This window comes from Watersipora subatra, chromosome 7 (assembly GCF_963576615.1).
Source record: "Watersipora subatra chromosome 7, tzWatSuba1.1, whole genome shotgun sequence".
Classification (NCBI taxonomy): Eukaryota; Metazoa; Bryozoa; class Gymnolaemata; order Cheilostomatida; family Watersiporidae; genus Watersipora; species Watersipora subatra.
The window spans coordinates 26,408,611-26,985,326 of record NC_088714.1 but is presented as its reverse complement, the minus strand read 5'-3'; the positions used below and the strand labels follow the sequence as shown (position 1 = coordinate 26,985,326).

Sequence of the window (576,716 nt, the reverse complement as noted above, 5' to 3'; positions counted from 1 at the left end):
GGAGTATTTCCTAATGCAAACACGGATGGGTTTGTGATAGTGTGAACATGGTTATCATCGACAATCACCGAAGTATTGTGGAATCAACACTGAGATACTGCGATATAGTTTGAACCAGCCTTTAATTGGTGCAAGGTATCAATCAACTGCTACTGTCTACGTTCTTGCTTGACATCAAATTGATTCTATTGCACAAAAAGCCTACCAGCAACTCTCATAAGGAAGTACTGGCAAGTGTTTCAAGGGCACAACGCTTGGGTTAACATCACAGAACAAGAGACACTGCTTATATGTAAGTTGGACTTTAATGATATGTCAAATTTATGAGTACCCTTCCACCCAGGAGATGCAAGAATGTATGATAACATGAAGTGGATGCCAGCTAACCTCAAAATGATCTCATATGGAGTTGGTTGATGGTCTTCTCTGTTGTGTTTAAGCGCTAACTGAATGCTCGCTGTTGCACGGGTAATAAAAACAGCTTATAAACAGTGGCAGGGAATATGATTGCCATTAGCTAAGTTAACTAATTAGCCAATGGCAGGATTAACAAACTTGCTAATTTGAGTAACTAAAGTTAGTAATTTAAGCTTGCTTATATTGTTACATTTACTATAATGAGAGCGATGAAGCCGTGAGCTGTGAAGCCAGCTTACCTGATGTTACACGGCACACAACGTCGTTATGTGTGTGTTTTAATTGATGTAGTAAAAATGTATACAATTATTCTATTATATTGCAAGTACACCGTATGGTTTAGTGGGGTAGCCCGCCTGCCTCCACAGCTGGAAATACTGAGTTCAAATCCAGTGAGAAGCAGATTTTTTGTTCCTATAACATTATCTCTGTAACTGGACACACAAATAACAAATGACAGACAAACAAACACTGAGATTTATACATGTATAGATAATGTATGTCGGCTCTCTATTGCAATATTTTCCCAATATTGTCATACAGCAAGATAATGTCAGCTGAATTGATCACATAGACGACTAATCGCTATTAGTCTTTTGCGAGTCTGTTATCTCATCTATTATATCATACAAATCAGCGACATTCAAAGTACCGCAAGTTAACAGTTGCAGTGAAATTCTTTGTTTAGGAAAACAACAGGGTTCTTTGAGAATCTTAGGAGCTGAGGGTTTGCGAGTCCATTCAGATCAGACTCTAAGCTATTGAAAACCTATTACCAGTTAGCAGTGGTTCTACTATCAAAAACAATTTTGTAGCCAGGGAGAGGGGTCAAACTAACACTAGCCCCCCCATAAACACCAGATATTTTTATTAAGGTTTTTTTGGACAAGTTTGAAATCTGTTTGAATATTGACATAATTATTCTATTGCATATATGTACGCTTGCAGAGTAATGAGTATTTTATGAGGTTAACACTATGTTTACATTGTGCGCATGTTGTGTTGCCGTGCGATAAGTGAGGTTAGCGCTATGTTTACATTGTGCGCATGTTGTGTTGCCGTGCGATAAGTGAGGTTAGCGCTATGTTTACATTGTGCGCATGTTGTGTTGCCGTGAGATAAGTGTTTCAACGGACGTTCGCATGTTGCTGATAAACCCGACGCTTTGTTAAAAAAGATAAGGAACTTCGCTAAATGATTTTAGCAGCGGGCTTCTGTCTTGCTTAAGCACGCTTTGTTGACACAAATCGAAATTGAAGCGGCTAAGATGTGGAGGATGTTTAAAATGGAATAGCTGCACGCAATTTTCTTGCACATCATTCGCAAGTGCCATTTCCATCTTTTGCAAGCATGAAACATTTGGGAAAAACCGAGTAACAAAACTCGCTTGGGTTGTTGCTGTCTCCATCTTGTGAATGGCACAAACTTGCTGGTCAACCATATAATCATAGTGTTACCCCAGTAGCTTCATCCTGATTCATGGTCTATATTCAATTTAAGCCCATATGTAGGGTAGGGTATAATTATATTACTGCTTTATAATACCCAATGCTGCCCACAACTGCTTTAGTTATAATCCTTGCGTGAGGGACAGCTTCATGAGTTTAATGAAGAAGCCTGACTCATCACCTGGCTATCACTGGGATTCTATGCTTCGAGTGGATTCAGAGTCAACCTCTGCCAACGAATTCACACCCTCCCGATTCAACTATTCAGAGTTGCACTTGATTGATGTTTCCAAAACTAGCGGTGTACTCCTCAAAACATAACTTACAATAGTAGACTCGCTTTCGGGTCACGGTCACGTTTCACCTTACGCTTTGTACACCTGTTACACTAACTCAGCTATGATGCCTGATCAGAATTTTCTTTATTACTAATAATATTAATATCCCTCTATATTACAAAACAGCAACATAATTTACTACTTGCTATACAATTATTCCTTCAAAGGTCACGTGAACGATGATCGCTTTTAGTAAAAGTAACTGTTTCTATGCTGAAAAAGTTAAGCCTAGGAGGAGGTCATCACTAGTGCAGTGAGAATCTGTACAATTGGTAGGTTCAGTTGTTTAATGAATAAAGTAATAAAATAAATAAAAAGATAATTATCTTATCATAGTTGAATGATCAATCTATCATTGGCAATAGTAGTTAGAATATACCCGCGCGATAATGGGATGAAATGCGCTGACTTTTTTACCTTCCCTGGGGAGAGCTTAACTGGTTATTATTGATTTAAATCCATCAACGGTGAGTGTTTCTGTGACATCGAATAGTATGTAGTTTTACTGACTCCGCAAAAATATCTGTTCGGATTTTATCGTTTCTATGATTCGGGGTGGAAGCAACTCTGAATCTATTCAAAGCATGGAAACACAGTATTTGTGAGTTGCTTAAATGTAACTTCGGTTACAAATTATGTGAAGGAATAAGGCGAGTGTCCTGTTTTCCGTACTGATTCATCAAAGCGATTTGAGTATGAACTTATGGTAGTCTACTTAGCTGTATAATACGGGTAGTTTAGTTGAAGGAACTTTTTGCCATAGTCTTTTGTAGCTGGTGACACAGCACTATTGAGGTGTAACTTTTTACGATTCCAAGAGTTTTTAACATAACGCTAATACCTTGGCAGTTTAATGTGTTGTGAAAAATCATCAGCTGTGCCGATAAAGTAAAGATAATAATTATTTGCGTTATTACTCCGAAGTAATTGCATTTGGTTGATCAGCTCATGTGTTAGAGTGTCAGTCTACCGAGGCTAATGCAAATTTTAACTCTGTTATAAGCCATCTTTTTCGTAGCCTCTAAGTGTATTTTCCGACTGACGAGTGGAGACAACTCTTATTCTAGTAAACATTATGCTAAAAACTTGCCCTTTATAGATGCTTATTTTGCACATTTTCTACAACAACTTCCACTTTGAGTTTAATAAAACTAAAAATCTTTACAGTGCTACTAACAGGCTTATCTTTTAACATTTCTTCAACTTGCACCATTTTATGTCATCTCTATTCTAGTCATTTGGTATATAAATCTACGAGGTAATTTTAAAAGCAGAACTTGTAAGCATTTGTTAGCTTCAACTCTAATAAAATCATTTAACCCTTTAATATTAAGTGCAGCTTTCACAAAACTAGAAACCCAAACACCTCTCCAAAATATTAGGCTAACTACAATCACAATCACTGCATGCGTCTCAATGAGCCTCATACCCTGCTCTGCGCCGCAGTAACCTACAGTTTTTATCATATTCTAGAAACAGGTAAAAGGATAGGAGCAAAGGCTCTAAAAGCATTTTCAACTCATTACATTCTGGTTTCTGGTTGAATCATCCTAATTTTTCAGGGTTTGTCTCATCTATTTATAGTTATGAAATATATAGAATGCTGCAAAAAAGAGGGAAAACCTTTGTGGTGTTATTCCGATCTTGTAGTCATAAAATAATAGATAATTTGTTCTATACTCTACATGAAAAGCTTCTATATTGTTGCTGTGACAAAGGTTGTAGCTATTTTAGCATTCTATTTATTTCATAGCCATAAAATATGGCTTCGACCTTTGTCACAGCAGCAATATAGAAGCTGCTCATGTAGAATATAGGACAAAGCATCTGTCATTTTGTGACCACATGATCGGAATGACACCACAAAGGTTTTTTCTCTTTTTTTGCACAAATGTGAATATATCGTTGTTTGCTTTTTCAAAAATATGAACTGGGCTGTTGTATAATATTTGTATAAAAAATGGCGCTACAGCTGGTGAGCGAGAAGAATAGGAATGAAAATATGGCTTGTTGAAAAATGAGTGCAAACGTCATCTATCAGTAAGCGCAGCCTCTCTTGTTTATTGACTTGCCCTCGATTTACCCTCATGATAAAGTGAACTCTATTCATTTGAGAGTATTGAATGTTGCTCAAGCATGCTCTATAACAAACAACAATTGGAGAGGGCTGGGCTTAATCGCTAACAGTCGTGATAGTAGTAGGAGGCAAATGACGCTGCTAGAAATGGAGTAAGACCTCGGTAAGTACTACAGGCTGTCTAGCTTAGCTTAGCATTCAAAATTACGCTCGATTGTACAAAAGGATTGCTGAAAATTGGTTCCTAACATAATACATACTTGCAGAGTTTTGAAACTTGCTAGATCTTTCAGAGAATACGATCTATCTCTAGCAAAAATAAGCTCTCGTTTGACAAGTTTTGAAGGCCTCAAAATCTGTAAATGTTGAGGTAGATTCTTGAGATTGGTGTATAGTTGGTGGCTAGGTTAATGTTCAAATCTTTTCTCAGTGATAGACGCGTAGCACCTTACAATGGCGCTAGACGCCTTCCTTTTTTTCAAGTTGCTCCGAAAGATTTCACAAGCAATTAAGTCATCCGCTATCGTACACTCAAAAGCATGTAGAAGTATATACAATCTTGTTTCAAGTTTATGATAGCCATTCCGGATAGTACATACATTCCTAGGCTAAGGTAAAGAGTAAAGACCAATATGAAAGATGAAATACAAGAAGTACAAGTAAACCTAAACTCACCAAATTGTCTTACTATTAGGCCTACATATACTACTACATAATAGTGTATATTTGTATATCCTATATATCAGTATATATACTACTTCATAATAGTGTATATTTGTATATCCTATATATCAGTACATACACTACGTAGTAGTAGACATAAGCCACTATGTAGTTTCCATAAATACTATTATATAGTAATGTAGTATCTATGTATATACTACATCAGCGTATATATACATGTATACACCATATAGTAGTATATATACTACTAAGCAATATATACTATTGCAGTATATAGTGCTGGTATAGTAGTGTATAGGTTGCTTTTCTCATTGATAAAAACTATCTGTACTACTACATATATACTATACAGTAGAATATATGTACTCATATATAGCAGTGTATTTATGCTGATATGTAGTATAAACATGTATAAACTACTATGTAATAGTATATATACACTGCATAGTGGTATATATTTGCTACTATGTAGTGTATATATGCTGATGTGTAGCATATACATAGATACACTATATATAGCGTATTTATAGTGTATCTATGTATACAATATATAGCATATATAACAATATATACGATAATATATAGTGTATCTATGTATACAATATATAGCATATATAACAATATATACGATAATATATATCGCCCTCGTATATATATATATATATAGATATATATATATATATATAGATATATATATACTATATATATACTATATATATACTATATATATACTATATATATACTATATATATATACTATATATATATACTATATATATATATATACTATATATATATACTATATATATACTATATATATACTATATATATATATATATATGTGCTCCTATAATAATAGTAGTGTATCTATTTGCTAATATGTACCTTATACATATACACACTACGATATAGGAGTACTTATATACTTCTAGATAGTATATATATATATGCTAATATGTAGGCTACTACGTACACACATATACACTACTATATAAGAGTACATACGAGTATATACTACTGTGTAGTTGTATATTTGTACTGACTACTATACACATGCCTATGCAAAGTCAGATTATATAAAGTTTCGTGTGCTGAGTTGAGCTAGGAACTAAGGCTAACTTGTAGCGAGTACACTAAACACTGCAGGATTGTTCATATTCAGAGGCAAAGAGGATGAGGTTACTAAGGAGACAATGCCGATGTTGCAATATCTGGTCAACCCTCTTTAGTGTCTATTTGGCTGGCACCATCTACCTCGCCTTCTTCCAATTTAAAACTGGACTGGTATGAATTTAAATGCTAACCAGCTTTGTGCTTACACGTGTTCACTTATCTATAGCCACTTCCCTCATGGTAATTACAGGGATTTAAAATATGTTTCCTGGAGAAGCTAGATAATTGGAATGTTCTGAATGAAGTTTCTTGAGGGTGTTTTATCATGTGGTCGTAGTCAAGCCAGCAATTTAGATTAAACTATGGTTCCATATTGGTTTCGAGACTTCAACAGCAAGCTTGCGCAGCAACATGTTGCAACATGTGCCCCCTCACTGAATGTCAAGGTATTTAGACTTGATAGAAACAGGAAGTTAGCGTGATTGCCATATTGGCTATGATAACCCAGAGTCACTCTCGTGCTGACCTTAACTTGTTCGACTCTTGAGATCATTGCCGGCAACTAGTAGTAGTTGGTACTAGGAGCATAGGTTCCTTTCTGTTTACCGCTGTAGTTTGGTGAACTTGCGGTCTAAATGGGCACGTGTCTTTAGGATGTTTTAGATTATCTATGCATATGGGGTCTGCATATGGGGTCTGCATACGGCATGTGCATATGGAATATGTGTATGACATATGGATGGGGGTGCCTGAAAGCCTAGAGATAGAGGTCTCAAAAATATTGAGGTTTGCAAGTGCTGCCACAACTCATTATTAGAAACACCTGAGATAGTAGGCATTGTTTAATGGTTATATATATCTACTTTCCATAGACATGTATATAAGAAGCTGTTCTGTGGGTGCTAGGAATGCCACTACTGATTTTATAGGCGTTCCCATAAAGTAAACCTCCTTTTATGCAAATTTCACTCAACGTAAAGAGTTTATGTAAGGTTCTTGTTTCGTATTACATGATAATTCCAAGTGCTAGTTCTTAAATGTTATTTGAATAACGAGAGTCCTATATTTGGCTTTAAAATATCGTTTTCTCTCTTGTGTAAGTTGAGAGATAAAAAGGATACTTCTAGCCTGACGAACCAGCTGTTTAGTGTGTCGTGAGAGATCGTTGGGTGTCACGATAAAGCATTGAGAACAAATAACTCAATTATAACATATATAGGCCTATGATATATATATATATAATATATAACACATCATATCATTATTGTTATAATTATACATATATATGTATATGTATAATTATAACAATTATTCAGAAATACCTAAAGGAGGTTGATCGGTGTTAGACTGTTGGTCAACCAAGCTAAATGCCACGAGCTGGGAGTCTCGTTAAAAGCAATCTCTTATCCTAATCTTTACCAATAGCTTCGGACTTATTATAATGAAAAATAATTTTTGCTGTACTTTATTTTAGACATAGGCCTATGCGGTATTTCTCTGTATTTTTTTGCAGCATACAACTTGCTGCTCAGAAGAAGTGAAAAAAATTGATTTAAATTGACGTTGCAGGAGTACATTACCTTTAACTTAACATTACCATAACCATGAACTCTAAACCAAGGAAAAGTGATAAAAAAAAGAAAGACTGTTGATACAAACTAATAATACTAGTTACTGTACAGTCATTAGATTAATAAGTTAGAGTAGTTTTTTACTATTTGAAGGGCCAAAGGGGTGAGGATTATATTGTATGCTTAAGGAGCGTCTAGTGTATTTGATTTCTCTATTCAGCTCTGGGTTGCTTTTCTCATTGAGAGAGTATTTGCTGTGTCGATCGCGTATAGTTAAAAGCTGCAAATAGAGTTACTCTATGTTTCAAAGTAGAAGTCGGCCTCAACGACTGCTCAACGCATGCAGAAATATTCTTTATATACAGAACGCTTGCTTTCCACGTAGATAGTCACTAAAACTAGAGTAACTATATTTCAGGGAGAGTTAACACTTGTAAAATTGTTTCACAGCAGTAATATGTAAGCGATTCACTTGATACATGAGACGTTTCTCTAGTCATATTTCTTTAAAAGATTGAATGCATAATCAAAATTTTTAAATATTCAATGAATTCCGATTGCCTAATCGTTAAGTGTCAAGAAGGTGAAATATCGACGCCCTTCAAGGTCACAAGCTTTCATTACAACCTGTGTGCTACTGGCAATCAGTCAATGTGTATGAAGTGGGAGTCATCAAAGGGAGAGCTGACATACTCATTGATATTCAATGAGGTGAAGGTCATAGACCAAGTTTTATTATCCATGTTAGGGGTTGCCAGTCAAGACCCTGAGTTTGCTGGCGTAGAAGCATGGCGCTAATGCTTTGACTGTTTCTTTTGGCTATTTGTGATGCGGTCATTCTCTGGCAATTATGAGCCAACTCTTCCTTATAAACATTAAAGTTATAACAGTTTTTGACAGACTTTTAATTTTTTACTTGTATCTCACTGGCTAATTCTGTTAACAGCTACTACGTTCTGTTTGCTTCAAAAAGTAAAAAAGTAGAAATAATACACACATAATATAACATGTAGAATATAATATTTACAAGGTAATAAAAAATAAATTTCTTGGAAATAGTTGTGAACGTGGAGCGTGATTGGTCAGTATTTCACCTGCACATAAATTACCAGCAAATGATGAATGTGGGAGAGGCATTGCAAAAGGCGTCAGCAAGTATGACTGGTCTAGCAATTGCATTTTATGAGAAATGTTTCTGATCGCTCACATTCAGACAATGCAAACGGTAGTTTTCCCTTCATGGATAAACTTTCAGGATTTATCTAACCTCTGTATTGTTTGTGTTAACAAGATTGATTTATTGTAGAAATCTCCATGTAATGACTTCTTGACAAGACTGACAAACTATTTCTATTTATTAGTGCTGTAATACCCTACTACAGAGGAAGTCTTGCATCAGTGATTTGGGAAAACTATCTAATTTCAACATTCTTTAGCTGCTAGCTTAGTGAAAAACAATGGCTGGTTTGGTTTACTAGTAATCATGAAACCATCCCGAACATTAAATGCTGGTTTAACCAACCGTAGCAAACATCGATGGAGGAAACACTAAAAATACTCTTTTTCTGTTTCAATAACATCAGGAAAACTGAGTGCAGCGCCTTGCTTTTTGACCTCATAATTTGTTGTATCGCTAATGAGTTGTCCTGTCTTTTGGATAGTTGTGGGATTTCTTTTTTCATTCAGAGGCAAAAAAATAATCACCAGCATGATGTGAAACTTGCCGAGAGAGCATGAGTGCATCATTTAGGCAGAAAAGTGACTGGTTCAATCGTAACAAGGGCTGAGCAATTAGCAAACAACAGAATTGTTGGAAAAGTGCACCACATAAAAATGATGATAACAGCTAAAATTTTGCTCTTTCAATTCAAAGGTAGTACTTATCAGTAAGCATTCTATGGAAGGTTGTCCAATATTTTTTTCTTGCAACTAGTAGAAAGTCTTCACTGTATGTTTAGAGTTTCACTTAAGTTTTAGTTAAAACTCTAAAAATTTGTTGGTAGCATTGCTAATAGGCAGGAAGAAGCACTTTTGCAAATTTCTTTGCTTCAACGAAACTCACATACATAGCGCCAATGCTTACAGAGTAGCCTGAGTTCTAAAACTCTTTGCCACAACATTTCTTTATTGTTGAGTACATCGAAACTCTTGGTATAGTAATGCTTACTATCTTTCATTGACGTTCTCATTTTTGACATACCTAAGAGATGACGCTGTTGAATGTTTGGGATATGATGCGGGCAGGTCTAGGGCAAGTCCTAATCATTACTGATGGGTGTAATGTTCAGCCAATCTTTTGCGGTTTGCATTGTTCCCTGCCATGAATTAAAGCTAATTTGTAAACAGACATTTCTGTTTCACTTTGAGGTATACAGTGCTATCAAGGACCCATCAACTTGTTTAGCGCAAATAAATGGAACGGCATTTTGGTTGAGGAAAGGATAACGAGTTTTGGCGTTACACGAAATTAGTGTCTACCAATTAGTAGATTTATGGTTGTGACACAAAATAAACAAAATTATGTGAGCAATGTACGTGTGAGTCACATAAGAGCAGTCTAGTTTTGTGAAGTTTGAAGCGTTGAAAGTCAACAGGCTTCAGTTTGTTTTATGGTTTTAAAAAAGTAACTTGATTCTTCTTACTTCTTTTGGTGACCAAAATTCCAAAGTTCTAAAATGATACAAAATGATAAATTGCATATGCAGGTAATCCTCATTTGTTTGGATCAATACAGACATTGCCATATCCAAACATTCGAAAAATTGACACTGAGAATTGAGTACTGTACTATACTGCCAAATAATAGCACAAATTCTTCCAAAATCACTTGTCAACACTGGCTAAGCCGGTGGAAAACTCCCAAACGCGCTTAGCTCATATCGTCTGTCATAAGAGCCACCTATCTGTCAAAGTTATTTTTTGGACAGATACGGTCACATCGGACAATCGTCCAGCCAATTGTTCAGTTGATGGAAAGACCGAGAGAAGCAAAGACTTTATAAATATTTGTATGTATTTATATAAATTAAAAAAGGACAGGACCACGAGTTACAAAAAATTTCCCAAGTTTAATTTTCAGAGAAAACCTTTCAATATGCCTTTTGCAAAAACCTTTTGCAATATTTATTCTTGTGGAAGTAGTTACATCAAAATACTAGCTGGATGCCCGGCGTTGCCCGGGTATTAAAAATCAGCTTATAAACAATGAGAGGTAATGTAGTTGTCTGCCACTTGCTATTAGCCTGGCACATTGCCAATGGCTAATTTGAGTAAGCTTACTAATAAGAGCTAACTATTCGCTCTCACGATTGAGCACCCAGAAAATTATGCTACTGCTCTCCATGACATTGCGCTATGACGTTGCATTGTAAGAGAGAGGGGTAGCGTGTTTGCATCCATATAACATCATTTATCGCCTAGCGAAGCCATCAAGCTTGTGCAGTTTAATTAGGAAAGTACTGAACTGGTGAATGGTAGAGTCTGAGATCAAATCATCTGCAACTCGGGTTTTTTATTCTAAGATTTTAATAGCTACATCTGGACAAACACAGACACAGACAGAAACACAGATATGTAGACAAACTTTGAGAAATATATATGTAGATATATAATCATTTTCATATGAGATGCTCCTCAAAGAATAAACGTTCTTTGAAAATCTTCCTCTGAAAATTGAACTTGGGACATTTGTTTTAGCTTGTGGTTTTGTCCTTTTTTAATTCAATTTTTGTGGTATAGAAGTACATTGGCATTTTTAATGCCCGAAGTGTCTTAAATAGTTTCATCTAGTTCCTAGATTTTGTCATTCGCCTTCTGCTCACTGACTAGATATATTTGTATTACAGAATATTGTATTATTTGATACTTTCATACTATCATACTTTGACTGGTCATTGCCATCATTGCTTTTATCGTTTTCTAGAAGTCTGCAATAAATGAAATTAATCAATGAAAAGGTAAGAGAAAATCCTTGACTGTGAACCTGCCTCTGACTTTGAAAATCAGTTTTAAAGGTCAGAGTGTAGGAGTGAAATGAATGTAATGGTTTCAATGTTCATGATGCCTTGTGGTAAAAGTGTATGTATGTTATGAGAGTGTTGCTAGCAGGCATTTCGCAGTGCTAAATGCAGTAGGTATTACTTTCGCGCTGTACATTATGCACAGCTCATTTTGGTGAAAACTCTTCACAGAATCAAGTATTGGATCGACTTGGATGCAACCACAACACAATTGCAAAATGGAATGCTGTCCAAACTTGAGTATGAATGGGCAACAAATTTACTACAAACATCGTATTGCATATATGGTTGAAATGAAAATCTATTGTGATTTTACTAACTTTTAAATTAAAAAAAATTAACAGAAAAAATGCATACTACGAAAATTAGTCATGGTTAAACTCAAAACAAATTTAATACTGTATGGAACTTTAATGATGAATGTTTGTAGTGAACTCAATATTTGTCTGTTGAGGAAAAAAATTGCACATGTTAATTTACTACATCCATACTACAATAAAAATAGACAATATTTGTTCAAATGGCAATGTTTTAAATAAAATGGATTAAAGACGTTATAAAAAGATTAAAGACGGTTATAAAAAAATTAGTTCCAATTGAAATAAATAAAAATAATGTAAAAACTGTAAATAAAGAAAAGAGGCGAAGTTTTGTTTGCGTTCAATGATTGCGGCCGCAAGCTGTTTGAAGCAAAGTAAGAACATTAGGAAAAAAGATTATGCCATAGAGGTATCAAACTTGTAAATCTAAGATGTATAGTCAAGCTCACTAACCATTAAACCATGCAGCCACCTAGGAAAGTTGTGGAAGAATTTCAGTTGTAATCGTTACACATCATGATCTCTCATTCAATCATATTCTCCAGGCGTGCTAGTAGTAACTTTGTAGTAACTAATAATAGTATTTTTACAAGCGCTGCTTCAAGTGTTGGTATTTTAACCGGTGTCATGAGTATGACCACAAATATTTCATTGTATAGCATTGTAGCCGCTAGGGGTTATAAATAGCTCATCTGTCACCAGACTGGTGGTTCGAAGTTCAATTCCATAGCAAAACAGATTTTTCATTCCAAGATTTTAATTGCTATAATTGGACAAAGGAATGACAGCTGAAAGACAGACAAACACTAAAATTTATATGCATAAAAAATAAAAGAAAGATAGAAGACGATGTAGATGTATTGTTAAATTTAAGAACGATTATTGTTAGAATTATTCCAGATAGCTGTGGTATTTCCATTCGCCTTATATGATCCTGGCGACAAAACATTACAGAGAAAATCTAGCAATCTTTATAACCATTTTAACTGCTACATTGTTTTTTGAATCTTTTAGCTAAATTTTTGACTCGTTAGAAATCAACCTAGTGTATACAAATACATGAACAGCGGAATCTCGGCGCCCAACCATAATTTGTTTGGATTTGGTTGTCAAACACCATTTATTTAAAAACTGAAACCCATTTGTCTGTAAGAAACAAAGGTAAGTATTTTAATACATTTTCATCTCAAAGACAAATACCTAAAATGTTAAAAGAACATCCGTCTTTAGACCCAGTATTAAGGGAAAATCTGTTCAAATTCAGATGGATTTTGTACTCATATTTATTGATCGAGTACCAAAGTGTTTGAGTAAAGAGGTCGAGCACTGAAGTTGCGCTGCATTGGTTAGTTTTGCTTTTTACCTCTCTTTAAGACTTTCCTAATACTAAAAAGGGTGGGTTTATAAATGTTTACTTATAACTTCTACTCATACTAGCATTGTCCAAGCAAATACACTTCCAGAGAATAAAGCTTATGATATCACTTACAGCTAACCACTTATCAGTGATGAGCAGCATTGCATGCCCTCAAATAAAAGTCTGTCAAGCTAGCCCACCTTGTTGCATATGAGTGATACTTAAAACGAGTGTACTCACTACTATAACATGTGCTGTGTTGTCTTTCTGTCTCGGAAGTTAGAAAAAACAATTGCATCGTAAGGGAATTAAACCCGAATAATCGCATTCAAAGCCAAGCTAAACTATAGCGCTCAATGGGAACATGATCTGCTTGTCGGTCCAGTACACCGTGGAGAGTGAGAGTTTGACAGAGTGTAGGTTCAGAGGTAAAGATGATAGCGATACGCTGCGTAACTCTAATTTAGACTAGGAATCTAAACTAAGTTTGTACAATTTTGCTATTTCCATATCCATTTACTGTGATATTTTCATGTTCAAAGCAAGTTGCATGAAGTTCATTGAGCAGGTGACTGCCTCAATGAATCAGACAATTGCATCAAACTTGTTATAATTTGTTCAGTAAATTAAAAATTTAGTTCTAAAAACTAGCTTCATTACTAGTTCAATGAGAACTTTTATAGCTTTTGTAATTGCCTAAGTTTTTGACATTCCATATTATATTCAAGACAAAACAGTGAGTTCATACATGGCCTACACCGAAAGACCTGGCACGTACACCAGACATTTACACTAGACACATTCACCTGACACTTACTGTTGAATGAGAAATAAGGATTTATAATATTGAGCTAAGGTATTATATCCGGCTCATCTTGCACAGTTCAAGCATTTGAACTTTCCACGATGTCCTATTCTTGGGATGCATCAATATAGATTATCATGTCTAATAATATGATAATAATATGATAATCATAGTAGTTTTCTTTTTATGCTTGCTTATAAACCCTGAGTCAAGGTTAAAAATTTCAGTAAGGTTTCTAGTGACAACGGCAGCAACTCTTATTGGCAGCATGATAAATAAAATTGCTGCCTACTAATCTTTAGTACAATAAGATTTTTCTCCGTCTGTCTGTTTATCCTTCCATTCGTTTTTCCAAAGTCACAGTTTGTGGTTGTAAAAAAGTTTCGTCGTGAAGGATTTGAACTAGCTGCATTTGGCTTAGTAGCTCTTAAGGCCGGTTCACACTATGTCGCCGTTTGTCAGCGTTTCCCTTTCGGCGTTCATCATCGATTATGTGAACCGTGAATTGATGGCATCGACGAAGCAACGTGGACACGCCGGGAAAGTTTGCGGCTGTCAAACTTTCCCCGATGCTTCGCCGATCGTCAATGATCGCCTTTCAAATGTGAACCATTTCGGCGATGGTAATTCGCGGTCGTGGATATTGTGATTTATTCATATTCGTTCTTGATAGTCGCTGCGAGACTAATTCTTGATTCCCGCATGCGAAAAAAAAGAGGTTTCTTCATGAAAATAAAAAATAATAAATCTCACAAAGTATTTCCTGATGCAAACATGGATAGGTTTGTGATATTGTGAACATGGTTATCATCGACGATCACCAAAGTATTGTAGAATCAACGCCGAGATACGGTGATATAGTTTGAACCAGCCTTTAGTAGCCTGTCATACTAGATAGTGCTGAGTAGTTGTGTACATAGTTATTCCTCGCACTTTCTCGGCACACTTGATGGGGTCTCACAGTAAACTAGTGTTTTTTAGTTTGTAAAGCAGTGTATCAAAGACTGTAAGCTTATTTTCTTTCATTGCCCTGATTAAAAGAACAGTATTTTGGTAGTCAAAGGAAATAGCAAAAATGACGCTATGCTAGTGCAGGAGAAGACAAGCCAAGATTGTTTTGCCATGCCTTGCCTTTCGTTTTATGTCGTTTACAGGGCCTTAAAAAAAATGAACTTACACAACATTTTAGTAGATTTTATCAGAAAGTATCGATATTTTTCTTTAATTTGTGATTGTTTTTGATGTTTAAGGTGATCTGACTGCCAGGAAGATTCAAGATTAAAATCGACAAAACTTAAACACAATTAAAACGCTCAGAAAAAAATGCATAAGAATTGAATTCACTAGTTGTTATTGTTGCGATAGTTGATATCAGCTATTGCATTCAAGTTGAAGTGTTACACGTCTCTATTCTGTTGGTCTCTTTGCAATTATAAATGTTATAATCACACTTTTGCTTGATCTGAGCATTTTAACAGTGATCAAGTTTTATCAATTTTAATCTTGAAACATCTTGACAATCAGATCGGCTAAAAAATCAAAAACAATCGCGAATGATGAACAAAACAGGGATACTTTTTGATAAAATCAACTAAGATTTTGTGCAAGTTGGTTTTTAGAAATTAATAGTGAACTCTGCCATATACAGCTTTTTAGTTAGTAGTATGACCAGGAATCTGCTAGTTGCAACATTCCTGACGGTCAGACCTATATTTATAAAACTGCATTCACACTAGCCGATTTGCAAACAGAGTTTTCGTGGCTGATCTCTGAACGATTTTATAAAAGCGATTGGCCAGATTTATTTCATTTACACCAAGACGAGTTTGGACTGAAAATGGAGATTTTGCTTTTCATTTGCAGGGTCAGATAACTCTAACAGATTAATTTTTAGTGAGTCATGCTTTGCATTTTGTTGACTGTTTCTTACAACTTTTCTCATGAACATTTTTTAGCAAGTCTACTGATTATTTCGTGCTACTCGGCTCATCACCAATAATTGATAACCATAGGGAGGATGATCTTTTGCTAACATAATTTGCTTCAGCTATTATAGCAACGGACAGACGCCATAATAACAGCTGCTTCAATTGTCATGCCGTAGCTATAATATGTGAAAGCGAGCAACCTTTCCATTGATAGCACCTTCGAGGGTGATAGCACCCTCAAGAGTGCTATCAACAGAATTTTGGCTCGCGATTGAAGCTATGACAAAAAAGTTCGCAAATTCAAAAACAAATATGGCATTCACTTTAAATGACAATGTGTGATTCGCTGTGAAAGTGATTTTATTGATTACTCACTCGTTCACCGATAAAATTTCTCTCTGTGCAAAATCGGTCTCGGGCTCGTCTGCTCTTTTCACAGAATGCAATTTTCGGCCTGTGAGAAAATCGGCCAAAGAATCCACATAAAATTGGCTGATGTGAACACAGCGTAAAGGTTGACTTGCAACAAAATCCACATTACAGTTATTTGGTATCAAAAAATTCACTATGTCTTGCTTTGCTGTGTTGTGGGTGCAAAATATGTGGAAATGTGATTACAAGCTTTTAAAAGCTAAAAAACGAACAGTTAATCACAACTACACGAGACCGCCATAGTTTGGAAACTCTTTCCAAAACGGCTCAAATGGGGCGTAGTTGTACAAGATGGCTTCTGTTTACATTTTCACGCAACCTCATTCGTCGAAATATTTTCACAAATATACTTCATGCATTCAATAAAACCATGTCTATTGTTCTTACGCGTCTATTTTATCGTCATTGTAATGCTGTCACCTTCAGCACTGATATTCTATAACCTACATTAAAAATTTGTTTAAAATTTCAACCTTGGCTCGAAGGAGTACATATCATTGTCTGATAAACATGATGAGCCTGTTGGTCACCTGTTGGTCACCTGTGATAATCGAAAAACACTGCAGAAATTATTCGTGAAGTATGCGTCACATAATCAGATTACGACTAGACGATTAGACCAAGCCGAAACAAAACTGTAAAGTAGCGAGCATCTATATTTGATAGGGGTCTTCGGTAAAACCCGAAGTGTTGGTCATAAACTAGTGCTACGAGAAGTTTTATATTTAGCTTTTTATTGGCCTTTCAATTCACGTGAGAACATCACGTGACAAAGCAATAACCAAATGTAATGACTACGCCAGAGAAATAAACTGATTCCAATCTACGACGTCTTTTCGTTTTTGAGCTTTAGGAGCTTGTAATCACATTTCCACATATGTTGCACTTACAACACAGCAGAGTAAAACATGGTGAATTTTTTGATACCAAATAACTGTAATGTGAATTTTGTTGCAAGGCAACCTTTAACAGCTGTAGCAAATAGCAAACGGCCACAACCTAACAATGACTGCTGCTCATTGACTACATGATAAATGTGTCTCTTTATCTAAAACTACAGATCGTAAAACTGCTCCCCAAATAACCGATTGTGGTTTAATCTACCCGAATGGTTCTTGTCAAAGATACTGATTGTAATCACTGTTTTAGTTGAAAGGAGTAAAATATGAAACCGAATGGAAAGGTCCTTCTAATGACTATGAGAGACCGTTGCGTCAGAATATGCAGAAGACCCAGACTTACCAGCCTTTATCGATTTCTGCTAAACTTCTGTTCATGAGCAACGCTAAAAATGTATCTCAGGACACGTCATGGCGAACTACGAAAAAGACTGCTAACAACTCTCTGCATTTTAACGAAAACAAAGATCCTTTAATTAAAGACAAACCAACAAATCAGAGAGCTGAAAATTTTAACAAAAAACCCGAAGTAGAGACTAGAAACAAATCTGTAGAGGTTGAGAAACATGGAAGAAATCAGATCAATGGGAGTGAAAATAAACCTGCAGATGCTGGGCATGAGGGAAAGCTTGCAATGGAAGGTCAAGGTCACAAAAGACATGCAGTAGATTCCGCAACTAATGTAAAACCTGCGGTAGATGCTGGGCACCATGAAAAACCTAGTATAAATAGTAAAAATAATAAAAAACTTGCAGAATATTATGCAGCTCATGGAAAACCTGCAGAAGATGTGGAGCATCATGGAAAACCTGCAGAAGATTCTGTAGCTCATGGAAAACCTGCAGAAGATGTGGAGCATCATGGAAAACCTGCAGAAGATTATGTAGCTCATGAAAAACCTGCAGAAGATGTGGATCATCATGAAAAACCTGCAGAAGATGTGGATCATCATGGAAAACTTAATATAGATAAAAGAAAAAATGCAACAAATCAAGGAAAACCTGTTGGAGAAAATCATGGTACCAGAAAGCGTGAGGCAAATCCTGCAGTAAAGAAAAACCCTGCAGTAGATGCTGTGCACCGCAGCATAATGCCAGCGCAACCAGCTCCAGAAGGTTAGTTATTGATATTTGTGTTCAGTGAAACCATTAATTTTACATGAAACTGGATACTGTCTATACTTATTCTGCTAAACCAAAAAACAAACGAACTTACCTTGGACAGCTTTTGTGTTACTTTCACTTTTCTTCTTATCGATAATCAGCGATCGTCTTTAGAGACTGGCAAAACTCTCGCCAATCTTTACTATCATTTGTTACTGTAATAATAGCCATGTCCGTCTGCTGCCAAGCCGAGATCATGGCTTTAAAAAAAATTGGCTAGAAAACAATGATTGCACTTAAACCGAGGACTCAAACTGAGATATTCGAATTTGAAGCTAAGCTCACTATCATTTCAATGAATCAATCACCTTTCCAAGTTTAAGAATACTTGTGGTCATACCTATTACACATATTTATGCCAGCATACTAATTATATACGATTTTAAAGCCAAGATTTGTGTCCGACATTATCTGACAGTAAGAGATTATATGATGAGAAACTTCTTTTGTATTTGAACTGAGTGATTCGTAACATAAACTTGTATATCATAGTATAGCTTATTCGTGTCACAACGTTTGTGATACAGGATTTATTGGAGCCAAGGGCAGAACTATTCTATTGTGGACAAGCCTTACAGCCAAGCGACCGATGTGGAACTTCAAAACATGGACACTCATGAGATGCCCGTACAAGTGCCAAATTACGAACGACAGAAGCTACCTTAGTCAGGCCTCACTCGTTCTCTTCAGGTAAGTCTCACACATTTTAGTTGCTAGGTTTTTATTTTAGACTTACACTTTCAAAGGGTTTTGGCAAAGTTTCTTGGTTGGATTACTGCAAGGAGCAGCCAGGACCTATAGCAGTCTAGAGTGCCTGATCTGAAGACAACAGGTTGCGGCTTTATTCCTAGAAACGCTATTGGTGGTGAAAGAAAAGGCACACAATTTAAAACATTTCTTTCTCTGAAACATATTTTAATTGTGTAACCAAAATTGATATTGCTTTGCAGGTTGAGAATGCTCCAAACAATACCAGATAAGTTTTTGAGAGAATTTGTACAAGATTATGATCTAAATGACTTGCCAAAAAAGAAATACCCTCAGCAAGTTTGGGTCGATGTGAACCAGGTAACCTTTTCAATCTCTGTATGTCCTCCATTTCTTAGATGAGGATGACAAACATAGTTATAAGCATAAACGGTATCATAAACCTATTATATATATTATATACATATTCCATGAAAATCTAAATCATAATGCAAGTTTGATGTATTTCCTAGTTTTTTCTGATTGAGTATTATATTATATATATTATATATATTATATATATTATAAGCTTTAGTCATAATAGCTTTAATAAAGATTTGTCTGTTTATCCCTGTTAGTATGGAAAACATTGAATTTTCATATTTTATATTGAAATATTTCATTTTTTTTTGTGTGTGGTAAACATTAAATTTTCATATTTTGATAAACCTATTTTAGATACAAAGATAGCGCAAGCAATGCTACAGTTAGCACACTTATGTAGTAATGACACAAAATATCAATACTACATTAGTCTAAAAATTATTCAGTTAACACGAGACAACTTTAACAGGCCAATCACTTTTTTCAATCCTTCAGTACCAACAGGATATGTATATATGTCGCTCAACACAGTAAAAGAATTTACATTTTAGACTTTTCATAAAACAAACTTTTATAACCATCTGTGTCTGTTTATGTGTAATGTCTGGCATAAACAAATTCAAACTGGCTTAAACTGGCTTAAACTAGCTCAGTTTTAGCAATCAAATAAAATGTTACTAGCTAAACAAAATTAACAATAGCCTTGCCAGTATTTAATAGTTAGCGTTGAAACATCTGTGATGAACTTACACAAAATTTTAGTATATTTTATCAGAAAGTACCAGTATTTTTCTATCATCTGCGATTGTTTTTTATGTTTGAGGTGATCTGACTGCCAGAATGTTTCTAGATTAAAATTGACAAAATTTGATGGCAGTTCAAACTCTTAGAACAAAAATACATGCAAAATGACATCACTAGTTGTTATCATTGCTATAGTTGATATCAGCTATTGCGTCCAAGTTGCAGCGTGAGGCGTCTCTATTCTGTCAGTTTATTTTTACCGCAAACATAATAGTTGCACTTTTGTTTGATCCGAGCATTTTAGCTACAATCAAGTTTTATCACTTTTAATCTTGAAACATCCTGGCAGTCCGATTATCTTAAGCATCAACAACAATCACAAATGATACAAAATATCGATACTTTCTGATAAAATCTATTAAAATTTTGTTTAAGTTAATACTCAACTCTTTAAAGGAGTTGAGACAAATTGTAACGACTTGTCACAGTGTTTACTATTATCAAGTCTCATTTATATATTCAATATTAGAAAATTAAACAACTACTTTGATATTTAGCTGCCACATATCAACTTTATTAAGCAACCACCAGTTATAACAGCAACCTGTAGAAGATGTCATATAGGTAGCAGGTACTTTGAACTGCTTGTACATCATGTATGTATGTCTTGTTATGCAGGAGTCACCGATGTACTCACATTCTGATGAAGAGCTGTTGCCAGTAGACAAGTACATGGACTATATTGTCTCATACCTCAGCCAATCAGATTACACGTATGCCTATAAAAGTTTGTATCGGGAGAGAAAGGAAAGACTTCCGCCTATTAACTATGCTGTGAATAAAACTAAAACAGCTCTCTGGTGAGTGCAACACCGTTCAACTACTAATACAATTTTCAATATTTAGTAAGAATATTATTTATATATATTACTTTATTGACATAATTTTATTTTATATAGGAATGTTTTTCAAATTATGCCATGAAACAATAATAAAAGAAAAAAGAATAAAAGGGCAGCAGTTGGCCATTAAAGTAGAATAAATAGTTTGACAAATAGTGTTTAAAATGCCTTTCTCTGCTACGAGAACGGATATTAGGTGGAAGATTGTTAAAGCAGCAAGCAATGATATAACAGAATAAGATATACATGCATAAAACTTGTATTCAACAGTGAATTTATTTATTGAAAAACAGATGAAATTTTTTAATTCAAAATATGCAATGTCCAGTGTAATAATGTTAGTAAAATCATAATGGGAAAGTCATAGTTTCCTAGACATTTGCCCTTAATCATTTTATGTATACCAGTACTCTGAGAGTTTCAAGTGCCGTGAGACATTGTCAGGTGTGCTCTGAAAGCACTGAAAATTGGAAAATAATCGGAAACACAAACACTGAAAAACAATCCTACAACCCTGCAAGATGAATAGGCCGTATAATCCTACTACCCTGCAAGGTGAATAGGTCATATAATCCTGCAAGGTGAATAGGCTATATAATCCTACAACCCTGCAAGGTGAATAGGGACTATAACCCTACAACCCTGCAAGGTGAATAGGTACCATAACCCTACAACCCTGCAAGGTGAATAGGCACTATAACCCTACAACCCTGCAAGGTGAATAGGCACTATAACCCTACAACCCTGCAAGGTGAATAGGTACTATAACCCTACAACCCTGCAAGGTGAATAGGTCGTATAATCCTACAACCCTGCAAGGTGAATAGTTACTATAACCCTACTACCCTGCAAGGTGAATAGACACTATAATCCTACAGCCTAGCAAGGTGAATGATTGGCTTAGGCCGCTGAATATTGAGGTTCGAATCCCGTGTGAAGCGATCTTTTATCCCAGTTTCCAACCTTGGCTTCGGACGAATGAACACGGTTCTTATTATAGTAATTATTCAAAATTGTGTTATTTACTTGCAAAATCACCACTCAGCATGAACATTCGCAGAGACAGTTGAGCAACTTTGGAGTTACCCACTCATCTGATTCTTCCCTTGACTAGGAATGGGGGCATCATCTTTAGAAGTTAATATTTTTTGCTAAAAAACTTGTCTGATAACTCACTACATATTAATACGGGCAATAGTTCCTCTTTCATCACTCGCGTCTAATACATTGTTAGTAATATTCACAACGCTCTTGTAAAGAGAACACACTGTAATAATAACTAATAGCTTGACTAATGACCATGACCTGATAAACTCTCAGTAAGCAAATGTATTTAGTTTGTTGGTTACAAATCTTATCGCTTGATCGACAAGCCATATGTTCAGACATTATACAGTATACACTATACACCCTCTGCCAAATACGAAATAGTTAAGCACAGTTTTAATAATACTGGTACCTTGCAATCTTGTGGGCTGAGAGATTGTCAGGTATGCTGATAAAGTACAAATAATATTCATCCGCACAATCAGTCATACATGGCTGATCGTGGTCTATTGGCTCAGGTGTTAGAACATAGGTCTACCATGCTAGAAGTTGCAGGTTTGAATCCTGTATGATGGAATCTTTTTCCTAACATCCAACTAGATCTCTTAGTGCATGTATAGTAAATATCCATGTTTGTAAAAGTAATTTCATAGTTTTATACAATCGATTTTTGCAGTTAGAGTCAATGACCAATAACCATTGATTATATAGTCAATGATTATTGCTGAATGAATTATGTGCCTAGTAAAAGCTTGTGGAAAATAGCGATAGCTCTTTGCAACAAAAGTTAAAAACATGCTACACATAGCATTTACTTGTCAAAGGATTGCTAGAACTCTGCTGCTATACAGCTGGTGACAAAAAATAGTTTCCTACAAACCTTTGGCAATATTAATTAAAGTTTGTCATATGAATACTTATGGCTGGCGTTTATGAGAAAATCATGTTCTTGAACATAATGTAATGAGAGTATAAGAAGGCGTGAATCATTTATTTCTGAAATTATAAATGGAAATCCAGCAACAAAAATCACTACGAGTTGTCTTCTTTTGTATGAATTAATTGAAGCGAGTATAAAACTCCTACCTTTGAAAATATCTATTTTTTGATAGCTATGTTTGAATGCCATCAGGTTATGACTTTATTTGGATCTGCCAATTAACTTAAAAATAGCTAGTCAACATTTTTTTTCAATTGAAACCTCTATAGCGATGCTAAAAATACAATCACATGCAATAGCATAAATATCTATACTTACAGGTACGTGTCACACTGCGCTGATCTATACTTACAGGTATGTGTCACACTGCGCTGATCTCTCTGGCAGATGGAAATACGTAGAGGAGCTAAAAAAATATAACGTTTCTGTTGATGTGTTTGGAAAGTGTTCAGGATTGCAAGATGGCTGCAAAGGTAGCAAGGATATAAACTGCGTCAATACTCTCAAAGCGCAGTACAAGTTCTACCTCGCTTTTGAAAACAGCATCTGTAGCGAGTATATAACAGAGAAGTATTGGAACATACTTAACTCATCAAACAAAATGTACAACATTCCAATAGCTTTAGGAGCCCGCTTGCATGAATATGAGGCTGTATCCCCCGAAAACTCTTTCCTTCATGTTAGAAACTTCACGGGAGCAAAAGACTTAGCTCAATATATTCACGAGATAGATAGAGATGATAGGAAATTTAATTCTTACCACTCGTGGAGGGAAAAATATGAGACATATATAGACAAGCAGGAATTATTGGACTGTTGGATATGTAGAATGGCATATGAGCAGCCGAAAACTGCAAGACCTGTTTATTCCGAGTTTTGGAGCCGCAAAAAACTCTGTGATTTGACCCCGGAGCCTATTTAAACTTGTTTACAATAAATGCATTCCACTAGCGTAGAATTTTTGTAACAATTTTAGCAGCATTTTTGAATTGTACATTCTTTGGCCCTTTAGATAATCAAGAACAGCATAGTTCCAATTCATGATAAATATATCTCAGAATACCATTAAGATATATATTTATAATAAATTTTCTTATTGCTTGTCTGATAAGATAACCTAATTAAAATTTTTTTTGTTGTAAATTGCATTTTTTTAACATAAATTTTTACAAATTTTTGATATGTCTTTTAAGACAAAGTACTAACAAATGAAATGCGTAATAAACTAATAATGTGGAATATTTTATAAGGAGATTTGGTACATAGTAGTTGAACAATGTACCAAAAACCAATTTACTCAACATCGGTGCAGGAAACTCCAAAATTACAATGTCCAGCTCTTTATAAATAAAAAATTACAGTAAAAGACTTAATATCTTTGATGAATTACAGAGAGAACTATCTTTCATTTGCGTGGGGGTTTAGGAGCAACCCCAAATATTGAGTATAATGCCTGGTTATCCGGCTCCAGCAGAGACTGTGCCTATTTTTAAGAGCATTGTTGTGCAAACATTGGCTCTGTCATTTTGGCTGGAAACATTTGAGTTAAGTGGCATAAAAACCTGAATGACTGGTGTCATGCAATGTCAGTGACGTGCTATATCAGTGACATGCAGTCATTTACAACTCATTGTTTACAGGTCATACGTCTTAGACCGCTAGGCCACGTCTGCTTTTGAGAGAGGCATATAGGGAGACTAGTTACAAAATGAACATTCTTGCAATAGTGAAAGGAATGGATAGCAATGATAATAAGAAGAATAATAGCAATCAAGCGTAGTCAATGATTGGTAGATTAATGAGAGAACTATATTGTTATTTCATTGGCAGTATGAGTCATCCCCAATAAATAGAAAAGAGTAGTGACAATTCCTGATAACAAGTGACAAACTGATATTGAACAGCAACAAATAATGTCAATATTTACATCATACGCTATTATGATTAAAAACAAACTTTTCAACAACCACTCTTGTCTGCGTCAGTCCAAGAATATTTGTCTACGTGAAAACAACATGAACATCAATAGTGCTGGTAAGTCCATGAATATCGGTAGATAGCGTGCGATGTGTATAGTGAAAGTTACTTCAGCTTTCATTCACGTTTATAATTTGTAAACTTATGGTGCACTGCGTACATAATAATTTAATTGAGTGTTTGTTTATGCGGTTTCCACAGTGATTTCCTTTGCTTCGGTTTGTCATTCTACTTCAACAGCAACAAAAAACAAAGAGATGAAAACCAAAAATCCATTTGAGTTGCTCAGCTATTGGTTAAAGGCTGAGCTCCTTGTAGTTAGGTAAATGGGACTATTCGCTAGTAAACAACCAGTGGACAACTAGTAAACAACCAGTAAACAACTAGTAAACAACTAGTAAACAGCTAGTAAACAACAAGTAAACAACTAGTAAACAACTAGTAAACAGCTAGTAAACAACAAGTAAACAACTAGTAAGCAACTAGTAAACAGCTAGTAAACCACTAGTAAACAGCTAGCGAACAACTAGTGAGCAACTAGTGAACAACTAGTGAACAACTAGTGAACAACTAGTGAACAACTAGTGAACAACTGGTGAAAAACTGGTGAAAAACTGGTGAAAAACTGGTGAACAACTGGTGAACAACTGGTGAACAACTGGTGAACAACTGGTGAACAACTGGTAAACAACTGGTGAACCGCTGGTAAGCAACTGGTAAACAACTGGTAAACAACTGGTAAACAACTGGTAAATAACTGGTAAACAACTGGTAAAGAACTGGTAGACAATTGGTAAGCAACTGGTAAACAACTGGTAAACAACTGGTGAACAACTGGTGAACAACTGGTAAACAACTGGTAAACAACTGGTAAACAACTGGTAAACAACTGGTAAACAACTGGTAAACAACTGGTAGACAATTGGTAAGCAACTGGTAAACAACTGGTAAACAACTGGTAGACAATTGGTAAGCAACTGGTAAACAACTGGTAAACAACTGGTAAACAACTGGTAAACAACTGGTAAACAACTGGTAAACAACTGGTAAACAACTGGTAGACAACTGGTAAACAACTGGTAAACAACTGGTAAACAACTGGTGAACAACTGGTAAACAACTGGTAAACAACTGGTAAACAACTGGTAAACAACTGGTAAACAACTGGTAAACAACTGGTAAACAACTGGTAAACAACTGGTAAACAACTGGTAAAGAACTGGTAAACACTTAATAAACAACTAGTAAATTACTTGCTTCTCAAGCTTCATTTGCCAGCCAATAGATGGTGCAGGTGCAACAGACTTGTTAGCCATGAACTACTATACTTATGTTTTTCATCACAAGCCAAAACAAAAATTAGAAAACAGAAATCAGGAATTATTGAGTGAGCTGAACCAAACTATTTTGAACGTTGGTAACCTAACAGTATTGCGAAAAAGCCAGAATAGTGAATTGGAGGTTATATTAACAGAAATTTCATAAACTGAAACATATGATAGTGGATGTAGTATGTCATGGCATAGAAAACAATGTGTGAAAGGGTAAATAGAAATAATCTTGGCATAGCTTAGGAAAGATTTTGAAACTTCTAACATAAATGCAGAAAGGAGCTGGTTTGAGATAAGAAAATACGTTCAAAGACTTTCTGATGTGATTAATGAAAGTGTTGTGTAAGCAGCAAAGCTTTTGATAGTTTTTTACTAGTAACTTATGAAAAGTTAGATCTGGTATTAATCAGTTTAGAGCACTACTAGCTGGTCGCAAGATGCAATGGGAGCAGCTTATCTGATTAGCTAATGGCCAATCAGTATCGGGCCAGTTGCACCGCTACTAAACACTGAGGGCACAAAGCTCCAAACATGATGAAAAGTAAGTAGTGGTAATATTAAGCCAGCAATATACTGTACATCAAATTAATTCGTGAATTGATGAAATTTATTTGGCAAAAAGTATTTTTAAAATTGCTAAGGAGATTGGCTATAGTTGGTTTATCTGCCTTACATGATATTTATTAAGAAATCATTAAACTTGATGAAAAATATTAGTTAGATGGTATAATACTTCTTGTCACATTGAGTAGCACATTTCATTCCTCCCTTAACATTTCCTTACATTTCATCCTCAACTCCCAAAGTGCCCAATAATTCTAGTCTAAAATTTATTTGTTTCTCTCAATAACATGTTTATTAGAAATGTACATGGGTAGAAGATCACTTCACATTGAATATTACTATAGTTTTGAGAGGATGACACTTTTGAAAGAGATAAATGTGTCACACACTATGTTTTCATTGTACGGATGATGTGAATTTGCAATTGTCCGCACATTGAGTTACCATGCAATAAGTATTTCAATGGACATCCGCGTGTTGCTGGTTAACGCTGGGGCTTTGTTAAAAAAGATCAAGAATTCTACATCAGAGATCATAGCGGGATACTCCTCTCTCACTTGGCAGCAGGCTTTCGAAATAAAAATGACTGAAGTGCGGAAAGTGTTTGAAATGAAATAACTTGCGCAGCTTTCACAAGTAACTTTTCCATATTTTGCAAGCATGTAACATTCTATACAAATTTGCGCGTAAAAAGCTCGCTTGATTTGCGAGTTTTTGCCATTTTCCTTTTGCGAGTGACGCAATCTTGTGAATTAACTGCCTCGTGGAAACATCGTTATTGTTTGTTTATTAAACTGAGAGGAGTTGAAGATGAATTCAAAGACTCTTTGCTAAGAGTAACAACAGGTTCAGAATCTGTATATCATAATTTTTTGTTAACTTTCTGTTAGGCTTAAATAAAGCTCTCAGATCCTTGTGTTGTAAAAATACATCCATTGTGTTGGTAGCATAAAAGCATAACTGGAAGTATGTAAAAACATTTTGTTGCCTGGCAACACTACATTCTTTTTTAAAGGTTTCTATTTTTTCCTGAAACAAAGGATGTTCGTCACATAATTGTAATAGTAAGATGAGCTCCATTTTTAGTTTTTGTAATCAACAGATGTAATCAATGATAAAGAGTGAAAGACAATGAGATGTACGCAACATCTATGGCTTTGCATAAAAACATGGTTTGAGAATACGCATTTGAGGAAGAATGGGAAAGTTGTTCTGAGATGAGACAATATTAAGGGTATTTTCACGGACTATTAATGCAAGCAGAAAAATGAATTCCAAATCCAGCAGTGACATTAGCTGGGCTGGCTGTGTCATAACTACTTCACAACTGGCATTCACTCAAATTATTATAAACAAGACAAAAACCAGAAACTGTCTTTTTTTGCTGTTAGCATCTAACCAATGATTTTGAGAAATTTAAATAATGTTTGCTTTTTAGAAAAGCTGGCGTGTCATCCTAAACATAACATTCAAAACTCATCAGGCGAGGGATCTGTCAATCTAACTTCAGCAATTTTCAATTGAGAGAAACGTAGTTTTTTGACCTTAAAGAGCATCCGCATCTGGCCACAAAAGCATATGGTCACAAAAGCATATGGTCACAAAAACTTTCTTGTCATCAGGCTTTCGTGAATCTGGTGAAGTGACTACTTGACCATGTTGACAGACAAAACTTTGCAGCGCAATGAAACTCTTACTAGGTACCAGTTGTTCTTGCAAATGGAGAGGAGCTGGAAGGCCAAAGAAATGCGAGAAGAAATAGCAGTCAACATGCTTTTTAATAGAGTGGTAATTAATTTGTCATCGTTTAAACAATTGGCTAGAAAGAGTTCAAAGTGCTCTTTAATGTTTGGTTTAACAAGTTTTTTCAAAGATAAAACTACCTTCACCTGGCTAAATCTTGTTTGGTTTGGCAAATCTCAATTGTTACACTGACACCAATTACTTTTGCTAGTGACATGTTAATTACTTTTGCTAGTGACATGTTAATTACTTGTGCTAGTGACATGTTAATTACTTTTGCTAGTGACATGCTAATTACTTTTGCTAGTGACATGTTAATTACTTGTGCTAGTGACATGTCAATTACTTTTGTTAGTGACATGTTTATTACTTTTGCTAGTGACATGCTAATTACTTTTGCTAGTGACATGTTAATTACTTTTGCTAGTGACATGTTAATTACTTTTGCTAGTGACATGTTAATTACTTTTGCTAGTGACATGTTAATTACTTTTGCTAGTGACATGTTAATTACTTTTGCTAGTGACATGTTAATTACTTTTGCTAGTGACATGTTTATTACTTTTGCTAGTGACATGCTAATTACTTTTGCTAGTGACATGTTAGTTACATCTGCTAGTGACATGTTAATTACTTTTGCTAGTGACATGTTAATTACATCTGTTAGTGACATGTCAATTACTTTTGCTAGTGACATGTTTATTACTTTTGCTAGTGACATGCTAATTACTTTTGCTAGTGACATGTTAATTACTTTTGCTAGTGACATGTCAACTACTTTTGCTAGTGACATGTTTATTACTTTTGCTAGTGACATGCTAATTACTTTTACTAGTGACATGTTAGTTACATCTGCTAGTGACATGTTAATTACTTTTGCTAGTGATATGTTAATTACATCTGTTAGTGACATGTCAATTACTTTTGCTAGTGACATGTTAATTACTTTTGCTAGTGACATGTTAGTTACATCTGCCAGTGACATGTTAATTACTTTTGCTAGTGACATGTTAATTACTTGCTAGTGACATGTTAATTACTTTTGTTAGTGATATGTTAATTGTTTTTACAAGTGACTCGTTAATTAATTTCCTTTTGATTACTTCTGTTTGAGATAAGTTAACTACTTGTGGTTGAGACTTGTTAATTACTCCCGCTAAGCGTATATTAATTTTCTCCTGTTAAGCATATGTTAATTACCTCTGTTAGTCACATGCTGGCTACTCTTACTAGTAACTCATTAATCAATTGAAATAATAAGAAACAAAGCTAAAAATGGTTTCTCAAACCCCACTTAGTAATCCTACCTGCAAAAAATTATAAGTGTTTCTTGATTTCTTTTATATTTGAGCCTTGAGTGGTATATTATTCAGTTAAATGATGGCTTCAGTTATTGCCTTATTTATGCTCATTCGTGAGATGTTTACAAATTGCTTTGAAGTACTGCATCAGAACAGTTGATCACTGCTTGATCAGAGCTATGAGAGCTTGATCAGAGCATTTCACAGACCGGCAATCTAATAATGCTTGCTCTTCTTTTTGGAAACTTTTAAAATAACATGCTAGTCATGCGTAAAAAAATTGTGTCAAGTTTTTAATCTATACATTATATAACTCAGCGCATTTTTGTACAGTGATCCAAGTATTGCTTACATAAATTCTATAAATATTTGTCCGCTGTTTATATAGAGTTATGTAATCCAGACATTCTGTTCAGTTTGTTCAGATTACTGCAATGTAGGTCATCACATCGCTGCACTTCTTTTGATTCTGACTATGCATTTGCTTGCTGTGCCATCTCATAAATTAGATGCTAGTTAATTTTGTTTTACTTATTTATGTATTCTTTTTAGCATTTCTGTGTCTGCTGCCTTTCATAACAATGAAGTTGCAGTTCTAGCTCAACATCTGTAGTGGTATGATACTCGCTCATTTCGTTACATGCTCATCAGATCTACATGTATGTTTGAGCTGATGTTATCAAAATGTATTTGTCATTAAGTGATTTATACATTATTATGTATTTGCATAATTCATATTATATAAAAATGAGAATATGAAACGAGGATAACAACCCTAATAGATAAAACAAGCACATTCCCTGATAAAAGTCAAAACATGTTTTATAATCCATTAATTTACAAACTGTGGTATTGAACTTGCTAGGAGAAATTAGTCTTAGCACGGAGAAGCTGATCCTAACAATTGGAAAACAGAAGTGCAGAGGAAGGCAGAAAGAGCTCCTATAAATGAACCAATTTGTGTGCACATGCCAAGCCAAAACAAGCCTGAGTGACCTCGTCTCATCCCAATCTTGGAGAGAAGCATTCTCAAGTACGCTACTGTTCCAGAGAAAAAGATCCAAACTATTACCTGCAATATATTAACATTGCAGCAAAATTAAAAACTCTAAGGCTAACATTGTTAAACATAGACTTCATGGCTATAACATATTTTTTGAATAAGTAATCATTGTAATGTCTGGTTTAAAAAACATTTTAAAAGTAAGTAATAAACTAAATGAAAATTAAAAAAAATTAAATGCCAAAAATCTGTCCTGAACCTGTGCATTCCACAACATGAGTCAGAGTTAATAAACAGCACAAAATTAGCGCCTAAAACACTGTACTCGGTTGTTGTCTTCCCTGTCACACTGGATGATTTAGTGTCATAAAAAAACTGCAGGTTCAAACCACATTTGAAGAATTCATTTTGTAGTAATGACTACATTTTAGTCTAACAAGGTTACAAGGATAGCGGAATGAAATATTTTATTTATTAAAAAGTAGTAATACATACATTATAGTTTGGTAGCAATACCTTTAGATGCCTACAGCAAAGGATTTTCTTGACTAGAGCCCAGGCCACACAGCCAATGTTTGGAAGTAACACAAGCAACAACCTTTACTACAATAAGAGTTGTGCCTATCCGTCTGTCTGAGATTAGGCTTACAGATTAGGAAAAATAGAATGCTTTCAGCAGGGTTTGAACTCAAAACTTTCAGCTTTTCACTGTTAGCCGCATTAGACATGGATAAGTTGTGCGCGTAGTTATTCTCAGGGCTTTATTAGCTTGCCTGGCGTGTCTCACAGTATATTAAACTGACAGGGTAGGACAAGTGTTCTTAATGACATCAGTATCAAAGCGGGTTGGCACTTTCTTAAAACACCTGTGCAGCGCTTACTTAACTGTTTCCATTTTAATCACATTCTAGAAATATTAAGCCTTATAGCAAATTAGAAAAATAATGCTTGAAAATATTGTGGAAAATTTAACTTCCTTAGTCAGCCTGCCAAAACTTGGGGAATATTTGAAAAAAACAACCGGTATTTGAAATAAAACATCCTAAAAAAGAACAATTACAGCGAGATTTGGGATTCCTCGCAGCCACCTGGTAATTATCTTAACCTCAATGAAAAGCCTGTTCATAATTGGCTTAAGTAAGTTATTTTTTTAGTGATATAGGTTGAAGAGGAAAAGTATAAAAGTGTTAATGGATATTTAAGGTGAATAGGAATACAATTATATACCATTGCTACATGATATGCTCCAAAGCTGTTTAATAGGTATCTGGTCACACCTATAATTAGGAAAATACCACATAATGTGAATTGTTGACAACTCTTATGCAAGCTGTCAAAATGACATTGAAGTTTGAGCAAATGACCCATACAGTAGACGCTCCTATAACGTATACCTCCTATAATGTGAACTCCACATAATGTAAAGCATTTATGTAAAGTTTTTGCTTTGCACTATGTAAAAATTCCATATAACGTAAAGTGTCAAGTCGAAGCAAGTTCTTAAATTCAATTTAAATTACGAAAATCTCTTAGTTTGCTTTAAAAATAATGCTTTTTCTCTCGTCGACTAGAGAGAAAAGGATATAGAGTTATCTCTATTATATAATCTAGTACTCTGGCAGTCTAGTTCGTCATGAGAGATCGGCAAGCGTGTCGATGAAGCGCAGAGAATAAGTAGGTGCAAATTGATTCAGAACTACATTAAGGCGATCAGTTATGGCAGGTGTTAGAGTGTGAGTCTACCAAGCTGAATGTTAGGAGTTGTAGCCTCATCAAAAGGTACCTTTTATTCTAACCTTAAACCCTGGTCTATGGATGGGACGGGTGGACAGACACCGCTCTTAGTATAGATATATTTTTGTTTTGCTTTATTTTAGCCCAATAAAATGTTTTTATTAGTTTTTCTTTAAAGAATAGAAATTGCTGTCTAGAAAAAAATGGAAAACAAATTGATGTAAAAGGACGTTGAAAGTGTGCGCTCTCCTCAACTTATTGTAATTTCACCATAATCTTGGAGCATAAACTGATTCAAAGTAAAAAGAAAAAAGGAGAAGAGTTGTTGATACAAACTAATAATACTATAGTTACTGTGCAGTAATTAATTAAAACGTTAAGTCTAATTTTTTCTTTTCAAGGGTCACAGTGGTGATTTTGAGAACATCTTGGAACGGACTAGGCAATTCACATGCATTTTACTGTTCGTATAACATAAAACCACTATAACCTTAAATGTTCACGAAACAGATTCTTTACGCTGTAGGAGCATCTACTGTACTTGTTTTTATAGTTTTTAATGCGGTGTTATTGTTGTTATAGTGTTAGCATTGTGTTATAGTGTGTAACATAGAGTTATGTATTTTTTGGCAGATTCGAAACTGATTTTTCAATTATTGTTATGTATAAGAAATGACACATTGTCACATAGGATGAGCAAGTCACAGCTCTTGTCTGTTTTTTAAAAGATTTTGTATTCCTATATAGTGTAGCTTTTAGCCATTTACAGTATGTAAGAATGGTGACATATTGACAACTAACCAATTGGTAATTGCTTAGTTGTAAAATATAGTTAAATAAAATATAATCTATTATGTTACGTAAAATATAATCTAATGTATTACGTAAAATATAATCTATTATATTACGTAAAATATAATCTATTATATTACGTAAAATATAATCTATTATATTACGTAAAATATAATCTATTATATTACGTAAAATATAATCTATTATATTACGTAAAATATAATCTATTATATTACATAAAATATAATCTATTATATTACGTAAAATATAATCTATTATATTACGTAAAATGTAATCTATTATATTACGTAAAATGTAATCTATTATATTACGTAAAATATAATCTATTATATTACGTAAAATATAATCTATTATATTACGTAAAATATAATCTATTATATTACGTAAAATATAATCTATTATATTACGTAAAATATAATCTATTATATTACGTAAAATATAATCTATTATATTACGTAAAATATAATCTATTATATTACGTAAAATATAATCTATTATATTACGTAAAATATAATCTATTATATTACGTAAAATATAATCTATTATATTACGTAAAATATAATCTATTATATTACGTAGAATATAATCTATTATATTATGTAGAAGATAATCTATTATATTACGTAAAGTATAATCTATTATATTATGTGAAATTTAATCTATTATATTATATAAAATGTGATTTATTATATTACGTAGAATATAGTCTATTATATTATGTAAAATATAATCAGCATATGGCTGCTTCTTGAGTGACCAGTACATTTATACTTCACACAAACATTCCTAGACATAGTTTCATGCCCTAGTGCTGTCGCGCTGTCTTACTCATTAGGCTATGTTTGCTTACCATGACAACAGCGGCTGCATCGCCTTCTATTGGTGGTTCTGGGCTGAAGCAAGCTATTACAAGTATATAGAGAGCACTGGCACCTGCCATGCTTGTCAGAACCCCGAGTGTGAGAAAACTCTCTGACATGATAAAGAATCCCAAAGCACAAGCCAGGGGGTTGCAGAGTGTGGCAAGCTTCATCCCCCAACTGTAGAAAATAAACATTTACAAAATTACGCATTGCTTAAATATGAACTTACACAAAATCTTAGTAGATTTTATCAGAAAGTATCGATACTTTTTTATCATTTGTGATTATTTCTTATGTTTGAGGTGATCTGACTGCCAGAATGTTTCAAGATTAACACTAGGCAAAAATATTAGTAGGCAAAATATTTATCTATCATTTGCGATTGTTTTTTATGTTTGAGGTAATCTGACTGCCAGGATGTTTCAAGATTAACATTAACCAAACTTGGTCGCAGTTAAAATGCTCAGAAGAACAAACAATACACACGAAAGGATGTCGTTAGTTGCTATCGTTACTATAGTTGACATCAGCAATGATATAGGTTATTGCATTCAAGTTGTAGTGTTACTCGTCTCTATTCTGTCAGTCTCTTTGCAGCTATAGAAGTCATAATCACACTCTCGCTTGATCTGAGCGTTTTAACTGTGATCAAGTTTTGTTGATTTTAATCTTCAAACATCCTGACAGTCAGATAACCTCAAACATCAAAAACAATTGCAAATGATAGACAAACCGATACTTTCTAAAAGAGTTCACTAAAATTTTGTGCGAGCTCATCTTCAATAGACTATCTTGAGGAGAAAAGAGCAAACACTATTATAACATTTATCTTCAGTGACCAGAAAGTTGATAATGAAACTAAAATTGACAGCGTATCTTAAAAGCACCCTCCTTTTTAACCTCCCTTTCGTGTATCCTTACTCATCTTTGTTTATCCGTGCTATATACAGGCACCTTTTGATAACTTCACCAAATTTTACATGAAACTGGTTTTTTCACTGCTCCATTATTGTCTGTTCTAAACTTTCTTTCATGGCATTTATAGAAACAAGACTAAGGTTGATTTCACAGCATTTGTATAGCCTATATTCCAACTGATACATCTATGTTTCTGCGAGCTGACTTTGTTAATAAGAATCTTATTTGCAGACCCGGTTATACTTCAATCACTTTAACTTCGTAAAATGATGTATATAAATGTATAGGCCTATATTGGCTTCATTGGCTTTTTAGTAAATTATCTTGAATTATATACGTAATTACCTTCCTAAAGTGTTGAAGTATGAATTTGTAATTCTAAAAAATATAAGTGATTTTGTTCTGTCTATAATTTGTCACGATAAAAAAATGTAAGGCTGTACGTACTGAGGGCGGGTTCTTGAGATAGTGATGTTGTTTTTTATCAAATTCACCAACATAATGAGCATCATTGCACGTGAGAAGGAGAATTGCATGTTTTTTATACATTGCTAAGATATAAACAGAATGTATTGCCAGGACCACTAGTTCTTAATGGTTATCCCGTCACATAGTGGTCACCCGTGGTAAGACTCCATGGACTACTAATTGAATCCAAACCGCAATCAACTCTGATTCAGCATAAAAACTTTATCCATAAAAGGATGGTTTTTTATCTGAGAATTAGAGTAATATTTTGTTCATCAATATGGCACACAGCCAAAGTTTTATATAAATGCTGTTTTTAGCACGATAATAATATTGATGATGTTTACATAGCAGAACCATGTTGCGACATCATTAATTGATGATTTTGTTCCCGTTTACCATTAGCCTGTCAGCAAGGAGTTATCCTGTTACTAAAAAACTAACAAATTAACCCTCAAGTTAATATGTTATCAGATAAGCCAACTTGTTAACCTGCAAGTTAACCTGTTATCAATAAATCAACCTGTTAACCAGCAAGTTAACATGTTATCAATAAATCAAAATGTTAACCAGTTATCAGTAAACCAACTTGTTAATGAGCAAGTTAACTTGGTATTAATAAACAGCTTGCTAACTTGCAAGTTAGCAGTTAACAGAACTTGTGACAAACAGATTCTTCAAATAATCATTGAGTAAATTAAGTAATTATTTCTTTCATTCGATCTGAATTGCATAACAACTTGTCAGGTTCTTTAAAAATATAACATATATGTATATAAATTTACGAATATAATATAGTAAAGTTGCTAAAGACATTCTTAAACATTTGCAGGTGAAAACTTTTCCAAAAGCTGAATTTAGAAACAAAATAAATAATAATAAATAGTATCTAAAAAGTTAAAATAATAATAACAATTTAGTCAACAATTTTTTGTAGGCTAAACATTAGCACTTGGTATGAGAGCTGTGTGCATCAACAGGCCCGAGCAGGTACATATCTACAGTTTATTGAAAATATCCGCTTAGCCATGGCAGGTTTTTAAATTCCTCATGAGTAAACCATAGGGATACAAGTGATCAAATATTTAAAAATACTTCTCATGTCGGTGGGGGGGGGGGGGTACAAAATAAGCAATAGTGTTGCTTTATATGTGTCCATAAATATAGAATTACCCTCTACATGCCTTTTTTAGGTTGTCACAGTGATTACTCTATCGACTAGAAGATGATCTGTAATCAAGGCTAAGAAAAGCGTTTGGTTATGGTAGCCTACAAACATTAGATATTAATAAAAGTTTTAGTCTACAAATTTTCATGATACATTGACAGGCATGCTTATATCTAAGGCAATTTGAGGCTCATATCTAGGGCCATTTGCAAAAGTTTAACCTGCAAAGCCCACCTGGCTTGTTTATCTTCATGCGCCCAAGTAAAGACGCAATTGAAATTGCGTCAACGTGGAAAAGGATGACACGTGTGAAAATATTATAAAAAACTTAAAACTTTCTTCTTTAGCAGGTCATTAAGGGTACATATTATAAGTTACTAGTGCAGAGATTCGTTACAAGTGTCTCACCTGTAATAAAGCTGTCCATATGGAAGAAGAGAGTAAATTTGTATAGACGGCAGCGCACCGTACGCCACACCAGATATAAGGGTCATCAGAGTTAGTATCAGACGATATTTCGCTGTGGACAAACTTTCCTTCACAGTATCATCAACCTCTTTGACAATTTCAGCTTTAGAGTCAAGGTCCGAGTTGCTTGACTCGTCAAGGGTTTTGGGTTTGGTATACAGAATTGAAGGCTCGGTATCAGACTCATTTTTTACTCGTTCCGACTTTGCAAATTGAGAGTATTGTAGCAGAGCAAAGGCTAATAATGACATTATCAGCATTACAAATAACATCAAGAAAAAATCCCTGACTGTAAAAAGTAAATCGGCGTATAGAGGTTGGAGGTCTGTGTTTTCCGTTCCATTTCCTGTAGCATTTACTTGCACGCATGTGTATTCACCAGATCCTTGAATGAAAGCGATGATTGTAGGGAGTAGTCCGCTCATGCCTTCTCCCATACAGAATGCTGCCATGTAGACAGGTTTGAAGTGGGCAAGGAAAGGCAGGAAAGTGACGGAGGACAGGGTATCAACCATGGCTAAGGCGAAAGACAAGGTCAGCAGTACTGTGCTTCTCTCCTCACCACCTGTCAATAGTCGTCATCTCATTAAGATGAACTTGTATCAAATTTTAGAAAATTTTATCAGAAAGCATTCGTATTTTTCTATCAATTGCAATTGTTTTTGATGTTTGAAAGGTGATCTGACTGTCAGGATGTTTCAAGGTTGAAATATACAAAACTTGATCGCGATTCAAACACTCAGAAGGAAATGATGTCACTATAGTTGTTATCTTTGGCGATAGTTGATATCGGCTATTGTGTGCAAGTTACAGCACTACGCGTCTTTATTCTGTCAGTCTCTTTACAACTAAAGACGACATAGTCGCGCCTTTGCTTAATTGGATCGTTTAAATCACGATCAAGTTTTGTTAATTTCAATCTTGAAACATTCCCATCACCTTAAACATCAAAAACAATTGCATATGAAGTTGCAACGGTACGTGTCTCTATTCTGTCGGTTCATTTAAAACTATAGACGCCATAATCACTCTTGATCTGAGTGTTTGAACCGTGATTAGGTATTGTCAATTTTGGTCTATAAACATCTTGGCAGTCAGATCACCTCAAACATCAAAAACAATCACAAATGAAGGAAAAATACGGATACTTTCTGATAAAATCTACTAAAATTTTATGCAAGTTCATCTTTAAGCCTTATAAACAAGCATAGTAACACATGAGTTAGCTGTGGTTTATACTAAACTAGCAGTGAGCTCTGCGAAGACTGAGGTTTTTTCTTTTCAATCAGAATGCGAGCAGGTGGGTGTTTGAGAAACTGGTGCTCAGGAACCAGATACAGTCTTGAAACTAAATATTTTAGTTCCCAGGAAACAAGCCCAGAGCGTATGAGCGGGAAGTTTGGATAAAATCAGCCAAACAATGTGAAAACTCAGAGCATTTTATGTGGACTAACAGACAGACACAATGAAGAAGTAGCATTAATTAATCTTTACCATAATGAGAGCCATGTTTGTCCGTCTGTCCTAAGTCACGCTTAAAGGTTAGGAAATAAGACTACTTCCAACGAGATTTAAACATTACAACTTCCAGCCTCGTAGACCGACACTACCACCTGCGCCAGTCATTTGCTTTACTATATTTTAGAATTATTGTACACATACTCATTCTCAGTGTCTTATTGCCACACCTGATGATTTCTCATGGTACTCTAAACTACCAGGGTACTAGTACAGCATAATTTTATAAACTCACATAAGGTTACATCACTACTTTCAAAAGTAATATGCGGATATAATTGCGCTTTGCTTTCGGCATCACAGCATCATTGAGAAGGATTCTAGTATTCCATGCTATCTTTTCAATTTAAAAAATTACATAGATTAGTATATTTTGCTGCAAATTATTTAGCTTGATCAAGATAATAAAATAAAGCAAATAACAATCTCAGTAGCGAGGATCACAGTCTTTGTGCAACAACATAATGTACTAAAGAAAATCATGGAGTAAAATCTGATTTTTTATTCATTTCTAAGGTGATCACAGGATGCTGTGATGTCACAGACTAAGCACATGGTAAGTTATTAACGTAAACCCATAACACGCCTGTTACCAGCCAAAGTTAGCATTCATTTTAAGTATTTCTTGATTACGCCAACCATTACTACCGAAAGTGTGGTAGCACATAAATATACAAGTTGTACTGATGAATTTGTTAAACATGTGATCATTGGAACCTTTTGTACCAACATCATGTGATGTTGTAATGATGTACTTACTAAGCAGATGACACTGAAAAGGTATATAAAGTCTATACATAGTAACAATAACATTATTTTGTTCAAATTTTATCAACATTGATAAGATATCAAAAACCAATATGGAGAGGATCAGGGATTGCTAAACATATTATGGAAATGTTTACTTTTCCATATCCATTTCCATAAACATAATTATTTCCATAATTTTATGGAAATGGATATGGAAATTTTATTTTAGAAATATGGAAATGTTATGGAAATGGAAATAATATGGAAATGAATTATGGAAATGTTATGGAAATGGAAATAATATGGAAATGAATTATGGAAATGTTATGGAAATGGAAAAAACTATGGAAATGAATTATGGAAATGTTATGGAAATGGAAATAATATAGAAATAAATTATGGAAATGTTATGGAAATGGAAATAATATGGAAATGAATTATGGAAATGTTATGGAAATGGAAATAATATGGAAATGAATTATTGAAATATTATGGAAATGGAAATAATATAGAAATGAATTATGGAAATTGTAACATACCCGTAATCCAAGATATAAACAGAGGGGAGTTATATAGTATAGACTAGGCTACATGAATAGACAATGGTAATACACAAACAGCTAAGATCAGTGGTATTACAGAAAATATTAAAAGGGTCTGGAAGAAATTAACTCAAATTGTCTCTGGACTTGGCTACATGTACAGACAATGGTAACACACAAACCCAGCTAACATCAGTGATATTACAGAAACTATTAAGGGAGTCTGAAAGAAACTATCCCAAATCGTCTCTGGCTTAATTATAGGCAATGGTAGCATACAGCTTTGATGTTGCTTGGACCCTAAATAAAGTATATTAGCCAACAAATATCATATTCATATTATGTATAAATTAATCACATGTTCGGGAAGAGTTGACGATTGCACACACACGCTCATTTGACACGCAAGCGCGCACACATACGTACACAGTGGTACATCTATTGTACACTCCCTTGCATAGTGATACATCTATTAAACACTCCCCAGCATAATGATACATTTATTGTACATTTCTTAGCCTAGTGATACATATATTATACATTCCCCTATAGTCCTATACAATGCTGTGAGATGTTTGAGTTCAGCATTTTACTGGCTGAAAGCAACAACTGAATAAAGTATATATTATTATTTGTAATTAGGTAATTACTTAGTTATGTATTTATCTTAAAAAAATTATTCCTGAATGACATTTATCCCAATAAAGTTACTATAAATACGTGCTGAAATACTGTCGGGAATTTCTCTGTTCCAAATAAAAGATACTAAGCGCTCCTTGTATACAACAAGACTCTGTGAAATATTCATTTAGTGTTGCGTCTGAATACCTCTGAAGGTTTGATGTTCATAAAATTTGACTTATTTAATAAATAAAATTATTGAAAAATCTTTGGTAGGCATAAGCATAAATGAACAAATATATAGATAAATAATTACACCTTAATGGAAAGTATAAAGATTTTATTAGAAACAATGGTCACTTAAAAGAGTGGCTAATGCAATAAGCTTTCATGCTTACTATAATATCGACAACTACTTTAGACCAGAAATGACGGTATCAATGTGTGAGTCATCATCTATTGAAGTCACTCAACAGGTGACACAATAAACGATAGCACGACCCAGTAACACGGATGAGCTACCATTCCTCCTCATGCTCAGCTACCAGCTAAACAACTTTGCTAGAATTGAATTCCACCGCCATCTAAAGCTCATTAAAGCTGGCAGCATCAGCTCTCGACAGTACTGGACCGCAATTAACGAGTTCATAAACATAATACAAAATTAACAGCCATTTTTATGCAATAAAGCAATTAGCAGGCTAAAATTCCAAGATTTGTTGCTTTATGACAAAAACTGCGCAATTTATTGCAAGCAAGTGGGCAAAGTGAGCGCACTGGGCTGACTGCATGAACGGCAGATTGGAGCAGGTGGTGTGAGAAGTAATAAAGTCAGCATTTATGCAAGAGCAGCGTCAGAACTACACTTTTACATTTTTTTAATACAGACAGCAGATTAGCTAGCCGAGAGGTAAATCTGCAGAGCTTTGAGCAAAGGTCCTACATTACACAGCGCTGCCACGAAGGTCCTACATTACCCAACACTGCCACAAATCATATAATCAACATCTAGGCGGGGCTGCTGTAAGCCATGTTATGACTCATTTTGTCATCAGAATCGATCTGATCTGTCATCATATAAGGCTGACAGCGTGGCCTGTTTTAGCTCGTGCTCATACATATGTGGGTGGATTCATACAAGCCATTGAGAACTTTGTTAGATTTATATATTTATGAAAGCAAATGGGTGTGTTTGCTGCTCCTACGGGGAGAAGCTTTGTTATTAAATATGATAGCCTTGAAATAAATACCAACCTTATTGCCCATCTACTTGATATAATGCACACATTCTGTTGACTAGCAAGAAGCTATATTGATATAATGCACCCATTCTGTTGACTATCAAGAAGCTATATTGATATAATGTACCCATTCTGTTGACTATCAAAAAGCTATATTGATATAGCGTACCCATTCTGTTGACTATCAACTTGCAGGGATCGCTAAACATATTATGGAAATATTTACTTTTCCATATCCATTTCCATAAACATAAATATTTCCATAATTTTATGGAAATGGATATGGAAATTTTATTTTAGAAATATGGAAATGTTATGGAAATGGAAATAATATGGAAATGAATTATGGAAATGGAAAAAAATATGGAAATGAATTATGGAAATGTTATGGAAATGGAAATAATATGGAAATGAATTATGGAAATGAAAATAATATGGAAATAAACTATGGAAATGTTATGGAAATGGAAATAATATGGAAATGAATTATGGAAATGTTATGGAAATGGAAAAAACTATGGAAATGAATTATGGAAATGTTATGGAAATGGAAATAATATGGAAATGAATTATGGAAATGTTATGGAAATGGAAATAATATGGAAATGAATTATGGAAATGTTATGGAAATGGAAATAATATGGAAATGAATTATGGAAATGTTATGGAAATGGAAATTGTGACAAACACGTAATCCCTGGAGAGGATACTATAACATCACAACAATGTAGAACATGTGGTTATTTGTACTAACTTACTGTACTTGCATACACTAGCCTATCATTTCTTCTAAGGGTAGGTATTTCCATGCCCACATATATGTGTCTCATGTCTAGTAATGTGAGCCCTCAGTTTGTTTACTTGTTAATTAAAGGCAAGACCTCTGGGTTGTTCACCTTTCAAAAGTTGCAGCTGTGCCCTTAAGTGAACTCTTGGTTTTCATTGTAGAATAACTGTGGTTAGGGTTTAGATACTACAGCCCTTCTTATGGTACAGTAATTAGGTTATAGTATTAACATTAAAGCAACAGTTTAAACCAGTGAGTCTAATACTTAAACGTTTCTATGTGGGAAATAAAAGATAGCAAGTACACTGTTGGCAGTTTCTACTCTTTGTGCAGAGCGGTTCTGGTATTTAGGTTTGGCTGTGATCAAGAGAATGAACTACTATTTGTACATAAATAAACACTTGCGCGTGCCAGTTTGATATGGGCCACTGAGCGTACAACGTGAGAAAAAAAATTTTCCGGAACATTCTTCTATATGCCAGCCATCACGTTGTATTAGATCAAATATGTTTCAAATAGACAAGTTTTTGTGAGAAAAAAATTGGTGTCTGTTTCATTGTTATTTAGATAGTAACACAATTTTATTAATGGTCACGCGTCGTCTTTCTGTTGTTACTACATCACAGTCATGAAATGAGAGTTTTTATTGTCAAAAAATAACAGAAATAAGGGCACTGTCGTGATCTGATAGAACAAAACTATAGAGCCTCAATGTTCAACATTTATGGTAAGATTAACTCTACTTTGTTACAATGTAATATTGGATGGAACATTCATGCAGTCCCCAAAATCTAAGAGTGTCAACGGCAATACAAGTTCGAGAAACTGCTAGCTGACCAAGTGTTTCTAGTAAAAATGGTAGACTAATCTAAGCTAACACAATGTGAAAAAGCTTACCAATTACGCTTGTCACATCCCAGAAGAAGGATATAAACAGGACAGCCAGAGCACCAACAGAGACTATGCAAAATATAACTCCAGTTTGGAGGTTTTGAATTGTTGTCTTTGCCTCAGTGTTGTACTTCTTGATGAGGTGACAGACTCCGGCGTAAACGAGAGGCCCAATGAGGGCTGCCTGAATGATAAGCACCAGGTAAGATGGTAGGTTCCAGTTTTCTGGCAGCCTGTAAACAGCATAAAAAGCCTCCGAGATCATGAAGACAGATACCCTCGAAATTGTCAAGAAATTTCTAATCATGGTTACTTTATTTGCTTGTGCATTTGGAAGCTTCAGAGGAGTAAAACTGGCAAAAATAGATTGTCAGCTGCTCGTTTTGCTCAAGTTTTGTCGATTTTAATCTTAAAGCATCCTGGCAGTCAGATCACCTCAAACATCAAAAACAATTTCAAATGATAGAAATATCGATACTTTCTAGTAAAATCTACTAAGTCCATCTTTAAGTTTCATACAACCCGACCTGAAATCGTATGACACTTTGAGCTCATGAAGTTCCTATAGTCAGGTTATTTCTTGTACATTTGAACAATTTGTGTGATTTCCATGTGATTTACTCTGGATGCATGTGGCTCACTCACTAGAAGTGCAATTTTTTATTAGAATATAACAATTCAAATCGGAGGAATTAAATGTTCATTATAATTTTAAAAGATGATAAATTTTTGTGTGAATTTTATTCAAGCTATTGTTTACTGTCTTACCTTTTTAGACTCTGCATATTTACTTTTAGAGTCAACAGAAAACTCATCGCGATCACGATTTGATGTTTTCAAATTTGAATTTGAAAACATCAAAACGTGATGTTTTTCAGTTTCGGTTGATGCTAACAGTTTCGGTTGATGTTAACAGTTAAGGTTGATGCTAACAGTTAAGGTTGATGCTAACAGTTAAGGTTGATGTTAACAGTTAAGGTTGATGCTAACAGTTAAGGTTGATGTTAACATGGTTTTAGTATTTTGGTTATAACTATTGAGACAAAGTTTTAATTATTTTCTGATTAGCCAGATTTTACTTTATATAACTACCAAAAACTTTCTTTTATAACTTACAAATGACAATAGGCCTACTTGGAATGGGTAAAGTTCAAAGATTAGATAACTCACATTGCTAGCCTAGCGACGATCAAAATACGCGAGTATACTGGTGATAAATGCGAAATAGACAAGGCAGTTATTATGTTTGTACTTGGCAATAAAAAAGACCAACCTGTGAACCATAAGAGGAAGTTCTACCCAGACTCCGTTCACGTCTATCCAGGAAGACCAACCAAACACGACGAACAGCAGCGCGACGCCCAATTTCACCTCCGGCATTCTCATCTAACTGTAAAACATCCACATATGTTACAAGAGAGATTAAACTAGCAATGCAATGCATGTATTAATTTAAAGCTCATGTAATCTACATGTACGTTATCTCTATGAATACCTCTCTCTACCTATGCACTGTCTATCTCCTCTATTACCAAGGCTACACTTTCTGTTCTACATCTCTCATATAAAATACTGCTTAAGTTTATGACTCATCTATCATGTGTGTCATAAACCTTTTGGTGCATGTAAGTTTTGCTCAAAATGAATACAATGTGACAAAATTTCCACAGTGGCATCTAAGGAGAAAGATTATAACAACATGCTTTAGTAATCTAATCATTTAAAAAACAATCACTGTTTTAAACATGGCCCTGACTATGAGTAACTTATATATTGGGGCCATCAACTGAGTGTCTCATAAAGAAGAAATATTTTTTGGAGAGTTCCGTGATGATGCTTGCAGCGTGCTTGTCCTTGAATGGGGCTCTATTACTGTGATGCTTCTTGGGAGTCAAACAACGTGGTCAGTGCCATTCTGTTGAAGCCTTATTGACATTCATTGACTTATTTACCGTGTAGCCTACTGTTTTTGTTCATAATCGCAGTTAAAAGGACAGTTTTTGTAGCTGAACGAACCATTGAAAAAAATGACTACTTATTTGCCATAGAAAACAAAATAAGATTTACTGGCCCGTAGCGACTGTTCACAATAATGTTAATAGCATTGACGTGATTTGCTCAAAATATGTTAGGAGTCAGCGAATTTCGAATTTCGCAATTTTTAATTACTGAATCTGCCAAGAATCTGGTAGTTGCCAAAACTTCTTGCCAAAACAATAATATATTTTTATTTATACAATACTCATCACATGTATAACTGTACTCATCACTATAAATTCAGATTTACACATATTTAACAAACCTGTGGAAACTACGCTACAACTAGCACTTGACCAGTCATATTGATCACAAAGAAACATAATTTGAAAACTCTTGCTTGTTAAAGAGGTCATTAAGTAGTACACACATACAAACATATTTGCTGTGTGAAGGCTGTACAAGAAAAATACAAAAGCAGAAAAATTTACCTTTGATGCTTTGCAAACTGTCTAAATGAGTCCTAAAGATATTTTAGTAGTACAACGTGACGTGACGCAAAATCTAGTTGCCCAGCTATGTGGGCATGTTTTATCACCAGAGCACTCACTTGCATCGCCAATGACGTAGAACCTTTGTGCATCACGACATGTCTTGCGCTATGAGCCTATGTATCTTATGTATAGAGGGCAGCCAGATGTCAGCTAGATGTCAGTGAGCAACTGATATCACTTACATTTTGCTGACCCAGTGTTGTGACCAGATATTCAGTAGCCTTTTTGGATATTCTCATTTTACTCAAAAACACCTGCTGGATAATTCACGCTGTGCTATTTGTAAACCGCAATCACTCGGCTTTCAACCAGCAGTTGACATACAAGTTTTAGATTTCAATGAGAAAATCAAAAAGCTGAAGCAGCATCTGAAAAAATACTTTGAAAAATATTTGAAGATAGGGGCTAGCATAGCACAGTGAAATGATGCCTTTACAAATGTCTAGTGGTGGCTAATTTTACAGATTTTGGCAAACAATTATGAGACATAATTTAATCATAATCTGGAATAACTTTATGGAGAGAATTTATGTTGTGAGCAGCAATGCAGTGCCGTGTTAAATGCTTCACTATCATGTTTATGTAAACAAACTGAGAACTCGACCATCTCAAAACCTTCATCTATCTGCAAGTCATTCGTTATATGCAGAGCTTTTTATAATTATCATCAATATTATTATTATTAATATTATTCATAGTCTAAAACAAATTCGAAGGCTAATTAATTGTGTACGTATTCTTGTCCAGCTCCATTTCTTCACGTGTGACTACCTGTTCCTACAAGTCATATTATATTGCTATTGTAATATTTTAGAAGTCAGCAAAGTTGATTACTATTGTATGTTTAATTCTGTGTTTATCCAAAAAACTTAAAAATTATTAAAACATGCGAACGATATTTGATTTTTAAATGCACTAAAAATATGAAAATGGCCTAATTGTCGTTACATTTGCCTACAAGAAATTGTTTTCAGACAACAGTAAAACTATGCAGTCGCCGGAATATGAATCTAGCATCACAAAGCTACATGTAACTAAAATGTGTAAATCTTAATTCCTCTCTGACAAATCACAAACTAAAAAATTTTTTACTTTATAAAGTTCATAAATATCATATTTTGCGCCTTAAGTTTGTTTCTACCTCTCTAAACATTTGAGTTGTGAATTATTTCAAACCAAAAACAAGTTCATCTTTATAACAGCATTCTTCAAGCTTGTTTGATAAAATAACTCATTAGTTTGTAAAAATCCCTAAAAGGGACAAAATGGATGCATTGTTAAATGAGAGAGTACCTTGTACACCATCTAGGCATATAAGCCTTTAGATATTTTCGTAAGTAAATAAATATACATGGCTAGGCATTCCTTCGTTGCTTGAGTTTTATGGCAGACACAAGTTTTCAATATGTCCCACATAGTACCCGACCCTCACTTTATATATTCTGTTTTTATTTACAACTAGGAATGTCGGATGCTGACGTAGTTGGTCTCAGATCTAAAGGAATAACAGCATTGCGAGGATGAAATCGGTTTGTTTTGACATATTTCAGTAACACGCAGAGAGAGCCCTTTCCTCTAGCCTACGGCTCATTTCTGTTTCTGTCATTATACTGAAATCAACCTGCCGAGTCAATTTTGTCCGTATCCAGTACAAATAATAAACACTCTTCGGGTTTCCTTATTGTGGCTGCCGAAAATATGTGATGAAACACTGCAGTGGCTAAGATCAGACCACAAAATTTGGTGATCTCTACATAACACCCATATTTAACCACTCATGCTGCCAATAGATGCTTTTGAAGTTCAGGATATAAGATTTTTGCTCCGAAGTCTCAAAACAAACTATTAGTGTCATATTATAATTAGAAAAACTAGCATTACTTGCATGATCCTAAAAAATCTACACTACTTTGATATATTTCAATAATACTATTAATGTTATCTAGATGTCTATATAATAGATAATCTCTATTATAGGCGCTGTCTGTTATAGATGCTCTCTATTATAGATGCAGTCTATTATAGATGCAGTCAATTATAGATGCAGTTTATTATAGATGCAGTCTATTATAGATGCAGTCAATTATAGATGCAGTTTATTATAGATGCAGTCTATTATAGATGCAGTCTATTATAGATGCTGTCTATTATAGATGCAGTCTATTAGGTCTATAGATGCTGTCTATTATAGATGCAGTCTATTATGAGTGCAGTCTATTATAGATGCAGTCTATTATGGGTGCAGTCTATTATAGATGCTGTCTATTATAGATGCGGTCTATAATGGATGCAGTCTATTATAGATGCTGTCTATTATAGATGCGGCCTATTATGGATGCAGTCTATTATAGATGCAGTTTATTATAGATGCTGTCTATTATAGATGCAGTCTATTATGAGTGCAGTCTATTATAGATGCAGTCTATTATGAGTACAGTCTATTATAGATGCTGTCTATTATAGATGCGGTCTATTATAGATGCTGTCTATTATAGATGCGGTCTATTATAGATGCAGTCTATTATAGATGCAGTCTATTATAGATGCTGCCTGTTATAGATGCTGTCTATTATAGATGCTGTCTATTATAGATGCGGTCTATTATAGATGCTGCCTGTTATAAATTTTAGAAACTTATATTTTACATTTACAAGCTCATCTATCATACGCTCTAAATGTTGACCATTGTATTTGATCAGAAGTTACCCTATTCAAATAGTTAAAAAATTGAAACAATTTGTTTTGACTGGTCCAAACATGCTGTTACCAAAGCAAATATGGTAAACTTTAAAATATAATAGTTTATGCTTTTTATGTATGGCTATGTTTTTGTTAGATGATTGATTTTCACTTTTTCATTGAAATCATGAGATGTTGGCTTATAGCTTTTTTTTAGGATAGGAGTTGAAATTAAAAAAACTCGACCCAGCTGCAGAATCTTAAACTTTGCTAAACATGTAGCATTCGTTTCTTTCACAAAAGTAACTGGTTTAAGTGAGTCCTATAAATAGTTTGAATAGTGAACGACCTATATTCGTAGAATAAACTTGTACTGATAAAATTGCTCTGCTGAGCATTTTAGACCAACAGGACGAAAAGCAGTTTTTATTTTAGTATTTCAAGTGAATGTCTCAGGTAGCTGCCGTTGCGGTGACATTGATCCTATTCCGCTAAAGCGCTGCCAGTGGTTTGTTTACATGCTAGCCAAGAATGCAAACTTCCTCTTTGGTAAACAAGTAAACATTCTGGCACACAAAACTTCCGAAGCCCTAAATCTACGAATCATCAGTCATCAGGCCCTACGGATCATTTCACCTTTTGTCTGGACATCAAAACACAAAACAAAGAGCCGTTAAAAACATGTTGTTCAACTGTAAGAATAAAACTCTAGCAGTCCGCCAAAAGAGACAAATATTTCTGGAAAGCAATGAGCTATGCAATGCCACTTTATCAAGATACCTATTGCTTTTAGTGGCCAAAGTACATGTATATCAGCTAGCTCTAAAGTTGAAAAGGTATACAGAAGCAGGCATGTTATTCTTAATTATTTAGAGGAGTGAAAAACACAAAAGATAAAGAAGATATTAACTCCAGAAAATCTAATTTTGCCAGACATTCAAGTGAAGGTCTACCAGCTGATAAGATGCTGTTCTTTTGCAAGTTTATGTTTGCTGTCAGTGTTTATTTTATTGTTAGTTTTGAACATTCTTAATTATTAGTCAATAATATTGATTGTTTATGTGCAAGATAGGAAACATTTATGTTATAATAGCTATATAAAAGGCTACATGATAATGTGAATGTCGAAAATACTTAGATGTAGGCCTAATTATAATTATATATTATTATGCTATAAACTTTTCAAAATAATTAAGTAAAAACTAGAATGTAAAATTGTTACTTACTGCTTAACTAGTTATACAAAAACAATTAATTTTATAGTGTCTGAACTAATTATAAAAAACTATAATAATTATCATAAATGTAGAACAAGAGACTGACCTTGATAAACCAGCAATGAGGTTGTAAGACCTAGGGCTGCAGTCAGAGTAGATAGAATATGATTGACTCCTCCCATAAATTTATATGAAACAGCTGCTGGACACACCTCCTCACTGAGATGTCTTACTGGCCAATTGCCTGTGTCAGTTTGTTTAGTTTGTGTCTAGTACATGTGACCTCTACTACTGGTATTATACAAGTAAGCAAATGAGCTGATAAAGCCTTATTGATGTAGTAGCACACTATTTCTTTTATGGCTGCCAATTGTGACGAGTTGTTATGTAATCTATTACATATATAGGTATGTCATGTGATTAGCAAGCCTTTGAATTCGTAGCATTTGCTTCTACTATTTGCTGTTCTTAATCTCCTTCAGACTGTCAGGATCTCTCCCTCTCATTTTCTCTTGCTTCTCCGTTTCTATCTGTGACATACAGTATTTCAATAAAGTCAACTCAAAATTATACAAGCTTCGTGATCGGTCTGAAACTTACCGACCCGAGTTGTCACATCCCAGAAGAAGGCGAGAAGGAAGATGGCCACGATGCTAACAGCGATTATGCAGAAAATGACTGATGTTCGGAGGCGTTGTATCATCGTCTTAGGTTTGGACGAGTATTTCTTAATAAAGCGAAAAGGGCAGCATAAGTGAGGGTCCAATCAAGGTCATCTGAATGATGAGTACCAAGTAAATGTACGGTGGCAGCTTCCATTTTTTGGCAGCCTGAAAAGTTAAACTGTTGCAGGTATAGGCTATTTATTTGAACCAATCAGGACTTTCTGAGCTGAGGCTTTTTCATTAATTGTCAATTCACTAATATTCTAATGTCAGATCTGGGTATAAAACAAATATAAGTGAAGAGTGTAGTATATGTTATCATGGCATCTGTGGCAGCTTAAGGAGCAGCAATGGCCTAGATTAAACCCCAACCTGTTGTATGCCTGACATGCATACAACAGGTTGGAGTTCAATACCCTAAAAAGGCAGCTGGTGGTGACAGGAACAAAATTCAACCTTACATTGCTCTCTGTAACTGAACATGTCTCCAGTCGTCGAGGTTCCGTCCAGGTTCCATGGTTCCCTTACCAGTGGATTCAGACATGTCCGTTTAGCCTAGATCGAAGAGCCATTGTCTGTGCACCATTACTCATGAAAACATGCACATCCTCTGCTGTGCATGTTTTCATTAGTAACGTCAAGACAGGCCTAAAACAGTCAAGATCTGGTTTTGGTGTTTCTAGCAAAAAAACCATCAGTTTACAATTACTTTTTAATGTATTTAACAAAAAAGGCTCAAGACAATTCTTCCTTGCAGCTGTTGCAAGCTCATGTGTTTGTTTTTGTAGAACCAAGCAAGTTTTTCCTGCCGCTATTTGCCTTTTATCAATTATGAATAAATCAATTTACCTGTAACCTCCGCCCCTCTCAGTATTGTCCACAGAAGACAATTTATATCTCTCTGCACTCTACAGTTGAGAACAAAAGGAACGCACTTGTTTTGTTAAATGTCCTACTTTATGACCTATTACAGGTTGACCTCTCGCTGCCTATTCTATGTATCTAACACTATGTCCTATTAAAAACAATAGATGCAGAAGCATATATTTTTACTGGTGTGTATGAACTCTGTTTTCCTAATTTTCAGTATTCATCACAACTTTTTCTTCACCTGACAGGTAATTTGAGCGACCAACTGTAGCAGTATCAGACGGTGATAACCTCAAAATTACCCTGTCTCTAATGAATTAATTGCTACAAGATGACTACAAGGATAGCTACATAACTAATTCAAATGTTTTTCCTCCAACTTGAGTCTTCCCATAGAATGGCCCCATAGTCGTACATTTTTACCACTCCTGATGATGAGAGATTATCATGTATAACAGAATGTGCACAATTATTCCACGGTGCTGTAATATGGTCCAGTGGTACAAATGTTAGCGTGGTTGACTACAAAACTGGATGACTTAGTTCATTTCCCGTGCAATGCAATTTTTTTCCTTGATGCTCTTAACATGGCAAAGGAGGGACACGACTCTTATAGTACAGGTTTCAAATGAGTCAAACTAAACTGGTATTATTCAGCTTGACTTTTACTCTAAAAGTAAGGCTTGTGCTGAGAGGGCTGTGACCTTGAGGTCTAAGAGACTGACCCATGAACAAAAGGTGAGAGTTCAGTTCCCAGAAAAGCCTAGCATGGTCAGGAATGGCCCCAACCTCAAACCACTCTCTGGGCATGTCTTCATTTGTTGAAGTTTCCTCACTACCACATGGCTCAACCATGTTTAGCCAAGATCACAGAGCCATTGTTTGAACAAAAATGATCTTAAAAACACTCACAGCCTCTGCTTGCTTTAAATTTTAAAGGTTGACTTGCAACAAAATTCACATCACAGTTATTTGGTATCAAAAGATTCACCATGTCCTACTCTGTTGTGTTGTAAGTGCCAAATATGTGGAAATGTGATTACAAGCTCTTAAAAGCTCAAAAACAAAAAAGCCGGCGTAGATTGAAATCTCTTTATTTCGATGACGTAGCCACGAAATTTGGTTATCATCTTGTCGCATATGTTCTCACGTGAATTGAAAGGCCAATACAAAGCTCAATATAAAACTTATCGTAGTACTAGTTTATGACAAACACTTCGGGTTTTACTGAAGACCCCGTATCAAATATAGATGCTCGCTACTTTACAGTTTTGTTTCGGCCTGGTCTAATCGGCAAGTCGTAATCTGATCATGTGACCCAATACTGTACTTCGCAAATAATTTTTGCAGCACTTTTCGATTATCACAGGTGACCAACAGGCTCGTCATGATTATCAGACAATGATATGTACTCCTTCAAAGTAAGGTTAACAAGTTAAATGAATGTTTACGGTAAGTTATAAGATATCAGTGTTAAAAGTGACAGCATTACAATGACGGTAAAACAGACGCGTAAGAACAATAGACATAGTTTTATTGAATGCGTGAAGTATATTTGTGAAAATATTTTGACGAATAAGGTTGCAAGAAAGTGTAAACAGAAACCATCTCTCACAACTACATCACATTTGAGCCATTTTGGAAAGGGAATCTAAACTACGGCGGTCTCGTGTGGCTGCGATTTTCTGTTTGTCTTTGAGCGTTTAAGAGCTTGTAATCACCTTTCCACATATTTTGCACCTACAACACAACAGAGTAAGACATGGTGAATCTTTTCATATCAAATAACGGTAATGTGAATTTTGTTGCAAGTCAACCTTTAACAGACATCATTCTAACGCTTGAGAGGTTTTTTATACTTGTTCTAAACAAAGGGCCTTTCTAAGCAAGTGTTCTCTTGTTACAGTAATCTCTGATGTACTAAAATGAGTGCATGCTGATTTTTTAAATACTCCATTGGAAAAATATGTCATGATTAGTGCGGTAGGGAATCAATTTATCAACTTTTTAATGGCTTATTCTTATTACACATTGTAGTGATTTGGTAGTCTCTAGGCTTTAGCTAACTATTAAACTGTTCACAACCAGGAAGGATTGAACGTTTACAAATGTGTGCGTCGTCTTTTATTTCACTATTTCACTAACACCACACCACCGACACCACACTGTGAAGTCAAAAATTACATAGCGTGCTATTACAAATTATTCTAATTAATGTATTGTGAAAACGTAAACATTTTCAAAAAACATTCAACATGAAAAAATGTAAATAAGTGCACATGTTTAAACATAATAAAATGTAAAGAGACATATTCACTACTAGCAGTGATGTAGTGCTAACCTTTTTTTAACCATAACTGTAAAGTTGAGATAAGTGGATGTAGGCGACCAAGAGTCGCAACGCAACTCCACTGCCCTGTAGTGGCGATTGGAACCGCTGGAGGCCTGGGGGCGCTGTAAGCCCCCCAGTGAGTTCCAAAGCCTACAGGGCTTTAAAGTCATGTATATGATATGAGAAATGAGCACATCTGTAGTAATAAATAAGTTGAGAAAGTAATAAAAATTGTTGTAGACAACCAACTAGGATCACAATCTTGTCACGTTACATGAACATTACATCACTGTATTGTACTGTATGCTGCTTTTATATTGAATGGCCATTGAATGTTGACTATAATGACATTAGTGTACTTGAATCAATGAAATAGGGCTATAATATACCTTGGAATTGGCAAAGTCTACACTTTTTTAACCCTAACTATAGTTATACTTAAAAAACACACAAATTTTCTAACCATAACTTAGTTAGGAAAAGTTAGGGTAGCACTACATCACTGACTACTAACCTTTGCCTTTTTTACTATTAAGTTTTGACTATCAAAATGAATAGCACTATAAACTGAAACACTGGATTAAATAAATTTTCAGCAGATAACCGACTGCTTGTTGTCTAACTGAATAGCAAAAACTGACCGAGCACGCTAAGGGGATGGTTCAAGACAGCAAGAACTTGAAGTGTGTCAGCCCACCAGAATTTCGTGTCCTAATGGTCAACAAAAATTGGCCCAAATCGATCTCATTCAAACATGCGCCTGAGTGTGACAGCAACCACCGAAGCAATGAGTCAGACAGGCAGCTCACAAACAAATCTGTGGCGAACAATTGTATAATTCAGACAGCCTGTTATGTAATATCTTTGCTCAAAGCAAAAATCAGAACACTAGTGCAAATGTCTGCAAATCACAAACATTTACAGACATTGCACATACTAGTACATTGGCAGTCTTGCGGGCTGTGAGAGATCATCATAGGTAATAATTATGTGCACAATTATTCTTAAAGGTTTATTTGCAAATAATTCTGCAGAATACAAAAATCTGGGTTTGGTTCTTGCAAAGTGCAATTTTTTCTAACGCTCTTAGCGTGGCTTCGGACAGACAGACGGACAGGCTGATGGCCAGATAGACAGATGGACAGACGGACAGACCGATGGACAGATAGACAGACACCACTCTTGTTATAATATAGAGTACCAAGTGCTGCTGTGTATTTGAAGGATATGCTCTCTGTTTGTCACATAGTCTTTAAAACACCTGCTCTGTTGGTAAAGTTTTCTGTGATGAACCAAACATCGACAGAGTCAAAACAGATCTGATGCGAACCTTTATGTAATGCTGGTAAACAGTTTATTGTATAATAGACCTAAACATTATTGTTACGTCAAATTATTTTTGTTTGTCTTTATTTATTGTTAAGAAAAGGCGCAAGAACTTAAAACTCTTTTTGTATATGACTTAAAGCACTTAACTAAGAAAAATTGGAAACTACCAGTTTAAATTAGGATTGTTTACAAGATACAAGAAATTCCTCAATGAGAAATGAGTGTTAGTGATTATATTATGAGGCACCGTAGCTGAGCATCTGGGCTACACTTGACTAGCCAATGAAAGGTTCATGAACTTTGAAATGGAACAAGTTATACAATGCTAAAAAGGAATTCTGAAGGACTTCAGTTAATAGAACAGACAGTGAAGCTAGTCTCACTACATTACAGTATTAAATCCGATTAGCTGTTTATTGAGTTAGTGAATATTAGCTTGTTTCCAGTTTAGTTTATGCCTAGTTGAAGAAACTATCTCTATCTTTTTGCATGATTTATAAAGGCAATGTGAATGCTATTTAAATTTTGTTTAGTTACATCAAAATAAGTATTTGAATAAATCTACATGTAAGCATTAACAGTCTAATCAAACTAGACCTGGGCAAACTAGGGCTCACTGGCCATATCCAGCCTATTGTACGTCAGTTAAAACGGTCTGAAGAAAAATATCATGTGACATGACGTAACTAGTTGGTCGTGTCCCTATAGTTGATATCGGCTATTGTGTTCAAGTTACAGTGTTATGCGCCTCTATTCTGTCAGTCTCTTTCCAACTATAGATGTCATAATTGCACTTATGTTTGATCTGCGCATTTCAACTGCAACCAATCTTTGTAGATTTTAATCTCGAACCATCCTGGCAGTCAGATCAAGTAGAGCATCAAAAACAATTGCAAATGATATGAAAATACTGATAATTATGATATTAAAATATTTATACTTTCTGATAAAATCTACTAAAATATTGTGTAAGTTCACTTTTAAAGCACTTGGGTAACTTTAAAAACTAAAAAATTAAAAACTTACAAAACCATAATTGAAAAGCTTTACATTACTATTGCATGAACGTATGTATGCGTGTACTTTTGTATGATACTTATGTATGCGTAATTTGGCTTCAATGTATCACTCACAAATGTGTGGTAGATTAGAAATGTGCATTGTGTGTGTGCCATGGTTGACAGTTTCTATGTGATAAATGCTTCAGCATGTAATTTTATGAATTTTCTCCAGCTGGTACAAGAGAAGACAAGTTTAACAGTCGGACCAAGCAACTGCAGATAACCTTTTAGTACTGCCCATGTTTGGATTGTAAGATTCTCTCTTTGTACAAATCTGCTTTATAACTACTAACACAGACACCAGAAAGAATATGAGCAACATAACTAGTTGATATTATTATGCAAAAGCATAGGTTCAGATCTGTAAAATAATACACATTACAAAAGTTCAAGTTGCAAAAATTGTTGTTCAAGCAAGTATAATGAAGAGAATAAATAGCAAAGTAATCTCTGATTGGTTTACCACACTGGGACTAGAGCAACAATCGCATTAAAGTTGATTGCAACTTTCCATTTCAGAAGAGGGAGCAACTCCACAAATAAACATGGCAAGGCTCTATTACTCAAAAAGATAAATTGAATCATTTTAGATGGTTGAGCGATCTAAGTGTCTAGGATGGTTCCTCCTTGAAAGGTCTTCACATCAATAGAGCTACCATTGTTGAGAAGACGAATCTTAGCAACCTCAGTCATCGTTAGTAAAATGCACTTGTTATTGTGTTGACCGTTCGAGGTCAGTCGGTATGTACCTATATTGTCTTCATAGCCGGTTTTCAGGTACTTGTTGTTAGCTAGGGCAGCTGGTATAACCTTTCGAACACACCTAGACATCCACTGGTCAGATAATGCTTTAAGATTTGCAACTTCAATCTTGTAATACTCAGGCCTCTGGCTCAAAATTGTCTCAAGCTTCTGTCTAAAGTGAGAGTAAAGCATCTCATCAGCCCAGTTCCACTTCCTAGCCTGAGCTTTTCGAGATTCTGTGTAGGTCACGTCTACCTTCGTTCCTAACTGAAAATTCTTTCGAAAGTAGACAACATCAAGAGTTGTCCACTCGAGCAAGTCTCTCATAACTATAAGTGACTCATCAAGTAGCTCAAGAACAAGGACCATGTGGAGTTGTCTGTCCAGCTTCAATATCACATCAAGAACTTTACTACGATCTACAGGATTGGTCGAAGAGAGAAGAGAGGTGTCTAAACCTAAATCATACATCTGGCCATTCATCAGCCACCACTTGTAATATTCGGAGCAGCGACCTACGAAGGATGCCGTTTTGCTAGGCCTGTCCAGAAACTCGGTGAAGGACATGTTGAAACAAGAAGATGCTCCGAAGTACTGATAGGCGGAGAGTAGCTGAGTGGCTGGGTCTCTCACCGAGGAAAGGTATATTGTGTCCTCTGGCATGTAGTCAAGCATAGCACTCGAGAATCTACAAGCAAAGTGATGCTGACCTGTAACAGGGAGTCAGTGAATTGTATTCGTTTCTTTGTCTCTTCCTGAGTGAACAGCAGCTAAAGTCAGCTAAGTGCTGGAAGCAGCTAAACCAGTTAGAAGAAAACCAATTTATGAAACAATGTTTACAAGCATCTTCTGCTCTTCTGTCTCAAGGTGCCTTGCGATTCCTTACGTATATCCTAGAAGGGCGAGCAAACCAAAATAAATAAAAAATCTACCTATGTTAATATCTAGTAGATATTTTTTGATACTTTGGCATAATTACTTTTTCATTACTTTATAATAAATACTAGATATTATACTGTATATATCCCCATATATGGTATAATATCTAAATGAATGCTTATACCGTCTATGGGGTATGGTATAAGCATTCACTTAGACTATATCCATAAATGTGACATTTAATGAAGCATCAGACCATGCAGGCAGTTATTCATTATCAACAGAGCCTACATGACTAGTAAATGTTGATGATATGATGCTAACTTTCAGGATTAGCCAGATATTGTATTACTTGGCACAAGAAATAGAGCGGACTCCCCAACACTAAAACATCATATTTACAATAATAAGAGTTGTGTCCATCCATCTGAACTCTGAAGACAAACTTGAAGATGAAAAAAAAGATTACTTTCAACGGGATAAGAACTCACAACTTTCAGCTTGGAATACCGACGCTCTCACACCTGCACCGATTGATTGCCTTGCCCCATTGCCGAATAGTTGTACAGTTAGCTAATTCACCTCATGATCTCACACGATCTCCTGACCTATTTACTAGTACATATAATAGGCGGTAAAGCAAAGCAGTTAGCCTTTTACAGCTCTTGCGTACTCACTCTACTTTTGGCAGCGCTACAATCTTAACTACTAGAAATTCCACTGTCATACAGCCCACGACCAAAGTGATATTGGAAAAAAAGGGTACTGATGGTTGATAAATGCAATATTAGCAGTCAAATGGCACTGCAATAGGATAACTGCAATGGTAGCTGTAATGTACTGGGTGTGGGTGTTATTATATATAACAAATAGTAATAATGAAAGGGAAATATTATATGTTTATATCTCTCCCCCTGCAATAGGAGAAATGCAATATTGGCAAATATTAGAAGTAAAATGCACTGATATTATTAGAATAACCAATATTATTAATATAGTAATAATATAAAACCAATGCACAATTTTGCTTACATTTCAAAACGTCATAGATAACAATATCAAGAAGTTGTGATATTTATATAGATTTTTAGAAAATCTGTACTACGTAGTCATTGTTCTGTAGTCATCCAAACTTATAATTGATTATTGTAATAATCTCATAACCGTTAGAAAAAATATCATTGTCATTTCCTTTACTTACACTGCGTTGGACATCAGTTAGAATACCAAAGTACTCAGCTATTTTGAAATCGGCAAAAATGAAACGATTCAGTACTCCTACGTTAGTTACAGAAACCTTCGGCAATTCGACAATGCTATAGACTGGTGAAATGTGCACGTTATTTTTTTCGTGAAATGCGTACGACTTAATCGTTCTATTCTCTGTCGCTCGGCGTTTTAATTTCCGGTCTTAACTTTAATAAAAGTGAGGCTTAGCAAGTTTTAATAACGATTTTCGGCCAAATAAATCTGTCTATTTATGTATAATCCGATCAGATGGGTTAGTTTTAGGAATTTGCGATAACCTTTCAAAGGCTTGGTAACATATTTAAATAGGTTTTTATGTGTTTTGTATCATTATTATACTTAAACAACTTTACAGAAAAATAGTTAAATTTGTTGATAAGATTTCGTTACAAGGGTTTGGTGACGGCCGTTAATGGATAATTTTTCGGGAGTTGTTTGCACATGTGCATTTATCATAAATCTCCCAAACCAATCGCTTCGCTCGTGTTTGGTCGTGGGATAATCTTTACTGTCCCTCTGTTAGAGATAAGGCTAGAAGATCGCTTTGTAGACCGATATTTGAACAACTGCACCAATCAACTGTAATTTTAGAATTATTGTACATATAACTATTACACCTAATGATATCCTCCAGCAAACTAGACTGCCAGGGTACTGGCGTAATATAATAGTACACCGACCCGTTATTACTTAATCCTCCTAAAACTAAGGGGGATACTTAATCAAAGTCCTAACGTTCACTATGTTTCCATGACACGCATGATGTGCATTTGGAGTTGTGCGCACGTTGAGTTACCGTGCAAAATAATCGTTTCAATGGACATTCACAAGATGTGCAGCATTTAATGCTAGCTTTCGGTAAAAAGACTAGACTGCGTCGCTAATTATTGACCCCACAGGTCAATAAATAGTGACGCAGTCTTGTCACGCTCAGAGGCACTCCAACATTAGTGAAATCGGAATTGCTAAAATCGAAATAAAACCGACTGACGTGTGAAAATGTTTAAAATGGAATAGCCTGCGCGATATTTTATTGCACATCATTCGCAAGCGTCGTTTCCATCATCCGCAAGCATGAAACAATCGATGAATTGCGAATAGCAAAACTTGCTAACTTTCGCATTTTTGCCGATGCGGATCTCTTGTGGATTGGTTCTAGCTTGCGCATCATGTGGGTCATGGAAACATGGTGGCTCATGTGCACCCAATCACGTACCCTCTAATAACAGAAAGTCTAACAACACGTAATACCCACCTGCTGTGGTAGCATAGCAAATCAGGTTTCGGAGGCACCGCGTCAGCAGGTGTAAATGACTTCGGCCAACCAAGTTTGTTGCCTTGCCTTGTGGCGGGGATGGCAATGGTTAGGTTGTTTTCAAGGGCGTATGTGACCAGAATAGACCAGATCGTAGAGCTTCCAGTTTTGTGAGTTTTTATGTAAGCGATATGTGCCGCAGGGTGCCTCAGCTGCTGTGAAGGATAAATCACCTCTTCTACAATAGACAATGGTTGCTTAGCAACAAAATAATTGAGTTGAACATACAATACAACAACACAAATTAAACACAATCTAAATCAGAACAAAAAGCAGAACGTGCGGAGCCATGAAAAACTCATAGTATTTTTGTCAAATGTTATTTATGCCAAAAAGTCATCAGGCATTTGCTGCCAGAACCTTGGGTGGTGCAGATAAACATACCACTTTCAGGTTGAGTTTTTTGACAAGAACAAACATGTCACTATCTCTGTTAATGCAGTCAGCTAAATTCAATGGCCTATTGAAAGCAGTTTGTATTTAATTAAATTACTTGTAAAAAACTAAATAAATAAAGTAATAATTGATAAAAAGATGTTTATATTGTGACCATAGCAGAAAGACACGTGAGAGGAAATGCAGGCAATGCATAAATTCAATAGTAGAGATGGTGACGAAGAGTACCTTACTCTTTGGATATGAGAAAAGTTAAACTAGCTTAGCTTACATATATTTTGTTATTTTATCTTATTTTTACATTTAGTTTTTAATCTTTACTTTTCCAATTCTTTCCTTAATTCTTAATTCCTTAATTTAATTCTTTACTTTTCCTCTTCATTTCCACTTGTAAAACTGCAATGTTTAGAGCATAGAGCAACTCTCAATAATTTTTACGCGTCAGAAGTTACTTCATGCATGGATTTGATTTTTGATTTATTTTCATCAGCAATAGTAATTAAACAAAAGAAAAAAGCTGGAAGAGTGATGAAGCCCATAATACACATTAGCATAGCTAATCACGGTGTCGAGCTTGTCGTCATGGCGTAATCAAGGTCAATTTTTATGGGTAATTAGGTTTTATTCACTTGCTAAAAAATGTAATTTAAGTTTTTTTTTAAACTGGCCACCTTCTTTATGTTTTTCTATAGTATTAGAGAGTTGGTTCCATTCAATAGCCTATTGGACATCCACCCTGCGATGGCCTGCACGGGAAGAAAATCATGGAAGATTTAGACAGGAATTTGACAATCGAGTTTGAGATATTGTGCGAGGGATGTAATTACAATAGAATTCACGATGGGCTAAAAGTATAATGCGGTATGAGTATAGTGAACTGATAGATAGTATGGATGATGATTCGAAAAGAGGTTTGGTGTGGGTGAGGTGGGTTTTCCTAACATGGGGTCTAACATTTGCTCATAAATTACATCACATGCTAAACAATTTGTAAGTTGAGGTGATAGTATGAAGAGGTTAGACGATATATAACTTATAATTTATAGAAAAGAAACAAGAGCTAGGCTGACTCATAAGACCATGGACAGGTAGCGTATTCATTGCTATTCACCGCTTTGGCCTGTTTGAAGACTCGTCTTCCCTTTGATGTGTGAAAACTATGAAGCTTTAACATAACGAAGAGCCTTTTTATATGATATCAGATTTTTCGAAGAATTGATCTTCCAAAGGATCATTAAACAGTTGAAATAATAATATTTAAAAAAATTAACTATGGTGAGTGATATTTGGTTTTTATTCCAGCTAGCGTGTTGTGCTCATTCATATAAATGTGCTGGATGAAAAAAATTCAATAAATGAAAATTTAAATTAAAAATAAATTGTAAAAACTGATTACTAGCAAACATTAAATTGTTAAAATCTTTACTATTATATATATTTGCTATAGTAAGAGTTGTGCCACTCCACAACCATTTTTGGAGGTTGGAAAAAATTGCATTGTGTGGGATTCGAACCAGTGACACCCATCACCCTACCCACTGCGTCAACCATTTACCTTCTAAGACTTTAGAATCATTGTGCATATACACTTATTGAAAAACCTGATGATCTCTTGAGGCCCATCGAACTGCCAAGGTACAAAAGAATTCGCAGGTGATTTTTTGTTAAATACTTTGGGCTATTAATAGTAGACAAATACATTTCTTTGTAATTTAAAAACCTACATTATCTTATACAACTGAGAAAATACCAATTTTGAGAGCGATTTGAAAAAGTCTCAACTGTCAAAGTCTCTTGTCTGACACCTAATGACCATATAAAGCAGCAAATGGGCACATTTTCCAATTAAATTTTAGATTAAATTATTAGTGCTGAGATGCTTTGGTAATTTATGTGATTGAAAACTACCTGAAGGTTTCAGCTTACGTATCAAAGCCTGATTTCATGAATTCTATAATCAATATCTTAGATTCAAAGATTAAATTGTGATAACAACCTGATGGTGTAGAAGTGAGAGGCATATCGGTGTCATTGAGATCGCTCTTACGTAGAAACCGCAGCCAGGTGTATGGCATCCCCAAAAAATGCACGACTAGCAGCGACATAAATACGGAGAAGCCAACACTGGCGATCATCAGCTTTCTCCTCATATCTTTGTCGACTTTAGCAAGACCAGTCGAAGCGAGTACCCATACTAGTATAATGCATAATGGCATCGTCCACTTCACATCACATGTCCATCGATGCTCTAGAATATAAACAACAAAACAGAAATGAAAATATGTAAAGGATTAAAATCGTCAAGCGTGGATTACCATAGTTAGAAATATGAATCCTCTGATTCGTGCAATGAGACAGGGTTGGAAAAGTCATAATTCTTTTGAAAAAATCAAATCTTTATTTAAATTGATTTTTATGATAAATTTTCATTTATCGCTTATTTTTCCTCATGCAAATTGTTTGTGAATTGCATTGCATATCACAATGCTGATGAACCCACTTTTCAATATTAGTGACTTCAATCCTAACTTTGACAACTTCTTATATTTCTTGCATTCAACATCCATATAAAATGATAGCGGGCAAACTACATATAAGCTAGCGGAGTAGAGCTTATAATAGCAGTTTCATACAAAGTACAAGAGAAAGCCAAAGGCATAACAGACACTATAAGATATTTGAGCACATTCTTCTTTGTGTGATCGATGCGGTTGATCATGTGAAGTATAAACACATGAACCAGTTTGTCGATTTTTTATCACTTAGCCAGTTTCTTAATTTTGAATGAGCAAAACCAAAGGTGGAGAACCGCTTGCAATGCTTGCACTTGAGTTGATTGCAGTAAAAAGTTTGATGTCATTTATTAAACAGAGTAGTGAGAGAAAACTGTACCAATTACAGTTGCTACCTCACAATTAATCCCACTTTGAGGTTTATCCAAATAAACTCATAGATCCTACTTCAAATGTCCTTCTATAGCATTGTACTACACATACAGTCAATTATCCACATCACACAGGCTAATTCATGACAAAGGAGTGTTTACAGATTTTTTAACCACATCAAAACAAAATCATTTGTCAAAAAACACAGATTTTTGCAAAATTGTGAAAAAATCAAAATATCATGATTTCTATTAAAAAATTAATTCATGACTTTCAAGTCAATCTTGCAGTAAGAAATTACGAGAAGCTTCTAACACTGCAATTTCATAGAGTTGTACACAGCCCATTCTATTTACCAAAATCTAAGAGCATTACTTTTGCCAGTACCACGAGTATAGTTGATAAAATAGATATCCACAAAAAGATAACCCTAAACAGAGATTGAACCCCAAGTCCTCAACCTTCGCCAGAGCAGCATTAACTATCTAACAACAAAATTTGGCCAAAGCAACCAGCAACAAAACTAAGTAAGCTCGTAGTTTATGCACTAACAAAACTTGTTAATGTCTAATCACAATATGACTGGTTAATTCCATAAAATGATTGAAGCAATATGTGCACTCATTACGTTTTATCCAAACATGGGTTCAAGAATATAACTAAATTAGTCAATAGCGGTCACTTATACTGCTAGCTAATAAAACAGCTCAATGTTCTTGTATAACAAACATAAAGTCATAATAGTACATAAAGTCTAATTTAGTAAGCTGTAGTTGAGAAATTAAAATAAAAGAAAACATGCATGTGTAGGAGAGATAGGGACATATTGACCTAAATTTCCCTTTTTTCAATTTGAATACAAGAGTTGTTAAAAATGGCTTTAAATAGGATTTTGAAAGAAACTATTTTAAAGAGTTTGACAGATTTGTGTACTTCTGTGAGTTAGAATTTTTGGTCTTGATTCTTCTCAGATTATTCTATATCATTGTTTTTATTGAACTCTCACCATCATGATTAGTGCTATCCTATTTTTTGTGCCATTTAGTGAGTGTCTAAAGTAGTTTTCATTGTTAGTTTTACTCAAAACAAAAATTTCAATTAAAAATAACCACCCTAGCATCTCTGTAGATGACTAGTTCTACGGCTGCTAGTTTCAAGAAGCCGATATACGAGGTGACCTAGTTAAAATTGAAGGCAACGAAGCAAACAGGCATTTGCTTACTATATGCAACCTAATTTTATTAAAAAGGTTCTTTTCAATAAAAAAAAACTGCAACATCAAATGTTCAGCACTGGTATATCTGACAAACAGAATACTACTTTTGAAGTAACTTGCGTAGTGCGCGATGGCTAAAATTAAATTGCATGAACCAACCAAAACTTTCAAAATCAAAAACAGGGAAATCGTGGAAGTGAGAAAATAACTGTAGTGTTAGCGAATTGCAGATCGGTTAAGGGGAAAATAAACGAGATTCAGGTTATGTCTTACCAGCATGATATTCTTTGTTTAACAGAGACTCACTTGGACAGCTCAATTGATGATAATTTAATACTTTTCCACACTGATAAGCAAATATATAGACAAGATCGAAATCTTCATGGTGGTGGAGTCTTGGTGGCAGTAAATTCGGAAATTGATTCGAGATTGATTCCTTTGAGTTTGTCGATATACCCTGTTGAAGTTGTCGCAGTGCACATACCCAAGCAATCTATTTTTATTCTAGACTTGGTCATCGTATGCGTATATGTGCCACCCGGGAACTCATCTAGATCTGTTGAAGGCCTGAGTCAGCTTTTTGAGTTTGTTTTCTCACATTTTCCGTTGTCACAGATATTAGTCATGGGTGATTTTAATTTTCCCGATATTGATTGGGAGTCTTATTCGACAAAAATAAGCTCAAACAATAAAGGTTGTCATCAATTTTTTTTGAACTGCTTGGCGGAGTGTAATCTTAGACAAATGGTCAATAGGCCGACACATTTTAAAGGAAATATTTTAGACTTGGTCTTAACATCGGACTCAGAATTTATTGAAAGAGTTGAGGTTGTGGAACCTGGTCTGAGTGATCATTTTTTAGTAGAAGTTGAGCTCAACATATCAAAAACTGACAAGGTAGCTAGCAAAGATTTTTATTTTGTATATGAAAAAGCAGATACCATGGCAATCAGGAAATTTTTACTTCAAGCTTTGGAGGACATCAAGGACGCGATAAAAACAGGACACAATATTGACCAATTGTGGAATATTTTTGAGAAAGCCGTTAAATCTGCTGTCAGTGATTTTGTTCCTAAAAAGACAATAAAACAACGAAATAACAGGGAACCAGTATGGTTCAACTCTCAGGCACGTAAGGCTGTGTGCAAACAACGAAAACTATACAATAAGTTTAAAAAAACACACTCTCCTGACTTGATGGCCGAATACAAAATTATGAGACGCGAAAATAAAAAGATGTTTCGCAAAATTGAGCAGGATTATTATAATCGAGTTTTGTACGAACCACTCCGGGCTGGCATAAGCAAACCTTTTTTCTCTTTTATGAGGCGCACTCAGGGTCGCAAGAACAGCCCCTCCGCCCTACTAGCTAATATGCAATCAGAGTCGGAGATGGTTAATAATTTTAACATGTTTTTTCAAAGTGTTTTCACAAAGGCAGATGAATTTTTTCCTGAATACGATTTACCGGATACCAGCACCAGTCCAATAATAGTCACTTGTGAGGGCGTGGAGAAAATGATCGTAGGTCTTGTAAAGGGCAAAGCCCCTGGGCCCGACGGCTTAAGAAAAGAGGACTTCATGGTTGACGTCAGCACAGTGTCAGCAATGCTCACACTGGTTTACCAATACTCTTTAAATACCGGAAGTTTACCTTCTGCATGGAAATTAGCCAATGTCACACCAGTTTATAAAAAAGGCGATAAGACTCTCGCCGGAAATTATCGCCCTGTCTCACTAACATCAATAGCGTGCAAGATGCTTGAACACATCATTTTGAGCTATATCAATAAGAGCCTAAATCTTTCCTCGCACCAGCACGGCTTTAGGCATGGACTGTCGTGTACCACTCAACTGGTCACTGTTGTCCATGATCTTATGGATGCAAATAATGAAAATCAGCAAATACACGCTGCAGTTCTTGACTTTTCGAAGGCCTTTGATAAGGTATCACATTCTCTGCTTATAGTTAAACTTTTAGGTGCTGGGGTCCATCATTCGATTGTTTATTGGATTCAAAATTTTTTAAGCAACCGATTTCAAAAAGTTATTATAAACGGTCATGCATCAGCACCCTTAAAAGTCCACTCTGGAGTGCCGCAGGGCTCCGTTTTGGGGCCCACACTCTTTTTAATATATATTGACAAGGTCGGATCAGTTTTAAAACACTCCACCATCAGACTGTTTGCTGATGACGCTCTTCTGTACAGTCGAATTGATAATCACCATGATTGCATAAATTTTCAGTCTGACCTCACTGCCTTGGAAAATTGGGCCTCTGAGTCCAAAATGATTTTTAATGTAACAAAGTGTCAAATTGTAAATTTTAATTTCACGTCAGACTCTGGCGTCCCAGCTGAGTACAACCTTTATAATACCAATCTGGAAGTTGTGGATAGCTTTAAATATTTGGGCGTGATTATTACAAATACATTGAGCTGGGACCATCATATAACATCGATTTGTACCAAAGCATTACAAACCTTGGGAATGATAAAACGGGTTCTTTTTAATGCTCCTAATAAAGTAAAGAAAATCGCATATTTGACTCTATGTAGACCCGCCTTGGAGTACGCTTGTGAGGTCTGGGACCCTTTTTTAGTCAAACACATATCTCAAATTGAATTTATACAAAGAAGAGCCGTGAGATTTATATGTAATTTGAAAGGAGTTGCTAGCGTAACGGAAGCTCGAGAGAATATCCAGTTGGAAGCTTTAGAGATCAGAAGAAAACGAGCAAGACTCAACCTTTTAATAAACATTTTATCTAATAGCACACACTCAGCGCTAATTGAAAGTTTTAATTTTTTAATGTCCCAACCACACCAGTATGACACCAGATCATCTCGGTCAAACGCTCCAAAGGCAATCGCCTGCAACACAAACACATATTTTAATAGCTTCATTCCACGAACTTCTCGGGATATTAGATTGGGAGATCATTAGAACAGGAAAGTTTTATTAATTGATGTTTTAAATTCACTTGTTCAAATAGATAAATTTTTATTCTTATACAATCTATGCAAACGGTCTCCACTTCCTCCTTTTGAGGTCTCGAGACTCTTTTTAATCAGAATCAGAATCAGAATGTCACAACCTAACCTTGTCAAGGTAACGGCTCAGTTGAGTTTTGCATGTAAACAATAAACTCCTTAAAATATCAATCAGTTTACAAAAATTAGCTAACTATTGTTTCAAGACGTAAAACAAGCTTATGTAGGAAGTCTCTATAAACAGAGGTAAACATTACAAAATCTTGGAACACTAGTAACGTAACAGATAAGTACCTAACGAAAAAGAAGTTTATTTAGAACACAACAAAAACATCGATAAAGTATTTAACCATAACTATTTATCCGAAAAATACTAGGTATCTACAAAGAAAAACTTGTCAAAATAAAAAAAGCAGAGCTGGTTTCTAACGATGTACTAATGACTTATCTGGGCTCGTTGTTTGATAACGATAACCTACTTGATAATCGTTTATTTGACTGTGTGTGTGCATTGGTAGACCCCCTTCTTTCACGTTGTTTTTAGGTGATCGACTCTGGAATTGGCGTTTACACTTTGCGCACGAGAAAACGACTCCTAAAAAGATAATCACATGTCAACGAATGCGAACTGCGACCATAATTTTATATTAAAAGGAACATTTGAACTAGCAAAATATTAATTAGCAGCAGTATCAGATACTTTTAATTAATTAAAAAAATACACTTTATCTTTTATTAAAACAACACCAACAACTGCTTTACAACTACCAGCCAAGTTAGAGATGAGTAACAAAAAGAATGAGACCTTATTACATTGGGATTACATTCCCATTACATTGAGTGTTCACCATTAATACTAGAAGCATGCAACTTTTTTAAAATAATCAAAAACTTTGAACGATGCTAAACAGCTGTTGTTGTCATAACAGTAAGTCAATTTTAGCTCATCAAGCTAATCAAGAAGGTCATCATCAGTCTTTATTGGATGAACCCGTGGCAACCAAACTATTTTGTACTCAATCTCATGCTGCATAGGATAGGGCATAGGACTACATAGGACCTGTTATCAATATTATGATTAGTGGCACCTCTCTCTGCAAAGATGTCATCTGTTGGAGAGAAAGCGCTTAGGCGGCCTTTTCTTTGGCCTTTCGATGTTAGTCTGAGTAGCTTGAGGGTGACGGTGATAAACCTGCAAACGAGCCCTCGTCCTGAAATCTTCAAAGTTTGAAACAGCAAACCATTTGAAAGCACTGAAATTGCAGTATTTTTTCATATAATGATTGCAATGTAAATGAATTAACTGCTGTACTGTAATTTTATTTTAGGCAGCTGATGAGAGCAAGAAAGAACTCAATTTGACTATTCAGTCTCTGTTTGCTGGGGTTTAAATTGAGGTAAATGTCCTTCAGGCTCTGGCTTAGTGACTTATTGGCAAAACATTCATAGTGTTAATGGTTCTCAAAGATCATACTGTTGTATTTATATATACATGTAATATATATATATATATATATATATCTATATATATATATATGTATATATATGTTATATATATATGTACATATAGCGTATATGTTGGGACATTACAATGGACAATCAATGCATTACATTGTGAATGAATTGTAATTACTATGTCATTATAGTATTATACATAGCTGGTTATTTATGGAATAAATACATATTAAATTTACTTGCTTAATGTATAATTCAAGGATAATACTTTTGCTATAATAGCTCTCTATACATATATACTTGGGATGTCTTTTACCAATTCATTGTAACTCAGTACTGGAATAAAGAACATTACAGTGAGAACACAACAGTATATATTATATATAGTATATTATATATATACATATACAGCGTATATATTGTATATAGGTTATATTATATATATGCATATATAATTTTTTTAGTCCAACCGCATCTGATGAGTGCATCGCACAAAACAAATTTGTAGCCCTATTACTAAAAGTTTACTTTATTCTTAATATTTTCTTCTAATATTTCATACTCCACTAATTATATTTTAGGTTTTTAGTGTAGAGTTTTCTTTTGATATGCTTCTGCACCTGCTTTTAGTTACTATACATAAAAATATGTATATATATATATATATGGTTATATATTATACATAATATATAATAAACCCGTATATAATACATATATATGTAAAATATTATATATTATATATGTAATATATACATTCTATATAATATATATGTATATGTATACATGTATATACATCTATATATATACTAGAGTGTTGGAATGGGTTAATGTTACTTATCTTTCTTCCAGATTGATGTTTTTCTTTGGGGTCACGACAGGTCTGTTTCGTGCTTTCGTGCTATATATATATATAGATATATATATAACCATATATATATATATATATATATATATATATATATTTAACCATGTATATATATATATACCTGTATATATATATATATATATATATATATACATATAATAAGTACGTTGATGATTGAATGTTTTTATACTGATTTTTTTATTGTCGAAAGTTGAAAATAGGTCTTTGCTAGTGGTATCCAAAACTCATTTGACATACTCCAATTAGAATAGAACCAGTCATTCTTCGAACTCTATCTTATAGCTAAATCGGTGAACTCACTGAAAAGTTGAACTTTTGAAATATGAAAGAACTAGTTGAAAGAACAAATAGATCATATGGACTATGTCAGGAAAACATTATCATGAAACACTTATAGAATGTTGCAGTTAATTAAATATATTTGTATTGTGAATAAGCAGATATTTAGTATCTAGTGCTACCACTGTTGAAAAGATAAAAGTATTAGTAACTGTAGTTGTTACCATGGTTACAATCAATCATTATTGAAATATCCCAAAGACTTAAAAAAGTAGAAAAACAGTTTTTATTTTTATACATCTAAAACTGGCTGTATAAAAATGCCATAAAACATGAGTACAGTGAAGTCTTGCTCAGGCAGCCAAGGTTGAACATTGCGGGGCAGAGCTGTAAAGTTGAAATACAGTGGTAAGAAGCAAGGCTAAGACTGCACCAACTAATGAGCCGATCTGGGTGAATATGCCAAGCCATAGAAGACCTGAATGGCCTCGGTCACTTTGCTTCACCAGATTGGATATAAGCAATTTTAGGTAGGAGACAGTGCCAATAAACATCATCCAAATCAACACCTGCAACAATATGTCAGTGAAATAAATGACATCCAAACCAACACTTGCAATGACATGTCAGTTCAGTAACTGTAAGTACAGAATTAATTTCTACATATTCTTTGTTTCTATTTTGTTGTTCAAATAAGTTTCAACTGCTTTGTTTTTAGCACACCAGGTTATGCGTTTCAGACAACCTAAATAACTAGTAACCTAAGACTTTAACCAAGATCTGCATTTTAGGTATACAAGGATTTAAGTATGCGCTTGAATATGTATTTCGGAAAACTAATTATGTATAAGTGTATTTTGTTTTATATCTTTCCACTTACCATAGCGATGGCAGCGGTCTGTCCTTGCAACGGTGGTACAGGACTGAAGCTAGCCAGTACTATTATATAGGCAGCGCTGGCAGTCACTATAGAAGTCAGCACTCCGATCACAACAGACCTTTTCGACATTCCGAAGAATCCAAGGAAACATGCTAATGGGTCAGATAGAATGGCCAACTTTAGTCCCATGCTAAAATAAATTATCATACGCTTATCTATATTATATTATCTATTTATATATATTATATATAAATCTCAGTGTTTGTCTTTTGTTTGTTTGTTGTTTGTCTGTCTGGTTATAGCAATAAAGTTTTAGGAATGAAAAATCCGCGTTGCACTGGATTTGAACTCATAACCTTTGCATGTGCAACCTCTGTGTGAACGCAAATATTCTATTCATGAAGCCAAGCTGCAAGATTGCTACACAATGTAATAATTGTGGTCAAGAATGACCACAATTATTACATAGGTTAATATATGCATGCTTTAAAAACTTATGAAAATGCTATTGGTTAGTACTAGCACGCTTGAAAATCATGATTGCATGGGAGATCATTATGTGTAACGTAACGATTATTAAGCTGGCTTTAGACATAGCTCTTCTTATAGTAAAGATTTAGATTTGCCTAAGTTACTCAAACTTACTTTATTGAGTAACTATCTTACTACCCATGCAACACCGGACATTCAGCTAATGTTAATAAAAAGGCCCTTGTTCTGAAAAAGAAACAAAGTGTGATGAGGCAATTCTTACATAAGAACACTCCGAGACATCCAAGAACACCGAGGCATTCATTAAATAGCTGTTAGTTACAGCTTTGCTTTGTGCCAAATTTATATAAAAAGTAACAAGGGACAATAAGTTATTTGGCATAGACCCATATTAATTTTTTGTACTGAATACATTTTGAAAGTAATTGATGATTTGGTTTGCATTATCTTGGTCCAAAGAAAACTTTTTAAAACTGACTTGGGAGTCTTACTAGTTAGTCTTACTGTCTATGTTCCTTTAGTGATGTTACTCAAATATTTACATTGATTCGTGTTATTGTTAATTTGAACTGATTCTAGAACTTTCTAAATCTGATACAGCCAAACCTCTACTTATATATAATCATCTCTGCATGCAAATAATGTAACTTGCTTTATAAACTTTCAGCAAATACCCCCAAGCACGACATTGGAAGTTTTTTGAAACATTGTAATCTTGTAGGTAAAAGTACAAAACTGGTAGTAATTAAAAATCAGGTGTTGAAATAATTAGAAATATAAATTAAATTAATACATATCTAGTGTAAGTTAAAGCAAGAGTTGTTATATATTTCTATCATTCTACTATCTTACTTAAATCACGCATTGCTGGGTCTAAAGCAATTTAGGTGTATCTTAAAGGAACAAAACTCTTTTCTAATTATTATTATTTCATTAATTTAGTTTTTAAATTTAGCTCATTTTATAGGTTTATATAAATTATTCTTCTCTATTCTGTATATAAATATCTGAAATATATAGGTTAATAATAATATGAAGAATGAAATAAACTAAATACAGCGTAATCTCCTGAAATATTTGGTTGGACATGATGGTTCAGGTATTTGCTTTGTGTATTCAAGTTTGACTGCATCTACATATGCTTTGGCTTGATATTATTTGATTCATAATTTCAGTAATAGTCAACAAGATGTTTTAATGGTAATTATTTTAGAATCAATGACATCTGCCCAAAGGTATTTAAAATGACTTTGAAGTTGTTCCCACCTATAGTTTTGCCAATAAATCGACCGGAAAAACTTGTTTTAGCACTTTTGCGGTAGCGCTTGATGCAATGTGATTTTTATTGCTGATGTGCTGCCAAGACTGAAATACATTGTAACTTGTTAAAAATACAGTTGGGCTTCTTCTACTGTAGCATACCAGCTGTAGAGTTACAATATATGTAGTTACCCTTACCTGTAGTATATTTGTCCATACGGCAGTAAAGAATATATCTGTATTGAAGGCAGGAATCCATTGGACAGGGCACAGATGAAAGCCATTATGCTAAGCAGAGCAGAGAATTGTGAAAAGCTCAGGGACACCTGGTCAAGTTTGTTGACTGTCGGATTACTGGAGTCATCAGAATCGACCAACTCACTGTGAGGTTCTGGTAAGTCCACCGTTTTATGATACGTTACTGCATGAGAAGGGCATTTTTGGTCGATCCGTTCACCTTTACAAAACTGTGAATAACGAAGGATGGAAAAGGCGACAAACGACGTAACCAACATAACGAACAGTGTCAAAAAGAAATCTTGCATTGTAAACAACAATTCGGCATATTTAGGTTGAAGGTTGGAGTTGTCGGTTCTATTTATGGTACTATTCACCAAAACGCATGTGTATTCGCCAGAGCCTTGTATAAAAGCAAAGATGGCTGGGAGTAATCCACTCATGCCAGCTCCTACATATAAAGCTGTCATATAGACAGGTTTGAAGTGTGCAAGAAAGGGCAGAAATGTGACGGATGAAGTGCAATTGACCAGCGAGAGTAAAAATACAAGAGTGAGAAGGACGGTGCTGTGCTCCACCCCATCTACAATAAAGAATGGTGGTTTACTTGTGCTACATAAGCAACTCACTGAGCAGAAAGCTAGATATACAGCCACTAAAGCTAGATGTACATATGTGGCATGAAGAGTTATATGTGTATTTAGCCTTAGCTCATATGAACCAATTCATTTCTATTTGGTTAGATTAAATGAAACTTGAAAAGATAGGTAATAAGGATATGGATGAGTATCCTAAATTAGTAAGCTTACAGGTTTGTGATATAAAGTTTAATTCAAACGATATACTATAGCTATCAGTACAATGCAAGCTATCATTTAACATAGCAGGTACACTACTAACCCTAACAGCAGGTGTGTCACACCCCATCCTATGTCACATATCTTGAACTCATTCTATAGTAATATTTCCTCAGTGGCTATGGCAGCATATCAGCGGTGACTGAAAGCTACTGCAGCTGCGTAGTACGGTGTCAGTTTGTACTCAGATGATAATAGATTGGTCAATAACGTTAGTGAAAGTAGTGCTATCATTCTCAACTTATAAGATGCTGTCTACTATTAGACTCCAGTAGAGAGCGGAGAGAGTTGAATTTGGTGACAAGCTGGAGGCAGTAGCTAGAATGCAGGAAGTTGATGGGCTTATTATAGCTTTTCGCTATTAATTTTGGCTGGAGATGTCTTTTTCATTTGTAAGGGTGCTGTGAGAAATCACATGGTGTGCCGATACAGAACAGCTGATACAGTAACTATCGTAAAGCCTCTATATGAATGCTATGGTGCTCTATTTCTTGCAACCTTTCCCTCGCAGTGGTGGTCAAATAAAGGTGGCGTTCAATTAGAGGTTATACGGTATCCCCACAATTATTGATCAAGGCTAGGTGGTGGTTGATTGGCAATGTGTTAGAGTGACAGGCCACCAAGCAAATAATTTTGGATGAATCCCACTGAAAGAAAATTCTTCAGCTTGATCTTTATTTGTGGCTTTGGATGGGTATGACTCTTATTATAGTAAAGATTGTCTTAGAATACGAGAAGAGGCTTTAGTAATATAGTAAAGGCATTGTGTGAACAGTCGTGGTACAGTATGCCCCCTATAACATAAATTCCAGATAACGTAAACAAGTTATGCAAAAGTTTTTGCTTCGTATAATGTAGAAAATTTCATATAACGTAAAGTGCCAAGTCGGGCAAGTTCTCAAATTAGATTTGAATGATAACATATATATCTGGTCACACTTGTGAGAGAAAGAACGATACATACAGCTTCCACGACATTTTAGTTCGTCGTGATAGATTGTCAGATGTGTCAACAAAACAGAGAATAGGTAGCAGCGCTATTGCTCATAAATACTTAAAGACGATTGATTGGTACAGGTGTTACAGTGTCGGTTTACCAAAATGAATGTGCGAGTTAGGGTATCGCCAAAAGGCATCTTTTATCCTAACCTTGACCCCTGGATACAAATAGTTGACGAATGGGTAGATATCACTCTTTTCATAGGGAAATCAATTTTTTGGTTTTGCTGTATTGTACACATATATAATGATTGTATTAGTTTTACTTGACAGAATAGGCTTTGCTGCCTCAAAAAAATAAACAAGTTGTTATAAATAGACGTCGAAGATGTTGTTTTCTATAAAAACTTTTGATTTATTTTATCAGTATCGTCGTTTATCCGATAAGGACGTCGTTTTGTTCAGGCACTTAAGGCTACTTCTTGGACACTTCGGTTTCTTCAAATAAGATGTGAATGTTTTACAAGTTTTGAGTTAGCATTTTGTCAGCCTTATAAGGTAAATGATGAAGAATCAGCAAGTCAGTATCGACAGCGAAACCAGATATTCTAGTACCAGGTGATGGTAAAACTTAAAACCATTTCTCCAATTCGAGGCACTAACCCTCTTACTGAATAATTATCAGGTGACCATTGATATATAAAAATCTAACTGCAATTGAGTGTTGGAGTGCAGCAGTTGCAGTTAGAGTTTTGGGCAGCATAGTAACCATGTTAAAAAATTTAAAGAGACTTTTAATGAGCTACATAATCCATTTTCTAAAATATCGATCTTGATAAAATGTAAAGTTGGTTTATGACAAAGTGGAACTTTTTCTATCCTATTCATGGTAACAGGTAATAATATGTAATGTAATACCCGTAACAGGCACACAAACAGTGGTTCACAGTTGGTAGCCGTGTGTGTATGCCAATTGTTAGACAATATTTATTGTTTTACTGCAGGCTTTGGCACAATCACGTTGATTTTTTAGAACTGACTTTCTTTTGCGAACAATTTTTTTTTGAGGAGTCAACTTTATAAGTTGTATCGATCTATTTTCCGTTGTAGCAACTTTAGTCTGGTGTATCAATTTTTTCTCAACCAGTTTTGTGTCTTATTTCTGTCGGAAACGCAACAAGTTAATGTGTATGTGTGTTAAAATAATGAAACAAGATTGTTAAAAATGCTCATTAGGTTCAGTGAGAGTCTAGCTTTACATGCTACCTTAAACTAGAATCCTAGTAACTTATTCACAAACTCAACAGTGTTTTTTGCACAAATGAGAGAATGAGCTATTGGCCTACCAGCATCACTGGACTAGCTTGCTATTTCTCAAATATCACAAAAGGAAAACCATTCACAAAAATTGTTTTAGTCACATGATCCCATGTATACATATGATGTGGAAAGCCCTGAACCTGCATCAAAACTATTTGATCCTGCTATAGAAAAATTTGACCTTTGTGGTTTAGGTGAAACATTAGGACTGTATGCAAAAACACAGACAGAAATATGATGTAGTCTGAGTGATAGAAATAGTGGCTCACGCAACTGGGATATGAATGGTGTCAGTGAGCTTGTAGCAAACCTTAACTCAGTGTTGGCAGCACAGCAACAGTGACACTTTTAGACTAGTGCTGAAAACTGCTAATTTTATAGAAGTAGACTTGGGTGTAAGTCTGGTGTAAGTTCCTGTAACTCTAGCGGTAATGTTACAGCGATCGACTTGGCTGATCATCGACTAACAGACAGCAAGCACTTTTGAATTTTTCAATTATTATAAATTGTTATCCATTATTATCACTTATCACTAATGCACTACCACCCTGGCAGTCTAGTGTTCCGTCGGAGATCACCAGGTATAATAAGTGACTGCACACTTATATGGAGTTGTGCTAAGGTGGCTGATTGGTGCAGGTATTACTGTGTTAGTCTACCAAGCTGGAGCTTCTGTGTTCAAATTTGATTGAAAGCATTTTTTCCTACCTTTTTAAGTGTGACTTTGAACAGCTATTACTATAGTAAAGTTTTTTCTTGTTCTACATTTTGACGAACTAATAGCAGTTTCTCGATGAAGGTCCATGTGACAGCATAGTGTAATTGATATGGCAGCACACTGAGCATTCCTGAAGTTAATGTCTTCTCAATTCTCTTTCATGTCAATATTTATCTGTAGGTTATGAAAGTAATTTGATGGCTTGTAATAGTAATTACGCAGTTTTATAGTTTAATAGTGGACAGCATGAGGAGCCAGTGAAGGCGTGTAGCTATCATCAGTAACATTATTCTCTGTTGCAGAGCTGTAAATATCGGGTAGGCTTGTATGTATTGAAACATGGTTATCTGCAGCAAGTGTTTGGCAAAAACATGACTATCTGCAACTAGTTTAGAAAAACATGCTTACCCACAGCAAGTATTGAGCAGAAACATGGCTATCTATAGCAACTATTGGACAAACATGTAGTTATCTGCAGTAAGCTTTGATCAGAAACGTTGTTGCCTACAGCAAAGATAAACATGCGGTTATTTGTAGCAAGTGGTATATAAACATGCGGTTAGCTGTAGCAAGTGGTATATAACCATGCGATTATTTGTAGCTAGTGGCATATAAACATGCGGTTATCTGTAGCAAGTGGTATATAAACATGTGGTTATCTGTAGCAAATGGTATATAAACATGTTATTATCTGTAGCAAGTGGTATACAAACATGCGGTTATCTGTAGCAAGTGGTATACAAACATGCGGTTATCTGTTGCAAGTGGTATATAGACGTGCGGTTATCTGCAGCAAGCTTTGATCAGAAACGTTGCTGCCTACAGCAAAGATAAACATGCGGTTATTTGTAGCAAGTGGTATATAAACATGCGGTTAGCTGTAGCAAGTGGTATATAACCATGCGGTTATTTGTAGCTAGTGGTATACAAACATGTGGTTATATGTAGCAAGTGGTATATAACCATGTAATTGTATGTAGCAAGTGGTGTATAAACATGCGGTTATCTGTAGCAAGTGGTGGATAAATATATAGCATGAGCGGTAAGTGGCATTATTGCATTAAATATATTGCGCAGGTAAAAGCATTACTTATAAGCACATGCATGGGAGACGAAACAAATTACACGCTTTCTAATTATCTAAATAAAAATATAGCTTTTGATATCACAAATCACTCACCTATATACGATGTAGTGTCCCAGTAGAATGAGAGAAGCAAAGCGGATAACGCTCCAACACCCACTATAATGAAGATAACCGAAGTTTCGAAGGCATTTTTCCTTTTACTGTTATCACCTTTGTACTTTTTGAGTAAAAACACTGAGATGCTGTAGAAAAGTGGACCGATGTTCGCAGCTTGAATAATAACAATAATATAGGTTGGCAGGTTCCAACCTTCTGGTAACCTAAAACATAACATTGATATAGACAAAGGGTTTCACCACTTTCATACTAAAAGAATGAGATATGAAACTGCACACTTTGACCGTATATGGTAAGTGCGTGCAACTCCCTTTGCACTACCTGTTTGAATAATTGATTCACCTGCATCAGTAAAGTTAGTTGCCGATCTACCTTCACTCACCTCTGTTTAGTTAGTTATAACTGCACACCAACCTCAGCACCTATCTCAGGTCTGTGAGTTACAGATTCACACACTAATCTCATACCAAATCAATAACAGTGAATGGTGAGTTTTCACACTAACCTTTGTACCAGCAGTGTCACTTCCACCCACAAGCCGTTCACATTTATCCAAGATGACCAGCCAAACACGATGAACAAGAGAGAAACAGAGAATGTCTTCCAATTCATCATCTCTGTCTGTAAAGATCAAGCAGAAATTCTATACTAGCTATCATGTAAGTCATTAACGCTTGCTAGCGTCTGTAACTGCGCATAGATCACAATTCGCTTAGCAAAAATGTATCCAATTACATTGTGTCCTGGAGAAACTGCATATCAAATGCCTGCTAATCATAGTTCCTGGACATGTCTTCGATACACATGCAGTCAAATAAGGGGATGATCAGTATTTTAGCTACAGTAGACACTCCTATAACATAAACTTCCTACAACGTAATTCCACATGAAATATAGTAATGTTTAACATAAACATTCCCGAAACAGATTTTTTGCGTTGTAGGAGCCTCTACTGTAGTACCTCAAAATATACTATAAGTATATATATCTTTTCTTGTAGTAGCGCCTCTACTGTAGTACCTCAAAAAGGCTTTTGCCTAATTGGCTTAAGATGATTTCAAATTAGCTATGTAATAGTCAGAAATTTAATTCTTTATATAGACGATATATACATTATATATCTTATAGTATATAAAATATACTATAAGTATATATATTTTTTCTTGTAGGAGCCTCTACTGTAGTACCTCCAAAAGGCTTTTGCCTAATTGGCTTGATATGATTTCAAATTAGCTATGTAATAGCAAGAAAAGTAACTTTTTATATAGACTATATACATATATATCTTATAGTATACAAAATATACTATAAGTATATGTATTTTATACTATATAAAATATAATATAAAATATACTAGAAATATAGATATGTTTTATATCTACTACTGAGCAGGGGTTATATTACTGATGACTAGCTGTATAGGATGTGATGATTTTACAACACTTGTCAAAACAAATTAGCATATGGTTGAATTAGGATTTTAGCAAAAACATCATTCTGTGCAATTCTGGCAGTGAGCCAACCTGAAGCTAACGTTTTTGTATCATTTAGAGAGCATCTCGTAGTAGATGATAAAAAACATTACGAGCTAATATTTTAGATAGCTTCTGATGTAAGTCAAGTTCAGTGTACATCTATGTCAGCTGGCCAAAAATACAATTATCACTTGAGATCTGGGTGCTGTGGTGACATCTCAATCAGGACTTCTACTCAACATATATGACGTCCTCTAGTACCCTGGCAGTCCCGTGCACCATGGAAGACCATGATGTCTAATGAATATATCCACAATTATTCCATAACACTGTGAGGTGGTTTTGTGGTGTAGTTGGTAGTGTGAGGGGGTAGTGTGCCTGGCTGCAAAGCTGAGTATCTGAGTTTAATTCCTATACGATGCTTTTTTTCTTAACTTTAATTGTGCCTTTGAATAGACAAACAGACAGACAGACATGACACTTATTATAGTAAAGATTATAGCAAAGACTAATACTCAGACAGTCTCTTGTGGAGTGAGAGATCACCAGATGTGTCAATAGAGCACAGAGAATAAATATATGTATATGCAAAATAGCTCCACCACCCTGGGTGGTGAATGACTGGAGCGGTTGCTCGAGTGTCTAACTTCCATTCTAACTGCTGTGAGTTTATACCACGTTCAATGCAATGTTTTTCCCCTAACTCGAACTATGGCTTCAGACAGACAGACAGACAGACTTGGCTGTTCTTATTATAGTAAAAATTAGTTTTAAAGTTTTTTAAAAGGTAAATTCATGTTTCTGTAGCATCATCACAAGCATTAGACCATCTTGGTCACTCATAAGCTGTGCTGACAATAATAGCCTAGCGCCTGGCACTTACTGATCTTATGCTGTCGTAAATAACTGACCCTTCAAGAAATCACATGCATATTAGTAAACTGCTATATGTAATTATTAGGACACACATGTTTATCCTATGAGCATTTAATTTTGGCACAACAGAAGCGATCTTTAGTATAATAAAGTTGTCAAAGCCACAGTTGGAGGTTAAAAAAATATCGCATCACACGAGACTCCAGCTCACAACATTCACCTGGACAGGCCAACACTCTAACACCAGTGTCAATCAGCCATCCTAAGCTGTTTCAGAATAATTGTGCACATATTTATTATCTTTACTTTATCAGCACACCTCACAAACTATCACAACACACTAGACTGCCAGGGTACTAGTCATTACTATAATAAGAGCTGTGTCTGTCTGTCCGTCTGTCTGTCCATCTATCTGTTCGTCTGTTTGTCCGTCCATCTGTCCGTCTGTGTGTCTGAAGCTACAGTTGGAGGTTGAGAAAAAGATTACATCTTACAGGGTTCAAACCCACAACAATACAACTTCACCGACTTGCACACTACTCCTTAGATTTATTGTGCACCTACTTATTCTCTGTGCATGATTGAAGCCCCTGATGATCTCTCACAGCACACTAGACTACTAGGGTGCTGATTAGGTAGATATTTTGGCGCTAGGCATTGTAGAGTGCAATCATCTTAATACATAAGACTTAAGAGCTTTAAGGTTTCAGTAAATGACCTTGAACTTGAACACATCTAATTGATAATCCATAAGTATGAACATGTATGACGTACTCTTGTATTTGCAGATTACCTTTTCAAATTACAAGAAAAGTAATTTTATTGCAATTTGTAATATTTAAAAGCAATTGAGTACTAAATTGTATATGCATGATTGCATCTATGTAATACTTCATTAATCACTAAAGGTTCATGGTAGAATTGAACATTCATTACAACTCAGTGGCGGTATAGTACCTAAACTAACATCTTCAATTTCCTTATTTAGAGAATATGGTTAACACACAATTGGAGCATAACAAGAGATCCACAGATAGCAGCTTTAGTATATATATACACAATATAGAGCTTGATTTATATAAGTATTACGTTATTACAATATTCTCATGTAATGTCTTGTTCCCCCAATAAGTAGAGGTATGCCATAAATTTAGAGCTGATTATCTGCATAAAGTGGAAGATTTATCATGTGTCCATAAATTTAGAGGTACTTGATTTCCTGTATAAAGTGAAAGAAGAATCATGTGTCCATAAATTTAGAGGTACTTGATTCTCTGTATAAAGTGAAAGAATTATCATGTGTCCATAGATTTAGAGTTGTCTGTCACCCTTTTACGAATATGTGACAAACGCTGTAAGTACTCTCTTCATGACTCACTAATGACTCCAATAAAACATTTTCAGCATAGAAACGAGTTTGTTTTAAAGAAAGCGTCCGCTTATCGTAAAGTACCAACATTAGACTATTAATAAAGATATCAGGTCACGGCTTTTATCGAGGCTTCTCCTCGCATGCCCACAGTTAGCAGTTTATACTTGACTTGTTCCTCACGTACCATCACGTATCGTTGTCTACTCCCATCAAAATAAAGACTACCGTATTTTTCCTAAAATTGCGAGAAATACACAGCTAGAATCTAAATGTTTTACGGGTACTCCGTCACATACCCCCAGCATGTAGGAAATCTGAAAGCACCCTTTTTGATAAACTCTATTATTCCACACACCTCAGCCTAATCTCTGCTGCTTTGTAAGAATACAGACTAATTTTCATATGACAATGGGCAATATTTATGACATACCATCGGCTAATAAAAACATAGGGTATGTCGATAGCAAGTTCACTTCCTCTGTTGCAAATTGGATTTTTATCTTATCAATATGCAAGCAGTTCAAAGTAATCCATTAGGCTTTTGTCCACTCGACGTGTGATTCGTTGTGCAGAACTGCCTGCACTATAAAAATAACAGCTACCAGAGCCACTATTAAATTTCAAGCTAGCTGTGTAAATAATATAAAACTATTTTTACAACAAATGCTAGGTGTTTCGGGAAATATACCTTAATTTATTTTTTATTGCAAAAATATATAATTATTATTACTTTTTTTTCGGTCGCTGATACATTGGTTCTTTAAATTTGATTGCAAAAAAGAGGACATGCGGTTTCCATAAAGCTGTTTTACACACTGTTTTACTTCAATTGTTTTCTCACAGCTCTCACTAGGGGCTGTCCTGCTGAGATGGGACAACTCTCAACTGTCCTGCTGAGATGAGCACCAGCATCAGAAGGCTATGCTATGGCATCTTTAAGAAGCAGATCAACTTGATATGATATACGTGTAACAACTGCAAACACTTCTAGAGCAATCTTGCATTCAAGCAAGTTACTAGCACGAGCAAAGGTGCCAAAATTTGGCAGGAGACGATTCTCAATAGCCATCTGGTTTTCCAAAAATGACTATTGAGTATGTGATAGAGATAGATCATTGCAGCCCACAAAAATGAACTGCACTCAAGACTGTGAACTTTTCCGTGAAGATCATTAAACAATAAATAGTTAAATACAGAATGAAAGATTTTGAACATAATGTAGTCTCAATACCTACATATCCATCGCTTCAACGAGTGTCCCTTACTTGGTACTGAGTGCATGAAGTGTGCTAAGAACAAAGTTAGGTTACTCATCAAAAAAGATATTTCAAACTTACTAATGAGCTAGGCTAATTTCTCTCCAATTTAATTAAAACATTGTAAATCATTTAAGCAGTTTTTTAACAAATTGCTTGAAAAATTTACTTAGCTCTATTTGCAAAAACTAAAAACTATAATACATTTACCACTTACATAAGAACTTATAATAAAATAAAAAATACAATTCATGGATATTTAACGCGATGAATTAGATGCATTAGTGGAAAAATATTATCAGTCAAATTTGTTTTACTTGAAGTTTATATCTTTACCTGTGGACACCTGTGGACACCTGTTGCAGCTTGTTAAATGTCTTGAATAAGAGATTTGTGAAAGTCGACTAGGCAGAGTAAGTATGCTATGTGAGCTGGTAAAACTATGCGGTGTACTATAAAGGGTAGATATAGAGAATGTGGAGCGAAGATCTGGCAGTATGATTTCGTTTGCTCACTCAAGTGCAGCTAAATCAGTCATGAGAATGTGCATAAAAACTTATTGTTGATTTGATAACATCATTTGATTTAACATTGTTTATTTATGAGGTTTATACAATGTTTTAAAGATAGGTAAACCTTTGTAAGGAGTTACTTAGTCAAATTCAAATGTAAATGTTTTCATTAATAATTAATTCTAATTTAACCAAATAAACTTTTACATTGATATGTATAGTTTTCAAATTGAAAGAAGGCACCTGACAAATAGGAAGGCCATGACTTCTGTTCAAAGTTGTTATGAAACGCGATCTCAAAGACTTTAACATCAATCCCTTCTGATTGACCGTCCTCTCCAAAGATCGTGGCAACTGGAGATCAAGACTTCATGATACCGACGGCAACCTGGAGGGTTTGTGGCAAAAGCGTCCGAGGCACCATAGATGTGAATGAATACTGATGCCAAGCATTTTCACTTATGACAGATGCACAGAGGCATGTCAGATGCATGCAGGCACACATTTTTCAAACATGGCTTCCTCAGCAGATATTTGAACCATCAATTCATCTAAAAATTCTGTTGGTACAAAAATGAGCTTTCGAGGAGTTCGATCTTTTTGTAATCCGTGTTTACAATTTTTCTAAACTATCACTTGCAACTGGAGGGGTGACTCTTCCTGGAATTTTAGATTTCAGCAAGATGAAATACTTTTACTTAAACATTCTAGTAAAAGTCTGCAAAAAATTCGGTGATTTGGCGGAGGGCATGCAGCATAAGCCCGTGAAGTTTGGATGAAATTTGTCAAAAAATCTAGAAACGCCAAGCTTCATTATTTCATTAGCAAATTGATATAAGGGAAATAAAATAGACTTGATTCTCTCAAAGTAAATCAAACTCTGTGAAGTTTTACATAAGAACTCAATGAGCGCTCGCAATAAACAGCAAAACATACTGCAAAGGATTACAAATATTAAGTAGCATTTAAATAATTTAGATGCGTGTTTAATTGCTGATTATTGTTGTTATAGTTTAAATAAATGAGTACATTTTTATGCTGCCTTTGTTTTTATTCTTTTTATCCTGCCTGTCGATCCCAGTTCTTTTTCCACTCTCCATTATCTCTCTTGCGTACTTCTTGCTCTATACTGAAACACTTACCACCAGTTTAGGTTATTCTAAAACATCCATACACCTTTTGCATTTGTTGTTGTTACCTGAGTAGCTAACCATCATTTTTAGACTAGCTGTTAATGTGTTAAAGCTTAGAGTCAGCAGGTCACCTCTGGCTTGCTTACTAACAAACTCCTGCAAGGTGCAAACAACTCCTTTTAGGTTGTCAAACCTTGAAGTAGTTTAAGGAGTTCTCAAACCTAAAACGAGTTCATCTAAACAAGGTTTAGGTAATCTCTGTAAATGACAGATTTATCAGAGGTATATTTATTTTTCATTTATTATTGCTATTTATTTATAAGTGCTTTGCATTGTGGGTCAGATCATCTTAGTTTGTTTTTCTAATGTAATGACGTAGCGCTATCATTTTCTTTTGTCTGCTTTGGTGACTGGGAAGCCATTCTCACAATCTTACGTATGCAAAAATATCATGCAGGAGCGACTTGGCTGCCTAATAACTTAAAGAGAAAAAACCTACGGCCTTCCAATCACGCATGAGTCTAACCTAGTTCATCCATTCAGCTAGCCAAAAAATGATAATTGCACGCATGGCACGATTATCCATCGTATGTCTAGTTGAACTGTTTTATCAACAAAACACAACACAGCATAATTATATTAATCATAAAAACTACATAATTTATTCTATTTTATGATATGATATTGCAATTAAAAGGCTCTGCAAGCTTAAATACATTGTGTATTCACTAATTAATAGCAGTTAGCAGTAAGCTAGGCTATACCAGAGCTTTTTTAATTTTCAACCAGATAGTCTTCAGTTTAAGAGACTGGTTCTCAGGAACCAGAGAGAGTTTTGTAATGAAGTACCTTTAGCAACATGGCTGAAAGCACTGCGCATAGGTGTGTTAAGTCTGGATGAACGCAACCAAAAATGTTGAAACACGTAGCATTTATGTGGACTAACACACACAATAACAAACTGGCATTTATTATTAGCGATAACTAACTAGCTCGTGATTGTTGTTTCCTTCGGTCGAGGAACTTGTTATTTACATGTATAAGTTCAAGTCAATCACCGCATTATGATCATCAATTAATCTTATTTAATCAGATTGGTGATTGATTCATACTGCAACACACATTCAGCTTTGGAATACATTCAACGGAAAAAGATCAAACTTATATTGCAGCATCGCAAAAGAATTTTGTTTTGAGAATACAAAACAATAACTATATAACAGCTGGTCATTAATCATATATTGATTGGGTTAGTCAAAGCTTACTATCAGAAAACACTTTTAACTTTGAATTGTATCTTATAGAAGCAATCAACCCATCAATGCAGTAATGGATAAACAATTTACTAGATGAAACTGTTCTCAAAACACGCAAACAAAGAAATGAGGAGAGTTACAAAGGATTTACAGCAGAAATTACCAGGGACTTTGAGACATAAAGACCAGGCTTGTGGTCAATTAATAATACGGATTAATTATCAAATTATCATCAATTATTATCAATAATTATAAATTAGCAATTTAATTTAAAGCCAAACTTTTCAGTATGTTAATTCAAAATTTAGTGATTTATGCAGTTTTCTCTGCAAATAATTTATTAATTAAATTATCAATGCAGATCTTTTCAAATGCTTATTTTGTAATTTAATGAGTAATTTAGCCTATGGCAAAAATTAAATCACTAATCCAATTATAAATGTGCCTATTTGGAAAAGTTACTTGATAATTTAATTACTATCAAGTTCATAAATTTAATTATTAATCCAGATTTAAACTACCAAGTGATTATCATTTTTTAATTGATTTGCAATTTCTGCCATCACCCCAACCCTGATAGAGACAATTTTAAAAGTGAAAGCAGTATGAAAACAAGCCTTCAGTAAAGATTTGCTTACTGTCTGTCTAAGTTTTTGGCAGCACCTTTGAGACATGTTTGTCTGTCTGTCTGTCTGTATGTTTGTCTCTACTTGCTCGATCCAATTTGTGTTGAGCACATTAAATGCAAAAACACGTGCCATGAACAATTACGCATGAACACGAACACATTGAGACACGCACCAGGCGGGAAATGACAGCTGAGTGAATCAAACATAATTAAGCTAAACAGATACTACGGTTCAAACGCAATCTTTTAACAGGTTAATTACAGTAATGGCAATCTCACTTAGCAACCTTAGTTTGCTAGAACACGAGCAAACTAAGGTTCGCTATTGTTTTAGCAATTTGAAATAATCCTAAAATTGGATACAGTTTAGCTCATTTGCTGTTTAAGCACAATTAATGTTTACTGTTTATTCATTAAAAAGCAAAAAGTGAGCTTTTTACAATAGTACTGGACAGTCAACTCCTAATTCTCTAGACTTTCAATTGTCTGGACAATGTCTGAGTAAAGACGATTGTCCATGTATGTTTGAAGAATGACAACTTTGACCAATCGGTGACTTGCGCGAGAAATGACACGAGAACACGCAAGTTTCTCACTAGAGTGTTGTACCGCAATTTTTGCTTGTCATTCTTACTGCTATTAATATTATACAGTACCCCATTGCAGATAGACCTAGAATCTATTCTCTCGTGTATACTGTATATGCATATTGTACCATAATTTAGCCTAGAAGTGTATGTGTGCGTCTGTGTGAGAAACAATATAGGCTGTTTAATGTACTGTACTGTACTCAACTTCCAATGTCTGGACAAGGCCCAGTTTGTATGAGTCTGAAAAAATGAGGGCTGTCTGCACCAGTGGGGTTGTATTCACCACACTCATCTACTCGCGCCTGAACTAAAAGTGGAATTGAGCTAAAAAAACTTGTTCATTCCAGTATATATGTATATATGTACATATATATATATTATATATATATATAAAAGTTATATTTATACACATTAGTAAAAAGAGAGCTCAATGTTTTAAGTAAAAACAGGGCTGATATAAAACTATGTGTACTAAAAAACTACAAGTTTAGTTAAAACAATATATATATATATATATATATATATATATATATATATATATATATATATATATATATATATATATATATATATATATATATATATATATATATATATATATATATATATATATATATATATATATACATACATACATACATACATACATACATACATACATACATACATACATACATATAAATTGTTTCCTCACCCGGTTAACCCATATGGGGGGTAATTTCTGCTCTAACTCGGGTCTCCTACCAGACACCTGGGAGTTTGAGCACTCGCCTCAAGATCTTAGCTGTTCCCAATAGCGCGCTTTTCTGCAACTCATTTGAGTTGATATATACATATATCATATAAATATATATATGATTCACATATATCAGTCCCCATATATCAGATATATATATATATATATATATATATATATATATATATATATATATATATATATATATATATGATGCACCGGAGACCATTTTCATATACCTGAGACCACATATATAAATAAATGTATATATATACTGCGCCAAACCCTTGGACTATTATGTAATGGAAGGTTTAGTTGACCCACCAAAATCTAGTCAAATAAATTTATTATTTATAGTTATTAACTGATAATATATGCTTATAAAAAGTTAGTCAGTATTATTAGGAATCACAGTGTTATGAATCTACCAGGCACAAATAAGAAAAAAGTTCATACAAAAATAGTCTTACAGGAGGAAAGTAACTAACTCCGCCCCTCTAGCACTGCGAGGCGGAGTTAAAGAGTTGAAATACAGTGGTAAGAAGCAGGGCTAGGATTGCACCAACTAATGAGCCTATCTGGGTAAATATGCCAAGCCATAGAAGACCTGAGTGGCCTCGGTCGCTTTGCTTTACCAGGTTTGAAATAAGCAACCTGAGGTAGGCCACTGTGCCAGCGAATAACATCCAAACAAGCACCTGCAATACCATATAATTCGATAAATAGCAGTCAAACTAGTACCTGCAACAACATGTCAGTCCTATAAAAAGCATTCAAACCAGTTCTTGCAACATGTCAGTTCAATGAAAAGCAGTCAGACCAGCACCTGCAACAACATTTTCCTCAAGAAAAAGCATTCAAACTAGTATTGGTAGCAGAGTGTCCAGCAACTGTAGCAATGGAATGAAGATTGATTAAATGTTTGGCTCATTGGACTTGCTAGCAATAAGTTTCAGAAGTTTATCATCTCAGAATACCAGAGGGAATTTTTACGTTTACCATATTTAAAATAATATATTCATACGGCCGATATTCAAAATTTTATTTTAAATATCAGTGATATGAATTTCAGGTAACCCATCATATAAGTAGCCTAGAATCTTAATTTAACAAGGTACGTAATTCAGGCAACCCATCATACAAGTAGCCTCAGAATCTTAGCATACCATGGTACGTATTTCAGGCAACCCATCATAATTATAAATAGCCTAGAATCTTAACACCTTAGACGAATCACCACATATAGGTAAGTGTTTCTGCTGTCAAATCTGGATGCTTACCATAGCGACAGCTGCAACCTGTCCTTGCAATGGTGGTACAGGACTGAAGCTAGCCACTACAATTATATAGGCAGCACTGGCAGCCACTATAGAAGTCAGCACTCCGATCACAACAAAACTTTTTGACATAATAAAGAATCCAAGGAAACAGCATAAAGGGTTAGACAGGGCGGCCAACTTCAGTCCAACACTAAAATGAACAAATATTTGACTATATTAGTAGACAAAAGGGCAAACATAAAATATGACAAGAATATTGCTACGTACTGACCTCCAACCATTACATACTTTAGACTAATAGCGATACATGGAGAGCTTGGAAGGACAAATCCATCATACTGGCTCACTGTTATCATATAGTGTGATTATGAAATCTGAATAACGAGATTAGACAACTCCTACATGATTACAGTCATGCATCATACTGGGTGAGTGAAGATAGAGAGCTTAGTGGGTCAATTTTCACACTCTGACACTAGCGCATCTAGTGGATTGATTGTGACATAAATAAACAACTCCCTCATGATGATAATCGAGCATCATATGGCAAAAAGTACAAATTGAAAGCATGGTAGGGCAATTCTCACATAAATAGATAGTGAGGTAGAACAATCCCCTCACACTGACTTGTTTGTAGCATATAGTGATTGTGATGCATACATTGCGAGATTAGACAACTCCCACATTGGAATAATCGTGCATCATACATAATGAGTAAAATTGGAGAGCATAATAGTCAATTCTATATACTGATACTTGTACATCATATAGCGTGATTGTTATACATAAATGACGGGGGTAGACAAATCCCACATACCAATAATAGCTAGTCCATCATGCAGTGAGTGAAAATAAAGAAAATAAGAGCCAATTATATATACTGATACTCATGCATCATATGGAGTGACTGTGACACATAAATAGCGAGGTTAGACAACTCCCGCATTATAATAGTCACGCATCATGCATGATGAGTGAAAATTGAGAGCATAGTATGTCAGTTTTCATAAGATGATGCTAGTGCATCATATGAAGTAGTGATGGCAAATAGATAGTCAGGTAGAACAATTCCAAAATTTGAGCATCCATTTAGAGTGAGTGACACGCGCAGAACTAGGCAGGCCAAATATTTTTGTGCAATCAGTGTTCATCAGTGGGTAACGATTACCTATCTCATTGTGCTATAAAAAATCAAACTAGTCGATGCACTCTTAGCAAGCCAAAGTATGTTCTTATCTTGCTTCAAATCAAATAACAAATCACGGAAATGTGTGGAAACAGGTTTCCATCAATCTCATCAGAGTAATTTGTTTCATTGCTCTGGTATACCTACACATAGCAGTCTTTATCATATCCATATCAAATGACACCAGCTAAGTCTGAGTAAAAGTGCTCGGTGCAGAATGTAGACATTCAATAAAGCACAAAAAATTATTATCACTAGTACTCTGGTACTCTGGTGTGCCGCGAGAGTTGGTCAGGTGAGTCAATGAACCACGGAGAATAGTATATGCACAACACATAAATCTGAAAGCTGGAGGGTGAAGGATTGGTGACTGGAGGGTGAATGATTGGTGACTGGAGGATGAAGGTTTGGTGACTAGAGGGTGAATGGTTGGTGACTGGAGGGTGGATGGTTGGTGACTGGAGGGTGAATGATTGGTGAATGGAGGGTGAATGATTGGTGACTGGAGGGTGAATGATTGGTGAATGGAGGGTAAATGGAAGGTGAATGATTGGTGACTGGAGGGTAAACGATTGGCGACTAAAAGGTAAATGATTGGTGACTGGAGGTTGAATAATTGGTGACTGGAGGATGAAGGTTTGGTGACTGGAGGGTGAATGATTGTTGACTGGAGGGTGAATGATTGGTGACTGAAAGCTGAATGATTGGTGACTGGAAAGTGAATGATTGGTGACTGGAAGGTGAATGATTGGTGAATGGAAGGTGAATGGTTGGTGACTGGAGGGTGAATGATTGGTGACTGGAGGGTGAATGAATGGTGAATGGAAGGTGAATGGTTGGTGACTGGAGGGTGAATGATTAGTGACTGGAGGGTGAATGATTGGTGAATGGAGGGTGAATGGAAGGTGAATGGTTGGTGACTGGAGGGTGAAGGATTGGTGACTGGAGGGTGAATGGTTGGTGGCTGGAGGGTGGATGGTTGGTGACTGGAGAGTGAATGATTGGTGACTGGAGGGTGAATGATTGGTGACTGGAGGGTGAATGATTGGTGAATGGAAAGTGAATTGTTGGTGACTGGAGGGTGAATGATTGGCGACTGGAGGGTAAATGATTGGTGACTGAAGGGTGAATGATTGGTGACTGGAAGGTGAATGTTGCGTGCTCAAATCTTGTATGATGCAATCTTTTTTCTCAACATTCAACTGTGGCTACGTACAGACTGACACGACTCTCTCTTCAACCAACGTGTCAGCAATCAAGGGACTTGGCCAAGAAACATAACTATGTGATCTTAAAATTATTTAAATGCTGATCTCAAGCAGCTCTATATATTTTATATACATGTACATGTGTATTTACTCTCTCCATACATTTACCTGTAGTAGGTTTGTCCATACGGCAGTAGAGAATATATCTGTACTGAAAGCAAAAATCCATTGGACAGGGCACAGATGAAAGCCATTATGCTGAGTAAGGCATAGAATTTTGGGAAGCTCAGTGAATTCTGATCAAGGTGGCTGACAATCGGAGCAAAGGAGTCATCAGAGTAAACTGTCTCCCTTTGAGGTTCTGAAGAGTTCCCCGTCTTGTGATAGCCGACAATCTGACGGTACTGCAGCCGATCGACCCGCTCATCTTTACAAAACTGTGAGTAACGAAGGACGGCAAAAGCAACTAACGACATTATCAACATTATAAATAACATCAAAAAAAAATCTTGCAAGGTAAATAGCAAGTCGTCATATTTAAGATGAAGGTTGGAGTTGTCTGTTCCATTTTCTGTGCTATTCACTAACACGCATGTATATTCACCAGAGCCTTGTATAAAAGCAATGGCAGTAGGGAGTAATCCACTCATCCCTTCGCCTACATAAAAGGCTGTCATGTAGGCAGGTTTAAAGTGGGCAAGAAAAGGCAGGAATGTGACGGATGAAGTACAATCGACCAGAGAGAGTAAGAATACAAGGGAGAGTAGAACGGTACTGTGCTCCACCCCGCCTGCAACAAGAAATCATAGACTATATGTGCTAACTGAAAACAGAAATTTAACATCTATAAAAACATGCCTAATTGCACCATAGACATACATGTTACACATTCAACATAGGCAAACAAACCTATACCACGGATGTTTTATACAACATAGACATGCGTACCTACGCAGTAAACATTTATATTGTAACATTTAACATGTAACAAAAGTAGAAAGATTAGACATATGTGAGGAGATGATAAATAAGGAATGGAGTCTATATGTAGTCTTTGACATCTCAGACATCTCACCAGTATAATATGTGTGCCCTGAGATATCTGAGATACATCACCTTTATAAGATGTAGTGCCCTGGGATATCTGAGAAATTGCTCCTATATAAGATGTGGTACCCTGGGATACCTGAGACACCTCACCTATATTATATGTAGTGCCCTGGGATATCTGGGACACCTCATCTTTATAAGATGTAGTACCCTGGGATATCTGAGACATCTCACCTATATAATACGTAGTGTCCTGGGATATCTGAGACACCTCACCTATATAATATTTAGTACCTTGGAATATCTGGGATACCTTACCTACATAATATGATGTGCCTTGAGATATCTGAGATGCCTGGACACCTCACCGTAGTAGCCTGGGATATCTGAGATGTCTCACCTACATGAGATGTAGTACCCTGAGATATCTGAGATACATCACCTATATAAGATGTAGTACCCTGGGATATCTGAGACACCTCACCTATATAATATTTAGTGCCTTGGGATATCTGAGACATTTCACCTATATAATATGTAGTACCCTGGAATATCTGAGATACCTCACCTATATAGGATGTAGTGCTCCAGAAGAATGAAAGAAACAGGGTGGATAAAGCTCCAATGACGATTATAATGAATATAACTGCAGTTTCCAACCCATTGCTCTGTGTACGGGTATCACCCTGGGATTTTTTGAGAAGGAAGACAGAGATGGTATAGAGGAGTGGACCAATATTTGCAGTTTGGATAATAACAGTGATATAGGTCGGCAGATTCCAACCTTCTGGTAACCTAAAACAGAAAGATCACTTCACGTACTAAAACTAAAATTGATGCCTCTTTATTGTGTATGATAGTTCCAAAGCCTCTGCTTCAAGTGCAGCTAGTGCAAACAAAACCTCATCTCTTTGGATCCACCCATTTGGTGTTAAGTCTAATAGGTCCATGTATCCTACCTGCCCTACAATGAGGTAGATCCACACACCCACCTTTGCACGAGATAGTTTAGTAAACGGTTCACCCATCCAAGTCCGCATCATGCGTACGAGAGATAAGTTCACACACCAATTTCTCTACCAGGAATGACGAGATTTTGTACATACCTTTGTACTAGCAGTGACAGTTCCACCCACAACCCGTTCACATCAATCCAAGATGACCAGCCAAAAACCATAAACAAGAGAGATACAGTAAACATTTTCCCATCCATCTTTTCCTCTTGGAAATAAAAAGGGAAAATGTTGCAAGCAATGATTTACACCAGCAATCAAGAAACTTTTTCAAACGCGAGCTCAACTCAATTGTAACAAGAAATGCATTTTGATAATTACCTTTGAGAATCTATTGACAAAATTGACTGGTCAAATCTTTCTTTCCCTGAAATGAATTTAACTTCACTGTAATGCAGGTTTCCGGCAACGTACTTTGCTATAACCAAGCTATAACTAACGCTAACCTGTGCTTATATAACTGGTGTGTTTTTCTAAGATGCTTTGCCAATGTTGTGAACCATTGTTCAAAACATTGGCAAAACAATATATGACTTGCCAAAAACATTATGTAGCAAAAAACATCATGTAGTGCTGCTTTTTGCAAGAGTGGCAGCATATCACATTGAACAAGCTTAAAGTAAATAACGCATCAAAGGAAGGGATGTTGTTGGGAGTTTTTGTGGCCCGTGTGCTACAACTAATCTACTGTCTCAGTTGCTGGCTCCATTTCATATAAATATTTTATGCTATATAGAACTAAATGTACTTCACGTCATCAAACCTGGCCTAACGTCAGAATGGATTCCCATTTTGGATCCACCCCAAGTAGCTCCAGTAGATATACCTGAGTAGATATTTACTCATCAAATTGGCTAAAGCAAAACTGATATGCAATAACCAAAATCAATGTTTTCTGTCAATAGAGTTCTTTACTTTGACGAGCAAAATTCAAGACAGCGTGAACAACAAAGTCAACACAAGAGCTGCAATATGCGCCTAAGCGAGCTTTGAACCTTGAAGTATTGTAGAAGTACATAGTGATATCTATGAAGTGCCATAAACCCGCTGAGAATAGCGCCACTTGAACAGCTTGACAGTATTTAGCCTGAACATGAAACATCCTGTCTCCCTGCTTTGCAAATGTCTCTTTTAGGCTGGCTCACACTATATCGTCATATGTCAGCGTTGTCCTCTCGACGATTATTCATCGACCATGTGCACTATCAATCCATGGCATCATCGAGGCAGTGGGAATACGTTGGAAAAGATTACAGCTGTCACACTTTTACGGTAGTTTGCCGAGCATCTCCGACAGTCTGTGCAATGTGCACACTGCAGCGCTGGTGATTGACTACCCCAAATTGCTTGATTTATATATTCTTTCATGGGAGTAGTTGCTGGACTAGTATTTCATCATTTCATGAGAGTTGCTAGACTAGTATTTCATCATTTCATGAGAGTTGCTGGACTAGTATTTCATCATTTCATGAGAGTTGCTAGACTAGTATTTCATCATTTCATGAGAGTTGCTGGACTAGTATTTCATCATTTCATGAGAGTTGCTGGACTAGTATTTCATCATTTCATGAGAGTTGCTAGACTAGTATTTCATCATTTCATGAGAGTTGCTGGACTAGTATTTCATCATTTCATGAGAGTTGCTGGACTAGTATTTCATCATTTCATGAGAGTTGCTGGACTAGTATTTCATCATTTCATGAGAGTTGCTGGACTAGTATTTCATCATTTCATGAGAGTTGCTAGACTAGTATTTCATCATTTCATGAGAGTTGCTGGACTAGTATTTCATCATTTCATGAGAGTTGCTGGGCTAGTATTTCATCATTTCATGAGAGTTGCTGGACTAGTATTTCATCATTTCATGAGAGTTGCTGGACTAGTATTTCATCATTTCATGAGAGTTGCTAGACTAGTATTTCATCATTTCATGAGAGTTGCTGGACTAGTATTTCATCATTTCATGAGAGTTGCTGGACTAGTATTTCATCATTTCATGAGAGTTGCTGGACTAGTATTTCATCATTTCATGGAGCGTATTGTGTAATGAGAGCACTATGCCTGCGAGTATTAGCTGATGTAAACATGGAGGGGTTTGTGATAGTGTGAACACTGTTATTACAGACCATAACAGAGTAATTGTTGTATTAACACCGACGTACAGTGGATATAGTGTGAACCAGCCTTTATGGATGGCTAGTCTAACTACTTTCATCGACAAATGATAAACTGCAGAATGAAAATAAGAATGAAAATAAGCATTAAACTTACAACTGCACCTCTACAATCAATCAAACAATGATAATCTACATATCCTACATGTAAGCCCACTTACAACCCTTTCAATGAACCTGCTAGAGAGTGTAATAGCTACAAAAATGAAACAAACCAAAACAAGGTGTTGGCAGCATTTCTACGCCTTTAATAACACTACTGTGATGGGATGTTGTAATGCAGCAGCTGAAGTAACCACTAGCTTAGCAAGCATGCGCTTGCTGCACGGTGTCAATATTGAATGGAAACACAAGTATTATTACTATATGGAAGCATTTATGTAATATAATCTATAAATAAATGTATTTATGTGAGATTATAGGGTATATTGTAACATATAAGATGGAAATTTATGACTCGGACACCAAATACTCAGAGTGGTTATTTGAAGAGTGTTTCAGGAACATGTAAACATAAGTTGTCCGCTTTTGTTCTTTTCCATATCTTCAACTCTCTATAATACACTCTAAGAAAACATGGAGGTGGTGCTGAATTGCCTTCTTTTAACAAAAAATGAGGCAAGATAACTGAAACACTAATTGTGTGGATAGTGTAAAAGTACTAGTGGTGTCCTTGTAAAAACTGACAAAAATAATTGGTCAATTTCTGTTAACAACTCAACTCAATCAGTGATATGAAAACCAGAAAAAACAGAATACAACACATCAATGGTAACATAATTATGGATTTAATGTATGTAACGTATGTACATTTCAATCAATAAATCAAAAGTACCCTAAAATGATGATGCAAGTTGATAAAAATGTTCGGTGTACTAACAGGTTTACAGCTTGTACGCTCCTTAACACAAAACTGTTAGTAATGTTGTACACTGTGAGGTAACAGTAAAGGTTCAGAAAACTTACCAAAGGGGTGCTGGCAACAAGAAACAAGTGCTGGTTGTATCTAGTACGCTGTGTTTTATGCGTTAGTTTAGCTCTCTGATCCCATCAATCTTAACAGGGAGCCTGACACAAAATGGCTTTGTAAATCACGCATCAATCAAAAAAGGTGAAACCACTTGTGTTATAAAGTACAAACAATGCATCAATTTTTTGGTAGTTCATAGATATGTAAGAAGAAAAGTGAAAAAGTGAACTTTTACAAACTGAATAAGAGTGAGAATGACAATCGGTATGACTTTATACGATGATCTGAAGGTTAGGATGCATATAATAGTCTAAGGTGAACAATACATGACTCTGTATCTTTATAATATGATCTGAAAGTTAGGATGCATCTAATATTCTAAGGTCAACAATGCATGACTCAGTAACTTTGGGCATTTCATAGAATTTTAGATTTACTATAATATACAAACGCTTAAAAAAATCAAAGCTTTCTCATCATGCTTACATGTATGCTCCACTCTGCACAATCTTGCTCTTTCCACCCCTTTAAACCTCTCACTCATTCCCATGTTACAATCTCGCTTTTTCCACCCCTTTAAACCTCTCACTCATTCCCATGTTACAATCTCACTCTTTCCACCCCTTTAAACCTCTCACTCATTCCCATGTTATAATCTTGCTCTTTCCACCCCTTTAAACCTCTCACTCATTCCCATGTTACAATCTCAATCTTTCCACCCCTTTAACCTTCTCACTCAGTCTCATGTTACAATCGTGCTCTTTCCATCCCTTTAACCCTCTCACTCATTCTCATGTTGCAATCTTGCTCTTTCCACCCCTTTAACCCTCTCACTCAGTCTCATGTTACAATCTCGCTCTTTCCACCCCTTTAACCCTCTCACTCAGTCTCATGTTACAATCTTGCTCTTTCCACCCCTTTAAAGCTTTCATTCATTCCCATGTTACAATCTTGCTCTTTCCACCCCTTTATACCTCTCACTCAGTCTCATGTTACAATGTTGCTCTTTCCACCCCTTTAAATCTCTCACTCATTCTCATATTATAATCTTGCTTTTTCTACCCCTTTAACCCTTTTACTCATTCTCATGTTACAATCTCACTCTTTCCACCCCTTTAACCCTCTCACTCATTCCCATGTTACAATCTTGCTCTTTCTACCCCTTTAAACCTTTCACTCATTCCCATGTTACAATCTCGCTCTTTCCACCCCTTTAAACCTCTCACTTATTCTCATGTTATAATTTTGCTTTTTTCTACCCCTTTAACCCTTTTACTCATTCTCATGTTACAATCTCACTCTTTCCACCCCTTTAACCCTCTCACTCATTCCCATGTTACAATCTTGCTCTTTCTACCCCTTTAAACCTCTCACTCATTCCCATGTTACAATCTCACTCTTTCCACCCCTTTAACCCTCTCACTCATTCCCATGTTACAGTCTTGCTCTTTCTACCCCTTTAAACCTCTCACTCATTCCCATGTTACAATCTCGCTCATTCCACCCCTTTAAACCTCTCACTCATTCTCATGTTATAATATTGCTTTTTCCACCCCTTTAAAGCTTTCACTCATTCCCATGTTACAATCTCACTCTTTCCGCCCCTTTAACCCTTTTACTCATTCTCATGTTACAATCTCAATCTTTCCATCCCTTTAACCCTCTCACTCACTGCCATGTTACAACATCGCTCTTTCCACCCCTACAACCCTCTCACTCATTCTCATGTTACAATCTTGCTCTTTTCACCCCTTTAAACCTCTCACTCATTCTCATATTACAATCTCGCTCTTTCCACTCCTTTAAACCTCTCACTCATTCCCATGTTACAATCTTGCTCTTTCCACCCCTTTAACCCTCTCACTCATTCTCATGTTACAATCTCGCTCTTTCCACCCCTTTAACCCTCTCACTCAGTCTCATGTTACAATCTCACTCTTTCCACCCCTTTAACCCTCTCACTCATTCCCATGTTACAATCTTGCTCTTTCTACCCCTTTAAACCTCTCACTCATTCCCATGTTACAATCTCGCTCTTTCCACCCCTTTAAACCTCTCACTCATTCTCATGTTACAATCTCACTCTTTCCACCCCTTTAACCCTCTCACTCATTCCCATGTTACAATCTTGCTCTTTCTACCCCTTTAAACCTCTCACTCATTCCCATGTTACAATCTCGCTCTTTCCACCCCTTTAAACCTCTCACTCATTCTCATGTTATAATTTTGCTTTTTTCTACCCCTTTAACCCTTTTACTCATTCTCATGTTACAATCTCACTCTTTCCACCCCTTTAACCCTCTCACTCATTCCCATGTTACAATCTTGCTCTTTCTACCCCTTTAAACCTCTCACTCATTCCCATGTTACAATCTCGCTCTTTCTACCCTTTAAAACCTCTCACTCATTCTCATGTTACAATCTCGCTCTTTCCACCCCTTTAACCCTCTCACTCATTCTCATGTTACAATCTCGCTCTTTCTACCCCTTTAAACCTCTCACTCATTCCCATGTTACAATCTTGCTCTTTCCACCCCTTTAACCCTCTCACTCAGTCTCATATTACAATCTCGCTCTTTCCACTCCTTTAAACCTCTCACTCAGTCTCATGTTACAATCTTGCTCTTGTCACCCCTTTAACCTTCTCACTCATTCTCATGTTACAATCTCGCTCTTTCCATCCCTTTAACCCTCTCACTCATTCCCATGTTACAATCTTGCTCTTTCTACCCCTTTAAACCTCTCACTCATTCCCATGTTACAATCTCGCTCTTTCCACCCCTTTAACCCTCTCACTCAGTCTCATGTTACAATCTCACTCTTTCCATCCCTTTAACCCTCTCACTCATTCCCATGTTACAATCTCACTCTTTCCATCCCTTTAAACCTCTCACTCACTGCCATGTTACAGCATCGCTCTTTCCACCCCTACAACCCTCTCACTCATTCTCATGTTACAATCTTGCTCTTTTCACCCCTTTAAACCTCTCACTCATTCTCATATTACAATCTCGCTCTTTCCACTCCTTTAAACCTCTCACTCATTCCCATGTTACAATCTTGCTCTTTCCACCCCTTTAACCCTCTCACTCATTCTCATGTTACAATCTCAATCTTTCCACCCCTTTAACCCTCTCACTCAGTCTCATGTTACAATCTCGCTCTTTCCACTCCTTTAAACCTCTCACTCATTCCCATGTTACAATCTTGCTCTTTCTACCCCTTTAAACCTCTCACTCATTCCCATGTTACAATCTCGCTCTTTCCACCCTTTTAAACCTCTCACTCATTCTCATGTTACAATCTCGCTCTTTCCACCCCTTTAACCCTCTCACTCATTCTCATGTTACAATCTCACTCTTTCCACCCCTTTAACCCTCTCACTCATTCCCATGTTACAATCTTGCTCTTTCTACCCCTTTAAACCTCTCACTCATTCCCATGTTACAATCTCGCTCTTTCCACCCTTTTAAACCTCTCACTCATTCTCATGTTACAATCTCGCTCTTTCCACCCCTTTAACCCTCTCACTCATTCTCATGTTACAATCTCGCTCTTTCTACCCCTTTAAACCTCTCACTCATTCCCATGTTACAATCTCGCTCTTTCCACCCCTTTAACCCTCTCACTCAGTCTCATGTTACAATCTCACTCTTTCCATCCCTTTAACCCTCTCACTCACTGCCATGTTACAACATCGCTCTTTCCACCCCTACAACCCTCTCACTCATTCTCATGTTACAATCTTGCTCTTTTCACCCCTTTAAACCTCTCACTCATTCTCATATTACAATCTCGCTCTTTCCACTCCTTTAAACCTCTCACTCATTCCCATGTTACAATCTTGCTCTTTCCACCCCTTTAACCCTCTCACTCATTCTCATGTTACAATCTCAATCTTTCCACCCCTTTAACCCTCTCACTCAGTCTCATGTTACAATCTCGCTCTTTCCACTCCTTTAAACCTCTCACTCATTCCCATGTTACAATCTTGCTCTTTCCACCCCTTTAACCCTCTCACTCATTCTCATGTTACAATCTCAATCTTTCCACCCCTTTAACCCTCTCACTCAGTCTCATGTTACAATCTTGCTCTTTCCACTCCTTTAAACCTCTCACTCATTCTTATGTTACAATCTTGCTCTTTCCACCCCTTTAACCCTCTCACTCATTCTCATGTTACAATCTCGCTCTTTCCACCCCTTTAACCCTCTCACTCAGTCTCATGTTACAATCTTGCTCTTTCCATCCCTTAAAACCTCTCACTCAGTCTCATGTTACAATCTTGCTCTTTCCACTCCTTGAAACCTCTCACTCATTCCCATGTTACAATCTTGCTCTTTTCACCCCTTTAAACCTCTCACTCATTCTCATGTTACAATCTCGCTCTTTCCGCCCCTTGAACCCTCTCACTCATTCTCATGTTACAATCTTGCTCTTTTCATCCCTTTAACCCTCTCACTCAGTCTCATGTTACAATCTTGCTCTTTTCACCCCTTTAAACCTCTCACTCATTCTCATGTTACAATCTCGCTCTTTCCACTCCTTTAACCCTCTCACTCATTCCCATGTTACAATCTTGCTCTTTTCACCCCTTTAAACCTCTCACTCATTCTCATGTTACAATCTTGCTCTTTTCACCCCTTTAACCCTCTCACTCAGTCTCATGTTACAATCTCACTCTTTCCACCCCTTTAAACCTTTCACTCAGTCTCATGTTACAATCTCACTCTTTCCACCCCTTTAACCCTCTCACTCAGTCTCATGTTACAATCTCGCTCTTTTCACCCCTTTAACCCTTTCACTCATTCCCATGTTACAATCTCGCTCTTTCCACTCCTTTAAACCTCTCACTCATTCCCATGTTACAATCTCACTCTTTCCACCCCTTTAAACCTCTCACTCATTCTCATGTTACAATCTTGCTCTTTTCACCCCTTTAACCCTCTCACTCATTCTCATGTTACAATCTCACTCTTTCCACCCCTTTAACCTTCTCACTCAGTCTCATGTTACAATCTCGCTCTTTTCACCCCTTTAACCCTCTCACTCATTCCCATGTTACAATCTCGCTCTTTCCACTCCTTTAAACCTCTCACTCATTCTCATGTTACAATCTTGCTCTTTTCACCCCTTTAACCCTCTCACTCATTCTCATGTTACAATCTCGCTCTTTCCGCCCCTTTAACCCTCTCACTCATTCTCATGTTACAATCTCGCTCTTTTCACCCCTTTAACCCTCTCACTCATTCTCATGTTACAATCTCACTCTTTCCACCCCTTTAACCCTCTCACTCATTCCCATGTTACAATCTTGCTCTTTCTACCCCTTTAAACCTCTCACTCATTCCCATGTTACAATCTCGCTCTTTCTACCCTTTTAAACCTCTCACTCATTCTCATGTTACAATCTCGCTCTTTCCACCCCTTTAACCCTCTCACTCATTCTCATGTTACAATCTCGCTCTTTCTACCCCTTTAAACCTCTCACTCATTCCCATGTTACAATCTCACTCTTTCTACCCCTTTAAACCTCTCACTCATTCCCATGTTACAATCTCGCTCTTTCCACTCCTTTAAACCTCTCACTCATTCCCATGTTACAATCTCACTCTTTCTACCCCTTTAAACCTCTCACTCATTCCCATGTTACAATCTCGCTCTTTCCACTCCTTTAAACCTCTCACTCATTCCCATGTTACAATCTTGCTCTTTCTACCCCTTTAAACCTCTCACTCATTCCCATGTTACAATCTTGCTCTTTCCACCCCTTTAACCCTCTCACTCATTCTCATGTTACAATCTCAATCTTTCCACCCCTTTAACCCTCTCACTCAGTCTCATGTTACAATCTCGCTCTTTCCACTCCTTTAAACCTCTCACTCATTCCCATGTTACAATCTTGCTCTTTCTACCCCTTTAAACCTCTCACTCATTCCCATGTTACAATCTCGCTCTTTCCACCCTCTTAAACCTCTCACTCATTCTCATGTTACAATCTCGCTCTTTCCACCCCTTTAACCCTCTCACTCATTCTCATGTTACAATCTCACTCTTTCCACCCCTTTAACCCTCTCACTCATTCCCATGTTACAATCTTGCTCTTTCTACCCCTTTAAACCTCTCACTCATTCCCATGTTACAATCTCGCTCTTTCCACCCTTTTAAACCTCTCACTCATTCTCATGTTACAATCTCGCTCTTTCCACCCCTTTAACCCTCTCACTCATTCTCATGTTACAATCTCGCTCTTTCTACCCCTTTAAACCTCTCACTCATTCCCATGTTACAATCTCGCTCTTTCCACCCCTTTAACCCTCTCACTCAGTCTCATGTTACAATCTCACTTTTTCCATCCCTTTAACCCTCTCACTCACTGCCATGTTACAACATCGCTCTTTCCACCCCTACAACCCTCTCACTCATTCTCATGTTACAATCTTGCTCTTTTCACCCCTTTAAACCTCTCACTCATTCTCATATTACAATCTCGCTCTTTCCACTCCTTTAAACCTCTCACTCATTCCCATGTTACAATCTTGCTCTTTCCACCCCTTTAACCCTCTCACTCATTCTCATGTTACAATCTCAATCTTTCCACCCCTTTAACCCTCTCACTCAGTCTCATGTTACAATCTCGCTCTTTCCACTCCTTTAAACCTCTCACTCATTCCCATGTTACAATCTTGCTCTTTCCACCCCTTTAACCCTCTCACTCATTCTCATGTTACAATCTCAATCTTTCCACCCCTTTAACCCTCTCACTCAGTCTCATGTTACAATCTTGCTCTTTCCACTCCTTTAAACCTCTCACTCATTCTCATGTTACAATCTTGCTCTTTCCACCCCTTTAACCCTCTCACTCATTCTCATGTTACAATCTCGCTCTTTCCACTCCTTTAACCCTCTCACTCAGTCTCATGTTACAATCTTGCTCTTTCCACCCCTTTAACCCTCTCACTCAGTCTCATGTTACAATCTCGCTCTTTCCACTCCTTGAAACCTCTCACTCATTCCCATGTTACAATCTTGCTCTTTTCACCCCTTTAAACCTCTCACTCATTCTCATGTTACAATCTCGCTCTTTCCGCCCCTTGAACCCTCTCACTCATTCTCATGTTACAATCTTGCTCTTTTCACCCCTTTAACCCTCTCACTCAGTCTCATGTTACAATCTTGCTCTTTTCACCCCTTTAAACCTCTCACTCATTCTCATGTTACAATCTCGCTCTTTCCACTCCTTTAACCCTCTCACTCATTCCCATGTTACAATCTTGCTCTTTTCACCCCTTTAAACCTCTCACTCATTCTCATGTTACAATCTTGCTCTTTTCACCCCTTTAACCCTCTCACTCAGTCTCATGTTACAATCTCACTCTTTCCATCCCTTTAACCCTCTCACTCACTGCCATGTTACAATCTTGCTCTTTTCACCCCTTTAAACCTCTCACTCATTCTCATGTTACAATCTTGCTCTTTTCACCCCTTTAACCCTCTCACTCAGTCTCATGTTACAATCTCACTCTTTCTACCCCTTTAAACCTCTCACTCATTCCCATGTTACAATCTCGCTCTTTCCACCCCTTTAAACCTCTCACTCATTCCCATGTTACAATCTTGCTCTTTCTACCCCTTTAAACCTCTCACTCATTCCCATGTTACAATCTCGCTCTTTCCACCCCTTTAAACCTCTCACTCATTCTCATGTTATAATTTTGCTTTTTTCTACCCCTTTAACCCTTTTACTCATTCTCATGTTACAATCTCACTCTTTCCACCCCTTTAACCCTCTCACTCATTCCCATGTTACAATCTTGCTCTTTCTACCCCTTTAAACCTCTCACTCATTCCCATGTTACAATCTCGCTCTTTCCACCCTTTTAAACCTCTCACTCATTCTCATGTTACAATCTCGCTCTTTCCACCCCTTTAACCCTCTCACTCATTCTCATGTTACAATCTCGCTCTTTCTTCCCCTTTAAACCTCTCACTCATTCCCATGTTACAATCTTGCTCTTTCCACCCTTTTAACCCTCTCACTCAGTCTCATATTACAATCTCGCTCTTTCCACCCCTTTAACCCTCTCACTCATTCTCATGTTACAATCTTGCTCTTTCTACCCCTTTAAACCTCTCACTCATTCCCATGTTACAATCTCGCTCTTTCCACCCTTTTAAACCTCTCACTCATTCTCATGTTACAATCTCGCTCTTTCCACCCCTTTAACCCTCTCACTCATTCTCATGTTACAATCTCGCTCTTTCTTCCCCTTTAAACCTCTCACTCATTCCCATGTTACAATCTTGCTCTTTCCACCCCTTTAACCCTCTCACTCATTCTCATGTTACAATCTTGCTCTTTCCACTCCTTTAACCCTCTCACTCAGTCTCATGTTACAATCTCACTCTTTCCACCCCTTTAACCCTCTCACTCATTCCCATGTTACAATCTTGCTCTTTCCACCCCTTTAACCCTCTCACTCAGTCTCATATTACAATCTCGCTCTTTCCACCCCTTTAACCCTCTCACTCATTCCCATGTTACAATCTTGCTCTTTCTACCCCTTTAAACCTCTCACTCATTCCCATGTTACAATCTCGCTCTTTCCACCCCTTTACCCCTCTCACTCAGTCTCATGTTACAATCTCACTCTTTCCATCCCTTTAACCTTCTCACTCATTCTCATGTTACAATCTCGCTCTTTCCATCCCTTTAACCCTCTCACTCATTCCCATGTTACAATCTTGCTCTTTCTACCCCTTTAAACCTCTCACTCATTCCCATGTTACAATCTCGCTCTTTCCACCCCTTTACCCCTCTCACTCAGTCTCATGTTACAATCTCACTCTTTCCATCCCTTTAACCCTCTCACTCACTGCCATGTTACAGCATCGCTCTTTCCACCCCTACAACCCTCTCACTCATTCTCATGTTACAATCTTGCTCTTTTCACCCCTTTAAACCTCTCACTCATTCTCATATTACAATCTCGCTCTTTCCACTCCTTTAAACCTCTCACTCATTCCCATGTTACAATCTTGCTCTTTCCACCCCTTTAACCCTCTCACTCATTCTCATGTTACAATCTCAATCTTTCCACCCCTTTAACCCTCTCACTCAGTCTCATGTTACAATCTCGCTCTTTCCACTCCTTTAAACCTCTCACTCATTCCCATGTTACAATCTTGCTCTTTCTACCCCTTTAAACCTCTCACTCATTCCCATGTTACAATCTCACTCTTTCCACCCTTTTAAACCTCTCACTCATTCTCATGTTACAATCTCGCTCTTTCCACCCCTTTAACCCTCTCACTCATTCTCATGTTACAATCTCACTCTTTCCACCCCTTTAACCCTCTCACTCATTCCCATGTTACAATCTTGCTCTTTCTACCCCTTTAAACCTCTCACTCATTCCCATGTTACAATCTCGCTCTTTCCACCCTTTTAAACCTCTCACTCATTCTCATGTTACAATCTCGCTCTTTCCACCCCTTTAACCCTCTCACTCATTCTCATGTTACAATCTCGCTCTTTCTACCCCTTTAAACCTCTCACTCATTCCCATGTTACAATCTCGCTCTTTCCATCCCTTTAACCCTCTTACTCATTCCCATGTTACAATCTTGCTCTTTCCACCCCTTTAACCCTCTCACTCATTCTCATGTTACAATCTCAATCTTTCCACCCCTTTAACCCTCTCACTCAGTCTCATGTTACAATCTCGCTCTTTCCACTCCTTTAAACCTCTCACTCATTCCCATGTTACAATCTTGCTCTTTCCACCCCTTTAACCCTCTCACTCATTCTCATGTTACAATCTCAATCTTTCCACCCCTTTAACCCTCTCACTCAGTCTCATGTTACAATCTTGCTCTTTCCACTCCTTTAAACCTCTCACTCATTCTCATGTTACAATCTTGCTCTTTCCACCCCTTTAACCCTCTCACTCATTCTCATGTTACAATCTCGCTCTTTCCACCCCTTTAACCCTCTCACTCAGTCTCATGTTACAATCTTGCTCTTTCCACCCCTTTAACCCTCTCACTCAGTCTCATGTTACAATCTCACTCTTTCCATCCCTTTAACCCTCTCACTCACTGCCATGTTACAACATCGCTCTTTCCACCCCTACAACCCTCTCACTCATTCTCATGTTACAATCTTGCTCTTTTCACCCCTTTAAACCTCTCACTCATTCTCATATTACAATCTCGCTCTTTCCACTCCTTTAAACCTCTCACTCATTCCCATGTTACAATCTTGCTCTTTCCACCCCTTTAACCCTCTCACTCATTCTCATGTTACAATCTCAATCTTTCCACCCCTTTAACCCTCTCACTCATTCCCATGTTACAATCTTGCTCTTTCCACCCCTTTAACCCTCTCACTCATTCTCATGTTACAATCTCAATCTTTCCACCCCTTTAAACCTCTCACTCAGTCTCATGTTACAATCTTGCTTTTTCCATCCCTTTAACCCTCTCACTCATTCTCATGTTACAATCTTGCTCTTTCCACCCCTTTAAACCTCTCACTCATTCCCATGTTACAATCTTGCTCTTTCCACCCCTTTAACCCTCTCACTCATTCTCATGTTACAATCTCAATCTTTCCACCCCTTTAACCCTCTCACTCAGTCTCATGTTACAATCTCGCTCTTTCCACTCCTTTAAACCTCTCACTCATTCCCATGTTACAATCTTGCTCTTTCCACCCCTTTAACCCTCTCACTCATTCTCATGTTACAATCTCAATCTTTCCACCCCTTTAACCCTCTCACTCAGTCTCATGTTACAATCTTGCTCTTTCCACTCCTTTAAACCTCTCACTCATTCTCATGTTACAATCTTGCTCTTTCCACCCCTTTAACCCTCTCACTCATTCTCATGTTACAATCTCGCTCTTTCCACCCCTTTAACCCTCTCACTCAGTCTCATGTTACAATCTTGCTCTTTCCACCCCTTTAACCCTCTCACTCAGTCTCATGTTACAATCTCACTCTTTCCATCCCTTTAACCCTCTCACTCACTGCCATGTTACAACATCGCTCTTTCCACCCCTACAACCCTCTCACTCATTCTCATGTTACAATCTTGCTCTTTTCACCCCTTTAAACCTCTCACTCATTCTCATATTACAATCTCGCTCTTTCCACTCCTTTAAACCTCTCACTCATTCCCATGTTACAATCTTGCTCTTTCCACCCCTTTAACCCTCTCACTCATTCTCATGTTACAATCTCAATCTTTCCACCCCTTTAACCCTCTCACTCAGTCTCATATTACAATCTCGCTCTTTCCACTTCTTTAAACCTCTCACTCAGTCTCATGTTACAATCTTGCTCTTTCCATCCCTTTAACCCTCTCACTCATTCTCATGTTACAATCTTGCTCTTTCCACCCCTTTAAACCTCTCACTCATTCCCATGTTACAATCTCACTCTTTCCACCCCTTTAACCCTCTCACTCACTGCCATGTTACAGCATCGCTCTTTCCACCCCTACAACCCTCTCACTCAGTCTCATGTTACAATCTCGCTCTTTCCATCCCTTTAACCCTCTCACTCATTCTCATGTTACAATCTCGCTCTTTCCACCCCTTTAACCCTCTCACTCATTCTCATGTTACAATCTCACTCTTTCCACCCCTTTAACCCTCTCACTCATTCCCATGTTACAAGCTTGCTCTTTCTACCCCTTTAAACCTCTCACTCATTCCCATGTTACAATCTCGCTCTTTCCACCCCTTTAACCCTCTCACTCAGTCTCATGTTACAATCTCACTCTTTCCATCCCTTTAACCCTCTCACTCACTGCCATGTTACAGCATCGCTCTTTCCACCCCTACAACCCTCTCACTCATTCTCATGTTACAATCTTGCTCTTTTCACCCCTTTAAACCTCTCACTCATTCTCATATTACAATCTCGCTCTTTCCACTCCTTTAAACCTCTCACTCATTCCCATGTTACAATCTTAATCTTTCCACCCCTTTAACCCTCTCACTCAGTCTCATGTTACAATCTCGCTCTTTCCACTCCTTTAAACCTCTCACTCATTCCCATGTTACAATCTTGCTCTTTCCACCCCTTTAACCCTCTCACTCACTGCCATGTTACAACATCGCTCTTTCCACCCCTACGACCCTCTCACTCATTCTCATGTTACAATCTTGCTCTTTTCACCCCTTTAAACCTCTCACTCATTCTCATATTACAATCTCGCTCTTTCCACTCCTTTAAACCTCTCACTCATTCCCATGTTACAATCTTGCTCTTTCCACCCCTTTAACCCTCTCACTCATTCTCATGTTACAATCTCAATCTTTCCACCCCTTTAACCCTCTCACTCAGTCTCATGTTACAATCTTGCTCTTTCCACTCCTTTAAACCTCTCACTCATTCTCATGTTACAATCTTGCTCTTTCCACCCCTTTAACCCTCTCACTCATTCTCATGTTACAATCTCGCTCTTTCCACCCCTTTAACCCTCTCACTCAGTCTCATGTTACAATCTTGCTCTTTCCACCCCTTTAACCCTCTCACTCAGTCTCATGTTACAATCTCACTCTTTCCATCCCTTTAACCCTCTCACTCACTGCCATGTTACAACATCGCTCTTTCCACCCCTACAACCCTCTCACTCATTCTCATGTTACAATCTTGCTCTTTTCACCCCTTTAAACCTCTCACTCATTCTCATATTACAATCTCGCTCTTTCCACTCCTTTAAACCTCTCACTCATTCTCATGTTACAATCTCGCTCTTTCCACCCCTTTAACCCTCTCACTCATTCTCATGTTACAATCTCACTCTTTCCACCCCTTTAACCCTCTCACTCATTCCCATGTTACAATCTTGCTCTTTCTACCCCTTTAAACCTCTCACTCATTCCCATGTTACAATCTCGCTCTTTCCACCCCTTTAACCCTCTCACTCAGTCTCATGTTACAATCTCACTCTTTCCATCCCTTTAACCCTCTCACTCACTGCCATGTTACAGCATCGCTCTTTCCACCCCTACAACCCTCTCACTCATTCTCATGTTACAATCTTGCTCTTTTCACCCCTTTAAACCTCTCACTCATTCTCATATTACAATCTCGCTCTTTCCACTCCTTTAAACCTCTCACTCATTCCCATGTTACAATCTTTCTCTTTCCACCCCTTTAACCCTCTCACTCATTCTCATGTTACAATCTCAATCTTTCCACCCCTTTAACCCTCTCACTCAGTCTCATGTTACAATCTCGCTCTTTCCACTCCTTTAAACCTCTCACTCATTCCCATGTTACAATCTTGCTCTTTTCACCCCTTTAAACCTCTCACTCATTCTCATGTTACAATCTCAATCTTTCCACCCCTTTAACCCTCTCACTCAGTCTCATGTTACAATCTCACTCTTTCCATCCCTTTAACCCTCTCACTCACTGCCATGTTACAACATCGCTCTTTCCACCCCTACAACCCTCTCACTCATTCTCATGTTACAATCTTGCTCTTTTCACCCCTTTAAACCTCTCACTCATTCTCATATTACAATCTCGCTCTTTCCACTCCTTTAAACCTCTCACTCATTCCCATGTTACAATCTTGCTCTTTCCACCCCTTTAACCCTCTCACTCATTCTCATGTTACAATCTCAATCTTTCCACCCCTTTAACCCTCTCACTCAGTCTCATGTTACAATCTCGCTCTTTCCACTCCTTTAAACCTCTCACTCATTCCCATGTTACAATCTTGCTCTTTCTACCCCTTTAAACCTCTCACTCATTCCCATGTTACAATCTCGCTCTTTCCACCCTTTTAAACCTCTCACTCATTCTCATGTTACAATCTCGCTCTTTCCACCCCTTTAACCCTCTCACTCATTCTCATGTTACAATCTTGCTCTTTTCACCCCTTTAACCCTCTCACTCAGTCTCATGTTACAATCTCACTCTTTCCATCCCTTTAACCCTCTCACTCACTGCCATGTTACAACATCGCTCTTTCCACCCCTACAACCCTCTCACTCATTCTCATGTTACAATCTTGCTCTTTTCACCCCTTTAAACCTCTCACTCATTCTCATATTACAATCTCGCTCTTTCCACTCCTTTAAACCTCTCACTCATTCCCATGTTACAATCTTGCTCTTTCCACCCCTTTAACCCTCTCACTCATTCTCATGTTACAATCTCAATCTTTCCACCCCTTTAACCCTCTCACTCAGTCTCATGTTACAATCTCGCTCTTTCCACTCCTTTAAACCTCTCACTCATTCCCATGTTACAATCTTGCTCTCTCTACCCCTTTAAACCTCTCACTCATTCCAATGTTACAATCTCGCTCTTTCCACCCTTTTAAACCTCTCACTCATTCTCATGTTACAATCTCGCTCTTTCCACCCCTTTAACCCTCTCACTCATTCTCATGTTACAATCTCACTCTTTCCACCCCTTTAACCCTCTCACTCATTCCCATGTTACAATCTTGCTCTTTCTACCCCTTTAAACCTCTCACTCATTCCCATGTTACAATCTCGCTCTTTCCACCCCTTTAACCCTCTCACTCAGTCTCATGTTACAATCTCACTCTTTCCATCCCTTTAACCCTCTCACTCACTGCCATGTTACAGCATCGCTCTTTCCACCCCTACAACCCTCTCACTCATTCTCATGTTACAATCTTGCTCTTTTCACCCCTTTAAACCTCTCACTCATTCTCATATTACAATCTCGCTCTTTCCACTCCTTTAAACCTCTCACTCATTCCCATGTTACAATCTTGCTCTTTCCACCCCTTTAACCCTCTCACTCATTCTCATGTTACAATCTCAATCTTTCCACCCCTTTAACCCTCTCACTCAGTCTCATGTTACAATCTCGCTCTTTCCACTCCTTTAAACCTCTCACTCATTCCCATGTTACAATCTTGCTCTTTCTACCCCTTTAAACCTCTCACTCATTCCCATGTTACAATCTCGCTCTTTCCACCCTTTTAAACCTCTCACTCATTCTCATGTTACAATCTCGCTCTTTCCACCCCTTTAACCCTCTCACTCATTCTCATGTTACAATCTCACTCTTTCCACCCCTTTAACCCTCTCACTCATTCCCATGTTACAATCTTGCTCTTTCTACCCCTTTAAACCTCTCACTCATTCCCATGTTACAATCTCGCTCTTTCCACCCTTTTAAACCTCTCACTCATTCTCATGTTACAATCTCGCTCTTTCCACCCCTTTAACCCTCTCACTCATTCTCATGTTACAATCTCGCTCTTTCTACCCCTTTAAACCTCTCACTCATTCCCATGTTACAATCTCGCTCTTTCCATCCCTTTAACCCTCTCACTCATTCCCATGTTACAATCTTGCTCTTTCCACCCCTTTAACCCTCTCACTCATTCTCATGTTACAATCTCAATCTTTCCACCCCTTTAACCCTCTCACTCAGTCTCATGTTACAATCTCGCTCTTTCCACTCCTTTAAACCTCTCACTCATTCCCATGTTACAATCTTGCTCTTTCCACCCCTTTAACCCTCTCACTCACTGCCATGTTACAACATCGCTCTTTCCACCCCTACAACCCTTTCACTCAGTCTCATGTTACAATCTCACTCTTTCCATCCCTTTAACCCTCTCACTCACTGCCATGTTACAACATCGCTCTTTCCACCCCTACAACCCTCTCACTCATTCTCATGTTACAATCTTGCTCTTTTCACCCCTTTAAACCTCTCACTCATTCTCATATTACAATCTCGCTCTTTCCACTCCTTTAAACCTCTCACTCATTCCCATGTTACAATCTTGCTCTTTCCACCCCTTTAACCCTCTCACTCATTCTCATGTTACAATCTCAATCTTTCCACCCCTTTAACCCTCTCACTCAGTCTCATGTTACAATCTCGCTCTTTCCACTCCTTTAAACCTCTCACTCATTCCCATGTTACAATCTTGCTCTTTCTACCCCTTTAAACCTCTCACTCATTCCCATGTTACAATCTCGCTCTTTCCACCCTTTTAAACCTCTCACTCATTCTCATGTTACAATCTCGCTCTTTCCACCCCTTTAACCCTCTCACTCATTCTCATGTTACAATCTCACTCTTTCCACCCCTTTAACCCTCTCACTCATTCCCATGTTACAATCTTGCTCTTTCTACCCCTTTAAACCTCTCACTCATTCCCATGTTACAATCTCGCTCTTTCCACCCCTTTAACCCTCTCACTCAGTCTCATGTTACAATCTCACTCTTTCCATCCCTTTAACCCTCTCACTCACTGCCATGTTACAGCATCGCTCTTTCCACCCCTACAACCCTCTCACTCATTCTCATGTTACAATCTTGCTCTTTTCACCCCTTTAAACCTCTCACTCATTCTCATATTACAATCTCGCTCTTTCCACTCCTTTAAACCTCTCACTCATTCCCATGTTACAATCTTGCTCTTTCCACCCCTTTAACCCTCTCACTCATTCTCATGTTACAATCTCAATCTTTCCACCCCTTTAACCATCTCACTCAGTCTCATGTTACAATCTCGCTCTTTCCACTCCTTTAAACCTCTCACTCATTCCCGTGTTACAATCTTGCTCTTTCTACCCCTTTAAACCTCTCACTCATTCCCATGTTACAATCTCGCTCTTTCCACCCTTTTAAACCTCTCACTCATTCTCATGTTACAATCTCGCTCTTTCCACCCCTTTAACCCTCTCACTCATTCTCATGTTACAATCTCACTCTTTCCACCCCTTTAACCCTCTCACTCATTCCCATGTTACAATCTTGCTCTTTCTACCCCTTTAAACCTCTCACTCATTCCCATGTTACAATCTCGCTCTTTCCACCCTTTTAAACCTCTCACTCATTCTCATGTTACAATCTCGCTCTTTCCACCCCTTTAACCCTCTCACTCATTCTCATGTTACAATCTCGCTCTTTCTACCCCTTTAAACCTCTCACTCATTCCCATGTTACAATCTCGCTCTTTCCATCCCTTTAACCCTCTCACTCATTCCCATGTTACAATCTTGCTCTTTCCACCCCTTTAACCCTCTCACTCATTCTCATGTTACAATCTCAATCTTTCCACCCCTTTAACCCTCTCACTCAGTCTCATGTTACAATCTCGCTCTTTCCACTCCTTTAAACCTCTCACTCATTCCCATGTTACAATCTTGCTCTTTCCACCCCTTTAACCCTCTCACTCACTGCCATGTTACAACATCGCTCTTTCCACCCCTACAACCCTCTCACTCATTCTCATGTTACAATCTTGCTCTTTTCACCCCTTTAAACCTCTCACTCATTCTCATATTACAATCTCGCTCTTTCCACTCCTTTAAACCTCTCACTCATTCCCATGTTACAATCTTGCTCTTTCCACCCCTTTAACCCTCTCACTCATTCTCATGTTACAATCTCAATCTTTCCACCCCTTTAACCCTCTCACTCAGTCTCATGTTACAATCTGGCTCTTTCCACTCCTTTAACCCTCTCACTTATTCTCATGTTACAATCTTGCTCTTTCCACCCCTTTAACCCTCTCACTCATTCTCATGTTACAATCTCGCTCTTTCCACCCCTTTAACCCTCTCACTCAGTCTCATGTTACAATCTTGCTCTTTCCATCCCTTAAAACCTCTCACTCAGTCTCATGTTACAATCTTGCTCCTTCCACTCCTTGAAACCTCTCACTCATTCCCATGTTACAATCTTGCTCTTTTCACCCCTTTAAACCTCTCACTCATTCTCATGTTACAATCTCGCTCTTTCCGCCCCTTGAACCCTCTCACTCATTCTCATGTTACAATCTTGCTCTTTTCACCCCTTTAACCCTCTCACTCAGTCTCATGTTACAATCTTGCTCTTCTCACCCCTTTAAACCTCTCACTCATTCTCATGTTACAATCTCGCTCTTTCCACTCCTTTAACCCTCTCACTCATTCCCATGTTACAATCTTGCTCTTTTCACCCCTTTAAACCTCTCACTCATTCTCATGTTACAATCTTGCTCTTTTCACTCCTTTAACCCTCTCACTCAGTCTCATGTTACAATCTCACTCTTTCCACCCCTTTAAACCTTTCACTCAGTCTCATGTTACAATCTCACTCTTTCCACCCCTTTAACCCTCTCACTCAGTCTCATGTTACAATCTCGCTCTTTTCACCCCTTTAACCCTCTCACTCATTCCCATGTTACAATCTCGCTCTTTCCACTCCTTTAAACCTCTCACTCATTCCCATGTTACAACCTCACTCTTTCCACCCCTTTAAACCTCTCACTCATTCTCATGTTACAATCTTGCTCTTTTCACCCCTTTAACCCTCTCACTCATTCTCATGTTACAATCTCACTCTTTCCACCCCTTTAACCTTCTCCCTCAGTCTCATGTTACAATCTCGCTCTTTTCACCCCTTTAACCCTCTCACTCATTCCCATGTTACAATCTCGCTCTTTCCACTCCTTTAAACCTCTCACTCATTCTCATGTTACAATCTTGCTCTTTTCACCCCTTTAACCCTCTCTCTCATTCTCATGTTACAATCTCGCTCTTTCCGCCCCTTTAACCCTCTCACTCATTCTCATGTTACAATCTTGCTCTTTTCACCCCTTTAACCCTCTCACTCATTCTCATGTTACAATCTCACTCTTTCCACCCCTTTAACCCTCTCACTCATTCCCATGTTACAATCTTGCTCTTTCTACCCCTTTAAACCTCTCACTCATTCCCATGTTACAATCTCGCTCTTTCCACCCCTTTAAACCTCTCACTTATTCTCATGTTATAATTTTGCTTTTTTCTACCCTTTTAACCCTTTTACTCATTCTCATGTTACAATCTCACTCTTTCCACCCCTTTAACCCTCTCACTCATTCCCATGTTACAATCTTGCTCTTTCCACCCCTTTAACCCTCTCACTCAGTCTCATGTTACAATCTCGCTCTTTTCACCCCTTTAACCCTCTCACTCATTCCCATGTTACAATCTCGCTCTTTCCACCCCTTTAAACCTCTCACTTATTCTCATGTTATAATTTTGCTTTTTTCCACCCCTTTAACCCTCTCACTCATTCTCATGTTACAATCTCACTCTTTCCACCCCTTTAACCCTCTCACTCATTCCCATGTTACAATCTTGCTCTTTCTACCCCTTTAAACCTCTCACTCATTCCCATGTTACAATCTCGCTCTTTCCACCCCTTTAAACCTCTCACTCATTCTCATGTTATAATCTTGCTTTTTCCACCCCTTTAACCCTTTTACTCATTCTCGTGTTACAACATCACTCTTTCCATCCCTTTAACCCTCTCACTCACTGCCATGTTACAACATCGCTCTTTCCACCCCTACAACCCTCTCACTCATTCTCATGTTACAATCTTGCTCTTTTCACCCCTTTAAACCTCTCACTCATTCTCATACTACAATCTCGCTCTTTCCACTCCTTTAAACCTCTCACTCATTCCCATGTTACAATCTTGCTCTTTCCACCCCTTTAACCCTCTCACTCATTCTCATGTTACAATCTCGCTCTTTCCACCCCTTTAACCCTCTCACTCAGTCTCATGTTACAATCTCACTCTTTCCACTCCTTTAAACCTCTCACTCATTCCCATGTTACAACCTCACTCTTTCCACCCCTTTAAACCTCTCACTCAGTCTCATGTTACAATCTCACTCTTTCCACCCCTTTAACCCTCTCACTCAGTCTCATGTTACAATCTCGCTCTTTTCACCCCTTTAACCCTCTCACTCATTCCCATGTTACAATCTCGCTCTTTCCACTCCTTTAAACCTCTCACTCATTCCCATGTTACAACCTCACTCTTTCCACCCCTTTAAACCTCTCACTCATTCTCATGTTACAATCTTGCTCTTTTCACCCCTTTAACCCTCTCACTCATTCTCATGTTACAATCTCACTCTTTCCACCCCTTTAACCTTCTCCCTCAGTCTCATGTTACAATCTCGCTCTTTTCACCCCTTTAACCCTCTCACTCATTCCCATGTTACAATCTCGCTCTTTCCACTCCTTTAAACCTCTCACTCATTCTCATGTTACAATCTTGCTCTTTTCACCCCTTTAACCCTCTCTCTCATTCTCATGTTACAATCTCGCTCTTTCCGCCCCTTTAACCCTCTCACTCATTCTCATGTTACAATCTTGCTCTTTTCACCCCTTTAACCCTCTCACTCATTCTCATGTTACAATCTCACTCTTTCCACCCCTTTAACCCTCTCACTCATTCCCATGTTACAATCTTGCTCTTTCTACCCCTTTAAACCTCTCACTCATTCCCATGTTACAATCTCGCTCTTTCCACCCCTTTAAACCTCTCACTTATTCTCATGTTATAATTTTGCTTTTTTCCACCCCTTTAACCCTCTCACTCATTCTCATGTTACAATCTCACTCTTTCCACCCCTTTAACCCTCTCACTCATTCCCATGTTACAATCTTGCTCTTTCTACCCCTTTAAACCTCTCACTCATTCCCATGTTACAATCTCGCTCTTTCCACCCCTTTAAACCTCTCACTCATTCTCATGTTATAATCTTGCTTTTTCCACCCCTTTAACCCTTTTACTCATTCTCGTGTTACAACATCACTCTTTCCATCCCTTTAACCCTCTCACTCACTGCCATGTTACAACATCGCTCTTTCCACCCCTACAACCCTCTCACTCATTCTCATGTTACAATCTTGCTCTTTTCACCCCTTTAAACCTCTCACTCATTCTCATACTACAATCTCGCTCTTTCCACTCCTTTAAACCTCTCACTCATTCCCATGTTACAATCTTGCTCTTTCCACCCCTTTAACCCTCTCACTCATTCTCATGTTACAATCTCGCTCTTTCCACCCCTTTAACCCTCTCACTCAGTCTCATGTTACAATCTCACTCTTTCCACCCCTTTAACCCTCTCACTCATTCCCATGTTACAATCTTGCTCTTTCTACCTATTTAAACCTCTCACTCATTCCCATGTTACAATCTCGCTCTTTCCACCCCTTTAAACCTCTCACTCATTCTCATGTTACAATCTCACTCTTTCCACCCCTTTAACCCTCTCACTCATTCCCATGTTACAATCTTGCTCTTTCTACCCCTTTAAACCTCTCACTCATTCCCATGTTACAATCTCGCTCTTTCCACCCCTTTAAACCTCTCACTCATTCTCATGTTATAATTTTGCTTTTTTCTACCCCTTTAACCCTTTTACTCATTCTCATGTTACAATCTCACTCTTTCCTCCCCTTTAACCCTCTCACTCATTCCCATATTACAATCTTGCTCTTTCTACCCCTTTAAACCTCTCACTCATTCCCATGTTACAATCTCGCTCTTTCCACCCTTTTAAACCTCTCACTCATTCTCATGTTACAATCTCGCTCTTTCCACCCCTTTAACCCTCTCACTCATTCTCATGTTACAATCTCGCTCTTTCTACCCCTTTAAACCTCTCACTCATTCCCATGTTACAATCTCGCTCTTTCCACCCCTTTAACCCTCTCACTCAGTCTCATATTACAATCTCGCTCTTTCCACTCCTTTAAACCTCTCACTCAGTCTCATGTTACAATCTTGCTCTTTTCACCCCTTTAACCTTCTCACTCATTCTCATGTTACAATCTCGCTCTTTCCATCCTTTTAACCCTCTCACTCATTCCCATGTTACAATCTTGCTCTTTCTACCCTTTTAAACCTCTCACTCATTCCCATGTTACAATCTCGCTCTCTCCACCCCTTTAACCCTCTCACTCAGTCTCATGTTACAATCTCACTCTTTCCATCCCTTTAACCCTCTCACTCACTGCCATGTTACAACATCGCTCTTTCCACCCCTACAACCCTCTCACTCATTCTCATGTTACAATCTTGCTCTTTTCACCCCTTTAAACCTCTCACTCATTCTCATATTACAATCTCGCTCTTTCCACCCCTTTAACCCTCTCACTCAGTCTCATGTTACAATCTCACTCTTTCCACCCCTTTAACCCTCTCACTCATTCCCATGTTACAATCTTGCTCTTTCTACCCTTTTAAACCTCTCACTCATTCCCATGTTACAATCTCGCTCTTTCCACCCCTTTCAACCTCTCACTCATTCTCATGTTATAATTTTGCTTTTTTCTACCCCTTTAACCCTTTTACTCATTCTCATGTTACAATCTCACTCTTTCCACCTCTTTAACCCTCTCACTCATTCCCATGTTACAATCTTGCTCTTTCTACCCCTTTAAACCTCTCACTCATTCCCATGTTACAATCTCGCTCTTTCCACCCTTTTAAACCTCTCACTCATTCTCATGTTACAATCTCGCTCTTTCCACCCCTTTAACCCTCTCACTCATTCTCATGTTACGATCTCCCTCTTTCTACCCCTTTAAACCTCTCACTCATTCCCATGTTACAATCTTGCTCTTTCCACCCCTTTAACCCTCTCACTCAGTCTCATATTACAATCTCGCTCTTTCCACTCCTTTAAACCTCTCACTCACTGCCATGTTACAATCTTGCTCTTTCCACCCCTTTAAACCTCTCACTCATTCTCATGTTACAATCTTGCTCTTTCTACCCCTTTAAACCTCTCACTCAGTCTCATGTTACAATCTTGCTCTTTTCACCCCTTTAACCTTCTCACTCATTCTCATGTTACAATCTCGCTCTTTCCATCCCTTTAACCCTCTCACTCATTCCCATGTTACAATCTTGCTCTTTCTACCCCTTTAAACCTCTCACTCATTCCCATGTTATAATCTCGCTCTCTCCACCCCTTTAACCCTCTCACTCAGTCTCATGTTACAATCTCACTCTTTCCATCCCTTTAACCCTCTCACTCACTGCCATGTTACAACATCGCTCTTTCCACCCCTACAACCCTCTCACTCATTCTCATGTTACAATCTTGCTCTTTTCACCCCTTTAAACCTCTCACTCATTCTCATATTACAATCTCGCTCTTTCCACTCCTTTATACCTCTCACTCATTCCCATGTTACAATCTTGCTCTTTCCACCCCTTTAACCCTCTCACTCATTCTCATGTTACAATCTTGCTCTTTCCACCCCTTTAACCCTCTCACGCAGTCTCATGTTACAATCTCACTCTTTCCACCCCTTTAACCCTCTCACTCATTCCCATGTTACAATCTTGCTCTTTCTACCCCTTTAAACCTCTCACTCATTCCCATGTCACAATCTCGCTCTTTCCACCCCTTTAAACCTCTCACTCAGTCTCATGTTACAATCTCACTCTTTCCACCCCTTTAACCCTCTCACTCATTCCCATGTTACAATCTTGCTCTTTCTACCCCTTTAAACCTCTCACTCATTCCCATGTTACAATCTCGCTCTTTCCACCCCTTTCAACCTCTCACTCATTCTCATGTTATAATTTTGCTTTTTTCAACCCCTTTAACCCTTTTACTCATTCTCATGTTACAATCTTGCTCTTTCTACCCTTTTAAACCTCTCACTCATTCCCATGTTACAATCTCGCTCTTTCCACCCCTTTCAACCTCTCACTCATTCTCATGTTATAATTTTGCTTTTTTCTACCCCTTTAACCCTTTTACTCATTCTCATGTTACAATCTCACTCTTTCCACCCCTTTAACCCTCTCACTCATTCCCATGTTACAATCTTGCTCTTTCTACCCCTTTAAACCTCTCACTCATTCCCATGTTACAATCTCGCTCTTTCCACCCTTTTAAACCTCTCACTCATTCTCATGTTACAATCTCGCTCTTTCCACCCCTTTAACCCTCTCACTCATTCTCATGTTACGATCTCCCTCTTTCTACCCCTTTAAACCTCTCACTCAGTCTCATGTTACAATCTCGCTCTTTCCACCCCTTTAACCTTCTCACTCATTCTCATGTTACAATCTCGCTCTTTCCATCCCTTTAACCCTCTCACTCATTCTCATGTTACAATCTCGCTCTTTCCACCCCTTTAAACCTCTCACTCATTCCCATGTTACAATCTTGCTCTTTCCACCCCTTTAACCCTCTCACTCAGTCTCATATTACAATCTCGCTCTTTCCACTCCTTTAAACCTCTCACTCAGTCTCATGTTACAATCTTGCTCTTTTCACCCCTTTAACCTTCTCACTCATTCTCATGTTACAATCTCGCTCTTTCCATCCCTTTAACCCTCTCACTCATTCCCATGTTACAATCTTGCTCTTTCTACCCCTTTAAACCTCTCACTCATTCCCATGTTACAATCTCGCTCTCTCCACCCCTTTAACCCTCTCACTCAGTCTCATGTTACAATCTCACTCTTTCCATCCCTTTAACCCTCTCACTCACTGCCATGTTACAACATCGCTCTTTCCACCCCTACAACCCTCTCACTCATTCTCATGTTACAATCTTGCTCTTTTCACCCCTTTAAACCTCTCACTCATTCTCATATTACAATCTCGCTCTTTCCACTCCTTTAAACCTCTCACTCATTCCCATGTTACAATCTTGCTCTTTCCACCCCTTAAACCCTCTCACTCATTCTCATGTTACAATCTTGCTCTTTCCACCCCTTTAACCCTCTCACTCAACCTCATGTTACAATCTCACTCTTTCCACCCCTTTAACCCTCTCACTCATTCCCATGTTACAATCTTGCTCTTTCTACCCCTTTAAACCTCTCACTCATTCCCATGTCACAATCTCGCTCTTTCCACCCCTTTAAACCTCTCACTCAGTCTCATGTTACAATCTCACTCTTTCCACCCCTTTAACCCTCTCACTCATTCCCATGTTACAATCTTGCTCTTTCTACCCCTTTAAACCTCTCACTCATTCCCATGTTACAATCTCGCTCTTTCCACCCCTTTCAACCTCTCACTCATTCTCATGTTATAATTTTGCTTTTTTCTACCCCTTTAACCCTTTTACTCATTCTCATGTTACAATCTCACTCTTTCCACCCCTTTAACCCTCTCACTCATTCCCATGTTACAATCTTGCTCTTTCTACCCCTTTAAACCTCTCACTCATTCCCATGTTACAATCTCGCTCTTTCCACCCTTTTAAACCTCTCACTCATTCTCATGTTACAATCTCGCTTTTTCCACCCCTTTAACCCTCTCACTCATTCTCATGTTAGAATCTCCCTCTTTCTACCCCTTTAAACCTCTCACTCATTCCCATGTTACAATCTTGCTCTTTCCACCCCTTTAAACCTCTCACTCATTCTCATGTTACAATCTCGCTCTTTCCGCCCCTTTAACCCTCTCACTCATTCTCATGTTACAATCTCGCTCTTTCCACTCCTTTAAACCTCTCACTCAGTCTCATGTTACAATCTTGCTCTTTTCACCCCTTTAACCTTCTCACTCATTCTCATGTTACAATCTCACTCTTTCCACCCCTTTAACCCTCTCACTCATTCCCATGTTACAATCTTGCTCTTTCTACCCCTTTAAACCTCTCACTCATTCCCATGTTACAATCTCGCTCTTTCCACCCCTTTCAACCTCTCACTCATTCTCATGTTATAATTTTGCTTTTTTCTACCCCTTTAACCCTTTTACTCATTCTCATGTTACAATCTCACTCTTTCCACCCCTTTAACCCTCTCACTCATTCCCATGTTACAATCTTGCTCTTTCTACTCCTTTAAACCTCTCACTCATTCCCATGTTACAATCTCGCTCTTTCCACCCTTTTAAACCTCTCACTCATTCTCATGTTACAATCTCGCTCTTTCCACCCCTTTAACCCTCTCACTCATTCTCATGTTACAATCTCCCTCTTTCTACCCCTTTAAACCTCTCACTCATTCCCATGTTACAATCTTGCTCTTTCCACCCCTTTAAACCTCTCACTCATTCTCATGTTACAATCTCGCTCTTTCCGCCCCTTTAACCCTCTCACTCATTCTCATGTTACAATCTCGCTCTTTCCACTCCTTTAAACCTCTCACTCAGTCTCATGTTACAATCTTGCTCTTTTCACCCCTTTAACCTTCTCACTCATTCTCATGTTACAATCTCGCTCTTTCCATCCCTTTAACCCTCTCACTCATTCCCATGTTACAATCTTGCTCTTTCTACCCTTTTAAACCTCTCACTCATTCCCATGTTACAATCTCGCTCTTTCCACCCCTTTAACCCTCTCACTCAGTCTCATGTTACAATCTCACTCTTTCCATCCCTTTAACCCTCTCACTCACTGCCATGTTACAACATCGCTCTTTCCACCCCTACAACCCTCTCACTCATTCTCATGTTACAATCTTGCTCTTTTCACCCCTTTAAACCTCTCACTCATTCTCATATTACAATCTCGCTCTTTCCACTCCTTTAAACCTCTCACTCATTCCCATGTTACAATCTTGCTCTTTCCACCCCTTTAACCCTCTCACTCATTCTCATGTTACAATCTCAATCTTTCCACCCCTTTAACCCTCTCACTCAGTCTCATGTTACAATCTCGTTCTTTCCACTCCTTTAAACCTCTCACTCATTCCCATGTTACAATCTTGCTCTTTCCACCCCTTTAAACCTCTCACTCATTCCCATGTTACAATCTCGCTCTTTCCACCCCTTTAACCTTCTCATTCATTCCCATGTTACAATCTTGCTCTTTCTACCCCTTTAAACCTCTCACTCATTCCCATGTTACAATCTCGCTCTTTCCACCCTTTTAAACCTCTCACTCATTCTCATGTTACAATCTCGCTCTTTCCACCCCTTTAACCCTCTCACTCATTCTCATGTTACAATCTCACTCTTTCCACCCCTTTAACTCTCTCACTCATTCCCATGTTACAATCTTGCTCTTTCTACCCCTTTAAACCTCTCACTCATTCCCATGTTACAATCTCGCTCTTTCCACCCTTTTAAACCTCTCACTCATTCTCATGTTACAATCTCGCTCTTTCCACCCCTTTAACCCTCTCACTCATTCTCATGTTACAATCTCGCTCTTTCTACCCCTTTAAACCTCTCACTCATTCCCATGTTACAATCTCGCTTTTTCCACCCCTTTAACCCTCTCACTCAGTCTCATGTTACAATCTCACTCTTTCCATCCCTTTAACCCTCTCACTCAGTCTCATGTTACAATCTTGCTCTTTCCACCCCTTTAACCTTCTCACTCACTGCCATGTTACAATCTCACTCTTTCCATCCCTTTAACCATCTCACTCACTGCCATGTTACAATCTCACTCTTTCCACCCGTTTAACCCTCTCACTCAGTCTCATGTTACAATCTCACTCTTTCCATCCCTTTAACTCTCTCACTCATTCCCATGTTACAATCTTGCTCTTTCCACCCCTTTAACCTTCTCACTCACTGCCATGTTACAATCTCACTCTTTCCACCCGTTTAACCCTCTCACTCAGTCTCATGTTACAATCTCACTCTTTCCATCCCTTTAACTCTCTCACTCATTCCCATGTTACAATCTTGCTCTTTCTACCCCTTTAAACCTCTCACTCATTCCCATGTTACAATCTCGCTTTTTCCACCCCTTTAACCCTCTCACTCAGTCTCATGTTACAATCTCACTCTTTCCATCCCTTTAAACCTCTCACTCACTGCCATGTTACAGCATCGCTCTTTCCACCCCTACAACCCTCTCACTCATTCTCATGTTACAATCTTTCTCTTTCCACCCCTTTAACCCTCTCACTCAGTCTCATGTTACAATCTCACTCTTTCCATCCCTTTAACTCTCTCACTCATTCCCATGTTACAATCTTGCTCTTTCTACCCCTTTAAACCTCTCACTCATTCCCATGTTACAATCTCGCTTTTTCCACCCCTTTAACCCTCTCACTCACTGCCATGTTACAACATCGCTCTTTCCACCCCTACAACCCTCTCACTCATTCTCATGTTACAATCTTGCTCTTTTCACCCCTTTAAACCTCTCACTCATTCTCATGTTACAATCTCGCTCTTTCCGCCCCTTTAACCCTCTCACTCATTCTCATGTTACAATCTTGCTCTTTTCACCCCTTTAACCCTCTCACTCATTCTCATGTTACAATCTTGCTCTTTTCACCCCTTTAAACCTCTCACTCATTCTCATGTTACAATCTCGCTCTTTCCACTCCTTTAACCCTCTCACTCATTCCCATGTTACAATTTTGCTCTTTTCACCCCTTTAACCCTCTCACTCAGTCTCATGTTACAATCTCGCTCTTTTCACCCCTTTAACCCTCTCACTCATTCCCATGTTACAATCTCGCTCTTTCCACTCCTTTAAACCTCTCACTCATTCCCATGTTACAACCTCACTCTTTTCACCCCTTTAAACCTCTCACTCATTCTCATGTTACAATCTTGCTCTTTTCACCCCTTTAACCCTCTCACTCATTCTCATGTTACAATCTCACTCTTTCCACCCCTTTAACCTTCTCCCTCAGTCTCATGTTACAATCTCGCTCTTTTCACCCCTTTAACCCTCTCACTCATTCCCATGTTACAATCTCGCTCTTTCCACTCCTTTAAACCTCTCACTCATTCTCATGTTACAATCTTGCTCTTTTCACCCCTTTAACCCTCTCACTCATTCTCATGTTACAATCTCGCTCTTTCCGCCCCTTTAACCCTCTCACTCATTCTCATGTTACAATCTTGCTCTTTTCACCCCTTTAACCCTCTCACTCATTCTCATGTTACAATCTCACTCTTTCCACCCCTTTAACCCTCTCACTCATTCCCATGTTACAATCTTGCTCTTTCTACCCCTTTAAACCTCTCACTCATTCCCATGTTACAATCTCGCTCTTTCCACCCCTTTAAACCTCTCACTTATTCTCATGTTATAATTTTGCTTTTTTCTACCCTTTTAACCCTTTTACTCATTCTCATGTTACAATCTCACTCTTTCCACCCCTTTAACCCTCTCACTCATTCCCATGTTACAATCTTGCTCTTTCTACCCCTTTAAACCTCTCACTCATTCCCATGTTACAATCTCGCTCTTTCCACCCCTTTAAACCTCTCACTCATTCTCATGTTATAATCTTGCTTTTTCCACCCCTTTAACCCTTTTACTCATTCTCGTGTTACAACATCACTCTTTCCATCCCTTTAACCCTCTCACTCACTGCCATGTTACAACATCGCTCTTTCCACCCCTACAACCCTCTCACTCATTCTCATGTTACAATCTTGCTCTTTTCACCCCTTTAAACCTCTCACTCATTCTCATACTACAATCTCGCTCTTTCCACTCCTTTAAACCTCTCACTCATTCCCATGTTACAATCTTGCTCTTTCCACCCCGTTAACCCTCTCACTCATTCTCATGTTACAATCTCGCTCTTTCCACCCCTTTAACCCTCTCACTCAGTCTCATGTTACAATCTCACTCTTTCCACCCCTTTAACCCTCTCACTCATTCCCATGTTACAATCTTGCTCTTTCTACCTATTTAAACCTCTCACTCATTCCCATGTTACAATCTCGCTCTTTCCACCCCTTTAAACCTCTCACTCATTCTCATGTTACAATCTCACTCTTTCCACCCCTTTAACCCTCTCACTCATTCCCATGTTACAATCTTGCTCTTTCTACCCCTTTAAACCTCTCACTCATTCCCATGTTACAATCTCGCTCTTTCCACCCCTTTAAACCTCTCACTCATTCTCATGTTATAATTTTGCTTTTTTCTACCCCTTTAACCCTTTTACTCATTCTCATGTTACAATCTCACTCTTTCCACCCCTTTAACCCTCTCACTCATTCCCATATTACAATCTTGCTCTTTCTACCCCTTTAAACCTCTCACTCATTCCCATGTTACAATCTCGCTCTTTCCACCCTTTTAAACCTCTCACTCATTCTCATGTTACAATCTCGCTCTTTCCACCCCTTTAACCCTCTCACTCATTCTCATGTTACAATCTCGCTCTTTCTACCCCTTTAAACCTCTCACTCATTCCCATGTTACAATCTCGCTCTTTCCACCCCTTTAACCCTCTCACTCAGTCTCATATTACAATCTCGCTCTTTCCACTCCTTTAAACCTCTCACTCAGTCTCATGTTACAATCTTGCTCTTTTCACCCCTTTAACCTTCTCACTCATTCTCATGTTACAATCTCGCTCTTTCCATCCCTTTAACCCTCTCACTCATTCCCATGTTACAATCTTGCTCTTTCTACCCCTTTAAACCTCTCACTCATTCCCATGTTACAATCTCGCTCTCTCCACCCCTTTAACCCTCTCACTCAGTCTCATGTTACAATCTCACTCTTTCCATCCCTTTAACCCTCTCACTCACTGCCATGTTACAACATCGCTCTTTCCACCCCTACAACCCTCTCACTCATTCTCATGTTACAATCTTGCTCTTTTCACCCCTTTAAACCTCTCACTCATTCTCATATTACAATCTCGCTCTTTCCACCCCTTTAACTCTCTCACTCAGTCTCATGTTACAATCTCACTCTTTCCACCCCTTTAACCCTCTCACTCATTCCCATGTTACAATCTTGCTCTTTCTACCCTTTTAAACCTCTTACTCATTCCCATGTTACAATCTCGCTCTTTCCACCCCTTTCAACCTCTCACTCATTCTCATGTTATAATTTTGCTTTTTTCTACCCCTTTAACCCTTTTACTCATTCTCATGTTACAATCTCACTCTTTCCACCCCTTTAACCCTCTCACTCATTCCCATGTTACAATCTTGCTCTTTCTACCCCTTTAAACCTCTCACTCATTCCCATGTTACAATCTCGCTCTTTCCACCCTTTTAAACCTCTCACTCATTCTCATGTTACAATCTCGCTCTTTCCACCCCTTTAACCCTCTCACTCATTCTCATGTTACGATCTCCCTCTTTCTACCCCTTTAAACCTCTCACTAATTCCCATGTTACAATCTTGCTCTTTCCACCCCTTTAACCCTCTCACTCAGTCTCATATTACAATCTCGCTCTTTCCACTCCTTTAAACCTCTCACTCAGTCTCATGTTACAGTCTTGCTCTTTTCACCCCTTTAACCCTCTCACTCACTGCCATGTTACAATCTCGCTCTTTCCACCCCTTTAACCCTCTCACTCAGTCTCATGTTACAATCTCACTCTTTCCACCCCTTTAACCCTCTCACTCATTCCCATGTTACAATCTTGCTCTTTCTACCCCTTTAAACCTCTCACTCATTCCCATGTTACAATCTCGCTCTCTCCACCCCTTTAACCCTCTCACTCAGTCTCATGTTACAATCTCACTCTTTCCATCCCTTTAACCCTCTCACTCACTGCCATGTTACAACATCGCTCTTTCCACCCCTACAACCCTCTCACTCATTCTCATGTTACAATCTTGCTCTTTTCACCCCTTTAAACCTCTCACTCATTCTCATATTACAATCTCGCTCTTTCCACTCCTTTAAACCTCTCACTCATTCCCATGTTACAATCTTGCTCTTTCCACCCCTTTAACCCTCTCACTCATTCTCATGTTACAATCTTGCTCTTTCCACCCCTTTAACCCTCTCACTCAGTCTCATGTTACAATCTCACTCTTTCCACCCCTTTAACCCTCTCACTCATTCCCATGTTACAATCTTGCTCTTTCTACCCCTTTAAACCTCTCACTCATTCCCATGTCACAATCTCGCTCTTTCCACCCCTTTAAACCTCTCACTCAGTCTCATGTTACAATCTCACTCTTTCCACCCCTTTAACCCTCTCACTCATTCCCATGTTACAATCTTGCTCTTTCTACCCCTTTAAACCTCTCACTCATTCCCATGTTACAATCTCGCTCTTTCCACCCCTTTCAACCTCTCACTCATTCTCATGTTATAATTTTGCTTTTTTCTACCCCTTTAACCCTTTTACTCATTCTCATGTTACAATCTCACTCTTTCCACCCCTTTAACCCTCTCACTCATTCCCATGTTACAATCTTGCTCTTTCTACCCCTTTAAACCTCTCACTCATTCCCATGTTACAATCTCGCTCTTTCCACCCTTTTAAACCTCTCACTCATTCTCATGTTACAATCTCGCTTTTTCCACCCCTTTAACCCTCTCACTCATTCTCATGTTAGAATCTCCCTCTTTCTACCCCTTTAAACCTCTCACTCATTCCCATGTTACAATCTTGCTCTTTCCACCCCTTTAAACCTCTCACTCATTCTCATGTTACAATCTCGCTCTTTCCGCCCCTTTAACCCTCTCACTCATTCTCATGTTACAATCTCGCTCTTTCCACTCCTTTAAACCTCTCACTCAGTCTCATGTTACAATCTTGCTCTTTTCACCCCTTTAACCTTCTCACTCATTCTCATGTTACAATCTCACTCTTTCCACCCCTTTAACCCTCTCACTCATTCCCATGTTACAATCTTGCTCTTTCTACCCCTTTAAACCTCTCACTCATTCCCATGTTACAATCTCGCTCTTTCCACCCTTTTAAACCTCTCACTCATTCTCATGTTACAATCTCGCTTTTTCCACCCCTTTAACCCTCTCACTCATTCCCATGTTACAATCTTGCTCTTTCCACCCCTTTAAACCTCTCACTCATTCTCATGTTACAATCTCGCTCTTTCCGCCCCTTTAACCCTCTCACTCATTCTCATGTTACAATCACACTCTTTCCACCCCTTTAACCCTTTTACTCATTCTCATGTTACAATCTCACTCTTTCCACCCCTTTAACCCTCTCACTCATTCCCATGTTACAATCTTGCTCTTTCTACCCCTTTAAACCTCTCACTCATTCCCATGTTACAATCTCGCTCTTTCCACCCTTTTAAACCTCTCACTCATTCTCATGTTACAATCTCGCTCTTTCCACCCCTTTAACCCTCTCACTCATTCTCATGTTACAATCTCCCTTTTTCTACCCCTTTAAACCTCTCACTCATTCCCATGTTACAATCTTGCTCTTTCCACCCCTTTAAACCTCTCACTCATTCTCATGTTACAATCTCGCTCTTTCTGCCCCTTTAACCCTCTCACTCATTCTCATGTTACAATCTCGCTCTTTCCACTCCTTTAAACCTCTCACTCAGTCTCATGTTACAATCTTGCTCTTTTCACCCCTTTAACCTTCTCACTCATTCTCATGTTACAATCTCGCTCTTTCCATCCCTTTAACCCTCTCACTCATTCCCATGTTACAATCTTGCTCTTTCTACCCTTTTAAACCTCTCACTCATTCCCATGTTACAATCTCGCTCTTTCCACCCCTTTAACCCTCTCACTCAGTCTCATGTTACAATCTCACTCTTTCCATCCCTTTAACCCTCTCACTCACTGCCATGTTACAACATCGCTCTTTCCACCCCTACAACCCTCTCACTCATTCTCATGTTACAATCTTGCTCTTTTCACCCCTTTAAACCTCTCACTCATTCTCATATTACAATCTCGCTCTTTCCACTCCTTTAAACCTCTCACTCATTCCCATGTTACAATCTTGCTCTTTCCACCCCTTTAACCCTCTCACTCATTCTCATGTTACAATCTCAATCTTTCCACCCCTTTAACCCTCTCACTCAGTCTCATGTTACAATCTCGTTCTTTCCACTCCTTTAAACCTCTCACTCATTCCCATGTTACAATCTTGCTCTTTCCACCCCTTTAAACCTCTCACTCATTCCCATGTTACAATCTCGCTCTTTCCACCCCTTTAACCTTCTCATTCATTCCCATGTTACAATCTTGCTCTTTCTACCCCTTTAAACCTCTCACTCATTCCCATGTTACAATCTCGCTCTTTCCACCCTTTTAAACCTCTCACTCATTCTCATGTTACAATCTCGCTCTTTCCACCCCTTTAACCCTCTCACTCATTCTCATGTTACAATCTCACTCTTTCCACCCCTTTAACTCTCTCACTCATTCCCATGTTACAATCTTGCTCTTTCTACCCCTTTAAACCTCTCACTCATTCCCATGTTACAATCTCGCTCTTTCCACCCTTTTAAACCTCTCACTCATTCTCATGTTACAATCTCGCTCTTTCCACCCCTTTAACCCTCTCACTCATTCTCATGTTACAATCTCGCTCTTTCTACCCCTTTAAACCTCTCACTCATTCCCATGTTACAATCTCGCTTTTTCCACCCCTTTAACCCTCTCACTCAGTCTCATGTTACAATCTCACTCTTTCCATCCCTTTAACCCTCTCACTCACTGCCATGTTACAACATCGCTCTTTCCACCCCTACAACCCTCTCACTCATTCTCATGTTACAATCTTGCTCTTTTCACCCCTTTAAACCTCTCACTCATTCTCATGTTACAATCTCGCTCTTTCCGCCCCTTTAACCCTCTCACTCATTCTCATGTTACAATCTTGCTCTTTTCACCCCTTTAACCCTCTCACTCATTCTCATGTTACAATCTTGCTCTTTTCACCCCTTTAAACCTCTCACTCATTCTCATGTTACAATCTCGCTCTTTCCACTCCTTTAACCCTCTCACTCATTCCCATGTTACAATTTTGCTCTTTTCACCCCTTTAAACCTCTCACTCATTCTCATGTTACAATCTTGCTCTTTTCACCCCTTTAACCCTCTCACTCATTCTCATGTTACAATCTCGCTCTTTCTACCCCTTTAAACCTCTCACTCATTCCCATGTTACAATCTCGCTTTTTCCACCCCTTTAACCCTCTCACTCAGTCTCATGTTACAATCTCACTCTTTCCATCCCTTTAACCCTCTCACTCACTGCCATGTTACAACATCGCTCTTTCCACCCCTACAACCCTCTCACTCATTCTCATGTTACAATCTTGCTCTTTTCACCCCTTTAAACCTCTCACTCATTCTCATGTTACAATCTCGCTCTTTCCGCCCCTTTAACCCTCTCACTCATTCTCATGTTACAATCTTGCTCTTTTCACCCCTTTAACCCTCTCACTCATTCTCATGTTACAATCTTGCTCTTTTCACCCCTTTAAACCTCTCACTCATTCTCATGTTACAATCTCGCTCTTTCCACTCCTTTAACCCTCTCACTCATTCCCATGTTACAATTTTGCTCTTTTCACCCCTTTAAACCTCTCACTCATTCCCATGTTACAATTTTGCTCTTTTCACCCCTTTAAACCTCTCACTCATTCTCATGTTACAATCTTGCTCTTTTCACCCCTTTAACCCTCTCACTCAGTCTCATGTTACAATCTCACTCTTTCCACCCCTTTAAACCTTTCACTCAGTCTCATGTTACAATCTTGCTCTTTCCACCCCTTTAACCCTCTCACTCAGTCTCATGTTACAATCTCGCTCTTTTCACCCCTTTAACCCTCTCACTCATTCCCATGTTACAATCTCGCTCTTTCCACTCCTTTAAAACTCTCACTCATTCCCATGTTACAATCTCACTCTTTCCACCCCTTTAAACCTCTCACTCATTCTCATGTTACAATCTTGCTCTTTTCACCCCTTTAACCCTCTCACTCATTCTCATGTTACAATCTTGCTCTTTTCACACCTTTAACCCTCTCACTCATTCTCATGTTACAATCTCGCTCTTTCCGCCCCTTTAACCCTCTCACTCATTCTCATGTTACAATCTTGCTCTTTTCACCCCTTTTACCCTCTCACTCATTCTCATGTTACAATCTTGCTCTTTTCACCCCTTTAACCCTCTCACTCATTCCCATGTTACAATCTCGCTCTTTCCACTCCTTTAAACCTCTCACTCATTCCCATGTTACAATCTTGCTCTTTCCACCCCTTTAACCCTCTCACTCATTCTCATGTTACAATCTTGCTCTTTTCACCCCTTTAACCCTCTCACTCATTTTCATGTTACAATCTCGCTCTTTCCGCCCCTTTAACCCTCTCACTCATTCTCATGTTACAATCTTGCTCTTTCCACCCCTTTAACCCTCTCACTCATTCTCATGTTACAATCTTGCTCTTTTCACCCCTTTAACCCTCTCACTCATTCCCATGTTACAATCTCGCTCTTTCCACTCCTTTAACCCTCTCACTCATTCTCATGTTACAATCTTGCTCTTTTCACCCCTTTAACCCTCTCACTCATTCTCATGTTACAATCTTGCTCTTTTCACCCCTTTAACGCTCTCACTCATTCTCATGTTACAATCTCGCTCTTTCCGCCCCTTTAACCCTCTCACTCATTCTCATGTTACAATCTTGCTCTTTTCACCCCTTTAACCCTCTCACTCACTGCCATGTTACAACATCGCTCTTTCCACCCCTACAACCCTCTCACTCATTCTCATGTTACAATCTTGCTCTTTTCACCCCTTTAAACCTCTCATTCATTCTCATATTACAATCTCGCTTTTTCCACTCCTTTAAACCTCTCACTCAGTCTCATGTTATAATCTTGCTCTTTCCACCCCTTTAACCCTCTCACTCAGTCTCATGTTACAATATTGCTCTTTCCATCCCTTTAACCCATTCTCATGTTACAATCTCGCTCTTTCCACCCCTTTAAACCTCTCACTCATTCTCATGTTACAATCTTGCTTTTTCCACCCCTTTAACCCTCTCACTCATTCTCATGTTACAATCTCGCTCTTTCCACCCGTTTAACCCTCTCACTCATTCCCATGTTACAATCTCAATCTTTCCACCCCTTTAACCTTCTCACTCAGTCTCATGTTACAATCTTGCTCTTTCAATCCCTTTAACCCTTTTACTCATTCTCATGTTACAATCTCGCTCTTTCCACCCGTTTAACCCTCTCACTCATTCCCATGTTACAATCTCAATCTTTCCACCCGTTTAACCCTCTCACTCAGTCTCATGTTACAATCTTGCTCTTTCCACCCCTTTAACCCTCTCACTCAGTCTCATGTTACAATATTGCTCTTTCCATCCCTTTAACCCTCTCACTCATTCTCATGTTACAATCTCACTCTTTCCATCCCTTTAACCCTCTCACTCATTCCCATGTTACAATCTCAATCTTTCCACCCCTTTAACCTTCTCACTCAGTCTCATGTTACAATCTTGCTCTTTCAATCCCTTTAACCCTTTTACTCATTCTCATGTTACAATCTCGCTCTTTCCACCCGTTTAACCCTCTCACTCATTCCCATGTTACAATCTCAATCTTTCCACCCGTTTAACCCTCTCACTCAGTCTCATGTTACAATCTTGCTCTTTCCACCCCTTTAACCCTCTCACTCATTCTCATGTTACAATCTCGCTCTTTCCACCCGTTTAACCCTCTCACTCATTCCCATGTTACAATCTCAATCTTTCCACCCCTTTAACCTTCTCACTCAGTCTCATGTTACAATCTTGCTCTTTCAATCCCTTTAACCCTTTTACTCATTCTCATGTTACAATCTCGCTCTTTCCACCCGTTTAACCCTCTCACTCATTCCCATGTTACAATCTCAATCTTTCCACCCCTTTAACCCTCTCACTCAGTCTCATGTTACAATATTGCTCTTTCCATCCCTTTAACCCTCTCACTCATTCTCATATTACAATCTCGCTCTTTCCACTCCTTTAAACCTCTCACTCAGTCTCATGTTACAATCTCGCTCTTTCCACCCCTTTAAACCTCTCACTCATTCTCATGTTACAATCACACTCTTTCCACCCCTTTAACCCTTTTACTCATTCTCATGTTACAATCTCGCTCTTTCCACCCGTTTAACCCTCTCACTCATTCCCAGGTTACAATCTCACTCTTTCCATCCCTTTAACTCTCTCACTCACTGCCATGTTACAACATCGCTCTTTCTACCCCTTTAACCCTCTCACTCAGTCTCATGTTACAATATTGCTCTTTCCATCTCTTTAACCCATTCTCATGTTACAATATCGCTCTTTCCACCCCTTTAACCCTCTCACTCAGTCTCATGTTACAATATTGCTCTTTCCATCCCTTTAACCCATTCTCATGTTACAATCTCGCTCTTTCCACTCCTTTAAACCTCTCACTCATTCCCATGTTACAATCTCACTCTTTCCACCCCTTTAAACCTCTCACTCATTCTCATGTTACAATCTTGCTCTTTTCACCCCTTTAACCCTCTCACTCATTCTCATGTTACAATCTTGCTCTTTTCACACCTTTAACCCTCTCACTCATTCTCATGTTGCAATCTTGCTCTTTCCATCCCTTTAACTCTCTCACTCACTGCCATGTTACAACATCGCTCTTTCTACCCCTTTAACCCTCTAACTCATTTTCATGTTACAGTCTCACTCTTTCCACCCCTTTAAACCTCTCACTCATTTTCATGTTACAATATCGCTCTTTCCACCCCTTTAACCCTCTCACTCAGTCTCATGTTACAATATTGCTCTTTCCATCCCTTTAACCCATTCTCATGTTACAATCTCGCTCTTTCCACCCCTCTAAACCTCTCACTCATTCTCATGTTACAATCACACTCTTTCCACCCCTTTAACCCTTTTACTCATTCTCATGTTACAATCTCGCTCTTTCCACCCCTTTAACCCTCTCACTCAGTCTCATGTTACAATCTTGCTCTTTCCATCCCTTTAACTCTCTCACTCACTGCCATGTTACAACATCGCTCTTTCTACCCCTTTAACCCTCTAACTCATTTTCATGTTACAGTCTCACTCTTTCCACCCTTTTAAACCTCTCACTCATTTTCATGTTACAATCTCGCTCTTTCCACCCCTTTAACCCTTTTACTCATTCCTATGTCCATTATTCTTTATCCCTCTTAAACCCAGAAGAATAAGTGCCAGTGCTAAAAAAATTTCTTGCATTATTTCATTTTATACCATGCACTGAACACATATACATAAAAATTTCACCATCATAGCAACCTGGATTTATTTTTGAACATGTTGCATATACGCAATATTGGGCATAAAGTAACATAGCAGTATATGCATTGAGCATAAATCTGTTCAAACTTTTATTGCTCAAATCACAAAACTGATAGTACCAAACAGAAAGACAATAAATGAATGATGCACACGAATATTTATGGTTTTATGAGAATGTAGAAACACTAAGAAAATGTTGTTTTATGAGTATGACCATAATTATTTATGAAAGTCCATAAAGCAATTTCGGCTTTCATTAAAACACATTCTCACATCACATTTGGTGCATATGGTGTTTGTGAAATTCGTCTCACAAAGTTGACATCTGCCTCTTTTATCAATTTTGGATGGCCACTGAGCTAAACCATCTTTTCGTACATCATCTGGTGGAGCATGATGTCTCTTTTTCTGTGGTTGCGCAGATGAAGCTGGACTGGAACTTGCATTCAAGGGACGTCCTCTCTTTGGCTGACTGTTGACTTTCATCAGTGTTGAGGCAAGATATGACTAAAAAAATACATCAACCTGTTTAGAAATCCCAAACTTTGTGTAGCACAAATTGCTAGACGTTGTTGATTGTATATGTAGCTTCTACAATAACTGAAACCGACGACGACTTAGCATCTCCTTTTTGGGTAGTTTCAACAACTGAAAATCTTTTCTGTAGACATTCCTACTATTTATTAAGGCTACCATCATGAAATGCCAGAAGAGATAGAGGTACCATCTGCGTGATCGCATCTTGAACCTGAATGATGCCAGAAACGAATCCAATAGGTCTACTCCACCCATTTTCTTGTTATAATCTCCAACTACTGATGTCATGGGAATCTTGACATATGACTTTTTTGTTTATCCCATCTCTCTGCTTCTAAAACTGGGTGGGCACCTGTGAGATATGACAGCATTGTTACTGATTTGTTGTCTTCCCATTTCACCTCAGCAATTTGAAAGTTTTCTTCAACGCTGTAGTCAAGTGCACCACGACCTTTTGTTTTCAGTTCTTTGTCTTCAAGAAGTGGACAGCCAGCAAATCTGTTTTTTCTAACCGTTCCGGTGTAGAACATATCTCTTTCCTTTAACTTCTTCAGTATTGGAATGCTGGTAAAAAATTATCTGCATAAACCTTGTAGTTGGCATTGACAGGAAGTGATGATGTCACCTGGTACAATCTCCCATGTTACAATCTCGCTATTTCCACCCCTTTAACCCTCTCACTTATTCTCATGTTATAATTTTACTTTTTTCTACCCCTTTAACCCTTTTACTCATTCTCATGTTACAATCTCACTCTTTCCACCCCTTTAACCCTCTCACGCATTCCCATGTTACAATCTTGCTCTTTCTACCCCTTTAAACCTCTCACTCATTCCCATGTTACAATCTCGCTCTTTCCACCCCTTTAAACCTCTCACTCATTCTCATGTTATAATCTTGCTTTTTCCACCCCTTTAACCCTTTTACTCATTCTCATGTTACAACATCACTCTTTCCATCCCTTTAACCCTCTCACTCACTGCCATGTTACAACATCGCTCTTTCCACCCTTTAACCCTCTCACTCATTCTCATGTTACAATCTTGCCCTTTTCACCCCTTTAAACCTCTCACTCATTCTCATATTACAATCTCGCTCTTTCCACTCCTTTAAACCTCTCACTCATTCCCATGTTACAATCTTGCTCTTTCCACCCCTTTAACCCTCTCACTCATTCTCATGTTACAATCTCGCTCTTTCCACCCCTTTAACCCTCTCACTCAGTCTCATGTTACAATCTCACTCTTTCCACCCCTTTAACCCTCTCACTCATTCCCATGTTACAATCTTGCTCTTTCTACCCCTTTAAACCTCTCACTCATTCCCATGTTACAATCTCGCTCTTTCCACCCCTTTAAACCTCTCACTCATTCTCATGTTACAATCTCACTCTTTCCACCCCTTTAACCATCTCACTCATTCTCATGTTACAATCTCGCTCTTTCTACCCCTTTAAACCTCTCACTCATTCCCATGTTACAATCTCGCTCTTTCCACCCCTTTAACCCTCTCACTCAGTCTCATGTTACAATCTCACTCTTTCCATCCCTTTAACCCTCTCACTCACTGCCATGTTACAACATCGCTCTTTCCACCCCTACAACCCTCTCACTCATTCTCATGTTACAATCTTGCTCTTTTCACCCCTTTAAACCTCTCACTCATTCTCATATTACAATCTCGCTTTTTCCACTCCTTTAACCCTCTCACTCAGTCTCATGTTACAATCTTGCTCTTTCCATCCCTTTAACCCTCTCACTCATTCTCATGTTACAATCTTGCTCTTTTCACCCCTTTAACCTTCTCACTCATTCTCATGTTACAATCTCGCTCTTTCCATCCCTTTAACCCTCTCACTCATTCCCATGTTACAATCTCGCTCTTTCCACTCCTTTAAACCTCTCACTCATTCCCATGTTACAATCTTGCTCTTTCCACCCCTTTAACCCTCTCACTCATTCCCATGTTACAATCTCGCTCTTTTCACCCCTTTAACCCTCTCACTCAGTCTCATGTTACAATCTTGCTCTTTCCATCCCTTTAAACCTCTCACTCAGTCTCATGTTACAATCTTGCTCTTTCCACTCCTTGAAACCTCTCACTCATTCCCATGTTACAATCTTGCTCTTTTCACCCCTTTAAACCTCTCACTCATTCTCATGTTACAATCTCGCTCTTTCCGCCCCTTTAACCCTCTCACTCATTCTCATGTTACAATCTTGCTCTTTTCACCCCTTTAACCCTCTCACTCATTCTCATGTTACAATCTTGCTCTTTTCACCCCTTTAAACCTCTCACTCATTCTCATGTTACAATCTCGCTCTTTCCACTCCTTTAACCCTCTCACTCATTCCCATGTTACAATCTTGCTCTTTTCACCCCTTTAAACCTCTCACTCAGTCTCATGTTACAATCTCGCTCTTTCCACTCCTTTAAACCTCTCACTCATTCCCATGTTACAATCTTGCTCTTTCCACCCCTTTAACCCTCTCACTCATTCTCATGTTACAATCTCGCTCTTTCCACCCCTTTAACCCTCTCACTCAGTCTCATGTTACAATCTTGCTCTTTCCATCCCTTTAAACCTCTCACTCAGTCTCATGTTACAATCTTGCTCTTTCCACTCCTTGAAACCTCTCACTCATTCCCATGTTACAATCTTGCTCTTTTCACCCCTTTAAACCTCTCACTCATTCTCATGTTACAATCTCGCTCTTTCCGCCCCTTTAACCCTCTCACTCATTCTCATGTTACAATCTTGCTCTTTTCACCCCTTTAACCCTCTCACTCATTCTCATGTTACAATCTTGCTCTTTTCACCCCTTTAAACCTCTCACTCATTCTCATGTTACAATCTCGCTCTTTCCACTCCTTTAACCCTCTCACTCATTCCCATGTTACAATCTTGCTCTTTTCACCCCTTTAAACCTCTCACTCAGTCTCATGTTACAATCTCGCTCTTTCCACTCCTTTAAACCTCTCACTCATTCCCATGTTACAATCTTGCTCTTTCCACCCCTTTAACCCTCTCACTCATTCTCATGTTACAATCTCGCTCTTTCCACCCCTTTAACCCTCTCACTCAGTCTCATGTTACAATCTTGCTCTTTCCATCCCTTTAAACCTCTCACTCAGTCTCATGTTACAATCTTGCTCTTTCCACTCCTTGAAACCTCTCACTCATTCCCATGTTACAATCTTGCTCTTTTCACCCCTTTGAACCTCTCACTCATTCTCATGTTACAATCTCGCTCTTTCCGCCCCTTTAACCCTCTCACTCATTCTCATGTTACAATCTTGCTCTTTTCACCCCTTTAACCCTCTCACTCATTCTCATGTTACAATCTTGCTCTTTTCACCCCTTTAAACCTCTCACTCATTCTCATGTTACAATCTTGCTCTTTCCACTCCTTGAAACCTCTCACTCATTCCCATGTTACAATCTTGCTCTTTGCACCCCTTTAACCCTCTCACTCATTCTCATGTTACAATCTTGCTCTTTTCACCCCTTTAACCCTCTCACTCATTCTCATGTTACAATCTTGCTCTTTTCACCCCTTTAAACCTCTCACTCATTCTCATGTTACAATCTTGCTCTTTCCACTCCTTGAAACCTCTCACTCATTCCCATGTTACAATCTTGCTCTTTCCACCCCTTTAACCCTCTCACTCATTCTCATGTTACAATCTCGCTCTTTCCACCCCTTTAACCCTCTCACTCAGTCTCATGTTACAATCTCGCTCTTTCCACCCCTTTAACTCTCTCACTCACTGCCATGTTACAATCTTGCTCTTTCCACTCCTTGAAACCTCTCACTCATTCCCATGTTACAATCTTGCTCTTTCCACCCCTTTAACCCTCTCACTCATTCTCATGTTACAATCTTGCTCTTTCCACCCCTTTAACCCTCTCACTCATTCTCATGTTACAATCTCGCTCTTTCCACCCCTTTAACCCTCTCACTCATTCTCATGTTACAATCTTGCTCTTTTCACCCCTTTAAACCTCTCACTCATTCTCATGTTACAATCTTGCTCTTTCCACTCCTTGAAACCTCTCACTCATTCCCATGTTACAATCTTGCTCTTTCCACCCCTTTAACCCTCTCACTCATTCTCATGTTACAATCTTGCTCTTTTCACCCCTTTAACCCTCTCACTCATTCTCATGTTACAATCTTGCTCTTTTCACCCCTTTAAACCTCTCACTCATTCTCATGTTACAATCTTGCTCTTTCCACTCCTTGAAACCTCTCACTCATTCCCATGTTACAATCTTGCTCTTTCCACCCCTTTAACCCTCTCACTCATTCTCATGTTACAATCTTGCTCTTTCCACCCCTTTAACCCTCTCACTCATTCTCATGTTACAATCTCGCTCTTTCCACCCCTTTAACCCTCTCACTCATTCTCATGTTACAATCTTGCTCTTTTCACCCCTTTAACCCTCTCACTCATTCTCATGTTACAATCTTGCTCTTTTCACCCCTTTAAACCTCTCACTCATTCTCATGTTACAATCTCGCTCTTTCCACTCCTTTAACCCTCTCACTCATTCCCATGTTACAATCTTGCTCTTTTCACCCCTTTAAACCTCTCACTCAGTCTCATGTTACAATCTCGCTCTTTCCACTCCTTTAAACCTCTCACTCATTCCCATGTTACAATCTTGCTCTTTCCACCCCTTTAACCCTCTCACTCATTCTCATGTTACAATCTTGCTCTTTCTTCCCCTTTAACCCTCTCACTCATTCTCATGTTACAATCTTGCTCTTTTCACCCCTTTAACCCTCTCACTCATTCTCATGTTACAATCTTGCTCTTTTCACCCCTTTAACCCTCTCACTCAGTCTCATGTTACAATTTCACTCTTTCCATCCCTTTAACCCATTCTCATGTTACAATCTCGCTCTTTCCACCCCTTTAAACCTCTCACTCATTCTCATGTTACAATCTTGCTCTTTTCACCCCTTTAACCCTCTCACTCACTGCCATGTTACAACATCGCTCTTTCCACCCCTACAACCCTCTCACTCATTCTCATGTTACAATCTTGCTCTTTTCACCCCTTTAACCCTCTCATTCATTCTCATATTACAATCTCGCTCTTTCCACTCCTTTAAACCTCTCACTCATTCTCATGTTACAATCTTGCTCTTTTCACCCCTTTAACCCTCTCACTCATTCTCATGTTACAATATTGCTCTTTCCATCCCTTTAACCCTCTCACTCAGTCTCATGTTACAATCTTGCTCTTTCCATCCCTTTAAACCTCTCACTCAGTCTCATGTTACAATCTTGCTCTTTCCACTCCTTGAAACCTCTCACTCATTCCCATGTTACAATCTTGCTCTTTTCACCCCTTTGAACCTCTCACTCATTCTCATGTTACAATCTCGCTCTTTCCGCCCCTTTAACCCTCTCACTCATTCTCATGTTACAATCTTGCTCTTTTCACCCCTTTAACCCTCTCACTCAGTCTCATGTTACAATCTTGCTCTTTCCATCCCTTTAAACCTCTCACTCAGTCTCATGTTACAATCTTGCTCTTTCCACTCCTTGAAACCTCTCACTCATTCCCATGTTACAATCTTGCTCTTTTCACCCCTTTGAACCTCTCACTCATTCTCATGTTACAATCTCGCTCTTTCCGCCCCTTTAACCCTCTCACTCATTCTCATGTTACAATCTTGCTCTTTTCACCCCTTTAACCCTCTCACTCATTCTCATGTTACAATCTTGCTCTTTTCACCCCTTTAACCCTCTCACTCAGTCTCATGTTACAATTTCACTCTTTCCATCCCTTTAACCCATTCTCATGTTACAATCTCGCTCTTTCCACCCCTTTAAACCTCTCACTCATTCTCATGTTACAATCTTGCTCTTTTCACCCCTTTAACCCTCTCACTCACTGCCATGTTACAACATCGCTCTTTCCACCCCTACAACCCTCTCACTCATTCTCATGTTACAATCTTGCTCTTTTCACCCCTTTAACCCTCTCATTCATTCTCATATTACAATCTCGCTCTTTCCACTCCTTTAAACCTCTCACTCATTCTCATGTTACAATCTTGCTCTTTTCACCCCTTTAACCCTCTCACTCATTCTCATGTTACAATATTGCTCTTTCCATCCCTTTAACCCATTCTCATGTTACAATCTCGCTCTTTCCACCCCTTTAAACCTCTCACTCATTCTCATGTTACAATCTTGCTTTTTCCACCCCTTTAACCCTCTCACTCATTCTCATGTTACAATCTCGCTCTTTCCACCCGTTTAACCCTCTCACTCATTCCCATGTTACAATCTCAATCTTTCCACCCCTTTAACCTTCTCACTCAGTCTCATGTTACAATCTTGCTCTTTCCATCCCTTTAACCCTTTTACTCATTCTCATGTTACAATCTCGATCTTTCCACCCCTTTAACCCTCTCACTCATTCTCATGTTACAATCTTGCTCTTTTCACCCCTTTAACCCTCTCACTCATTCTCATGTTACAATCTTGCTCTTTTCACCCCTTTAACGCTCTCACTCATTCCCATGTTACAATCTCGCTCTTTCCACTCCTTTAAACCTCTCACTCATTCCCATGTTACAATCTTGCTCTTTCCACCCCTTTAACCCTCTCACTCATTCTCATGTTACAATCTTGCTCTTTTCACCCCTTTAACCCTCTCACTCATTCTCATGTTACAATCTTGCTCTTTCCGCCCCTTTAACCCTCTCACTCATTCTCATGTTACAATCTTGCTCTTTCCACCCCTTTAACCCTCTCACTCAATCTCATGTTACAATCTTGCTCTTTTCACCCCTTTAACCCTCTCACTCATTCCCATGTTACAATCTCGCTCTTTCCACTCCTTTAACCCTCTCACTCATTCTCATGTTACAATCTTGCTCTTTTCACCCCTTTAACCCTCTCACTCATTCTCATGTTACAATCTTGCTCTTTTCACCCCTTTAACCCTCTCACTCATTCTCATGTTACAATCTCGCTCTTTCCGCCCCTTTAACCCTCTCACTCATTCTCATGTTACAATCTTGCTCTTTTCACCCCTTTAACCCTCTCACTCACTGCCATGTTACAACATCGCTCTTTCCACCCCTACAACCCTCTCACTCATTCTCATGTTACAATCTTGCTCTTTTCACCCCTTTAAACCTCTCATTCATTCTCATATTACAATCTCGCTCTTTCCACTCCTTTAAACCTCTCACTCAGTCTCATGTTATAATCTTGCTCTTTCCACCCCTTTAACCCTCTCACTCAGTCTCATGTTACAATATTGCTCTTTCCATCCCTTTAACCCATTTTCATGTTACAATCTCGCTCTTTCCACCCCTTTAAACCTCTCACTCATTCTCATGTTACAATCTTGCTTTTTCCACCCCTTTAACCCTCTCACTCATTCTCATGTTACAATCTCGCTCTTTCCACCCGTTTAACCCTCTCACTCATTCCCATGTTACAATCTCAATCTTTCCACCCCTTTAACCTTCTCACTCAGTCTCATGTTACAATCTTGCTCTTTCCATCCCTTTAACCCTTTTACTCATTCTCATGTTACAATCTCGCTCTTTCCACCCGTTTAACCCTCTCACTCATTCCCATGTTACAATCTCAATCTTTCCACCCCTTTAACCCTCTCACTCAGTCTCATGTTACAATCTTGCTCTTTCCACCCCTTTAACCCTCTCACTCAGTCTCATGTTACAATATTGCTCTTTCCATCCCTTTAACCCATTCTCATGTTACAATCTCGCTCTTTCCACCCCTTTAAACCTCTCACTCATTCTCATGTTACAATCACACTCTTTCCACCCCTTTAACCCTTTTACTCATTCTCATGTTACAATCTCGCTCTTTCCACCCGTTTAACCCTCTCACTCATTCCCAGGTTACAATCTCACTCTTTCCATCCCTTTAACTCTCTCACTCACTGCCATGTTACAACATCGCTCTTTCTACCCCTTTAACCCTCTCACTCAGTCTCATGTTACAATATTGCTCTTTCCATCTCTTTAACCCATTCTCATGTTACAATATAGCTCTTTCCACCCCTTTAACCCTCTCACTCATTCTCATGTTACAATCTCGCTCTTTCCACCCCTTTAAACCTCTCACTCATTCTCATGTTACAATCACACTCTTTCCACCCCTTTAACCCTTTTACTCATTCTCATGTTACAATCTCGCTCTTTCCACCCGTTTAACCCTCTCACTCATTCCCAGGTTACAATCTCACTCTTTCCATCCCTTTAACCCTTTTACTCATTCTCATGTTACAATCTCGCTCTTTCCACCCGTTTAACCCTCTCACTCATTCCCAGGTTACAATCTCGCTCTTTCCACCCCTTTAAACCTCTCACTCATTCTCATGTTACAATCACACTCTTTCCACCCCTTTAACCCTTTTACTCATTCTCATGTTACAATCTCGCTCTTTCCACCCGTTTAACCCTCTCACTCATTCCCAGGTTACAATCTCACTCTTTCCATCCCTTTAACTCTCTCACTCACTGCCATGTTACAACATCGCTCTCTCTACCCCTTTAAACCTCTCACTCATTCCCATGTTACAATCTCAATCTTTCCATCCCTTTAACCCTCTCACTCATTCTCATGTTGCAATCTTGCTCTTTCCATCCCTTTAACTCTCTCACTCACTGCCATGTTACAACATCGCTCTTTCTACCCCTTTAACCCTCTAACTCATTTTCATGTTACAGTCTCACTCTTTCCACCCCTTTAAACCTCTCACTCATTTTCATGTTACAATCTCGCTCTTTCCACCCCTTTAACCCTTTTACTCATTCCTATGTCCATTATTCTTTATCCCTCTTAAACCCAGAAGAATAAGTGCCAGTGCTAAAAAAATTTCTTGCATTATTTCATTTTATACCATGCACTGAACACATATACATAAAAATTTCACCATCATAGCAACCTGGATTTATTTTTGAACATGTTGCATATACGCAATATTGGGCATAAAGTAACATAGCAGTATATGCATTGAGCATAAATCTGTTCAAACTTTTATTGCTCAAATCACAAAACTGATAGTACTAAACAGAAAGACAATAAATGAATGATGCACACGAATATTTATGGTTTTATGAGAATGTAGAAACACTAAGAAAATGTTGTTTTATGAGTATGACCATAATTATTTATGAAAGTCCATAAAGCAATTTCGGCTTTCATTAAAACACATTCTCACATCACATTTGGTGCATATGGTGTTTGTGAAATTCGTCTCACAAAGTTGACATCTGCCTCTTTTATCAATTTTGGATGGCCAATGAGCTAAACCATCTTTTCGTACATCATCTGGTGGAGCATGATGTCTCTTTTTCTGTGGTTGCGCAGATGAAGCTGGACTGGAACTTGCATTCAAGGGACGTCCTCTCTTTGGCTGACTGTTGACTTTCATCAGTGTTGAGGCAAGATATGACTAAAAAAATACATCAACCTGTTTAGAAATCCCAAACTTTGTGTAGCACAAATTGCTAGACGTTGTTGATTGTATATGTAGCTTCTACAATAACTGAAACCGACGACGACTTAGCATCTCCTTTTTGGGTAGTTTCAACAACTGAAAATCTTTTCTGTAGACATTCCTACTATTTATTAAGGCTACCATCATGAAATGCCAGAAGAGATAGAGGTACCATCTGCGTGATCGCATCTTGAACCTGAATGATGCCAGAAACGAATCCAATAGGTCTACTCTACCCATTTTCTTGTTATAATCTCCAACTACTGATGTCATGGGAATCTTGACATATGACTTTTTTGTTTATCCCATCTCTCTGCTTCTAAAACTGGGTGGGCACCTGTGAGATATGACAGCATTGTTACTGATTTGTTGTCTTCCCATTTCACCTCAGCAATTTGAAAGTTTTCTTCAACGCTGTAGTCAAGTGCACCACGACCTTTTGTTTTCAGTTCTTTGTCTTCAAGAAGTGGACAGCCAGCAAATCTGTTTTTTCTAACCGTTCCGGTGTAGAACATATCTCTTTCCTTTAACTTCTTCAGTATTGGAATGCTGGTAAAAAATTATCTGCATAAACCTTGTAGTTGGCATTGACAGGAAGTGATGATGTCACCTGGTACAATCTCCCATGTTACAATCTCGCTATTTCCACCCCTTTAACCCTTTTACTCATTCCTATGTTCATTATTTTTTATTGTAGTCACTCCTTTATTTTATTTAAGACTCACCAGTATCTCCCTTCATTTAAATAAACATTTTGTTTATTTAAATGAAGACTATTGAATTTATTTTGAAAGACCGACATAAAGCTGACCAATATCGAATGTTTTTGTCACTATCCGCGGTAGAGCAGTGGCCGACATCTTACCCGTATTTCACAGCAAGTTATGGCCCTATAAGTAGTGCATGAATAGTCAATAGTTATAGATGCAACTACCTAAATCAACTCTACCATTGCCTATTCAACGATGAGGTCATTCGCCTTTTATCAATCCAAACATATCAGACTTTTGAGCTACTAACAACTAGTATTCACCATTTACTACCACCATGACAGCAAAAGTTATAAGTTTTAGGTAAACGCTACAATGAATAGACTACTAAACTAGTGTATAAATTTTATATTTACATACCGTATATAGTGCAATATGCACACTAAACTAAGATGTATCGAACATACAAGTTTCATAGAAAGTTCTGGTCTCATTTGAATTCTCTGCGACCAGGAATAAAGCAGATGCTTAAATTTATAATTTTACAAGTGAAACCTTACTAGTGTTGTTGTCTGATTGCACATTGATGTAATTTAAGCACAGCCACTAAACCTGTTTGTATATATACCAGAGTCACACTTCCTCTAAATCTTTGTATGGTGCAAACTAGGCTAGCCCTATCGCATTTATGCTCTGATAAAAGAAGAAAAACCACTGACGTAAAACTTCTAAACACTAAGCTAATTTGTTTTGAGATCTCTTTCATAAGTCAAAATAATTTTATGTAGTTACCACTGAATGCCCAGCATTGCTCGGGTAATAAAAGTCTTTGTACAGAAAATTTATTTCTATTTAACATACAACAACAGTTACCATGGGAACTTTCTAACTTCATATCATGAGAAAAGTGTTTTGTGCAGTTTTAATAAATTAAGAGAAAAAATAGTATTTTCAAACTTTGTCAAAGACTGTAACTTTCAAACTTTGTATCAAGAAGAAAATTTTTTGTGCAGGTCAAATAAATTAAGAAACCAAATAAAACAAATATGAAAGTGTTTAAATGTAAATGCGAAATAATTAGCAAATAATAATAATAATAGCTAAATTAAACCTATTTTGCTACAATTACAATAAAAACTGATTCGGTAATGATACAATTAATACGAACTGAGAAAACAAATTAAAATTCTTAATATGTTGAATTAATAATAACAATTCGTGCATAGAAGTGTGTGTGTGTGTATAAAAAAGGTTACTGTTCCAGCAAAAGCTATTCATCAAAACTTTGAATACGACAATACTGGTACCTCTCGATACTGGTGCAAATGTAAAAATGGGATATCGGACTGTCTTTGGCTGACCGAAGAAAGAGAGAGTGTAGAGGCTATTCCTACTCGATATAATACATTTGTCCGCGAGAAAAATATTGACCTTGACTGAGATGTAGCAATTGAACCTTACGACAAACCGGAAATAGAAGTTCTGATAGATTCAAGGTGATTAATTTATATTGCAACAAACATTTAGCTTTGGAATGTGTTCCATGTAAAAAGGTCAAACTTATATTGCAAGATCACAAAATAATTCTGTTTTGAGAATACAACACAATCACTATATGGGTGTGTTCATAAATGTTGATGGGACATTCAGAGTCTTTTGATGCCAGCTACACATACACATTTGGTCCCATTATAAAATTCTTTGAATTAATCAATGCAGTATTTCCTTGGCTTTCAGATAATATTAAGTTTACTATTTTCAAAATAGTAGTTCCGGAGCTATAAAGTGCAACACGCCTAAATGATGAAACATCACAAAAAATTGTTTTTATGCCTTGTATTCAACTTTATAAAACTTCTGTGAGTTGGCAGAGTTTTAAAGCGTAAGACTTTCAAAAAACATTGACCACATATGCAGGTGGTTTGATTAACTTTGACCTTGGCTTTATCTAATTGAATGACTCAAACAGCTATTCTGGAAAATGTGAATGATTGGTCACTACAGCGGCGAATGATAGGAAATTTCTGAAAATGATTTACAAATAACAAACTACTTAAAGAACTATGTGCATGTTTTTATTGTAGCTATAAAACATACATACTTATACAAGAAAAAGAGCATAATACTATTGTTATTGATTATGTAATATGTTGTAGGGCCAATATATGGTAAAATAATAAAAATACATGTTTCTACTAAACTCTCAAGGCAAATAAATGCAGCATTTATTTATAAAGCAGTATGTTTAACTGGGAGAAAAATAGTAGTAAAATTATTTAACATGTTCCAAGTTTTGTATAAAAATATACTGTTCTCATGTATTTAGACTTGGACAGATCTTAAAAAGCTATGACACACTCATTTCACATCCTGGCTAACCAGACCATGTACAACTTTATAAGGTCTGTTGGAACAAGATGGTTGTTGTATGGAAACACTGCAAAAACAACATACCAATAAGGAATGCAGCCAGACCACAGGATAAGCATATAATACGTACAAGCAGCAAGGTGCCTAAAGACATCAAAATATCCAATAATTAGAGAATGTCAAAAGCAAATTTGAGACTTCAAAATTGGAGGAATCAATCATAGAAATTGCGTTAACACCAGATGGCGAACATGCCAAAAGGGAAGTCGAAGCAATTAAACTTACCAACCGCCATCACCGAAAAACCACCAGAGAGACGTTAAGAAGACGAATCAAATGAGTCACATACAGATCTGCCACACCTGTCAAACATGACCTAGATACCAGGAGTAAGTCACGAGCTCCACCCTACATGCTGCCATCACGTGCACTAGCTGAAGACTTACGCAAACAAGATATTTTCACACGCCTGACAGAACGCATTGAACTTTAACACTCAACCTACACTCACAGGCTGACCATCCCACATGCCAGACATCTATAAAAGAAAACAGCACCAATGACTCAGCATCTCTATCCCCATCTCTATTCTCCATATATCTCCATCTCTCTCCCTCTCTCTCCCTCTCTCTTCCTCTCTCTCCCTCTCTCCCTCTCTCTTCCTCTCTCTCCCTCCCTCTCTCTCCCTCTCTCTCCCTCTTTCTCCCTCCCTCTCCCTCCCTCTCCCTCCCTCTCCCTCCCCCTCTTTCCCATTCGCTTCCCCTCTCTCCCTCTCATTCCCTCTCCCTCCCTTCCCCTCTCTCCCTCTCTCTTTCCCTCCCTTCCCCTCTCTCCCCTTCTCTCCCCTCTCTCCCCCTCTCCCCTCCTCTTTCCCTTTCTCCATCTCTCTCTCTCTCTCTCTCTCTTCCTTAGAACCTCCTTGGATGCTGTCCCCTCTGTCTGCTGAGGAGCCTCTCCCACCAACGGAGCCTCATTCTCCTTCACCAGCTGAGCCTCTTCTACACCACTATCTCAACTGCCGAAACTCTCTACCTATGAACTGTCACGACTCTCGTTTGACTGTCGAGACACACAGCTCAACGAAACTGAGCAAACAAGCATGGATGACCATTCGAGTAAGGATGTAACATTTATTAGCTCTTTTAACCTTTTGTCATTAATATTATGGTTTTAGAATTTTGTTAGTTGTGTATTTTAATTGTTTGACTTCTAGAATAAAGAATTAACTTTTACTGGTAAATATCAGTATTGCTTACAATAGCTTAACACCTTCACTATACCAGAACTAGTAATAATCAAATTAGTTCTCACAAGCTAAGCAAAAGTGCACAAACTAAATATAGTCAAAATAGAATAAAATGACAAAACCATTTCAACACTGATGTTGTGTGTGGGTTCGGATTAATTATACATAACATAATTTCTCCCCATCCACCCATAACATGATGAATAAGCCGTGTACCTTTAGAAGCTATTATATTTTTATAAGCTATTTAATAATAATTATTTATATATAAAAGCAGTTTATATTTAGTAAACTATGGTTCTTAGCTAGCACAGAAACGCACATCAACATATTCTCATGTATTGAAGAAACACAAACACTATGAGGCATATCATCTAGAGGACATACTTGAGCAGGTCTAAGCTCAGCTTGGTTTTACCTATAGGGTTTTTGTCATTGTACTCAGCCTTACAGAGCGCATGTGTCTCACTGATGCTAAGGTAAAGATGGCGGTTCTGAAACATTTCTCCATTGACACATCTACAATCTTTCATACTTGGAGCTTGTCGGCATATGTCATCTATTAAGTAGAAAGTTAGAACTTTCTCAACAGTGTCATTAGCAATTGGCTGCCTGCCACGTCTCTCATCAGTGTCTACTTCCTCAGCTAACTGCACTTCAACATGAAGGGCTAGCTTGTGCACAGCTTGTCTAGATCTACGGGCACTGTTAGGTAGAGCTTTTTACAGTCTCTTGACAGCTTTATCTTCTGACTGTCTGTTTCCAGAGACACTCGCTACAATAAAAATTTTGCACATGATAAATAAATGTTGTACATATTCTAAAGTTGCAAACAAAAGCTACCAAATATAAATATGTAATACATATATTATATATATTATATGTATATATTATATCTATACATATAATATATAAATATAAAATATATAAATTGTAGAAAAGCGTCTGCAAAGAATGTAAAATCTACATACTATAAGTGATGAATTTCAAATTAATGTATAATAATGATTTAATAAATACATTCAATGTATAAAGGTACTTACAATTGGGTAATTTCACAGTTGACACTTCTTTTCTCTTTGTTTACACTCTCGTATTCGCGCTTTTCTTCTATATCCATGTTTGACATGTTTTGCTTTTGGTAATATCTATTTGAAGCAGCTGCTTGTGCTGATAAAAATACTGTCTTAGTTTTGACATCAGCTTTCATTTTAGATTAATAGTCCTTTGTAAACTCTTTATGAGTCTTGGCCATGTTGTTGCTGGGTAGACTTTACACTGAACACTGATATATGTCGTTTCCAATTATATTTTATACTCGCTAACATTAGTGAGTGTAGTTGCTTTCCAACTCTTTGATGTCTAAAGGCTAGTAGAAACACCTTTAAAGGTCTTTACTAAAAAATTCAATGATTGTACTTTAAACTTAACGACACTTCTCAAAATATTATATAAGTCTAAACTCGTGGTTCTTAACCAGAGGGGAATTCCTCCCTGGGAAGAATTTTCCCTGGTTAAGAGCCCAAAAGTTTAAGAACCACTAGTCTAGACACAGGTTATAATTCTTCAACTCAAAGTTTAATCATTTTTTAGAACATACATTCACATTCAAAAATAAGCATTAATCTCAAAAACATCCTAGAACTGGATAACAGTGGAATACAATGCCTTTAACTCAAAGTATGGGATGTCCCATCATTCGCGGTGTCCCATCATTCGCGGTGTCCCATCATACACAACAGCCATCACATCACATAGGACAACTGGTAGAAAGCTTCATTAAATGATATACAAAGGATGGGACATTTCTACCAGCCCTTTGTATAATACTTGCCTTACACTTTAAAATACATGTATCATAGTGCTATTTTACATATTCACCTAGAAACAATGCCTGAATGAGGTTCACAAGAGAAAGGATTGTTTTGACATTCTAATTTCCTGTTACAATACATTATAAAAACTATACATTTTATTGTTAATTGGTGATTCAAAGAACCTTGAAGTTCAAGGGTGAATAGACCCAACAAAAATATTCATGTACAATAATGCTGATATATATTTGCCATTTAGGGGTTTTTATATGGAAAACTTTCAAAATTATTCACCAAATATTAAATTTTTTTTACCTGAGAAATGATTTATTTATGGATAAATCAAGATAATAGCTGGTCATTAATCATATATTGATTGGGTTAGTCAAAGCTTACTATCAGAAAACACTTCTAACTTTGGATTGTATTTTATAGGAGCAATCAAACCGTTCATGTGGTAGTGCATCAACAATTTACTAAATGAAACTTTTCTCAAAACACGCAAACAAACAAATGAGGGGAGTTACAAAAACTCTAGAGCAGAGATTATCAGGGACCATGAGATTATCAGAGACATGAGCTTATCAAAACCATGAGATTATTAAGAACCATGAGCTTATCAGGTACCACGAGATTATCAGAGACATGAGACATACCTATAGAGACCAGGGCTATGGTCAATTAATAATGAACATTAATAATTGCATTAAACAACTCACTAAATTATCAATTAGGAGTTTAATTAAACCCAAATTCTTCTGTGTGTTAATTCAAAATTTAGTGGTTTATAATATATACATAGTTATATAGGTACATAAATATATACATATATATATACATATATATATGTACATAAATATGTATATATATATACATATATATATATATATATATATACATATATATATATGTAGGAGACCCGAGTTAGAGCAGAAATTACCACCCATATGGGTTAACCGAGGTGAGGAAACAATTTATATATATATATATATAAATTGTTTTCTCACCTCGGTTAACCCGTATGGGTGGTAATTTCTGCTCTAACTCAGGTCTCCTACCAGAGACCTGGGAGTTTGAGCATTCGCCTCAAGATCTTAGCTGTTCCCAATAGCGTACTTTTCTGCAACTCACCTGAGTTGATTGCTGTTAGTATTTGAGCAAGCCACATTTTATGCGCCGGTGTTATTGCGCCCAGTACCCCCAATGACTACTGAGATTACAGTTGTTCTTACATCCCAGCATTTCTCAATCTCTTCTCCATGAGGGAGATATTTCTCTACCTTTTCTTTTTCTTTGCAGGCTATATTGTAGACATTGGGTACTGCTGTATCTATTATAGTAGCCCTTTTGTTCTCCTTGTCCACCACCACTATATCTGGTTGGTTTGCAAGGTCATGCTTGTCAGTCCGGATGTAGAAGTCCCAGAGGATCTTAGCGCGGTCATTTTCATTGACCTTACCAGGAGCTTCCCACCAGTGTTGTGGTTTATTAAGGCCATACTCATCACATAGACTTCTATACACAACACCTGCGACATGATTATGCCGCTCAGTGTATGCGTTTCCTGCTAGCTGCTTGCATCCACTGATGATGTGTTGGATGGTCTCAGGTGCATCTTTGCTTAGTCTGCATCTAGGATCGTCTCTAGTGTGATAGATTTTTGCTTGGAGTTGCCTTGTTGGGAGCACTTGCTCCTGGCTGCCATGATTAGCGACTCTGTATTGGCCATTAGGTTTCCTTTGTTCAGTTACATATATGTCTGGTGAAGATCGCCAACCTTAGATATTTGTCGGAGGTAAGCACCATTAAGAGGTTTCGTGTGCCAGTCAATTTCCTCATCATCAGAGCGTAGGTCCATTGTATGAGCAGCCGATTGAAATTCAGCTAGCAACTTATCTGAAGTGGCCATGGAGGCTGCATAGGCTTTGATGCTTTGCTCTTCCTCCTTCACTGTCTGCTGTACACTTTTGAGTCCCCTACCGCCATCTTTCCTATCGAGATACAATCTAGTAGAATCAGATTTTGGGTGGAGTGCTCCATACATCGTCAGCAGTTTACGAGTTGCTATATCTGTTTCCTTGATAGCTTCCTCAGTCCACTTTATTATGCCTGCTGGATATGTTATTACTGGCAGTGCGTAGGTATTTATTGCCACGACTTGGTTCTTGGCATTGAGCTGGCTCCGTAGGACCTGGCCGAAGGCGTTTCTTGTAATCGGAAATGGCTTTGTGGCGTACCTCGGCTTTGTGGTTGATGTTGCTTTGCATCATCCCCAAGTACTTGTACCCTTCTTCTATATCTTTGATGGTACCATTTGGCATTCTTAGGCCATCTGTGAGCATAGAATGGTATTTCTTAAGAATTAGCCTTCCACATTTCTTAATACCAAAGGTCATTCCGATGTCTTTGCTGTATACCTGAGTGAGGTGTATTAGCGAATCAATGTCCCTTTCTTTGTTAGCGTACAGTTAGATGTCATCCATGTAGAAGAGGTGGTTTATCTTGGTGCCACTCTTAAACTGGTACCCATATTGAGTCTTCTCCAGCATATTGCTTAGAGGGTTTAGGCATATGCAGAAGAGCAGCGGTGATAAGGAGTCACCTTGATAGATGCCTCGCTTAATTTTTACACTCGCCAGCTTTTTGCCATTAGCCTCCTGTTACATACACTCGCCAGCTTTGTGTAAAAGCTGGCGAGTGTATATAAGTTGGCTATATATATATATACATATATATATATATGTATTTATTATATATATATAAATATATATACATTAAAGTATAGGCTAAAAGTCAGCATAAAGTGCTCAATAATAAAGTAGAGCTTATTATAAATTTGGTAAGAAATTTATTAAAACTTGACTAAGCATAAAAATTACTAAAAGTTTCATATTACACAAAAGGTGTGTAACACTCATCAGGTGAAATGTGTAGTACTAAGTACTACACATTTCACCTGATGAGTGTTACACACCTTTTGTGTAATATGAAACTTTTAGTTTCATATATAAATTTGGTAAGAAATTTATATATATATCGTAAATCCTCTATTTGAATGCCAAGGCGCTCTATTTTTGTACCCTTCCTCTATAGTGGCGGCCAATTGGAAACAGCGTTCAAATAGAGGCTGGCGGTTTATTTTTCAAATGGCTTGTCAGAATTTTCGGAAGATTAATTTAGCCTTATTACAGGCGAAGCGAATGTCGCCTATATTTTGCCCTCTGTTTCAGCAGAGTAATATTAAACCTTTTGAATGCAATAAATTTGCTAACTTACCTCCAACTTGTCAAAGATCTCTTAATAAATGTACATCGAGAAACCGAAAATATCTCTACCAGTTAATATCTATTGCTTGCCATTGACCTGCGATGATATTACAGCCTGTGTCCTTTTTTGCAATTTGTTGGAATTTTCCATTTTTATTTCATTCTTAATTTGAAAACGTATTTTTTATTTTATATCTGTATTTAACATTGTTGAATAAATCTTCATTGCACTTTTTGATATGTTTGCTACAGTTTGCAGCCAGAACTAACTTTTTATGTGCAATAGAAGTGAAGTTATGAGCATTGATCATAACTATTGTAAGCCATGTTAAGATAGCCGCAGGGATGTTATTTTTTAACGTGTTATAAATCTGCATATTTATAAGTTATACACTAATAATCTATCAAATGATTCAAATATATATTTATGAACCAGTGACATAAATGAATCATACTTATATTTCATGCCGAAACAAAAGTTTACATTTTTAAATTGAATCCATTTCCATCATTTGCTCGGATAGTTGCTTTCTGATTGTTGCTTTTGATGGAACGAACATATTATAGTTGTTCAATATCTTCCACAATATCTTCTGGCCTCAACTCTTCTTTTGCACTGCTGAACTGCACTGCATCAGCGTCCAAACAATTTTTTAGCAGAGCAAAACTTTCACGCGCTGCATTTAGCACTAATGCAACGAGCAAAAGTTTGCATAGTAAACATAACCTTTGGGCCAAAACTTGCAAACCGGTTTTTTATACGCATGTCCTTCAACGTATCAGGACCGCGTTAAACAAGATGTGTTAAACAACACTATTAATCTGAGACAGTGATTATTTCTATAGCTTTGAAAGTTCGTCTACCATTGTAAATTTAAGCTGTTTTTTATATGTAGGCTACTTCGAAATAAAACGACCGCGTTAAACAGAGAACTACTAGCCTGAGACTGTTATTGAATGTTACTATTGTGTTGCTCTCAAAGTTTAACAGACAAAAGGAAAAACTTTGGAATTGGACAACGAGAGAGTTAATTGTTATTGATATAAACGATTCACTATTAATACTATTTTGTAGGCACTTTTCGACTGATCAGTTGATCTTATGAGCTCGTAAAGATCAAATAATGTCAAAGTGGCGTTCAATTGGAAAGTGGCAGTCTATATTTCAACTCTTCTCTCAGGGTGGTGGTCTATTGGAGGTGGCCTTCAAATAGAGGTGGCATGCAGTTAGAAGTTTTACGGTGTATATATATAACTATATATATAAACTCAATAAAACAGACTATAACTTTCGATAAAACACTTTATTACTAATAGTTTCATGTTTGGTAAGAGCAATCTTCAGATAAAGTGTTTGTACTAGTTTTGGTTACTTTATAGACAGTTACAACTATTAAAACTACTAAAACTTTAATTTAAAGATTGCTCTTGCCAAGCATGAAGCTATCAGTAATAAAGTGTTTTATCTAAAGTTATATCTGTTTTATTGATTTTGACTAGCTCTGATTTTATTATTGAGCACTCTGCTCGGATATTTAGCTTTAACTTATATATATATAAATATATCTATGTATATATATATATATATATGTATATATATATATATATATATATACATATATTGAAATGTATCCTACTTGGAACTAAAATCAGAGTGCTCAACATAGGATGGAGCAGTATAAATTGAAAAATTAAATAGTTTACTTATCTTTCAACTACTGTCAGTTTCCTGCTGGCGCATTCCTCAGGCTGTAAGCTTCAACAGCCTGAAGAAGTTTACAGCCTGAAGAATGCGCCAGCAGGAAACTGACAGTAGCTGAAAGATAAGTAAACTATTTAATTTTCCAATTTATACTGCTCCATCCTATGTTGAGCACTCTGATTTTAGTTCCAACTAGGATATGGGTATATATATATATATATATATATATATATATATATATATATATATATATATATATATATATACTAATTGCACATATATATATAATTGCACTAATTGCACATATATATATAGATATATAGGCCCTATATATATATATATAGATATATAGGCCCTATATATATATATATATATATATATATATATATATATATATATATATATATATACATGTATATATATATATATATATATATATTGTTATATACTAGCTGTATCACCCGGCGTTGCCTGAGTAATCAAAAAGTCTTTGGACGGAAAATTTACTTGTATGTAACATATAACAACATTTCCCATTCTTACTTTCAAACTTCATATTATGAGAGAAGTGTTTTGCGTAGTTGAAATGAATTAAGAGAAAAATAGAAACAACTGTAAAGGTTTTGAAACTTTGTCAAACAACTGTACCTTTCAAGCTATTAGCCTGGCATATTGCCAATGGAAAATTCCACTAAGCTAGTTAATAAGCTAGGCTTGTAATGCCGGTTCTCCATGAAGTTACTTCAGCATTGTCCAGCTCAGCTGTTCTAATAATAGCTATAGCCGGAATGCAGACAAATATACGAAATACAGACATACTTTGAGAAATACAATATATACCATATATTTCTCAAAGTATGTTTGTATATCGTATATCTGTCTGTCAATCCGGCTATAGCTATTATTAGAATTGCTGTAGCTGGACAACAATGCAGATGCAAAGTCATGGCTTATCGTCAATAGAAGCCTAGCTTATTAAGCAGCTTACTGGAATTTTCCATCAGCAGTGTGCCTGGCTAATAGCTTGACAGTTACAGTTGTTTGACAGTTTTAAAACCTTTACAGTTCTTTTTATTTATCCTTAATTTATTCCAACTACACAAAACACTTCTCTCATAATATGTAGTTTGAAAGTTAGAATGGGAAATGTTGTTATATGTTAAACACAACTCAATTTTCTGCCCAAAGACTTTTTTGTTACCCAGGCAATGCCGGGTAGCACAGCTAGTATATATATATATACATATACTGTATATACTGGCTAGGAAAGGCATCAGAGAAACTCATGACACCACCATAGGCCTATATATAGACGCTTTTGCACTTTTCTGACGTCTCATAAAGCTACGAGTTGCTTTTTGTTTTAATGCTACAACAATTTCAAACTTGCATCACTATGACAAATCTAGGATATTTTTATGATAACTTCTCACATGCATTTCTTCTACCTCATTGCATGCCTTGTCGCTTCTGACTTAACAGCAGTGCTACTTCCTGTGTAGGTGATACCCAAATAGTTGTTTCCTTTCACTACATTTCAATCCAAGTTAAAATCAGAAGCATTCTAATAAAACTAATCATTATAATTAAAAGGTTGAAGATGTGCTGCTATAAAAATACCCTAAATATTGCTCTGCATGGCTTTGCGACGAGGCATAGCAATAGTCAACCTTAGAATTGTGAACTTTTTGATGAGTTTCGGGTAGATAATAGCAAAAGTATCAGCTCGAGGCTTTTTGGCACCATGTAAATTCATGGAGTTATGTTCTTTTATTCCAGTTGACTTACCTTTTGTTCTACTAAACTTGTACGCTTGGCAGTCCTGTGCACCATGAGAGATCGTAATGAGTAAATACTATATGCATAATTACCTTTTGATGTGTCAAGGTGGCTGAGTGGGGTGGTGGTTAGAGGCTAGACTGTGAAAGGGAGGGTCAAAGTTCAATTTCTTTAAACAGACTAATGGACACTGCCCTTATTATAGTAAAGATTGATTGGAGGTAGACATCACAGTGGTAGAGCCTTTGATGTTTTTCATCAATTGACAGACTGTTGGTAACAGAAGTTGTCTCATCTTGTTAGGGTTATTTTGACCTTTCTATATTGAAACAACAGCTTCTTGAGCTATAATCATGCCAACAAGATGGGATTTGCATAAATGACTGAGGAGGAAGATTTCTCACGTTTGTTGAGTCAACCAGTATATAGATTTATAACCTGTATGTTTGTTATTTTGCTTTATTTTTTCCAGTAGTTGATTTATGTTCAGTTTCATATGATACCAATGTACATGTTGACGTCTAAAGTTGGTTTGGCGCAGCAAACCTTGGACTATTATGTAATGGAAGGTTTAGTTGACCCATCACAATCTAGACAAATAAATTTATTATTCATAGTTATTAACTGATAATATATGTTTATAAAAAGTTAGTCAGTATTATTAGGAATCACAGTGTTATGAATCTACCAGGCACAAATAAGAAAAAAGTTCATACAAAAATATTCTTACAGGAAGAAAGTAACTAACTCCAACTCTCTAGCACTGCGGGGCGGAGTTAAAGAGTTGAAATACAGTAGTAAGAAGCAGGGCTAGGATTGCACCAACTAATGAGCCTATCTGGGTGAATATGCCAAGCCATAGAAGACCTGAATGGCCTCGGTCGCTTTGCTTTACCAGGTTTGAAATAAGCAACCTGAGGTAGGCCACAGTGCCAGCGAATAACATCCAAACAAGCACCTGCAACACCATATAATTCGATAAATAGCAGTCAAACTAGTACCTGCAACAACGTGTCAGTCCTATAAAAAGCATTCAAACCAGTTCTTGCAACATGTCAGTTCAATGAAAAGCAGTCAGATCAGCACCTACAACAACATGTCAGGCCAATAAAAAGCATTCAAACCAGTACTGGTAGCAGAGTGTCTAGCAACTGTAGTTATGGAATGGAGATTGATTAAATTTTTGGCTTGTACTTGCTAGCAATAAGTTTCAGAAGTTTACCATCTCAAAATACCAGAGAGAACTTTTACTTTTATCATATTTAAAATAATATATTCATACGACTGATATTTAAAACTTTATTTTAAACATCAGGGGTATAAATTTCAGTCAACCCATCATACAGGTAGCCTCAGAATCTTAGCATACCATGGTACATATTTCAGGCAACCAATCATATAAATAGCCTAAAATCTTAACACCTTAAACAAATCACCACATATAAATGTGTCTGCTGTCAAATCTAGATGCTTACCATGGCGACAGCTGCAACCTGTCCTTGCAACGGTGGTACAGGACTGAAGCTAGCCACCACTATTATATAGGCAGCGCTGGCAGTCACTATAGAAGTCAGCACTCCGATCACAACAAAACTTTTTGACATAATAAAGAATCCAAGGAAACAGCATAAAGGGTTAGACAGGGCGGCCAACTTCAGTCCAACACTAAATGAACAAATATTTGACTATATTAGTAGACAAAAGGGCAAACATAAAATATGACAAGAATATTGCTACGTACTGACCTCCAACCATTACATACTTTAGACTAATAGCGATACACGGAGAGCTTGGAAGGACAAATCCATCATACTGGCTCACTGTTATCATATAGTGTGATTATGAAATCTGAATAACGAGATTAGGCAACTCCCACATGATGATAGTCATGCCTCATACTGGGTGAGTGAGGATAGAGAGCGTAGTGGGTCAATTTTCACATGCTGACACTATGCATCTAGTGGATTGATTGTGACATAAATAAACAACTCCTTCATGGTGATAATCGAGCATCATACGGAAATGAGTACAAATTGAAAGCATAGTAGGCCAATTCTCACATAAATAGATAGTGAGGTGGAACAATCCCTTCATACTAACATGCTTGTAGCATATAGTGATTGTGATGCATACATTGCCAGATTAGACAACTCCCACATTAGGATAATAGTGCATCAGACATAATGAGTAAAAATAGAAAGCATAATAGTCAATTCTATATACTGCTACTTGTGCATCAAATAGCATGATTATTATACATAAATGATGAGGACAGACAATTCCCACATACCAATAATAGCGCATCTAGCCTGTCTTGACAAGCTGTTGTTTTTGCGTAGTTGTCCCCCCGTCGAGCGGCGAGCAACAACAGCTTGTCACAAGACGTACTGCACCTGATGTATCAGCTGCACTTATAGGGAGTTGTTCTCTTCCGTCTACGCGGCTTGGCTGCGATGTTATGTCGGTCGCTCCATTGGTAATCATAACGGATTTCACGCAAAAATTTATGTAGAAAAAAAACAAGATTACAACGTTTAACCAAAGACCAGTTTCTGTGATAAACTTTAGTAGAACTTAAGAATAAAATAAACTTAAAATAAAATCCATAAGAACAAATAAAACTGACTGATACAAAAATAGAAATCAAACTGACTGAGCGCATAAATAACGACATGTTTAGTCGCTGTTGTTGCCTAAGTTCTCAAATTCTAATAAAGTTTACTGCAGAGAGGGGTCGCCAGTTAAACGTTCTTATCTTAATTTTTCTACATAAATTTTTGCGTGAAACCCGTTATGATTACCAATGAAGCGACCGGAATAACATCGCAGCCGAGCCGCGTAGACGGAAGAGAACAACTCCTTATAAGTGCAGCTGATGCATCAGGTGCAGTACGTCTTGTGACAAGCTGTTGTTGCTCGCCGCTCGACGGGGGGACAACTACGCAAAAACAACAGCTTGTCAAGACAGGCTATAGCACATCATGCAGTGAGTGAAAATAGAGCAAATAAGAGCCAATTCTATATACTGATACTCATGCATCACAGGGAGTGACTGTGACACATAAATAGCGAGGTTAGACAACTCCCACATGATGATAGTCGCGCATCATACACTGAGTGAAAATTGAGAGCATAGTGGGCCAGTCCTCACACGGTGACGCTAGTGCACCGTATGGAGTAGTGATGGCAAATAGATAGTCAGGTAGGACAATTCCAAAATTTGAGCATCCATTTAGAGTGAGTGACACGCTAAGAACTAGGCAGGCCAAATATCTTTGTGCAATCAGTGTTCATCAGTGGGTAACGATTACCTATCTCATTGTGCTATGAAAAATCAAACTAGTCAATACACTAATTTTAGCAAGCCAAAGCATCTTTATCTTCCTTCAAATCAAATAACAAAGCACACAGATATGTGTGGAAACTGCTTTCCGTCAATCTCATCAGAGTAATTTGTTTCACTGCTCTGGTATACCTACACATAGCAGTCTTTATCATATCTATATCGAATGACACCTGCCCAGTCTGAGTAAAGGAACTCGGTGCCTATTTGAATGTAGACATTCGATAAAAACACAATTAATTATTATCACTAGTACTCCGGTAGCCTAGAGTGCAGCGAGAGATTGTCAAGTGAGGCAATGAAGCACAGAAAATAGTATTTGCATAACGCATAATTCTCAAAACTGGATGGTGAATGATTGGTGACTGGATGGTGAATGATTGGTGACTGGAGAGTGAATGATTGGTGACTGGAGGGTGAATGATTGGTGACTGGAGAGTGAATGATTGGTGAGTGGTAGGTGAATGATTGGTGACTGGAGGATGAAGGATTGGTGACTGGATGGTGAATGATTGGCGACTGGAAGGTGAATGATTGGTGAATGGAGGGTGAATGATTGGTGACTGGAGAGTGAATGATTGGTGAGTGAAAGATGAATGATTGGTGAATGAAGGATTGGTGACTAGAGGGTGAATGATTGGTGACTGGAAAGTGAATGATTGGTGACTGGAGGGTGAATGATTGGTGACTAGAGGGTGAATGATTGGTGACTGGAGGGTGGATAATTGGTGACTGGAAGGTGAATGATTAGTGACTGGAGGGTGAATGATTGGTGAATGGAGGGTGAATGATTGGTGACTGGAGGGTGAATGATTGGTGACTGGAGGGTGAATGATTGGTGAGTGAAAGATGAATGATTGGTGAATGAAAGATGAAGGATTGGTGACTAGAGGGTGAATGATTGGTGATTGGAGAGTTAATGATTGGTGACTGGAAAGTGAATGATTGGTGAACAAAAAAACACCAAAGATTGAATCAATAAAACTGTAGTTCTATAATAACTCTTCAATCAACGCGTCAGCAATCAAGGGACTTGGCCAATAAGTATAACTATGTGATCCATAAAATTATTTAAATGCTGAACGAAAGCAGCTCTACATATCTTATATACATGTGCATTTATCCTCTCTACGCATTTACCTGTAGTAGATTTGACCATACGGCAGTAAAGAATATATCTGTATTGAAGGCAGGAATCCATTGGACAGGGCACAGATGAAAGTCATTATGCTGAGTAAAGCATAGAATTTTGGGAAGCTCAGCGAATTCTGATCAAGGTGGCTGACAATCGGAGTGAAGGAGTCATCAGAATCAACCGTGTCATTGTGGGGTTTTGAAGAGTCCCCCGTCTTGTGATAGCCTACAATCTGAGGGTACTGCGGCCGGTCGACCCGCTCATCTTTACAAAACTGTGAGTAACGAAGGACGGCAAAAGCGACTAACGACATTATTAGCATTATAAATAACGTCAAAAAGAAATCCTGAACGGTAAATAGCAAGTCGTCATATTTAGGTTGAAGGTTGGAGTTGTTCGTTCCATTTCCAGTGTTATTCACCAAAACGCATGTATATTCACCAGAGCCTTGTATAAAAGCAATGGCAGTAGGGAGTAATCCACTCATCCCTTCGCCTACATAAAAGGCTGTCATGTAGGCAGGTTTGAAGTGGGCAAGAAAAGGCAGGAATGTGACGGATGAAGTACAATCGACCAGAGAGAGTAAGAATACAAGGGATAGTAGAACGGTACTGTGCTCCACCCCGCCTGCAAAAAAAACCATAGACTATCAGTGCTAATTGAAAACAGAAATTTAACATCAATAAAAACATGCCTAATTGCACCATTGACATACATGTACACATTCAACATAAGCAAACAAACCTATACCATGGATGTTTTATACAACATATAAAACCCCGATCTGCAATAAAAAAAAAACCTAGACCCAAAGACCTAACAAGGCAACGCGACCGCCTGGCGGGAATTGTGTTAGCCCCAAAACCAAGGCTAGCACAATTCCAACAGAGCTTGATCATTAAACCCCGCCCATATGATTACCATTGTCAATTCTTGTGGTGGTTTTATATCATTGATATTAGTGTCCAAACAATTTTTTGGCAGAGCAAAACTTTCATGTGCTGCATTTAGCACTAATGCAACGCGTAAAGGTTTGCTTGCTAAAGTTCGCTTGCATAACCTTTGATCCAAAACTTGTGAACCGGCTTTTACATACATATCCTTCAAAGTATTAGGACCACATTAAACAAGGAACTGCAATTAGCCTGAGACAGTTAGTAGTTATTTTTATGGCGTTGCCTTCAAGGTTCCATCTACCATCGTAAATTTAAACCGTTTTTATATATACACATGTACTTCGAAGTATCAGGAATGCTTTAAACAAGGAACCACTATTAGCCTGAGACACTAATTAATTCTATAGCTTTGCTTTGAAAATTCATCTACCATCATAAATTTAAGCCGTTTATGTTTTTTAAATAAATGTAAGCTACTTCGAAGTAGAAAGATTGCATTAAACAGAGAGCTACTACCAGCCTGAGACCGTTATTAATAATTGCTACGGTGTTGCTTTCAAAGTTTTAACGAAAAAACGAAACGTTTTGGAATTGGACAATGAGAGAATTAACTGATAATGATATAAATGATTCATTATTAATACGATTTTGTGGACACTTTTCTACTGATCTGTTGATATTATGGGCTCAAAAAGATCAAATAATGTCAAAGTGGCGGTCAAATGGAGGTGGCGTTCAATAGGAGAGTGCCGGTCTATTTTTCAATACTTCTCTCAGGGTGGCGGTCAATTGGAGGTGGCGTTCAAATAGAGGTGGCGTTCAATTAGAGGTTTTACGTTATATGGTTATTATGTTATAAGATTTTACGTTATAAGGTTCAATTAGAGGTTATACATGTTTCAAACACAATAGACGTAAAAATATATACAATCGATACTGATCATCAATATAGATGCATATCAATGCCACATATACATATATTCAATATAAGTAAACATATTTACATCATATAAGGTGCATGTTCAACATCAATATAGGCATGTAACAAAAGCATAAAGATGAGACATATATGGGGAGATGATGAAATAGGCATGGAGTCTACAATGTATACGTAGTCTGGGATGTCTGAGACACCTCATCAATATAATATGTTGTACCCTGGGATATCTGAGACATCTCACCAGTATAATATGTGTGCCCTGAGATATCTGAGATACACCACCTATATAATATGTGGTGCCCTGGGATATCTGAGACATCTCATCAGTCTAATATGTGTGCCCTGAGATATCTGAGATACATCACCTATATAATATGTAAAGCCCTGGGATATCTGAGACATCTCATCAGTATAATATGTGTGCCCTGAGATATCTGAGATACATCACCTATATAATATGTAAAGCCCTGAGATATCTGAGACACCTCACCTATATAATATGTAGTGCCCTGGGATATCTAAAACACCTCACCTCTATAAGATGTGGTACTCTGGGATATCCGAGACATCTCACCTATATGAGATGTGGTACCCTGGGATATTTGAGATACCTCACCTATATGACATGTAGTACCCTGGGATATCTGAGACACTGCACCTATATAATATGTAGTGCCCTGTAATATAGTACCCTGGGATATCTAAAACACCTCACCTATATGAGATGTAGTACCCTGGGATATCTGAGACATCTCACCTATATAAGATGTAGTGCCCTGGGATATCTGAGACACCACACCTATATAATATGTAGTGCCCTGGGATATCTGAGACATCTCACCAGTATAATATGTGTGCCCTGAGATATCTGAGATACATCACCTATATAAGATGAAGTGCCCTGGGATATCTGAGACACCTCTCCTATATAATATGTAGTGCCCTGGGATATCTGAAACACCTCACCTATATAAGATGTAGTACTCTGGGATATCCGAGACATCTCACCTATATGAGATGTAGTACCCTGGGATATTTGAGATACCTAACCTATATGACATGTAGTACCCTGGGATATCTGAGACATCTCACCTATATAGTATGTAGTACTCTGGGATATCTGAGATACCTCACCTATATAAGATGTAGTGTCTTGGGATATCTGAGATACCACACCTATATATTATGTAGTACCCTGGGATACATGAGATACATCACCTATATAATATGTAGTGTCCTGGGATATCTGAGATACCTCACCTATATAATGTGTAGTGCCCTGAGATATCTGAAACACCTCACCTATATAAGATGTAGTGTCCTGGGATATCTGAGATACCACACCTATATATTATGAAGTACCCTGGGATACTTGAGATACATCACCTATATAATATGTAGTGTCCTGGGATATCTGAGATACCTCACCTATATAATATGTAGTACTCTGGAATATCTGAGACATCTCACCTATATAGGACGTAGTGCTCCAGAAGAAAGAAAGAAACAGGGTGGATAAAGCTCCAATGACAACTATAATGAATATCACTGCAGTTTCCAACCTATTGCTCTGTGTACGGGTATCACCCTGGGATTTTTTGAGAAGGAACACAGAGATGGTATAGAGAAGTGGACCAATATTTGCAGTTTGAATAATAACAGTGATATAGGTCGGCAGATTCCATCCTTCTGGTAACCTAAAACAGAAAGATTACTTCATGTATTAAAACTAAAAATGATGCCTCTTTATTGTGTATGATAGTCCCAAAACCTCTGCTTCAAGTGCGGCTAGTGCAAACAAAAACCTCATCTCTTTGGATCCACCCATTTGGTGTTAGGTCTAACAGGTCCATGTATCCTACCTGCTCTACGATAAGGTAGATCCACACATTCACCTTTGCACTAGATAGTTTAGTAAACGGTTCACCCATCCAAGTATGCATCATGCGCACAAGAGATAAGTCCACACACCAATTTCACTACCAGAAATGATGAGTTTTTGTACCTACCTTTGTACCAGCAGTGACAGTTCCACCCACAACCCGTTCACATCAATCCAAGATGACCAGCCAAAAACCATAAACAAGAGAGATACAGTGAAAATTTTCCATTCCATCTTTTCCTCCTGGAAAGAAAAAGGAAAAAATGTTACAAAAAATGATCTAAACCAGCAATCAAGCAATTTTTTTCAAAAGCACGTTCAACTCAATTGTAACAAGAAATGCATTTTGATAATTACCTTTGAGAATCTATTGACAAAATTGACTGGTCAACTCTTTCCTTCCTTGAGATGGATTTAACTTCGCTGTAATAGGAATCAAAGCAACATGCAGGTCTTCTTATATAACTAACGCTAACCTGTGCTTATATAGCTGATGTGCTTGTCTAAGATGCGACTATTGTCAAACAACATTGACAAAACAATATATGATTTGCCAAAAACATTATGTAGAAAAAAACATCCTGTAGCGCTGTTTTTTGCAAGGTTGACAGCAGATCACGTTGAACAAGCTTAAAGTAAATAACGCATTGAAGGAAGGAATGTTGTTGGGAGTTTTTGTGTAATAACTGTTCTGATGTCTTCGTTGCTGGCTCCATTTCATATAAATATTTCATATTGTATAGAACTGAATGGGCCTCATGTCATCAAACTTGGCCTAACGTCAGAATGGATTCTCATTTCGGATACACACCAGGTAGCTCGGGCTACTCATCCAATTGGCAAAATCATGAAAGATATGCAATAACCAAAGTCAACGTTTTCTGTCAATAGAGTTCTCTACTTTGATGAGCAAAATTTAAGACAACGTGAACAACAAAGTCAACACAAAAGCTGCGATATGCGCCTAAGCGAGCTTTGAACCTTGAAGTATTGCAGAAGTAAATAGTGATGTCTATGAAACGCCATAAACCCGCTGAGAATAGCGCCACTTGAACAGCTTGACAGTATTTAGCCTGAACATGAAACATCCTGTCTCTCTACTTTGCAAACGTCTCTTTTAGGCGGGCTCACACTATATCATCATATGTCGGTGTTGTCCTCTTGATGATTATTCATCGACCATGTGCACTATCAATCCATGGCATCATCGAGGCAGCGTGAATATGTTGGAAAAGATTGCAGCTATCAAACTTTCCGATAGTTTGCCGAGCATCTCTGACAGTCTGTGCAATGTGCACACTTCGGAGCTGGTGATTGACCGTCCCAAATTGCTTGATTTATATTTCCTTTTATGAGAGTTGCTGGTCTAGTATTTCATCATTTCATGGAGCGTATTGTGTAATGAGAGCACTATGCCTGCGAGTATTAGCTGATGTAAACATGGAGGGGTTTGTGATAGTGTAAACATAGTTATTACAGACCATAACTGAGTAATTGTTGTATTAACACCGACGTACAGTGGATATAGTGTGAACCAGCCTTTATGGATGGCTAGTCTAACTACTTTCATTGTCAAATGATAAACTGCAGAATGAAAATAAGAATGAAAATAAACATTAAACTTACAACTGCACCTCTACAATCAATCAAACAATGATAATCTACATATCCTACATCTAAGCCTACTTACAACCCTCTTAATGAGCCTGCTAGAGAGAGCAAAAGCTGAAAAAATAAAACAAACCAAAACAAGGTGTTGGCAGCATTCGTACGCTGTTAATAACACTACTGTGATAGGATGTCGTAATGCAGCAGCTGACGTAACCACTAGGTTAGCAAGTATACCTCTGCCCAACAGGCTGTCAATATTGGACGGAAATGCAAACCTATATATATATTTCTAAAAACCCGTCTGTCTGTTATTCCGGCTATAGCTACTAAAACCTTGATATTAAAATTCTAATGGATCTGAACGTAAGGCGAATGCATTGAGAGGTTTATTATCCGAACGCTCTACCACTGAGCTAGAACGGCATATTGATGCGCATGCTAATTATTCTAGCATTGCGCCCACGCGTTACGATACCTCTATAAAGAAATATTTTGGGACCTAAGTTTATGCAACACAATGCTTCTTCGTTTTTTTTTCTCGTTAGGGCTAATTCATTCCGCCCCACAACACCGACAAGAATTTATCTCGAACTTAAAATTTGGCGATTTGTGTACTGATTATATACAGTGGAACCTTGTTTCTCGAACGCTTCGGTTCTCGACCAACTCAGTTTTCGACCAAAGATTTTGAGATTTGTTCGTCTCGGATCTCGAACATAAATTCAGTTCTCGACCAAACTGGAGCATGCGCATTGGAACTGGAACAATTCCGGAAACAGCATGGAAACATTCGTCAACAAATGAAGAAGCAATTTACGCTTCATAAATTATTTACAAAGGAAGAACTATCTGGGACGACGTCTCCTCTATCAAAGATATTTGCTAGGGAGATGACCCCTCCAGTCGAGTAATTGTTTTGGAGGAGAATTCTCCTTCAAAGATGTGAAGAAAACGTGCCATTGCTGTTTATATTTATTTTTCCTACGATTTTTGATGTAACTTATCTGTTGCAATTTTTGCTGTTTCATTATCAATTTCTGCAATTTTTGGTATTGCATCTTAACCTTTAATGTTTTTAATGTTTTAAGAGCAAAACATACGAAATTTTAACTTTTGTTTCCTTTTTCCATCATCATAGATACAAAACCTTTTATTAAAATTAAACACGATCTATATCTACCCGTTTTTATTTATAGTATGAAGTATACTGTACAGTTTATGGTGTACAATGTTGAAAAAATACTTTACCGAAGTTGTTTTCTTGCCTTGGAATGGATTAAAATTTACATACATTTATTCTAATGGGAAAAATTGTCTCGGATCTCGAACAAATCGGTTTTCGAACAACCTTCCGGAACGCATTATGTTCGACAACTGAGGTCCCCCTGTACGTTATTAAAAGATATACGTTGCTGAGAGTTATGAAATTTTAAATTTACAGTGGTTTGAAAACCTTTACAGTTGTTTTATTTATTTTTAATTTAGTTGTCTGCACAAAATTTTTTCCTCATGATATGAAGTTTGAAAGTTACAGTTGTTTGACAAAGTTTGAAAACCTTTACAGTTGTTTTTATTTTCTCTCTTAATTTATTTCAACTACACAAAACTCTCTCATGATATGAAGTTTGAAAGCTAGAATGGCAAATGTTGTTATATGTTAAATACAAATCAATTTTCTGTCCAAATACTGTCTTATTACCCAGACAATGCCTGGTACCACAGCTAGTATTATTACTATAATAATTATAATCTAAAAATAAATGCATTTATGTGAAATTATAGGGTTATATCTTATCCATATCTTATCTCATTCCATCTTATATGTTACAATTTATTGTAACATATAAGATGGAAATTTATGACTCGAACACCAAATACTCAGAGTGGTTATTTGAATAGTGTTTCAGGAACATGTAAACATGAGTTGTCCGCTTTTGTTCTTTTCCATAAATAGGCTGCAATCTCTAATCTATGCAGCATTGAAGCCATTTGTTAGTTACAAGCTAGGGTTGACTGCCGATGGATCATATCATCACAATCTGCTTTACTTTACTATTTTTGGTTTTTGTCTCATGATCTAATTTGCTTTAAATGGCATTGACAGGTGCTATACATGTGTTGACAGGTGTTATATGACAGGTGTTATATGAAAGGTGTTATATGACTGGTGTTATATGACAGGTGTTATATGACTGGTGTAAATAAAGTTAATATTTATATTTAACTCTTACGTGAAATACGATTATTAACTGAGCATATCGTCAACTCTCCAAAATACACCCTAAGAAAATATGGAGGTGGTGCTGAGTTGCCTCCATTTAACACAAAAAGGGGCAAGATAACTGAAACACTAATTGTGTGGCTAGTGTAAATATACTAGTGGTGTCCTTGTAAAAACTGAGTACCTGGTTACTGGTATAATAATTTGTCGATTTCTGTGAACAACTCAACTCAATCAGTGATATGTAAACAGAAAAGATAAAATACTACACAACAATAGTAGCACAATTATGGATGAGTCAGATAAGTAACGCATGTACATTTTTATCAGCAAGTCAAAAGTACCCTAAAATGATGATGCTAGTTGATAAAAATGTTCAGTGTACTAACAGGTTTACAGCTTGTACACTATTTAACACAAAACTGGTAGTAATCGTGTACACTGTGTAGTTAGACTAAAGATTCAGAAAACTTACCAAAGGGTGCTGGCAACAGGAAACAAGTGCTGGTTGTATCTAGTACTCTTATGTTTTATGCATCAGTTTAGCCCTCTGATTTTGTCGATCTTAACTGGGAACCTGACACAAAAAGGTTTGATAAATCACGCATCAATCAAAACAGGTGAAACCACTTGTGTTATAAAGTACAAACAACACCTCAATATTTCGCTAGTTCATAATTATGTAACAAGTAAACTGAATAAGTGTACTTTTACAAACTGATTACATGAATGGGAATGACAATCGGTATGATTTTATAAGATGATCTGAAGGTTAGGATGCATATAATAGTCTAAGGTGAACAATGCATGACTCTGTATCTTTATAAGATGATCTGAAGGTTAGGATGCATATAATAGTCTAAGGTGAACAATGCATGACTCTGTATCTTTATAAGATGATCTGAAGGTTGGGATGCATATAATAGTCTAAGGTCAACAATGCATGACTCTGTATCTTTATAAGATGATCTGAAGGTTAGGATGCATATAATAGTCTAAGGTGAACAATGCATGACTCTGTATCTTTATAAGATGATCTGAAGGTTAGGATGCATATAATAGTCTAAGGTCAACAATGCATGACTCTGTATCTTTATAAGATGATCTGAAGGCTAGGATGCATATAATAGTCTAAGGTCAACAATACATGACTCTGTATCTTTATAAGATGATCTGAAGGTTAGGATGCATATAATAATCTAAGGTCAACAATGCATGACTCTGTATCTTTATAAGATGATCTGAAGGTTAGGATGCATATAGAACAATGCATGACTCTGTATCTATATATACAAGTACAGTATATATATTTCTCGAAGCTTGTCGTCTGTTTCTATCGTCTGTCCTTCGGTATGCCCAGCTATAGCTATTAAAATCTAGGAATTTAGGATTCCGCATTAAGTTGGATGAGAACTTACGGAGATTGCAACCGCAAAATTTCAATCCACGGGCTTTAACACTTAGTTAGATAAGAGTAACGATCAAAGACGTTATCATATACCATATACCGTATTATTTTAGCATAGCGCCTACGCAGTACGATGCCCCTGCTATAAAATATTCTTTGCCTAACTAAAGGAAACACGATGCTTTTTCGTTATTTTTTCGTTAGGGAGACTTTTTCCTGCTAAATGATATCAACAATAATTTCTCTCGAAATTAAAATTTGGCAATCTGTGTACTGATATATGTTATTAAGAGATATACGTTGCTTGCCATGGTGAGTTCAGCGTTATCCACTATCATATACGGTATGGCGTATGCACACGCTAAATGATGTATTATTTTTAACTATGAATTCTATTAACTCTACGAAACACTATGCTTTTTCGTATTTTCTTGAACTTCTATTTTCGGTGTTTCGTACGGTTGAATTACTATATCTGGGGGCAAGGCCAATTCTTCTAACGCGGACAATTATATTATCTCCGTGGGAAGAGCCTCGACATTCTCTTTCCGTTCAATCAGACAAAGGCAGTACGATATCTCATTTTTACACCAGTATCGAGAGGTACCAGTAACGTCGTATTCGAAGTTTTGATAAGTAGCTTCTGGTGGAACAGTAACTTTTTTATACACACACACTTCTATGTAAGAATTGCTATTATTAATTCAACATTATCAGAATTTTTATTTTGTTTTCTCAGTTCGTATTAATTGTATCATTAATGAATCATCTTTTATTGTAATCATAGCAAAACAAACTTAATTTAGCTATCACTTGCTAATTATTTCACATTTACACCTCAACCCTTTTATAGTTGTTTAATTTTTTTTAAATTTATTTGACCTGCACAACACATTTTCCTGATGATATGAAGTTTAAAAGCTACAGTTGTTTGAAAAAGTTTGAAAACCTTTACAGTTGTATTATTTTCTCTTAAATTATTTCAAGTATACAAAACACTGATTTTCTCATGATATGTAGTTTAAAAGCTAGAATAGCAAATGTTGTTAAACTTGTATGTTAAATACAAATCAATTTTCTGTGCAAAGACTACGGATTTACAAATTTTTTGCTTCAATTTTAACAATTGTAGATCATTATGCTCTTCTTTTCACTACCGCACAATTAATCACCGGGATTAAAATTCCCACTTATACATAGAGCTGTATGTAATATATTCACTTTATGTGATAAGATTTCTGCTCTGTATTTCTTCATTCATGTTTGACTAAAAGTTCATTCTGAAATTTTCATGTTTTTTTCTTTTTTCTCATAACAACTACCACAGTACCATTTTTAACAGATGAATTCCACATATGTATGCTCAATACTCAATCATGCAGTTATAGTAAGTGACGTTAATTAAACTTGAAATTGCAAAAACCTTGTTCAAATTATGTATACCAGAAAAACCGGTTTGAACAAAAAAACTGGTTTATTTGGCTTTTTCATAAAAACAGTGGTTTTTTCCAATCCTGGGTCCAGGTCCTTTTGATGATATTATGATAAAACTGTACTGCACACCGTTTTTAAGTTGGTGAAAGTCAATTGATGTCGGTATAGCCAATTTTACAGTTCTAACTAATTAAGTAAAAGCTGGATGCTTTGTAAATCAATGTAACAAAAAAATCAGTATAACAGATGCTAGCTTTTTGCAAGTCAACAAGGCGAGGTACCCAGTCTGTCATTAGATAGATGCTAGTTACACCCCTAACCTGCTGATCAAACACATATTTACTACACTAGCTAAAAAAATTCGTGACACGCTTGAGTTTAGTACTGAAACAAGAGGCTAAATGAAAGATGGCTCCATTTTTTCAAGAAAATCAGACCGCTTCGTGAACATAAGATATGGTCATTATAGTAAAGTAAGCATCTAAGAAATGATGATACAGTATACCATTTTTATTAAAAGTATTCTCAGTATAGAATTTGAAAACTGTGTTGACCGTTCAAGTAAGGGTGTAACTTTTATTGGCTATTTTATCTTTTGTCATTAATATTATTGTTTAGAATTTTGTTAGTTGTGTATTTTAATTGTTGGAATTATAGAACAAAGAATTAACTTTTACTGGTAAATATCAGTATTACTTACAACAGCTTAACACCTTCACTTGTACCTGAACCAGTAATAATCAAATTAGTTACCACATGACAAAGCAAAAGTACACAAACTGAACATAGTCAAAATAGAATGAAATGACAAAGAAAATTCAACACTGATGTTGTGTGTGGATTCGGATTAGTTATGCATAACATAATTTTTCCAATTCCACCCATAACATTTCTGGTGGAGATGCCGTTTCGATCCCAACCTTTCGCATGCCAAGCTTGAATCTACTTTTATTAATAAATTCCCCTTTCATTTCAGCTTTTAATAGTATCGACTAGTAAATATTACATCTATATCTGTATCATATCTACTTGCTTAGTTATCTAAAATATTTATTTGGTCACTATATTCTACTGGTCAGGTAGATAATTAACATATCTATTGTGGAACTAATTAAAAGTCTATATTAGCTGAGATATTAGTGATTAATTAATCTATATCATTTAGCCAAAGCACATTCACATAGCTCCTTATGAGTCACGATCTAATTAAATAATTGAAAAACTTTCCAGATCAGATGCCTATAGTACTTCACCAAAGCTATCCATCAATTACTATAGAGTCAACTAATGTCTAATGTAATTATTACAAAATTACTAAAATCTGAGTTCAGATTTTTTCTTGCGCAAGATGGAGCAGCATTTCGTCACAATTATACAAAATTCTCCAATTCTCAAAATCTTCTCACAACTGTGCCATTAAAATTATTATGAATAAGCCGAAGCATTGCTGGTATTTCCTTTTTCTCTTGCTGGAAATTTATCAGCTTTTTGAATATGTATGTATTTTGAATTTGCAAGGGAAAAATGAAGATTTGCGCATTTGTATAAAGACTCCTTATGCACATCAAGACTACCGCTTTACAGATCACAGCACAGTTTTTTATTTTATTTACTGGGCAGACACTGGTTTATTATCTTTGTTATGGGGTAGCAATGTTTGCAGGCCTACGTTAGCTGGATATAAAGACAGGCTATGGCATTATGACCTCTTATACATTAGATAAAAATATTTCAGCACAGCTAAGGATAGCAATAATTCTGGAAAGCACATTTAACCAATGGTTCAGAATCCAATATTTTCTTTTTATGGATAAGGATACGCAGGTGGCTATTTCGTGTTAAGACAGCCAGTTATACCAGACTCACACTAGCTAAGAAAAAAGACAGATTCACAACTTTATTAAAAACCGCTAGAAATGATATACAAAATAAAAATTAATTACCTTGTATAAATCTAATACTTTCTAACATAAAAATCTCAAAACCTTTTAGTATGTTCAGTCCTGCAGCTTAAATATCTAAAATAAAATACAACTTTTTAGTTCAAGCTAGTTTCACTGATTGATTTCATTAATTAAAAGTCTTACAACTAAAACTAAATGTCAAAACCTTCTTGGCAATTTTATGGAACTTAATCAAAATTAAACTTGATTCACTTTCAAGCACTATTACAGTGCGTGCTAGCAACCAGTTAACTACTATGGAAAGTTTGTAACAATTTGAGCTATGTATCTTGCTTACTGGGCAGACTGACAAATTAATCATTTTCAGTTTTTATCACGCTATGTTAACTGAGGCTTGACTACAGTGTTCTATTTCTGACACCCTTCCTTTCATGAAATGCTTGCTAGTTAAAAATGAGCTTTACTCGGATTTCTTAAGATTTATACGTAGGCCTACAAAGGCAATTTATAATGAAAAGAATGATGCTATAGTAATTACCTTCATGCCTGGAAGAATGAGTATGATGCACATGTATGAGAGAACACATATATCCATGTATGAGTGTGTGTAAGTTCTGTATGTGTGTAAGCGATTGCAAGGTTGTTTGAAATGAATGACGAGTTGAGTTTGAGTAGAAATACTGGATGATATATTGCCAGAGAGTAAAGATTAGGCTAATCTCTGTGGTTTACCTATAAAGCAATTTTAACCTGGTCTGATAATTGCTTTCTGCCTGATGAAAGAGTAGCTATGGAACAGCGATTAATCATGAATGACAGTTTTGAACGAATGAATCAGTTTAACGCATGACAAACTAGTTTCTTTTACTCCATTGACTAGGCTATATGCCTGTGTAGATCGATTGTGTGTATACATGTTTGCTCTACACAAATTTAACTGTTGAAAAAACTTGTGTTCCTTTACAGGTAATGTGCCGGATTATTATTTTCGAAAGTGGCTAATTGATTGTAACTAGTAATTTTACTTTTGATAAAGTTTCTCCAAAAAAAAATATTTTGCCACATTAAAAAGCTAGCGGTATGCCTCAAACTAATGCTATGAAAATTCAGTTTCCAACTTCTTAGAATAGATCTTTTGTTGTCAGTAGATCGGAACATAGCAAAAAATATGATCACTCCATAATAATCTTTTTTCGTTTAAAACTTTGGGGCCTTTCAATTTTTTCAGGGTAAAATAGGCTAGCCAAAAACATGTATATGTGTGTTTTAAATAAACTTTTAGGTAGCACCACACAAAAAAAACTTGCTGAATAAATTCTTTATTTAATAATTACTGTTAAGTTTTTTTGTTTTTTAGAGGTACGCCGACTTGTATTTGAAACGTATGAAGTTTCTGTTTTATGTTACTATCTTCTTTCTCTCTACAATTGCCAACACTAATGACCCCACACACCCTGTCATCCACCCATATGCACCGACTAACGAGAGGGCCCGTTTTCTTTACCAAAGGAAGCGCAATACAACCCGCATGACAGTAACACTCGACCTCCGAACTGACAATAGACAATTGCCTAAACCATATGGCAAAATAGTTACCATAATCTTACACTGAACTTTATTAATGTTTTATCATTATTGTTCAGAACTTGTTTCATTATTATGGCATTGGATTTACTAATCATATTTAACTATAATATTGTTGGTACAAGATTTTACAAAATATTATAATCTTAGTTTTATTCTTTTTGCTCTAATTGTATTTTACTCCATTCCCTTTACACCCTTACACTAGCCTAGCCTTACCGTAAAACGTTGACACCGATATGAGGACATATTGTTCTTAAACAGAGGGAGAAAATGTTGTATAGAAGTATTAGCAAAAGCAGATAGCGTAATGGAGAAACGCCTAAACACCGGAGATATACGCAATACTACAATGCACATGACACCTAATACATTGGCAGACCGGCAATAAAGACAGTCATCATATACTCATCTACAAGCAGCTTAGAAACCTCCGGTGGAAGTAGTCCATGAGGAACAAGACATCAATTGACATGCCAGAAAACCATTGAGATATTAGACCTGTACCACACATGATCAAGACAATTGGAGTTAGTCATCACTTCCAATCATTATACTCCCTTGACGTACTTAAGACAAGTTAACTCAATTGCTAACCCTCTGCAACATAAAGAACAAAACCTGAGCTCCTAAACACCTTCTCAGAGGCTAACAGAGACATCTATAAAAGAGAACGGCTCCAATGACTCAGCGTCTGTCTATCTACCAGATCGATCAATCTATCTCTCCTTCTCAAAGACCTGCTGAGGCTCCTTCCTGCTGAAGTGTGTTTCTCTGCCTCTGGAGCCTCCCTCTCTCTTCCCTCAGCCTCTGGACCTCCCTCTCTCTTCTTTCTGCCTCTGGAGCCTCTATCCTTTCTCCACCTAAGGAGCCTCCTTCTCCATCATCAGCTGATTCTCCTACTTCCCTATCTCAACTACCGAGTATCTATATATAAAGACTGCCATGACTCTCGTCTGACTGTCGAAACTCGCAGCCGTACAGACCGAGCTTGCAAGCATGACCGTTGAGTAACGGTGTAACTTTTATTGACTATTTTAACCTTTTGTCATTAATATAATTGTTTAGAATTGTGTTAGTTGTGTATTTTAATTGTTGGACTTATAGAACAGAGAATTAATTTTACTGGTAAATATCAGTATTGCTTACAACAGCTTAAAACCTTCACTTGTACCTGAACCAGTAATAATCAAATTAGTTCCCGCATGACAAAGCAAAAGTACACAAACTGAACATAGTCAGAATGGAATGAAATGACAAAGCAACATCAACACGAATGTTGTGTGTGGATTCGGATTCGTTATGCATAACATAATCCCTCCAATTACATCCATGACACTGCATAAACTGGCATAGAGGCGTACGTGTTAGCAAAATAAAATTCACATTGCATCATAGTACCGGCCACAGACCAGCTCGTTTGGAACAGTAGAATCAGACAAACATATACAGCAAGTCGGAACACAATGTAAAAGATTATAAAGCTTCAAACTACAGATAGCAAATGATTTAAGACATGTACTGGGGTACTGTATGAGCAACCGGAGCTAGAGATTATAGTCACTCATCTAAGACCTTGAAACTCGCTTTTAAAAAACAAGAACTGTGCGAACTATAACTTGAGCACTCTGCATGTACAAATTATACCTTGAAAACAAAAATGAGCTCAGAAAAACGTTTTGCCAGTCTATCAAACAAACGTACGCCAGAGCTGGTTGCATAAGCATAACTGTTACTAAAGTGACCGGCGTCGGATCAATGTTCCGATCTATTATGGTTATTTTGCCGAAATTCTATTAGCCGAAGTATATATTTCGCCGAATGGTTTCGACAATTACCTACCGGTACTTTTTTGACTGAAGCATAAAAGTAGATACATGTACATACATATGTAATTGAAACAAAACGGTATTGCGAAGTTGTCTTTTTCTGTAAATATGCAGAGGACGGATTAGGTTGACCGACCAAGTTTAATCGTAAATTCAAGTGGACGAGTTGACGAAAGCAAACTCACAATAAAGCGAATTGTAAGTTTGCTGTCAAATTCATTCTTAGGTGTTCTGAAGGCCCCCTCACTAAATTCATCATTTTAAGATTCATGGTTATAAAACGCAACTCGGGTCACATTAAACTTTTTGTCAAAATTTCCTTAGCCGCCGTTATGGCTGATTGGAAAACGCCAATAAACCAACCGTGTCAATATATAAATCATATATTAATAATTCGGCATTGTTCTTTGTCTTAAATATATTTTGCAATAGGATAGGCGTATTAACATTTGGCATATGTTTTAGTCTATTCTTCTCGATGTTGTCAGTAGGCACTTGTGAGGTTCATTTTACCACCGTGCTTAGAACACGTGATATTAATTTACATGTATAAGTCTTTTGCTTTGTGCAATAAAATATAATGAGTTGTGGTTATACATCATAGATTATGTTCAATGTAGTAATGATTTTGATATTAACTGTAAGTATCATTTACATCCACTAACGTGCTATTTCTAAAACGGACAAGTATTTCTCCGGCGGTGTTATGAACTTGCATTATTTCGCCGTCATTCTTCAGATCAGATAAAAAAATTTTCGCCAAAGACCCTCCAGTAGAGATAATAAAAAATAGCATAACTGTACTTAAAAGGACCAGCTAGTGGGAAATATGAACAACAAAGAGTGGTGTGCGTCAGGTTTCGCACGGCTAGGATTTTTCCATCTTTGTTCCTACAGACATTTCAAGTTGTTGCTGTGCGGACATTTTCTGATGGGATTAGAGAATTTAAAATGGAAACAGAATCTATGTGAAGTGGACTTTACATCAGTGTCAAATTTGGTTCTATAATATAATTTGGTTATCATCATATTCCGATCTATAGTGAGGCAAGTAAAATTGGCTATCTGACTGCAAAAAAGGCGAACTTTATTCCAATCAAAATGCCTTATGAACCATATGTATCCAAATTATAAGCTGCTTATTAAAAAGAGCATGTTTTTCTAGATCTAATAGATAAGTGTGTTAACAACTAGTTTGAGGCTTTATAAGCATTAAAGATGCCATGTAGAAGAACATTTTATTTCACTCCGGTTAGAGTGTGTCAACACGCATCTTAAGTAGGCTGATTTAAGCATTATACTTGTGGTTGGCGCAATGATAAACCCATCTGTCAGGTACACAAAAACTAGCTCTTTTAAATAGTTTATAATTTGGCTGTGGATAATTTATGTTACGCTTTAATGAGATTAAAGCTCACCTTTACAGTAAAATAATTTCTTTTACTTGCCTCACTTTGAGCAAGATTATGATAATCAAGTTACCATATCTAACCAAATTCGACTTTGACTTGAAGTTCCTTTTTTTTATAAATATACAGCAGTAATTTAAAGTATCTGTAAGAATAAAGACAGAAAATTCTCTGGCGTGCAAAACTTTATGCATACCACCGTAGGAATTTTGGTTTCCAATTTATTTAGGAGTCAATCTCGAATCCGGCTGTTGCCAATAAATGTGCACTCAAAACGCTGCTTGTTTTCAGCTGTTTGTGTTTTACTACTTACAGATGAATAAAAAAGGGGGAAAATTTGTTAAAATTGTCGGAGTGTTAAAAGTGAATATATCTATTTTTACCATGACAAATAGGATAGTCAGATAATGAGAGATTTTTTGTGCTTGCCCCTATCATCTGTTATATAATTTGAAGTGAATTTATTAGCCCTAGATTTTTTCATAGATCTGTTGTGGATTAGTACAAGTTTACAATGTTATATAGACTTGAAAGCTTTGCTTCTATTTTAAAATCATCTTCCTTTTACTTTCTTATATTTGCTAGGGAATATTTTTTTCGATCAGATGTCACTTGTGCATTTTCAAGTTTATCAAAATCTGTATGGCCTGTTCGTTTGACTGAAATTGAAATCATTAATACAGCATCTTCGCTAATGTAACTAATGAGAATGGCATTTTTCCTTGCCTTTTCTATTGGAATCATTTGATAGACTTGCGGGTGCTCATCATCTGCCATAACTGATGACCCTCACATAGTTAGGCAAATGAGAAACATAATATAATCTCTTTTTACCCAAAATTTTGTTACCTATCATATTAACACATTGCTAGAATTGTAAAATTGTGTCAGACATCATTTCTTTTTGTTTAATTTTGTCAACAGATTTAGGGCTACTATTTCTTGCTTTGACAACTAACTTATTTTAATTTTGGTGTAAACCATCTATCAATATACTTGAGCAATATTGTGTCAAAACTTACTGGTTGGTGCCTTTATTTCGGCTTGTTTCCTTCATTTTTTGCTGGGAATTTGTGATGTGGCCATCCAAAAAATCCACTTTTACAGGCTGCGTTTTCTTGTTTCTGGATGATAAATATTCATAGTTTCTCTAGTTCTTTTTGACATTTTAAATTCATCACATCTCAGTAGCCTTTTATGAGTCTGAGTTGGGTCATTTGTCAAAGTTGTTTTGGTTTTTGGTTGTGCTCGTCATTAATTTTTACAGAACAGATACTTAAGCAAACTGTTTGATTTTAAAGCTAATATGTAGGGGCAGATGTGATACTGTATAAAGTTTCATAGTTTTAACAATATTGTCAATGTCATTGGAGTATTATTATGTCACCTTATTTTAAAAGATTTTTAAGGATAGCTTGTAATCTGTTATTACATATCTAGACAGCAGAGACTAATCTAGATCATGCTAAGCATTGTAAACTGCTCTCTGAAGAATTATCGTAGCTTATTATATCTTCACAACAAAATAATAGACAAGTTAGCTAAATAAGCTAAAATGCTAAAACAAGAAAAAATGGATCAAATACAGAAATTCAAGCGCTTGTGTGTTAATCTGCATGTGTATGTTGCAGCCTTTAGGATGAAATATGGTGATTAGCCTCTCAGAAACCCTAAGACAAACATTTTAAATGTTTAATATTAATTCTTGAAAGGCCAGCACAATAAGTAAAGGGAAAATGTTTTTTGCTATTTTTGGTGTGCTGTAAAGCTTGTACGGTGAAATGTTTCAGATGTCAAAGTAGTCACATATTTGAGAAAATGTTTCTATGAGAAGACATTGTATTTTGTTTATTCGTTTTAATGTCTAAGATGGTAACTACTTCAAATAATTATGTATAGGATTAAAATGCAAACATTACATAAAACTATGCAAAAAAATAAATTTACAAACCTAAATTATATGTAAAAATTAAATCAAGGAAGTAAAAATGAATAATAAGGTTTTTACTAGGAGTAGAGGCTCAGCAATGCCTAGGCTCAGTGGTAGAAATATGCAGCTTGAATTACACCAACTTACATGAGATATAATATTAATTAATTTGTATTTTCTCATTGTTTTTCTTTTTTGTTTTCCATTCAACGTTTATAGGCTTCTAAATACAGAATTGAAAATTTTAGTGATTTGTGGAAATTACCGAATAGTTTTAAATATACATTTGCTTTTATTCTACATTGTATGTCGGAGAATTCGTATGTTAAGGTAATGGTAAGGTTTCGCTGCAGTTTATAGACCAGAAATAAAGTTGTAAAGGTGTTGATGCTTTTTACTGATGGTACAGTCTTGTTGTATCATTACATTTCAGATAAGAGCAATCACCAAAAACGTGTATGTTTTTTACTTTCTCGATCCATTTACATTGAATGCATTATTTTTGGTTGTGAACTTCCTTGATGATAAACATGTATATATCTATATTTTGCCATTATTAATTTCTGTAGGCTATTACTATTACTAAAATACTTCAAGGTTTTTAAGCAGTACCAAAGTGCATGACTTTACTGCAATTATTTGCGGATAACCAAATAATAATATTTGTGTAAGCTAATTTATGTAGCGAGTAGTAGACCTAATAACATGATCATCAGAGCATTGTTTTTAAAACCTCAATAAAAAAATAATTCTTATGATAGCACTCTGATATGTCCGAAGCAAGTTCTAGTTCACAAATTACTAAAACATATTGTTATATCTGTATATGTGTGGATATAAGTCTAGACTATTAAGGCTACAGTTTGGCACATAAAAAGCAAAAATCACAAAATTGTTAGATTTTCTGCTGTAAAATCTGTAAAGAAGTTGCTGAAGAGTATATTTAAAATCATTTATGCTCGAGCTAATAACATTTATGGAAAATAAAACAGAAGCATTTGTTGAAATACTGGAGAATAAGGTGCTTAATGTATGGCTCCAAAACACAATTGTTACAAAACACCAAATTGTTATTGTTGACAAAGTTGTTGACAGAGTTTGCACATATCTTATTAAAATATCAAAATATGCCCCACTTTTTTAATTCACCAACCTACTTACATTGCGCATGACCAATGCACAATGTATGGGTATGCGGACCAGGAGTATAGCCTTTGGTTTGCATTTGCATTTTTCGCTCCAAACCAGTCAACTGCTAGCCGCTTGATCTATTTTCAGTTATCTCTAAACACCTGAAACTTTCGTCATTGTTTAGGTAATAAACTTCAAAACATTTGTAGCAGTTAGTAAGTATTGGCTCAAGACAAGTTTCCTTTGAAAACTCTTGCCTATACCTTGATTAATTCTGACTGAAGCAGTTCAGGGACAAGAGAATAATGTTGCTGGAAGCATATGAAGCAGTAATTATACATTTACCATTACCTTATACCTTCATACTATGAAATGTACCAACCCAGATTGTAGGCTGCTGTTTAGCTCAGTGTTTAGCTGATCATTTGCAAACATATCCTGATTGAAGCTGCATCTAAAGTTGGCATCTCAAAGTTTCACCGATTAATCAATTATTTGAAAACGAACACGCATAAAAATTGACTGAGCATTAATCCTGAGAGATTAGGGGTGGTCGAAAGGGTTGCATAAGAAGCTTCCACCCTTATTGCAGGCTGAAGGGATGTCAGTGGTGTGGAAGATAGTGTGTACAGATGGCAAGAAAGATGCAGTACCTTTGAGTGTTGGCAAGACAGTCATAGGACGAGGCCATTTACTTCAGGTGCGTTCTTGTGTACATGTGTAGTACATTTACTTCTAGTGCATCTTTGTTCTGTTGATGAGCTCACTTAATAAGTTTTCTGGTCCTTGAGTAGGATTCAAACCTGTCATATCTTCTTTTTTTTCTCACTTTTTTTACCGAGCGAGCTACATGTGCGCTTCAGTTTGATGGATGGTTAGTTGCATCGATGTCTTTTTAATCACAAATGAAAACTAGAAATTACTTAATGTAAAGTTGACTTTTCAAGTACCACTTGCAGTTTTTTAAAAACCAAATTACAAATTAGTGGTATAATTTTCATGGTTATCATTGTTTGGTTGTAAATAATATTTGGAATAACAATCAAATAGAAACAAAAACTTTCTCTTCTAACATTGAGGTGCATTAAGTGTGACATTCAGCAATATTGCCACAAAAGATTAAATATCAATAAAAGGAAATCTATTCTAAATCTAATAGCCCACGGTTCAAGGCTGTCAGAAGGCTTTTTGTTTTAGAGTTTCTCTGCAAACATGAGGCAGCAACCATGTTGTATAAATGATTTTTATTTTGCTAAATAATGTCACATTTTTAAAAAATGTATGAACGTTTACAATTTTAAGCATGCTGAATTTATTGATATCGTATTTATATTATCAAAAGTATATATAATATTAATAATTTTTTTTGTTCTACAGTGGAACCTCAGTTCTCAAACATAATCTGTTCCAGAAGGTTGTTCGAAAACCGAGTTGGTCGAGAACTGAAGCGTTCGAGAACCGAGGTTTCACTGTATTTATATTTTGTTCTTTTCTAAACATTCCTCCAATTTTTGAGATTAACTACATTTTGATGCAAACTTAGTAACTCCCAGCACATCTTAAGCCAGCATGGTAGTGGTATTTAAAGGCTTAAGGCTGGTTCACGCTGCATCACGTGTCGGGGTTGCTCTCTCGGCGATTATTCGTAAACCATGTGCACCTTAAAGCGATGACATCGGCGAGGGAATGCAGATACCAGGAAACATTGCAGCTGTCCAACTTTTCTGATATTATTTCACCAAGCATCCATGACAGTCTGTGCAGTGTGCACCACTTTGGTGATGGTGATCAGCTGTCGGGAATTGCCTAATCTATTTTTCTCTTCATAATGGTTGCTGAGGGAATAGTATTTCATCATTTCAGCGACGGCTTTATGTAATGAGAACACCATGTCGCGGACTATTTGCCAATGTAAACGTTGGTGGGTTTATGATAGTGTGACCAATGTTATCACATACGATCACCGATTTATTGTGGTATTAATGCCAACTTTCTGCGAAACTGTGCCTTTATCGAAACCGTTTGCTTGCCCTAGTATTTTATTACAAGCCGGTATATAACAAACACCTCTTCAGTTTTCATCATCTAGTTTAGACATATAGCTCTTATATATTATTTATATTTCTTTTGTGTGAAACATTCAGAACTACCGAAGTAGAGGTTTTTTTGCAGATCAGGGAACTGAAGGTATCTCGGCACCATGCAGAGGTGCAAGTTACAGAGTCAGGAGAGCTTGTCCTCAAAGCTGTAAGTGTTGTCGAATAAAACCGTTTTCTGACCTAATTATTTATAATTTTGTAACAATTTTGTAGCTAATTGTTTTACATGTATGGTATTCTCATGAAATAACCAGTTTTAGGTATGGCTTGCCTCATTGATGGTCCCGGAAATGTTGACTAAATATTTATGTTGAAACTTTTGAGCCTGAGACCTAAACTCACTTTGCTCTTCTGTATCTTAAGGATGGTTTTTCTAACTTTGAGTTTGGTTTAGTTCTGGTCAAGCAATCATTCAGTGTCAAAAACTCAACTAGGTGAAGACACCTGGGTACTAGTTGTGTGCGATTTCTTTTCATATAAAAGTGAAAAACTTTTTACGTCGGTCTATGCTTTTTAGTTTCTATCTTTTCTGGCATAGCCTCAGATATACTTATGCTGTTCTCACGTCACATATTTAACTTTAGTTTACAAATTATTTAACATTAATGGAGTTGTTGTGTTTGTGCGTTTTTATGAAAAGTTACTTGCCCTTGATTTTTTGTTTAATTTACTGCTATGTATTGACATTGAAAACTTTGTGTCATTTCTGTGAAATTAGGAATTGTGTACACTTAATTTATATTGGCTGTTGTGTCTTTATACATTCCGAAAGGTGCATAGAAGGAGGTCTTCACATGGATTGATCAGAAGTTACATGTATGTGTTTTTTGATGCGTTTTATTTATGTTAGGAGTTGCTTCCCTCTGTCACCACATTGGAAGATGTGTGCTATTATTGACACTGGCAGTCGAGTAGATTCTACTCCACTACAATATGTATGTTTATTGAAGACATAAGCCTCATGTAACGACGCAAGTTAGGATTTCTGAAATCACCTTGCAGAAATAGTCATTGTTTAGTTTTTTTAATATCTCGTAGTAGTTGCCTTTCTAGACGTCTATTATGCTTTCATTGCAGATGCATCCTGGACTGCCATGTTTTTACAAAAAAGGAAATGAGGAATCTCGAACAGAATTGCTCCGTGGAGCAACAGTTTCATTGGAAGAAGACGACGTATTTTCTCTCCACTCTAATCCCGAATGTGAATTCAGAGTATTGAAAACCTCCGCTGACAAACCTGTAGATGCTGCCAAGGATGATAAGCATGTAGGTTGAGAATGCTTGTCATGATTAGTTGAGCTTTAACCCATGGAAGACGTACAAACAACCTAGTCTGTGTTTAAACTTCGAACCTCCTCTTAGCACTTTGAATCCTAGTCTTGTACATGTATAGACAAGCAAGTCCCCTGATCTTAGACCATATTAACAACTTTCCTCTGACAGTAAAAGCACTTAGAATAGCACAATTCCTTTTGAACTGAATATTATATTGAAGCTGTAGAAAAGGATTATAGAAACAGAAATCAAATACAGTGGATAGTTCACATTTTATGCTCTCTCAAAAAAATGATATTTTAGAAGTAAACATAATTATTGCTGTACACCGAATCTGATAGATGATATACGTGTTTATGAATAGAAAAACCAGTTATTTTAGTGTAAGGCACTTGTTGCGGATGAGAAGAAGCTTTCTAGTCTTGTCTAATACTGAGCCTTCATTACCCAGAGCTTCTCTCAGTGTGTCATCAGAAACTAATATCCTGTTGGTAGCCGTTTTTCTTTCCTTGGGCGGTGTGGAATGCCCTCAATATTTTGGGGATATTTCAATAATTAGTAGTCCAACCTGCATAAAACTTTTTAATTATACTGAAAATTTCTCAAGCGCATAGCAGCCAAAATTTCATAATCCTCTTAAACCAGAAGGGAGGAAAACAAAGCAAAACTGCCACCGATTTTCTCGGGCATAAGATCAAAAGAGAAAACAACTCCCGAATTATCTCGGACTTGGGCTTCAACGTTTTAATCCCTTGTCAATTTCAGTTTTTGCTGCTCTCTGTCTACCAGTTCTATTAATTTATGGACTATTTGGGGGTTTTACTATTTCAATTCTGTTTGCATTTCGTAGCCTGAGTTACTGTAAACTGCTGACTCTATGTAGTTCTACTATTCATTCATTCTTACAAAGTTGGACAGCATTCTACTTTGATCCCTCATGTCTCTCTGATCTGCTTGCTGCCGTAGTAATAGCTGCCTCAACTGTTGTGTAGCAGGTTTCGAATAGTTACATTGTTTTAGAATTCAGAAGATGGAGGAGAAGAAGAAGACAATGCTGGGAGTGAAGGTAAGGCAATATGACACGGAGGTGAGATGGCATGAAGCCAATATGGTTTCTAATAGCATAGACTCGATAGAGGTTCACCGTGCTTAGTGCTCATATAACTTTTATAGTTGGTATGTATATCTCACTTTTTACTAGGGTGACTACATACCTTGTCTATTCTATCTATCAGCAGGTGTGTAATGCATGTATTGAGTTTCTGTAGGTAGTCTTGTGTGAATATAGAAAGCAGGGTTGGCTCAGTTTAAACCAGCCGAAAAAAAATGATTTTTGTGGTTTTGTCATTATTTTTTGTAAAAAAACATAGTATTTTAAGCTTTTAGTGGTTCCTGTGTGATAGAAATGCAAGTCTATGTAATTATCATCTGTGGAAGTTAATTTAGCACATAGTAGTAAGGTGGTTGTAGAGCTCAAGTTGCAACTACATGAAATCCTAACACAACAATGAATTAGTGAATTTCATTTTCAATGGCTTTCATCAAGTGATATGATGATCCCTTTACTGATGAAATATGAGAACCGTGTGAAATATACTAATCCTATCATCGGCTCGAATAATGAATGAAAACTTTCTAAAGTCTGGCCGGTGAGAGAGGATTGCTTATAAATAGAACTTAAAACAATAAAATCCTTTTGGGCAAAAGCTTCAAGTTTGCAAACTAATATTTCATTTATTGGGTACAAGCCAAAGTAGTTGTATTGTTAAAATTCAGTTTATCAAGTTTTTGTGTTTTGAAAAATTGAAGTTGTGCCTTGAATCTCCAACATGCCTAGCAAACAGGATCCCATAAACCAGTTTTTCGCTCGAACTGCAGAAAACAAAGGTTTTAAGGCAAAATGTAATAAGTGTGCTGTTGTAATGCAAGGTCAGGCAATAGGCTTGAAGTACACATAGCAAAATGTCAAGCTGCTCTGCATTACCACACAATTAATCACTGGGATTGCAATTCCTATTTACGCATAGAGCTGTATGTAATATATTCACTTTATGTGATAAGATTTTTGCTCTGTATTTCTTCATTCATGTTTGATTAAAGGTTCATTCTGAAATTTCCATTTTTTTTCTCTTTTCTCTCATAACAACTCCCACAATACCATCTTTAACAGATAAATTCCACATATGTATGTTCAATACTCAATCATGCAGCTATAGTAAGTGATGTTAATTAGACTTGAAATTGCAAAAACCTTCGTCGAATTATATAAACCATAAAAACTGGTTTAAACCAAAAAACTAGTTTAAACCAAAAAACCTGGTTTATTCAGTTTTTTTCACAAAAGCCATGGTTTTTTTCAACCCTGATAGAGAGAGATTTGGTACGGTTGGTCTAACGACGGTTGGTGTCAAATCCAACTGGTCATAGACCAATTTATTCAAAGACATTTAGTCTAAAACTAATTGATCCAATAAACCATTTAGTCTAATGATGATTGGTCTAAAATTGGCTAATGGAGGTTAGACTAAAATTTATGTAAAGACTAGGATAAAAATGCGAGAACTTGAATCAGAGACTTCTGTTTAGTACACGCAAGTTAAAATAGCAAAAAATTTTATTGGATTAGATGTAAATTCGGGTAACGTTTGTGTACACAAAAACTTTAAATGTACAAAAAAGGAGTTGAAAATTTATAAATAAAACCTAGTCTTTTGAACTCTTTTTGTGCGCAATGTAAATGGATAGCTATTTGCACCAAGCTCCTTCTTTCCCCCTTTGGATAGCACAGTTTCTCCACACAGGAGTCTAGATTTTTGCACCAACTATTCCTAATGATAATTAAATAAATATTTGGACCAGTAAGGCCAATCGTCGTTAGATCAATTGTCCAGAACCACCCATAAAGTGGGTGCATGCACAGTGCGCACATGTTCAGCTTATGGATGTTTAACATTTACATATTTGGTGTATTGATGTCTGGTATGTGCATGCCTTGCGTAGCTTGTGTATGTTTTGGTTAATTGCTTGTCTAGCACATGCATTTCTAGTGTATGCGTGTCTAGTGTATGTGTGTCTAGTTTATACGTGTCTAGTGTATGCATGTCTAGTGTATGTGTGTCTAGTGTATACCTGTCTGGTGTGCGCGTGTTTAGTGTATACGTGTCTAGTGTATGCGTGTCTAGTGTGTGCGTGTCTAAGTGTATGTGTGTCTAGTGTATGCGTGTCTAATGTATACATGTCTAGTGTACGCGTGCCTGTGTACGCATGTCTAGTGTACGCGTGTCTAGTGTACGCGTGTCTAGCATATACTGGTGTAGTGTATGTGTGTCTAGTGTATGAATGTCTAGTGTATGAATGTCTGGTGTGCGCGTGTCTAGTGTATGCGTGTCTAGTGTACACGTGTCTAGTGTATGTGTATTTAACATATGCATGTCTAGTGTATGCGTGTCTAGTGTAAACACAGCTTTCCTATGCTCATTCAGTGTATCTGCTGCAGAGGAAGTGTCCAATGAAGAGGATGGAAGTGACTGGAGTGGTTCAAAGAAATCCTCACCCAAGAAGCCAGCCAAGAGGAAACCACCAGTACGAAAGGCTGTGTCAGAAGAGGACAGTGAAAGTGAAGAGAAGCCAAAGGCTCGGACAGGCCGAACCAAAAAGAAACCTGTGAAAAAGACAAAATCATCGAGCGCTCGTCGGCCACCACCCAAAAAGCGAAAGCCAGCATCAAGCGAAGAGGAAATCTCTCAAGAAAGTGAAGCTAGTGATTCTGACTCTGGTGGGAGACGAAGTCGACGGCAACCAGCCAGGATGCCGCAGAGACTGCCAGCGCGTAGAGCCGCCAAACCGGTCTCCTATAGTATGTCACACTCATTGTATTTTAGTTATCTTACTTCTACCTTTAGTTAACTATCGATCTTGAGCAGTCGTAAAACTTGATTATTATTGGGGAACCTTAGCGACAGGTTAAGTGGTCACTTTTTGCATCTGGCGTTTTGAGCACAACTGACTTCTTGTTGTAGATACTGAGGTAACTAAAGAGATTGGATTTATCACAGTGCATCATAGTAACCAAAATAATAATAATAATAACATAAAAAAATAACATAAGAATAATTAATAATTATTATTAATAACATAATAAAATACAAACTAACAGAATAATAACATATCTACATTTTATGTCTATTTAGTAATCATTTGAGGAGAGCAACGGAGAAGAACAAACACATAAAATGGTTAAAACAGACTAAAATGTATCGGAGTCTGTTCTTCCATTTGGTTTCATCATCTTCAATCCTCGATTTACTCGCATGTCTGTGTGTTAGTGTACTGTTAGATAGCTGCCGAGTCCGATACGAGATCAACCACACTTTTGTCTCTGATTAGGAACTTGATTTTGTCAATATGCAGCTAAATAAGTGCTAATGTTTTGGCTTTTGAACACTCCCAAAACTTAATACTCCGTAGTATTAAATAATTTTTCAGGTTTTCTTGCATGAAGTATGGCGGCCTGCCCACCTATTCAACGTAGTATGAGATCAGAGATATACCTTTGTAATATTTTTGTTTCACTCGCAGACGAGGACCTTATGTTGGAAGGAATGTCTCCTAGTGAGCCAGAGGAAGAGAGTGACCACGGATTGCCAAGAATAGGCCGGCAGAAGAAACCAGACAGTGACTCCGATTTTAAGGTTGACGAGGATTCTGGGAGTGACTGGGATGAAGGCCGCAGCAAGCGGTCACGCCGAGGGGCACCCCCTCCTAAAATAACTCCATCCCGCAGCAAAGGTCGAAGAAGGAAGAACTCAGACACGTCAGATGAGGAGCCAGAGTATATTCCACAGGCTACGAGACGGAGACGAATGGCTGCACCCAAGAAACGCAGCAAGTGCAAATTTGGAGGAGAGTGTTACAGGTGAGCCTTTCAATACAGAGAGGTGAGCTATGTGTTTCATCTAACGGGCCAGGCAGTAGTTTACTGGTGTATGTTGATAAAGCAGAGCTTCATTCACGGCCCAGCCATGTAACGCATGAGCAAATTGTTTACTTGTTGTTTGCTTCGAGTTGTTTCTTCTGCTATGGAAATGACCTAGAATGCGTAGCAAAAACCACAGAATACATGAAAATGTGTTATAAATCTTAAATCTAAATGCGCATATAAATCTCAGAGTTTGTGTGTCGTCTGTGATTCGGTCTGTCCAGCTTTAGCTATTACTATCTAGCAATGAAAAATCTGTATTGCGAAACTTTCCTTTCACCAGGCGAGAAGCTAACCAATTGAGCTACTCGATATGCATTGGATTCATTGGGCAGTATGAGTGTGTATTGAGGTTAAAATACGTATAGTGACTCTGCATTACATTACTGAGCAATGTCACTAAAGCTTGCTTTCACGATTCTTATTAATAAGTTTAGCAATACAGGTACTAGCTTGCTCAGATTAGCCATTGGCAATGTGCCAGGCTAATGGCAAGTGATAGGCAACTACATTACCTGCCACTGTTTATAAGCTGTTTTTTAATACCTGTGCAACACCAAGCATTCCACTAGTCTTTACTATATTAAGAGCCGTGTTCGTCCGTTGGTTTAAAGCCATTTTTAGAGGTCAGAAAAAAGATTGTATCATACAGGATTTGCACCCGCACCATTCTGCTTTGGAGCCTGGTGTGCTACCACCTGCACTAATCATTCGCCTTCTATGAGTGTTGAGTTATTGTGCACATACATATCACCTGTGCCTTAATAGTAGGTAGGTAGTCTATGTATGAATCTCTTCAAAGAAGGCAGGAGTTTATAAAGGAGCATGCGTTGTAACATCACTTAGTGCGCCTTGGTTATGCAGCTAAAAGTATGGACATCACAGTTACTGTATAAAAAGAGATGACATGAAGCCACCTCAAAATGTTCTTTTTATGGCGAAGTGTCATCGACCAACAGACAAGTATCGCAGCATTTTTAGCAAGATCAATCCTTTAAACGATCGACTGATTATCGGTCATAATTATAAAGTGTTCGATCATTGCTCTGTAAAACTGTAAAGGCTGACCAATTGAAGCACACAAATTGCATCATGTGGTAAATATTAAATCTATTCACGCTGTAAAGAATCGATAGATTACTATTTGTATAATAAATAAATGATGGCATAAATTGCATAAAATGAACATTAATGAAAAGACAATAATTATCATTGAGACATAAATGATGACCCTATTATTAGCTGTCAGGATTTCTAAGAGAGGAGTTACGATGGAGACATCTGTTAGAAACTAATGAAAATACTTGTAAATATTAAATTAATGTTTCTATTAGAAACATTGAATACATAAGTTTAATGTTTTTAATTAGAAACATTAATTATTGAACATTAATTGATTAGTGTTTCTAAAATACTAAATATTAAAACTACATGCTGTAATATCGGTTTTTCTTTAGTGGATTAGGCTGAGATCTACAATGCATTCTTGACACTTACAGTAATCTTGACATTAACAGAATTATACCAATTATCATTGGTTATGCTTTACTCCGTTTATCAACATTTTAGTGTAAAAGTTCATCCAATCGAAAAACCTTTGAATTTTAGAAACAATTATTGTGTTTGAAGTGGATAACGGGTCAACCCAAAGAGCAACTTGCGGACATATCAAAGCTATTGAACCAGTTACTTCATTCCTTTAACTTTAACCTCTAACCTCATTAACTATTAACAGTTGAAGTTAGTATTTAAATATGTCAAACCTTTCCAGAGTTTAAATCAGCCCCAATCATTTGCTGCCGCCAGGCAGCTCTACAAACGTCAACACTTGAGTCATAATCAATAAGAATAGTAATTTTAAATAGAAATGGCTTTCGTTCTTATAAGGGACATCTACAGTTTTAATAAGCTCATTGGAATGCTAGGGAAATACCCAACCTGTTCATCATCCCACAACCAAACACGAGCAAAGCGATTGTTTGGGAGATTTATGATAAATGCATATGTGCACACAACTCCCAAAAAATTATTCGTTAACAGCGTGACCAAACCCTTGTACCGAAATCTCTTCAACAAATTGAACCATTTTTGTGTAGAGTCGTTTAAGTATAATATTTATACCAAACACATATAAACCTATTTAAATATGTTACTAAGTCTTTGAAACGTTACCGCAACATCTTAAAACTAACCCATCTGATTGGATTATACATAAATAGACAGATTAATTCGGCCTAAATTGAAATAAAAACTTTACAAGCCTAATTTAATCCAAATTAAGACCGGCATATGAAACGCCGATAAAGCCGTGCGACAGAGTGTAGAAATATTAAGTCGCCAGCATTTCATGAGAAAAACGTGCACATTTCACCAGTCTATAGCATTGTTTAATTGCCGAAAGTTTCTGTAATTAACATAGACTGTTTGAGGCATAGACCAATTTACAGATACGAAAATGTGGTACACAGTTTATCAGCCTACGTTTTTTGTCCAATTACCGAAGGTTTTTTAAATTATGTAGAACATTAGCCAGATTTCTTTACATCTTATCTACAAGCTAAGGCCGAACTACAATGCCCCTTTATGACAAGAATATTTCTTTATTTCACTCCAGTTTGCAGAAAACTTCCAGACGCGTTATTGCTAATGCTTGCTTTTTGTTACATATCGCTGTCAAAACCATTCAACACAACCAACTTTCTAACACAACATTCAAACTGTGTATATTACACGGCAGCTTGCCATTTTACTTGTAATATTGCGTTTCTCCTATTGCAGGGAGAGATATAAACATATCATCTTTTCCTTTCATTATTGCTGTTTGTTGTACATAATAACACCCACACCCAGTACATTACAGCTACCATTGCAGTTATCCTATTGCGCTGCAGTGCCTTTTGGCCGCTAATATTGAATTTTTCAACTAGCAGTACCCTTTCTTTTTCCATTATCACTTTGTTCATGGGCTGTATGACAGGGAATTTCTAGTTTTTAAAATGTTATGTAGCAGTTCAGAGAACAAATAGTATGTACCCAACAAACAATTGTGCAGTACGAGATATTGATGTATGAAATTAAGAATTGTTTTTTTTCTGTTACGACTGTCAGTGAAAAGAGAGAAAACAACTCACTAAGTCATAGAATGTTTTAACAATTTCCCAGTAAATAAGTCACAATCTTTCTTCCCTATTTTGATATTAGTGATGAAAGAACAATCACGTGAAGTGAAACATACAGTCGCCTATCCAATTTTTGTCTCTAACAAAATGTCTCTATTGTTACTCCTCTCTTAGAAATCCTGACAGCCAATGATATGGTCATTTATGTCTCAATAATAATTATTATTTTATTTTTGTTATCATTTCATTCAGCAAATCGATTTTAATAATGGGAACTTTTAGCTCTTAGCAAATTTATTCTCAATTCAAGCGGAGTTTTTGGCATTTTATTCCATTACAAAACAGGCTCATGCCTCTTGAGGATTTTATAGTTTGCTTGTGAGAATACATAAAAAGTTCATATATTAACAGTTAGTCATGTCAAAATAAAACTGAAAATATGTTTTATCAGATGATAGATTATAGTTTCATCAGATGAAAATCAAACAATATGCTTGAAATTACTTTAAAGTTGTATTTTTATACTCAGTGTAAAACATGTATAAATGGATTAATTGTATTGTCTATTTGAAGTTTCAACTCTCTTTTTTTTCTGAGTCAATGTCTCTAATAGTTTGGGGCTCTTTTCAGCTCTTTGGTCCCTTTGTTGCATGCATTACTTTTCCATGATAAAAAGTTGTGCTTTCATGACTGTATATATACTAGAAATTGCCCTGTCATATAGCCCACGACCAAAGTGATAATGGAAAAAAGAAAGGGTACTGCTGGTTGTTGAAAAAGTAGTGACGAAGAGTCAGAATTCTACAAAAATAGAATTCTTTAGTTAGATGTTGTAGGCGAAGCCTACAACATCTAACTAAAGAAAAATCATTAAAGAAAAATCTACTAAAGAGAATTCTTTAGTAGATGTTGTAGGCGAAGCCTACGTTGTAGGCGTTTAACATGTTGTAGGCGTTTAACATGTTGTAGGCGAAGCCTACAACGGGGCATTGTAGGCTTCGCCTACAACATCTACTAATGAATTCTCTGAATCAGATGAGTTGTTGTTATTATTTTGAGTAGCGTGTTGTTGAACATTAGCATTTGATGTTGATGGTTGCTGTGAGGACCTTCTATTTCTCCTTCTCCGTAATAATTGGGAGACACGTGGACGGCCAGTGCGACGACGTGGTGTTCTGGGAGGTTGTATGTCCATGGTAGTTGTCAAGTTGTTTTGAAATTAAATTTAAAAGGTCAATTATGCAAAGCAAAAGGTTGTATAAAAATCAGACCTAATCTACTACTATCTCAAACCTATGTTTTACAACAATAAAATAAATATTAATTCAAGCTGTTGGCCTAACCTACTATACGTAATTTAACTAACAACAGCAATAATGAAATATGTTTATTATATCTCTGAAATGCAATATTAAAAGTAAAGTGGCAAGCTGCCGTGTAATATACACAGTTTGAAAGTCGCGTTGGAAAGTTAAAAGTTGGTTGTGTTAAATGTAGAATGGTTTTGACAGCGATATGTAACAGAAAGCAAGCATTAGCATTAACGCGTCTAGAAGTTTTCTGCAAACTGGAGTAAAATAAAGAAATATTCTTGTCACAAAGGGGCATTGTAGTTCGGCCCTAGCTTGTAGGTAAGATGTAAAGAAATCTGGCTAATGTTCTAGATAATTTAATTAAACCTTCGGTAATTGGACAAAAAACATAGGCTGATAAACTGTGTACCACATTTTCGTACCTGTAAATCGGCTTACGCCTCAAACGGTCTACGTTAATTAAAGAAACCTTCGGCAATTAGACAATGCAATCACATACTTCGATTTTGTAAATTCTAAGGATTGTTCTTATAATTAAATATTATAATGATTTTTTTATAAAATCAAATAATTAATTTGAATAATAAAATTGGGCAAAAAAGAAACAATCACTTTTTAGTACTTCTAAGTTAATTACACAAACCTTCGGCAATTGAACAATTCCATAGACTGGTGAAATGTGCACGTTTTTCTCGTGAAATTTGGACGACTTAATAGTTATACTATCTGTCGCACGGCCTTATTGGCGTTTTGTTGGCCGGTCTTAATTTTGATTAAAAGAGGTTTCTCAAGTTTCTATTTCGGTTTTAGGCCGAATTAATCTGTCTATTTATGTATCATCCGAGTAGATGGATTAGTTTTAGGATTTTGTAGTAACCTTTCAAAGACTTGGTAAAATATTTAAATAGGTTTATATGTGTTTTGTATTATTATTATACTTGAACGACTCTACACAAAAATGGTTCAATTTGTTGAAGAAATTTCGGTACAAGGGTTTGGTAACGGCGTTAACGGATCATTTTTCGGGAGTTGTGTGCCCATATGCATTTATCATAAATCTCCCAAACCAATCGCTTCGCTCGTGTTTGGTCGTGGGATTAACATTAAGATTCCTTTTATTCTCAATCAGATACAGGTGGGTGTTTAAGAGGCTGGTTCTTAGGAACCAGACGGAATTTTTACAACCAAATAATTTACTGACATGGCGGAATACATTGAGCATATGCATGTGAAGCTTTGATAAAATTGACCAAAAATGTGGAAAAGCGTAATGTTTCCACAGACTAACAGACAGACGCAATGACAAAGTGGGATTTATTGATGTAGATAATCTTATTAAAAGTAGTGATTTCTTGTCCGTTTATGCATTAACTGGCTGAATGCCCGGGGTAGACCGGGTAACAAAAGGTTTTTACATAGAAAATTTGTTTTTATTTAACATGTAACAACATTTACCATTCTAACTCGTAAACTTCATATCATAAGAAAAGTGTTTTTGTGCAGTTCAAATGAATTAAGAGAAAAAATAAACATTAAGTACATGGAATTGTGAGTATAAAAAAGTTTACTTTTTAAAACTTTTATAAAAAAGTTTAATTTTTTACTCTTGATACTGGTACAAACGTAAAAATGAAATATCGGACTGTCTTTGTCTGATACTTCGTCTAACCAAACGGAGAGAGGATGTAGAAGCTATTCCTACGCCGGATAATACATTTTTTCACATGAAAAATGTTTAGCTTTTACAGATTTACTGAAAATGGGAGTGTAACAGCACATTTGAAATGGAAACGGCACATTTGAAAATTCCAAATTAAAAAAAGAAGGTAAGGAGTAATGGTGAAAAATAAAGCATTTATAAGTTTCTAAAAAATAACGATAGTAAAAGGTAATATTAATTAATAATAAAAAGTGCATATTCGGCGTGTGCAAACATGATAAGGATATGAATATGATAATAATACTTATATGTAAGAGCGTTAGAAATGATAAGATTGGCTTAGTCTAGTAATTAGGCGCTTGTTTGTAGTCTTGCAATTTGAATGTCACGAGTTAAAATCAAATGTCAAGTGGATTTTGTTTGTCTAATTGAAGCAGATTGTTCATCCTTGGATTTTGATCGTTATAACTGGACACAGGAATGAAAACAAAAGACCATCAAAGCGACAAATAAACACTGAGGTTTATATATATAAACTAAGAATATCTATATTAATTATATATATGTATATATAATCTTATTTACAGTATCCAAATACAAAATTAATGCAAATATTGAGCTTCATTTGACCAAAATACTTGGATACAGTCTTTAATCCGGTTGTCCAAACGGAAGTTCTCGCCAAAAACAGATATTGAAATCTGCACGCGTTATTCAGATAACGCCATTGGTGTTGTTATTTCTGTTCTGCAGTGTTAGAAAATTATTTTTTTGTGTAGGAAGAACAAAGACCACAAGGAAGAATTTATTCATCCTGGGGATTCAGATTGGTCCGACTCGAGTCACGGTTAGTTTCTCACACCTGACTTATTGTGTCAATGTAATGCTGTCTTACACCTGTCTTCTCGTGTCAGTGTATTGCTTTCCTACATCCGTCTTTTCGCGTCAGTGTATTGCTTTTTACACCTGTCTACTCATGTCAGTGTAATGCTGTCCTACACTTGTCTTCTCATGTCAGTGTATTGCTTTCCTACATCTGTCTTCTCGTGTCAGTGTAGTGCTTTTTACACCTGCTTTCTTGTGTCAGTGTATTGCTTTCTTACACCTGTCTTCTCATGTCAGTATATTGCTTTCTTACACCTGTCTTCTCGTGTCAGTGTATTGCTTTCCTACACCTTTCTTATCATGTCAGTGTGTTGCTTTCTTACATCTGTTTTATGTGCCCGTCTCTTGCAATATATCTCTCTCTTACATATCTCAGCCGTGTAGTGTGTCTATAATATTGTGTGTTTACCCTATTCTTGTATCCATGGCATTCTATGTGTAAGTTCTCTTCTTTATTACTTTACGTTTATGTCTATGTCGCTGTTTATATTCTATGGAAGAAGACTTTGTTTATGTAGTTGTGTCTTTATATACTATAGATGAAGACTCTGTGTTTAGATGTGTCTATTTTCTGTTTCTATGTACCTGTCTGTCTATGTACTATAGAGTAGGATTGTGTGTCTATGTACTATATAGTAGGTATGTGTGTTTATGTTATTGTGTGTCTATGTACTATAGAGTAGGATTGTCTGTCTATGTACTATAGAGTAGGATTGTGTGTTTATGAACTATATAGTAGGTCTGTGTGTCTATGTTATTGTGTGTCTATGTACTATAGAGGAAGACTCAGGTGAACAAGAACAATCAGACAAAGGCTCAGGCAATGGCTCAGACAAAGGCTCAGACAATGGCTCAGACAAAGGCTCAGACAAAGGCTCAGACGATGGCAGTGAATGAAAGACAACCCCTTGTTCTTTGCAATTTACTCAAACAGGAAATCTACTGAGATTAGATATCATGTAAGTAATGTATATAGAAAGTGAGCTTGTTGTAGGTAGTCTATGTACATGATGCACATACCAACTAGCTCCTACACTAAGACAAAAACTTGACACGTCTACCGCCTCCGCTACATGCTCCAAGGCTAGTTATTATAGCTCCTGCATTTTATAGTCGGTTGTGCGAGTTTTTGTACTCTTCCCGCACAATTATGTTTTAAAAAGTCGGATAAATGCAAGCTAATATTGCATATTGTTACTGTTGACCGGTGGGTTTCACTACTGTTATAGCCTTTGCTCTATTGTCTTTTATTCCTCTATATTATGCATTTGTATGTAAGAGCATGATTTGTATGAAAAATCATGATTTCAACTTGTTGGCGTAGCAGTATGGTGGACAATTTCTCTTTATATAATCTCAGCTCTATTCTCATAGTCTGATGAGTTGTTAGTGTCTTTTCTTGTGCTTGCTGTATTTTTATCCATTAGTTGTATATAATACAAATCATACGGTTTCGTCAGTACTTGTGTTTCTTTTTTTTGTCTGCATGATTTATTGAGCAACAAAAATGGTTTTATTTTGCATCCAAGTTTTGTTTTAGTATTTCCTAGTACCCATAATGCAATAGTTGTTGTAAAGTTCTGGGAATACCATTATAAATGCTTATAGAACCCTTACATTCTTTTCTTACATATTTTTTAGTTGGGACGTAATTAACTGTGTGAAACTTTGCTATTTCAGACATGGGCCAATTTTTTAACATAATTTGAAAAGTATCGAACCTAGTATCGAGTACATTTTTGCTACAGGATTGACTATGTTTAACCACTGTAAATAGTAATATTAACATTTCTAAATTTTTACAAAATTTGAGATGACAAAAATTGAAAATTAGTTGTGAAATAGTCCTCTTCATTCTACTTACCCTAGAAACATAAGCTACATCACAGTCACCTTCTGAAGCATCAGATTTACTGCTACTTTCATTACTAAATGAGGACTCAGAGTCTCTATGAAATAAAATATTTACAGCATCTTCTGCACAAAGTCGAGACATACTTTCTTTGCGATTGGCAACCATCTTGTTGAAAAGAAAGTATTGCATCACCATTTTAATTTTCACGTAAGTTTTGAAATGAGGGTAATAATTGTTAGATGAAATGTCATTTTGATTGTTTTCAAAAAAATGAAATTATGGGTCTAATCCTAGTACAAGTCAAGCAATGCCACTTTTCCTAACGACACATTGAGTGGCTTCTAACGTGGCGTCCCATCGGGAATAAATGACACCTTGAGTAGCTTCTAACGTGGCAACCCATCGGCAATAAACGACACATTGAGTAGCCTTTAACGTGGCGCTTCTAACATGGCGTCCCATCGGGAATAAACGACACATTGAGTAGCTTTTAACGTGGCGCTTCTAACGTGGCGTCCCATCAGGAATAAACGACACATGAGTAGCTTCTAACATGGTGTCCCATCGGGGAATAACGACATACTGAGTAGCTTCTAACGTCGCGTCCCATCGGCAATAAATGACACATTGAGTAGCTTCTAACATGGCGTCTCATCGGGGAATAACGACATACTGAGTAGCTTCTAACGTCGCGTCCCATCGAGAATAAATGACACATTGAGTAGCTTCTAATGTGGCGTCCTATCGGGAATAAACGACACATTGAGTAGCTTCTAACGTGGCGTCCCATCGGGAATAAACGATCCCGTGTGTCACTAAAGTGGCGTTCCATAGCAAAAGAGTTAATAACCATTAAATGAAAGGCAATAATGTACTTTTTTAGCCAGGGTTAGTTAACCCTTCTGTAATACCTTCCTCGCTTGATCATCTGGGCTCTTCTATGGTTTTCCGCCTCTTTCTGTTTCACGAAATGCTGAATGTGTTCAAAATAATAGTTGGTAATAGCTCTATGGTGTCTTGGGTCATGCATCACATGTGAGAGTGACAGATAGCTATTCTTGGAGCAGGAATAATAAGGTAAGCTCCTAAAATTTACAGTAGATTTGTTTTACAAGTTGTCTTCCTGATTTGGTTTCAAATTTTTCCTAGTTTGCAAAATGCAGGGAGTTAAGTAAATATGACCAAATATGATTTTTGGGTCGCTTGTTTGCTTAATTTCATTTGAAAGTTTTTTTTTAGCATTTTAATGCATTCATTGGCAGATGTTCAATTGAAATTCACATGTTGGTTTATATTACAAAAATATTGTTTCAAGCAGTTAAAATTTATAGCATCAGATGCTGCTAAACACGATGATCATATTTTGCGACAGATTAGTACTAATACATATTTATATTTGTTCATCCTTACAACCATATGGCAGACTCTATCTGCCCCATATGGTAGAATCGACTCTATCTTTTTTCCATTTTGTTTTTTATTGCATACCTCATTGCTGTTCATTAAAGGTTGACTTGCAACAAAATCCACATTACAGTTATTTGATATGAAAAGATTCACCATGTCTTACTCTGTTGTGTTGTAGGTGCAAAATATGTGGAAAGGTGATTACAAGCTCTTAAAAGCTAAAAAACGAACAAAAAATCGCAGCCACACGAGACCGCTGTAGTTTGGATTCCCTTTCCAAAACGGCTCAAATGTGACGTAGTTGTGAGAGATGGTTTCTGTTTACACTTTCATGCAACCTTATTTGTCGAAATATTTTCATAAATATACTTCACGCATTCAATAAAACCATGTCTATTGTTCTCACACGTCTGTTTTATCGTCATCGTAATGCTGTCACTTTTAGCAGTGATATCCTATAACTTACTGTAAAAATTCGTTTAATTTTTTAGCCTTAGCTCGAAGGAGTACATATCATTGTCTGATAATCATGATGAGTCTGTTGGTCACTTGTGATAATCGAAAAGTGCTGCAGAAATTATTTGCGAAGTATTGGGTCACATGATCAGATTACGACTTGCCGATTAGACCAAACCAAAACAAAACTGTAAAGTAGCGAGCATCTATATTTGATACGGGGTCTTCGGTAAAACCCGAAGTGTTTGTCATAAACTAGTGCTACGATAAGTTTTATATTGAGCTTTTTATTGGCCTTTCAATTCACGTGAGAACATCACGTGACAAGACAATAAATAAATTTCATGGCTACGTCATCGAAATAAAGAGATTCCAATCTACGGCCGCTTTTCGTTTTTGAGCTTTTAAGAACTTGTAATCACATTTCCACATATTTGGCACCTACAACACAACAGAGTAAGACATGGTGAATCTTTTGATACCAAATAACTGTAATGTGGATTTTATTGCAAGTCAACCTTTAAGCTCTTCATTTCTCAAGTCTCATCATTGAGATTTTCCCTTAATTTCAATAAAATGTGGCATCTTGGTGAATTCAAAAATAATACCTCATGTAGCGTTATTAAGCCTTGATTTTTGTCAATACAAACTAATAATACCACAATTACTGTATTACATTCATTAAATTAATAAGTTAAGTTTTGTTTTTTCCTTTTTGAAGTGCCAAAGGGATGAGTCTGGGAAGAATTTTGAATAGATTAGGCTATTTGCATGTGTCTCACTGTTTGTATTATGTAAACATTCTCAGAACAGATTATGTACGGATTATGTACGTGGTAGCAGAGTCTACTGTATGGCTTATTAAGCTTGGATTAACTAACTTTATTGAAGCCTGGGCCCCGAGATGTTTTGAGGAGTTGTTTCCCCACCTGATCTGACACTCGAGTTAACTCAGCTGCTTAGTTTCACTATGTCTTTCTACACTTATTGGTTATTTTGGATTACAAAATTTTTGTCATTTTGTGTGTAATGCGTTTCGGGCTTAATCCAAAAGTTTCAAGTCGATTGGCCTACTAGTTCTTAAGATATCGCCGAAATATTGAGGCAACTTTTTACCAACTGAGAAATGGAACATGGCTGCTGGCAGAACATCAGTTTCTAATGATACACTGATTGAAATTCTTTGTAACAAATTATATAAAAAACTAGAAAGCTTCTTCTCAGCAACAAGAGTTTTATACTAAAACTATTTGTTTTTATATGCGTAACAAATATACACACTCTCTATTATCAGACTCGGTCTACTGTAATCACTATGTTTCTTCAGTTATCTCTAGAAACCTCACTTATTTAAAAGAGTAAAAAAACTATTTACTCTATTAAATTTTTGTTGTTTTATTGAGTTCTACAAGCTTGGAGCTTCAATATGATATTTAGTTTAAATGGAATCGTGTTATTTCACATTCGATAAAAAATTGTTAATACTGGATGAGAGGTCCTGCTTGTATATACATGACTAGGCTTAAAGTTTTAACTGTGAGAGCTAAAGATCATCTTCTTAGTTGTATTACACCAAACACTAAAACAATCCATGCATGCCAACTAGTAAATGACTTGCGCACACTTATCACACTTCAATTAGCGCCCTTGCTTGAGCAAATATCTACCAACTACTGTCTATGGACAACGATTTCAGTACATCTTTAGGGGTACATCTTTAGGGTTACACATAGTTTTGCTATAAATCATTGATGCCTTCATTTCATGAATCGGTGGTGGGCACCTACTGACATCAATAGCTATGTAATGCAGCAACAGCATCTGTACATCATCTATAGGGCAAGGCTATTCAGCAATAGTGATGAAAAGAGTAATAGCAACACATTCAACAACAATAGCAACACAGTAACCAACAATAGTAACACATCCAACAACAATAGCAACACATTCAACAACAATAGCAACACAGTAAGCAGCGACATAGTAAATAACAATATCAATACAGTAAACAACAATAGCTACACGGTAAACAGCAATAGCAGCACAATAACAATAGTAATGCGGTAAACATTAATAGCAACACGGGTTCTTTTTTACCATTACCAGGGTTGGCAAAAATATCGATATTTTTAAAAATATCATATCACTGATATATATCATGATATTTATTCATATTTTTGATATTTATTGATATTTATAATATTTTTGAAACAAATGACATTTTTGAAAAGAAAATTGAAGTTAGGTTGAATTTGTATGGTGTTTACATTGTAATTGATGTATTTTATAGGTTGTATGGGACCAGTCAGCAATGTTTAATACCAAATACTTGATTTATTGTAAGCCTAGTATAATAATAATATTTATAAATATGAAAATGTTCGTCAAACATTGGATTGGAAATCATGACATGAATGCAAAGTGCAAACAAAATAGTGCAAATAGTAAATACACACTATGATAGTCTAAGCATGTTCTAATGTCCTACTTTTGTCTAGTTTAGGTATTTGTAAACAAACACCAGCTTGCCAGCCTTCACCACACTGCTGTGAACCAGTCCACATGATGAAAACACACACTCAACACTAGCAATCAGAGTTATATCATCATATTTATAGATTTTATACTGAGCCAGAATTCTTTGAAGCTATTCATTGAAAGATTTTTACAGAAAATGATGAGATGAGTTACTCTGTCATCTCAGTGAGTCAGTGTAATGTGCTTACAATTTTGTTTCTGGTTGTTAGATTGTTCAATTCAAAATCATGGATTATGAAGTTCAAAGGGTTTTCAGCAGGCTGGTCTTCCAACAAGGCAATAAAATATAACAATTTAACATGAGATAATCAGGTTAGGGAGATAGTACTGGAAGGAATACAATTTAGATCTGAAAAACTCTTCTCAACTCAAACACTAATTAATTGGTCTAGCCAATGTCACCTCCTTAGTCTGGCTGTCTTAGTTTGTCTGTGTTGGGTAAGCCTAATAGGCCCCTATGCAAGTGTTTGATGATTTTAGATGTTATTCAGCATTTTTAGACTGTTAGCAATAGTTGTAAGGTGAAAACGGAATGATAAAATGGATATTTTTCAAAAATATCATATCTGTCGGCGATATATATCAAACCAACCCAGGCCATTACACACCCTAATCGTTACACAAATTACCGCAGCTGTTCTACAATTGCAAAGGTATACGATTGTAATTCAAACCTTGTTTGTATGCTCCAATTGCTTAGTTTCTACACAGAGGAAATGTTTGCCAGAGTGCCTGTGTTCTGTCAGATTATCAAAAGGATTTTGTAACATAAAAACCTCAGAATGTCATGTATATAGAGGAATGTTTCGCTATATATACAAAAAAGTTCTGTCGCAAGCATATAAATTATTTTAGTGTAGTTTTTTTGCATTAAAACTGATTTTATTTTTATTAAAGTCGATTTTATGACTAATAGAGTATTGAACACACTTGTTTGTAGCCTTAGACAATAGAGAGAGTTACTCATAGTCTGTAACTCGATGGTTTAAAATATATGAGTTGGTCCATTGCCTTCCAGCTACACGTAATTCTTAACATTCTTGTAATAGGATGAATATTGACCTCTAATTGATGACAAGAAATGAAATATTTTGACAATCGCTTCCTTTAATAACTTAACTTTCAGCAGTTTTCTTATCAGTAAAGAGCTGCCCTTTTGACTCTTTACTGCGGCGCTTTCTACTCTCAGTCATCTTTTTTACTAATTCTCCGTCCCACGAACAATCGAAGGCCAATCAGTGTTAAATTTTGCATTTGAAACTCTGCGTGGTCTTATCCTAAATTGATTAACCTTCTCCTTATGCTACTAAATATTTAGCTCGTGTTTAACCGATCTTTAGTCGATTTCTCTCATCCTGTTATAATGTCCGTAGGGGATGACACGCTGTGTAGGTTGACAGCGACTCAGCTCAAAGATATAAACAGCAGATGTTAGGTGAACACGAGAACAGTTCATCTTAACAGAGCATGTATAGCATGCTATGTTATGTTATAGCATGCTATACAATGCGCTGTATAGCATCTATACACTAGTGTATCACTATCACATGTATCACTAGTGTTACATGCTAGTGTAACATATAGTGCATAGACGAGGGAATTTGTGGTTCAGATTAAACCGTCAACTTGCGTCGTCTAAATCTATCACCTGCACCCTTAGTCAACAGACTGAGTGTGTCAATAAACCAATACCTATTGAACATTTATTTTTGTTCATTTACAGATATTCATTTAGTTGGACATGATAATATTTGCTAGACTTCACTCTGAGCTTCATGACCTTTTGGGGTATTTTCTTGCCAAAATTATAAAATTGAAGCCATAAGGACTAGATATATGTTTTTTATATTTTATATGCAGAAAATAATCATCAAATTAAACTTTATAGTCAAAAATTCAACAAATTTACCACCGATGTGTATCATTTTTATGACAAAACAACAAATGGAGTGGTTACTCGTACTATGATGTTTTTCGTACATGTGACTGTTTGGAGGAGTTATCTGTCTGACAGTTTTCATATATCTTTTTTATTGACAGTAGTAAAACTTTAGTTATGTACTAAATTAATAATATAATAATACATTTTGTAATATCACACTTCCAAGCGAGAAGTCTATTAGTACAGTAATGTTGAATGTAGTCAGCTATTAGTGCAGTAATGTTGAATGTAGTCAGCTATAAGTGCAGTAATGTTGAATGTAGTCAGTTATAAGGGGTCTTAATGAATAATTAAGCTGACATGGCAGATCATGTGGTAAACACTTCAAGAGATCTAGTAAACATGTTATTCTAAAATCTTCTCAATGCTTTAATCTAATATAGCTCTTCTTTGTTCTCTATGATAAAAAAATTACATCTTCTGGCAGAGTTTTTGCCAAGCAGCTTGATAAGTGTACTTACACCTTTGTTGATCCGCTAGTTATATAAGTTTATGAATGACTCATATCGAACCCGTGTCAGCACCCCGTCTCTTCTGCTCGAAGAGAATATTTATCAATAATATTCCCTTCTATTTATAAATATTCCCAATATTTATCAATTCAAAAATACCTTTCAATAATGCTGCCAGGTGAAGTAGACCATATTAATGAAATAAGCAGCATGATTTTTATCTGTAATTTTGTTTAAAACTTAAACAATCATTTATGTTTGATTTCTTCCAGTTGCATACAGAATATTTTCTCTAATGAAAACCATAATTTGTTGGTAAATGAAGCATGACATGTGTTACACACACTTCTCTTATATCTTCTTCAATAGCCTGAGTTCCTTACATTTACATCCCTCATAATGTCGCTGTCTAGTAGCTTATGAGAGTATCAGAAAGCATCTCTTTTCTTGGTAATTGACACCCACATATATAATTGGCGGTCACCTGACAGCAACCTGTTAAATCTGTCAGCACATCGTCTACTCAACATGGATAGCTTAGCTTTGGCTCTCTTATCCTTAGCTTTCATTCAGAAGGTTCAGGCTCATCCCCAGTGTCTCGATGGTAAACCACCATTTGTCTCATCACCACGGCTTGAGTTCTGCTCTGAATACAGCGCTGTTGGTTGCTGTACTGCACTTGAGGATTCAAGGCTACAGACAAGGTTTGTAATTTTACATTCTAATCAGGCATTTCTCGGGAAATATGCATTAGTAGGTGTCTATGAATCACTGTTTAGTAGAACTTGTATGGCCAGAGAGGGTCATAGTGAAATTTCATAAAATCTAGTTGATCATGACTTGGAAAACAGACTAGGTCCAGAAACTAATGCAGTCGTACCTCGACATACAAGCCTAATGCATTCTAGGCATAAGCCCGGATGCCAATTTACTTGCATCTCAAGGCACTATTTCCTTATAAAATATTTAGGTACAAATTAATCCGTTAGCATACTATGAAAAAACCACCTGAACTGGATATTACAGATGAAAAACTTGTTTTTAATTGTTGTAATTTAGCACAAGCGACAAAAAAGTAACAAATACCTATTTAGTTGATATGATCTGCGATAAAATGTAACATCACTATGTATACTACTTTATGGAGTTTTTACTTTTGGGACAGACGTGGATAACGGTTAGCCTGGGCATGGCTCTCTTGGGGGATGGGGGAGAGAGAGAGCCTGAGACACATAGCAACACCCGGGGGAGACAACTCTAAAAGTCAACTTCTGCAGTCGCTAATATCACAATCATTATTTCCGAATGAGTATCATGTGACGGTCTTATTTATGATCTACGCGAGTATTATGTATTATTGTTAATCTGAATTGGCAGCAAACAAACGCTGGTTGATAAGTATGAAATGTTGGTTGCATAATAAATCAATCACGGGAGTTATATTATTTCATGTTTAATTAATTATGGTTTGATTTAATTATAATAAAAAATTAAATCAAATAAATAAAAAAATTTCACAATAACAATACAAACATAGCAAACGAATAGTAATATGTGTCCCAGGGTCTCTCTCTCCTCCACCCCCCAAGAGAGCCATGCCCAGGCTAGATAACGGTCGTCTAAGAGCAACTTGAGAGCAACGTCTTTGATACACTAAACTTTTGTGACCCTACATAATAGAAACTTTGAATTTAACTTCAATGAATTTAACTTATTAAATACACACTTTAAATTAAGTTTTAATCTTTCACTAAACTTACTTTAATTTTTCTTTTTCAGCATCTGTTTCCGGTTAGCCACATTTTGCCTCGTGTTCACTATAACTTTTAGCTAACTTTTTTAAAACTGATTCAAAGGAAAGACTAAGTGGTGCTGTTCTCGAATGATACCTTTTGATATACTTGGCCATGTAGTGACCATGTAGTGACCATGTAGCTCGTATGCTCGTATCTCAAAGATTACTCGTATCTCAAAGAGAAAACTTCCTCGAAAGTCGGCTCTATCTTGAGTCTTTTGCATGTTGGGGCACTCATATGTAAAAATATGACTATATGTATATGTACTGCCTAGCCCTTTTATAGTTTTCAGCCTATTCCAGTTTTTATTGCTATGGACAACTCTTTTAAGATTAGATATGTGTAAAAGTTTATTAGTTAAAACTTGTAGTTTTGGTTTTAAAATAAAAATTTACTGAATCACTTTACATACTATTGCAAACTAATCCCCTGGCAATCCGGTGCATTGTGGGAACTTGCCAGGTGTAATAAGTAAGTGTGTAATTATTCTTCACGGCAGCAAGGTGGTTGATCGGCAAAGGTGGTAGTGTTGGTCTACCACACTTGAAGTCACGAGAACTAATCCCACTGAAAGCAATCTTTTTTCCGAACCTTTAAGCATGGCTTCGTAAAGACGGTAGAATATGGATTGTATTATGGTAATGATTGATATGAAATGTCCGCATTAGGAATCACAGCACTGCAGTCTTAATGATAATATAAACCAGATATAACCCCTGGCAGTTGATCTCTTTCGAGGTTGTCATTACTATTTCTCAAAAGATTCTCTATTGGGCTCAGTGCTTGAAGAATAAACATTGTATTAAAAGTGTCCTTCAAATAATTGAATCTTCATAGCTTTGCGCGCTTCCATGCATCAGAGGATGGTACAGGGGACTACCCTGACGCACCGAAAGGCTAGTTATACTGGTAGCAATGCTATAGATGGCTCAAAGCATTGTGTGTCTAGCATACAATGAGGTAAAACAATTCCATCAATTATTCATGTTGACATATTTGGGTCTGCCAAGCCAAACGGTGCTTTGATGCTGATAGCGTTGTGAGCTCTGTGGATTGAGGGAGGGCATAACTCTGCAAAGATATCTGTAGATGCAGTATAAAGTAAAACATGCGATGATTTGAGTCAATTCATGAGCTCAAATTTCAGAGCTGGAATTGATTAGCCGGAGTGATTAGCTGCAGTTTATATTCATTTGAAGACGCCCAGTAGCCTATCACTACGTTTCCATGATGCGCAGTGCTTCGGAGTTGCGCTCTCTCCGAATCATGGAAACGGCGTCTTCGCACTGAAATCACTGCGCACTGATCAGTGCGAAGCTAGTGCAAATTCGCATCAAGGAAACAGCAACTGCACAGGGGCTGCGCATAGCTCTCATGCCGTGAAGACGGATTCTTCGAGGGCCATAAACTAGTGCAAATATCCTGCTAATCTTGTTTTTTTCTATTCTTCCGGTCTTCTTTCACCTAAATTTAATTATGGTCTGCACCCACGAGGATGATGAAGTGATTACTTTTCTAGACTTTGTTATCGATGCTAACACTTTTCGAAAAATAGGTGGCAAGTCCTAAATTAACTTTTCAATAATATATTACTTAAAAAATACTTATTAAAAATATATTACTTTGTAAAAATTGTGTTAAGGTTTGTAAAACCTTGTGAATGTGTATTGTAAATAAAAGTATAATGATGACAGAAGCATAAAAAGACCGTTTCTGACGTTCGGTATCCATGATCGATTCAATTTCTCCATCAGGCGATTCGATTTATACAATTTATCTTCTCTGGCTAATTTGCTGAAAACCACTGCGCAGCATGGAAACGTACAATCCCCTCGACTTCGAAGGGAACTGCATCGCAGTACTGCGCACCATGGAAACATAGTGTATGTGTCTCATAAATGTGTAAGAAAGTGTGTTTCACTTTGATCTACATTTATTTATGTTTTGCCATTGCTAATGACAAAAATTTTGAGTAAACTGCTAACATTTTTGGTATTTCAAGGAAACTCATTGTGTTTTCGTGTTTCACGTTCTTCAATCTTGCTGGGTGAATGATCAAGAGATTAAACCACTTGTAAGCGTTTTGTGCCTAGGATATAGTATGACATACCAACTACATAGAGCTTCATAGCAAATGACTACGCTATTGAGTTACAATGATATGTTAGCAGAATCGTCGATAAATGCTGTGTTTTATGAACATTATCGATTAGTCAAGCTTACATATTTAACGGTATGAGCTGGAAAGAGCTACCGCCTGATATAATTACACTTCAACTTCGGTTTTCAATGTCCCAGATCAAATGGGTTCAAACTCTTGAACCCATTTGATCTAGGTTCCAAAGTTTGAACCCAGATCAAATTTTGATTTCAAAACTTTAAATTATTTATTAGTAATTCAAAATTTTGAAACAAAAGTCGAAACTTGGTGTCTCGGACACCACCGAGATGAAGCGGAGAAATGCCATGATATAGCTAGTTTTCAACTGACACTTTATCATTGTCTTTAGTTTCAGCTGTTGTTTGACTGTCTTTCTTGTAGTTTACGTAATGCTAACTGTATTTTGTGTTTGTGTAATGTGTAGGTGTCTTCTTTTATTGTTATAGTTCATTAAAATAAAAGACACATGTTTTTCCACATGTTTCTATTTTACACAAAAACTTGAGGAAATTAGGCTGGGGTAGGACCTGCTACAGCGATGCCAACACATTCACAAGCCTGGCCTATTCTATTTGCAGAGTATTTATGGGAAATTTTATGTACTTTATGTATTACCTGTTCACTTAGTATCCAGTTTGATGTGTAAAATAATACAAAGTTGCATAAAGAATTGTTTTTTAGTTTTTGAACAGATTAAAAATATTTAAATTATATGCAATAAAAAAGTAATTGGAATTTGAGCAAATTGCTTTTCTAAAAGCGTTTTGGAAAGAATTGTAGTCAAAAATCAAGGTAGGACTGTATATTAACATCACTCAGTTTTTGGGCCTGTTTTTGTAAGCATTTTATTTGCCTTCTTGTTCTCATGGAAACAAAAAATGCTTGATAAGCTGCAAAGAAATGTTTTTACAAGCTGGTTCTGTTATTGTTCAGTCCAAATTATATCCTTTACTGAAGTAATTGTGATCAAATTTTAGTCATGGGTATATTACACAGTCTGGTATCACTTATCCATTAAATTCCAGCATATCTTATTACAACGAATGTTCTTTCCAAATGTTTGCATCTTCTTACTGTGCTATATGTTTATTTTACTTCAATTAAAGGTGTTAAGATGTTTCATGGTTTGTGTTCTCGTTTTTCAAAGGTTGTCAACTCATTTCAACTTAGGTGATATAAACAAATTGCATACAATCTCTAACAATTATTTTGAAAATATCATTGCCAGCTACTTTAACAATCTTCCACCTACTATTCGTTCTCTTAGCAGAAAAAGACATTTTAAACGCTATTTGTCCAACTATTTATTCGATTTTAGTGGCTAACAGTTGCCCTTTTTTTCTTTTTTTTTCTTTTATTATTGTTGTATGGCTTAATTTGAAAAACATTTCTACTTCAAATGAAATTATTGCCAGTGAAGTAATATCTATATATATAAATGTTGTTATTGTTTAATTAACTTATATCTTAAGCGTAAAAACTAGATGCTTGTTTGAGGCTATCACAAGTTAAAAAGTTGATTTGTCGTAGTTGGGTTGGAATGATGGCAGGTTTATGGTTGCACTTGCGGGTAAATATCCACCACTTACCCACCGCTAATGCTCTTCCAGTCACAACATCTCAGGTTGCTACACATTTATATTAGGTTCTGTATATCCTAGGATTTGAGAAGTTTACTGTTGGTAAACAGTAATAAATAGCTTCAAAGTGAATTGCATCATCATTTGATTACCGATCAACTTTTCTTTTTCTAGACCAAGAGCATGCGGTGATACATAATGTAAACAAACTGGCAATACTTGGTTTCTGATATAAAAGCTATATAAAAAGCTCATTACATTTACTTGTAAGCAGAAATAATCGTTGATAAATGTTTGTTTTGTTGTCAAAACTTTCACCTCAAAGAGAAGCATGTTATTTCAAATGATGATAAATGTTGCCTTCAACTTGTAAGTGGGATTCAGTGCTTCGATATCACCTTAGCAATATAAGACAAGTGAAAACACTTCTCTCATGATATGTAGTTTGAAAGTTGGAATGGCAAATGATGTTATATGTTAAATACAAACCAATTTTTTGTCCAAAGACCTTGCTATTACCCTGGCAACGCCGGGTAGCACAGCTAGTCCATGAATATATCAAATATATTATAATCATATATTTAGTGTAACATAACTCATAGACAAGGGTTGAGAGGTTTATGACATCTATATATATATATATATATAAATCTCAGTGTTTATCTGTCGTTCTTGTGTCCAGTTATAGCGATAAAGTTTTAGGTACGAAAGCTTCACTTCACACTGGATTTCTACTCAGAATGTCCAGGTCTGCGGCAGACAATTTATCCACTAAGCCACACAGCAGCCTAATTGTTATACAGTGGAATACTTGTACCCATAGCGTAAAACTTTTAATTGAACGCCACCTCTATTTGCTCGCCATTTACACATTCTTTGATCTTGACGAAACCACAATAAAAAGTGATCAGTAGAAAAGCGTCTACAGAGTGGTACTAATAATGACTTAGTTACATCAATAACAATTAATTGTTTCGTTGTTACTGTCGTGGTTGCCATGGTAGTCGCGATGGTTTTAGGGACAGTGTACCTGAAAAGATCAATCGTCACAATCATCAGAACTACACTTTGATTCAAAGTCACAAAGGTCTAAATCCGATCCATGGCTTTCAGATTCGTTCATAATCACTATGTTTCCATGGTGCGCAGTACTGCGAAGCGGCACCCTCCGAAGTCGAGGGGATTGTACGTTTCCATGCTGCGCAGTGGTTTTCAGCAAATTAGCCAGAGAAGAGAAATTGTATAAATCGAATCGCCTGATGAAGAAATTGAATCGATCACGGATACCGAACGTCATAAACGGTCCTTTTATGATTCTGTCGTCATTATACTTTTATTTACAATACACATTCACAAGGTTTTACAAACCTTAACACACTTTTTACAAAGTAATATATTTTTAATAAGTATTTTTAAGTAATAGATTATTTAAACGTTAATTTAGGACTTGCCACCTATTTTTCGAAAAGTGTTGGCATCGATAACAAAGTCCAGGAAAGTAATCACCTCATCATCCTCGTGAATGCAGACCATAATTAAATTTAGGTGAAAGAATATCAGAAGAATAGAAAAAAAAACAAGATTAGCAGGACAACCTTTGTACTAGTTTATGGCCTTCGAAGAATCCGTCTCCACGGCATGAGAGCTATGCGCAGCCACTGCGCAGTCACTGTTTCCTTGCTGCGAATTTGCACTGGCTTCGCACTGATCAGTGCGCAGTGATTTCAGTGCGAAGACGCTGTTTCCATGATTCGGAGATAGCGCAACTCCGAAGCACTGCGCATCATGGAAACATAGTGAATGTGGTTTACAATCTTATCTGAATAATCTGACGCGTTTTTGATGAGCAATGGAAATAAGCTTCAAGAACTCTGCACAACGTAATAGCAGACAATGTTATTCTAACTTTTTAACATTAAAAGCATCTTTAAAACTTAAAAAATGCTATGACCGTTTTCTAACGCCAAAGCTTTACGATTTTTTCTTTAAAACTGTGAAAGCGACAACATCGAAATAGTTAATAACAGTACCACACTAACATTTTATAATCAAAGTAGTTCATTGTTTAACTTGATTTGATACTTTGACATATCAAAAAATGATGAAAAACGATTTGGAAAAAGGACTGAGGCCTATTGCATTAATGTCGATCCACCTGAAGGAGAGTGCAAAATTTAGGCGACATTAGCATCGCTTCGCCTGTGAAAGGGTTAAACTAATCTTCCTAAAATTTTGTTGATCAATTCGAAAATTACAGCGCCACCTTTTATTTGAACGCTACCTCTAATTAAACACCACTATAGAGAAAGGATTAAAAAGTAGACCCCATGACATTCAGATAGAGGTTTTACGGTAGTTATACTCACTTACAGCCACTATGCGTAACGTCAAGCTAGCTTCGGCTAGCCTCAGCTAGCTAGTAAAGATTTAGACTAGCAGGAGTTACTAGCTTAAGTTACTTAAATTGGGAATTATCTTTTACTCGAGCAATGCCGAGCATTCACCTAGTAAAAAGTAGATACATGTATATAAAGTAGATAGAAGAATACATTAATTTTCCTGTGTTGCTAATAGTCAACCCAATTGTATTCTCTGGTATTGTTGGTCTATTTAGCTACTATTGCTATAAAATGAAAATTTACTGATTTCTAATCTATATCAAATGTTGTTGTACAACCGCAGGTACATGAGACTCATACGGTCCATTCCATCAACATCCTGTCATGCCTATGTAAAGGCTCTCCTATGCCAGAGTTGCTCTCCCTACGCTGCACACCTTTTCAATTTTGAAGAAACAGGCATCGTTTCCCCTACTCCTGGCTTATGCACGTCATATTGCACTCGGCTCTATGATACTTGCGGAGCTGAGGCTTTAAAACTGCTTAGCAATGATGAGGAGTACAAACGTGCAGTACTGGTCAGTGAAAAACATCAGTATTAGAGAAGTTACTAGCGAAGTAGCAAGAAACGCGTTAAGCCTGTCTACCATACAATTAGTCTATGAACGATACAACTAACTAATGTTTACGTTAGTTACTGTACAACTAAGTTTAATATTTGCTATATTTTTCATGTTTGGCTTCACAGTGCCGAGTCTGTGTAACGTATTAAAATAAATGCCAACAGATTTCATTCAGTATTTGTACCTTTTAGCAAAGATAGCTGTATACAGTCCGCATGCTTTTGGTTAATACTGAGCTATTTTTAGAAATTGCCTACCCCTTGCTAATATGAGGTAGCTGGCACAGATACGTATTGTTGATAATCATTACGTGTGTTTGGACACACTGTAGAGGCTTTTAACTACTAATATTACTACATCTATTGTTGTAACTACACAGAAAACAGGCGATAGAAAATTTGAGTCGCAAATATGAAATTCTGGTAATAGATTCCTCGTGATACAGATTTATTAGTTACATAAGTGGAATCAGTGCCAAAGCTCAACGAGAAAGTGTAAATTTCAATAAAAAGCGGCATCTAGTTAAATTCAAAAATAATACCCCATGTAGTGTTATTAAGCCTTGATTTTTGTCGATACAAACCAATAATACCACAGTTACTGTATTGCATTCATTAAATTAATAAGTTAAGTTTTGTTTTTTCCTTTTGGAAGGGCCAAAGGGTTGAGTTTGAGAAGAACTTTTAATAGATTAGGCAATATACATGTATTTTACTGTTTGTATAATGTAAACATTCTCAGAACGGATTATGTACGTGGTAGCAGCGTCTACTGTATGGTTTATTAAGCTTGGATTAACTAACTAGATTATTGACTAGGGGAGGATTACTCTATTGCTCGGGTCTATTTGTACATCAGAATATTAACCTAAGTTTAAGGTCATGACATCTAACCTGACGATTAAGGTTTATTATTGATGGAATAATCTGAACTAGCAACAATTGAGTATTTACATGTATCATACAATATCTATATTCAAGTGAATATTTTACAACTACATGTATTCACATTCACATGTATATGTTTGCCTTTCTGCAGACGAAGTCAGGATTCTGTGCGTACAGTAGACTGTCTGATGAAGATTACTGCTATCCAGAGCTCAAGACCAACCCTACACTGACGGATAAATTCACTAGACCTCATAATGACAGCGAGGGGTGTATGTGCCTACAGAAGGTCAGGGGTTATTAAGTACTTAAAGTTTTTGGAGTCTTGTGACAGCTGAGCTTTTCACGAATTTTTACTGTTTTCTGGATTTTTAACAAAGGAAATGTATACTTTACCGTATATATTGGCAAACAACCGCTTTCAAAAATGCTGAGCATGTCAGATATTGAAGATTAAAGTTCGATAATTTTACTACCAGCAGAGGGAATAAAAAAGAGACCGTTTTATTACCAGTAAGTGATTACACTGAACTTGGCTTCAGCATTGATTGGCAACAGTGAACTATCAAATGTTGTTTCTGTTAAATATTATTGCTGTACCGCTGTAGGAGAAGTCACAAGGATGATTACAATTATTTATTGATTACAAGGTTATTACATGTAGCACCACCTTATAGTCCATCACTTCACCTCTTTTCAACTTGTATATATTTACCGTAAAACCTCTATTTTAGCGCCACCTTTAATTGAACGCCACCTCTATTAGACTGTCACTGATATTCATTATGTTTGATCTTTATGAACCCATAATGAAAACTTATCAATAAAAAATTCTCCACAAAATGATACTAATAAATAATAATGACTAGATTACATCAATGACAACGAATTCTTTTAATTTTGTCGTAATTGTCATGGTTGTAGTGACAGTATATCTGAGAAGATCGATCGTCTATACTCTGAGTCGAGTTCATTACGGTATAAATCCTATCCGTTGTTTTCAGCTGCGTCCATAATGTGGTTTACAACCGGATCTGAAGGCTTTAAAACATTTATATAAACATGGAGAATACTGCTTAGTAACAGCATTCGACTTATTAGCAGCATTGTTACGGCGCATCCAAGTCCACTTTTTAGCTCCAAAGTTTTTTCAGTTTTCTCCTCAAAATTTTGAAAGTGAAACCATCAAAATAAATAACCATTGTATCAGTCTAAAATGTTTTATCTATAGTAGTCCCTTTTTTAATTCGGTCTCATACTTTGACGTATATGCTGTCAACATTTTTGACGTCAGAGTCATTAATATTATGTGCAAAATATAGGCTACGTTAACATCGCTTCACCCGATGTTAAAGTATAAATTTATCTTACCAAAATTCTGACGAGCTAGTCAACAAATAAAGCACAAACTTCTATTTGAACATCACCTTTAATAGAACGCTACTATAGAGAAAGTATTAAAAATTGGCGCCACGGCACTCAAATAGAAGTTTTACGGCATACATGTGGTTAGAAGATAAAATTTTCTGGCTGCAATATTTGTTCGATGATTTGTATCATCAGTACCAGTCTAGAGGTACAGAGCTTAATTTTCAATTGGGTTGATGCTAAGAAATGTCTTGTGTCCGATCTGAAGATGTCGGTTACTAAACAATTCCACAGCCAGTTTTACATGGTAGAATGTGCATGTAGTGTGTTTATGTTATCACATAGTGAGAAGATAAATCTTAAATCAAGTTTTATAAAAATAGTTTTGCCAAGCAAATCGAGAACCAATTAATGCCACTCATTCCATCTGTCTGCTATTACTGTATCATATGAAAACACCGTTTGTTATTCACTCTCGTGTTTAGTACTGCTACAGATGTGAGACCAGAATAACAACAACAGTGCGCTATTCAGTAAATTTGTGATATCAAAAGCTGATCTTTCTAATAGCATAAGTTTCTTGTCTTCTTTTTATTTCTCTCTATATTTCATGCGTACATAGAAAAAACCTTTAGCTAAGTTGCTTTTTATAAGGTTTTAGCATTTTTTTCCTAATGCACTCTATAATTTTACGTTTTCATTCTCTGCCAGTCTATAAACTGTAGTCACTGTAGTTAATTATGACAGACATACAGCACTGGCTGCCACCGAAATAGAACGGATAAAACAGTTGCTACTAATCACTGGCTCCTATTGTTATGCAATAGTTCCGGAGAAACACATGCATGCTATGACATCACGGCCCTATTAGTAGTTTAATGAGGCTTTCTCTTTCCCTTTTGTATAATTATTTTGTATTAGATTTGCAGAGATTCAGAGAACTTTTAGATTTTTTTAACATAAAGGTATGCGATCAGGGTACAGCCATAGATGTATGCAATCGAGGCACAGTCATAAAGGTATGCAATCGAGGTACATCCATAGAAGTATGCAATCGGGTTACAGCCATAGAGGTATGGAATCGTGCTGCAGTCATAGAGGTATATGATTGAGGTACAGCCATAGAGGTATGCGATAAGGGTACTGCCATAGAAGTATGGGCTCAGGGTACAGCCATTTATGTATGGAATCTGGGTACACACGAGGTGTTTGGATTCCAATAACATACCATACACAACTTTAGAAAGATTACAGTGGCTTCTAGCCCAGTTGAAATACACAAGGATACACAATAACCTACTCTATCAGGGTCTGTGGACAGTGGATAAAACCTTGCATAATGATGCATCATTAACAGCTGTAGCTTCAAATCTTTGTAGATATTTTAATGTTTTTAGGCTATAATAACTGATTATTTTCGCTATAACAAACGTATTTGGTATAAAAAATTTATCAGATCCATTCACAGATCATTGATGGAGTAACTTCAGTGTCAGTCGCATCTCTGGAGGTGGCGTGTAGAGAATAACTCCAAGTTTATGACTTGCACAGGACTATTGAATGATTGTCGTGTATCCCAGTCTAAGACAGAATTTTTTTTTTCAATGCATTGTCATGTGTGCGTATGGTATCCCTAAGCACACTTGACATATTCTGTCAAGCGTATGACATCCTCTGCCAAGTGTATGGTATCCTCTGCCAAGTGTATGACATCCCCTGTCAAGTGTATGGCATCCTCTGCCAAATGTATGACATTCTCTGCCAAGTGCATGACATCTTTTGCCAAGTGTATGACATTCTCTGCCAAGTGTGCTTAGAGAATCCAAAAGAAACTAAGCTGTAACATCTTTCACTTTGCTAATAATTTTAGCTGGCAGACGGGCACGGCCTTATAACCTTCATAGAGAACAACCCTGATGCCATTGACCTCATATACGTTGGAGAGCAGAATGGAAAAGTCTATGTCTATTCCAACGGCATCAGAAGAAGGAGACTTTTTATTGACCTGTCAAAGACTGTGCTTTTGTCTAGGGTAAGTAATTTGTGCAGAGTGATGAAGGAGTATTAATACAGGCTGATTCATTGCTTAGGCATTAATCGGAAACATTTAAATCGGCCAGTATAAAATGGCATTATGTTGTCAATGAAATGCAATCACTAGGATTCCTACATACTAGATAAGCAAATTTTGCGGCGATCTATTAGTGCAGGCAGTGCAGGCAGCCTCAGTTCTCAAAAATAGTGCAGGCAGCCTCAGGTCTCAAATATAATTTATCTACATAAGTTCGTTAAAGCAGCTAATTTTGTTTAATTCTCAAGTAAATTTTGATTGCACATGTGATCAGCAGCCAACATTCAACATTTCTGTGAACAGGTGTGATTAGAGAGGCTCTATAGCGAAACAACTTCAGTGACTAGATGATTTGTCTGTTCACAGTATTAGCCTGAGTTCTCTCATATAGTTTGTAGGTGATGAAAGGGGTCTCTTGGGAATGGTTTTCGACCCACAGTTTGCTTCTAACCGCAGGGTGTATATGTACTATGTACTTAGTGGCACGCAGGGACAAACGGTTAGGATCAGCCAATGGGTGGCGAGGAACAAGTTTAGCCTGAAAAAGTCTTCAGAAAGAGTTATCCTCGACATTCCTCAGCCATATTTCAACCACAACGGCGGTCAGGTAGGCAAGAAATGCGACTACACCTAGTCGGTATAAAACTTAAGGAACCTAGTAAGAAGAGGTGTTTCAGATTTCCTCTATTGATATACTGATATTATCTCATGTCTGTATTGGACCATAACAGTTTAAGAATTACTTTTGACCTGACAAGTTCCAGCTAAGCTTAAAAAGTCTGTCTGGATTTCCTGATGGTATAATCTATTCTAACTTTTCATTGTGTTTTTTCCCTTAGCATACGACTCACAAGCTTAGCCTTAGCTAAGCCAAGCTAAGACTCTTAGACTAGCTAAGACTCTCTAGCTAAGCCTGTACGGGACATTTTTACTTTTTCTATTTTGTGTATTCAGAAAACATAACAATTGTAGGAAAACCCAGCAAATTACTCTATTGGTGGTATTCAAAATATGTAATTTTTTGCTTGATTGTGATTGGTGCGCAGTAATCATTTTGTTAACCAAATCCAATATAAAATCACACACAGAAAGTTGGGTTTTTCTATCAATATTTACTTTCAATCAATCAATTTCTACTACTTCAATCAATTTTTACTTACAATCAACTGCATGTAGCTGTCATGTTGCAAGCATAGACTAAGTTTGTGGCATAGAAATACTCAGATGTTTCACATAAGGAGACTACTGTACTTTTCGGACTAGTAGCCTCTACTTTTTTCTGATGATTTGAGCTATGTGGCTTAAATAAGGTTGTGGCTAATCCGTGGCTTTTTCTTTCCCCGCTAGGGCGCATTAACCAGAGTCTCCGGTTAGTGCGCCTCTAGCGGTGAAAAAAAAACGAAACAATGCCTAACAGTACTGTTCCGTTAGGCACTAGGTTAAAAAGCATCGGTTGATACGAAACAGTGCCTAACGACACTGTTTCGTTTTAAACAGCAAAGTTGCTGCCGCGTTCAAAAGCATCGCCCTGAGTTTTGCGGCCTATACAAAGGTGTGGCCTATGTATTATTTTATTATCGGTTTTTGGAAAATAAAGCTGATGCGGCTTATATAGGGGTGCGGTTTATAGTCCGAAAAGTACGGTACTCTTCTAACGCAAACAAGGTAGTAAACTTATAGAAATCATCATTTGTTGTTTTCATTAGCTTGTTTGAATTATATTTCAATTTCAAGTCTATTTAAATGTTTTCTTCACGTTAGTCTGAATTGTGTTGCCACTTCCTCCTTATCTGCTTCTCTTACTTTTCCATTTTAGCTCTGTTCCGCTGTCTCTTTGACCATCTGTCAACAAAGTGCTTTATTTCTCTCACCTTCCAAATCTTTTTTTATGGAAATGTCTTTTCATGGTTTTTATATTATAATTCTTGATCTTTTTGTCTAATCGGCTCTCATCCAACCTCTTCAACCTCATCCCATCACATTCAACATAATATTTTATTAACTCACACAGCTACTTAGTTTCTAAGGTCATCATTATCAGCTCCTAAAAATTGTTATTGCCGAATTTCAACAGTAAGAAAAACATGTAAGAATTCAGAAAATAATTTTAAACTTTTGTAGATGTTATTTGGAGATGATGATTATTTGTACATATTCACCGGCGATGGAGGAGGAGCAGGGGATCGTGAAGGAAACGGTCAGAATCTGTACGTTTGACAAAGTAATTGTGTGTTGAATAGGCCATAAGACTACAGGTTTTAGAGGTTTAGGAATGAATAAGTTTTTAAACAGTGATAGTGTAGTGACACCTGATGACACGTGACACTTTGATAGTGTAGTGACACCTGATGACACCAGACACTCTGATAGTGTAGTGACACCTGATGACATGTGACACTTTAATAGTGTAGTGACACCTGATGACACCAGACACTCTGATAGTGTAGTGACATCTGGGTGCGCCAGAGACAAAGCACAACGCTGAGCTGACAAGCAGATCATGTTTTTATAAGGCATTATAGTAAAGTAATGGTTGCGCGATGCATTATGTCAAGGCATATGTCTGAATATGATGCAACAGGAAGGAAATACCTATGAGCGCACAAGTGCGACGTGGTTGATTTTTAGTGATGCCGCATCGCACAGGTGTTCGGCTTGCAAACAGCGACATTGAATCATGATGGATGAGAGCAACTCATCTGTTTCCATGATTGCCTTGCAGCGTCATATGGGGATGTGTCGGTACTCTATCGCTGTATGGAAACCTAGTACATGTCCTATAGCAGTGGCACTTACCATCTTTGACACTGTTTGTTCAAGCTCCTGCAATACTCCGTCATACTTGGCTTCTTGCTGACTTGGAATAATACTAACATTCAACTTTGCAACTCTCAAGGTGTTTCTATTGTCAGATTTCGTAGTTACCTCATATGGATTGCTATTAATGGGAACCTCGACTAAGGAGTTTAGTCGGTTCTGATATCTATTTTGTGGGTTGAAAATCTGTGTAAATACCATCTAATCTATATATGCATATATATCAATGTGGGTGTCTGTCTGTCTGTTGTTTGTGTGTCCAGTTATAGCGAAAAAGTTTTAAGAATGAGAAAAACTGCTTCACTCTGTATTGAATTCAGAACTCCCAGTTCTAAATGCAGGCCTCCTATCCACTATGCCACATGGCCTACTTACCATGCTATGGAATAATTGTGAACATACTTATTACACTGGTTAAAATGCGCATTCTCAAACCCCTTGCGAAAATGCTATTGGTTACTACTACCATGCTTGAATATCCTGAGTGCGTGAGAAATCATGATGCGTAACGTCACGATTATAAGCACAGCTCTTATTATAGTAAAGATTTCGACTAGCATAAGTTACTAGCTTGAGTTACACAAATTCGTTAGGTAAAGAAACTTAGCCGATGGCAACTACATTACTAGCCACTGTTTATAAGCTGTTTTTATTACCCCTGCAACACCGGGCATACATCTAGTATTCATATAAGAATACTCTGGAATATATATAATTGTTTGACAGCCTAGAAACCTGCAGCAACTCATTAAACATTATTGCAGATGATTAAATAATAAAAAATATATTAAAATAAAAGTAAAAGCCTTAGCGGCAGGGAAAAGGAAGTGCAGACTTGGCTATGCAGAAGGTCGGGTTGGTGATGAAATTGCGCTGCCTAGCTTACTCTCACTTGGGCTAAGTGAAGTTTAAACTTTATTTACTTGGTATATATTTCAATTTATAATTTTTATATTTAATATTTGCTTTTTTGGTTTTTACTCCGGCCTCCTATCCTTGATATACAAAGCTGTGCTGCTCCGAAAGATTTCAATTATCATATGTTGGAAGTGACCTCGCAGCGCAGAGTTTAATGTTTCATCAATTTATGTATCATGTGTTGGAAAACGCGTATGTTGAGGCAGTTGTCAATTAAGGTTTCACTAAATAAAGGAAAAATATGTTGCATCTCATGCTTTATTCAAACCCTAAGTTGTTAGTTATGACAAAATTACTGAAAATCGACAGGCTTCTATAGAATTCACTAAATCAAAGACCAGAGTTATAGGCTAGAGAAAGCAAAGAGCTGCCTTGAAAGAAATGAATACAACTAAGAAAGCAATTGTTCAATTTTGTAACTTATAAACCGGCTACTCAGTAGAATTACCAGAGTTGTGCAACTGTTCAACAGTAGAATTATTTATGCTTAGGTACAATATTGTGCAATTGTGTACAATTTTGTGTTATATGGTGCAATACTGTACAATAGGGTGCAATACTGTGCAATAGGATGCAATACTGTGCAATAGGGTGCAATACTGTACAATAGGGTGCAATACTGTGCAATAGGATGCAATACTGTGCAATAGGGTGCAATACTAAGCAATAGGGTGTAATACTGCGCAATAGGATGCAATACTGAGTGATAATATGTAATAGGGTGCAATACGGTGCAATACTGCGCAATATGGTGCAATAGGGTGCACTACTGAGTGACACTATGTAATAGGGTGCAATACTAAACAATACTGTGCAATATGGCGCAATACTAAGCAATAGAGTGCAATACTGTGCAATAGGCTGCAATACTATGCAATAGGGTGTAATACTAAGCAATAGAGTGCAATAGGATGCAATACTGAGCAATACTATGCAATAGGGTGTAATACTAAGCAATAGGGTGTAATACTGCTATGTGAATTATAAAGTATTCAGGCTTCTCATTTTATTAATACTATTATAGTTATTATTATTGTCATAGCTGTTTAACACTTGTTATAATGCCACTGTTTAAAACTTGTTATAGTCCAGCAGTTTACCACTTGTTATAATGCCGCTGTTTAACATTTTTTATAGTCCTGATATTTAACACTTGTTATAGTCCAGCTGTTTACCACTTGTTATAGTCCAGTTGTTTAACACTTGTTATAGTCCAGTTGTTTAACACTTGTTATAGTCCAGCTGTTTAACACTTGTTATAGTCCAGCTGTTTAACACTTGTTATAGTCCAGTTGTTTAACACTTGTTATAGTCCAGCTGTTTAACACTTGTTATAGTCCAGCTGTTTAACACTTGTTATAGTCCAGCTGTTTAACACTTGTTATAGTCCAGCTGTTTAACACTTGTTATAGTCCAGTTGTTTAACACTTGTTATAGTGCAACTGTTTAACACTTGTTATAATGTAGCTGTTTAACACTTGTTATAGTCCAGCTGTTTAACACTTGTTATAGTCCAGCTGTTTAACACTTGTTATAGTCCAGCTGTTTAACACTTGTTATAGTTCGGTTGTTTAACACTTGTTATAGTGCAGCTGTTTAACACTTGTTATAGTTCGGTTGTTTAACACTTGTTATAGTCCAGCTGTTTAACACTTGTTATAGTTCGGTTGTTTAACACTTGTTATAGTCCAGCTGTTTAACACTTGTTATAGTTCGGTTGTTTAACACTTGTTATAGTGCAGCTGTTTAACATTCCCATCATTTCCAGCAATACCCTACTGGGAAAGGCGCTGCGAATCGATGTCAACCACAAAAGGAGAGGCTACTACACAATCCCTGCAGACAATCCGTTTGTGGGCAGGACAAGAAGAGGGGAGATTTATGCCTATGGTTTGAGGAATGCATGGAGGTGCAGCAAAGATGAGGGTGACCACTCGACAGGTAGGCCAGTGTGGCACTCTCTAGTTTTTTACACATTTGTAGTGTTTCACCAAATCGTCTTCCCTTGGTTTCATGATGGTGATAAATAATTCTTATTTTAGGGGTCAGGAACATAGTTTTCTACATTTTGACATTCAGCTCTGTTATAGAACTATTAAACTTGATGCTATCTGGAGAACTGACACTATATGGTGTTAATATCTTAATGTCTGTTAGCCTGAGAATAAATGCTACCTTGACAGTGTATATTTATCGTAAGTGCTGCCTTACCATTTGTCCCAGCCTGTCAGGTTTTCTAGTTTAACATTGTCAATAGATATATAGCTGCCGGTTCGCCCAGCTTGGCCTGTCACCCTGATAGTGTTTGTCTGACAATTACCGCTACTACAAGGCATGCTTACAGTTTTCCCAGTTAGCATATTTCTGGCCAAACCTTTAATTAGATAAAATATTACTAGGCATGGCCCATTTGTAAATTTTAAGTGAGCAATGTCAATGAATATGTATATTTTTAGACATTGTAGGTCAGTATGCTTTGGCTTGTTTTCTCTCTCAATAGTAGAACAATTTTTTTGGCGAACAGAGATTTAGTCTTTCGGCTATGATTACTAACAGGAATAGCCCTTGATTACTGACAAAGCTGCCTTATAAATTAATGTGCAATAATGGGAATGACTTCTCTTTTCTCTGTGAAACAGCTTACTAGGGCTGCATCCACTCAAGTTTGTCAGATGATTTTCTGTTCAAGAAGTGCTCCAGGCTAACGTCTTTCTCTCTTGGTACACCAAATAGCTCAGTACCTCATGCTAATCTGCTACCAAGTGGGTCATATAAGAATGTTAGGTGTTTGTCTGCCTGACAGTGTCTGTCTATGACAGCATGTGGTGACGTAACCATAAATGTCAGCTTAAAACTATATGTTAACGTCGTTGCGTATGTCAGCTCGAGGAAGTCTGTCAATCTGACGTTGTCCACAACAACATTCTTTGTAATCGATAGTCCGCCAACCCGACTGTGTCTATAAAACTTTTGACACCTGCTTTGTTCTATTTTATCTGATTAATAAAGTTGAGCTCTTTTATGTTGGCTGACAAAAATTAAGGTGCGTTCACACCAAGACGATTTATTGGAGTTGCTCCCATGCCGACAAAGTCTGTTTGGTGTAAAACAAAAAGTGGTTGTAAAAACGGCCTTATCCCAGTCGCCGACGCAAGATTTGCATGAAATGTAAATGTTTGTCTGATTTTTATGACCAACAATAACGGAGTAGGCCTACTACATAGATTTGACCAATTATATTTTGCAATATTGCTTGGAATACAATGACGATATAATTCTCTTTTCCCAATGAATCTGTTAAAAATAGCATTAATAGCATTTACATCAGGACAATTTAAAATCAATATTAATTAGTAATTACTATAACTATTCCGCATACATGTACATGGCATGTAGAAACGGAGTGACACTTTTTTGTGTTTATGCTAATAAGCGGTCAAAATGGAGTGGATGTCGATGTTGTATTTCATCGGCTTTCCTTTCATCAGAGTTTGGGCTGTGTTGGTGTAAAGTCTCTGTAAAAATGCATTTCAAATCATAAACAGACTAGAAGCCATTCCAACTTCAACTCTCTCAGTGGAAACACAACTCCAACAAATTGTCGTGTAAATGCACTTGTATCATTGTGATTTTTTTGTTGAAAAACAAGTCTTTGAAAAGCAAAATAAAATGTTTAACTATTTACATGTATACATTTTTGGCATTGTAAAATAGCAGAAAATCTATCAATGTAAAAAAGTCAATAAGGGTCAAAAGTTCAGCATTATACAGAAAGACATCAGTTTTTGTTCTTTAGGAGCTGGCAGAGGAAGGATTTTCTGCGGCGACGTTGGGCAAGACAAGTATGAAGAAATAGACATAATTGAAAAGGGAGGCAACTACGGCTGGTCTGCACGAGAAGGCTTTGAATGTTTCAAGCCAGCCCTCTGTCGTACTATAGGTAGCTTTGTCAGTCTCTTTACCGTGCAGACTTTGTGTTGACCTTTGACCTAGTCGCTGATTGCTGTTTTATATGCTGATTATATGCTAGGGTGTTTAGTGAAAGTAGCATTGGTAGAACTGCACAAGTGACACTAACCAACGAGTGGTTTTTGACAGGAGAAGAAGTGCTTCCGATACATGCTTATAACCACAGCTATGGCAAGTCTGTAACAGGTGGTTATGTGTACAGAGGCTGCGAGTATCCCAGTTTCAACGGTGCCTATATTTATGGTGATTTCACCAGCGGGTATGACAGAGTAAATTCTCTAAGCAAAGCCGTTACATTGGGCATTATTTATTTTTTAGTGCATGTGTTATTTCTCATATTGTGGAAAAAATAAAAGTATTCATTAATCAAAGTATATAGCCTGTTTGCTATGATAGGATTTATTTGTACTTATTATACTGAAAATCAATCATCAGAGGGATTTGAAAAACTGCTCTTGTACATCGATTTACATTTTGGCACTTTTTTAACCCAACAAACTCTCTTCAATAGTAAAAAAATGGAAGAGTTTTGGTAATCAGCTTTAAAAAGCAAAATGTTTGCGTGGATTTATCTTCTCTTAGTTAGTTTGATAGACTTTATAGCCTTGAATCTATTGGACTACGATTATTGGATTACCGTCAGCACCTGAGGCCCCATCATAATACCGGTGTAGTACTATAATATTATTTTATAGGAGAATCTTCAAACTAGAGGAGAGGAATTTCCGATGGCGCAATAGTGAGGTTGTCATGTGCTCAAGTCGAACTTGCACAGGTGCCATTCTATATTCTTATTATTGACTTTGTTATCGTTAAAGTTTTACAAACTCTGTATCGTGATAATTTTATTACGCTTTGATGCGTGTCAAAACCAAATTTAATTTGTTCCTATAATTGTGTTATTAGCTCAAATGAAGCCAACACATATTTGCTGCTGCTTCCTCATTATTTGATATTTAGGGAAATGTTGAAAGGTATGGACTGTTTTCATATTTTAATGTGGCTGTAAGTTGGGATTTTATCAGTTTTATCAGATTTTATTATTTTAACTTTTGAATGCATGTGATAAAAACTAAATCAAAAGCCAAGCAGTGATAAACTTTGTTGACAAAAACAATACAATGCTGCTCATAATGGCAGGCGCTGGCCCACATTCCTTTAGAGATTTATTTTTAAATTTACAAACATTGCACTGATAATTGTACTGTATGCATTTGATTATAATATATCATATTATTATATTATTTAGTTACATAACATTATTATATTAATATTACTATGTTACTGTCTTTGAAATAATTATCAGGTTTATTAAAGAAAATTTTACAAATTCTTTGAATAAACAAAAACATTGTTTTTTCATGGTACAGTATTAAATTGTAAATGAGTCAGAGCCATAATGGTGACAGCTCATATTTGTCATTGTCTTCTCCTGCTCATGTACAGGCTGCTAAATAATTATTAGTTATTTCATGGAAGGAATTAGATAGGATTAATTTGAATTTATTTTTTTATAACGGTTTCACCAGATGTCTATATTTTGCCTCTGTCAAACCTTCTTTAGTGCTCTCTAGTCTACAAATCTATAATCTATAGTTATTTTTAATTTAAGACAGCTAATTATTAGTTAATTAGGAACGAAACGTTTTCTAGGAAATAAAAGATTAAATTTTTGTATCATTTTTACAAGTTTACAGGTAACCATTGTTTCTTATTTTAATTTGCCAATTCAATTACCAATACATTTTCATACTCCTTGATTCTAAATCAAAAGTTTCATATCATTCATAAAAATAATAAAATTTTGTGACAAACAATTTTTATCTGATATTACGAGAACCCATATAACCAAATCATTATCAGGCATAACTGAATACTCACTTGATCACAAAGCGGAGACAAATCGTGTTTTTGTTACGCTCGTGGACAAACGGTTACCATTTTTGTCAAAGCAGATCTTAAAGGAATGGGAATCATGGTTTTCCAACTTTTGTCTTACTTTTGATTTCATCCCTAATTTGTTCCTGAACCCAGAAAATTCATTGATAGCTGCCAGTGTAAATGTAAATATGGCAGACTACACTCTCTTTTAATCTGTTACATTGTGCTTGCATTGTTGGGAAGATAAGAACAGCTTTGTACCTCATTACACCATTTTAGGTATTGTTAACATCAAGTAGGCTTCCTACGGATGATCTTCACTTTTTACAAAACACCCAACCATTTCCTACTGTAGTCCTGATAGCATGGCTTATAGAACATGCCACTTGTTATCACTCGCTGTCATCTGCCAGTTATGTCAACATTTAATTGACAGTGTCAACATGGTTGAGAGCCATAAGCAAGTGTCACAGTGACATGTATTATTTAATATTTCTTTTTCATACATAGGCAACTGGGTGTCAACATATGGAAAAGGAATCAGTACATTTGGCACTAACAGCCATGGAGATATTCTGATGGCTTCCAGCAGCGATGACTTTGCCTACGGTGACGGCTCGTCCATTTACAAGCTAATCATGACACCATTTAGGTACCCGCTGCTTCAAATTTTCTTCTTCAGTTTTGAGAGTGAATGGAGCTCGTGGGTTTCCATTTTATTCTTTTGTAAAGATTGTTGAACAGAGTGAGCTAGTTTTCATGTATCTGTGTAATAAAGCAGGAAAAGACGAATCCTAATCTAAAGTGCTTGCCACATGGATCCCAGAAATTGATAGTGGGCATTGGTTGTATTAGACATATAAGTACAAAGTTGTGAAGTGTGTAAAGGTGAAAAATGACCTTCACACTGGTTCTGGATGCATTTTTGCCCATTCAAAATCGTTCAATTTCTAATAAAGATTTTATATACCCCATATTTAATATATATCTTACATATAGTATATTTCTACACCAGCGAAATACAATTTTTTTCAAACATTAACACTGGATGTGTAATTTCCTGAATGTCAGTTTATTTCAACTGAAAACGGTTTGGCATTCACTTCGAAAAACAACTGTGAAGGCTCATATATTTTCTCTTACATCTCTCATTTAGATTCAATTTTTCAACTTAGACCTAATGTTGAAGGCTCAGAATGCTTGCGTGTACTTTCTTAAAGATATAACAGCGATTTTATGCATATGGTGATGGAGAAAACAACTTTACTTTAATCGAGAGTAGTCTTCTCATGAAACAACTCAGTTATTCGACACTCTCATATGAGCCATGACACAAGTTTATAGTGTCATGGTTATAATTCAAGTCTCTTCATTTTTGTCACTGTGCATTTGACTAATCAACAAATTTAATTATTTTGTGATTATTTGGGTTTATTATTAGCACATTGTTTTCTTTTGCTCAAAGCCTTTGACGAACAGTTTAAGATAACCCACTATTCGTCACTAAAGTAACTTTTATCACTAATTGTATAATCGCTTAGTTTTTGTTCCACTTAATTCTTCAGATGTGTATTGCTAAAGTGTTCAGGTTTAGTGCAAAATACAGTCAAACCTCAACAAATACAACCAAACCTCGACAAATACAGTCAAACCTCGGCAAACGAATTTAATGTTTTTCGGTTGTTGCTTCATATCTCAAGCTACCATATGTTAGAACAAATATTTTTTTAGAATATATTGTGTTTTGTTTAATATTCTAGAGGCCAAAAATTTGCTGATAAACACTTCATGTAATTACATAAAGCATTTAATAAATATATTATACATAATTATGTGAGAACTAATCCAAAAAAACAGCACCTGCATAACCTTTTATTTCGGCTTTAAAAATGTCAAAACAGTGTTTTTAATTTTCCTTTATATATATTACCAATTTAAATACATATACAGTATATATATACATATACAGTATATATATACATATATATACATATACAGTAGCCTAACGCATTATTGTATAGAAAGCCAACTAAAAAAAGATATGTAATTGGTCCTGACAGCAATTAAAGTATACAAAGTTATTACTGGGTAGAGGTGCTAAAAATTCTTTCATTACACATCCTTTAAAGCAATAATTCACTTTTTAAATATGAAAGTTCTCTTGAGACTAGAACACTAATCAGTTCACCAAAAACATGCTGTAAATAAGGTACAAAGTGTTCTTTATGTATTATCAGTAGTTTTGTAACAGTTGATTTTATACTCCTTGTCTCGTTATCTCAGTCTTTGTAAAAAATGGTAGTGTTTTTTGCCATTAAATCAAATGGCTTCATTAATTGGTAGCTGTAAAAAATTAATGTAGACTTTTTTGTTATTTATTCAATTCTGTTAGTGTTTCTCTTTGAGCCAGAAAAACATGATTCCGTTGCTATTGGTAAATAAAAAGACATGTTTCATTACAATTTTCATGTAAGGAAAGCAAGTTTTTGTACATCTTTCAAGTAAGAAAGTATGTTTATCGCAATTTTTAAATTAAAAAGGTATGTTCTGGTACAGCTTTCATGTAAAAAGACAGTTTGTTACAGTTTTCAAGAAAAAAAGCATGTTTTGTACAAATTTTTAAAAAATAAGTATGTTTTATTACAAATTTCAGGTGAAAAAGGTATTTTTTTAGAATTTTCAGCTAAAAAGACATGTTCTGTTTCTTGATAGGCGAGAAGATCCAACCAGCTGCAACCCGGAGGCTGAAGTAAGTATAAGATCAGTCTCTAAGGACCCAGACTCTCACGAGTCAGAAGATGATTCGGAAGATGAGTCAACTAGTGAGCAGGCTATAGACTCAGTTCTAGTACCGGCCCTGCCTACAACCACAACTGGTCCTGAGGCTTCCTCGGAAGACTATGGGGTTGTGTACGATCCATTTACTGGACAATACAGACAACTGGCAGACCTCATTGCGCACTATAAGGCGTAGGCTTTATTTTATGTGTTTACTTTGAATACAGAGAACATTGGAGACATTGCGTTAGTTTTATGCTCTGTTTCACAATGGAGTTCACAAAGCATCACAAATGTATGGAAGGTCAAGGACTTATGCCAAGTTTGTAGTTGCTGCATATTGAGTCCGGTGAATTGACAAAGCAAATTTAATCAATGACACATGCAGCAAGTGAGTCAGGCTGACCAGATGACAGAAAAGGAAAGGGTACCAAGGCGCAATGCTACAGCGTCAGAACATGTCTCCAATGTTTTCTCACTAGCATAATGAAATTATTTCATCTTGTTTTCTCTTTTTTGCAGTAATTGCTCTGATTCCATCAAGCGAGAAGCCTGTGATTCTTTACCTACCTACATGTATATTTATGTTGCGACCTTAAGGTATAACTACTAAAATGTGGATCACAGGCTTCTCACAAGTGTGGATACGGTAAGTATGGCAACGCTTGCAGCAAACTGGGTAACTAGTTCCATAACGCTATAGTCTGTATCTACCGCTCTGCTTTGATGTAACCTATTAGTACATATGTCAAAGAGATGCTGTTTAGAATTCTGACGTCTCATCTGTACAGCCTCAGTTCCCATCAGTACAGCCTCAGTTCTCATTCGTAAAGCCTCAGTTTTCATCCATACAGCCTCAGTTTCCATCAGTACAGCCTCAGTTCTCATCCGTAAAGACTCAGTTTTCATCCGTAAAGACTCAGTTTCTATCCATACAGCCTCAGTTCTCATTCATAAAGCCTTAGTTCTCATTCATAAAGCCTTAGTTCCCATCCGTACAGCCTCAGTTCTCTTCCATACAGCCTCAATTTTCTTCTGTACAGCCTCAGTTCCCATCCGTACAGCCTCACTTCCTATCCGCACAGCCTTAGTTCTCTTCTGAACAGCCTTAGTTCCCATCCGCAAAGTATAAGTTGTCATCCACACAGCCTCCTATATAAATATATGGAAGGTTAGCTCGCTTTTAATCTTATGTTTTTCACTCTCTCACATCTTTCAGCTTTTCTCCACCTAATCCTTAGCCTCTTTACTGAATTCCAGCCATTCCTTTTCACAAAATCTGTTAACTCTCTTTACAAAATCTTTCTTTTAGCAAAATCTCATCTTCTTTCTATAAAATATCTCAGCTCTTTCTCGGCTCTATTTTAACCGAATATCGCAGCTTTTTTCATCAAATCTCTCAACGTCCAACTTCACCAAATTTCTCTCATCATGCATTTGAAAGTCTATAGCATGCAGCGCCATTTGCATACTTGTCTGGTATTTTTAAAAGAGCTATCTCCCATATTCACCTTCTTTCACCACTTTTAATGGCTGCTTGCTCATCCTGTTCTCAGGATGATCGCTAGGAGCAACTGATGCTTGAATGCATATATGTGTGGCAACATCGTAGGCAACTGCTGCTAAGTATTCTTGTTATAGAACATCCATACATGAAGCTGTAAAGACTTGGTATATATCTAAAGCCACTCAGCCCAAATTGATACTCTCCTCCGGCTAAATTAACTTTCTTATTTTCATGTATATAGATCTACTTTTAGGTTTTTTAATTGTGAGATAATTTTCAAGATAAAAAGCCTATCTCATTTGTCAAACAGTCATAGTAAGGTACGAGTAGTATATATCGCCAATCATTGTGGCTCATACCATAGACTCCAGGTGAAAGAGTAAGGTACGAGTAGTATATATCGCCAATCATTGTGGCTCATACCATAGACTCCAGGTGAAAGAGTAAGGTACGAGTAGTATATATCGCCAATCATTGTGGCTCATACCATAGACTCCAGGTGAAAGAGTAAGGTACGGAGTAGTATATATCGCCAATCATTGTGGCTCATACCATAGACTCCAGGTGAAAGAGTAAGATACGAGTAGTATATATCGCCAATCATTGTGGCTCATACCATAGACTCCAGGTGAAAGAGTAAGGTACGAGTAGTATATATCGCCAATCATTGTGGCTCATACCATAGACTCCAGGTGAAAGAGTAAGGTACGAGTAGTATATATCGCCAATCATTGTGGCTCATACCATAGACTCCAGGTGAAAGAGTAAGGTACGAGTAGTATATATCGCCAATCATTGTGGCTCATACCATAGACTCCAGGTGAAAGAGTAAGGTACGAGTAGTATATATCGCCAATCATTGTGGCTCATACCATAGACTCCAGGTGAAAGAGTAAGGTACGAGTAGTATATATCGCCAATCATTGTGGCTCATACCATAGACTCCAGGTGAAAGAGTAAGGTACGAGTAGTATATATCGCCAATCATTGTGGCTCATACCATAGACTCCAGGTGAAAGAGTAAGGTACGAGTAGTATATATCGCCAATCATTGTGGCTCATACCATAGACTCCAGGTGAAAGACTAATGTCCAGTGATAGTTAAAACACTGAACCAGTTAAAGAGTTTTATAAGTCGTCCAACAAACCAAATAATCTTTTTATAAAAAAGCTGCCACAAAACTCCGCTTTGGTAATTCTATGTTTCAGAAGTGGTTTTATAACTTAATTTTAGCATGACCTAGTTTAGTGCTGGGCACGAGTACTTCTTGGCCAATGAGTTTTCCTCGTATCGGGTTTGTTGATACGGGTTTTATGTCTAAAATTTTCAAACATCAGACGTATCTTAAAATTTACAATGCAATTATAATTCTATTCAATTTATTTATTATTTTTTACTATTTTTACCGACCAAGATTAGTACTTACAGCATTAGCAGGCGCAGTTGTTAAACAGTGCTTAGAGCGCAAGGCGTAATAGACCGAGTTTTTGTCCATTCTACTCGATGGATTCGTGTACCAAAACCCGAACTCACAAGTCAAAACCCGAACCCACAAGACTGAAATGCTCAAAATTTTTATTACCCGAGACTCGAGAGAAAACACACCTGCTAGTTCAAAGAGTTTTATTACTCGTGCTCAGCACTAGCCCAGTTGTCTAGATTGCCAACAATCACCAATTACGAACAATAGGCTGGGTTGAATTCCTAAAAAAGACCACTGTTGAAATGATATCCAACCTTAAATTGCTTTCTGCAATTGGGCATGTTTCCAGTTTTTAAGGTTCCCTTGCCAGTAGACTCAGACATGTTCAGCCAAGATCACAGAGCCATTGTTTTACAAACAATGGCTCTATGATCTCAAAAACACACACAGCTTCTGCTTGCTGCTAGCTAAAGGGACATCATACTTGGTATTTGAGAGATTTCTCACAGAGTATAACCAAGGAATTCCTACCTGTCCAGCTTAATTAAAAATCTCTATATTATGGTTGTGCGTGTTGAGGGAATAGAGATTGATGTAATCGAATGCAAAGAAATCATAATTGATATTTCTCAGCTTAACACTGCCTTTCCCCATCCATTTGTTTTGACATTCTTTTTGAGAGTTATCTGTCAAATGACTGCATAAAAGATGAGCAAAGGACAATAATCCGCTTTGCAGCAGCTCCATACTTAATAACTGACCAACAATCTATGAGTTCTTAGATTTGTAAACCAATCTTATTGAAGCGCTACTGGCGTATCGCGAATTGGATAAAAATGTTTACATTTTAGACTTATCAAAGAAACTGAAGCTGCCATCAAACAAAAAGAACAGCTAATCGAGGAGTCAAAAATGGAACAAACTTCTACCCCTAAAATACTCTCTCCCACCCTTCAAACATTCTCAACACCTGCTCGACGGTACACGCCTCCTTCAACAGCTGCATCTTCACGTGCTTACAACATGGAAAGACTCACTCAATCTGTCAGTACACCTTCATTTCGGTCAATAACAACCTCTGTGAGGGTACCACCAAGAACTTTGAAAACAATTAGTGCGGGTTGGCGTTACTCTAATACTAAACAGACGACATTGCCAATGCCTTCTATTCGAACCAAACGGATATATAGTCAGCTCAAGCTAACAACTGTGGCACCTACACTGAGGACTTATCCGTGGCAAGGTATAACTCGGAACAAGCCTAGTAGAGTAATTGTCAGGAGGTTAAAAAGTAGTAACAAATTGAGTACGGTCGGAGCTGGAACAAGTACGCGAGAAACTACAGAATCCCTGGTTACTACTACCCAAGATCCTTATTTGTATCTTCCAACAGCTTTGCCAGCAACAGCTTGGTGGAATGTCTGGCAGACAACTACTCGGCGCCGGTATGAACCACGGTTTCAACCAGTAACTTCTTATCCACTCTGGTTTGTTACCAACTATGAACTACCGGAGTACATACAGTCTGGTGCAGATGTATCGAAGCGCAGTGACACACTTGATAGACTATATATTCCACGTCCCAGACTGTTGGTTTCCAACTATCGTTATCAAAGGAATGGTTATATTTGATTTTTTATAGCGGAACTATCATTTTATGTTATGTCCATAGCCTTTTAAATTTATTTCAGCTTTACCCAAAACATCTTCACAAAATTGCACATCATCTAACCCTATTTATCTTTTGCGTCAAATATATCTACAGTAATTCTGGTCATCAGCAAGCCTTGACTTTCAAATATAAAGTTGTGTTATTTACATTCTATGTTTTGTGAGACGTACTGCTGTCATGATGCTCTGTAATGAACCCTACTTGTTATAAATATATAACAACTACAATCATTTTTACCATCGAGTTTACGACTACGCGAAAAATCAATAATTTGATTGGTCAGCAGTTTTTTATTGTTCCTTTTTACTTGATGTATTTAATCATCACCATTAGGAATCATTAACATTAAAGAAAATAGGAGTTTTCTCCTCTTTTACTTAGGCAACTTCCAAAGTATATCAAGGTAACAAAATAATGTTTTCAATATAATTTCATTTTTACAGAAAAGAAAAATGTCAAAATTGGGTATATTTATCAAATCGGTATCATTTATTGAAAGGGTTATATAAAAAATCTGCCTCGTTGAACTGTAACGGTTCCGATTACTCGGTCACTATTTGTACTCAGTGCCACGAGTAGACATACTTATCCTTGCACTGAATCACAAAAAGTGCCGGTGATCTCATGAGTAGATAGTCACGCTACAAGCCATACGCCGAATAGAACCAAAATGCGTGGCAGTTAATCTACCATTATATTAGTTAGTGCATTACATCACAAGCATTTATATAATTCGAAGTTGAATGCTAAGGATAAATTTTAGTTAGAAAAATGGATGTTCACTTTTTTCAAAGTTTTAACAGTCACAAGCTTTATGAGAAAGAAATGTAAACTTTTATGCTATGCTTATTCTCCGCTAGTAACTGTTACCAAATGGAATCACTAAAACAATAGAAGAGTTGGTAGAAACGTTATACTTTAATAAAAAGGACTAAATAATTCGCGTATAAAAAGTTGTGATAAGAATAACTTAGGTGACCTTTTTGCTTAAGAAATACAAGCAGCTTAGGACTCCCTCGACTTACGTATATTCAAGTACCTGATAACTAATAGTCTCTATTTTTACATTAACACACGAAATGAGTTTTAACATACAACGTTCAAAATATTTTGAAACATTGCCATTTTGCATTTAAAAACGCAGAAATTAGTAAAGATTTGTAATAAGTGTATAAGCTTAGTTTAAATTTAATCTAGTCTAAGATTGTCAAAGTTATATACTGTTGTATATAAATATTACATAAATATATATGTTATATTTGTTATATATAAAGTTGTATACGTATCTATTTCTACTCTCTACTTTTAAACCTACCCATTGCCGAGCCTGTAGTTATGTTTGTGTGTGTTCAAGTTAAAGTAATGTTAAAGTTATTTTTGTTATTTATTATTTTATGTATTCCGTTTTATATTATTTCGTTTTTAACAGAGTTTGAAGAAGTAAAACCAACTACAGAATATTTTTATAAAAAAATTTGCTCTAAAATGTGACAATGTTGACATATAAAGTCAACCTGAACTAGGATTGTCTTCCTATGTCACAGTTCGACGGTAGTTCTGTCATTTATGTTTACAAATAAATTTTTATAACATTGTAACTTTTTCACCTGTCATAAACTCATAAACAAATGTACTTCAGTGAGTCGTTGGTACCTCAGTGAGTCGTTGGTACCTCAGTGAGTTGTTGGTACCTCAGTGAGTCGTTGGTACCTCAGTGAGTTGTTGGTACCTCAGTGAGTTGTTGGTACCTCAGTGAGTTGTTGGGCTTGTGAAATTGACAGCTGAGCAAGTAGAATAAATCTTTATTTTTGTAAATTAATCAAGCTATAATCTATTTGTCAAAGAAGTTTTATTCCTTTTTATTACGCCTGCCAATAATTGTCTCGTTTTACATCTATACACACTTGCAGTATATAAACCTGTACTTTCAAAAGAAAATACTAACAAACATAACATATGTTTCTTTGAATTTAATTTTTCCAAAACTGTGTTATCAACTTGGTTATTAAATTTTACTAAATATGTTTTTGGATTATTAGCATTTAGCTATAAAATAATTTTCTTCAATTGGTTAAAACTAGTATATCTTTTCAGGAATCGTTGGACCTAGGCGTAATAAAGTCTTTGCCTAGATTTGCGGTATTTTGTTAAGCCTGGTACAGACATTATTAGTCTCATGTTGTTAGCCATTTTTATTATTTTTTACAATAAGAAAAATTCGAAGATGACTAAAAATCATTCCGAATCATCATTTCAAATCGCTTAGCAATTACCTCAAACGGGGTTTGGGGTTTGTGTATCTGCATGATGACTAAAAACCTCATAACCATTTGAGTAGAACTTTTAAAAATTTGCGGTAAAAACCTAAAGGATTTCAAATCGCTTAGCAATTACCTCAAATCTGAGCGTATTGCATTACGCTTAGATTCGAGGTCTTCCTGTGCATGATGCACTGGTTAAAACACAACCAGTTACCAATAGTATCCTACTTTTGCAGAACCGATTTTAGATCAATCGGTTAGCTCAAATCATGATTTGCTATAAACTTCGACATTTGATCTCCAGCTTATTCTTATCACATTGTCTTACATCATACAATCTCCAAAATAGCAAAATGATAATAGGTACTAGTTTTACTATCTTTGGACAGTGACATGTCAAGGTCAAGGACACTATCTCTCATCCGAAGAATACCTTGTATACAACATGTTTGCCTACCATTAGGATATCAAAACCAAAATTGCCATGCCGCTTGATTGGTTTCTCTAGCTTGACTTAAGTGCATTGCTAAAAATGTTATAGCGCTAGCTTATGGCATCAGTTAGCAGGCAATAAAGATAATGGCTTAGATCAAACTCGCGCTACCATAGAGCAGTCATCCGTTTACCAAACAGTGGTAATGCAACAGATCATGTGGTCAAGGCGCATTAACTCAACACAAAGAATGCCAGATGGTACCGGAAGCGGCTACTTGCTGACATGTGTCAGTGCGAATCAGGCATATGCTTTTACGGTACTTTGATTCGCTTATTGCATATGCATTCACTTTCCGTCTGCAGCTTCATCGACATTTAAAAAAGTTCTCCCGTCACTTCTCATAAAGAAAGGATCTTTATAGTAAAAGCACAGCTTTTATAACTAACCGCTTTTCTCACTATGCTACAAAAGCTTGAAAATAGCATGAGTCCAACCAATGCCCTCATTGTTAGTTAGGTCCACAAGCTACAAATACTGTTCTAAACAAACTACTGTAAATGCAAGCTTGTCGATTAACTCATAGATGATAACAGCTTTATCAGAGTGTCAGATTTTTATCAGCTGCTTCCGATGATTACTTTACAATTCATTGCCATAAGAATTTTCTTTTTGCTTTTAGCGACGATTGCCTATTGAAGCGGACCCGGCATATCAAGCTCTTTAAAAACTAATTTGTAACATATAATGATTTTTATTGTCAAGTCTATTATTATGAAATAAATTTCAAAGAGATTCCTAGAATACTTCTATTTCGATCAAATTAACTCTCTGAAGGAGAGAAGCTGGATTGATTGCGAAAAGTTGATCGCATCTCTTTCCACAACCGTTAAAAAATGTGTCAGTTAATTTCTCAAATCCAGACGCTTTCAATGAATTTGTAAATATAGCGAAACAGCTCTTTGTTGTCTGCGGTTTACAAGGATTAATACAGGAAAATAATTCATAACAATCCAACATTTGAACAATCAATAAACTTCCAAAACAGCCATACTCTTCTACACTGTGTAGTATCAATGCTCATCCATATATCCATGCTCAACAGCAAGCATTCTTTTAGGAAATTCCTGAAAGTGTTCTGCTATTGGCTATGCGAGGCTCTTTGTGATATTCTATCTTTTGCATCTATGTCTGGAAATTATTTTAGTACTACACTCATCTTCTTGTCTGGCATCCTAACTGGAACATCGCTAAAGTTTTCTTTAAGATGTTACGAATAAACCAATAGAAATATGACATACCGCTAGCAGACACCTTCCATGATAAAAGAATTTGCGGTGAGCGAAGTGCAAATTGATTGAAGCAAAGGGCAACAGAAATTACAGTTGAATTTTAACATTTTTGCAGAGAAAACTAAAGTTTAAGGCGTTGAATGTAATAATTATGCCTTCCAAAATTAGGAGCTGTTTTGTAAATCTATTACGTGCTGCCTATTAATATAACATGACAAGAGTTTCAAGATGTTATCATGAATTCGGAGTTCACTAATAACTTCAACTATTGGAAACCAAGTATGCCCCAATGTTAACAATTCATTGTTAACGATGTTAACGATCGTCGAAACAAAACCCATGATATGTTTTATGCCTTGCTGAAGGAGTACAAAACTTATTTCTAAATCTTAACTTTCGTGAAAAAAATAGTATTCACCCACCAATAGAAATTGACATTTTGGGGTACTTTCAAATTTTTTGTGTAGGAGTACAGTACTGGGTACATGCTAGGTGTTCAGATTTCAGTTGCATATTTTTCACAATCTCACAAAATATGTTAGTTTTTGCCTTGATCAAGGTATGCAATGATGCGCAATAACTGAGTTAGGTAAGGTATGCTTACATCGGTAATCATACTCGTGGCGCTGCAGCAGCAAAAGCCGTGGTTCAAGATGTTTATAAATATTTTTATGTTTTTAGGCTCCTATATAAACAAACAGTTGCTTTATAACAAATGCGTTAGTGTTTGCTAAGATGTTTTATTAAATTCGCTTGTGGGTTTCCTACAGAGCAAGTACCTGTCAGTCACATATCACTTAAAGCTGAATGTACAAGATAACTCCAAGTATTTGATTACACATGGGAGTAAACGAATGCTTATCAAGGTCGAGCCGGATTGACGTGACTCACTGAGCGTTCCAAGTGTGAAACAAACTTCAGGAGTGCTTTTGGAGTGGGCTGCATCCGTTTCACCATCGAGCTGAAGCATCCGTAGGCAGCTCGGTGGGAGAAAAAAACACTTTATTTTATGAGGTTGTGCTCTTTAAATTTGTAATCACGGTTAAAAGGTTGATCCATTATTACAAGAAAAAATTAATGCTATGTTATTACGTTGAAAAACAATGCCAAACATTCACACATACAATAGCTCTATATTCTTCACACGGTTCGCTTTTTAAAAAATTATTCTTGTAACTGGGCATGTCTCCAGTCATCGAGGTTCTCTTGCCACTGGGCTCAGACATGTCCAGCCAAAATGACAGGCGATCGTTTCTGCAACAATTCTGAAAAACATGCGCAGTCTGTGTTTGCATCAAGCCAGGCAGACAACATACTCCATATTTTAGGGATTGCCCTCACATGGCTATCGAAAATATATTCAAGCCTTCCACAATTTTCCTAATTACTGGCTCTGCCCAAAATTTTTACCGTGAACCTAAGCATGCTTAATAAAAATGATTATAGTCCACTATCTGTTCAGTCTATTTCTAGTTTAACAACTATGGTTGGAAGACTGAGATCATCAAAGTGAGCAAGGTTAATCAGAATGTGGGCCAATAAAATAACTGTTAACATTTGAAGGCAACAAGGTTAATGAGAATATGCGAACCAATCAAAAGCGTGTTAACAATTGAAAGCAATAAGGTTAAAGGGCGTAAATAGACAAATCGGAAAACTGTTAACAATCGAATTGAACAAGATTAAAGTGCATACGCAGACCAATCAGAAGAATGTTAACAATTTGAACGCAACAAGATTAAAGGGCATCCATACATACATAGGAGATCAGAAGACTTAACAATTTATTGAATAGAAGATTCAGCCATTTACTTTTAATATCAGTGCTGAGTATTTGAACAGGCGGTGTCCGATCTGAAAAACTTGTGAGGCATCGATTGCTGCCTACTTAGGAGAAAGAAGAGTAGCTCAAGTCAGTTATAAACCTTCATTAACTTAAAATAATTACTACGAAAACATCGAGCAGCAAAATACTATAATAAAGGTATCAACAGTACTCATAACAAAATATATAATATTTGTGATATAGCTTGACCAGCATTTCCCAATACCAAAAAGTAAAGAGTCGGGTAACACGCTTACATACTTCGGAAATCCAAGTTATTCCATGTTAGGTTGGTTGCAGTAAACAAACGTGATACATAATACAAAACCGGCCTGTTGCGCCTGAAATACTGGATGAGGAATAGCAACTCTGAGTAGAATACAGTTCAACCGGAATAGCCTTGATAACCGGGTTAACCTGAATGAAGAGGACTCATACATGTATATAAAATCTCTCATTCGACAGACTCTCTCAGTAGTCAGGCTTTTTCGTCTGCTTCTATCTCCTTTCCCATGAAGCAGCATAGACCGATGCTCTGTCGATGTCTCTTCTTTTTCCTCGGTAACGGAGGAGTGTTTTTTAAGACCTTTAGTTTGCAAGTGTCTGCCTCACCGGCTACCTCAACTGACTGAGTCAATATTTCTCTTGCCTCGCTGCCGCAAGCTGCTACTGATTTATCTTTTTCTTCCGATTTTTTTTCTTGTTTTATGTAATAGTCATTACGATAATCACTGTATTGATCACGGCACGAAGGAGACGTTGGCAGTGATGTAGGTTTGAGAGAAACGGCTGTCGGCCCTTTACATAGGAATTGTGACTCGGTGTGGACCTCTTCACCGGGATGCATAAATACGCTACCTTTTGGGTCGTTTGATGTCATCTCCATAGTGGAAATCTGAAAAAGGTACGCAAACGTTGTTTAACAATGTCGAAAAAATATGTCTCAAGAGTATCCCGGTGGTCTGACATATGAGAGTGATATTTTTGGCTGAGGTCTGGAGGAATGAAAGGGGTAGGGGGAATGACCTATGCAGGGCATTAAACTCTCCGAGTCAGTCCTTTGACATGTGGTGAGAGAAAGGTTATGGCTGAGAGTGTAGATATCAACACTCTTATTGCAACACAAACATAATTATTGCAGCAACTACGCGTAGTGGGCCATCAGCAATATGTAAATGAGATGAAGATCTCAGCAAACACAGTTCCGGGTATATGTTAAAAGAAGTCATCTGGTACATTCGCTAAAAACATCAATATGCACATATGAGATACGGAAGAAAGTAGGTGCAGAACTACAAAATGATTTGTTTGAGTCAAATACACTAGCAGCTGACAGGACTTGTCAATTGGGTGATAATTTGCATCACATATTTAATATGCTAGCTGCAGACTGACATAACTATCTCTTTTAGCCTTTGCGTCCATCTGTGAGATAAAAGGAACAGAGTACACCATGTGTCATCTTGTAGCAACTAGAAGGAGATCGAGTGATCAACCGTGAGGCGTGGTGGTTTGGCTGTTGATATCTATTACTAATAGACTTATTTTATATCTGCAGTTCCCAATTTCTTAGACTAGTTCTTACTAGAGTTGCACGATAGCTCGACAGTCGACTGCAATAGTCGGTAGTTGTCTTCTCGATATGAATATACTGCCTATTTTTAGCCTATAAAAACATCCGAAACTTATATATCGTTATCGAATAATAAAAAACAATATAATCCGATAGTTTTGCAGATATAGTCAAACTCGGATAACTCGCCTTCGAATAGCTCGAACACATGATTAACACGAACGGATTTGTTTGGTCTGTTCCCACGCAATGATAAATTGCTTTAGATAACTCGACCTCAACTTGGTTAACTCGAATAGTTTTTTGCCCAACGGCTACTGCGACGGTTGTTATCGCTTTAGAATATCACTTTATTCTAAGCCATAGAGATAAACCTCAACTTTTAGTAGTTCTTAGACGTCGTTATTACCATCATCGGCAAAATATTTTCATTAACAACTTTTCTAAAGGTTTGCAAAAAATCAAATGTTGCCAAACATCCGCTTAGCGATGGTCCTGCGAAAGCTAGGAAAAGTGAAAACCTTCGAATAAACTTAAAGAAAAATCGGCAAACTTGATCTTGGTTAAAATACTCAAAAGAACAAGATGTCTTTTCTTCTGAGCATTTCAACAGCGATCCAGTTTTGCCAATTTTAATCTGAAACGTCCTGGCAATCCCATCACTTCAAACAAAAAATCAATCTCAAGTGATAAAAAAGTCTCTATACTTTTTGATGAAATTTTTTTTAAACTTTACAGTAGGAGCCTTTTAATTTGCAACAAGCCATCTATGCATTTGATATATATAGTTTGTATATGTACATCTATGTATATATATGTCTATGTATATCTATGTATATCTACGCATTTGATATATATATATATATAGTTTGTATATGTACATCTATCTACTAATAAATACATTGACTTGTGACAGTGCTCTGATAACTTGAACGCTCTGATAACTCGAACGCCTTTTCCTATCCCTTCCCACAATCCTCGATCTTTTCAGGCACGATAATACGATAGTTTTACCAGCTGCCAAGTCACGCGATGACTATCGGTGAACTCTGTCTGCTCATTGATAATTCGATAGCTATCGGTGGGACAACTCCAACAATAGTCGATAACACCTTTTTAAACAAATGCCATCCCTAGTTCTTACAGACAAATTTTAGTAGATTTTATCAAAAAGTATCGGGATTTTTCTCTCATTTGTGATTGTTTTTGATGTTTGAGGTAATCTGATTGTCGGAATGTTTTAGGATTAAAATCGATAAAACTTGATCACGATTAAAGTGCTCACATCCAGCGAAAGTACGATTAGGATGTCTAATAGTTGCAGAGAGACCGACGGAATGGAGACGCGTAATGCTGCAACTTACATGCAACAGCTGATATCAACTATCGCACCGATAACAACTAGTATCGGTCCATTGTGGCACATTTTTTTCTTCCGAGCATTTTAACCGCGATAAAATGTTGCCAATTGTAATTTTGAAACATCCTGGCAGTCGTATCACCTCAAGCATCAAAAACAATCGCAAATGATTCAAAAATATCCATATTTTTTGATCAAATCTATCAAACTTTTGTGTCAGTTCGTCGTTAATATTTATTACTAACATTCTATATCTGCAGCTCTTAACTTCTTAGACTAGTTCCTAACAGAGCAACTATAACCATGAGGTGGGGGCTATAATCCACGCCATCGAATGTGAACACTGATATGCTTGGAAGACAAACAAAGATTATGGTAAAAAGATTTGTGAGTCACTTACATGGCTAGCTGAGTGAATTGTAGGTTGCGTGTTGCATGTAGGTACCCTCGAAGAACAACATGTGTGTATTCTTGGGTCTCTCATGCTCAGAGTTGTGTCACCAGACGACAAGTGGTGGGCGGACCTGTGGTCAACAGGCCTCCCCTGACTAGCACCAACTGAGCAGTGGGCAGAGGGAGAGCTGCGCCGTGACTTGAGCCCTTCCTCACTTGACGATGAGTTCTGGAAGAAAACAAGGCTATGTATACGAGTTGCTCTTACCAGGCTGCACAAAAAACCGTAAAACGTTGAAATGAATATACTTTTATAATCTAAATAGAGTTTAACCTAGAGGGCTAAAGCGCCAATGCTCGCTAAAAACCTTGAATGAAGTTTGTTAGCTTCCTGAAAAGCCACAATCCTGGTCAAATGAGATGGTAAGATGACGAGATATGACACGAGATATGACACAGATGTGACACGACGGTACAGGTTCTTTGCTGTGCAGACTTTTAGACTAAGCTTTGTTGAGATGGTATCCACTGAATGCACGTTGAAGGTTAGCGAGCTTAATGCATAACTTTGTTGGGTTTGATGGATTACAGATATTTTGAGGTCTACCAGACCAGAGTTTAAAACCAATGGTACTACAAATCAATTATTTTCCAATTCACATCTGCACAGCAATATCTATGGGATAAAAACAAGAGCTAACGACTCTGAAGATATCAGGCTGATAGCCGTAACTATAATTCCTTCCGGTTAGCTTACACAGTCAGCGTCAGATAGGAAGTCAGCGATGGCAGTCAAAAAGCAAGGACAAAATTAGCAAAAAGATAAGACTCATAGGTAAAAGCGCCCATTTCAAATTTCATCCAAATAAATTTTAATCTAAAGCAAAGTCATAACAACTCTGAAATATAATAAAATCTGGCGCTGTAAAGTCTCCTATATTCTATTTAGAATTAATCAACACTGTTAGGGTGAGGACTAACTTTTTTAACACTAGACATTGAGATTAAAAACTGAGTAAACATAAAACATGAATACTACGTAAACTTCAAACCTTATGGTATGGTCAAACTTTTGGCAAGTCTGTTTTAAAAAATAAATCAATTCAAACAGGTTGCCGTAAGATGAGGCCACACACACCCAACTCAGGTCAAAAGGAAGGGCTTCTGGAGTGGATTAACCTGCTGCCGCAAGTAATTATATGAGTGAGTCATGGCCCCAGCTGGTTCCACTCATGCCTTGTCAATTTCCTAGCCAACTCCATGATAAGGACTGAGCAAGTCAGTCAAGCCATTGCACTATATATGACTAGAAATGGCACCATGTGGTTAGGTATTGCCGATGGCTCTGACTGTGCCAGACGACAGTGTGGCCAAGCGCTAGGAAAGAATATTTTAGTGAGAAATCATGACAAAATCTTTACTGCAATAAAAGCCATGGTTCGAAGCCAAGGTTTGAGGTCACGAAAAAAGGTTGCATCGGGGAGGATTTGAACTCGCGATATTCAGATTAATAGCAACATCTGTGCTAGAGAGCCGCATTATACATCAACGAATACTTATGCACATAGCTATTCTCTGTGTTTTATTGGCTCACCTGGCAGATCTCTCACAGTAAGCAAGACTGCCTGGGTACTAGTTGTAGAAAGTTTATCATAAAATGCTTGTTACAGAGTTTAGGAAAAGCGTATGACATTTCCAATACAAGACTAGTTCAATAAAGATATCTTTTCACTAGGATATTATAGGAACACACATGCATATTATCATATCATGTGGTGGTATATCACAAGGATTCTCAGCGTGTAAACCTCCTGACAAGTCTCAACATGTCACTGTCTTCTTAACTGTCTTAAGCAAAGTCCTAGTTATACACAAAGTCCTAGTTATACACAAAGTCCTAGTTATACACTGACTGGTCCATTTAATCTGAAAAGACACTGGAATATGTATATGTATATGATGACATTACCAATAGAAGTAGTATGAATTACAATGCTATGAGAAAGGAAGATGAAATTTGTATGATATCGAAAGTGTTTATGTTAAGTTTCCAGAGCTCAGACTCAATCTCAGTGAAAATTCAGTGAAACTGCAATATGATGGAGTTATGCCTCCAATACTGTGGTCACTGCATTACCTAGCTACGACATCTCGCAGTCCCAATCCTATGAACTATGGCGAGACAATACAAATCAATTTGGGAGAAATAAAAGCAAAAAAATATGTTTATACATAAATAGAAAGTTTCCTAACCTACAATAAATTATGAAAAACCTTCAATTCTAACAAAAATAATCTTTAAATACTTTTTCAGTTAATAAAAAGTCTTTCGCAATCGGTTTTCATGAGAAGCTGTAATATCAAGATTACACTGAAACCTATTCTCTTGAATACTTTACTAAACTTAGTGACAACCTGTGATTGGTCGACAATCAAATGAAGTGATTTGTTACTGTCAACGAAAAGACACCACTTTGGGATTGTTTATACCGATTACATTTACTAGTGCTGTTGTTCTACTGTTATCGCCTGAGAATATTAATGATAAAAGACTGAACAGGAACTGAATACGCTGAAAAACAATTATTTCCACTATTGGATGTTGTATTACAATTTTAATTTACCTATGATAAAATTAAACAATTTAAATATTACAAATAATCGTGTACACAGGAGAATTGTTTGCCACTTAATTTTTTGAGACCAGTACTACAAAAGTAGTATTTTTACAACGACTAAAGAAAACCCTTTTTCAAATAGAACAGATTCATTAAAATTCATCCAAATGGCCCATGCGTTCCGAGGCTAGTATAGATGTGGCAAAATACTTGCCTCTTGGATGCACAGTTAGTTTCTATACAATTATTACATGAAAAGACAACTCTTAGTAATCATTAGAATGTAAAAATGTGATAGGCTGGCTCGTTATGTGTAAGATTTTACCTAAATAGTAGATTTTATCATACTAACCAAAAATCATTTTTGACTGACTTTGTACAAATAAAACAAACTACTTTTAACTGATGCCTAACAGGCTGCACCGACTTGTTATGAAAATCTTAACAAAAGAACTGCACAAGTTCAAATCCCAAAAAGAACTTCTCTTTTTACATACTGTTTAACAAATTTAAGCAAAGATGCAGGTTTCTAAACAACCAACTCTAGCGACTCCAAAACCTAAAAATTGCAAACAATTATAACCAACTATATTGATGCCTATCTGGACATTTAGTTCCTAACTTCAATTTAATTTCAGTTATCAGAATCATACCATATCGCCCCATTTCCAGCAAATTGTAGCTCGCTGAAAAAACATTTTAATGGAGAGACGATGAGACGCAAGCAAAGTAGGAGGAATGTTAAAGGCATTTAAAGAGAGACTAAGTTCCATAGACATGACAGCGGTTAATTAATTACTAGCTATGGTACAGAATCCATAGTTACCACTGGGGCAGTTTGTGTTAGAGTGATGATGCCTAATAAGGAGAACTACGACTAACGATTGGAGCTCGATGATCTTCGTCTTCTGAATCTATGCTGTCTAAGCTACCCTAACACACCCATATACCCAAACACCCACTCAATATCTGCACCTCATAAACGAATACCTTTGAGCGCACCAGATATAATCACCACGGTCATCCTATATCTAGAACATTCTTATATCATAAGAATTTTTTTCTAAATACTGCTGAATTCCCGTGTTATTATTTTAATCATCTTATTTTATAAATTAGAGATTATCTTTTATTATAAATTAGAGAATCGACTCTACTATCTGCACCAATCAAGCGCGTTTCCACATTTAAGAATAATTGTGCAGGTAGTTTAGTTATTGAGCAGGTAGAGAGCTGTGGTGGCCTGCTAACAACAGGTCAGAGTTCAATTCCTTAAAAAGGTCACCGATGGTGACAGAAATGCTATCCAACCTTAAAATGCTCTCTGCAACTGAGTATGTCTCTAATTGTTGAGGTTCCCTTGCCGCTGAACTCAAGACATGTTTAGCCAAGAGCCACTGTTTGTGTAACAATTCTCTTAAAAAAGACCACAGCCTCTGCTTGCAGTAGAGCTAAGCAAACATCATACTCATCTTCAAAGGGTCGCTCACACACTTTAGCTATTACACCTGCCCCTCATGGCACAGACTATTAGGGTACTAGCAATAATAATGTAACAGAAAATATTAGTGGTAATTACCTATAATTGAATGCCACGGCGCTCTATTTTTCAACCTTTCCTTTATAGTGGCGGTCCGTTGGAGGCGGTGTTCAAATAGGGGCTGATGTTATATTTTTCGTAAGGCTCGCCAGAATTTCAAGAAGGTAAATTTAGTCCTTTTACGGGCGGAGCAAATGTCACCTATATTTTGGCCTTTTTTCCGGTAGAGCGATATTAAACCTTTTGGATGCAATAAATCTGCTAACTTATCTCCAACTTGTCAAAGATCTCGCAAAAACTATGCATTGAGAAACAGAAAAATATCTCTCTACCAGTTGATATCTATTACTTGCAATTAACCTACGGTGATATTATAACCTGTGTCCTGCTTTGCAATTTGTTCGAGTGTTCAATTTTTATTTCATTCTTGAAATTTTTTGTTTTAAATCTATACTTACCAATGTTGCATTTAAATGTTGCATGAAAGCTCATTGTACTGATTAATATGTTTGCTACAGTTTGCAGCCAAAACTAACTTTTTATGCGCAATAGAAGGGAGTTACAAGCGTCAATTAATTGTAAGATCAGATTACCGCAATGATGCTATCAAATAATATGCCATAAATCTGCAAATTTATAAGTTATATAGTGATAATCTATCAAATGCTTCAAAGATATATTCATAAACAAGTGACATAAACGAACCATACTCATATTACGTGCGGAAACAAAAATTAACATTTTAAAAATAAAACTATTTGCATCATTTGCTCGGATAGCTGCGTTCCGATTGTTGCTTTCGATGGAACGAACATCTTCTAATTGTCCAATAACTTCCACAATGTCTTCTGACTTCAACTCTTCTTCTGCACTGCATAACTAGTCGGTATTAGCGTCCAAACAATTGTTTGGTAGAGCAAAACTTACTCGTTGCATTTAGCACAAATGCAACGCTTTAAAGTTTTGCTCACTAAACGTTCGCTTTGTACTATCGCAAATGTAAACCGATTTTCTACACATGCACTTTTAAGTATCAAACCAGGAACTACTATTAGTCTGAGACTGTTATTGATTATTTCTATGGTGTTGCTTTCAAAGTTTTAACGAAAAAACCAGCTAGAAGCTTTGGAGTGTGACAACAAGAGAATTGATTGTTATTGATGTAAAGGATTCATTATTATGAATGTGGACACTTTTCAACTGATCACTTAATATTATGGATTCATAGAGATCAAAGATTGTCAGTGGCGTTCAAATGGAGGGTGAGGCTATATTTTCCAACCCTTCTCTCATAACGGTGGTCAAATAGAGGTGGAATTCAATAATAGGCATTCAATAAACGGTGGTAATAGAGGTTTACGCTATATATCAAATATTTAAAATAATTTCATATAAGAAATTACTTCTAGTTAGAACAGACTTGTCTGTTGGGTAACCATTTTGAAGACAGGAGTGTTGACATCGCCATTCACTGTTTCCATGATGCTGCTAATTCGCAAGTTGGAGTCGTCCGCAAGATGGAGATGACCAAAATACACTAATCAAGCGAGTTTTGTTACTTGCAAATCTTTATCGAATGTTTCATACTAGCGAATGATGTGCAAGCTATTCCATTTTATACATTTTCAAGCTTCAGTCTGTTCTATTTCAATTTGAGCAATTCTGAATATCGCTAAGCGTGATAAGACTGCATCGCTAATTATTGAACTGTGGCATAGAAATCCTTACCTTTTTTAACAAAGCGCCGACGTTAATCTCCATAATATGTATGTCCATTGAAACACTTATTGCACGGCAATGCATCGCGCACACAACTCCAAATCAGCATCATGCGCATCATGGAAACATAGTGACAAAGTTAAGATTAAATCAAATCAGAATCATTGATAACAACAGATGATCGCTACATACTTTATGTTTGCTATTGGAGTCTCTACTTGATTCGCTTAGCCTGTATTCTTCTGTGAGACGTTTAGGCTTGTGAGGTCGTAGAGGCATCTTGTTTTGTGTGGAGGTATCACAGTCTAACAAGAGGGAGTCCGAGTTCTGAGAAATAGAGGAGCGAACACCTAGAGCACTCGTTTACATCTGGTTTTGAGCATTCCACTCCATTACTAGTGCGTGATTAGGCATAGTTTTATGGATTGTATGGCTGCAGACAGACAGTGTACGCAAATGGTAGACTTCATTGACCCTAGACAAGGTGAAACCGTCAATGTCCGGAATCACGATGTTATGGGAGTGTCCAATAGGTTGAAATATCGCTGAATAAACAGGAATGAAAAGGAGCCCGTAGGTCTGTACAGGACACCCATCATACAGACTGTCTTACGTACTTATAAATCTCTTTAATTATTCAGCAGTCAGACTGATGAGCCAAGACTGATCTTAAGTGAAACAGGTTTAGTTTAAATTCTGAAAACATATTGAGCCCATTTGTTGTAGATATCAGTTAAGCACACCATAACCTTTAAAATTTACTGAAATATAAGAATATATTTTATGTTGAACCTTTTTGATAAAACCTAAGAAGATTGTGAAGTAGGTATGAAATACTGATTGCTCCCGGTTGTTCTTCCATAATAGATAATGTGATTTTTTTCAACAATTAAATTAAATACATATACGTGTTCAAGAAATTATGTAAAAACTTGGCATATTTTTAAACTTCGGTGTGGTTATAAAATTCCACATAAACCATTATATACGAGTGCTTGTTTGACACTACAAAATCAAACTTAAATGAATGGTAAAAAATCATTCCCTAATACAATTTCTTGATAATTCAAAACAATGTGCACTTTTTTATCATCAGCCAGCAAAGAGTTAATTGCTTAGAAAGTAGGTTTATACTATACAGCTGTAGGTCTTTCTCATACAGCCACTTATATTTCAAGGTGGATAAGTAAAACTAATTACTTTAATATTTCCACAAAAAATCAAGTTTATGACGCTAAGGTCAGCGCAGAAGATACCGCTGACCTTAGTGCAGAAGATACCGACCAATGCAAATGACACCAGAGATGCTCTTGTAGTATGTAATTTTGAGATAAATTTTTGTAGTCAAATCTCTTGAGAAAAATGGTAACAAAAATTCATGATTTAAAATATGCATTTTTTTGCTTTTGCAATTTACAATTACAACTTATTCATACCCATATTCGTTGCAAAATTTATTATTAGCCAAAATTTATGCACACAAAATGATCACGCAATAAGACTAGTAATGAGCCCATAACCGTGGTCTATTATTCGTGAACTTACGACACAGCTCTAAACCCAGCCATGATAGATTACTGACAACTATCTCAGAGAAAGTCAGTGAGACTCCGGTCTTGACTGCTTACGCGTAATTTTTATCGCAGATCATTTGAAAACGCGAAATCTCTCGATGCAGCGCTTACAAAATCGCCTCGTGTAAATGTATCTTTACGTTTCATTAGTGAGACTTTTTGAGGTCAAACATCGCTATGGCTTGTCACACATTATTTAAACGGCTTCTACTCCATTGGCTTTCATTTCGCAGCCAACAAAGCGTAAGAATCTGAATCACTAAACGACGAAGTGGTTGGTAACAGACCAAAATTGGCAAGCCACCAATTCCACTTCCTGTTGACTAAAAGCCGAGAATATGACAGAAACAAGAAAGACCAACGAATAAGGAGAGAAATATTGTTGTGGCAAGAGACGGCAAGAGATATGCCAGCGCTGTCAATCGTGTAACGTGTGCAAGTGATGGGAGCGAAGGAGAAAGCAGAACAATGAGACTGACTAACACAAATATGCAAACAATTCTGACAAGTGGCTCTGGATTGCGTTGATTTGTTCTGAACCATTCATACATCAAGAGACGCAAAGCGGAAATGTAGAAAATTCTCATATCATACTGATGACTTGAACCAGCAGTTCCTGGTCTCAGCAGCTTCTGGTTGAGTATCATGGCTTAGAGATTTAATATTCTTGGAAAGACATTTAAGTCTGTAAGCCAGACAAGAGGATGAAAGGTGGATAATGAAATGAATAGGTGGGGAATTTTAGAGTACCATTGCATAGACTTACCACAAATATTTCTTCTTCACTCTGTGAATCTACAAAAGAAAGCAGGTGCGTTGCAGGTGCAACAACACTTTCTTGCTGGCCCTAGACTTGAACAAAACCAATGATACAGTATGTGAGCCTTAGTACAAGTATGACAAGTAGACACAGGCAACCTGTATCTTTACAGCTAATATCATCACTGCCGTAAGAAGAGGGGTTTGCGTTACATACCACCGTATGTTTCAGTTTACGAACTTTCTGTTACTACAACCTCCAATTCGCTATCCCGACTCCTCCACGATACTATTAGATTTCCGACCTTGTAAACACGTTTTTTAATTCACTCAATAATTTCTGATTTTCTTATTTTTATTATTTTCTTTCTTTTTAATAAAAAACATAATTCTTCTGATGATTAGTCACTTCGGCTGCATTAACAATACTTATAGAGTTACAGCGATTTTTCGTAGCCATCTTCCCAAAGTACGATCGTTGTTGAGTAACTACGCAGTTCCCATATATTGGTGTCACCATGAAGGTTCATCTTCGGTCATTAGAAATTATCAACAATTTTTTTAACAACGTTCGAGACACCAAAGCGACTTTCGACTGACACTCTACCATCTTCACCAATAGACCAGCCTGTCACATTTTCGAAACATTTTGCAGTATGTTATTACACCTGACTCTCACGGAGCACCGGACTGACAGATTACTATTAATAATAATATAACATATTCAAATTAGCGATCAGAAAATAATAATAGTGAACAAATATGATAAATACTTTAAATATTGTCATATAATAATTTGCTTCATTGCACAAACATGTCCAATTTTAAATAGCCAAGTTTTCACGTTTGAAAGAAGTTGAAAGCTACCAGAGAATGAGCAAGTCTTGCTTGGCAGCGAAAATAGGGCAAGTCAGAAATCTTTTTATCACTATCACCTGCTAGAAATGCCAAAAATGACATGAAGAGAAATGGCTTTCATGGGTTTCAAATATCATCACTGTCCGGTGATCAAAACAAAGCTACCTAAAAGAATAATCATGGAAAATCGTAAAATTGCAATATTTGTCTGTTGATCTAGAGCGATATTTGTCTGTTGATCTAGAGCGCTTCGTGAGACCTGTTTTAATCACGTCGAGAAAGAGCAATAAACGTACGAGAGAAAAATGGGGAAATAAGTGTATGACCTTGGCAAAAAGCTGGTCTAGAAGTTTTGTTATTGCGAGACTGATAAAAACAAACACATCACTTCACAAGCTTCTGATCTGTCACACAGACAACCGCAATTCATATTATCTTGTCACCAGGCTGAATACCAGGAGCATTTTATACGCACTTAGAAAAAACATTTAAAACTGGTCATGACACGTAATAGGCGAGTGCACATTTCAAAAATGTTAATACACCTGGAAATTTTTATGAGCACGCAAAATACTGGTGAGGAAAAATTTATTTACAAGTATATGAAGTGATTACAAAAATTATTCGGCTCATGCGAGAGTACAATTGTATGTGCAAAGATTATTTGGCTTGGTTCAAAGAAAATTAGTTACAAAGGACAGCCTAAAAAGTGAACATCACTGCCGCTGTCTACGTAATGTTATATTAATAGCAGCGCCTTTGTCTTATATAATATATTGTATTATAGTTGTTCAGAAACTATAGTAAAATTAGATTTCCAACTTACTATGATAGCAGCAACCGTACAATTGACTTATCTTATTTAATATAGTCAGAAGATCTGCTTTACGAACATGGCTACTATTAGAAAGGAGGCTATAATGACAGTCCATATGACACTCTCATATAACTTACAGCAAGTTAGTCGTCATACTTGTGCCTTCCTCACATTGAAACTAATAAAACCATGGTGAATTACAGCTATTTTACATTTTTTCATCATAATTAAAGTTTAAAATGCTAATTAATTTTAATGTTTATAACTAAGTTACTAAAGAATTGTCCTCATTTTATTCCTAAGATACGATTTTAAAAGCCACGCCATACAGTTATTTGTCAGATACTGTGATTTACGAAAAAGATTCTTAACGTATGAGCAATTTACATTTGTTAATCTTTACGCAGAGCTGTTAAAACATGTGCACATAACTCCATGATTCACGTTTTGCCACAGGTACTCTGTGTTTTTAAAAACTTTGTTAATTTAGGTAGTATTTTGAGGCAATTTTAGTCGCATTAATTTAGGAGTATATTAAAACTTTAGATTTTACTTCCATAATGATTTAAGTATATTGCTATCTTATGAGCTCCTTATACCATGTATGAACTCCCTATCCAAAAGAGTCAAAACAACAACTGCCTTTTTTCAGTGAAATTAATTGTGTTCAAATTACTCGAAGTACGGATACACATTACTCGAAGTACGGATACACATTACTTGAAGTACAGATACACATTACTCGAAGTACAGATACACATTACTCGAAGTACAGATACACATTACTCGAAGTACGGATACACATTACTCGAAGTACAGATACACATTACTCGAAGTACGGATACACATTACTCGAAGTACGGATACACATTACTCGAAGTACAGATACACATTACTCGAAGTACAGATACACATTACTCGAAGTACAGATACACATTACTCGAAGTACGGATACACATTACTCGAAGTACGGATACACATTACTTGAAGTACGGATACACATTACTCGAAGTACGGATACACATTACTCGAAGTACGGATACACATTACTCGAAGTACGGATACACATTACTCGAAGTACGGATACACATTACTCGAAGTACGGATACACATTACTCGAAGTACGGATACAAATTACTCGAAGTACAGATACACATTACTCGAAGTATGGATACACATTACTCGAAGTACGGATACACATTACTTGAAGTACAGATACACATTACTCGAAGTATGGATACACATTACTCGAAGTACGGATACACATTACTCGAAGTACGGATACAAATTACTCGAAGTACAGATACACATTACTCGAAGTACGGATACACATTACTCGAAGTACGAATACACATTACTCGAAGTACGGATACACATTACTCGAAGTACAGATACATATTACTTGAAGTACAGATACACATTACTCGAAGTACAGATACACATTACTCGAAGTACGGATACACATTACTCGAAGTACGGATACACATTACTCGAAGTACGGATACACATTACTCGAAGTACGGATACACATTACTCGAAGTACAGATACATATTACTTGAAGTACAGATACACATTACTCGAAGTATGGATACACATTACTCGAAGTACAGATACACATTACTCGAAGTACGGATACACATTACTCGAAGTACAGATACATATTACTTGAAGTACAGATACACATTACTCGAAGTACGGATACAAATTACTCGAAGTACAGATACACATTACTCGAAGTACGGATACACATTACTCGAAGTACGGATACACATTGATCGATTATTGATCGATTAAACAGCAAGTGTCTCCTGACTCTACAGAAACTTTGCGCACACACATAACTGTTGACACTTTGGGTAGATCAATATATCCAAGTTCACCACGTTCCCATGGTCTGCTTTATCCGGTTTCTAACCTTTAATGAGCGTTTCCATGGAAATTCTATTGTCTAGAAAGCATGGAAAATGAATAATGGAAATCTTGTTTAACATACATTTATGAGCTCCGATTCTGACGGGCAGTGTTATTCCACTAAATAATTTAATGAATTTCTATCAAAACCTGTACTCCACAAATGTATTCCAAATGATCGGTTTTATTTGAATAACACAATTATTTGTACAATAAATTTGTATAACACAGTTTTCAGACTAAAGCTACAAGTAAATGACCTCTTATTCAGCTTATGTTAACCAGATGAGTAATCATATGTGGGTAACATTTTTGACACCTGAATAAAATATAGTTTTATTTACTTTTTATTCCCATAACAAATGGTTTACAATCATTAGGATAACTACAGCCCTTGGACTACTACTACTGCTACTCGTCATGCCGGATTTACTCGTTAACAACCCAACTTGGACACCGACAGATCGAAAAGAGAGATTTACTACGTACCTCGTCCAGGGCTTATCTCCTTTATGGCTTTACGGACTAGTCGTTCAAACTTTCTGGCTTCTGTGAGATGTAGGAATGTTAGACCCTGCCGCTGTCCGTCCGTTGCCCAGTGGTGAAATGTGGCATCTGCTTTCTGATAGCGCGTGCTGGGTGTGAGTTTGCAGTTGAATATTTCCTGAAGACAAAAACCTCTCTTATTCACGAACGTTTAAGCCTATTAACTGACTGCAACAACTAGACTTTAATTCTTTCATGGTGTAATGGCGCACTTTAACACGGAGTTATCTACCCCTTTGCCATTTTAGAACTATTTAAAACACAGACATTATTTATTTCACAATTAATCTATCGGTAAAAAAGGAATGTGGATAAGCGTGTAAAAAGTTCGAATAAAGACAAAACTTATCATGATTAATAAACATATAATAGTGAGCAACAACCTTTGGAGTTGTGAACATTTTTCATGAGCCGAATTGTTAATCCCTGCATGTATTTGCTGGCTCCCATTTAACTAGCTCAAAAAGAGTTTTGGATCATCACAAATATTCACTAACAGGAAAATAGCAATGTTTCAATAATTTTTCTGATAATTTCTTGATTATTAATTCTCTTCAATGTTCTAGAACATTAACTGTCTAATCCTATAATATTTATCTATGATATTTATATCTATATATTATATATCATGTTTATATGATATCTTATATTTATTTATAATATTTATTAGTTTTTGTAAAAACTGTAGTGGTCATCTCTACTTCTTTTATCAAAGGGGAAGCACTAGCAACCTGCCAGGAGACAGGCACCATAGAGATATCAAGAATGTTTCCGCAAGGACAATGACAGACGCTTCTGGTGAAATATGTTTAATGAGATTGAAGCTAAAATGAAAATGTGCTGGCACCAGCAACACAACAGCCAACAGGACGTCAGGTCAAACTGCCCTGTCAGGGGTGAAAAGGTTAAAGGGGTCAGCACTGACCTATTAAGCCTTGAAATAGATAACCGAGCGGCGAGACTTGTTATTGGAGTAAACAAAGATCATAGAATTGACCTAAGCTAAGGTCAAACTTGTGTCTTCCATTAGCGTAGCAGTCGTGCATGCCTACAGGTAGCATGCCTACGGGCAACAAATGGAATGCGTTCGGTGAAGGAGGAAAGAATGACTTCCTGTAGATGCCGCAAGCAGAAGATGGTAGCCCACAGGCAGAAATCCATGGCTAAGGAAAGGTGTCAAAGCACATGGCCAACATTGATTAGTGACAGCCTTGCAATTAATCAGCTGGCAAAGTCGCAGCCACCTGCGTCACTTGTCACCACTTAAACCTTAACGCAATGGAATTCTTGTGTTAGACATGAGAGACTAATCTTTCCTGACTGAGAATATTGATCGCTTAAAGTTAAACGTACATTTCTCGTGTTGATTTTTCTTTAGCTCAAGTTCCGCCGACTAAATAAGTGTCTAAGCTTTGTTTTGGTATGAGATCCTTCATAGGCATTTAGCCGCGGCTTTATTAGGCTTTGATATGGTTAGGTAACTGGTTAGTCTAACCCCATCACTGTATCGTGATAGATAGTGAAATTTAGCCACAAAGCTGCGCGAGACCACTAAAATCGGCCAAGTGCAACCAAAAGAATAAAAATGATTAAATATCAAAATAAATAGGCATTCAGCAAACATTCAAACCCAAAGGTTTACTAAAACTAAGGATGTTTTGGATACCCTACAAGTAGAAGAATGATGATAGTTTTTGCCCCGACGTCGATACATAAGTGTGTGTGTATGGAAGGCTTTATTGGCAATAGACAAGCGTATGTCAGCGGATGCATCATTAAAAGTCATAGCCTAAGATCCTTATATACAGTTTATACAGAAATATCTCATTACTTCGTGGTTTACGTTTCGCAACTTCAGTACTTAGCGAGGTAAAAAATGTTCATAAAACTAAAAATTAGCAAAAATGAATAAAAAGATCCAATATATAAATCTCTCATACTCGAGTGAAATTACCTCGCAAGCATCATTGAGCTAGCAGCCGTCGCAGTCCGCTATTTTCCTTTTACATTTGTGAAGTGCCAAAGTGCAACGTGCTCGTGCCCTTCATCTTAAACCATAACTGCCACGAACAACTTTTATCGTATTAACTAGGTAAATCAGACATGCTGATTCCGATTTTGTAATCAAAATAAAGATTAGGCCACCAAATTTTAGAGTAATAAAGGATTTTTTATAGCGTTTTAATATCGGTCTCGAAAACAACACGATCGGCATAACAAGCTCCGCCCATAAATACTTGACGTAACCTAGCTTTTTAGGAACAGAAGTTACGTAGAGATGTTTAGACCGATTTAGAATAATAGAGATGGGTGTTTTAAAATTCATTAATATCTAAATACAGCTTTAAAAATAATATCAGTCTTTTCTGAAAGGTAGATAAGCTATTTAGCATTGCATATTTAAAAAGCGCGATAACAACGCTAGCTCGTGATAAAACCGCGCTTTTTGAGCTCATTTTTCTCGGCGTCCAGCCCATTTAAACGTCATGTAACAAGCTGCGAGCAATTTTAAATAGTTTATATCCCTTTCATAAAAAACTGAAATTATTTTACAGGCTGGATTTAGATAATAATGGGTTTTAAGACACCCATCTCTATTATTCTAAATCGGACTAAACTTTCCTAACTTCCGTTTCTGAAAAAGCTAGGTTTCGTCACATATTTATGGCGGAGCTTGTAATGCCGATTGTGTTGTTTTCGAAACGGATATTGAAACGCTTTAAAAAAGCCTAAATGACTTTGAAGGTTAGTGGACTAATCTTTATTTTGAGTACAAAATCGGAATCAGCGTGTCTGATTTACCTAGTAATTACAATAAAAGTTGTTCGTGACAGTTATGGTTTAAATACCCATGACTCTTAAAATCGTTCATCAAACCTTAAAAAAAGAGAAAAAATGCTTACGATTAATGAAAAAAATGACTTTATTTGACTTGGGTTTATTAGTCTCTATGTTACATATCGCAGGGAGTGCTGGTCATAATTAACCACAAACAGTGACTTACAGTATTTGCAGGCCAATAACTGACGACTTGCCATATAACAAACTCGTTGAGTGAACGTTAAAAATGCTTTTACTGGATTCGTTTGTGAGTCATTTTTTGATAGCTGAAGTAATTGTAGTATCAGCTGCATATCGCCGAAAGTATCAAGTAGAGGATAACTTTTTAGTTTATGGATATATTTAGAGCTAAGTGATTGCTTATCAAGTACTCCCAGTCCACAATAAATAGTTGACCACGCCTTCCTCCTATGGAGAATCTAGAAGCACCCTTAATAAATCCCAAATGACCGGAATACGAACATGCCAGAACGGAGATAAATTATCAGATTGATAAACCCGCTTCAGGTTGAATAATTCATAACAGATTCTTTAATGCAAGAATATATCTGATACTCGGGCAGTGCATGCACATCCTCTATAGAAATTTAGCCCGATAATAGATGCAGAGAATGAAGAGGCTGCGCAAATATAAATGTAAACAACTGGAACTACAGGCAACCTTCATCGGCTACTCTCATTTGCCAGCTAATGTTATATTTAGGACACCTTGAAATGCCACGGAGCATCTGCGCAACTAGATCCCTTGCTCCTTGCTCATAGCCAGATGAGCAAGGGCATCATGTTTGTGAGACAGGAGAATATGAATAGAGAGGTTGGATACATCCGGTGTTTGTATGGTTAGATGTAGTAGAGAGAGTTAAAAATGCATAAACAATGTACCATGCCGAGATAACTTGACTAGTGTACGCGGTTGTCTGCGAATGAGAGAATTCCATGCGATTCAAAAAATGTACCTGCAATACCTTTAAACAACGTCATTGACAACGGTGCAGGCATGCACACAGAACTTTCCACATGCAACACGATGGCTAGCTCATGATGTTCTTCCTAGCGGAGGGAAGGACATCATGAGCTAGCCATCTGGTGGAACACTGGTTCACACACACATTTTTTCTCAAGATAAATGTACTAGCAGACCTTTGCGTGATAAATTGCCTGTTATGATATGCATTACCCATGAGTCATTCGGCATGCAGGTTATAGGAGAGACAGGGAGACAGCGGCTTTGTGGCTGCATATAAAGCTAAGAAATATAGATTTCAAATGCATGTACTCTTGTCTAATATAAATGATAGTCAGTTTTCGAAGCTGACGTCCTGTGTTTGTCTGTGAGCTGAAGAAAGAGCTTATTTTTTATTTTTGAAGCAAATTTAACCAACACAAACCTGGACATGACCTAAAAGCCTCTTAAAAATGTATTTTTATTTTCAGTGTCATTTCTGGTTGTGGCAGAAAACCATGTTAGACATACAAGAAGAGAGTTAGAGAGAAGAGAGTTAGAGAGAAGAGAGTCGGAGAGAAAAGAGTCGGAGAGAAGAGAGTCGGAGAAAAGAGAGTCGGAGAGAAGAGAGTCGGAGAGAAGAAAGTCGGAGAGAAGAGAGTCGGAGAGAAGAGAGTCGGAGAAAAGAGAATCGGAGAGAAGAGAGTCGGAGAAAAGTGAGTCGGAGAGAAGAGAGTCGGAGAGAAGAAAGTCGGAGAGAAGAGAGTTAGAGAGAAGAGAGTTGGAGAAAAGAGAGTTAGAGAGAAGAGAGTCGGAGAGAAGAGAGTTGGAGAAAAGAGAGTCGGAAAGAAGAGAGTCGGAGAGAAGAAAGTCGGAGAGAAGAGAGTTGGAGAGAAGAGAGTTGAGAGTAGAAAATAGTCAAGAGTTGACGAGCGAACAGGACTGGCTGACGAAGGAGGAGAAGTCTTACCTGCTTATCGAGTAATCGTTGTCCTATAATGCTGTAGAGCGAGTGGTCTTGGTAGAGACTCACTATCGCTACCGGACTACCCTTAATCGGTACCCATAACTCCGTTGACTCATCTACGATCATGGCTTGTGCCTTGACCTGTAGGATGAGCGAACCAGTACACTTGTCACTTCGCAGTCTCATGTCTGTTAGTGATTCACTGGATGACCTGTCAAGCATGAACATTACGACAGCATTAGTATTTGCATGTTCGCTTGTAACCTTCATGTCAACAGTGGTGTGACTTGAGCTGACCATTGATCCACAGGTGGGGGAAACACTGACCATGATCCTAGGAGTGACTTACATCACATTTAAAGCAAATTGCTCTAGGAGAAGCCATTTCCTCGTATTGAAAAACCCAGCATTCTACAACTCTAGGAGACACCTTACATTATTGCTGTAGGGTACACCTTGGAGTACGACTGCGAGTCTAAACTCAATTACAGCCCTTCATTCAAGCCAGCCGGATATGGCAGGCTGGCTTATGAATGAAACTGCCACACTCCAATGCGCATAATTGTCCATAGTGTATTTGTGAACTAATCCGCTTCCAGCTAGTCAATTACAATGGAGAGCATTCCCTTGGGAGAGCAATTTACCTTTGTAGGAGTACGACTACGCTGACCATGCTGCCTCGCAATGCAGCGAAGGAAAGACAATGCGATAGGCGATTGAACATTTGTAATCATAGATTATGATCTACCAGCATAATACAGTTTCAATGGAGTAGCGGAACTGAACGAGTTAGAGAAGGCTGTTATTGTAAACAAGCACCTAGCGGCATGTGTTCCAGTCTATCGGTCAGTATGACCAGATGAAGGCCACACAAGTGGTATTAGGGGGAAATATGATGGCCTCGGCTTATTTGCGCGAAACAACATAGTTGACACGGCCGAGTGGTAAATAGTGTTTGCTTTAATCTTAGGCTTGTTTGGAATCAATGATTGGCAGAAACTCTGACAGCAGTAATTTTGTAACCTTAACGCAACTGTGTGGTAAAATCTAGAGGATAGTTTCTCCATGCCAGTTTGACTATGAGGCAATGACCCAAGATCCTACTACCGGTTGAGGGATGTTGAAGGTTGGCTTGTGAAAGTTACTGTTACAACATCTTGCAATTTCGCGCTGTACCAAATGACCAGTAATTTCCTAACGTCAACTATTTATAGTCCAGGATTTGTGGTAACTAGCGCGAGTGAGTGCTGTCCATTGGCCTCTGAGCGCCTCTCCCACAAGTGTGTACTTTGTTCAAGTGGTCTGCTGAGCTGCAGGCAGTCAGCCGGAAGCGAGGTGAGTTGAGCAGAAGCGCTAGACACTAAGGACCGAGGATGCGCTAATTACGCTTGGGCAGGAAGCTGGTTATCCATTCCATCCAACTATGCTAATTAATTCTAACATCAATAAAATTCAAAGGCTCGCAAGTACAGCACGAGGAATGTGTGATGTGCTGCCCACCGATGCACTTGTTCGTCAGCTGAAGCTTCACGATGCAGGAAGCAGGAGCTTACCAAGATGTTCTGCTAGCAAATCGGGAAGTAATAAGATTACTAGGCATGTGTGTCCAACGTACTGCACCAATAGCTTTTATATCAATCGGTCTCGCGAGCATACACAAATGTGAACCGCAAAAAATTTGTGGACGGAAACCATTTATTACACCAGTATTGATTCGAGATTGTTAACCAAATTTTTAGATCAGGAGGTTAAACATATTAAATAAATAATAATTACATAGCCCCACGAGCTTTAACAACGAGACCAATGCATGTGAAAGTATCCAACTATAGATCAAACTCAACAAACTTCAAAGGTTGATAACAAAAGATTCCGAGATAAAGAATCTTTGCAAAAACATTGAGATTTTATTAACACCTCACAAAACACATGCATTAGGTACATGAGTTATAATGTTCCAGTCTTAAATCCAGACAAAAAGAAATGAATGAAAAGCTAAATTTAATGTTCCGAAGTATGCTGTTTTACAACCGCTTAGTAATTTATCTTTTTAGCGTAATAGTAAAATTCTTAGAGAAGTTTAAAAGGATTTTAAGTTTTCATACCTATTAATTATATTGATTACTAAACTGAATGCGTTCAACATCTCATAAGGTGTTTAAAAGTGAAAAAGAGTTCTGTTGAAATGATTTATATAAAAGAATATGCTTCAGCCACAACTCACCTTCATGTAGTTGTTTGTTTAATGGAAGCTAAACAGTTGTAAGCTATGCAAATAAATACTTTTAGGTTAATACTACTGACAAACCAACATGTCATAAGTGTTTGGCATGTTATTTGCATACAACAGCTGTAATAAAAACACCATATAGTATGTCACTTGTAGTTTGTCACTTGTAGTGTATCTTGATATTGTAGAGTCAACACGTTGAAGAAAACTTATGATTCTTATTACATGTCAGAAAATGCTGAAGATTTAGAATTTCCATGTTTTCAAGTAACCTACTTCACTAGAAAACTTCACATACGGTTTGATTATTATTTAAGCAGATAGCCTACGTATCAACAAAATATGACATTTAGCCTATTAGTTAATACAATATCTATTAAAATAAAGAAAGAACAAAGCAAAAAAGGAAATCAATACACTTTTACAGAAAGAAATTCAAAAGCTCTAAAATCATAAAATGTCAATCAGCCTATGTAACAAATTAAGCATACATCAAGCCTTGTTGAGCTGCTGCAGCAACTCCAATCCGGAGATTAAAATGATATTTATGATGATATGAATAACTTGAATGTTATAAAGATAATTTAGCTACACCAAAAAAGAAATTCTCCTATTCTAGTATCTTAAATAGAGCCAATAGAATGTTATTGGAACGAATCACCAGCCACGCTAAAAACTTTTCAAGCCAGCACTGTCAGTGATGGGTTTTGATCATTTCAAAAGTGTATTGGAGAACTTTGGTTTGAAACGGCAAAATAACTAATTACCGCTGAGTCTTTTGTATTCTAATTATAAAACAATTACATTCATTTACTTGTTGAAAGTTCTTACCGTAAGCTTATTTCACTGCCATCCATCTTGCCATCATACCTTTCAGTAGTAGCAAGTTACAAACTTGCATCTAAAGCCCAAGTGGTCGAAGAATTTGCGCGTAGTGCGGCTGTTATCAAAAGGTATCAGTCAATACACAGACATAAAACTTAAGCTATATATGAATGATGCTGTATTACCGCAAGATGCCTCCACAAAATAAAAAAAATCTTTTAATAATAACTGGCAATTGCGTAATGTTAAATAATTTTATACAATTTTTTAATTTTACGTAATATATAATTAAATAATAAAATTAAAATACAAAAAGTTAGTATTAAATTATTTAAGTAAAACTTAAGATAGTCGCGAACGAATTCATATAACTCTCACGAAGTTCATTCACAACAACGGCAGATACGTTCCAACTGGTGCTGCATGCGATCATTTACGCTAATAGAAGTTGTCAACCTACTTTTTCAAAAGAAACGACAACTCTTTGTTAGACCAACTGCGTTGACTTGACCATGGTATGACAGGTGAGTTTAGGAAAATTTTGAAATAGATTAGGCAATTTGCATTTATTTTACTGTTCGTATAACGTAAAATCCTTATAACGTAAACATTCTCGGAAAAGATTATTTATATTGTAGAAGCGTCTACTGTATGGTATTAATGTATTAAGCTTGGATTAACTAATTAGATTATTGACTAGGGGAGGGTAACTCTATTGCTCGAGTCTACTTGTATAATATTAACCCAAGTCGGAAATCATGGCATCTAACCTGACTAATCTAACCTTATTATTGATGGAATGATCTGAAGTAGCGGTAATTGAGGATTTATCGTACAATATCTATATTCGTGTAAATAACTTAATAATACTTTCAATCCAATGAATGTAATACAGTAATCGTGGTATTATCGGTTTGTATCAATGAAAATCAAGGCTTAATAACACTACATGGGTATTATTTTTGAATTTACGAAGAGGCAACATTGTATGGATAATTTACACCGTCTTCTTAAGCTCTGGCCCTGGTTCCATTTATGTTACTGATGAATCTGTGTCACGAGGAACCGTACCATAATTTCATATTTGCTACTTAAATTTTCTATCACCTGCTTCCTGTTTAGGAAGCAATTAGAAAAACAGAAATATTAGTAGACAGCATCTACAGTGTCTAAACACACGTAATGATTATCAATAACACATATCTGTGCCTTAATGGGTGGATAAAAACCAAATATAGCATGCATGCATATAGATTATGTAGTTGACACACACTACCAAGTGGAGCAGCTATATAGTCAAAAAATATATCGCACTGGGTAGAGCAGTGTAACAGGTAGAACTCTGCGCGGATTGAACCACGCAGTTAGTAACTGTGTGTTGCACTTTCACCTTATTATCAACTCGAATCCATAAATGTGAAGATCAAGATAACTTACCAAGGTTTGGTGGTTTTACAACAAAGCCTTACTGGATAAATCGTTTGTTAGCAGCTTACCTTACTAAATATTGAGTGGCACATCTACTATGCTTGCCAATCAAGATCGATTACAGTATTGCCCACTTCGCACAGAGATTTGCATTTTACTGAAATTACTTATTCCACTTATTAAAGGCATCTGCTGAACCCATGTCTTATCATTCCATTACGGCAAAGCAATTACCAACCTTGGGCGATCAACACTCCTAACTGAGAGAGGTCAGCTCTGCATGAATGGAGAGTGTAAAAATAACTTTGCATAACTACATGTAACTATACCATTACAATACATATTCTAGTATGGTGGTAATAATTTGATACAAGTAACAGTGTTGTCATCAAAAGTTTCTAAAGCTGATCAACAAATGAGCAACAATATCTTATAAAAGTGAATTAACAAGCAGTTTATTTACAAGGAATCATACAATGAGGATTAATAAGACAAAATAATGTTAATAAAAATGTCATAGACATTCCATTGATCGTAGTTGAGGAGCAATATGTACATAGGAACAAGCAGTGCATAAAAGTCTCAATGAACGTTCTCATGACGGCTTATGAGCGACTGCGACTTCGACTGTTTTTACCACGACTTCCTCTACTCCCACTACAAAGACATAAACAGGTATGAAGAACTTTCTAAGAGTTTAATATGAACAATCACCTGACCAACATTTTTAGCAACTAAGTCAGTGGCCAACATGAACAAAACTGATGACAAAAGAGGCCATTGGAGTTTTCTCAGGTTAAATAATTAATCGAGTAATACACACTACATATTTTTATACTCAAACCAGTAACAATTTCCAACTAGTGTGGAAAGTCATCATGACAAACATGAGATGAAAACATTCAGCACAGAAAGTACTAGGTTGGTACAAATTCCTTTACGAAGAGCCTCATAACTATAACCTATCAGACCCAAAAAGCCTGGCTACACACCAACAAAAGGCGATGTATGGTGTAGATATTTTCTGTTACTACACACACCGACACAAATACTGTAACACCTCTAATTGAACACCACCTCTAATTGAACACCACCTCTAATTGACCGCCACCTCTATTTGACCGCCACCTCTATTTGACCGCCACCTCTATTTGACCGCCACCTCTATTTGACCGCCACCTCTATTTGACCGCCACTATAAGAGAAGGGTTGAAAAATAGAGCGCCACCCTTTAATTGAATGCCTCCTCCAATTGACAGCCATTTTGACATTTATTGAGCTTTACTAACCCCATTATATTAAGTAATTAGTAAAAAAGTGTCTTCAAAATCATACTAATAATGACCCTCTACCAGTTGATATCTATTGCTTGCAATTTCTCAGCTTCCCAATGCATATTTATTTACAGATCAACGACAAGTTGGAGGGGAATTAGAGCAGAGTTATGGCACCCAAAAGAGTTAATGTCGCTCTGCTCAAAGAAGAGTGCACAATGTAAGCAAAAGTCGCTTCACCCATAAAAGGATTAAATTTAGCTTCTCAAAATAAAGAGGAGCTATTTGAAAAATACAACGCCATCTCGATTTGATCGCCACCGCTATTTGACCACCACTATGAATGAAGGGTTGAAAAATAGAGTGCCGAGGCGTCCAAATAGAGGTTTTATGGTAAATCTCTAATGAGAATTGGTCTGAGTCGAGTGAAAGCCATGTCACTGCTGAATTGTCTGTTACAATTGTTGAAGTATAACCCGCATATTTATTACCTAATACGGATCGACAATTAATTACAACAATTTAAACAATAATTTAAATCAATTAAAGAATATTATACATTAACAGTGAAAACGACTTATTACTCATAGTTAGTTATAAATGAGAATATCTTTGTCCATATACAAATAGTTGTTTGTACGAAGCCCTGATGTCATTGTAGTTTCAAGGCGAATCATATATGACACCAGCTATGTTGGAATCAAGATAATGGAAGGCTTTGTTTGCAAAATCATTCCAAAAAACATTGCCAATACCAGAAAATATTAAAACAACGATTTTAATGCTGACAAATTAAATAATCAGTCAAATTTAGGCATGAAACCAGTTCCACAACTTGACATATCTATCAAAAGCTAACATTGATAGCAAAGATGGTCATTTTCCTTTGTTTTTACCACAACTATTTCAAGTGAGTAGTACAGCACATTGTTTAGGCTCTTGTAATGGTCAGAAGAATACACATGGTCTGCCCATTCTCACCTCCTTGACCTGGAAGCACTTCGTCGGGGTGACTTGCTCTTACTCCTGCTCTTGCTTCTACTCTTGCTTCTGCTCTTGCTTCTGCTCCTACTACGACTCCTGCTGAGCGAACGACTGCGCTTGCTTCGTGAACGACTGCGAGACCTTGATCTTGACCGACTGCCACTATAAATGCAAGTGAAATAATGCTAACTGATAGCTGCCAACAAATACACCATTTCCCATATTTTTTATGATTGGTCTGCCAATATAAAAAACAGCGCCACATAAGACAGATTCCACCTTTCAAAAGAAATGTTTCCACAATGTTTATTATTTGGACAAGTCTGCAAAGGGGTGGGTCTTCAGCATGGAAATGATCATATTCAGGCATGCCAACCAAAAAAATTACATCTAGTTTGCGAATTTGCGCTCATGGCCTTATTTTATAGTTTCTAGTTTGGTTGGTCATATCAGTTTATTATAAAATCCAACAATTTCTATTTGTAACTAAAATGTAAAACATGACAAGTAGGCTTGAATATAACCTCCGTAGAGCTGTTGAGAATTTAAATGAATAGCAATAAGCAACCAAATTTTTACTATAATAAGAGTAGGGCTGTCTTTCCGAAGCCACATCAAGAGAGTTACCAATAAAATTGTCTCACGCGGAAATTAAACTCGGGTACTACGATTTACAGTCCAGCACTCAAATTCCTACACCACCAAATTATCATAACTGTACTTAATTAAAAGGAAACAATGATCTGCATGTGTTGTCAATAAAAAATAGTTCAACAACCCATCCTGAGCGTAGGTTTGCTTTGCAAAATATTTATTTTTTATCGCAATTTATTGTTAGTGTACAAATTTCCACTAATTTTAAATCTATGGGCTTCGGGTGATTGTTATTGAACACTAATACTACTAAAAGGCAGGCATAGTATAGATTTTATCACTAATAATAATGCCGTAAACTGTAATAGTGATATATCGTCTGACTCGGACATGCTCATGGTCTTTTCAAAAAAAGCTGAAAATACGTTCTTCTCATTCTGCAACGAATCAGTGGTATTTTCCATGGCATCAGCTAATGCAAAAATTTATGATGATTAATTCGGTACCAAAAGATTTTTATAGACCGTGCAGTTCAAAAGTTATGATGATTTATACGAGCCGATGACCACTAAAATGTTTTATTGAATTAGAAAAGAACGTTACAAAAAAGATTATCAAAAAGATACAGGGGCGAACTAGTCAAATATATAAACAAACAAGGTAAAACATGGTCAACAATTTATTAGTTGAACAATTTACCGCAGTTTCAGCATTAACTGATAATCACTACAATTCATTAAATTTGGTAGACATGATTTACTTTGATTGGTTGAAAACCTGCGTGTAAAATTATATCCTCAAAGCATGGAAACAGTGAGCGAGTGCATCAAATCAATTTCGGTTTTAGAGATACTTGAACAGCTGAAGTACACTAGAAGCCAATAACAAAAGTAAAATGATATGGTTTTAAAAAAGCAATGACACGGTAAGATCATTCACTCAAAGCGCTATCTACTCAAAAAGTTGGACACTCAACAGAGATGAAATTTTTTTGCTTGTAAGAAATGATATAATAAAATAATATTGTTGAAGATAATGCAAAAGATGATTTGCAGAACATATTGAATACACTATAGCTCTGTTATCATCTGTGCTGAAATCTTCTCTGATAGATGGATTTATGAAGTGTAATCAGAACAGTACTGACAGATGGTTTTGAATAGCTCGACTTAATTCTAACGGGCCAAATATTAAATTCAAAAAATTTTATGCTCCACCCTACTAAGTGAGAACAGTTGAGTCCACAAACCGCCAACCAGGTGCAAGAATAGTTTTATTAATCCTTTACCAGAATCGGCGGGTTAATTGATTTCAACCAACTTGACATTGTTTTGCGTTCACTATTTAGGTCAACTCATAAAACCATTTGTTTTGTATTTGAATTAACTAATCGAATGAACCAGTAAAATTTTTTACAAATTGATACTAATAATGACAAGATAACGTAGACTATACATGACTTTTTGGGATGCAGTTGGTTTCGGCATATATTCGAACATATCATTTCCAAAGATGGCGAGCGTGCCTAGTTTTTTAGTAGCTAGTTTTCGGTGTGCGTGTAGCAACTGAGAACTTAGCAGATACAAAGGCCGTGATGAAATAAGATAACTCGATGACCTAATTACTGCGGACTGCTAGAATTGGTAGTCAGTACTCAAATGTTTACACAGCATTTAGAGGAAGATAATATGACAAGTTTTCAATTTCCCTTATTTGAGGCATTTGAAACATTCATAATAATGTATCCGTAGCTGGATTTAAAATTTTATTCTAGCTAATATGAGCAAACACAAAATAAAATATATGTCAATAGAGCCGCGTAGGACTGGACTTTTATCGCATTAGCCAATGTGAAAACGAGAGATAGAGAGAGACAGGTTGTATCACGCGTTACATCATTTTGGGTAAGTCTGGGTATGTTGTTTTGGCCTGAGCGTTTTTACCCCGATCATTTTTGTTCGATTTTAATCTTCAAAGATCTTGACAATGAGATCGCCTAGCACAACAAACCAACAGACAAAAAAATACTTTCTTTTAAATTAACTCAAATTTGATGCAACCACACCTTTAAAGGTCCTATTGGGCCACTATCAGGTGAACCACCCTGTTAAGGCCAGGCTGTTAAGCAGAGTCCTTTATGTACAATCGTCAATTTCAGATCGTTTGAAGCATTAATTCTCTTGTAATCGACAATAATGTCCATGTACATTTAGCTACGACAAACACCAATCGAGACAATTACACCAACCTTCTTTTACGGCCACTCCTAGGCTTATCCTCATCAACTCTGATCCTTCTGCCTCCCAACTCCGTGTCATCAAGCTTGTCTATAGCAGTCTTCATATCGGAGTAGGTAGCAAATTCGACAACTCTGTAAGCACCATATATAAATCTTAATGCAAACAAGGATTACAATATTTTCAAAACATGCTGGCCAAAGCATTAAAATGGCACAATTTGAAACACTAATATGAAAGCTCATAATGTATTTTGGTTCTAATAAATCATCAGATGAAAGTTAGTAAAATGGACACCCCACAACGCAAATAATTCGTTCCGAGAACATGTGTTATAGGGAGTTTATGATGAACATGAACTCGTGTAAAACACATGTAAATATCCTTATCTGCTCCCAGATCCTCCCAAACTCATCCCTTTGGCCCTTTACAGTGGTATTATTGGCTTGTATTGACAACTTTACCCTTTTTTCTTATCAGTTACACAAGGTTTAGGGTCAATGATTATGGTAATTTTATGTTAAGTTATGGGGAGCGCACACCCTCAATGTCCATTTAAATCAATGTTTTCGCATTTTTTTCTCTCCATAGCAAGGTCTATGCTGCAAAGAAAAAATAATATACGGTGGAAGCTGCTAAATGTAATCAAGGATATTGTTATCAATCAGTTAATATTATCGGAACTCCTGATCAGCGCCCTAACGTACAATATGCATTACAAATATACCGCTTACTGTAATCAGTACATCGGTTATTTTGTCCACACAATGAAAAAAATTAGAAACCGCGATATTATCTTGTTAATTCTGAGTAAAAAGAAACTAACTGCTTTATTTTGTTGTGGCTAAATGATAGCCTAATTTCCAAAATTTATTGTGGCAAAGTTTTGGGAGAATTTGTCAACTCTGCAATCCATAAAGTTTTGGGTGGAAGAATGCGGGCAAGCCGTCATAACGGTTTTCCGGCTGAATGAATAAAATACACGAGCCGTTACAATAGAGGACAATGTAGCTAAAAACCAAGTGACACAATGCAAACCGACTTCTAGGAGTGGATGACAGGGGACAATAACCTCCAAGTGACTGCAAAGTAAACGGAGGCCGACATCTGCTATTACGCAGACCGGGGATAATAAAGTAGGCACTGACGATGAAGTAGAGGAAGATCAACCAGCAGTGCACATTCCGACAAATAAGAAAATACAGGAAGCTCTTCGCATATTACAAGTTGGGAGTGCAAAACAAATTTTCTGAATTTGAACTGCAGTTGAGTGAGTCCTTTATAAATGATTTGCTATGAAAGGACATGAAGCAGACAAAGCTGCATGATTTCGTAAAGTATTGTATGTTAAAAGTTTTATTGTTTATTAAATACATAATTTCATTAATTTTAGTTGAGTTTATTTTTGCGACATCTACTGAATGATAAAACGGCAATTCCCATCGTTTTGATTAATGTTCTCAATCGGTTATTGTTATATTTGGTGTCGACAAAAGTGATCACATTGAGCGGCGTCCACTGTAAGTCTAAAAAGGTTTTAAAAAAATGTATATAATAGATACCCTTATACGTCGGTTTCTCTCCAATGTCTGGCAAAAAACAATACTTTAAGGCTAACTATGAGAGTCTCGGTCTTCAAATCGAATTGGAAAACTTACACCGACTCGATGCGTCACATTATGTGGAATTTCTTACGAAATAAGATGCAAAAACTTTGCATAATTTTTTTACACTATGTGGAATTTAGTGTAAAAAAATTATGAAAGGTTTACATCGCAGGGGAATCTACTGTATACTCAAAGCAGCATAGAAGTGCAATCTTGTACATAGTTGACATGGGGACAAATTTCACCCATCATCGCCAATCTTTAACAATCTTTATTAAATGCTATTAAAAATAAATATCCATGCCAAACTCTAAAACAATAGCGCAGCCAGTTTAGAATACCACTATTATAGTATTGCTGCATCACAGCATTATATTGTTACACACCCTTCTCCTTTGTAAGGCCTGTGGGCATCGGCATAAGTCACCTCACCAGCCTGTCTCATATAATCTTTTAGATCCTGCAATACGAGAAATGTATCTCTAGATTTTTGCGTAGGAGAAAATTGTTACAAACACTTATACAGGCTAATGAAAGACTATGAAACTAGATCTGTACACAACTCATGCGAGTCGCACCTCTCTTTACCACATTCTGCCTGATGCTGCACGTTCCTCCTATATCCCGGTTTAATGGTCTACACTGCCAGCACTATATTACTGACTATATTTTACCACTGCTGTAGCACTTGAGACATAAAACCATCGGGTAGACCAGAGGGGTAAGAACATCACTGCAAGTCGCCTAGTCACTGGCTATGATGCAACGCATTGCCGAGTGTGGCGAGGTAAAGAAACATCGCCAGGAAACCGGCCCATCAATGGCAGGAAGCCTCAAGAACCCGTCTCATTGGAACACAAGAGAAGTCGGACTAGGCCCATCTGGGGAACAGTCTATGCGCACTCAGAGCACATCAGAGGGCCAACCTATACGTCTGACTGACATCGGTCATCTCACATCTGCCCTCGAGACATGACCTCGTCTCATGACATCTCACGACATCACGTGAGCTATGAATAAAAAGTGTCAATTTAGTAGGATATGTGTAAGCATAATGCTAGCCAAGCTAACCAATGCTAGCTATCTGACCACCCCACATAATTGATATCTACATGCATATGAAAAAACCTACATAAGAATTTCACAACCCATACCTGCCAACTTGTCTTGGAAGATAAATTCTCTATGATTACTCTATAGTCTGTTCTTGTTGGCGGTCCATACCTAAGAAAACAACAATACTCCATTTATTAATGACTTGATAGCAGTATGACCTTAGTTGTAATATTTGTTATATCAAACTTCATTAGTGTGACAAACTGCGATATACTTACTTATCCAACCACACTGGTACACCATCCCGACCACGAGTGCTTCTGCTACCTCGGTAACCACCACCGCCGCCACCACCATAGCCTCTGTCATACCCTCTGTCATAGCCTCTATCATAACCTCTTCCGCCATAACCACGATCCCTTTCCCGGTCACGGGATGAGCCTCCTTTAGCATGCTCTACTATGATACGTTCACCAGATAAATCTGTGCCATTCAGTTCATAGACCGCATCATCTGCATCTCTATACTCCTCAAATTCCTAAAACATCAATCAAAGTAATGCCAATTGTATCAACTTTTAAATTTTACATAAAGTATGAGTTAAAATAATTATTGCACATGGACACCCTCTGTCAAAATACAGCCTATACTGACAATCCATATAATTTGCAATTAAGAATAGCAACATTTAACGAGCTGCTTTTGCAAAAAAACGCCAGAAAAATTAATATTATCAATAAAACAGTTTCGCAACTAATAAATCTGTGTAATCTGCATAATAATGCCAATGCTCATTCTTGACATGTAACAAGTAGTCAAATGTCTGCCGAAGCAGCCGATACCCACCACAAATCCATATCCATTTTTTAAAACTATTTCTCTTATCCTGCCATAGGTTTTGAACAATTTCTCCACGTCTCTGTCTCGAGCTCTGTGTGAGAGTCTACCGATGTATACTCGGGCCGACATTCTACAAAAACGTAAAGTTGTCCAAAAACAAAACAACAGAAAAAATGAAAACTACAATAAACCAAATTGAGCCAAAAAATGTTTAGGTGTATATGCTAATATAAGCAAAAACAGGAATTACCGATCGTCCTTACATTAACAAAAACGGGGGAAATTAGATTTCGATCGCGAGCTGCGCTGCTAAAGACAAAATGGTTGATCGTGAACGCATGCGCATTTGTTATATACGTACGATTCAATTGCAGCCATTGTTTACTTCGTAAAGATGGTTACCAAATCGATTATTTTTAGGAGCAGAATATGTATTGGAAAGACAACTCCATGAATCAAATTTGTTTTCTATGCATTATTATTATGAGCAATCTTTATGATCTGGTTTGGTTGATGATGATGATGAACGCTATATTGATTTGAATAAGAAAAAAAGTATTTATTTTCATGCAAGATACAAGGGTGATATTAACAGCATAGATAATGTAGTCACAACCAACAAATTTATTGTTGATTATTATTGATATTACAGGTTGTTGTAACCATGAACCACAGTAGCATAAAATATAATAGAATAGATCATGTTTTAGAGAGTATAGAAATATGAACAAAGTGTTTACTGATTGAGCAATAATGTGAGTAATGTATGAGTTACTCCTTAACCCTAATTGTCTGTGATAGTATATATTATAGGGCATATTATAGACTCCGAAGCTACGCGGAACTCGCCAGACCCCGGATTAGGATCAGGTCGTCGCATGATGTAAAGGCTATATATACGAGATAACCAGGCCGCAAAGTCCTCTTACTTGACATCTTTTTTCTGGTGAATGCGTGACCAATAGAAATCTAACATGCCGCACATGACACTAAACCTTAACTACCGAGTCTTAAGCTTGTTGCTGCCAGGGACTGTCTTAGTGTCTATAACGGACTTTTATCATACAACTCCAGATTTTATACACTTGAACTAATGCGAGCTGAGCATCTAGAAAAGTGTGATAAAGAGCATCAAGGTATTACAAAATGTTGAAGACACTTGATGGCCAGGTGTCAGCCTTGGTGGTCAGGTGTGTTTTGTGCTATGCAGGTGCCATATTTACAGGTGCCCCACCCTCTGTGGGGCACCTGTAAATAGTTCAACAAATTCAACAGTTCTGTGCATCAGTTTTGAACCAATCCTAATATGCTGTTTGAGTCTATGTAACTGGAGTTATTGTCACAGAGGAAGGTGGGCTCATTTTGATGATAGACTGTATCAAACCCAGCATTCCTGGTAAAATCCAGCAGTCTTTCACTTGTTGTATTGTGACAGTGGTCTCTCCATGCCTCAGGTCTCCTAATAGTAGCAGGCTTGATATTCACATGCATATACTTTACCATGTTCAATTCGCATGAGTGTTTGTGATTTCATCTAATTTGGATGTGTTATTTGGTAGAGAATAAGCAGAGAATACAAAGTATTGTTTGCCGCCGAGCACCAGACAATCATGTCTGCAGTAGTAGACTCGAGATCAGGGTAGTTGATGATTTGAATGTGCCTCCTTGAAACAATAGCTACACCTATCTGTTTATAGCTATCTCTATTAGATCTGATAATGTGGTTTATGTTGGAGAATGCATTGGTAGGTAATTGTTGTGACTTGGTCTCAGATAAGAACACTAAATCTAATTTTTGTTTCCTTATATACCTGGTAGATGTACTAGGTAAGTAGAAATGGTAGCGCGACATTTAATTTGTAATCTACATGTATTTTTATTTTATACATGATTGTTTTATTTTCACTTCTTTCTTTATCATATTTATGAATAATACCATTACAACATAATAGAGAAAATTTCAGTATGAATGATCACTAGAGGAGATAATTAGAGGTTACTAGTTAGAGGTTACTAATGGCCACGCTGGCTTAATCAAGACCTGTTTTTAATGCCATCCAAACTCAGTTTCTTCCTAAAAAAATTTCCAGAAGTAAATTCTCAAAGTCCAATACGATTTTCACCTCACATATAATGTAAATATTTTTAAATTGGTCCAACACTACAATACAGCTTTTTTTAACTATTTGCGCATAAGTTTATACTACAAGTTGCATATTAAAAAACAGGTAATACATAAAATAAATGTACATAGAATTTCTTATAAATACTCTAATACGGTTACAGAGAATGTTAGGCTAGGAAATGTGTTGCCTGAAACGAAATTCCATACTGGGGAAAAAGGGAATGACTCTTACTTCCGAGCGTGATGATTTATTATTCTGTTATAACCAACATAGTGCAAAGAACTCAATGCTTCCTGCGATACAACCTGCTGATCCCAACAGACAGGAATTAAAGCCAACTCGGAACAACAAAACTGAACCCAGCGCTTCCTGTTATACAACCTGCTGACCCAAAAAGCGGGTATTGAAACCAACTCGTTATATCTTCCTGAAATCAATTGCTTCTAGTTTAGAAGAGCCAAAACTATGCTGAACCCAAAACTTCTTACAGTATAACCTGCTAGACCCATCAAAAAATAGCTGAAACCAAGTCATTATAATTTATAGTCTGCTGAGGTTAAATAAAGTTCGCTGAACCTAACGCTATCTGAAACAACCCGCTAGATCCAACAGGAGGGAACTAAACTCTTTATAGTCTTATATATTTATCCGAATTTACAGTATTGTAATTTATTTAGATTTCTATAAACAAGAACTAGAGAAGCCTCCTCAGGAAATAAATGATTTATGTATGCATACATGTCAATTGTCTTCTCTTGTGAGAACAAAACACCAACTTGTAGCATAACAATTTTTACTGTATTTGACTATTTCTTATAAATAAATGGGCGAAATTTACCTTAAAAATAATCCTTTGAATCATTCAACCACAATTTTTTGCTGGCCATCAATAATGTAAATATTACATAACAAATTTAAAAAAAAAAATTACATACATGGTAGACACTGCAGAAAAGTTCATAAAAGCTGCATACATGTAACAAAAAATGACATTTTATCCGTAAGTCACAGTGCAATTAGTAAAAAATGGAACGGCTTCTCTAAGATAAGCAGAAACCAAAAACAAAAGGTAAAAACATTGATTGGAGAATTTTCGACAGTTTCAACATAACTAAAAATGCACTAGTATTCAGTAAATTTGGTAGACATGATCTACTTTGACTGGTTGAAAACCTGCATGCAATTATATCCTCAAAGCATGGAAACAGTGAGCGAGAGCATCAAATCCAATCTTATTTTATGGGTACTTGAACAGCTAAGATACACCAGAGGGGAGCCTCAGTTGAAGACTGAGTCACATAGTCACCGGAGGTGTTCAAATTGCAACTTTGTGTTATGTATTCAAAACAAAGTTTGAATTTTAGTTCAAACACTGATTTGTTTGAGCTTTAAAGCTTTTTAAAAAAATTCAATTTAAAAGTTCATTTTTGCTACAATCATCAAACATTTGTGCTACGCCATGCATTACATAACAAATAATATACATTGTTTTTGGACTTTTTTTCTAATCAGCATGTAATATATAACATCTAGCACAGGCTTTCATGTATTCAACTACTAACAGTTATGTATATAGGATATTGATGGAAACCAAAATATAAGACGAATAGAAGAGCTTGCGACATTCAAAGAGCATCACTACAAATAATTTAACTATTTCTAATAATCTGTTGCTGCGTTCTTTTTTAGACTGATGACATGAAACAAGGACTACACTGGCCATCAGATAATGCAGTGTCTAGATGCATTGACCTGTGAATGTTATGTACTGAAGATCAGTGACATCTATGCTGTGACCAAACAATGGTTCAATTATAACAAACAACATTCACCATAATATGAGTAAGACCAACTAAATCAATTAAGTTTTAAAATACTACTAGTTGAAGGTCCGGCATTGCATCAGTAATAGAATAATTACCTAACGAATTCGAGTAACTCACCTAGAAATTTAGATCTTTACTAAAATCTTTACTAAAAAAATGCTCTCATTTCGGACAGCTTAATAATCATTACGCGTAACGATCAACAGTGCTAGTTATTAGCCCAAGGCAAGCGCTTTAAGTGCAAGTATCTTAACCAATGTAATGACTATTTGCCCAATGAATCGACTGTAATCTATGTGGCTGAATGGTTAAGTTTACCGCCTCCAGATCTGCAGTTTCCGAAATCAAATCCAGTGCTGTGTGGATTTTTCTTTGCCTGATATTAGTTGCTATAACTGGACACAGAATTTAACAAAAAGACAAACACTGAGACTTATATATATATAGATTGACTTCTCTTAATGCTTGCAATATTGTCAGGCCATCATTAGCTGTTCGGGTACTCTTAGTGAACATACAGTCCAAATACTGACATACCATGCTCTTAATAGCACTTATAGATGTTCTTTACTATGATTTTGTTCGGCACTGTCAGATTAATACAAGACCTTCATTCTTCAAGAATGATTGGGGTAGTGTCTGTAGTCTAATAAGCTGATTTACAAGCTGCGTGTTCATACTTAAAAAAGAGTCGACTATGAGCTATATAGATAGACAGATGAATAGATGGATACATAGATAAATAAAGAAATAGATATATTGATGGGTACATACATGTAGATAGATAAATAGATAGATCAATATAGATAGATGAATAGATATACATACACAGCAGATAGATGGATAGAAAAACAAATAGATAGATGAATAGATAGACATATAGATAGATAGCTATGAACTTTATTACCACTGGTCGATGTCAAATTAGACCAGCATTAAACCAGCAACCAAATTAGGCTGCTTTTCATTCTGTATGACTTTTAACCTTTTCGATGCAACCAAGGTTTCACTGTTGTGAGGTGTCACTGTCGTGAGGTGTCACTGTCGTGAGGTGTCACTGTTGTGAGGTGTCACTGTCGTGAGGTGTCACTGTCGTGAGGTGTCACTGTCGTGAGGTGTCACTGTCGTGAGGTGTCACTGTCGTGAGGTGTCACTGTCGTGAGGTGTCACTGTCGTGAGGTGTCACTGTCGTGAGGTGTCACTGTCGTGAGGTGTCACTGTCGTGAGGTGTCACTGTCGTGAGGTGTCACTGTCGTGAGGTGTCACTGTCGTGAGGTGTCACTGTCGTGAGGTGTCACTGTCGTGAGGTGTCACTGTCGTGAGGTGTCACTGTCGTGAGGTGTCACTGTCGTGAGGTGTCACTGTCGTGAGGTGTCACTGTCGTGAGGTGTCACTGTCGTGAGGTGTCACTGTCGTGAGGTGTCACTGTCGTGAGGTGTCACTGTCGTGAGGTGTCACTGTCGTGAGGTGTCACTGTCGTGAGGTGTCACTGTCGTGAGGTGTCACTGTCGTGAGGTGTCACTGTCGTGAGGTGTCACTGTCGTGAGGTGTCACTGTCGTGAGGTGTCACTGTCGTGAGGTGTCACTGTCGTGAGGTGTCACTGTCGTGAGGTGTCACTGTCGTGAGGTGTCACTGTCGTGAGGTGTCACTGTCGTGAGGTGTCACTGTCGTGAGGTGTCACTGTCGTGAGGTGTCACTGTCGTGAGGTGTCACTGTCGTGAGGTGTCACTGTCGTGAGGTGTCACTGTCGTGAGGTGTCACTGTCGTGAGGTGTCACTGTCGTGAGGTGTCACTGTCGTGAGGTGTCACTGTCGTGAGGTGTCACTGTCGTGAGGTGTCACTGTCGTGAGGTGTCACTGTCGTGAGGTGTCACTGTCGTGAGGTGTCACTGTCGTGAGGTGTCACTGTCGTGAGGTGTCACTGTCGTGAGGTGTCACTGTCGTGAGGTGTCACTGTCGTGAAGTGTCACTGTAGTGTCTCCTCACAAGTTCCTCTATATATGGCTTTTGTTTGCTTGATTCTCAGTTTTACACAAAACATGTTGAAGTGCAGGTTACTTAGCCAATTGAAAACACCTAAAAACAGGACAAACCATTACAACTTAAGTCACTTGCTCCACTTCTACGAATTATCAAAGATGTAATTATAAGCGGTTTAACGATAATTTTGTGTTTTTAATCGCTACGAACTCAATAAGATCCCTTTTTTAATTTGCTCCTTGTATATAACATTATATGTACCAAAATTATATTTGGCCCTATTATGTTAATCTTTATCCCACCTTGAAACTCCTATTGACTTATACCAACCGTTATAGGCGTTAACCCTGATACAATTATTCCGTAATGTACCCTATTGTTTCCTGTTGGACCAAATGTCATTTTATAGGTTACCATTTATTCTGGTTCTGTGCTTCAATTTTTCTTTTTATAAGCAGCATTGATATATACACTACAAATTAAAGACATAAGCCTATACATACATTATATTGAGATTGACTAGTACTGATCAGCTTGCGGATGATGCCTACGTACATTATTTCTGTATATTTCTGTACACTCTGTATATGAAGTACACTCATGGTATGATGGCTGAAAATTAGAGCTCAATTATTTGTATCTAAATTTTATTTGTTTACTAGCTGTGCCACCGGCGTTGCCCGTGTAATAGAAGAGTCTTTGGACAGAAAATTGATTTGTATTTAACATATAACAACATTTGCCATTCTAACTTTCAAACTACATATCATGAGAGAAGTGTGTCCGTGTAGTTGAACTAAATTAAGAAAGAAATAAAAACAACTGTAAAGGTTTTAAAACTTTGTCAAACAACTGTACCTTTCAAGCTAGTGGCCTGGCATATTGCCAATGGAAACTCCACTAAGCTAGTTAATAAGGTTAGGCTTCCAATGACAGTATTCCATGAATTTCCATGAATTTGAGTCTTTATTGTTGTCAAGCTCAGCTGTTCTAATAATAGCTATAGCCGGATTTCCAACAGACATACGGACTTTGAGAAATATATATATAGATTTTTATTTGCTAATATTTTAATATATATAATCCATTTTTTTATTTAGAGCTATCAAGTAGCTGTCTGTTTCGCAACTATATTTGCATAGTGTCACTGTTATGAAAAGGATATTTTAATCTAGTTCAACTACATTTGAATATAGTTGAAACGGGAAAATTTTTGGTTTTGCTGGATTGGCTGAAGAGTTGTATGCAGAACATGGAGATCTTCCAAAAAAGCAAAGTTTTTAGTTTCAAATGCGTACGTATTCCAAAATTAAATGTTGACAACATCAAAAGCAAAGAAGATCACCTCGATACCCATTTTTAAAGACACAATATGAGTTTACCTATTTTGTGTAGTGAAGGTAAACTAGAACATGAGGTATGGCAATAAAATAAGCCATCATAGGCATACCACCACCTATGATGATTATACAAAAGCCAAGGTATAGAACCTTTTGGAATATTCTACTAGTTACTAAATATAACAAGTTTTGCTTTGTCCAGAAAAAAAAACAGAAATACTTGGAATGATTTTAAAATTTGGAAATATGTATCCTATATCTGTTTGTTCTATTAACTGGCCTTTCAAAGCAACTCTGGCTGTTACGTTGCTGAGGAATGTAAAACCTTTATCACAAAAAAATGTAAAACCTTTATCCTTTAAAACAAAGAAGATCACCTCGATACCCATTTTTAAAGACACAATACGAGTTTACCTATTTTGTGTAGTGAAGGTAAACTAGAACATGAGGTATGGCAATAAAATAAGCCATCATAGGCATACCACCACCTATGATGATTATACAAAAGCCAAGGTATAGAACCCTTTGGAATATTCTACTAGTTACTAAATATAACAAGTTTTGCTTTGTCCAGAAAAAAAAAACAGAAATACTTGGAATGATTTTAAAATTTGGAAATATGTATCCTATATCTGTTTGTTCTATTAACTGGCCTTTCAAAGCAACTCTGGCTGTTACGTTGCTGAGGAATGTAAAACCTTTATCACTATGTTACCAGTCTTCATTATTGCTGGAAATATCAAGAATTCATGAATATAGTGTGTTAAGAGATTGAAATGTGCAACATTTAAGAAAACTTTAGAGAACGTAACATGACACCCTGAGATAAGGAATTGTCAGCAATGGAGTCATGCTCCCCTTACAATAATACTTTACAGATATCAGTGAGTGTGTAATAGTATTGAGGTTAACATTTGAACTTACAGACAAAATAATGACACTGCATGAAAGAGTGTTTTTCAAGAGTAATCATATTTCAGTTATTATATTGGTGTTTTTAATACCAGGTTTCAAGTGGTGATGGGTCTACGTACTAGTGACTATATTTTTGCACTTGAGTATATATTAAAAGATAAAACCTGAATTATCTGTTCAGTGAGTTCTGTCAGTCAGATTATTGAGGAACTAGTTGCTAGTCTAAAAAGATCATAATAGTTCTGGTATTGTAATCTAAATGCATTCCCACAGTAATTAATAATAGCGCCTACTATAAATTGTACCAACAACCAAATACACGCCTATAACAGAGATTAATTGAGCTGATCAGGTCTGTCTGAAAAAAATGCGATACATGACAACTCCATGGAATATTGCATCGATATGCAGAAAAGCATTTCCTCTAGTTCCCCACTAATTATACTTGTACTAAATGCTATAAAATAAAACACATATACATGTACTTGCAAAATAATAATACACTATACAGCCATACACTATATATCAAAACAAAGATCGCTGGTAGTGACGAACGATGTTATAGAATGAGATGGGGTCACAAAGGAGCTGTCCTTCCGCCTTTTCAAACAACCTATCCTCGTCTTCACACTACAAAACAAAAATGAAAATATCAGTTGAACGGCCATTGCTATCTTCTAGACCATCATGCATATACTTGCACCAAGGTCACCACATCTTTATATGCTCAATTCTATTATTAGCAGACACTTGCTATGACAGAGCACTTGTTCTAACACATCATTTCCATTTACGACAAAAGTAAGCCTGAGCAAGTTTGAATGTGTCTATCGATGAAGCTAGTTCTACTGCATAGCCTCCTAGTTCACATCGAGTTACTAAAGTGAAGGTATAGCCTTTCCAGCGTGAAAGCATTTAACTTAATCTGAGCTGTTTTGCTATTTCTATCAACTTTGAGAAGCAGGTAACATACCGGAATCTAGAGAAGCTAGACCTTGGTATTAAAAGATTCAAGCACATAAGGGCCTGCCATGACCAGGTCATGTTTTTCAACTGGCTCTTCATTTAAAGCATGTTAATTTGGCTAATCCAATATACATCCTGGCTAAAGATTTTAGGAATTATCTAAAAATAGTTCATAGGTCACCTTGACAACCCGCAGTGAATATTGAACCAACTTAAGATTGTGAGAGTTTGTCTGGGATAAGTCTCAGATAATATCAAGTTAACGTAAACCAACATATCCTAAGAAATCTTAAGATTCTGGTAGTTCGTCTGGGATAAGTCTCAGATAATATCAAGTTAACGTAAACCAACATATCCTAAGAAATCTTAAGATTCTGGTAGTTCGTCTGGGATAAGTCTCAGATAATATCAAGTTAACGTAAACCAACATATCCTAAGAAATCTTAAGATTCTGGTAGTTCGTCTGGGATAAGTCTCAGATAATATGAACCATAGTAAAGAAAGTATAAGATGAGTGACAAGAGGTCAACTATCATTAGCTCAACGTTCAATATTTTTACACGAATTATTTACATCAAGTGTTCAGGACGACCCGATTTAGTGTGACAAATTGATCGACTTTCATCATTCCGAAAATCGTGAGTCGGTTGTGCTCTCGACTAATTATTCTCTATTTCTGTTGCCTTGATCCGTTTGTGTCACCCTATGAAGCTTGCGAGTTGTTCAACTACATAGCCCAGATTATAAAAATTGTGAAATATATCCAAACTCAAGTACAGAGTATCTATTGCACTCCATAAACAGCAGTCATACCTCATCAATGCCTTGGACAGCAGCGAGAGACAGCCATATGTGTGGATGTTCGAGCCAGTTTTGCAGAATGTCCTTAGTTGTATTATCGTGATAGACTGCCCTCATGCAACGCAACATACTTGACATACTGATGTGAGGATCACAGTCTACAACAAACACCCAAAATTGTATTTTTAAAAGTATTTCAACTATCTTACAATAGAAAGCTGATTGCAGGGCTATTGCATAGAAAGAAATGAGTGTGAAATGGTAATGGTGGGAACCAGTCAAAGCGAGAGAGACAAGACATCATTCACGAGTAACAACCTCATAAAATTCACTTCTCAAATCTATAGATAACAATAGATGCCCTTAGTATTTCTAATTACACGGCACAGGTTCTGTGATGAGCTTTGTAGCAAGATATAAACATACACCACTGTGCCTGCACCTTAACTCTTTCTCTACCACGAGTGAGTCGAGTCAGTCGGCAAAGCGTTTACATATGGCCAAGAGTGGCATAGTGTGGCTTTAGCAAGCTTCGTACAAAACGTTTTTGATTAGTTAATTAATTAGATTACCGTGTCTGTAATTATACGAAAGGAAACAGTTATCTGCATGTATTGAACCAATATAAATATGTTTACAATCCATCCTGAGCGGGGTTTCAAGAACTTAATTGTTTGTGGCAATTTCTTCTTAGCAATGACCAGTCATGTCAGATGCATTCCAGCTATAGAGGTTTCACTGATTGTAAATCAATGGTCTTTGGGTGATTTTTATTGAATAATACTGCTACTTTGAGTATTTTATTTCTAGCAGTAATAATAATACCATAAGCTGTAATAATATTGGTAAATCATCTGATTTGGGCATGCCCACAGTTGTAGCAAAAATGGCCAGAAAAGTGTCCGAGCTCATTCCGCAACAAATGTGTGCCATTCGTTGTGGCAATCAGCTGACATAAAATTTTATGCTGATTGATTTGGTATCGAACCGTTTTTTATAAAATGTGTGGCTCAAGTGGCCATTGTCAAATATTAGGTTTTACTGAATATATAATTGTTATGTTTCTGCACAGAAGCAATCAAATAGAGTATTAAATTAGAGAAATGTGGTTTATTGCACACTCCAGAGACAACTGATTTGATAACAGAAAACCCAAGTATTTATATGTTTGGTCATAGAAAAGCTTTGTAAAAAGCTACAAGCATTATTAATAGCTACAGTACTATATAATATTAGCTTGTATAAAGCTTTAGCTAATAAGCATAATGTTTGTTGGCAAAGTACCAATAATACTTGGCACTTGCATGACACCTCCTCACTAAGCTAAAGGTTCTTTCTGGTTCTCTTAGACCTTCGGGGTTTGTCTCTGCTATACTCATCTCCATCAGGTAGACGAGGGTTGCGTGGTCTTCTTCTAGACGGAGGTTGCTCTGTTACAGTTGTAGGGGCTGGTAGTTGCAGTTTTGTCTCCTCTGTTATATCAGGTTTATCTCCAGGGTCTTGATCTTCTTCTGTTGAGTATCTTGGTCTGAGTTGTTCAACATGTCTTCTCCAAGTAGGTCCCTTTGGTACCACTTTGACATTGAGACTACGAGTTCCATATATCTTAGTAACAATGGCTGGAACCCATCTAGGTTGTCTGTTGCGTCTAGGTCCATGATACAAGGCATAGCATGGTGCTCCAAGATTGTAGCTGTGTATCTTGCTAACTGTCTTTTCTGCAGATCGGTTGACTTCTCTGGATTGATGAAACTGTGCTATGTGTGCGGGTGATGGCAATAGGGTGTCAATCTTGCATCTCATCTGTCTTCCATTCAGCAGCTGACTGGGAGAGTATCCTGTAGGAAGTGGTGTCCTTCTATAGTGCATCAGGAACTGTTGTAGTGCAGATTTAGGTGGGAGTGACGATTTCTTCATGGCTTGTTTGAAGGATTGTACTAGTCTTTCAGCTGCGCCATTTGTAGCTGGATGGTAGGGTGCTCCAGTGAGGTGAACAATGCTTCTCTCTTGACACCACTGCTGAAACTCTCCTGAGGTGAAGCTGGTAGCATTGTCAGTGACTATGGCGTGAGGGTATCCAAAGTGTGCGAATATCTCCTCTAAGATGTCTGTGGTAGCTCTGGTAGAAGTAGATGAAGTCCTGTGTATGCATGGATACTTTGAGTAGGCATCTATCATCACTAGCCATTGGCTGCCCATGAAGTTCACTGCATGATCTAAGTGAAGACGACTCCATGGCTTCTCAGGTAGCATCCAGGGATGTATAGGATACTTCTGTGGAAGCTTCTGGTGTTCCGCACAGGCAGTGCACTGTCGGCTTGTCTCCTCTATATCAGAGTCAATGCGAGGCCAATAGACAGCAGTTCGAGCTAGCTTCTTCATTCTTTCCATTCCAAAGTGTCCAAGGTGAAGGATCTTTAATACTTCCTGTTGTAACTTGACAGGAATGACTACTCTGTTGCCATATAGAAGACAACCTTCAGTGATAGAAAGTGAATCTGAGATCTTGTGGAAGAGTGACAGCTGAGTCTCCTTCATCTCTTTGTTACCAGGCCATCCTTCTGCTGTGTAGCGCATTACTGTGGCTAGTGTTGGGTCTTTCTTTGTCTCCTTTGCTAGAACATTGTAGTCTGTAGAGTTGAGCTGTTGTCCAATAGTGTGAATAGTGCATACTGTATCAACATCCTCCTCATCTTCTCTTGCATCAAACTCTTTATCAGGTCCAACTGGCAGTCTTGAGAGGACATCTGCATTTTGATGATGCTGGGTAGATCTGTATTCTATGGTGTAGTCATACTGATTTAGTACCAGTGCCCATCTTGCTAGTCTGTTGGCTGCTAGAGCTGGAACTCCTTTGGTAGGTCCTAGAAGTGTGAGAAGAGGTCTGTGGTCAGTTACCAAGATAAACCGTCGACCATACAGGTACTGGTGATACTTCTTTAGAGCAAATATGATTGAGAGAGCTTCTTTTTGTATTTGTCCATATTTCCTCTGTGTGCTGGTCAGTGTTTTTGAAACATTGGCTATTGGTCTCTCACTTCCATCAGGATAACGATGAAATAGTACAGCTCCCAGTCCAGTTTCTGAAGCATCACATGAGATTCCAATGTCAAGATCTGGGTTGAAGTGTGCTAAGACACTATCAGTTGATAGCATATCTTTCAGTTTGTTGAAGCTCTTTTCTTGTTCAGTGCCCCACTTCCAGGTCTCTCCTTTGCGTGTCAGTTTATGCAATGGTCCTGTGAGTTGTGACAGATTGGGTATGAACTTGCTGTAGAATTGTGTAGCTCCTAAGAAAGATCTTAGCTGAGTTAAGTCTGTTGGGACTGGCATCTGTTGTACTACATCTGCCTTCTTTCCTTTAGTGATTCCCTTTGAAGTGAGTTTGTGTCCCAGATACTCTACTGTCGGTTGAGCAAAACAGCACTTGTCTTTTCTACATCTGAGCCCTCTTTCTTCTAATCTTTGAAGAAGTCGACGTAAGTTTTGTAGATGGCTCTCTGCATTGGCTCCACTCACTAGTATATCATCTAGGTATACTGCTACTCCTGGGAGGTATTGTGTCAGTTGCTCCATGATTTCTTGAAAATACCCTGGTGCTGAGCTTATGCCAAAGGGCAACCTCTTCTGTAGTAGTACTCCTCGGTGTGTTGATAGTGCTAGTCGTCGTTGACTTTCTGGTGCCAACAATATTTGATTGTAGGCATCTGCTAAATCAATCTTTGTGTAGCAATAGCCTCCACCTAGTTTTCTGATTAGATCTTCTGGTAGTGGGATAGGTTTCCTATGTGTTTCTAGCTGATTATTGATAGTCTTGGAGTAGTCTCCACATACTCTGATCTTCCCTGCAGCTTGACCTGTTGTAGATTTGCGTACAGGTACAACTGGTGTTCCATACTGGTTGAATTGAGTTGGTTCCCATATGCCTTTAGCTACACCTGCTTCGTATGCTTGGTTGAGCTCTTCTGTCAAGGCAATAGGAACTGGTCTGGGTCGGCAGAAGACTGGCTTTGTTGAAGGTTTGAAGTTTATCTCTAGTTCAAAGTTCTTGAGACATCCTAGCTCGTCTTTGAATATTTCTGGAAATTCTTTGCACATCTCCTTACACTTGATTTGTAACCTCCCATCTGGCTGGTTCTCTGTGATTGTTGATACAAGGTTCTGTTGTAGCTTGTCATCAATAGAGATGCCTAGTTGCTGTATAGCCGTTCTTCCTAGTAGGTTGAGATCTTGTACAGCACTAATCACAAATGGTAGTCTGACTTCTTTCTGTGCATCCAATTGGGCAGTTAGCTCACATCTGCCAAGCGTCTCTATGAGATGTCCTGAGGCTGATTTGTAGTTAACTGTAGTAGGTTTTAGGTTTGGCTTTCCTAGCTTCTCCCATATTGATTTACAGATGAAGTTGTCACAAGCTCCAGTGTCCAGTTCAAGTGTGAAGTTGTCTCCCTCCAGTTTGATGTTTTCAGCAAGTTTCACCATCTTGGTTGATGTGCATTCTATCATCTTTACTGGTTTTCCTGCTGCAGATGATTTCTTTTTCTTGCATGCTCTTTCTATGTGACCTTGTTTAGAACAAAAGTTGCAGGTGGCTGCTTTGAATCTGCAGTCATCCGCTGTATGGTTAGTTCGGTCACATCTGTAGCATAGCTTTCCTTCCTTCTGCTTGTCAGGTGTAGAGTTGTTTTTCTGGAGTGGTTTGTATCTTGATTTCTGTTGAGCAACCTTGTTGACTTTAGACGAGTTTCCATAAACTGTCTCTTTGGCAACTTTAGCTGCTTCTTCTGTTTCCTGTGCTACCTGTATAGCTTTGTTGAAGTTGAGTTCATTGTCCTTGACCTTGAAGAGAGATTTGAGAACTGCTTCATTGTTTACAGAGCAGATAAATCTTGTTCTGAGAGCCTCATCTAATGGATCTGTAATGTCTATGAAGGCACATGTAGTTGCATCTTGACGAATTCTGGCAGCTAACTCTTGAATAGTTTCTCCAGGTTTCCTCTGCATGTCACTCCAATACTTGTAACGCTCTCTAACAATGAAGCGCTTAGGGTCATACTGGTCTTTGAGAAATTCCAGTATTTCATCCATGTTGAGGTCGTTGATCTGCTTGGGTGTTGAAAGCTGAGCTGCCATATTACTAAGCTGCTTGTAGAGTGTAGGCTGTTGGTTGGTGAGAAAAGTGCCAGCAATCTTGTCTTGATGAATAGAATTTGCTGCAATGAAGGTGTTGAATCTGTCTATGTAATCTGTTAGTAGCTCTGCTGTTGGGTCAAAACCTGGGAAGGCTGGAACAGCGGTTGCAGCTGTTTCTTGTTTCCGTTGTAGGTTTTGTAGTAGTAGCTCCATCAGTTTCTTATTCTCCTCCATTCTTTCATCTTGCTGACGTCTGTATTCCTCTTGTTGCTGCTTGAACTCCTCATGCTGCTGTTGTCTATGCTCTTCTTGCTGACGCCTGTATTCCTCTTGCTGCTGTCTCTGGTCCTCCTGCTGCTTCTGCATTAGCTTGATCAGGTCTGTTACTTCTGCCATTGTAGTGGTGCAATTTTGAACAGTTACTCTTGTAATAAACTAGAACTCTTTGTATCGATTTTATCAATGATAAAATCTGAACAAAACTCTTTGTAACTGTTCAAAAGAGAAATCCTTGTCGCCAATTAGCTTCTGTTATGTTTCTGCACAGAAGCAATCAAATAGAGTATTAAATTAGAGAAATGTGGTTTATTGCACACTCCAGAGACAACTGATTTGATAACAGAAAACCCAAGTATTTATATGTTTGGTCATAGAAAAGCTTTGTAAAAAGCTACAAGCATTATTAATAGCTACAGTACTATATAATATTAGCTTGTATAAAGCTTTAGCTAATAAGCATAATGTTTGTTGGCAAAGTACCAATAATACTTGGCACTTGCATGACAATAATTTATCATGGTAAAGAAATTAATTTAGTATTAAGAATTAAGGTAATGAAGAGTTGACACAACAAAATACATTTTACGTAAAGTAGAATTGTAATAATCTGCCAGCATGTGTTAGAAAAAGTTAAGGAAAGAAAAAGGATGAAAAAGAAAAACATGGAGTACGAAAAATGAAATGGGTTAAAAGAGAGAAGTAAAGAAGACAGCAAAAAGAAGAGGAAATGGAGTGTGATAAAAAGGAATAGTGAAGCAAAGAGCAACAGAGAAAAAAAAGACAAGTGCACTTAAATAATCGGTACTAACCTTTGCGGGACTCCGGGTCTAGCACCGCAAAGACAGTTATTATTGCGACACATGCCCGACTACTGATGTCAGAGTCAAGATTGAAAATGAGTAGAACCCAGGCTACCCAGAAAGATGGCGGCACCTCCCAATCTGTCTCTGTAAAAAAGACACACTGACTATTTCCTCGACTAAAAGTATTTCCGACTTTTCCATGGACTACATTGGACATCAGGGGACAAAATAAAGTGTAAAAATGGTGGCTAATCGGCATATGTTGTCTCGTACTGATTCACCTTAATGATTAACCTACATTTGATTTAGTTGAAGATGTCTAATAGTCCTGTGCACACATTTTCCATGTATGATGAATTATTCTTAGACAAAAATGAACAGCATGACAAATTAGAGACCATCAAAAACATAGGAATAAGACATACTGTGTAAACAGCTATGCTTAAAAATTGTATGAACTGTAAGAGCCCTGTGCTCACAAAATATTTTTATCGCACTATCCATTATATGCAGAGATCTCGCATGTTATCTAGGAATATAAAATTAAAATGGATTCAACCAATCACAGATTACAATACATGATTATGCCTTTTGCTTGGCCTTCTAAAGTCAGCGGCTAACAGTGATCAAAACATGCATTCAAATCTTTTGTGACCTCAATAGATGCGTAACAACTTCATAAAAAGCCATCACTTGATCGTAATAACATTGAATCAGGTTCTTGTATAGCAAGTTAATCGAGTTTGGAGTTGTTGACACCTACTAGCATGTACATTTGGATAAAAGAGTGCTTGGCCAATAAGCTTCGCAATCTCTACTGATTGGCGTAATCCTTCAGTGTCAACAGCATCCCCTCTAAGATAGTTCAGCAGCTCCTCCAGTATTGAATGGACAGACTCCAAAGTCAGACAGCCCTATAATCATAAATATTACATACATCACCCAATTTTGCAAATGCATAAAAGAAAGCTTTGATAGCAAACACCTTGAGAATACAAGTTGTGCCATAGGAAGCCAATATGAGTTACATTTACACCCACAAAAGAGATTATTTCATATATACCTACAACGGGCATGAAGATTACGCCAATTCATATAATTCATTGCACTATTGTATTACTATTTTCATAGTAATCCAATAGTGCAATTACTCAACAAATTTATGAGAGCTCTTAGTTTTTTCCAATAATATCGTTGGAAAAAATATGAAATTTTCTGTTTCAGGTATACAAATATGAAAAATCAATTTCGGTGATATACAGTAACCCTTCTACTTCACCCTTCAAATATTGTGGTTTCTTTGCATCACGAGCTTTTGTTGGCTTGTGTATAGCAGTACATTTCCAATAGCGTCACCAAAACTGTTAATGAATTACACCATGACCCGATCAAGAGTTATTCCCTCCCTCTCATATCCGTAACAATGTGACTTCTTTCTCATAACAAATACTCCGACTGGTTCGTCCATACTAAAGCATAAGTGCTTTCTCTTGTTTAAAATACCGAGATTTAAACATGCAATATGATTGAAGTTGAAATAAAAACTTAAGGCCAATCGAGATCAATTCATCTTCTTATATATAAAACTGACACGATAGACACAAAATAAAGCGTGAACGTGGAGCAGTCTATTCATAGGAATTTCCTCTAGCAATCAACTGGTTCTGGAACTTCTTCCAACAATAGCTCAAAACCGTTTGCCAACTATCGAATGAAATTTGATCACCTCTCCAACTTCTTCATCTGCAGAGAATCACTAGTGCCGTAAGCGCTGTTCATCATTTTGCTATCTTAACGCTTATCGGTACAAGAATATTAAGTATTGATTTTACCTTTTAGATTCTCAGCCTAGTCATGCTTTGCTGTTCAGTTCTCGTTAACCTCGTACGAATCTCAGTAAGGCATATACAATACACTAAACAAGCACACAGCATAACTAATATACATGTACATACTTACGTGTACGTATAGCAATTCCAAAAATTTAGAAAGCAGTTGAAGCGTTCTGAAGTGCTAAAATGATGGCTCATACTTGCACAAAAATTAGTTTCTATTTTGCAGAAAATTCCCACTTCATCGCTAGTTCTGAAAAAAACGGCCAAAAAAAGGATAGCTGTATAATGAAGGTCTTCTTGAACGCGCACAGTGAAAACTTGAGCACAAAACTACATCTAAACTTTGACATACCGAGTTAATCTGTTTCACTTGGCATGCTAAATTACTAAGTTGGAGCAAATATTCATACAAGAATACGTTGTGTCTTGTTTAATTCCTTCAAGAACCAAACCATGATAAAGATTCCAGGGTATTGTATATAACATTAAAACAAATGTATCACATTAACCTATATGAAACATTTTAGCACTAATTGTCTTTATGTGTAAGAAAGGCAAATAAAGGGTAGCCGTGGCAATGTGGGAGACAGACAGGGGATGGTTATATGGAGCTAATCTAACATAGATTATGTGAATTTTAAATTAAATAAACTTATTTATATTTTCTGGTTTTATATTTAGTATTTTCAAGTTTTTTGTAGTCATATAATTTTTAATTATCCATTTTCACCCATTTTAAGATTCTTTCACATTAATCTTACACCCCTAATAAATATTGCAGTCTCATAGATGTTCAAAGAGTTGATCCAAATACTTCTTTTCTATGATTTATCACTTTGATTCTAAGAAAAGCATTACCTTCTTCCTTTTATCACCCCTACTAACACTCACGCTAGCTTTTAATATCTATGATTCGCATATTACAATTATTCTCCTGAAAATGTGTGAGCTGAACAGCCAGCCTATCATTAAATGCATTATTTAAATTGCTACTTTGAAGCGATGTAAATTGCTAACAAAGCATGAAAATGGCTGGCCTCGTGAGGAACTACAAACAAGTTGTTACTAACAGCAGACCAGTAGTAGCTGATGTGGCAGGGAAATCATAATTTTTTAGAAGCACACTTGAACATACCTAGATAACAGGTATAAATGGTTCACTTTCTATAATGGTTCTAGACTTAAAACCAGTTCTAAGAAACTCGACTAACTTGCATCACAAAGCTTGCAACAGGGACCTGTAAAGGCAACTTATCCAATCCAGTTGTGTATCTCATTACATGCATCATAGATATTCTTGTATGGCGTTGAGTGATTGAAAAGAGAAAAACATTAACAACATTGTAAAATAAATTAAAAGATTTCAAAGAAAAGAACAACAGGCTATGCGATTGGACAACAGGCTATGTGATTAGAGAAGCTACATAAAGTTATTATCACTCAACAACTTTTGAGAAACCGGGCAACAAGGGTGAATAAGGCAGGGTAACAGCGCTAAAGAATAAAACAGCTCACCGTGAGTGTAAGGAGATGAGACTCTAGTCTGAGCAACGACATAGAAGGCTGTTCCCAGACTATTGATCCTATTACTTTCTTTATCTTCATGGCTAAAGAAAGGTTTATTGTACATCTGGAGCATGCCTCAGACAAGATATCCGCCGACTAGAACACATAAGTGAGAATTAGTTTATGGGCTTTTCTCATATCAGAGTCGTCAACAACGGCAGTAAAAATTCGAGCTCGTGTAGCCGATTGAACCGCAGAAAAATATCTAAGCAAAAAACAGAATATATTTTAAAAGACGTGTGAAACTGACTTTAAACAGCGAAACAAAGATAAAGGTACAAGTTGTAGTAAGATAAGAGTACGAGTTGTAGTAAGATAAGAGTACGAGTTGTAGTAAGATAAGAGTATGAGTTGTAGTAAGATAAGAGTACGAGTTGTAGTAAGATAAGAGTATGAGTTGTAGTAAGATAAGAGTATGAGTTGTAGTAAGATAAGAGTATGAGTTGTAGTAAGATAAGAGTATGAGTTGTAGTAAGATAAGAGTATGAGTTGTAGTAAGATAAGAGTACGAGTTGTAGTAAGATAAGAGTACGAGTTGTAGTAAGATAAGAGTATGAGTTGTAGTAAGATAAGAGTATGAGTTGTAGTAAGATAAGAGTACGAGTTGTAGTAAGATAAGAGTATGAGTTATAGTAAGATAAGAGTATGAGTTGTAGTAAGATAAGAGTATGAGTTGTAGTAAGATAAGAGTATGAGTTGTAGTAAGATAAGAGTACGAGTTGTAGTAAGATAAGAGTATGAGTTGTAGTAAGATAAGAGTATGAGTTGTAGTAAGATAAGAGTATGAGTTGTAGTAAGATAAGAGTATGAGTTGTAGTAAGATAAGAGTATGAGTTGTAGTAAGATAAGAGTACGAGTTGTAGTAAGATAAGAGTATGAGTTATAGTAAGATAAGAGTATGAGTTGTAGTAAGATAAGAGTATGAGTTGTAGTAAGATAAGAGTATGAGTTGTAGTAAGATAAGAGTACGAGTTGTAGTAAGATAAGAGTATGAGTTGTAGTAAGATAAGAGTATGAGTTGTAGTAAGATAAGAGTATGAGTTGTAGTAAGATAAGAGTATGAGTTGTAGTAAGATAAGAGTATGAGTTGTAGTAAGATAAGAGTATGAGTTGTAGTAAGATAAGAGTACGAGTTGTAGTCAGATAAGAGTACAAGTTGTAGTAAGATAAGAGTATGAGTTGTAGTAAGATAAGAGTATGAGTTGTAGTAAGATAAGAGTATGAGTTGTAGTAAGATAAGAGTATGAGTTGTAGTAAGATAAGAGTATGAGTTGTAGTAAGATAAGAGTATGAGTTGTAGTAAGATAAGAGTACGAGTTGTAGTAAGATAAGAGTATGAGTTGTAGTAAGATAAGAGTACGAGTTGTAGTAAGATAAGAGTACGAGTTGTAATAAGATAAGAGTACGAGTTGTAGTAAGATAAGAGTACGAGTTGTAGTAAGATAAGAGTACGAGTTGTAGTAAGATAAGAGTATGAGTTGTAGTAAGATAAGAGTATGAGTTGTAGTAAGATAAGAGTACGAGTTGTAGTAAGATAAGAGTATGAGTTGTAGTAAGATAAGAGTACGAGTTGTAGTAAGATAAGAGTATGAGTTGTAGTAAGATAAGAGTATGAGTTGTAATAAGATAAGAGTATGAGTTGTAGTAAGATAAGAGTATGAGTTGTAGTAAGATAAGAGTATGAGTTGTAGTAAGATAAGAGTATGAGTTATAGTAAGATAAGAGTATGAGTTGTAGTAAGATAAGAGTACGAGTTGTAGTAAGATAAGAGTATGAGTTGTAGTAAGATAAGAGTACGAGTTGTAGTAAGATAAGAGTATGAGTTATAGTAAGATAAGAGTATGAGTTGTAGTAAGATAAGAGTATGAGTTGTAGTAAGATAAGAGTATGAGTTGTAGTAAGATAAGAGTACGAGTTGTAGTAAGATAAGAGTACGAGTTGCAGTAAGATAAGAGTACGAGTTGTAGTAAGATAAGAGTATGAGTTGTAGTAAGATAAGAGTACGAGTTGTAGTAAGATAAGAGTACGAGTTGTAGTAAGATAAGAGTACGAGTTGTAGTAAGATAAGAGTACGAGTTGTAGTAAGATAAGAGTATGAGTTGTAGTAAGATAAGAGTACGAGTTGTAGTAAGATAAGAGTACGAGTTATAGTAAGATAAGAGTATGAGTTGTAGTAAGATAAGAGTATGAGTTGTAGTAAGATAAGAGTATGAGTTGTAGTAAGATAAGAGTACGAGTTGTAGTAAGATAAGAGTACGAGTTGTAGTAAGATAAGAGTATGAGTTGTAGTAAGATAAGAGTATGAGTTGTAGTAAGATAAGAGTATGAGTTGTAGTAAGATAAGAGTATGAGTTGTAGTAAGATAAGAGTACGAGTTGCAGTAAGATAAGAGTACGAGTTGTAGTAAGATAAGAGTATGAGTTGTAGTAAGATAAGAGTACGAGTTGTAGTAAGATAAGAGTACGAGTTGTAGTAAGATAAGAGTACGAGTTGTAGTAAGATAAGAGTATGAGTTGTAGTAAGATAAGAGTACGAGTTGCAGTAAGATAAGAGTATGAGTTGTAGTAAGATAAGAGTATGAGTTGTAGTAAGATAAGAGTACGAGTTGCAGTAAGATAAGAGTACGAGTTGTAGTAAGATAAGAGTATGAGTTGTAGTAAGATAAGAGTACGAGTTGTAGTAAGATAAGAGTACGAGTTGTAGTAAGATAAGAGTATGAGTTGTAGTAAGATAAGAGTACGAGTTGCAGTAAGATAAGAGTATGAGTTGTAGTAAGATAAGAGTATGAGTTGTAGTAAGATAAGAGTACGAGTTGTAGTAAGATAAGAGTATGAGTTGTAGTAAGATAAGAGTACGAGTTGCAGTAAGATAAGAGTATGAGTTGTAGTAAGATAAGAGTATGAGTTGTAGTAAGACAAGAGTATGAGTTGTAGTAAGATAAGAGTATGAGTTGTAGTAAGATAAGAGTATGAGTTATAGTAAGATAAGAGTATGAGTTGTAGTAAGATAAGAGTATGAGTTGTAGTAAGATAAGAGTATGAGTTGTAGTAAGATAAGAGTACGAGTTGCAGTAAGATAAGAGTACGAGTTGTAGTAAGATAAGAGTATGAGTTATAGTAAGATAAGAGTATGAGTTGTAGTAAGATAAGAGTATGAGTTGTAGTAAGTGAGAGTATGAGTTGTAGTAAGATAAGAGTACGAGTTGCAGTAAGATAAGAGTACGAGTTGTAGTAAGATAAGAGTATGAGTTGTAGTAAGATAAGAGTACGAGTTGTAGTAAGATAAGAGTACGAGTTGTAGTAAGATAAGAGTATGAGTTGTAGTAAGATAAGAGTACGAGTTGTAGTAAGATAAGAGTATGAGTTATAGTAAGATAAGAGTATGAGTTGTAGTAAGATAAGAGTATGAGTTGTAGTAAGATAAGAGTATGAGTTGTAGTAAGATAAGAGTACGAGTTGCAGTAAGATAAGAGTACGAGTTGTAGTAAGATAAGAGTATGAGTTGTAGTAAGATAAGAGTACGAGTTGTAGTAAGATAAGAGTACGAGTTGTAGTAAGATAAGAGTATGAGTTGTAGTAAGATAAGAGTACGAGTTGCAGTAAGATAAGAGTATGAGTTGTAGTAAGATAAGAGTACGAGTTGTAGTAAGATAAGAGTATGAGTTATAGTAAGATAAGAGTATGAGTTGTAGTAAGATAAGAGTATGAGTTGTAGTAAGATAAGAGTATGAGTTGTAGTAAGATAAGAGTACGAGTTGCAGTAAGATAAGAGTACGAGTTGTAGTAAGATAAGAGTATGAGTTGTAGTAAGATAAGAGTACGAGTTGTAGTAAGATAAGAGTACGAGTTGTAGTAAGATAAGAGTACGAGTTGTAGTAAGATAAGAGTATGAGTTATAGTAAGATAAGAGTATGAGTTGTAGTAAGATAAGAGTATGAGTTGTAGTAAGATAAGAGTATGAGTTGTAGTAAGATAAGAGTACGAGTTGTAGTAAGATAAGAGTATGAGTTGTAGTAAGATAAGAGTATGAGTTGTAGTAAGATAAGAGTATGAGTTATAGTAAGATAAGAGTATGAGTTGTAGTAAGATAAGAGTATGAGTTGTAGTAAGATAAGAGTATGAGTTGTAGTAAGATAAGAGTATGAGTTGTAGTAAGATAAGAGTATGAGTTGCAGTAAGATAAGAGTACGAGTTGTAGTAAGATAAGAGTATGAGTTGTAGTAAGATAAGAGTACGAGTTGTAGTAAGATAAGAGTACGAGTTGTAGTAAGATAAGAGTATGAGTTGTAGTAAGATAAGAGTACGAGTTGCAGTAAGATAAGAGTATGAGTTGTAGTAAGATAAGAGTATGAGTTGTAGTAAGATAAGAGTACGAGTTGTAGTAAGATAAGAGTATGAGTTGTAGTAAGATAAGAGTACGAGTTGCAGTAAGATAAGAGTATGAGTTGTAGTAAGATAAGAGTATGAGTTGTAGTAAGATAAGAGTATGAGTTGTAGTAAGATAAGAGTATGAGTTGTAGTAAGATAAGAGTACGAGTTGCAGTAAGATAAGAGTATGAGTTGTAGTAAGATAAGAGTATGAGTTGTAGTAAGATAAGAGTATGAGTTGTAGTAAGATAAGAGTATGAGTTGTAGTAAGATAAGAGTATGAGTTGTAGTAAGATAAGAGTACGAGTTGTAGTAAGATAAGAGTATGAGTTATAGTAAGATAAGAGTACGAGTTGTAGTAAGATAAGAGTATGAGTTGTAGTAAGATAAGAGTATGAGTTGTAGTAAGATAAGAGTATGAGTTGTAGTAAGATAAGAGTATGAGTTGTAGTAAGATAAGAGTATGAGTTGTAGTAAGATAAGAGTATGAGTTGTAGTAAGATAAGAGTACGAGTTGTAGTAAGATAAGAGTACGAGTTGTAGTAAGATAAGAGTATGAGTTGTAGTAAGATAAGAGTACGAGTTGCAGTAAGATAAGAGTATGAGTTGTAGTAAGATAAGAGTATGAGTTGTAGTAAGATAAGAGTATGAGTTGTAGTAAGATAAGAGTATGAGTTGTAGTAAGATAAGAGTATGAGTTGTAGTAAGATAAGAGTATGAGTTGTAGTAAGATAAGAGTATGAGTTGTAGTAAGATAAGAGTACGAGTTGTAGTAAGATAAGAGTATGAGTTGTAGTAAGATAAGAGTACGAGTTGTAATAAGATAAGAGTACGAGTTGTAGTAAGATAAGAGTATGAGTTGTAGTAAGATAAGAGTACGAGTTGTAGTAAGATAAGAGTACGAGTTGTAGTAAGATAAGAGTATGAGTTGTAGTAAGATAAGAGTATGAGTTGTAGTAAGATAAGAGTACGAGTTGTAGTAAGATAAGAGTACGAGTTGTAGTAAGATAAGAGTATGAGTTATAGTAAGATAAGAGTATGAGTTGTAGTAAGATAAGAGTATGAGTTGTAGTAAGATAAGAGTATGAGTTGTAGTAAGATAAGAGTACGAGTTGTAGTAAGATAAGAGTACGAGTTGTAGTAAGATAAGAGTATGAGTTATAGTAAGATAAGAGTATGAGTTGTAGTAAGATAAGAGTATGAGTTGTAGTAAGATAAGAGTACGAGTTGTAGTAAGATAAGAGTATGAGTTGTAGTAAGATAAGAGTACGAGTTGCAGTAAGATAAGAGTATGAGTTGTAGTAAGATAAGAGTATGAGTTGTAGTAAGATAAGAGTACGAGTTGTAGTAAGATAAGAGTACGAGTTGTAGTAAGATAAGAGTACGAGTTGTAGTAAGATAAGAGTATGAGTTGTAGTAAGATAAGAGTACGAGTTGCAGTAAGATAAGAGTATGAGTTGTAGTAAGATAAGAGTATGAGTTGTAGTAAGATAAGAGTACGAGTTGTAGTAAGATAAGAGTACGAGTTGTAGTAAGATAAGAGTATGAGTTATAGTAAGATAAGAGTATGAGTTGTAGTAAGATAAGAGTATGAGTTGTAGTAAGATAAGAGTACGAGTTGTAGTAAGATAAGAGTATGAGTTGTAGTAAGATAAGAGTACGAGTTGCAGTAAGATAAGAGTATGAGTTGTAGTAAGATAAGAGTATGAGTTGTAGTAAGATAAGAGTATGAGTTGTAGTAAGATAAGAGTATGAGTTGTAGTAAGATAAGAGTACGAGTTGCAGTAAGATAAGAGTATGAGTTGTAGTAAGATAAGAGTATGAGTTGTAGTAAGATAAAAGTATGAGTTGTAGTAAGATAAGAGTATGAGTTGTAGTAAGATAAGAGTATGAGTTGTAGTAAGATAAGAGTATGAGTTGTAGTAAGATAAGAGTACGAGTTGTAGTAAGATAAGAGTACGAGTTGTAGTAAGATAAGAGTATGAGTTGTAGTAAGATAAGAGTACGAGTTGCAGTAAGATAAGAGTATGAGTTGTAGTAAGATAAGAGTATGAGTTGTAGTAAGATAAGAGTATGAGTTGTAGTAAGATAAGAGTATGAGTTGTAGTAAGATAAGAGTATGAGTTGTAGTAAGATAAGAGTATGAGTTGTAGTAAGATAAGAGTATGAGTTGTAGTAAGATAAGAGTACGAGTTGTAGTAAGATAAGAGTATGAGTTGTAGTAAGATAAGAGTACGAGTTGTAATAAGATAAGAGTACGAGTTGTAGTAAGATAAGAGTATGAGTTGTAGTAAGATAAGAGTACGAGTTGTAGTAAGATAAGAGTACGAGTTGTAGTAAGATAAGAGTATGAGTTGTAGTAAGATAAGAGTATGAGTTGTAGTAAGATAAGAGTACGAGTTGTAGTAAGATAAGAGTACGAGTTGTAGTAAGATAAGAGTATGAGTTATAGTAAGATAAGAGTATGAGTTGTAGTAAGATAAGAGTATGAGTTGTAGTAAGATAAGAGTATGAGTTGTAGTAAGATAAGAGTACGAGTTGTAGTAAGATAAGAGTACGAGTTGTAGTAAGATAAGAGTATGAGTTATAGTAAGATAAGAGTATGAGTTGTAGTAAGATAAGAGTATGAGTTGTAGTAAGATAAGAGTACGAGTTGTAGTAAGATAAGAGTATGAGTTGTAGTAAGATAAGAGTATGAGTTGTAGTAAGATAAGAGTACGAGTTGTAGTAAGATAAGAGTACGAGTTGTAGTAAGATAAGAGTACGAGTTGTAGTAAGATAAGAGTATGAGTTGTAGTAAGATAAGAGTACGAGTTGCAGTAAGATAAGAGTATGAGTTGTAGTAAGATAAGAGTATGAGTTGTAGTAAGATAAGAGTATGAGTTGTAGTAAGATAAGAGTATGAGTTGTAGTAAGATAAGAGTATGAGTTGTAGTAAGATAAGAGTATGAGTTGTAGTAAGATAAGAGTATGAGTTGTAGTAAGATAAGAGTACGAGTTGTAGTAAGATAAGAGTATGAGTTGTAGTAAGATAAGAGTATGAGTTGTAGTAAGATAAGAGTACGAGTTGTAGTAAGATAAGAGTATGAGTTGTAGTAAGATAAGAGTATGAGTTATAGTAAGATAAGAGTACGAGTTGTAGTAAGATAAGAGTACGAGTTGTAATAAGATAAGAGTACGAGTTGTAGTAAGATAAGAGTATGAGTTGTAGTAAGATAAGAGTACGAGTTGTAGTAAGATAAGAGTACGAGTTGTAGTAAGATAAGAGTATGAGTTGTAGTAAGATAAGAGTATGAGTTGTAGTAAGATAAGAGTACGAGTTGTAGTAAGATAAGAGTACGAGTTGTAGTAAGATAAGAGTATGAGTTGTAGTAAGATAAGAGTATGAGTTGTAGTAAGATAAGAGTACGAGTTGTAGTAAGATAAGAGTATGAGTTGCAGTAAGATAAGAGTATGAGTTGTAGTAAGATAAGAGTATGAGTTGCAGTAAGATAAGAGTATGAGTTGTAGTAAGATAAGAGTATGAGTTGTAGTAAGATAAGAGTATGAGTTGTAGTAAGATAAGAGTATGAGTTGTAGTAAGATAAGAGTATGAGTTGTAGTAAGATAAGAGTACGAGTTGTAGTAAGATAAGAGTACGAGTTGTAGTAAGATAAGAGTATGAGTTATAGTAAGATAAGAGTATGAGTTGTAGTAAGATAAGAGTATGAGTTGTAGTAAGATAAGAGTACGAGTTGTAGTAAGATAAGAGTATGAGTTGTAGTAAGATAAGAGTACGAGTTGCAGTAAGATAAGAGTATGAGTTGTAGTAAGATAAGAGTATGAGTTGTAGTAAGATAAGAGTATGAGTTGTAGTAAGATAAGAGTACGAGTTGTAGTAAGATAAGAGTATGAGTTGTAGTAAGATAAGAGTACGAGTTGCAGTAAGATAAGAGTATGAGTTGTAGTAAGATAAGAGTATGAGTTGTAGTAAGATAAGAGTACGAGTTGTAGTAAGATAAGAGTACGAGTTGTAGTAAGATAAGAGTATGAGTTATAGTAAGATAAGAGTATGAGTTGTAGTAAGATAAGAGTATGAGTTGTAGTAAGATAAGAGTACGAGTTGTAGTAAGATAAGAGTATGAGTTGTAGTAAGATAAGAGTACGAGTTGCAGTAAGATAAGAGTATGAGTTGTAGTAAGATAAGAGTATGAGTTGTAGTAAGATAAGAGTATGAGTTGTAGTAAGATAAGAGTATGAGTTGTAGTAAGATAAGAGTATGAGTTGTAGTAAGATAAGAGTACGAGTTGTAGTAAGATAAGAGTACGAGTTGTAGTAAGATAAGAGTATGAGTTGTAGTAAGATAAGAGTACGAGTTGCAGTAAGATAAGAGTATGAGTTGTAGTAAGATAAGAGTATGAGTTGTAGTAAGATAAGAGTATGAGTTGTAGTAAGATAAGAGTATGAGTTGTAGTCAGATAAGAGTATGAGTTGTAGTAAGATAAGAGTATGAGTTGTAGTAAGATAAGAGTATGAGTTGTAGTAAGATAAGAGTACGAGTTGTAGTAAGATAAGAGTATGAGTTGTAGTAAGATAAGAGTACGAGTTGTAATAAGATAAGAGTACGAGTTGTAGTAAGATAAGAGTATGAGTTGTAGTAAGATAAGAGTACGAGTTGTAGTAAGATAAGAGTACGAGTTGTAGTAAGATAAGAGTATGAGTTGTAGTAAGATAAGAGTATGAGTTGTAGTCAGATAAGAGTATGAGTTGTAGTAAGATAAGAGTATGAGTTGTAGTAAGATAAGAGTATGAGTTGTAGTAAGATAAGAGTATGAGTTGTAGTAAGATAAGAGTACGAGTTGTAGTAAGATAAGAGTATGAGTTGTAGTAAGATAAGAGTACGAGTTGCAGTAAGATAAGAGTATGAGTTGTAGTAAGATAAGAGTACGAGTTGTAGTAAGATAAGAGTATGAGTTGTAGTAAGATAAGAGTACGAGTTGTAGTAAGATAAGAGTATGAGTTGTAGTAAGATAAGAGTACGAGTTGCAGTAAGATAAGAGTATGAGTTGTAGTAAGATAAGAGTACGAGTTGTAGTAAGATAAGAGTACGAGTTGTAGTAAGATAAGAGTATGAGTTGTAGTAAGATAAGAGTATGAGTTGTAGTCAGATAAGAGTATGAGTTGTAGTAAGATAAGAGTACGAGTTGTAGTAAGATAAGAGTACGAGTTGTAGTAAGATAAGAGTATGAGTTGTAGTAAGATAAGAGTATGAGTTGTAGTAAGATAAGAGTACGAGTTGTAGTAAGATAAGAGTATGAGTTGTAGTAAGATAAGAGTACGAGTTGTAGTAAGATAAGAGTATGAGTTGTAGTAAGATAAGAGTACGAGTTGCAGTAAGATAAGAGTATGAGTTGTAGTAAGATAAGAGTATGAGTTGTAGTAAGATAAGAGTACGAGTTGTAGTAAGATAAGAGTATGAGTTGTAGTAAGATAAGAGTACGAGTTGCAGTAAGATAAGAGTATGAGTTGTAGTAAGATAAGAGTACGAGTTGTAGTAAGATAAGAGTACGAGTTGTAGTAAGATAAGAGTATGAGTTGTAGTAAGATAAGAGTACGAGTTGCAGTAAGATAAGAGTATGAGTTGTAGTAAGATAAGAGTATGAGTTGTAGTAAGATAAGAGTATGAGTTGTAGTAAGATAAGAGTATGAGTTGTAGTAAGATAAGAGTACGAGTTGCAGTAAGATAAGAGTATGAGTTGTAGTAAGATAAGAGTATGAGTTGTAGTAAGATAAGAGTATGAGTTGTAGTAAGATAAGAGTACGAGTTGTAGTAAGATAAGAGTATGAGTTGTAGTAAAATAAGAGTACGAGTTGCAGTAAGATAAGAGTATGAGTTGTAGTAAGATAAGAGTACGAGTTGCAGTAAGATAAGAGTATGAGTTGTAGTAAGATAAGAGTATGAGTTGTAGTAAGATAAGAGTACGAGTTGCAGTAAGATAAGAGTATGAGTTGTAGTAAGATAAGAGTACGAGTTGTAGTAAGATAAGAGTATGAGTTGTAATAAGATAAGAGTACGAGTTGTAGTAAGATAAGAGTATGAGTTGTAGTAAGATAAGAGTACGAGTTGTAGTAAGATAAGAGTATGAGTTGTAGTAAGATAAGAGTACGAGTTGTAGTAAGATAAGAGTACGAGTTGTAGTAAGATAAGAGTATGAGTTATAGTAAGATAAGAGTATGAGTTGTAGTAAGATAAGAGTACGAGTTGCAGTAAGATAAGAGTATGAGTTGTAGTAAGATAAGAGTATGAGTTGTAGTAAGATAAGAGTATGAGTTGTAGTAAGATAAGAGTACGAGTTGTAGTAAGATAAGAGTATGAGTTGTAGTAAGATAAGAGTATGAGTTGTAATAAGATAAGAGTACGAGTTGTAGTAAGATAAGAGTACGAGTTGCAGTAAGATAAGAGTATGAGTTATAGTAAGATAAGAGTATGAGTTGTAGTAAGATAAGAGTATGAGTTGTAGTAAGATAAGAGTACGAGTTGTAGTAAGATAAGAGTATGAGTTGTAGTAAGATAAGAGTACGAGTTGCAGTAAGATAAGAGTATGAGTTGTAGTAAGATAAGAGTATGAGTTGTAGTAAGATAAGAGTACGAGTTGTAGTAAGATAAGAGTATGAGTTGTAGTAAGATAAGAGTACGAGTTGCAGTAAGATAAGAGTATGAGTTGTAGTAAGATAAGAGTACGAGTTGTAGTAAGATAAGAGTACGAGTTGTAGTAAGATAAGAGTATGAGTTGTAGTAAGATAAGAGTACGAGTTGCAGTAAGATAAGAGTATGAGTTGTAGTAAGATAAGAGTATGAGTTGTAGTAAGATAAGAGTATGAGTTGTAGTAAGATAAGAGTATGAGTTGTAGTAAGATAAGAGTACGAGTTGCAGTAAGATAAGAGTATGAGTTGTAGTAAGATAAGAGTATGAGTTGTAGTAAGATAAGAGTATGAGTTGTAGTAAGATAAGAGTACGAGTTGTAGTAAGATAAGAGTATGAGTTGTAGTAAAATAAGAGTACGAGTTGCAGTAAGATAAGAGTATGAGTTGTAGTAAGATAAGAGTACGAGTTGCAGTAAGATAAGAGTATGAGTTGTAGTAAGATAAGAGTATGAGTTGTAGTAAGATAAGAGTACGAGTTGCAGTAAGATAAGAGTACGAGTTGTAGTAAGATAAGAGTACGAGTTGTAGTAAGATAAGAGTATGAGTTGTAATAAGATAAGAGTACGAGTTGTAGTAAGATAAGAGTATGAGTTGTAGTAAGATAAGAGTACGAGTTGTAGTAAGATAAGAGTATGAGTTGTAGTAAGATAAGAGTACGAGTTGTAGTAAGATAAGAGTACGAGTTGTAGTAAGATAAGAGTATGAGTTATAGTAAGATAAGAGTATGAGTTGTAGTAAGATAAGAGTACGAGTTGCAGTAAGATAAGAGTATGAGTTGTAGTAAGATAAGAGTATGAGTTGTAGTAAGATAAGAGTATGAGTTGTAGTAAGATAAGAGTACGAGTTGTAGTAAGATAAGAGTATGAGTTGTAGTAAGATAAGAGTATGAGTTGTAATAAGATAAGAGTACGAGTTGTAGTAAGATAAGAGTACGAGTTGCAGTAAGATAAGAGTATGAGTTATAGTAAGATAAGAGTATGAGTTGTAGTAAGATAAGAGTATGAGTTGTAGTAAGATAAGAGTATGAGTTGTAGTAAGATAAGAGTATGAGTTGTAGTAAGATAAGAGTATGAGTTGTAGTAAGATAAGAGTATGAGTTGTAGTAAGATAAGAGTATGAGTTGTAGTAAGATAAGAGTATGAGTTGTAATAAGATAAGAGTACGAGTTGTAGTAAGATAAGAGTACGAGTTGCAGTAAGATAAGAGTATGAGTTGTAGTAAGATAAGAGTATGAGTTGTAGTAAGATAAGAGTATGAGTTGTAGTAAGATAAGAGTATGAGTTGTAGTAAGATAATAGTACGAGTTGTAGTAAGATAAGAGTATGAGTTGTAGTAAGATAAGAGTACGAGTTGCAGTAAGATAAGAGTATGAGTTGTAGTAAGATAAGAGTACGAGTTGTAGTAAGATAAGAGTACGAGTTGTAGTAAGATAAGAGTATGAGTTGTAGTAAGATAAGAGTACGAGTTGTAGTAAGATAAGAGTACGAGTTGTAGTAAGATAAGAGTATGAGTTGTAGTAAGATAAGAGTACGAGTTGCAGTAAGATAAGAGTATGAGTTGTAGTAAGATAAGAGTATGAGTTGTAGTAAGATAAGAGTACGAGTTGTAGTAAGATAAGAGTATGAGTTGTAGTAAGATAAGAGTACGAGTTGCAGTAAGATAAGAGTATGAGTTGTAGTAAGATAAGAGTATGAGTTGTAGTAAGATAAGAGTATGAGTTGTAGTAAGATAAGAGTATGAGTTGTAGTAAGATAAGAGTACGAGTTGCAGTAAGATAAGAGTATGAGTTGTAGTAAGATAAGAGTATGAGTTGCAGTAAGATAAGAGTACGAGTTGCAGTAAGATAAGAGTATGAGTTGTAGTAAGATAAGAGTATGAGTTGTAGTAAGATAAGAGTATGAGTTGTAGTAAGATAAGAGTATGAGTTGTAGTAAGATAAGAGTATGAGTTGCAGTAAGATAAGAGTATGAGTTGTAGTAAGATAAGAGTATGAGTTGTAGTAAGATAAGAGTATGAGTTGTAGTAAGATAAGAGTACGAGTTGTAGTAAGATAAGAGTATGAGTTGTAGTAAGATAAGAGTACGAGTTGCAGTAAGATAAGAGTATGAGTTGTAGTAAGATAAGAGTATGAGTTGTAGTAAGATAAGAGTATGAGTTGTAGTAAGATAAGAGTATGAGTTGTAGTAAGATAAGAGTATGAGTTGCAGTAAGATAAGAGTATGAGTTGTAGTAAGATAAGAGTATGAGTTGTAGTAAGATAAGAGTACGAGTTGTAGTAAGATAAGAGTACGAGTTGTAGTAAGATAAGAGTATGAGTTGTAGTAAGATAAGAGTACGAGTTGCAGTAAGATAAGAGTATGAGTTGTAGTAAGATAAGAGTATGAGTTGTAGTAAGATAAGAGTATGAGTTGTAGTAAGATAAGAGTACGAGTTGCAGTAAGATAAGAGTATGAGTTGTAGTAAGATAAGAGTATGAGTTGTAGTAAGATAAGAGTACGAGTTGTAGTAAGATAAGAGTATGAGTTGTAGTAAGATAAGAGTACGAGTTGCAGTAAGATAAGAGTATGAGTTGTAGTAAGATAAGAGTATGAGTTGTAGTAAGATAAGAGTATGAGTTGTAGTAAGATAAGAGTATGAGTTGTAGTAAGATAAGAGTACGAGTTGCAGTAAGATAAGAGTATGAGTTGTAGTAAGATAAGAGTATGAGTTGTAGTAAGATAAGAGTATGAGTTGTAGTAAGATAAGAGTATGAGTTGTAGTAAGATAAGAGTACGAGTTGTAGTAAGATAAGAGTACGAGTTGTAGTAAGATAAGAGTATGAGTTATAGTAAGATAAGAGTATGAGTTGTAGTAAGATAAGAGTACGAGTTGCAGTAAGATAAGAGTATGAGTTGTAGTAAGATAAGAGTATGAGTTGTAGTAAGATAAGAGTATGAGTTGTAATAAGATAAGAGTACGAGTTGTAGTAAGATAAGAGTATGAGTTGTAGTAAGATAAGAGTACGAGTTGTAGTAAGATAAGAGTATGAGTTGTAGTAAGATAAGAGTACGAGTTGTAGTAAGATAAGAGTACGAGTTGTAGTAAGATAAGAGTATGAGTTGTAGTAAGATAAGAGTATGAGTTGTAGTAAGATAAGAGTATGAGTTGTAGTAAGATAAGAGTATGAGTTGTAGTAAGATAAGAGTATGAGTTGTAGTAAGATAAGAGTACGAGTTGTAGTAAGATAAGAGTATGAGTTGTAGTAAGATAAGAGTACGAGTTGTAGTAAGATAAGAGTACGAGTTGTAGTAAGATAAGAGTATGAGTTGTAATAAGATAAGAGTACGAGTTGTAGTAAGATAAGAGTATGAGTTGTAGTAAGATAAGAGTATGAGTTGTAATAAGATAAGAGTACGAGTTGTAGTAAGATAAGAGTACGAGTTGCAGTAAGATAAGAGTATGAGTTGTAGTAAGATAAGAGTATGAGTTGTAGTAAGATAAGAGTACGAGTTGTAGTAAGATAAGAGTATGAGTTGTAGTAAGATAAGAGTACGAGTTGCAGTAAGATAAGAGTATGAGTTGTAGTAAGATAAGAGTACGAGTTGTAGTAAGATAAGAGTACGAGTTGTAGTAAGATAAGAGTATGAGTTGTAGTAAGATAAGAGTACGAGTTGTAGTAAGATAAGAGTATGAGTTGTAGTAAGATAAGAGTACGAGTTGCAGTAAGATAAGAGTATGAGTTGTAGTAAGATAAGAGTATGAGTTATAGTAAGATAAGAGTATGAGTTGTAGTAAGATAAGAGTACGAGTTGTAGTAAGATAAGAGTACGAGTTGTAGTAAGATAAGAGTATGAGTTGTAGTAAGATAAGAGTACGAGTTGTAGTAAGATAAGAGTATGAGTTGTAGTAAGATAAGAGTACGAGTTGCAGTAAGATAAGAGTATGAGTTGTAGTAAGATAAGAGTACGAGTTGTAGTAAGATAAGAGTACGAGTTGTAGTAAGATAAGAGTATGAGTTGTAGTAAGATAAGAGTATGAGTTGTAGTAAGATAAGAGTATGAGTTGTAATAAGATAAGAGTACGAGTTGTAGTAAGATAAGAGTACGAGTTGCAGTAAGATAAGAGTATGAGTTGTAGTAAGATAAGAGTATGAGTTGTAGTAAGATAAGAGTACGAGTTGTAGTAAGATAAGAGTATGAGTTGTAGTAAGATAAGAGTATGAGTTGTAATAAGATAAGAGTACGAGTTGTAGTAAGATAAGAGTACGAGTTGCAGTAAGATAAGAGTATGAGTTGTAGTAAGATAAGAGTACGAGTTGTAGTAAGATAAGAGTACGAGTTGTAGTAAGATAAGAGTATGAGTTGTAGTAAGATAAGAGTATGAGTTGTAGTAAGATAAGAGTATGAGTTGTAGTAAGATAAGAGTATGAGTTGTAATAAGATAAGAGTACGAGTTGTAGTAAGATAAGAGTACGAGTTGCAGTAAGATAAGAGTATGAGTTGTAGTAAGATAAGAGTATGAGTTGTAGTAAGATAAGAGTATGAGTTGTAGTAAGATAAGAGTATGAGTTGTAATAAGATAAGAGTACGAGTTGTAGTAAGATAAGAGTACGAGTTGCAGTAAGATAAGAGTATGAGTTGTAATAAGATAAGAGTATGAGTTGTAGTAAGATAAGAGTACGAGTTGCAGTAAGATAAGAGTATGAGTTGTAGTAAGATAAGAGTACGAGTTGTAGTAAGATAAGAGTACGAGTTGTAGTAAGATAAGAGTATGAGTTGTAGTAAGATAAGAGTACGAGTTGTAGTAAGATAAGAGTACGAGTTGCAGTAAGATAAGAGTATGAGTTGTAGTAAGATAAGAGTACGAGTTGCAGTAAGATAAGAGTATGAGTTGTAGTAAGATAAGAGTATGAGTTGTAGTAAGATAAGAGTATGAGTTGTAGTAAGATAAGAGTATGAGTTGTAGTAAGATAAGAGTACGAGTTGTAGTAAGATAAGAGTATGAGTTGTAGTAAGATAAGAGTACGAGTTGTAGTAAGATAAGAGTATGAGTTGTAGTAAGATAAGAGTATGAGTTGTAATAAGATAAGAGTACGAGTTGTAGTAAGATAAGAGTACGAGTTGCAGTAAGATAAGAGTATGAGTTGTAGTAAGATAAGAGTACGAGTTGTAGTAAGATAAGAGTACGAGTTGTAGTAAGATAAGAGTATGAGTTGTAGTAAGATAAGAGTATGAGTTGTAGTAAGATAAGAGTATGAGTTGTAGTAAGATAAGAGTATGAGTTGTAATAAGATAAGAGTACGAGTTGTAGTAAGATAAGAGTACGAGTTGCAGTAAGATAAGAGTATGAGTTGTAGTAAGATAAGAGTATGAGTTGTAGTAAGATAAGAGTATGAGTTGTAGTAAGATAAGAGTATGAGTTGTAATAAGATAAGAGTACGAGTTGTAGTAAGATAAGAGTACGAGTTGCAGTAAGATAAGAGTATGAGTTGTAATAAGATAAGAGTATGAGTTGTAGTAAGATAAGAGTACGAGTTGCAGTAAGATAAGAGTATGAGTTGTAGTAAGATAAGAGTACGAGTTGTAGTAAGATAAGAGTACGAGTTGTAGTAAGATAAGAGTATGAGTTGTAGTAAGATAAGAGTACGAGTTGTAGTAAGATAAGAGTACGAGTTGCAGTAAGATAAGAGTATGAGTTGTAGTAAGATAAGAGTACGAGTTGCAGTAAGATAAGAGTATGAGTTGTAGTAAGATAAGAGTATGAGTTGTAGTAAGATAAGAGTATGAGTTGTAGTAAGATAAGAGTATGAGTTGTAGTAAGATAAGAGTACGAGTTGTAGTAAGATAAGAGTATGAGTTGTAGTAAGATAAGAGTATGAGTTGTAGTAAGATAAGAGTACGAGTTGCAGTAAGATAAGAGTATGAGTTGTAGTAAGATAAGAGTATGAGTTGTAGTAAGATAAGAGTACGAGTTGTAGTAAGATAAGAGTACGAGTTGTAGTAAGATAAGAGTATGAGTTGTAGTAAGATAAGAGTATGAGTTGCAGTAAGATAAGAGTATGAGTTGTAGTAAGATAAGAGTACGAGTTGTAGTAAGATAAGAGTACGAGTTGTAGTAAGATAAGAGTATGAGTTGTAGTAAGATAAGAGTACGAGTTGTAGTAAGATAAGAGTACGAGTTGCAGTAAGATAAGAGTATGAGTTGTAGTAAGATAAGAGTACGAGTTGTAGTAAGATAAGAGTACGAGTTGTAGTAAGATAAGAGTATGAGTTGTAGTAAGATAAGAGTATGAGTTGTAGTAAGATAAGAGTATGAGTTGTAGTAAGATAAGAGTATGAGTTGTAATAAGATAAGAGTACGAGTTGTAGTAAGATAAGAGTACGAGTTGCAGTAAGATAAGAGTATGAGTTGTAGTAAGATAAGAGTATGAGTTGTAGTAAGATAAGAGTATGAGTTGTAGTAAGATAAGAGTATGAGTTGTAATAAGATAAGAGTACGAGTTGTAGTAAGATAAGAGTACGAGTTGCAGTAAGATAAGAGTATGAGTTGTAATAAGATAAGAGTATGAGTTGTAGTAAGATAAGAGTACGAGTTGCAGTAAGATAAGAGTATGAGTTGTAGTAAGATAAGAGTACGAGTTGTAGTAAGATAAGAGTACGAGTTGTAGTAAGATAAGAGTATGAGTTGTAGTAAGATAAGAGTACGAGTTGTAGTAAGATAAGAGTACGAGTTGCAGTAAGATAAGAGTATGAGTTGTAGTAAGATAAGAGTATGAGTTATAGTAAGATAAGAGTACGAGTTGTAGTAAGATAAGAGTATGAGTTGTAGTAAGATAAGAGTACGAGTTGCAGTAAGATAAGAGTATGAGTTGTAGTAAGATAAGAGTATGAGTTGTAGTAAGATAAGAGTATGAGTTGTAGTAAGATAAGAGTATGAGTTGTAGTAAGATAAGAGTACGAGTTGTAGTAAGATAAGAGTATGAGTTGTAGTAAGATAAGAGTATGAGTTGTAGTAAGATAAGAGTACGAGTTGCAGTAAGATAAGAGTATGAGTTGTAGTAAGATAAGAGTATGAGTTGTAGTAAGATAAGAGTATGAGTTGTAGTAAGATAAGAGTACGAGTTGTAGTAAGATAAGAGTACGAGTTGTAGTAAGATAAGAGTATGAGTTGTAGTAAGATAAGAGTATGAGTTGTAGTAAGATAAGAGTACGAGTTGCAGTAAGATAAGAGTATGAGTTGTAGTAAGATAAGAGTACGAGTTGTAGTAAGATAAGAGTACGAGTTGTAGTAAGATAAGAGTATGAGTTGTAGTAAGATAAGAGTACGAGTTGTAGTAAGATAAGAGTACGAGTTGTAGTAAGATAAGAGTATGAGTTGTAGTAAGATAAGAGTATGAGTTGCAGTAAGATAAGAGTATGAGTTGTAGTAAGATAAGAGTATGAGTTGTAGTAAGATAAGAGTATGAGTTGTAGTAAGATAAGAGTACGAGTTGTAGTAAGATAAGAGTACGAGTTGTAGTAAGATAAGAGTATGAGTTGTAGTAAGATAAGAGTACGAGTTGCAGTAAGATAAGAGTATGAGTTGTAGTAAGATAAGAGTATGAGTTGTAGTAAGATAAGAGTATGAGTTGTAGTAAGATAAGAGTATGAGTTGCAGTAAGATAAGAGTATGAGTTGTAGTAAGATAAGAGTATGAGTTGTAGTAAGATAAGAGTACGAGTTGTAGTAAGATAAGAGTATGAGTTGTAGTAAGATAAGAGTACGAGTTGCAGTAAGATAAGAGTATGAGTTGTAGTAAGATAAGAGTATGAGTTGTAGTAAGATAAGAGTATGAGTTGTAGTAAGATAAGAGTATGAGTTGTAGTAAGATAAGAGTACGAGTTGCAGTAAGATAAGAGTATGAGTTGTAGTAAGATAAGAGTATGAGTTGTAGTAAGATAAGAGTATGAGTTGTAGTAAGATAAGAGTACGAGTTGTAGTAAGATAAGAGTACGAGTTGTAGTAAGATAAGAGTATGAGTTGTAGTAAGATAAGAGTACGAGTTGCAGTAAGATAAGAGTATGAGTTGTAGTAAGATAAGAGTATGAGTTGTAGTAAGATAAGAGTATGAGTTGTAGTAAGATAAGAGTATGAGTTGTAGTAAGATAAGAGTATGAGTTGTAATAAGATAAGAGTACGAGTTGTAGTAAGATAAGAGTATGAGTTGTAGTAAGATAAGAGTACGAGTTGTAGTAAGATAAGAGTACGAGTTGTAGTAAGATAAAAGTATGAGTTGTAGTAAGATAAGAGTACGAGTTGCAGTAAGATAAGAGTATGAGTTGTAGTAAGATAAGAGTATGAGTTGTAGTAAGATAAGAGTATGAGTTGTAGTAAGATAAGAGTATGAGTTGTAATAAGATAAGAGTACGAGTTGTAGTAAGATAAGAGTATGAGTTGTAGTAAGATAAGAGTATGAGTTGTAGTAAGATAAGAGTATGAGTTGTAGTAAGATAAGAGTACGAGTTGTAGTAAGATAAGAGTATGAGTTGTAGTAAGATAAGAGTATGAGTTGTAGTAAGATAAGAGTACGAGTTGTAGTAAGATAAGAGTATGAGTTGTAGTAAGATAAGATTACGAGTTGTAGTAAGATAAGAGTATGAGTTGTAGTAAGATAAGAGTACGAGTTGTAGTAAGATAAGAGTACGAGTTGTAGTAAGATAAGAGTATGAGTTATAGTAAGATAAGAGTATGAGTTGTAGTAAGATAAGAGTATGAGTTGTAGTAAGATAAGAGTACGAGTTGTAGTAAGATAAGAGTATGAGTTATAGTAAGATAAGAGTATGAGTTGTAGTAAGATAAGAGTATGAGTTGTAGTAAGATAAGAGTACGAGTTGTAGTAAGATAAGAGTATGAGTTGTAGTAAGATAAGAGTATGAGTTATAGTAAGATAAGAGTATGAGTTGTAGTAAGATAAGAGTATGAGTTGTAGTAAGATAAGAGTATGAGTTGCAGTAAGATAAGAGTATGAGTTGTAGTAAGATAAGAGTATGAGTTGTAGTAAGATAAGAGTATGAGTTGCAGTAAGATAAGAGTATGAGTTGTAGTAAGATAAGAGTATGAGTTGTAGTAAGATAAGAGTATGAGTTGTAGTAAGATAAGAGTATGAGTTGTAGTAAGATAAGAGTACGAGTTGTAGTAAGATAAGAGTATGAGTTGTAGTAAGATAAGAGTACGAGTTGCAGTAAGATAAGAGTATGAGTTGTAGTAAGATAAGAGTATGAGTTGTAGTAAGATAAGAGTATGAGTTGTAGTAAGATAAGAGTATGAGTTGCAGTAAGATAAGAGTATGAGTTGTAGTAAGATAAGAGTATGAGTTGTAGTAAGATAAGAGTATGAGTTGCAGTAAGATAAGAGTATGAGTTGTAGTAAGATAAGAGTATGAGTTGTAGTAAGATAAGAGTATGAGTTGTAGTAAGATAAGAGTATGAGTTGTAGTAAGATAAGAGTATGAGTTGTAGTAAGATAAGAGTATGAGTTGTAGTAAGATAAGAGTATGAGTTGTAGTAAGATAAGAGTACGAGTTGTAGTAAGATAAGAGTATGAGTTGTAGTAAGATAAGATTACGAGTTGTAGTAAGATAAGAGTATGAGTTGTAGTAAGATAAGAGTACGAGTTGTAGTAAGATAAGAGTACGAGTTGTAGTAAGATAAGAGTATGAGTTATAGTAAGATAAGAGTATGAGTTGTAGTAAGATAAGAGTATGAGTTGTAGTAAGATAAGAGTACGAGTTGTAGTAAGATAAGAGTATGAGTTATAGTAAGATAAGAGTATGAGTTGTAGTAAGATAAGAGTATGAGTTGTAGTAAGATAAGAGTACGAGTTGTAGTAAGATAAGAGTATGAGTTGTAGTAAGATAAGAGTATGAGTTATAGTAAGATAAGAGTATGAGTTGTAGTAAGATAAGAGTATGAGTTGTAGTAAGATAAGAGTATGAGTTGCAGTAAGATAAGAGTATGAGTTGTAGTAAGATAAGAGTATGAGTTGTAGTAAGATAAGAGTATGAGTTGCAGTAAGATAAGAGTATGAGTTGTAGTAAGATAAGAGTATGAGTTGTAGTAAGATAAGAGTATGAGTTATAGTAAGATAAGAGTATGAGTTGTAGTAAGATAAGAGTATGAGTTGTAGTAAGATAAGAGTATGAGTTGCAGTAAGATAAGAGTATGAGTTGTAGTAAGATAAGAGTATGAGTTGTAGTAAGATAAGAGTATGAGTTGTAGTAAGATAAGAGTATGAGTTGTAGTAAGATAAGAGTACGAGTTGTAGTAAGATAAGAGTACGAGTTGTAGTAAGATAAGAGTATGAGTTGTAGTAAGATAAGAGTATGAGTTGTAGTAAGATAAGAGTATGAGTTGTTGTAAGATAAGAGTATGAGTTGTAGTAAGATAAGAGTATGAGTTGTAGTAAGATAAGAGTACGAGTTGTAGTAAGATAAGAGTATGAGTTGTAGTAAGATAAGAGTACGAGTTGTAGTAAGATAAGAGTACGAGTTGTAGTAAGATAAGAGTATGAGTTGTAGTAAGATAAGAGTATGAGTTGTAGTAAGATAAGAGTATGAGTTGTAGTAAGATAAGAGTACGAGTTGTAGTAAGATAAGAGTATGAGTTGTAGTAAGATAAGAGTACGAGTTGTAATAAGATAAGAGTATGAGTTGTAGTAAGATAAGAGTACGAGTTGTAGTAAGATAAGAATACGAGTTGTAGTAAGATAAGAGTACGAGTTGTAGTAAGATAAGAATACGAGTTGTAGTAAGATAAGAGTACGAGTTGTAGTAAGATAAGAGTACGAGTTGTAGTAAGATAAGAGTATGAGTTGTAGTAAGATAAGAGTACGAGTTGTAGTAAGATAAGAGTATGAGTTGTAGTAAGATAAGAGTACGAGTTGTAGTAAGATAAGAGTATGAGTTGTAGTAAGATAAGAGTACGAGTTGTAGTAAGATAAGAGTACGAGTTGTAGTAAGATAAGAGTACGAGTTGTAGTAAGATAAGAGTATGAGTTGTAGTAAGATAAGAGTATGAGTTGTAGTAAGATAAGAGTACGAGTTGTAGTAAGATAAGAGTATGAGTTGTAGTAAGATAAGAGTATGAGTTGTAGTAAGATAAGAGTATGAGTTGTAGTAAGATAAGAGTACGAGTTGTAGTAAGATAAGAGTATGAGTTGTAGTAAGATAAGAGTACGAGTTGTAGTAAGATAAGAGTACGAGTTGTAGTAAGATAAGAGTACGAGTTGTAGTAAGATAAGAGTACGAGTTGTAGTAAGATAAGAGTATGAGTTGTAGTAAGATAAGAGTACGAGTTGTAGTAAGATAAGAGTACGAGTTGTAGTAAGATAAGAGTACGAGTTGTAGTAAGATAAGAGTATGAGTTGTAGTAAGATAAGAGTATGAGTTGTAGTAAGATAAGAGTACGAGTTGTAGTAAGATAAGAGTATGAGTTGTTGTAAGATAAGAATACGAGTTGTAGTAAGATAAGAGTATGAGTTGTAGTAAGATAAGAGTATGAGTTGTAGTAAGATAAGAGTACGAGTTGTAGTAAGATAAGAGTATGAGTTGTTGTAAGATAAGAATACGAGTTGTAGTAAGATAGAAAAACACTAATCGAGAGCGTTTGTATTACATTTGTTACATGTAAAACCACAAACTGGCAACTCACCAAATTGACTGACTGGAGAGTGTTGTAAGATAAGTGATGGTGGTCTTGCTGGCCAATCATATGAGCCATCACATCCACATAGTCTTCTGGTGAAAGAAACTGGATGCCTGCAAGTCAGAGTTTAGTTTACAACATAAAAAGAAATTATCAGGAAATTAACTGAGAATTTCCTTGTAAATGATGACAACAGAATACCTTCAGGCTAACAAGATAATAGCAACTCTAAGCCAACAGAAGAATGGTAAATCTATATAGGTAACAAGATGATAATTAAGATGGTAATTATATGCAAAGACAGGTATTAAAATGATAACTTCATAAGGACAATATATATGATATGATATACATATCTTATGTATATCTCATATCTCGCACTTGTATGATGTACATATATTATATAGATCTCAGGATGATCAGCTATGTAGACAACAGGCAGACCACCACCTAATCCCAAAAAATGATGAGTCAATTTCATAACAAGGTTAAAGATTTGGACTTCATTAGAGGTCATGGATCAAAGGACATTAGTGGTTTGATGATGGACATCTGATACAAACAGACTCTGCAGCTTTGACAATAGTGTTTTACCATGCCATTTATAATTACAAGCAGCATACATTTATCCCACAGAAATTCATAAAAACAAAATGTTAAAAGTTAGAACACTTCAAGAGTATTGCGCAAACAGCTGATCAATAGAGCAAAATCATGGAGAGTTCATGTAGAGCCTACCTTGTGCGAGAGAAGTAGAGAGAATTTCGTGGTGCACCTCATACATTCTCCCACAATGCAATAGCTCTAGCAGGACCTCTCGTGTACACATCGATGGTTCATTGGTGTCCAAAAGCAGTCGGCATCTACTAAGCTGCAAATCTATGCTGACTTTTGTCCAATCTTGTACTATGTCAGTTGACCATTCGAAGCCCTCTTTAGAAGCACCCAATGCAGCCATTATAATGGTAGGTGCGAGATCAGGGTAAACATCCACAAGCTGTTGTTTAGCGCCTTTAATAATGTCTATGTAGCTAGCCTTGACCAGCTCACATCGACTGCAAAAATTACACAAAGCTCAGAAACATGAAAAAAGTCCAAAGTTGTTTGTTCTTAACCAGATACAGCAGGTGCTCCTACAACAAAAGATTATCCGTTCCAGGAACGTTTAGGTTACAGGGAATTTACATTATAACAGTAAAATACACGTAAATTGCCTAATCTGTCCCAAGATCTTGCCAAACTCACTTCTTTGGCTATGCAAAAAGAAAACACTTGACTCGACTCTTTTAATTTGTGGGCTGTACCGTAACTGCAGTATTATTGGTTCACATAGACAAATTTTCTCCTTTTTATTATCAATCTCACTGAATTTATAGATCATGACTGCGGTAATTTTACAACAAGTTGACGGGGTCTGCACATTTTTGACATTCATTTACAACGATTTGCTTATTTTTTCTAAACAGTAAAGTCTATTCTGCAAAGTAAAACTAATTACAAATATTTTGTATGTCTACAATAGGGCAAAACAACAATCTTTTTACTATAAAAAGCAGTTCCACCTGTTCGTTGTCTCTCTGTATTCAGGGGTCAAAGTTAGGATAAAAGATAACTTTCGACAATGCTCCAACTCGTCACATTCAGATCGATAGACCGACGCTGTAACACCTGCACCAATTGATCGCCTTTGTATTTATGAATAATTGCACAGCTATCCTATTCTCCTTTTTGTCGACACATTTAACGATCTACTACATCGAACTAGAATGTCGCTAAGGTTATATATAATAGGTATAGCACTATACACACGGCGCTATTTTCTTCCGCAAGTGCGGTGAGATAAACTAACATTCAAATCAAATTTGAAAACTCGCCCGACTTGACACTTTACGTTATATAAAATTTTTTACGTAATAGGACGCAAAAACTTCACATAAACTTTTTACGCTATAGGAGCGTCTACTGTAACTTTGAAAAATGCCCAGCAATAAAGTTCTGTGAAGGAAAGCGAAAAAATAAATTTCACAATGAAAAAAAATGTCATGACGAAAGAGTGAACTTGATCAATTAAAATGTATAACCATAAAATCCGGATTTTTTGGTGGCCAGATTTTATTCATTATTGACCTATCACTATAACCTTCTGTACTTGACACAGTAAAACAAAAAAATAGTTTACAGAGAGGGAAATGAGATAATTTTTGTGGCCAAATTTAATAGCGACCGATATCATATAAGCTATAGGTCCTTTCGGATATCTTTAAACCGCCTGACAGATGAATTACTCATGATAATGCTATAGTTCACAAGTTAATATTTCTCATTTTATTTTTTGCTCTTTTACTGAGGGTTTAACAAGTTTTTTTGAGCAGCTCACTTATGCTATAGAAATACGCATACAGACATAATTAATTAAATTTAAAGGGGTTGTCCGAGTTAACTGAATTGAGAGAAAAAAATCAGAATTAGTTGAATATATGAATTAGTCAAATATAAAAGGAAAGAACAGTGTTTCCCATATCATAATTCTAACACAAATTTAGGGTGGTTTGACGAAGATTTATAGCACTAGTTAACGATGGAATAATTATAACACCAGTTAATTACATAAATTAACATAAATAATAACAGAATACTATAACATCAGCTAATAACAGAATACTTATAACATCAGTTAATAACAGAATACTTATAACATCCGTTAATAACAGAATATTTATAACATAAGTTAACAATAGAATACTTATAACATCCGTTAATAACAGAAAATTTATAACATAAGTTAACAATAGAATACTTATAACATCGGTTAACAATAGAACACTTATAACATCGGTTAACAATAGAATACTTATAGCATCAATTAACAATAGAATACTTATAACAACAGTTAACAATAGAATACTTATAGCATCAATTAACAATAGAACACTTATAACATCAGTTAACAATGGGTTGTATTAACACAGAGCATTACTGATAATTGAAACATAGCTTGAAGAATAGAGAAAGCATAATATTTTTATGCTTTATTATTTATCTTGAGGTGTTGACTGATGTTCTAAAAAAAGAATCAAGGAGATTGACCAACCAGAAGCTGAGATATAGCCAGCCAAACACAGGTCTACCAAACAACATAAGTGTTTTGGTAGTCATCAATATATGACGTATGAAATCGACTTGTGTGCCATTGGTCAATTAAGCCAACTAATGCGCTCTCCTATAACAATCACGGCGTTTTAATTGGTTTAATCCCTGGAAGTATAGAACAATCAAATTGGGCCTAACAATCATTGCTCTGAGAATTCTGAACCAGTCCCTCTGACGTGTAGATTAGTTTTAGAATAAAATAATTACACGCATCTATTATTTCGCAACATTCTGCTATCACTTTCTACAAATTATATTAGTTACATCATTTATTCTATACGCAGTTATATTATTATTTTGTATAATATGCATTATGATTATTATATTAATCATAAAAAATAATCATAGATAAGATAATAGATCAATAGAAAAATCAAATCAAAAGTTATCGTTTTCTTTTCTAACAGCAAGAGCAGCACGGTCAAGTTATTCTTTTTAAAATTATGGCTGTAGTGAACTTACAGTCTGTTAATAGTGACGATAATCATGAAAATCAACTAAATGCTGCAGTAGATACACAATAGAAAAATGATGAATGAACAAAAATTCACATTCTCATTTCTTATTCTAAACGAACTGCAATCGCGGATGTCGCATATAGACTATACACGCGCCGTTCGTTGAACAGAGGATCTTCGGAGCATATCCGTGGAGATCGAGTTAAAATTTGAAGCACAATAGTCAAAATCTGCTCTTCTGCTTTGAAAAATCATGGCGAGGGGTTGTGGGCAAATGCCTTTACCACACAATGTTTGCTTGATTTTCCTGAGAAACCAGAGCTAGTCTGTAAATTATTTACTATCGCGAGAAGCGTTTCACATCTCGTAGCCAAAACAATCATTATACATAACGGCGGTAAGGGTGCACAACTCCGGCACATGAACATTAAGTCGATTTTATACGTCACAGTTTTCGGGATTTTCGAAGGGTTTTCCTCTGATTCTTTATTAGGTAGACCTGTGTTTGGCTGGCTATATCTCAGCTTCTAGTGGGTCAATCTCCTTGATTCCTTTTTTAGAACATCAGTCAACACCTCAAGATAACTAATAAAGCATAATAATATTATGCTTTCTCTATTCTTCAAGTCACAAACCCGAGTGCACTTTAGGGCGATCTGACAGCTGAACACCTACACATACCTAGAAAGTATCGCTCTGTAGGTTGATCTAAGCATGTTAGCCACAGTTTCTCCAACACTTGCGAGGCTTGCATCAGGTACACAGGCTGCAAATTAGATAAAACTACCCTTATAGTGACTAGTATTATTGTTGAGCAGACTTTCATAACCCTGGCTCAAAAACTTATGAACAGCGCATCCAATATTGTAATTATGGTAATGTGTGGTCTGGCAGTCAAGTGTGCCGTGAGACACCAGTTGTGTAAATAAAGCACAGAGAATAAGTATGCGCACAATAATTCGAAATCAACTAAAAAGTGCAGCTGGTAGTTGCGTGCCGAGTGCCCAACCCACTTGTCGCGGGTTCGATCTCAGGATGATGCAATCCTTTTTCTCAACCTTTTTCCGTGGCTTGAAACGAGTGGATGAACACAGCTCTTATTATAGTAAAGATTTGACTATCTATTCTGAAGGAATAGTCATTTGGTGAGAATGGATGTGACACTAATAAGACACCCTCAGTAAACCAAATAAAATGAATGAAACTGACTGTTATAATAATAATATATCAAGCAATTCCAAGTTATCATGAAACTGGAAATGGAAACGGTGTGCTCATCCATAGCTACTAAGAGCATGTAAATGTCTGTACAGCAAGCCACATGTATATACAAATATCTGTACATTCTATATCACCTTCTATATTCAATATCTGTACATCAGCTACGAGGCACAGTGAACAACTGTAGATCAGCATACCACATACACGTAAATGACTATACATTAGGTACCTTGTAATAGGGAATAACTGTGTATATTCCCTGTGCAGCTGATACAAGCTATAACTTTCATGAAATCTTTAACTTAGTAAGACCCCGGTGTCTGTCAACCTTTCCAATGCTATCGTTACAGATTTAGATAAAATATTGATTCGTACTTTCAGATTCGAACGAGCGGCATTCAGTTTGGTAGACTGAAACATGAACACCTGCACCAATTGACCGCATTTTGGTAGTCCAGAATAATTGTGCACTTGGGTAGTTATTATTTGGACTTCATTGGCGCACCTGGCGATCTCTCTCACCGCACACGAGGCTACTAGGGTTCTACTTTGTAATGAAAGAAAAAGACCAAATGTCCGAGTTAAATGATGTTGGGGTGCAGACAAAAGTTGCCATAAACTTACTTTTGATTAAAATTAAATAGCATAACATTATAGAAAATGTCCAATTGAAAGGTAAACAGCAGAAATCATAAAAATGTTTATAAATAGGTCAAATTTTGGACCATGAGTCACCTTGTGTTACCTATTGTATCATGTTCATGGGTTATGTATAGACAGTCAACTTCTGACTGTCTATACCTAAACCATAACTGTCACGAACAACTTTTATCGGATTTACTAGGTAAATCAGACACGCTGATTCCGATTTTGTACTCAAAATAAAAATTAGTCCACTAACCTTCAAAGTCATTTAGGCTTTTTTAAAGCGTTTCAATGTCCGTTTCGAAAACAACACAATCGGCATTACAAGCTCCGCCCATAAATATGTGACGAAACCTAGCTTTTTCAGAAACGGAAGTTCGGAATGTTTAGTCCGATTTAGAATAATAGATATGGGTGTCTTAAAACCCATTATTATCTAAATCCAGCCTGTAAAATAATTTCAGTTTTTTATGAAAGGGATATAAACTATTTAAAATTGCTCGCAGCTTGCTACATGACGTTTAAATGGGCTGGAGGCCGAGAAAAATTAGCTCAAAAAGCGCGGTTTTATCACAAGCTAGCGTTGTTATCGCGCTTTTTAAATATGCAATGCTAAATAGCTTATCTACCTTCATGAAAAGACTGATATTATTTTTAAGGCTGAATTTAGATATTAATGGATTTTAAAACACCCATCTCTATTATTCTAAATCGGTCTAAACATCCCTACGTAACTTCTGTTCCTAAAAAGCTAGGTTACGTCACGTATTTATGGGCGGAGCTTGTTATGCCGATCGTGTTGTTTTCGAGACCGATATTAAAACGCTATAAAAAATCCTTCATTAATCTGAAAGTTAGTGGCCTAATCTTGATTTTGATTACAAAATCGGAATCAGCGTGTCTGATTTACTTAGTACATACAATAAAAGTTGTTCGTGACAGTTATGGTTTTACCTAACAATGTTTGTTGGCAAATAAACAACGAATTATTTATGCTAACCACTAATTGTTGTGATCTAATGATCTGATTAAAGAGGATCTTTGGGTAGAGGCAGGAGTCTTTGCTCAGCTAACAACTCATCTTCAGTTACTTCCTATTTTTTAAAGATAAACCTGCACAAAATTGCGGTAGATTTTATCAGCAACTATCGATACTTTTCTATCATTTGTGAGTATTTTTGAGGTTTGATATGATCTGACTGCTAGGATGTTTCAAAATTAAAATCAATGAAACTTTATTGTGGTTAAAATGCTCAGAACTAACGAAAAAGCGATTATGACATCTACAGTTGCTAACTAAGACCGATAGAACAGACACACGTGTAACGCTGCAATTTGAACGCAACAGCCGATATCAACTACAGCAACTAGTGATGTCAATTTATAGACATTTTTCTTTTCTGCGTTTTAACCACAATCAAGTTTTGTCGATTTTAATCTTGAAACATCCTAGCAGTCAGATCATCTCAAACATCAAAAACAATTGCAAATGATAGAAAAATGCCGATAATTTCTGATAAAATCTACTAAAATTCTGCGCAAGTTCATCTTTAGGACCGTTATTGTTGTCTTTGTATGCCAAAACTACTCAACTTCGCAATGAACATGCAGCTCAGCCGTACGACTGTAACTTTATTCTGTAAAAAACTCGACATACAAAACGTGTGCGAGGAACAAACTGTAGATACCAACTGCCAACTCCTAACCAAATTGAGCTGTTTATGTTACATAACATATCAATAAGCTTCTATAAATAGTGAGCTTGTTTCTATAGAGCACAGGGTGTACCTCACTGTGAAGTTACATCATCTATAACTTCCTCTAAGCAGTTCATTACATAATTGATATACCCTAGAACACTTATATTTTGCTAGTATTTAGTTTCGTGAGTAGCATACAGAGTAAAATTTCACTGCAACTTAATTTCGAAGTTCTGATGAGTGCGAAAATATAGTGATGTGAAAATAAATGCAATGGAACAAACATAATTAGATTCCTCAGGTTCAGTTCACCGCAGGCCTGTATTCACTGGTTGCAAGTTGGGGCGGCTAATGTTAGGCGACTAGTTATGAACACCTGGGGGTGTGGAGGGGGCGGTGTAAGCCCCCAACAGGTTTTTCTTATGTAGGGCCTCAGCCGGGCCTTTCATGTGAAATTTTAAAATTTTTTTCGGAAAGTATCAACATTTTTCTATTTTTTGAGATTTGTTTTGTTTTAGGTGATGTGACTGACGAGACGTTTTTAAATTAAAATAGGCAAAACTTGACCGCAGTTAAAACGCTCAGAAAAAAGACATCTTTTTCTTTTGAGCGTTTTAACAAAGTTCTATTTTGCTGATTTTATTTTAAGTTCTTTGGTAAAACTTGATATTTTGCAAACTTTTATAAAGGTCGTTAACAAGAATATTTTGCCACTGATGATGATAATAATGACGCCTAAAAACTACTAGAAGTTGATGTTTGTCTCTATGGCTTCGAATAAAGTGATATTCTACAGCGATAAAAACCGTTTCCATAGCCGTTGGGCAAATAACTTTTCGAATAAATGATGTTGAGGTCGAGTTATCTGAAGCAATTAATTATTGTATGGGAACGGACCAAACAAATCCGTTCGAGTTAACCTTGTGTTTGAGATGAAATGTTACATTTTATCCGAGGGCGAGTTATCAGAGTTTGACTGTACTTAGCCGCGGAAAGTTCCTAAAAAGTTGGGACGGCTCAGCCGGTCAGCCGCCCCAGGGAATATGGGCCTGGTTCACCGATAAGAAAAAAATTTCAATTTGGGACTAGTTTGTAATTGTGAACCGCAGGTAGAATGGTGTGGGCGAGGTCGATAATGCAATATGATCGCTTGCTGCCATTAGTTTCTTGCACTATCAATGAACAAAGCTATTTAATTTCGCGTTTTCGCTTGTTCGTTATAATAGTTTAATTTCGCACATGAAATTTTCGCGAGAGGATGACTCCGCAAAAACGCGAAAGTTAGATGAAGCGAATACATAAGTGTCCTAAGGTACATGTAATTACTTTAATGACTTCGTCTCTGTGACACAAATGAAGATGGATGAACTGTGAAAACTTATGATACACTATATGCGTTGACCTACATAATGACCCTGCACGACAACTCATTGTTTAAATCAACCACTTGTCCAGTATGGTATTCACTTGCTACCGGCAAAAACTGTGAATGGGTAAAAGCATTGTCCCAAATAATGTCTCTCTGATTCTGGCAAGTCATGTCTGAGCTTTGTGGCTAGTTACCTACTCAGTAATATGGCTGTGACCATGTTACAATAAATCATACTTGCTCATTAATAAGTACTAATAAGCAATTGCAGTGCACATCTCAGCTAATGCAGTAGATCTCAGTGGGCAATATGCCGTAGGAGTACCGTAGCAGCAAATGTCTACTGCGCACTAGGAAGTTGTAATGCTCTGCAAAATTACAGCATACTGCACTGCGATGAGTCAGTGTAGCTTTAATGTGTCACAACCCTTGCTTTAAGGTCTAAGGTTGAATGTTATCGCTGTCACCACCAGTGACCTTTTTAGAAGTTGAACTCTGACCTGTTGTTCGCAGGTCATTTGATTCAAACAATAACATCATTATTGCATGCAAAGCACAGAAATATTCGACAGTAGATGTTTATAGCCAAGCGTCTGGTCATTTGTGCTACTCACCATACAAATGGTAAACCTGTAGGAAAAGTCCATGCAGTCTGTTGTGCTCTGAGCTGATGGACACATTCTCACAAAGGTACTTCATAGCCTCAGGGACTGAGTCTTGGCTCAGCGTATTGGCCAATGCATGGGCAGCGAGCATTCTTGTCTTATAAACTGGACTAGAGGCACACCTACCATTTAAAATTAGGCATTAGTGACGAACATACACAAGTTATAAGTCTGAAAATCTGTGAGAGTAAAATATCATTACTCCAATATTGGTACCAAAAACAATAATAATATATTGGGATGATTTTAGTGACCTATAATACAAAAATTCTAAACCATTGCAATTAGCCAATAAGCAGAATAAGAACCTAAGATAAAAAGTTTACCTAAGCTATACTATAAATATATGTAACTGGTTTATTGATTACAATATGAAATAAAAATAATTGTACATAATGTATAAATATTTAACCAAAAAACTGAGAATCATCTCCACCTGGCAACATGTAAACTGGTATCTGCTCAGTCATTTTCAACAACTGATGCTCTTGATTAGCTAAAACCAATGATATACAGCCACCCAAGGATAGCCGACGGCTCTCATATGGGCGGGGTTTAATGATGGAGCTCTGTTGGGATGAACCCGAACACGGCAACCGAACAAACAAATATGCTGAATAAAGCCCCTTGTAAATTTACAAATATTATGAGCTGTAGTGGTTATTTTCCTTATCTGTTGAATTCATTTTGTTGTCAAATAAATATAGTTGCCCAATATTGTCACCGTTATGATCAGTCAGTTGCCATTCGCAAGCATTCATGATATTAATAGTCACAATCGTAAAATAGCCCAAAATCTGTTTTGTATTTAGATTTTGAGTATGAAAACTACACTGCACAGCTTTGCCTGCTGTCCCATCTTATTGGCCAGGTAAAACAATGTGAGAACGATAAGAGACTGTCATTTTCTATTAGGGGTGGCAACGTATTAATCAAAAACTAGGAAAAAAGGTCGTTGTTCGGGTAATTTCGGGTAAATTATATTCAACTTTAAGCATATACTACGACCTTTACCAATTTTAAAATTACTAAAAGTAGGTAATTTGAAATGTTTTATTTTGCATGGATCCATTATTTTGGTTAGGTATCACCCCTACATTGTAGAAATTCAAGGTTTGCTATTATGAACCGCTGGTCTACTGACTGAATGAGCTAATGAAACGATAACAATGAGTCGTGTTTTCCAAAACCTAACAAGGCAACGCGACCGCCCCGCGAGAGTTGTGTTTGCTCCGAAACCCAGGCTAGCACAGTCCTAACTGAGCTCCATCATTAAACCCCGGCCATATGATAGCCGTCGGCTATCCTTGGGGGGCTGTATATCATTGCTAAAACCCAGATTTCAAATTTTTTATTGCAAAACAAGAACCTAAAGCTTAAAGTAGTTACAGTGATATAAATATATATAATATATAAATCAAATATTAAAAGCAGTAAAAGGCTGTAAATAAAGGCTGTATATTCTAACAGCATCAAAAAATCAGTAACAGTAGACGTTCCTATAATGTAAACCAACTTTTCCGCTTGAATAATTCCACTTGACGTAAATAACATAAGTGAAGTTTTTGCTTCATAATGCGTAAGAAATTCCATAAAACGTAAAGCGACGAGTCAGTGCAAGTGCTCAAATTCAAAATTTAAATAACGAGAGTCCCATCGTTATCCTCAAAAAATATCGCTTTCTCTCATGCCACATTTAGAAAAGAAAATGACGCACAGGCCTAGTAGGTACAGCTATTATTATACTAGTACCCTGGTAGTCTAATATGTCATGAGAGATCATCATGGGTGCCGATAAAACAAAGAGAATAAGTATGTGTACAATTATTCAGAAATACCCAAAGGCAGTCGATTGGTGCAGGTTTTAGAGTGTGGGCTAGCAAACTGAATGTCATGAGTCGGAGCTTCTTCTCAAGCAAGTTAATTCTAACCTCGAACCTAGCTTCGGACAGACGGACAAAACAGATGGACAGATACTACTCTTATTACAGTAAAAATATATTTTTTGTTTTATTTTATTTTAGACTTATACAATTTGTTCATCTTTGGTGCAAAGACCTCGCTCCGTAGAAACAAGTGAAAAAATTGATTTAAATAGACATTGAATGCGTACATTAGCCTTAGCGTAACATTAGTTACTTGTTTAGGGTCCATAATCATGGACCGTAAACAAGTGAAAGGTATAAGAAAAAAAGCGTTGTCAATACTAACCAATAATACTGTACAGTCATTAAATTGAAAGGTTAAATTTAGTTTTTCCTTTTAAAGGGCCAAAGGAGTTAGTTTGGAAAAATCCTTGGAGCGGATTAGGATTATTGCATGTATTTTAATTTTCGTATAAACATAAAATCACTATAACATAAACGTTCCCATAACGAATTATGTACCGTGTAAGAGCATCTACTGTATATGCATTATAAAACACCAACAAAGTGCTCATACCAGTATAGGTAGGGCACATACCGGTATAGGTAAGGCACACACCGGTATAGGTAGGGCACATACCGGTATAATAGGTAACGCACATACCGGTATAGGTAAGGCACATGCCGGTATAGGTAACGCACATACCGGTATAGGTAAGGCACATGCCGGTATAGGTAAGGCACATACCGATATAGGTAAGGCACATACCGGTATAGGTAAGGCACATACCGATATAGGTAGGGCAAATACCGGTATAGGTAAGGCATATACCGGTATAGGTGGGGCACATACTGGTATAGGTAAGGCACATACCGGTATAGGTAAGGCGCATACCGGTATAGGTAAGGCACATACCGGTATAGGTAAGGCACATACCGGTATAGATAAGGCACATACCGGTATAGGTAAGGCACATACCGGTATAGGTAAGGCGCATACCGGTATAGGTAAGGCACATACCGGTATAGGTAAGGCACAAAGACATCTAGAGACAAACTGGCATCAGCTGACTCTTTCTGGGAAGGATACAGTTTGCATAAAACAATCAGCAGCAGATATAGACTGGGTTGTAGAAGGGTCTGGCCATCAGGTGCACGGAACTCTGTGCATGTCTCCAATTCCTACAGAAAAACAGACAAAACTAACTTGACACAGAAAAACATGTCTTGACCTTCAGTCCAGCGCACTGCAACACCATCGATTTTCAAAAAGTAAGAATCCATCGTTTTTTTTGACGTCATCCAGTCGTTTTCACATGAGCTCAAAAAAAGCCGAAAAAGCGAAAAAGCCGCCATATTTGTAGGAAACGATAGTTTTTCTTTTATTTAATAGTACTTTTTGGTGTCATTTTGATACTATAATAAAAAAGATTGCAAACAAAAGCATCATTTTCTACAATTCATTGCAAAAGCTTCATGTTTTTAACGATAAAATTGTCTATAAAGATGGCCGACAACGATAAAATTATGTCACGAAAAAACGAAGGATTGATGATAATTTCTATCTTTTTGCATTGTCATTAAACCCAATATTTTGTGAAAAAATTTTTTTTACAAAATTTCTTTTTACAATTCTCTACTTTCTATAAAATTACGAGTTGTGAATTCAGTGATGATGACAGAAAATTTTACCAAATATATGAGTATGGCTCTGTAAATAATGGTAGACATTATTATGTCAGCCACTGTAGATGCAGAGGATAAGGCCATTTTTATTACTTGATTTCTAATCGGAAGTTTTTTTCTAAATGAACATGCTGAAAATGCAATTAAATAGTAAAGACTATCTCGGTATATAACCAATTCAGGTGCTGACAGGTTTTTACTTAGAATAGTAAACTAACACACTTGTCTCATAGCAAGCATGGAAAGTGAGTACACAATATTGTATGGACCAGTAAAGTGCATCTATAGATAACATACCAAATTGCAACTTCACTGCATCTTGTTCTTGGAATGATTATACATGAAATCATGACATCATCAATACCTGGCTTTTTCACGCAACAAATTTTTAAATTTAAACACCCAGAGCTAAAAGTTCCTACGTCACATTCTTAAAAGAGTGGAGTTATAACATATAAATACTATTTTGAACGCTGCCAAATTCATTTTCCACCCCAATCGCTTATGCTAAAAATACGCTAATAAAAAAGTTTGTGAAAAATTTATTGAAAAAGTTAATTTATGAAAAATTGTTGTGGAAAAATCACTTTTGCATGGCTAGAACAATGTTTAGATTCAGTAGCATATATAAAGTAACATTAAAATTTTTCAACTCACTTTTTTTCTAGAATGTGACTTGAGCACTTTTAGCATTGAGTTTTTTCGCTATACAAAGTTGAGTTAATCATTTAGATGGTATATCTCCAATATTATAGGGCATATCAATATAAAATGATATATAAATAATTTATTACAATAAACATTGCTAGAAACAGATTTCACACATTGCCAAATCTTCACAGCCAACACCCACATAGTCAAGCAACAGATGTGATTGATGATATGGATGAACTTTCAAGGCGATTTTATAAACGCATTGAACAGATGGATGATGTGCTACTAATATTGTAACTTAAAGACGTATCGGTGGAATACCTAAAAAACCACAAAACTGTTTCCTTCTACCTTACTAGCTGTTGTAAGGAACATTTCAGGCGTGGATTTAGGGCAGTATGCAAAACCTTTATATCTCAGTTCTTCAAATATCAGTGACCACTCTTTTTAGGGAATATCTCTCCAGGGCTGTTATATACAGTACGAGTTCGAATCCCATACGATGCAATCTTTTTCTCAACCTCTAATCGTGACAAACAGACAGACAGCTCTTATTATAATAGAGACTAAGTGATTGGAGGGTGTTAAACGAGTTTACAGGTTAAACGGGTAATAAAAATGTTCTCGCACAGAAAATTTATTTTCAATCAACATACAACATTCACCATTCTAACCTTCAAATGAAGGTGTTTGTTTACGTCTATTTGTGCTATAAGTTTAATTAAGTTTATGCTATATATACACATATTTATAGCATTTTGAGAAAGTCTTGACATGTATTTTTCTTTTAGTAGTTCAAGCGCGCTAGATTAAGCGAGAACTGCGCGTATTTTACCCAATTGCCATTACAGATTGACAGGTGTAATAAATATGTGCATAATTATTTCATAGAATGACGAGTAGGCCGTGTGGCGTAGTGGATAGCATGCCTGTCTGCAGCATTGGGGTTTCTGAGTTTAATTACAATGACAAGCAGTGTTTTCATTTCTAAAACTTTATCGCTATGACTGGACATCCGGACGACAGACCAACAAACCACAAACACTTAAATTTAGATTATCTATTGTTAAGCTTTATGTAAAATTTTCAAGTTTAGAATTCTGAAATTCAGTTTTATAAGAGTTTATAACATTAAACAATTCTTGACTAAACCTATCACACGCCTACTGTAACAGTCAGACCACTACTTAAAAGAACATGTAAGAGCAGGTGAACATCAAATGTCAAGGCATAAAATATGCTATCTATATATTTCTCAAAGTATGTCTGTCTGTGGATCAGTCCACAAACAGACTGCTATAGCGCATGCTAATCATGTTTCCAATGCGACCAAATGTTGCTATGTCCCTGTTAAGAAATATTTTTCGTGTGGTCCGACTACTATATCTGTGGACAAGGCCTATTCTTCTCACGCGGACAATTATATCGTCTCTGTGGAAAGAGCCTCTACATTCTCTCACCGTTCAATCAGACAAAGACAGCCCGATATCTCATTTTTACATTTGTACCGGTGTCGAAAGGTACCAGTATCGTCGTATTCAATGTTTTGATGGATAGCTTCTGGTGGCGCAGTAACCTTTTTATCCACACTCACTTCTATGCGCAAATTGTTATTATTAATTCAATATATTCAGGATTTTTATTTTCTCAGTTTGTATTAGTTGTATTATTACCGAATCATCTTTTATTGCAATCGTAGCAAAACTGACCTAATTTAACTATCATTTGCTAATTATTTCACATTTACATCTAAACTTTTTGATGGTCGTTTCATTTTTTAATTTATTGGACCAGTACGAAACATTTTCCTCATGATATGAAGTTTAAAAGTTGTTTGACAAAGTTTGAAAACCTCCACAGTTGTTTTTATTTTCTCTTTTAATTTATTTCAATTACACTTTTCTCATGATAAGTAGTTTGAAAGTTAGAATGGTAAATGGAATGTGAATGAAAATGTTATATGTTAAATACAAATCGATTTTCTAACCAAAGACTTTTTTATTACCCGGGCAACGCCGGGTAGCACAGCTAGTATTTATATATGACCTAGCAAACTACATATTAACTAGGGCAGTTCAGACTTCAGACCTAATATAAATATAGATTAACGTAAGGTATCACTTCCTCTACCTTTCATACAAAGCATTGCCATGGCTACTTTTCTGTTATCGCATATCTACAATAAAGTACCTTTTAACAATAAACCTCTTTTTATTAATTATTACTTAAGGTATTTCATTCTATATAAAATGTAATTGTTTTACATAGTGCATTTGTTTAGCGCTATATTACTGACGTAATTTGCATCAAATCTGTAGAACGAATTAAACAACGCACAATGTATTCTTATAAAAATATGTGCCTCAACACATGATGGTTTTGACATACAAAGAAAACATCAGATTGGATTAACTTCATATGTTAAGGTTTAACTGCATATGTTAAGGTTTAACTGCATATGTTAAGGTTTAACTGCATAATGAATTCAGCTTGCCAAAGAAGTTAAAAACACAAATAGCAACATCAACAAAGAATTTAAGAATAAATTGTGTGTCAGTCAATAGACAGCAATCAAGTACCTAAAATAATCATAGAACCAAAACATGCAGATATTGTGGTAAGACAGAAAACAGAAAATGGTCGATGAGATGGTTTGAGGCCTATATGACTTCCCTACCTGCATGAGAAAAGGATGCATCTCAGGGTATTTTTGAAAGAAAAGTCTTCCAGCCATGCCGCTCTGTTTACTCAAGTCATCCTTGCCTTGCTTCACGCCAAACATTCTCGTGATAAGAGCACTAAACAGCATCGTCGATGCATTCCTCACAGCCCAAACCTGACAAGAAATATTCCTGCTATACCGCTGACTGGTTGACATTCAAACCAAAGAACAGCAACATACTAAAAACAATATGTTTAGAGAAGAGTTGTACAACTTACCTGTGATTTGTAGCCCGTGATTGCTGATTGCAAACCTACTGATACAAAAGGTTGCACAGCGTCCCCGAGAGGAGATGCTTTGTAGAGAGCTCGAAGTATATTCAATGCATGTACTCTTTGGGCCTGACTGTAGCTAGTACTGTCATCTAAACAAACCATTCTTAGAATGATAAACACGAGCATCAATAGACATGTAACTTTAGTTGGGCAGTTGCCAACGGTAACATCCATAGACATGGGAGAGTTATTAGTTGCATAACTATCGACTCTATTAGCAATAGACATAGATGTCACTAGATGTGACTAGATGCTACCCATAGATGTCACTAGTTGTGTAGGTGTCATTTCTAACACACCTATATAGACATACTACTGAATGCCCTGCGTGCACGGCTAGTAAAAACAGCTTATAAACATTACTTTACCTACTACATTAAATATATATTTACACTATATTACCTGCAACTGTTTATAAGCTGTTTTTATTGCCACGGAAATACTAGGGCATTCACTTAGTGAGGCCAGCTGGTAATCGTTACGCGTGACGCAACATACCGTAGTTATGTGTATTTTAATCGATGTTATGATTTTTATGAATGCCCGGAATGCCAAAGTAATAAAAAAAGTCTGCTCAGAAAACTTATTTTTATTTAATATACATCATTTACCATTTTAACTTTTAAACTTCGCATCATGAGAAAAGTGTTTTTTGTGCAGTTTAAATAAACTAAGAGAAAAAAATAAACAATCAGTTCATAAAACTCTGAGTATAAAAAAGGTTACTGTTGCAGCAGAAGCTCGTTGTATTCAAAATTTTGATGGACGATACTGGTACCTTTCGATACTGGTAAAAACATAAAAATGAGATAACGGACCTTCTTTGTCCAATACTTTGTCTGACTAAATGAGAGTGAATGATAGTAAAAGGAGCTTTTAAAAAAATTTCAAAAAAAATGGTAAACACAAAAGATATTAGAAAATAAATACACGCGTAGCCCTTTACCATACAGTTTTAATTCATTCAGGTAAAAATTTCATATAGAGAGGTATAGAAACCCATAGTAATTATCTAATGCAAACAAACACCCTGGTAAAAATCATCAAAATTTTATATACGTACTGTATACGTATATTAAAAATTAGTTACAAAATAATATTTTAACCTTAGTAACTATAATTACATACAGTAACTTTAGTGCATTTAGTGGTTATGATCTGCAATAAAATGTAACACTATTATGTACAGTACTGAATGAAGTTCTATATGCAGCATATGGTATGCAGGTAGGTATGCAGGTAGGTATATGTAGGTATGCAGCATTTGCAGCATATGGCAGCGGCAGACAGCGATGAGAGAGAGACTTGATGACAACACATTCGGTATGCTACACTTTTGTGATGCTGCGTAACATAGCATAAACTTTAAATTTAATTTCAATGAATTTAGCTTACTGAGCTTAAAAATAAGTTTAAATCTTACACTAAATTTAATTCTAATTTTGTTTTTATTTTTTATTATCTTGCCCCGGCTTGACTCATTTTGCTTCACATTCACCTTTAACCGACCTTTTTAAAACTGATCCGACGAAAAAGACAAAACGATGTTGTTATCATAAGCAACCTATTACATACCTCTCACCCAGTGGCTGCATCAAGAACTGTCTCGTACGCTCGTATCGCAAATTTGTTTCGTATCTCAAGGCAAAAATTTGCTAAGAATTTTTCTCGTATCTTGAATTTCTGATATGTTGGAACACTCATCTGTCGAGGTATGACTGTACTACATCTGACTTTTAATTTTCTTCAGCCCGTTTGCTTTGAGATTGTTTACTTTCAGTTTGTTACTTTGTGAGTGCAAGCGGGGAATTAGAACAATTAAAATACGTATTTTCATCGAATATCCTGTTTTTAGACTATTTTTTTGCAGAGGGTGGAAACTAATTAATTTGTAGTTAGTTATTTTATATAGAAAAAATTAATTTGAGATACGAGAGAATTAACATACAAGCTCGGTACCGGGACACATTAAGCTCGTATGTTGAGGTATGAGTGTAAGTGAGTGTAAGTTACAATCTCTATTACCACCTTTACCTCTGATCTACAGATGGCCATGCCTACACCTCCATTTTCATGACTTTACAGTAAAGCATCACAAAATTTCTTTTTATTGATCACTTTTTTAGTTTTTTGTAGTGTGGAACGAATTAAAAGAAGCAGTGCATTCTTATGAATTGATTGGATCCAACATACAATGATCATGACATAGAAAAACATACAATGATCATGACATAGAAAACAAATCTCGGATTGATATAACTTCGTGTGTAGAGGCTGGACTGTACTTATTCATTCTGTTCTTATGAAAGTTGATGATTTTGTGATTTTAAAGGGATTGATGTAACCTTAATTTTGAGAGAAAAAAGAAGACGATTCCCCAATTTTGATATCAAGTATAATGACACGTAGCGCATGTATCAGTAATGTCAGTTGACTAACCTAGTGGCATGTTAAGTGACATCGGTAGCAAAGTATTCATTATGCCTATGAGAGCATAATGATTCTGTAGCCTCGGCTCTGCAGTAACATATGCTTGCACCATGAAAGGAAGTCCTGCACTACGCCTCGTAGCGCACAAGCTTTCAGCTAAGTCTTTGTTGAGTAGCATTGAATAAGGACTGTCTACGAGGAACTCTGCCACAAGATCTTGACAAGAACTCAGCCTATAAAATTATCAAACTAAATAGCGCTGTACCTGCCAGTGCCACCCGTATCGCCTATTTAACTCTCAGGCTATAATAATCACAATGACAGCTGCAGTGTAAATACAGTAATCGGCGACTACTTTGCAGTTCAGCTTTCGTGGCTTCAGTAAGTCGCAGGGTAAAAATATTCATTAAAGGTTTAAGAAAATAAATATAAATAAAAAGTGTACAGATGAGTGTATCCACTAAGTGTACAGATGAGTGTATCCACTAAGTGTACAGATGAGTGTATCCACTAAGTGTACAGATGAGTGTATCCACTAAGTGTACAGATGAGTGTATCTACTAAGTGTACAGATGAGTGTATCCACTAAGTGTGCAGATGAGTGTATCCACTAAGTGTACAGATGAGTGTATGGAGTGTGCAAAAAGCTCAGAGAGTATGTAAAGGGTGTAAAGATATGATAAAAAAGAGAATATAGATGAGCCAACCTCCAGACAGTGTGCCAGTAGCTACAGTAGCCGGTGTAAGCCATCTCAAATGCACCTCTATGTTTGGCTTGCTGTAAGATGGACTCATAGAAGCTCTTTATATATTCACAAATCTGCAACAGTCCGTGTTCAAACCTTTTTCATTATATGTTCCTTAATATAGTTGCTAACATCTCCAAGCAATTATGTAGTTGCTAACATCTCCAAGTAATTATTAGCAACAAAACCGCTAGCCTTACTTTGTATCTCGTGTGTTGTAAGTCGCTTGTTCCTTTTATTTTGATCTGTTATGCAATAAGTTTCTATTGTATGTTTCTATTCTATTCAACGAACCACAGAAGTTGTTCATAGTTTTATGGTTTCCATTTCCGTCATTTATTCATTCTCAGCTGTTGTATATTAACATTTATGGCATCAGATTACCAAAAAGGAACACTACAGTAAAATCTCTTTGATTCCCTAAATCTATGATTTTTTGATAACAAAATATGTATAATTCAATCGAAAAGTTAATCCAAATCCAAAATAATTTCCAATGTACTCCATTCAAAGTCTCGCAGTCCATAACATGTTTATTAGAGAGAGAGCGAAGAAGTTAAAAATTAAAAAAAGAATATGGAAAAAGATGAAAATAATAAAAAATATATATGGGTAATCTAAACTAGTTCAAGCTTTCTCTAGTCTTAGGTCTCTAGTCTCTAGTCTGTAAGTTACCTGCACGACGTTGGTCTGCTACGATGCCAAACTTACACTTCTGTTCACCTGTCTCTAAAGTATAGTAGCAGTGAAAAGCCTTTATTTAATGATCACTTCTTCATTAGTTTTCTACACCATGTAATACAATTATATTATTGTTATCTGTAATTAGTTGTAGCGATCGTCAGCTTTGAATCTGTAGAACTAAGCTAATTACAGTTTATTTTTGATCCAACGGTTTTAGCATGAAAAGCAAGTGCCAGCACAAATTAAGTTTATTGTAGAGTTTTGACTGTAGCAGGAAAGCAAGAATAGGAATTGCATGTGAAGTATTTTACTGGTTACGGTACATTACATGTATATGGCAAATATTTTCAAACCCGTTCTTTTATTGTCATGAATTTTTTGGACTGTACACCTCTTGCAGTAATAGTACGTATCACTTTACAAAATTAGTGACTAGGAAAAGAGCCTGCTGATGGGCATCACTATTGTTACAGTTTCACATGACTACTAACTTGAAATAGATCAAAAGAATTAATTCCTTTACAAAAGATGTTGCTTCTAATTTATAATTTATTTAAACTCATCAAGCGATAACTATAATGCTACATTAAAAAATCATTAGCATATAAATGCAACTGCACATTAAGTCAAAACAAGCCGTTCAAGCAATGTCGCTAACCTGGTTCTTTGTGACGATATTATGGTGTGTAGGTACGACATTTTCCATAATTGCACCATAGACTAAGGAAATCTCCTTAACTGTCCGCCAACAGCAGACAACCAAGTATTGTGGGAGAGATGGCCTTCTAGGGGCTAAAATACACTCATCATGGTAAATAATATTGTTTTTGACATTCCCTTTACAATGGCTGATGGGTGTTGTACCAGATAAGATTATCTACTTGAAGCACCTACCTTTGTCCTCGGTGTCATCAGGTGGCAGGTAACCTTCCGGTGATGAATGACAGACAACAGGTGCAACTAGTAGATGTATATCATTGTGTATGACAGCAAACACTTCCTGTATAATTTTACTCCACCTGTTCACATCTGTCACAACTGCTTTTCTGTTAACATAGCCCAGGAATATTTTTCAATACATGTAAAGTACCGATATATATATTAATAAATTCCATTTTGTCATTGTGGAAGTCTGTTAGTCTGCATGAACGCCATATGTTTTCAGATTCTTTGCCCAATTTCGTCCAAACTTCCCACACATACATATGCTGCGTGCCTTCCATCAGGTCACCAATGATATTGCGCTTTCAAACTCTGTCCACTTCATGGCAACTAGCCTCATAAATATCAATCTGATTAGAAACTCAGGAATGCGCCTGTGCATGCATTAAGGACAAATGCCCTGAATGAACATGTTCATGAATTGTTGGCATGAAAGCAGTTTAGCAATTTGCATTAAAAATCAACACTCGGGCTGTGAGCTATCTAATTGAATGTGAAAGAAATCCTGGGCAACACTGGGCCTGGCTATTATAGCATAATCTAGATGCAGATGATAACAAATATTCGTTGAGTTTACTAAATGAAAAAAAACTTGACGTTATTGTAGAATCACTAATTATTTTTTAATTATTATTATTTTTATGTTTGCAAAAGGAAGTACGATGCTGTTCTTATGGTTTTATGTAAACACTCTCAGTTGGAAAATAAGAGAGAGTCAACTACAGGCAAGAATTGTCGTCAAACTTCTTTGGAGAAAGTTGGCAAACGATTAACACATAAAAATTAGATTCTTATTAGAAAACTTAGAAAAATAGATTATTAGATTTAAAAGAATAAAAATTAAAGAAGTATTGGGCATCGCTGGGCTTAACAATAGTAGATTATAAAATATCTACTATTATAAAATTAATAAAATATTAGTATAATAAAATAGATCAGAAAAAATCAGGAGCTAGGATTCATATGCATTTGATTTAATAAACCCAAATGATTTGTATCAGATCAATAAAATCAGATAGAAACATATTGTTAGATATTACGATACAGACAGCAGTTGAGATATCTCAGTTTCATACCTGAGTAGGTAACGTAGACTCATAAGCGCTGGATAAAGAGGGTACTCTTGACTGGCTAAAACAAGATCGTTTTTTGCCTCATCAACTTGATGTCTGATTACTTGTAACACAGTGTGGATGAGTAACAAAGACAGTTCTTCTGCACTGTTTGTCGATTTTGAGATAGCAAGGTTTTCAAATGATACCTTCTACAAAAAATTTAAAAGCTTTATGTAATTTCTTCAGAATTAATTTTATAAAATGGGTGCTACTTGATGCCAGAAAACTGCATTCAACAAACATAAATAAGATTGGAGTGTATCAAAAGCATATCAATCTTTTAATGGCTGATTTAAACAATTGTATAAGATACTACTAGTGGTGCTACACAGCAGTAGTAGTAGTAGTAATAGTCATAGTAAGCCTACTAGTACTACTAGGATATTGCTACTAGACACAGAATTCTTAGCAGACGAGGCATGTCATACCATATCACTAGTATCAAGTTGACTCAGCACAGTTAAGCTGCGACGAGAATCCACGAAAGATGAAAGGAGCATGTAAGCAGCAGACATGGAATCTTGAGTTCGACTGCTGTATAGATACTTCAAAGCCTTCTTGAGCAAATTGCTGAGCTGTGAATCTGTCTAAAATATACACAAATAAACACTAACCAATACATGGATTCAATATTTAAAACAAAAGACACTAATGAAAAAATGGTTATCGGGTAATTTAGATTACTTACCATGATTGTACAGTAAATTTCTTTAGAAATAGTGGTTAACAAAGAAAGAGCCCGCTGTTGTGTTGACTCATATGTATCTTCCAAACAACAAACCAAAGTAGGTACGAGCGACTGAGAGTTCAGTAGATCCATGGCTTAGCTTGTAAGTTATTGTAGTCCAACTATACTGTTCTAAGTTCAAAATTCTGTTGTTTAATTAATGTAATCTAATGTAGAATAAACTTATAATGCACAAGGTCATCGCAGTGAAACGTTTAAAAACCCATACAATTGCGGTAACGGTTGACCTAACGCTTTTGAAGTATCCATGCGTTAGCAAAACTGGCGAATCAATCGTATTCGTTTGCATGAAATATAAATTATAAAGAAACTCTATCATTGGCAATTATTTATAAATTTATACGAATGAAATATTAGATATATAAATATGCATTAAATAAAAATTGAATCGCGATTCTTTGCCTATGTTCTTAAGACATAATGCGCCGTGGATAATCTGCTATGATTAAACGTACCAATAGCTGTGGCAAACTGCTATTGAACGTAGTTATAATTGAACTGAGTTTAGCCGTTGCTGGTGATTATACGAATGTATCATCTTGATTTTAGGAAAATCAAGTGCAGTATAATTTAAGCTCAATTTTCTGTTTTAAAAATATGATTGTAATAAAAAATAAAGAAGCTTAACGTAAAAGTTAATTAAGTTCAATTCGGTAGCGCGTTGTTTAGGTAAGAATACTGGTGTATTTCTGCCGCAGCACGACCATAGTGTTCATTATTAAATACCCTTACTATTTTTCTTTAGTACGTACTAGAGCCTGCAGCAAAGAATACGCCTCGGTGTTTTAAGTTTTTAGCCAGCACTGTTTGTAATGGTCCTGTTATACTGCAACTAGTTTGCTATATGAAGCTTGAGTTTTAATTCACATACAGTTCTTGGTAAAAAAACATAACATATTGAAGTCTTTGCATATACCTTAGGTGGGTCACCTTTAGTTGTAGTTCTGGTGTTTGCAGCGCCTTCAGTTTTACTGTTCATCAATTCATCGTATAATCAAAAAGGAGGTGAATGATTTTCTTCCTTTGCTAGAAGTCTATGTAGAAGATTGTGTCTAATGTTGTAACGCCTTGATGCTAGAGTTTCTAGATTTAGTGCTTCACAAGTGTTGGTTATACTTTTTTTTCTTGTATTTGAAATTAATTGTGTAGCTGTATTTTGCACTATGCTTCAAATGCAGTCTACAATATGGACAAATGTTCTGTCCTCATCGTCAATCCAAAGCGTATATCATCCCAAGCGAATTACACACTATCGCATACCACACTAAAGGTTGTGCAGAAAACCAAATACCATGGTTTTAAGCTCCAATCCGACTTAAAATTTACAATCCACATTGACAATAAAATATCGAAAACAAAGCGCCAACTTGATATGATCAATGATATACAGCCCCCCATACATGATATGGGGGCTGTATATCATTGATATGATCAAATGTACTTTGTTACTTTGCCTGGTTGAAGCCCAGAACTCTAAGGCGTTAATGTTTTCTTGAAAGACGTGTTTGTCAGTGTGATTATTTATCAGTTAGTAGATGAGAGTATCATCTGCAAGTTGACTGATACCACAGGTAACATGAGTAGGTAAATCATTGATGTAAGCTAGAAATAAAGTTTTGCCAAAAACAGAGCCTTGTGAAATGTGGAATGCCAGATGTAACTGGGAGTTTTAGAGATGTTTGACCTTTAATGACTACTTCTTGTTTACGATTACATAGGAAGCTGTGTATCTAAATGGTTACAGAAAAAGCTGGAAGTTATTTAGTATCTACTAGAAAGGTTGGCACCAAAATTAAAGGTATCAATAGGAAATAACAGCAGGGTAAGTTAATTGATCTTTGAAAGATGTTGATGAAATGTTGACTCAGTGAAAAGTGTACATTTCTGAAAAATTACTTGACTAGGAAAGAGTGCATGAAAGTGTTTAAAAGTTACAAGTGAGTTCTACTTACATCTAGAGATTTGATTGATGTCCACGTGGAATTATATTATAATTACAGGTGTAGCATTGTTGCAGTTACTGTTATGTCATAAGTGAGTTTGGAATTTAATAACATATAATTCAATTATAATGTAGTAGAAAGATTTTTTAGAAAGACTTTTTTGAATTGTGAATTGAATTTTCTATATCTACAAAATCCAGGGCACACCACCAACAAAATGACACAGAATGACACTCTAATACAGCCAATACATGTTGTTGATGTTTTTTTATGCTTTTATACACTCACTTAATGTGAAACCGGGCCTTGTTTTGATCAACATGGATATTCTTGCATTAGTGGTAAAAAGACACATACAAAGCTCTTGCTCAATCCCTTTGAGTCTATGTTTTTAGTTTTGATTGCAGTCAAGCTTGAGAAGCTCAGCTCACAGAGATATGTGGTTGGGAATGGAAACAATATCAAAATGGTTTTGTTAGCCAGAATAAAAACTTCTTAACAACAATTAACTAGAAACTGTCCAAAGGAAGCTCAGCAAATCCGACGTATGCAGTGTTTCCGCTTTGCAATATTTTGATCAATATCGATGTTATATGTTATTAGCAAGGTGTTGGTTGAAACACAAATTTTTTAAATCAAAAACGTGATGCAGTAGTTGGCATTGAGTTAGTAAAATATACATGGTGTTAATTCACTCACTTTTGGAATGACAAGGTACTTGGTTTTGTACCGATAATTTTTCCTGTTGTTGATAACAACCCTTTTTTGCGTCATGGTTTATTAATTTAGATAGTGTGCTAATATTTGCATATTCAGGCTCTATAACCATAAAAGTTTAGCTCTCAATCAACATCTATATAGTCCAAAATTACACAATTTTGTATTCAAAATTGTACAATTGCGTGCAGTATATGAATTTACAATTACAGTAATCCCTCATTTTTCACGGTTAATTGGAACTGGCACCTCTACAAAAAGTGAAAATCCGCGAATTAGAAACTAATAAACACATATCTAATAAAGCCACCTTTTCATTAATTATAAGGACATTCTTTATTTCTCTTATGTTCTGTGGTGGCCGATCGCCAGGGCCAAGCTAGAGAAGACAGCTGATGCCAAGATGACCGACGCCAGGACTGGGCTGAGTCCCAACTCGATAAAAAACACAGTCCTCTATAACACTTTCGGTTGTTCGAGGGTCAGCTACCGAGTCGTCTCTGCCACCGAGGGGCAAAATCAAGCCAAAGCTAAGAGCTATATAAGATACCGCAGAACTGACCAAGATCAGAGCAACTAGAAGCCTCAAACAGTGCAGTTACTTACCGTATGTTTATTGCATATTTAACTGTACCCTTATATATTTGCAGCAGAATATTTACTCAATTGCCTTGTACTCACATGATTTGGTTTTTGGAGAGCAAGTAGAGTAACTTGATTGCCTCCTTCACGCTGGTGGCAGCAGTGGGATCATGAATCAGCAGACCTCTGGATGTTCTAACCGAGGCTATCCTAGCAATAGTAAGGGAAGAGCTCCAGAGAAAACTAGTGTCTCGAGGTGAGACCGCCTCCTGATCATGGCGAGTCATAGCTGCCCAAGAGCAACTCGCCTCCAAGAGTCTGAGAGGTATTCCCTAAAGGTTGGCATCAGGATGGCCACCAAGCATGCTCAGATAGAGGTACAGACCATCTGTCTGAAGTGCTGGCAAGGATGATGATGGTGCCCTGGCTCACCAGTTCAAATCACCTCAGTACTCCGACTGATGCCGTTTCCATATTGGAAATGGCATCAGTCATTTACAAGGAGTGGCCGACGCCAATAAATGAATTGAGGTGCCCATCTTACTTCATCTTCAAGAGGCTCTGTGAGAGGAGGCAGAGAACTGTGGACAAGCCAACCTAGGGGAAGCCATCTTTGATGCGCTAAGAGCTCGGTTTGGCCTTTTCCTCAGGCTGGCTCAGTCTGAATTGAGTACCCTGATGTGAGCCACAGCGGCTACCCACCAGGAGCACTCGTGCCAACTGGAAAGGCTACTCAAGGTGGCATAGGAGGATGTGCCAGCACCCTACTAAGCGGTCATGGCCAAAGAACTGTTCTTCAGCGCCCTAAATTACTCCAGTCTACAATGCCATTTATTGGTTGTGCCCACACCTACATTGATCGGCGTTGTCCAAGCTGTCACAGATATTCTCCAGGTCAAACTTGGGGAATGTCAATCAACAGCCATCTGATTCGTGGAAAAGTGCAAGAAGAAAGGACTGCAGTAATGCAGGACCAGACCAGCAGGCGCTACTTGTACAGCAACTGGCGAAGCAGATTCGGCAACTGGAGGAAAAAAGAGCAGGCCGCAATAAGGAAACCTCTTTGATGGGGGGGGGGGGCTAAGGGCATGGCCAAAAAAGCTGCTCCAGCCGAATACTACAGAACCGAGAAACAGCAGAAGGCCACAACGGTAGCATCATCTACTGGTTGCACCCAGGTCCCAAACCGAATCAACTCTGGCGAGAGGCGCTTTGACCCACTGATCAAAGACACCATGCTAGGTTTGACTCCAGCCTGGAATAGCCTAAGACGCAACGAAGAGGCAACACGGAGGAAGTCTGCTACCACCACTCCAGACAAGGTGGCAGTGAAGGAGCTTCCAGTCAGAGCTATACGGAATTACTATGAGACATTAGGGAAGCTGGAGCCTGCATACCTGGAGGACGGCATCTTCCGAGTCGGATACCGAGTCGGCCCTCAGTACCAAAGTATTGAGGGCTGACTCGGTAGCCCTCAGTAAAATAATAGATTTTTGTTGCCCTCAGTACTAAAGTACTCAGTACTAAAGTACTAAGGGTACTGAGTCAGCCCTACCGCTGAGAGGTGAAGTCAAGCCAAGGCCAGGAGCTATAAAAAACACCTCGGAAGCTATCAAGGTCGGAGCACCTGGATGTTTCACACAGTGCAGCTACTTATATGTCTATTGCATACATACAATACATACTCGTTTACCTTATACTTGAGTAGTTTGATTCTTGGGGAGTAAGTCGAAGAACTTGGTCAGTTCCTTTACGGTTTATTATATGATTTTGGGTGTCGAGAGCATTAAGAGACATGATGAAGGCTGCCATAAGCACTGCACTTTTACATTTTTTCCAAAATGTAACAGGTAGTCAGGGAACTTGAACAACTGCTATTACAATAATGCCCACGGAGGGATCTTACTGGGCCACGGTATGTGAGAGATTTACATGTTTTATGTGTTTTAGTTGTTTATTTATTTATTTTTTCATTTTTAAGTAATATTTTTTACCCCAAAAAGTACTGAAGCTACAAAAGCTGAACCTCGAAGTAGCGATGGATTGCTATAACAAAGTTCCCTGAAGCAATTTGGTCAAAGATACAACAAAGTTCTATTATTCATTTCTTGGGTACAGTCAAACATGGATAACTCGAATTTCATGGGACCGAGTGAAAGTGTTCGAGTTATCAGAGCATTCAAGTTATCAGAGCACTGTCACAAGTCCATGTATTTGTTTATTTACTAGTAGATACATGTACATATACAAACTATAATATAAATCAAAAACATAAATGGCTTGTTTCAAATTAAATGCTTCTAATGTAAAATTTAAAACCTTTTTATCAAAAGGTATAGAGATTTTTCTATCTCTTGAGATTGGTTTGTTGTTTGAGGTGATGTTATTGCCAGGACGTTTTTTAGATTAAAATTGGCAAAACTTGATCATTGTTGAAATGCTCAGAAGAAAAGACATCTTTTTCTTTTGAGCGTTTTAACCAAGATCAGTTTTGCCGATTTTTCTTGAAGTTTATGCGAAGGTTACCTCACTTTTCCTTGCTTCCAAACGACCATCCCTAAGCGGATGTTTAGTAAAAATCAAATTTCACCAAACCTTTAGAAAAGTCGTTGACAAAATATTTTGCCGATGGTGGTAATAACGACGCCTATGAATTACGAAAAGTTGATGTTTACCTCTATGGCTTGGAATAAAGTGATTTTCTAAAGCGATAACAACCGTTTCGGTCTCCGTTGGGCAAAAAACTGTTCGAGTTAACAGAGTTGAGGTCGAGTCATCTAAAGCAATTTATCATTACGTGTGAACAGACCAAAGAAACCATTCGAGTTAACCATGTGTTCGAGCTATCCGAGGGCGAGTTATCCATGTTTGATTGTATTTTTGGATATATTTTCCAGTGCTCGGTAAGGTGATTGATTAGCAATTGATATATTGTCAAATATATATTTATTGTCAATATAAACTGCGTCGGTAGTGGGACATCTCATTTTTATAAATGTAAGGACCACTTCAGAGGTACAGAAATGTTTGCAATATTTGCTTGCTGCATTACAATCTGAGTTGTTCTTATTTTAGACACGAGCACATAGAATGCATCCCCAGTCGCAAATATTCATAATCTATGGAATAGAGGCAGGACTATTTGCTTGTTTGGCTTCAGTATTTGGAAAGCTCGCCTTAGGTGATAATGATGTGCTAAGGATATGTTTAGAGATGGGCGAGTACTACGAGTCAGATTGGATGGCCCCGTGTTATAGATTCTCTCCAATTATTCGTTTCATGTGCATTCTACTCATCGTCGCCTCCAACTCTCTCATGTGGATTTTCTTTAGTAAAGCAATGAATGCTAGTTCTACCACTGCAGCGGCGCTAGCCGTCAATTCCGCTGCCAACTTCCTATTTACAGCACTCGCAGGAGCCGCCTTATTCGGTGAGAGACTTTCATTACAGTGGTTGGTTGGGACAGGTTTTATTGTGGCTGGTCTTCTTTGTATTCACATTAGCACTGGTTCCCATACACGTGCCAGCAAAGAAAAACTTAAAGTGTCTTGACTCGACCTATCTTTAGATGACACCTTTTTGATGGAGATCCTAAATCGGGTGCCACAAGATTCTTCAAGGTACAAAACCGTTCACTGAAACTAATAGCAATTATCAAACTTATTAAAGTTGTACAATTAGTATGTTATACTGAGCACATTATATGACTACTGACAATAATTTTTATATACGTATTCTAGTGACGAATGCAGATATGTTTTCTATATTTGAATATTCTCGCCATTTAGGATGCTGTTTTTTGTGTTACCAAAAATGCCAAAATGTCTGACATTTTTTATTCAAATAAAAGTAATTCTTCATAACTATTGTATAAATATTTTTGTTTTGCAATATTGACATGTTGGGTCAACAAATTATGCCGTTATTATCAGATTAGCACGAAAAGACTCAACATTAATTATTGCAACAATAGAAATAATGAGTTCCTTTAGTGCTAATCTGATAATAACGGCATCATGTTGCTTTTATATACCTTGTCTCTTTGAGTTCGTAAAATACAGTATTCTAGTGCTTTTTTGATTATTTTAGACTTTCATTGCATGAATAATTATCTCATCCAATTTGAAACACAATTTATTGACGGTAGCTAAATTGTATATTCAACTCAATCATAATATAATTATGCTATTCTTTGTTGTTTGCACAGTATCACACTTGAAATATCTGTTTAGTACATTTTATATATACCTGAAGCCGTTTTTGTTGTTGCTAATAAAGTACAGATATTAATAGATGTACAAAAGTTCAATTTTATATATTTGACCAATACATCAATGGATACAATTGTTGTACAATAGAAATGCAGTAAACAAAACCATAACACATTTGGGTGCAAACATAACAATAATTACCAATGGGAATTATCTCAACATGCTTTTCAAGCTATAGAAGTATTTTCTCTACAAATAATTTAATATCAAAATTTAATACTGTTAGTTCACTTTAGAATTATGCGTAGAAAAATTGCTGAGTGATGAAATAAAGCCAGGCATCGAAAGTTCTTGCAACTAAATTTCATATTGTAAATGACAACATAATATAAACTATAGGATGACTTAGGGCGGTGGTAGAAGCATCTGTGTGTTAGGTCTTCGATAGACAAGAGCGCAAGCCCGATCACTCCTGGTCTCCGCCATCAGCTGCTCACTCACATTTTCATTCGCTTTCAGCAGAACATCTACACAGTAAAACACATGCCATCTTATTTTCCCCATACTTACTGGCCGCTTAAGGTATACATTTAGTGATAAGATCAAATTGCAAAAATAGGCAACCACCGCTAGTGCTTGGGATAGCTAGAACCAGGTATGTACGTACAACTTGTTATTGGCATTGGTAAAGTCATCATTTAACAAAAATTATGTTTTTTGTTATTTGCTAAAAACAAAAATGAGAAGATATGAAACCTAAAATTGCCAAGTTGAATGAAGTTGTCTTAAAATTTGGTAATATAATAGTATTGCAGGGGAGTCAGGATAGTAAATTATAGGTTATAGTAACACGTGACAAAAACTGAAAGAAAGCACCAGGTGTTTGTCCGGTACAGCAGGGGCTTGTTGTCATGTCAAAAAACTGAATCAGAGTCAGGATAGTGAATTAAAGGTTGGAGTAACAAAAGGTTCAAAAACTGAAAGAAAGCAGCAGGTGCTTGTCATGTGTCAGTAGATGCTTGTGGCCATGTCAAAAGAAATTGAACTATTGTTTAATATAGGAACCAGTGACTCTTAATACCATGCCAAGGCGTCCTTAAATTTAAACAATTTCTATACACAAAAATAAAAATGGTACCTTCAGTACTGATGGGTTATGTAGTTTTCTAATGTATTTCAGTATTGCATACCTTTTTCATCAGTAGCAAGGTATAATCTAAAATCACTGAGTTCATGGTTGGCCAGATAAACTTGTATGATTTCTATCAGCTCCGATGTAGTAGTCCATCTACTCAAGGAAATCTTCTTACGAATGACACGATTGGTTGATTCATCGGCTATCATTAAGTGGCAATTCAATTTGTCTAATATGTCTTGGAGAACCATCTAGAATAAACAGAATATGAAAGGATACATCATATAGTTTCTACTCATCCGACTCTCAAGTATTGGAGAGATAATGAGCTCGCCCTTCTCTGTATAAACAAAATTGTGCTACTAATAAAGACAACAAATAACTCAAATGTGACAATTTAAAAGTGAATCAGTTGGAAAATAATAGACTTTTTTGCATAGACTCAAACAGATGAAATAAACAGCTTTAGACTTGTCTTTCCTACCGAAAATGAGTGCACCTCCAAATCAGAAGCATGTTTCACAAATTTAAACCTTTAGCTATAACTACCTATCTGGTGTGGAATAATGTGCAAAGGTTTTTGCCTAAAGTAAATATTAATGAAATGATTTTGTAGATATTAAATATAAATATTTTGTAGAAATAAAAAGAGACTCAGTAAAAATGTTCAAATTTTACACATTTCTTTGATAATAGATACAACTCAACAATGCTACTCTAATAAAGCAATCAGAAGCTTATAAGTGGGACACATTGAAGGACTTTTTGGATCCGATTCACTGAACAGTGTGTTATATCAGCGTGTTATAATAATAAAGTTTGCGACTCACTCTCAATGTAGAGCAGTATATACCTGTATATATGTAATATATATATAATTATATATACATGTATATACTTATATATAATATATACTTATATATATAACATATATAATTATATATATATATATATATACTTATCTATATATATATACTTACATATATATAGCTATACTAGCTGATTAATAACTTTGCCCTAAAGTTGTTGGTATAAAATTCACACATGCAAATATGGAATTATTCATTAACGTGATAATTTACTCTTTAAGTGCACAGCCAGCCTTCAACAAACAATCATTTCTAAATAAAAAATATTTTCACGAAGTAAAATTTGAGCAAATATTTGTTTTTATGTAAGAGGCAATAGTAAAATAGTAAAAGAAGCAGTCTAAAGTAAAATATCTAAAAATGTCTAAAATCTGAAATTATTCAAAGCATTATAGTTTCGAAAGAAAAAGAAAAAAGCCTTGTAAAAAAGTAAAAAATCATAACTGAGATTTAAGCTAACAGAATATTCAAATATAAGTTAATTGATACCACATCTGGTGTAATTTGAGTGAGTTACGGCAACATATTCCTGTCACTAACTCTACAAAACTGAACTTACGCAATGCTGAGTTTACAATTCTGTTTATTGGGCTACAAGGTAGAATAGCAATAAAACCTTTGTACTGGTTATTACATTACTAGTTTAAGTTTATATATAATTTGAGTTTGTGCATCTTGTTTTTTATATCTGTTTATAATGCATTCTGACTCTATATGTAATTTGCATTAGAGCTGTAATAAAGTACAGCATTTATTGTCTTTCAGGCATCGACACGGTTCAAACAAATTGTAAGGTATTTTCTAAGATTATTAGTTTCGATGTACATAGCGAAGAATGGAACAGATTTACTTTGTATGTCAAGGTCGTACTGTACATAGTCATGAAAATTATTGTTTTCAATCCTTACCATTCTACGAGGTACAGCTCCAGGAACTTTCACAATTCGACTATAGACCTGAACGGTAGTCTCAAATAGACTGAGTACATAGGAAGTTGCCCCTCCCTTCATGCAAACCGGAATCAAATGTCTGATGTAGGCTAAGTGCACCATAAGGGTTGCGTCTCCATAGCGAGCCATCGCATAGATAAACAGCATTTGAAGATCTAAAATAAAAGCACCTTTTGCACCACTTTCAAGCGACATACGCAATACTAAATGAATTGACTACTAAATGAATTGACTTCAATACATGTTCTGTACAAACTGATTGTAGCAAATTCTTAAATAGTAAGTTAATGTTATTGCTTTAAGAATAGGAAAATGATATTATTCTTGTCATGGTTTTATTCTCTCAATCAATCAAGATTATAATTGAAAGATAATATAAAGCTGTATTTGAGTCTGTCTACCAGCAGTAAGATTACCACCAATTTGTACAGCCAGTAATCACAACTCAAAAGTCAGCACATATTGAGTGAGTTGTCTTACCTTGCTCTCTGTTTGACATAGATCTATTGTGAATGAGTAGAAACAGCACTGCCATCTGTAGCAGGTACTGCAGCTTTGTTATAGGAGAAAACTCTGACTTGAGATTCTGGAAGACTAACCGCAATGTTTGATCATAGCTATCTATCTGCGAAAGGGAGCTTTGCTGCAAAAACAAACAAGCCATTCAAAAACTCAGCGCATGAGCAACTTGCCTGACGATGCTGAAGACAAACTGAAGTCAGATGTATGCACATGTATGTATATCAATTCATCAGAAATGCTTTTATTGAGGGAGCAAGTGTAGCAATTGTGGCAAGTATTTTATAGTACCCTTGGCAGTCCCGTAGCATATTCATAATTGATTCATGAAGTGGCAAGGCAGCCGAGTGGTATAGTGGCTAGCCCCCAGTTTGTTAACTCGGAGTATCAAATTAAATCTCGTGTGAAGTAATATTTTTCTTATCTCTTGGCGTGCCTTTAGACAGGCGGACTGACACTGGTCTTATTATAGTAAAGATGGTTATAATGTACAAATTTTGACATCTACTTGACTCTACAGTGTAGAGTCTACACCCAGAATGATTTCCATCATAAGACATTTCAAGTTCCTCGAGGCACCGCAGTTACTAAAGTGAAATTGGCAAAATTAGTGACAATTAAAAAAGATAACAAACAAATCTTTCTTATAACAATAGCCATGTCCGTCCGTTTCTCCAAAGCCATGATTGGAAGTTGGGAAAAAGATTGCTTAGTACTAGATTCACACCCACAACATTTGGCACAGCCACCCGGCACATTATCACCCGCTTCAATCATTCACATTTCAGTCGTTTAGAATTATTGTGCACCTACTTATTCTTTGTGCTTTATTGACACACCTGATGTCTTACAGCACTCGAGACTACCTGGATACTAGTATAACTAGAAAATACTTAAGGTAGGTTAGTTTAGACTGTGACTAGTCTCAGGTTAGAGTCAGGTACTCCGCGTCTCTTTATAACTCTTTCACCTCTGAACCTCTTCTTTCATCTCCTAGCCAACACTTTCGTTCGCGTATCTCTTAGGTAAAGCAACTATAGAGACTTTTTATTTGTTGTTCCGTTTATTAATGTGGATGTTTTGCACAGACCTGCCAACCCAAGAGTGGGGCAATGCGTGAGATTTGGTTTTGGGGCAATTGATGTATCAATGATAGTATGTATAAAATTGTGGAAATTGGGGCAAAAATCTCACGCATTTCTCACGCATTCTCATTTTTTCTTTGGGGTGACTGCGGGAGTCTCACGCCCAATGCGTGAGAGTTGGCATAGTTTGCATAGTTTTGCATAGTTTCATTTACTGTACTGTAAATCCTTGTATAAGCTGCTACTATGTATAGGCTACACTTCAAACTTATAAACAAAGATTTTGGTTCACGTTTTTAGGTGCAGCTTATAAACGAGGATTCCCGGTAACTATTCTATAGCTGTATGTAGTTGCCTGCAGTATTTGTTAAAGCACATAAATTACATAATTTTTTTATTATATATTTCAATACATCAGAGTCTTGGCTTTCGAATGAGCCTATATTCAATACACAAAGAATAATAGAACTATGAAAAACGGGGTGTCAAAAGGACGTCCTGCAAAAAAAAACACTTGGTTCAGGTACTCAAAATGTGACGTCCTAATTCTCATTTAGCCTTAGGTCGTCGATCCCTTTCGCTGTCATTGAGGCTGCGTTTTTCTGTGACAATCGGTGCTGTTAAACCCGGAGAGCGCTAATAATAAACTAAGATTCTAGATAATCAACAATGCCCGCGATCGTGCTAACGCCCGACGAATACAAACACATGTTCTGGGTTAATTAATTATGCTTCAATAAATGTACTGTCGTTGATAAAGGTAATGAAATCACATTGATTAAATTATGACCTGCGGTTGCGGCCCTAGGACTAAATGTCAATCACACTTTCGTGAGATCACGCAATGCTTGAAATTAATTAGTCTCAGTTGTCACCCTTAACATCGCATTAAAAATAAAGAGCTAGTGCATAATATCATCGGGAAAATATAGTATGGTTCTTGGAGTCTGAGGTACTTATCATAGAAATAATATGTACATGGAGAACTAATGACACTGATTTCTTTGTCATCTTCATTCGTTCTCTAGAGTTGTCCTCCCTTCGCCTGCCACTAGCGTCATTATCGTCACTTTCGTAGTTGATAAATAAGCGGTAAGAGCACACAACAACGAATATGAGAATTGTGACGTCACAATTTTCGAGACTATGCCAGTAAACTTTTTCGCGGTAGAGCTCTGGGGAAATCCTATAAACACCAACCAATGTCTGTCTCACCATGGCAAACAATAGCTCATTCGAAAGCCAAGACTCTGATGTATTGAAATATACAATAAAAAATTATGTAATGTATGTGCTTTAAGAAGTGATTGTAGACTTTAGAGGTGTAAAACGAATTAAATGAATTACTCAGGACTCTTATAGAAATAGTTGCTTCAACATATGATGGTTTTGATATACAAAGCGAATCTTGGAATGAATCAGCTTTGTGTTTAGAACTCTGACTGTGTGATACAAAGCTTCAACATAAGTGTAACATTGACCTAATAGGAATAGATGAAGTTTTAATTAAGTTTGGCAATTCAAAAATAAAATACCTGTATTGTCCATATAAAGCTCTTCTTTAACAAATGACAATGGTTACTCGATTAATAGCAGAAATATTTTTGTACTTACTAGGTGCGCAAAGATCTCCATCTTGTGTTGCAGTATTGTCTTCATTCCATTTTCTATCTGCGTAATCTCTCGTATGCTAAAATATAGCAATGAATGCTTGTTATTTTGAACCACTTCAGACCAATCCTTTAAGAATAAAAACCCAAGGTGTACACAAAGTGTACATTGCTTTGAAAAATATGAAATAAACAGTTAGTGGTGACTAACTTCATGCTCTCCAAGCGCATTGCAAAACTATGTATTGAGGGTTTATCTGTAGTCAGAGTGTGTCTGGATTACACTGAACAGGTGATCTGACAGAGATAACTTACCTGTAATCAGGATGTGTAGTGATTACACTGAGCAGGTGATCTGATAGAGGCTGGAGAATAACCTTCTCAAGCACAGCTTCCATTATTGCATCCAAGTTGATGAGTTGGTTTGCATCCAACTAAAAATCCAAAATGCTATGTTTATACACCAATCAAAAACATTAATTTATGGAAATTGTAACCACTTTTAAAAAATGAGGGCAATAGAAATACGCAAATACAGTGTGCTAGCAGACAAATAACCAATAGCCATAGCCAATTTCAAACACGGCACTGCTAGCCAGCATGCTTTTTGCCAGCACTCACCAAACACTCAGCCATGCAACTTATGTTGAAAGCTGGAAGTTATGTTAGCTACATTACAGATAGAATAGAAGCAAACTTCACACAGAAATCAAGTCAAAAGGAAGCAAAGCATTCTATTGTGGTAATATAATACTAAAATTTCAGTTACTATAATAAAATCATTTTCAAATTTCAAACAAGAGTCAGTTTCAGCTTTTTATAGTTTTTCCCTTAAACAAGCTTTATTCGGTCGAATATAACATAAATGTAAAGTGGACATTAGCTTATAAATATGTGTGTCTTTCAATAGTTTTAATGCAAACAGAGAACTGTCTAACATGGATTCTATGCAACTAAAATAAATTTGAAAGGAAGCAATATTTTAGCAACTTATAAACTGAATTAAATTGCGATACACAAACGCACCTGGAAAGTGCTCTACAAATATAATGAAGCAATGTTATAATAAAACTCATCTAGAATATTATACAATAAAGCAATATTATTTTCAAGCTTCACCTAGAATCGAATCTTGCATTTTAAAGTAAACAGCAAACTTTGAACACCAAGCAGTCAATCGTAAACATCTAGCAAATCAACCTTAAAGCCAATTCAACCTACTACAATGTTGCACAGCGCTAACAGTTGCGCAGCGCTAACAGTTGCGCAGCGCTAACAGTTGCGCAGCGCTAACAGTTGCGCAGCGCTAACAGTTGCGCAGCGCTAACAGTTGCGCAGCGCTAACAGTTGCGCAGCGCTAACAGTTGCGCAGCGCTAACAGTTGCGCAGCGCTAACAGTTGCGCAGCGCTAACAGTTGCGCAGCGCTAACAGTTGCGCAGCGCTAACAGTTGCGCAGCGCTAACACGACCAGGTACAAATAACTCAATCTCTAGCTTAGTAGTAACCCAATTCTACAAATACTAGCAGTAGTCATCAAGTGGCTGTAATTGGAATATACATGGAGTACAAAGGAAAATGTTCCTACCCGAATTCGTTCTCTCTGTATTGCAAACATCATTTGAGTATCAGGCCTGTTTAAAAGGAATCTCTTCATTCCATCTATAAATTGTCGAACATTGCTCAGGACTATGTGCTCTTTCATAACAGCGGCATTAGCTGCGTCAGTCGTTTGCCCCTCCCCCGTGCTAACTCCATTAGCAAGGCATCCTCCATTTGCATACATTGCTGGATTAAAAAGTCCTTTGCTAGTACCACTGTTATCGCAGCCTCCATTTCGCTGAATGTTGTGGCCATACCAGTCCGTTTTGGGCGGTGTCTCCTTTCGGCCATTTCTTTTTTGTTGAGATTGAAATCCATTGGTTTGGCGTAAGTGATTGCTACGGTCAAGGCTGTTGGTCTCCCATGTACACGTGTGAAAGCGGCCAATCAGAGTACCGGGGAATGAGTTACTGTCGCTAAGAAGAGTCTGGGTATATCGAGTTATTTCGCATGAGTGATTGTCTGCCGACTGGAGCAACTCTGAAATGGGTAAATTTTAATAATGATAGAAAATAGTTATTAAAATTTTTTTTACGCATAACTGATGACCAAGATTAAAAAAACAAGTTATTTTAGAGAGACAAACAAATTTAGACATTAGTATTTTGAGTAAAAAACTCTTTGGATAAAATTGGGTGAACAAGCATACCCTAGGACACTTATATTTCGCTAGTATTTAGTTTCGTGAGTAGCTCACAGAGTAAAATTTCGAAGCAACTTAATTTCGCAGCTCTGATGAGTGCGAAAATATAGTGATGTGAAAATAAATGCAGTGGAACAATCATAATTAGATTCCTCAGGTTCTGTTCACCGATAAAAAAAATTTCAATTTGCGACTAGTTTGTAATTGTGAACCGCAGGTAGAATGGTGTGGGCAAGTCGATAATGCAATTTGATCGCTTGCTGCCATTTGTTTCTTGGACTATCAACAGTCCCGTTTTCACTGGGGCAGCTGGCCGGCTCAGCCGCCCCAACTTTTTGGGAACTTTTTACGGTAAGTACAGTCCAACTCGGATAACTCGCCCTCAGATAAAATGTAACATTTCATCTCAAACACAAGGTCAACTCAAACGGATTTGTTTTGTCAGTTCCAACGCAATGATAAATTCCTTCAGATAACTCGACCTCAACATCATTTATTCGAAAAGTTATTTGCCCAACGGCCATGGACGCGGTTTTTATCGCTGTAGAATATCACTTCATTCCAAGCCATAGAGACAAACATCAACGTCTAGTAGTTCTTAGGCAGCATTATTATCATCATCAGAGGCAAAATATTTTTGTTAACGACTTTTATAAAGGTTTGCAGAAGATTAAGTTTTATCAAACACCCGCTTGGCCATGTCCCATCGAAAGTGTAAAAGCCTCCGAATGAACTTAAAATAAAATCCGCAAAATTGATCTTTGTTAAAACGCTCAAAAGAAAAAGATGTCTTTTTTTGAGCGTTTTAACTGCGGTCATGTTTTGCCTATTTTAATTTAAAACGTCTCATCAGTCACATCACTTAAAACAAAACAAATCTCAAAAAATTACAAGTTATTGAAGAGGTGTCAGGGGTGAATCCAAACCTTTCCAGAGCCATGCTGCTTGTGTAGTACTGCGAGTGTCAGTGCATGTGTCTTATTTTCTTTCAACACACGGTGCTCACTGCATTGATTGCTGTCCCCAGCAAACGCTACTAACGCGTGTGCATTGACATCAAATTCCTATCATTATAAATCATTCTTAATGGGAAAATAATCATAATTAATTGCAAAATAATAACGTAATAAATTTTGACAGTCAAATTATTTTGTTGGTTTATATTTTGACGATGCTATAGTGGTCGTTAAAAACGTTAAAATAAATGTCGTTATAAAATTCCATTCTACAGTATCAATGAACAAAGCTATTTAGTTTCGCTTTTTCGCTCATTTGTTATGATGGTTTAGTTTCGCACATGAAACTTTCGCGAGAGGATGACACCGCGAAAACGCAAAAGTTAGATGCTGCGAATACATAAGTGTCCTAGGGTATTAGGATTTGGTATGACATTGATTTTCTATACCAAATTTATAAAATATTTTAGCTTTGGCTTCATGCCTACCGACCACCAATCAATCAAGTAGGTCTTTTATAATCGGTTGGCTTGGACAACAGGCTGAACAAGTTCTTGCTTATAAAGAAACAACTTTGCGTAATTAAACAAAGAACTACAGAGATGTGAAAATATACGTGTAACAATGAAGAATGTAGCTGTGGAATAGGACTTACTAGTAAAAATGCGCACTCGACTTAGAGCTCTGTCAAGGGCCACTTCCCATGAACTTTTTTGTCTGCTTGTATCCGTATCCAAGGTTACATCTGGCAGACCTGATATCTAAAGTTAGAACTTGAAATTCACAACACAAAGATATCCCATAATATTCTTAGAAAGTCAAAAAGAATTATTCAGCAACCTAACAATCAATTCCTGTCCTGACTTGAATAAAAACAAAAATCCTTTTAGCAACTCCTAGAGAGTTTAAATACCAACAAGACATTCTTCATATGTCGAGTTTCATTAATTAAGATTTATTATCTTTTGACAGCTTAGTAACAAAATTTAATGAGAGTTGCTGAAGCTTTGGTAAGAGTTATCCTTTCTTCGTATGATATAATCAGTTCTTACCGGAAATCTGGGAATGGAAGACAAGTTACAGTAGCTGTTCTGCTCATCGGACCCGCTATGAGAGCAGCTTGTTGACCTTGACCTTTCATGTCTGCATACAGCTCCATTTGACTGTTTTTGAGAAGAGCTTCGAGTTGGAGAAAGCATTCCGTTAACTAAATAGAAAGGATGAAAGTAACCAAACACACCCAAGCACCTGCAACTGTTTTTAGCATTTGCATTTAAAAATCATAAAAACCTAACAAGTTTTTTTTGTCTAAATGCAACTAAGCACTGATGTTTTTAAACCTTTAGGAAAATTTGTGATGTTTTACAATGATATATCTCTGTAATAAAGCAAATTTTTCGTATTATTTTAAAGGTTGGTTTAAGAAGTTGATTCATTATACTCTGTTAGCTTTCTTGTGACAATATTTGGTGAAACAAAACTAGATTTTAGGCAGTCACTTGAAGTAATGAATTGTCTTCTCACCAGACTCTCCTGAACGACCTTGAGAGCTGACTTGGGAGCCAACTCGATGCCTAAACTCATCGTTATGGTTTGCATAATCATCAAATCGTGGCAGGTCACCCCATGGTTTGGAAAACACAGTTCCAGAACTGCTTCCAGATGCTATTGAGATTCTTAACCCTCCGAAAGGTGATTGCAGTACGTTGTCATAGTAACTGTGGCGAGATCTTCTGCTCAGCGGAGTCTGACAGAATTAAACATCTGATGTTAGAGGCTACACAGTTAGTAAAGATGGTAACTAGACTAACAGAATAATAGAAATTTCTCAACGCTTACTATCTTTATCATTCTAGTCTGGCTGAAGGTCGGGAAAAATTGCGGCATCGTATAAGATTCAAACCTTTGACTTTCTGCATTGCTGCAGGCGCACTTTCACCTGCAACAACCGTTCATTTTACACGACGATCAAGATTTTTTCCTTATGCTTATTCTCTGTGCTTTATTGGGACACCTCACAATCTCTTACAACATGCCAGACTGCAAGGGTACTAACACTGAATAAAGCTGCAGAGTAATATATATGTAGAGTAATATTTGCAATTGCTTGGCAGGCAGATAGCAAACTCATATGCAGTCAGTAAGCAGCAGCATAGGTGTTTCATGAGCTGAAATCTTTATGATGGAATATCTTAAATTTACTAATCTATATATATAAATCTCAGTGTTTGTCTTTTTGATTTTTTACAAAACCCTATGTCCAGTTAGAGCGATTGAAATCTAGCAATAAAAAATCTGTATCGCAGAGGATTAGACCTCGGAACCTCCTGTTTGCAAGGTGACAAGCTAACATATTAAGGTACACGGAGTGCAATGGATTAATTGGGCAAATGGTCGATATCTGGGTTAAAATCCGCATAGCGATTTTGTGTTACGCGCAACATCACTAAAGCTTGCTCTCACGACTCAGATTATTAAGTTTAGCAATGCTTATACTAGCGTACTCAAAGTAGCCAATGGCAACTACATTACTAACCACCGTATATAAGCTGTTTTAATACTCGTGCAAAGTCCGCCATTTGGCTAGTATATCATAAAACCAACAGTTTAGTATTCAACAAACCTCAGGGTTTCAGATTTAAGAAGTAAAATTAGCTTTTCACGTCTGAATTTAGTCAGTTGCAAAGATGACATTTCATAAGACAACTCAATAACTTAAACTAGGAAGTGTTGCTCTTTCCAAGAGTAATATTCTACCACATCAAGTTACTAAAAATGTATGACATCTCACTTACATGGATCTACAACATTGCTGTCTAGAATAACACAATATTAGTACCATTTACCTGTCAGTGATCTAGAGATCAATGGCACACAAGTGAAATTGTTTTGTTATTTAGCATACCTATCAGAAAGATTGATAAAAAAGCCAAAGGGGTGCTATAAGTATAAATTCACCTGGCAGTGGGCTGGAGATCGATGATGCAAAACTGAAGGAGTGCTGTTGGTTGGTGAGCTCAGGCAACTGCTCTTGTTGCTGTTTCCTCCATTTTGTTGGCATCTATTGGTGTAATTCAGGCCTTCCATAAGTTTAAGTTTTTCCTCGCTAGCCATGCGCAAGGGAGGTCCTCTAGGAGACCCAGTAACTGGATCTACTTCTGTTGGAAACTTTCCATGTCTATGTTGAGCTTTAAAAGCATTGGCTGACTTGAGGCTAGCTAGTATGTCGAGGGCTTCACTTTCAAAACTAGAAGAAAGACTTTCATTGGTTGTCAGAGTGTGGTCAAGCACAGGAGTATGAGTAGAAAGGCTTGGTTGGACGGAGAGCTGCTTGCACGTAGATGTAAAAACCGGAGGAAGTGGGTTTGAAGAGGCGCCATTTGACTGGCCGTTCTCCAAGAACACCGAGTCTGGTCCAATGGATGCCTTCACTGGAGGTCTGATATGAGATTGTGATCCAAGATTTGGACCTTGATTCAAAATTGTTAGTTTATCAGAATGACTGGTGGTCGATTTTGCCTGATTAATGTCAAGGTTGTTCATCAGCATGTTGTCTTTGGAAGGAATCTTTGGGCCTGAGTTCGATCCGTTGTGTCTAATGTAGTCCATTCCTACCCGCAACAATTGCTTTCCTTTCACTTCTTTTTTGTTTGGTGATTTTACAAGACTAGCTCTTTTATCCGGAGGAAGTGTCACAAAAGATGCTGGTTCACTCACAGACCTGAAGTAGCGAACAGACTAACTTGACAATCATTTTCCTTACTTTGCAATAGTGTTTGCATCGTGTTCAGCTTACATTATGAAGGATTGTTTGCCCCTGATCAGCAATGAGTAAACAACTTCTTTCTTGATTCATATAACTTTAAAAAGAATATTACAGCCTCAAGTATGTTGAGCACACTCCTTATTCAAACACCAAACTCATTTCTGGCCACAATATACTCGCTAAAATTCTATATTCATATACCAAACACGAAAATGTTTTATTCTCTTGAGACCTTGCTCCTATTTGTCTACCTGTTTTTGGTATATGATGAACAACTAATTAACTTTTGGTTTGTCACCTTTATGTCATGACATAGCTTTATATATATTAGACTTGGAACCCATATAGCACACCTTATGTATATACTTACTTGCCACCCACAGAAGCTAAAAGCATATCATAGACACTGACACAAATAGCAATACACACATAACTAGCTTCTTCTATTTATAACTATACGCATCTATAAGCCAGTGCTTTCTATAATAGTCCTTTGTATGTATATATGTACAGCTCTGTATAAGTTATATTTTGCACATACAGACAGCTCAAACAATGGAGCCGGCAGCGAAGTAGGATCTACTACCTAAACAACAAAGTTAAACCTCTTTCTCAAGTCGGAAGAGCAAAAATGCAATCTGCAAATCAGTTTATTTAAAGAAGTGCGTTACAGGAATCTACCGACTGTTATAGCAAATGAACATGTTTGCTTTCTTTGTAAGTCATAGCAAGATCTAAAAGTACCCAGTTATGTGAATGCTATAATTAACACGCTTTATCGACCTCGTCTATAGAAAGGAGCCAGAATTTGTGTGAATTAATACAATCGATTAGCATGAACACACAGATTATTCGCACCATTGATTCTCAATGTTACAGATAGTTACAGATAATAACACCGCTGTGATCAGCGTTACCTTGCGCCGAGACCGCCCGCCTCCAATCCGTGTTGCATGAAAAGTCTCTGTTAAAAAGTCTGCGAGCGCATCCATTCATCTCAAGTTTACACACGTCATTAAACCGCAGAGCTATTATTCCTTCCCGGCGGATGCTACTGTTCGAATGAAATTGCTCTTCTCCGACCCACACAGACAAAAACATGGTAATCACAAAAGCTGGTCAATAGGAATAGTTTCTTTTGTTGAATTATTCAAGAGAAATGAACAAAACCGCATATCAACAAATTGATATTTTTGATCTTTTCAAAACAAGTCTGTAGAATAATATCATGAATGTTGACAAGGACATTGTTTGACTTCGTTACGTTTTCTATACAGAAGTGTTGACCATCTTACCTCGGGTTGTCACGTACTTACCTACAACAATATCCTTGAGGTTGTCACATACTTACCTAAAGCAATATTCCACCAAAAGGGCAGGCTTGTTAAAATTACTAACGAAACACCTTTTGTACAGTTGACATGAAGTGATACCTGCCCACCACTGCCATAATCGATTGCCTATATCTTACCTGAGAATTAGTTGCGCAGTACACTGAGTTCTAGTTGATATACTATGAGCTGGTTGGGTGGTTATGGCAACCGCCACGTGGTCCAGTTTGCTTGGATCTCCACTATTCTGCGAATAGCTCGTTTTCATGACAGAGCTGTCCAACTTTCTCTGCTGCAACAGTACAAACACGCTTGCTCGATTTTATGCGTCAGCCACGATTGCCTGAATAGGAAGGGAATATTCAGTCGGCTGCAAGTCTCCCCTTTACATTGCGAGTGATTCTGATAAAACAATGAAATAGAAATGCCAAATTGTATATGCAATTACGCTTCGTTAAACGATAATCATAATTAATAAGCAGCTAGCTCTTGGCTTACTTGATGCCTGAAGGAAGGACAACTTCATATAATATTGGTTACAGCATAAGGAAGTTGCCATCTCAAGTGCACTACATATCTGTGTATGATAAGGCTGTATTCTACTGAAACATGTATTTAACTCCTAAAGATAAGTTTTAGATTAATATTGGTTTACTGCATTATGCATATCATGGCCCATTTGTGGCTAGCATCTATTTTAACTGTAACAGACAGACAAGTTGTAAATTGCAAATATTGAGATAGTATAACCTAAAATGATACTAATAATAATTATAGAGTAGAGGTCATATTATTAACACAAATGATAGTTTGGGCATTGAAAAGTAAAACTACATCGAACTTAACTTTGTTTCATTTGTCAGAGCATAGTAAAAATATAAACTCTACGAATATCATTGTTTTTTTAAATACTTCACCACTTTCTGAGAGACGTATGCCAGTTTTTATAACATTGTAATTATCTGGTACAATTAATCATAGTAATATTTACGGCTAATACTAAATTCTTAGAAACATTTTCCCCTTTTAAAAACAAACCTGAAACGCAAGATACTAAGTGCAAAAATCAAACAAGAAAGCTAAGTTGAAAAGCACGCAAAACAAAGCCACTTATCCTGTGTAGCTATTTGATGCGACAATTATCTTGCTCAAGATCTGATGATTTGCTTATAGCTTGCAACAATTCCAAACAACTCTCTGAGGTGGTTTGGAGATGCAGAATAACGGTCCAATCAACAAATGCCCTTGAGCGACATTTTCACAACACTCAAGGCTTGTTTACAATCCTAAAAAGCTTGGTTTGCTCCGACAGAGGTCATGTTGTTGTCATGAGACACATAGTATTCAAGGCATTTCAACCTTCCCTAAGTACCATTCTTTACCAGCTAGAATTGAGTGAAACTAACTGCTGATACTTACGGAGGTGTGATGATGCTCGTAGAAAGCCACCCCTTCCCGCACGGGGCTGGAGATGGTGACAAGACTCCCTTCTATCGGAACTCCTGTAACTCTCTGATGCTGTTCAGGCATTCTGCCTACGTCTACAGTAAGCGCCTCCATTTTCTTCAAAGGTAGTGATAAAGCTGTTGAACCTAACAGCGGTTCCGTATTTGCGCGGGCGAGTAACGGGGCATTCTCAGGTTTATCGCCAGGCTCTTCTATAAAAAGACTTGTGCCACTAGAGGAAGGAGTCGTAGACTCGTGACTAGTCGAAGCGGGTGATAGCAAATCACTGATCACTGGCACTGCCTGTTGCCTGCAGTTCTCTGACACCTGACGACGTCTGTCAAGAGTGCTCTCTATCTCATGGCTTGTGTTGTGAATCATTCGTTCAAGAGTGCTGCAGCTAGCGGATAGAGCTAGTAACTCCTGGCACAGGTTCTCAAAAGATAAATCTACTTCTTCTCCGCTTAATGTAGAAGAACTTGAGGCTATGTGCATTGCAGGTCTTCGTTTGCTACGGAGTGGTATTGACAATGCCCTGTAACACGATCTATCAAGAAGCTGCCGATAATTGGTAAGCCACACTCACTAATACAATAACAGTTTTCAACACAACATTATATATAGTATTATTTATTTTGCTAGCCTATACAACGTCTAAATAGAAATTCATGCAAAATAATACTTTACTAAATAATTTTTGAGCACAAAAAGAAAGTTGTCAAGCGCTGCTGTCATAATTACCTATATTCACCGACATTCTTCTTCATAACGCGCTGATGATGTGTCAGCTATATCACTAGTTAGTATGGTATAATTATTGCTATTATGACAATACAAGATATATTAAGCCAATTATGCCCTATTGCTGGAGCAGAAGTCCTACTCTCACTACAGCCTAATTAGAACTCCTGCCCCAATATTGGGTTTAGTGGTAAAGGAATTATTAATTATCTTTGCTCATTAGTATGTTGTGTAAGGGAACCTTTGTCTCAAAGCTTCAATGAGCCTGAATGCAGAGGGAGAAAATGGCAATCGTCTGCGAAAGCAAACTTCCTTAAATGAAGCTTCCACTCTACTAAAGCGAGTGACTTCTAAATTTGCTGATGAAGTCGCAACGGCTTCTCATTATCATTTTTTTCATCATTTCGAAAGTCATTCAAGTAGCTATTGTTCCATAAAAAAAGTAAAACTCAAAAAGAACTCATATATAAAGTTACTAAAATTTACTAAAGTTCTAAACTTTAAGTTCTAAGTTCAAAAATCTTAAATAGTAATAACAGTTTATTTGCAATGCTTAAAAAAATAACATCAAGAATGAAATCTTTCAAATGTATACAATAAAAGCTTTAAAATCATCAAAAATTGTGTCTGATGCAGGAAAAGAATTACATGATGAGATAAAAGTATTAATACTATAATAAAAGGTAAATATATACAATAGTTAAAACTTGTGAATAATAATAAATTGGAGGTCATTGAAATGAAACAATTACATTATTTATCTGCAAACATGTAGGCTCCAATCCTACCACAGACCTTTAGGTTTATATTATAAAGACTCGCTTACCTTCACATGATGTGCAACTAATGGTATTCTAGGGCTATAGCCACTGCGCTGACTCCACAATTAGACAGCTCCATTAGACAGCATTATTTTTATTAGCGTTGTTATTATATTATTATAGCATTGTACTCTAAGGGCAGAAGTTCGACTGTTAAACAAATTTCTTCGGTACTACTGCATTCTTAAAGAGATGAACATAGTAAACATGTTTTACTCCGCATGAATAGAATATATGATACGAAGGGCGAAAGCAGGTGCCCCATCAAAATTAAAGATTTTATATACTAGAAAAGAAGTTTGCGCTATAGTATTTAACATGGAAAACAGTCAATCCTAACCAACTACTAAAACATTTCATCTTAGATTTACCAGGGTACACTTTTATCTTCTCTCAATATGCTTCTATTCTTTCATTTGAAAGCTACCAACTTTTCAATGGTTATATTTAAGTATCTAAAATCTTCACTTGATAAAACAGCCAATCCCATACCTGTTCTCACTGAGAGATTCATCAGGTCAGCCAATCACATACCTGTTCTCACTAAGGGATTCATCGGATCAGCCAATCACATACCTGTTTTCACTAAGAGATTCGTCAGATTGAGCAGAAGAAGAGCTTTCTATCCAAGCTTCTACCTTGGACTTTCTTCTTCGTGTAGCATTAGTTCCATACATAACGGCCCCGCTATCAGAGAGGGGGTCACTCTCTGCCTCAGGGGTCAGTGGACACATTCCTGCCTTGCAGGCTTCAGGGGAATGGTCGTTTGGTGAGAGCACTACTGTGGAATTCTGCTGGTTCTGCTAAGAAAATACAGCAGTGGCTGGTATCTTACAACTACGTTGATTATATGGAGTGTAGAGACTTTATAAGCTAAATTATTTTATTTGAAGCAACATTTTAAAATTCGAGTTCAAATTTAATTAAAAAAACAGACAAACAATGAAAATCAAAAGTTTAAAGTGAAAGTATTAGCCTACAAGGCAAGAGCTGATACAAATAACCTGTCAACAACCTGTCAGCAGTTGACAGAATGACTAGTAAGGCAGACACATAATAAATAAAAGTTGAGGTAAGAGCTAATACAATTAACCTGTCAACAATCTGTCAACAGTTGACAGAATAGCTGGTAAGGCAAGTATATAAATAAAAGTTAAGGTGAGACTGCCTTATAACATGTAGACTGAGTGTCCTATGTTCCGCTCTGCATTGCCTTAGGTCTATCAAATTGAAAACTCTTAATGGTTTCATGTTGCTACAGAGTCCTTGGGCATATACTGACTTGCAGGAGAGAACTTTGAGGATTAGAGGTTATACTAACCTTGCTATCAGGAGAGGCTCCAATGCTGGTCCTTCTCAATCCGTCGTAGTAGTTAGTGGGTCGAATTATTGCTGTCTTTATAGGAGCTGTTGGTCTGCTCCCACCACTCACAAAGCTAGACTTATCTCCTCCTCCAGTGGTGGTTACCAAATACAGGTTGGTCGGTCTACTGCCCTTTCCTAACAAGCTAGTCTTGTCTGTAACTGGATGCAGGACTGGACATTGAGAAGACATTCTAAAAAAAACATAAAAACTTGGCAATACATAAAACCTTTCAGATTTTTACTGCACGCTAAGCTAGCGTTACTACGGAAGTGAAACGACTTCGAATTGTTTAAGAAAACATAAAAAAATCTCTGCTATAATAAGAGCCATGTCAGTCCGTCTGTCTGTTCGTTCAAAGCCATGCTAAGAGCATTAGGGAAAAGATTACCTCGCAGAGGAATTAAACTCAGATACTTGATTTGAGATTCATGCAAAGCGCGCTACCATCTGTGCTACCTTACCCTCCTTGCTCATCAAAGAATAATTGTGTACATAGTTATTACACATGACGATCTCTCATGGAGCACGGGTCTACCAGCTACTAGTTTTTAATAATTTTAAATGCTGAAGCGACGGAAGAGCTGGGGCATTCAGAGATGAAGCAAGCCCCGCACTATAGCTGACAACACTTGTTTATTTTATCTGACATTATCAACTAATTAGCTGTTGGTCCCACGACCCTCTGTCCTAAATGATACAGTGTCAAGTGCTATGAACATGAGATTAGTATCAAGCACCCGCTCTTAAGTGCCAAAAGTGTACGATTGATAATGAGCACTTGTTCACAAGTGCAAAGAGCGGCTCAATAGCCGATGAGCTTATCTAGCAAATGAGTCATCTACAGTATTGTTTGTTTGTTTGTTAATGAGACAGAGAGACGCGAAATGGCAGCAAGCCGAGTTTTATGCGTGTTTGAGCTTAGTTCCCAATATCACTCAAATTTGTTTGAAAATGGTCAAAAGTTAAATGTGGAGTTATTCAGAAAGCTTGGAGCGAATCACGGTATCGTTTGATCAAACCTTATAAAAAATGTTGAAGCGTTACTTTTTTGCTTTTTACAAAAAAGAAATCTGATATAAATAGGAGTTGTTTTGAGTCATTAGAATTTTTGTTGGCACGCTGGAAAAAATAGTCATGCACGGATTTGTGATTAACAATTTTTATTTGATTTGTAATGACTAGTACAAACATGTGATCCGGTAGAAAGAGTTCAATTAAGTTCATCTATATATGAAACCGACACAAGGACAACTACTTTAAAAACCTAAAATTCAAGTTTCTAGTAAATATTTTTATTTCAAGTTTTGAGAGCCACGGTCTTTCACGCCCTTTCATCTCCAGACTCACGGTTCACCATCTATGGTTCATTGACTCCAAAAAACATTTCATTCAGTCATATAAATGAACGCAGAGTAAACACAAAGGTCAACCTTATATTAGTGGTAAACAACCAACTTTCCATAGTCCTTCCATGGCAAACTGTGTTTGACCTTTTTCACCACAACACTGACAATCAACTAATTCATACAAGAACTACATTACAGACAAATATTATTAGCGTATCATATTTCTGTTTTTCTTCATTGGTTTTATTACTTCCTTGTTGTGACACTCCGAACACTAAAAAAATCTTTAAATCTGATTCAAAACGCAGCGATCTTTATAAAAGCACAATTATCTTGAGGTCTTGGATCAGTCAGAATAAAGGAGACAATTCCTTGATATAATCAGTGCAATAACAAGGTGTGATAAATCCTTTTTCAACTTCCATCACATCATTAATGAGACCACATTTAGTGCAAAGGTTAGCTTTACTAAACATTGCGTAATCATTACTGCTCTTACCTGACTGATCAATATAATCTATCTGACAGGTGGCAGCAGGTGTGCACTTTTCTGCTTTCAAGTCTAATCATGATGAGTTGGCTTGAACTAAAACAGAAGAAGATTCAACGATAGTCTGCATGAAGTCAGCAGAGAGTAATATCTAAAAACTTTTTGTCAGCTAGTGCAAAGCGGGGAACTACAAATCTATAATAAAAAATGTAGGATATTTTTTATAAATTTGGCATGATTAGGGACAGATAAAACAAAGTAGTGTTGAAACTAAATCAAACCAATGTTTTTGAGATGGCCAAAGTTTAACCAGCCAAGACATTTGGCGTTTGACTTTGTTGTCCCAGTATTTAAGTACAGAGCAAATACAAAAACAGCCAAATCTTCCATTTTAGAAAGTGTCATTGGCATTTAACCTAAAATTTGACATTAATGCTAAGGTCTGAAAACAGCCTTTAGTTTTCATGCAAGGTCACTGGCTGAAGTCTCAGGGACAAATATAAAGGAGTCTCTGGTTTTTGACAAAAATTGGGTGTCTCTGTTTGTTAAAGACGTGTCATCATGTTAGAGATACATGACAACGTCAACAGCATTCTATAAAAGCAATAGAAACCTATCTTGGGCAGCTTCTAATTGCTAACAGAGAACAGATTGTAAAATGATATATGGAAACCATTGAAAATGCTTTTTATGCAGTTATCAGAGTTCAAAATAACGAGAATCAAATTTTAAAAAAATGACACCGTGAAATTCGTAATGACTCATTGAACTACTCAAAGTCCAGAGACTACAGTCTCTGTCATCAGTTGTTAAGGACTGAGACTTAATCGACTGTGTCAGATTTATTCAGGGAATTCTAGGTATGCACCACGGTGCCAATTCATTAAATCACACTAAAAAAAATGTCGCAAAAGTTTCACATTCACAGCAAAAGCACAATTGAAATTGTGTGTATAGCTTTATTATTAGCTGACTGACAGCGAGCATTGATTGATAAACTAATGTTCGTGTCTATTATTGATTTCGGAAATGGTAAGCATCCTAAACACTACAAGATATAATCTCGTCTACTCTATTTGAAGGTCTGATTGTGAACTCTACAGGATGCTAGTTTGAAAGCCCTCTTGGGAGTCAAGCGTTGTAAAACTGGGGTCACCTAGGTACAATTTCAGTAGTTTATGCGCCCTGGCAAAGAGGCTGCAGAAGAGGCGGTTAGTGTCTGTATTCCAGAAGTTAAGCTAAGTGCTATGCACGTTTGTAAGCATAACTTTTTGGTATCGATAGTAATAATATCATTTGAAAAAACAGACAAGTTGACTGTGCGAGTGACCTAATTAAACTGACCAATCAGAGAGAAACATGTGCTTGAGCGAGCAACTCGGTATAATAAAAAAAAGTGTAGCTGTTCGTTTCCAAGCTCTGTCAGATTTGGAGAGTGAAGTCTACGATAAAATGCATGAGCAAAAGTACGCTGTTTTTACTAATAGGATGGCAGCATGTAACCTTTTGGCAGTCTGATATCATGTATGACATAGAGTAGCCCAAAACTAGGACATACATGTACTTTCACCGCGTTTTCAGGCTTAGAATGGGTTCGGAGTTACCCGCTGCTGAAGAATTCCCATCCTACCGCTTTAACGATTCAGAGTAGCGCTATATAGATCTTTCCGAGATTTTTAATGTATTCCTCAAAACAAAACTCGCTAAAATCGACTCACTTTCTCACAGCGATTGCCTTCACACAAATTTAGCGAAGCGTAATGTCGTCGAATGCACTCGCGTTGTACCATTTCTGTGATTTGGAGTGGAAGCAACTCCGAACCCACTGGAAGCAAGGAAACAGTGAATAACAAGTTTATGCAACACACACCTAACAAGTCTTGATGAAAAGGATTACTAATGGAAAACAAAAAAAGAAAGAAGATAAATCCTTTCTAGAATGGCTAATGGATTTAACAGTCTGACCCGCTAAAAAATGCGCAATCCAAGGTTATCCTCAGATATCAAAGAAGCAAACAATGTAAAGTAATGGATGGGAATTATTTTAGTAAAGGTGCAATCTAGTGGCAAGCGCAGACGCTATTGTAATAGCTAACACAGAAGACAAGCGGTGCGAGCTTAGAACAATTCAACGTACCCACTGACTGTCCAAGCCTAAACACCGGCCCTATTGTCTCTCAACAAAATGCCACAAGTGAAATGTGCATGTCTGTGAACCTATTAGTCTTGAACAATGTCAGCAGCCGTTGGCTCATTCCAACCGAGATTGCTGACAAATCATTTATTTATGGAATCTCCATTCCATCAATCTACTCTCTACATCGCATTTCATGACCTCCTCAAGGAGTGCGTTTAACTTGTAGGACAATGCTAAACTGGCAAGAAGAGGCGAGCGATGGTTTGGTGAAAACTTATGATAACTCAACAGAGAAGAATGGTTCCTTAGTACCCTGAACATATCTCATGAAAAGACTATTTGTTCATTGTCTAATAAACTTTAAACTAATGTAACTGTGGAGGCACTCCATTTATATCAGCTGTATTGGGTCTCTCAACCTAGCGATTAGATAACACCTCAAATGAAATACCTCAACGTACTATTACTAACTCTCTTATCTGTACTTGTCAGGATTTCCCAACTGTGAAGCATCCAACTTCCTCAATCACTTTGTCAACACAATGAGAGTGCATGCGCTAGGAGATTCTCTGTCGCTATGCATAAACTGACACAGCTAAGAGATATTTAAAAAGCTAAACAATTAGCGGAGAGTTAATCATCAAATTCTATAAGTATATAGACTTCTGAAAATGAAATACAGTAAATGCAGAAAAGCATAACTCCGTGTTGCAAGTATAACAAACAATGTCATAGATATTACTCTAGTAATCTTCACATAACTACTGGATATCAAACTTGTTAGTATCAAAAAGGAAGAGACTGATTTCAACAGCTTGTAAACTAACTTTTACTTACTGCTACGCTTAGGAATGTTTCTGTGAGATTTTTGCACCGACAAGCCTTTGTTAACGTCTGCTAAATGATAGCTTTTACGGCTGCACTATAGCTTTTCTAGTGATACCATGATATATCTATTGCGCTGATAATGCAATGCCTACAGAAGGAAAAATGTTTCATTGAAATCTGAAGATTTTTAAAATATTGATTTGAAATATAGCAGCAACTAATTTAAATAATTAAAACACAAAAAATATTGCTGCAAAAATTTAAGAAAAAAATTTAATCAGAATATATACAGAAATGAGAACAGCATGCTTAAGTTTTCCTTGTGTTACATTGATTAGCATTCCTGAGCAGCGGACAGCTGGGCCCTCCTCCAATGATTAATAGCATATGTAGAGTTATTGTATTACAATATACAAATAATACAATTATTGACACAGTTGCGGATAAACTGCTAGCATGTTTTGACATAGAAAGTGTAGCACATCCAGGTGCTGGGAATGTTGCTAATAAAACATACAAAAACGTTATTTCTTTCTCATCTCTTTCCTTATGCAGCCAGATCTCGCATGCAATGACAACGACGTGTGAATTGTTTGACATACGGACATACAATTGGAGCAAATATTTGTATTAACATACATGAACAAGGTGATTTCCAACATATGACTTCCACATTTTGTCAAGACTGCATTCTTGCAATTCAGAATGTACACGTATGTATGTAGGTTTCTTCACGCAGTTTGGTTCTATAGTACTTGTTAGACAATATGTAATATATAATACGATATAATATCAAACAGTGTTTCTTACCTACTTTTAAGTTTTAAAATCATGGCAATACTAGCATGAGCAGCAGCAGTGGTAGTGACAAAAAGGCAAAGCAGTCCTTCAAATGAAAGCAAAAACTTATTTTTAATTCCCAAAGCCGACTAGTATTTCTTGTGGAAAAGGAGAGAAAGTGTTGTGCTAACGGGTGATTTTGTAACGAGCGAAAGTAGGTAATGCGGACATCAACAATAACAAAATGTAAAATCTGAAAAGTTAAATAAGCCAGGTTACTTTATAGTTCATGTGGTTTAGGTTAGACTATTTCCATATTTCCAGCCTTTCATATCTTGCATTGCTAATTGCATTGCCTTGCTAATTGTATTGCATTGCGCTGACTGGTTAAATCATCGCTCACATCACCAGTCTTTATCTTCAAGACAAAATAAAAATAAAAACATAACTTTATCAACACCTACTTTATTTGTTTATATATTATTTAGTTATGTACATTTAGTCTTTTTTTGTAATTTTTACAATACTTTTATTTTGGTGCTATGCGTATTACCTCAAGTATTTACTATTAAGTTTTATGAGCTGTGAACAAATTAAATGAAATACTTGGTTGTTGACATATAATTGACTTTAAGGTCTATCATATTATCATTAGTTAATGGTTGTGGCAAAACAAAACGCTACTGAATTAGAAAAGGCTACTGAGTAAAGTGTGTCAACAAGAGAAGTTTTAAAACTGATTAGTTCTTAAATACAATTGAAACGCCACACGTGGCATCAACAAACTGTACTTTTAGATATATGGCGCCACATCTTCTAATGTTTTGAAATAGTTGAGAAACATTTTGCGCGATTTCAACACATAAGATTACAGTCGAAGACAGAGAGAAAAGGAAATTTATGATGGTGATACCGTTTAGATGGCTGCCGGAATATCTGGTATGGCTTGGTTACACAGTCATAGAAAGCAGCACGGATGACACATGTTGACAGATGACGCATGTTCACAATTGAAGTAGTTGTTATCGTAGAAAAAAGAGCGCAAAAATGTTATGAATCTTTTTTAGAAGAAAGAACTACCAAAAAATATGCTACCAGTTAAACGTCAACGCAAGTTGTGTAGTTATACGTAAAAAACTTTCAGTACGAGAGTGGATAAAATTATGCAATATCTGCAATCACTTTTTCTCTTTCATTATCATCCCGAAACCTCTGTCGCCACTTGAACTTCTACAAATAACTGTCCACCATGGCGAGTCTGGTGAGTTCTGCATTGGCGCTTATTCCGCATTTCATTAACATGGCAGAAGGACTCAATACTTACAGTACCCGTTCTAGAGTCAAGATCGACGAATTTTTCGACGTGACTTACTGTTTGGCGGGTATAATTTACACCGAGCATATTCCTTCTTCCCAATGCCTGCAAACGAGGCCCACATTGAAGTGGCGAGCATATATTTTTCGAGTGTGCGAGTTTTGTATTAGTGGCGGGGGCCTTCTAGGAAAAATACGAACTTATTTTAAATTAAATAAAGAAACAAAACAGAAAAAAGCATCTAACTTTGACAAATATCAGTGCCGGAATTTCAGTAGAAGAGTATCAGCTGTCTGATAAAGATAGTATTCGGCAGCAGAAATGTGTCAGAAAGTGGCACTGCATACACGCTCAAAATATTCTGGAGACAGCATACACTTCTAAGCAAAAAATAATTTCGCATCCAGGTTACTAGCGAATAGCGCATTATTTAGTTAGAGAGATAAACATTTGACTTCAACCTCAAAACAGATAAGACTATTATATAAACTAACATCTATTTGATACAAACCTACATTATGTCTGATAAGTCAGCTGGGCTAGTCACAAAGTAGCATAAGTAACTAATCAGTAACAAAGGTATGTTTTAAATTAATCTTTCTAATGATCAGAATACCGTATAACAATAGATAGTCTTATACCAGTCTAATCTAAGTCATCTACTGATTGTCTCAACTCCAAACCTTTTCCAGCGAGCTTAAAATTTAATAGGAACTGTCTAACGACTCACAGGGAGATCTAGTTTTGATGTAATTAACTGTAACTTCTAGAACGTTTTGTTGTTTAAAATTGCTCATGAAAATAAAACAAACCACAAGTTGCATTGACCAATAACCAATCAAAATTTCTACTCATAAACCATTCACTTATTCTACCAACAATTTGTGCTAGATTCAAGTCATTCGTTGCAGCGCATGATCAATGGCACACCAAAGTTTGATTTTGTGCTAGTCGACATTTCTCATCTACTATTACTAACCCGAGCGTTTTAACTGCGATCAAGTTTGTTGATTTTAATCTTGCAACATCCTGGCAGTCAGATTACTTCAAGCACCAAAAACAATCACAAATGAGAGACAAATACTGATACTTTTTGATAAAAATACCAAAGTTTTGTTCAAGTTCACCTTCAATGAGATATGACGGCAGCAAAGTCAGTGAATTTCTTAAATATGACTACAAGGACGACAACTAGATTCAAGAGTAATTGCCTCATGAAACAATTGGGCAGGTCTGAGCAGGAGCAGCAACACAGGTCAATGACAAACAGGAAGTACTGTCATTAAAGCTATCTAGCTGGCTATCTCGTCTGACTGAAAATTTTATTGCTCTAATCAACGCATTATTACAGCATTGCGCTCTGTTGTCTGAGGCTCCTGAAGCTAAGACTCATCACAAGCACAGATATATATATATATATATATATATATATATATATATCCACAATATAATTACGATTTTTTAGAATTTTCCATGAATATTTTGTAAATCTTAATTTTCATATTCAATATATTTAATTATATATAAATAATTTTAAATTTTAAACGATGTTTTCATTGGTAAGTTTATTGCGGGCCACTGTATATCGGTATAAACAATATTATGAGTGTATTGTTACGGCGGAATTTGAAGGTCAAAATATTTTATGTTGAAGTGATTGTAGGTTGAAGCTTCACTGCATACTGCTGCTGCAATAGTTCCATAGTCAGCAAAGTTTAATGTTAGTCATTTTTTTGTGTATTCAAATGTATATAATGCAAATAACACTTTTTAAATCGTCTATTTTTAGCTGCTCTGAAAATATTTTTTCAATTTTTTGTCATACGAAATATTGTGCAGACATAGATTAAAACCGATAGTAATCAGTATTCGTCAGCATTTTAATGGGCAGATCAAGAGAAGCAAATCTAGAATCAGGTTTGGCTCAAATCCAAGAACTATTAAGATACGGTATAAAGTAGTTAACATTCTTAGGTCACATCTTGTTAGAGATGAGGGCAAGGCACTGCTGACAAGCACAATTTCTACATACTGCCAGTAGTATGTGCCGTTGTTACACTCACAACTTATATATGACATATATTTAACTCGAATGCTGCGGTTCAGGTAACAGAATGGAACTTAATGCTAATTTAGCTTTAGTTTCAAGTGTGTTCGATTTTTTTTCTTAATATTAGTCTGCATTTCTATCTCAAAGTTTTGTTATAGAAGAGTCATAACACTAACCATATAGTGCAGCTAACCTTCGTTGACCTATAATGACCTTCATTGACCTACAATGACCATGATGCCTTTCTCATTAGCACCATCGCACCAAATTTTTATGAAGATTCGGAGAAAATAACTTGGATGCGCTAGGCACATACAGCTAATAACTATTCATAGATAACAACTTGGAAGGGTATGCAAGATGTATAAAGCTAAGATTTGCGAGTCATACATGCATAATCGTTATCAAAATATAAATGTAAAATCTGTCGGACAATTCCACGCCAATAATCCGATGGTAGTTTAAACACTCACCGACTAAACCCCGCAGCTATCCATATGCTCGGTGAATCGGCGAACAAAAAATGGTATTGCTCTAATGTGAGAGAGGCGGTAAGTGGGTCCTCGACTCGTACTCAAGCCAGTGCCAAATGACACTTTGCCTTCTTTTTCGTATCTCTAAACTCCTCTGCTCCTCTCGCCACAATAGACAAGGCAAGCCACTTACGTGCCACTTGATGATTGTTAACACAAGTTTGCCTGGCTAAGTGCCTTCAATCCTCGCTCGTATCCAAATACTGATTAGACAGAGAGGTCTCGTAATTAGCACTTGGCTACGTACCAATGTAAAGTACCTTTGGTGTGAGGGAGTCAGACCCGATGAGACTACAGTCAGCATAACGAGCCCGAACAATCGATGGCCACTGACTCACGAGGAGCATAATGGCCAGCTATAGAAGCACAAAGCACCTTACATAATGATTGATGCATCAAACATACCTTATCGATTTTTGTAAGCGATATGTTTGACGCAAATATTGAGCACTAAAGAAATGCTCGCGACGTCTGATTCGCAATTAAGTCAGTTTACATTGAGTAAGGAGAGATTGCGGAATTTTGGATGATTACACACGGCTGACCGGCTTGTTGATAGCGAGCGAATATCCATGACATGATTGCACCCGTTTTGAAATGCTACACTCAGTGGAAACAAAATAGCTTTGAGAATGGAACATTGTGAAATTTGGTAGAGGAAAAAATATACCCCCGTGCGCATCTACATTGTTACACTCGAGATGGAAAAAAGACATACTTACGAGCTTCTAGTGTGTTGGTAGAGGGTTACACAAAGAACATCAATGTCCAAGTAGATATATTTATATAATAAGCACGTGTATGCCGGTATGTAAACTTGGCCGCGTGTCAAATTTTAAATGATAGACTAGTTTACTAACATCAGTGGTGCCCTGGACAGAGAACAGCGATTTGTGAAGAAGTCCCGTTTCAATACATTGTCATCAGACTAGACAAATCTCTGAAAAAGCTCTTTGCATTTTGAGCAGTACTATTTGAACAGCTATACAGTGCATCAATTCTTTGTGACTATTCTATTGATCAATGCCAAAATCTAGCCAAATACTGGCTAAAAGATCATTTGCTCGTTAACTTACTATGCAATTTTTCAGATTTGATTGTAAGTAACTGTCACATATTTCAGTCATAGACCTAGGCTTAGATAAAGTATCTTGGTGTGCATCCACCTTGTATCCACAGCAACAAAGTCTGCACACGCATGTCTTTTGTCCCCGACATGACGTCATCCCCCTCCCCGACAGCTATAGAGCAATCTAAGTGGTCTATGTCTATGAAAGTAACTTATACTACCGCATTTTTTGTGGATAGTTTACTTGACAAAAGACAAATTTAAAGTTCATATGTTTAAAGTATATGACAAATCAAAGTTTTGCAGTGATATTGCTAGGAACTATATCATGCTCATTCAATCAGATCCAATCTAACATATCCAGGTATATGACTAAGTTAAATAGCCATTCCCAAACATCAATAGAGTTGCAAGGTTTAACAAAATTACCTTTTTCCGACTTGCACATCAGTGTTTAGTGTATGTCGCAGGTGTAAACCCAACTAACAGCGTGACAGTTAAATATTCCAATCAGTGAGCTGTCCCTGACTCAGCGTTGAACAAACACACTGAAATCAGATTCAGTTGTTTCGGCACTAGTGACTTTTTCCTAAACGCTAATTCCTGGCTAGACAACAACAAAAGCCTATGCAAGCCTAAATGATCAAGCATTTATACCTTTAGACATGATTGTACAGCCTTCACAGTTCTTAGTGCTTATATCACTCCTGTATGCTAAGCCAGATAAAATGGCCGCCTGCCTCTGATCTGTGTGTGAAAAAAGACAAACTGAGCTTTTAAGAGAACAAAGAAAGGTACACGCGTCTTTTGTAAAAACAAGATACAATCACTATCACACTTTTGAGTGCCTCTTCATAATTCGCAAGCATTTTGTTTGTCTTTAGGAATTGCAAACAATCGCTGTCTATAACAGCTCTGTTGCGTACAAATATGGCTTATCATCATACGTAGTCTGTCTATGACTTAACAAAGGGTATTTGGAACAAGCGTTACCTGTAAAAGACACCTTTGGACTACTTTGAGGCATGCCTTTTGTAAAAAAAACAATGTCATTCGTTACTGAGGAAATATGTATGGTAGTATGATAGAGAGTGTGTACCACCTTGTCATATATCAATAGTTAAGAAATATAGTCTTAAAAAGTGAATATTGATATTTTAATATTTATATATAAACATTAAAACTAAGTCGACTATTACTTGTAACAAGTCAACAACCCAGAGTGAGCCATGATAAAAGTAAACAATTAATTGAATATTTTGGAATAAAAAAAATTGAGTTAACTATTACAAAACACTAAAGCTACGACAAACCAAACAGTAAGATACAATAAAAGCAATGAATTAATTTAGCGTAAAAAAATGTATATACATAAAAAACAAGAAACCTCTAAATAGCCCTTTTTCCAATTTTTTGTTGAAATGTCGAAAAATTAATTATCACCTCTAGCGCACAACTGTATGGTTGATTGATTGAGCAAAACGGTGTATACGTCGTGTTCCCTATCTATTGTAATCGACTAGTCAAATTTACTACAACTGTACAAATAAAAATGTTGTAATGCAAAACTATACACACAACACATTCTCAGAAGCCTTTTAAATTCTTTGTATTGCAATGCAAATGGAACAAATAGCACCACAAGTCAAAATACACTGTCAAATCGTGTTATTAATGCAAGTAACTTACAATAATATAAAAACACTTATGAAGATGTTATCATCAGTATGTGACAGCAATTACCCATTAATTCACTAGTAGAAGTAAATGAAAGAGATATATTAGGGTTGCCTTTTCTTTTATTTAAATACCTCTAGGAGACTTCCAACAGGAACCAATGGAGCTTTCCATTAGTTCCTGGTGTAATACAGCGGAGATTATAGTGCAGAGCAAAATACGTAAGAGTTATTTTTCATTGAATTTCTTCTTTCATTAATTACAGGCTTCAAAAATGCTGACTCGTGGTGTGAGATCATTCAAGGAACTTTTATGTAAAATCGAATAAGGTCAAGTTGAGATTATTGACACATGAGTTTGTGATGTGAATGAAATGTAAAACTATGACACCGGCACACTGTACTAACAAAATAAGCCGCACTCCCTAGTTATATTCTCACCTGTCTATTTCATGCATTCAGCAGACATGCTTCAAAATTTAGTGTCTTTTGAGTTTGTTCTCTTATATAAAATCTTGATTACCCGCTCTCAAGGTAATAAAGGTCTTTTCTTAGTTCCCCGAAAACTGTCTTAAATGTTTCAGCAGCTGTTCACCTTTTCCGCTAGCTAACAACACAGTTGAGTTACTCTGAAAAGCATTCCTTGAAGTTTTCATGGATCTTAGAGCAAAAGCCAACTGTAAATTTGATTAGGTCTCAGCAGGCAGGGTAATGTCATAAATAATCATTGACCAAGTTTACATAGAAGTATGTAAATGGCAATATGTAATTGTAGACAGCGCCCACTAGCTCATTCAGCTTTGGCTGCTGGATGTGTGCAAACTATTCTTCGTCCTTTAAACTGTCAACAAACCTTGGGTATACAGCTTCTCAAAAAAAGCTTTCACTGTTTTGAACTTTTGCCGTGTTCATGCGGTGACACAAGATTGAATAAAATGAAAACAAAGGAATGAAAAGATGCCTTTTAAACATCTTGCAAACAAACGTATACACTTAAAACAAACAAGAAAACTGGATTCTCTCTAACTTGAACGAAGATGTTTTGTTGGTAGCAATCAGTCTTGATGGAATTATAAAATCTATGATAAAAAACTTTTTTAATGTTGGCACAAACTAAAAATCATCTGAAAAGATCACCAATTGATGCTCCTACTATTTTAGATATATTATGACCTTGATATAAAAAGTAAAATCGTTCTGATATTTATTATGTTGAATCCTTGAGTATTGGAATATATATATTTTATAAAAATGCACTGCATGTATTGTGTTCAACGTGTTCTAGAGCTCAGAAACAACGACGAAGCCTTTAATTACATATATTAAAACAAAAGTGTCATTTACAACTATGCAGAAAACCAAATTGATTATCGATAACAAAGGTTGCTTTACACTAAACGGATGAGCAGAACTATAGACTTGGCAATGCGTGGCTTCAGTAAGAGGGTGAGTGATGAAAATACACAGAGCCGCTTAGTTCAACTACCACTTCTGAACGCGATGCAAATCAAGTCTTTTTTATAATTTATATATAGTTTATTATTGTTGTTTTATTTTAAATTTCTGTTAGCCTCACTAGCTTTTATTTGAGGAGCTGTGATGTTTGAAGAAAAAACAGTAGATACTGCATTTTGCAAATCACTGTATGTTGAGATAAATATTTGCTTGAATTTTATGTCATACGTTGAATTTTATGTCATGTAGAAAGATTTTATATAAAGGTGATGACTGTAAGACGAGGTTTGACTGTAAATATTAGTTATAATTATACAATATTTTATGTATGGTTTGGAGTTTTTTATTCTTGGTTATATTGATAGCACAGATATATCATGAATTTTACTGCGAACTGGGCTTTATCCCATTATCTTCATTATAAAATGAATAAGAGCTACCAATGGAGCTGAACTCTGACAAAGTTGGTAGTATTGAAAAAGGCCATTTGAAGAACACTGAAGTTGAATTTGAGAAATTTGTCATCATGATGTGTGCTTCCGAGTATGAATAGGTATTAGGAAACTTCAACTATCCTCGATGGGATTAATTTAGGCTCCGAAGATAAAATGGACATTTGTGAAGAAAGTTGAAATTTTGTAAAAGTCACAAGATATTGCCTGTAAAACAATTTCTAAGTGGCTCTACACTTAAGTCAGTTTTCATATTAGAATGACTGATAATTTGAGCTTAAATTTAAAATGCACATTCAGTTATAATCATTCAAAAGCTATTTATTTGTTATATAATTATAAGTGAAGCTTGGCCGACTAAAATATAGCGAGTGACCTTTTCATGCTATAAGAATCATTTAAAACTTTTGATAAACTTTTGTAAGTCCAAAAAGTATTATCAGTGGCTGGTTTATAATAATACCGGCCAAAACCAATTATAAGCTTTAAAATTGTCGTTGACTGAAAGATAAAGATTTAAAACGTTACCAGTAAGAGAGCTAGTGACTATGGAAGTACATAACCATAATACCCTAAATACTAGCATGAGATAATGACTGCAATAAACAGCTCAAAATGATTTCTTACTTGTCTATAAGATTTCTTGAAATTGACAACATTTAAAATAAGAAAATTATTTCTTTCTTATTTCTTCCAAATTTTTGCGACTAGCCACTACCCTCAGCTTTTTTTTTACCAATTTTCATGACTTTATTTGGACAATCATTGCTCCATCCACCATATAATAGTGCATCTTTGCACTAAGATATATAAAAGTGATCACATATAAACAGATTCCAGTCAGTTGAATATTAAGAAGTCAGATTTCATCTGATTGACTCTCCTCTTCACTGAATTCTGAGTCGATACAAGGCAAGAGCGTCTCTGTAAGCAGCAACCCTCTGTCGTACAGAAGCATGGCCACATCCATCTGTCAACAGAGTGTCAAGTATAATAAAGCTGACACTGTCATGCAGGTGACCAGACCTATTAACAATTTTCTTCAGTGCAGTTCAGCAGACGTACACCTGAATTATCTTACCTTCAGAGTAATGTCTTCAAGAGGTAGCTCATCTATAGATGTGAACTCTGGGAATGTTAACTGAAGAAATTCTATGGCAGGTGCCAGCTGTAAGAAGATAGTATTCCAAGAGAACAATGGTATAACATTACTACCAGCAAGACTCAATAAGCATAAGACATATCGGCACAAATAGCACAAACACTATGATAACAAAAATGTAAGGGTAGCAGACGAACACTGAGGTTAAAGAAGTTGAATGGACTTACATCCCCATCTACTTCAAAGTGTTGTAGTTCATTGCCATGGTACAACCTGTCATTGTCTGTGTTATAATACACTTTTATAGTGTTGCCAGAAGAGTCATTCTCATCTGATTCCTCAGCTAGGCACAACCGAATAATGAATAATTTAAATCGCAACCTAATTGCAATGTGATAGGGTTATACACACCAAGATTATGAAAACCAGAAAAAAAGATAAAATTTGAGCTACATATGCGCTCCGTATATACAGTAATACCTTGAGATACGAGTGTCCCAACACACAAGCAACTTGAGATACAAAGAAAACTTCAAGTTTTCAGAAAGCCGGCTCAAAGTGAAGCTGAAAACAAGTCAAAAAGCGAACTAAAATGAGCCAAGCTAAAAAATAAAACAAAATTAGAATTACGTTTAGTGTAACATAAGATTTAAACACAATTCTAAGTGCGTGAGCGTAATAAGCTAAGTTCTTGAAGTTGAATTTAAAGTTTACGTTATGATGTTACAACAGTCTAGCGTACCAAATGTGTGGCTGTCAAGTCTCTCTCACACCTGCTGTTAGCCGCTACTGTCCGTCTTGAAAGTAAGAACTCCACACAGTACTGTACATAATGTCACATTTTATTGCAGGCCATAACCACTAGAAAGGTATTTGTTACTTTGTGAGCGTAGGTGGTGAACTAGAACAATTAAAAACAGGTTTAGCCATAGTAATATCCTGTTTTAGGTGGGTTTTTCACAGGTTGGGAACAGATTAATTTATATTTGGTAATTTTATTAATGAAAATTTGATTTGAGTTTGGTTCCGGAACGCGTTAAGCTCGTATCTCAAGGTACATTTACATATTTCCTAGCAAATATCAAAATCCTAGCAAATAGGCCATATATAGACAAGGCAGTTATCATAGTTACAGTAAAACAATTTCTAAACCTACAGTGCATCAATAGTTATTTTATGGTTCTCCAAGTAAGCTTTGATAACTGCTCCATGTCTGTAGACATGGCTATAAAATTCTATTCCTAACTGAGATTGTTAAGATTACTAATAAACAAAACACTTTTTTTACAAATCAATACAACACAAATAAGCTGTACAAGTATCCTGACAGTCAGGTGTGCCATGAGAGATCATCAGGAGTGCCGATAAAGTACAGAGAATAAGTATATGCACAGTTATTGAATACATGTGAAGGCGGTCAATCCATCGTATTTTTTGACGTCATCAAGCCGTTTGCACATGCACTTGTTTACGAAAAAGCCGCCATATTTGTAGAAAACGATCGTTATTCTTTCATTTAATAGTACTTTTTGGTGTTGTTTTGATACTATAAAAAAATGCAAACAAAAGCATCGTTTTCAAAAATTCATTGCACAAAAGCATCGTGTTTTTAACGATAAAATTGTCTATAAAGATGGCCGTCAATGATAAAATGACGTCACAAAAAAACGAAGGATTGTCGCGGATATTAGCGTGTCTGACTACTAGGCCAAAGGCGATGAGTTTGAATCCGGTATGAAGCAATCTTTTTTTTCGCAACCTGTAAGCGTGGCTTCGGGCAGACAGAAACACAGCTCATATTATGGTAAAGATTATTGATACATGAATAGTTATTATTGATAGCTTTATGTTTCATGCAAATGTAACATGATTGAATGCATAAGAGCTTGTGAATTTACACGATCAAAGGCTAACATTGAGTCTTACTTTATTTTCATCCAGTTATCAGGTTTTGAATCAGAAACAATAAATTCTTTGGCCATGAAACTTTTGTGTCTTCGTGTTGATGTAGTCCATTTCAATGCAAGTAACTTTACATATACTCGCTTATTGAAAAAGACCAGTTTGATGGGAGGAATAGTAGTTCAATAGACATAGGAATGGACTAGCGATATATATGCTTGCTAATAACAGAAGCGATAACCTTTGTGAGAGGTTATCACAAAAATAAATATAAAATAATTATAAGCTATAAGTGAGCCAACTACTTACAGTTATACTAAATGCTTTGAAGGCTTGAAAATATGAAGCAAAAATCTATGATTATTTAAGGTATTTTATAAAATAAAAGTAAAGATATAACTACAAATGAATATGTAAATCATTATGAGGAGACGTAAAACTTAGCATGTTTAAAAATACTTGCAATGTTTAAAAATATCAAATGAGCTTACTGAATATAAAACCATTTCTGTGAAAAACCATGGATGTCATTCACATACATTACACTATTATACCCTTACACACAAACATTCCACTATTACACCATTACACACAAATATTACACTATTACACCATTACACACAAACATTCCACTATTACACCATTACACACAAACATTCCACTATTACACCATTACACACAAACATTACACTATTACACCATTACACACAAATATTACACTATTACACCATTACACACAGATATTACACTATTACACCATTACACACAAACATTCCAATGTTACACCATTACACACAAATATTACACCAACAATCCAACCTTTAGCAACAACAAACACTCAAATGAAGTAGAAAAAATAATGTATTAAAAATGTTGTGAAAATAGGAATAACTGCAACTCTTTTTAAAGTTTCAAATTACTTAACAATATTAAACAATTTTTAAACAAGAAGCATACATTAGATTTTTTCTTACTTGCATACTCGCAAAGCAATGACTTGAATCAAAATTTCTATATAAAAGAAGACAACTACAAAAGTGTTTCCTTGTAAATCAACCTATAGAGCACATTTCATAGTTACAGCAAAACGGTTTTACTGACTGTTTTGTAGTACAATATACAACAGGACATACACGATGTTTCATATCCAGCAGTATATACTACAATATACAACAGGACATACACAATGTTTCATATCCAGCAGTATATACTACAATATACAACAGGGCATACACAATGTTTCCTATCCAGCAGTATATAGTACAATATACAACAGAACATACACAATGTTTCATATCCAGCAGTATATACTACAATATACAACAGAGCATACACAATGTTTCATATCCAGCAGTATATACAAGGTTATTCTAATTAACCCTACTAAATTATATTTTGAATATTTCTGAATATTATAAGAAACACACACAGTAGATATTCCTACAACGTAAATAATCCATTCTGAGAACGTTTACGTTATACAAACTTTACGTAATATGACCAATAAAATGCATGTAAATTGCCTAATCTGTCCCAAGATTGTTCCCAACTCATCCCTTTGGCCCTTCAATTAAGGAAAAACTAAACCTAACTTATTAATTTAATGACTGTACGGTAACTGTAATATTATTGGTTTGTATGAATAACTTTTCTCTTTTTTTTAACACTTTCACTTGGTTTAGAGTAAATGATTATGATAATTTCACCTTAAATAAGGGGAGCACATGTATTCATTGTCTATTTAAATAAGGGGAGCATATGTATTCATTGTCTATTTAATAAGGGGAGCACATGTATTCATTGTCTATTTAATAAGGGGAGCACATGTATTCATTGTCTATTTAATAAGGGGAGCACATGTATTCATTGTCTATTTAATAAGGGGAGCACATGTATTCATTGTCTATTTAATAAGGGGAGCACATGTATTCATTGTCTATTTAATAAGGGGAGCACATGTATTCATTGTCTATTTAATAAGGGGAGCACATGTATTCATTGTCTATTAAATAAGGGGAGCACATGTATTCATTGTCTATTTAATAAGGGGAGCACATGTATTCATTGTCTATTTAATAAGGGGAGCACATGTATTCATTGTCTATTTAATAAGGGGAGCACATGTATTCATTGTCTATTTAATAAGGGGAGCACATGTATTCATTGTCTATTTAATAAGGGGAGCACATGTATTCATTGTCTATTTAATAAGGGGAGCACATGTATTCATTGTCTATTTAATAAGGGGAGCACATGTATTCATTGTCTATTTAATAAGGGGAGCACATGTATTCATTGTCTATTTAAATCGATTTTCTCGCTTGTTTTTTTGGACAGCAAAGTAAGTCTATACTGGGTAAAAAAACATCGCATACGTCAAAAATAGTAAAACAGAAATATATATTTACTATTGATAGAAGTGTCTGTTTGTCCGTCTATTTTTGCGAAGCCAGGCTAGAGGTTAGAATAAAAGATTGATTTTAGAAAGACTCCAATTCGTACAAAATAAATACAATTCACGACATTCAGATTGGTAGACAGGCACTCTAACACCTGCCCCAATCTACCAACTTTAGGTATCTCTGAATAATTGCTCGGCTACATAGTCTTTTTGTTTTATCGGCATGCCTGACGATCTCTCACTACTAGTATAGGGTACTAGTATATATAATAGAGATAACTCTATAGATCTCTCACTACTAGTATAGGGTACTAGTATGTATAATAGAGATACCTCTATAGATCTCTCACTACTAGTATAGGGTACTAATATATATAATAGAGATACCTCTATACATCTCTCACTACTAGTATAGGGTACTAGTATATATAATAGAGATAACTCTATAGATCTCTCACTACTAGTATAGGGTACTAATATATATAATAGAGATACCTCTATACATCTCTCACTACTAGTATAGGGTACTAGTATATATAATAGAGATAACTCTATGGATCTCTCACTACTAGTATAGGGTACTAGTATATATAATAGAGATACCTCTATACATCGTTTTCTCTCCTAAGAGGGGAAAACGATATTTTTAAGGCGAACTATGGAACTCTCGTTATTCAAATCGAATTAGAGAACTTTCACGACTTAACACTTTACGTTCTATAGAATTTTTTACAGAATATGAAGCAAAAACTTTACATAAATTCTTTACGTGAAACAGAAATTTATGTTATAGGTTTAAATTTAGGAGCATCTACTGTAATTTAGTTATAGTCTGAACAACACTATTAAAGATGGCAGCACATACAGAAACTACTGCCAGAATGTTATGTATAGGAGTATTAGCGAAGACCGTAAGAGACAGCAACATGAAGGCACATACACCATAGAGGTACTGAAAAGTGATAGAAATACCTAATGATGGTGCATCATCACTATCATCATCTACTGTCGGCTCATTGATCATTCTTAGACTGTGCTTCCTCATAAGTCGCACCCTTGTGTCTGGTTCAAGTTCCACCGCGTCCCGCACCTGTCCTTTCAGCCATTTCTCTCCCTGATCCGCAATGCTATGTGAAACCTCCACTAAACAGACCAAGCAAGCGTGTCATTCAATATAAACAGCAGTCCATCTTGGTAAGCATGACAAGAAGCATAGACTACGTACCTGGGTTCAGGAAGGGTGGGAGCGAATCATGCACAAACTTTTTAGCCATCAGGTCACAAGCTCCGTCAACCGGTGCAAAAGCCATTAATTTTTCCATTAGCTTTTGTAACTTGGAAAGAAAAGCCTGCCTAGGTTGGCCATCCTGTAAAAGTTGTGCCATTTTTATATAATGTCAAGTTGGTCAAGTTGTAGGGGTTTAGTGTAGTGGTCAAGTTGTAGGGGTTTAATAAACTGCATGTTAAAGGTAACATAAGATCTGGAAATAAACTCTCTATTATAAACGCTCTATTTTTTAGTCAACAACATCTTTGTTTTTACTTTTAAAATGAAACAGGAAAAATACTTAAAATTTTATAAACTGACTTGAGAAGATAAGATATGCAAAATATCATCTAAAGAGAACTTCTTTGAATTCGACATGTTTAAATGAAATTGCAATAATTCTACACTGACTACATTGTTCTGTGGTAACATTATTGACTACCTCATAAAACTGATCTGAAGTTTACATAATTCTATGGATATTCTATGAATATTTTGAAAACTATGAGTTTTAAAAAGGTTGCTAAACGGCTAAAATTGGCAGATATAAATAGAGCCAAACCTTGACATGATTTTTCCGATATCAAATTGGGCCAAACATACGTGTAGTTGGCTCAACATTCAGAGTGATTATCAACATATGACATCCAAAGTTTCTCGACCCATTGCTGGTTTTTAAAATGAGTGCATATGTATTGCAGTCATTCTTCCCAAAACTTGATTGATTCTATGGTGTTCAGATAATATGAAACACTGCTTCATTCCTTTCTTTTAGTTGTAAACTCTTGGATTCTAAAGAGTAGTAGTGCAAGCAGTGGTATGAGTTGTGGGAAAAAGACAAAGGTAATGCTTGCCTTAGAGATAAACCAGAAAATTAGAATATGAGCAATTATTTATGGTTCAATATTCATATCTAAAGTCGTTTGGTAGTTGTGTGAAGAAATTTAGAAACTGAAGGTAAAATGTAAATTAATGGCATAAAAAATGAAATACTCGAAAAAAATTTTTAAATAAAGATTTGCATGTTTTATGTTAGATTAACTTTTATAACGATCTTTCTACACTCTTCTCCTGAATGGCCAAAGCTAAACTTCCACGTTCCCATCTTTATGTAAAGGTGAATTTACAGCAATTACCTTTTTTAATGGTAATTACTCATTTAGTTTTTTACATATAATTTAGCTTTTTATACAGTTTTAACATAGTTTTACATAATGCACTGTTTAATGCAATATTTAAATACAAATTTTATATACAAGAAATTCCCCTGTCATACAGCCCACGACCAAAGTGATAATGGAAAAAGAAAGGGTACTGTTGGTTGAGAAATGCAATATTAGCAGTCAAATGGCACTGCAGTGCAATAGGAGAACTGCAATGGTAGCTGTAATGGTAGCTGTAATGTACTGGGTGTTATTATATACAACAAACAGCAATAATGAAAAGAAAAGATTGTATGTTTATATCTCTCCCCTGCAATAGGAGAAATGCAATATTAGAAGTAAAATGGCAAGCTGCTGTGTAATATACACAGGTTGGGAGGGGGCTGTATATCATATGTCATAGCAACCAATATCAAGAGGTTGTGATATTTATCTATATTTCTGCATTTATATCTAAAAAATTATGCTGAATTTAAAGATCTCAACAGATTTTAGCTGGTTGTCATAGAAATAGATGTATATCTATAAGAAAATGTAGGCCTATTACTTAATTTTGCAGATATTAAAAATGGCTTGGCAATACCGCGATATTGGGCATAGCCATAGTTTCATCAACAAAATCTTTAGAAAAATAATAACAGTAACATATTGCACACCATCGGTCACTGTATACTTCGATCTTGTAAATTCGAATGATTATCTTATAACTAAATCTTATAATAATCTTATAAAATCGAATAACTATTCTTACAATTAAATATTGTATAATAAGAATTTAAGTATCTTATAAGAATCGTTAGAAAAATATCATCGTCATTTCCTTTACTTTTACTGCTTTGGACATCAGTTGAAATACCAAAGTACTCATTATAAGTGTCCAAAATGTCAGAGTCCGGTAGAATCGGCAAAAAAGAAATGATTACTTTTCAGTACTTCTAGGTTTATTACAGAAACCTTCGGCAATTGGACAATGCCACAGACTGGTAAAATGTGCACGTTTTTCTCGTGAAATACGCACGGCTTACTATCTGTCGCACGGCTTTATTGGCATTTTGTTTGCCGGTCTTAATTTTGATTAAAAAAGGCTTGTCAGGTTTTAATGACGATTTTAGGCCAAATTAATCTGTCTAGTTATGTATTATCCGAACAGATGAGTAAGTTTTAGGATATTGTCTCAACTTTTCAAAGACTTGGTAACATATTTAAATAGGTTTATATGTGTTTTGTATCATTATTATACTTAAATGACTCTACACAAAAATGGTTAAATTTTTTGATGGGATTTCGGTACATGGTTTTGGTTACAGCCGTTGACGGATAGTTTTTCGGGAGTTGTGTGCGCATATGCATTTATCATAAAGCTCCCAAACAATTGCTTCGCTCATGTTTGGTCGTGGGACAATTATTCAAAATATTTATAATTCCTTTGAGCCTTCAAATAATTTAAATGAAACATTGCATATCTTCATGAAACCTTTTGTTTCGACATCCGACTGGTGACATTTGAAGAAAATATTTGAATGGGTTAACTTCGCATGGTTCAAATGTACTTTATAAACAGCAACTCCCTGCATCGACCAACTACCTAAATCAAAATTTCTCAAGCAAAATATATAACCTACAATTTATAAAGGGACAGTTTATTGCATTGAGTCAACTAATGAGATAGTTAAAGCTAAGGTCAAGGTTAGAGTATGAAACTAATACATCACAGGACTACAGTTAATCGTGTTAAGGTCAAAACCTGAGGGTAAATATAAAGTAAGAAAACGATTAGGATGAAAACGCTAACATGCTCACCTGCTCTTGGAAAGCTATCCCAGTGTAATTGAGATAGTCATTAGGGAGACTCTCTCTAAACTCTGGGTCATTCTCTGTTGCGTTAGCTAAGGCGGCGGGCAGCATCTACACCGGAGATACTAAAGAGTGAACATGGTCAACAAAAGCTTCACATATAAATATAACTCTATTTCGCGTGAGTTATATAAGAGAATCAAAATGGCTCAGCTGATTAACAGAGTGAAGATTGCAAAAAGATATGGTATCTTAATAAAAGGCTAACTGACACATCTCTCACAAAATTGATATAATGGGGTTCTAATAATATTTGTGTAATTTCTACCAAATCCAAGGTTTAATTAATGTTTCTACGACATCAAAACGGACACATTAAAAAGACACGACATTAAAAAGATTGACAGGAAACAGCTGTGATGCTATATAATTATATTAAAACCATTCAGTTTTTGAGCGATTAATATAATTAATCTTAATTATATTAAAGATTAATCTAAATAATAATAAATAAAAAATAAATCTTAAGTAATCTCTCAAAGTCTTAATTAGTGATTTTGAGCTAGATATTTAAAAATAGTGCGTTCACAACCCTTATCAATCAAAGCAAAGCATGCGGTAATAAGTTTAAAAAGGACTTCTGAGAATAGCTAATATTTACGGACTTTTGCAATTTGTGTAAAAAAGGAACTTATTGCTAGCATGCTCCTCAAAATGAAATGCACAAGCCAATCGGTTTAATTCTATAACCACCCCTTGAAAACTAATGTGGGACGTATCACAACTTTGTTCAGTACTTGTGCAATCTGTTTTGACCTTGCCACACCTGTGCAGAAGCTTGATCACCAGACACTTAACAATGCTCAGTGGTCCAAGCTTACAAAATGGCTGTCATGATACATCATAAGTAATAGCAAGGGAATATCAAGAGATATCAAGGGAAAGGTAGAGCTTCGCCATTTCCAAAAATCACCAAACGATTCGAGATTACAAATTTGCAAGACTGAATCGCGAATCATCGATTTATAGATGAGTCGGAATAAATCGCGATATTAAATTTAAATATTAAAGGAAATAACACATTTTGGTTAATATTTATTTGTACATTTCAACTTAAAAAAAACTGGTTCGTGTTGATGATAAGTAGAAACATTTATTTTATGAATGCTCATGTCCGTGGAAGGCTATGAAAGGCTACCAAACTACAGCGGTCTCATGTGGCTGCGATTAACTGTTCGTTTTTTAGCTTTTAAGAGCTTGTAATCACATTCCCACATATTTTGCACCTACAACACAACAGAGTAAGACATGGTGAATCTTTTGATACCAAATAACTGTAATGTGAATTTTGTTGCAAGTCAACCTTTAACAGAGGCATCATAATGCGTGGACGCAATGCTAGCTTATAATAAAACTAGAAGGCTCATGCGTTTAGTTCTAGTATCGCGCACTCTGAAAATTGACAGATGTGAGAAATCGCCTTATTCATGGTTATATCGTTTATAAAATTGGTGATTTTTAAATCGTCCATCTTCAAAACCGCTACCAAACAATTAAATCACCAAATCACGAAGCTCTAGGGAGAGGTTAGATTACGTTTCTACTGCACCAGATTGAGTAGGTCGCTCCATGTGTTCTTCTGGTGGGTGGAGACAGTCATGTGCAAAGAGTGCACCTCATCCTGGGCCATAGCCTGGTGTATAGCACCCCTAGGGAAGTAGAGAAGGTCACCAGGCTCCAGAACGCAGTCAATGATTGGCTCACTAAGGCAGTCTTCAGTGAGGTTAGCTACAACGAAACACTGCAAATCACTAACATCGCAAACTGACAGCCAGCCAAAATGACAAACAATAGCATTGGAAATATTCGCAACTAGACTATATCGATTTAGATGAATGCCTAAACCTGCACCATATCAAATTTAAAACCATAAAACATAATTCCTGAGTGAATCTCACTTTGCAGGCCATAAAATTTGCAATGAGCTACATTCAAATGCCATAGCTGAACTTGAAGGCATGTGTGAGCGACTCTAAAACTTGGCACCAATGTCCGCATTCAGATAATGGAGATAGTGCTTAGGTGGAAGGTTCTGAGACGTCCTGTAAATGTGGTAGAAACTAAGCTAAAATTCCACTTGTTTTAAATGCTATGACCTCTTAATAAAAAAGTCAATAAGTTGTCTGTTTGATGAGCTCTCTAGACATCCTAATGCTATTATTTTTACGAAGGAAGAGTAATCATGTAGTCTATTAATACATTTAAAGAGACAACCACAATTCGGTATATGTATGAACTGTTGGAAGGGTTATGTGGTGCGAAAAGTAACAAATACTCACGACTAGAGGTCAAAGGCCAAATGTCAGCATCAGATCTTGGACCATAGACCTTCCAATGCTTCTGTCCCTCCAGCTGTACACAGGAAACGCAAACAATACAAACACTGGCCGATCCTGAGGAATATTACATGACAAACTTGGAATCAACTTAACAATTTTTAAAGTGACCAGAGGCTACATGATTTTTAGTTTGCCTGACTAGAGTTGACACAGATAATAATAGTAAGTGATTTTTATGAATCACAATGTAAAATATTCTAGTTAATAGTTAGATGTATAGTAAAACCAATATCATTAATCATCTTCCAATGATTATGTCATCTAAGTACTAATGGAAGATAAATTTATTACTGCAGTAAACAGTAAGCATAACTTGGTAATCATAGTGAAAAAGCAAATAATAAAATTGAAGAACAAGTAATTTGAGCAAGATTTAAGTTGACAGGAAATACTATCATAGTTACCAAGCAAAAGCGCTAAACCAACAATATAGTTGGTCAATGTTTAGCCAAAATATGTAGAGAAAAAAAGGAGAGAAAACCAATGAGAGGAAAGATAAAGAAAGAAGTAACACCTCCGCCCATTAATTTCTATAAGCTAGTCATGCCAAGTTATACCTAATACACAAAGTTTTTAGATTCCATATTTTGTCTATTTTTAATTATTCCTTGATATTGATAGTCTTCTGAAAGCACAATAACATTTCCAGTCTACATAGCCCACCAGCATTAGTTGAAGTGAATAAAAACAGCTTCAATGAATTTCACCATCTGCCAGCATTTGACACTATAGCGGTGGAGAGCACCTGCTCATACCTGTAAGACAAAACCCTCTATATCGTCATAGTGCGGGGCAAAGCCTTGAGTACCGGGTGGAGTGAGATAAACATTAGCGCCAACCATGCAGCCAAACATCTCCTGTAGTGTACTTAGCAGTCTCCATGTTGCCACGCTGTATGTTTGGGGGTTAAGTAATCGTACTGAACACCCTTGCTGTAAATATTCGGGATTTGGTTCTATAAAAATGCCTGATCATTATAGGAGCTTCATACAGAGAGTCAGTCTAGAATGTGTGACAGCAGACAACATCATCTGATTTGGTGTAAACTCAGAGATGAGACGAACCCGATAATGATCCCATACAATAGCGGGATAAGCCCTTCCTGGAGGATTGTGTGTCTCTCGCTTTCCATTTTTGTATGTGGTGAGATCAATGTTCACTCCAAAACGCACCCGCTCCTGTAACAGATAGAATTCCTAAGTTTCCATACATTGATAGCGTAGTGACACACCCCCATATGGTGATGCAATGACATCGCGGAAGCAGCCGTGTCACTCTCATTCTGTTATGATTCAGTGTTGCTGTTTGGAAGTGAAACACTCGTGTGATGCGCCATCTTTGTGCCATGGAAACAGTCTTAGCGACCAACGGCGTTGCACTTGCGCGTGCGCATCGGTCTAGTTTTTCTGTTGCAGTGAGTTAAACAAAAATTAACACCTACTCCCTGTCACATGAAAGGTTTGTGCTTTTTGTGCCAAGGTTCTACGTCACAGAATGAATACATGAGCAGCAAAGCATTTTATTGTATCATAGCTTGATACAGTACTAACAAAAGCTGTTGATTATGTAGTGTCATGTGCATAATAACGCCATAAGAAGTAGCAGTTTTTCCTTCCGATCACACATGGTTTGTTTTATCCTTGACCTCTTAAAGATACAACCTAACAAAGCGTCACACAACTATCACTCTACTATAGCGCCCTATGAAAACATGATCAGCACTGGCACACCCATGGGTCACTACACTATCACTGTTTAAAAACTTAGTAAATGATAAGCACGACTAGAGAGTCGAGTTACTCATAGTCAAAATCTAAAATTACAGTGACTACAGACCTCTACCAAGATCCTATCCAGTTCTGCTGTACTAAACCACTCATCATCCTCATAGTATTTGCAGTCCTTTCTCTTGATGTGCAACGGCTTCTTTAGCCATGTCTTCCTCATGAACGTTTTAACATCGTGAGGGTGAAGAAGCTTAGCAAACAGCTCTTCTGCCACCTGCTCAGGGTTGTCATGCTCGACAGTCTGTTCTGAAAGACTTTCGGATTCTGAGGAATATGTATCTGGCTAAAAATAAAAAAAGGGATAACTAGAGAAATGCAAACACAGTGGAACTTCTACTTACGAAAGCCTCTACACACAACATTTTGAAGTTATGAAACGTCTTTGGGTAGAAATCATGCTTTGACTTATGAAAGATATTTCTAGATGCAAAAGGTCTTTGTAACTTAGCCCATTTGTAAGATTTGGCCGATTTGCTTCTCATGGGTGCGACTTAAAACGCCCCTCAGTCAGTTTATTTTGCTAGCAAAATCAGTAAACGGCAAGCGTTTTGTTTCCGTTTGTTGTATAATTTGGAGTAATCATATATCACATACATCGCATAAATAGTAGGACAACTTTTGTTTCTAGCAATTCAAGTTCCGTGATTTCTGTATGCCAATTTTTGAGTTTGTGCCGATGTAAAGAAATCTTTCTACTCGCATTTTTAAAAACATTTATTCTGAGCAAAACTAAACCAAAACAACAATAAAACACCCACCTCTTCTGAACTTCATCCTTCAAGTTTCTGTGGTCTTTTCTCAAAATTATCACACGCCCAACATCCAAGATAAACAAGCATAACGATCATAGCTTTTAGTTATTTTCCTGTTTTTCTTTTTTCGCTGGGTACTAATTCCATCCATTATGTAGTAATATAATTCTAACGTGTATTTGTTACAAGTTTTAACTATTACATGTATTTATAATTTATGCAAATGTTATATATCAGTTATGTTGGGGCTTGGACCAAATTAGGGCATTTACATGATAAAAAATCAGTTTCTAATTACAAAATTTTTTACTTATGAAATGGTTTCGAGAACTAATTACTTTGGAAAGTAGACGTTCTACTGTATACTAAAGTACCACGCAGCAACGTAACACCACCACTTCAATACTCAGTATATAGTAAAGAAATGAGCACCTCCCCTTATGGGTGTCCACTTAACTACTGAGTACAGTATAGAAATACCTTTGGTGGTGTCCATTGCACTACAGAAATCTTCTTGCTCCGAGTCTTCTCTCCACTGTTCTTAACCATTTCTTTTTTCTTTTTCTTCTGTTTGCTACTGCTGCCAGAAGACTGTACATCTGCCAGTTTTCCATTGCTATCCAAACTCTATAAGATACAGAAGGTCACAGAACTAGATAGATCATGCGTATGCTTAACTTGTTCTACATATCTAGATAGTGTAAAACACTTCAACTGGCAAGACGATGCCATAACATTTCTAATATGATAGATGCATCATAGCGGATTAGCAGTTGAAATTCAGAGTGTAGCAAATGCGTGTACGACGCACCTCCCAGTTATGATGTCCCTGTTAAACGGTTTTTGCCTTACGATGCCACATGCAATGGTTTTTCGTTTCCGCCATATGACATTTTTTTGCCATTTGATATCAAAAAGAATTTCTCTCGAAATTCACATTTGGCAGTTGGTAACGCACATCAAAATAACAAAGATGCCAAAATGCTCCTCGCCGAAAATATTTTCACAGCGCCTGAAAGTGACACGATGACTGATTTCTTTCAGTTCAGCAATTCTTGTGTGTAAAACCATAATATTTTTCCAGCCAGAACAGTAGCAAAATTGGAGTTGCAATCCCTTCATACAGAAGATCGAGTGGTCAGACAACTTCTCTTAACCTGCTAACAAAAATCCACTTCATTACAAAAACAGCATTGTTCAGGTTTTTTGCTGAATTAGGTTAAAAACGTTTTGAACAGGTCCGCTAAAGGCGATAGTGAAAGCAAAGAAAGAAACTGACAAGTGATAAAATTTTAGTGATAAAAAGTTGACATTCAGTAAAATAGTTGAAAATACGTACTAAAGCTTAGCTTTAAGTGTGTGTGTTTAGTAAGCTAAACTTATTTTAAGTGAATTTAAAATTTATATTATACATATGTCTGTCCTGAAAGTAAGAACTTCCAACGGTACATTATGTTACATTTTATTGTAGATCATAACCACTAAACACACTGAATACAATAAAACTACTGTTACAGTAGGTAACCATAGTTACTAAGGTTAACATACTATTTTGTTACTAACTTTCAATGTACAGCAATTACCGGTATATAAAATTTTGACAATTTTTACCAGGTGATGTTTGCATTATATAATTACTATGGTTTCTATACCCCTACATACGATTTTTTCACCATACGATGCCAACCCTGGAACGGATAATTATCGTATCCTGAGGGTTCACTGTACTAATTACAGCCCGCTGTTATTCTACGTTTAATAAAGACGCCTAGATCATTTACAGGAGAGCACAAATCAGTAAGCTATCTAAAAGCCATTAACATTTGGTGATAGAGGTTGCTAAAAAGAATTAAAACTTTACAGTGATGTTGAAGTAGAACTTTTTTATCTAATGAGCCCATTTATAATAGTGAATGCTCGACAGGTAGTAATTTAATTGATGAAAACAATTCAGACTACATCTTCATACCTTACCTGATTCCCTAGGTCCAATGTAGTTTTACTCTATATTCAGACACACCTTACCTGATTCCCTTGGTCCAATGTAGTTTTACTCTATATTCAGACACACCTTACCTGATCTGTAGATGAAATGAGACCAAACTCTTGAGAAGGTTGGCTTGGTTTTTTTCCACGCTTGCGCTTCCGGAGGTTACCAGATCTCTCTTCCGGTCTCTCCTGATGTTCTGCTACTTTCTTTCGAATCGGGGTAGCAGATTCACATTCAGCTAATTGTGTTTGTGAAGACAAAGAACCCTCTACGTGGTCAGCAACTGAATCAGGTGCAACCTTACCAGAAGGAGGCTTTACTAACTTTGGAGCCTTTGGACCTCCATACCACTTTAGTGGAGGCAAAGGTTCAGGAGAATGCCTCTCCTTCTTCTGCAACAAATGAAAAATTTCATGACCATTCGTTACAGTGGTCTAGTAGTTTTATGAATTCATATTTCAATAAGTATGTACAGTAAGTATAAATCATGCTACTAATCAATGCTGGAAAGTGAGGGGTCTGTTTATATAAAAATTTATATTAGTCTTATAGCGCTTATATATGGTGTTTAGATATGTTAATCAGTAGTGCTTATATACAAGTAGGAATATAGTATATAATCGTATAGTATAAGCATATGCATCTACATGTAGCAACACTAGTTATATAAGGCAGACAAATTTACTTAAGTCAGGGGTAATATCTTTATGAAGCCATTTATAATCATTTAGCATACAGTCATGCCTGGATATACGGGTGCGCCAACATACGAGAAAATTGAGGTGTGAGCAAAATTTCGAGCAATTTTTTACCTTTAAATACAAGAAAACTTTAAGATATGAGCTAGTTCTCTATGCGGCCACCGAGTGGCCAAGTATGCGAGAAGCCACTTTCGAGAATAGCATCGCTTGGCCTTTTTATAGAAAGTTTTTCGAAAAACCGGCTAAAAGTTATAGCAAAAAATTGAGGCAAAACAGGCCAAGCCGAAACAAAATAATAAAAAACTTACAATGAAGACAAAAATTTAACTTAAAGATTGACTCGCAACAAAATTCACATTACAGTTAATTGGTATCAAAAGATTCACCATGTCTTACTCCGCTGTGTTGTAGGTGCAAAATATGTGGAAATGTGATTACAAGCTCTTAAAAACTCAAAAACGAACAGTTAATCGCAGCCATCACGAAAATGCCGTAGTTTGGATTCTCTTTCCAAAACGGCTCAAATAAGATGTAGTTGAACACGATGGCTTCTGTTTACATTTTCATGTAACTCCATTTGTCGAAATATTTTCACAAACATACTTCATGCATTCAATAACACCATGTCTATTGTCCTTATGCGTCTATTTCATCATCATTGTAATGCTGTCACTTTGATCACTGATATCTCAAAACCTACCATAAAAATTTGTTTAATTTTTTAACCTTAGCTCGAAGGAGTGCATATTATCCTCTGATAAACATGACGAGTCTGTTGGTCACCTGTAATAGTCAGAAAATACTGCAGCAATTGTTCGCGCTATTTGGCGGGAAGTATGGGTTACATGATCAGATTACGACTAGATGATTAGACCATGCTGAAACGAAACTGTAAAGTAGCTAGCATCTATAATTCTATATTTGATACGGGCTTTCCGGTAAAACCCGATGTGTTTGTCATAAACTAGTGCTATGAGACGTTTTATATTGAGCCTTTTATTGGCCTTTAATTTCACATTGTGTCAAAACAATAACCACAATGTTTGAGTACGTCGTCGAAATAAAAATATTCCAAACTACGGTATGCGATCCAAACTACTGGCTGCGTTTAACTGTTCGTTTTTGAGCTTTTAAGAGCTTGCAATCACATTTCCACATATTTTGCACCTAAAACAGCAGAGTAAGACATGGTGAACCTTTTGATACTAAATAACCGTAATACGAACTTTGTTGCAAGTAAACCTTGAAGTTTAGCAAAAGACTAAAACGTAGCTTTATATGCATGTTTAGTACGCTAAATTCAATTAGGTTAAATTTAATGTTTATGTTATGCTACGTCACAAAAGTCTAGTGTACCGAACGCAATGCTGTTTAGTCTCTGTCACATCACCATTAGCCACTGCGTCTGTATCGAAGCTAAGAACTCCATACAGTACTGCAGACTATGTAGCGATGTTACATTTTATTGCAGATCAAAACCACTAAATACGTACTTGTTACTTTGGGAGCATAGGTAGCGAGTTATAACAATTAAGACTACGTTTTCCATCATAAGTTCCTGTTTTGAGGTGGTTTGTTCGTAGTAAGGGAACAGATTAATTTGTGTTTAGTTATTTTGCATAAAAAATATTGTTTTGAAAAAATATATTGTATACATTAAAAGAATCATTATATGTATTGTATAAAAAATTAACATACGAGCTCAGTCCCAGAACGCATTAAGCTCGTATATCAAGGTATGACTACTTGGGTGCAAGTGGTAAGCAAGTGGTAACGCAGGATAACGACAAACAGGTCTTGTCATTACAGCTAGATCGCTACCTGTTTACTTGACTATTTAAAAAATTGAATGCTCAGAGCAATGCATTACTGGCACACCCTCTTCTGTTGTTAGAAACTTTTGAAGAGCTTTGATCAAGGAATCCTAATATTCAGTACAAAATAAATATCAATACTAGTAAAATTATACGTGCATTGTCATTTTAACTAATTCCTTTGGTAGAGAATGCTAAGAAATATAAGCGTAATGTGTGCCGCTGTCTATAAATACTAGCACCATTAAATTGCCATTGTAATAACTCAAAGTCAATATAATTAAATATTAACTCTATTTTTGTTTTTATTAAACTTCTCAAATTGAAAAACAATGCATACAACATCTCATATTTTAGCTGCATCAAAAATATAAAAACTACCAACTTTTTAAACTTTTGTTCCAATATGATGTACATGTATATATGATGTACATGAAACATTGAGTACCCAGCAAACTAATGCTTAGTCATCAGTATTTTATCCTATCACATTGAGTGTACACCAAAAAAGACAAATCTATAATTAGTTTTACCATAAACCCACGCATGAATAAATTAAAGTTATTAATAGTATAGTAACTAGAAATTCTTAATTCTTAAATATTATTAATATAGTAATACAGTAATAATAGAAAACCAATACACAATTTTGTTTACATTTCAAAACGTTATATCAACCAATATCAAGAAATGGTGATATTTATCTAGATTTTTAGAAAATCTATTTAACAAAATTATTTAGAAAAAATAATAACAGCAACATATTGCCCAACATCAGTCACTATATACTTTGATCTTGTAAATTCGAATGATTATTCTTATAATTAAATCTTATAAAATCGAATAATTATTCATATAATTAAATATTGTAATAATCTTATAAGAATCATTAGAAAAATATCATCGTCATTTCCTTTACTTTCACTGCTTTGGACTTCAGTTGGAATACCAAAGTACTCATTATAAGTGTCCAAAATGTCAGTTACTTTGAAATCGGCAAAAAAAACGATTACTTTTCAGTACTTCTATGTTAGTTACAGAAACCTTCGGCAATTGGACAATGCCATAGACTGGTGAAATGTGCACGTTTTTCTCGTGAAATGCGCACGACTTAATGGCTCTACTCTCTGTCGTACGGCCTTATCGGCATTTCGTTTGCCTGTCTTAATTTTGCTTAAAAAAGGCTTGTCAAAGTTTTAATGGCGATTTTAGGCCAAATTAATTTGTCTATTTATGTATAATCCGATCAAATGGGTTAGTTTTAGGATATTGTCTACAAATTTCCAAGACTTGGTAACATATTCAAATAGGTTTATATGTGTTTTGTATCGTTATTATACTTAACCGACTCCATAGAAAAATGGTTAAATTTGTTGATGAGATTTGGACACAAGGGTTTGGGACCGCCGTTCAAGAATAATTTTCGTGAGTTGTGAGCACATATGCATTTATTATAAAGCTCCCAAACAATCACTTCGCTCGTGTTTGGTCGTGGGAAAAGTTAGTACATATAAAGTTTTTAAAATTCTCATTTCACACCTTTAACTAAGGCAAATGTACAAAGTTTAATTCTGGTCAAATTTCAAATCATCAGTTGTATATGAACATTGACGAAACACAGATTATACAAACATAGATCACTTTAACACAGAAGAAACACTGTAACAAGACATTGAGATAGAATGCAGCTTTATGAGAATATGGAGATTATTGTCCTTCCCTTGTACTCTGTACAAGATACTGCACAGGACAGATGTATAAAATATGCAAACATCACTAGTGAAAGCAAGAAAAACCTCACCAAAGCTTGTGGCTGCTTAGACAGCAGGCTTGCCAGTTTACGCTCCTTTTTTTTCTTCAGCTTCCGTTTTTTGCTGGTCAGCAAGTTTCTCTCGTAGTTATTCGAGACGTCAGATGCTTGTTTGTTAAACCTGGCATCACTGTGCAAGTTCTTTGTATCCTCAACCAACTGACTGGTTAGGGACTTATCTAGTTTGCGCACTCCCTATAAGTTAATTAATTATTACATACTAATTATTACACTACTGATAAACAGTAGTGGATATACAATAGTGAGAACCTTTTGACGATAAATTGAGCTTAAAAGCACTTGAATTAGTCAAACAGTATACATGTATAATCCAACCATTTGAACTCTTCCATCATTAAAACAAATCGACCACGAATGATTTAGATTTAGAAATTAATAATAAAAATGGAATGTCGACATAGAATGTACAGTAGGTGCTCTTACAACATTAATAATTCGTTCCAAAAACGTTTACGTTATAAGGAATTTACGTTATAAGAACAGTAAAATACATGTAAATTGCTTTTAGAATCCGTTCTAAGATTTTTCCTAACTCACCTCTTTCGGCGTACAAAAAAGAAAAATTTGACTTAACTTTTTAATTTGTGAGCTGTATCATAACTGCAGCAATATTAGTTTGCATCGACAATTTTTCTCTTTAGTACGATTAATCTCACTGGTTTTATAGGCCATAACTAAGGTAATTTTACAAGTTGATGGAGAGCTCACACCTCCCGTTTATTTACAACGATTCGCTTATTTTTTCTAAACAGCAAAGTCTACTCTGCAAATTAAAACTAATAACATATATTTTATACGTCTACAGGAAAACAAAACAAAATAATCCACAAAAAGTGATACTACCAATTCACCATCTATCGGTATTCAGAGGTCTAGGTTAGGATAAAAGAGAACTTTTGACGATACTCCAACTCATGACATTCGGATTGGTGGACCGGCGATGTAACACCTGCACCAATCGATCGCCTTTGTATTTATAAACAATTGCGCAGCTATCTTATTCTCTGTTTTGTCGACACATCTGATGGTCTATGGCGACAAACTAGATTGTTGCGAAGGTTGTGTATATATATAATAAATATAATGCTACACGCACGTGTCGTTTCTTTTTTCGCAAGTGTGGCGAGATAAATTAATGTTCAAATCGAATTTGTGAACTCGCTCGACTTGACACATTACGTTATATAGCATTTTTTACGTAGTAGAAAGCAAAAACTTCACATAAATTGTTTACGTTAGAGGAGGTATACGTTATAGGAGGTATACGTTATAGGAGCCTCTACTGTGTCTACAAAAAGCCAAAGTGGTACAGGAACAAAAATGAAACGATATAAACAAAACTCACTAAACATAAATTTAATTTTTAAAGGAACAGTGTTCAAAATTGGAAACTTAAAAAATCTTGGAAAAGCATCGATTGTCAATAAAGCCTGCATTTAGAACAGCCCCAAGTTGTTTAAGCATGGAAATGGATCTTGTCTCTAGAGTTAGACCTGCCTTTAAGCAGGCAAACAACAAAATCTTATCATACTTTCGTATTCCCAATGTGTACGCAAGAGGGGTGCTTGTAACAAAACGATTAAAAATATCTAATATGGAATAGAGGCAGGGTTGGTAAAAATATCGATATTTAAAAAAATATCAGATCACTGATATATATTATGATATTTTTGAAACAAATGACATTTTTGAAAAAATTTGAAGCTAGGTTGAACTTGCATGGTGTTAACATTGTGATTGATGTATTTTATAGGTTGTATGGGACCAGGCAGCAATGTTTAATACCAAACACTTGATTTATTGTAGGCCGAGTATAATCATAATATTTATAAATATGAAAATGTTCACCAAACATTGGATTGGAAATAATGACATGAATGCAAAGTGCAAACAAATTAATGCAAATAGTAAATACACACTATGATAGTCTAATCATGCTTCAATGTCCTACGCTTGTCTAGCTTGGGTATTTGTAAACAAACACCAGCTTGCCAGCCTTCACCACACCGAGACAATTTCTCAACTTGCTGTGAACCAGTCCACATGATGAAAACACACACTCAACATTAGCAATCAGAGTTATATCATCATATTTATAGATTTCATACTGAGCCAGAATCCTTTGAAGCTCTTCATTGAAAGATTTTTACAGAAAATGATGAGATGAGTTACTCTGTCATCTCAGTGAGTCAGTGTAATGTGCTTGCAATTTTGTTTCTGGGTGTCAGATTGTTCAATTCAAAATCATTGATTATGAAGTTCAAAAGGTTTTCAGCAGGCTGGTCTTCCATTAAGACAATAAAATATAACAGTTTAACATGAGATAATCAGGTTGGGGAGATAGTACTGGGATGAAAGAATACAATTTAGATCTGAAAAACTCTTTTCAACTCAAACACAAATAAATTGGTCTAGCCAAGGTCACCTCCTTGGTCTGGCTCTCTTTGTTTATCTGTGTTGGGTAAGCCTAATAGGCCCCTATGCAAGTATTTGATGATTTTAGGTATTAGCATTTTTAGACTGCTAGCAATAGTTGTAAGGTGAAAATGGAATGATAAAATGGATATTTTTCAAAAATATCAAAGATATCGATTTTTTGACCCAAAAATATCATATCTATCAGCGATATATATCGATGATACATATCAAGCGATATATATCAAACCAACACTGAATAGAGGTATGCAATAAGCATTCATCAAGTCTTACAAATATCCATAAACTTGAGGAGGTTTATCTAGATTTGGCTTTCAGCAATATGTGATCAACAGGGTAATTAATTACTCCATCGAGAACTAGCGAGCAAATCGCATAAAGCATTTTAGCATCGAACATGAGTGCTATAAAACAAGCATTTAGTAATCGTTACCTAAAACCATTAAAATATAATTTACACAAATCTCATTCCAAAGCTTTTGCCGATGCATTGCCAAACATATGCCTATCCATAGTCAGAAAACCTTAACCAAGCGAGTTATCGTCTATCTCCATCAAGGCAAAAAACTACGGTACTTCTAAAATTGTAAAAAATATGAAATCGGAATTGAACATCTCCCATTTACCATAGTGCGTACTCTCTACACTAAGAAAATCTGAAACTACCCTTAGTGAAATGATGACAAAGTCACAAATGTCAGACAAATTATCTTAACACCAGGCCACTTTCACCACAAAATAATCAAATGAATAAACGGCAAAAGTTCTGATTATACCCTACAGGATGAAAATATTCGTTGGTCATAAAATTCGCGATTTCGCGAACAGTCAATCACGCGAATTATTAAATTCCGTGAATAGTTAGTTCTATTTTTAATCACAAGAGAGAATAACTACTGCATCAAATTGAAAACTAGTCGCTAGCCTAGTTTTAATATAAATACTAAACGTAATTGAGTTCCAAAACATTTTTAAAATCATTGCCTGAGCTTTGAGCTAACATCATAGCCAATGCATCAAATTTATTTACAAAAATATTCGAGGTTGTCACAAGATATGCAGAATGGCGTCATCGCGAAAATAGCCGATGGGCAGAAGTACTAAACGTAGCCGAGTTCCAAAACTTCTTTAAAATCATCGCCAGGCTTCGAGCTTTATTGCCATTGCGTCAAACTTTACAAAATTGTTCAAGGTTTTTCACGAGTTATTCGGCACGGCTTCAGCATAGCAAAAAGCTCTCTTAGTCTTTTTACATTAAAATCAACTTCATCAATCTCTAATACCAAAGTCGAGGACGATCATGATTCTGATCTGGACATTATGGTATGTATTTGATTTGCAGTGCAGATACGTTTTTTTCATAATCAACTGCATTAGTTAATTCTTTTGTTTAAAAACTGATCGCTTTCATCAAATACTTCAGCTATTGTTTTTGTACTTCCTCAACACTCGTTAATATTTTTTCTTTTTCGTGTTTACTGCAGATTGACTATGAAACAACCTACTCCGATTACGAAAACTAGAGACAAGTAGTAATATTCATCAAGACAGCAATATTGGCAGAGAAGCAACCAGTCAACCCCTTCATCGACTACAACTCCTTGATATCGCTGCAGCAAACATGATTAAATTATATATTTTATTTCATGTATAGATATATTATAATTTATTACAAACTTGAGTGTACAAATAAAATATTTTAAATACAAATAAAATTTTACAAACGATGAATGGAGTAAATACAAACAGTTTAGTCCATATGGCGGTTGTCTAGCAATAAAATTAAACTGGTACTCTTGATATGTGAACACTAGCGTGTAATGGTGCTTTCTTACTAGTTATTATGGTAATAGCAGCTCTGTCGCTGTCACTGTCTTGGGTAGATGATTCTCTCGTTACTACATGGCTGGTAAGGAAGTTATCATCAGAACTCTCCTCGTGGTAAACTATTGCAAAGTTTTGCCGGTTGGCTAAAGATTTGTGCTCGTAAAGGCGTTTTTGTTCCTTTTTTAAAAACAGATATATTCTTCTCGTAAGTAGCTTCGGTCACTTCAACCTCAATTTCCAGACCTCCGTGAATGATTGGTGATCTTCTAAAATGACATCTACCACCCTTGCAATCATTGTTCTTCGGTGTATGATGAAAAATCTCTCTCTCACACTAAAACAAATAATGAAGCGGCAGGGATGGAAAAAATAAGTATTCCGATTTACCGAAGAACCAAAGTAAAATTCAACTAATTTAGTAAATGTGAAAAACTTATTACTTACCACAAGTTGTTGGCTCATCAAAGGCCTCCAAAGCGATGAATATTCGTGAAAACCTCTGGACGCAGCAAAAATTGTTTACCGTAGCTTAGCATGATCGCCTCGCAGTTGTAAGCTAAATATAAACCGGAACACGCGATGTGCGCATGCATAGGAATAACTCTATTACTAGCCGCAATAGAGTTAACTTTTCCTAGAGAGTGGCCGTTTTCAGCCGCGAATAAATTCATCCGCGAATATGCATGAAAAAACAATTTTCGCGAGATATAATTCCGCGAATAAATTCATCCTGTAGGGTAAGACTGTCCTGGTTGGTATAAGACATTGTAAGTAGAGTTGCCCCGATTTTAGTACCGGAATCGGTGCCGATAAGGGTGTTAAGTATCTGAATCGGTATCAGCCGACCTTTTCTTGAAAAATCTGAAACTACAGATACTTTTTGCAGATCAAATATTTAGCAGAAAACAGTATTTTAGCCTGCTACACTAATAAAAATTATCAGCTGCAAGTTTCTTACTTTTACCTAATGAATTCTGGGTCTGCCACACAATTTATTTCATGTCTATAGCCTGATCAACATCAACACAACTGAGGTACCTTTTTGCTTTAGTCAGGGCGTAATCACAAAGTGTGGTATCTCCCAATTACAGTGATGGGATTTATTGCAGCCAATCGCGAACAAGATAACAAAAATAAGAAACAAGAATGCAGTGTAATATTTGTATTTACTAGCATTACGAAAAAAATTTAAGCAGTCGCTGCATAAAGTTATCTATCTCTCTCTAGATCCTGACGATACAATGTATCGTTTGTATCGTACAAAATAGCCCCAGTGGGCTTATCGGTATTTAGCCTGTCCTCTATCATCTGTGGCAAGTGAGTCTTTCTTCTGCATGACTGGCTACATTGATAGTGATAAAAAAAGACTCCTCACTGAGAGAATTGAATCACTGATGGTAATTAAAAGAAACATTTATTTGCTCTAAACTTGTACAGGTGCAGAAGTTCGTTCAGCAATAGAAGAGAGACTTCATTATCACAGAGAGAGCTGTACCACTAACAGTAATTACCATTATTAATTACAAATTACAAGAAACATGGACTGTTTTGTTACTACATGCACGGTATGTCAGTATGTGAATAGATATATACAATATCTCTTTTTTCATAAATACAAACAAATAAATACATCAATATTTATATTTTCTTTGCATTATATTTGTATTTGCATAATAAAATAAACAATTATCTATGCAACACAAAAGATCTGAATCGGTATCTGAATCGGATTATGTTTTCATAAGAATCAGTATATCCGATCGGTACCTGAATCGGCTAGTGAATTTAGAATCAGGGCATCTCGAATTGTAAGACTGAGGTGATACAGCTCTTGTGAAATTATTAGCAGGCTCGTTTGATCTCTTTGGTTAAATTTCAGAGCAAACACTTACACCATACCATACGATTGATGATTTAGCAAAAGTTTTGTCCTGCCACCAAACAATAACTCAAGCCAAAATTTACTTGGTCAGACATGTATTCACAGTATCAATAAACTCATTTGAGTGGACTAAAGCTACACGAAATCTCAAAAATATTCAACACAGTACTATATATATAACTCTTAATATGTAGTCGACAGATCAGATCTAGAAACCATAAACTAGAGATGCCACGATTCTAATTTCACCAGCCGATTCAGATACCGAACCGATATAGCGATTCTTACTGAAAAATAATCCGATTCAGATCTTTTGTGTTGCATAGATAATGGTTAATTTTATTATGCAAATACAAATATAATGCAAATAAAATATAAATATTGATGTATTTATCAGTTTGTATTTATGGAAAAAAGATATACATGTATATATATTCACATACTGACATACCGTGCATCTAGTAACAAAATGGTCCATGTTTCTTGCAATCTGTTATTGATAATGGAAATTACTGTTAGTGGTACAGCTTTTTCTGTAATAATCAAGTCTCTCTTCTACTGCTGAACAAACTAATGTGCCTGTACAAGTTTAGAGCAAATAAATGTTTCTTTTATTACCGTTAGTGATTCAATTCTCTCAGTGAGACGTCTTTATCTTCTATCACTGTCGATGTAGCCAGTCATACTGAGGAAGGACTCATTTGCCACAGATGATGGAAGAGAGGCGAAATACTGATAAGCCACTGAGGTCATTTTATGCGATACATCATATCGTCAGGATCAAGAGAGAAATAGATAACTTTATGCATCGACTGCTCAAATTACTTTCATAATGCTAGTTGCCTAAATAGAAATATTACACCGCATTCCTGTTTCCCATCATTGTTTTCTTGTTCGTGATTGGCTGCAATAAATCATATCGCTGTAATTGGGAAATACCACACTTTGTGATTATGTCCTGACTAAAGCCAAAAGATTCCCCAGCTGTGTGGATGTTTATCAGGCTGTAGGCATGAAATAGCAAAAACTGACACAAAACTGCAGCATCAAAAAATAATGTTCTGTAAAAATTTCAGCCATTGCTACATGAGGGGGCCCTACCACACAAAGCTGTCGTCAGAACAGTCACTTTTAAAATCACTGTCGTCACTTTTAAGATCACTGTCACCTTTTTCAAGTTGGTAACCAAAACAACCTCTTTCTTCACATTCGTTATTTTAATACCAATATCTATACTGGTGGCACTGGGTTGCGTTAAAAATCTGAAACTCGCTCAGTTTGAACTTCTGCTAACCAAAAGCATGGCTCAACCAGCGACCTTCACAAACATATTAGTGATGTTTGGGAGCGTTGCTGATTACTCCGCGAAGAGTGACAGCCGTCTTAGGTTTTTGAGCTATATTTCTTGTACTGAAAATAGACCGAGATTGTCTTTAATAATCACTGTCAATCATAGACTTGGAAACGGTTTTGCTGTCAATGTCGTGGCATTTCATTGCTTTAATTATTTGGCAGTCTATAAATGCTGGGCCAGATGCTTCAAACCAAAACTAGTGAAGTTTCGGTTGACCGTGGTGATTTATGAACAAATAATAAGTTAGTAACGGTACGGCTACATGTAACAAAATTTCCGTTGGTTCTAACAAAAATCACGAAATGATTGAAACACACAGAATTATTCTGCGCTGCTAGAATCGTGCTAGCGAGCACGATCTCAGCAGCTTTTGCAATTAGTATAGTCCAAGAGACATATAATGACACACAATAAAAGTCTAAGTGCAAATCAACATAGTACACACGATGCAACTGCATAGATTGCGTTATTGAATGTATTTATTGTTTGGACGCTATAGCGACAATTTGTTTATTTTTTAATTATATTTCCTTTTTAGCAGCAAAGGTTTTGTGGTAGAGAATGTTGACATTTCTAGCGCAAACAAGTCAGTTGCATCGTATTTACTATGGTAACTTTCTGTAATACTTTTCTTGTGTGTCGCATTATGTTTTCGGACTACATATATCTTAAAATTTGCTAGAGTCGTGCTTGCTAACCAACAATAGCGCGACTTAAACAGTTACATCGTGTGTTCTATGTTGAAATGCTTTCGTATTTTTATTGTGTGTCGCGATACATGCCTTGGACTATACTAATTGCTAAAGCTGCTAGAATCGTGCTCGCTAATAATTTGTTTAATCGGTTAAAAGCTTTTCGTCGACGAACTCGGTGGGCATGCACAGCTCAAATAATTCTGTGAGTTTCGACCGATTAATTCTGCGTTTTTCGTGATTTCGGCCAGAACTCAGAACCAACGAAAAATTCGTTACGTGCAGCCGTACCTTTAGTAATCCTACTTACGCAAACCTCGTCACCTACATTGATAAATGGTCGTCTCGTCTGTCACTTTTTAAATATCCCTGTCGTCGGAATCGTCACAAAACATGGGAGGACCCCCACATGACTTTTTTTTACAAAACTGTATGATTGCAAAGGACAACAAAAAAGTGAGATTTCGGGTCTGAAAAATGCAAAGTTTTTTTTACGAAGTGTATAGAAGGGTTGTATCACATCTGTAACCAGGAACTGTTAACAAGCGCTTAACTATTTATGATATGCCTATTGTGAGTTCTGAATACTCTCTTGCCAGTGAGCTGACATAGCTACAAGGGTTCATATTCTGCAAAATATGAACCCTGTATGAGAGCAAATTTTATGATCCGACTTATTCACTCGAAAAAAGCGTCTTGATATCCATAACATATGATAACAATCATAGATCTACTACTTATTGCCAAATGCATTTAGCAAACAAAATTATGCTTTGGTGATTGTGGTTATGCAAAATGTGCATTTATTCAGCCAGACATACATTAGGCTAGTCTAGTCTATGAGCAAGAGGTGAAGGGTAGTAGCACAAAAAACTATTAATTACAATAATGAATTAGGTTCAAGGAATTGCTTTAAGTATAACCCATCTGAAAAAAGAATTTGAGCTTTTCAAAAACCTGATAATAGCACTGCAGTGAGTAGAATAAAACTGAGAACATGTGATGGCGATACTATAATTGATAATGATATGAAACATCATCTTTTAGAAAACTATTACCAATCAACAATTAAAAGCTATATAACTATAAAATAAAACATACATTTTAAACAGCCTACAGCCAGGACTGCCAACCCAAGAATGGGGCAATGCTTGAGATTTGGTTTTGGGGCAATTGATGTATCAATGATAGCATATATAAAATTGTGGAAATTGGCGCAAAAATCTCACGGACTTTTCACTCTTTTTCATTTTTTCTATGCGTGAGAGTTGGCAGGCCTACCTACAGCTGAGTTTGAACAAAATCTTCGAATGCTTTTTTGACTACATTGAAAAAAATGTTTTTAAAACTCACCACTTCAGCTTGAGCTACAGCAAATGCAGAAACCTTCTGGCAACCTGAACTTTTCACCATAGTTAAGATTTAAAAGCTTTTGTGTTCTGCTACCAACACGGCACACTTTACTAATTCAACGAAATCACGTTTTGCTGAGCATCCTTGGCCGTAGCTTTTTTCATACAAATATTTCTAAAGTAGATACGCTAGGAATCGGACCGAGTCCTGAGTATGCAAAAGAAAAATGCTACGGTACAAACGTCGTAAACAATGCATTGCATCCGGTAGTCACCGCCGCACGTATGCCTGTTCGCTACACTGCGCGGCATTTTAAAAATTTCTTAAAATCGTCTTCTTAAAATCGGCTTTCTTCTTAAAATCGTCAACGCTTACTAATAGATTGATTTTATGACAAGTGATCTAAGCTTTGCACAAACGTTGTAGCTGCTTCATGGCTGAGAGTTTCACCACTGCCAAAATTATTACAATAAATTATATGAAAAACATAGGTAATTTGATGTTCTTTTAGAGAGTGAACAACTCTGACAACACAACGCGCAGTTTGTGGAGATAACTCTAAAATGTAAAAATCGTGATATGTTCATGAATTGCCAATTGCATGTACAGTAGATACAGAATTTTTTCTATTCAGTTTTTGTTTAGCACATATAATTGGTAAAATTGTGATCCATTTTTTCAAATATATAACCGAAGAAAAGTATAAATTAATGCTAGCCATAACAAAAATCAAGCTACTATAAGCTTCCTGTATTAGCATTAATTTTATATGAATAAACTTTTAAGCATCAGTTATAAAAGACATCTATGCACTGGTAAATTGTTAAAATACTACTATAAACTATTGTAAGCAGTTATAAAATTCTTAACAAGCTTCAATAACAATTCTGATACTTGAAAAGCCGAAAGCTTTTTGCTGTAAATTTATAATCTATGTAGGCTATTTTCTATATTCACAAAAGCAACTAAATATACAAAAACCAAAGAGTGTGACAAAGTCACAAATTATCCGACTTTAGGGCATCGTAATCATCATATATTGAAAGTATTGAAAGTAAGCATAGTCCTGTGATAAATGTTTATTACCACCTTGAAGGTTTACTTTCAACAAAATTCACATTGCAGTTATTTGGTATCAAAAGATTCACCATGTCTTATTTTGTTGCGTTGTAGGTGCAAAATATGTGGAAATGTAATTACAAGCTCTTAAAAGCTAAAAAACGAACAGTTAATCGCGGCTATTACAAAAACGTTGTAGGTTGGAATCCCTTTATTTCGATGACCTACTCAACTCGACATGGTTATTGTTTTGACATGTGATGTTATCACAGGAATTGAAAGGCCAATAAAAGGCTCGATATAAAACGTCTCATAGCACTAGTTTATGACAAACACTTCGGGTTCTACCGGAAAGCCCTTATTAAATATAGATGCTCGCTACTTTACAGTTTTGTTTCGGCTTGGTCTAATCATCTAGTCGTAATCTGATCATGTGGCCTATACTCTCTGCCAAATAGCGCGAACAATTTTTGCAGCATTTTTCGACTATCACAGGTAACCAACAGGTTCCTCATGTTCATCAGAGGATGATATACACTCCTTCAAGCCAAGGTTAAAAATTTAAACTAATTTTCAGGCTAGGTTTTGAGATATCAGTGCTCACTATGACAGCATTACAACGATAATGAAATAGTCACGTAAGGACAATAGACATGGTTTTATTGAATACGTGAAGTATATTTATGAAATTATTTTGATCAATGAGGTTGCATGAAAGTGTAAACAGATGCACATCGTGTTCAACTACGTCACATTTGAGCCATTTTGAGAGGGATTCCAACCTAGGGCATTTTCCTGATGGCTGCGATTAACTGTTCGTTTTTGAGCTTTTGAAAGATTGTAATCATATTTCCACATATTTTGTACATACAGCATAGCAGAGAAAGACATGGTTAACCTTTTGATACCAAATGACTGTTATGTGAATTTTGTTGTGAGTCAACCTTCAAGTCTAGTGGACAGACAGCTAGTCAGATAATTTGAACTCTCACGTTTAAGAATTCGGAGAAACTAACATTGCTACTCTTTGTTATTTCAATCAATCTATATATCGATATATTGAATTCTGTGATATATAAAACCTCAGAATTTGTCTTTTTGTTGTACCCTGTGTCCAGTTATAGCAACTAAAATCTAGCAATGAAAACCTGCACGACACTGGATTTGATCTCGGGACCTCCAGATCTAGAGGCGGGGAACTTAACCATTAAGCCAAGGTTAAGCTAACCATTAAGCTACACGGAATACAAAGGACTCATTAAGTAAATACCTATTACATTGGTTAAAATACTCAGGTTTAAAGCGCTTGCTTGGGGTTAATAACTAGCACTGTTGACCGTTACGCGTAATGATTGTTGAGCTGGCCCAAAATGTGGGTATTGCTTTAGTGAAGGTTTTAGTAAAGATCTAGTTTTCCAGGTAAGTTACTCAAATTCATTAGGTAATGATTCTGTTACCAGTGCAACCCTAGGCCCTTGGCTAGTAATAAATAAACCGGGAAGAATCAGGCATAGAGACACAACTCTCCCTTGCAAAACTGTACTATCTTTCGTCTCCTTAAAGACTGCATACTGAAAACTCCTGATAAACGGGATTCATCTGCCAGGAAAAAGTTTGATTTCTAAAGTTATCTACTCACGTCTCTATTGTATCACAAACAAATGCTACACCAGCCATTATATTTGTCTGTGACTGAGCTTTCATTTTATTTTCTGAGATAAAGAAGCATACATAATTTAAATTTGGAACAAATTGGCTGCAATTGCATCAGATCTTATCTGTATCAACAAGAGCAAATAACAAAACTATCCACTGAAAGTATTCAATCATAAATATAAATTATTGCAAAAATTATATAATCTAACAGTTTTTTGATTGTAACTCAGCAGTATAACTAATAACATATATTAATCATAGTCAAAAACTATAATTATTAGAAACTAAATATGACATCATAAAACTATACATAAAACCCAATACTAATGCATTATGTACAGTTTTAGCCTGAGATTCTAGATTACATGAGCAGGAACAGAAGAGTTCATAAGCTTGCACCGTACGTCAGGTGGTTTTTGCTGTTGACTTTGAGCAGAGTCTACCACCTCACTTTGAGTACCATTCTTGCTATAGAAGCACCAGAGAACACCCATAGCCAGTGAACCTATGAAGAAGGCTGCAATTGCAATGAGTATAACCATCCAGAGCTCTACCTCTGTTCTATCACTCACTTCTGAATTCCTTATTCCATCATCCTAATAAATAGAATGGGATAATCTCAACATGAACATCTTCACCGGACGATTTTAACACATTAATCTGAACATGATAATCTTAACCCAATAATCTGAAGGTGATAATCTAAACACAATTTAAACAAGATAATCTGAACACGATAATCTTAACACAATCTGAAGATGAGAATCATAACACAATAACCCGAAAATGATAGTCTTAACACAATAATCTGAACAGGATAATCTGAACATGATAGCCTCAACACAATAATCCTAACATGATGATTTTAACACAAAATTCTGTACATAATAATTTAAACACGATAATCTTAACCAAATAATCTGAAGATGATAATCTTAACACGATAATCTGAAGATGATAATCTTAACACAACAATCTGAACATGATAATCTAAACACAATGATCCGAACAAGATAATCTAAACACAATCTAAACAAGATAATATGAACACGATAATCTTAACACAATCTGAAGATGAGAATCATAACACAATAACCCGAACATGATAGTCTTAACACAATAATCTGAACATGATAGCCTTAACACAAAAATCTTAACATGATGATTTTAGCACAAAATTCTGTACATAATAATTTAAACACGATAATCTTAACCCAATAATCTGAATATGATAATCGTAACACAATAATCTGAAGATGATAATCGTAACACAACAATATGAACATGATAATCTAAACACAATGATCTGAACACGATAATCTTAACACAATCTCAAGATGAGAATCATAACACATTAACCCAAACATGATAGTCTTAACACAATAATCTAAACAGGATAATCTGAACATGATAGCCTTAACACAATAATCTTAACATGATGATTTTAACACGAAATTCTGTACATAATAATTTAAACACGATAATCTTAACCCAATAATCTGAAGATGATAATCATAACACAACAATCTGAACATGATAATCTAAACACAATGATCTGAACAAGATAATCTTAACACAATCTAAACTAGATAATCTGAACACGATAATCTTAACACAATCTGAAGATGAGAATCATAACACAATAACCCGAACATGATAGCCTTAACACAATAATCTGAACAGGATAATCTGAACATGATAGCCTTAACACAATAATCTTAACATGATGATTTTAACACAAAATTCTATACATAATAATTTAAACACGATAATCTTAACACAATAATATGATTGTGAAGGCCAAGATGTAGTAATCCGTACAGACTCTGCTTCCACACGCTGCCAGATAGCGTGCTTCTTAACAATGTCTGACATTTAGTTGCCCCGTGTTATGATATACCATACACAAAGATAGCAACTCAACCTGCAATTTGTAAAGGACCTGTTGAACCATATTTGGGTGAAGCAATCTGTTAAAAGGTTGTTGTTAAACAAAGCTTTTATGTAGAATCATTAACTTTCAAGTAATTTGAAGCATTAGCTCTTTTCTAGCTGGCTACAATGTACATGCATATTTAGGCATGCCACAAAAACAACTATGGTTTCGACCAGTCATTTGATGGCAGATAAAAACAATGTAATTGGTGTAGTTTAGCTTGAGTGAATTGCTGAAGTGCTGGAAGCCTAATAAATTGATTTCTCTTGTATAATTTGCTGTAAAGAACTTTACTTGAATGTTTGCCGTCTCAGTGTAAGTTTATTTGATAAGTTTACTTTGCTGAGAATATTAAAAAATCTTTTTTGACTTTAATGAAATAACATTACATAATATCTATCTAGCTTGATCCGTGCCAACTCTTTAGACATTCCAGGGTTGAGAAATATTGTCGCAATATGAAATTTTGCAGCCATTTTTATCTGCACCATGAAATATCCACTTAGTTCTAATTAGCCAACATACAACTACCTGCGACATATGTCTTGTATCGTTAGCAAGTATACTTACATAGCAGTTACACGAAGTAGCTTTTTGACATCCTTCTCCCTGCAACAATGACAAACAATCATGTAATCTGTCAAGAAAAGCAGAAACAAAAACAGAAAGTTGAAGCGATCAAACATCACACACGGTTGTATTAAAAATGTATGTTGGATACCTTCAAGCTGTACGGCCAGTCAACAGAAACCTGCCTATTGTGGCCTGTGAATTTAGATGTGCAGTAAGACATCTGACCGCCACACTAAAATATAACAGACTAGTTTGGAATGTTACATAAAAATATGCATCGCATGAGGTGTAATCGAAGCTGTGCGAACAACTTGGTAGATGACTTCCTATAAATATGGAAACTATCAAAGATTAGTAAACTATTAATCTTTATGGATCAGTTTTAAAAACACAATTACAAATGATGTCCAACCTGAGGCAGCCCGACATGGCGTGATCTAGCAAGTGAGCATGGCTGTAGGTCACAGCTGAATGATGCTCGTGCTCCGTTTAGACTGTGAATTTTCAGACTAAACAGCCTCTCCTTACTCGTCCTGTTTTCCTCCATAAAGATTACTGTTGGGTCAATAGGGCAGCTGCAATACATATAAAGTGAAACCTAAATAACTCAAACTTCACGGGACCGAGCGAAAGTGTTCGAGTTATCAGAGCGTTCAAGTTATCAGAACACTGTCTCAAGTGCATGTATTTATCACTAGATCCATGTACATATACAAACTATATATAAATCAAAAGCATAGATTGCTTGTTGCAAGTTAAAGGGCCTCTCATGTAAAGTTTTAAAAAAATTTATCAGAAAATATAGATATTTTTCTGTCACTTGAGACTTGTTGGTTGTTTTAGGTGATGTGACTGCTAGGACGTTCTCAGGTTGAAATTGGCAAAACTAGATCACGGTTAAAATGCTAAGAAAAACACATCATTTTTTCTTGAGCGTTTTAACCAAGATCCGTTTTGCCAATTTTACTTCAAGTTTATCCGAAGGTTGCCTCGCTTTTCCTTGCTTTCAAAAGGCTAATGTTTTCAAAGCGGATGTTTGGTAAAATTCAATTTTTTGCAAACCTTTAGAAAAGTCGTTAACAAAAATATTTTGCCAATGATGGTAATAACAACGCCGAAGAACTACTAAAAGTTAATGTTTAATTCTATGGCTTGAAATAAAGTGATATTTTAAAGTGATAACAACCGTCTCGGTCACTGTTGGGCAAAAAACTGCTCGAGTTAACAATGTTAAGTTCGAGCTATCTAAAGCAATTTATCATTGCGTGGGAACGGACCAACAAAATCCGTTCGAGTTAACCATGCGTTCGAGCTATCCAAGGGCGAGTTATTCGAGTTAGACTGTATGTACATAATGACAAAATTTAATCGGACCCAATATGACATTGACAACTTCTTTTTGTTTAACATGTTGAGCAGGAAGTTGTCTATCCTTTGTTGTGGACAAACAACTCCATTAGAATTAACATCAATTGCATACCCATTTCTAATAAAATATGGTGTTGAGGAGCTGAGAGATCCTTCCTCTGACTCGAAATAGCAATTGTGGATAAAGAAATTGCCTCCACTACCACCAGCATTATCTGCTCGAATCTACAATCCATAACAAAAATGTCAACATAGTAGGTATATACATTATGTATCATTTTAGTGTTACTCGGGGCATTCTGATTGAATAATAATAAATTCTCAAACCTCATATGTTATGTTTTAAAAATGATACAATTGTAATGGGTAATGCTAATTGCTCAACACTACAACCAAATAGTAACAGCTAAATGTTTTTACTGACGCCTATTTAGTAGTTAATTCTAAGCTGACGCTAACAAGTTTAGAATTGCAAAGAGGGAGCTGCCTGGCTCAATGTTACTAGCTTAGTCAAAAATAGTAAATACATGTTATTTTGTTTGCATAGTATTAAACATATTTAATAATACAAACACAGTCAGATATAGAAGTTTTGCTGGTACTCGAATTAAAACGTTATAATAACAAATAGCAGTTGCTGCTTAGATGACACTCCAATTTCTTCTCAATTTGCAAATAAGGAAACAGGAAGCCATAGTGGACTTATCCGTGCTCTGACCATCCATGAGAGTTTGTCACTAGATTTAGCGATCGTAGAAAAAGCTCTATGAATAAGGAAAACAGCACAAATTTTACATGAACTAACTAAAAAATGAATTTCACATGTACATGTGTATATGAATATTCAAAGTTGTCTGCTCACAATTTTTTACTATCTAGCGTCTATAGCAAACAAAGAAACAACAAATTAAAAAGAGAAAAATAATCTAAACCATACTAACAAACAGGAGAATTTGAACCCATATTTACTGATTGATGAGCTCATAATACTGTTCATTACGCTACTTTAACAAACACAGGCAGGTGAACCTAAGCAAGGAGAAGTTGTACATTCATTTTATTATGATCAACTTTTACCAAAAAATCACGGTTTCGATCAGCTTATCTGGTGAAATCTACAATGAGGCTTTGATTGCCTAATTTTATATTTTTAAAAAATGAAACTCAAAATATCTTGCAGACAACGGTTTCAAATTTAATTTTGGTAAAAATAGACATAATTTTCAGCATGACATTTAGTTGCGTAAAATGTTCTATAAAAAAGGTTTTCTCACTTTAAACAATGGGCAACATATGAATTCGTTATGAAAAGATATTTAGATGTTTCCATTAAGTTATTATTAAGTTTCCGTTATTGTTATTCAACTGTACTAGTTATCATGACTATCCATATGACAAGAGAATCTGCAATAATAGCTAATATGAAATATTGCAAAAATTATCTTAGGTAGTGCTGTTTTTAACATCGTTTTCGTTTCAATTATTGTCAAGTTTTTTGTACACTATTCAATGTCAAAAGCTCTACAAGCACAAAAAAGCTTTTCATCAAAAAATTATAACCATAGTAATCATCGCTTGATCACTGCGTAATTGTGTACACCATTGTGTAATCGTTTACATAATGATTTACCTAAAACAGCAACAAGTGGAATGACAATATGAGAAGATAACTCTAGACACAATTGAAAGATGATGTAACATTGCAGGCAAACCTGTATGTATAATGTAGTTCCCATCGAAACGGAATGAGTCGCTTGAAATGGTTTAGTAAACTTTTTATTGTTGAACACGCGTAGTTTATAGGAAATGTTGTTAGCTGGAGAATCGGAAAGAAAGCCATGTTGAGGTGCAGTAATTGGGTGATACTGCTGAGGAGCGTTTTTAACGACTTCATATGTGCATGCAAAGGGAATGCTGATGGTGTGCAGATCAGAGAAAACTTCAGCTTCACCACTACCTGAGCTATAAGCCTCTGAATCTGCAAAAGGAGAAAGTAAAAAATTCAATTAAAGTCTGAAATTTTTTACAGGAATAAGTAGATGGGGAGGTAATACCTACATTATAATAATAGGTTTCATGATTTCGTGAGTTCATTTAAAGGAAAGCATTGCCTATTTTCTTTCTCCACTGTAACTGCTTGCAACAATTTCCTTGGAATCCACAATATTGAAACAATAAAAAGTTGGTGTGGCGCTATCGATGTTTACTATTGTTCAAACAACACAGGGCAAATAAGTGTGGGAAAACTGCATACATATATAATGCTTCTAGTAACTTCAGATATTGTATGTTGGAAATAATTCTAGATGTCGAGACTGATATTTATACAAATTTTATCTTTCATGTTAAAAAATTGGCATTTTGATGCTGTTCTTAGAAATCCAATTATTACTCTTTTAAGAGTATTTATTTCATGGTATAACTTCATATATCCTTTACACACTAATAGTCCATTGTTTGGTTTGATCAACGTAGTAAAACTGGAATAAGCCATTGCCAGACAAAAACTTTTTTAATAGTACATGGAATTCAAAAAATGGGAAGAAAAGCAATAGAAAATGCTACACAATGGATAACTATACGTATATAGACTATTACAACCATCATTTTTCAATTCTGTAATGTCTACGAGTACAACTTGACAATAACTATATAGCAGGTCAAGTTGGCAGCTACACACTCCTTCCTTTTCACGCGTGCTAGCCCCAGGACACACATGTCCTTGGCAGGTCAAGATGGCAGCTACACACTCCTTCCCTTTCATGCATGCTAGCCTCAGTACACAGACATCATTTACCTTCATCATCATCATAGAAAATATGCTGATCTGTGCTTCTGACAACGGGTGGTTTGAAGACAACACTGTTATTTATCGTACGGAGTCCGGTGTGTGAGTCTACCCTATCCCTGGAGCCACACATGTTGCCTTCAAACTCCAGAGCCGAGCTGTAGTGATCAGCATTTGAGGTAAAGACGCAACCTTTTTCCATTGCCATTTGGTCTGGCCCGATGCCAATATCAAGCAAGGGCGCACTCCTACAATAACGTACATCACGTGATAGCTAGTTGATTGACATGACAACGTTGGCAGGTAATTTCAGCATCAGTAATAATCATCAGCGTTCCCATGATGACTGGCTTAAACCAATAATAAGATAGCCTCTGGGAGCTAGCCCACGATTGACCTTGTTAGAAGAACTATTGCCGTAATTGCTGGGTACATAGCTTGCAGAAGGAACCGGCCCTCTGGGAAACATAGATGTCAATTCTAAGCTGCTAAATATACTTGAGTTGATCTACTTTTAACAAATCTCCACTCGAGTGACAAACCCCTTAGTGTAAAATAAAACTACATTGCACTTTCATGCTGAGCTCTCTGAAAACTAAAACCATTTGCAATGAGATTGACTCACTTCACTGCGACTTCTAGATACAGTCAAACATGGATAACTCGAACTTCACGGGACCGAGCAAAAGTGTTCGAATTATCAGAGCATTCAAGTTATCAGAGCACTGTCACAAGTCCATGTATTTACTTATTTATTAGTAGATACATGTACATATGCAAACTATAATATAAATCAAAAGCACAAATGGCTTGTTTCAAATTAAATGCTTCTAATGTAAAGTTTAAAACGTTTTTATCAAAAAGTATAGAGATTTTTCTATCACTTGAGATTGGTTTGTTGTTTGAGGTGATGTTATTGCCAGGACGTTTTTTTAGATTGACATTGGCAAAACTTGATCGTTGTTGAAATGCTCAAAAGAAAAAACATCTTTTTCTTTTGAGCGTTTTACCCACAATCAATTTTGCCGACTTTTCTTGAAGTTTATGCAACTTCAAGAAAAAGTTACCAAAGAAAAATCCTTTACTTTACCTGGGATTCGTTAAGAGCAACACTCCGAGGCAGTTCAATTAAACGTTTTACGAGGTTTTACGGTACATTGTATATCACTCACGCTTTTTGAATGGATACTTATTGAATGTACACACGTATTCTGTGTTTAGGTCAAACGATGAATAGTTTTTTTTAGCTAAGACACGTATACGTTTAATAAAAACAATTCTTAAGACGTTTTAAACATTCAACACTCCGACGTTGATTCAACACGGAATCAACGTCGAAAAACTATTCGTCACGGGCTAGCCGGGTCACGCACTCAAGGATTTTCGCCACGCACATACAAAACAACATGCTGTTTTTGTTTTGTATGTGCGTGGCGAAAATCCTTGCGCGCGTGACCCGGCAAGTCCGTGCTATTAATCGTATAGCAGTATAAATCAAATTTGACCAAACCTTTAGAAAAGTCGTTGACAAAATTATTTTGCCGATGGTGGTAATAACAACGCTTATGAATTACGAAAATATGAGGTTTACCTCTATGGCTTTGAATAAAGTGATTTTCTAAAGCGATAACAACCGTTTCGGTAGCCGTTGGGCAAAAAAACAGTTCGAATTAACAGTGTTGAGTTCGAGTTATCTATAGCAATTTATCATTACGTGGGAACGGACCAAAGAAACTGTTCGAATTAACCATGTTTTCGAGCTATCCGTGGCCGAGTTATCCATGTTTGACTGTACCATATTTAATGATAGCAACAACCATATTTAATAATTCGTCTCAACTTTAATCACATGTAGTATAACTACAAGTGACACGCTAATAAAAATTATTGCTAAATATTATGAAAGGAAACCTAAAAGCGACATATATTAGCATGTGTGTGATGTAGTTGCACATCTACTTTTATGTAATCCAAACCAACCCAAGTTCAAAAAATGACGAACACTGCTAGTGCCTGTTCCTAAGAAGATACCCACACGAGGATCTAAACAGAGCCATGAGGATATGAATACATAACCATTGTTATATGAATGCACAGATGTGAAGATATAAATGCACAGATGTGAGGATATGAATGCACAGATGTGAGGATATGAATGCACAGATGTGAGGATATGAATACACAGGTGTGAGGATATGAATACACATATGTGAGGATATGAATACACAGGTGTGAGAAAATGAATACACAGATGTTAGGATATGAATACACAGATGTGAGGATATGAACACACAGATGTGAGGATATGAATACATAGATGTGAAGGTATGAATACACAGATATGAGAATATGAATATACAGATGTGAAAATATGAATACAGAGATGTAAGAATATGAATACAGAGATATGAGGATATGAAATGTAGAGTACGTGTAGTGAGGATATGAAATATAGAGTAGGCCTACATTTAGTGGGGATATGAAATATAAAGTACATGTAGTAGGGATATCAATCCAACAATATTTTATACTGATAATGAACCTGTGTCTAGATTTTAGAACGTACTACAGAAAGCATCAGCATCAAAACTATAAATTAGGCTTTCTGTCTCATGTGATGCTGTCCATGACAACAATTTCATCAACAAACGGTCAATATATCGGAAGATCTATAAAAAGATAGCCATAAGTTGACATCACGTCAGCAAAGATTAACAGAAACAAAATAGATATAATTACACGGATACAACTTAGAACATCGATTCTGTTACAAAGATTTTATGTATAAAAGATGACCTTGAAAGATCAACCGGCTTGTGTGAAAAGGTCGCTGTAAAATTACAAAGCAGTAAACATAGCCCAAAATTCTCAGACACATAAGGCCATCTATAATTGTTGCTGCCGACTTCACATAACCGACTTCAGTTAATCTTTAAAACTATTACATTGACACCCATCAATACAGAATGAGCTGTCATGTACTGGATTAACAAAGATCGCTCAGGCGAAGTGTGCAGGTCCAACTAACAAATATCTCACATTTATATTTTACCCAGGTCGATTTTATAGAGGATCGATTTAACTTGCGCTAGAACAGTCACTGAGTGAGAGTTTTCATGTCATAATTGCTGAATCGGAATGAGTCATGCCTAAGTATATATGTACATGTGAAAACACAATATCCTCACCATACTTAACCTAACTGCATTGTACATGAAAACAATAGCGATAGTAACATGGTAGGCCTATTTGATAAAAAGTAATCCATCTTGTGAAGTGTCACAGTTTAGACAAACATCTCAACTTTCCCAACAACGACTTTTTTTAAACGGATCAAATTTGAATCATAGACAGATACACAATAGATCTATGATTAATAACAAGCAGGCTGACAGGAACATTGGCACAGATTAACACTCTGTAAGTCCTCTCTGAATGGCATTTTAAAACCACACTGTGATAACGTAATGGATCGATTTGGCGTCGATCTTTCAGTGCCAACTATTGGGCTTCAAATTATTTCCAATGAATCATATTGGCACCCGATTGTTGGCTGCCGCTTATTATTATTACTGGCTGTCGATATTTATTATTCATTGCTGTAATCAATCTTAGAATTCATTATTTGAACATCTTTTGAATAAGTTTATTAATTTTTTTAATCGAAGATCGGATTTTAAACATTGTATTATGGTTTGCATTATTGTCAAAATGTTTAAATACTTTCCTAGCTTAAATAAATCCATACACTGCAATAATAATATATAATATTTACAATAAATATAATATCTATTTTATCTATACTCTATCATATGGTTCAGTCGCTCAAAATGATTCGTTTGTTTCGACGCCCAGCTGTATGAGGCCAGAAGTGTTAGCGCCACACAAAATAGAGCCAAAACATCTAGATCTAGGAAAAGCACTAGATCGGTGGGATGAAGTTTTGTTTTTTCTGACTAAATCCTAGGCTTAGAGGAAGAAAAGCATGATTCTAAGTCATATAGATTATGAACCAGTTTGAGCATTAATGAGTAATGATAACATGCCATGACATAACTTGAAATATTTGTGATTTATTTCTTTGGAGATCACCAGCTGCCATAAGCATGGTGATTCTCAGTGAGTAATAACTTGGCTGAATTAAGGACAATTTAGCATTGTGATGCGTCAGATTTGATAACTTTGATATATTATTTGTTACAGTTTTGACTTGTAGGCCCGGAGCAGTGTTCACTTCCTGTTTAGAGCTAGAGCTGATCCGACGACATGATATCATGGAACTTTATTAAAATTTTATACATTGTCTAGACAAGTGATTTTCAACAATTTTTTAGTCATGGCACATTTCTTGCATTTACAAAATTCAGGGGTACAGCACCAACAAATTGACACTCTTGTGCTTTGTGTTTAATATATTTATGTACTCCTCGCTCAGTCACTCAATGCAAAACCTGGGCCTGTTTAGATGAACACAACATGGATATCTTTAGTACAAAGACACACGAAGCCCTTGCCCACGTTCCAAAGCCTCGGGCTAACTGTACCAACCAAAAAAAAACACTTTGTGTATTATATATACAATATAAATATAATATAAATAAATAATATATTAAATTATTTATTTGGCTGACTAACTGATGCCTTTTTATGATTCTCGTATGGCATAGTCTTAAAAACATTGTTGTTTCAAGTCTAATTATTTTAGATAAAGTATTAAAAATATATATACGAAGTACATGTATATATCCTTTTTGGTCAATTGTACTTGGATGGTACTAAAATACCTAACACATTTTATGTTAACCATTTAGATAATTTTAGGAGATCATGGTGTCTACTATAACGGACATACATTGATTAAAACTACAAATATCACAGACAGAGGTTATAGTCATTTTATATATAGGTCACGTTTTATTTGACAGTTTTATGTAAAGAAAAATATATACATGTATTTGCAAGTTTCCACCTCACTTCAACTTATGCTATATGAATAAATTGCATACAAACTCTAACAATTATTTTGAAAATATTATCGCTAGCTCTTTAAGCAATGTTCACCTAATATCCGTTCTCTTAACAGAGAAAGGTATTTTAAAAGCTGTAGGCTATGTTAAAATGTATATTTGATTTTATTGTCTAACTGTTGTCCTTTTTATGATTCTCGTGTGGCATAGTTACAAACATTTCTGTTTAAAATAAAATTATGGCCAATAAAATAATAAAAAAAGTTTAATTCTATAGCAATGCCCACTTAAAATTGGATTTAATATCAACACAGCTGTAACTATATTCATGATAAGATTTGTTTCTCAGATAGACGTGAGGCTATCCTACTCAAATCTTCACAAAAACCTAGGATCCAAAAAATTACAAAATGTTCATACAGGGATAGCATAGTAACACACCCTATATGGCGCTGCAACTCCATCATGGAAACAGTTGTGTTGCTCTCATTCTGTCGTTATTCAATGTTAGGAAGCAGAACACCTGTGTGACCTGCCATCTTTGTGCCATGGAAACGCGATCGATGGCGGGACACTTGCGCGGAGGTATTACTCTCTTATTGCTTCATGACGCATTGCACAACCATTGCTCTACTAATAGTCCCTTATAGAAACATGATCCGCTTGTCGGCCCGTAGCCTTCAGCACTGGCGCACCCATGGGGTCGCTTACATCGCTACATCACTATATAGAAACTTAGTATATGATGCAGTAAAATATACTGCACATAGCATAAAATTCATTTTAGTAAGTCGAGGAAATAGTTGGCTAGAAGGCTATTAGTATTGACAGTAATTTTCCTTTTCATTGATCTGGACTCGTGCTAGTGTGCACGGATGCTGGATGAACATAATTACTCCAGGAGAAGATTACTCCCGCTTTAAGTCAAATTATTTCTTTTGTAGCTGCTATTCCAAAACATGTACATGTTGTAATTGTCACAACCGCTTTTTAAGTTCAACGTACATTGGCTAATCTTTTTTATAATATGACCCGTTTTTGTCCGTCTGTCTGTCCCAAGCACGGCTAGAGATAGAGTACAAATTGCATCATAGGAATTCGAACTCGCAACTTTTAGCATAGCGGTCTAGCACATCTATCATCTGCACCAATAGTTCCCATTCATTTTGGTTTTAAGAATTATTGTACACGTACTTATTATATTATTTGCATAGGTTATAGTATTTGTTAAAAAGCCCAATTTCAACTGCTTCTTCAAACGGAGTTTTCCTCCCTACCATACTTGGGCCTGTGATCCATAAAATGCATGAAAGCGAGATTGTGATTTTACTAACCGATAGTCACACGCTAACTGAAGCGCGAGTTTTAGATAAAGAAGCAAACTGGATGCTTGCAGCCAGCCCATCCTATAACAAAATGCTTTAATAGCGCCCTTACATTTTACAGTCACAAGCAACTGTCAAGCAATGTATTAAATGGATTTATTTGAATAGACCTCGTGCTTCCAGAACATTCTTGAATAAGATCATTAGTATTCAAATAAAATAACACCTCGGTGTTTGTCGATTCTACACTTTCAAATGCAAGGTGATACGCTCAAGGTCACATTCGCATATTTACACACAAACAGTCCCTAATTGAATAGCCTTATGTAACTAGGAACAGAGGCCGAGTTATGAAAACAAAAATAATTGGATTAGCTAGTAGTTGAGCAAAGAGTTTGGTCACAAGGGGCACCCAGAGGAGTCCTGCTTATATAAACAAAGTAACAGTAATGCGTAAACGCTAATAATGATCTGATAAATATAGGGTCAAACATAATGTGCTAGAAACACAAAGCACAGCCGCAGCCTAGTTGCTGCCAGAGCTGATGACGGTGACTAGCTTTTTCGGGTAAAGACTGGTCCATACTATGTCACCATTGTTCTTTCGATGGTGATTCGGTGATTATATACACTGTAAACCAAGGCATCGTCGAGATAACGCTGGCACTTTGTGAATGATTGCAGCTGTCAAACATCCGAGCATCTTCTCCGGGCATCTTCTCCGAGCATCTACGACAGCGTGTGCTATGTTTACCACTTCGGGGATAGTGATTGGCCATCGAGGATTGCTCAAACCGCAAGTTCTTTCACATGTATGACATTTGCTTCAGGACTTTCATCATTTCCAGGTCGCTTTGTATAAAAAGAACGCTATAGGCTGGTTCAGACTATAGGCCTATCGCAGTGTGACGGCGTTTCCCTTTCGGCGTTCATCATCGATTATGTGAAGCGTAAACCGATGGCATCGACAAAGCAACGCCGACACGTCGTGAAAATTTAAAGCTGTCAAACTTTCCCAATATTTTCCGAGCACCGACGACCGCCTTTTTAATATGAATCATTTCAGCGATAATAATTAGCAGTTGCGGATAGCGTGATTTATTTATTTCTGTTTACGATAGTCGCTGCGGGACTAGTTTTTGATTTGAGCAGACGAAAACAAAGCGATTTCTTCGCGAAAATTTAAAAAGAGAAATGAGAACACTACATCACGGAGTATTTCCTCATGCAAACGCGGATGGGTTTGGGATAGTCTGAACATTGTTATTATCGACGATCACTGAAGTATTGTGGCATCAACGCCGAGATATGGCGATAGAGTGCGAACCAGCATTAAGCCACCCGTCATGACACAAATTTACTCACTAAAAGTGCTATACATAATGGGTTGGCCAAGTAGCAACTGGAATAACAATTCCAAAGGGTACACATCTCGGCCAAAGTTTGTAACAAGAAGCCACATCAAAATCAGAAAGTAAAACTGTTCCATCTATTTTGTATCGAGTCCAGCGGTTGCATTTTGCATCTCGAATGAGTCAACCATTAACGAAAAATAAAGCAACTACTGCATTATCTAATGATTTGTTGTCCAATCAAACACGAGTTAAGATTGCATCTGGTCAAACAAAATTGGGAGTGTCCAAAAAGGTAGAAAGCTTTTATGCTTCATTCAGCTTGCTGCCTTGGTCAACCGCCGCTGCCAACATTGAAAACATACAGTTTGGCTGAAGCGGGGCACTTCTTTAGAAGATCGGAGAAAATATTTCCATTGACTGACAACATACCAGAAAAGACAGCTAGAAATCGGGTTGAAACAATTGTTGCGATATAATTTTAAAGACCGACCCGACCGAGGACATATTGCTCATGGAAAAACACCAGCCAGGAAAAATTGATCTGATGGTTTCCAAAAACAGCATCGCAGTAAAATAAAAATGGCGAACGAGTTGCAAGCAATGATAAAATATTTTCATTATTAAAATGCTTTGACAAACAAGAAAACTGAAAATATCAAAAAAGGAGATAAAAGTGTGCAAGCACTGAAGTTAGCAACTCATGCTTATGACCTTGACATAGCTTCTGCGATGATCAGGGCAGTTGTTATTCTTGGTTCATCAAAGTGTATAATCAAGCATCATGGATTCAACCAAATATTACAACTTTACAAAGTGACAATTGATCATATAGAAGATCAAGGACCGTGGCCAAGTGAACATTAATAATAGTTGGAGAGTAACTCTTGCCAAGTTACAATTGCAGTGGTATAGTAACTCTTGCCATAATGGTCTACACAGACCTTGACCTTCCTGATACTGAGGTTAGACTATGTGTTGAGTTAGAAAAGCATGACACCTTCCAGTTGGTTTCTATGAATGAATGTGCTACCCAAAACAACATTGTTTAACATAAAAAAATGATGTATCATACAAAATAGATAGTGTTTGCGAAAAATAAATCAGCAGTTTTGAAAGACAAGTTAAGACAAATCCTTAAAATAGATCCAGCATGTAGACCAAATGGAGTAGTTACACTAACCCGACTGTGACAGTTATCCTGTCAGAGCGGCAGTCTACAGCTATGAGTCGCTTAAGCTCTTGAAATGTCTGTCTTCTGTTTTCATTGTTAAATACATCTGGATTCAGGAAGTACTCATTTCCTGAATTCTTTCCTGCCAAATAGAGTAACCAAAAGAGTTGGAAATGACATAGAGTGGACCCCCCAGTTTACGGCGTCTATGCCTTACGGTTTTTTCGCTTAGGAATACAAAGTTTTTCCAGCTTCATATTACGGCATTTTCCCAACCATTCGGTATCATCAAAGTTCTCTTCGAAATTCAAATTCCAGCATCGCTCGGTCTTTCTTGTCGAACTAGTTTGAAAAATGTTTAAATAAGGTCAGCTAAAAGTTATTGTGAAAGCGAAGCAGAAAGCGCCAAGTCGGAAACAGATGAGTAATAAAAAATTAAGACGATGACAAAATTAGTTAGGTTTAGTAAACTATTAAAACTTGGCTTTAAGTGTTTGTGTGTTTAATAGGCTAAATTTATTTAGATTAAATTCAAAGTTTAAGTTATGTAGCGCCACAAGAGTCTAGTGTACCGAATGTGGTGTTGTCAAATCTCTCACACCGTTAGCCATTACGTTTGTCTCGAAAGTAAGAACTACATACAGTACTGTACATAGTAATGTGGCATTTTAGTGCAGCTCACAACCACTGAATAAGTAACTATGGTTACTAAGGTTACTATGCTAGTTGTTACTAATTTTTAATATGTACAGTACATATATAAAATTTTGTTGATTTTACTAGGGCTTGCATTAGGTAATTACTATACATGCAGGTTCCTAAACCTCTCCATACGACATTGTCGCCTAGCGATCCCTACACCAGAACGAATTAATGTCATATGGCAGGGGTCCGCTGTACATGACGCTGCGAAAACAATAGTCATCCAGATGACAATTATTAGACTGGCCAGTGATGACACACTTGACAATTGTCTGCCAATTGACTAGTCATTGAAGCAGAAAAGGAGTTCCAGCATATTTTATCTATCCTAGTCATGACAATCTGCGGGACGCGAAATGCGAGGTACTTTGTTGTTACAAGAAATGCTAGGGGAGGGTTAATATGTAGATCTCATGCTAAGGGCGGGTTCATATGTAGATCTCATGCTGAGCCACTGATTGAGAAAATCGCCAAGCCAAACTTACATTGTAAATCTTAAATGAGCTCCATGAATTACCTAAAGTTATTTTTAGCACAGATTTTGGGCATTGTGATTCGAGGGCCTTAGCTGGTCCTCTCTAGCCTCAGTGTAGCCCTGCCATGATTACCAACTAACACTAATGTGTTTGTTGAAAAAACTGTCATAAACTAAGTTTCCATGATGCAGTTTATTCGCAAGCTTCACTCATCCACAAGATGTAAATGAAAAGGTCCTGCGAGTCAAGCGAGTTTTGTTACCCACAAATTTTTATCGAATGTTTTATGCTTCTGAAAGGTAAAAATGGCACAAGCAATTGATGAGCAAAAAATGCCGTACAAGCTATTCTATTTTAAACATTTTCCACACTTCAGCCATTCCTATTTCGAAATCGTATTGCTAAGCAAGACAGGAATGCGCCGCTATGACCTCCGCCGTACAAATCCTTATCTTTTTTAACAAAGTGCCGCATCAATCCGCAACATGCGAACGTCCATTGAAACACTGATCGCAGAGTAACTCGACGTGCGCACAACTCCAAATTCACATCATTCTAGCAATGGAAACATAATATTGCAACCTACAATACAGATACAACTACAAATGCAACCTCCATCTTTACTTTTTCATATAGGGAACTAATTGCTATTCACAGATACTAAAGTGAGTCAGATGGCTAGTGCCTGCAAATAGTAATCCAGAAAGTTATTCTGCTCATATGCCAAGCTTGTGTGCGGCCGGATGTCTAATGTAACAATGTTATGTACTTATTCACCTATGAACTATTGCTACCTTTTGAGAAACGATTCTATAGATCAACTAAGGAGCGGCTGTAGATATTTCAGAAAAGACACGACATTGTGGAAAACATAGATTTGTATCACTACCCTTTATAGAAAATTGCTATTTATAATAATACCAATTTGAGCTCAACATTAGCCAATGAAGTTATACGCTGAAGACGATTTTCATGGCTGCTTTACTAATGTACTATTGCACTATTTCGTTAACAGAATTATTCTGTTAACGAAGTAGTTATTACCATTATTATAATGGTAATAACTGCAGTAAGAATTGGCCATAAAGCCTGGTTCCCATATACATGTTACCATGCTGCGCATGTTACTGCCGGAGTCTCGCAATCGATATGGGAACCAGGCTTAAGCTTTCGAAGTAACAAGAGTTTCTATGTAGTGATCACAAGGTTCAAGGGTCAGAACTGAACTCACAAAATTAAGGTTGCTCCAGCTATTTCCTGTGCAATGGCCACCTGATTCCTTTTGCTACATTTTTAATCGAAATATAAATAATGGCCTGTGAAGAAATTACGCATTCGCTAACAGTAAAAGCTGGTCACACTACATTGTCGTATGACGGCGTATCCTTTCGGCGTTCATCATCGATGATGTGAAACGTAAACCATGGCATCGGCGAAGCGACGCGGATGTGTCGTGAAAGTTTGCAGCTGTCAAGTTTTCTCGATATTCTGCCGAGCATCGACGACGCTTTTTAAATGTGAATCACTTCGGCGATAGTAATTCGTGGTCGCGGAGAGCGTGATTTATTTATTTCCGTCTAAAATAGTTGCTGCGAGACTAGTATTTCATTCAAGCACACAAAAACAAAAAGGTTTCTTCACAAAAATTTTAAAAGAAAAATGAGAACACTATCTCACGGAGTATTTGTTGATGTAAACGCTGATGGGTTTGTGATAGTGTGAACATTATTACTATCGACGATCAACGAAGTATCCTTCGTTTTTTCGTGACGTCATTCTATCGTTGTCTGCCATCTTTATGGACAACTTTTATCGTTAAAAAACTGAAGCTTCTGCAATTAATTATTGCCAACAATGCTTTTGTTTGCAAATTTTTTATTTTAGTATCTAAACAACACCGAAAAATACTATTAATCAAGAGAATGATGATCGTTTTCTACAAAGATGGCGGCTTTTTTGTGGACGAGCGTATGTGCAAACAGGGTGATGATGTCAAAAAAACGATGGATTGTGGCATCAACGCCGAGATATGGCAATATAGTGTGAACCAGCCTTAAGCTGCCCAATGACAAACGAGCTTCGGTTGTACATGACTAAACTAATTTGGGCTTTACAGATATTGTGACCAATACCATTCGGATGCAAGCTTTAAAGGTAAGGCCACACGTGACGAATTATTCGTTCAATCGGAACGAAATCACGAAATGAACAGAATTGTCTGAGCTGTGCATGCACACCGAATTCTTCGATGAAACGCTTTTAAACGCTAAACAATTTTTTTAGCGAGCACGATTCTAGCAGCTTTGGCAATTAGTAAAATCCGAGACAAGTATAACGACACACAATAAAAATGACAATAACGACACACAATAAAAACGACAATAACGACACAATAAAAATTGCGCTGGTAAAAAACTAGCGCAATTTAACATAGTACATACGGTGCAGCTGCCTAAATTGCGTTATTTCTGGTTAGCGAACACGATTCCAGCAGCTTTTGCAATTTATATAGTCCGAGGCAAATAACGCTACATGTAAAAAAATAGTACGACAATTCGCCATAGTAAATACAATGCACCTAACTTGATTACGCCAAAGATGGCAACTCTTTCTATTACGGGACTTTTGTTGCTAAAAATAAATTATTATTAAATTTATTAAATTAAATTTATTAAAAAAGAAACTATTTGTAACCATGCTGTCCGAGCAATAAAGAACTGACAATAGCGCGATTAAGTCAGCTGCATCGTATGTACTATGTTGAATTATGCTGATACTTTTATTGTGTGTCCTGGTACAGATCTTGGACTATACAAATTGCAAAAGCTGCTAGAATCGTGCTCGCTAAAAAATTGTTTAGCCAATTAAAAGCGTTTCATCGAAGAATTCGGTGTGCATGCACAGCTCAGATAATTCTGTGATATTCGGCCGAATAAATCTGTGAATTCTGTGAATTTCGTGAATTCGGTCAGATTGAACGAATAATTCGTAACGTGTGGCCGTACTTTAAGGCTAAGTGGGTTTCTTCTTCCAACCCAAACTTACTACAGCAGATACTGAGGTTTGGTTGTCGTATTGCCCAGCCCTTGATTAGTTCCGGTAATTTTCAAAAATATGTGAAGAGTACTCATCACTAGCAGATTGAGTCGGTGATATTTGAGCCATATAAAAAGGTTTCCGGTCTAGTAGGAATGCATGGAAAAGTTCACTCCCAACAAATTTTAAAAGATTTTATCAGAAATTATAGATGTTTTTCGATCATTCGAGATTTCGAGATAGTCTGACAGCCAGGATGTTGCGAGATTAAAATTGGTAAAAAATATTTACGGCTAAAACGTTGAGAAAAGAAAAGCCGAGACTTCTCTAAACAGGATGCTGGTAGCCGTGTCTAATGTTTATAAGTGATAAATATGCACGTACTGTATCACCTGCATCGGTTACTTATGTTTTGATCTTGAGTCATTTTAACCTTAAAACATCCTGACAGCGAAATCACATGAAACAACAAGACAAATCTCACATGATCAAAACATATCTAAATTTTCCGATAAAAGCTTTTAAATTTTGACGTGAGTCATCTTTCAAAGACATGTGCTAAATAGGACAGTGGCCAAACATGGCCTTGTGTACCCATCCATTTAACCACTCCTAAAGCCTATAAGCAGTTATATAGCTGGCCCAAATTTTATAATCGCACAAATTACTTTTTATAAAAAGAATAGAAACAAACACCCCATACGCATGACTAGAGAACTTGTATTGGCCTCGTATATGGATGAATGACACGAGGATTCTGGGATACCATGCCCCAAGGAGGTTGCACCAAAGCCATTAAACCAACAACACTAGGTGAATAGGAGAGGACAGGTACAATGAAAGAAAGCAGCGAACGGCATGCGCTGGCAGCCAAAGGCGTGCACTGAACAAAGTAGAGTAACTATATTCATTATAGTAAGTTACTATTTGCATTGCAATCAAAGCTGAAATCAAACACGGCCAAGACAAAGGGGGTCCATAGACCTTATCGATTACCCTGAATACCAATGAAGTTATGCAACTTTGGGCTGAGCTCCTCAGTCATGAGCGCGACAAAATGACTACTTCTACTTAGTATTATAAACTATCACTATGTTTCCATAACGCAGATGATGAGAATTTGGAATTGTGCACACGCTGACTTACCGTGCGATAAGTGTTTGAGTATATTCATTCGCGTGTTGCGGATTTATGCGAGCGCTTTGTTAAAAAAGATAAGAAACTCTATGCCAAGGATCATAGCGGGATACTCCTGTCTTGCTTAGCAGCACGATTTCAAAATATGAATGACTGAAGTATGGAAAATGTTTAAAATGGAATAACTTGGGCGGCGACTTTTCGCGAATCATTTGCAAGTGCCAGTTTCGTTTTTCACAACCTTGAAACATTTGATAAAAAATTTGAGCAACAAAAATCACTTGACTTTCGGGTTTTTATCGTTTCTACGTGACAGATGACAGAAACTTGTGAATTAATCATGTCATGAAAACACAGTGACTGTCTATGACACAAATATGATCACTAGGCCAATGCTTAAGGTCGGTACAGGCTGACATCGTGGTATGAAAGATCGATAGTTGTTGTGCCAACACTGTGGTTGTAATTAAACTTTAAAGGCTGATTCCGCTCATTGAAAAGAATCAACCCTGAAATATTGATTGTATTTGACAAAAGTAGTTGTAGTGGCCCAAACTAACAAAAGTAGTTGTAGTGGCCCAAACTAACTCGTGTGGTCTATGCACTGCAGTCTATTTTCAGTCAGAATGGTTTTCAAAAACTAAAACGGGATAAAAAATTTTATACAATTTTGTGGTTCTGCATCGCTTGCTGAAGCTCTGATAGCAAGAGCAATAGTGATTATCTCAGGATTCAGCAGTACATCGATGGAAGCCGATTGGAAAATATCAGTTTTTTAAAGACTGGATTAATGCTGACATATCTTCATATGTCAGCGTTAATCCCAAAATACTTTAGTGCAGAGCCGTATAGCTTCACAGTGTCCCGCATCAAAAACCGGAAACAAAAACGCTTGTGTTCCAAAAATACCCGATCGACATACTGATCTCTAATGGAATACTCATACCTCGCTCTCAATACCGCTCCTTTTTGCATCTTTACGTTTTTACAAAAAAGTTATTAGTAGCTTTATGTAGGGAATTTTGTGCTCTTTCAAATGGTGTATGATACAACAATCAATTTTAAAGCGACTGCCGATGAGAGTAATTTTGGTTAGTTAATGTTGCGGCCTCTCCATTATAACTTATATAAAAATAGTAAGCGCGGCCTGTTTGTTTGGAAATGAGCGAGCTCCCATATACGCTTCCATTGGTCGTGGGACTCGGTGAAGATATACAGCTCTACTTCGGTGGTCGTCTGCGATCATAGTGATAAAACTATCCCCAACTCATCAGTATTTACATCAGTGAATAGTCCATAGTATAGCATTTTCATTATACATGTAGTCATGGAAACGATGAAATGCTAGTCCTGCAGCAACTGTCATGGATAAAATATAGATCAAGCAATCCGCGACAGCCAATCACCCTCGCCAAAGTGGTGCATTTTGCACAGACTTATGAATGGTCGGCAAACTATCGTGAAAGGTTGACAACTGCAATCTTTCCTGACACATCCGCACTGCCTCAATAAGCCATCGGTTTACAGAGCACATAGTCGACGAGGAATTGCTGAGAGGACAATGGCGATATAGTGTGAACCAGCCTTAAAAGTCAAAGACCAATAGATGTAACAGTTTTACATTTTAGCAGGCTGTATTTTGAGAATATTAGCCCCAGAGAGTTTAATAAGAGTATATCAGGCCATTTAAAATAAAAGTTAACTAGAATCTAAGATTTCACTTTAATTAGTAGGCTATTTCTTTTCTGATATGCATAACACTTTGCCCTCATTGGTGAAAATCCAACAAGTAACATTTGTCCTATACAACTCCTGAACGTTTGTCACTATGCAAAAAGACTCCAACTGAAACCAGACTCAGAGTTTGTGTAAAGACGGAACGAAGTACTTTGCAATAGCCTTGAAATCACACACATAAAAGGATATCGCTAAAGGCGTGGTCACACGAGCACCGAACCGACGTAGGATCGGTTCAGAGGCTGGTTCGGTTCGTGGCACATGTCACACGGCATCCGAAGTCACTTCGCTTCCTAGGTACCATATGTATAGAGACAGGACACGGTTCCATTAGTAGTTGTATTTGAGTTAAATATTTCTATTGTAAACAAAAAACTTTGAGGAACCATTATAAATTATAATTACAGCAGATTTATCAGATGATCGTTCAGCTGCTCAAAGCAAGTCCCTCGATACAAAGATTTTGCTAACCCTTCCCATCAACATAATTATATTTTTTATTAACTTATGAATGTTTTTCTATGCTGAGTACATAACAAACAAAAACAGTCTTTATCATAGTACTGTGGTTTTACATAAATAAATCAGTCAACGATACTTCATCAGGATGAATATGACACATTACTTATATTCTACACGAAAGAAAATCACAATCATTCGTTTACATTTATGCAAAACTTATGTGCAGCATCTTACATTTATGCAACACAATCATAAGTCCGGGTGAACCTTGTCGTAAATTGCTTCATGTTGTTTATTTAACGAAATAAAAGTATCGTCCCATTTCTTTTTTAACTTTACTCACACACACGTAAGGAGAAATGTGACGCGTGCTCGCTAGAATTTTAGAATTTTAACCAGCCAATAAGAGCAAGGGTTCGGCAAATTCAAATTTCGAGCAGCACCGAAATGGTTCGTTTCAGCCAGAAATGTCTTCGGCCGAACTTTTTACAGTTGAGAGCGACGTCGTTTTGCGTCATTTAGTTCAGTTCCGTGCTCGTGTGACCAGGCCTTAAGGTTGACTTGTATATTATTATAAGAAATAATTAGGATTACAGGGTTTGTGCAAATGAGGGCACCGGTGTAAAGGTAATTTGCACTGCTGATTAGTACATCTACAGCCAACACTGATCGACAGCATTCAATATGACATTCTGAGCATGACCTCACAAGCGTACATATGACTGCATTATTACAAAAAAGAATTTTTCACTAGGAAGGACAGCATAAAAAGAGTTTCATTCCGAGGAAGGAAGGCCTTAAGGCTTTTGGTTGTTCAACATAATGTTGCGAAAATAAATATAAAGGGGTGAAGCACACTAGAGGCGTCATGTAAGGCGTTGTGAAACATTGGTGCTGGCTTCAACCTTGCAACAAGAGCTCTGTCAAGAGCTCTTTACAGAGCTCTGTAAAGAGCTCTGAAGGGATCAAACACGAATGTAATCCTTCGCTCTTGATTTTTATGTAAATCAATTCATCTACATCTAGAACCTCCTTCTGTGACAGGAATTTCTTTTTTAAATACTATTGATTTCTACTATATTGGATACTAAAGTTATTATTTTTCCACACGGTCTGATTAGCTTTTATTGGTATTGATTGGTAAAATAAAGCCAAGACCAAATAAAAATGTACCTAGATAACTTGTTATATGCATTAGTAATGCATATAACAAGCATTAGTATGCATTAGCAATGCATTAGTATGCCAGCAACATGTGATCGGTAGTACAAAAGTCTTAGTGTAGCAGGAAGTAATGTTATTGTAGAGTGACCGAGTTTTATTGTAAAGCAAACTACCTTTTTCAATACGATTAACTTTTAACACATTCCCTGACAACTAGCCAGCCAATCAAAACGAAATGACAAGCGTAAACATCAAACTCTCTAAAGGCTGGTTTACACTATATCACCGATGTCGGAGTTGTCCTCTCCGTATTCATCGTCGACTATAAGCACTGTAAACCGATGGCATTGATGAAGCGATGAGAATACACCGGTGAAAGTTTGCAGCTATCAGACTTTCCTGATAGTTTGCCAAGCATCCACGAAAGCCTGTACAATGTAAACCATTTCGGCAACGGTGATTCACTGTCGCGGAAAGCGTAATCTATTTCTTTCCGTTTATGATAGCCCACTGCGGGACTAGTATTTGATTCTATCACACGAAAACGAAGAAGTTCCTTCGAAAAAAAATTCATACGAATAAGCGAATCATTTCAATTTTTTTCACGATATCAACATAATAAAATTTTTATTATAACGAAGGAAGTAGATAAAGATATTTGAAAATGGTTAAAAATGGAAGTAAAATTTCTGTTCTAACTCTATGCAAGAATTAATATGATTGGTTTACGCTGTTATATAGAAACAGCATTTGTAAATAGAGCCATATGGATGCCAGTATTTTAGCCATTAGGGTTTCTGCCACACCCTCCGAAATGCCGGAATACCGACCGTCCTGGGTTCAAAGGGTTAAACTAAAGAAATCTGTTGTCAGCAGACTGACTATCGATCGAGAACTAAGAGAAAGATATAATATATAAGATATAATATATAAGATATAATATATAAGATATAATATATAAGATATAATATATAAGATATAATATATAATATATAAGATATAATATATAAGATATAATATATAAGATATAATATATAAGATATAATATATAATATATAAGATATAATATATAAGATATAATATATAAGATATAATATATAAGATATAATATATAAGATATAATATATAAGATATAATATATAAGATATAATATATAAGATATAATATATAAGATATAATATATAAGATATAATATATAATATATAAGGTATAATATATAAGATATAATATATAAGATATAATATATAAGATATAATATATAAGATATAATATATAAGATATAATATATAAGATATAATATATAAGATATAATATATAAGATATAATATATAAGATATAATATATAAGATATAATATATAAGATATAATATATAAGATATAATATATAAGGTATAATATAACAACCAGAAACTCATTTCTTTACATTTAAGTGCATTGAATAATAATGAGGGGTGTCTAAATAAAAGTCTGTTTCTTTTGTTGACATTTCCTAATAATACAGAAAAAATATGTTGGCGAGTTGACAGATTTTTGGTTATACCAAACACTGTTCCAACAACACAATTAAGTTTAACAGATAGACTGGACTCAGATACAAACATGTGTAAAACTTGACCCAAACTTGCAGTGACTTACCTGAACAAGGAAGATACAAGTGAGTGAGTAGAAAGAGAAAAAGGTGGGCTTCCATCTCCCTTCAGATTATCGCTAGTCTTTCACTGTAGCCAGCATTCTCTCCTGCAAACAGGTTGGATAGCAATATTGCATCACAAAACCTATGCTTGATCGGCATGTGCCCAAGGTCCTCACGCACATCCCCAAGGTCTCCACGCATGTCCCCAAGGTTCCCACGCATGTCCCCAAAGTCCCTAAACATGTCCCCAAAACTAGGTAATAGTTAAAACTTATATTTATTGATTGTATCTTTATGTGTTTTGTACATCTGTCTGTCATAACTCAGTTGTTTTATTGCTGTAGGACTGTCTGCGGTGATTATCACTGCAGACTTTTGTCTGTTTTAATAAATAGAGCAGGTTTCAGAAAGAACTAAACATGTATGTAGAGGTTTGACCATCGTTCATTTTCTATGCATAAACTAAAAGGGTCAAATTATCGTTTCCTTTTATCCCTACCACTTTTATAACTTATAAAATAATATTATTTTGAATTTTGTATCAAAATATCACCAAAGACTGTATTAAATTCATTTTAACTTGAAGTATAAAATGAATTTAATACTTCAAGTTGAAATTTCTGATAAAACCATGCCTAATGTTATGCTTCAGAAACATAAAAAACCAAAAAACCTTGGCAATAGCCACATTTTCGATACCAACCACGGACATTGTCAAGGAAAACCCCTATCAGAAAATCAACCCGAGACTATCAACACTTATACATATTAAAGTTCATGACATAACAAAAATTAATTAAACATTAACAAGGTTCTATAAAAAAACGCTGTATATTAAAACAAGACTACATGTCTAGTAAATTGCTAAACAAATAAACCAAGAACAGGTCACACAAGTTTAAAACCAAATTGTCTGTTAGATAGACTTCAGGTCTCTCAAACATTCTACCAATTAAAAACTCATCTGGTTGTCATCACATTCCTAGACCCAGACTAATCATTTTCCAAGCATTGTCACAGGCGGAATAATAATAACAATAATAATAGTGGAATCTCTGATAGAAGCAGCTGCCAAGTTTGTTATGATATAGAAACCTCTTCATGGGTCCATTATCTTACTTGTAGAATCAACAGACTATAAAAAAGCAATGGAAGGTTGCGCCTCAACCAGATGGAAGTCAGTGGTCACGTTGATGGACTTCTATAACCAGAGAAGGCTAGGGCATGATAAAAGGCTAGGTGGTTTATACACATTCCCTAACTTTCATAAAACCGCAAGAGCTAGTCATTATTTTTGAACTACAGAAATATGCAACAGATTTTTTGAGTGAGTTTCACATCATCGAGTTTCATATCATCATAAGTAAACAATTCCCATAAAATTAATCATTTACTGATGCACGATATTATTAATGCACAATATAGTACCCCTAGTTTTTGCTATCATAAAAAAACTGGTTAGGGGAGCGGTTTTTGAAATTAGGAAACTAACCACCACTGTGATCCTGAAAGCAGCTGACAGAAGTTTCCTCTAACAGTTGAAACAGCAACTAGCATTGGTTTTATTACAAAATGGTTTACCAACATAAAACACATATTGGAGTCTGAATGAAAGAATTACTGCAAAATGTTTAATACTTCTACTAAAATCCTTTGTCTTCGCGAAATGCCTGGAGTACAGTAAAAAATGCTCGAAACAGGAAATGCTATGATGTCATCTTTTCAACCTGAAACCATTGAAGCTATATAACAAACCTTCTACCACTCCAACCAAAGACTTATCACAAATCAAATCTAATTAAGGTGCGTGGTGATTCCACCCGACTCTCACCATAGGAATTGCTAAGGAACACAAGTCTATAACGTGCTACTGTCTGTTAATCTATACTATAATAAAAGCAGTGTCCACCTGCCCGGAAAAAGATTGCCTCGCGTGGTGATCAAACCCAGGGCATTGGAATCCGAAGGCAAGAATGCTATCACTACACCAGTCAGGCGCCTTACAGCTTGGATATTGACTTTTTGGGTGTTAGGGCCAACGTACTATGGCTCAGCAAAGCGTTTCTGTACGGCCAAGAGCCGCATGATGCATCTTCAGAAAGCTTGTACAGATCGTTTCTGATCATGTAGTAAAAACATAGTTAATAAATTACTGTATCTATCTGTACTTCTAACAAAAAAAAAATTATCTCTATCTGTTGAGCCAATCAAAAAATGTAAACAACCCAACTTGAGCATAGTTCCGCTATGCAAAAACTTTTATTTTTATCGCAATTTATTATTTGCAAGGACTGGTTGTGCTAGGCGCATTACAGCTTCGAAGTTTTACTAATTTTAGATCTATGAACTTTGGGTGATTTTTATTGAACAATAGTATTACTGAGAGTTAATATTCATATTTTATCAGTAATAATAATCCCGTAAACTGTATTAATATTGATAAATCATTTCACTCGGACATGCTCACCGTCTTTTCGAAAATGGCCAAAAAAGTGTTCATTCTCATTCTGCAATGCATCTGTGGTAATTTTCCCGGCATCAGTTGATATAACATTTTATGATGGTTAATTTGGTATCAAAATATTTTCATAGAATGTGTCTTTCAAAGGTTATGACAATTTATAGGCGCTCTTGTCAAATATTAGGCTTTACTGAATATGTAGCCTAATTATGTCCGGATAAAAAAATTAATTTAGTAGCGAAATAGCTAATTATGTTCATACTGATTCCTCATGACGATCTCTCACAGTGCGCAGGACTGCGAGCGTACTAGTAATTGTATATTTCGCTTGTAAGTTTAATGTTTCTTAAACGTTTGTTTCTATCAAACTTGTTTATATATTAAAAGTATACATTAAAAAAATTAAAACGCGCGAAAGTAATCCGTTTTAAGCTGCATTAAAAATTTAAAACTAATCAATATTTTTGCCATATACACATATGAGTAGTATTCTGTACTCGGACATAAAAATGCATAGCTATCATGCAACCTCAAAAAAGCAGACCTTGGAAGGCAAATCAACAATAGGCTTTTGTCTCAATTTAAACATGAAAAAGTAGTGACGGCATAAAGTGGTTAAAAGACTTTTTGTCTCACATCTCCTTCAGCTAAGATGAAATGTAACTTGTAGAAGGTTGCTTTTGTTTTAAACTATACGAGTTTTGAACAGCATTCTATTCTTTCTTAACTTCACTACTAGGCTGTTTGGAGACAAATTATCGAGACCAATAACTCAGCAGGATATACGAGGAAACCAATAGAACAAGGGTCAATAGCCTGAAGTCATAAACACAAAACAGCCAGCACTTTCCTCTCTACATTGTATAATAACAGCCTTCCTCTTTGTCAATTATTTATCTGGCTGTCTTTGTGGTTACCCTAATGCGATGTCCATACCACAGCCGTCTCCTCTTTACCACAAAAACTAGCATGTCAAAAAGTCAGCATTACCTTCCTACTACTGGAATTTACCTCGTTTATGTTAGTGAGTGCATTCTCACAGTTTTTTGTACATCGGATTGGGTACAGCTGGTTTAGCCATTCATTTAATTCTGCTTGGAAATGTTTTGATTTACACATTTCTGCGAAAACTTCGAGATGATATAGAAGTTTGAATTTTTTTATACAAAATTTGTGAAATGATAATGGTATATATTCACTCTTCACCACTCCATTTCTTCCATTTCCCTTAACTTTAATCAGACGAAATTTATTTTTTTCACTAAGGAATGAATTTTTAAAAACTAGCTGTTACAAAGAATGAATGTTGTGGCAGAAATAACCTAGATAAGATTGTCATTACACAACAATATTTCACATGTAATGCCAGCATCGATGAATTGCACTACACCAGAAATGGTTGTGTGAAATGTACTCCGCGCATGAACTCCGTTTTTTATTAGTTGATTCTGCAAGTGCTGAGTCTAGTTTTTGGCTTTTTGAAAGTTACTAATATCAACAGTTCAACCAAAAATAGCCACGGAAAAGGACTTAGTGAATACACAAATATTAACCCCTTACAATTTTATTTCAAACTTCCTATAATTATAACATTCAAAAGTCATTATAATCATCAAAGCACTTTTTTACCAACAGCGGAACAAAACATCGCGTGTAGTCATCCCTTGTAATTGATAACTATTCTAATCTGAAGCAGTATGTGAAGATGACAGGGAGACTCATTTCACATAAATCTACATCTGACAATATGGTAAGATGCCATTGGCATCTTGCCAACATATGAATGTGTCTTAACAATCGAAAACAAACATACGTGACAAAAACCCATTTTATAGCTGACAGCTGTTTAACTAATAAAACAACTTGCTTTCAAAAGCTACTTTTAGAATTTGATGTAAAGGTTTATGAAATGACTAAATACCTAAATTTCATCAGTGCTATTAACTGTGGATATTATAACAACAATAGTTTCTTAAACATGCCAAAAGAAAGCTGTTGGACAACTTGAGTAACAAAAATTCAGTACAATAAGATTTTTTGAAAAACGTTAGAGACATTCTATAACACAAAATCGCAATTAATAGATTTAAAAATATCCCAAATCAAATTCCTTGAAAGGCTATAGCAGAGAGACTACCGGTTTACAGACATTATACTTATAGGTGTTTACAGAAACCTCTATTGTTGCTACTACAAACATGAACAGTTGGAAGAATGACCAGCTAAGTCGATTTGGGAATCAAATGTGTTTTTATTTAACTCCGTTATGTATTAAATGTGTTGCTTCAATAGTGTTGCTTTGATAGCAAGTTAAATGTGTTATCTCATAAACAAAAATATGTTGAACCGTTACCACTGCAGACTTGCTTTACAACCACCTACGTTCAGGCCTAATTGTCCATACAGTTTTCCAGTCACTTTTAAAAGCAATAATATCAAACACATTAACAAAATTAAACCTGGTAATTTAAACTAAATAAATATGGGTACGATGGGAGTTCAAGACAACGTACTATTGGGTGAAACAAACTAGACACCGTCATAAGATACTCAGAATTTCTGCTAACATGTTAAGTACAACTGACTCAAAAAACATATAATAAAAGCAGTTTGTATATTGCTAGAGAAAAAAGTTACTGGTTATTAATTACGAAAAACCACCGTGACACGTTCATGTTAACTTCAAGTGTGAGTCATGTTTTAAAGAGTTACAACTTACATGATGTCGTGAATCTTTCCAATTTATTCAAACCGATGATTTTGTTATAAAGTTTCAAACAGGATGAAGTGATAGGTATCGCAGGGTTAAATGTGATATAAAAGCTAGAGAATACCATAATGACATGACGACTTCATACAACAAAACTGATGGTTATGGGCGGGGTACTGGAGAGTCATAAGTCTATTTTCAGTAACTATGAAACGATGAAAGTAACGCCCCTTACCCTCACATTTGAGATTTTGAAATACAGCTAGAGTGATATTTTGAAGCCTTCTTCTTCAAAGCACAACATAATTTTGACGAATAAAAATGTCGGTGAGATACGCTCGAAAAACGTGTCAATTAAAAAAAATAGGTAGCCTGCATTCTTGGGCTTGACTATTTTAGCGTATTCAAGTTCCCACACAGCGCTCTTTCGTATGTAACCTGTATACACAATGTTCTAGATATTTTACGCCAGTTACATATGTCGTTTCGAGGTAGTTGAAGTACAATATTACAAACACAAATAAAAGTTTTTGAAAAATATCTACTAAACTGCAAATAGGGCTAATCTGATCAATTTAGATGATTAGCTAGATTGCTAGGTGAACTTGCAAAATATTTTCTTTACGATGAGTGCTTTGCGCATTATTTTGGCTCGTATGCGTACAGCTCCATTTTACCGTATACTCGGTGCATGTTTTGTTGATCATTAATGAATCCATTTTAGCTTCTTCGGATGCATATACTAAAAAGCATTTGAGAACCTTTCAACTAAGTTGTGCGCCTTGTTATGTCTATGCTACAGTTTTTTTGCAATCTGTAAATGTACTCATGCACTTATTTAATTTTAGTTAGCACTCAGATTTCAGGAAATGAAGAATAACTCTGCTTATTACTGTTAATCACGAATTTTCATTCGTGCTACCTGTTGTAATTTTCAATTTTTTTTACTGTTTTTACAGTTTTTACTGCTTATGACTTTAATTAATAATGCGTTGAGATTTTGTTTTGTTATCATTGAATTGTTCTAATAAGACCATACTTAACGAGTGTCCTCATTTAGCAAGTGTCCTCACTTCAGCTTGGTTGGAAAATTTTGCTACTTACATTTTAATGTACTCAAATTTTGACTTTAGGTAAATCTGACCTGTTATCTAGACTTGTGTCAGTATATTTGCTTTTTTATTTATTCTATCCTTTAAATTTAAAAGTTTGATTTAATTTTTTATTTCAGCGTATTGGAGCATTGCTCTAAAAAAGCTTTTACGTATGAAGTGACAAATTTTGTGGGTTACGTCATAATTCTAAAGTTTTGTTTTATTGAAAGCTGGTATCTGAGTCTATGTGATGAGCAATCAGCTTGGCATTTAAATTGTAGAACATGTGGACTAGTGTAATCGAGAAATATTGTTCTCTCTCTGTTATTTTATAAAATCCTTAATTTGGGATCTTCATCCTTCATTTATAGCTCATCTAGCAAAACTTGCTATCTCTTCATTCAATATTACTAATAGACACTAGTTACTTTGAGTGAATCAATCTATGCATCACAACAAAGCGCAAACTATGTTTTCATTTTTGAGCTAAAATGGAGACACAAGTGAGCTAATGTAACAAAGGTGAAATTGAATTGAATGCACTTTTAGCGCTTTCTGCTTTATATAAGATATTTCAAGGAGCAGAGACCCAAAGAATCAGTAGTAATAAAGTTCAGAAGATTTACTTGAACTCATGCTGTAATAATCTTGTTGAAAAACAATTCTTCATATTCACATGTCAACATGAAGTTCTCTAAAAAAGTTTTTGCTTTAGGCAAGAGTCTAGCTTTTTTTTAAAGATTCATCAGCTGTCTATCTTTAAATACAGCACAAACACACTTAGAAAAATATTTCTTCTCAACTAAAGTCGGTCACTCACATTCATATATATATTTGGCTACTCTACTAGAGATTGAGATAGCATTACAAGATTGTCTCGACTGCGTTATTGTTGATTAAGGACTTGTCAACTAATTTAGTTTTCTTGGTTGCATTACTGTCTTAAAACTGAATGCAATAAATGGAAGCATGAGTTTTTATATTGGCACACATGATCTGGGCCTGTTTACATGTTGTGCCATTATCCAATGGCTAATGGCACATAAGTTGTGCCATTAGCCATTGTGTCACTAACTTTTTTTTGCATAAGTTGGAAATGTGATTTTTATTGTCAAACGCACCATTCACATCATATTACATATGTTTTAGCTAGTATTGTTAAATAAAATATATCAAGAGCCTATTAGTTTGCAGATGCTACTGTGCTTGTGTTCTGGATTCTTTAAACTACAAAAATATTATTTTGCACTGTAAAATGTCTTAGTGCTTCAGCTTGAAGATTGATTTGGGCTGAACCCAGTATTAATCTTGCGTGTGCTGTTCTGCAGCTACATCATCACTGTAATTTTTCTCTATTCTGATCACACTGCAATAATTTAAGTTTTCATTGTCTTTTACTGTAAGCAATGAGCATTTCCGATCGGATCTTTAAATATTTCTGCAAGAAACAGAAAAAGTTATCAAATACATTCTGATGGTTGTTTATTGTAGTTTCCTCGCTATGATATGTACCTCTTCTGGTAAATTGTAGAATAATATTTTAGTGTTGAGTTGTATTTTATGCTAAAAACATTTGAGGGCTGAGGTAGAACTTCAACTTCTAGCTCCAACTGATGTCCATTAAAAGTATAACCAAATTAATGCAAACAACCATTGTGTGACCACTTTATACATGAAAAGAATATATGTTTACACAAACTTCTTTTGTAGCAGCTGGTATAACAAGGGTAATGCAGTTTGGTATATCAAACCTGTAGATATGAGTGACAAAGAAAAGGGATATTCCGGTAAGAGCCTGAGAAATCACTTAGTCTCTTCTGTATACTTTACTAGCAATATTCCCTGTTATCTGTCATTCTATATAAGTTCAGATGAGTACATGAAGTCTCCTTTACCTTGTGCTGTCTCTCTGTGTACTCTACCAGCAATATTCCTTGTTATCTGTGATCCTGTACAGGTTCAGATAATGAGTCAATGAAGTCTCTTCTACCTTGCGCTGTCTCTCTGTATCCTCTGCCAGCAATATTCTCTGTTATCCGTGGTTCTGTACAGGTTCAGATGAGTTCATGAAGTACCCGTTATCTTGTGCTGTCTCTCTGAATACTCTGCCAGCAATATTCTCTGTTATCCATGGTTCTGTACAGGTTCAGATGAGTTCATGAAGTACCCGTTATCTTGTGCTGTCTCTCTGAATACTCTGCCAGCAATATTCTCTGTTATCCATGGTTCTGTACAGGTTCAGATGAGTTCATGAAGTACCCGTTATCTTGTGCTGTCTCTCTGTATACGCTACCACCAATATTCCCTGTTATTTGTGATCCTGTACAGGTTCCGATGAGTCAATGAAGTTTCCTCTACCTTGTGTTGTCTCTCTGTATACTCTACCAGCAATATTCCCTGTTATCTGTGATTCTGTACAGGTTCAAATAATGAGTCAATGAAGTCTCCTCTACCTTGTGCTGTCTCTCTGTATACTCTACCAGCAATATTCCTTGTTATCTGTGATTGTATACAGGTTCAGATGAGTATATGAAGTACCCTTTATCTTGTGCTGTCTTTCTGAATACTATACCAGCAATATTCCCTGTTATTTGTGATTCTATACAGGTGTAGATGAGTCAATGAAGTCTACTCTACCTTGTGCTGTCTCTTTTTATACTCTAATAGTGTTATTTTCTCTTATCTGTGATTCTGTACAGGTTCTGACAATGAGTCGATGAAGCCGCCTCTTCTTACCAAGAAGAAGAAGAAGTTGGATAAGCCTGGATACAAGATGTTTGATGCTGAGGGGTCTGACGATGAGGCAGTGCTCTATGATGATGCTGCTAAGTAATGTTCTTAACTTATTATATTGTTATTTGTTATTATTATATTATATTTTATTTTATTTTTTATTATATTATCATTATTGTTTTATTATATTGTTATTTTATCTCTAGATAGTCTATTAGGGAGCAAGCATGGCTTAGAGGGCCTGACCTTTGAACTGTCGTTGTTCAATTTCTCCTAATGCTTTAGGTAGTGGTAGAACAGGCATCTGACTTTCAACTGCTTTCTCTGCCATTTTTCCGATCGTTGATTATTAGTGGATTTTCCGACTAATGAATTAGTAGTGGAGTAATAGAGGATTAATCTGCTATGGTTACACAAAACAGTGGATACCGTACAACCTCTAATTGGACGCCATGGCGCTTTTTTTTTAAACCTTCCTCAATATTGGCGGTCAAATAAGGGGGTGTTCAAATAAAGGCTGGCGGTGTATTTTTTAAATGGCTCATCAAAATTTTGGGAAGATAAATTAAGCCCTTTTACGGGTAAAGCGAATTTTGCCTATATTTTGCACTCTCTTTCTGGTGGAGCGACATTACCCGTTTTGGATGCCATAAATCTGCTAACTTGCCTCCAACTTTTCAAAGACCACGTAATAAATATGCGTTGAGAAACCGAGAAGTATATTTACCAGTTGATATCTATTGCTTGCAATTAACCTGTGATGATATTATAGCCTGTGTCTTGCTTTACAATTTGTTGGAGTTTTCTATTTTTATTTCATTCTAAATTTGAAGACATTTTTTTATTTTATGTTTATATTTATCAATGTTGCATAAAAGCTCTTTGCATTCATTGATATGTTTCCTACAGTTTGCAGCCAAAACTAGCTTTTTATGTGCATTAGAATAGGAGTTACGAGCGTTGATTCGTTGTAAGATCAGATTATCGCAACGATGCTACCAAACCATTTGCTATAAATCTGCAAAATTATATGTTACCGGTATATAACAATAATTTATCAAATGCTACAAATATGTATTCATGAGCAAGTGACATAAACAAACCATACTTATAATACATGCAGAAACAAAAATTAACGTTTTTGAAACAAAATTGGTTGCATCGTTTGCTCGGCCAGATGCGTTCTGATTATTGCTTTCCATGGACCGAACATCTTTTGGTTGTTCAATACCTTCCACAATGTCTTCTGAGCTCAACTCTTTTTTCTCCACTGCTGAACTAGTCGATATTAGCGTTGAAACGATTTTTTTAGCACAGCAAAACTTTTATGCGTTGCATTTTGCACAAATGCAACGCGTAAAGTTGCAACGCCCATTTTAGAATTGCAACTCCAAAATGCCTTGGAATTGCAGCGTTACGTGTCTTTATTCTGTCGGTCTCTTTGCAACTATAGATGTCATAATCACACTTTCACTTGATCTGAGCATTTGAACCGCGATTGAGTTTTGTTGATTTTAATCTTGAAACATCTGGCACTCCGATCACCTCAAACATAAAAAACAATTGCAAATGAAGGAAAAATACCGGTACTTTTTAATAAAATCTACTTAAATTTTGTGCGAGTTCATTTTTAAAGGTAAAACATCTCTAGATAACCTTTCTCTTACAGTTCATTGCTGATTCCTGTCATGAGCTGCACTACTCTCCTCTCTTTTTTTTAGAGCACCTGTGGCCAAATTGAAAAAGCACAGCAGACCAAGTTTCAAATTCACAGGAAAAATTAAACTAAAGGATAAAGTAGGTTTACAGCGTCGTGAGTTACCCATAGAGTTATCCATGTGTAACTGATGAGTTACCATAGAGTTACCCACGTGTAACTCATGAGTTACCCATAGAGTTATCCATGTGTAGCTCATGAGTTACCCATAAATTACCAGTTATGTTTAGGCATCCATGTTCGTAGAAGTTTGTCTTGCATCAAAAGATGGCTTGTAGGTGTGCTGACATACCTTTTAAAGTGAGTTGGCCCTTCAAAATTGCAAGAAAAAATACTTCAGGTATACTATTGTTCATCGTATTGGATGTCCAATACCTAATACATTACTGTTGATTATTGAAGATTATATTGGAGTTTTGCGTTTCAGTATTGATATTGGATATTGTAATGTAGAAAGATTCACTATTGGATATTGGTATTGGATCTTGTCATACTCAATATTGGATATTGTTATTGGATATTGTCAGGCTCAATATTGGATATTGGCCAACTCAGTATTGGATATTGATATAGGATATTGGCTAGCTCAAATGTTGAATATTGGTGTTGATTATAGGATATTGAACAGCTCAAGTATTGGATTCCTAAGTGTAATTATCGATCTTTTACTTCTATGCGATAATTGTATTTTCTTCTGCACCAGTCGAGAGCGTTTTTTACTTCAGGAGAGGTATTTAAGCCAGAGACACTATTTAGATTTGTAATGAACAGTAAGTTTAGTGGGTACATTCTTTAGTTAATTAATTTTTATTTTCTCTGCTTCCTAAATATTAATTTAGGAATTTATTCCATCTAACATTTTATCAAATAGAGTAACCACTCTAGAATTTTCGTATGTTTTCATAATTTTTATGTACAATTTTATGCCATAATTTATCGTTTACATTTCTGTGTATGTCTTTTTGTTAAACCCTGTGTCCAGTTATAGTTATTAAAATCTTACAATGAAATATGTGCAAGGCACTGGATTTGATCTCGAGACCACCATATCTAGAGGCGGTAGACTTTAGCATTAAGCTACACTTAATACAATGGATTCATTTGGCAAATAGACATCACATCGGTTAGATTGGTTAGATGGGGTTAATAGCTAGCGCTGTTGACCGCTACGCGTAACAATTTTTAAATCAGCCTAAAACTCGGGTATTCTTTTAGTAAAGACTAGCGGAATGCTTGGCGTTGCACGGGTATTGAAAACATCTTACAAAACAGTGGCAGGTAATTTAGTTGCCTACCACTTGCCAATAGTCTGGCACATTGCCAATGGCTAATTTGAACGAGCTAGTATTGCTAAACTCACTAATAAGAGCCGTGAGAGCAAGCATAAAATGATGTTGCGCTGTAACGCAAAGCGGTATGCATATTTTCTCCCACATAGCGACATATATCGCCTAATGAATCTATCAATCAAGCTCAATGGTTTAGCATATTGTCTGGGAGACGGGAGGTTCCGACATGAACTCTTATGCAATATGAATTTGACTAGTCAGCACATAAAAGGCATTAACAATTTATTAATATTATTTGTTGTGTGTTGTCTGTATTGTTCTTTCTGTTCAGTATATATCATAAAAACTAGCATGCTTGCAGTCCCATGCAAGCATACTAGAAATATTTTCATGTGTACTAAGTATGTACATAATTATTCCGTATTGTGGCAAGGTGGCTGTGTGGCGCAGTGATTAGTGAGTCTATCTACAAAATGGAATATTCGAGTTCAATTCCCGTGCGATGAAATTTTTTCCTATCGCTCTTAGTAGACGGACGAACATGGCTCTTATTATAGTAAATATTTTAAAATACTGGTTGAAATTATCTGGCCAACTTTATGTTTTATCATTATTAAACTTTTACTACAACAAGGTTTATTGTAGAAATACACCTGTCTAATTGAATACTGGGATGGTATCATACACATATTTTAACTAGTCTAATTGCTTTATTGTGATATTCATATTCATTATTTATATTCTGGATACTGGTAGGCCCAGTGTGATTATTGAATATTGCTATTGTTATATTGCTGCTTTAATAGTGTGTATTGGTTTTGAGTATTGGATATTGTCAGATAGAGTATTGGATATTGAGTATTGGAATCGTTGGAGTATTGGGAAGGTTTGAGTTTTGGCCCCAAGCCTTGTACTAGATATGCTCATATCAAGGACACATAAAAGTGTTATAAAAGTGCTATATATGTTCATGTCTAGGAAACATGTTCTCTATATGTACCAGATATGTTCGTGTTAAGGACATATCAGTGTTTCTTATGTAGCTATTCAATATGTTCATGCCTATGAGTCTCATCTTTATGCTAATTAAAAGGAGGAAAAGGGCAGCACACTGGACAGGAAGGATGAAAAGGAGTCTCGCCGGCAGCAGTCAAAGAAGGTCAAGGAGAATAAAGAGCCGAAATTACATAAAAAGAAGGATAAATCTCAGTATAGCTTTGGCAGAAAGGTTTGCTATGACTTCACTAAATTCATGTGTGAAACTGCTAGCTAATTGGTCATGGTCAAGGGAGTTATCTCATCTTGCAGTTTTTTCTGTGAGAGTAATTTATTTATAGACAAAAATCATTAGCACTTGGCTTAACATAGAAGCGAGTCTGTCATGCAACGAAGTTACCATCATTGGCCAATGGTCTCATCAGTTTCTGACAGTTACTAGTTTAATAAAACCAGCCCAGGTATCTGCTATAAGAAAGTCAGTCATATATTCATAGTTTCCACTGAGTACATGCAATGTTGTCCAATCGAGCCAAGCCCTTTAATAATGTTGGATAGTTGTAAAAAATTGTTTTGTTTCTCTTCCTAAAATGGCTCTCAGGATGATCAATGACTGTGTACAGTGTTTTTTAACAGTGTTGTACCATTGACGAATATATGTAGGGCCTAGAACAATCATATTCAATCAGAGATTGCTTTCTGACTTTTTCAGTTTTTCATGCCTTGCAACATGTTCAATCCTTACAAAAGTGATCGTTTTTTCCAATAAACTTGAAAAAACTGTTTGTCATATTTAAACTGCAAGTTGTTAGTTGACAGGTATACTTATTTATTCTAGCTGTACCCCAAAGTAGGCATATTCAGTAGGCTGACTTGCAACAAAATTCACATTACAGTTATTTGATATCAAAAGATTCACCATGTCTTACTCTGTTGTGTTGTAGGATCAAAATATGTGGGAATGTGATTGCAAGCTCTTAAAAGCTCAAAAACGAACAGTTAATCGCAGCCACACGAGACCGCCGTAGTTTGGAATCTCTTTCCAAAATGGCTCAAATGGGGCGTAGTTGTTACAGGATGGTTTCCGTTTACACTTTCATGCAACCTCATTCGTCGAAATGTTTTCACAAATATACTTCACTCATTCAATAAAACCATGTCTATTGTTCTTACGTGTCTATTTTATCATCATTGTAATGCTGTCACTTTTAGCACTGATATCTTATAACTTACTGTAAAAATTCGTTAAACTTTTTAACCTTAGCTCGAAGGAGTACATATCATTGTCTGATAATCATGGCGAGCCTGTTGGTCACCTGTGATAATTGAAAAGTGCTGCAAAAATTATTTGCGAAGTATTGGGTCACATGATCAGATTATGACTTGCCGATTAGACCAGGCCGAAACAAAACTGTAAAGTAGCGAGCATCTATATTTGATACGGGGTCTTCGGTAAAACCCGAAGTGTTTGTCATAAACTAGTACTACGATAAGTTTTATATTGAGCTTTTTATTGGCCTTTCAATTCACGTGAGAACATACATGACAAGACGATAACCACATTTCGTGGCTACGCCATCGAAATGAAGAGATTCCAATCTACGGCGGCTTTTCGTTTTTGAGCTTTTAAGAGCTTGTAATTGCATTTCCAGATATTTGGCACTTACAACACAACAGAGTAAGACATGGTGAATCTTTTGATACCAAATAACTGTAATGGAAAATTTGTTGCAAGTCAACCTTTAAAGATTATTGAAGTGTTACCATTTTGCTTCGATTTCAATTCTGGAATTATCGCGAGGATACAAAATCTGTCTGGTAGCAGTCGGTTGGGCGCTTTCTGATTCCCCTACACGTGGAGGTCCGTGATTGGGTATATATGAGGAACTCGGATTGTAATCAAGTGACCCTCACAATATTATGAAAAATACATTTGTTTTTGCCTTGGTTGGGTTACATAATGGTATATGATAAGGTTACCATTGGATTGGATAGGCACATGCGCGGCGGTGCATCAGTAACAACCATAGCTTACGATAATAATTTAGTTTCCAACTGTATGTACCTCAAAATTTTAAGAAAAATATGGTAGTTTTTACCTTGATGATGGTAGACGATGGTACATGAGGAACAAGTCAGATATATGGTCCACGGACAGTAGGTGATCGCTTAGGTGATAGATAATGCGTCAGGATGATACGAGATTTTGATAAATGTTGTAATGTTTTAGGTTACAATAAATGTACACTTTATTTATAACTAACGCATTTGGTGTATGCTAAAAATGTTGATTGATATCACTCACGGGACTTTCATATGAGTGAAAGTGGTATCTAACATATCACTCTAAATTTATAGACACCTGATGATTCTTTCACTTTGTGCGTTGAATCAAGTTGCTCTAAATTTATGGTACCCTTTTACTTAATAGGGCGGAAGCGCATCACATGGAAACATTAAAGAGGTCCATTGCACATAAGCCAAATAATACTTACCGTATATACTCATGTATACGTCAATCTCATGTATAAGTAAATCAGTATTTTTAAGACAAAAGTTGAATTATTATAGGTATTACTCATGTATAAGTTGACCCTGTTGTTCCAGAATATTCTGGAATAATCATGTCGAATCTGAATATATTTTTGCTATCCAGAATAAAAGCTTAACTTTTTTCAAACTGTAGTTTCTTTATTTGAAAAGATGAATAGAGTTCTTAGAATTGTTTTAAGCTAGGTTTGAGTTGACTTGCTTATGGTATTATTTGTGCAATGACTACTAAGTTGCCGAATTAAACATTACCTGAAGTCAGGTGTTAGCTACTCCGAGGCTAGTAAGCAAGCAAAAAGGGAATATTTATAGAGCAAGGTCTACTCGGAATTTAAAGTTGTAAAATTAAGCTTAACATTTTTCCAAATAAATTACTTGTTAAATTTAAAACCGGCTGGTGACAGTACTGCACAACAATGGCAGGTGTTATGATTGAAAGTGGCGTTGTAAGCTTGTTTACAGGTAATATATAGCATAGTTTCACTGATATTTGGTACAGGTAATTCTGTGAAGTAACTTTATAATTTATATAATGAAGTACCATTGTTGTGAGTGTTTGCTAAGGTTTCATACTGCGACGTGTATGTTACATCTATGATAACGGAGTTTTATTTTCATATTTACATTCTATTTGACTTGGCAGCAACATGTCCATAAATATTACTCATGTATAAGTTGACCCCAAAAATTTTATCTTTAAATCATCTCCCAAAAACTCGACTTATACATGAGTATATAGAGTATATACAGTGTAAATCAAACTCTATATTATGAATTGATACTAAAGCTGCTTACTTATTCCCTGTTGTGCTTCAATTGTATTGTGAAATGTTTCATGAGGTTTGCTCACAGGTTATTAATAGAGTAGTTACTGTTGAATTGCAGTATCTTCTATGTCACTGAAAGTGACTGATAGAAGATAACTCTCAGCTCATGGATATGCGTAGAACTAAACCAAATGCTCATTGCATGGCAAATATTTTGTTTATATTTTGTTGAGTGCATCCCTCTAGTGTACCCTTTAGTGTACCCCTCTAGTGTACCCTTTAGTGTACCCCTCTAGTGTACCCTTTAGTGTACCCCTCTAGTGTACTTTTTTAGTATACCCCTCTTGTGTACCTCTCTTGTGTACCTCTCTTGTGTACCTCTCTAGTGTACCCTCTTGTGTACTCATGTAGGGAATCCGAAAGTGTCCTTAAGTTTCATAGCTTTTTTTTGTAAATATCTTTACTCATTTTATAGCAGCTCTATTAATCTTTCCTGACAGAATATACATTCTAGTGGGCCGGCCCAAGCACCTGTCGAAGCTGTCAACCCAGTGTTTGGAGTTCCACTTGTTGTAGCAGTGGAGAGGACTCCGAGTTATGATGGCGTTCAACTGCCAATAGTTGTGAGAGAGTGTATTGATTATATAGAGGAACACGGTTAGTTTCAAATCTTGATTTTGCATTTTTTTAATTGATTTAAGCAAACTAGTTTGTTAAGTACAGATTGTTTCTTTTTTTTAATTCATTTTACTCCTCAGTCGCAGAACTTCTCTGTAAATATTGTGCAGAATTTATACCTACGGTAAATATTTTGTGTGCATGAGTATAGCATCGAGCATGCAGGAAGGCCTTGATTTCTATGTGTGAACAGGTCTCCTATATGAAGGAATATATAGGATATCGGGTGTCAAGTCCAAAGTTCAGATGCTAAAAGATGCATACAACAGGCAAGCTCCTGCCTATCTCTATGAACATGATCCGAGCATTGTAGCGAGTCTACTGAAACAGTTTATCAGAGAGCTTCCTGAAACAATTCTTACCAACCAGCACACTCCTCAGTTTGAGGAAGCCTCTGGTAGGTATACTATACACATAGTGTATAAGAGAGGTAGTATCTGGTAGATATACTATACATACAGTGTATATGAGAGGTAATATCAAGTAAGTCTACTATACACATACTGTATATGAGAGGTAATATCAGGTAGGTATACTATACATACAGTGTATATGAGTGGTAATATCAAGTAAGTCTACTATACACATACTGTATATGAGAGGTAGTATCAGGTAGGTATGCTATACGTACAGTGTATACCGTATATGAAAGGTAATATCAGGTAGGTATACTATACATACAGTGTATATGAGAGGCAATATCAGGTAAGTATACTATACACATACTGTATATGAGAGGTAGTATCAGTTAGGTATACTATATATACAGAGATGGTACAGAGGTGGCTACAGCGTACATGAATTTAGACAGTACTGCTATGTATTTATGGATACCACAAACAAGTTAGCCTCGAAGCTCCACAAAACGATCTTTTATCACCGTTGCTTGTGGGAGTATAAAAACATTAGGACAAAAGAAGGTGATTCCTGTGGCTACTTTTACTAAAGCTTTCAATAACAATGTACATGTGTAAGATTCCAATGCCTTTCCATAATTCTGAGTAAATATCATAACCTGCCAACTTCTACTATTATTCCCTCAGTGTATGTTCACATTAACTATTTACATACCTGTATGTATGAATGGTATTTTAATTTGGCGACTGTGTAAAGAATTAATTTGTCAATCGGTAAGAAAATCAATAAGATACGACAGAGGTTGCCACCTTTGTGTTGTTTTACCGATTTTGAGCATGCTGTGTCTACTAATTACAGCATAACTTATAGTCCCGGAGTTGTGGTCTTTCCATAAAATTTATCAGTTTTGAGAGAACCTTACGATTAGTCTCACGTTAAATGAAATGGTACAGTTGGACTGAACAACTCGCAAAAAACTTTGTAAAAATAAATAAAAAGACAATCTTCTATATAGATAATCTTTCAAGAGCTATTTGATAGCTTTCTCTTAAATAGTCTGAGATTTCAAACGACAGTCTGTGTAATTGTTTCATCTATCTATTAGTAGCTGGGTATAGCTATAGACTATCAGGAAGCCAAAATTGTATATATATATTATGATTGCTGATGCGCACTTACATTTATGAGCATGACACGCGGGAGGTTCAAAAGTGGTACAGACGGCGGCTGCAATGGCTATATTTCAACTATTAATGTGGACCTAAATGAATGTATTCATTAGCCAAAGAAATGTAAAAGAACACCCCAAATCTCCTGGGTGGTTGCGTACCCCTCTCGCATCTTTAAATCAACTCTATTGGCGCTTACTGGGGCACACCTCTACAAACTTTTCCTTTTTGCGGTTAACACAATATTGTAAGTCCTGTATAAATAACTGTGTACATAGCTGTTATATTTATTGATTTATCATGAATCAAGGAGTTGCTTGCTCACAGCATTTATCTGCATTTCATGAGTTGATAACCCATTTCTGTAAACTTTTCTTTTAAATATGCATATTTTTTTTGAACAAACTAAATAATATCTTTTCTCAGGTGAGTTTGTGCAAGTCTAATCGATGTATTACATAAATAATGTGAGATTCAAAGTTTTAAAAAACTTTAATAATTGAATCTTACGAATATGAAACAAGCCATGGTTAGAAATAAGATGAGCCACACCCTCCGTAAATAAGACTTCTGGAAAAAGCTTAGTTCTTTGAAAAAGCCAAAAAATTTTAAGCATTCATTTTCTGTAATAAATCAACTCTGTCAGATGTCTCGGAGATTCTCACTGGCTGTGTGATTTTCATTGCAATCGCTTTTTGTAAATTTCCAAAATCTGTACTTTTTTTGGATTAATTTTTTTAGCTATAAATGAGAAAATAAAGCTTCACTAGTTCTGTCTAGTATAGTTTTATGTCAAGGATAATATATATTTATAGGTTTCCAACTCACTTCAGCTTGAGTGACAAAAACAAATTGTGTACAAAGTCTAACAATTATTTTAGAAATGTTGCCCCTAACTCCTTTAACCCTGTCCTATTCAGTTTTCATTCTCTTAACAGAGAAAGGTATTTTAAAGGCTAAATGTTAAACCATTTATTTGATTTGTTGACTAATTGTTGCCTTTTTAGAATTCTTGTATGGCACAATTTGTAAAACATCTCTGTTTAAAATGATATTATATTCCAATAAAGTATTAAAAATAAATATATATTTACAAAGTTTATCCTTTGTGATCAATTGTACTTGAAAAATACTAAAATACCTAACACATTTTATGTCAACTATTTAGATAATTTTCGGAGATGAAGTTGTCTACTATAATGCATACTTTGATGAAATTACAAATTTCTCAAAGCAGAAGTTAATCAGAGTGCTAGCACGGTTAAGTAGACTTTGTCTCTCCTCGTTATTAGTGGTGATCTCACTTTTCTCATTACAGTTGTACAGACCGAGTGGGAGAGAGTCGAGAGGTTACGAGTTTGCATAAACAAACTACCCTCTTGTAATAAAGAGCTGCTCTCGTGGATGATAGTGCATATGAATCACATTATAGCCAAGGTCTGTCATCGTTAGTCTGTCTGTTAGTCTGTCATCGTAATCTTCTTTATATTTATATTCATTTTATTATAGTCTGATCTCTATTTACTATCCATCGTTTCTTTTGACGTTATCACCCTGTTTGCACATGCGCTCGTCCACGAAAAAGCCGCCATCTTTGTAGAAAACGATCATCATTCTCTTGAATAATAGTATTTTTCAGTGTTGTTTTGATACTAAAATAAAAAATTTGCAAACAAAAGCATTGTTTGCAATAATTATTTGCAGAAGCTTCGTGTTTTTAATGATAAAAGTTGTCCATAAAGATGGCAGACAACGATAGATTGACATCACGAAAAAATGAAGGATTGTCTTAATATTTGAAACTTGCAACATACGGCGTGAAATTGCAGCAAATATTTGACTATGCACACTGATTAATTTTAAACATCAAAGTTGATGCACATTCAAAGATTCAAAGTTGCAAAGCTTTATAGTTTTTTATGTCAATGTGGAGATAAAATAGAAAAACTAATAATAATGTGAAAGATAATAAAATGATATATGATAAGTTAGTTTAAACTTTACATAGTTTAAAATACAGGAAGTTATATAGTGCATTTCTATACCTCTACCTCTGAACTTGCACGTCGTTGAGCCTTATATCTGTGTGTTCATAAAGCAAATTGACAATAAAAGTTTTTTATTAATTATTGCTTTATTAATTTGTTTTTACATATAATTTTTTTTGTAATTTTTTATATGCCGAATTTGTTTTAGCAGAATGTGTAATTACTTGCATTATTTGTTATTGTAAATTTTTGACTATGGAACCACTTGAATGAATTTCTTGTATTCTTATAAGAATGGTTGTTGCCTGCATATGACAGTTTAACATATAAATGTATAAAGCAAATCTCAGAGTGCATTGATTTCTTATTCAGAGGGTTTACTGTATTCCTTTAGCGAATCTCCATAATGATGTCACTGCTTTCATTTACAGTCAAACCTCAACATATTAAGTTTATTCATCCTGATGCTCCTGTTGAAATGGTTGTATGTTGGAGCAAATGTTTTTATAAGAATACATTATATTTTGTTTAATTTGCGCCACAGCCTAAAGAAATAGTGATAAATACTTGAAGCAATAACATTTAACATTAAAAAAGGCATTATATAATACTGTGTGTAAAAATTATATTAATAAAGTTGTAATAAACAAACAGAAGTTTTTTTGTTGCTTCATCATAGAGACGCGAGAACAAAAGTAGAGACTTGGTGATGCGTAGATCCAGTGGTAAGTGTCAGTAATAGTAAATATGCAGTTTAACTTACTCTACTTTACTTTAGACAGAGCAAAATTGCAACTTGCCAATCTATCTGATTTGTTTTTTATAATTTGTATGTATTTTTTTTATTTTAATTTTTACCAACTTTTTTTACCAAAAGTGTAATATTTTGAGAACCTTTGAATGTTGTATGCCAGAAATTGGTTGAGACAAATATTTGCTTAAATTTTATGTTATTTGTCCAAAAGTTTGTATGTATGTAGAGGTGATGCCAAGTCAAGGTTGGACTGTATCTCTTTATTGAAATTTTATTCGTTGTTGTGGATCATTGTTGTTATTACTTCACAGGAGAAGATCAACAAAATGGGTCTGCAGAATGTCTCTATAGTTCTCTCACCCACCATGCGTATCAGTCACCGCGTTCTGAACGTTCTCTTCCTTCACTCCAAACAGCTTTTCTCCGATGTGACTATTACCAGGTACGTTTTGCATCAACAAGTCTTTCACTTTAAAACTTTCATTTGTTTTCTGAAAAATGGCGGTAAAAACAAAAATAGCAGAACTGCGAAAACCTTTTTGTAGAAGAAATACACGCTCAGCGTAAGGAGACACAGGTTTTTTTTATATCAGCTAGTGTAGCTTGTTGGTGGGAACCATTGCTGCTCTTTAGTGACATTTTCATAACCAAAGGCTTACCATATATCCCCGCATATAAGCTGATTCTAAAATGCAAAACAGTTTTACAAAACTAAGGGATCCAACTTATACACGCCTAACGCGGATTAAAAGCAAACGAAATGACATGCTAACTTAATTTTTAACAACTACAACTCGATCCTTTATCAACTCAACTTAATTAACTCAACATTATTAATAAAAGTAAAACAGCAATAATGGTTACCACTATAATTAACTCTTTCGCTACCAAATAAATTTTTATTGAAACAAATATTCGGTAAACCAAATATTTGAGATTGGCGCATATAAGTTGTCATAACATTTAACTAAATTAATTAGCAATAAATTGTACATCATCTGATGCCATAAAAAGGTCACAAGTGTGTTGTGTAATCAGTCAGACACTTTTTTGTCCTCCTCATACTATCGTGGTGGACAAGTTAAACATGTTTCGAATCAGACAAGTTACCACCAGCTTACAGTATTATTATTACTGTTAAAAATAAGTACTCGCTGTCACTACTACTAGTGCTCAATAGATAGTCTTCGGAAGTCCATTAATCTACAATTTCTAAAATCTACATAGCTGCAATGCTTCTGATCAACGCAAAGAACAGATAACTGTAAAAGTGTGTTTTTGAAAAGGGAAACTGGGGTCAATGTCGGATGCAAACGTGTTTTCCATTGGCTCAATGCAAACAGATGATTGTTTCTTTTCGATTAAGCTGAGACACATACGGTAATTATACAACTACTCACCAATCAGAAACATTTTGTACTACACCGGCAAACGCCGCTCTGTTTCCGCAGCCATTTGCTCTGGTAGATACGTACAGTGTGTTATGATTAATAAAGGCGGCTTATATGCGAGTTCTTATAAATTACCTTAATACAGGCTGTTGTTTTAAGGTCCACTTGTATTCGAGATAGGCTTATATGCGGGAAATACAGTAGTATTATTACCTGCCTTTATATCAGAGAAGTAGTCATAGCTGCTGGTGTAATTTTTGAATAGCCTATGATTCTCTATTAAGCGCTTGTAAAGTACAGCTTGAGGGCGTGTGCAGCTGGGCTGCAAGGCCTGCTAGGTACCAGGTCTTAAGCTCTAAAGTTGGCAAACTGGAGTCTTTTTGGAAGGACAGACATGACTAAATGATTTAAAAAACTTTGTACAAATTTATTATCGAAGAATAGCAGTTAGAGCTCTCATTGAAACATTTGTTTACTATATTTTATGTTTTACATTCTATATAAGGCTGATACTATTGAGTATTGCAATTTTATGTTTTCTCGTTTTGGAAGATATTAGTTTACATATTTATTTATTATGTTACTAACGCTGTTATATGTTATATATACTAGTAGCCTGGTAGTCTAGAGAGCCATAGGAAATCATCAAGTGTCCCAAGTTTTCCCTCACGTTTTTATTACAAAGGACAGAAAATAGCAATATGCACAATTATTGGCACAAACAGAAGATGTTCGATTAGTCTCGGGGTTTGGAGCGTCGGTCTACCATCCTGAATGTTGTGAGTTCAAGCCTCATACAACGCAATATTTTATTCTAACCCCAAAGCATGGCTTCAGACAGATATAGCTTTTATTATAGTAAATACTAGTACCCTAGTGTTTTGTGATAGTTTGTCAGGTGGGCTGATAAAGTGCAGATAATAATATAATAAATATTTCTACACTTATTGTGAGTTGTCTTTTCTTGGTCGATTAGCGCAGATGGTAGAGTGTCGGGCTGCCGAATGTCATGAGTTCGAATCTCATTTGATACAATCTTTTTTACCCAGCTCCAACATTGGCTTCAGGCGGATAAACACGGCTCTTATTATAGTAAAGGTTATCGTGAAGATTACAGATGCTATACTAGCGTAATACTTGTTAGGACTTTCTGTCCAGGATATTATGAACAAACTTGCTGTGATGCTATCACTAACACTCAACACAACCATGGCTTGCTTTTTCATGCAAAATAGTTTTCAATAAAAAGCAAGCCTTTTAAATATGAGTCGACATTTATGCTTGTCATACATGTATTTATGAGGCATCAATCGTTTGCATGATTGAAGTACAAAATGAAATCTCACTCTGAAGTTAGGCAATGGAAATTCATATTGACCCAGCGCTGCCTGACTCGGCATCTTACAGTTAGCAGCTGACAATGAAGTTGCTAGGTCATTCCTGGTCATATCTTTTGTCTCTTATTTAAATTTCTGCTTGGCTTCGCAAGACTTAGTTGCAGGAGTTACTGCTCATCACCATAATAGTTAATACATTCTTCCAAGTCAGCTAGAAAATTGTAATTGGTAAAAAGACTTCGGCCATTTTGATTACATCCTTTTTAGCTGCTTTAAAATATGTGAAATTTGATTAGTTGTCAAATTTTGTTCATATTAAATATTTTTTTCGCTCACTATTGATCATGAAAAAGAGGAAAATGGGTAGACAGGAATAAAAATAATTTCTATGTTCACATAATAATATACACAAGCTGAATGGTAGCCACCGTCTCACCGTCCAGAGGGCATGTAAGTGACGAATGAAAAATAACTGATGTATATTTAAGTCATTTGAAGTGAGTTGCCCTCATTGGGCATTCTACAATTTTTATTGTTGTTCTTTCTGTCTGAAATCAGCTTCCTTTGAGATTTGTTTGAGAGGATTCACGGTTTCATCGTTACTAGAAGGTGACTTTTGAATCATTGTTAAGTTTTCAGAAATTATAAAGTGCAATTGGATGTCAGTCTTTTATTTTCGTGCTGCAATAGCAGTTAAATGTTAAATATGCCAACTTTCACACAATCCCAAAACTTTGTACCTGCAGTCAATAAAAGGTTAAAATGTTGGCCAGCATGGAGCTGGAACCCATGACATTCAGCTTATTAGACTGCCGCTCTAACCAACTGAGCTAATCACCCACATGATAACTCCTACATAACTAATATTATAGTTAATATAATTATAATATTACAACTAATAATTGTACCAATATTTATTCTCTGCACTTTGTGACAGAAAAGGCGACCAGATGGATAACAGCCAATAATAATAGTTTTTACTATAATAAGAGCCATGTTCATCTGTCCGTAGCCACGGTTGGAGGTTGGGGAAAAAGATCACATCGAATCTGCAGCAGATGGCATCACCGCCCTGCACGCTGCCATCTGCACCAATCAGTCACCTTACAGAATGTTAGAATTATTGTGTACATACTTATTATCTGTACTTTATTAGCCCACATGATGATCTCTTACAGCGCACTAGACTGCAATGGCGCAGTGCTTTTTAGTTTGTAAGGCGGTGTATTAAAGACTACAATCTAATTTTGAAAATTTGATAATTTTTTTAAACTTTGATTTGAAAATCACAACTTCCAGCCAAGTAGACTGACACTACTACCTGCGTCATTCATTTGCCTTACTATATTTTAGAATTATTGTACACATACTCATTCTCAGTGTCTTATTGGCATACCTGATGATCTCACATGACACTTGAGACTGTCAGGGTACTATTATAGATAGTAATAAATATTTACTTCCTATTTAATGAAAATATTATTAATTTTATTGTTTAAAACCGTCGCTTCTGTTCGATCATCATTAGTTCCATTATGAAATGCTTGTTGTTCAAAAGCTTTAAGTTATAAGCTACAAGCAGTCAACTCGTGTGTGCCGAGCTTATGAACAGATGTTTGATAGTTTAGTAAGCAGGAGCGGTAAACATGAGGAATAAATAAGTATTGCATCACAAAGACAGAATGTTTGTCGTTATTGAGACCCATGGAAATGTTTACTCTTTCGCGCCATAGATAATGCTTTGGCTTTCAGTTTTACTCAGAAGTTATGTAACGGCAGCTATAGCTAGCTATTGTCTCTCCTATGCAGCTTTAGCGTTAAGGAGCCTAGCAAGTGGCAATCGATGATTGTTATGTAACAGTTACACAACAGCGCTTTACCGGGTTTCCGCCCAGCTGCTTTCTTAAATCATGTCCTCTTTCTGTATTCAACTTTACACTTTTACAGTTTGACTGTACAGGGTGTCTTTTACCATCTCAGGAAGAAGCTTTCTGAGCAACTCTTTTTTTCGGATATGTTCCATGGCTGCTGCGCAAATCGAAAGTTTGTGCGTGCTAGTGGGAAATTTGTGGTGTAAAATCGGTACAATAATTGTCTTGCCATGCAAATCTAGTTCCTAAATATTTTCATACTTTTTGGCTGACAAGATTTGCTACGAGATTGACCGACAAGAATTGGACTGGTTATTAGATGGAATGCAGGTTTTAATAGGATGGACCGATAGTGTATTATTGCATATCGATGTGTGTTATTGGGATAGTATATTATTGCTCATATCGAGGATGAAATTACACTTTCATTAAGGGGAAATTAAGCTATTACAAGGCATATATTTAGTACTAATAAATACAGGATTTCAGTGTTTATGAAGTTTTGGTGACATGCAGATCGACATTCATTCATCGACATTCATCGTAACATGCTCAGTTAATTGACTAGATACTACAAGACAAGAAGCAAAAATAAAATAATAAAAAGTAATACTACTACGATTGGCAGTACAGATCAAAATTATATAAATGTATAAATTGTATAAATCGGGTATAAATCTGAATATTTTAATGGTACATATACAACAAGAGAGCACTACCAATCTTTGACGTGTTTTGAGCTGCTGTTTTGAGCTGCAGCAATGTCTATATACTGCATGGTCAATAATTTGATGAACTTCTAAGCTAGGAAACACGAGCAATCACTTGCTCATGCACTCAGCATCACTCTTAATACCAAGCTGCTTCGATCACCCCCTCCATTCTAGCTTTTGTTGTCACATCCACATTTCAGCCATTTCTGCATCAATGTCATTTACAATGTGATACTTTGTAGTAGACATGTCAATAAGATTCTCACCAGTTCATCAAATATGACCATTTCTATAAACTGTTCTGCCGACTTGATACATGCTGCCTTTGTGTATTCACAGTGTAATAGAGCCTTGCGGTGCTAACACATATACAGGTTAACACGCACAGGGTTCTATGCATGGTGAAACACCAACAGCTCTTCGTCGCTCCTCTTCTGTTCCTGAGTGCCTCCTAGGTAGCCGCTCGCTACTCCCCATCTGCCTGGTTAGCGGTTCGCCGTGCTTCTTATAGCCACGCAGCGGTCAGCTATAGGTATTACGTAACTTTACCAGTTTACTCTTACATAAGATGTATGTCAGAGGGTAGCTGGCTATTCTCTATTCTTATGCATAGCACTGAGGAAGGATTGAATGGCTGAATCCATAGGATTACGGTTGCTTAGGCTACCTAGATAATTATGGAATTAGAAACCAGGAGATTTTGCAGTTTAGCTTTCAGCCTCATTCACCAATGCTACGTAATTAGTGACAGTAATTCCTCCGTAGCCGGGCTAGCTGTTGTGGCAGAACATATCCTTTTGTGGCATTTAGCGTTACGGCTGGCTAGGTGCGCACCCACTGATTGCGTGTTAATTAAGGTCAAATTTGGCAGCGGTACTTCGCTGTCAAATGTTTAGTGATTAGATGATGAGATGAGCGTAGCTGTGCTAAAATGATGACAAACTAGGCAGAGCTTCCTTAAAACACCATTAATTTTTTACATAAACAGCTCATAAGTTCTATGTAGAAAAATCATTTCATGGTAAGGGTTCTATACATGGTAAGGGCTCTATACATGGTAAGGGCTCTATACATGTAGGTCAATTTAGTGATTGGATGATAAACTAAGCATAATTGTACTAAAATGGAGATGGAATTTTGCTTAAACACTTCTCCTTACAAAAAAGTTAATGAATTGAAAGTTGAAAAGAACTATATGTTAAGGGTTCTATACACTCATTTTTGTTGCCAGAAGAACCTATTTTTCTGGAGACTGATTGAGACTTATAAGATTCAGTTTTCAAACAACAGCTTTTAACACTATTAAATACTAAATATTATTAATATGAAATAATGTTTTGATCGTTAAGGTAACTCATTAGCATGTTACACTGTGCGCAGCGAATAAATAATTGTTTTAGATGTTAACACAAATGATGGTGTGGCGCATATTGGCTTAGAGTATTTTTATGTTAGTTTACTTTTGCATATTGTTTTATTAACAACATTTTTATTATTTCTTAGCTTTAAATTTTTTTACACTTAGTGATTCGGCCACACTTTTGTATTGGCCATATTAGACAAATAAATCTCATTTCACAACAACATCTCAAGTCACACTTTTTAAATCTATTCAAATATTTTGAGAAATCAGATATTTATCAATTGATATTTTTTGATGTGCTCTCAAAATGCATATATAATAGCATAGCCCGGGTGTCTTATGTTGACCATTGTTACAGGTATAGGCCACCCTTACAACCAGCTGCCTCTAAATGGTCTGTGGATTTGCCCGAGGATGTTTCTGCAGTTGAAGGAGAGCTTTACAAGCAGGAAGCCCTACTCAACATCCTTCACAATGAGCTTCACGGGGAACGTCTCAGCGCCTCAACTCGAAACGCTGAAAAAGAAGAACTTGTCTGGGAGGTGCAACGGAATGTGACACAGCTAAAGAGGAAGGTAGGTTTTTTCTGTATTCACCATCCCATTAAAGACTTTGAACATTTCGCTGGCAAACGCTTGTAGAGTTTATTTGCTTCTATATTTCATTGTACAGCTGGAGAGATTACAGTTTCGATGTTTCAGAATGGTTCTCTGAATTACGCAATCACAAATCTAAATCTAAGCTATCACTATGTTTTCATGGCGCAGTTATTCTACAAGTTTGCATCATCCGCAAGTCAAGCGAATTTCTTTACTCACAAATTATCATCAAATGTTTTATCAAATGTTTTATGCTTGCGGAAGATGGAAACAGCACTTGCGAATGATGCACAAGAAAATTCAGTGCAAGCTATTCCATTCTAAACATTTTCGATGCTATAGTTGTTCCTATTTTGATTTGATAAGACAGGAATGTGTGTCTATGACAGGAATGTGTGTCTATGACAGGAATGTGTCTATGACAGGAATGTGTGTCTATGACAGGAATGTGTGTCTATGACAGGAATGTGTTTCTATGACAGGAATGTGTGTTTATAACCTCTGGTGAAGAACTCGTTATCTTTTTACCAATGCGCCCGCCCGCGTTACTCTGCGATATGCGAATATCCATTAAGACACTTATCACATTGTGCTCACAATTCCAAATCTGCATCATTCGCACCGTGAAACTATAGTGTATGTCTGGCCTATAGTGGGCTTTGCTAGAATAACATAAAACTGTGTGGCTATTGCTTTGTACTTTTTTTATCAAAAGTAATGTTAAAAATTTTGTCCATTATTAAAGACTTCTACCAGATAGTTTAGGGTGCCTAAATAAATGATGAATAGTCCATGGCGACCACAAATGCGAAGATAATACAAGTGAATACATATTTTAATTGTAGCTGAAGTTGATAGCCAAGACAAAGGCAGCACGGCAGCAGGAACAGCAACTGTCTACTGACTCCGTGAAGCGAGCTGACCCCATACGTCGTAGCATCAACGCCGCTGAGCTGAACTTCGCCCTGCAGACTGGCAGCCTCCGTCGTAACAACAAATCTTCACAGGTGGAGCTCGCCTCATCTCCTGCCTCAGTCAGTACATCTACGGAAGCTCTGGCCAGTCAGAGGCTTGGAGAAATGGGTGGGAAGGCGAGTCGACTCTCGCATAGGACATCAACCTCTTCAGAAGCAAACAAACCCCATGGCAAGTGCCATCACCCTGCTCTTTTTATCTATGATTAACATTGACTTGATTTTGATCTATTTTCTTATCACTCTTTGTACAGATGAGATAAATGCGGGAGAGTCTAACAAACCTTGCCCTGACACTAGCTTACCCTCTTCGCTGCAGGAGACTGTCGACATCGATACAGCCCAACCTTCTCAAGTTAACGAGGATGTAGTTCTACAGGTGGTTCGTGTATTTTACTTGTTTTTTATGCTGATGTTTTACTTGATTATTATTTTATAATTTTTCTCCTGGTTTGGCTTTAGTTCTACAAAAAGTTACCAGCTTGCTGCTTAATGTTTAAATTACGTATCTGTCATGGTTTTGTTGTTGGATCTATTTACTGCTCCTATTTTTTATCATAGTTTTAAGGGTTTTAAGAGGTTATGCATGTCTCTCTATGTTTTCCTTATGTTCTAGGAAGCAGACGAATCACAGCCAGCTGTGGAGAAAGTGGTGGAAGGTATTGAGTCTCTGTCTATTCAGTGCGCAGGTAAACTGCTACTGTTTTACAGAATTTTCTGCTTTTTGTAACATATACTGAACTTAAATGTTATATTCAGTGACAACTATTATGTATGCTAGGGAGTCTATACTAGTGCTGGGACGGTATTACGATATTTCGGTATACCGTCGATACCACTTTCTGATACCGACCGTACCAAGTGCTTTTTGCCCATATCGAAATATCGGATATCATCGATATTTCGATATATGTCAATAAAACCACCTATTTAAATGCTTTAGTATCACAGTCTTCGCTTACAGAGTTCAATAGAACATAATTCTGATGAATGGCATTCAATTCAATATAATACCATGGTGAATGATTGTCGATAGATAGCCCTCCACTCCATTTGATACCCGATTCTTCAAAGAATTATACTGGTATTTGGATTCATTAGGGAGTTGTTCTCCCATGGTAGCTTTTTCTGGCAGACAAGACAACTCCGAATAACAACCGATATTTCCATATATCGGTTTACCACGCGATCATATCGTACCGAAACGAGTTTTTGATATCGTCCCAGCACTAGTCAGTAGTCTATACCATGTGAGTTAGTGTTTGAGAGATCGTCGGATGTAATAGCTAAGATTACAATTAATCAAACTGTAGGAAGGCATAGGTTGATTGGCATAGGTGATAGCGTGCCACCTTGGTTGCATTTATAGGCGTGCCACCTTTTCCTAACCTTCTAGTTTGAGGTTGAATGGAAGAACTTGACTCCTATTATAGCAAGGATCATACCTAACAAAGATTGTAAAGTAAATCGCATACCAATTGATGTATGCATGTCAGGAAAAGTGATGTTGGCTCTTTGTGACAAAATGGTGTAGCTATATGCTACTATTAGTTGTCTAGCCTGTTATCTACAGTATGTGTTGCAATATATGTCAATAACAAAGGCTGCACTCGAGAATTCCAATACTCATGCTACCTGCAATGCTCAACATATGGCTCTGCAGAAGGGAGCCGTTAAACTAACTTCATACATTTTATATTTCCCGCGCATAATCAAATTTTTTTATATAGCGAACAGTGATTGACGAAACCTTATGTAAATATTAAGTTACTATTTGCATACTCACCGAGACATGGGTACAGTACAGCCTGTTAATGTATTCACAAATAATCAAATATGTTTCTTGTGTCAAAATTTAAAAAAAAGTGGTAATTCAGTGGCCATTTATTCAAATGATACAATAAAGACAGATATGATATTGGAATTTTTGATTGATTTGTTACAGAAGTAAAGGAGAGTGCAGCGGAGCAAGAAGATGTTAAAGTCTCATCTAGTCAAGACTCGGACCGAACATTCCCGCCATGTAGGTTTACTATTATATCACCACTATCATAGGTTGATTATTGTACTACCGTTATCATAGGTTGACTATTATATCACCACTATCATAGGTTGACTAATATACTACCACCACCATAGGTTGACTATTGTACCACCACTATCATAGGTTGACTATTATACCACCACTATCATAGGTTGACTATTATACTACCACCGCCATAGGTTGACTATTGTACCTCCACGATCATAGGTTGACTACTGTACCACCACTATCATATGTTGACTACTGTACCACCACGATCATAGGTTAACTATTGTTCCACCACTGTCATAGGTTCACTATGGTCTCACTACCATCATAGGTTGGCTATTGTCTCTATGTCTCTAAATGTCTATTATATTTCCCATTTGAATCCATTATTTTTTCTTTTGTTCAATTAAATGCAAATGTTTGTAATGCTCCAACTTTCGTGTTTCAAGGTCACCCTGTTGACAAGGGTACCGAGCAAATCATTAGTCTCTCTGAGCAATCAGCTTCCGACCAAAAGCAACCTGTATCTGAAGATGTTCCAGCGTTTACTCCTTCACCGGATCCAACTGATTTGCTGGTGGGTATGAGAAGACGAATCTTTATTATTTTACTGATGAATATTCACCAGCGTTTGTCAAATATGGGTAATAATCACTAGTGGTATCCGACATGGTGAATGGTCACAATCTTTAAGGTTCTCAAAACAAATTATACTTTTACTACGTTTGAGTCAAATCGACCATTGAACTTCGCATTTGTATTCATTTAACTGATTACAGGTTAAGCCTAGCTGACATATATATTAGTTACATTTGTTTAACTGATTACAGATTAAGCCTAGCTGATATATATATTAGTTACATTAGTTTAACTGATTACAGATTAAGTCTAGCTGACATATATATTAGTTACATTAGTTTAACTGATTACAGGTTAAGCCTAGCTGATATATATATTAGTTACATTAGTTTAACTGATTACAGATTAAGCCTAGCTGACATATATATTAGTTACATTAGTTTAACTGATTACAGGTTAAGTTTAGTTGACATATATATTAGTTACATTAATTTAACTGATTACAGATTAAGTCTAGTTGATATATATATTAGTTACATTAGTTTAACTGATTATAGGTTAAGTCTAGTTGACATATATATTAGTTACATTAGTTTAACTGATTACAGGTTAAGTCTAGTTGATATATATATTAGTTACATTAGTTTAACTGATTACAGGTTAAGTCTAGTTGACATATATATTAGTTACATTAGTTTAACTGATTACAGGTTAAGCCTAGCTGACATATATATTAGTTACATTAGTTTAACTGATTACAGGTTAAGCCTAGCTGACATACATATTAGTTACATTAGTTTAACTGATTACAGGTTAAGCCTAGCTGACATATATATTAGTTACATTTGTTTAACTGATTACAGATTAAGTCTAGCTGACATATATATTAGTTACATTAGTTTAACTGATTACAGGTTAAGCCTAGCTGACATATATATTAGTTACATTTGTTTAACTGATTACAGATTAAGTCTAGCTGACATATATATTAGTTACATTAGTTTAACTGATTACAGGTTAAGCCTAGCTGACATATATATTAGTTACATTAGTTTAACTGATTACAGATTAAGCCTAGCTGACATATATATTAGTTACATTAGTTTAACTGATTACAGGTTAAGTTTAGTTGACATATATATTAGTTACATTAATTTAACTGATTACAGGTTAAGCCTAGCTGACATATATATTAGTTACATTAGTTTAACTGATTACAGATTAAGCCTAGCTGACATATATATTAGTTACATTAGTTTAACTGATTACAGGTTAAGTTTAGTTGACATATATATTAGTTACATTAATTTAACTGATTACAGGTTAAGCCTAGCTGACATATATATTAGTTACATTTGTTTAACTGATTACAGATTAAGTCTAGCTGACATATATATTAGTTACATTAGTTTAACTGATTACAGGTTAAGCCTAGCTGACATATATATTAGTTACATTAGTTTAACTGATTACAGGTTAAGCCTAGCTGACATATATATTAGTTACATTAGTTTAACTGATTACAGATTAAGCCTAGCTGACATATATATTAGTTACATTAGTTTAACTGATTACAGGTTAAGTTTAGTTGACATATATATTAGTTACATTAATTTAACTGATTACAGATTAAGTCTAGTTGATATATATATTAGTTACATTAGTTTAACTGATTACAGGTTAAGCCTAGCTGACATATATATTAGTTACATTAGTTTAACTGATTACAGGTTAAGTTTAGTTGACATATATATTAGTTACATTAGTTTAACTGATTACAGGTTAAGTCTAGCTGACATATATATTAGTTACATTAATTTAACTGATTACATATTAAGCTTAGCTGACATATATATTAGTTACATTAATTTAACTGATTACAGATTAAGTCTAGTTGATATATATATTAGTTACATTAGTTTAACTGATTACAGGTTAAGCCTAGCTGACATATATATTAGTTACATTAGTTTAACTGATTACAGGTTAAGTCTAGCTGACATATATATTAGTTACATTAATTTAACTGATTACATATTAAGCTTAGCTGACATATATATTAGTTACATTAATTTAACTGATTACAGATTAAGTCTAGTTGATATATATATTAGTTACATTAGTTTAACTGATTACAGGTTAAGCCTAGCTGATATATATATTAGTTACATTAGTTTAACTGATTACAGGTTAAGCCTAGCTGACATATATATTAGTTACATTTGTTTAACTGATTACAGGTTAAGCCTAACTGATATATATATTAGTTACATTAGTTTAACTGATTACAGGTTAAGTTTAGTTGACATATATATTAGTTACATTAATTTAACTGATTACAGATTAAGTCTAGTTGATATATATATTAGTTACATTAGTTTAACTGATTACAGGTTAAGCCTAGCTGACATATATATTAGTTACATTAGTTTAACTGATTACAGGTTAAGTTTAGTTGACATATATATTAGTTACATTAGTTTAACTGATTACAGGTTAAGTCTAGCTGACATATATATTAGTTACATTAATTTAACTGATTACATATTAAGCTTAGCTGACATATATATTAGTTACATTAATTTAACTGATTACAGATTAAGTCTAGTTGATATATATATTAGTTACATTAGTTTAACTGATTACAGGTTAAGTTTAGTTGATATATATATTAGTTACATTAGTTTAACTGATTACAGGTTAAGTCTAGTTGACATATATATTAGTTACATTTGTTTAACTGATTACAGGTTAAGCCTAACTGATATATATATTAGTTACATTAGTTTAACTGATTACAGGTTAAGTTTAGTTGACATATATATTAGTTACATTTGTTTAACTGATTACAGATTAAGTCTAGCTGACATATATATTAGTTACATTAGTTTAACTGATTACAGGTTAAGCCTAGCTGACATATATATTAGTTACATTAGTTTAACTGATTACAGATTAAGCCTAGCTGACATATATATTAGTTACATTAGTTTAACTGATTACAGGTTAAGTTTAGTTGACATATATATTAGTTACATTAATTTAACTGATTACAGGTTAAGCCTAGCTGACATATATATTAGTTACATTAGTTTAACTGATTACAGATTAAGCCTAGCTGACATATATATTAGTTACATTAGTTTAACTGATTACAGGTTAAGTTTAGTTGACATATATATTAGTTACATTAATTTAACTGATTACAGGTTAAGCCTAGCTGACATATATATTAGTTACATTTGTTTAACTGATTACAGATTAAGTCTAGCTGACATATATATTAGTTACATTAGTTTAACTGATTACAGGTTAAGCCTAGCTGACATATATATTAGTTACATTAGTTTAACTGATTACAGGTTAAGCCTAGCTGACATATATATTAGTTACATTAGTTTAACTGATTACAGATTAAGCCTAGCTGACATATATATTAGTTACATTAGTTTAACTGATTACAGGTTAAGCCTAGCTGACATATATATTAGTTACATTAGTTTAACTGATTACAGGTTAAGTTTAGTTGACATATATATTAGTTACATTAGTTTAACTGATTACAGGTTAAGTCTAGCTGACATATATATTAGTTACATTAATTTAACTGATTACATATTAAGCTTAGCTGACATATATATTAGTTACATTAATTTAACTGATTACAGATTAAGTCTAGTTGATATATATTAGTTACATTAGTTTAACTGATTACAGGTTAAGCCTAGCTGACATATATATTAGTTACATTAGTTTAACTGATTACAGGTTAAGTCTAGCTGACATATATATTAGTTACATTAATTTAACTGATTACATATTAAGCTTAGCTGACATATATATTAGTTACATTAATTTAACTGATTACAGATTAAGTCTAGTTGATATATATATTAGTTACATTAGTTTAACTGATTACAGGTTAAGCCTAGCTGATATATATATTAGTTACATTAGTTTAACTGATTACAGGTTAAGCCTAGCTGACATATATATTAGTTACATTTGTTTAACTGATTACAGGTTAAGCCTAACTGATATATATATTAGTTACATTAGTTTAACTGATTACAGGTTAAGTTTAGTTGACATATATATTAGTTACATTAATTTAACTGATTACAGATTAAGTCTAGTTGATATATATATTAGTTACATTAGTTTAACTGATTACAGGTTAAGCCTAGCTGACATATATATTAGTTACATTAGTTTAACTGATTACAGGTTAAGTTTAGTTGACATATATATTAGTTACATTAGTTTAACTGATTACAGGTTAAGTCTAGCTGACATATATATTAGTTACATTAATTTAACTGATTACATATTAAGCTTAGCTGACATATATATTAGTTACATTAATTTAACTGATTACAGATTAAGTCTAGTTGATATATATATTAGTTACATTAGTTTAACTGATTACAGGTTAAGTTTAGTTGATATATATATTAGTTACATTAGTTTAACTGATTACAGGTTAAGTCTAGTTGACATATATATTAGTTACATTTGTTTAACTGATTACAGGTTAAGCCTAACTGATATATATATTAGTTACATTAGTTTAACTGATTACAGGTTAAGTTTAGTTGACATATATATTAGTTACATTTGTTTAACTGATTACAGGTTAAGCTTAGCTGACATATATATTAGTTACATTAGTTTAACTGATTACAGGTTAAGTTTAGTTGACATATATATTAGTTACATTAATTTAACTGATTACAGATTAAGTCTAGTTGATATATATATTAGTTACATTAGTTTAACTGATTACAGGTTAAGTCTAGTTGACATATATATTAGTTACATTTGTTTAACTGATTACAGGTTAAGCCTAACTGATATATATATTAGTTACATTAGTTTAACTGATTACAGGTTAAGTTTAGTTGACATATATATTAGTTACATTAGTTTAACTGATTACAGGTTAAGCCTAGTTGACATATATATTAGTTACATTAGTTTAACTGATTACAGGTTAAGCCTAGCTGACATACATATTAGTTACATTAGTTTAACCAATTTTAGGTTAAACCATAACTGCCATGTACAGCTTTCATCATTTCTTATAAGTAAATCAGGCACGCTGATTCCGATTTTGTACTCAAAATAAAGATTGGTCCACTAACTTTCAAAAACATGAAGGCTTTTTCAAACCGCTTCAATATCGGTGTTGAAAACAACACAATCGACAGAACACGCTCCACTCCTAAATACGTGATGTAACCTAGCTTTAGGACTGGAAGTTAGGGTTGTTTAGTCCGATTTAGAATGACCAGAGATGGGTCTCTTAAAACCCATTATTATCTAAATTCAGCCTTCAAAATAATCTCAGTCTTTTATGAAAGGTAGATAAGTTATTTAACATTGCTCGTAGCTTGTTACAGGATGTTTACTAGGCTGAGTGCCAAGAAAAATCAGCTCCAAAAAGTGCGATAACAACGCTAGCTTGTGATTAAATCGCACTTTTTTGAGCAATTTCTGCATGTTTGTTTTATAAGTAAGGTTCAAACACTGTGTATTCATTGCTTAGCTGCTCCAGTCAATAATGCTCAATTGGTGGCTGAAAGTGTAATTGTTTTTTGACCTCTGGTTAACTCTTTATGTACATTTTAGACAGTTAGAAAGGAACTCATGCTTCAAATGCTCTGAAATTTTGGTACTTTACATAAAAGTCTCTGTTTACCAACATAGGATTAACACAATGTTTCACCTAAACGTAGTCCAATATGACCTTCAAGTTGACTTTGATGTGCCAAAAATGCAGAAAACAATAAAATGAAGACTTGGTGTTGCTGATACTATTTATTAGGGTATGTCTCAATAAAATGTTGTAAAACCTGACTAAAAACCGAATCCTATCGGTTGTATATACAACCTAATATCTATGGAAATAGATGTTAGTCTCTAAAGAATAGAGGTTTATGGTGATAAAACTAATTTATGTGCATTTGAATATTAGAAATCAAATTTGAATCATAGTTGAACTGGGTTTCAACCTGATGACTTTCAGATAACAAAAACCTTCTCACCAACTGCTATTTTCATTATACTTGAAAGCTAATGGTATTAACAGTGTTGTTGGAGTTGTCCTGACTTCTTCTGCTAATTTTTTGGAAGGAGAAGACGTCTGTTATTTATAAGCAATGCATTGCTTCTGCTAAATTTTTTGGTGCGTGATTGCAGTCAAGTGATCCAGTTTGGTAGCATTCTAGGTATGTTGGATTTAGTGCATGTTAAATCGACATGCGCTAAACATAAGTTAAGTTATGGCATAAGTCAAGTTATGATATAAGTTATGTTATGACATAAGTTAAGTTATGACATAAGTTAAGTTATGACATAAGTTAAGTTAGAACAAGTTAAGTTATGACATAAGTTAAGTTATAGCATAAGTTAAGTTATGACAAGTTAAGTTATGACGTAAGTTAAGTTATGACATAAGTTAAGTTACGACAAATTAAGTTATGACATAAGTTAAACTATGACATAAGTTAAGTTATAGCATAAGTTAAGTTATGACAAATTAAGTTATGACGTAAGTTAAGTTATGACATTAGGTAAGTCATGACATAAGTTAAGTTATGACATAAGTTAAGTTATAGCATAAGTCAAGCTATGACATAAGTTAAGTTATAGCATGAGTCAAGCTATGACATAAGTGAAGTTATGACATAATTTAAGTTATGACATAAGTTAAGTTATGACATAGTTAAGTTATGACATAAGTTAATTTATGACATAAGTTAAGTTATGACATAAGTTAAGTTATAGCATAAGTCAAACTATGACATAAGTTAAGTTATGACATAATTTAAGTTATGACATAAGTTAAGTTATGACATAGTTAAATTATGACATAAGTTAATTTATGACATAAGTTAAGTTATGACATAAGTTAAGTTATGACATAAGTTAAGTTATGACATAAGTTAAGTTATGACATACATTAAGTTATGACATACGTTAAGTTATGACATACGTTAAGTTATGGCATAAGTTAAGCTATGACATACGTTAAGTTATGACATACGTTAAGTTATGGCATAAGTTAAGTGCGAGGATGCAGATTAAGTTTGGTAGCTGACAAGAGAGTTTTAGCTTGTCGCTCGTTATATGAACATTGCTACTCATGTCAACAGATTTTTAGATTTATTGCTGACAATTGTTCAAAGGTTAGTGTTGCCTGCTGACAGTCTTCAAATACTGATAAGCAGCAAAGGCATACTGTAGGTTAACAGTTTAACCGGAAACAGTGTTAATATTGGGCTTAATCAAAGTTTTTTGTGCATTCTTTTATTTTTTATGATTTTTGACTTGTGAAATCTTATATTTAGCAAGTTATGTCAATGCGTACATTATTTCAATCACCCTTATATTGTATATATAAGAAAATTGGAGTATATATATTTATATACATATTTCAATCATATAAATCATATATATATATTAATGTATATATATACACACACTAGCAAAGGTGCCCGACGCTGCCCAGGCCGAGGAAGATATTTAAAAATATAACCAAGCAAATGTGTAAAAATACCATTTGGGAATAATATTATGCGCCGCGATAAAAGAATTTGTTTGATGAATTTCACGATACTAATTGTAAAATTTTTCTTGGCCTCAAACTTTCCCCTGACCTTGCTGATCAAAAATATATGCGGTTTAAAGGGTTCTAGAGGCGTGGTTTAAACACACAAACATATTTGCCTTTATATATTTATTATATTAAATCTATATAATAACTAGAGTGTTGGAATAGGTTGAAGTTACTTATTTTGTCCAGGTTGATGTTTCTTTTTTTACGACACGATATATATATATATATCTCGTCTTCTGAGCAAAATTTAAATTTTCAGCAGTCGTTCATAAGAATGGAGTTTAAGTAAGTTGCCCGCTGGGCACTTATACTTGGCTCTTGGCTCTTCATGTGTGATCATCACCACGCTGTTATTTGCCTGTTGATATTGCCGATAGCCTTTTAGTACTCCTCTTGATCAGCAACACAATCAGTAACGCAGGGATTCTTTTAAAATATTGACTGGCAGCGCACAAGCTAACTGAACTATTAGTAGCAAATAACACTAGAAATATAGATCGCAGCAATATTTTAGAATAAGTTCAACTAAATTCTTTGGTGAGCCTAAATGGACAAAAATAATCTAGTAATTTTAAAAATCTCAACAAAAAATAGCTGTGACATTAGAATATCATTATTAAAGTTGCGCAGTGTTTGTGTTAGAACATCTTGGAATTGTCCAATGGAAGCACTGGTTCATTTAAGTAGAGCATGGGTTAATTAGCTCTAATATAGCGATGGCTATCAAGAATGGCTGTTTTTCAGTCAGTATTTTTAAACTTTTTATTCATGCATGTTTTTAGTTTTAGAGTCTAGAGTTTTTTAGAGTCAGTTTTCACATATAGAGTCAGTTTTCACATATAGAGTCAGTTTTCACATATAGAGTCAGTTTTTATAGAGAGAGTCAGTTTTCACATACAGAGTCAGTTTTCACATATAGAGTCAGTTTTTATAGAGAGAGTCAGTTTTCACATATAGTGTCAGTTTTCAATATAGAGTCAGTTTTCAATATAGAGTCAGTTTTCACATAAAGAGTCAGTTTTCACATATAGAGTCAGTTTGTATAGAGAGAGAGTCAGTTTTCACACATAGGGTCAGTTTTCACATATAGAGTCAGTTTTCACATATAGAGTCAGTTTTTATAGAGAGAGTCAGTTTTCACATATAGAGTCAGTTTTCACATATAGAGTCAGTTTTCACATATAGAGTCAGTTTTTATAGAGAGAGTCAGTTTTCACATATAGAGTCAGTTTTCACATATAGAGTCAGTTTTCACATATAGAGTCAGTTTTCACATATAGAGTCAGTTTTTACATATAGAGTCAGTTTTTTATAGAGAGAGTTAGTTTTTATAGAGAGAGTCAGTTTTCACATATAGAGTCAGTTTTCACATATAGAGTCAGTTTTCACATATAGAGTCAGTTTTCACATATAGAGTCAGTTTTCACATATAGACAGTTTTTACATATAGAGTCAGTTTTTTATAGAGAGAGTTAGTTTTTATAGAGAGAGTCAGTTTTCACATATAGAGTCAGTTTTCACATATAGAGTCAGTTTTCACATATAGAGTCAGTTTTTATAGAGAGAGAGTCAGTTTTCACATATAGAGTCAGTTTTCACATATAGAGTCAGTTTTTATAGAGAGAGTCAGTTTTCACATATAGAGTCAGTTTTTATAGAGAGAGTCAGTTTTTATAGAGAGAGTCAGTTTTCACATACAGAGTCAGTTTTCACATATAGAGTCAGTTTTTATAGAGAGAGTCAGTTTTCACATATACAGTCAGTTTTCACATATTGAGTCAGTTTTCACATATAGAGTCAGTTTTTATAGAGAGAGTCAGTTTTCACATATAGAGTCAGTTTTCACATATAGAGTCAGTTTTTACATATAGAGTCAGTTTTTTATAGAGAGAGTTAGTTTTTATAGAGAGAGTCAGTTTTCACATATAGAGTCAGTTTTCACATATAGAGCCAGTTTTCACATATAGAGTCAGTTTTTATAGAGAGAGTCAGTTTTCACATATAGAGTCAGTTTTCACATATAGAGTCAGTTTTTATAGAGAGAGTCAGTTTTCACATATAGAGTCAGTTTTCACATATAGAGTCAGTTTTCACATATAGAGTCAGTTTTTACATATAGAGTCAGTTTTTTATAGAGAGAGTTAGTTTTTATAGAGAGAGTCAGTTTTCACATATAGAGTCAGTTTTCACATATAGAGTCAGTTTTCACATATAGAGTCAGTTTTTATAGAGAGAGAGTCAGTTTTCACATATAGAGTCAGTTTTCACATATAGAGTCAGTTTTTATAGAGAGAGTCAGTTTTCACATATAGAGTCAGTTTTTATAGAGAGAGTCAGTTTTTATAGAGAGAGTCAGTTTTCACATACAGAGTCAGTTTTCACATATAGAGTCAGTTTTTATAGAGAGAGTCAGTTTTCACATATAGAGTCAGTTTTCACATATAGAGTCAGTTTTCACATATAGAGTCAGTTTTCACATATAGAGTCAGTTTTTACATATAGAGTCAGTTTTTTATAGAGAGAGTTAGTTTTTATAGAGAGAGTCAGTTTTCACATATAGAGTCAGTTTTCACATATAGAGTCAGTTTTCACATATAGAGTCAGTTTTCACATATAGAGTCAGTTTTCACATATAGAGTCAGTTTTTATAGAGAGAGTCAGTTTTCACATATAGAGTCAGTTTTTATAGAGAGAGTCAGTTTTTATAGAGAGAGTCAGTTTTTACATATAGAGTCAGTTTTTTATAGAGAGAGTTAGTTTTTATAGAGAGAGTCAGTTTTTATAGAAAGAGTCAGTTTTTATAGAGAGATTTTGTTTTTATAGAGCCTGTTATCAGATATGTTGGGAGCTTTTAACATGCCATGTTGGTATCCATCGTTTCTTTACCTACTTAATTCAAGATGGCTGGTTTTTTGCTGTTCATGTTATCGTTGCAATATACTCACAGGACCAGGAAAGATCTGAACACTCCGAGATGGGAGAAGGCGCTGATGCACTATCCAAAGTTCTCATAGAACAGCCAATTGATTTGTCCAACCAATCACAGGCTGAACAGAAGCAACCTACCCAATCAGAAGTTAAGGCTGATGACGCAATTCTTCTCATTCCCGAGAAGCTACATGCAGCGGATGTAAATCAGCTTGGTCAGTAGTTGTCTCACCTTGCCATCTTGTTTTCCTTTCAATGTGCTGTATAAGTTAAGTTTGCGATGTATAGGATCAACTTTTCATTGTTACAGAAAGCATAATAGAGGGCAACGATGTTTATAATATAGCAGAAGATGATGAACTCAGGTTGCTCATTGCGGAAGAGGCTCAACTAATTTGGGAGGAAGAGGAACTCATTGCTATAAGTATGCTAAACGCAAAAACTACACTTATATATGACTGTGTGACTGTACAAATGCTCCACTTCTGCGTGTATGTATTACGGTACAAACATTGCGCTTCTGTATAGCTATATGACTCTACAAATACTACACTTGTGTCTTATTGCATGGCTATGCAAACCACAGGTGTCCTTTAGCGGGATATTGCCGAGGCCGGGCCGTAGTCTACACACACAAAAAAACAACAAAGGTCCATGTAGTTATGAGCAAAAACAAAAGCATCCACCCAAATATCTCACCAATCCGATAAGCAGCTCTCACAAAAACTAAACCAATCGACAGAGCCACCCATCATGTCAAAATATTCCAAGTTTCAAGTCATGTCTTGCACAACTCACCTTTTGGTTTATCAAAACTTGTCCCAAAGTCCCTATTAATTTGAGACTGTCCAATTGCTGTTTTAGAAATGGTCGCCGCTAGCCTAACCTAACGTCCTGATTCAACATCTCACGTAACTATCGGGGAATTGCTAAAAGAGGGAATCAAAAAGTTTGGGAGCACTCAGCAATGCCCCGATAGTTACTGAGATGTTGAATCAGGACGTTAGGTTAGGCTCGCGGTGACCATTTCTAAAACAGCAATTGGACAGTCTCAAATTAATAGGGACTTTGGGACAAGTTTTGATAAACCATAAGGTGAGTTGTGCAAGACATGGCTTGAAACTTGGAATATTTTGACATGATGGGTGGCTCTGTCGATTGGTTTAGTTTTTGTGTGTGCTTCTCATCGGCTTGGTGAAATACTTGGGTGGATACTTTTGTTTTTGCTCATAACTACATGGACCTTTGTTGTTTTTTTGTGTGTGTAGACTACGGCCCAGCTTCGGCAATATCCAGCTAAAGGACACCTGTGATGCAAACGCTATACTTTTTATGATTGTATGACTACACAAAAGCGACACTTGCGTGTGACTGTATAATTATACAAATGCTGAAGTTTTGTATGATTATACACATGTTACCCTTCTGCATGATTATCCTGATTGAGCTGCATGGATAGCCTGTTTCTTGGTAACAGAGGACGAGCTGAAGCAGAAAATAGACACAGAAGTCATAGAAATAGATAGACTGCATGAAGAGATAGCTGAGTACGAGGAGCTCAGGTCTATCACTACTCTCGGTGAGTAGAGGTAGTCAGGCAGTGACTCAATCGCAGCGCCCAAAATTAGAACAGCTGAAAGGAACAGATGGAGTCATGCTCAATTTGTTTTAAGCACAATAAATTTTGGAGTTCAATTCTAAAATAAACGTAAACCACGATTTACGATCACCTCTACACACAAATTTTTACACAAACACTGAGAGACTTTAATGGTAGTATGTTGCATCACAATTGTTTTCTGCTGATATTTTTTAAATGTTTTCGTTGTTTATGCCAGTTTTGGATTCAATCCATTTTTTTTTATTTGCTACAAACAGTTCAGGAACTTGTGTGCAGCCAGTCAACCTTTTAATTTTGAGAAAATACTTGTCTTGATTTGCGATTGTAATTTTCAACATATGGATGTCAAAAATTTCTTGAAATAGGACAGTTGTCAAGGGAAAGAGAAAAGGCAAACATGACCCAAAATATATAAATCGACTTCATTCAAACTATAGCGCATGTTAGTCTAAATTACACTGTGTATCTGTATCACCCACTTGGTGCAGTTGTTAGAGTGTTAGTTTACCATGCTGAAAGTTGAAAATTTGTATCCTGTATGATACATTTTCTTTTTTTAAGCTTACGACTGACAGGACTCATTTTATAGCAAAGATTCTAGTAAAAATTATGTAATTGTTAAATTTGGATTAATGCAAAGTTATAACTGGAAATACCTAGAGCAGCATTAATTTAAATATAATTAGTGAATTCAGTTTTATAGCTGTTAAGTTGTTAAAAATGGTCTCAAGTCTGAAGCCATACAATCGGTCAGTGAAAACTTGATGCGCTTATGTTGTGATACGTGCGCTTCAAAGGCTTCAGTCTAGTGGTCGAGTTTCCTTCCATAACAACTTTTGGTCAGTTATAACATGCCTCGATGTTCATTTTAGAACAATTTTTTCATGAAACAGCTACCGTTTTTCTTTTGTGATACAAAGCTCTCAAAATGTACATCACAGTACTAACATGGCGGTATGTTATGGTGTATTCTCAGTCTGTGTTGTTAATTCAGTCATTAGGTGAGAAATTGGAAAGCAGTGCAAATGCTTGATCAAATTTGAAATTTGGTTAAATTTTAAATTATTTTTTAAATACTGTTAGAAAATGATTTTTAGTATATTGATCTTAAGTTGAAGTTTGACTGTATCTAGTTAGATTTACTCTCTCTTAACTGTTCAGGACACTCGTCAGAGGCGATGTCTTCTGATGACGAGTACTACACGTCGACATCAGATACCGATCCTGAGGATGAGGATGTGGCGCTTACCGAACTCGACAATCTTGTCTCAGAGCTCTACGCTATCACTGAACAGAACAACAGACTCGAGGTTTCATTTTAATAGTATAGTATTAGATTCACTTTGCTTTGTCTGTCATCTAAGTTGAGAGTCATCTCCACCTGAGTTGTTATTATTAATATGCTGTGTCATGCTGTTCAAGATTGACACAGATAACGCTTGTCTATCAGACTCAGTATGAAGGAAATGTATAAGTAGCAAAATAAACAGCTTGTATTTAGCTCCTACTACCTAATCTTTAGCATATTAATTTAGTTTTAAAAGTTCAGTTTTTTTAGTTTTTAGTTTAAAGAAAATTAGTTCGCAGAAGTCATAGCAATTTGGATATCTGTTGTCTTCAGATGTCTGTGACTTTTTCATATTAGTAAATGAAAAGACTTTAATACTGATGAAAATGTGGATGACTTGATACTGAGTTGAATTTTTGTTGTTGAGAGTTGATAAAGAATTCGAGTTTATGTTGATTGCTATGATTGTTGCGTATTATGTATGTCAATTCGCATTGTATGTCAATTCGTATTATGTATGTCAATTCGTATTGTATGTCAATTCATATTGTATGTCAATTCGTATTATGTATGCCAATTCGTATTATGTCTGTCAATTCGTATTGTATGTCAATTCGTATTATGTATGTCAATTCGTATTATGTTTGTCAATTTATATTTTATGCCAATTTGTATCGTATGTCAATTCGTATTATGTATGTCAATTTGTATTATGTATGTCAATTTGTATTATGTATGTCAATTTATATTGTATGTCAATTTATATTATATGTCAATTCGTATTGTATGTCAATTCGTATTATGTATGTCAATTCGTATTATGTATGTCAATTTATATTGTATGTCAATTTATATTGTATGTCAATTTGTATTGTATGTCAAAAAAAATTCAAACGTCGGCAAAGTCATGCGCAAAACAGTCTTTTATTGTTTTATAAGGAAACATTTAAATGTTGTGCAAGCAAGAAGTTAGTTCTCTGTGTTCAATCTAAAAATAATAATATAGACATTATTTTGTTAATTTTTGCTTTTTCATCTTGGATAAAATACAATTTAACCAAAAAAAAGTTGAAAGCTTTTGAGTGTAATATTGAGCAAGGGAGACAAATACAAACTTAGATTGTGCTAAAATGTGAAAAAACGAAAGCTCTTTGTCCAAAGTAGCGATGTCCTGATTTTTAGCAGCTCATACTAATCTTTTACTGTAAGGCAGAGGCTTGAGTTATAAGTCTATTCTGCCAAGGTCGTTGATGTAGGTTGGAAAATGATGTTTTCAAAGTTACATCATCACTAGACTGCATGGAACTATAAATCACCCGCATATTCTCTCAAGAAGCTGCTGACAAAACTTGTTAAAAACTTATTAAGAACTTGTATAGATGAAGGTCATCCCTTTTCAGGATGAGATTGTAGCTAGGATGCTTTGGCCAACATGGAAATCATGCTTAGCAACTTCAGTTTTTTGTTGAGAGTAGCCATTTTCAAAATGACCTTGACATGTCATAACTCGAGCAGCTGTGCTTCAATTGTTAAGGGGCCAACTTATGATCAGTGGTGGCATTTCGGGCCATAGAAGGACCAGTGATGGTGTTAAGGAGACAACCAACCACTATTACTCCTGTGCTACGTCCAAAGCATGTAGAGTGCTAAAAAAGTCCCAATTGGCTTTTCCACAGGCGTATCAGACTGAACTTGTCACAGACTGACATATCACAGGTGTCAATCCATGAACTTTTTGAACATCTAGGATTTTCCTAACATCCCATGACAGGTCCATGTGATCATCATCAGCATGGCTTCATTGTAACACAAGCTGCCGAGCCTCACGCAACAGTGGTTTTCTGTGCAAGAATGTCGACAGGGTTTCGCAGCCGATATTCCCATACCAGGCATAATTTTATTATACGTACTTGTAGGCTGAGAATGCGGAGACAGTAAAGAAGATTCACGAGGAGAGAATGGGCTGTGTGAATGTCAAGATACAGATCCGCCTTCTTCAACAGCAGATGCTAAGTAACCAGGCAGAGGAACAGAGTCTTATTTAGTTTTCAATACTTTTTATTATTTTATTTATTCTTGCTTCTTGTCTTGTAGTATCTAGTCAATTAACTGAGCATATTGCGATGAATGAATGTCGTTCTCTATGTCACAAAAGCTTCATCAACCCTGAAATCTTGTATTTATTAGTACTAAATATATTCCAGGAAAGTATGAACTTCATTTCGTTTCCATTTTTAAGTGTTTCAATTATCATAAGATTGAAAAAGAACCAAATGTTGTAGTCCTTAATTCTGTTTTATCTATTTGTTTAGCTCAAAGTAAATTCTGTTAGCTATAAAACAACTGGGCAGTTTAGCCAGTTTGTCGAAGCTTCAATGTAGACCTGTTTTTTTAATTGTTGCAACAAACAGAAAAAATGAGCAGTTTATATGGTTGATTGTCAATTTCAGAAGGTTTTTATTCTGCAAATTGTGAAGTGAATATTAGTTGTTAGTTTTTTTGCTAATGTAACATTTTTTCTGAAGTGCCGTAAGTTTAAGGATTGAATAATTCTGTAGCTTTGCAGAAAATCAGTAACAAGTGTTTAGTGATTATAGTGCAGCAAACACCGGTAGATTCACCAGACTGTCTGTATATGCAATGCTAAGTGCCCACAAAATCTGGCAAGCTGCTTGACACGAGATACTGGTAAGTTACAGCAATAACTATGATTTATTTGGAGTTGTTTATTCTTGACAAATTATTAGCTCGAGTTTGTTGAGCCATGAGTCGTGCGAATAATCAGACGCATTGATCAAATTGCTAAAATTTCATCCGAATTTACAGAAGACATCAATTGACGAGGGGCGCGAATAAAGGTATCTCTTATTAACAAGAGTTTGCTTATTTGCGAATTTTATGAATTCTGGGGTAAATTTTAGTCATTAACGATTAACCACTCACCATTATATATCACGATAATTATAAATGGATAATTTGGAAGAAGGATATCGTGTACCAGTCAAATTTAGAGATGGCGAAGATTATCGTAAGTCCATATTTCTGTTTGGTGATAGCTTGTAGAATCTCGTACTCCGGTTGCCTGTCTTCAAGTGCAGAAGGGGCGTGTCTGGATTTTGAATCCAGCACCAATACGCGGACGTTTTTCATATAGGTAGTTCATCATCTCACATGGAGGCTATTAGTGCACAAACCAGGTTACATTATTCAGTGAACACGGGTCGATGTTCTTCTGATAGCCATTCTTCTTGTGGTCATTCACTTTATGTGGTTGGAAAACTAGATGAAGTTGTTGCGATAAAATTGGGGCACTGTTTGTGCATAAGACTTGCTCGTCGTTGCACCTTATACTAGTTTGTACTCTCTTGTAGTCTGCTCATAAAAAGTAACATGATATTTTTGTTGATCGAGTATCTGAACCCTTTAACTTGATTTAGTTGGACCCTCTGTTCTAGTGTTGTCATAAGTAAAATAATAGCCTTCTATCTAATGCACCATATGTGTATGTACCAATGATATACAGCCCCCAATTTGGGGGGCTATATATCATTGGTATGTACACACTGAATGTTTTAGCTTTAGAGCACATGTCGAATCCAAACAAAATGAGTTGTACTTACATAAATGGGTTTAAGATGTCTTGACAATAGATTTATAATAACTATGAAACAGTTGAACACTTTTAGTAACAAATTTAATAACAAACTTTAAGAACAAATTTAATAGTAAGGCTATTATACACTGTTGATGTTTGTGGTCCAAACATATTGAAGTTGTGTTCTCATATTGTACTTTTTGTATAGTTGCATTCCTGGCTTAAATAGCAGATGTATTAAACTGAATACTAACTTACTATACTTTGCTTAACAGTTGTTATTTCACTACTAACAAACACTCAAACGCATAACTTTGAGCCTATCAGAGCTGCTCATTGAACATAGCTATAGCTTGAAATGGGAATGGACTGTAGGGCATCTTCAGTTAGAAAATGTGGGCAAGCAAGACATCAGACGTATTTGCAATACAAAAGAAAAAACGATGTAATACATGAAAGTCGTGATACAGGTATTTGATCTAGTACTATAGCAATGTAAAAGGTAAGCACGTTGTTTACCTATTCAGGGTTTTCCAAAATAATAGCACCATCTAGTGTTGTCAGCTGCCACCAGTGCTGACCTACTGCTGCAGCAGCCAAATGTTAAATCAACAATACAAACTCATCCAAACTGAAAGAGCCATATATTTCATTTGTAAATAATAGTTTTATCTCGAGGACTGGTGCTAAATCTGTAGATAATATCCGACCGATAATATCTTGAAGTACAGTAATACTTCAACTTACGAGTGCTCCAACGTACGAGAAACTTGAGATACGAGCCAGCTTTTAAGCAGGTTTTAGCACTAACATACGAGCCATGTTTGAGATACGAGCACGTGAGTCAGTTGCCAAGTATGCCGGAGGTGTTTTACGAGAACAGCATCACTCTGTATTTTTCAACTGCTCAGGTTATACTTTTGTACCATGTTTTTTATGCACGATTTTCACTGCAGAATTATGTGAATTAAAAGTACTGTGCGTAGACCGAAAGTTTGCCATTAAAATGAAAGATGAAATGCAAAGAAAAAGCAAATGATAACAATTATTAAACGGAAAATTATTGAAAAATATGTGAGATGTGTATGCGTGATTGAGCTAGCTTAGCAATATGACCGAAATACATCCACAATTATCAAACAGAAGGATTATATTCAAGGCATTTATTTAGTTCGCAAAAGGACTAACCATAGTTTCTAAAAGGCGCAGCGATCTTCACGACTGCTGATGGAGAGACTGCACAGGCATTGGATAAAAGATCAACAATTGGCCGGTGACAGCGTAACTGAATGATGCTATGTGAAAAGGCCGGTGCTATCTATCAAAACAATAAACATTCGGACAAGTTGGCTAGTGGTCGTACATTAACCGTTTGTGACGACACCTGTGTTCGTCCTAATCGCAACATGTTGAAAGGGCGACAAAGGCAAATGTCCTTAGATAGGTTTGCCTATCAAGGATGACCGCGGCTGGGATGATGGCAATCATCACAGCCATCATGATGGCTGTGATGATGGCAATCAATATATATTTAATTGTTATATATATAAATAAATTGCACCAACATGCGAGTAAATTGACATACGAGCTCAGTCTCGGAACGCATTAAACTCGTAAGTCGAAGTATGACTGTACTCTCTTTTCTTGCCATGCTTTGACAGATCTGTAATGCTTTCATACGAAGTTACTAAACTCTCTCTGCGTTGAACATGAATTAAATGGTTGAGTTATGTTTAAATCTATGTAGCAGACACCTTCTGCTCAATTGAATGGTTCACTATGAAAAAATGTTTAACATGCATTAGGGAGCACATGGCTAAAAGCACTAACAGGCATTAGGGAGCACATGGCTAAAAGCACAAACAGGCATTAGGGAGCACATGGCTAACAGCACAAACAGGCATTAGGGAGCACATGGCTAACAGCACAAACAGGCATTAGGGAGCGCAGGCTAAAAACACAAACAGGCATTAGGGAGCACAGGCTAAAAGCACAAACAGGCAAGTTCTGTTTCTTTTTTCAAAATTGGATGTCTTAGTATTTGTTTGTTACAATAATAGCAATTGTCACAATTTTTGTCAAGTTGACTCAAATTTTTATATTTCTTAATTTATGGATTAAATGAAAACATTGTTGTCTAATCTAATCCATTTTTGAGTAACTAGGTTTATGTATTTTCACAGTGATGATAGGCGATTTTCATACTTTTTCAGGTCTCTTGCATGGTTTTTTTCATATTGGATTTACAGCTAATAAAACACCTTTGTTTGTGTGAAAAGTTCTTTTTCCTCTCAACACGCAATTAAATCCAAGAATCTTCATTGTTGATCCTACAGCCATCATCACTAGCATTGGTTTCTGTAATACAGCAACTTCGTGCAGGTAGCCTTTGTAACTCCAATCATCCATAGTCTTATTTTCACAGAACCTGCTCTAATCCAATGTCATGATACACAAGCTATAATTATTATGAGTCTAGTATATTCGCTGCTTTGCAGAATAATGTATAATGTCACACAGTTTTACTGGTAAACCATCATTAGCATGTAAAAGAGAACTGCTATTTCAGTGAATTGTCATGAGAATGCAACTACATTTAGTTTTGAAATGAATAAATTATGATTTTTGTGCAATTTTCTCCTTTAAATCTCAAAAATATAATATATATACTATAATAATATACTTAATATATTATATTTGTTTGCGTGCTTGGGTTGCATAAAAGACTTTTAAAACCTTTACCCTTTTATGACCACTAAAAACTAACACAAATCTTTTGTTTGATTTTCAAGGTCTATGTCAATTCTGCTATTGTAGATTTAGCAGAAATTATCAGCAAAAAGGTGGTAAATGGAGAAACCAAGTACTACATCCACTATGAAGCTTGTGAGTAGGCTTTCATATAATACAGTGTGCGAAGAAATTCAAACACAGTGTGTACATTTTATAACACGTTGAGCAGAGTCTTGTAATTCATATTTACAGTATTGCTATACTGTGGACACAGTCATAACACGGTGTGTTACAATATACATGTAGTATGCACAGTCTTATAACGCAGTGTGCATGGTTTGTAATACACAGTGTTATAGCATAGAGTGTATTTAATTGCACATTAGGTAGGCTTATTACTCAACTGTACACGAAACATTCATATATTGTACACTATGTATTGCTCAATTGTACATGGAATATTCATATATTGTACAGTAAGGATTGCTCAGCTGTACACGAAACATTCATATATTGTACACTATGTATTGCTCAATCATACATGAAACATTCTTATATTGTACACTAAGAATTATTCTATTGCTCTCACTAGGTTTACTGTGTGCTGAGAATTCTTCTGCTGCATATTAAATATTTCATGACTTATTTTTAGTCAATAAGAGGCTTGATGAGTGGGTGGAAGAATCACGTATGAAATTAGATGAGATTCAGGGACCAAAGAAAATTGATACAAAGACACCTGTCAAAGGTCAAGGCCATCCCTTTTCTAGGCCCTGTAGCCCCGCAGGTGATGTTTTGCAGTGTTCAACTCCAACTCCGAGCCAAATGAAAAGAGGGCCTCCTACTAAAAAAAAGAAGTTAGAAGAAGTAAGGCTTCGTTTATACTCTATAGAGTTGTCATACCTTTAACATTCTTTATAAAAGTGTTATGTCTGAATTAACGGGGGTGGCTGCCTTTATGGTCTGCATTGAATAGACTTGTCATGGTCTGCTTTCTCTTTGTTAACATCTGATTATCGAGGGGTAATAGAGCTATCTTGCTCATGCAGAGTTGCTTCACTTTGTTTGTATGGAGTTGCCCTACCATGTTCATAAAGAGTCGTTCTACCATGTTTATGTGTCGCTGCTTTACTGCATTCATGTAAAGTTGTTGCGCTATGTTTTTGTAAAGTTGTTTTACTGTATTTATGTGGAGTTGCTCTTTTATGTTCATATGGAGTTGCTTTACCACATTCATGTGGAGTTGCTTTACCATGTTCATGTGAAGCTTCTCTCCCGTTTCAATGTGGAACTGCTCTATTGTGTTCATTTAAAGTAGCTTTGCCATATTTACGTAGAGTTGTTTTGCTGTGTTTATGTGGAGTTGCTCCACCATGTTCATGTGTAGTTGCTTCACAATGTTCATATGAAATTGCTCTTCCTTGTTTATTTTGATTTGCTCTACCATGGTTGTGTACAGTTTCTCTTGCATGTTCATGTGAAGTTGCTCTACCATAATAGCTGACACACATTGTAATTTCTGGGCTCTGAGTGGCACTGATATATAAACTGAATTGGGATAGTGCTATACATTGTTTCATGCTTAAGGCAAAATCGACTAGAAGTTGGAGAGGTTGAACACTCTTTTGTCTGAGGCTACAGTAGTAAACATTACATACTAACCAGCTGTAGTAGGGCACTTTTAGGATTATTGGAATAATAATTGCTTTGGTGAATTCGATGAATTTTTAATAACTTGTTGATTAGTAATATTAATTTTTTCAAGCTAAACAAACTTTCTCCGCTTTTGTCTGTAATATTTAGTTATAAATTAGATTTTTCTGGTCGAATCAGCTGGCGTTAGGGGATTAACTGAAGGTAAGGCTCTAGATTGATAATGTTAGAAAGACCACCTGTACTTACATGTAGTTGTCAAACTGAAAATCATCGCTTACTGATGATGAAATTATGAGGTTTTTGTGACCTAATTTGGTGATTATAGGTAGATAAAAGATTAATAAAAAAATAAAAGCTTTAAACAGCTGCAAGGGAAAGAGAAAAAACCTGTGGAAACCAGAAGGAGGCTAGAAAGCAGAAACGAGAGAAAACTATGTATTAATTGTCTTAACTAGTTGCAGATCTTTTAATATTCATTCAAAAAAAATGTTTAGTAATGTTAACTTAATAGCACAAAGTTCTAATTTTACATACTTCAACTCTATATAGGAAGTTACTACCTGATTTTATAAAACATGAATAAATAGTATTGCTAATATCGGAATTATCTTTCCATCATACAGAAGTAAAAGACAACTTTTGATTAAAATACACTATTACAACAGCAGACACGCCTTTCCAACTCTCACTCTCCTTTTATATTGTAAATTTGACGGTCAAACATAGACCTACTAACTTTACATATATAACTAGTGTATAGTATAGTTAATAGGTTTATGTAGCCAAGGATAAACTGCTTCGTTGTAGCTGCATCAAATGCATTAGAGGCTACAGGAGGATGGGGAGAAATATGGTGAGGAGTAGGTGAAAAAACTGCTCAAAAGTCCATAAATTATTCTTTCCCAAAACGATGATCATGCTCTGTACCACCTGTTCTTGATTGTCTCATTAATGCTCTTGTAGAAACTGGTACATAAAGCACTCGCTGTTAATGTCAGTCACATAGATGTGACACCTATTCCGTCTCCAAATATACCGGTGAGTGTATTTGTCTGCCCTTCCGTTCACCTGTCCTTTCTTCTAGAACATACTTTCATATTTATAAGAATTAATCTGCGACAATTTCTCAACTTCGATGTTCTCTCTCTTCACATTTTAGTATTACATTACTATTGTATGTTTGTGGCAAGATTAAAAAAATACAAAATAATAAAGTATTAGAATGTTTAGGAAGAGTTTCTCAAATAGTTTTATTTATCTTATTAACTGTGTCACGACCTAGATATTTCATGTTATGGTCATTTGGCTTGTTTAGTTTCACATTTACTATTTCCAATTGAGAGCCACACATGTATGTAACTTGCTTTATTCAATTCCATTATTTAAAAAAAAGTAATATCTGAACACTTTTTATATTTGCTATATTATAGCAAATATAAAAAGTGTTCAGGTATTACTTTAAAAAAAATATTATTATTACATTTTAATGGTAAAATAAGCTGCTTGAAACATTAGTTTTTACAATCGTTTGCTTATGATGTTGAGTTAATTATAGCGGGTATATAATGTGATTAGTTTTAAAGGGTGCCAAATGCATTGAATTGAATTTAATAAATTCATACGCAAAGTGGCATGTTGTGTTATATCAATGGTGACACGCTATCATTACCAGGTGTCTGACAGTCAAGATGTAGAGGACTCGCTTCCATCGGCTCCCAGACAGACAGGATCCATGTCAGCTCACCATGATACAGATGTTGTTACTAGAATGAAGAATGTGGAATTAATAGAAATTGGCAAATATCGAATACGGCCGTGGTATTTCAGTCCTTACCCTCAGGTACTGTACAATAGTCACTCCTATAACATATCTCTCCTATAACATAAGTTCCACTTCACGAAAAGAATTTATGTAAAGTTTTTGCTTCGTACAAGATGAAGAATTCCATATAACGCAAAGTGTCAATTTGTTGCGAATTCTCAAGTTCAATTTGAACAACGAGAATCTCAAAGTTTGCCCTAAGATATTGATATCTCTTGTCAAAAGTGAAACAAAAACGACGTAAGCACAAAGTGCTCGTATGTTAAGACGCTCGTATGTTGAGACGCTCGTATGTTGAAACTCTCAAATGTTAAGACGCTCGTATGTTGAGACGCTCGTATGTTGAGACGCTCGTATGTTGAGACGCGCGTATGTTGAGACGCGCGTATGTTGAGACGCGCTTATGTTAAGACGCTCGTATGTTAAGACGCGCGTATGTTAAGACGCGCGTATGTTAAGACGCGCGTATGTTAAGACGCGCGTATGTTAAGACGCGTGTATGTTAAGACGCGCGTTGGTTAAGACACTCGTATGTTGATACGATCGTATGTTGAGACGTTCGTATGTCGAGACACTCGTATGTCAAGGTATGACTGTAGTGCAGAGCCAAGATTAAGTGATTAGTTCATCTGGTTGTCAACTTGCAATCAATGAATTTTAATCACTGCATGAACTTAGGAAGTTATTAGCTGCTCTGTCTTAGGCCTATATTCTAGATGTTGCCTTATACTGCATTTGTATCTCACTATAGAGTTGAGTGGTTTGCTGTACTGCAAATCTTGTCAATGAAATGAGGTGTTGACTGTATACCAATGTTTTCTTTACTAAATAATGAGTTTTCCTTACCATCACTACATTTTTCCAAATGAGGAGTTGGCTGTACTGTCACTTTGTTTTTTTTCTAGGAATTAACGGAGCTGCCAGTACTCTACCTCTGTGAATATTGTCTCAAGTACCTGAAGAGCCGAACATGCTTGAAGCACCATCTTTCTAAATGTCTTTTGCTCCATCCCCCTGGAAATGAAATATACCGTCAAGGCAACATCTCCTTTTTTGAGATAGATGGTCGTAAGCATAAGGTGTGTTGTATTGGCTAGTAATTAGAATTCTACTATGAAAAAACGTCAACAATTATTGTTTTTTAGAAGTTGTCTTCTCTTCAGTGCTATGAACTTCATACTGCATATAAACTCATTAGGTGCTTGATTCAGTCTTGGTATATTATAGTTTCATTCTGTGATGTATTCACTACAATAATTCTTATGGTGGAGTGAAATAAGTTGCAAGGGTTGAATTTTCAATTTTATTTGCTGCATTAAGTAAATGCTGGATATGATCATGTTGCGGATGTTCACTCTGGCTTTTACTCTGAATGTTCCTCAACCACGAATAGCCAACGCGAACTTGATTAATAAATATTTTTTGTTGAAGTATATTGCGAAACATGAAAAGCATTGCATAAATTATCGACATAACTGAAAAATGTTGCACAAAGATTACTAATGCAATTACTAACGTAATTACTATATGCAAGTGTTTAGATATTTTTTCTTTTGTTGATAGTTTTACTAAAACTGTAATATTTGTGAATTCTCTGATTGTTAATACTGACAAATCTTACTTAGTATTTCATATCAAACAGATTAGACAAGTTACAGACATAAACATCAAAAATTGCTTGAGATTTGTAGCAGATTAATGATGATTGAATTGTTGTTTTACCTCTACTATATTTTGGGTAATCGTAGTCAAGCTTTTTCTGGGTTACATCTCATTAATGATTTAGGGGTTTGCTGCTTTTACACTTTGATCATTCTCGTTGCATACTTTAAATGAAAAAAAACATATTTGATGGAACCGGCGTGAGGAATCTGGTTTTTAAATGTGAGCCGAGATACATCTCAAGCAAAACAGCAACACTTTGCATTTATATGTGCAAAAGAAGTTAACATCAATGTAAAGAATTAATGCTATAAACGTTCTCACTCTCCAACTAGTCTCTTCTTGATATTAGAGCAAGTTTGGGTTGATCCATTTTTAGTCATACGCACAGAACTTGTGTCTGCTGGCTAAACTATTCCTTGACCACAAGACCCTTTACTACGATACTGACCCATTCCTGTTCTATGTCATGTGCGAGTTTGACAGCCGCGGTCACCATATTCTCGGCTATTTCTCCAAAGAAAAGGAGTCATCAGAAGACTATAATGTAGCCTGTATTCTAACCTTGCCACAGATTCAACGAAAGGGTTATGGCAAGCTCCTCATTGAGTTTAGTGAGTAGATGTTTAGCTTTATCTTTAGCTATAGACATTTATAGTTAGTGCTGAAGGACTTTTGTAAGTCAATCAAAATAACAAGTTTTCAAACGAAAGACCTTTGGAGTTATCTTCTCTTTAAGCGCTTTCAAATGATGAATATTTTTAGTTTTAATTTCATCAGGTGACAGGTCAGATATACTTTTTAGTGAGTGACCACAACTCCAAATTTATTTTCCTAGGGATTATCTGAACTTTGATCTAAAATTCAGTTTTATTTTTTATTCAAAAACAGTTATTTCAGTAAGTTTCAGGGTAGGAACTTAGTTGTCTCTTGAGTACTAGTGCTAAATCTGTAGATTACCTTCAACTAATAATATATTGAAGTACAATCGTGTTTTGCCATGCCTATACAAATAAGTGGTACTTTCACAAAAAATACTAACTCTCTGTGTTGAACATGAATTAGTGATTTGTAGGAAAGTATCGTTAGATGTCAATATGTCAAGATTTTGCCTCACATGTAGCTGCTATGAAATGATTTTCAGGTCACGTTTTATGATTTTTCCAACTTCTATACCAGATGTTAGGTATATCAACAAACTTGGGACAGTTTGTTAGTAAGAATTTGCTATAATTATACCAAAGTTGATTCCTGGCTGCAACATATTAGCATGAGGCTGTAAGAAGAAATCTTACATTATGAAAAACATTACAAATTATGTTTGTAATTTTTTTTCACAATGGAAAATGTCCTTGTAATACAGACTGAATTGAAGAAATCGGATAGGCATACTTTCTTATCATGTCGTTGTCATAGGAGCAAATTATGTTTTTTTTACAGTGGTTATAGTACAACTCATTAAGAAATATGCTAATATGCTATATATTATATTAAGCTATTATACTATATGTTATACTAAGTTATTATACTGTATATTATACTAAGTTATTATACTATATATTATACTAAGTTATTATACTATATATTATACTAAGTTGTTATTCTATATGTTATATTAAGTTATTATACTATATATTATACTAAGTTATTATACTATATATTATACTAAGTTGTTATACTATATGTTATACTAAGTTATACTATATATTATATTAAGCTATTATACTATATGTTATACTAAGTTATTATACTGTATATTATACTGAGTTATTATACTATATATTATACTAGTTATTATACTATATATTATACAAAGTTATTATACTATATATTATACAAGTTATTATACTATATATTATACAAAGTTATTATACTATATGTTATACTAAGTTATTATACTATATATTATACTAAGTTATTATACTGTATATTATACTGAGTTATTATACTATATATTATACTAAGTTATTATACTATATGTTATACTAAGTTATGGAGTAGTGTAAAATCTACAGTACAGTATCTGCAAACTTACGTTCAAATTGTAACAGGGAGCTATCATATGCTTTGAGAATCTCTTTATAGGTTATGAGTTGTCCAAAGTGGAAGGCAAGACCGGCTCTCCAGAGAAACCCTTATCAGATTTAGGGTTACTGTCATACAGAAGTTACTGGTCACAGACGATACTAGAGATTATAATGGGACTCAAACCGAATGAGCCCGGGGAAAGACCAGCCATTACTATTAAGTACGCTTCATCGTTTATTGTCCTTTTTGGAACCATATTGTTAGTTTCGCCTGTTTCAGCTCGCAATCCTTAATCTAATAAAGAGATATGTCTTACCAACAAATGTACTGAAACTGAAGACAACAGATTGGAAGTGCAGACCTGGAGTGCATGACAAGCAAATACAATTAGCCAGAACTTGACTAGCATTTTGTAGATGATGACACACCAGAGTAAATTTATGTCACCAGCTAACTTGTTGGAACAGTAAATGTTTTCAAGTTTGTGAGCAAACATTCATTTACATTTTATAGCTTAGTTTTTGTTGATAGTATCTTAAAGATTTTCCTTCGTAATCTGTTAACAGATAGTTTCGTAGTAACAGTAGTTTAAAAATATCTTTAAGAATCTATCACACATGTAAGTGTAAAATAGATCTTTTTTTGTGGCTCACAATTTTGTTTTGTGTGAAGATTATTGCCAAAAGATTAAAGTTTTATATTTAATTTTAATTGAATCATATTTAACTAGACTGGTAAAATATGATCTAATTAAATTACGTTAAGCTAAAGTAAAGTTCACATCTGTCCTCCAGAAAGTACTTGGCACACTTTTTTAAAATTTTCATATTGGTCTGTATATTATTTGACCTTTGCCTCAATTTACCTTAAAATGCGACAAATTTTAAACATTCAAGAGAAATTACCCTACCATGTTCATCTGCAGTAGTTGTTATACCATGTTCATGTAATGCTGCTAAGTTCCATGTGTATGCATATTTGAAATGTTCATTCAAATCTTGTTTTAGTTGGTATAAGATTATTTTTTCCTATTCTATTATGCAGTGAGATTTCAGAGGTGACAAGCATAAAGAGGGAAGATGTGATCTCTACTCTGCAGCATCTTAATCTCATCAGCTATTTTAAGGGACAGTATGTACTCACCCTCTCTAAGGAGACGCGAGACTCTCATGCTAAGAGTATGAGCAGACGTAAAATAAGAATAGATTCCAAAGCTTTGCATTGGCAGCCTAAGGACTGGAGTAAAAGGGGCAAGTGGTGAGGGATAGGCATCGGCCACCCTTCCTGAAGATGGAAATGTCAATCAATGAAGCCACAGATCTGATTTGTCTGTATAGTTTAAACCGTGATAGCTTACAGTTTGAAAATTGAGTTGTTTTTAGAGTTGTCTGCCTCTGACACAGAATGTGATCTTTATACCACAACTCTGATGTATAGCTAAATAAAATCTGTCAACTGTTGAGGAATGAGATTTATTTCGGTTTTGTAATACTATAGCCAACAGTATCACCTTGCATTTGCTGTGAAAGAAAGATACAGACAAAACTGCTGCAAGCACCTGCCTGCCTGTTGGAGGCAGCAGCTAGAATCTACTAACCCACTAGTAACTTTGTTAATATGGTTTTGCCAAACCTCACAGAAAATGTGAAATCATGAATCACTTTTTAATCTTTCACATTGAAAGATCTAACATTTGTTACCTAAAAAACACTTTGCTGTAAGTTTTACAACTTTCAATCTAATCCTTGAAATGGCAATGTGTTTACCGTATCATTGCTGGTATTTTAGTCAGGAATAATTATGGGTTTTTTAAAGCCAAACTTAGTGTGTCAATGCTCGCAGCTTTGTGTTTCTTCATGGAGTAGTAAACTGTATGTATGAATTCATGTAATTTCATATACATGAATATGATTTTTATGCTGGACCATTGCCAGTTACATTACAACTAATTTTTGTACAGTAGCAAAAATCCAAATCTCTCTTTATACCATCCAAGGTTAACATCAGCTTTTTGGCAGTTGTGCAGTTTAATGACAATATTGTCTTTTGTGGTAATTGTAAAAGATCAAATCTAAAACACTTTTTCAAGTACTGTACTTCACTTTTATTGACTGTTGTGAGTGTCCAGTCAAACTAAAGGCTGTGGTGACATTATGTCATGATTAATTGATATCAAATCGCGTTGCTTGTAACTACATGCACTAATGCAGTGAAATTACCTGTTGATGTTGCGTAAGTTTACTGTTGTGTGGGAATCGGCACCAGGTTATCATTACAACACTCTGAAGAAGATACGGTATGGGTAACCGTGAGCCTTGTTGGCCAGCCAGGCGAACTGAGGAGTTGTCCAAACAACTATGAGAAAATCGCGTAGCCTCAAGAATTTACAAGAGGCTAACTCGAGACCGATGTCGTCGAGTGCCTATACAAAAGACCAAAGACTAAATCAAAACCGGTACGTCTAGAATTTTTGTTGTTGAATTTGCATGCTTTTAAAACGAATATGTTGAAGAGATCAACCTACTAACAAAGGCCGATGGAAGGTTGCTCGAACACCTGTGTAGCTGGAAAGTTATTCGAATTATACTATTTTGCCCGTATCTCCGTGAAGCCGACTCGTCATGCTTTAATTTATTAGTTACCTTGTTCTAGTCATGTCCCTATTTCCATGTGTATTGGCAGATGAAAAGCACTCTTCTCCATCTGGCAGCAAACAATCAGCAAACGGTATCACATCAATTTGGTTAGCGTTTTGCACCGCATCATAGGCCTATGCACTGTGTATTGATGTTTATTTTTAATGTTAGGAGTTCATTTAACTTCTTATATTATAAGCATTTATAAATCTTGAATGATTATGTTACTAGAGTAACATTAGCATGTATCAAGGTTGTGAACACGACTAATAAAATCACAACTGCGCATTGATAAGTACCCACTGATGCCCAAATGTAAAATGATTTGCAGTTACCTCTTACCGCTTCTTCATTAGTACGCACCAGAGTAAAAACGAGTGGTGCGCCTCAGATAATTTTAGTCTTTAACCAGCATTTGTATATCAAAATTTTTGCCTCATTAGGCAACTAGGAGAAAAAACAGTAGAATATCATAATTTATAATGTATTACACTGCTCTAGGTTATTGTTGGTTAATTGTAAGTTAGCTGTGTTATGTACTTGTGTTAGCTGTGATTTGTTAGCTTGGTTTTCAGTTCACAAACTGCTCTCGGTAGGAAGCTATTGTAATATACCGATGTTTTTGCGTAGATTGTTGGTGGATTTCCTCTTGTAGCTGCTCTAGTATTTGGCATGTTGTCTGGTTTGACATTCATCAACTCGTCGTATGCACTAGACAGGGATGTATGATTTTCTTCTCTTGATAGAATTCTCATTAATAGTTGCTGTAGATTTTGCCTGGATATCTATGTAGTCGAGCAGTGTAGTAGCAGTAGTAAGCAAAACACAGCCATCCAGTATAATTGCATACTTTTGCTATTACAATACATATTGGCCTACATTCAGTACAACAATTTCGTAATGCATATCAAGCAGTATTGTTGAAGTGGCGATTTTGCCTACTGTGCAGCGCTAGATGCAGTGGGAGTGTTGCTAGTGTGCATTTCGCAGTGCTGAACCTAGTAGGAACTCTTGCGTTACACTATACATTCACAGCACATGTTCATGAACACTCATCACAGAATTAAGTATTGTACTGACTGTTGTATGGTGCAACAATACAATTACAAGGTGTGAATGCTGCTCAAACTTGATGTTGACTGGACAGACAAATTGATCACAATTAGTCTGTTGTATACATTTGAAATGAAAATATATTAGGATATGAATATGTATTGTTAAAGAATAGAGAAAGCATAATATTATTATGCTTTATTATTCATCTTGAGGTGTTGACTGATGTTCTAAAAAAAGAATCAAGGAGATTGACCAACCAGAAGCTGAGATATAGCCAGCCAAACACAGGTCTACCAAAAAACAAAAGTGTTTTGGTAATCATCAATATATGACGTATGAAATCGACTTGTGTGCCATTGGTCAATTAAGCCAACTAATGCGCTCTCCTATAACAATCACGGCGTTTTAATTGGTTTAATCCCTGGAAGTATAGAACAATCAAATTGGGCCTAACAATCATCGCTCCTAGAATTCCGAACCAGTCCCTCTGACGTGTAGATTAGTTTTAGCATAAAATAATTACACGCATCTATTATTTCGCAACATTTCGCTATCTCGCTAGTTCAGCTCAGTTTTGTTGTTCTCCTACTTAGCTTCCCTATTCAGACTCATCTTTAGCGTTGTTCAGATTTTTTAACTATAGGGTAAAGCCGTTTTTGGCAGGATTGTGACGCGCGGGACATTTGAACGCTTCCTCGCATACCTCTCAGCTCAGATGCGGAATTCCGGTGTCATTCATACTGTTTTAGAAAGTACTTGACATCAACTACCACTGAATGAGATTTCATCCTTGTCATGAAATGTGTTAACAAATTATGAATCATTGAAGCTGGTGTGACGCGCGGGACCATAATTTGACAAGAAAAACTACTCTTTGATCAATTGGAAAAATCTTCTCAATTTTTGAACTCATAACATTATTATTTGACGAGCGCAAAGCTCTTTTGTCCTTCTGCTAGGAATACATACCATTTTGTTTCCAGGACCAAGTTTAATGACTCTGTGAGGTTTAAAAGAAGACAACCACCTGTGACGCGCGGGACTGTGACGCGCGGGACAAAAATAACATCATGAAAAATTAAACATTTTTCTATGTTTTGTAGTTGTTAGACCACAAATTGCCATGAGTTGTAATTGTAACAGTGAATATATTTGTATTAAACCTACTAGTAATTAATATTATTATATATTGCATTTATTTTATTTAAACATAAAACATGTATAACCTAAAGATTGTCAGACTTTCATGCAGTAAACCATTTTTTTTTAAATCAGCATGATTCATTTTCCATTTTACACAGTTCTTTTCAGTAGCTGGTGGAAAGTAGTAGGCATTTCCAAAGAACAGACACTAGCCTGCTGCAGTCCCAGTAGAGCTAAATCCGCATTTTCGCAGTATTTGCAAGCACAGACAATTTGACCATACATGTCTAAAACTGGCTTGCAATTTACTGGGCGCAACTCTTTTTAAATTTACTAAGGCCAACCTTGATATCTGGATATTCCTCCTTGAAAATCTCAAAGATGTCACTTAACGTGTAGTTCAATGTTTCCCAAGTTTTCATCGCTTACCAGTATTGTCTTTTACACTGATGGTATCCTTCTGGCTTGGCATTTCTCGACTGATCTTACTGTCCCGGTAGAAATAAGTTATCTTCTCCACTGTTGATTCAAGCAGCTTGTTCCGTGGCTGAAAATTCATTCGCGCTTTTGGTTTAGGCAGACAAACTGCCTGAAGGACAATATCCTGTTTGATCGGGCGCATCATGGACAGCTATTTACCAATCAAAAGAGCTTTTCTCCATGGAAAGTGTGGCAATGCTGTCTGTAGCTTTTTTCTCGCTCCTCATTCAGACAGTCAGCTTAAAAATATGGAAGAGGTGCTTGTTCCTGGTGTTGAATTAGCTTCTGCCTCTTTAGCGCGATATTTGGCCTTTCTCTCTTTCCTTGGCACGCTTTGCTTCTAAATCTGATGGAGCCATGCAAAATCTCTTTCTCTCCCTGTGCTATCTACACCTATAAAATCATAAAACTGTACACTAATATTCATTACAGATTAAACCATATTATGTACATATCATATACATGTATTTGGCATGAAACCTGTTGAATGTTTACTCAAATTCGTGATTCACCTTACATCATCAAACCACAAATAGTGTGATTGATAAAAAATGTTGTACGTATTTGTGTATACTTGCTCAGAAATGTGTAATAGGCATTAAATATATTTTACCTTTCATTCTCTAGTTTCCTGAATGCTTTAAATCCATGTTGTGCTATGAAAATTTCTCTACTCTTACGCTTACGATCCATCGAATTAGGCATCTTGCAAGCAAATGACATCTAACATAACGTCAAGTATGGCATGACGCTGAGCGTTATGTTGAGTGTGGTGTTATTCTGTCAGCCTTGCCTGACAGGGAGGATGGCGTTTAGTATGGTGTCATTTTGGCAGTATTACCATACCGACAGGAAGTGTAGCATGATGTTAACAGCAGTTTGGCAGTGATTAGAACATATGCCAGTTTGAAAGTGTGAAAAAAGCAAACCTACTCTCTCTGAAAAATTCTTAGTGTTTATGAGGGAAACCTACTTTCTCTACTGACTGAAAATTCAATGCATGAGTGGAAAGTAATTTTTGTAACCATACTTTACAAATACACATTTGGTTCAAGGATTACCTCGTGATTTGCATGCTAGGTGTGTGTGTGTGTATCAAAAGAGTAATCTTGACAAGCTCCATATTTTGAGTTACAAAACTTCATAAAATAATTCTAATTCATTATTTTTCTCAAAGAAACTGGCTTTTAAGACTTGGAATATCCAGCATTACTTACACATACCAGAGTATCAAAGAGAACTCCCAAACAAAGGCAGACATCACCATATTATTAAAATTGTCCCGCGCGTCACAAATACTTCCATGTACCTATAAAACTATAACTTGCAGTATTTTCAGCAAATTGGCGCGTTTGGCTAAGCTATATCAGCCCAAAATCAAATTATAGATGAGAATTTTTTATCTCAGACAGCTTTGAAAGAACAGGCTGCAACTAAATGCACTTAAATTGTGACGCGCGGGACAAACTACTTTTTGCTTGCCTAAATGGTAAGGAAAAATTTGCATTTGCTAGGAAAAAACACCTGGGCTATAAAATCCACTATAGTATTGATTATAAAAAGGAAGAAAAATTTATTTCAGAATGAATTGCAAAGTTTGAGAAGAGATGATCAATTGTCCCGCACGTCACACACCATACCAGAAAAACCTACTTGCATGCCCAATATTTTCATAAGAGAAGATTTCATTATGAAAACTTTTGTGTTTCCACATGTCTGAACATGTTTGCTTGCCAATTAACTAAAAATTATGGTTGCTAAAGGCAGAAAAAAAATTGCCTTTGTGTGTGACACCATGCTTGGCCTTGCCCTATAGCTAATAAATAGAATCAATTAAATCAATCATCAATCTCGGTTATCATTTGGAATTTTCTACAAATTATATTAGTTACATCATTTATTCTAGAGGCAGTTATATTATTATTTTGTATAATATGCATTATGAATATTATATAAATCATAAAAAATAATCCTAGATAAGATAATAGATCAATAGAAAAATCAAAGCAAAAGTTATCGTTTTCTTTTCTTATAGCAAGAGCAGCACGGTCAAGTTAGTTTTTTTAAGATTATGGCTGTAGTGAACTTCCAGTCTGTTACTAGTGACGATAATCATGAAAATCAACTGAATGCTGCAGTAGATACACAGTAGAAAAATGATGAAGGAACAAAAAGTCCCATTCCTATTTCTTATTCTAAACAAACTGCAATCGCGGATATCGCGTATAGACTATACACGCGTCGTTCGTTGAACAGATGATCTTCGGAGCATATCCGTGGAGATTGAGTTAAAATTTGAAGCACAATAGTCAAAATCTGCTCTTCTGCTTTAAAAAATCATGGCGAGGGGTTGTGGGCAAATGCCTTTACCACACAATGTTTGGATGATTTTCCTGAGAAACCAGAGCTAGTATGTAAATTATTTACTATCGCGAGAAGCGTTTCACATCTCGTAGCCAAAACAATCATTATAAGTAACGGCGGTAAGGGTGCGCAACTCCGGCACATGACCATTAAGTCGATTTTATACGTCACAGTTTTCGGGATTTTCGAAGGGTTTTCCTCTGATTCTTTATTAGGTAGACCTGTGTTTGGCTGTCTATATCTCAGCTTCTAGGGGGTCAATCTCCTTGATTCTTTTTTTAGAACATCAGTCAACACCTCAAGATAACTAATAAAGCATAATAATATTATGCTTTCTCTATTCTTTAATGAGAATCCAACGCAAATACCCTAACTTCATCTATCGGAATGGTGATAATACCTAACTCCTTATTTCAAAATGATCTGAGAAATAGAGCGCAAGTTCATGAGCTTGCTAAACAGAGCATCTGACAGTTTTTCACAATTCAGTATAGAGCCTTAGAAAATCGTATGAAGAAGAAAGCCGGTGAAGTCAGTTGAATCCCCTTTTACAACTTCATATTGAAATGCAGTTGCAGTACGCATGTAGTTTCAAGTGTTGAAGAATACACATCCACAGTATACATAAATTGCTGAGTTTCAGGTAATATGTCCTGGACCTAAAGGCACAGTAGATCGCAGTGGGAATTTCGCAGTAGGAGCGCAATTGCAGTAACAATAAATCTCTACAAAGCGTACTATCATGAAAGATGTAATAGGTGCTGTCATTCCACTTTTGGTTTAATTTCAGCATTCTTAGCAACAAGCCAGGGTAATGCACTTCAAAATTGCTGCATACCTTTGCGTACGACATTTCTGCGTACTTGCATATGAAATTAACGCATGGTTCTAATGCGTCACAACCCTGCATCGAAATTCAATGTCACAACATGCGTCGCATCCAAGCTACTCGGTGCTGTCAACCTAATTTTTAGCATGTAATCCATATGGGTGTAACTCACTCTTCATAATCACTCAATTTCTAGTATTAATGTTGAATTCCATTTGTTAAACTATGCAGCTAATCTACAATGCCGACAAGCATTGCATTTTTTTAGTCCAAAGGCTAGCGTCATCAGCACTGTAAAGAAACACCAAATTTGATAGGCCTCATTGTGTGTGATATTATGGACCCTCACAGTACAAATCGCTATATCTTGAAGTTTAGGCTGCTTTTTCACCAAATATGCCCCACTTAAGGGAGGAATATAATTTCATCATCATCTGCTTCGTTGTGATTTGATTTGTGCTGTCTCTCCAGCTCAGGTAGCTTTCCCTATCCTACTATGCCAGTCCTTTCTATCCTTGCCAAGTTCCTCTGCCTGTTCAAATTTCATTCCTATTGATTTCAGGACATTTTTGATGTTTATATATATATCTCCTCCGTGTTTGTCTTTTTGTTAAACCCTGTGTCCAGTTATCGCAACTAAAATCTAGCAATGAAAGATTCGCACGACACTGGATTTGATCTCGGAACCTCCAGTTCTAGAGGCGGGGAACTTAACCATTAAGCTACATGGAATACAATAGATTTTTTGGGCAAATAGTCATTACATTAGTTAAGATACTCACGCCTAAAGCGCTTGCTTGACGTTAATAACTAATACTGTTGACTTTATGCAATATAATTATTTGACCAAACATTATTTACATTTGCATACAATCTAAAAAATCCTTCATTAACTACATGTATACAACTTTTTAGATTTTTATGGAGACTGGCTTCAAAACTCTAGCTTCAAAGCAGATTTGTTAAAGCCTTGCGCAGGAAGTCAAGATGCTGAAGAGGAAGATGCGGTTTCGGTCCAAATACAAGCTGGCATTCAGCTTCAGAGAAATGAAGAAGTGAATGTGGTTAATACACATGTGGATGCTCTGCTGGAAAAGGGTGAAGAAGCAAACGAAATTCAGCAGGAAAGAAACAGACAGAGTCCAAGATCAGCAGGTATAGAATTTATACACACACTAACAATATTTATAGCTGAAGTCATCAAAGTTATACGGAGTAGAATTACTGACTGAAATACGATTGTTTTAGACAAATATGAATCTGAAGATATAAAGCAGAAAAAAGAGAAGAAAAACAAATCAGACAGAACTAAAAAGTCTAAAAAGCATAAGCGGTCTCGAAGCAAATCTCCTATAAGGAAATCTCACAAGGAACTGCAGTAAGCATTCCCTGATCTCTTACTCTACTTGTGGTATCTCGCCCTACCATTTCATATAGGTTTCTTCTTAGGGTACTCTTGGCCATGCAACTTGCTACTATAGTCAGACTCCATACTCATTACAGCGGTGCGTTGACCATGCAACTCGCTAGCATAGTCAGACTTCATACTCATTACAGCGGTGCATTGACTATGCAACTCGCTACCATAGTCAGACTCCATACTCATTACAACGGTGCATTGAGATACATTTTGTCCACTCGAGATTTCAATGGTTTTTTGTTGTTTAAAGTATCCCTCAGTACTGTATCATGTGTAGCTAAACATCTAGAGCCTAAATGTATGTTAAAGCCTAATATTTCCTTAAGCATACTCAATAATTAGTTTTATTCACTCAACAGATCAACAATCTTACTTATTAATTACTCAACTGAATCAATTAATGATTACTCATTGATGGATTCAGTTGGTAGTTGTGCATATCGTTAAAACAAAGCAGCATATAAAACCAAATAAAAGTAAAGAAGCTAGATGTAAAAAAGTTTTTTGTAAAAGAATCAATTTATAAAGTAATATTCAATAGAATTAATATGTTACTACTTAATATTTAATGTTTTACTGTCGTTACTCTTCAGAGACAAGTGAATGGATGTGTAGACTCGGTAATGAGTAGGTTTGGAGTTGGAAGTGTTGGTAGAGATACAGGATGTAATTTATTCTAACCTTGACAAGATAGAGGTTGAGCTAGTTTGTCTCATGCATACACTGTCATTATTATCCTTTTTATGTATCGCTTATAATTTTCAGTATTTCAAAAACTTTTAACATTGTTTGTTGGAAACTACTTTGTACCTAAATCAAACACTTGCTAAAACTCACCATCATATGTTGTAAAAGTTGTATGTTAGGGTAATGTCAAAGGTCAAGGTCAATAGAGGTTAGACTGTATTTCATAGACTGCATTTAATAGGTTAGACTGCATGAGGCAACATACTTAGTATATATTGAGCCTGACAACCTTGACAATCTTTCTACTGAACAGTAAATGAGCATTTTTTACAAACTAAAAGTTGTCAAAGTAGAGTATTCTCTCTCTTTGATAATGTTTGTTGAGTTGCATGGTCTAGATTGTTTCTGATGCCCAACTGTTGTAGATCAGGCTTTTGCCCTTTTGACCTTTTCCTGAGTTGTCAAGTACATCACTTCTCCGCATGTGTTAGCATTTCATTATGTGTTTGCTTGAGTTTGCATGTTCAAATAGCTTAGCTATAAAAATCATAATTTATTTTTGATATGGAGTAAATTTATTTCATTGCAATAATGCTATGTGTACATTTACAATCTACAGTCTTGGTCACATAATGTCAATCGATCGTAACAGGCAGGGAAATAAAAAGGTCATAACCGTTCCTCCTCCAAATAAAGTGTTCCTGGAGGATATGAGAGGCTTGGGTTACGCTGATGGCTATAGACTAGATAGGAAAAGGGATCGGGACAACTACAGCTTTGGCAGCATGAACAGACAACACTTATCTAAATACAAGGCTTTCTCCAAGGTAACGAGACCTTACCCCTCTGTTGTATGCCATGCTAGCTCCTCATCACACAACCCTTTCTCGTCGTGGGTATGAAATAGTGAAAATGGATTTAAAATACATGTGTTTGCTTTGTGATATTTAAAATAGGTTGGTGTTTACAGTGGCATCAGCAACAAGAATACTCATGTTCATCAAACTATGTTTGACTATAATGTTGTTAATTTATCAATTTTTTTGATGTATTAATTATTTACATAATAATTTTAAAAATAATTTTTAAATATAGATGACCAGATTTAATGAGTTTCTTGACTTAAGTGTTTTACAGACATATAAAGTGAATGTGTTGCAACATTTGTCGAAAACATCTATGACGAGGCAAATATTCTAATAAGATTCTGATTGCATTTTGTTTAATTCGTTTCAGAACTAAAAAGCAAAGTTGAACGTTTAAAGTATTTATTTATTGCATTAAAACAAATGTATTTTATAAAACTATATAAGAAATCAGAGTTCACACATTATATGTGTAAACTAAATAAATAACGTAATAATCAGTAAAATAATCTTTTGTTACTTTGCCTTAGAGATCAGAAATTAAACCTTGGCTACGCTTACATTTGGCAGTGGAATGAGTGATAGAAACGCGTAGTCTAATTTACTCTAGCTTAACCACAGATATAATTTAAGTCAATTTACTTATATTTTTATTATTCTTTCATTTAATATCATGAACGTTTTTACTTGACTTACAAAATTATTATGACTTTTTTTATTATGAAAATTTTGGACATTGTATGTCGGAAATCACTTTGTACATAAAAATTAATATTTGCTCAAATTTTACCTTCTACTGTATATTGACAAACTTGTATGTCAGGGGTTCCCAACCAGGGAGGAATCCCCCAAGGGGGGAATTTTGAATATACAAGGGGAACAGAGAGGTGTCGGATTTGTTAAATTTTTAATTTATGTCCTGCAGTGCCGTGTGAGTTTGGGTTTCATCATTCAACATTTTGGATTTATCTATAACATTAGTTGTTAATAATCAGCTACCAGTCAGAACATAGATATGTGTGAAAACATCCATCTAGATTTTGATTGGATAGAAAGTTAACCTAGTTATAAACCGATTCACCGCTGTGCTGAAGGTCATGTATGCTTGTGTGTTGTATGCATGCTGTATAAAAATTAATATTATGTTGTTATATGTTTAGATATGTACTATAAAATGAGATTATAATTTGTATCGGTTGTTTTTAGTTATGTGAGTTAAAAGTGCGGAGGGGAAATCAAATTTATGAAAAGGCATTAAGGGGGGAACTGAACAGAAAAGGTTGGGAACCCCTGTTGTAGGTAGAAACGATGGTGGTTTGTGATTTGACTGTGTATTGCTGTAGGGTGCAACATCTTGTCATGTTCTTACAATGCATAAAACTGTTTGTCAAATGTCACATTTTCATTGCGGCAGCATGTAATTGATATTGCAGCAAATTCTAATACTACTACTACTGCGTGTTTATGTGAATATATCGTAGGTGCCTTGGGGTCTCAAAAGAGACCAATATCATTTATGGATACAAAAACAAGGAAAATCTCGACAGATAGAAAGGTAGGTTCCTTTATGGGTTTGTTCTTGCATTTTTTGCTCATTTAAGACATATTTATTGTAGCTGAAATTAGCTTGGTCAAAGGTACATTATTAGTAAGGGAAGGGTTCTCATAGCTGCCATTATTATAGCTAGGAACCTGGGTGTGAAGATTGGTGAAGTGTAACTGAACGTAAGAGATAAGCCCTTGACAGAATTCCTCACACTTTGGAATGTGAAATGTTGTTAAACAAACTATCTTTGAGAATTCGCCATTCAGTCTGTCCAAACTGAAAGCCTAAATATATGTGCTATATAAAATTGATAGTGCCTGTTTTCATTTGCTTTACACATTTTATCCAAATTTTTTTTCATTTATCAAACAGTTTTAATGTTATTAGTTGACTCTATAAGCATGATAAGGAATGAGCTTAATAGGAGGTTCTTAGATGTGTGATACAAATTATCAAAACTATTTCACAATTTTGATTACATTATTACTCAATTTGTGATTAGATAAATTAGAACTTGAAGGTTTATTTTATTTTTAAAGACATAGCTTCAAGCAATACAGATTTTATGAGTTTTGTGAAATTGAAAAAAATTGTTTATATATTAATATTGAAACAAAACAGTAAGTTTTATATTAAAATTGCTGTGAAAATTTAAATTAATTACTGCTGACGGATTTAATGTAAATATATCGAAAACTGTGCATAATTTAATAAAAAAATAACCATCTTAAGAGAATGGTTATAATAACGGAGTTGTCAGAACATGGTAAAGAGGATTCTCATTAGACCAGCTATGAACTTTCGGACTTATGCCTTGAATAGTAGTTATTATTATTGTTATATAGAGAAAAGACCTAAAATTAGTTTTGTATATATATCCTATTCATATTCTTTACATATCTACTACATATGCTAAACGTTTTTATGGAATTGTTCGTGTTTTAAACACTGTTTCAGGTATTACAAGCGAGCTAGCAGACAAGCCTCCTACAGACCAGGTGAAAAATTGAACCCTCACGCTAATATTGATTTTTCTGAGTCACCATTCATTCCCTGTCCTCACTCAACGCCTCCTGGTTAGTCACCTCTGTTTTTATGTTGCTTTTATAATTTATTAATAATTTATATATATAAATTATATATGTATACACTAATAATTTATATATATATATTACATTTATATTATATATAGATACTACACAATGCATGCTGATGTCTCTTAAGCTCTAATGGGATATCCTTCTATGGATATCCTTCTATGGTTAGATAATTTTGTTACATAAAAGTGGAAGTATATATACCATAACTGTATAATATTCTATGTGCTATTTATTGTATGCCTTTTTACATATATGTATTGTATATATGTTATATTTGGTAATGTTGTGTACATTGTTCTGTTATTCTAGTCTGCGGGATATGTAAATTTATATTGCTACTAGGTGGATGCCCGGGTAATAAAAGTCTTTGAACAGACAATTTATTTTTATTTAACATGTAACAATTACCGTTCTAACTTTCAAACTTCATATCATGAAAAACTTCATACCGTATAGATTAAGTATACGGTCATACTTGCTCATGAGAGGATAATCCACCAGCTCTAAAATAGTGATGAATGCTTCAAGTAATTACTTCATGTAGCTTCAGACAGCTTTCTTCAAATTTTTATCAAATGTTAAAAAAGTCATATTTATGTGTAACTGTAAATTGATCTTTGTGTATATTTTGTTAAAATTGCTACATCGCTGGAGGTATGGTTTTCATCATTGTGCAAGATGGTGTATAGTTGGTATCTTTACATAATGCTACTTTGTACCATTCCAGTCTGCTGAATCATATATATTATCACTGTACAGTGCTCATGTATTGAATACAATATTTATATCCACATGTGAATTGACAGGAGCGAGGAACAAAGAGAACCCACTTGGTATACTTGATGAGTCAACTCTCCTCTGGACTCAAGGAAAAGCACCAACCGACGGCTCAAGTCCGCCACCTGTCTCCTCTTACCTCGACTCCTCTGTTTCTCAGAGCATTGCGTTCTACAACCGGTTAGTTTATGTCTTTGTATTTGAATCATACTCTCTTTCCAATCTTCACATTTACAAATACAGTAGACCCTCCCCATACAACATTAATACAGTGGACCCTCCCCATACAACATTAATACAGTGGACCCTCCCCATACAACGTTAATACAGTGGACCCTCCCGATACAACGTTAATACAGTGGACCCTCCCCATACAACGTTAATACAGTGGACCCTCCCCATACAACGTTAATACAGTGGACCCTCCCCATACAACGTTAATACAGTGGACCCTTCCCATACAACATTAATACAGTTGACCCTCCCCATACAACGTTAATACAGTGGACCCTTCCCATACAACGTTAATACAGTGGACCCTCTCCATACAACGTTAATACAGTGGACCCTCCCCATACAACGTTAATACAGTTGACCCTCCCCATACAACGTTAATACAGTGGACCCTTCCCATACAACATTAATACAGTGGATCCTCCCCATACAACATTAATTCATTCTGGTGTTGGCTTCGTAAGGCAAAAATATCGTATAGACGAGTATAGAAACCTATAGTATTCATCTAATGCAAACACCTCTTTAAGAAAACATGAAAGCTTTATATACGTACTGTACATATTAAAAATTAATGACAAAATGGTATACTACTGTTAGTAACTATAGTTAACTTATAGTTAAACTAGGAACTCTAGCTTTGTTGCCATGGTAATCATTTTTTTAGTTCTTCCTTTGACGTCATTATCAATCTTGGGACCCATGGCTGGACCCACATATTAAAGTTATATGTGTTGTTATACAGTTATATACATATAATGAATTAAAGTTTATAGCAAATATTATATTAAACGCTAAAATGCACAATAAATTTTCACTTTCGCTCACTTTCCACTAATCTTTATTTAATCTTTATTATCAAGCATTTACGGAGACACGAAAAATGCTGAACTGAGAGAAAGCGAGCATCGTATCTCTTTCAGGTGTTGTGGGAGAGATTTTGATTAATAACATATCGGCATTTTCGTGCTTTCTACGTATTGCTCATTACACCAAACACCAAAATGGAATTTCGAATGGCATTTTGTTGTCGCATAGCAAGAAAAATGCCATAAAGAGGGGACAAAAAACATCATTTTTCACATCGTAAGGCGAAAAAACTGTAAAACAGGAACACCGTAACCTGAGGGTGCCCTGTACAATAGAACCGCAACCTACGAAAGGCTCTACATACGACATTTTCAAGTTATGAAATGCCTTTTGATCGAAAGTTTGCTTCTACTTACTTACAAAAGATATTTCTAGGTAGGAAAAGCCGAATGACCTTTCGTATTTTGACTCGTTTGTTAGTTTGTTCTTTGGCTCATTTGGTTCCTGTGGGTGTGATGTACTATGGCCCGTTTGGTTCCTGTGGGTGTGATGTACAATGGCTCATTTGGTTCCTGTGGGTGTGATGTACAATGGCTCATTTGGTTCCTGTGGGTGTGATGTACTATGGCTCATTTGGTTCCTGTGGGTGTGATGTACAATGGCTCATTTGGTTCCTGTGGGTGTGATGTACAATGGCCCGTTTGGTTCCTGTGGGTGTGATGTACAATGGCTCATTTGGTTCCTGTGGGTGTGATGTACAATGGCCCGTTTGGTTCCTGTGGGTGTGATGTACAATGGCTCAGTTGGTTCCTGTGGGTGTGATGTACAATGGCCCGTTTGGTTCCTGTGGGTCTGATGTACTATGCGTCTCATTCACTTTCATGTGGTAGCGAAAGTCAGTAAATAACAAACATTTTGTTTTGTTCATTATATAGTTTGGAGTTATCTTGTATCATATACAGAGTAGGACAACTTTTGTTTTGTTTGATGACATAGTTTTTTGGTTTGTGCCGATGTAAATAAATACTTTTATTTACGTTCTGAAAACATTTATTCTGAACAAAAAACTAAGACAACAGTACAACACCCATCTCTTCTGTCCCCTGTACACTTACTTCCCACAATCTTTGCCTCATCCAGACAGTCAAAGCCAATGCTAAATATACAATCGTGTCGTTTTTGTTGCTTTTGTACATATGTACAAATATTACATTTGAGTTTTGTGGTGGCTTGGAACGAGTTAAGACATTTATATGATAAAAGCGGTTTTTATTTACAAAATTTTCTACTTATGAAAGGGCTTCTGGAATGAACTAATTTTGTAAGGAGAGTTTTCACTGTATGACAACTAAAAAGGACTTTGCTAAACTGTTTCACTATCTCTCAGTTTTTTGTCACTGACTGTGTGACAGTTTGATGACCTGTTGCCGTCAATCCTCAGGTCGTTAGTAATTAGCCACCTACAAAGGTGGTTAATTACTAAGGAGGCTGACATAAGAGGTACCGGCAAGTACGACGGTTTTATTAATTATTTTATATTGTGTAATAATTGTACAGTTTTATTTTTAGTACAACCTTTTAATTCAATAATTGCTAGTTATGTGATAATATTTTCTATTACATCAAAGATCTTCACATTTCTAGATCTCTGCGCGAGACACCAGACAATATAGCTCTGTGGATAAAACTTATAGAGGTGCAAGATGGCCTCCTCGAACAGCGAACTGATGATGAAAGCAGCAAACTGTTCACTGACAAGCTGATACAGGACAAGAAGTTGGCCATCTTAGCCCAAGCTCTTAAACACAACCCGTCTTCTCTTCAGCTCATGGTATGCATTCAGGTTATAATGCGACTCTTGTTTTTATTCAATTTCGATTTTCTCTTTTACTCTTTATTCTTGTCTCTGGTTCAGCTCAAGCGTCTCGAGCTGCAGAGCAAGAGTCTTGACTCGGCAGATCTCAATGAGGAATGGAGGAAACTAACATTTGCTCATGTGAACAATGTACAAGTTTGGAAGGGCTACCTACACCATGTCAAAACCTGCTTTTCCAAGTTAGTCATATATGTATTTCTGTTCATTTTTATGTCCTGTTTGTAAATCTGCCAACTATTCACTGGTCACTCAATTGTCAACTATCAATCAATCTATATTGGTGTTCGTCTTTTTGACAAACCTTGTGTCCAGCTATAACAATCAAAATCTTAGCACTGAAAAATCTGCACTGCGATGGATTTGATATCTAGACCTCCAGATATGGAAGTGGTAAACTTAACCATTAAGCTACACAGAATACTATAGATTCATTTAACAAACAATCATTACATTGGTTAAGATACTCACGCTTAAAGCGCTTGCTTGAGGTTAATAACAAGCGCTGTTGACCATTACGCGTAACAATTATTAAGCTGGCCCAAAACACGAGTATTATTTTAGTAAAGATTTGAGTAAAGATCTAGCTTTTCGAGTAAGTTACTCAAAATCATCAGGTAAATTTTCTACTACCCGTGCAGTGCTGGGCATTCAGTCGTTACTATAATCAGAGCCGTGTTCATCCAAAGCCACGGGTGGATGTTGGAAAAAGATTATATCACATGGAATCTGAACTGGGACATTCGGCTTAGCAGCCAGGCACGCTACCAACAGCACTACTAGGCCACCTTGCTGCTTTGTAGAATAACTGTACAGATAATTATTACACATGATGATCTCTCACCGCACATGTGATTCCCAGCGTATTAGTATTTTATAATTTTAGGAAACTAAACTGTTTTCTTGCCCTTTCTACTATATTCATTATTGTGCATGTATGTGCTAGTGGGCTATGGCAGATTTAGGAAGTGGTAGACAACTCCATATCCGTGATGTTAAGCAAAATACAGCTCTATCTTGGTCGTAATTAGGGCTTAGGCTGTTCATGAGTGATACAAGGAATATATGATACAACAGTAGTTCTAGAATGTTCTAAAGGTAAGGCACATGATAGGAAAGTGGTTCAAACCTGCTACTTGTTTTATAGGTTTACTATGAGCGTTTTAGTCAAAGCCTATGCCAAGTGTCTCAACTCTCTGCGACGGGTCAGCCAAGGGTTGCTTAAATCTCACCGCTGCCTTCCCAACACTGTGGAGCATATGATAGGTAGGTGCTTTGCAAGGTTCTTTTTTTCTCCGAGGTGTATGACTAACATGTGAATATAAGTAAAGGCGTAACTGCAAGTGGCCCTATTGGGACTACTAATATATTTATAGCATGACAACTTTATAATCAGGAAAAATTTGATCATGGAATTATTCATAACCATTAAGTGCGTTCATAAGCGCAGGTTATTGACCTGTGCTACTGAAAGTAGCACAGGTCAATTACAGGTCAATTACAAACCTGAATTATTTTCATTATTATTATTGTCAATATTTTTCAAAGCTTTTGTAGAATTTTTTAAAAGATATTTTTAAAAAACGCTATGAAGACAAACTTTACCAATATAATTATGTCTTCATAAAAACTTTTTGCTAAGAAAGGTATTGCTACATTGTGCTGCTGTTAGTCATTACGGGTAAGTTGAGAGAAGTATATGTAAATCCTTCCCAGTGCCTCAGTGTGTATGGGAATGTCAACTAAATTTCTCTATATACAGCAAGTGTATTGTGACCGCTGACTTGTGATGCATATTGTATAATAAGTGCTGGGGTTGTATGGACGCATGAGTACGGTGCGCCCCGGGTTACAATGTCCCTGTTATACCTTTTTTTTCGACTTACGATGGGAACACTATGTTTTTTTCTCCTCATCATACACCATTTTTTCTCTATACAATATCAACAAACCTTTTTCTCAAAATTTAATTTTTGCAGTCGGTGAGCTAATTACATCGGAATAAAGAAGATGCCGATAATTTATTTGCCGAAATCCCTCCCACAACACCTGAAAGAGATACGATGCTCGCTCTCTTTCAGTTCAGCGTCATTCGTTGTTATAAGCTGTAATGAAAACGATTGGTGATAAATTTTTAGCCGATGACAAAGTTGAAGTTTAGTTTAGTAAATTACATACTAAAACTTAGCTTTAAGTATGTGTTTAGTAAGCTAAATTCATTTAAGTTAAATTCAAAGTTTATGTTATACGTCTGTTTTGAAGATAAGAACTCCCTATGGTACAAACTGCGCATAGTACATGGTAATGTTACATTTTATTGCAGATCATAATCACTAAATATACTAAATACACTAAAGGTACTGTAGTGTACTACATCTACTAATGTAAACATACTAATTTGTTATTAATTTTAATATGTACAGTACGTATATGAAATTTTGATGTTTTTACCCGGGGGTGTTTGCATTAAACAATTACTGCGGGTTTCTATGTCCCTCTATTTGAAATTTTCACCTCACGGTGCCAAAACCAAAATTAATTAAAATCGTATATCGAGGGTCCACTGTATGTGGATTTATCTTGAGCTGTGAGCTAGTAAACGAATACAGCATAAAGCGAACAAGTCACTCGCCTCTCACCAGCTGTTGGATGTCTTTCCGGCCACCAACTCTCTTTTACCATCGAGCTCAGGGATGTCTGATCAATTTCATACAAAGACTTTATAACATCACAAAGGGAAGATAACACTCCAAGAGATTGCAAGTGGATGAGATTGAATGCTGATTGAAGTGTTTTGATAAATCTGTATCAAGCAAGACCCAAATTATCAACAGACTTTCTGAAGCAAACAGCCTCTCTGAGAAACAGGCTCTCTATGAAACAGGTTCTCTGAGGCTTTCTCCTTCCACTCGTGTTCAAATCCAGGAGTTGTGCTATTTTACATTACTCATGCTCTACTTTTTGTAGAAATTCTCTTGGAGCTCTGTGACCTACTTCACCTTGCCAATTGTACTGAAAAGGCAGTGGCCATTGCTCGAGCAATGATAGAATTCAATCTCCATCGCCCATCTTCGTGTGAGACTCATGAGCAGGCGGTCCAGTCGTTTCAGGATTTCTATGATTCAGGTGAGTATAGCGATGTTACCATATCTAAAATGTATCAATTAGCAAATTTTTATTATATTAACCCTTTAGCGGGCAGAGCGAGGTTTTTGGCTCTTTGCGATACGGCTGCTAATGGGCAGTGCGACGTTTTTGTCGTTTCGGTAACATATTTTATTATTGCAGTTTCTGGTTAGCTAAATACCGTTTTTTGTTTACTTTTATTACCAATAGCAAGCTACGATATAGTAGTTTCGGTTAGCCTCAAAAATTGACTTTAAGGTTGAAAAAAACGATCGTTTTTAGCAGTGATGAATAAATAAACTTTCGAAAAAAATCAGAAAATTGTTCTAAATAATTTATCAACTTTTATTTTTCTTGTTTCGGTTTTAGCTTTTATTTACTGAATTTTTTGAGAGTTTGACTTTAGTTTACCGTCATGGCGACTTCTAAAAGAACCTCCCGAGATTATTCTAATAAAGCAAGTACTAGTACCGAAATTACTAAGAGATTCAGAGCTGACAGTTACTTTTTAGATTTAGTAACAAGAGATGACAGTGAATCAGGTTTGAATTGTGATTGGAATGACTTTCCATCTGGAAGTGACAGTGATGAAAAGGCTGGTAGCAGTAATGATGAGGGTGTGAGTAGGAGTGATGCCAGTGCCTGGAAGAATATAACCAACATAAACAGAGATAAATCTCCTACAATTCAGCAGTTTATAGCAGTGACAGGCCCAGTATTTACTCCAGTAGATGCTCAACCAGTAGAGTATTTTGAAAAGTTTGTTGAGCCTGTCAATCCAGGAAGTACATTTTTGTGGGAGCTCTTTGTTACACAAATAAGTACATGGTGCAAAGACTGTGATGTGGGCCTTTGTAAAGAAGAATGCTTTCGAAAATATCATTCGTAAATAGACAATTATTATGAAAAGCATATATTTTATGTTATACATTTTTATTTGTTTATAATATATATATGCCTATGGACATATACATGTATACATATGCACCTTTAAACATAGATATATGCACATAATAACACACAGAAAAGTGTATGAACCTTTTAAAAAAAATTGATTTTTTGGAAAATTAATTCGCCCATGGGAGTCTGATTTAGTTTTGAAAATTCGCCCGCGAAACGGTTAACTTTATTGGCGAGTAAAAAAGACACGTTGATTTATTGTAATGTATATGCTTACTTTTACAATAATATATTGTTAACTAGCGTTGTCAACGATATTATATTGGTCATTATGCGTAATGATTATTAAGCTGGCTTCAAACACGGCTATTGTTTTAGTAAAGATTTAGACTACTGGTTTACCAGGTAAATTACTCTATTTCATGGGGTAATTATTTTGTTATCCATGCAACACCAGGCATTCAGTAGTAGATGTATATATACAGAATTATACTAAATACAGTGCATCTCATTAGGCCTACATGCATATACAGTCTACCCATAATAGAAAAACAGAAGATCAAAAAATATTTACTACTCAAAAGTAATGAAAAGACAAAGGCAAGTGGCAGCAGTAATTCCGATAGTCATGGAAACTGTGGGTGTACATCTGCACTACCGATGTGCCCTCTACATATACATGCAGTAGAGCACACTTTGAAGTTCTTTTAAATTGCCGGACATTCGCCTAGTTAATTGCTAGTTTTCCCATCATATGATCACAGTTTATATTACGATCACGATTACGATCACAGGATATATTACTAACTTGCCTCCAAACATCTTACCAAAAGTTATATATTGGTGTCACTAAAGGGATGGCTTTGCAGCAACAAAAGTGTGCATATCTCAACTGAAGCTTGTGAGAAGCGAGCAAATCTGAACTGAATTCAAATGGTTTTATTGTTCTAGTTATTTTAAACCTATTGTCACGGGCTCCATATGCTGCGTTCCAATTCATGATTTCAACCATTTGTGAAGACATAAGACAAATGTTACGATAGCTCTTAAAGCATTGTAGCAGCCCTTAAAGCATTGTAGCAGCTCTTAAAGCATTGTAGCAGCTCTTAAAGCATTGTAGCAGCCCTTAAAGCATTGTAGCAGCTCTTAAAGCATTGTAGCAGCCCTTAAAGCATTGTAGCAGCCCTTAAAGCATTGTAGCAGCTCTTAAAGCATTGTAGCAGCCCTTAAAGCATTGTAGCAGCTCTTAAAGCATTGTAGCAGCCCTTTAAGCATTGTAGCAGCCCTTAAAGCATTGTAGCAGCTCTTAAAGCATTGTAGCAGCCCTTTAAGCATTGTAGCAGCCCTTAAAGCATTGTAGCAGCCCTTAAAGTATTGTAGCAGCCCTTAAAGCATTGTAGCAGCTCTTAAAGCATTGTAGCAGCTCTTAAAGCATTGTAGCAGCCCTTAAAGCATTGTAGCAGCTCTTAAAGCATTGTAGCAGCCCTTAAAGCATTGTAGCAGCCCTTAAAGCATTGTAGCAGCCCTTAAAGCATTGTAGCAGCCCTTAAAGCATTGTAGCAGCCCTTAAAGCATTGTAGCAGCCCTTAAAGCATTGTAGCAGCTCTTAAAGCATTGTAGCAGCCCTTTAAGCATTGTAGCAGCTCTTAAAGCATTGTAGCAGCTCTTAAAGCATTGTAGCAGCCCTTAAAGCATTGTAGCAGCTCTTAAAGCATTGTAGCAGCCCTTAAAGCATTGTAGCAGCCCTTAAAGCATTGTAGCAGCTCTTAAAGCATTGTAGCAGCCCTTAAAGCATTGTAGCAGCTCTTAAAGCATTGTAGCAGCCCTTAAAGCATTGTAGCAGCCCTTAAAGCATTGTAGCAGCCCTTAAAGCATTGTAGCAGCCCTTAAAGCATTGTAGCAGCCCTTTAAGCATTGTAGCAGCCCTTAAAGCATTGTAGCAGCTCTTAAAGCATTGTAGCAGCCCTTTAAGCATTGTAGCAGCCCTTAAAGCATTGTAGCAGCTCTTAAAGCATTGTAGCAGCCCTTAAAGCATTGTAGCAGCCCTTAAAGCATTGTAGCAGCCCTTAAAGCATTGTAGCAGCCCTTAAAGCATTGTAGCAGCCCTTAAAGCATTGTAGCAGCCCTTAAAGCATTGTAGCAGCCCTTAAAGCATTGTAGCAGCTCTTAAAGCATTGTAGCAGCCCTTTAAGCATTGTAGCAGCTCTTAAAGCATTGTAGCAGCTCTTAAAGCATTGTAGCAGCCCTTAAAGCATTGTAGCAGCTCTTAAAGCATTGTAGCAGCCCTTAAAGCATTGTAGCAGCCCTTAAAGCATTGTAGCAGCTCTTAAAGCATTGTAGCAGCCCTTAAAGCATTGTAGCAGCTCTTAAAGCATTGTAGCAGCCCTTAAAGCATTGTAGCAGCCCTTAAAGCATTGTAGCAGCCCTTAAAGCATTGTAGCAGCCCTTAAAGCATTGTAGCAGCCCTTTAAGCATTGTAGCAGCCCTTAAAGCATTGTAGCAGCTCTTAAAGCATTGTAGCAGCTCTTAAAGCATTGTAGCAGCTCTTAAAGCATTGTAGCAGCTCTTAAAGCATTGTAGCAGCCCTTAAAGCATTGTAGCAGCCCTTAAAGCATTGTAGCAGCCCTTAAAGCATTGTAGCAGCCCTTTAAGCATTGTAGCAGCCCTTAAAGCATTGTAGCAGGCCTTAAAGCATTGTAGCAGCTCTTAAAGCATTGTAGCAGCTCTTAAAGCATTGTAGCAGCTCTTAAAGCATTGTAGCAGCTCTTAAAGCATTGTAGCAGCCCTTAAAGCATTGTAGCAGCCCTTTAAGCATTGTAGCAGCCCTTAAAGCATTGTAGCAGCCCTTAAAGCATTGTAGCAGCTCTTAAAGCATTGTAGCAGCTCTTAAAGCATTGTAGCAGCTCTTAAAGCATTGTAGCAGCTCTTAAAGCATTGTAGCAGCCCTTAAAGCATTGTAGCAGCCCTTAAAGCATTGTAGCAGCCCTTAAAGCATTGTAGCAGCCCTTTAAGCATTGTAGCAGCCCTTAAAGCATTGTAGCAGCTCTTAAAGCATTGTAGCAGCTCTTAAAGCATTGTAGCAGCTCTTAAAGCATTGTAGCAGCCCTTAAAGCATTGTAGCAGCCCTTAAAGCATTGTAGCAGCCCTTAAAGCATTGTAGCAGCTCTTAAAGCATTGTAGCAGCCCTTAAAGCATTGTAGCAGCCCTTAAAGCATTGTTCGCATAATCAAATATGTTGGTAATTCTATTCCATCTCATGATTTACCTTCAAATTTCTTTCGCATAAATAGTATACGCGGAGGGGGTGTACATGTGGAGTTCAGATTCCAACCGTGTGTACACACATCGCTATTAAAGGCTTACAATAGTTTTTCCCGGATTAGTAAACATGAAGGTATACAGTAGGTGGGTAGGCGTGTGGCTCTCGATGCATTTGGAATCTAGCTGGTAGCGAGATGTAAGTGTACATCTCAATAAAAATTGAGACCTTGTAAAAGTTAGTGTTCGTAGGCAATAACAACCAATCACTTTTTATGTAACAATCGCCTTCAGTGAATTCTAAAAATGTTTTTATTGGATTCGCTCGCAAGCAATCTTCTCATTGATTGAGTAATTATCGTATATCATTAAAAATACCTTGAAGTTTATGGATAAAACAGGGCCTAAACAATTGCTTATCAGATGCCTTCATGCAACGATAGAGATGTTTTCACCATTACCCCTGTAAGGGTACGCGTAAGAAATCTAAAAACAACCTCCATTTCCTCAGTCATGGAGACCTGTTTTGCTTGATCATCATGACAATGTGATGCATGTTAAACTTATTTAAATATGGGTGTGTCACTTTATTGTTATATCCTGAAACTCTGCTACAAGCCATTATTACGTTAAAATTTTGCTATATTAGTGAACGAAACATTTTGTGGAATTGTGTGCTCAGGCAAGTACTACCTTAAAAGTCAGTGAATGGCCATAAATTACAATCATAATACAAAAATTTGTCTGTTATTTTACTAATACAGTAATTCCTCGCTTCTTTTCGGCTCACCTTTACGATTTCATTACTTAGCAGTTAAAAATGTTCGTTAATAAATTAAAAATAAAAGAAAATTAATTAAAAAATTAGAATACATAAATATATATACATGAAATACATAAACGCAAGCACGTGACCTCCGCACAGCAAATCCAGTTAATCACAAGTATGAATATTCAGACCAGATAAAGTCCATACTACGCCCTCACTACGTAAGTGCATTCTCTGGCTTAAAATACTGAGACTGAAGTTGAAATACAAACTGAAAGTCAATGGAGATATCTTCAATTTACTTACTTATTTTATATGAAATAAATATAATAAATATAATATGTTTAGAGGTTATAAGCCATAAGAACGCTGTGCTGGGAAAGACATATGAGAGTGCTACACTGTCATGGCAAGGAATCACCGGCTAAGGTGTAGATATAGTGTAATAATACCTATCAGATTGTGCTTGTTAAGGCAAACATTGAGTTGTATTCCACAGGTCATCTTAGTTTTATACTGTTTGAAAAATTTTGTTACTCGTGCCACTTTCACGTACTATTTTTATGGTAATTAAGGTTTATGCATTTGCTAGCAAACAATACAATGCTATTTTCTAGTTCAAGTGTTCTGGTGTTGAAATTTGGTTCATACATATACTTCAAAAAATTAGCTTCTATTTCACGGATTGTCACTTATCGGGGGATACGCCTGTCCCCATTAACTGTGAAAAGTAAGGAATTACTGGTATTGTGTATATCATAAATAGTAGTGGACTGTGGTCCATAAAATCAGTAAAAGCTCTTTACCGATGTTTACTACCTAAAAACCTTAATTGAATGTGCAGGAACAAGTGTCAAACTTTTCCATCGTAACTAACTCTTTTTGTTATTCCATAAAAACCCCGTGAGATGCATCAGCTATTGTTAAATCATTACTCTATTATATGTATCATTCTGTTTATTAAACCATCACGTTGTAACATACATATTTTTTGTTGTTCCATCATGACACCGCGATGCATGTTGTTCTATTGCCACGTCATTCTGTAATTCCCTCATTTACTCGTTTGGTAATGTCACAGGTGCTGTAACATGTGATATATTGTTTGATCATTACGCTGTGACACGTGTCACTTTATAGTATAATAATGATACTGTAATGCGTGTTTCGTTGTTCTTCTCAGGAGTCCCTAGATTTGGGGAACCTGGAGCAAAAGGATGGTGTAATGCAACTCAATATAAAGTGATTCCTGCTCCACTCAAATCTACTGGTGAGAGTTAAAAGAAACTTTATTACTAATTTTTTGAGATTTGTAGATCGTAGATTAAGATTAAATCCTGGATTATTGCAGGACTATCTTCTCAAAGGATATAATATGTGACGGAAATTCGCAAAAATACTTGCAGCTACATGATCCTGGCATCACATTTTTCTCACTATTGAAAATAGCGCAATCAAATCAGATAAGATCCTTTTTTCAAGCAAAGCACCACGGTTAGTCAAAAATTTTAGTTAAGCTGTGTTTCATGGACAAATTTTTAAACTGCAGCTAACCTGATCTGTCTAAAGAATGGTGGTGTGCATCTACATGTATTTTTCGATTTTTCACATTTTACGGTCAGGGCTGATTACCATAAACCTCAACAACTGTAGATGTTTTTACAACAAACACTGCTTTATGAGTGTTATAACTTCTCATGAAATATTCAATAGACTGTTCCATTGAGATGTGTAGAAGTTGGGAGTCTGATTGAAGGTATCATAGGATTGCATTTTTGTCACTAACTACACTAAATATTGTCAAATCACGCAATGTCAAGGTCACTACGTGTGTAGAAAGTCATGAGTTTTAGGTCCGCTTGACTAACATCAGGGTTTATGTAAATCTTTATAACTTATCTTTCATTTGATTTTTTATTTAATCCCATTATGACTGTTATATGTAAGAGAATAATGTGAGTATATCATGAATCATAAAAACATTTTTTGTTTTACAGTCTTAATTTTTTTGGTCTTGGATTTCACTATTTGATTTTATTGGTACGTTGTGTCTTAGTGAAGTTAGCCGCAACAGCTGGTCAGATTTGTATCAGAAAGGAGTAGAGATTAATGGAGATGTGCAATGATCTTTGTTATATCCAAACAATTTAAATTTCATGCTGACTAACATTGCCTATGGTGACTTTCATAAGTATAATCCAAAACAAGAAGTTGTCTTTCTTCTTGGTAACTGATTTCTCAATGAAGGCTCTCCCTTTTATGTTTTATAAGAGTGCTCTGAAGAGTGCCGACACGTGCTTGCTCAGTTTTTTTGTCTGTTGATATCGAAAGCCTTTTAATTTCATGGTTCAGCCATTGATTGCATTCACAGCTGCCCAAGATGAAGAAGCAGAGGAAAAGCTCTTGGAAAGTTGTGAGTCGTCGAGCAGAGCTGAGACCTGGCTCAGACTGGAGCGCAGCAGACAGCTATCCCATTGGCTACCTTGGAGACCAGCAGCCAATGAAACGGATGAAGACTGCGAGGATCCCCATCGTCTAGTTCTGAGTGATGATTTTGTGGATTTGCTTTTTTATGTAGAAGGTGAGACATGAGACAAGGGTAGCCAAGTATGTTATGCTTTCTTAAAAGTTAATGCTAAGCAAAGCTTTAAGTTTGTGTCACCAGGTGCTACTACCACTTCTTACTTCTTGTATTTGAAACGAGCGTCTGTGCTATTCCTTCGCAACAGTAAAATGTTCGCAAAGCTACATGTATATAATCAATGGTATTAGGGAAAATCCATGGCCTGTTCACCATACACTCATCGAATAAGTGTAGACAGGTTGCAAATGTCTAACTGTTTAATTGATTTAGTTAATATGCTTTACTGTACATTACGTGTTAGGTATAATAAAATTAAGAATTGTCTTATCCTTATTAGTCTTTGTATTATTAAAAAAAGCGAATGTGTTGTTATGTTGTATTTTTCTGAAGTTCATTAAACTTATTTGAGCTCTTGTCAAAGTAAATAATCAAATGATCAATTGGTTCAAACGTCCACTCAAAAGGTCAAATATTCCATAATAACTAGTATATCTTTGCTACACACTCTACCGCTGAACTTATGCATTGCCTGGTCTACGCTTCATCTAAAGTTCCTCTAAAGTTTATCTAAGGTTCATCTAAGGTTTATGTATGGTTTTAAGATCCATCTCAGGTTCATCTAAGGTTCATCTCGGGTTCATCTCGGGTTCATCTCGGGTTCATCTCGGGTTCATCTCGGGTTCATCTCGGGTTCATCTAAGGTTCATCTCGGGTTCATCTCGGGTTCATCTCGGGTTCATCTCGGGTTCATCTAAGGTTCATCTCGGGTTCATCTCGGATTCATCTAAGGTTTATCTCGGGTTCATCTCAGGTTCATCTCAGGTTCATCTAAGGTAAGGCAACAATAATAACCTTTTCTCACTTCATCAGTTTAATTTTTAGCTGTAATGCATGTTCTTACATTTAGTTTTTGCGTAGGTTTGTACAATGTAATTGTTTTACTGCTATATATAATTACTTGACGTATTTATCATTGTTTTCTAGGCTCTAAAATAACAATATAACATATGCATGTTAGTTGTTAAGAATATTCACTTCAACATCTGACGGTTTTAATGTACAAAGCAAATACTGGAATGGATCAGTTTTGTGTCAAAGTTTGAATGTGCTGGTTTGGAAAAGCTTTCATTTAGTGAGGGAACTTGGCGAGCCATCCGCTGCTTTTCTGATGACAATTAGAATAAAAGAGCAAATAATTTTTACATATCGTGCTGTCAACTTGCTATGTATTATGTTACTCTAGTTTTTAGAACTAGCGTGAAGGTTTCCTCTAACCAATCATAATAGTCAATACAAATATAGAAGGCAATCATTCAGTAAGACTATAGTAATAGGTGTTTAATTTGACGATCATTTACTCTTTTCTGATCATGTTAACTATATAGACTCCAAGACTAGACTCGCTTGACCATTCTCCAGAAAGTTGTCTTAAAAACATGAAAGCAGGTTCAACAACGGAGGTGCTGTCGCCAACTAAATTCTAGGATTCTCTCTTCTTTACCGTCTTCTAGTTGTATACTGCTAGTTGTGTAGTCATTTGCAGTTTTTATCTGGTATTTCAACATTGAGAAAACTCTCCTGCCTTGAGGCTAACATCTTGTTCGTGTTTAATTAAATTAAATTAATCGTTTAAATTATCGTACGAATTAAATCTGCATTTATTTACATCCTTCATTCATTTCCTTTCGTAGCCAACTTCCTCTTGGCACATTGATAATATATATAGTGTTAAACTGTTAATCCATTCACATCTGGAGATTAAACTATTGGCTTAAAATAGTGTGCCTATATCACCACCAGCTGTCACAAGAGTTTTATCACCTGTTAAGCAGTGCCATCACCTGTCACACTCAGCCCTCTCACATTGCCAGTTTTGAGGCGTTGTAAGTGACTCGACATATTCTTATCTTATACCTCTCACGTCGGTCTTAATCATTTTGACCACTCCGTGATAGGCTTCAGAAGGTGTTTCTCATACGTATGGTTGAGAAGTCTGCGCTGACTTATGGAAGGCAACTTTGCTTTGCTTCTGCTGCTTGGGTGTTTTAATGTTTTTCTGTTGTTCTATCGCGCAGCAAGTTGAACTGGGAGGGTAGCTTTACAGCTGTCTACATCAATTTCAAATTTATCACACAAATACTGTTTTACTCCTTTACCTCGCAGATTGCCCTCATTTTGTTCAATTCGTCGCTAGCATTGGAATTGGGAGTGTCTTGGGCGGATATGACAGCTTATGATGGATGTATTTGCTTTTTTATAGTTTTGAAAGGAAGTAGGTAAAAACAGATTTGTTATGTGTGAACTTAGTATGAAGGTTAAGAGGAAATGCTGTCAAAGACCATTGGGAATATTTATTTGCATTTTTTCAGATGAGCAGCTGAGAATCGCGGCTCACTTGCGTCTGCTTGATTGGCTCGGACTCGGCTCTAACCACTGTCCGAATAGTTACTCACACGTTCTGTCGGGTGTCAATCAACTGCCGCGTGTCACCTCACCAGAAGGCTGTCAAATGCTTGTATGGTCTGACCACCTACTCAATGACCTTTTTATATCTCACTGCACTGAGCAAATGATGTCCCAACTGACCGTAGAAAACAAATCTAGGCTTATAATCCAGAGACTCTACCATCAACTCGACCACGTAGGTTTGCACCGCACCCATGTCAAACAGCTTCTTTTAGTTTACAGATTGAAGGTGCCTTAGTATTACATATACTCTAGCAGTTCTATGTCTTTGGAGCTTAATTGGTTTTTAAATATTTTAGGTTGGGTGAGGGCATAAGGCCAAGCTGGCCTATTTGAATAATGAGTTTCCTCCCGCAGTATGTTTTTGTACCTGTTGATGTATAGGATTTCCTTTGCAATGTAAATAATCCTGTGCCATCTGCATGCTGATTAAGAAGAAAAGGATCCACAGATTGTCTTTGCTATATTTTGTGAAATTATATTGACTTGTATTTAATTTACTTTGTTGTTTTAGTGTTAAAACTTAATTATTATTATTCATATGTTCAGAGTTAAATCTGAACATTTTTAATACACTGTATTTTGTTCTTATTCATATTCAATGTCGGTCCAGGAACTGGCTTCACTACATTGCTGTTAGTTTCATCTTGCTGCAGCAGAATTATTCAGCAGGAAATGATAGATCTTACTTTCAACTTCCGATTGCTGCGGCAAAAATATTGTCATGCGCTGCAGGTGCTTGCAGGTGCTCGCCGTAACTGATAAAAAAGAAAGTAAGAAGAAAGGAAAGGAATTTAAGAATTATGCAAAGTCTATTCTATCTCTTCCAGAGAATAGAGCGAACCGAGAACTCTGGCTGACGTTTGCTCACTGTAATAGAGAACTCGGTGGGTCAGCAAATAAATCATTTACGACGTGACAGTGTTTGTCAGTGCTTTTGTCAGCCTTTATTTGCAAGTACTTAGAGAATGTCTGTTGTTAGAAACCATATGCGATTATTGCATGAAAAACTTGTAGGGTTTTTAAAAACTTGTGACATCTAAAACTAGAAAGAGTTAAAGGGTGACTACCATCGAACTAAAAAAAGATTTTATCAGAAAATTTAAATATTTTTTTATTATTTGAGATTTTGTTTGTTGCTTTAGGTGATCTGACTGCCAGGATGTTTTAAGATTAAAATCGGCAAAACTTGATTGCCGTTAAAATGCTCAGAAAAAAAGATGTCTCCAAAAATGACGACAATAGTTGTGTTTCCAGTTTGTCCTTCTCGTTATGACATCGGCTATTCCGTTCAAGTTGTTATGTTATTGACATACATTTTATTTTGTATTTGCTCATAATTGTTGGAATAAAACTTTAAATACAACCTCAGATACATTGCTATAAACGTTTCAAATGAGTTAATGATAGGCTGGTTAGAAATTTGCCAAATTTTTTGTTCGAAAACCTCTGTAAACATACAAATACCCATTGCCGATGAGGCTGTGTATTTATTACTTATAAACAATATGCATGACTATTGATGTCATTTTAGAAGTCTGTGCACATCTTTTTCTTCTGAGCGTTTTAAACGCCATCAAGTTTTACTGATTTTAACCTTAAAATATCCTGGCTGTCAGATCACCTAAAGGAATAAACAAAATCTTAAATGATAGAAAAAAATTCATACTTTTTGATGAAATCTGATAAAATTTGATGTGAGTGACTCTTTAAACACTATTAAAAATTGGTAATGTTTGAACCATGTATTAGTGCCTTTTATGTGTGGGAATCAGTTGACATATTGTTTTTCGTCATGAGTTGCTCTATCCTGTTCCGACTGAACATTTAGTTGTCATTATTGCAGTATTTAATCTATGCAAAGAACTTGTTATTGATATTATAGTTAATCCGTAGGTCTTATTATAGACACAATATCCATGGATTACACGCTACATAATAACCACAGTGATTCTAGCTCAACGCGCATAGATTCTGCCAAACAGGATGCAGAGTTTCCGTGGCAACCAAAAATGTAGTGTCATTTCATATTTTGATAAGGCATTCATACTTATCAATGTAAACTCACCTATTGCGGAAGTATTAATTAGTTTACAAATTTATATTTTTAATGTTATAGCGAATAAGGACCAGAGCGAGCCCAGTCGAATACACTGCATTAGGAAGCACTTCTATATTGTGTTTAACATAGTCTTCTTAATATATTAGTAACAAATTATTGCTTCAAATGTTACTGTTGAATTAGTTGTTTGTTTTATGTTTTTAGAAGCTAGTTTTTATGATAATTGTTATCAATATTTTAAACGAATTGTTTATCGGGTAAGTGTTGCTTATTTACATGTATGTATGAGTAATTTGTCTTATTTTGGTTGTAGGATTGTACTCTGAAATGGACCAGGTATATGACGCACTCGCCGTGCCAACTTCCTGTTCCGGCAAGGAGCCTGTCACCAGCAGCCGATGTGAACTATGGTGGCAGGTGGTTAGCGGTGCTGTTGCTCAAAAAAAGCCATGCGTAGATAAACTGCTTGCCATTTCAAGGTAAAACCGATTTTCTTCAAATTTAGGAATAGTTGATTGTTTATGTCTGTTTCCTTTGCTTTTGGAAATTCTTGTCCGATGCATTAGTTGCCCATGTGTATTATGTGTCAAAGATTAAGGCAACTGTCTAAATATATTATTACAGCTGGCTTGTATGTGGGGCATTTCCTTCAACCACCCCAACTGCATCACATAAGCTTATGCTGGTTCGAGAGCTAGAGTCCTCTCTAAACAGTCTGTCGGAAGGGGTGAGTGTCACTTTATATTATTATAGCTCAAATAGCATAATAATATCTAAGTTGTAATAATAATATCTAAGTTTTATTGATATGTTATAAATTGAAATTTAGAACTATCTCTGTTACATACCCTGTCGAAAACTTCTCTATTGTACTGTGGATAGTAAACTATATTCCTTTACAGTTTTGATTTAAACTTGGATTTTTTTCAAATGTCAACACTGTTTACTTGCCCATTTTTCAAGTTTGGATTTTTTTCAAATGTCAACACTGTTTACTTGCCCATTTTTCAAGTTTGGATTTTTTTCAAATGTCATCACAGTTTACTTGCCCATTTTTCAAGTTTGGATTTTTTTCAAATGTCAACACTGTTTACTTGCCCATTTTTTAAGTTTGGATTTTTTTCAAATGTCAACACTGTTTACTTGCCCATTTTTTAAGTTTGGATTTTTTTCAAATGTCAACACTGTTTACTTGCCCATTTTTAAAGTTTGGATTTTTTCAAATGTCAACACTGTTTACTTGCCTATTTTTCAAGCTTTTTCACTATTTTTTATATATTAGTCTATATGTATCTTCATGGTAATTTATATTTACAAATTTCACTTCTTTTAGCTCTTGCTTCCCACATCCTACAATTTTCGCTTCCGTCTCACTTATCTTTTCTACTACTTATTGTAGTTGAAGGGGCCGAAGATACAGCATGTCACTAGCCTGTTGACATACTTGCTGCCATGCTACTACTTGGTGCTGACTCTCACTAAAGGTCTCTCAAGGCTGGATGCTCTGCTTGGTCATTGGAGTACAAAGCTTGCCCGTCAGTTTAACAAATGTCACTTGAAGGCCTACTACATCAGAGTAGCCGCTGTGAGTACAGGTCGCGAGTCTGTCTGTGCACCGCAAGAGTGCTTCTATTTTAGGTCGATCACAGCGACTTGGCACGACTTCTTTGGGCATGCCTTCGAGATGGTTGGTCACCTTGCCTCTCCGTGGTTTCTATTCATCTATTCATGAAAGAGTGGAGATGGAAATGACACTTCTCACGGCTTAGCAACGACCTTCAGATCAGTAATCTCCAGATTAACAAGCATAGATTTATCTTGTTGATTAATGGTGATATGATTTTTTAAATATGAAGACATTTGAAGCATGTTTCATAGGGCCGGATGCGATGAGTAGAATTCGGCCAGGCAAAATGCCTGTCAGCATTCTTTTAGCCTATTAAACCTTGTCAATGTTGGCAGTGTTTATGGGTGGGGCCGGACAGTGGAGACATAAATCAAGGTGTGAGAATGTACCATCAATAGCCGCGTAGTTTGTCAAGCCAGCTGGTCTGTACTAACCACAGCACGCCATCTCCAATCACCTCCGAGTTGCAAGCGTTCCTGTCATTCCAACTTTCAGATTATTATACTATATTTACCGTTACTACTATTGTACACTTGCATAGCATTAGCTTGCAGAATCTTTTGCCAATTTTTCCTAGACAAGATTTGCAGTTATTTTTTGCCAGGTGAAAGGATTATTTCAAGACCATAACAAGTCAATTTCGTTTGCCAATGAATTGCAAGCATTCTTGTCATTTCACTGTTCACACTATTATCGGGGTATGAGTTGTGTGGGTCTCACAATGTTCATCATTCCTAGCATTGTGGTTATCATTGGAGATCTCTCCGCGTCTGTTATTTCCAGTTTCACAGTCATAGCTTCTGTATGTGGTCATATGCCTTTGTGTGTAGTCATAGGTATCCGTATGTGCGCTATTTCCAGTATTCCTGCAGCAGGTCTCACTGTGTCCACCATTGCATTATAATTGGAACGCAACTAGGAACCTTATTAAAGGATTTGTCACAAGTGTCCCCATATGGGGACAAACGTGTGCTCTAAATAATTGTTAGACAAATCAATCATATTAACAGTCTTATCCAGTATTTCTCAAGACATTAAACCGGAGAACGTTTTTGATATGCAGCGTATTTTTAAACTCCTGGTATTATTTGAAACCTGCATTTTTAAGCCAATCGCTGAGATATCCTTTACCGGATTTGTTACATTTCATTAGCGATTAGCAAAGTTTTTGTAAAGTTAAGGCAAGAATTCCCCTTATTTTAAAGGCGTGGTTTTAGAATTTAATTTAGTGGTCATTATGGTAAGGCAACAGATTAGATGGCCAGAATGGATGTTCTTAAGTAGATGGTGCCTTGTATCTTATGATTTAATGTGACAACTGAATATGTAGCGCTGCATCATTCATACGTTAGCCATCACTCTCCTGGTTGGCTAGTAACCGGTTGTTAATTTCGTGTTGAAGTATTTCCTGACCAATAGATTGAAAGGCTAGTTTTACCTCAGCTTACATATTCTTCACATGGGTTAAAGGTTGGGGTACTGTTATAAAACAAAGGTGCATGAAGGGATGACAGTTTTCTAGCATCATTGATACCATATAAGTGAATGTTCTAAAATAAACACAGCATAAAATGAGCTATCACCGTGGTGTAAATCATTTGACTAATGCTGCTAGATAGAGGGGTAATTCATGTAGAAATACCATACTAATCAATTATGGAAATATAATAACCAACTTAATAAATTGTATCAGAACAGTATACACGCATTTGGGTTGAGGTATGTATGGATATGTACAACCGTCACCAGCAAGGAAAATAACTACTATAGCTAAGTACAAGCTCATCTATTTCAATGCTTTAGTTTTATTAACATTTCACATTTTTCTGGCTTTATATCTGACATTGTGTGTGTGCGTGTGTGTATATAAATATATGTGTATGTATATATACTTGTATGTACATAGATAGATGTGTGCATGAATGAATATAAGTATACATATATGCATATATATGAATTTCTGTGTCTATGTATTTGGACATGTTCATGTATATTGCTATATGTATGTGAATGTGTGTATATGGATATATTTTATGTGTACGCCTGTATGCAGATGTATATATCAGCAAGGTTACACAGAATAACATTAGATTCTTCATGTCTTTAGACACGGTTACATTAAAATAAACTACACTCGCAGACCAAACAAGTATTTAGAAATTGCATCATAGCTACGGGCAATAGTTGATCCGCTTCCATCCTCTTGTAAAAGTCTTGTTTACAGAAGCGGCTCTTCCAAATGCAAGCATGTTGCATGACTTTCAGCATTCTGCTCGATTTCATTGTACAATAGAGAGAATTTTACATATACCTCCGATTTTGTAGTGTGGGATGAACTACTCATTGTGTGCCAAAACGCCTGGTCTGTGTGTTGTCTATTGTATAAGGATCTCAGTGCGTTGTCTATTGGCAGCCAATACAATATATGCACCATAAACAATAAATATTCTGTTGTCACTAAATATAGATTGTCACTGATTCATAAAAAGGAATATGCAACACAGTCGTCTTGTTAGTCTTTGATAAATTCTCATGAGATCTGGAGCTCAACTATAGAGGCCCGCATACTAGGCTATTTAAATAATGCACTGCAGCTGGATGTTTCTATGTTATGCTACTGTCTATGAAGTCTATAGAATTTAGTATTTTTGTATCTTATTTAGTTCACAGACATGTAGCTATAGTCTTTTAAATGTACGCATGAATATGCGCTTGTATGTATTACAGGTGCTGAAGTATATTCACAGAGATCTGTACAAGTCAGTTACCCCTATCTTCCGCTCTATGCTACAGACCGCACTCAATGACCTTCCATATTCTAGCGAGCTATTGCTCGAGTATCTGGCTATGGAGAGGTCAAGCCATACTATGACCAGAGTTCGACAGTTTTTTACTTCTCATCTAGCGGTAGACCAGGAGAGCGCTACTGTGGCAGAGATTGACTCTGTAGAAAGAGTTAGACCTACGGATGCCGAAGAACTTGGTACAGCTGGACAACACGATGCGACTGAAGCTTCTAACGTTACAGAACATTGCGATGTGGCTGAACAACTGGATTCTAGATTAGAACTTGGTGCTCCGGGAGAGTTTGGCACTAAAGAGTTATTGGCAGTATTTGCTGTGTTATTTGAACTGGAGCAGCTCGAAAGAATTGAGGGAGCAGGTGTGGCAAAATTCCTTTTTGTTTTCTCACCATTCTCTCTGCTTGTATTATATTTCAGAGTGACTTCACTTTTCATTAAATTTAAAGATGTCTATAAATAAGTTGCTGCTTTAATGATGGTTTCTTGTAAAACTGATTTATTAATTAGACTATACGGACAGTCCCGTTCGCCATGAGAGATCATCATGTGTAAATAATTGCCTACATAATAGTTTCGCGTTGCAGTAAGTTGGTCGGGTGGCGCAGTTGGTGGTGTGATTCACTGGGAATTCAAATATCTGGGTTTGATTACCATGTGTGGTGAAACTTTTTCCTAAACTCAGCTTGGCTTCGCACAGCCGGCCGACACGGCTCTTATCATAGTAAAGATTATCTAATCTGTTATATTGCTTTAAAGTGTGCTATAATTCCTATCCATGGCATGGGGTCTCTACCCTTTGCACGCAAGTTCAAAATTGTAGAGTTTAAGGATGATATAATTTTACCCAGAGTAGAAATTTGCACTCTTCATTAAGGTAAACAGTAGCTATGATTTTTTGTGATCTTGCCTTATAAACTTTTTCGTTACACTTCAGATATGGCCAATCGAGGAATAAACAACAGAATTCGTTCTCTCTGCGCCAGATGTCTGGCTAGAGTGAGCCCCAACTCGGTGCTCTTGTGGAGGCTTTACCTGTACCACGAGGTAAACCGCATTATCTCAGCTTGGCCTATAGTTTTCATCAATTCAACCAGCTAACTAATTTGTATACGAAATTAATTTATTCCTTGTATTTGTTTTATATGTTGAAACCATCACATGTTGAACCAAATATTCTTATAAAAATACATTGTATTTTCTTTAATTTGTTCCAGAGCACAAAAGTACTAATTAGTTACCTTTTAAACTTTTTTATCAGCTTTTATACTTTTAATACACAATTTTAAAGTTTTGAAAAATATTAAATGTCAAATGTCATGAATAATTTCATGTATCGGGATAACTATTAGGTAAAATTTTATGTTGTAGCTAAAAAAATCCTATGTTGAGATGATTGTCAGTCCATGTTTGACTTACAATGTTTATGTTTGATATTTGAATTTTTTCTTTCTCTAGTTGAAACATTGTTTTTAGGTTAAATATGGAAGTCGTGCAAAAGTGGAGTCTATATTCTATGCTGCAGTGCAAGCTTGTCCATACGCCAAATGCATTTACGTAGATGCCATTACATACATGCCTGACCTGCTAACCAAGGTTGTCGGTATAGCCGAGGAGAAAGAGGTGCGGATCCATACACCCCTAGATGAGCTGGACATCCTTTTACATAAGGAATAGATGTTATTTGTTGTTCTATTTTATATGTTTACTCGCGAGTAAAGTAGTTATTTGTAAAGATATATTTTGATATTCGATTTGGTGAGATATACCTTGATCTCAGGCTTCTCTTGGGCTGTTTGACAATAAATACGCATTAGTTTATAAAGGAACACAAATGGGTAACATGTGAAGCTGAATGATGGCTCTGTGTGCTACTTATGATATATGGTTAATTTACTGCAACAAGAAAATAATGAAAACCCATAATTGTATTTTATTCGTCAATTAAAGCAAATTAAAAATCCATTACTGTTTTAGAGCAATTTGCAAAAACAATAGTATTTGTTATGGCCACCACCGAATATCAATCATCCGTGTCTAGTTTGCTTCGTCTGTAAGGGTATATATAGGTTGTGTAGCTAGGAGTCAATTTTATTAGCTTCTGTTCCTTTAGTGAGCGTCAGAGAGAGATGCTAGGTGTACATACTCGCATTACGTAAAACATTTCGTCATCTCGGAAGAAGTTGTCTACTTTTATCGTATCCTACTTCAACAGATGTTGCTACGATACGAAAGTCGCTGTTAACATTACGCCATTACTACGGTTCAAAATAACTTTTACACTGGAAAATAATATAAAAAAATCTAATTAAGTATCATCAGTTACTGTACGCTGTGATATGCTTACGCGTACAGTATAAATTACGATAGTCAGTTAAAAGAGTATTTATTCAGTCGTGCGATAGCTTTGGGGATATCGTGTGAAGTTCTAGTGTGCGAGAGACACTTCAATCCAAACGCTGTTAACCAAGGGCAAAGTGGTCAGCTACTTTTACATTGTTCGGAATAACTCAGCTATATAGTTCAACATTGCCTGTTGGCTTAATTCTACAACTAACGGATAGACATTACCTGCACACTTGGTAAAGAATACCATATTTAATTCGCTCCTAAGCCTTAAGGTGAGCACGTAATGCATAGCTCGATCATGAACATCTCATAGCAAGAGTAATATAAATAAAAGTTATTATATTATTGCAAGTTAAAACGTCTGTATTAGTTAGGCTGTAGTGCAGCGTTTTAAAAAAGATTGAGATTTCAATTTTAGTTTTTTGAGCGTTCATCATTACATTGCCGCTGCTCTCTGGTTGTGGTATGACTATCGCGAGCTTTTAACTAGACAGAACTGAGATTAACTGTATGCTAAAATTATTTTGATTTACAAGTATGTCTTTTGTGGTGACTTTGCTGTATGTTAGTAAGCTAGATCACAACCTATCAATGAACATTATTAACATCTTCAACTATTAATGCTGGCGACATGATCTGCATATACCAACCAGTACACAGTGCTCTCTACCGATGTACCCAGTGCTTAGTAACTCAATACTTTCATTTAAAAGCATTTCAAAATAGAAGGTAAACACAGACCTGCCAACCCAAGAGTGGGGCAATGCGTGAGATTTGGTTTTGGGGCAATTGATGTGTCAATGATAGTATATATAAAATTGTGGAAATTGGGGCAAAAATCTCACGCATTTTCATTTTTTTCTTTGGGGTGATTGCGTGAGTCTCACGCCCAATGCGTGAGAGTTGGCAGGTATGGGTAAACACAAGAGCTAGCGATAGATAAAAATTGAGAGCATGTATTGTAACTTTTAAGAGCCATCTCTATTTACAATTATCTGTAAATGGGAGATAATCTGGAAAGTCATGAAGATGCTAGGAACAAATGTAAAACTTATTTAAAAAGCAACAAGAAATTTTGTGCTTCTGCATTCGCAATAAATGTGCTGAAATGTATTTCCCATAGAGCACATTGCAATGCCTACCTGTCAAGTTGATAATTGTTATTTGCGATACGAAAAAAACAAAAGCAGTGAGAACCTTTTTGTGCTGGTAAAAATTATTCAATTGTGTCTAAAACATGGAGATGGTGAATTCTATAGGTTAAATTTTTCTGACATGCCATGTGACTTGTTATATACTATGTCAATTGTGTTGTTTCTGTCATCTAATCACAAGTTACAAACTCGTACTTGTACACTCCAAGCCTAAAATGCTATTAGACCTATAGGCCTGATATGATCACATTGCGTTTGCTGTGTATTACCTAAATCAATACAAGAGTCAAGTTTGGATATTGTATGTATGATTTGTTTCATGTCAGGATTTTTAGCCTGCTTGATGTGCTTTTCAATTACAAAACAAACTACCGTAAAACCTCTAATCGACTGCCATGGCACTCTATTTTTCAACCTTTCTTTATGGTGTCTTTCCCTGTTTTTCAAAGGGCTCGTCAGAATTTTGAAAAAATATATTTAGTCCTTTTGTGAGTGAAGCGATTGTCAACTATATTTTGCTCTCGCTTTTCGGTGGAGCTATGTACATTAACCCTTTTGGGTGCAATAGTTCTGCCAACTTACCTCCAACTTTTCAAAGATCGCGTAATAAATATGCGTTAAGAAACCAAGAAATATATCTATGAGTTGATATCTATCGCTTGCAATTAACCCGCGATGATATCCTAGCTTGTGTACTGCTTTGCAATTTGTTGAAGTTTCAATTTTCATTTCATTCCAAATTTGAAGACATTTTTATTTTATAATTCTATTTAACAATGTTGTATCAAAGCTTATTGATATGTTTGCTAGTTTGCAGCCAAAACTAGCTTTTTATGTGCAATAGAAAAAGAGTTACAAGTGTCGATCCATTGTAAGACCAGATTACCGCGGCAGATTTACAGCATATCAAATCATATGCTATAAATCTGCAAATTTATAAGTTATATATAATAATAATCTATCAAATGCCACAAATATATGTTCCTAAACAAGTGACATAAACAAACAATATTAATAATACATGCAGAAACAAAATTAACGCTTTTCAAAAACAAAAATATTTACATCATTTGCTCGGGCAGTTACGTTCTGATTGTTGCTTTCGATGGAACTAACATCTTCTGGTTGTTCAATACCTTCCACAATGTCTTCTGACCTCAACTCTTTTTCTGCACTTCTGAACTAGTCGATGTTAGCGTCGCAACAATCTTTTTAGCAGAGCAAAACTTTTACGCATTGCATTTGTGCAAAATGCTGTGTAAAAGTAAAATTGTAAAAGTAAAATGTGTAAAAGTTTTGCTCACTAAGCACAACTTTTAGCCTAAAACTAGTTGTTCATACACCATCGCAAATATAAACCATTTTTCATATACTTTAAAGTATCAAGATCGTGTTGAATAAATAACTACTATTAGCCTCATACAGTTATTAATTGTTTCTATGGTGTTGCTTTCAAAGTTTTAACGAAAAAAAAATGAAAAGCCTTGGAGTTGGACAAGGAGAGAATTAATTGTTATTGATGTAAACAATTCATTATTAATACAATTTTGTGGACATTTTTCTACGGCTCACTTTTAATTATGGGTTCGCAAAGATCAAATAATGTCAAAGTGGGGGTAAAATAGAAGTGGTGTTCAATCAGAGGTTTCACGGTATGTTCTCAGCGATGTCTGCTTATCCTTAGCAGTGCAAACCGAGGGTGCTATCTCAGCATGTCCAGGTTTATTTTGTGAACTTGAGCTAGTGCTAATAGTATCTGAAAGTATCTGAGAAATCTCAGGATCTCTGAAATATATTAGTTACTTACACTAGTTTGAAAGTTACTATCAACTTTCTGCGTCATTGCTTGCCTCTCAATTACATAACAAGGTAGTTGAACTTTTATTAATAAGTTTTGTTAATGAAGTTTTGGTGTAAATAATATAAATGGCGTTAAATAATCGAGGTATGCTTATGTAGGCACTAGCTATTGATACTCCACCTATCAGGTGGTTGGATGCATCGGCAAAGTAACTCCTAGGGCTGTCAATCAGATCTGCATGAAGGTGCTGGCTTTGCAGCATAATTGCTTTTTTATAATTATACACGTTTATTGACCACCTTTTTTTCTTATTCGTAAGCATTTTTGTTTCGGGCGGTTTTCATTTCCAGATCTGCGAAGCTTGTGTGAGGTGTCATTATGCAAGCCGGATGTAAAAGCATACCAACTCTTAGACAGGTGGTGATAGCATCAGTATTTCCCAGCTCAGTTGCTGTCTTTCACCGCCCCTCTCTCTTATATTTGTATTGTATTATAATTGGACATGAGGATCCAGATAGAGCTGTAATAATTGCTACTCTAAAATCAACATGGTTCTGTAATAGTCAAGGAACTATCTAATTCAGTTCTGTAACATGAGGGGGTCTTCAGGAATTTTCATTTTGAAGACAGTGTGCTATAACTTAAGTTTGCTCTGTTGGAGTGGTAACAGTTGACTGAAGTATTTTGTTGTATTATTAAAACTCATGATCAGGTATTTGTGCAGAGGTCTGTTGCTGCTTGGTTGTTATTGCTTAACGATTTTTAATATTCTTTGCAGAAAATCAAACAAAATTCTTCGTATTTAAAGTAATAAATTTTAGTACAAACAAATGCAGGAATGAGTAAGGTGAAAGAGTTGTTGCTCTTGTCTCTACGTTGCTCAGTGACCCTCATTACAGTGTGATAAAAACCTCCACATTGTAAAGTTTTAGCTTTCATTTTCAAAGCATTTGCGCAAAGCCCTTCTGCAAACAGCTGATTGTAAAATTATTGTATGATTATCAATGGTAGCGGTGTGACCCTGAAAGTCAGTGATAGGGCACTTGCAGTAGGTACAGGTTCTTGCAGATTATGGTCATCTAGGACTATCGCTAGGTTGAAGAACTTCACACACTAGTCGACTAATAAGTACAGCATTAACAACTAACAGTAATGGGACAACAGGCCTGATCAGTGAGGCTTTTCCTGTCCTTAATTGCTGCCACATGTGTGTATGCGAGTCTTGATGCCTCTCGAAGCTGTTCATGTCTATGATAGGCGGAGCAGTGAGCGGTCTAGCTCAAGTACAACTTCCTACGGTCACCAGTCGTAAGATGACGCTTTTGACTAGACTGTTGAAACAAGCGCAACTTGAGAGCAAGATTCAATGTATATTGTGTAATGTCTGATAACCATGCCGGCCAGCTTATCCTTCCCTTGCAGAATGTCTCATTATTGCTCACAGGCCCTCTCGCCTCAATTCATTATATTTCATTATTCATTCTTTGGGGAAATAGTTGTTTTCCTTCATTTTGTCTTTAGTCATGGTGCAAGTTCTGCTAATCTCCGCAACCTATGCCGGGGAGTCCACGGTGGATGATAAAGTTTCTTGCACGTAACTATGCATAATTTAAAAGAACAGTGCCATTAGAATATTTGATGAACAAAAGGGCTGTAATAGTATCAATCAAGATGGTGCATAAATCAGTGATTGCCGGCCAACCTACAGGTAGGCTGCCCATTTGGAATGGACCGGGCCAAATGTCAATGTCTCTACGTTATGTATCATTAGGCCTAACTTGTTACGAGATAAAATGCTATTTGTGATGATTAGCTATGGAATATAAGCTCTCCTGACTTGCCTCGCTCGTTCTTGTGCAATCTCTGTTTACACTAGTCAAAGTATGCGAGACAAGTCTACAATACGCTTTTAGTAGCCCAGGCCCTCGCCCATAAACTATGGTAAAGTAGACGCAGAATTTAAAAGATGGATGCTGGCTCAGGGGAACTCTCAGCCAACGCTGCCGAATTTGTACCCAATCAGGATCCAGGCAGTTTGCCTAAGTACATATTTAACTGCTACCCATTCGTGACAGAGCCTAGCAAAGGAGGTAACAAGAGCCGAGAAAAGGCTGGAGGAAAGCAGATAGAGTAAGTTAACAGCGATACTATGTACTTACTTTGGAGAATCATCATTTCATAGCTATATCCACTGACTGAGCGCTGCATATGGATTATCCTTTTCTAATCTCCCGTAATCCTATGGACAGCGATACGTTTCCATAGTAACTGATCTTCTTGGTCCATATCGGCCAAGGTGGGTGCATTTAGTGCATGAGGGCTACTTTCGTGAGTTGGTCATCTATACCTGTCATGTCTCATTCACAGGTCTGTCAATAACCTACAGAACCAAGGCAGGCACCAGCATCGGAAAGGAGTGGTGAATGGTGCTCATTTCCCGGCCCCTATTGCCCACTTCTACTCTCCACAAGGTAGGTAAATTGCAATAAAGCTGAAATACCCGAGAGGTGATATAAGAGTTAAAATGAAACTCTAGTGCTCTCATCAGACCTGCAATGAATGCTCCGGAAAGGTGTCAAACAGCAAAATGAATTTTTTTTGTCTTGCAGTCGATATAAATTTATATGATGATAATGATAATTATGCATAATTTGTTAATATGGGTTTTAATCATTTTACGTTTAAAATAACTTTGATTATAGATTTCTTTCTATTTTTGAGAACAACTTAGTTTTTGTTACCAATCTATCTATCAGAAGGTTTGAATGTAATTCAATGCTCTGCTATTAATGCATTCCTCAGGGTTAATAGTTCTTTTTAACAGCCAAGTCAAACATCAAACTCTGCTAAAGAGTTTTTCTTCTCAGCAGAAAGTTCAAGCCAAAAAGCCTACTGTCAAGGCAGATAATTAGACATTGTTAGTCCAACAAGGGGGGAGGTAATATATCTTGTCACAAAAAACAAGATTTAAGGCCAAGGTTATGTTCTCAAGGTATTCGTTTGGTAGATTTTTCTCATCAGTTTTATAGGAATGCCATTATTTATTGGATATGACTTTAAGGTTATTTACTTAAAAGCTATAAATGCTACTCTTTTCCGTGATAAGAAATCGGAATGCATTTGTTTAGTCAGCAAGACATGTGAAATGATGAAGGACTATAGAGATAGAGTAGTCCACATGTAGGCATGAGAGCTGCTAACCAATGAAGGACTATAGAACTTTCACAGATACTCCAACTAGTCACATTCAGATTGGTAGACCGACACTGTGACACCTGCACCAATCAATCGTCTTTAAGTATTTATGAACAATTGCACAGCTAGCTATTCTCTATTTGGGCGACACATCTGACTAAATAGAATGTCATAGAAGTTGCATCTATAATATAGCCTATATATAACGCTATACGCACGCCATGTTTTCTCTCTCAAGTGCAGCGAGATAGATTAATATTCAAATCGAATTTGAAAACTCGCCCGTCTTGACACTTTACGTTATATAGAATTGTTTATGTAATTCGAAGCAAAAACTTGACATAAATTCTTTACGTGTTCAGGAATTTACGTTATAGGAGTGTTTACTGTATAGTAAAATTTAAGGCATATCTAAACTTGTTCTCTGCTTGTAAACCTCTACCCACCCTTGAATGAATCCTTAACACCCCCTACTCATACTCTATTATGAAAAGGCTACATCTATACCCTACCTTTAAAATACTTATACTAACCTTATCTCAGAAACCTAAACACATAAACTACCACTAACGCCCGAATTCCTACTCTTATCCAATGGCTATTCATAACAGCGATATCTGCAATCACGGAGTCAGCTCATCTTTCCATAAAGTGAACATCTCCAAGATTATCAAGCAAAGTTATCCCATTAAAAGTTCATAGGCAGTTACGATATATTTTTTTCACAAAATATTAATTGTGTTGGTAAAAGCTTCATCAGCTTTACAAAGATTAGAAACTGTAAAACCTTTTATTATGATCAAAACACTGCAGCTTTATGCATCAGTACATTCGTACCCAGTTGTCCTTCGCGAAATTTGATTCTGTGCTATCGAATAATATTTAACAATGATTCCAAGACTAGTAGTGTGTGTTGATAGTGGTGAAAGGAGATGAGTAGGCAATGGTTTTCGATAATTGAACCATAAAAGAACAGAAAAAAATGGAGCAAAAACCTTTAAAATGATTCTTCAAAGAATATTTTACGAAGTCCCATAGTTATCATGAGGAAAATAGTGAGAGTGGTGTGAGTGGAGAGGCTAAACATGATAGTTAAAAATGAAATATAAAAATTATAAGAGTTTTCTATCACCACCTCTACCTACACACTATCCATCTTCTGTATCACCAAGGTTACACTGTTCACCTGTGTTAAGGTAAAGACAGTAACAATGAAACCTGTTGTATGCATTATTATTTTGCTAGTAGTTTCAATAATACAATTTAGTTTTGTTTTGTATTTTGTACATAGCTTTACACAATGGGTTTTGTTAATGTTGTAGTAGTTATTTGAAGCACTTATCATTAAGTTTTGGAACCGTGAAGTGAATTGAACGAAATACAATGCACTTTGAAAAGAGTCTTTGAGCAAACATCATTCGATGGCTTTTGACAATTAGAGAAAATGTTGAAGCAGTTTAACTCCGTCTGTCGAGGTTTGACTGTTATTCAATATTTTCAGGGTATTAGTGCTCCTTAGTTTTTTCACTTTCAATTATAAATATTGTGTGGTAATTTGCTTTCAAATGGTAATAGAGAGGTTTTTGGTGTGAGACTTGGGAATACCCATTCTTACTACAGTTTTGTGTAAGGTATTATAAACTGACAGGTCTGGTGTAAAGTTTTATAATATGACAGGTCTAGTGTGAAGTATTGTAATATGACAGGTCTAATGTAAAGTCTTATAATATGACAGGTCTGGTGTAAAGTATTATAATATGATATGTCTGGTGTGAAGTATTATAATATGACAGGTCTGGTGTAAAGTTTTATAAAATGACAGGTCTGGTGTAAAGTAGTATAATATGACAGGTCTGGTGTAAAGTTTTGTAACGTGACAGGTCTGGTGTAAAGACTTATAATATGACAGGTGTAGTGTAAAGTATTATAATATGACAGGTCTGGTGTGAAGTATTATAATATGACAGGTCTGGTGTGAAGTTTTACAAAATGACAGGTCTGGTGTAAAGTAGTATAATATGACAGGTCTGGTGTAAAGTTTTGTAACGTGACAGGTCTGGTGTAAAGTTTTATAATATGACAGGGCTGATGTAAAGTTTTATAATATGACAGGTCTGGTTTTATGTCATTGCGAATAATATATAGCAAGCAATTTTCTTGTACAAATTGTATGTTACTAGATTTTTTTTAGTCACATACAGTTTCTAAGTTATAATTATAATCTTTCAAAGTTAATCGTTACAAACATTATACTTATAATTAGTTATGGACCCACAATTGAAATGCTCATCATTAATTGCAATTTAAGTTTTTTAAATAGCATTTGTAAAGACCAAAAGAAACAGTCATTTATTATTTACAAAGTTTAAAGACAATGTTTGGAGATGTCAAGGATAAGAGTGACTAGCAGCAACAAGTGAGATAGGTGTCGTATACGTACTTTATTTCCCTCGATTGGAATTACAAATATTTTGTTCTTATTGGCAATGACTGAGACTCCGAGAAAATCTTTGTTGATGCATAACTAACCCGCTGTAAGCCTCGAATCATCTCTTATAAGCAGATTATCTGCTATCAAACCGTGATATGCAATTTTGTGAGACTCTAAAGAAAATGCTAGGCTAATTGGACTGCAAATACTTTGGTTTCATTAAAGGGTTGATTAGAGGTGGCACTACGTACCATGTTAATATAGCCAAGCAGTCTGTCAGTCCGCACTACACGCTTGCTCTTAAATTCCTTGATTTATTTATGATTGTAATCTTTCAAATGGCAACTCTTTTACATTTGTTTTTAGGACCCCTTTATAATCAGATATCTCCGCAGAATGTATTTCAGTCTCACTCCAGCTTTTACCCAGTGCCACGATGCCCTAACTCGCTGTCCGGACACAACAGGCTGCCCGGGCCTCGCTTGCCATACAACAACAACTATATGCAATCTCATCAAACGCCACATTTCAATCCCATGCACAGGGTAGGTCCACGACCACTCCACCCACACCAAATGAATGGAGCTTTTCCACCTCCGGTTGCTCACACTAATGAAAGACATTCCTGGCCGAGGAAACAGGTATGGCCTGGCAGGCTACTGAGACGTGTGCGTTTTTTTTCACACCTTTGTTGACAAGTGTTTACAGCGAGTGTTTGCTTTGTATAGTGTGTAGTCAAAGCTGGTCACGCCGTCTCGTGGATACCTTAGCTGTGCAATAATTATGGTTCACTTGAAGCTAAGAATGAGTTTGTATTTGTTCAGTACCTCGAGCATGATCTTAATGTATGTAATGCTGACATATATGGCCAACTGCTATGGGCTTAGCTACAACTTCCTTTCTCTACTAGTTACTACCTAGTACTAGGAACAAGTTACCTTGTGGCTTTCCGTTTATCATGGGCTGTATACATTAAATTTTGTCTAGTCATTGTATGAATATAATTTTTGGTTTGCTAGCAAATAATTCGCATTCACATCAACTGGTCTACTACTCATCTAGTAAACTAATGAGTGTATTCTCACAGTTCAGTTGTATGAAATCCTCTATTGTGTAATACAGCTTTCCTTCTCTCTTAAACTTCATTGTTTGACCTACTCCTAGTTAATCAGAAGGTCATAGCATCTAGAATAAATTATTACTTTGAGTTTTATGAATAAGGAAGATGGAAATCATTAGGGCATGGGCTTTTTGAACCCACTTTGCTGTCAAAGATTGTTGTCATCGCTGATGTTCAGGATATTGAACTGCTGATCATTGCTGATATTTTATTTAGATTTCATATTCTTTGTCCTTTTGATACCTTTCGAGTAATTATTAATTTCTTTTATACGCATTCACTAACGTTTACGTCCAACTAGAAGTCACTCTTGGAAACCCAGCTCAATAGAACGAGCTTACGTGTGAAGTATTGATCCGTACTAGCTCATTTCTCATCAGCATATTTGTTTTGCCTCAATGACCTCTAACAGACTGTGCCTTTGTCTCAGTATTGTGGCAGAATTTTTCCCTTTATATGTTTAATTTCAGATTACTCATCTAGGATTCTTGTATCGTTTTTGTTTAGGTCAAGGTATGTCTGATAACGTTCAACTTTCATGCCAAGTCTAAAACATAAGTTGTCATGTCATTTGGTATTCATTTATTTAGGTGAAGTTTAGGATGATTGCAGGGTTCCTACTCATACCCTATAAGAAGTGTGATGAAATTTAGAAAAAAAATGTCGATCAAAGAGTGTGGTACACAATGATTATTCATTTAGTCTTATGCATAGCCATAAACTTGGAGTTATCTGCCACATGTTGTTTTTAGCCACATGTAGATAGCGCGGTGATAACTTTCTCGATACTCAAGAACATATCCAATGAAACATTATTAACAAACACGAAGTATAGCTTTATTATCAGGCGACCATTCAGTTATCTCAACCTAAAAACTGTACAATATCTAAAAAGATCTCAGTCTACAGCTATGGATGATGCATCACCACCCAATATGCACCGCCAACAGACCTTAATTAGCTAGGTTATTGGGTACTATCATATACCCTAATTAAAGCACAAACTGCTGTATTTTTCCTAAAATTCTTGGGAGTTCAATTGAAATGAAAATGCTTGTGAGTCTGAAAGGCAGCCTTATGAGTAAAATATAATATGCCAATCAACTCCAGGGTTCATTCGCATACTCGGAATCATACCATTTTGTATCAGTAATATTACATTGCAAACTCACTTGCAGGCACTTATCATTTGGTTTTAAATACAATTTGCTTTTCTTTGAAAGGCCTAAATTCTTTGGTAACTTTTAGAAACCCACTTCCAAGGAACGGCCCAAAGTATCTGTTGGCACGCAGAATGAGAAATCGAAACATGTGAATAATAAACCTGCAAGTGGAAGCCGTTCAGCAACGCGTACTATTATATTGGTCGATACAGCTGCACAAACAGGTAAGCCATTGTCTAATAATCAGGAACCTAGGTTTGGAAATAAATTAATATCTTTTCTGCAATTATACTGCCACTCATGCATTCATGTACACTGATGATATCGCCACAACTCCTCTTCTAAACATTGAATCATGATGGAAATAGATCTATTTGCAAATCTGTTTGAATAAGAAAAAATACTTTTTAAATTCAGCTCACAAGGTTTTCAATCACTCTTAAACCTACGAGTGAAAGTGCTAGTGAAAGTACAGAAACAGTGAAAGTAAAATCTCAATGCCTAAATAAATTTAGTTGTAGAAGTTTTGGATGATCAATCAAAGCTGTAATGTAAGCTAAAAGCTTTGTTTGTCCAGAGACAGATACTGCTGCTTCTGGAACCTAGTAGTTCGAAACTTTGCTTAAATAATAATGAAAAGCAAATAACTTCTAATCTATTCATTCACATTATTCACTGTTCGTAAATTAAACAAAATTTCTCTTCATAATGTGTATCATCAGAACTCAAATTCATCAAGAAATGTGTCACATCACACCATTTCCTGTTCGTTAGATTTGAATTCTGTCTGCGTATGGTTAGCTGATCGCATTCAGTGACACCTGTAATATTCTATATCAGCAATTCTTATTATTTACAGTTCTGTGAACTACTACCACAGCTCTAAACTTAGTTTGAGTAGTATTTTTGATTGATGTTATCAATCATCAGTCGCTTACCTTCAGGAATAACAAATTATTATCCTTGATTTTTTTTGTCATGTATATTGCTTAGTCACAATATTTCTACGCTGTAATTGCAAGTCCCTTGGCAGAATATTGTTACCTGAAACTAGCTCAAATAAGTATTCAGAAGTTTTTGATAAAATGAAATATAATCAGCTGTTACTAAATTATGATGTATGATAAACTAGTAGCTGAATAAAATTCCCTATCAATGAGATAAAATGAGCAATTACCAAAATGCAATAAACTTAAGTTAGACTTGGACGTGGCAAGTTCAACTATTCCGATATTTGCTTCCTATGTGTAAGCCATCGCTTGTTGTACAATTCATTCTAAAGCCCAAAAAAACAATGATGAATGCTTCGGATAATTACATGTACATATGTAGCATTAAAACATATTCATTATATAAAACTAAGTAAAAACTAAATTTAAAAAATCTCAATTATTTGTAAAAACTAAACTTATATAAAGTAATGATCCATTAAAAAGGCTTTGTGGTTGCTTTACCGCGAAGATATGTTAATGGGAGTGCAGGCCTGCCATAACCCATTGGTTTGTTGCCAGAGTAATAGAAAACCATGGCATGACTTACTTCAACTAGAAGCATGACTTACTTCAACTTACACTAGATGCATGACTTACTTCAACCTACACCAGATATATGACTTACTTCAACTTACACCAGATACATGACTTACTTCAACTTACACCAGATACATGACTTACTTCAACTTACACTAGATATATGACTTACTTCAACTTACACTAGAAGCATGACTTACTTCAATTTACACTAGAAGCATGACTTACTTCAACTTACACTAGATACATGACTTACTTCAATTTACACTAGAAGCATGACTTACTTCAACTTACACTAGATACATGACTTACTTCAACTTACACTAGAAGCATGACTTACTTCAACTTACACTAGATATATGAATTACTTCAACTTACACTAGAAGCATGACTTACTTCAATTTACACTAGAAGCATGACTTACTTCAACTTACACTAGATACATGACTTACCTCAACTTACACTAGAAGCATGACTTACTTCAATTTACACTAGAAGCATGACTTACTTCAACTTACACTAGATACATGACTTACTTCAACTTACACTAGATACATGACTTACTTCAACTTACACTAGATACATGACTTACTTCAACTTACACTAGATATATGAATTACTTCAACTTACACTAGAAGCATGACTTACTTCAATTTACACTAGAAGCATGACTTACTTCAACTTACACTAGATACATGACTTACTTCAACTTACACTAGAAGCATGACTTACTTCAACTTACACTAGATATATGACTTACTTCAACTTATACTAGATATATGAATTACTTCAACTTACACTAGAAGCATGACTTACTTAAACTTACACTAGATACATGACTTACTTCAACTTACACTAGAAGCATGACTTACTTCAACTTACACTAGATACATGACTTACTTCAACTTACACTAGATATATGACTTACTTAAACTTACACTAGATACATGACTTACTTCAACTTACACTAGAAGCATGACTTACTTCAACTTACACTAGATACATGACTTACTTCAACTTACACTAGATATATGAATTACTTCAACTTACACTAGAAGCATGACTTACTTCAATTTACACTAGAAGCATGACTTACTTCAACTTACACTAGATACATGACTTACTTCAACTTACACTAGAAGCATGACTTACTTCAACTTACACTAGATATATGACTTACTTCAACTTACACTAGATATATGAATTACTTCAACTTACACTAGAAGCATGACTTACTTAAACTTACACTAGATACATGACTTACTTCAACTTACACTAGAAGCATGACTTACTTCAACTTACACTAGAAGCATGACTTACTTCAACTTACACTAGATACATGACTTACTTCAACTTACACTAGAAGCATGACTTACTTCAACTTACACCAGATATATGATTTACTTCAACTTACACCAGATACATGATTTACTTCAACTTACACTAGATATATGACTTACTTCAACGTACACTAGATACATAGCTAATTTCAACTTACAGTAGATAGTTTAAATAAACTTAATTGTATATATATATATATATAAGTTTTACATCGTATTTTTTATTTTTCTCAGCTTTTTAACTTTTACGTACAATATTGTAATGTTTCAAGCCATTTCAATAAAACGAATGCATTATATAAAATATGTGTAAACCAGCAAATTAATAAAGAAGTAATCAATTGAAAGAAATCTTACTGGACAGAAGTGCAAGTATAGAGTTGGTGGAACTTACTTAGGCTAGCTGATGTTTAAACTAATGTAGCGCTTAAATTTTTTGTATTTAATACTTTTTACTTTTAAGTTTTACCTTAAACCTTTGCTCATTTACTTATGATGCGGAGGTGGTTCAAGAAACTTTGATCATCATTTTTTTCATAACTACTTCGCTATAAATTCAAGTACTTGTTTGAGGTTTACGTCTTATGTATAATATTGGTTCATATCTGTACATTCAAGTGCATTAAAACTACTATGCTCAAGCCTGATTTGGTATGGTTTTAGGATATTGCATTAAAATTGTGTTTTGGTAATATATTCATAAATTACACCCAAGCTCCAGTACACCTCTCATCGCTCATTCAGTTGAGGCCTGATTTAGTAGTTAATTGTTACAACAAAGTTACTCCTGAATCACAAGTTCTGTGAAACTTCAAATTTACCTCTGTGATGACAATGAGTTGTTGGAACTTTATTGTAGCTCTGGAAACACAGCTTTTCCATACAGCAATTTGTTTAAAAGTATGTGATAACTTGCCAGGGCAAATACTGTAACTCACAAGTCATCGTCGTATAATCATTATGAAAATTCCTACAATTTTCAACATGGAACAGTTTTTCGGGTCATATCATTATATATATGCCTTATTTATATGAGTCAAAATGGTTTGCTTCTTTCAAAATTATTTTTGTTTTTACTGTTTGCTTGTATTCATTTGCGATAGGTTTATTCAATCGAGGTTTAAGTATGTTGTACCGCAAGTATGCAACGTATATACAAGATTTGTCATCCATAACTGGTACACAAATTTGCATATTTAATTCTTTCTGTACCTCATCATACCTGACTTATCATCTCAATAATTTATGTTTGACAGATTTTGCCGAAGATATCGCTGATCATACATTGGAGCAAGTACCTAACGCTCTCTATCAGGGCAAGAGAAAGCTTCGACGAAAGGTAGCCTCTCGGCAGCAGGGTGCTAGTGATTCGACCGACAGCGAAGAAGTTGATCACTCCGATTCCGGTTACTCGAGTCCACTTCATAAACAGAATCAAATATCTAGTGGTACTGATGCTCGCTCAAAGACTTTAGAGGGTGGTGAGAGGGGTCCGACGACTCTTTTACATGCAAACAATTCGCATCAAACAGCCACAGGATTTGGCGAGGGCCAAAACATGAGTTATGCGAGAGCGCTGACTTCCAACCGTGTTTCTCCAGTCGCTACTCCTCTCCCTCAGTCACTTCCTCTCTCTATTGCTCAACAGGATGGTGCTACATCAGAACACGAAGAGACCGGCGGGAAGAAGAAGAAACGCAAAAGAGGGCGCCGCCGCAAGAGGAAGGGTAAGTCGCTTGGTCGATTGTCTGCTGAGATGCGTCTGCAGATAGCAATACCATAATAACTTTCCTCCGTAATTAGCTTTCATTAAAATGAGTTATGGTGGAGTGTATCTTATGAAATGGAATAGGTAAAATGGTGTAAGCTCCTCTATGTCTTTGATACAATTGCTCTAGCTACCTACTTTACTCCTACTTCTGTGGGAGAAATCTTAATACTAGACTATTTATGGGTGTCTATAGGCTATGCAGATATATTAATGTACATTTGTGTTGTAAAAGCAGTCTCAAGGATGACTCAATTTGCATCGCTGTAGATTATAGTGTACTATACACATTTTAGTTCCTTATATATCTTTTGATGCGCTTGATATAGCCGCTCTGGGCAGACAAACTGCTCATCAGATAATATCTCTTTACTTATTTAATTATTCAAGCCATCCAGCCTGTCTTCACTCATAACATTCATACACCCAACTGTAGATTAAAGCTGAATTACTGTGGTTTTCGCTGTTTGAAAATACTGATTAGTGTTTTAGGGATCAGCTACATGCTGGTACGACAAAAACAGCTGTTCCACAAAAACTAATGAATTGTTGTAAAAATCCACGATTCACTAATTGCTTGTGACTATGAACTTGATATGATTGTTAGCTAATATCCTTACTATACATAGAGATAACTGTGAACTGCTGTGCTGCCATGTGTGGTCATTTGTACTAATCATGTGCTTGGTATGTTTGCCTTCCTAGCCCCTATATACTCAATTTACAAAGTAAAGTATACAAAGTACTCAAATCTGCAGAGATGTCTTACATTTTTCTGTTATTGACAATATATCAGTTTATCTTAGCCTATGCAACCACAAACAGCAATTAATTTAATGCGTGATGTTTGTGCTTAGGTTTGTGTTGGTGTCAGTATGTAAGCCTGTAATCAATAGTTAGTTGCAGTGCTAGAAAGTCCGGAATTCGCTAAAATTCCAAAACGCTTGGAAGCAAAATTGCTTAATTTACAATGCCAAATCTCAGCTTATTTTCGAACTATGATGATTATCTCATAACAGTCGGGTCAATGTCGGGTGAGTCTTTTCAATAAAAATTTTTTGTTTGTGTTTAACAGAGAAATCAGTAGAGGAGATGAATGCAGAAGATAGTACGGAAAGGCCTTTCTTGTCGACTACTCCTCGAGATGTAAGGTTCACTTTCTCTCTTATGTCAATTAGCTCGAGACATCTGCAACCCTACATACAGCAAACTTTTTAACATATGTCACTCACTGATCCGTTATTATCATTTCTCTTGCAGTATCATTCTCCTATCCTCAGCCAAGAGACAACCTTTAATCTCCTTGCTCCTGACAGCATTTCTGAAAATTTTCCAAGTTTTGCTGAGGCAGGGCTTTATGATGGTAAGTTAGTGCCAAGATGTATAGAAATACTTAATGGCCATATCTTATTGCTATTTATATCTCTAAAAGATGGATTAACACTTTAGGTCTCTGGGGACAATTGAAAACTTAAATAAGAGCTTCCTTCTCGCTCTTTCAACTTGTCATTGCTGGCTACACTTCTCTGTGATCTAATAGAGTAGTTCTTTTTTTGCATGATATGCCCTAGTGGCCTAGTTCTTGAAATTCTGTGTTTCTGTATTATGTGAAACTTCCAACTAGCGCCATACATAAAGCTGGTACCAAAAGCCTTTCAACTAACAAATGAAGATAGGTATAATAAATCATACGAATAAGGGAAATTTTTAGTATGAATTTAGAAAGATTATTAATTATATGACAGGTGATGGTTAATAGTGCTGAGGTGTTTTTATACAAGTAGAAATTGTTGGAATGTAGAAATAGATGCATTGCGGTCAGACTTGTGTTCTCTTCACGTTTGTGAAAGTAAAATATTGTGCGCAGCCTAATTAGCACTGGTGTTGGCTGGTAACATCAGCTCCTGCCGATTCTATTAAAAAATCTCTGCCCTAAATGTTGTAATAATAATATAGGATATGCTCGCAAGGTCATAACACATTTCAAATCGTCTGAGCACTTGTCTGCTTGTTATTCCTGTGATGCGATCATAGGTTTTTAAATACACTGAAAGAAATAAGTAAATATTGGTTCAAGTATTTTCAAAAGTTGGTGTTTTCTTTCCTGGTGTGATAATAGTAGGTCATAATTCTCCAAAAGTTCTAAGAGAGCTTCCAGGGATGAAAGTACAAATGAACATGCAACTGTTGCAGATTCAGCCGAATGCAAGCTTTCAGGTAAAAGGAAGAAGCGGAGAGAACAAGCAAATAAAGCAGCCATGGAGGAGCAGCTTGAGATTGACCTAGAGCAACAGGCTCTCAAGGTCGTCAACCAAACTCCTGTCATTGTTAAACCCGTGAACAACTCTGCGTCCGCACCTACTGGGGGAAAGAAATCTCAGCAACCTGTCTCTATCAACCTTTTAGATATGATAAGCGCCCCGAAGGTGAGGGCAACTCCTAAATTAGCAGCACATGTAAAGTTTGAAGTGATTTTCATGGTAGAATAGCTAAGTGTTCCACTGATAAGACTGCTCTCAATGGTTTTATACTGCACTGATTTGGCACGTGGTATGACCCTTACACAATGCTTCTTATCTTGTGCATTTTTGCTTGTCCTTACATTCGTTCGATTCTCACTGCTAACACTAGCTACATTACTGTAAGTTTAGAATGACCTAGAATTCAGACAGGCATACTAAAAGATAAATATCTGTAAGTCAAGTCTGCTAAGTTCCAAGGTCAGGTAACTTCAAAGTGAATGACATTACATTTGGAGAAGATTTTTGTAGAAGGCGCAGTCTGAAAATGAGCACATATCAGCATCTTCCAAGAAGAACAGCGGCGCATTTAGTTCCAAAGCAGTCCTCAACCCTCTTGATTCAACAGCACCAGTCATAAAGCGAGGCAAGGAAAGAGAAGTGCCTAGAGCTAAGAAGCCTAGTGCTTTGAAGAAAGTCATCTTAAAAGAAAGAGAAGAGAGAAAAAGGCTGAGGTATGTCGGCCTGCATATTATTAGTTTTGAACTTTTGGTGCATAAGAATTAGCCATTATAAGTTACTAGTACCCTGGCAGCCTAATGCCTCGTGAGAGACCATCAGGTCTGATGATAAAGCACAAAAAATAATTGTCAGTTTGATTATTCTAAAATGACAGAAAGCGGTTGATTGGTGCTGGTGTTAGACTGTTGGGCTACCAAGCTGATGCGAGTTCAAATCCTGCTTATAGCAATATTTTATCTCAACCTCCAACCTTGTCTTTAGACTGAGGGATGGACACGCCTCTTATTATAGTAAAGAGTTTTTGCCAATATGGCCAGACCACGTTTTCTATCAGTAATGTCCTTATGTTTTGTCTAGCTAAAGTACAACTAGTATATAGTAAAACTATTTTGTATAAAGTTTCTGTCTGGCCTATTCGGGATAGATCTGCTGAAGCATTGCAGTTTCTAAACCATAGTCGGGGGCAATTGAAGTTTGCATTATTCCGTTCAAACAGAAAAGTAGCTGGAAAGGCTATTTGCAGGTATATCGGTGATGGCCCTGTGGATATCATCTCTACCCCTGACTCAAGCCTCCATTTTACCTCAGAGCCTGAAGAGAATGATGATGATGTTATCAGTGACATGGAAGATCACAATTCTCTGGCAAATTCTCTTGGTTAGCAGAATGCCTTGTTCTAATCATACATGTCCAATGCTATGTAATGCAACAAATACCCAATTTAAAAACTCTAAAAGAGGATTTTTCTAACCTTTTAATCAGGTCAAAATTTTGTATTTCAGGAGACGATTCAGGAACACCTCATAGCCAGGATCTCTCTCCTCTCAGTCAGAATTCACCAATTAGTGTCGGGCTCTTGTCACCTCCCACAAGTCTCAGCAATCCGGCTAGTGGAGTTGGAAGTCCTACAGTCGTCAATGACATCATACAAAAAATACACTCGCGCAGATTCCGAGAGTAAGCCCAGCTCTGTGTTGCCCTTAATAACTACTCTATTCCATTTAAATTTGTTTTCTTTTCCTCTTTTCTGTTTACTTTCGCTTTTATCTTTCTCTAACCTTTTCTAATTCATCATATCTACATTCCTGTTTTCACATGTCTATTCAGGTACTGCAAACAAGTGCTTGACAAAGAAATAGACATCAATTGTACAAACCTTCTTCAGACGTTAGTAAAGTTCCAAGATCGTTTGTACCATAAGGATCCTATGAAAGCAAAGATTAAAAGACGTCTCGTGCTCGGCCTTAGAGAAGTCACCAAACATCTCAAACTCCGCAGGGTCAAACTCGTCATCATCTCTCCTAATCTCGAGAAAATCAGGTCAAAAGGTGGGCTTCTTGTAGCCATATTGTCATTTTCGTGTTGTCATTTTTACAGCCTATTCTCTGGTCTGGAATGATTCTTCTATCAAAATATTTGTAGGAGGACTAGATGATGCGCTTAACATGATCATCAACTTGTGTCGTGAGCAAGATGTTCCTTTTGTATTTGCTCTTGGTAGAAGGTCACTCGGTCGAGCTTGTGCTAAACTCGTGCCTGTCAGTGTAGTCGGTGTCTTCAACTATCAAGGAGCGGAGGTTAGTAAGGCAATAGCTCCTGTTTCCTGTTTTTCTAAGACACTAAAATACAAAAAGATTCATGAACCATTTGCCCATTTCTTTCACTCATAATCCTATCAGCAGTGTTTTTCGCTAGCAGTGATTAGGTATATAAGAACTAGATATGTGAGATGATACACTGAAAATAATCTTAACTGCAGGCAATGTACAATGAGCTCATTGAGCTAACAAGTCAAGCACGAGAAGCCTACCACGAGATGGTTGATGCTCTTGCCAAGGAGGTAGCGCAGTACGGAGGGGCTCTAAAGGGTTCATGCGGTCTTTACTTCTCCCATCTTGGCCATTCACGCACTCCGTCTGGATGTAGTGCCATTTCCTTTACCAGCAGCATCCTTTCTGAGCCTGTTTCTGATGTGCCTAATAAACCAGATCATGTCATCAATTTGAAGGCAAATGGAAGCAATTCGGAGCATGTAAGAATAGCTTTGTGCATCAGAAGTTTTCTCACACCAGTCAAGTCACACACTATTGTATATTGAAAATTTGCTGAGTTTAATTTGTTGTAATTAGGTTGAAATGTTATAAAAACGTCAAATTTCTTGTTTTATCTGCTCTCTACTTATAAAAGAAAATTCAGCCGCAACGCTGCATAAGCATTTATGAATTTTTGATGGCAAGTTGGTGAACTCGGTGTTTCCAGGTTTCTAGTCAGATCTCAGTGCCAACTTCTGCAAGTGGTTCTGTGAGTGAGAGTCGTGGCCCCCTACAGGATGACATCTATGACATTGATGAGGGGAATGAGGCTGACACGGAAGATAACGATGCAGCCAATCATGGCTCGTTAGCCAATGACATCGCTGCTACAACAGATGGTCCTAATAGTACGAGCAAAGGCCATGTTTGCGCACAAGGTTTTACCAACAGTAAGTTTATCATCTTGTTTTCATTCTGTTACATACATTAGTGGCGTATAGCATGTTATTTGATGGCTTACACTGAGGTGGTTCACTCTAATTTCACTTTTAGTTGGTGAATCCACAGTCTGTATAAAAGGTAGTGAAGACAGCTCTCAGGTAAGGACTACTTTTTTAACCTAGTTCTGACTCTCAATTCTTTAACTGTTTTTTGTGTTCCATTCTAATGAAGCGCAATACTGTTAAATAGGGAACAATGCCTGAGTTGACAGACACCGTTAGTCATATGCTGTCACAACTTACTCTCAAAAAGAGGCCATCCCATGACACTCACCGGCACTCACGGTCCAACAGTGGTAGCCATATTGAAGTCAGATCACAGACTTCTTCAAGAACCTTAGATCAGCACGATACTGTCAGGTAAAATAATCCTCGAGCTAAATCTTTGTCTTATGACATGGCTTGTTGTTGAATTCAGTTATTAAGAGCGAGCATAAAATTGTATCTGAGGCACCTTCTTTAAGCATTTCCATGCCGGACAACTTTGTTTTATGGAAAGCAATGAAACTCGTTATACAAAATGCTTGCAAAATTTGGTCTCCTAAGGACTCCTTTGCAATAAAAATGTTGTTCTGGTTGTATAATTATTTACACTTCTATTATTAACAGCACACACTCATCGGTCACAATAGAAAATGCAAGCGAATCGGAACATCTTGCTGATCCACTCGGTTCAAGCTCCTCTAGCTGTAAGGTGGAGCGCATCAGGTCATGGGTGAGAGATGTGGACACGGTTAACACACAGGCTACAGAGATCTCACAAGACAACGCAGAGTTCAATGCAACATACACGGCTTGCGAAGCTAACACAGATGTGCTCATCTCCAGGAGTCGATCTCCTAGCGTTTCCAAGAGCTAGCGAGGTATTCACAGTAGTGATGGTTGTCTTTACCTAGTTACTCACTCGGGATTTTAAATTTTATTTTTGAGGTACTGTTTCGTTTGCTCCGTGACATTTTATTAAAAAGATAGAGGACTGTGCTTATACCACTAGCATGCACATTGACTTGCATGCCATGTTTCAATTTCGTATTTAATATTTTTTTGATTTGAAGACCTTGTACAAAGTATATAGCAGATATTCTGGTAAGATATTTTAATGGTGAAAATATATATTGACGAAAAGTGCGACATATTAATTCCCTTGTTATTTGAATTGGTGCCAAAAGTTTAGACATCCCACTTACTACATTGATAAGTAATTACAATCTACTAGTAATGATATGAACATGAATGAGCTGTTTTGGTGTCATACTGTAGGAATGGGGAAGACAAACTGTGCATATATTTGTAACAAAACAGAATAAAACAACTTCAAATTTAACAATAACAGAGTGCATAACAAATCAGCAATACAAAGAATAGCTTATAAACAAATGGTAGACCAGTCAAACAAAACAATAACAATAACCATACCTAACTAACAAGGCAATAAAACAACAATATCTAATATCAACAGTCAAATACCAAGCAATCGTCACAGTCAAGTAAATGTACCAAGTATCATCTCCGGCAAGTCACTCTTCTATGTCTCTATCTGGTACTACCTGAGCACCGCATGATTGGAGTTGCCTTCTCTCAGCATGGCGTCGAGCAAGGGCCAGCTCAATCTCATCCTCTGAGCTTAATGGCACCTGCAATAAGTCTTATGCAATAAGCATACGCTATAATAGGCATACCCATAATTGTTTATACTTTACCCACACAGTTGTGGATTGTATTTAAGCTAGACCGCACAAATTTCAACCTTGAGATGAAATAGCCCTTTCACTTAAAATTCATCAAGTTCAACCAGATTTTTTGAGTCTCAGATCTCAAACAATTGGAGTTATAACAAAAAATTTGACAAGATACAATGATGCTACTTAGTTGCCAACTGGAAATCATTCTCATCTCTAGTGTTCAACTGAGATGTATGTATGTAGACGGAATTGTTCTGGGTCGCTAAACACTGATAGTCTTACATGTTTTGGTTGAAACTTTCATGCCTTTAACAAAAACAAGCGCAGAATAGTAACGCTATTCTCACACCTTTATATTTTACACAAAAATCTGGTGTACGAGCTGCTACAGATACGGTAACTCATCTCCCAACCTACTATTAATAGAGCATTGGAATTTCAGTGTACTTGATTAAGATCCCTTAATAATTTATGGTGTTAAAGAATTTTATGACGCTTAAAATGTCATTTTTTAGTTTTGAAACACTTTAAAATTATTTACATCATTTGTGATAAAAGAATAAATTTGAAAAGATTTATTTTCAGTCTTTTGAGAACTTTGATTAAATGTGGAGCATTACGCTAATTTGTGATGTCAGTTTCTTCTCAACATGATCAAACTGTTACATAGGAAGATATTTGCTTCTTGCATCGAAATTGACATTTGTTCAAGCAAATATTCTTATAAAAATATGTTTTGTATAAAAATATGTTGTATTTTGTTCAATTCATTCCAGAGTTCAACAAACATTCATAAATATTTCAAATAGTTGCAATTAGAACAAATATGTTAAAACCTGTAACATGCTAATATATGTAAAAAATAAATTATTAAAGTGATAATCAATAATTAGATGACTTTGCTACAACTTTACCTAAGAGGGTAGGTTTGTCAATGTCTAAGCTTGGTGGTAAAAAGAGGGATAACATTTCTTAATTTATATGTAAGTTAAATAAACTTAATTGATAGGTTTTTTGTTATTCATATGTCCTTTTTTATATTAAAAATCTTTCTTTTTACTTTTGTTAGCAAAATTGTAAAATTTTTAAAAATTTTGAGTGTCATATGATGGAAATTAATTGGTATGTGAAGACAACTTTTTGCTCAAATTTTACATGCTTTGGCAAAAAATTTGTAAGCCAAGGTTTGAATGTGCAGAGTTGATTTCAGTTACAATAAATGTTAAAACCCATTTTAAGTCACCTCATTCAACACACCAACTATTTTGAAAACTACTATTTAAGTTTCTTAATAAAGTTAATTGAGTAAACTGAAATGCCTCCATCTCCAGTGACAGTAATGTTGCGAATGACTAAACCAATTTAGTCTAAATCATTGTTTACTTCCACTGGCTTAATCCTGTCTCAATTGCCAGTACAACAGCTCTTACCATGAAAGTATTTACTTAATTAAACGGAAATGCTGAGCACAACTTGGTGCTCAACATACTACTTAACTACCTGTTGGTCTGATGAGAGGGAATGAGAATGCAACTGCTCGGACTCATCAAAACTCAAGTCGCTTAAAAACGAGCTAGACACCTGTTCTATGTCGTCTGGAGAAGTCTGTAAGAGACAGCACAATATTGTTAATGCAACAGTCATAACCTTGTAATCAAGAATTCATGGCAAAGATAAGTTGTGTTAGGATTATACACAATAGTATTTATAACCTAGAAGTTAATCAGACAAACGTACTCTCTGACTTGAAAGAAGAGGTGACAGCGAATTCGTAAAAGAGAAATTGCTGTCCTGTAAATCACGCAGGTCAATGATTCCATCTGCCGGCACTACAACAATTCGTCTCATGTCTGTCATGTTCGTTTGCAGTGTGTTCAGCTCAATTTACTATACCAAATACAAAGCTAAAAGATTACTGTGAGGCCGATATGTGGTACTCCTACCAATAGTGGTCTTACGAATTTTAGTGACCACAGCCTAAATGGAGACACCTACTTCCCTTAGTATATACAATGCAATCTTGTACGGTTTTAATCATTTAAGGTTATCTAGCAAAAAATCTCATAAAATCAAGGTGAACAATTAAGTTAATTCGTTGAAACCTACAGCAGCTAGTGAAGAGTTTTGAATTTTAACATGTGCAAATACCATCTATGAATGTTATACATAGAGTGACCATTGCACTGGTGTAATCAGGCCTTTTAAAATTTATAGTTTTCAATATTACAACATCAGTCTTACAATGTAGCTTTAATAAAATGCTAACAGGACAGTTAACTTTTGTGCATAAAATAGAACACCAAACTAAGCAGCACCAAGCTGGAAAGCTGTTAACCAGACATGATGGCCTATCAGCTTTCTTCAGTTCATGCAGACAGATATTTGTTACACTACATCTACTACTACTACTACTAACAGAGTCACTATGTAGATATGGTGTTTGTTACACTACATCTACTACTAACAGTCACTATGTAGATATAGTGTTTATTACACTACACCTACTACTGACAGAGTCACTATGTAGATATAGTGTTTGTTACACTACACCTACTACTGACAGAGTCACTATGTAGATATGGTGTTTGTTACACTACACCTACTACTGACAGAGTCACTATGTAGATATAGTGTTTGTTACACTCCACCTACTACTGACAGAGTCACTATGTAGATATGGTGTTTGTTACACTACACCTACTACTGACAGAGTCACTATGTAGATATAGTGTTTATTACACTACATCATACACCTGCTACTGACAGAGTCACTATGTAGATATCTTCATATGTAGCCAATGTAGCCTACATACAGGCCTCCGAAGTTGCATTCCTGTAACTGTCTCTGAAATGATAGCACCTAGTTTAACCTGCATTATATCATATCAACCAATGGCTGAATTTGGTAGTCTTTGGCAAGTTGACAACTAATCATCAAGATTGTCTCACAGTATTGTGGCACAGCATTGGCTAAACACAGTATTGTGGCCCAGTTGGTCCAGACTATAATTTATGCAAAGCATATCTTTTCCACTGTAACTTCCTTCAGTCTTTTGCAATCTAGATAAAAATATCACCAGTCTCTCTTCTATACTTTAAACTAGAACCATATTTAGGCTAGGCCTGATATTTAGTGTTTTCCATTTAAGAAAACCTGCAATGATAATGGTTTCATTGATCAGGGAGGGCACTTAAATGAGAGGTGTGGTGCACCGAGTGAAAATCCATTCATGAACAAAGAGTAACAGGGTTGGAAATTTCTGAACTGGTATAACATTTACTTAGCTTGGAAATACTTGGGACAAAAACCTGAGAGTAGCCAGGGAGTTAACTACCATGCCGAAATCAGAAAAGATATGAGCAAGGTTGTTATGCATACCTTGAGTAATAGTTGTGTTACTGCCACAATGCTGAACTTCATCATCAGAATTATTAGCAGCCTATAAAAGCAGCAAACATTGGAGTAATACATATTCGCATCAAATACCATCGATACGATGCATATTGATATAGAGTGATAAGAATGTGCTTTGGGCAACTAACAGGAAGAGTTCTAGCAGCAGCCACGTGTCCTCTCAAATCAATCACCTCGTGACAAGAAGAGTTATCAGGCAAGGATGTATCACTGAGGTTCGCTGATTGGGATGATGACAATTCGCTGTCTTTGTGAAAACTGCTGGATTCAGAGACATCAGACAGCATATTTTCTGAATACATAAAAAATGAGCGATATAAATTAGACTACATTCAAAGAAAATGACAAATAGTAGTTTGAAAAATGATGATGTTACGCAATTGGCCAACATTAGCTAGAAAAGCTTTATTATTGAAGTCTATAGTAGCAAACAAGTTATTGCTAGCGTATAGTAAGGCATAAAACATGGTTTGATATACATGTAAGCAGGTATTAAGGTGCTGGATGATAAGCAACACCAACCTAAAGAGAATGAGTCCATATGGGATGACTGGAAAGAGAAAGAACTTTCATCTTCTGACAAGGATAACCTCTCCGGTGGACTGTCTTTCACTTCCTTCAAAAACAGTAATATATGCAAAGATATGAAAAGAAGGCCACACCAAAGCTAACACTGTATTGCAAGAGGATTCCAATTAAGAATATTTGCAGGATTACTTCTCCATTGTGGGGGAAATTCTGAGTGGATGAATCCTTTGGGCTGTCCAGTTTCAACCGTTTATGGTATCCTCTGTATTCGTTCTCCTCACTTTCCGAGTCATCTCTATGAGAAAGGTTGTGTGAGCGCAGATCTATCTGATAACCAGGTACCTGCCAATAAAGTTATCTCATTTAAATTATTTATTCGCTGAGGAAAAATTCCAAATAGTTAGGCGGTAACTCATGGACCATATTCAAGCTGTCATGTAATGTATTCAATCCATGACTTAGACCTGCTGGTTATTATCCTCTATCTGCAGCTCATTCGAGTTCACCACTGCCTGCTCATCTGGCACAGTGAAAGCTGGTAATGTTTGACCAGCAGATTTCCTGCTTTCAGTTATTGGTACATGACCTGGTGTGACCAATTGTGAAGTGTTCATACTGTACCAGTATGTACTGGTATGATTCCTTCCTTAATCTTGTTGGCTTGATATAATAATTTAGTATTCTGATATTCCTGAATCTATCTACTCAGCCTCCTCTGACATCTACCAGTTGTTTGAAGATGGACTGAAACATCAAAAAAGATACAAAAGTGCATCATTTCGAAGCCATCATTTTGGAGATTAGAGTGCAAATACACAACCAAGCTAAATAATTTGTAGCTGAAAGCTTGTGCCAAACTAAAAAAATGGAAAGTAGCCAATAACTAAATAAAGGTGACCTATTGGGTTATGCGAACTATTACATCGACAGAACTATTACATCGACAGAACTATTACAATGGCAGAAGTAAAAATTTGCCTACAGTTGATCTTGAATGAGTACACTGTTGAGCAAATTTCCATAGTTGTAGGCTTACTGTTTGTTTCTAACAATTTTGTATTAAGAACGTTTATGCAAATGTTTTAGCTTCTAACTATTGGAATCTTCATACAATCTGTGGATATTGTGAATTTAAAAAGACTCAGTAAATTGTGCTGAGTTAAATGTATTAATTCTTTCCTTAAAGGTTGACTTGCAACAAAATTCACATTACAGTTATTTGGTATCAAAAGATTCACCATGTCTTACTCTGTTGTGTTGTAGGTGCCAAATATGTGGAAATGTGATGACAAGCTCTTAAAAGCTCAAAAACAAAAAGCCGCCGTAGATTGGAATCAGTTTATTTCTCTGACGTAGTCATTAAATTTGATTATTGTTTTGTCACATGATGTTCTCACGTGAATTTTAAGGCCAATAAAAGGCTCAATATAAAACTTCTCGTAGCACTAGTTTATGACAAACACTTCGGGTTTTACCGAAGAGCCCGTATCAAATATAGATACTCGCTACTTTACAGTTTTGTTTCGGCTTGGTCTAATCGTCTAGTCGTAATCTGATCATGTGACCCATACTTCGTGATTAATTTCTGCAGCATTTTTCGATTATTACAGGTGACCAACAGACTCGTCATGTTTATCAGACAATGATATGTACTCCTTCGAGCTAAGGTTAAAAAATTAAACAAATTTTCACAGTAGGTTATAAGATATCAGTGCTGAAAGTGACAGCATTACAATGACCATAAAATAGATGCGTAAGAACAATAGACATGGTTTTATTGAATGCGTGAAGTACATTTGTGAAAATATTTCGACGAATGAGGTTGCTTGAAAGTGTAAACTGAAGCCATTTTGTACAACTACGTCCCATTTGAGCCGTTTCGGAAAGAGATTCTAACCTACGGTAGTTCTCGTGATGGCGGCGATTAACTGTTCGTTTTTGAACTTTTAAGCGCTTGTAATCACATTTCCACATATTTTGCACCTACAAAACAGCAGAGTAAAACATGGTGAATCTTTTGATATAAAATAACTGTAATGTGAACTTTGTTGCAAGTTAACCTTTAAGTTTTTATTAATAACAACCTAAAAGTACTTGTCTCGAGACTAGGAAGTTTAAGTCTTTTACATGCAATAAAGTCCTGATAAAGTTTGAGTCAGGGCAATGAACATCGGTGCTGTCAGTAGCAGTGAGTGGTTTAATAGTAGCTTTATATTCAATCCAGAATAAAAAAGCACTTGCTTGTTTACCTGAGAATGAAAGATTAAGTTAAATTGTCAAGTTTTAGTAAGCCAAACATTCTTGAAAATCTTGAAGGTTGAAAAGAATGAAGCTATGCATCCAAACTGAAAAAGTAAGTGTCAACTGTTTACACTTAACTCGTAAGAGGTATGTGCAAGTGAAAAACATCAGGCTACTAAAACTAGATGAAAAAGATTTTTAGGTTTAGACCAGTGGTTCTTAACCTTTTTCAGTGTATTTCCCACATTGACAAACTACACTTCGAGATTTCCCCCTCTCTAGCAGTCGAAAATTGTGGTATTTTTGCCTCTCTCAGGTTGCAGGAGGAGGCTTTTCAGGATAGCATTTTGTCATACAGTCAAAATAAATCAATTATTAATTGAACTGTGATAGAAATCATATTTTATGGATAATTGTCATGATATACTTTTTATTTATGGAAAAATAAAGTTCAAGATAAACACAACAATAGAGTAATTTAATTATAATAAAAACAGCACAGTACAAAGTTAGCAGTCATGATCGCTTAGTGGGCCCTCTGCTGCTGTTTATTTTTTACTAGTTATGGTATGTTTGGTATATGCTTGTGTGATGCCTCAGTAGTATGGTAATGATGCACAGCTGATGCAATGTAGACTAATTATCCAATAAGCTGCTTGATACATCAACGGGCTTGGTTTCCTTATTAATACAGTTGTACCCACAATAAAAGCATGTATCTGCATCATGTATGTGGTAAAAATACAGTACAACAGCTATATCCTTGCAATGCGCGTAATAAATATTCTCAATCTGAAGCTTGAGAATTTCCCACCTCAAATTTCCCACTGGTGGGGAAATTTCCCACTGCTTAAGAACCCCTGGTTTAGACAATGAGCATTCCTTTAAAAATTCCTTTCTTAAACGCTTTCATTTAAGCTAGTAGAACCTTTTGTAAAAGGCCTACACATAGCTCATAACTAAATTACAAATATGTGTAACCGAACATTTAATTGGAGGCTACATTTGTAAACAAAACTTGTTTGCATAGACTATAATAGAGCAAGGCCACAACCTTCATTGTGAAATATCAGTGTTGGAATTTCTTCATTTGAACAATTGCGCCATTTATAAGTTGCTAAATCAAGCCGACTAATCCCTTTGTAAACCTACAATTCCGAATAGCTGCAGATGTAAGAGTTTATATATTAAAAGCTGAAAAAAAGCATTAGATAGCGGCGAGTAGGTAAACATTTAGGTGATAGCAGATGATTTATCCATGACACTGCTAGTAGATTACACCATTGCAACTTTGAAATAATTCATAAATCGGAAAACTCAACATAACCGACTTTAAAGATCGTTCCTTAAAGGTAGGTTTTGAAATAATAAAGGTATGTGTTAGAAGCATTCAGCAAAATTATTGACAAGTTGTTTGTGACCCTGTCAAGAGTGTTTCCTACTTATTATATGCTTATCAAACACTAATAATACTCACTATGAGCCAAAAATTGACATTCCTATAGATTGAGTGAGTTAGTCCTCTTCGAGCACCAATGAGGCAGCATTATTTTGGTTTATTATATTGTGGTGGCATTAGTTGAATTGGCTTGTAGCTTGTTGGGCTTTTCACTCTTACTTTTCAGCAATGAGGTACCACCTCATTGCTGAAAAGTAATTTGGCTTTGCAACAAGACAAATAGGTTTAGAGAAATTATTGGCATGTGTGCATAGGTGCTGATAGTACAAAGACATGAGTCTGACAGATCAATAACATGTACACTTGCAACGGTGAGCATCCCGTTTTTTCGTCTAAGAGTCGGCAAGTATATGATTGACTCTGGTTTTGGCAAGCACAGCTTTCTTATAGGAATGAATTTGCACACACCAAATGAATGGGTTCGTAACATGCATGGGTTGAAAACATGCATGGGTTGAAAACATGCATGGGTTGAAAACATGCATGGGTTTTATAGCCTAAAGTTTGCACTGGCATGAGGTTTTTTGACAACTATTCAAGCGTTTTTGGCTTTTCGTTGCGGCATATGCATGTGGATGCATATGCACTTTATACTGTTACTTCTGTTACATACTGTTACTAAGCGTTTCTACATGGCCATTTTTAACTGCTTAATTAGTCAAATGTACAAAGGTGTATGTGAACTATTATGGTTTTTTGGTCCATTTTCCAGCTTAGAGTCATGTTCTATAAAAACCGCACACATAAATGGCAAGTTAGCTTGCAGAACCAACTGAAACTAAAATAATTGCCTGCAAGATATTTATTGCAGCAAATTGCCCAATAACAGATAGTGATTGTTTGCGCAATTTGAGTGTCGGCATGCAAGTGTTTTAGTAGAGCATTTTTGTTGCCATAGTTTTGAAAATAGCATAAATATAGCTAATAATAATCCATTATTGCCATGACCTGCTCTATAGTGTACGGTCAAGGAGCTTAATCCAACCTACCACTCCTGATTTCTCTATCTAAATTAGACACATTAAAAATATCTGGTTTATGACATAACTCCTAACCTGCGTCTCCAAGCTTTCACCTTTTTGCTTGTTCTTTTTCAGCAAAAGTTAATTAAAACAAAAAAGCATGAAGCTAAAACATGAATGTTCACAAACAATCAATGCTAACTGGGTATGATCAACAGAAGAACAGCAAATTGGCCCATCATTCTTGGCAAAATTAGTAAGGCAGCACAAAAGCTAAAGAGTGAAACAATGATGAAATCATGGACGAGGAGCGCTCACTCACACAATTCGAAGGGTGTGTCATATTCTCCTCATGCATGTGTAACAAAAGGGTGTAGTTCAAGACATATAGTTACCAATATTCTTTAAATCAAGACTATAGCTCAATTCATATAATTCAAATATGCTTAAATCAAGCAATGAAGCTTGGTCCCACTCGGTTTGAATAATCAACCCTCCACTGTACTCATCTATCTGCTGAGCTTCCTCACTTTTTTCATCCTTTTGCCTATATTACTATTCACTAACGATTTCTGTTTCATTTGTTTGTACTGCTACTATTAACATTTAATATATTACAGTATTTTGAATCTATTCCTTCTTGTCTGCAATATGTTTTTTTTAATTTTTTATCACACTATGTCTGGTTTTTTATTTTTTCTTTTCACCCGTCCATCAATCTTTGACAGTTTCTTCCTTTGTTTCCTTCCTCACACTTTATTTTTGACATAAATTGGAGACTGAAAGCTGAATAAGCCCTACTTCTTACCAACAACGCATTAATACTTTTTTGGGTAGAACTTGTGACTCTAGTCTTGAGTTACCAATATAATATTTTTGCTTGTATTTCATATCTATGAACATAAGTGAACACTGTATTAAATAAAAATGACATAGGATCACGATAATTTGGACAAATATTTCGCTTTTCTCTTAATAAAACACTTACAACAGGAAAAAAATAAATGAGGACATTATTTGCAAAATGACGGCTCTTAGACTATAATCGATTTGACAAGTAGCTCACACAAGGGCAAGATAAGTGGTCTCAAAATAAAGTCTTTGAGCCGCTATAACGAGCATTACAAAACGGCATTTACATACCAACTACGAAAACTAATGGTTTTTGTTGAAAAGTTTTGTCCAAGTTATAAACATCGATGGAATACCTCGTATGGTTTTCCGCGGTCAACCGAATCGAAAGCTATTAAATGGTTGAGGACTACGTGATTTTTATTTTAAACAAATTCGTGAACAGTGTAAAACTACTAGTTGAGTAACACACGACCTCTCCTTTCGAATTCAGATATTGCATAATTATTAGTATGTATAGACGTCTCACCATTTTGAAAGTCGTCCGTATCGGTCATGTGACCACAAACGGTTACAGCGTAAATTGTTTCGATCGACCAGGGCGTTTGACTATCGTATCCGGCATTTGATACATACATGTATATTTACTATTTATATTTAAAAAAAAATCAATACGTCTGCATCAAAGAATCCTTTGTTGCAGATTACAACAGTAGTTAACGTTAAATTAAATACTGAACTATATGATCGTTAATCAACGTTATTTCTTGAAAGCTCTATATAGTGTATATATAATATGCGTACCTGAGTTTAAGATTATAAGACTTTAGACAATGACGTCATAGCTAGTTCGCTGTGGCAACGGAAATGCCACGCCTCCAATTGACAACATATTACTGAGACACTATCACCTTCCAAAAAGTAGCTAGGGTTACTTATGTACAACAATTCTCCTTTTCTATTCTTTATTTTGTTGATGATTACCATATATTAGAAGTTTTCGTTTTCTAAATTTTCAACAACAAAAAACTCAAATTGTATATCAAGTACATGTAATTGGTAAAATCCGTTTTTTGAATAATAATTAATTTTTTAATTATTATTAGAATTTAAACTTCTTCGTTAGTTTAGACTAATATAAAAGTCTTCCAGTCAATATTTATTTTTTAGCACTAGTTTTAAGCTTCAAAAGTGTAAAAAAAATTCAACTCAATGCAAGTGTATGCAATTATTTTTAACGTACGCCGCCACCAGGTTTAATATAAAACGATGTTCGCATGATTGTCTATACACTTCTATGTTCTGCTCACAATACTGCTTTATGATGCGTACTCACAATACGTATTACTATGCGTGATAATATAGATCAGTGTTGTCTATTCATACATAAATGTGCTTCGTTAAAAAGAACATCTCATGTCCATGTACGTACTACATACAATGTACATTCATACACAGTGCCTTTTATGTCATACGCTCATAAGAATTATGCACTACTAATGTAAATTTGTTTTGTAGCGAGTTATATTCTCTATATGTATTCTATGTTATCAGTCTGCGGAAAATACGGCCAAGACGAATATGGATAATAAATGCCTAAATTTTACTTGGATACAACTACCGTATTGTAAAGGGAACTGCCGGTTCCCTTTACTCTCAACAAGAGAGCCGTCTAACAACGTACTTGACACTCAGTCTAACAACAACACTGAGTTTCAAATGCCAATCTATATTTTTCAAAGTTTGTCTGTGGGTTTGTCCAGGTATAGCTATTAAAACTTTGGAATAAAGAATCTGAATCACAGAAGTTTTGATCTCGAACCTTCCCATTCGCTAGTCTAATCACTTACCAATTAAGCCACATGATCTTGATGGATTCGATCGGCGATATATGTCGTTATATGGTTGCAAATGTGCTACCGCTCTTCGTTACGACGCAATGTCATGGAAAGAGTAGCGAAATTTTATGCATGCTCAATTGTGAGAGCAATTAGTTCGCTCTTATTAGTAAGCTTACTCAAATTAGCCATTGGTAATGTGCCAGGCTAATAGCAAGTGGCAGACAACTACATTACCTCTCATTGTTTATAAGCTGACTTTTAATACCCGTGCAGCGCCGGACATTCTACTAGTGAAATATTATATTTACTGAATAAACATATATAATTATACATGCATGACAGGCAACCAAGACCATACATGCGGAGAGTGTGTGCGCAATACAATTCTGCCTCAACAATCGATTCTTCTTCCTTTTATATTTCTATTTACGGTCTAGGCTCCGCTCCTTTTTCTCTGTTTTATACCCGATTTCGTCTCGGTCCAACGGGCTTCTCGGTAGTCAGCGTTCTTACTGGTGGCCAGGCCATCCGTGATATTTCGGAGGCCCGGTCCTACGACCATGGTGGCTAAGAGGTTTATCGCTATGGCCCTGATCACAGTGCTCTGCCGTTACACTCTCCCCAGTAGAAGCCTTATGGGCTGGCACTCAAAGCTAGGAGGAAAGAGAAGCTGCGACCAGAGCCGCTGCTGCCTGGCACCGAACTCCAGCCTGGCTACCTCGGGTCTCTGCAAATACCCGGTTTGCTCTATTCAGGCGCCATGCGTTGGCTCGTCTGCAGTACCATGCGTTGCCATTGTCTGCTTTCCTCCAACAGCTGCCGGGGCCCTCTCTTCCTGCCGCTTGTACAATTCTTTGTCAGCCAGCGGCATGCCGAGCGGGCAGATTAGTCACTTTACCCAGCCTTCAATCTCTGTTGACAGGCTGGAGGCGTTATCTAGTGGTGTCGTCATTCTGGCCACCCTCTTTCTGTGTGGAGAGTCGCAGGCTCCTTGTCTCGTGGGACACAAGAGAGCTGTGCTACTGCGGGGCACCTTGGTAGCTACTTTTCTGTTTTCCTGTCGGTAGGATGCTGGACCGTCTGCTCTCTATGGGGGTTGGTCACGATCAATGTTGGTTGGCTGGGCAGCATCTTCAGATCGACCATCTACTTTCTGGCACACAGAAAAGATCGCCAGCAAGCCCGGAAGACCAGGTAATGCCTGTGCTGAAGCACTAGGTCGCTCAGTGGGCCTTCCTGTGGGCCATCAGCTGATCAGTTGATATATGCTGATAATGGCAAGAGCTGACGTACACAGCAAAGTGCTACACCATGTGTTGCTTACTTCTGCGTGCACTCGTCATGATGTTGCAATTACCACAAGTACCTGACTCTCTCAACGCGTCATCCACACAGTCCCTGGTACTGCTGCTGATGTATTGCTTCGTTTGCATGGTCTCCTTTTTTCGGCTGGACTAGCTTGATGCTGAGCTTCCTTAGGAGTGGCTGCGTAGGGGTTGGCGATCGAACGGGCCAGGTCTCCGTAACATGAGACCTGAATCGGCTCGGTGGTCAATTTCGCCCTTTCTTTTTCTTCCACCCAGTTGAGTCGCTCGTGAATCTCTAAAGGTGTTTTGGCAAGTGGGTTTCCCAACATCTTTTTTAAGGGCACGATGGATTTTTCTGCTGTATTGCAGCTAGAGTGTCAACCAGGTGCGCTTCAACTCAAACTTCTCTGTTGATAACAGATTGGCCCAAGGAGACAGTCTGGTCAGAGCATTTCTCTGAGCACCCAGGGAGCTCTGCTTTACTCGCAGAGGTAGACGGGCCCGTGCTCTGACACATTGATACAGTCTCTTCTTTGAAGTCTATCAGATCCACCAGCAGCTCCTCCTCTCTGGTAGAGTTCAGCGTCTTTAACATCTCGGTTAGGAAGTGGAATTTCTTTCCCGAGCTTTCCATGTTGAACTCACCAAAAATTTTAGTAGTTCTGTTTGCAAGAGCAAAGCTGTACTTGACTGGCTCCTCTAACAGTGCAGAAACAAAAGGTTTAACATCATCCGTGTCATCAGCACCCCTGCTCTATTAGGCTATTAGCAACACAGTTCCTGTTGTGCTCCTCATTAGCTCTCACCATGGCTGACCACTCCTAGT

The 576,716-nt window shown here is 36.0% G+C and overlaps 20 protein-coding genes across 29 annotated transcripts; 8 read left to right on the top strand and 12 right to left on the bottom strand.

The window, feature by feature from the left end:
• Positions 1–4,389: 4,389 nt before the first annotated feature.
• LOC137400609 (ribosome-binding protein 1-like) lies at positions 4,390–18,527 on the top strand. Its single transcript, XM_068086939.1, has 3 exons — positions 4,390–4,443; positions 6,126–6,247; positions 17,658–18,527. The coding sequence occupies exons 2-3, from the start codon at positions 6,137–6,139 to the stop codon at positions 18,525–18,527; spliced, it is 981 nt and encodes a 326-aa protein (XP_067943040.1). The 5' UTR covers positions 4,390–4,443; positions 6,126–6,136.
• Positions 18,528–19,101: 574 nt separating this feature from the next.
• LOC137400066 (glycoprotein 3-alpha-L-fucosyltransferase A-like) lies at positions 19,102–24,617 on the top strand. The gene is made up of 4 exons (XM_068086377.1): positions 19,102–19,260; positions 19,521–19,638; positions 21,064–21,245; positions 23,629–24,617. Exons 1-4 carry the CDS (start codon positions 19,160–19,162, stop codon positions 24,194–24,196), a joined length of 969 nt encoding a protein of 322 aa, XP_067942478.1. The 5' UTR covers positions 19,102–19,159; the 3' UTR covers positions 24,197–24,617.
• A 6,244-nt stretch (positions 24,618–30,861) lies between these two features.
• LOC137399669 (solute carrier family 52, riboflavin transporter, member 3-like) lies at positions 30,862–50,635 on the bottom strand. Its single transcript, XM_068085856.1, has 6 exons — positions 50,509–50,635; positions 45,249–45,365; positions 43,982–44,208; positions 37,566–38,190; positions 34,591–34,780; positions 30,862–31,262 (listed from the first exon to the last, which is right to left on the bottom strand). Exons 2-6 carry the CDS (start codon positions 45,359–45,361, stop codon positions 31,068–31,070), a joined length of 1,350 nt encoding a protein of 449 aa, XP_067941957.1. The 5' UTR covers positions 45,362–45,365; positions 50,509–50,635; the 3' UTR covers positions 30,862–31,067.
• Positions 50,636–56,983: 6,348 nt separating this feature from the next.
• Positions 56,984–63,484, bottom strand: LOC137399987 (galactose-3-O-sulfotransferase 2-like). Its single transcript, XM_068086274.1, has 3 exons — positions 63,238–63,484; positions 60,786–61,023; positions 56,984–58,091 (listed from the first exon to the last, which is right to left on the bottom strand). The coding sequence occupies exons 1-3, from the start codon at positions 63,455–63,457 to the stop codon at positions 57,263–57,265; spliced, it is 1,287 nt and encodes a 428-aa protein (XP_067942375.1). The 5' UTR covers positions 63,458–63,484; the 3' UTR covers positions 56,984–57,262.
• Positions 63,485–70,881: 7,397 nt separating this feature from the next.
• Positions 70,882–87,450, bottom strand: LOC137399964 (solute carrier family 52, riboflavin transporter, member 3-like). Of its 4 annotated transcripts, none has more exons than XM_068086239.1 (6): positions 87,381–87,450; positions 79,368–79,483; positions 78,839–79,065; positions 73,786–74,407; positions 71,836–72,025; positions 70,882–71,524 (listed from the first exon to the last, which is right to left on the bottom strand). In XM_068086239.1, the coding sequence occupies exons 1-6, from the start codon at positions 87,414–87,416 to the stop codon at positions 71,309–71,311; spliced, it is 1,407 nt and encodes a 468-aa protein (XP_067942340.1). In that variant the 5' UTR covers positions 87,417–87,450; the 3' UTR covers positions 70,882–71,308. The 4 variants fall into 4 exon arrangements, with proteins under 4 accessions (XP_067942340.1, XP_067942341.1, XP_067942344.1 ...); XM_068086240.1 differs by lacking the exon at positions 87,381–87,450 and adding an exon at positions 84,188–84,214; XM_068086243.1 differs by lacking the exon at positions 87,381–87,450 and adding an exon at positions 79,883–79,908.
• Positions 87,451–89,095: 1,645 nt separating this feature from the next.
• On the bottom strand, positions 89,096–94,621 carry LOC137400303 (solute carrier family 52, riboflavin transporter, member 3-like). The gene is made up of 5 exons (XM_068086631.1): positions 94,527–94,621; positions 93,989–94,215; positions 92,539–93,160; positions 89,977–90,166; positions 89,096–89,394 (listed from the first exon to the last, which is right to left on the bottom strand). Exons 1-5 carry the CDS (start codon positions 94,619–94,621, stop codon positions 89,194–89,196), a joined length of 1,335 nt encoding a protein of 444 aa, XP_067942732.1. The 3' UTR covers positions 89,096–89,193.
• Positions 94,622–159,710: 65,089 nt separating this feature from the next.
• Positions 159,711–179,347, bottom strand: LOC137399721 (solute carrier family 52, riboflavin transporter, member 3-like). 2 transcript variants are annotated; one of them, XM_068085931.1, is made up of 8 exons: positions 179,252–179,347; positions 171,750–171,851; positions 167,800–167,865; positions 167,570–167,685; positions 166,989–167,257; positions 163,730–164,351; positions 160,722–160,911; positions 159,711–160,204 (listed from the first exon to the last, which is right to left on the bottom strand). In XM_068085931.1, exons 4-8 carry the CDS (start codon positions 167,674–167,676, stop codon positions 160,004–160,006), a joined length of 1,389 nt encoding a protein of 462 aa, XP_067942032.1. In that variant the 5' UTR covers positions 167,677–167,685; positions 167,800–167,865; positions 171,750–171,851; positions 179,252–179,347; the 3' UTR covers positions 159,711–160,003. The 2 variants fall into 2 exon arrangements, with proteins under 2 accessions (XP_067942032.1, XP_067942033.1); XM_068085932.1 differs by having other exon boundaries at positions 167,031–167,257.
• A 4,762-nt stretch (positions 179,348–184,109) lies between these two features.
• LOC137400608 (uncharacterized) lies at positions 184,110–237,890 on the top strand. The gene is made up of 22 exons (XM_068086938.1): positions 184,110–184,232; positions 184,496–184,603; positions 186,076–186,150; positions 187,080–187,268; positions 188,298–188,343; positions 190,774–191,133; positions 191,856–192,192; positions 199,127–199,194; positions 200,011–200,121; positions 208,394–208,586; positions 216,102–216,336; positions 217,420–217,557; positions 220,507–220,668; positions 221,099–221,314; positions 222,829–222,914; positions 226,211–226,383; positions 228,239–228,382; positions 228,541–228,670; positions 229,107–229,186; positions 230,803–230,944; positions 233,005–233,262; positions 236,853–237,890. The coding sequence occupies exons 1-22, from the start codon at positions 184,209–184,211 to the stop codon at positions 237,631–237,633; spliced, it is 4,056 nt and encodes a 1,351-aa protein (XP_067943039.1). The 5' UTR covers positions 184,110–184,208; the 3' UTR covers positions 237,634–237,890.
• Positions 237,891–243,319: 5,429 nt separating this feature from the next.
• On the bottom strand, positions 243,320–267,074 carry LOC137399205 (sprouty-related, EVH1 domain-containing protein 1-like). Its single transcript, XM_068085213.1, has 7 exons — positions 266,966–267,074; positions 263,908–264,115; positions 259,097–259,271; positions 255,028–255,056; positions 252,880–253,014; positions 246,818–247,039; positions 243,320–244,379 (listed from the first exon to the last, which is right to left on the bottom strand). The coding sequence occupies exons 1-7, from the start codon at positions 266,989–266,991 to the stop codon at positions 243,963–243,965; spliced, it is 1,212 nt and encodes a 403-aa protein (XP_067941314.1). The 5' UTR covers positions 266,992–267,074; the 3' UTR covers positions 243,320–243,962.
• Positions 267,075–268,826: 1,752 nt separating this feature from the next.
• LOC137399206 (serine/arginine-rich splicing factor 6-like) lies at positions 268,827–277,113 on the bottom strand. Its single transcript, XM_068085214.1, has 7 exons — positions 276,986–277,113; positions 276,418–276,677; positions 276,238–276,307; positions 275,470–275,543; positions 273,488–273,610; positions 270,643–270,807; positions 268,827–269,044 (listed from the first exon to the last, which is right to left on the bottom strand). Exons 1-7 carry the CDS (start codon positions 277,106–277,108, stop codon positions 268,993–268,995), a joined length of 867 nt encoding a protein of 288 aa, XP_067941315.1. The 5' UTR covers positions 277,109–277,113; the 3' UTR covers positions 268,827–268,992.
• Positions 277,114–285,691: 8,578 nt separating this feature from the next.
• LOC137400606 (tRNA (32-2'-O)-methyltransferase regulator THADA-like) lies at positions 285,692–342,407 on the bottom strand. The gene is made up of 19 exons (XM_068086937.1): positions 342,276–342,407; positions 342,016–342,174; positions 341,549–341,736; positions 340,425–340,576; positions 340,189–340,322; positions 338,808–338,920; positions 338,110–338,333; positions 335,614–335,759; positions 335,351–335,509; positions 331,355–331,515; positions 328,418–328,590; positions 323,550–323,634; positions 319,999–320,315; positions 319,267–319,373; positions 296,499–296,645; positions 293,912–294,062; positions 293,155–293,292; positions 286,946–287,091; positions 285,692–285,796 (listed from the first exon to the last, which is right to left on the bottom strand). The coding sequence occupies exons 1-19, from the start codon at positions 342,405–342,407 to the stop codon at positions 285,692–285,694; spliced, it is 2,937 nt and encodes a 978-aa protein (XP_067943038.1).
• A 6,260-nt stretch (positions 342,408–348,667) lies between these two features.
• Positions 348,668–349,129, top strand: LOC137400605 (transmembrane protein 42-like). The gene has a single exon (XM_068086936.1). The coding sequence runs from the start codon at positions 348,668–348,670 to the stop codon at positions 349,127–349,129; it is 462 nt and encodes a 153-aa protein (XP_067943037.1).
• A 744-nt stretch (positions 349,130–349,873) lies between these two features.
• On the bottom strand, positions 349,874–378,087 carry LOC137399306 (serine-rich adhesin for platelets-like). 3 transcript variants are annotated; one of them, XM_068085359.1, is made up of 17 exons: positions 378,046–378,087; positions 370,472–370,558; positions 368,582–368,816; positions 367,837–368,063; positions 365,672–366,233; positions 364,393–364,544; positions 362,114–362,876; positions 360,680–360,902; positions 360,208–360,362; positions 359,811–359,916; positions 357,543–358,036; positions 356,272–356,390; positions 355,961–356,036; positions 353,223–353,385; positions 352,701–352,897; positions 350,979–351,174; positions 349,874–350,315 (listed from the first exon to the last, which is right to left on the bottom strand). In XM_068085359.1, the coding sequence occupies exons 3-17, from the start codon at positions 368,813–368,815 to the stop codon at positions 350,194–350,196; spliced, it is 3,789 nt and encodes a 1,262-aa protein (XP_067941460.1). In that variant the 5' UTR covers position 368,816; positions 370,472–370,558; positions 378,046–378,087; the 3' UTR covers positions 349,874–350,193. The 3 variants fall into 3 exon arrangements, with proteins under 3 accessions (XP_067941460.1, XP_067941461.1, XP_067941462.1); XM_068085360.1 differs by lacking the exon at positions 378,046–378,087 and adding an exon at positions 373,437–373,485; XM_068085361.1 differs by lacking the exons at positions 370,472–370,558; positions 378,046–378,087 and adding an exon at positions 369,015–369,041.
• Positions 378,088–383,075: 4,988 nt separating this feature from the next.
• LOC137399557 (ribosomal oxygenase 1-like) lies at positions 383,076–413,324 on the bottom strand. 2 transcript variants are annotated; one of them, XM_068085729.1, is made up of 15 exons: positions 413,205–413,324; positions 403,631–403,834; positions 399,401–399,703; positions 397,805–397,951; positions 396,622–396,855; positions 395,850–395,963; positions 395,541–395,717; positions 394,726–394,798; positions 393,996–394,174; positions 392,393–392,497; positions 389,388–389,529; positions 389,135–389,305; positions 384,087–384,202; positions 383,839–383,925; positions 383,076–383,727 (listed from the first exon to the last, which is right to left on the bottom strand). In XM_068085729.1, exons 1-15 carry the CDS (start codon positions 413,262–413,264, stop codon positions 383,617–383,619), a joined length of 2,223 nt encoding a protein of 740 aa, XP_067941830.1. In that variant the 5' UTR covers positions 413,265–413,324; the 3' UTR covers positions 383,076–383,616. The 2 variants fall into 2 exon arrangements, with proteins under 2 accessions (XP_067941830.1, XP_067941831.1); XM_068085730.1 differs by having other exon boundaries at positions 399,401–399,700.
• Positions 413,325–415,950: 2,626 nt separating this feature from the next.
• LOC137400036 (transforming growth factor beta receptor type 3-like) lies at positions 415,951–447,064 on the bottom strand. Of its 2 annotated transcripts, XM_068086344.1 has the most exons (10): positions 446,930–447,064; positions 441,752–441,853; positions 431,412–431,544; positions 422,594–422,832; positions 421,509–421,774; positions 419,909–420,021; positions 418,841–419,003; positions 418,577–418,660; positions 418,426–418,464; positions 415,951–416,515 (listed from the first exon to the last, which is right to left on the bottom strand). In XM_068086344.1, the coding sequence occupies exons 2-10, from the start codon at positions 441,804–441,806 to the stop codon at positions 416,276–416,278; spliced, it is 1,332 nt and encodes a 443-aa protein (XP_067942445.1). In that variant the 5' UTR covers positions 441,807–441,853; positions 446,930–447,064; the 3' UTR covers positions 415,951–416,275. The 2 variants fall into 2 exon arrangements, with proteins under 2 accessions (XP_067942445.1, XP_067942446.1); XM_068086345.1 differs by lacking the exon at positions 441,752–441,853 and having other exon boundaries at positions 446,930–447,005.
• Positions 447,065–447,340: 276 nt separating this feature from the next.
• Positions 447,341–489,534, top strand: LOC137400604 (ralA-binding protein 1-like). Its single transcript, XM_068086935.1, has 20 exons — positions 447,341–447,411; positions 449,725–449,801; positions 450,714–450,843; positions 452,469–452,544; positions 454,847–454,981; positions 458,567–458,723; positions 458,938–459,141; positions 461,589–461,707; positions 463,324–463,454; positions 470,046–470,262; positions 471,132–471,432; positions 471,515–471,639; positions 471,877–471,949; positions 473,206–473,283; positions 473,742–473,869; positions 484,440–484,635; positions 484,731–484,844; positions 485,898–485,999; positions 487,203–487,351; positions 489,246–489,534. Exons 2-20 carry the CDS (start codon positions 449,774–449,776, stop codon positions 489,372–489,374), a joined length of 2,592 nt encoding a protein of 863 aa, XP_067943036.1. The 5' UTR covers positions 447,341–447,411; positions 449,725–449,773; the 3' UTR covers positions 489,375–489,534.
• A 683-nt stretch (positions 489,535–490,217) lies between these two features.
• Positions 490,218–502,285, top strand: LOC137401158 (histone acetyltransferase KAT5-like). Its single transcript, XM_068087538.1, has 9 exons — positions 490,218–490,357; positions 493,742–493,810; positions 494,310–494,524; positions 496,277–496,351; positions 496,986–497,153; positions 498,041–498,214; positions 499,177–499,411; positions 500,883–501,045; positions 501,870–502,285. Exons 1-9 carry the CDS (start codon positions 490,297–490,299, stop codon positions 502,084–502,086), a joined length of 1,377 nt encoding a protein of 458 aa, XP_067943639.1. The 5' UTR covers positions 490,218–490,296; the 3' UTR covers positions 502,087–502,285.
• Positions 502,286–506,283: 3,998 nt separating this feature from the next.
• On the top strand, positions 506,284–540,062 carry LOC137400603 (nuclear exosome regulator NRDE2-like). Its single transcript, XM_068086934.1, has 21 exons — positions 506,284–506,410; positions 510,249–510,488; positions 510,582–510,711; positions 512,093–512,267; positions 513,788–513,861; positions 514,810–514,928; positions 515,759–515,909; positions 518,418–518,604; positions 518,689–518,828; positions 519,794–519,912; positions 521,614–521,772; positions 527,883–527,969; positions 529,071–529,280; positions 531,653–531,924; positions 532,495–532,636; positions 534,125–534,290; positions 534,436–534,538; positions 535,211–535,396; positions 538,166–538,601; positions 539,177–539,286; positions 539,716–540,062. Exons 1-21 carry the CDS (start codon positions 506,284–506,286, stop codon positions 539,914–539,916), a joined length of 3,534 nt encoding a protein of 1,177 aa, XP_067943035.1. The 3' UTR covers positions 539,917–540,062.
• A 628-nt stretch (positions 540,063–540,690) lies between these two features.
• Positions 540,691–562,734, top strand: LOC137401212 (selenocysteine insertion sequence-binding protein 2-like). 2 transcript variants are annotated; one of them, XM_068087611.1, is made up of 19 exons: positions 540,691–540,860; positions 545,457–545,673; positions 545,911–546,014; positions 549,536–549,810; positions 551,538–551,676; positions 555,578–556,048; positions 557,165–557,235; positions 557,350–557,452; positions 558,283–558,515; positions 558,861–559,063; positions 559,594–559,727; positions 559,853–560,027; positions 560,178–560,398; positions 560,493–560,647; positions 560,830–561,102; positions 561,330–561,552; positions 561,656–561,702; positions 561,794–561,963; positions 562,213–562,734. In XM_068087611.1, the coding sequence occupies exons 2-19, from the start codon at positions 545,510–545,512 to the stop codon at positions 562,460–562,462; spliced, it is 3,411 nt and encodes a 1,136-aa protein (XP_067943712.1). In that variant the 5' UTR covers positions 540,691–540,860; positions 545,457–545,509; the 3' UTR covers positions 562,463–562,734. The 2 variants fall into 2 exon arrangements, with proteins under 2 accessions (XP_067943712.1, XP_067943713.1); XM_068087612.1 differs by having other exon boundaries at positions 540,707–540,821.
• Positions 562,735–562,943: 209 nt separating this feature from the next.
• On the bottom strand, positions 562,944–575,145 carry LOC137400602 (uncharacterized). Its single transcript, XM_068086933.1, has 9 exons — positions 575,049–575,145; positions 567,693–567,814; positions 567,418–567,570; positions 567,223–567,316; positions 566,829–566,992; positions 566,665–566,725; positions 565,023–565,114; positions 564,786–564,890; positions 562,944–563,237 (listed from the first exon to the last, which is right to left on the bottom strand). The coding sequence occupies exons 1-9, from the start codon at positions 575,143–575,145 to the stop codon at positions 563,121–563,123; spliced, it is 1,005 nt and encodes a 334-aa protein (XP_067943034.1). The 3' UTR covers positions 562,944–563,120.
• Between the last annotated feature and the right edge of the window lie 1,571 nt (positions 575,146–576,716).

Coding starts and splice junctions, on each gene's coding strand:
- LOC137399206 (XM_068085214.1), bottom strand. CDS start 277,108: ATGTCGGCCCGAGTATACATCGGTAGACTCTCACACAGAGCTCGAGAC. Junction 275,544..276,237: donor CTTCCAAGACAAGTTGGCAG/GTATGGGTTGTG, acceptor CTCGTATTGCAG/GATCTAAAAGATTATATGAG. Junction 270,808..273,487: donor AGGAGTGGCCGTAAAAGAAG/GTTGGTGTAATT, acceptor TTGCATTTATAG/TGGCAGTCGGTCAAGATCAA.
- LOC137401212 (XM_068087611.1), top strand. CDS start 545,510: ATGGATGCTGGCTCAGGGGAACTCTCAGCCAACGCTGCCGAATTTGTA. Junction 559,064..559,593: donor GAAGAGAGAAAAAGGCTGAG/GTATGTCGGCCT, acceptor GGCTATTTGCAG/GTATATCGGTGATGGCCCTG. Junction 561,703..561,793: donor GTAGTGAAGACAGCTCTCAG/GTAAGGACTACT, acceptor ACTGTTAAATAG/GGAACAATGCCTGAGTTGAC.
- LOC137399306 (XM_068085359.1), bottom strand. CDS start 368,815: ATGTCTTCTCAATGTCCAGTCCTGCATCCAGTTACAGACAAGACTAGC. Junction 366,234..367,836: donor GAATCTCTTAGTGAAAACAG/GTATGTGATTGG, acceptor ATCGTGTTACAG/GGCATTGTCAATACCACTCC. Junction 350,316..350,978: donor CCTTGCTACTGATGAAAAAG/GTATGCAATACT, acceptor TTTACTGTGTAG/ATGTTCTGCTGAAAGCGAAT.
- LOC137400609 (XM_068086939.1), top strand. CDS start 6,137: ATGAGGTTACTAAGGAGACAATGCCGATGTTGCAATATCTGGTCAACC. Junction 6,248..17,657: donor TCCAATTTAAAACTGGACTG/GTATGAATTTAA, acceptor TCACTGTTTTAG/TTGAAAGGAGTAAAATATGA.
- LOC137400036 (XM_068086344.1), bottom strand. CDS start 441,806: ATGGAAGCCCACCTTTTTCTCTTTCTACTCACTCACTTGTATCTTCCT. Junction 419,004..419,908: donor CCATATTTTATTAGAAATGG/GTATGCAATTGA, acceptor TATGTATTGCAG/CTGCCCTATTGACCCAACAG. Junction 418,465..418,576: donor ACTGGCCGTACAGCTTGAAG/GTATCCAACATA, acceptor TCATTGTTGCAG/GGAGAAGGATGTCAAAAAGC.
- LOC137400602 (XM_068086933.1), bottom strand. CDS start 575,145: ATGGTCGTAGGACCGGGCCTCCGAAATATCACGGATGGCCTGGCCACC. Junction 566,726..566,828: donor CTGCTGCTAGAACTCTTCCT/GTTAGTTGCCCA, acceptor CTGCTTTTATAG/GCTGCTAATAATTCTGATGA. Junction 564,891..565,022: donor CTCTTCTTTCAAGTCAGAGA/GTACGTTTGTCT, acceptor TGTCTCTTACAG/ACTTCTCCAGACGACATAGA.
- LOC137400603 (XM_068086934.1), top strand. CDS start 506,284: ATGGACAGCTATTTACCAATCAAAAGAGCTTTTCTCCATGGAAAGTGT. Junction 534,539..535,210: donor TAAACAGTCTGTCGGAAGGG/GTGAGTGTCACT, acceptor TACTTATTGTAG/TTGAAGGGGCCGAAGATACA. Junction 538,602..539,176: donor CGAAAGAATTGAGGGAGCAG/GTGTGGCAAAAT, acceptor GTTACACTTCAG/ATATGGCCAATCGAGGAATA.
- LOC137399964 (XM_068086239.1), bottom strand. CDS start 87,416: ATGTCTCAAAGGTGCTGCCAAAAACTTAGACAGACA. Junction 74,408..78,838: donor GGACACTACATCGTATATAG/GTGAGTGATTTG, acceptor TCTTTATTGTAG/ATGGGGTGGAGCACAGCACC. Junction 72,026..73,785: donor TATGGACAAATATACTACAG/GTAAGGGTAACT, acceptor AATTTATTTTAG/CATGGGACTAAAGTTGGCCA.
- LOC137400606 (XM_068086937.1), bottom strand. CDS start 342,407: ATGGATCTACTGAACTCTCAGTCGCTCGTACCTACTTTGGTTTGTTGT. Junction 338,334..338,807: donor TACTGGCACACTGTCTGGAG/GTTGGCTCATCT, acceptor ATAATTTTATAG/GCTGAGTTCTTGTCAAGATC. Junction 335,760..338,109: donor GTCACTTAACATGCCACTAG/GTTAGTCAACTG, acceptor TGGTTTGTTTAG/ATGACAGTACTAGCTACAGT.
- LOC137401158 (XM_068087538.1), top strand. CDS start 490,297: ATGGATAATTTGGAAGAAGGATATCGTGTACCAGTCAAATTTAGAGAT. Junction 493,811..494,309: donor CTACATCCACTATGAAGCTT/GTGAGTAGGCTT, acceptor ACTTATTTTTAG/TCAATAAGAGGCTTGATGAG. Junction 498,215..499,176: donor TAGATGGTCGTAAGCATAAG/GTGTGTTGTATT, acceptor ATCCATTTTTAG/TCATACGCACAGAACTTGTG.
- LOC137400066 (XM_068086377.1), top strand. CDS start 19,160: ATGTGGAACTTCAAAACATGGACACTCATGAGATGCCCGTACAAGTGC. Junction 19,261..19,520: donor GCCTCACTCGTTCTCTTCAG/GTAAGTCTCACA, acceptor ATTGCTTTGCAG/GTTGAGAATGCTCCAAACAA. Junction 21,246..23,628: donor AAAACTAAAACAGCTCTCTG/GTGAGTGCAACA, acceptor CTATACTTACAG/GTATGTGTCACACTGCGCTG.
- LOC137400608 (XM_068086938.1), top strand. CDS start 184,209: ATGTTGCTGGAAGCATATGAAGCA. Junction 188,344..190,773: donor AGACAATGCTGGGAGTGAAG/GTAAGGCAATAT, acceptor TATCTGCTGCAG/AGGAAGTGTCCAATGAAGAG. Junction 192,193..199,126: donor TTTGGAGGAGAGTGTTACAG/GTGAGCCTTTCA, acceptor TTTTTTGTGTAG/GAAGAACAAAGACCACAAGG.
- LOC137400605 (XM_068086936.1), top strand. CDS start 348,668: ATGCATCCCCAGTCGCAAATATTCATAATCTATGGAATAGAGGCAGGA.
- LOC137399721 (XM_068085931.1), bottom strand. CDS start 167,676: ATGGAATGGAAAATTTTCACTGTATCTCTCTTGTTTATGGTTTTTGGC. Junction 167,258..167,569: donor CTGTCACTGCTGGTACAAAG/GTAGGTACAAAA, acceptor TTTCTGTTTTAG/GTTACCAGAAGGATGGAATC. Junction 160,912..163,729: donor TATGGTCAAATCTACTACAG/GTAAATGCGTAG, acceptor TTGTTCATTTAG/TGTTGGACTGAAGTTGGCCG.
- LOC137399987 (XM_068086274.1), bottom strand. CDS start 63,457: ATGCCATTATGCATTATACTAGTATGGGTACTCGCTTCGACTGGTCTT. Junction 61,024..63,237: donor TCTCACTTCTACACCATCAG/GTTGTTATCACA, acceptor TGTCTATTGTAG/AAGAGGTGATTTATCCTTCA. Junction 58,092..60,785: donor TTGCTATGCTACCACAGCAG/GTGGGTATTACG, acceptor CTTTGCTTGTAG/ATTCTCGAGTGCTATGCTTG.
- LOC137399205 (XM_068085213.1), bottom strand. CDS start 266,991: ATGGATGGCAGTGAAATAAGCTTACG. Junction 255,057..259,096: donor GGAGATAAGCCCTGGACGAG/GTACGTAGTAAA, acceptor TTTCTTTTGTAG/ATTCACAGAGTGAAGAAGAA. Junction 247,040..252,879: donor ACTCCAATAGCAAACATAAA/GTATGTAGCGAT, acceptor GTTTTCTTCCAG/AACTCATCGTCAAGTGAGGA.
- LOC137399669 (XM_068085856.1), bottom strand. CDS start 45,361: ATGAGAATGCCGGAGGTGAAATTGGGCGTCGCGCTGCTGTTCGTCGTG. Junction 34,781..37,565: donor TATGGACAGCTTTATTACAG/GTGAGACACTTG, acceptor TATTTTCTACAG/TTGGGGGATGAAGCTTGCCA. Junction 31,263..34,590: donor ATGCAGCCGCTGTTGTCATG/GTAAGCAAACAT, acceptor AATATATTGCAG/GTAATAGTTTGGATCTTTTT.
- LOC137400303 (XM_068086631.1), bottom strand. CDS start 94,621: ATGTTTACTGTATCTCTCTTGTTTATGGTTTTTGGCTGGTCATCTTGG. Junction 90,167..92,538: donor TATGGACAAACCTACTACAG/GTAAATGTATGG, acceptor TGTTCATTTTAG/TGTTGGACTGAAGTTGGCCG. Junction 89,395..89,976: donor AGGTTGCAGCTGTCGCTATG/GTAAGCATCCAG, acceptor ATGGTATTGCAG/GTGCTTGTTTGGATGTTATT.
- LOC137399557 (XM_068085729.1), bottom strand. CDS start 413,264: ATGGTGAAAAGTTCAGGTTGCCAGAAGGTTTCTGCATTTGCTGTAGCT. Junction 396,856..397,804: donor TGCAATGGACACCACCAAAG/GTATTTCTATAC, acceptor TTTTATTTTTAG/CCAGATACATATTCCTCAGA. Junction 395,718..395,849: donor TTGTATGGGATCATTATCGG/GTTCGTCTCATC, acceptor GAATATTTACAG/CAAGGGTGTTCAGTACGATT.
- LOC137400604 (XM_068086935.1), top strand. CDS start 449,774: ATGAGTGACAAAGAAAAGGGATATTCCG. Junction 459,142..461,588: donor TCAGTTTGAGGAAGCCTCTG/GTAGGTATACTA, acceptor TTCTCATTACAG/TTGTACAGACCGAGTGGGAG. Junction 487,352..489,245: donor AACAGAACAACAGACTCGAG/GTTTCATTTTAA, acceptor ACGTACTTGTAG/GCTGAGAATGCGGAGACAGT.